This window comes from Ambystoma mexicanum, chromosome 9 (genome assembly GCF_040938575.1).
Source record: "Ambystoma mexicanum isolate Mex_15411 chromosome 9, UKY_AmexF1_1, whole genome shotgun sequence".
NCBI classification, from domain to species: domain Eukaryota; kingdom Metazoa; phylum Chordata; class Amphibia; order Caudata; family Ambystomatidae; genus Ambystoma; species Ambystoma mexicanum.
In genome coordinates, this window is record NC_090931.1 from 1,475,715,922 (window position 1) to 1,476,254,579 (window position 538,658).

The 538,658-nt window shown below is 53.8% G+C and overlaps 1 protein-coding gene across 2 annotated transcripts; it reads right to left on the minus strand.

Annotated features, from left to right (window-relative positions):
• Positions 1–363: 363 nt before the first annotated feature.
• TASL (TLR adaptor interacting with endolysosomal SLC15A4) lies at positions 364–338,364 on the minus strand. 2 transcript variants are annotated; one of them, XM_069616937.1, is made up of 2 exons: positions 338,200–338,364; positions 364–1,291 (listed from the first exon to the last, which is right to left on the minus strand). In XM_069616937.1, exon 2 carries the CDS (start codon positions 1,287–1,289, stop codon positions 438–440), a length of 852 nt encoding a protein of 283 aa, XP_069473038.1. In that variant the 5' UTR covers positions 1,290–1,291; positions 338,200–338,364; the 3' UTR covers positions 364–437. The 2 variants fall into 2 exon arrangements, with proteins under 2 accessions (XP_069473038.1, XP_069473039.1); XM_069616938.1 differs by lacking the exon at positions 338,200–338,364 and adding an exon at positions 69,493–69,780.
• Positions 338,365–538,658: the final 200,294 nt, after the last annotated feature.

Here is a 538,658-nt window from a genome sequence, read left to right on the forward strand (position 1 = left end):
ATGACTGATTTGATGATACCCTTATGTATTTGTTGTGTTATTATGTAGCTGCCCTCTTGTAAATATCTCAGTTATGTTGCTTAATTTGAAATCAATATAAAAATGGTTAAAAAAGGAACCATAGTTGAAGCTTTATCATAGCAGTGGAGCCCACCCAAGCCCCTAGTTTGCACTAATGTAGCCATTCCTAACTCTATGTTATGGCAAATATGTGCATTGTATATTTTCTATGGCATTGTTTAAAAAATCTAAGGAACTTATACATCAGGCTTTTGTAACTTTAAAGCACACCATTTGCTTCCCACAGAGTTGCCGTCTGTCTAGATGTAGAGTTAAACAGATAATCAAACCAAACAAATGATATGTGGATTTGAACATAGGCAACTATGCAAACTTTATAGATGTATAATGTGGGTGCGTTGGTCATTTGTACAGATTTATTGTGTGTTGTCATCAGTAGAAATCTGCAGATTGGGTGTGCTGATTTCAGCTGACGTTCGCCCGCTGGCCAGTCTCAGCAAGCAACTAATGACCATGTCCTTGGCCTTGGCGGAGTCCATGTCCTGCTCTCGCGAGATCTGCATGCTGATGCGCTCCACGCTACTCATGATGAGCTCAGAGGCCATGAGTTGGTCTGGCGCTGCCCCGTTGTCCATCCTGTCCATGAGGCACTGCTGGTACAAGTCCACCACCTTCTGCTCCAAATACTCGTTCAAGACGGCATTGGATAGTGGCTGCGGGTGCTTCATGAGGCTTCTATCTCTGCCGCTGCCCCCTCGCCAGAAGGCTGAGTCGCCTCTTAAGTGCTTGAGTAGCGGTTCGGGGGCATGTGCTGCCACAGATTCTGCCGTTGGAGGAATCTGAGAAGATTCCAAAAAAGGGCCTTCACAAAATTGGAAACTGCTGTCACAGCTAAAATCTGTCATGACTGAGTCCATGGGCATCACCTGGTCGCCAGCAATGTGCAAATCGTTGTAGTTTATGTAAAGGCTCTTGCACGAGGGCGGAACAAGGTACATATCTCTGTTTAGGTTTGAGTCGCCTGAGAATTCGACAGCTGGTGATGTTTGACTTTCGAGCAATGAGCTTCGATTAGATTCCTGAGGGCCATCCCAATAGGGCAGTCTCTTCATTGGGTCTTTTGAAAGAGCCAGGGAAGGATATTCAAAGCCACATATTCTTGTCATCTCTTTTGCGTTGCCAACAGCTGGTACCTCTTGATAAACCATACGCGGCGAAGCCTCCTCTGACCAGTCAGGGATCCCACAGAGATATCCTTCAGACAGCATTCCTGAAAACAACGGAATGTGGATAATTAGACATTTTCCAAACATGGACTACAATTCACAAAAATAAACAACTGGGTAATGGCGGTCACAGTTTGTACGCAGTTGTCTGTTCCTCACTGTTCTCTGGCTGAGGAGACACAAATGTAACATAAAGATTTTGGGATTGTTTTAAGAAGGGAAACCACATATTTATCAACTTTCTACAGCAAGATCTTTTTTATGAAACTGTTCCCCTGTTTCAGTGAATAAAGGAAAAGTGGCAGAGGTCGTGCCCACCTGTGTGACTTTCACATGTGTGCTTCCCTCACACATCACTGCCCAGCCCAGATTTCATCATTTTTAATTGCACATGGGGCATCCACCTTTCTCAGGGTTTTACCCAAATTGGTAGTTTCAAATTGACCGTATGGTACAACTGGCCGAATTCGGCCAGTACCATGTGGTCGGTTTGAAACGCCCAATTTGGGTAATCACTACCGGAGGTCTGGAGGTGCGGGACCAAAAAAATAAAAGCGCACTCTGTGGTGTCGGCTCTGACCCGTGTAGGAGGGACGGATCCGAAGTTGCAGGGTAAAAACATGCATGGATGTCGAAAAGGTAAGTAGGCGGTGAGTGGAGTTGGGTGTGGGGGTTGGTGGCGATTTTAATAAGGGCCATTTTGGCCAACGGCGAAATTGGCTTTGCGGCCGATTTGACTGCGGTCAATTGGGCAGCGAGCAATGGTGCCACGGCCAAAACATATACACCCCTTTATGAGCGGACAGATTTTTGTTCATCTGGATCCCATTATCTGCACATCTTGATCCTACTCCAGCACCAGATGGAGGGGGGCACCGATAGGATAGGTTTTGATTACCCATGGACGATGACCCAGCCACCAAGAACACACACATATCCACTCAAAGACATATGTGGGAAGACATCTTCAGGCTGGCTTGGGAATGGACAGGCCTAGGGAATGGAGAGCTCTGTGGAGGTCTGTGGCAGGCAGTGTGCTTACCCTTATTTACTAGGTGAGGGCTCTGATAGGGCTTTTCTTTAGTAGCTTTGGTATTTATGATCGATTGGAAAGGACAGAGAATGCCTGAGCAAGGGTGTTGCCCCAGACTAAGGTTAAAGCCTCCTATTTTCTGTCTCTAACAGTCTTAATCCTATGACGGCACCTGGAGCCTGACTCCTCCAGAGACTCTGCTAGCACTCGTTTTCAACAGTCACTCTCTTGTGAGGATTCACAGATCCCGCTTTCATTTTTGAGAGCAGCATGGAGTGAACTCCCCTACGTGCTTTAGAAATGAGGGGGGCCAAGGGATCATCTTGAGCAGGTGGGCCTCTGTTGCTAGGGGCTGTGCAGGTCGCCCTTACCTCTCCCAAAGCAAGTCTAGTATCAGCAGCAGGATACAAATAAGTGACTGCCTCACCTGAGAAAGAGAATTTATAAGCTGTAATGTAATGAGCAAAAACATGCATAGGGGCATAAACCCACCGAGCTAACCATATTGCATATTAAGCCTATAGCCTGCTGCATTAGAAACTAGGACTGATAGCTTATTCGAGAGTGTACTAAATGCTGACAATCATAACTTTATAAAATGGCTTAGTAATGCTTTAATAGCGCCTAAACACCTAACACTGGGAGCTATATTAAACATGAGAGAAAAGGGAGGCATCTGGATACCTTGCCTTGTTAATTATCTGAAAAATGTATTTTGCACAGTTTTTTGCGTTTGAGTGCTTCTTTGAATCAGGGTTTGTTTATTTTCTTAGATTATAAATGCCCTTCGTGGGTACAGTCGGGATTCTTATGTCCCCAAGTGGTCAGCCGACACGTGTTTCGACCCGTAGGCCCTTCTCAAGGCTATGATTGGCGGTCCGGTGCCCCCTGTGGGGTACTGGTTAGGTTTAGATTATTCTGGAATCTATGTTGCGGATGTCTGCATTCAGCTGGGGGACAGCTGAACGCAGACATCCGCAACATAGATTCCAGGGCCCAGCAAGAGCCACTGTATACACAGAATAATCTAAACCTAACCAGAACCCCACAGGGGGCGCCACACCGGCAATCATAGCCTGGAGAAGGACCTACGTGTTGAAACACGTGTCGGCTGACCACTTGGGGACATAAGAACCCCGACTGTACCCACAAAGGACGTTTATAATCTAAGAAAATAAACAAACCCTGATTCAAAGAGGCACTCAAACGGAAAAAACTGTATGGAAAATACATGTTTCAGATAATTAACAAGGCAAGGTATCCAGGTTCCTCCCTTTTCTCTACCCAACAAACAAGGTGTGGGCTGCACTTCAACTCTAACCTGTGACCTTGCAAACAACAAGAGAACCCAAAAAGACAGCCAAACACTAGAGCTCAGCAAGGCTGGTTCTATCCTAGAGCCCATGTTCCCCCTGCTTTTTGTATTAAACATGAGCCCTCATGTAGTTGCTTACAAAGGGTTAATTGCAATACTTGTATTCAGCTTCCACTTTCACAAGAGGCTCCCCTTTCACTGTAAACAGACACCGGGTTGTATGGGAAAGCAGAGCTGAGGCGCGACCCTGGCAGGTGCGCATAAGGCTGCATTCCTAAGGAATGCTTCCCGGCCATATATGTGGGAGGGGTAAGAGCAAGTTGGATCAGCGGAGAAGTGGATTTTTCCATCAAAAACATATTTTGCACCACATAAAGATTTTAGAAAGTTACGTCACTCTGATTGATAGGCTTGCCCAATAAGAATGCATACCCACATTAATCGTGATGGACTCGTCCATGGGCTTCACTGTGGTGCACGTGCATGCGATGCGCCTTGAACTAACAGCTACCCTAGTGGCAGAGGTTCCTAGCCAGTTACATTCTGCCTCCCGGCTGGTTCATGTGCGGGGCAAGGCTAGTCCCAGGGAATGGGTGCCAAGCGCGAGGGTGGTGTGGGTTCCAGATGTGACAACAGTGTTTCCAGAACAAGTACACCTAGGAACATAAACCCTTGAGCCCTTAGTTACTTGTACTTTATAACAACTTGCATTCTTTCCATTTTATTAAAAGTGTTCATTTATATTACAGGTTCATTATCAAAAGTATATCATATGGTGGTTGAGCTTCTTCCAGAATGAGTTCATGATGTGTCGCATAAGTTCGAACCTGTGATGTGCGAGGGGGGTGATTTTGGGCTGGTCCCAGAAGTGAGATCACACCCTTCTTAACACATTTGCGTCGTCGTAGCGGATTTGTGAGCACTATTCCATTCTGGAAGAAACAGGGAAAAGTTGAGCAGAATGATGAAGGTGGGATCCACTGTCACATTCCTGGGTTGCCAGAGACAATTGCATGGTCATGTGTGACAGATTTTCTCCATCGGCTCTCTGCCCCGATGGCGTGGGACTTGCTGGAGAATGATGTTTCCCCTGTGGTAATTAGTGAATGATTGGCTGATTTGCTGCATGGGAAAGGAAGCAGGGTGCAAAACGCTGCAGGCAATATAGGCTGGTTGTTTTTTGCAGGCGCTCCGAAAAATGCATGCGAACAAATTAATTAAGGATGCCAAGATTTGAAAATTAAGTGATGAGATCTCCCTGCTAAAAGAGCAACAAATGATTATGCGTGAAATGCTCAAATCATTTGTTAAAAGGGCTGACCTCATGGAAGATAAATGTGCTTCCCGAGCCGTGCGTGTTGCTACACACAAATTCAGGCAAAGGAAAAGTACTCCTTCAAAGATACGAATTTGAGCACTGATTAGGAAAGATGATTGGGACCCAAATGTATGGTCAGGCGATGTAAGCGACAGTGAGTCAGAACAGACTTTTGACTGGGATGAGTTGCTGAAGGGGAGGATCAGGAGAGTTCTCAGAAATAATGTGTGAACCCAGCATGGCCATTGACTACAAATAAATCAAAAGGCCAAGCTGGCGGAGCTAACATTCAGAATACTTGAATCATCGAGATTACACTCAGACAGAGCTTCTAGACATTGCTAAACTATTCAGACAGAGAGCAGGAGAACCAATTTTTAAATGGTTACTCAGAACATGGGATGCAGGGGCCGATGGAATTTTCCCGTCCCCAGAAGAAGTGTTAAAAATCGGATCAGTCGCTACCAATGTAATGTTGGGGCAGATCATTTGGGGAGAGTTAGGACCGAAAGGATCACATTCATTGTTTAAGTGGCTTCACACTGCTTTAATAACTTTATATGTGAGCCCAATGGACATGGAGGAGACTTAGGGTGCATGGCATTCATTACCAAAAGCTGCAGAGTAGCTAAGAGAGATGGGATTACAATGTGCATTGTACAGTGCCCAGTTTGCAGGACCTTATATGGAACTGTTTACAGCAGGCATGAGAGTGTGATTATTGTGAAACACTCCTGGCCATATGCAAGGGGCATTAGTCTCATTGCTAGGCCCAATGCAGGGAAAAGCTATAAGTGAGGTTGCACTGTTGCCTGGGCAATTAGAAGGTTTGGATGAGCAAAAAGCAATGCACATAGTTGTATTGAGAGCAGATATAGAGAAAAAATCTAGCAAAAAGGCAAAATCCAAAGACAAAGCTGACATCATTAGAGTTACGCACAGTCGCAGACACATGTGGATTGACTTGCTTAAAGCAGGGATATCAAATTAGGACATAGATGGCAAACTGACATCTGCGTTGCTTAATAAATGGAAAAAGGTGAAAAAGGGGGGCAGGAAAAGACTAGTCCTAGTGCGCCCCCTGCGGAAGAAGTGTTGAAACCGAAAATGCAGCCAAAAGGTTACCCTGCTTTGTCAAAGTGGAAATGGGAAGTCCCTAACGCCATCTTTGATTGAAGTGGTGTCTCTGCCTCTGAGGCGCAGTAAAGAGAACTAGTGCCAGAAACAGGTGCCCTTTTGTGCCACTCACATTGTATTTAAATGATAAAGTGAAACAGGTTTTAGCTCTATTAGACACAGGAGCAGAGGTGACCATCCTGAATGGTAATCCAAACAAGTTATCTGGCCCCAGACCTCTGTTTAACAGTTATGGGGAGCAGAAACGATTGCAAAAACCTTTCGCATGAAGATGTCAATTGACAAGGGTTAACCTTTCAGTGCCGATGTTTTGATTGCTGACATCCCTGAAAACATTTTGGGGATGATGTGCTGCTGGGGAAAAGTGTAACTACTGACTTGGGTGAATTTGTTTTTGGCAACCGCAAACTCCATATGAGAGTGTTGAACGCTGTTTTGGCTGGGCCTGCAAAATGTTGTATTTACCTACTCATACAGAGCCAGTGTGCATGAAACAGTACAGGTTACCGGGAGGGCACAAAGAGATTGGTAAAACTATAGAATCACTAGTGAAAGCTGGCATAATGAGACCAGCAGTCAGTACATTTAACTCACCTATGTGGCCTTTGCTCAAACCGGATGGATCTTGAAGAACAGTTGTTGATTTTTGAGCATTGCGCAAAAAGGTGTCACCCTTTGCTGTGTCTGTGCCAGACATTGTTACATAGGTTGAGAAACTCACTAAGAAGTGGGTGAATGGCATGTGGTGATGGATTTGGCCTACAAGTGTTTTGCGCCTATAACCACTTGTGTACAGGCACGTTATAAATGTTATAAATGTTGCATTTTTCTCCATTGATATCGATGCTGAATGCCAGGACCAATTTGCAGTAACTTGGGGGGACAGACAATTTACATTCACTAAATTGCCACAGGGGTACTTGCATAGTCCCCCTCTGTGTCATGGATTGATTGCTAGAGACTTGGAAATATTGCAGCTGAATGATGTGCATATAGCACACTATATTGATGACATCATGCTAACAGGCAGTGAGAGAATTCATGTTGAGAATGCTGCTGAACAACTGATCACACACATGCAGAACCGAGGATGGGCTATTAATCCCAAGAGAGTGCAGGGTCCTGCTCAAGAAGTAAAGATTTAGGGTGCAATATGGTCTGGCTCAGGAAAGAAAATTCCTGAACCTGTGATTGAAATGGTACAACAGATGACAAAGCCTGTGAAAAAAGAAGCAGAGAGATTCTTTAGGTTAATGGGATTTTGGAGAAATGACATACCTCATCTGAGTTTAATTTTGAAACCAATCTACAAAGTTGCCAGGGAATGTATGACTTTCAATGGGGCATTAACCATTAACCAGGCAGATTGATTTTCAACAGGCCAAAGACGCTTCACAGAATTACATTAAGCTGGCTCTAATAACACATAGTGATTAGTCTGAATTTGAAGTTCTTGTCTACCGTCACGTTGCAGTGTGGAGTTTGTGGCAAAAACAGGGGCAGAAAAGAGTGCTGCAAGTATTCTGGTTGAGGAAACCCACAGACACCATGGTAGGTATACTCTGCTTGAGAAGCAAATTGCTGCAATGTCTTGGGCTCTAGCTGAAACTGAACACATTGCAGGAGAGCAGCCCGTGACAATTTGCACACAAATTCCTATCATGGGCTGGATGCATGAAGCTGCTGATGGAGTAAAGAGTAGCAGAGCGCTAGATGCAAATCACATCAAGTAGAAATGGTATTTGCAACAATGCACCAAGGCTGGCTATACATTGGTCTCCAAGTTGCAAGAACAAATGCTGGAAGCTGTGAATCTGGAAGAAATGCCTGAATTGAGCGTTCCTGCAGTCCTGACAGATTCTCCCTTCAGAATCGCAACGGCTTATGATACATTGTCAGAAGGAGCCCAGTAGACTGCCTGGTTCACGGATGGCAATGCTAAGTATTAAAAAGGACAGAGATGCTGGCAAGCAGTTGCATTGCAAACCCATCGAGACACTGAGTTAATGAGAGAAAGATTAGGTGGTTCAAGCGAGTATGCTGAGCTGCAAGTGGGGCCACCAGGGCTTTAAGTGGGGTAAGAAATCGAGGGGAGGGCCTTATTTGGGGGCGTGGCTTGTGGGAGGGGCGTGGCCTAAAAAGTACGCAAATCGTAGGGTATACACACAAATATATATAAATGTTATATATTTCTGTGCGTACCTTACTATGTGTGTGTACTATGCAAGCCATCTTTTCTAAACATAGAAATATGTAACATTTCTACGTTTATAAAAGATGGCTTGCAAAGTACACACACATAGTAAGGTACGCACACAAATATATAACATTTATATATATTTGTGTGTATACCCTATGGTTTGCCTAGTTTTCAGGCCATCTTTTTTAAACATTTCAGGTTTATAAAAGATGGCTTGAAATGTGTACTTTTCAAGCCATCTTTTATAAACCTCGAAAAATGTCGAGGATTCCCCAGGTTCGCCGAGGGTTAAAGACGCCTCGGCGACCTGTGGAAACAAAGGGACAGTAACTGCCTCTGGTGACCTCTCGCGCGAGGGGTCACCAGATGCAGTTACTATGACTGACGGAAGTGGCAGCCAGTCACAGTGTCGCTGTGGCTGGCTGCCACTTCTGTCAGCTTTCCTGACTTCATTGCAGGCGCATCTCCCGTCGCGGCTGCGGCCGCGGCCGCGACGGGATAATGCATCCCGCCAATGTTGCGGTAGGACGGGGGCCCCGGCAGGGCCCCGGCTCAGTCCCACTTTTTGGAGACTGCCGGGACCCGGCCCCGGCAGGCCCCGGCCCACTTTAAGCACTGGGGGCCACGTGATTGAGCAGGTGAAAGACATAGAGACTGCATAGATATACAGACAGTAGGGCTACATATCAAGGCCTCACTCATTGGGTGCTGACATAGCGGCAAGACGAGTGGAAGATCTAGAAGATTCCGATATGGGGAGAAATGTGGTGCAAGGGGGAAAAGATCAAGATATTGGTCTTGTGGATGCACATATGCCCCCTGAAACCTCCCTGGATGTGATGCGCTGTTTAATAATGAAGCAGGTCAAATGGCAAAGATTGGAGAAAATGAAGTGCTATAAGCAATGGCAGACTGGGCAAATCAAAAATCAGGCCATTTGGGCAATTAGCGACTTATGAATGGGCAAAAAAGAGACAGCTGCCCATCAGAATGAACAATGCAAATCAGGCTGCAGCCCAGTGCCTCGTGTGCTGTGAAGTAAAGCACTATCCTCTGGAAAGAAAACCTCAAGGAGCTCTGATGAGAGGTGAAAAAGCAGCCAGCATATGGCAGGTCGATTATATCAGCCCTCTACCAGCTAAGAATGGAAAAACATGTGTTGACAATGGTAGACACATATTCAGGATTGCTTTTGGCCCATCCGGCCGCTCATGTAGATGAGAGGACCACCGGAGAAGGGATGGCGTATCTCATAAGACATTATGGGGTTCCAGATGAAATTAAATCTGACCAAGGTAGCCATTTCGTAGGACACAATGTGCAAAACTGGGCTTTGGAGCAAGGCACAAAATGGACACTGCAAATTAGCCACGATCCAGAAGCCACAGGACTTATTGAAAGAATGAATGGTTTACTAAAACAGCAAATAAGGAAACTGACTCAAACTCTCAAGAGGTGGTCCAAGCATCTAACACAAGCCAGAATAATCAGCCTTTGGGAAATAAAAAAAAACACATCCTTTGTGAGACTGACAAGTGACAAGCAAGAGACATTAAAAACACTTGTATGTAACGCTGAGAAAAAAAGCAAAACTGCCTGCACAAGCCAAAGAAGGCAGTATTGGACTAGATCTTGTTCTCTTTGAAGATGATGTATTATCAGCAGGACAAGCCACATCTATAAAGATAGGCATTTGAACTAAGCTGCCAGCTGGCACTTATGGATGCATTGCTGCATGATCCATTCTGGCAAAGAAAGGCTTTGATGTACTGGGTGGTGTGATTGACCCGGATGACCAGGGAACTATTTGCATGCTCTTGTGCAACACTGGTCCATCTGGGATACCATTAACCAAATATGGCCACATTGCACAATTACCATCCCAATAAGAAATCTTTAGCTGGGAAGGTGTTACGCAAAGGGGTGGGAAGTACTTATGCACTGTTGCAGAATTCTGACATTCCTGTTTATATTCCTGCTACTACGCGGACACCAAGAACATAACGTTCCATGATGGGGATATATGTAATCCTGTAGTGGGTGCTCCTGACCAGCCAAGCAGGCGCATTTTCAGTCGAAAATGGACCCTGAGAATCGCATGCACCACACCCAATGCCACAGTCCTGCGTGATGATGAGAATTGCACCACAACTTGTGACAGAAGTGCAAAAGAACAATATACATATGCGACTGCCAGGGTGCTGGCTTGGCATATCGTTGGACACCTATTATCGTTGACAATCTGTTTGATGTTTCATGTTTCTTTTGTCCAATGGACTGTGGAGACTGTGACCGCCAAGCCTTTGTAGACTATAACCTGACTAAATGTGAAAAGTATAATTGTGCCGAGAGAAAACCACTACCGGATGGTAGGCTGGTATTCGTAGCTAAAACTAATATTGCATATGGCAGACACACCACTTGGCGAATGGTGTTCTTCAAAACAACGAAAGCGAGAACAGTGCGCATGGTAGACTTTACCGTAGTGAGTCAACATTTGAAATGTAGAACTGTAATGCATGCTTCCATTATTAGTGAAGTGCAATTTTTGTGGCCAATAACTAGGTTGCGAGTAGCCAGGGGACTTGGTTAATTAATAACCGGGGCAGCGGGTGGGGGGGAGGGAGCAATACATTCTTTTGATATAGAGACAGTGCGCAATACATTATCTGCTATGGGTTCTGATGCTAGTGCAGCAATAAAACGGTCGGCACAACGGGGCACTATATTGAATCCCACTTTGAAAATGCTGCCAAGAGTATAGGCAATAATGGGAGGTGGTTATGAAGACATCTTGTGAATGGAGCATAGCAGAGGGGCAACGTGCTGGTCTTGGAAGCAAGACCACGCAGAGCAACAGAGGTTTGAATCTCGGATCTGCAATTAGATACCGAACAGGTATTACGCATGTCATAAAAAACAAATTAAATCTATTCAGCCCTAGGGTAGGTAAACAAAACCGCCACAGACACTAGATGCATTTTGTGTCAGACTCTGTTAAATCAACAAGTGCTGGCTTTCCGTTCTGAATAGGTAAGACTGTCCTCGGCACACTGGCACAAAGTGCTGCATTTATCTGCAGACATATGGATTACGCCACTTGCTTTTGATTGTCTGAACAACAGCTGCAAAGCCTTAATTCTTTTTTTCTTTTTTTTTATACGTGTTTTAATTGTTTAAAAAAGAAACCATTTTTACAAGATTATGCCTTAGGGATTAGCCTTTCAATCCATAAAATAAAAAGTCCTAATCATACCAGCCTCTGTGAGTTGAAGAGGGATTAGCCTTTCAATCCATAAAAGAAAAAGTCCTAATCATACCAGCCTCTGTGAGTTGAAGAGGGATTAGCCTTTCAATCCATAAAAGAAAAAGTCCTAATCATACCAGCCTCTGTGAGTTGAAGAGGGATTAGCCTTTCAATCCATAAAAGAAAAAGTCCTAATCATACCAGCCTCTGTGAGTTGAAGAGGGAAGGAGGAGGAGACAAAGGGGAAAAAATTAGGGCGGGGGTTTTAATCTCCTCAATTTGTGCAGACTGTTTTGGCAGGCTCTGGGCGTTTCAGTAGCCAGAGACTTTCATAAAAGCCTGCCACTGCGATGGTCCAATTGACGTTCTCTCCACTCAGCAGATTGTTCCATTTCCCCTCTTCTTCCAAAAAGTCAAATCTGCCAAATAGATGTCCCAGATGGAGAGTGCGAGCCTCATCCACCCCTCTGCACGTGAGGAGCAGATGTTTTAAAGTTTCAATTGTGTCTGGTTGACGACAGAATCGGCAGAGGCTGGTGTTAACTTGTTTTCGCCGGGCTAGTATCTCATTTGTGTATAAGATATTCAGGCGAATGCGCATGAAAGTTTCACGGAGCTTCTTAGAGGGACACTTCAATAGGTAGGCTCTCGTTTCGTTGATTTTTGCTGGATTATCCGGACCGTTCTTCATGGATTTAACAAGTTGTATTACGTCTATTGTTTGTATCCAGTCTTTCTCCATCACTCGCCTCTTTACTTTTCCTGGGTTACGAATCAGGCCATCTTGGGAGCACCCAGCCCAGTCCAGACGTTCATTGATATTTTCCTCCCATCGTTGGAGCATCTTACACGTGCCTGCTCTAGTTTCTTATTTTATTGCCTTGAGTATCAATGGTGATTTTTGCAAGAGCATCTTTCGGTAGAGCATCAGTTTGTTCCGTGTTACGATGGAGGTTATTGACTGGAGTGTGAGTTCTTTCCTGATGAGCGCCACTGAGTAGATTGCGGTAGACTTAATACTTTGCGCCAATACTGCCCTTCTACTTTCTGCCAGAAGAGTGATGAAATATAAGGCATAGATTCCGCACCGTACATTAGAGTTGGAATAACTTTCATCCTGTAGAATGTCAAAAGGGGCGCTATCGAGAATCGGCCGTAAATTTTCGATAGTATTTTTGTCTGTGTTGTTAGAAGGCGTAATTTTTTCAGGATGGCTTCACACATCGGGTTTTCTATCATGCTTTTGCTCAGTATATCTCCAAGGTACTTAAACTCCTCCACGATTTCCAGGGTTTCCTCTCGTACCTTCCATACGAAGTTCGCCTTTTTGCTCATGTCTTTTTCCAGGATCATAACTTTAGTTTTTTCTTGGTTCATTTGTAGATGGTTTGCTTGGAGGTAAGCGTCGAGGTTTGTGAGTTGTCTTTGTAAACCTATCGGCGTTTGGTCAATCAGGATAATGTCATCTGCATATAACACTCTTGATATTCTCTCTTCGCCCAGTCTTGGAGGGAATGTGCGTATTTTGCCTCAAAATCTTGGTAATCTGAAATGCATGCATTGTAGAGTGCCGGTGCAAGAGGACATCCCTGCTTCACTCCTCGTTCAATTTTGATCCAGGATGACAGTAGCCCCTGCTGGTTCAGGCGTACGCACATCGACGTGTCACTGTACAGGTCCTTGATGGGATTGAGGATTTTTGGTGTGCAGTTGTGATTTTCTAGTTTTTCCCACAGAAGAGTTCTGTCAACACAGTCGAATGCCTTTGTTAGGTCAATGAAAGCCATGTAGATTTTAGGATGGCCCTCAATGACTTTGGCTTTCAAAGTGCTTATGACTAGGATATTGGTTAGTGTTCCTGCGTTTTTTACGAAACCTGTTTGTAACTGGTCAATCATTTTGCTGGAAGTTACCCAAACTTGGAAACTTTCCAGAATGAAAGCGGCAAAAAGTTTCCCAATCGAGTCCAATAATGATATAGGCCGATAGTTATTTGGGTTGTCCCTCGCACCTTTCTTGAAAATTGGGACAACTATCGCCTTCTTCTAGGACGGGGGGATTGTTGCCGCTGAGTTACAGTTCTTGAACACTTCTCCCACGAACTTGGACCAGCTTACAGCCTTTTGTTTAAGGTCAAAGTTGGTGATGCCGTCTGGTCCCGCCGCGCGTGAGCCATTATGTTTTTTTATTTTGTTGATGATTATTTCTTGGTCCGTTGGCACCTTCTATTTTACTTTTGTAGCGGTGGAAGAGGGTGATGGAGATTTCATGGGGGCTTTATAAAGTTGTTCAAAATGTTTAATAAAGCTCAGTTCTCCCACTGCATTGGTCAATGGCTGGTTCTCGCCCTTTATTTTTCCATTGATAAGAGACCTGAAGTACTTTGTTTTCTTGTTACAGATGGTGCGTAGCATCAGTTCCGCATCACCTTGGTTTCTCTGATGCTTGTTCCCTCTAAGCCATTGTTGATATTTTTTTGTGAATTTGTTTGCTTCCTCTATGTCCGTTTCCAAGCCTGATTTGTTTGCTTTTCTTTTAAATTTTCTGACGAGCTTCCCTTTCTCCACCAGTTGTTTATTGAAGGCATGGGTTATCATTATTGGCCGTTGGGCATCTATTTTTACAGGGTTTTTGTAGACTAACAAGACTGATGAATAGTCTTTTATGTTCTCAGGGTTGTGTCAACCCCGACTGGTGCGCTCTGCGTACTCTTTCGTCAGAGCGTTGATTGCTGGGGCCGAGAGTCGAATACGAATACCCTGTGTATCAGTTTCTAAAGATGAATGTGATCTTCGTTCTTCTTTTAGGCTTGTATGCCACTCATGTAGAAGTAGGTTGTGGTCACTGCTTTTTGTTCTTTGCACCTTGAAAGACGCAAAATATTTTAGAAGGCTTCTAGACACGTGGATGTAATCGATAACAGCACCTTCGCTTTTTCTTTCCCATGTAGGAATATGGCTTGGCGTTGCGTCATTTATTAGATGCAAGTTATGTAGATCTCTGGATTTCGTGAGTCTGGACCAAAGAGCGGCCCTTCGTCGCGAATTTCTCTTGCCGGCAAGTAAATCGATGTTCAAATCTCCTGCAATCATTTTGTGTTTGACATCTTCTTCAATTAAGGCTGTGTCAATTGTTGATTCCAACTCCATCAAGAATTGTTCGTTCCATATTCGGAGCGGGTTCCAGTAGATATTTAGGACAAGGATCTTTTCTTGCGTCTCTTTTTTGGAACTTAGTGCGGGGGCTGACCAAGTGATTATCGATGCCAAGATGAATTCGGATCTTTTAATGACCTTTGTCAATGTCAGGGTGCTTCCTGACTTGACAGCTGTTATCATACCCAACCGTGGTCTTCCTTTAAGTCCTTTATGGGCCGGAGAGTGTGCCAGCTCAAATCCATCCAAACATGGTTTTCGGATTAACCATGTCTCCTGCAGGCATAGTATGTCAAAATCAGACAGAGACAAGTCTGATTTTGCGGTCAGGTGGGCGAATCCCCTCGTATTCCAAGATGCCAAACTCAGTATTGATGTCGTATTTAATCCCTGGGAATCCAAATCAGGGACCCGGGTATCCTTAGATGGTGGCTATTTTGCTCTCAGCCGGTTGACTTGCATCTTAAACCAATCGCTATTTTCATTTGAGGTTGTTAAGACTTGGTCTCCGAAACTCCAGCCTTTCTTGCCTTTGAAGGATGATCCAGATTCAGTCATTTGATGAGATCTTTTTTGAGTCGGTTGATCCAAATGGTCCTCTTTCCGTTGTAGCCTTTCTACGGGATAGGATAACTTTCCCTTTGTCTCCTCTCAAGACTGTATTCGCTCATTGGTCGTCTGAGAGTGACTTGCTGCTTTTTCCCCAGCTAGGCCCTGAGGATTAGTTACTCTCTCTGAGGGGCCTTGAGGTGGTTTGGCAAGGGGGTATCTCAATCTAGACGAGTTGTAGTTCTGTGGTGCCCTTGTATTTTTTCCCTTGAGCAGCCCTCTAGGGCTTCTTAAAGAAGTGTCCTGCAATGCGAGGCTGAGCTCTAGGCCCAATTGTTTTAATTCATCTTTAGAGCTCCATAATAATTTTTGGGCTTTACTCGAGTTGATGTGAAGGTATGAACTGTCTTTTCTTCCATTTGGATTAGGTTCTAGGATGTCAATGATATCTGCTGAGGAGGATTAGAGGGACTTTGTTTGCTCAAAGATGTTAGATATCGCCTTGTAGTTTAGGGTCCAGTTATCACGTTTTTCTCGGATTCTTTGCAGCTTGAATGTATGCGTCGGAATAGGTTTTGCACTGGCATTATAGTCACTATCCCGAATGTTATCTTTCCACTTGGTCAACACATGGTTCTCCCTTACATTGTGAGCCCTTGACCTATAGTGTGTTTTCGCTTGAGTTGGACGGCGACTTGAGAATCTCTCTCCCATTGAAGGAAATCTAAAGGGTTCGTCTTTTTCTGCGTTGTCCTTATGGGCCTCGAGCCTCTTATTCTTCCCTTTATTGTGGAGCTGAGGTGAACAGCTTTCGAGGCCTGTCACTGAGTGTCTTTGCTTCGTGCCTTTTGGCAGAGACAAATCTAGGCCTCTTTAAACGTTCTTTTTATTCGTATCCTAATCTGTGTCTGACGCGCTCGTGATAGCGAGCTGGAGTCGGCGAAGAGCACTTTCTTTTTTGGATTTTGCCTCGGACGAGGATCTGGCGAATCTCGCTTGGTCTTTTTTTGTTGAGGAGCTTCTGGTATTTCGGATTCAGAGTCTTCAACAGTGTACAAACTCAAGTTCATTAAGTCGATTGAGTCATATGATTGTTCACCGACTCGTTGGTCCTCTTCTCCTGACTCGCTCTGAGATGGCGTTATGGGAGAATTATTCCACGCTGAGCTGGGGAGACTTTGGGTCATTAACTTGTCACCTTTTGGATTAGCCCTCTGCAATCCTTTCCTGGGATCTGGTTTAGCTTTCACCTACTTTGTAGTGCTGCTTCCTATTCGAATAAGTTTTTCTTTGAATCTCTTTTGTGTATTGCCTTTCTGTGAAAAGATGGAGTTGATTTCGACTTTGAACTTCTGTTTGTATTTTGTGTAATGTCTGATTTTTCTCTTTTTTTCCCGGGGTTTGCGTTGTTTTCATCCGGGCCGCCGGTCTGTGACGGCAATGGTGCAGGAGTTATAAGAGAGTGTGGGTCTCCATTCTCAGATCTAGTTGGTGGTACTGAAGTAAGCGGTAGGGCATCGTCTGCTGCTTTGGGCGCATTGCTGGAAGTAGCTCTCCCAATGGGGTCGGTTTGGGTATGTAGAGATCTGGTGTCTTTAACCTCTGGTTCTCTCCCATTATCTTCCTTACTTGTGTTCCCCTAACTTGACCTTTTGTCTGAATTGGTTTGTTGGTCCCAGATGGGATTTCTCACCTTGGCAGTCACAAAACCCACTAAGAAGATTATTTTTGTGTGCATCATGGCAATGAGCGCGTTTTGATCTTTCATTCAATCATTTAGGGCGTCATATAATTTTGCGAAGGTGCCAACACAACTGTGACTGTTGAGAGACTAGTCATTGGGTCTAATTTCTTTTGGGGGGAATCCTGCGGTTGCTTGTTGGATATCTTGCTTAGCCGTCTATTTGGTATTGGCGACATTCCCCTTAAATCTCTTGGGCTTGTTGTTTTATTGGCATAATACCTCTTTTCTGTGGCCATTGGTGGAGAAAGGCTTATAGTTGGTTGTTTCGCCAAGGCTTGCTTTTTCGGGGTTATGGTGACAGTTTTTTCTTTATCACCCTGGGGCATCTCTTTTCCATTAGTCAGATCCCTCAGTTAGTTTAGGGTTCTAGATTCAGCTTCCGCTTCTTCATATACTCTCTCTTTTCCATTATGGGGGTCCCTTCGATCATTAAATGATGTTCTGAATTCTGTCGCCACTTCCCCCTGCCCAGTGCCCGCACCTTCTTCTATGCTCTGTTGGGGCAGATGTGGTATCCTGAGGGGGAAATTTCCTGAGACAAGCCTGAAAGGGCAGCTAGATCGCCCACCGACAAGGGTAAAGCTGGAATGTCCGTCAGTGCGGCAGGCCCTCCCACCTCCCCGCCCATTGTCAGCCGCCCCTACCTGGCGCGGCTCGGGGAAGGGCTGCCTTGCCACGGGCGCTCCTCTCCCTGTCCCACAGGCTCAAGCCGCGGGGAGAAGCCGCCCTCAAGCTGAGTCCCCTCTCCTCCCTCTGCTTTCCGCCGGTTCGGCTTTGAAAACCACGGGGACCGTGACGCCCCCAGTGGTGGCGAGGCGAGGTCAGCGACCTCCAGGTGCTCATGCACCGCCGCCAAGACCCCACCGATGGCCGCTCCACCTCAGGGACCAGAGCCAGTGTCAGAGGCCCCGCTGTCTCCATACCATCGCCACAGGTAAGGTTGGACGGGCGCGTGTTTTCTCCTCTGTTATTGTTGGGGGAGGAGTAAATCCATTCTTTCACACTAGGCTCCGTCGCTGCTTTTGCCATAGTCATATTGATGGGTGTTACAATACTCTCCGCGATCGGAGGCTGGGAATAAGAGTCTCGATTTTCACTTTGCATGGGAAGCAGAATTTGTGCAGGTTTTACTCTCAGTGATTCCACGTGTCTTGACTGACTAACCGCCATAGTGTCTGGGAGATTCTCCCTCATCGCCCCTAATATTCCTTCTTCAGTGGGTAGGGGAGCTTTTTTTGTTGGCTCATCTCTTTACTCCCTCCCGCCCTTGATAGACAACTGGGACTTCTGATGTTCTTGAGGTGGGCTCTGTGGCTCATTACTCAGATTGTGGGGGGGATTATTTTAGGATCCATTGTTGAATGTGATGTTGAGTGTCTCTCCTCTGGGAGGCTTTCTCCTGCAAAGCCTAGGAGACGACCTCTCTTACTTCTAGTATTTACTCCCTCACCTTCCCCATCCAGGGGACGCCGCCTCGCCGTCGCTGCCATAGACTGCAGAGACTGCACTCGACTCTGCCATGACTCCGCGGCCACTCCGCGGTGTTGGTGGGTTTTTAAATCCTCCCACAAAAGTAGAAAGCAAGGGTAGACTCTGTCACTGGAGCACACTGGAGACTGGACTGCAGAGACTGCACTCGACTCTGCAAAGCCTTAATGTATATTAGAAGGACTGCTAATGCTTAGAGATATGGTGCCCATTTGTAATCTTGCCCATGAGAATAAACTGTTCTGCTGTGTGGTGGAAGGTACAGCAAGCTGAGAGAGGCTGGAAGGAGAGCTGGTAAGCCCTGGAGGAGGAAGACTTGCCTGAAAGGCACCAGATCCCCTCTCACCTCCTTTGGGGAACTGGAAAGCCAAAGCCTGGGATTTCCACCAGTGACCTCTAGGAAAAGGCTCCCCTTTGATAAAGGCTGTGAATGGTGACCCAAAGTCCCAAGACAGAGGCATGCTGTGAGTCATATAACCCAAGACTTGGGGGAGAGGCCAGTTATGAATGCTGCACCTAGGCCTATGAGAGAGGCCCACTCTGAGTTCTGTGACCCAAGGCCTAAGAGAGAAATCTACTGTAAATGTTCTGCTCTTGATTCAAAGAAAAGATAGGAAGAAAAGAACTCGGACACAAAGGGGACAAAGGACAGGCTGTCCAGAAGGGGCCTGTTGTGATGTAGAGGCCCAGAAGAGACCTATCGTGAATTCCTAAAACCAAAGTCCTGGAGGGGCCTGTTGTAAACTGTGAGAGAACCAAGGAACAAGGGTGTTTATTTTGCATTAAAATAGGGATGGACTTTGAAGAGTAGGTTTTGAATATTTGTGTTACTGTCACAGAGCAGCCAGGGGGCTAAAGAACCTTTACGCTTAGGATTGAGACTTCTCTGTTGGCCACATCATCTGGACATTTCTTTGTAGACTAAGGTACCGCTGGAGTGGAGAGGACTTGTTAGAATATCGATTTGGGTCTTATGTTCGATCATGAGGGGAATACTATTGAGTTCAACCCATCCTGACACTGTTCCATTTAGAAGTCCACCTTTAGTTGTAGAGTTTCCCCTAGCAGCTGTGACATGTTTATCTAACCCTAACCAAGACAATTATGTTAATTAAAATGAAGATTTGTTGAGCCATAAGTGAAGAGTGAGGTGTATCATTGCCTCGAGTTCCCACAAACTGGCCTGTTGAGCAATCGGCCAAAGCCTAAGCTTGAAAGGCCAATGTGAGTTGATGTATTGGGACATCATTGTGAGCCTTTTTAGTTTTGGCTATCAGAAGCCGAAATTAGAAGCCAGCACTATTGACATGGGAAGTGATGCTAGGTTGGAGATGGCATGCAAGGGAGGCCACCGAGCCCGCGGGTGATGTTTTGGCGGTGTACCCGCCCATTACACACCCACTCTGAGACCAATGTGAATTTCCTCCTCCTCCCTGCCCAAAGCACAACCACTGGGGCCTCCCTGGAATCACTTCAGCCTCCTGCTAGTGCTGCATGTGTATTTGAAGGTATACCTACTGATATTCGGGAAGCTGTGGGGTAGGCTGTGGCTGGAATGTGCCAAGCGCGCCTGTGGACAGAGGTGCCACAAAGAGGAAAGAAGCCCTGCCCCTGCTCCCCGCTGACAGGTTCTCCCATGCAGTTCCTCCTCCCTAGATGCATGGCTCTACCACTGAAGCAGCAGATGTTTCAGGGCAGAGACTTTTCAAACCAGTCTAAAAAGAAATTACATTTTTTAATTGATGGAAGAGAATGCAAAGATATGATAATGAATATGTTTGATACCTTTTTGAAACATCTTTATAATATGGTTATATTAATTATTTTGTCATTCATTGTACATTTTTGAGTGACTGATTTATATGAAAATTTGTATATGTTTTTCAAGTATTTCCCTACGGTTCTGCTTGCTCCCTGTCTGGTTCAATGGCCCAGGTGGTGCTAGCTGGAAAGGTCTGAAAGATGTCGGCAAGCATTGCTCTGCTGGCTCCCTGTCTGGTTCTATGTACCAAGCGGCGCTAGATGGAAAGGTCTGAAAGATGTCGGCAAGCATTGCCCTGCTTGCTCCCTGTCTGGTTCTAGGTCCCAGGCGGTGCTAGCTGCAAACGTCTGAAAGATGTTGGCAAGCATTGCTCTGCTTGCTCCCTATCTGGCTCTATGGAGCAGGCGGTGCTAACTGGAAAGGTCTGAAAGATGTCGGCAAGCATTGCTCTGCTTGATCCTTGTTGGGTTCTATGGCCCAGGCGGTGTTAGCTGGAAAGGTCTGAAAGATGTCGGCAAGCATTGCTCTGCTGGCTCCCTGTCTGGTTCTATGTACCAAGCGGCGCTAGATGGAAAGGTCTGAAAGATGTCTGAAAGCATTGCCCTGCTTGCTCCCTGTCTGGTTCTAGGGCCCAGTCGGTGCTAGCTGCAAACGTCTGAAAGATGTCGGCAAGCATTGCTCTGCTTGCTCCCTATCTGGCTCTATGGAGCAGGCGGTGCTAACTGGAAAGGTCTGAAAGATGTCGGCAAGCATTGCTCTGCTTGATCCTTGTTGGGTTCTATGGCCCAGGCGGTGTTAGCTGGAAAGGTCTGAAAGATGTCGGAAAGCATTGCTCTGCTTGCTCCCTATCTGGCTCTATGGAGCAGGCAGTGCTAACTGGAAAGGTCTGAAAGATGTCGGCAAGCATTGCTCTGCTTGATCCTTGTTGGGTTCTATGGCCCAGGCGGTGTTAGCTGGAAAGGTCTGGAAGATGTAGGCAAGCATTGCTTTGCTTGCTCCCTGTCTGTTTCTATGTCCCAGGCGGTGTTAGCTGGAAAGGTCTGAAAGATGTCGGCAAGCATTGCTCTGCTTGCTCCCTGTCTGGTTCTATGGCCCAGGCGGTTTTAGCTGGAAAGGTCTGAAAGATGTCGGAAAGCATTGCTCTGCTTGATCCCAGTTGGGTTCTATGACCCAAGCCGTGCTAGCTGGAAAGGTCTGAAAGATGTCGGCAAGCATTGCTCTGGTTGCTCCCTGTCTGGTTCTATGGCCCAGGCGGTGCTACCTGGAAAGGTCTGAAAGATGTCCGAAAGCATTGCTCTACTTGCTCCCTGTCTGGTTCCAGGGCTCAGGCGGTGCTAGGTGGAAAGGTCTGAAAGATGTCAGCAACCATTGCTTTGCTTGCTCCCTGCCTGGTTCTATGGCCCAGGCAGTGCTAGCTGGAAAGGCCTGAAAGATGTCAGCAAGCATTGCTCTGCTTACTCCATGTCTGGTTCTATGGCTCAGGCGGTGCTAGCTGCAAAGGTCTGAAAGATGTTGGCAAGCATTCCGCTGCATGCTCGTTGTCTGGTTCTATGGCCCCGGCAAGCATTGCTCTGCTTGCTCCCTGTCTGGTTCTATGGCTCAGGCGGTGCTAGCTGGAAAGGTCTGAAAGATGTTGGCAAGCATTGCTCTGCTTGTTCCCTGTCTGGTTCTATGGCTCAGGCGGTGCTAGCTGGAAAGGTCTGAAAGATGTCGGCAAGCATTGCTCTGCTTGCTCCCTGTCTGGTTCTATGGCCCGGGCGGTGCTAGCTGGAAAGGTCTGGAAGATGTCGGCAAGCATTGCTCTGCTTGCTCCCTGTCTGTTTCTATGTCCCAGGCGGTGCTAGCTGGAAAGGTCTGGAAGATGTCGGCAAGCATTTCTTTGCTTGCTCCCTGTCTGTTTCTATGGCCCAGGCGGTTTTAGCTGGAAATGTCTGAAAGATGTCGGAAAGCATTGCTCTGCTTGATCCCAGTTGGGTTCTATGACCCAAGCCGTGCTAGCTGGAAAGGTCTGAAAGATGTCGGCAAGCATTGCTCTGGTTGCTCCCTGTCTGGTTCTATGGCCCAGGCGGTGCTAGCTGGAAAGGTCTGAAAGATGTCCGAAAGCATTGCTCTACTTGCTCCCTGTCTGGTTCCAGGGCTCAGGCGGTGCTAGGTGGAAAGGTCTGAAAGATGTCAGCAACCATTGCTTTGCTTGCTCCCTACCTGGTTCTATGGCCCAGGCAGTGCTAGCTGGAAAGGCCTGAAAGATGTCAGCAAGCATTGCTCTGCTTACTCCATGTCTGGTTCTATGGCTCAGGCGGTGCTAGCTGCAAAGGTCTGAGAGATGTTGGAAAGCATTCCGCTGCATGCTCGTTGTCTGGTTCTATGGCCCCGGCAAGCATTGCTCTGCTTGCTCCCTGTCTGGTTCTATGGCTCAGGCGGTGCTAGCTGGAAAGGTCTGAAAGATGTTGGCAAGCATTGCTCTGCTTGTTCCCTGTCTGGTTCTATGGCTCAGGCGGTGCTAGCTGGAAAGGTCTGAAAGATGTCGGCAAGCATTGCTCTGCTTGCTCCCTGTCTGGTTCTATGGCCCGGGCAGTGCTAGCTGGAAAGGTCTGGAAGATGTCGGCAAGCATAGATTTGCTTGCTCCCTGTCTGTTTCTATGTCCCAGGTGGTGCTAGCTGGAAAGGTCTGGAAGATGTCGGCAAGCATTGCTTTGCTTGCTCCCTGTCTGTTTCTATGTCCCTGGTGGTGCTAGCTGGAAAGGTCTGGAAGATGTCGGCAAGCATTTCTTTGCTTGCTCCCTGTCTGTTTCTATGTCCCGGGCGGTGCTAGCTGGAAAGGTCTGAAAGATGTCGGCAAGCATTGCTCTGCTTGCTCCCTGTCTGGTTCTATGGCCCGGGTGGTGCTAGCTGGAAAGGTCTGGAAGATGTCGGCAAGCATTGCTTTGCTTGCTCCCTGTCTGTTTCTATGTCCCAGGCGGTGCTAGCTGGAAAGGTCTGAAAGATGTCGGCAAGCATTGCTCTGCTTGCTCCCTGTCTGGTTCTATGGCCCGGGCGGTGCTAGATGTCGGCAAGCATTGTCTGCTTCTGGTTGTATGGCCCAGGTGGTGCTAGCTGGCAAGGCGTCTGCTGCCTGGTGGGTCTGTAACTTTCACTGCATGCCTGGCCCTTCTTCTCTGTCTTGTTTTGCAGTGTCATTAGTGTTGTCACTAATCTGTAGTGGTGGTTTCTGTTGGGCATTGTGACAATAGGTCATAGGTATTTCCGGGAATCTGTTTTGGTGTGAGGTGAGTGGCCTAAAAATCAAGGGATGCATAGTAAGGTACATCGCTGACGGCAGGGCTTAATATACATTAGTGACAGCAGTGTGGCACTAGAATCTTACAATCACTGCAGGGGTCTATGACAGCATCAGGGGCCAGCAAAGAGGGCTGAGTGCCTCACCTCCACTGTGACGAGGAAGATCAGGACTAGGAGTAATGAAGATTACCCGTCAGTAATCAGAGCATTATTGAATGCTGCTGAACATTTTACCACATTAGTGCATCATGGAACCAGCGAATGAAATTCTTAACAGCTTTACTGCGAGGAGCCTTGCCTTCATCATAGAATGAGACACTGAAAGCCGAGCTGCCTGAAGCTTTGACCACGTCAGTATATAGGGCCCTGAAGGTAAAATGCAAAGACACTCAGAAAGCATGCCTGCACGAGGCGCGGAGCCTCACTGCAGGCGGCCGATCTGTAACTTTGGGTGAGGGTCTGAGTGCATCAGTGCCTAAGGTTTATCACTGCAATGCATACGCCTCTGAATACATCACTGCATCTTACATGAGGTGTGTAGCATTACTGCAGGAGGCTGAGCAGCAACTTTGGAGCTGCTGATTACTACAAGGACATGGGTGCAGGAGTGTCCTCGCACTGCCCCCGCTATCCTACAATACCAAAGCCGATATTCTTGATCAACTAAAATATTACTTCAGGAAAGATCAATTCTGTCTCTGACCAGGAGATGTCACCACCGCTCCACCAACATAAAGGACCGGTTGGCAAGGATGAAGATGTCCCGCCTTCCTCACTGTGCACTTCCCACAATGTTATGAATTTCCACCGCAAGTTCAGTTTTCCACCCTCACACACCCACCCACAACAACATAAGATCGTGGGCAGACGAAGAGCGCTGCCCCCGAGCATAAGCTATGTATTTATGTACTTATAGGGCGCCGAAAAAGGCCGCAGGCATTGGGACACATCACATAAAACTGGATTACTACAAAAAGACACAAAACAACCTCTACTGATATCTGTGCTCTCTACTCACAGTTATGAAATGGCAGCTGGAGTTCTGCGGTGTCAATGAGTCTCCCGTTGTACACATGTGCCTCTCCCAGAGGCCTTTTAATATTATGGTATAAATGTCACTGAGATGGCAAGGCCCCAGGCTCACACATGGATCGTCAGATCCCGACCTGCCTCCCGAGCCCCGACACAGGCCCCCATAAGGGAGGGTGAAGGCACAACCCACCAGGCCCGGACCACTCACTGACGCTGTCCCAGCAGGACAGATAGCTGGTCCACGGTACACTGAGTCGAGAACTCTATGGCAAGACAGGAGGCTCATATTATGCATTACAATCTTTACTCTGAAACCACAGCAGCAAAGAAAAAACTTTTACAAACAAAAAAGTTTGAAAAACAGAACTAAATAGACTTCAATGACAATGTAAGGGGGGACTCCCCAATCCATCATGGAGGACAGGTCATGCCCTGCAGGAGACCAATGAGCAGGGACCCGCCTCTATATTAGACCTTTACTCCAATCCCAACTCCTCTTTCTTTGCTGCTGACACCACAGCTAAGTCACTCCTTTTAGTTGTGCCTTGCATGTTAGTCAGTAGTAGGCCTTAATAGTACATTAGGGCCTTAAATTGTGTAAATTAAATATAAATGTATTTGTTAATATATATGTTTATTACTGCTTTGACATTGTATCTGGAAGGCAGCGTGCAACTGTTGCTTTTGTTAATGTGTTTGGTAAACAATGACAGCGTGTGTTTGTATACCTCTGGCTATTAAGCACGTTTTAAATACCCGTCCATTTCCTGACTAGGAAGTATTTGATCCCGCGCGCGCCGGTCTAATGGAAGCTTCTGCTTCAGACCCGGCTCATGCAGGCCTCTTTGATGAAGCTCTTTATGGTCGGCGCGCGCCGGTCTCATAAGAAACTGGTGTTTCTGACACGGGGCGCACAGGCCTCATTGATGAAGCTCTTTATGGTGGCGTGCGTGCCGATCTCATAAGAAGCTAGTTCTTTGGACATGGCGTGCACGGGCCTCGTTTTGAAGACACACCGCCTGGGAGTTCCAGGTGCTGTAAACTAGTGGGCTTGTCTGCCCTGTGTGGTCCCGCGCTTGGGCGTCTGTGCTTGTTTCAGCAAGCGCTCTGTAGCTCAAGGATTCACTCGTTTACCAATTACATCAAGCCATCTCTGGGGCATGAAAAAGTGAAGGGGCAGAGCAAAGTAAATATAATTTAAGAATGCCTGCCCTTTGTGGTCACGCGCACGGGCCTCCTTGATTTAGGAGACACTTGAGAATACCAGGTTGCTATGGGCTGTTGAGCGCGCATGGGCCCATATGTTTCTTGTCAGTGATTGTGTGTATTGAAATATAGTAAAAGCTTCTCTGTGAGTACAGACTCAGGATTGCTCAATGACAGAGATGTATGTTACCATGCAGAGGGACCTGGGTTTGATTCCTGCCTTGTCCAGTACATACAAATGTATTCATACATATATTTTAAAAATTGATATTTTTTATTGTTGTTATTTAAATAATGATATTTTGCAAAATATATTATGGCGATGTCCCGCCCGCTCAAGAGCCTGATGCGCTGCCAATCTGTAGCTTTGTTTAAGCGTTGCATATGGCTTAGGTGATTGCCTTCTCTGTAGGTGTGCCATAACCTGCTGGGTGGCAGCCTTTGTCTGCGTTCTAGTGCGAGGTTGCCCCCTCGTGTACTGCTGGTTTTGCACCCTGCGAGGGTGAGCAGTTGAGATGCACTTGCTCAGTGTATTCCTCTCTTAAACAATATTTTAAGCTATGTGTGCAGCGCTTTAGCGTTTCCTGTTGGCAGTAGCCCGGATGGCTCAGTAAGCATCAACCTTTATATAAGGGACCAGGGTTTGGGTCCCTGTTCGGGCGTAACCCTACTTCCTAGGCAAGGATTACTTTGTATTTATTATTTATTTATTAATTATTTATTCAATACTTCAAAGAAAAGAGTGTTTGGTGAGGTAGTTAACAGACCTTAGGGGGGCCTACCTTCCTTTCTAGCCATCACTCAAGCACTAACCTTAGTCGTTACAGAACAACTCAGTCCTTTCGCTTGCTTAGGCAGTTCAGTCCTTTTTTCTTATACAAATAATTGGAGATCTATAATCTACTCGCTGATTTCCCTCACTATTGTCCCGATATTGTATTGATCAATATTTTTTTATCTATTGGCGGGGACAAGGTTTGCTCAAAGGTAACTGTTTCGTCTTGTTAGCAAGACAACGGTGAGCTCCCAGGTTCTGACCCTGTTGCAGTGTTTAGGAAACACTTGCTGGTATCTGTTACGCTCACCTGGTATCCATAGGGACGCCACCCAGCCAGGTTACTCGCTGGTATGCTTCTCAGCTTTGCCCTGATGTGGTCTGCAGGGAAGGTTCTGCCTTGTGGTAGAATGAGGCGTGCTCTACGTCCTGCCTTCTTTGCAGGGGCGCGTTGTCTTTCATGGCCGGTCCAGTTACTTCATTGACACCGGCCCGTTTGATATTGTTCAGGTAGGTCTTATTGCTGTTCTTTAGTTTTGTTGCTATCCTGCATGCCTTTCTTTGTTTAAAATGTCTCTTTTTTCTCCCTTAGGTATGCAGAGCTTTAGCACGGCGAACTGGCTTGGTTGAGCCCCGCTGGTAAATTATGGCGCATTAAGAGTGCTATGATGCATTTAGTAAGCGATATGCGCAGCGCTGCGCAGTCTTGCCTTTGCTAACCTGTGTTTTCCTTCCTTGTAGGTCGCAGTGTTCTTCACCGCGAGTGGAATGTCCGGAGTGGTGCCAGCCAAGAGGCAACCAGCCAAGTAAGCCTTTTGAGCAGTTCGTAATTTGTAAATGTCTCTACAGCTTTCTTTAATTTTGCCTCTATCTTCCTCTTTCAGGTCGTTCTGTCCGGGAGGCGTGCAGATTCGAGGAAGCTGTTCTCAATAGCTGCGAGTGTTTAAAGATGAAGACTGCAGGTAAGATGCTGCTGCTAATGATGTTCCTTTTGCCTCCTTGCAGGTTCTGCTTCTCAGAGGTTCAAGGGAATAGCTGGACACGGTGAGCGTCACGTTGCAAGCTGCAAAGTAACACGAAGCATGTTCTGCAGTCAGGGTGTGGTTTATATAGCCCAGGTAAAGTAGTACCAGGGAAAGTAGTTCCAGGCCTTCCACATCCAAAACACTAGACCGCATAGCTTGGTTCTTAGGGAACCAAGCTATGTGGATGCCTCCATGTTGGCTGACAATACAATAAAGTAGTTCCCAAGCACATTGTTGTTCATGGTGTATGAGCCTGGCACCATAGGCGTCAGGACTGGCTCCATGAGGGCTTTTGAACAGGATGCCAGGCTCTAGAGGCCCAAGTCCTGACTCCACCTGGCCAATGGGTTTGCCAGAGGGGGTTTTGGGCGAGGGTCGTGACAGTATCAGAGGGAACGGTTACCAGATAATAACATTTTGGAGCACGCCCCCATACCTTTCCTCCCAAGGCTTTGTCTGTTCCCACTAATACATCTAGCGGTGTATACAATTTCTCCTCTGCTCGAGGAGTACAAGCCCAGTTTGCCCTCAAGGGAGTTGTTTCTCGTTGCAGTTTATACTAGGCTGTTTATTTTCATTCTTTTTTTACCCATCAGCACAGCGAATAGAGTGCTTGCCTTGGCATCGGTGCAGAGCCTGCTGACGCAGGTGTCGAATCCTAGAAGGGTCAAAATAAACGTTTCATCCATCGAGTCAATAAATGAACACCACACACCGTGGATAGTAATAATAAGCAGTGCTCAGATGCCTGGGGGTTGTAGCACTGTATAAGTGCTATTTTATTTTATTTTATTATGTGCAATGTGCTTCTTTTTTCCTTTCCCCTGATCTCCGGAGAGGCCAGTCAGCCTTGCAGGCATACAGAGGACCAAGCCTCAATGTTGAAGGGACGGTGGTCCCAGTATTCCTTCACAGCCTTTCCATTAATGGACACGATAATTATCCCAAGGTCACTGCCTCACCCTCCCCCCCCTGCACCCCTCCCCGTTTTCCCCGACACCCTTTTGGTGGGGGTTGCCCCATAAAGTTACAACTCTGGGAGGAATGCCTGAGGTTTATTGTGTTTTCCTTTAACAGGAGTTCTTGCTCTTGACCAGTGCAGAGCTCGCACTGGCCATTTGCCTCCCGTCTGTTTGTTTTCCTCTTCACCATTTTCCTGGTATTTCATTAAGTTAAGCCGAGCTGCTGCGGGTTCACTTCAGTCATAAGGGGTTCGGATGATATATTCTTGTTTCTGGTTTTGGTTAAGTTTTCAGGTTCCAGCCAGTGGAGTTAGCGGGCCCCCTTCTACGGTCATGGGGGTTGGTTATAAGTGCGTATATATATTGAAGAGATGTAAGCGGATCAGCATCTGGGCTTCAGTGTGGACCTCAGGGTTTGCATCCTTCGCCTTCTGGGTTGCAGTTTTTTTCCTTAGATAACTGGAGAAGGTTTATCTGCTCCTACAGGAATGGACAATATCCCTCAGTGGGATAGAGGGGTCTGGGAGTGGTGCTCATCTTCCATCAATGTTTTTACGCCCTCTCTATCACAGGGCGTTTCAACGACTCAGCATTAGCCATCTCCGCAAGTGTCTGTCAGTGCGATGGCTCGAGGGCAGGGAGACACTTCGTTAGTGACTGGGTTCACTTAGCCGCCTGCATGGCAGGTAGACCTTTTCGTTCCCTCTGGAGATTGTTCTGCAATAAGTGCCAGCACAGGTTGCTGGGGGCTTCAAGATAGTTCAGATTTACTAAGATGGAAGTTAGTCCTCCTCCGGTAAGCAACTTCATATTAACTGTTTAGTGATCAGTTTCTTTGCAGTCTAGAGTCTTTCTCAAGACTATGGAATTTAGTGTGTCCTCCTTCGGTTAGTTTATGTTCCCCTAGGGGATTTATCAACCAACAGGGGAGGGGATAGGTCCAAGCATCTTGCGCATCTGGCAGGGGAGTTCAGGCATCGTTATGATGGGAGTGATTGGATGTAAGATATGTTTTTCTCTTGCCAAGTTCTGTCTCTTAAGGGTCAGGTTTGTGTAAATATCTCCCGATTGTCATTATAGCAGAGTCCTTCTTCAAGGGCTCAGGAGGTCTGAGGGTCTCCGTCATTACGGCTTGGTGGATTTAACTCTTCCGGGTGTTTTCAAGGATTTTCGGGAATATCTCTTTGTCATCAGTGTCCCCTAGTTGGGCTCTTCTTAGTCAGGATGGTATTTAGCAGCTAACTGCTGGGTTTTAGGTGTGGCTCCACTCTTCCATCCCGCTTCTGCCTCCAGAAGACGTAATACTTTTCTTGGTTTAGAAAGGTTTACTGGTATACAGGTGTTACACATGACTGAAGCCAATTGTGTAGTTAAGGACAGGACTTGGGGTAGACACTTCTGGGTGCACAAGGCCCTCAAGTCTATTGCATTTAAGCTCCACGTAAGCTAGGTTGTCCTATAACATGTTAATAAGGTGTCCCTTTGACTCCCGCTTGGGCCTTCTAATGAAGATTTGCCTTTCCAACTCTGTTCCCCAGGGTAGTCATGTGATATGTCTTGTTTCTAATACAATTTCTTTCATCAACACATGGGATGGAGCCAACAAAGCTTTCACCCCTCGGGGTAATTTTCTTTATCTCCAGGAGAACTAAGTGTTTAACTTCTTATGTTTACTATCTAGGTTACCGTAAGATGGTATGACTTTAGGCGTTTTAAATGTTTGGTGTTGCAGACAGAGGAGCTTATTACTCCTATGCCTTTTTCCTGCCTATTACTATAGGAAGACTTTTGTCTGCCCCCCCCTCTTTTTAACCAGTTGGTTTTGGTGGCTTGTGAGGAACGCTGGAATTGGCACATCTTCCTAGTTCTTTGCAGTTAAGACTGCTATGCCTTATAGGACAGTTCTTGGGGCAGCTTAGCCTGGGGGAATACATTTAAAACACTTCTTCTCCTATCATTATTGTTTTGTCACTATTGTATTGATCATGTTGTAATTAATGTGATGCAAGGGCTTCAAACTTGCATAATATGAGCCTCCTGTCTTGCCATAGAATACCTAATCCCCCTCACTAGCGTGAGAAGGGGGTTTAGATTCTATTAAAGACAAGGAGGCGAGTATTATCCCATCCACCGGCCCTTGATATGATATGATATGATATGGCATTTATAGCGCACCTATACACAGGTGTTTCAAGAGAGAACATTCTTTGTTGTTCTTGCAGCTTCGGGCTGGGATGTTCGGTTCAGGAATGTTGGTCACAGTTACAAGATGTAGACAGTGCGTGATCCGGGAGCTTCGCTGGATTTTGTTTTCATAATTTATCATCTGGTCTGTGCAGTGGACGTCTGGTTCAAGACAGCTACACAAAGAGGAGTTGGGATTGGAGTAAAGGACTTATATAGAGGAGGGTCCCTGCCCATTGGTCTCCTGCAGGGCATGGCCTGTCCTCCATGATGGATTTGGGAGTCCCCCCCTTACATTGTCATTGAACTCTGTTTAGTTATTTTTTTCAAATGTTTTTGTTTGTAAAAGATTTTTCTTTGCTGCTGTGGTTTCAGAGTAAAGATTGTAATGCATAATAGTCGCCTCCTTGTCTTTAATAGAATCTAAACCCCCTTCTCCCGCTAGTGTGGGGGATTAGTCATTGGCAGCCTTGACTCTCACCACATTACACCTCTTCCCTCCACTCTGCCTTCAAACGGCTCCTTGGCTCACCGGCAAATCTCATGGAAGTACTAACAAGGCACTTCCCTCCGAGAGTGTTGGGGTCTTCCTTATCCTCTCTCGCCGCCACTAAAGATGTAGTAATTAGATGTCCACACAGATCGAAGGGAAACAACCTAAGTTTAATAGGCCAAAAGACCCCAACACAGGTGTGCTAGCTGAGGAACCAGTAACGTCTCTAACTGTCAAAAGCACTGCGCAATGGCATTCCAAAATGGAACGTTTGGATATCATCGCGCGCACAATACATTTACAGGATATGACACAACGCCTATGAAGTTGCACGTTTTTAAGAGGACTTAAGCCAATGAAGGCTGCTTTTTGGCAGGCTTGGTCCTGCAGCCTAGATCCCAGACCCTGCCCCTGCTCTGTACAGGGAAACGTGCCTCCATTGGCCGCTTGCCCTAGACAGATGGTGGCAGGCAGTGGTTATTCCATGCTTTGTGACGGCATTACCAGATGGAATCCAGCGCTATGTCTCCATGGCAACCACCAGTAAGCGGAACGCCTACTTTCTATTGCCTCCATTGTGTGACTCAGAACAGGCTGCATTGTACAGACCACCCAGTTTATGCTGAATCTCCGCTCGCAACAAAACAAGCGCATCATTTGTCATAAACAGATCAAAAAATACAACATTTAAACTGCTAAAAAGGCACCAAATGTGGTCTATCTGCTCCTACTGGAAGTAGTCTGATGGACACATTAGTGGTAATGTTCTGATAACCAGTGGCCCAGGACCGCTTGGGTTGCTTACTGGGGCCTAGACAGCCCTCCTAAGTCCTAATCCTGGCCACATGCACACAGGCATCTTAAAGTCTACTCTTAGAACGTTTTCCCATGCCGGACTTTGGTCCCAGAGGACGATACAACCACAAAGCGCATTGAGCCATACAAATAGGCAAAAGGCGCTATATAAATGACAACTACAATACAATACAAAGCTCCTCACATCATTTATATGAAGGGGTTCCCTTTGGGCGACATTAAGATCCCCAGAAATGGAATTCCCCAAGTTTGGGAGCCATCCCTATAACTACTTCAGCAGAGCACGAATGTCGTCAAATGTAGGCATTTGTGACGCAGTCTTTCAACTCTCCTGCCTCCGAATTCTGAAGCTGACTGCCGCAACATGCAGTCCCTGCTGCACGGAGCGGTGCTGGCGTTGCACACCTGGCCCTGGTCCCTGTGATGACGCCCTCATTACAGCTTTGCCTTTTGGCCTGGTTTACTGCTGACAGTAATTGCTGTTACCGCCAGCGGTAATCTGAGGGGCCTTGCCTGATTAAATAAGTACACCTGGAATAAGACTGGCTGAATTACCACCTGTGGCATTTCAGTGCATCGATCTGCATTAGTTCTCTAATTTCTTTGCACATTTCCATTCTCGTCTTGACGGTGAAATTGATTGCACGCAGTAGCAGATGACACCGCTACTATACAATTCTTTATAATGCCGAGAAGGCTACTGAGTGACCCTCCTCTACATTGCATAAGAGATTCCCACTTTTCCATTCCTGTGTGGAGGGGTTGTTCGCCCTGCAGGAAAGCTTCTGTTGCACTGCAGGTAAACGCGTGTGCTTCCATTTACTACAGAAAATAACCTGCAAAAACTTAAATGTTTATCTCACTTCAGGGGTGGAGGTAAAAATGAGTGCTATTCCATCTTTCAAAAGATGGTATTTACCACTGGCGGTATTCCTTTCGCATACCGCTATCATATTCCTATAATCCTACCTGTTTTACTCTTACCACCAAGGCGATAATGAGGGTGAAATGTGCAATTCAGAATAACCATGCTAGAAACACAAGGATCTTGACAGGCGACAGCTGGTGTGTCTTGATCACCACAGGGGAGAATGTTGCCTTGTCCCCCTTCTTTCCTGAGTTATAGTTTTTGTCACAATAATCACCTCTCTACATGGCCCCCAAATCCCTTCCCAGGCCGGCAAAGACATGTCACTTACCATATCTGTCCAGCTCCTCTCTGTAGCCCCCTGCCTCCAGTTCAGAGCAGCCCTATAACTTGCCGGACTTTGGTCTCTTCCCCAGCTCAGAGTGGCTCTGCCATTTACATAAAGCCCACTCAAGGTTAATAGCAGCTCGGTCACGTGCCTGCACCTTGTCTCTTCCCTAATACAGAGTGGTTCTGTGACTTATCAAAAGCCCATTATTGGTTAAAAGCAGCTCTGTCACTTTCCTGCACCATGTCTCTTCCCTAGCTCAGAGTGCCTATGGCACGTATTAAAATCCCATTCCTGGTTAAAGGCAGCCCTGTCACTTGCCTGTACCTTTCTCTCCCCCCCACCCGCAGCTCAGAGTGACTATGCCACTTATCAAAAGCCCACTCCTGGTTAAAAGCAGCTGTCTCTTGGCTACACCTTGTCTCTTCCCCAGCTCAGAGTGGCTATGGCAGGCCTCAAAAGCACACTCCTGGTTAAAAGCAGCTCTGTCGATTGCCTGACACTTGTCTCTTCTCTAGATCAGAGTAGTTTGTGATTTACCAAAAGCCCACACCTGGTTAAAAGCAGCCCTGGTACTTGCCTGACACTTGCCTGTTCCCTAGTTCAGAGTGGCCCTGTGATTAACATAAAGCCGATTCCTGGTTAAAAACGGCCCTGTCACTTGCCTGTCACTTGCCTGACACTTGTCTCTTTCATTGCTCAGAGTGGCTCTGTAACTTACCAAAGTCCCACTCCTGGTTAAAAGTAGTTCTGTCCTTTGCCTGGTACTTTGTGTCTCTCATTTTTCTCAGAGGAGCTCCGTCCCCTACCAAGATCAATCTTTTGGGTCAAAGTGGTTCTGTCACTTTCTAGGTCCATTGGCCTGGATCAGAGAGACTCAGCCACTTTCTAGGTCCATTTGCCTGGATCAGAGAGGCTCAGCCACTTTCAAGGTCCATTGGCCTGGATCAGAGAGGCTCAGGCACTTTCTAGGTCCATTGGCCTAGATCAGAGAGGCTCAGCCACTTTGAAGGTCCATTGGCCTGGATCAGAGAGGTTCTGTCACTTTCAAGGCCCATTGGCCTGATCAGAGAGATTATGTCACTATCTAGGTCCTTTGGCCTGGATCAGGGAGGCTCTGTCACGTTCTAGGTCCATTGCCCTGCACCAGAGAGGATCTGTCACTTTCTAGGTCCATTGCCCTGCACCAGAGAGGTTCTGTCAGTTTCTAGGTCCATTGCCCTGCACCAGAGAGGTTCTGTCACTTCCTAGGTCCATTGGCCTGGATCCGAGAGGTTCTGGCACTTTCAAGGTCCATTGGTCTGGATCAGAGAGGTTCTGTCACTTTCGAGGCCCATTGGCCTGGATCAGAGAGATTATGTCACTATCTAGGTCCTTTGGCCTGGATTAGGGAGGCTTTGTCACTTTCTAGGTCCATTGCCCGGCACCAGAGATGTTCTGTCACTTTCAAGGCCCATTGGGCTGGATCAGAGAGATTATGTCACTATCTGGGTCCTTTGGCCTGGATCAGGGAGGCTCTGTCACTTTCTAGGTCCATTGCCCTGCACCAGAGAGGATCTGTCACTTTCTAGGTCCATTGCCCTGCACCAGAGAGGTTCTGTCACATTCTAGGTCCATTGGCCTGGATCCGAGAGGTTCTGGCACTTTCAAGGTCCATTGGCCTGGATCAGAGAGGTTCTGTCATTTTCGAGGCCCATTGGCCTGGATCAGAGAGATTATGTCACTATCTAGGTCCTTTGGCCTGGATTAGGGAGGCTCTGTCACTTTCTAGGTCCACTGGCCTGGATCAGAGAGAGTATGTCACTATCTAGGTCCTTTGGCCTGGATCAGAGAGATTATGTCACTATCTAGGTCCTTTGACCTGGAACAGGGAGGCTCTGTCACTTTCTAGGTCCATTGCCCTGCATCAGAGAGGATCTGTCACTTTCTAGGTCCATTGCCCTGCACCAGAGAGGTTCTGTCACATTCTAGGTCCATTGGCCTGGATCCGAGAGGCTCTGTCACTTTCTAGGTCCGATGCCCTGCACCAGAGAGGCTCTGTCACTTTCTAGGCCCATTGGCCTGGATCAGAGAGATTATGTCACTATCTAGGTCCTTTGGCCTGGACCAGGAAGGCGCTGTCACTTTTTAGGTCCATTGGCCTGGATCAGAGAGGTTCTGTCACTTTCAAGGCCCATTGGCCTGGATCAGAGAGATTATGTCACTATCTAGGTCCTTTGGCCTGGAACAGGGAGGCTCTGTCACTTTCTAGGTCCATTGCCCTGCACCAGAGAGGATCTGTCACTTTCTAGGTCCATTGCCCTGCACCAGAGAGGTTCTGTCACTTTCTAGGTCCATTGGCCTGGATCCGAGAGGTTCTGGGACATTTTAAAGGTCCATTGGCCTGGATCAGAGAGGTTCTGTCACTTTTGAGGCCCATTGGCCTGGATCAGAGAGATTATGTCACTATCTAGGTCCTTTGGCCTGGATCAGGGAGGCTCTGTCACTTTCTAGGTCCATTGCCCTGGATCAGAGAGATTATGTCACTATCTAGGTGCTTTGGTCTGGACCAGGGAGGCTTTGTCACTTTCTAGGTCCATTGCCCTGCACCAGAGAGGTTCTGTCACTTTCAAGGCCCATTGGCCTGGATCCGAGAGATTATGTCACTATCTGGGTCCTTTGGCCCGGATCAGGGAGGCTCTGTCACTTTCTAGGTCCATTGCCCTGCACCAGAGAGGAACTGTCACTTTCTAGGTCCATTGCCCTGCACCAGAGAGGTTCTGTCACATTCTAGGTCCATTGGCCTGGATCCGAGAGGTTCTGGCACTTTCAAGGTCCATTGGCCCGGATCAGAGAGGTTCTGTCACTTTCGAGGCCCATTGGCCTGGATCAGAGAGCTTATGTCACTATCTAGGTCCTTTGGCCTGGATCAGGGAGGCTCTGTCACTTTCTAGGTCCATTGGCCTGGATCAGAGAGATTATGTCACTATCTAGGTCCTTTGGCCTGGACCAGAGAGGCTCTGTCACTTTCTAGGTCTATTGCCCTGCACCAGAGAGGCTCTGTCACTTTCTAGGCCCATTGGCCTGGATCAGAGAGATTATGTCACTATCTAGGTCCTTTGGCCTGGACCAGGAAGGCGCTGTCACTTTCTAGGTCCAGTGGCCTGGATCAGAGAGGCTCTGTTACTTTCTATGGGCACTGCCCTGCATCAGAGACGCTCTGTCACTTTCTATGCCCATTGCCCTGTATCACAGAGGTTATGTCTTGTTTTGATCCCATTGCCCTGGATCAGGGAGAATCTGTCACTTTCTAGGTCCATTGCCTTGCATCATAGAGGTTCTGTCACTTTCTAGGCCCATTGGCCTGGATCAGAGAGGCGGTGTCACTTTCTAGGCCAATTGACCTGGATCAGGGAGGCTCTGTCACTTTCTAGGCCCATTGGCCTGGATCAGAGAGATTATGTCACTATCTAGGTGCTTTGGCCTGGACCAGGGAGGCTTTGTCACTTTCTAGGTCCATTGCCCTGCACCAGAGAGGTTCTGTCACTTTCAAGGCCCATTGGCCTGGATCAGAGAGATTATGTCACTATCTGGGTCCTTTGGCCTGGATCAGGGAGGCTCTGTCACTTTCTAGGTCCTTTGCCCTTCACCAGAGAGGATATGTCACTTTCTAGGTCCATTGCCCTGCACCAGAGAGGTTCTGTCACATTCTAGGTCCATTGTCCTGGATCCGAGAGGTTCTGGCACTTTCAAGGTCCATTGGCCTGGATCAGAGAGATTATGTCACTATCTAGGTCCTTTGGCCTGGATTAGGGAGGCTCTGTCACTTTCTAGGTCCATTGGCCTGGATCAGAGAGATTATGTCACGATCTAGGTCCTTTGGCCTGGACCAGAGAGGCTCTGTCACTTTCTAGGTCCATTGCCCTGCACCAGAGAGGCTCTGTCACTTTCTAGGCCCATTGTCCTGGATCAGAGAGATTATGTCACTATCTAGGTCCTTTGTTGGACCAGGAAGGTGCTGTCACTTTCTAGGTCCATTGGCCTGGATCAGAGAGGTTCTGTCACTTTCAAGGCCCATTGGCTTGGATCAGAGGGATTATGTAACTATCTAGGTCCTTTGGCCTGGAACAGGGAGGCTCTGTCACTTTCTAGGTCCATTGCCCTGCACCAGAGAGGATCTGCCACTTTCTACGTACATTGCCCTGCACCAGAGAGGCTCTGTTACTTTCTATGGGCATTGCTCTGCATCAGAGAGGCTCTGTCACTTTCTATGCCCATTGCCCTGTATCACAGAGGTTATCTTGTTCTGATCCCATTGCCCTGGATCAGGGAGGATCTGACACTTTCTAGGTCCATTGCCTTGCATCATAGAGGTTCTGTCACTTTCTAGGTCCATTAGCCTGGATCAGAGAGGCCGTGTCACTTTCTAGGCCCATTGCCCTGCATCAGAGAGGCTCTGTCACATTCTAGGTCCGTTACCCTGGATCAGAGAGATTATGTCACTATCTAGGCCCTTTGGCCTGGATCAGAGAGGCTCTGTCGCTTTCTAGTTCCATTGCCCTGCACCAGAGAGGCTCTGTCACTTTCTATGTCCATTGCCCTGGATCAGAGAGGCTCTGTCACTTTCTAGGTCCGTTACCCTGGATCAAAGAGATTATGTCACTATCTAGGTCCATTGGCCTGGATCAGAGAGGTTCTGTCACTTTCTAGGTCCATTACCCTGTATCACAGAGGTTATGTTACTTTCTATGGCCATTGCCCTGCATCAGAGAGGCTCTGTTACTTTCTATGGCCATTGCCCTGCATCAGAGAGGCTCTGTCACTTTCTAGGCCCATTGCCCTTTATCACAGAGGTTATGTCTTGTTCTGATCCCATTGCCCTGGATCAGGGAGGATCTGTCACTTTCTAGGCCCATTGCCCTTCATCAGAGAGGCTATGTTACTTTCTAGGCCATTGCCCTGGATCAGAGAGACTCTTTCACTTTCTAGGCCCAGTGCACTGCATCAGAGAGGCTCTGTCACTTTCGAGGCCCATTGTCCTGCAACAGAGAGGCTCTGTCACTTTCTAGGTCCGTTACTCTGCATCAGAGAGGCTCTGTTACTTTCTAGGCCCATTGCCCTGCATCAGAGAGGTTCTGTAACTTTCTAGGTCCTTTGGCCTGCAACAGAGAGGCTCTGTCACTTCCTAGGCCCATTGCCCTGCATCAGAGAGGCTCTGTCACTTCCTAGGCCCATTGCCCTGCATCAGAGAGGCTCTGTTTCTTTCTAGGCCCATTGCCCTGCATCAGGGAGGCTCTGTCACTTTCTAGGCCCATTGCCCTGCATCAGGGAGGCTCTGTCACTTTCTAGGCCCATTGCCCTGCAACAGAGAGGCTCTGTCACTTTCTAGGTCCGTTACCCTGCATCAGAGAGGCTCTGTTACTTTCTAGGCCCATTGCCCTGCATCAGAGAGGCTCTGTCACTTTCTAGGTCCGTTACCCTGCATCAGAGAGGCTCTGTTACTTTCTAGGCCCATTGCCCTGCATCAGAGAGGTTCTGTCACTTTCTAGGTCCTTTGGCCTGGATCAGATAGGCTCTGTTACTTTCTAGGCCCATTGCCCTGCATCAGAGAGGCTCTGTTACTTTCTAGGCCGCCCATTGACCTGCAACAGAGAGGCTCTGTCACTTTCTAGGCCCATTGCCCTGCATCAGAGAGGCTCTGTTACTTTCTAGGCCCATTGCCCTGCATCAGAGAGGTTCTGTCACTTTCTAGGTCCTTTGGCCTGGATCAGAGAGGCTCTGTTACTTTCTAGGCCCATTGCCCTTCATCAGAGAGGCTCTGCTACTTTCTAGGCCCATTGACCTGCAACAGAGAGGCTCTGTCACTTTCTAGGCCCATTGCCCTGCATCAGAGAGGCTCTGTTACTTTCTAGGCCCATTGCCCTGCATCAGAGAGGTTCTGTCACTTTCTAGGTCCTTTGGCCTGGATCAGAGAGGTTCTGTCACTTTCTAGGTCCATTACCCTGTATCACAGAGGTTATGTTACTTTCTATGGCCATTGCCCTGCATCAGAGAGGCTCTGTTACTTTCTATGGCCATTGCCCTGCATCAGAGAGGCTCTGTCACTTTCTAGGCCCATTGCCCTTTATCACAGAGGTTATGTCTTGTTCTGATCCCATTGCCCTGGATCAGGGAGGATCTGTCACTTTCTAGGCCCATTGCCCTTCATCAGAGAGGCTATGTTACTTTCTAGGCCATTGCCCTGGATCAGAGAGACTCTTTCACTTTCTAGGCCCAGTGCACTGCATCAGAGAGGCTCTGTCACTTTCGAGGCCCATTGTCCTGCAACAGAGAGGCTCTGTCACTTTCTAGGTCCGTTACTCTGCATCAGAGAGGCTCTGTCACTTTCTAGGTCCGTTACTCTGCATCAGAGAGGCTCTGTTACTTTCTAGGCCCATTGCCCTGCATCAGAGAGGTTCTGTAACTTTCTAGGTCCTTTGGCCTGGATCAGATAGGCTCTGTTACTTTCTAGGGCCATTGCCCTGCATCAGAGAGGCTCTGTTACTTTCTACGCCCATTGACCTGCAACAGAGAGGCTCTGTCACTTCCTAGGCCCATTGCCCTGCATCAGAGAGGCTTTGGTACTTTCTAGGCCCATTGCCCTGCATCAGAGAGGTTCTGTCACTTTCTAGGTCCTTTGGCCTGGATCAGAGAGGCTCTGTTACTTTCTAGGCCCATTGCGCTGCATCAGAGAGGCTCTGTCACTTTCTAGGTCCGTTACCCTGCATCAGAGAGGCTCTGTTACTTTCTAGGCCCATTGCCCTACATCAGAGAGGTTCTGTCACTTTCTAGGTCCTTTGGCCTGGATCAGAGAGGCTCTGTTTCTTTCTAGGCCCATTGCCCTGCATCAGGGAGGCTCTGTCACTTTCTAGGCCCATTGCCCTGCAACAGAGAGGCTCTGTCACTCTCTAGGTCCGTTACCCTGCATCAGAGAGGCTCTGTTACTTTCTAGGCCCATTGCCCTGCATCAGAGAGGCTCTGTCACTTTCTAGGTCCGTTACCCTGCATCAGAGAGGCTCTGTTACTTTCTAGGCCCATTGCCCTGCATCAGAGAGGTTCTGTCACTTTCTAGGTCCTTTGGCCTGGATCAGATAGGCTCTGTTACTTTCTAGGCCCATTGCCCTGCATCAGAGAGGCTCTGTTACTTTCTAGGCCCATTGACCTGCAACAGAGAGGCTCTGTCACTTTCTAGGCCCATTGCCCTGCATCAGAGAGGCTCTGTTACTTTCTAGGCCCATTGCCCTGCATCAGAGAGGTTCTGTCACTTTCTAGGTCCTTTGGCCTGGATCAGAGAGGCTCTGTTACTTTCTAGGCCCATTTCTCTGCATCAGAGAGGCTCTGTCACTTTCTAGGCCCATTGCCCTGCATCAGAGAGGTTCTGTCACTTTCTAGGTCCTTTGGCCTGGATCAGAGAGGCTCTGTTACTTTCTAGGCCCATTGCCCTGCATCAGAGAGGCTCTGTTACTTTCTAGGCCCATTGACCTGCAACAGAGAGGCTCTGTCACTTTCTAGGCCCATTGCCCTGCATCAGAGAGGCTCTGTTACTTTCTAGGCCCATTGCCCTGCATCAGAGAGGTTCTGTCACTTTCTAGGTCCTTTGGCCTGGATCAGATAGGCTCTGTTACTTTCTAGGCCAATTGCCCTGCATCAGAGAGGTTCTGTCACTTTCTAGGTCCTTTGGCCTGGATCAGAGAGGCTCTGTTACTTTCTAGGCCCATTGCCCTGCATCAGAGAGGCTCTGTCACTTTCTAGGCCCATTGCCCTGCATCAGAGAGGTTCTGTCACTTTCTAGGTCCTTTGGCCTGGATCAGAGAGGCTCTGTTACTTTCTAGGCCCATTGCCCTGCATCAGAGAGGCTCTGTTACTTTCTAGGCCCATTGACCTGCAACAGAGAGGCAGGCTCTGTCACTTTCTAGGCCCATTGCCCTGCATCAGAGAGGCTCTGTTACTTTCTAGGCCCATTGCCCTGCATCAGAGAGGTTCTATCACTTTCTAGGTCCTTCGCCTGGATCAGATAGGCTCTGTTACTTTCTAGGCCCATTGCCCTGCATCAGAGAGGCTCTGTTACTTTCTAGGCCCATTGCCCTGCATCAGAGAGGTTCTGTCACTTTCTAGGTCCTTTGGCCTGGATCAGAGAGGCTCTGTTACTTTCTAGGCCCATTGCCCTGCATCAGAGAGGTTCTGTCACTTTCTAGGTCCTTTGGCCTGGATCAGATAGGCGCTTTCACAATCCTGCCTCTTTATTATTGCCATGTTTGTATCTCGTGTTACCTGGATGGCTTATGGTGTTCGGTTTCCTGCTCCCAAGAAGTCCTCCGGTGAGAGCGGCTCTGTTACTCTGACCCTATGCAAGTACAGAAGCCAAGGGGCCCTGTGTCCGTTTGATGGAAACAGAGTTATTGCAAAATGCAATCTCGCCTAAAGAAGCAAATAGCATTGCACTGCCCCTTTCCTGTCTTTTTGTCTCTGTAACTTGCATGCTGCGAGTGTCCTTTACTTTTCTAACTTTCCTGTCTCCTGCCTTTACTGCGAGTATCTCTGTCACTTGCACCCCAATGTCCTTTCTCTTTCAGAGGGTTTCTTTTTTTGGTTTTGGGGCACAGCGCTAGCACCGCCTCTGTACCCAAAGTATTGCTACCAGAGAAGAGTGGACAAGTGGTTATGAGCACCAGAATATCTGGTTGGCATGGTAACTAGCAACGTCCAAATATGATTTGGCAGCATCACTAAAGGGTAACTTCTGTGTCCTGCAGCCATTTAAACCAATGAGTGGATGTTTGATATTGGGAGGCCCACTCAGGAGTTCTGCTGTACAGCGTGTGCTGTCATCTCCTGTCAGGTGTTCTTCCGGTCCCAGCTGCTCAGCCCCTGATCAGAGCTCCTTTCATTTCCGGTCCCCTCCCTGTTCCCACCATGGCATTCACAGCCGAGGTGCCTTGCCCTGTGAGAGCACTGCCTCTCTCTACAGGTCTTCCTCTCGCCTCCATGCCCATGCCCCCAAGCTGCCAGTGCTCGTCCAAACCCTCCTTGCCCCCCGGCACGACCGCTGTGGCCAGCGAAGGCGACAGCAATGAGACATACCGTAAAAGTTGTAATTTCACTGTAAATATGCGTGCGAAACGCCATTACCGTGCGTGCACTCCACGATGCTGCTTCCGCGTGCCCCAACTGTGTGCACGCACCTCTAAATCCAACATGGGCCCTGATTCATGGAATTATTTGCGTGTAAAACGGGGATTTGCGTGCCATTCTGCACGCAACTTCCCATTTGTGAAACAGGGGCTGTTAGGCAGAATTATATGCAGTACCCTTTGGGAACACCACACACAATTAAGACTACAAGTGACAGTACAAATTCACCTTTGGTACAAGCCTGTACTACACAGTAAGGTGGTAGCGATGGCTGAGCAGCCAGACTTATCTCAAGAGCAAGTGAGCTGTATCAATAGTTACACAAAGGACGGCAATTACTATTATTCAAACAAACACTGACTCGAGGTTTCCGAGTAAAAGAATATACATTTATTTCACTCTTCCGTTGTATAACATTACACTATTATAAGTAGTCTAAAAATCACACTCTTAATGCATCACAGCACTTCCCTTAAATTCCAGACACGTTAAGCTCACAAAATGAAGTGGGAGCAAAATGGCACTCCAGCAATTACAAGGGAGGGAAAGACAAAGTTAATGGAAATCAAATCAAACCAACAGGTAAGTACTCAGGGCAATTGAACAAGAGGAACTACAGAGATAGAATCAGGTAGAAAAGGCTTAGGGCCAAAGTCAATGGGTCAAAAGCCTTTTGCTCAAGATCACACAGTTCAGGGTAGTTCGCGGTAAAGTTTGTGGCACGGTTTGCGGACGAGGTTGGTTGATACAAAAGTTAGTTCAAAGAGAAGAGAAGGACAAGCCCTCGGTTTGGAGAAAGATTTCAAACACTTTCACTGCGGTTGAACGGAACGAACAACGGAGAGGAAGCTGTAGCTGAGGCGGACATTCCTGGTAGTTCCTGCAGGCTCACGGTTCCTGAAGCGACTGTCGGACTGACATGAAGTAGGAAGCCTGGAGGTTCCTGCACTACCCAGGGAAGAAACCAGCAGCAGAGCAAAGCAACGAATAAAAGGTGCGCTCCTTAAACCCAAGAGGGCCCGACCTTCCTGGCTATCCAGCCCACTGTAGCTCTGTAGAGCGAATTCGACCAGAGGAGGGGTCCTGGCTTGCAGTTTGGACAAACTGGTTGGTCCCACCAGCTCAAGGGAAGAAGTTTCCTGGAGGATCTTCTCTGTCGACGGATTCTGGATATTCGGACCTGCAGCAGGGCTTCACCGGGCGGTTCAGTCGTTGTAGGGGTCCTCTTCTGCCAGCTCCTCGTTGGTACTTTCGTTCCAGTGGCGACTCTGCCTTTCCAGTCCCAGAGACCTGCTTTTTATGCAGTTTTCCCCCATTCATACAGCCTGGCTGTCAATCACAAAGCAGGGTGCCTGTCCTGGCAAGGACAGTTCCCTTAGCCAATCAAACAGGAGTGTGACTTGGGTTACCAAGGGAACCCATGGCAGGGGTCTGAAGATCCCACCCTCACATCCTGCCTACCTAGACTTTCAGGCGCCTTAAGGAGGGCTTCTGTGCAGAAGCCCGCGAAAAGACAGCAAACAAAGTAGTCATCCCCGGTTAGGCGCGCAGAGAAAAACACGAGAAAGACTTTAACAAAAAGAAATGGCAAATAAACCCAGCCGGAACCAAAATAAAGCGTATTTGGTCAAGCGGGTTTATGTTTGAGGTTAATATAATAGCCTAAAACAATACCATGGTTATATAAGATAACCGTGGTAGAAAAGTTAGGGAAGTTACCACTGCCACCAGCCAAGTCTTGATGTAAAGGGAGCGAAACAGTGCTCCAAGAGACACAGACAAAAAAGGATAGGAATTAACCCGTTCCAATACTCCATGTAAGATGGGGTGTACTGGGTCTGTAGTTTAAAGTGACTGAAGTAAAGTTAATGGCAACTTTACCTTTTCTGGGGGACAGTAGTCAGCCCCAGAAAATGGAGTTGGTGGGAAGTCTCAAAGACAACCATGTGTCGCTGCACTGAAGGTGCTGTGTAACACACATGAAAATATAAGGCCATGGAGTAGGTGAGGCTGCAGTGCTCAAGATCACACACAAAGTGAAAACCCACACAGCAAAACACATGTAAGAGTGGGGAAAAAGCTCACACTCGTACCAGGCGAAAAAAATAACCCTAGAAATCCAGCAAAGCCGCTGAGGGACTCATTAGGTAAGGGAAATTAGCCATTTATGAGAATTATCCCTAACAGGAGCCATGCAATATTACCTCTGCACTGTGATTCCCATGCGCAAGTGTCTGTACGCCTGCTTTTGGGTGGCAGTTACATTGAAAGCCTTTTGTTGTCATTACCCCAACGTGAGGTTGCGCGGCCAGATCCATGAATGCGATTTTCTCTGCGCAGTTGTGGGCGTGCGATTGCCTTGTGCAGGCCATCCCTCGGAAAGCCCAACAGTTTCCCTCATTCTTCCTCATTTTGCATGTCACACTCCCTAGGCTGGTATCTGCGCAGGCCACGTCCACGCTCTCTGAGGAGTCTCACGCAATGTGTTCGACTGCACGCAGGGACGCGCAGGACCAAAGCGAAGGCTACGCAGAGTACGGATTTTTCCTGCAAAGTCGATTCCATGAATCGACAAAGGGGGTTTTGCGTGCTGAATGGCGCACAGAGCCACTATTCAGCGCGCAAATAATTCCATGAATCTGACCCTTAATGTTGTTCATCAAAACAGAAAAAAAGTATCTTCTAGGCCTTATGATAAGCAGATAAAATAAGACAAAATACTACACTCATTTAAGGTCATTGTGTTGAATGATGTAAAATACTGCGCAAATTGTAGGTTAGTATGGTTTGCCCATTGTAGGTTAGTATGGTTTGCACATTGTAGGTTAGTGGGTTAGTATGGTTTTCACATTGTAGGTTAGTACGGTTTTCACATTGTAGGTTAGTAGGTTAGTATGGTTTGCACATTGTAGGTGAGTATGGTTTGCACATTGTAGGTTAGTAGGTTAGTATGGTTTGCACATTGTAGGTTAGTATGGTTTGCACATTGTAGGTGAGTATGGTTTGCACATTGTAGGTTAGTGGGTTAGTATGGTTTTCACATTGTAGGTTAGTACGGTTTTCACATTGTAGGTTAGTAGGTTAGTATGGTTTGCACATTGTAGGTGAGTATGGTTTGCACATTGTAGGTTAGTAGGTTAATATGGTTTGCACATTGTAGGTTAGTATGGTTTGCACATTGTAGGTGAGTATGGTTTGCACATTGTAGGTTAGTAGGTTAGTATGGTTTGCACATTGTAGGTTAGTATGGTTTGCACATTGTAGGTTAGTAGATTAGTATAGTTTGCACATTGTAGGTGAGTATAGTTTGCACATTGTAGGTTAGTAGGTTAGTATGGTTTGCACATTGTAGGTTAGTATGGTTTGCACATTGTAGGTGAGTATGGTTTTCACATTGTAGGTTAGTAGGTTAGTATGGTTTGCACATTGTAGGTTAGTATGGTTTGCACATTGTAGGTGAGTTTGGTTTGCACATTGTAGGTTAGTAGGTTAGTATGGTTTGCACATTGTAGGTTAGTATGGTTTGCACATTGTAGGTTAGTATGGTTTGCACATTATAGGTTAGCAGGTTAATATGGTTTGCACATTGTAGGTGAGTATGGTTTGCACATTGTAGGTTAGTAGGTTAATATGGTTTGCACACTGTGGGTTAGTATGGTTTGCACATTGTAGGTGAGTATGGTTTGCACATTGTAGGTGAGTACTGTTTGCACATTGTGGGTTAGTATGGTTTGCACATTGTAGGTGAGTATGGTTTGCACATTGTAGGTGAGTATGGTTTGCACATTGTAGGTGAGTATTGTTTGCACATTGTAGGTGAGTATGGTTTGCACATTGTAGGTTAGCATGGTTTGCCCATTGTAGGTTAGTATGGTTTGCACATTGTAGGTTAGTGGGTTAGTATGGTTTTCATATTGTAGGTTAGTACGGTTTTCACATTGTAGGTTAGTAGGTTAGTATGGTTTGCACATTGTAGGTGAGTATGGTTTGCACATTGTAGGTTAGTAGGTTAGTATGGTTTGCACATTGTAGGTTAGTATGGTTTGCACATTGTAGGTGAGTATGGTTTGCACATTGTAGGTTAGTAGGTTAGTATGGTTTGCACATTGTAGGTTAGTATGGTTTGCACATTGTAGGTTAGTAGATTAGTATAGTTTGCACATTGTAGGTGAGTATGGTTTGCACATTGTAGGTTAGTAGGTTAGTATGGTTTGCACATTGTAGGTTAGTATGGTTTGCACATTGTAGGTTAGTAGATTAGTATAGTTTGCACATTGTAGGTGAGTATGGTTTGCACATTGTAGGTTAGTAGGTTAGTATGGGTTGCACATTGTAGGTTAGTATGGTTTGCACATTGTAGGTGAGTATGGTTTTCACATTGTAGGTTAGTAGGTTAGTATGGTTTGCACATTGTAGGTTAGTATGGTTTGCACATTGTAGGTGAGTTTGGTTTGCACATTGTAGGTTAGTAGGTTAGTATGATTTGCACATTGTAGGTTAGTATGGTTTGCACATTGTAGGTGAGTATGGTTTGCACATTGTAGGTGAGTATGGTTTGCACATTGTAGGTGAGCATGGTTTGCACATTGTAGGTGAGTATGGTTTGCACATTGTAGGTGAGTATGGTTTGCACATTGTAGGTGAGCATGGTTTGCACATTGTAGGTGAGCATGGTTTGCACATTGTAGGTGAGTATGGTTTGCACATTGTAGGTGAGTAAGGTTTGCACATGTATCAGTGGAGAACAGCTCCCCTTTGAGGAATGGCGTGCTTTACAGAGATAAAAGGGATGCGTCTGCAAAGCCTCCTTTGTTTATTGAACTGAAGTGCTGATTGGATTGTGCGGTGCTTCCCTCCCCTTTCCCGTCTATGGAATCTTCCAGCCTACAGTCCACATAAGGGGCCAGGCCTTCTAAAGCCGTCTGAATGGGTGGCTTCAATAGGCCTACATCATGGCCCCACCACACGCTACTCCACTCCACACCAAGCACTCCACCTCCAACCACTCCACTCCACACCTCCCGCCTCACACTCCTCTGCACTCCAACCTCACAACAGCAGCCCAACCACTCCATCCCTCGTACCATACTCTACTGCATGCTCCAAAAACATCACCCCTCCATCCACTCACTCCATTCAACCCACCACCCCTTTTCACCCACCAACCACTCTACCCCACCCACTCTACTGGATGCCACTACACCACCCACCCTACTATGCTAGTCACACCCACTCTAACCCCACCCCACTACTCTACCCAACCCACTCAACTGACACCCACCCCACACACCTTACCTCACCTGACTACCCTTTCTCCACTTTATCCTACTCTGCCCCGCCCCCTCTACCGCCCCCTCACCCACTCTCCCTATACCTCACTCATCTATTCCAACTACTCCATGCCCACCTCACCCAACTGTACACCTCAACCACATCACCCCAAACGCTCTTACCCTCTCTCCAACCACTCTTCACCCCACCCAGCACTCTCCCCAGTACCCCAACCACTCTAAACCCATCGACTCTACCCACCTTTCCAATCCTACCCACCTTAATCAATCAACGCCACCCTACTTTACCACCAACCCACCCCACTACCCTTACCCTACCACACTAACGTACCCCACAACACTACTCTACCTCGCCCCACTATTCCACACCGAACTCATGCCACCCACTCTACCTGTACACAACCTACATCACATGACTCTACCCTAGCCCCATTATTTCACACCCTCAACCACAAGCTACTTTACCCTCAGCCTTCTACTCTACCTCATCCCACTCTTTCCTCACCCAATTGACACCTGCTCCTCCCAACTCTATCCCCACTCTACCCTCGCTCCCACCTCAACATACCCCCCACGTCACATCACCTCATCCCACACTATCCTACCCCCACCTACCCAACCAACTCTACCGCACCGTCTCTTCCCAAACACTACCTCAATAACTCATCCTGCTACCATATACTGCCACCCACTTTACCCCACCCTGCTCCTCTACCCACCTCAGCCTTTCGGCTGCCACCCACTCTACCCCACACATCATCAGACTCTACCCTTGTCCTTGTACTTCACCCCACTCTACCACCACCACCCACCCCATTCTACCATCACCCGCTACTAAATCCTACCCACCCTACTTCACCCCACCCTACATTACCCCACCCTACTTCACTTCACCCTACTTTACCCCACTCTGCTTTACCCCACCCTGCTTTACACCAACTACTCTACCCTCTACTACACCACACCCGCCAAGCTCCCACCTAATCTACCCCATCCACACTAACCCACCCAACCACCCCCTTTCTTCCCTAACACCCTACTTCAAAATATCTCACCCACTACTCTACACCACCTCACCACTGTAGGCCACCCAGCTCTTCTACCTCTCCTCACTCACTCTACCTGACTCTACCCCTGTGCCTGCTACTGCATCCTACTCTACCCACACCATTCCATCATCACCCACTCCACTACTCGACCCACCCACTCTGTCCCATCCACTCAAGTCCCACCTCACCCCATTCTTCCCCCACTTTAACCTTATCCTCAGTACCCCACCCCACCACTCTATTCCACCCCACTACTTTAACACACACACCTCACCCAATTAACCCCACTCTACCATACTCTACCCACACCACTCTCCCACTACCACTTTAACCTATCCAATCCCACCACCACTCTACTCTCGACACGGCTCCACCTCAGCCACTCTACTGCCACCCACTCTTCCCCACTCAACTCACACAAACACCAAACTTCCCTTGACTCTATCCTTGACACCCACTCCACAACTACCACCACACTCTACCACACCCACTCTAATCCCGCCTAACGCCACTCTGTCCCACCTCATGCTACACTGCACTCACATCTGCCCCACCCAACCGTATTACTCTACCCCACTAATTTGCCACATCCATCTACCCATACTTCCCCACTCAATCCTTCATTACCCCTTCCAGTCTACCCCAGCCCATCACCACTTTACTACCACCCACTCTATCCCACACCCCGCATCACCTGACTATACCCTCAACCCTCACTTCATACCATTATACCCTAAACCCACCTCTACCATCACTCTATATCACCCCACTCTACCCCCACCCTTTCCCCCCTCCTACTCTTCCCCATCTCCCGCAACCACTCTACCCCACGTAACCCCTCGTCACACCCACTGCCCCAACCACCCTATCCCAGCCACTCTGCCTCACCCTATCTACTACCACGAAATGTTCCACAATCTCCCTCCTACATCTACTCATCCCTTTATACCATGCCCCACTTTACCCACACCAACCCCTCTACCAACTCTCACCCTGCCTCCACCCTTCCCCATCTTCCCTACCTCACCCATGCACCTTACCTCACTCATGCCTTTCTCCACCAACCCACCCACCAATTCCTTCTGCCTCCCACCTTAGCTCTCCTATACGTGTCCCACATACCCTAGCTCACCCATGCCTGCCATGCTCGCCCATTCCTTCTGCCTCCCACATTAGCTCCACTATACCTATCAAACTTACCCTAGCTCACCCATGCCTACCATGCCCACCTATTCCTTCTGCCTGCCACCCTAGTCCGCCTATACCTATCCCACATACCCTAGTTCACCCATGCCTGCCATGCTCGCCCATTCCGTCTGCCACCCACCTTAGCTCAACTATACCTGCCCAACATACCCTACCTCAACCATGGCTACTAAGCCCATCCATTCCTTCTGCCTCCCACCTTAGCTCACCAATACCATACCATAGCTCACCCATGCCTGCCATGATCGCCAATCCCTTCTGCCACCCACCTTAACTCACCTCTACCTATCCCACATACCCTAACTCACCCAGCCTTACCATGTCCACTCATTCCTTTTGCCACCCACCTTAGCTCACCTCTACCTATCCCACATACCCTAGTTCACCCATCCCTACCATGCTCACCCATTCCTTTTGCCTCCCACCTTAGATCACCAATACCATACTATAGCTCACCCATGGCTACTAAGCCCATCCATTCCTTCTGCCACCCACCTTAGCTCACCTCTACCTATCCCACATACCCTAGTTCACCCATCCCTATCATGCTCACCCATTCCTTTTGCCTCTCACCTTAGCTCACCAATACCATACCATAGCTCACCCATGGCTACTAAGCCCATCCATTCCTTTTGCCTCCCACCTTAGCCCACCAATACACATACCATAGCTCACCCATGCCTGCCATGATCGCCCACTCCTTCTGCCTCCCACTTGAGTTTACCCCTTCTTCCTTCCACCTTAACTCACCCCTAGCCCTACCATCCCAGCTCCCCCTTAAAAAATCATCCTCCTCGTCTTAAAAGTTCTAAACACGTCTGCAAGAGTTTGCCGACAAGGAGTATTAGTAATAAACATAGAAACAAGGCTTTCATACACTGCTGTGAAAGTCTTTTTTTCCGTGTCTATAAATAATGTTATTTGTCTGCAAATACTTAGTGCGGCCCGAGTATTTACTGTATACTTATCAAGAGATGTGATGAACAAGCATCGGAAAAGACAATAGTTTTCGCATTTACATTTTTTTCATCACAAAATCAAGATATTTGTGCCTTATCCTGGCTGAGAGCTGCTCTGTCACATTCTGTGGCATCCTTAGTATGTGGGGAGTTGCTCTGTCACTGTCCTATTGCTGTCGATTCTCGATCCCCACCGATTCGCTGGTTGGGAGCAGCTCTGTCACTTTCTGTGGCATTCTTAGCTTGTAGGGGAGTTGCTCTGTCACTGTCCTATTGCTGCCTATTCTTGATCCCCACTGCTTCGATGGTTGGTAGCAGTTCTGTCACTTTCTGTGGCATCCTTAGTATGTGGGCAGTTGCTCTGTCACTGTCCTATTGCTGTCTGTACTCGAACCCCACCGCTTGGCTGGTTGGAAGAAGCTCTGTCACATTCTGTGGCATCCTTAGTATGTGGGCAGTTGCTCTGTCACTGTCCTATTGCTGTCGATTCTCGATCCCCACCGATTCGCTGGTTGGGAGCAGCTCTGTCACTTTCTGTGGCATTCTTAGCTTGTAGGGGAGTTGCTCTGTCACTGTCCTATTGCTGCCTATTCTTGATCCCCACTGCTTCGATGGTTGGTAGCAGTTCTGTCACTTTCTGTGGCATCCTTAGTATGTGGGCAGTTGCTCTGTCACTGTCCTATTGCTGTCTGTACTCGAACCCCACCGCTTGGCTGGTTGGAAGAAGCTCTGTCACATTCTGTGGCATCCTTAGTATGTGGGCAGTTGCTCTGTCACTGTCCTATTGCTGTCGATTCTTGATCCCCACCGATTCGCTGGTTGGGAGCAGCTCTGTCACTTTCTGTGGCATTCTTAGCTTGTAGGGGAGTTGCTCTGTCACTGTCCTATTGCTGCCTATTCTTGATCCCCACTGCTTCGCTGGTTGGGAGCAGTTCTGTCACTTTCTGTGGCATCCTTAGTATGTGGGCAGTTGCTCTGTCACTGTTCTATTGCTGTCTGTACTCGAACCCCACCGCTTGGTTGGTTGGAAGAAGCTCTGTCACATTCTGTGGCATCCTTAGTATGTGGGCAGTTGCTCTGTCACTGTCCTATTGCTGTCGATTCTCGATCCCCACCGATTTGCTGGTTGGGAGCAGCTCTGTCACTTTCTGTGGCATTCTTAGCTTGTAGGGGAGTTGCTCTGTCACTGTCCTATTGCTGCCTATTCTTGATCCCCACTGCTTCGCTGGTTGGGAGCAGTTCTGTCACTTTCTGTGGCATCCTTAGCATGTGGGTAGTTACTCTGTCACTGTCCTATTGCTGTCTATTCTCGAACCCCACCGCTTAGCTGGTTGGGAGCAGCTCTGTCACTTGCCATTGCATTCTTACCATGTGGAGAGTTACTGTCATCGTCCTATTGCTGCCTATTCTTTGACCCCCACTGCTTCGATGGTTGGGATCAGCTCTGTCACTTTCTGTGGCACCCTTAGCATTTGGGGAGTTGGTGTGTCACTGTCCTATTGCAGTCTATTTACCACCACCACAGCTTCACAGGTTGGGAGCAGCTCTGTCACTTTCTGTGACATCCTTAGCATGTGGTGAGTTGCTCTGTCACTGCCCTATTACTGTCTATTCTCGAACCCCACTTCCACGCCGGTTGGGAGCAGCTCTGTCACTTTCTGTGGCATCCTTAGCATATGGGGAGTTGCTCCGTCGCTGTCCTATTGCTGTTTATTCTTGAACCCCACCATTTTGCTGGTTTGGAGCAGCTCTGTCACTTTCTGTGGCATTCTTAGTTTGTGAGGAGTTGCTCTGTCACTGTCTTATTGCTGTCTATTCTCGAACCCCACTGCTCCACTGGTTGGGTGCAGCTCTGTCTCTTTCCACGGCATCCTTATCATCTGGGCGTTGCTTTGTCACTGTCCTATTGCTGTCTATTCTCGAACCCCACTGCCTCGCTGGTTGGCAGCAGCTTTGCCACTTTGTGTGGCATCCTTATCATGTGCAGAGTTGCTGTGTCACTGTCCTGTTGCTGTCTATTCTCGATCCCGATCGCTTTGCTGGGCAGGATTAGCTCTGTCACTTTCTGTGGCATTCTTAGCATGTGGGGAGTTGCTCTGTCACTATCCTATTCTGTCTCTTCTCAAACCCCACCACTTTGCGGGTTGAGAGCAGCTTTGTCACTTTCTGTGACATCCTTAGCATTTGTGGAGTTCCTCTGCAATTGTCCTATTGCTGTCTATTCTCGAACCCCACCTCCTTGCTGGTTGGGAGCACCTCTGTCTTTTTCCGTGGTATCCTTAGCATGTGGGGAGTTGCTCTGTCACTGTCCTATTGCTGTCTATTTTCGAACCCCACCACTTTGCTGTTTGGGGTAGCTCTGTCACTTTCTGTGGCATCCTTAGCATGTGGTGGGTTGCTCTATCACTGTCCTATTGCTGTCTATTCTCGATCCCCACTGCCAGGCTGGTTGGGAGCACCTCTGTCTCTTTATGTGGCATCCTTAGCAGGTGGGGAGTTGCTCTGGCACTGTCCTATTGCTGTCTATTCTCAGTCCCAACTGCTTCGCTGGTTGGGAACAGCTCTGTCACTTTCTGTGGCATCCTTAGCATGTGGTGGGTTGCTCTATCACTGTCCTATTGCTGTCTATTCTCGATCCCCACTGCCAGGCTGGTTGGGAGCACCTCTGTCACTTTCTGTGGCATCCTTAGCATGTGGTGGGTTGCTCTATCACTGTCCTATTGCTGTCTATTCTCGATCCCCACTGCCAGGCTGGTTGGGAGCACCTCTGTCTCTTTATGTGGCATCCTTAGCAGGTGGGGAGTTGCTCTGGCACTGTCCTATTGCTGTCTATTCTCAGTCCCAACTGCTTCGCTGGTTGGGAACAGCTCTGTCACTTTCTGTGGCATCCTTTTCATGTGTGGATTTACTCTGTCACCGTCCTATTGCTGTCGATTCTCGACCCCCACCGATTTGCTGGTTGGGAGCAGCTCTGTCTCTTTCAGTGGCATCCTTAGCAGGTGGGGAGTTGCTCTGTCACTTTCCAATTGCTGTCTATTTTCGAACCCCACTGCTTTGCTGTTTGGGGGTAGCTATGTCACTTTATGTGACATCCTTAGCATGTGGTGAGTTGCTCTGTCACTGCCCTATTGCTGTCTATTCTCAAACCACACCAGTTAGCTGGTTGGGAGCAGCTCTGTCACTTTCTGTGGCATCTTTAGCATGTGGGGAGATGCTCTGTCACTGTTCTATTGCTGTCTATTCTCGAACCCCACTGATTCGCTGGTTGGGAGCAGCTCTGTCACTTTCTGTGGCATCCTTAGCTTGTGGGGAGTTGCTCTGTCACTTTCCTATTGCTGTCTATTCTCGACCCCCACCTCTTTGCTGGTTGGGAGCAGCTCTGTCACTTACTGTGGCATTCTTAGCATATGGGGGAGTTGCTCTGTCACTGTCCTATTGCTGTCTAGTCTCGACCCCCATCGCTTCGCTGGTTGGGAGCAGCTCTGTCACTTTCTGTGGCATCCTTAGCTTGTGGGGAGTTGCGCTGTCACTGTCCTATTGCTGTCTATTCAGGACCCCCCACTGCTTTCCTGTTGGGAGATGCTCTGTCGCTTTCTGCGGCATCCTTAGCATGTGGGGAGATGCTCTGTCACTATCCTATTGCTGTCTATTCTCGAACCCCACTGATTCGCTGGTTGGGAGCAGCTCTGTCACTTTCTGTGGCATCCTTAGCTTGTGGGGAGCTGCTCTGTCACTGTTCTATTGCTGTCTATTCTCGACCCCCACCTGTTTGCTGGTTGGGAGCAGCTCTGTCACTTACTGTGGCATTCTTAGCATGTGGGGGAGTTGCTCTGTCACTGTCTATTGCTGTCTATTCTCGACCCCCACCTCTTCGCTGGTTGGGAGCAGCTCTGTCACTTTCTGTGGCATTCTTAACTTGTAGGGGAGTTGCTCTGTCACTGTCCTATTGCTGCCTATTCTTGATCCCCACTGCTTCACTGGTTGGGAGCAGTTCTGTCACTTTCTGTGGCATCCTTAGCATGTGGGGAGTTGCTCTGTCACTGTCCTATTGCTGTCTATTCTCGAGCCCCACCTCTTCGCTGGTTGGGAGCAGTTCTGTCACTTTCTGTGGCATCCTTAGCATGTGGGGAGTTGCTCTGTCACTGTCCTATTGCTGTCTATTCTCGAGCCCCACCTGTTCGCTGGTTGGGAGCAGTTCTGTCACTTTCTGTGGCATCCTTATCATGTGGGGAGTTGCTCTGTCACTGTCCTATTGCTGTCTATCTCGACCCCCACGCCTTCTCTGGTTGGGAGCAGCACTGTCACTTTCTGTGGCATGCTTGGCTTCTGTGGAGTTGCTCTGTCACTGTCCTATTGCTGTCTATTCTTGATCCCTACCTCTTCGCCGGTTGTAGCAGCTCTGTCACTTTCTGTGGCATCCTTAGCATGTGGGGAGTTGCTCTGTCACTGTCCTATTGCTGTCTATTCTTGATCTCCACCTCTTCACTGGTTGGGAGCAGCTCTGTCACTTTCTGTGGCATCCTTAGCTTGTGGGGAGTTGTTCTGTCACTGTCCTATTGCTGTCTATTCATGACCCCCCACTGCTTTGTTGGTTGGGAGATGCTCTGTCACTTTCTGTGGCATCCTTAGCTTGTGGAGGAGTTGCTCTGTCACTGTCCTATTGCTGTCTATTCTCGAACCCCACTGATTCGCTGGTTGGGGGCAGCTCTGTCACTTTCTGTGGCATCCTTAGCATGCGGGGAGTTGCTCTGTCACTGTCCTATTGCTGTCTATTCTCGACCCCCATCGCTTCGCTGGTTGGGGGCAGCTCTGTCACTTTCTGTGGCATCCTTAGCTTGTGGGGAGTTGCTCTGTCACAGTCCTATTGCTGTCTATTCAGGAACCCTCACTGCTTTGCTGTTGGGAGATGCTCTGTCACTTTCTGTGCCATCCTTAGCATGTGGGGAGATACTCTGTCACTGTCTTATTGCTGCCTATTCTCGAACCCCACTGATTCGCTGGTTGGGAGCAGCTCTGTCACTTTCTGTGGCATCCTTAGCTTGTGGGGAGTTGCTCTGTCACTGTTCTTTTGCTGTCTATTCTCGACCCCCACCTCTTTGCTGGTTGGGAGCAGCTCTGTCACTTACTGTGGCATTCTTAGCATGTGGGGGAGTTGCTCTGTCACTGTCTATTGCTGTCTATTCTCGAGCCCCACCTGTTCGCTGGTTGGGAGCAGCTCTCTCACTTTCTGTGGCATCGTTAGCATGTGGGGAGTTGCTCTGTCACTGTCCTATTGCTGTCTATTCTTGAACCCCACCACTTTGCTGGTTGGGAGCAGTTCTGTCACTTTCTGTGGCATCCTTATCATGTGGGGAGTTGCTCTGTCACTGTCCTATTGCTGTCTATTCTCGACCCCCACGCCTTCTCTGGTTGGGAGCAGCACTGTCACTTTCTGTGGCATCCTTGGCTTCTGGGGAGTTGCTCTGTCACTGTCCTATTGCTGTCTATTCTTGATCCCCACCTCTTCGCTGGTTGGAGCAGCTCTGTCACTTTCTGTGGCATCCTTGGCTTCTTTGGAGTTGCTCTGTCACTGTCCTATTGCTGTCTATTCTTGATCCCCACCTCTTCGCCAGTTGGTGCAGCTCTGTCACTTTCTGTGGCATCCTTGGCTTCTGTGGAGTTGCTCTGTCACTGTCCTATTGCTGTCTATTCTTGATCCCCACCTCTTCTCTGGTTGGAGCAGCTCTGTCACTTTCTGTGGCATCCTTAGCATGTGGGGAGTTGCTCTGTCACTGTCCTATTGCTGTCTATTCTTGATCCCCACCTCTTCACTGGTTGGAGCAGCTCTGTCACTTTCTGTGGCATCCTTGGCTTCTGTGGAGTTGCTCTGTCACTGTCCTATTGCTGTCTATTTCTTGATCCCCACCTCTTCGCCGGTTGGAGCAGCTCTGTCACTTTCTGTGGCATCCTTAGCATGTGGGGAGTTGCTCTGTCACTGTCCTATTGCTGTCTATTCTTGATCTCCACCTCTTCACTGGTTGGGAGCAGCTCTGTCACTTTCTGTGGCATCCTTAACTTGTGGGGAGTTGCTCTGTCACTGTCCTATTGCTGTCTATTCATGACCCCCCACTGCTTTGTTGGTTGGGAGATGCTCTGTCACTTTCTGTGGCATCCTTAGCTTGTGGAGTTGCTCTGTCACTGTCCTATTGCTGTCTATTCTCGAACCCCACTGATTCGCTGGTTGGGAGCAGCTCTGTCACTTTCTGTGGCATCCTTAGCATGTGGGGAGTGGCTCTGTCACTGTTCTATTGCTGTCTATTCTCGACCCCCACCTCTTTGCTGGTTGGGAGCAGCTCTGTCACTTAATGTGGCATCCTTAGCTTGTGGGGAGTTGCTCTGTCACTGTCCTATTGCTGTCTATTCAGGACCCCCCACTGCTTTGCTGTTGGGAGATGCTCTGTCACTTTCTGTGGCATCCTTAGCATGTGGGGAGATGCTCTGTCACTGTCCTATTGCTGTCTATTCTCGAACCCCACTGATTCGCTGGTTGGGAGCAGCTCTGTCACTTTCAGTGGCATCCTTAGCTTGTGGGGAGTTGCTCTGTCACTGTTCTATTGCTGTCTATTCTCGACCCCCACCTCTTTGCTGGTTGGGAGCAGCTCTGTCACTTAATGTGGCATTCTTAGCATGTGGGGGAGTTGCTCTGTCACTGTCTATTGCTGTCTATTCTCGAACCCCACCTCTTCGCTGGTTGGGAGCAGCTCTGTCACTTTCTGTGGCATTCTTAGCTTGTAGGGGAGTTGCTCTGTCACTGTCCTATTGCTGCCTATTCTTGATCCCCACCTCTTCGCTGGTTGAGAGCAGTTCTGTCACTTTCTGTGGCATCCTTAGCATGTGGGGAGTTGCTCTGTCACTGTCCTATTGCTGTCTATTCTCGAGCCCCACCTCTTTGCTGGTTGGAGCAGCTCTGTCACTTTCTGTGGCATCCTTAGCTTGTGGAGGAGTTGCTCTGTCACTGTCCTATTGCTGTCTATTCTCGAACCCCACTGATTCGCTGGTTGGGAGCAGCTCTGTCACTTTCTGTGGCATCCTTAGCATGGGGGGAATTGCTCTGTCACTGTCCTATTGCTGTCTATTCTCGACCCCCATCGCTTCGCTGGTTAGGAGCAGCTCTGTCACTTTCTGTGGCATCCTTAGCTTGTGGGGAGTTGCTCTGTCACAGTCCTATTGCTGTCTATTCAGGAACCCTCACTGCTTTGCTGTTGGGAGATGCTCTGTCACTTTCTGTGCCATCCTTAGCATGTGGGGAGATGCTCTGTCACTGTCCTATTGCTGCCTATTCTCGAACCCCACTGATTCGCTGGTTGGGAGCAGCTCTGTCACTTTCTGTGGCATCCTTAGCTTGTGGGGAGTTGCTCTGTCACTGTTCTATTGCTGTCTATTCTCGACCCCCACCTCTTTGCTGGTTGGGAGCAGCTCTGTCACTTACTGTGGCATTCTTAGCATGTGGGGGAGTTGCTCTGTCACTGTCTATTGCTGTCTATTCTCGACCCCCACCTCTTCGCTGGTTGGGAGCAGCTCTGTCACTTTCTGTGGCATTCTTAGCTTGTAGGGGAGTTGCTCTGTCACTGTCCTATTGCTGTCTATTCTTGATCCCACTGCTTCGCTGGTTGGGAGCAGTTCTGTCACTTTCTGTGGCATCCTTAGCATGTGGGGAGTTGCTCTGTCACTGTCCTATTGCTGTCTATTCTCGAGCCCCACCTCTTCGCTGGTTGGGAGCAGTTCTGTCACTTTCTGTGGCATCCTTAGCATGTGGGGAGTTGCTCTGTCACTGCCCTATTGCTGTCTATTCTCGAGCCCCACCTGTTCGCTGGTTGGGAGCAGCTCTCTCACTTACTGTGGCATCGTTAGCATGTGGGGAGTTGCTCTGTCACTGTCCTATTGCTGTCTATTCTTGAACCCCACCGCTTTGCTGGTTGGGAGCAGTTCTGTCACTTTCTGTGGCATCCTTATCATGTGGGGAGTTGCTCTGTCACTGTCCTATTGCTGTCTATTCTCAACCCCCACGCCTTCTCTGGTTGGGAGCAGCACTGTCAATTTCTGTGGCATCCTTGGCTTCTGGGGAGTTGCTCTGTCACTGTCCTATTGCTGTCTATTGTTGAACCCCACCTCTTCGCTGGTTGGAGCAGCTCTGTCACTTTCTGTGGCATCCTTGGCTTCTTTGGAGTTGCTCTGTCACTGTCCTATTGCTGTCTATTCTTGATCCCCACCTCTTCGCTGGTTGGAGCAGCTCTGTCACTTTCTGTGGCATCCTTAGCATGTGGGGAGTTGCTCTGTCACTGTCCTATTGCTGTCTATTCTTGATCCCCACCTCTTCGCTGGTTGGAGCAGCTCTGTCACTTTCTGTGGCATCCTTGGCTTCTGTGGAGTTGCTCTGTCACTGTCCTATTGCTGTCTATTCTTGATCCCCACCTCTTCGCCGGTTGGAGCAGCTCTGTCACTTTCTGTGGCATCCTTAGCATGTGGGGAGTTGCTCTGTTACTGTCCTATTCCTGTCTATTCTTGATCTCCACCTCTTCACTGGTTGGGAGCAGCTCTTTCACTTTCTGTGGCATCCTTAACTTGTGGGGAGTTGCTCTGTAACTGTCCTATTGCTGTCTATTCTCGAACCCCACTGATTCGCTGTTTGGGAGCAGCTCTGTCACTTTCAGTGGCATCCTTAGCTTGTGGGGAGTTGCTCTGTCACTGTTCTATTGCTGTCTATTCTCGACCCCCACCTCTTTGCTGGTTGGGAGCAGCTCTGTCACTTAATGTGGCATTCTTAGCATGTGGGGGAGTTGCTCTGTCACTGTCTATTGCTGTCTATTCTCGAACCCCACCTCTTCGCTGGTTGGGAGCAGCTCTGTCACTTTCTGTGGCATTCTTAGCTTGTAGGGGAGTTGCTCTGTCACTGTCCTATTGCTGCCTATTCTTGATCCCCACCTCTTCGCTGGTTGAGAGCAGTTCTGTCACTTTCTGTGGCATCCTTAGCATGTGGGGAGTTGCTCTGTCATTGTCCTATTGCTGTCTATTCTCGAGCCCCACCTGTTCGCTGGTTGGAAGCAGCTCTGTCACTTTCTGTGGCATCCTTAGCATGTGGGGAGTTGCTCTGTCACTGTCCTATTGCTGTCTATTCTCGACCCCCACGCCTTCTCTGGTTGGGAGCAGCACTGTCACTTTCTGTGGCATCCTTGGCTTCTGGGGAGTTGCTCTGTCACTATCCTATTGCTGTCTATTCTTGATCCCCACCTCTTTGATGGTTGGAGCAGCTCTGTCACTTTCTGTGGCATCCTTTGCTTCTGGGGAGTTGCTCTGTTACTGTCCTATTGCTGTCTATTCTTGATCCCCACCTCTTCGCTGGTTGGAGCAGCTCTGTCACTTTCTGTGGCATCCTTAGCATGTGGGGAGTTGCTCTGTCACTGTCCTATTGCTGACTATTCTTGATCTCCACCTCTTTGCTGGTTGGGAGCAGCTCTGTCACTTTCTGTGGCATCCTTAGCTTGTGGGGAGTTGCTCTGTCACTGTCCTATTGCTGTCTATTCATGACCCCCCACTGCTTTGTTGGTTGGGAGATGCTCTGTCACTTTCTGTGGCATCCTTAGCTTGTGGAGGAGTTGCTCTGTCACTGTCCTATTGCTGTCTATTCTCGAACCCCACTGATTCGCTGGTTGGGGCAGCTCTGTCACTTTCTGTGGCATCATTAGCATGCGGGGAGGTGCTCTGTCACTGTCCTATTGCTGTCTATTCTCGATCTCCACCTCTTCGCTGGTTGGGAACAGCTCTGTCACTTTCTGTGGCATCCTTAGCATGTGGGGAGTTGCTCTGTCACTGTCCTATTGCTGTCTATTCTCGATCTCGACCTCTTCGCTGGTTGGGAGCAGCTCTGTCACTTTCTGTGGCATCCTTAGCTTGTGGGGAGTTGCTCTGTCACTGTCCTATTGCTGTCTATTCTCGACCCCCACGCCTTCTCTGGTTGGGAGCAGCACTGTCACTTTCTGTGGCATCCTTGGCTTCTGGGGAGTTGCTCTGTCACTGTCCTATTGCTGTCTATTCTTGATCCCCACCTCTTCGCTGGTTGGAGCAGCTCTGTCACTTTCTGTGGCATCCTTGGCTTCTGGGGAGTTGCTCTGTCACTGTCCTATTGCTGTCTATTCTTGATCCCCACCTCTTCGCTGGTTGGAGCAGCTCTGTCACTTTCTGTGGCATCCTTAGCATGTGGGGAGTTGCTCTGTCACTGTCCTATTGCTGTCTATTCTTGATCTCCACCTCTTCGCTGGTTGGGAGCAGCTCTGTCACTTTCTGTGGCATCCTTAGCTTGTGGGGAGTTGCTCTGTCACTGTCCTATTGCTGTCTATTCATGACCCCCCACTGCTTTGTTGGTTGGGAGATGCTCTGTCACTTTCTGTGGCATCCTTAGCTTGTGGAGGAGTTGCTCTGTCACTGTCCTATTGCTGTCTATTCTCGAACCCCACTGATTCGCTGGTTGGGGCAGCTGTGTCACTTTCTGTGGCATCCTTAGCATGCGGGGAGGTGCTCTGTCACTGTCCTATTGCTGTCTATTCTCGATCTCCACCTCTTCGCTGGTTGGGAACAGCTCTGTCACTTTCTGTGGCATCCTTAGCATGTGGGGAGTTGCTCTGTCACTGTCCTATTGCTGTCTATTCTCGATCTCCACCTCTTCGCTGGTTGGGAGCAGCTCTGTCACTTTCTGTGGCATCCTTAGCTTGTGGGGAGTTGCTCTGTCACTGTCCTATTGCTGTCTATTCTCGACCCCCACGCCTTCTCTGGTTGGGAGCAGCACTGTCACTTTCTGTGGCATCCTTGGCTTCTGGGGAGTTGCTCTGTCACTATCCTATTGCTGTCTATTCTTGATCCCCACCTCTTTGTTGGTTGGAGCAGCTCTGTCACTTTCTGTGGCATCCTTGGCTTCTGGGGAGTTGCTCTGTTACTGTCCTATTGCTGTCTATTCTTGATCCCCACCTCTTCGCTGGTTGGAGCAGCTCTGTCACTTTCTGTGGCATCCTTAGCTTGTGGGGAGTTGCTCTGTCACTGTCCTATTGCTGTCTATTCATGACCCCCCACTGCTTTGTTGGTTGGGAGATGCTCTGTCACTTTCTGTGGCATCCTTAGCTTGTGGAGGAGTTGCTCTGTCACTGTCCTATTGCTGTCTATTCTCGAACCCCACTGATTCGCTGGTTGGGGCAGCTCTGTCACTTTCTGTGGCATCCTTAGCATGCGGGGAGGTGCTCTGTCACTGTCCTATTGCTGTCTATTCTCGATCTCCACCTCTTCGCTGGTTGGGAGCAGCTCTGTCACTTTCTGTGGCATCCTTAGCTTGTGGGGAGTTGCTCTGTCACTGTCCTATTGCTGTCTATTCTCGACCCCCACGTCTTCTCTGGTTGGGAGCAGCACTGTCACTTTCTGTGGCATCCTTGGCTTCTGGGGAGTTGCTCTGTCACTGTCCTATTGCTGTCTATTCTTGATCCCCACCTCTTCGCTGGTTGGAGCAGCTCTGTCACTTTCTGTGGCATCCTTGGCTTCTGGAGAGTTGCTCTGTCACTGTCCTATTGCTGTCTATTCTTGATCCCCACCTCTTCGCTGGTTGGAGCAGCTCTGTCACTTTCTGTGGCATCCTTAGCATGTGGGGAGTTGCTCTGTCACTGTCCTATTGCTGTCTATTCTTGATCTCCACCTCTTCGCTGGTTGGGAGCAGCTCTGTCACTTTCTGTGGCATCCTTAGCTTGTGGGGAGTTGCTCTGTCACTGTCCTATTGCTGTCTATTCATGACCCCCCACTGCTTTGTTGGTTGGGAGATGCTCTGTCACTTTCTGTGGCATCCTTAGCTTGTGGGGAGTTGCTCTGTCACTGTCCTATTGCTGTCTATTCATGACCCCCCACTGCTTTGTTGGTTGGGAGATGCTCTGTCACTTTCTGTGGCATCCTTAGCTTGTGGAGGAGTTGCTCTGTCACTGTCCTATTGCTGTCTATTCTCGAACCCCACTGATTCGCTGGTTGGGGCAGCTCTGTCACTTTCTGTGGCATCCTTAGCTTGTGGGGAGTTGCTCTGTCACTGTCCTATTGCTGTCTATTCATGACCCCCCACTGCTTTGTTGGTTGGGAGATGCTCTGTCACTTTCTGTGGCATCCTTAGCTTGTGGAGGAGTTGCTCTGTCACTGTCCTATTGCTGTCTATTCTCGAACCCCACTGATTCGCTGGTTGGGGCAGCTCTGTCACTTTCTGTGGCATCCTCAGCATGCGGGGAGGTGCTCTGTCACTGTCCTATTGCTGTCTATTCTCGATCTCCACCTCTTCGCTGGTTGGGAGCAGCTCTGTCACTTTCTGTGGCATCCTTAGCTTGTGGGGAGTTGCTCTGTCACTGTCCTATTGCTGTCTATTCTCGACCCCCACGCCTTCTCTGGTTGGGAGCAGCACTGTCACTTTCTGTGGCATCCTTGGCTTCTGGGGAGTTGCTCTGTCACTGTCCTATTGCTGTCTATTCTTGATCCCCACCTCTTCGCTGGTTGGAGCAGCTCTGTCACTTTCTGTGGCATCCTTGGCTTCTGGGGAGTTGCTCTGTCACTGTCCTATTGCTGTCTATTCTTGATCCCCACCTCTTCGCTGGTTGGAGCAGCTCTGTCACTTTCTGTGGCATCCTTAGCATGTGGGGAGTTGCTCTGTCACTGTCCTATTGCTGTCTATTCTTGATCTCCACCTCTTCGCTGGTTGGGAGCAGCTCTGTCACTTTCTGTGGCATCCTTAGCTTGTGGGGAGTTGCTCTGTCACTGTCCTATTGCTGTCTATTCATGACCCCCCACTGCTTTGTTGGTTGGGAGATGCTCTGTCACTTTCTGTGGCATCCTTAGCTTGTGGAGGAGTTGCTCTGTCACTGTCCTATTGCTGTCTATTCTCGAACCCCACTGATTCGCTGGTTGGGGCAGCTCTGTCACTTTCTGTGGCATCCTTAGCATGCGGGGAGGTGCTCTGTCACTGTCCTATTGCTGTCTATTCTCGATCTCCACCTCTTCGCTGGTTGGGAACAGCTCTGTCACTTTCTGTGGCATCCTTAGCATGTGGGGAGTTGCTCTGTCACTGTCCTATTGCTGTCTATTCTCGATCTCCACCTCTTCGCTGGTTGGGAGCAGCTCTGTCACTTTCTGTGGCATCCTTAGCTTGTGGGGAGTTGCTCTGTCACTGTCCTATTGCTGTCTATTCTCGACCCCCACGCCTTCTCTGGTTGGGAGCAGCACTGTCACTTTCTGTGGCATCCTTGGCTTCTGGGGAGTTGCTCTGTCACTATCCTATTGCTGTCTATTCTTGATCCCCACCTCTTTGTTGGTTGGAGCAGCTCTGTCACTTTCTGTGGCATCCTTGGCTTCTGGGGAGTTGCTCTGTTACTGTCCTATTGCTGTCTATTCTTGATCCCCACCTCTTCGCTGGTTGGAGCAGCTCTGTCACTTTCTGTGGCATCCTTAGCTTGTGGGGAGTTGCTCTGTCACTGTCCTATTGCTGTCTATTCATGACCCCCCACTGCTTTGTTGGTTGGGAGATGCTCTGTCACTTTCTGTGGCATCCTTAGCTTGTGGAGGAGTTGCTCTGTCACTGTCCTATTGCTGTCTATTCTCGAACCCCACTGATTCGCTGGTTGGGGCAGCTCTGTCACTTTCTGTGGCATCCTTAGCATGCGGGGAGGTGCTCTGTCACTGTCCTATTGCTGTCTATTCTCGATCTCCACCTCTTCGCTGTTTGGGAGCAGCTCTGTCACTTTCTGTGGCATCCTTAGCTTGTGGGGAGTTGCTCTGTCACTGTCCTATTGCTGTCTATTCTCGACCCCCACGCCTTCTCTGGTTGGGAGCAGCACTGTCACTTTCTGTGGCATCCTTGGCTTCTGGGGAGCTGCTCTGTCACTGTCCTATTGCTGTCTATTCTTGATCCCCACCTCTTCGCTGGTTGGAGCAGCTCTGTCACTTTCTGTGGCATCCTTGGCTTCTGGAGAGTTGCTCTGTCACTGTCCTATTGCTGTCTATTCTTGATCCCCACCTCTTCGCTGGTTGGAGCAGCTCTGTCACTTTCTGTGGCATCCTTAGCATGTGGGGAGTTGCTCTGTCACTGTCCTATTGCTGTCTATTCTTGATCCCCACCTCTTCGCTGGTTGGGAGCAGCTCTGTCACTTTCTGTGGCATCCTTAGCTTGTGGGGAGTTGCTCTGTCACTGTCCTATTGCTGTCTATTCATGACCCCCCACTGCTTTGTTGGTTGGGAGATGCTCTGTCACTTTCTGTGGCATCCTTAGCTTGTGGAGGAGTTGCTCTGTCACTGTCCTATTGCTGTCTATTCTCGAACCCCACTGATTCGCTGGTTGGGGCAGCTCTGTCACTTTCTGTGGCATCCTTAGCATGCGGGGAGTTGCTCCGTCACTGTCCTATTGCTGTCTATTCTCGACCCCCACGCCTTCTCTGGTTGGGAGCAGCACTGTCACTTTCTGTGGCATCCTTGGCTTCTGGGGAGTTGCTCTGTCACTATCCTATTGCTGTCTATTCTTGATCCCCACCTCTTTGTTGGTTGGAGCAGCTCTGTCACTTTCTGTGGCATCCTTGGCTTCTGGGGAGTTGCTCTGTTACTGTCCTATTGCTGTCTATTCTTGATCCCCACCTCTTCGCTGGTTGGAGCAGCTCTGTCACTTTCTGTGGCATCCTTAGCTTGTGGGGAGTTGCTCTGTCACTGTCCTATTGCTGTCTATTCATGACCCCCCACTGCTTTGTTGGTTGGGAGATGCTCTGTCACTTTCTGTGGCATCCTTAGCTTGTGGAGGAGTTGCTCTGTCACTGTCCTATTGCTGTCTATTCTCGAACCCCACTGATTCGCTGGTTGGGGCAGCTCTGTCACTTTCTGTGGCATCCTTAGCATGCGGGGAGGTGCTCTGTCACTGTCCTATTGCTGTCTATTCTCGATCTCCACCTCTTCGCTGTTTGGGAGCAGCTCTGTCACTTTCTGTGGCATCCTTAGCTTGTGGGGAGTTGCTCTGTCACTGTCCTATTGCTGTCTATTCTCGACCCCCACGCCTTCTCTGGTTGGGAGCAGCACTGTCACTTTCTGTGGCATCCTTGGCTTCTGGGGAGCTGCTCTGTCACTGTCCTATTGCTGTCTATTCTTGATCCCCACCTCTTCGCTGGTTGGAGCAGCTCTGTCACTTTCTGTGGCATCCTTGGCTTCTGGAGAGTTGCTCTGTCACTGTCCTATTGCTGTCTATTCTTGATCCCCACCTCTTCGCTGGTTGGAGCAGCTCTGTCACTTTCTGTGGCATCCTTAGCATGTGGGGAGTTGCTCTGTCACTGTCCTATTGCTGTCTATTCTTGATCTCCACCTCTTTGCTGGTTGGGAGCAGCTCTGTCACTTTCTGTGGCATCCTTAGCTTGTGGGGAGTTGCTCTGTCACTGTCCTATTGCTGTCTATTCATGACCCCCCACTGCTTTGTTGGTTGGGAGATGCTCTGTCACTTTCTGTGGCATCCTTAGCTTGTGGAGGAGTTGCTCTGTCACTGTCCTATTGCTGTCTATTCTCGAACCCCACTGATTCGCTGGTTGGGGCAGCTCTGTCACTTTCTGTGGCATCCTTAGCATGCGGGGAGGTGCTCTGTCACTGTCCTATTGCTGTCTATTCTCGATCTCCACCTCTTCGCTGGTTGGGAACAGCTCTGTCACTTTCTGTGGCATCCTTAGCATGTGGGGAGTTGCTCTGTCACTGTCCTATTGCTGTCTATTCTCGATCTCCACCTCTTCGCTGGTTGGGAGCAGCTCTGTCACTTTCTGTGGCATCCTTAGCTTGTGGGGAGTTGCTCTGTCACTGTCCTATTGCTGTCTATTCTCGACCCCCACGCCTTCTCTGGTTGGGAGCAGCACTGTCACTTTCTGTGGCATCCTTGGCTTCTGGGGAGTTGCTCTGTCACTATCCTATTGCTGTCTATTCTTGATCCCCACCTCTTTGTTGGTTGGAGCAGCTCTGTCACTTTCTGTGGCATCCTTGGCTTCTGGGGAGTTGCTCTGTTACTGTCCTATTGCTGTTTATTCTTGATCCCCACCTCTTCGCTGGTTGGAGCAGCTCTGTCACTTTCTGTGGCATCCTTAGCTTGTGGGGAGTTGCTCTGTCACTGTCCTATTGCTGTCTATTCATGACCCCCACTGCTTTGTTGGTTGGGAGATGCTCTGTCACTTTCTGTGGCATCCTTAGCTTGTGGAGGAGTTGCTCTGTCACTGTCCTATTGCTGTCTATTCTCGAACCCCACTGATTCGCTGGTTGGGGCAGCTCTGTCACTTTCTGTGGCATCCTTAGCATGCGGGGAGGTGCTCTGTCACTGTCCTATTGCTGTCTATTCTCGATCTCCACCTCTTCGCTGTTTGGGAGCAGCTCTGTCACTTTCTGTGGCATCCTTAGCTTGTGGGGAGTTGCTCTGTCACTGTCCTATTGCTGTCTATTCTCGTCCCCCACGCCTTCTCTGGTTGGGAGCAGCACTGTCACTTTCTGTGGCATCCTTGGCTTCTGGGGAGCTGCTCTGTCACTGTCCTATTGCTGTCTATTCTTGATCCCCACCTCTTCGCTGGTTGGAGCAGCTCTGTCACTTTCTGTGGCATCCTTGGCTTCTGGAGAGTTGCTCTGTCACTGTCCTATTGCTGTCTATTCTTGATCCCCACCTCTTCGCTGGTTGGAGCAGCTCTGTCACTTTCTGTGGCATCCTTAGCATGTGGGGAGTTGCTCTGTCACTGTCCTATTGCTGTCTATTCTTGATCTCCACCTCTTCGCTGGTTGGGAGCAGCTCTGTCACTTTCTGTGGCATCCTTAGCTTGTGGGGAGTTGCTCTGTCACTGTCCTATTGCTGTCTATTCATGACCCCCCACTGCTTTGTTGGTTGGGAGATGCTCTGTCACTTTCTGTGGCATCCTTAGCTTGTGGAGGAGTTGCTCTGTCACTGTCCTATTGCTGTCTATTCTCGAACCACACTGATTCGCTGGTTGGGGCAGCTCTGTCACTTTCTGTGGCATCCTTAGCATGCGGGGAGGTGCTCTGTCACTGTCCTATTGCTGTCTATTCTCGATCTCCACCTCTTTGCTGGTTGGGAACAGCTCTGTCACTTTCTGTGGCATCCTTAGCATGCGGGGAGTTGCTCTGTCACTGTCCTATTGCTGTCTATTCTCGATCTCCACCTCTTCGCTGGTTGGGAGCAGCTCTGTCACTTTCTGTGGCATCCTTAGCTTGTGGGGAGTTGCTCTGTCACTGTCCTATTGCTGTCTATTCTCGACCCCCACGCCTTCTCTGGTTGGGAGCAGCACTGTCACTTTCTGTGGCATCCTTGGCTTCTGGGGAGTTGCTCTGTCACTGTCCTATTGCTGTCTATTCTTGATCCCCACCTCTTCGCTGGTTGGAGCAGCTCTGTCACTTTCTGTGGCATCCTTGGCTTCTGGGGAGTTGCTCTGTCACTGTCCGATTGCTGTCTATTCATGACCCCCCACTGCTTTGTTGGTTGGGAGATGCTCTGTCACTTTCTGTGGCATCCTTAGCTTGTGGAGGAGTTGCTCTGTCGCTGTCCTATTGCTCTGTATTCTCAAACCCCACTGATTCGCTGGTTGGGAGCAGCTCTGTCACTTTCTGTGGCATCCTTAGCATGCGGGGAGTTGCTCTGTCACTGTCCTATTGCTGTCTATTCTCGATCTCCACCTCTTTGCTGGTTGGGAACAGCTCTGTCACTTTCTGTGGCATCCTTAGCATGTGGGGAGTTGCTCTGTCACTGTCCTATTGCTGTCTATTCTCGATCTCCACCTCTTCGCTGGTTGGAGCAGCTCTGTCACTTTCTGTGGCATCCTTGGCTTCTGGGGAGTTGCTCTGTCACTGTCCGATTGCTGTCTATTCATGACCCCCCACTGCTTTGTTGGTTGGGAGATGCTCTGTCACTTTCTGTGGCATCCTTAGCTTGTGGAGGAGTTGCTCTGTCGCTGTCCTATTGCTCTGTATTCTCAAACCCCACTGATTCGCTGGTTGGGAGCAGTTCTGTCACTTTCTGTGGCATCCTTATCATGTGGGGAGTTGCTCTGTCACTGTCCTATTGCTGTCTATCTCGACCCCCACGCCTTCTCTGGTTGGGAGCAGCACTGTCACTTTCTGTGGCATGCTTGGCTTCTGTGGAGTTGCTCTGTCACTGTCCTATTGCTGTCTATTCTTGATCCCTACCTCTTCGCCGGTTGTAGCAGCTCTGTCACTTTCTGTGGCATCCTTAGCATGTGGGGAGTTGCTCTGTCACTGTCCTATTGCTGTCTATTCTCGATCTCCACCTCTTCGCTGGTTGGAAGCAGCTCTGTCACTTTCTGTGGCATCCTTAGCTTGTGGAGGAGTTGCTCCGTCACTGCCCTACTGCTGTCTATTCTTTCTCGAGCCCCATTGCTTCGGTGGTGGGGAGCAGCTCTGTCCTTCTGAGCCCTGTCTATTGTGATGGTTGGCTGATCTGTCCATTCCCTGACCCCAGGCTCTCATCATATTGACATTGGCTCTGTCACAGCGCTCATTGCTGCTGTGCTGCTTTCCTGCCCTTTCTCTTCTCTTAGGAGAAGCTCTGTCATTTACCTGACAGTAACTAATCGGGTTAAGTGTGCCCATGTGGTGTTGTCACTTACCTGTCCTAGCCTGTTCTCCTGCTTGTCGCTTCTCTCGGTGGCCTGCTCTGTCACACAGGGTTTCGGGACACTGGGAGGGCACCCAGTCTTCAGGCTGCCAGTTGGGCCTGCCTCCAGCCTTAGCGGACCGTCCTTTCCCCCTGGATTCCCGTACCTGCAGGGTCTGGCCTGGGAGAGGGGGTCACAGGTCAGAGACAGATAGACCCCCAGCGGCACACTCGGTGTGCTCCCTAGCATGCACAGTCGCAGTGACAGCCGGCGCAGCTGCTATGAAAGCAGACTGCCTGATTCTCCCGACAGACGGTGGAGTGCAGACGAGGAGGGCCACCAACCACACTCAAGAAAAAGTGCTACCTCTGGCGAAAGAGCGCTTGTGTGGCGCAACCGCTCTCCAGACCTCTTCCCCTTCATGGCTTGCTTGGCATTCATTCCAGAGGGCTTCTAATGCATCCAGCGGCCCTCGCCCTTGCCAGGTCCTCACACAGCCTCGCTCTCTGTCCCTTCCATCCTTTGATGCCCACCAGGGCCTACTCAAGTCGCATTGCCTCTGACCCGCTGGGGCCCAGTGTCAGAATATCCGCCAGGTTGATGGCTTGACTATCAGCGTATAGCACTAGAATGAGCGGCCGTCTTCTAAGCACTATGCCTCCACCCTCCCATGGGCATTTGGTGAGGGGATGGTTCTTACTTTGGGGGCGGGGGTCCAGTACATGGTGATTTATGCAGCAGTAGTGACAGGTACACAGTGCGCATGCTTACAACCAACTAAGGATGTTGAACCGGAATATAGCTGCATACATGCCTGGTCCCGTGTCAGGGCGCTTTCCTCCCCATAAGCCCTCATGTTTTTATAGTACAGAGAAAAGAAACGTTTCATAACTCCAGTTAAAACTGTTCTACATATGATAAGAATGCACTAAACGGAGGACACTCATGTTATGGCATGTGCCACCGTGCAAAGTTCAGACACTTCCAGGTTAGGAAGCAGCTGCCTTGGAGCCTTTGGCTCTTCACAGGTTTTGGACTACCATTCCCATCAGCAGTAGCCAGCATAGTCAATGGTAATGGATTATGGGTGTCGTAGTCCAATACATCAAGAGAGTCGAAGGTCGCAGGCCCCTGACTTCGATTGGGTATCCTCGAAGCAAGATGTGAAAAACACCTCTCCTATATGATTATCTAAATCATTGGAAACATATTAAAATGTAAACCACTTGCAGTGGAGCACATGAAGGTCTCCCTGCCTACGGGTACTCCCCCTCATATTAAGCAATTACCTAGTGGGAGTACACGGTGGCAGTATTTGCCACTGCACTTCAACAGGTTGAATTCTGGTCTTAGATACTGGGCGGACCCTCAGGGATATTGCGGAGTGAAATGGTACATTTTGTGGCATTAAAATAGTAAAGTTTGTGGCCCAAACTTGTATTTATTGCTGCATTTTTGTGGCACAATTTGTATTGACTGGAGGGTGTAAGATTGGCACATTGGAGGAAAGAGGAAGTGCCAGGTTGTCAGTATTATGAAGAGCTCCAAATGTCTGTGGCTTGACGGAACAGTTTTTGTTTTGCAATACATTTATGATTTAATATGCATGCCTATTTAATATTATTACCTGTATTGATCATTATCAGTTGTAATGGTGAACATATTCCTCTTCTATTTATTTATTTATTTAAAGTTCTCATACCATCGCGCCACATGTCCATGGGCCTCAACAGCTCTCAGGCTTGGAGGCAGCAGGTTCCACAACTGAGGACCTTGCACACTGAAACTTCACCCAGCGGCCTTCACCAACCTGAATCTGGGTTTGACCAGTCTCATGCGATATTGATGCCTCAGAGGGCGGGAGGAGACCTGAAGTTGAAGGCGCACTGTGAGATACTGGGGTGCCCGCGCGTGGGGTTGCCTTGGCTTGCCGAACATTTAGAAGTGCATCCGGTTTGTAAATTCCGGGTGCACTTTTAAATTAGCAGAAATGCCCTGTGATATGCGTAAATGCGCAAAAAGGCGAACAAGGCGATGTGAATGGGGGCATATAAGATGCGCCCCCTCAGATGTCCTTTGTGGATGGGGCAGCTCTTTTTTTTAAGCAAGTGATGGGATGTGCTTGTGCATTTCATTACTTGCGTCAAAATAAGTTTTGAGAACCAGGAACCTTGTGTCTTTTTTGTACAAAAACAGCCGTTTTTGCAAAAACGCCCGTCTTGGTGGGGGCTTTTGCACAAAAAACTTTACAGGGGCAGCGCCAACAGATAGGGGTCTCCATAGGAAATCTCTGATTTGGCTCGAGTCCTTCCTTGAAAAGCGCCTTGGGTCCCAGTGAGTGATACACAAGACGCTGAGCGTGTGCCCGTCTCTGCATTATGCACGCATGCTCGTTAGAAGATGTCCTGCGTGCTCACAGGATGTCTCATCACATCCATACAGGTTACCCAGCTGCAGCTGATCTTGGGGGGGTCAGGGGAGTTACATGATGGCAACAGCTCCAAGCCAAGATGACGATGAGTTCGGGCTTGGACTTCCAGTGACCGACCCTGACTGCACCCCTGCCACCTGTGTCAGTAACCTGGGAATGGGGCCGCGCTCTAAGCTGTCAGCGACCAACCCTGGCTGCACCCCTGCCACCTGTGTCAGTAACCTGGGAATGGGGCCGCGCTCTAAGCTGTCAGCGACCAACCCTGGCTGCACCCCTGCCACCTGTGTCAGTAACCTGGGAATGGGGCCGTACTCTAAGCTGTCAGCGACCAACCCTGGCTGCACCCCTGCCACCTGTGTCAGTAACCTGGGAATGGGGCCGCATTCTAAGCTGTCGGCGACCAACCCTGGCTGCACCCCTGCCACCTGTGTCAGTAACCTGGGAATGGGGCCGCGCTCTAAGCTGTCAGCGACCAACCCTGGCTGCACCCCTGCCACCTGTGTCAGTAACCTGGGAATGGGGCCGCACTCTAAGCTGTCAGCGACCAACCCTGGCTGCACCCCTGCCACCTGTGTCAGTAACCTGGGAATGGGGCCGCATTCTGAGCTGTCGGCGACCAACCCTGGCTGCACCCCTGCCACCTGTGTCAGTAACCTGGGAATGGGGCCGCATGCTGAGCTGTCAGCGACCAACCCTGGCTGCACCCCTGACACCTGTGTCAGTAACCTGGGAATGGGGCCGCACTCTGAGCTGTCGGCGACCAACCCTGGCTGCACCCCTGCCACCTGTGTCAGTAACCTGGGAATGGGGCCGCATTCTGAGCTGTCGGCGACCAACCCTGGCTACACCCCTGCCACCTGTGTCAGTAACCTGGGAATGGGGCTGCGCTCTAAGCTGTCGGCGACCAAGCCTGGCTGCACCCCTGCCACCTGTGTCAGTAACCTGGGAATGGGGCTGCGCTCTAAGCTGTCAGCGACGAACCCTGGCTGCACCCCTGCCACCTGTGTCAGTAACCTGGGAATGGGGCTGCGCTCTAAGCTGTCAGCGACGAACCCTGGCTGCACCCCTGCCACCTGTGTCAGTAACCTGGGAATGGGGCCGCGCTCTAAGCTGTCAGCGACCAACCCTGGCTGCACCCCTGCCACCTGTGTCAGTAACCTGGGAATGGGGCCGCACTCTAAGCTGTCAGCGACCAACCCTGGCTGCACCCCTGCCACCTGTGTCAGTAACCTGGGAATGGGGCCGCACTCTAAGCTGTCAGCGACCAACCCTGGATGCACCCCTGCCACCTGTCAGTAACCTGGGAATGGGGCCGCACTCTGAGCTGTCGGCGACCAACCCTGGCTTCACCCCTGCCACCTGTGTCAGTAACCTGGGAATGGGGCCGCACTCTAAGCTGTCAGTGACCAACCCTGGCTGCACCCCTGCCACCTGTGTCAGTAACCTGGGAATGGGGCCGCACTCTAAGCTGTCAGTGACCAACCCTGGCTGCACCCCTGCCACCTGTGTCAGTAACCTGGGAATGGGGCTGCACTCTAAGCTGAGCTGTCGACGACCAACCCTGGCTGCACCCCTGCCACCTGTGTCAGTAACCTGGGAATGGGGCTGCACTCTAAGCTGTCGGCGACCAACCCTGGCTGCACCCCTGCCACCTGTGTCAGTAACCTGGGAATGGGGCCACACTCTAAGCTGTCAGCGACGAACCCTGGCTGCACCCCTGCCACCTGTGTCAGTAACCTGGGAATGAGGCCGCGCTCTAAGCTGTCAGCGACCAACCCTGGCTGCACCCCTGCCACCTGTGTCAGTAACCTGGGAATGGGGCCGCACTCTAAGCTGTCAGCGACCAACCCTGGCTGCACCCCTGCCACCTGTGTCAGTAACCTGGGAATGGGGCCGCACTCTAAGCTGTCGGCGACCAGCCCTGGCTGCACCCCTGCCACCTATCAGTAACCTGGGAATGGGGCCGCACTCTGAGCTGTCGGCGACCAACCCTGGCTGCACCCCTGCCACCTGTGTCAGTAACCTGGGAATGGGGCCGCACTCTAAGCTGTCAGCGACCAACCCTGGCTGCACCCCTGCCACCTGTGTCAGTAACTTGGGAATGGGGCCGCACTCTAAGCTGTCAGCGACCAACCCTGGCTGCACCCCTGCCACCTGTGTCAGTAACCTGGGAATGGGGCCGCACTCTAAGCTGTCAGCGACCAACCCTGGCTGCACCCCTGCCACCTGTGTCAGTAACCTGGGAATGGGGCCGCACTCTAAGCTGTCAGCGACCAACCCTGGCTGCACCCCTGCCACCTGTGTCAGTAACCTGGGAATGGGGCCGCACTCTAAGCTGTCAGCGACCAACCCTGGCTGCACCCCTGCCACCTGTGTCAGTAACCTGGGAATGGGGCCGCACTCTAAGCTGTCAGCGACCAACCCTGGCTGCACCCCTGCCACCTGTGTCAGTAACCTGGGAATGGGGCCGCACTCTAAGCTGTCAGCGACCAACCCTGGCTGCACCCCTGCCACCTGTGTCAGTAACCTGGGAATGGGGCCGCACTCTAAGCTGTCAGCGACCAACCCTGGCTGCACCCCTGCCACCTGTGTCAGTAACCTGGGAATGGGGCCGCACTCTAAGCTGTCAGCGACCAACCCTGGCTGCACCCCTGCCACCTGTGTCAGTAACCTGGGAATGGGGCCGCACTCTAAGCTGTCGGCGACCAACCCTGGCTGCACCCCTGCCACCTGTGTCAGTAACCTGGGAATGGGGCCGCACTCTAAGCTGTCGGCGACCAAACCTGGCTGCACCCCTGCCACCTGTGTCAGTAACCTGGGAATGGGGCCGCACTCTAAGCTGTCGGCGACCAAACCTGGCTGCACCCCTGCCACCTGTGTCAGTAACCTGGGAATGGGGATGCACTCTAAGCTGTCGACGACCAACCCTGGCTGCACCCCTGCCACCTGTGTCAGTAACCTGGGAATGGGGCTGCGCTCTAAGCTGTCGGCGACCAACCCTGGCTGCACCCCTGCCACCTGTGTCAGTAACCTGGGAATGGGGCCGCGCTCTAAGCTGTCAGCGACGAACCCTGGCTGCACCCCTGCCACCTGTGTCAGTAACCTGGGAATGAGGCCGCGCTCTAAGCTGTCAGCGACCAACCCTGGCTGCACCCCTGCCACCTGTGTCAGTAACCTGGGAATGGGGCCGCACTCTAAGCTGTCAGCGACCAACCCTGGCTGCACCCCTGCCACCTGTGTCAGTAACCTGGGAATGGGGCCGCATTCTAAGCTGTCAGCGACCAGCCCTGGCTGCACCCCTGCCACCTGTCAGTAACCTGGGAATGGGGCCGCACTCTGAGCTGTCGGCGACCAACCCTGGCTGCAACCCTGCCACCTGTGTCAGTAACCTGGGAATGGGGCCGCACTCTAAGCTGTCAGCGACCAACCCTGGCTGCACCCCTGTCACCTGTGTCAGTAACTTGGGAATGGGGCCGCACTCTAAGCTGTCAGCGACCAACCCTGGCTGCACCCCTGCCACCTGTGTCAGTAACCTGGGAATGGGGCCGCACTCTAAGCTGTCAGGGACCAACCCTGGCTGCACCCCTGCCACCTGTGTCAGTAACCTGGGAATGGGGCCGCACTCTAAGCTGTCAGCGACCAACCCAGGCTGCACCCCTGCCACCTGTGTCAGTAACCTGGGAATGGGGCCGCACTCTAAGCTGTCAGCGACCAACCCTGGCTGCACCCCTGCCACCTGTGTCAGTAACCTGTGAATGGGGCCGCACTCTAAGCTGTCAGCGACCAACCCTGGCTGCACCCCTGCCACCTGTGTCAGTAACCTGGGAATGGGGCCGTACTCTAAGCTGTCAGCGACCAACCCTGGCTGCACCCCTGCCACCTGTGTCAGTAACCTGGGAATGGGGCCGCACTCTAAGCTGTCAGCGACCAACCCTGGCTGCACCCCTGCCACCTGTGTCAGTAACCTGGGAATGGGGCCGCAATCTAAGCTGTCAGCGACCAAACCTGGCTGCACCCCGGCCACCTGTGTCAGTAACCTGGGAATGGGGCCGCACTCTAAGCTGTCGGCGACCAAACCTGGCTGCACCCCTGCCACCTGTGTCAGTAACCTGGGAATGGGGATGCACTCTAAGCTGTCGGCGACCAACCCTGGCTGCACCCCTGCCACCTGTGTCAGTAACCAGGGAATGGGGCTGCACTCTAAGCTGTCGGCGACCAACCCTGGCTGCACCCCTGCCACCTGTGTCAGTAACCGGGGAATGGGGCTGCACTCTGAGCTGTCGGCGACCAACCCTGGCTGCACCCCCGCCACCTGTGTCAGTAACCTGGGAATGGGGCTGCACTCTGAGCTGTGGGCGACCAACCCTGGCTGCACCCCCGCCACCTGTGTCAGTAACCTGGGAATGGGGCTGCACTCTAAGCTGTCAGCGACCAACCCTGGCTGCACCCCCGCTACCTGTGTCAGTAACCTGGGAATGGGGCTGCACTCTAAGCTGTCAGCGACCAACCCTGGCTGCACCCCCGCCACCTGTGTCGGTAACCTGGGAATGGGGCTGCACTCTAAGCTGTCGGCGACCAACCCTGGCTGCACCCCCGCCACCTGTGTCAGTAACCTGGGAATGGGGCTGCACTCTAAGCTGTCGGCGACCAACCCTGGCTGCACCCCCGCCACCTGTGTTAGTAACCTGGGAATGGGGCTGCACTCTGAGCTCTCGGCGACCAAACCTGGCTGCACCCCTGCCACCTTTCTCAGTAACCTGGCAATGGGGCCGCATTCTGAGCTGTCGGCGACCAACCCTGGCTGCACCCCTGCCACCTGTGTCAGTAACCTGGGAATGGGGCCGCATTCTGAGCTGTCGGTGACCAACCCTGGCTGCACCCCTGCCACCTGTGTCAGTAACCTGGGAATGGGGCCGCATTCTGAGCTGTCAGCGACCAACCCTGGCTGCACCCCTGCCACCTGTGTCAGTAACCTTGGAATGGGGCCGCATTCTGAGCTGTCGGCGACCAACCCTGGCTGCACCCCTGCCACCTGTGTCAGTAACCTGGGAATGGGGCCGCACTCTGAGCTGTCGAAGACCAACCCTGGCTGCACCCCTGCCACCTGTGTCAGTAACCTGGGAATGGGGCCGCACTTTGAGCTGTCAGCGACCAACCCTGGCTGCACCCCTGCCACCTGTGTCAGTAACCTGGGAATGGGGCCGCGCTCTAAGCTGTCAGCGACCAACCCTGGCTGCACCCCTGCCACCTGTGTCAGTAACCTGGGAATGGGGCCGTGCTCTAAACTGTCAGCGACCAACCCTAGCTGCACCCCTGCCACCTGTGTCAGTAACCTGGGAATGGGGCCGCACTCTAAGCTGTCGGCGACCAACCCTGGCTGCACCCCTGCCACCTGTGTCAGTAACCTGGGAATGGGGCCGCACTCTAAGCTGTCAGCGACCAACCCTGGCTGCACCCCTGCCACCTGTGTCAGTAACCTGGGAATGGGGCCGCACGCTGAGCTGTCGGCGACCAACCCTGGCTGCACCCCTGCCACCTGTGTCAGTAACCTGGGAATGGGGCCGCACTCTGAGCTGTCGGCGACCAACCCTGGCTGCACCCCTGCCACCTGTGTCAGTAACCTGGGAATGGGGCCGCACTCTAAGCTGTCGGCGACCAACCCTGGCTGCACCCCTGCCACCTGTGTCAGTAACCTGGGAATGGGGCCGCATTCTGAGCTGTCGGCGACCAACCCTGGCTGCACCCCTGCCACCTGTGTCAGTAACCTGGGAATGGGGCCGCACTCTGAGCTGTCGGCGACCAACCCTGGCTGCACCCCTGCCACCTGTGTCAGTAACCTGGGAATGGGGCCGCATTCTGAGCTGTCGGCGACCAACCCTGGCTGCACCCCTGCCACCTGTGTCAGTAACCTGGGAATGGGGCCGCACTCTGAGCTGTCGACGACCAACCCTGGCTGCACCCCTGCCACCTGTGTCAGTAACCTGGGAATGGGGCCGCGCTCTGAGCTGTCAGCGACCAACCCTGGCTGCACCCCTGCCACCTGTGTCAGTAACCTGGGAATGGGGCCGCGCTCTAAGCTGTCAGCGACCAACCCTGGCTGCACCCCTGCCACCTGTGTCAGTAACCTGGGAATGGGGCCGCGCTCTAAGCTGTCAGCGACCAACCCTGGCTGCACCCCTGCCACCTGTGTCAGTAACCTGGGAATGGGGCCGCACTCTAAGCTGTCGGCGACCAACCCTGGCTGCACCCCTGCCACCTGTGTCAGTAACCTGGGAATGGGGCCGCACTCTAAGCTGTCGGCGACCAACCCTGGCTGCACCCCTGCCACCTGTCAGTAACCTGGGAATGGGGCCGCACTCTGAGCTGTCGGCGACCAACCCTGGCTGCACCCCTGCCACCTGTGAATGGGGCCGCACTCTAAGCTGTCAGCGACCAACCCTGGCTGCACCCCTGCCACCTGTGTCAGTAACCTGGGAATGGGGCGACCAACCCTGGCTGCACCCCTGCCACCTGTGTCAGTAACCTGGGAATGGGGCCACGCTCGAAGCTGTCAGCGACCGACCCTGGCTGCACCCCTGCCACCTGTGTCAGTAACCTGGGAATGGGGCCGCACTCTAAGCTGTCGGCGACCAACCCTGGCTGCACCCCTGCCACCTGTGTCAGTAACCTGGGAATGGGGCCGCACTCTAAGCTGTCGGCGACCAACCCTGGCTGCACCCCTGCCACCTGTGTCAGTAACCTGGGAATGGGGCCGCACTCTAAGCTGTCGGCGACCAACCCTGGCTGCACCCCTGCCACCTGTGTCAGTAACCAGGGAATGGGGATGCACCCTAAGCTGTCGGCGACCAACCCTGGCTGCACCCCTGCCACCTGTGTCAGTAACCTGGGAATGGGGCCGCACTCTAAGCTGTCGGCGACCAACCCTGGCTGCACCCCTGCCACCTGTGTCAGTAACCTGGGAATGGGGCCGCACTCTAAGCTGTCGGCGACCAACCCTGGCTGCACCCCTGCCACCTGTGTCAGTAACCAGGGAATGGGGATGCACTCTAAGCTGTCGGCGACCAACCCTGGCTGCACCCCTGCCACCTGTGTCAGTAACCTGGGAATGGGGCTGCACTCTGAGCTGTCGGCGACCAACCCTGGCTGCACCCCCGCCACCTGTGTCAGTAACCTGGGAATGGGGCTGCACTCTGAGCTGTCGGCGACCAACCCTGGCTGCACCCCCGCCACCTGTGTCAGTAACCTGGGAATGGGGCTGCACTCTAAGCTGTCGGCGACCAACCCTGGCTGCACCCCCGCCACCTGTGTCAGTAACCTGGGAATGGGGCTGCACTCTAAGCTGTCGGCGACCAACCCTGGCTGCACCCCCGCCACCTGTGTCAGTAACCTGGGAATGGGGCTGCACTCTAAGCTGTCGGCGACCAACCCTGGCTGCACCCCCGCCACCTGTGTCAGTAACCTGGGAATGGGGCTGCACTCTGAGCTGTCGACGACCAACCCTGGCTGCACCCCCGCCACCTGTGTCAGTAACCTGGGAATGGGGCCGCACTCTGAGCTGTCGACGACCAACCCTGGCTGCACCCCCGCCACCTGTGTCAGTAACCTGGGAATGGGGCCGCACTTTGAGCTGTCAGCGACCAACCCTGGCTGCACCCCCGCCACCTGTGTCAGTAACCTGGGAATGGGGCCGCGCTCTAAGCTGTCAGCGACCAACCCTGGCTGCACCCCCGCCACCTGTGTCAGTAACCTGGGAATGGGGCCGCGCTCTAAGCTGTCGGCGACCAACCCTGGCTGCACCCCTGCCACCTGTGTCAGTAACCTGGGAATGGGGCCGCACTCTAAGCTGTCAGCGACCAACCCTGGCTGCACCCCTGCCACCTGTGTCAGTAACCTGGGAATGGGGCCGCATTCTAAGCTGTCAGCGACCAGCCCTGGCTGCACCCCTGCCACCTGTGTCAGTAACCTGGGAATGGGGCCGCATTCTAAGCTGTCAGCGACCAGCCCTGGCTGCACCCCTGCCACCTGTCAGTAACCTGGGAATGGGGCCGCACTCTGAGCTGTCGGCGACCAACCCTGGCTGCAACCCTGCCACCTGTGTCAGTAACCTGGGAATGGGGCCGCACTCTAAGCTGTCAGCGACCAACCCTGGCTGCACCCCTGTCACCTGTGTCAGTAACTTGGGAATGGGGCCGCACTCTAAGCTGTCAGCGACCAACCCTGGCTGCACCCCTGCCACCTGTGTCAGTAACCTGGGAATGGGGCCGCACTCTAAGCTGTCAGCGACCAACCCTGGCTGCACCCCTGCCACCTGTGTCAGTAACCTGGGAATGGGGCCGCACTCTAAGCTGTCAGCGACCAACCCAGGCTGCACCCCTGCCACCTGTGTCAGTAACCTGGGAATGGGGCCGCACTCTAAGCTGTCAGCGACCAACCCTGGCTGCACCCCTGCCACCTGTGTCAGTAACCTGTGAATGGGGCCGCACTCTAAGCTGTCAGCGACCAACCCTGGCTGCACCCCTGCCACCTGTGTCAGTAACCTGGGAATGGGGCCGCACTCTAAGCTGTCAGCGACCAACCCTGGCTGCACCCCTGCCACCTGTGTCAGTAACCTGGGAATGGGGCCACACTCTAAGCTGTCAGCGACCAACCCTGGCTGCACCCCTGCCACCTGTGTCAGTAACCTGGGAATGGGGCCGCAATCTAAGCTGTCAGCGACCAAACCTGGCTGCACCCCGGCCACCTGTGTCAGTAACCTGGGAATGGGGCCGCACTCTAAGCTGTCGGCGACCAAACCTGGCTGCACCCCTGCCACCTGTGTCAGTAACCTGGGAATGGGGATGCACTCTAAGCTGTCGGTGACCAACCCTGGCTGCACCCCTGCCACCTGTGTCAGTAACCAGGGAATGGGGCTGCACTCTAAGCTGTCGGCGACCAACCCTGGCTGCACCCCTGCCACCTGTGTCAGTAACCGGGGAATGGGGCTGCACTCTGAGCTGTCGGCGACCAACCCTGGCTGCACCCCCGCCACCTGTGTCAGTAACCTGGGAATGGGGCTGCACTCTGAGCTGTGGGCGACCAACCCTGGCTGCACCCCCGCCACCTGTGTCAGTAACCTGGGAATGGGGCTGCACTCTAAGCTGTCAGCGACCAACCCTGGCTGCACCCCCGCTACCTGTGTCAGTAACCTGGGAATGGGGCTGCACTCTAAGCTGTCAGCGACCAACCCTGGCTGCACCCCCGCCACCTGTGTCGGTAACCTGGGAATGGGGCTGCACTCTAAGCTGTCGGCGACCAACCCTGGCTGCACCCCCGCCACCTGTGTCAGTAACCTGGGAATGGGGCTGCACTCTAAGCTGTCGGCGACCAACCCTGGCTGCACCCCCGCCACCTGTGTTAGTAACCTGGGAATGGGGCTGCACTCTGAGCTCTCGGCGACCAAACCTGGCTGCACCCCTGCCACCTTTCTCAGTAACCTGGCAATGGGGCCGCATTCTGAGCTGTCGGCGACCAACCCTGGCTGCACCCCTGCCACCTGTGTCAGTAACCTGGGAATGGGGCCGCATTCTGAGCTGTCGGCGACCAACCCTGGCTGCACCCCTGCCACCTGTGTCAGTAACCTGGGAATGGGGCCGCATTCTGAGCTGTCAGCGACCAACCCTGGCTGCACCCCTGCCACCTGTGTCAGTAACCTGGGAATGGGGCCGCATTCTGAGCTGTCGGCGACCAACCCTGGCTGCACCCCTGCCACCTGTGTCAGTAACCTGGGAATGGGGCCGCACTCTGAGCTGTCGAAGACCAACCCTGGCTGCACCCCTGCCACCTGTGTCAGTAACCTGGGAATGGGGCCGCACTTTGAGCTGTCAGCGACCAACCCTGGCTGCACCCCTGCCACCTGTGTCAGTAACCTGGGAATGGGGCCGCGCTCTAAGCTGTCAGCGACCAACCCTGGCTGCACCCCTGCCACCTGTGTCAGTAACCTGGGAATGGGGCCGTGCTCTAAACTGTCAGCGACCAACCCTAGCTGCACCCCTGCCACCTGTGTCAGTAACCTGGGAATGGGGCCGCACTCTAAGCTGTCGGCGACCAACCCTGGCTGCACCCCTGCCACCTGTGTCAGTAACCTGGGAATGGGGCCGCACTCTAAGCTGTCAGCGACCAACCCTGGCTGCACCCCTGCCACCTGTGTCAGTAACCTGGGAATGGGGCCGCACTCTGAGCTGTCGGCGACCAACCCTGGCTGCACCCCTGCCACCTGTGTCAGTAACCTGGGAATGGGGCCGCACTCTGAGCTGTCGGCGACCAACCCTGGCTGCACCCCTGCCACCTGTGTCAGTAACCTGGGAATGGGGCCGCACTCTAAGCTGTCGGCGACCAACCCTGGCTGCACCCCTGCCACCTGTGTCAGTAACCTGGGAATGGGGCCGCATTCTGAGCTGTCGGCGACCAACCCTGGCTGCACCCCTGCCACCTGTGTCAGTAACCTGGGAATGGGGCCGCACTCTGAGCTGTCGGCGACCAACCCTGGCTGCACCCCTGCCACCTGTGTCAGTAACCTGGGAATGGGGCCGCATTCTGAGCTGTCGGCGACCAACCCTGGCTGCACCCCTGCCACCTGTGTCAGTAACCTGGGAATGGGGCCGCACTCTGAGCTGTCGACGACCAACCCTGGCTGCACCCCTGCCACCTGTGTCAGTAACCTGGGAATGGGGCTGCGCTCTGAGCTGTCAGCGACCAACCCTGGCTGCACCCCTGCCACCTGTGTCAGTAACCTGGGAATGGGGCCGCGCTCTAAGCTGTCAGCGACCAACCCTGGCTGCACCCCTGCCACCTGTGTCAGTAACCTGGGAATGGGGCCGCGCTCTAAGCTGTCAGCGACCAACCCTGGCTGCACCCCTGCCACCTGTGTCAGTAACCTGGGAATGGGGCCGCACTCTAAGCTGTCGGCGACCAACCCTGGCTGCACCCCTGCCACCTGTGTCAGTAACCTGGGAATGGGGCCGCACTCTAAGCTGTCGGCGACCAACCCTGGCTGCACCCCTGCCACCTGTCAGTAACCTGGGAATGGGGCCGCACTCTGAGCTGTCGGCGACCAACCCTGGCTGCACCCCTGCCACCTGTGTCAGTAACCTGGGAATGGGGCCGCACTCTAAGCTGTCGGCGACCAACCCTGGCTGCACCCCTGCCACCTGTGTCAGTAACCTGGGAATGGGGCCGCATTCTGAGCTGTCAGCGACCAACCCTGGCTGCACCCCTGCCACCTGTGTCAGTAACCTGGGAATGGGGCCGCATTCTGAGCTGTCGGCGACCAACCCTGGCTGCACCCCTGCCACCTGTGTCAGTAACCTGGGAATGGGGCCGCACTCTGAGCTGTCGAAGACCAACCCTGGCTGCACCCCTGCCACCTGTGTCAGTAACCTGGGAATGGGGCCGCACTTTGAGCTGTCAGCGACCAACCCTGGCTGCACCCCTGCCACCTGTGTCAGTAACCTGGGAATGGGGCCGCGCTCTAAGCTGTCAGCGACCAACCCTGGCTGCACCCCTGCCACCTGTGTCAGTAACCTGGGAATGGGGCCGTGCTCTAAACTGTCAGCGACCAACCCTAGCTGCACCCCTGCCACCTGTGTCAGTAACCTGGGAATGGGGCCGCACTCTAAGCTGTCGGCGACCAACCCTGGCTGCACCCCTGCCACCTGTGTCAGTAACCTGGGAATGGGGCCGCACTCTAAGCTGTCAGCGACCAACCCTGGCTGCACCCCTGCCACCTGTGTCAGTAACCTGGGAATGGGGCCGCACTCTGAGCTGTCGGCGACCAACCCTGGCTGCACCCCTGCCACCTGTGTCAGTAACCTGGGAATGGGGCCGCACTCTGAGCTGTCGGCGACCAACCCTGGCTGCACCCCTGCCACCTGTGTCAGTAACCTGGGAATGGGGCCGCACTCTAAGCTGTCGGCGACCAACCCTGGCTGCACCCCTGCCACCTGTGTCAGTAACCTGGGAATGGGGCCGCATTCTGAGCTGTCGGCGACCAACCCTGGCTGCACCCCTGCCACCTGTGTCAGTAACCTGGGAATGGGGCCGCACTCTGAGCTGTCGGCGACCAACCCTGGCTGCACCCCTGCCACCTGTGTCAGTAACCTGGGAATGGGGCCGCATTCTGAGCTGTCGGCGACCAACCCTGGCTGCACCCCTGCCACCTGTGTCAGTAACCTGGGAATGGGGCCGCACTCTGAGCTGTCGACGACCAACCCTGGCTGCACCCCTGCCACCTGTGTCAGTAACCTGGGAATGGGGCTGCGCTCTGAGCTGTCAGCGACCAACCCTGGCTGCACCCCTGCCACCTGTGTCAGTAACCTGGGAATGGGGCCGCGCTCTAAGCTGTCAGCGACCAACCCTGGCTGCACCCCTGCCACCTGTGTCAGTAACCTGGGAATGGGGCCGCGCTCTAAGCTGTCAGCGATCAACCCTGGCTGCACCCCTGCCACCTGTGTCAGTAACCTGGGAATGGGGCCGCACTCTAAGCTGTCGGCGACCAACCCTGGCTGCACCCCTGCCACCTGTGTCAGTAACCTGGGAATGGGGCCGCACTCTAAGCTGTCGGCGACCAACCCTGGCTGCACCCCTGCCACCTGTCAGTAACCTGGGAATGGGGCCGCACTCTGAGCTGTCGGCGACCAACCCTGGCTGCACCCCTGCCACCTGTGAATGGGGCCGCACTCTAAGCTGTCAGCGACCAACCCTGGCTGCACCCCTGCCACCTGTGTCAGTAACCTGGGAATGGGGCGACCAACCCTGGCTGCACCCCTGCCACCTGTGTCAGTAACCTGGGAATGGGGCCACGCTCGAAGCTGTCAGCGACCGACCCTGGCTGCACCCCTGCCACCTGTGTCAGTAACCTGGGAATGGGGCCGCACTCTGAGCTGTCGGCGACCAACCCTGACTGCACCCCTGCCACCTGTGTCAGTAACATGGGAATGGGGCCGCACTCTGAGCTGTCGGCGACCAACCCTGACTGCACCCCTGCCACCTGTGTCAGTAACATGGGAATGGGGCCGCACTCTGAGCTGTCGGCGACCAACCCTGGCTGCACCCCTGCCACCTGTGTCAGTAACATGGGAATGGGGCCGCACTCTGAGCTGTCGGCGACCAACCCTGGCTGCACCCCTGCCACCTGTGTCAGTAACCTGGAAATGGGGCCGCACTCTAAGCTGTCGGCGACCAACCCTGGCTGCACCCCTGCCACCTGTCTCAGTAACCTGGGAATGGGGCCGCACTCTGAGCTGTCGGCGACCAACCCTGGCTCCACCCCTGCCACCTGTGTCAGTAACCTGGGAATGGGGCCGCACTCTGAGCTGTCGGCGACCAACCCTGGCTGCACCCCTGCCACCTGTCTCAGTAACCTGGGAATGGGGCCGCACTCTGAGCTGTCGGCGACCAACCCTGGCTGCACCCCTGCCACCTGTGTCAGTAACCTGGGAATGGGGCCGCATTCTGAGCTGTCGGCGACCAACCCTGGCTGCACCCCTGCCACCTGTGTCAGTAACCTGGGAATGGGGCCGCATTCTGAGCTGTCGGCGACCAACCCTGGCTGCACCCCTGCCACCTGTGTCAGTAACCTGGGAATGGGGCCGCACTCTAAGCTGTCGGCGACCACCCTGGCTGCACCCCTGCCACCTGTGTCAGTAACCTGGGAATGGGGCCGCACTCTGAGCTGTCGGCGACCAACCCTGGCTGCACCCCTGCCACCTGTGTCAGTAACCTGGGAATGGGGCCGCACGCTGAGCTGTCAGCGACCAACCCTGGCTGCACCCCTGCCACCTGTGTCAGTAACCTGGGAATGGGGCCGCACTCTGAGCTGTCAGCGACCAACCCTGGCTGCACCCCTGCCACCTGTGTCAGTAACCCGGGAATGGGGCCGCGCTCTAAGCTGTCAGCGACCGACCCTGGCTGCACCCCTGCCACCTGTGTCAGTAACCCGGGAATGGGGCCGCGCTCTGAGCTGTCAGCGACCGACCCTGGCTGCACCCCTGCCACCTGTGTCAGTAACCCGGGAATGGGGCCGCGCTCTAAGCTGTCAGCGACCGACCCTGGCTGCACCCCTGCCACCTGTGTCAGTAACCCGGGAATGGGGCCGCACTCTGAGCTGTCGGCGACCAACCCTGACTGCACCCCTGCCACTTGTGTCAGTAACCCGGGAATGGGGCCGCACTCTGAGCTGTCGGCGACCAACCCTGACTGCACCCCTGCCACCTGTGTCAGTAACCCGGGAATAGGGCCGCATTCTGAGCTGTCGGCGACCAACCCTGGCTGCACCCCTGCCACCTGTGTCAGTAACCCGGGAATGGGGCCGCACTCTGAGCTGTCGGCGACCAACCCTGGCTGCACACCTGCCACCTGTGTCAGTAACCCGGGAATGGGGCCGCACTCTGAGCTGTCGGCGACCAACCCTGGCTGCACCCCTGCCACCTGTCTCAGTAACCCGGGAATGGGGCCGCACTCTGAGCTGTCGGCGACCAACCCTGGCTGCACCCCTGCCACCTGTGTCAGTAACCTGGGAATGGGGCCGCACTCTGAGCTGTCGGCGACCAACCCTGGCTGCACCCCTGCCACCTGTGTCAGTAACCTGGGAATGGGGCCGCACTCTGAGCGGTCGGCGACCAACCCTGGCTGCACCCCTGCCACCTGTGTCAGTAACCTGGGAATGGGGCCGCACTCTGAGCTGTCGGCGACCAACCCTGGCTGCACCCCTGCCACCTGTCTCAGTAACCTGGGAATGGGGCCGCACTCTGAGCTGTCGGCGACCAACCCTGGCTGCACCCCTGCCACCTGTCTCAGTAACCTGGGAATGGGGCCGCACTCTGAGCTGTCGGCGACCAACCCTGGCTGCACCCCTGCCACCTGTCTCAGTAACCTGGGAATGGGGCCGCACTCTAAGCTGTCGGCGACCAACCCTGGCTGCACCCCTGCCACCTGTGTCAGTAACCTGGGAATGGGGCCGCACTCTAAGCTGTCGGCGACCAACCCTGGCTGCACCCCTGCCACCTGTGTCAGTAACCTGGGAATGGGGCCGCACTCTAAGCTGTCGGCGACCAACCCTGGCTGCACCCCTGCCACCTGTGTCAGTAACCAGGGAATGGGGATGCACTCTAAGCTGTCGGCGACCAACCCTGGCTGCACCCCTGCCACCTGTGTCAGTAACCTGGGAATGGGGCTGCACTCTGAGCTGTCGGCGACCAACCCTGGCTGCACCCCCGCCACCTGTGTCAGTAACCTGGGAATGGGGCTGCACTCTGAGCTGTCGGCGACCAACCCTGGCTGCACCCCCGCCACCTGTGTCAGTAACCTGGGAATGGGGCTGCACTCTAAGCTGTCGGCGACCAACCCTGGCTGCACCCCCGCCACCTGTGTCAGTAACCTGGGAATGGGGCTGCACTCTAAGCTGTCGGCGACCAACCCTGGCTGCACCCCCGCCACCTGTGTCAGTAACCTGGGAATGGGGCTGCACTCTAAGCTGTCGGCGACCAACCCTGGCTGCACCCCCGCCACCTGTGTCAGTAACCTGGGAATGGGGCTGCACTCTGAGCTGTCGACGACCAACCCTGGCTGCACCCCCGCCACCTGTGTCAGTAACCTGGGAATGGGGCCGCACTCTGAGCTGTCGACGACCAACCCTGGCTGCACCCCCGCCACCTGTGTCAGTAACCTGGGAATGGGGCCGCACTTTGAGCTGTCAGCGACCAACCCTGGCTGCACCCCCGCCACCTGTGTCAGTAACCTGGGAATGGGGCCGCGCTCTAAGCTGTCAGCGACCAACCCTGGCTGCACCCCCGCCACCTGTGTCAGTAACCTGGGAATGGGGCCGCGCTCTAAGCTGTCGGCGACCAACCCTGGCTGCACCCCTGCCACCTGTGTCAGTAACCTGGGAATGGGGCCGCACTCTAAGCTGTCGGCGACCAACCCTGGCTGCACCCCTGCCACCTGTGTCAGTAACCTGGGAATGGGGCCGCACTCTGAGCTGTCGGCGACCAACCCTGGCTGCACCCCTGCCACCTGTGTCTGTAACCTGGGAATGGGGCCGCGCTCTGAGCTGTCGACGACCAACCCTGGCTGCACCCCTGCCACCTGTGTCAGTAACCTGGGAATGGGGCCGCGCTCTGAGCTGTCAGCGAGCAACCCTGGCTGCACCCCTGCCACCTGTGTCAGTAACCTGGGAATGGGGCCGCGCTCTAAGCTGTCAGCGACCAACCCTGGCTGCACCCCTGCCACCTGTGTCAGTAACCTGGGAATGGGGGCGCGCTCTAAGCTGTCGGCGACCAACCCTGGCTGCACCCCTGCCACCTGTGTCAGTAACCTGGGAATGGGGCCGCACTCTAAGCTGTCGGCGACCAACCCTGGCTGCACCCCTGCCACCTGTGTCAGTAACCTGGGAATGGGGCCGCACTCTGAGCTGTCAGCGACCAACCCTGGCTGCACCCCTGCCACCTGTGTCAGTAACCTGGGAATGGGGCGACCAACCCTGGCTGCACCCCTGCCACCTGTGTCAGTAACCTGGGAATGGGGCCGCGCTCGAAGCTGTCAGCGACCGACCCTGGCTGCACCCCTGCCACCTGTGTCAGTAACCTGGGAATGGGGCCGCACTCTGAGCTGTCGGCGACCAACCCTGACTGCACCCCTGCCACCTGTGTCAGTAACCTGGGAATGGGGCCGCACTCTGAGCTGTCAGCGACCAACCCTGGCTGCACCCCTGCCACCTGTGTCAGTAACATGGGAATGGGGCCGCACTCTGAGCTGTCGGCGACCAACCCTGGCTGCACCCCTGCCACCTGTGTCAGTAACCTGGAAATGGGGCCGCACTCTAAGCTGTCAGCGACCAACCCTGGCTGCACCCCTGCCACCTGTGTCAGTAACCTGGGAATGGGGCCGCACTCTGAGCTGTCGGCGACCAACCCTGGCTGCACCCCTGCCACCTGTCTCAGTAACCTGGGAATGGGGCCGCACTCTGAGCTGTCGGCGACCAACCCTGGCTGCACCCCTGCCACCTGTGTCAGTAACCTGGGAATGGGGCCGCATTCTGAGCTGTCGGCGACCAACCCTGGCTGCACCCCTGCCACCTGTGTCAGTAACCTGGGAATGGGGCCGCACTCTAAGCTGTCAGCAACCAACCCTGGCTGCACCCCTGCCACCTGTGTCAGTAACCTGGGAATGGGGCCGCACTCTGAGCTGTCAGCGACCAACCCTGGCTGCACCCCTGTCACCTGTGTCAGTAACTTTGGAATGGGGCCGCATTCTGAGCTGTCGGCGACCAACCCTGGCTGCACCCCTGCCACCTGTGTCAGTAACCTGGGAATGGGGCCGCACTCTGAGCTGTCGGCGACCAACCCTGGCTGCACCCCTGCCACCTGTCTCAGTAACCTGGGAATGGGGCCGCACTCTAAGCTGTCAGCGACCAACCCTGGCTGCACCCCTGCCACCTGTGTCAGTAACCTGGGAATGGGGCCGCACTCTAAGCTGTCAGCGACCAACCCTGGCTGCACCCCTGCCACCTGTGTCAGTAACCTGGGAATGGGGCCGCACTCGAAGCTGTCGGCGACCAACCCTGGCTGCACCCCTGCCACCTGTGTCAGTAACCAGGGAATGGGGATGCACTCTAAGCTGTCGGCGACCAACCCTGGCTGCACCCCTGCCACCTGTGTCAGTAACCTGGGAATGGGGCTGCACTCTAAGCTGTCGGCGACCAACCCTGGCTGCACCCCTGCCACCTGTGTCAGTAACCTGGGAATGGGGCTGCACTCTGAGCTGTCGGCGACCAACCCTGGCTGCACCCCTGCCACCTGTGTCAGTAACCTGGGAATGGGGCTGCACTCTGAGCTGTCGGCGACCAACCCTGGCTGCACCCCCGCCACCTGTGTCAGAAACCTGGGAATGGGGCTGCACTCTGAGCTGTCGGCGACCAACCCTGGCTGCACCCCCTCCACCTGTGTCAGTAACCTGGGAATGGGGCTGCACTCTAAGCTGTCAGCGACCAACCCTGGCTGCACCCCAGCCACCTGTGTCAGTAACCTGGGAATGGGGCTGCACTCTAAGCTGTCAGCGACCAACCCTGGCTGCACCCCGCCACCTGTGTCAGTAACCTGGGAATGGGGCTGCACTCTAAGCTGTCAGCGACCAACCCTGGTTGCACCCCCGCCACCTGGCTGCACCCCCGCCACCTTTCTCAGTAACCTGGCAATGGGGCCGCATTCTGAGCTGTCGGCGACCAACCCTGGCTGCACCCCTGCCACCTGTGTCAGTAACCTGGGAATGGGGCCGCATTCTGAGCTGTCAGCGACCAACCCTGGCTGCACCCCTGCCACCTGTGTCAGTAACCTGGGAATGGGGCCGCACTCTGAGCTGTCGACGACCAACCCTGGCTGCACCCCTGCCACCTGTGTCAGTAACCTGGGAATGGGGCCGTACTCTAAGCTGTCAGCGACCAACCCTGGCTGCACCCCCGCCACCTGTGTCAGTAACCTGGGAATGGGGCTGCACTCTAAGCTGTCAGCGACCAACCCTGGCTGCACCCCCGCCACCTGTGTCAGTAACCTGGGAATGGGGCTGCACTCTAAGCTGTCAGCGACCAACCCTGGCTGCACCCCCGCCACCTGTGTCAGTAACCTGGGAATGGGGCTGCACTCTAAGCTGTCAGCGACCAACCCTGGTTGCACCCCCGCCACCTGTGTCAGTAACCTGGGAATGGGGCTGCACTCTAAGCTGTCGGCGACCAACCCTGTCTGCACCCCCGCCACCTTTCTCAGTAACCTGGCAATGGGGCCGCATTCTGAGCTGTCGGCGACCAACCCTGGCTGCACCCCTGCCACCTGTGTCAGTAACCTGGGAATGGGGCCGCATTCTGAGCTGTCAGCGACCAACCCTGGCTGCACCCCTGCCACCTGTGTCAGTAACCTGGGAATGGGGCCGCACTCTGAGCTGTCAGCGACCAACCCTGGCTGCACCCCTGCCACCTGTGTCAGTAACCTGGGAATGGGGCCGCACTCTGAGCTGTCGACGATCAACCCTGGCTGCACCCCTGCCACCTGTGTCAGTAACCTGGGAATGGGGCCGCACTTTGAGCTGTCAGCGACCAACCCTGGCTGCACCCCTGCCACCTGTGTCAGTAACCTGGGAATGGGGCCGCGCTCTAAGCTGTCAGCGACCAACCCTGGCTGCACCCCTGCCACCTGTGTCAGTAACCTGGGAATGGGGCCGCGCTCTAAGCTGTCAGCGACCAACCCTGGCTGCACCCCTGCCACCTGTGTCAGTAACCTGGGAATGGGGCCACACTGTAAGCTGTCGGCGACCAACCCTGGCTGCACCCCTGCCACCTGTGTCAGTAACCTGGGAATGGGGCCGCATTCTGAGCTGTCGGCGACCAACCCTGGCTGCACCCCTGCCACCTGTCTCAGTAACCTGGGAATGGGGCCGCACTCTGAGCTGTCGGCGACCAACCCTGGCTGCACCCCTGCCACCTGTGTCAGTAACGTGGGAATGGGGCCGCATTCTGAGCTGTCGGCGACCAACCCTGGCTGCACCCCTGCCACCTGTGTCAGTAACCTGGGAATGGGGCCGCACTCTGAGCTGTCGACGACCAACCCTGGCTGCACCCCTGCCACCTGTGTCAGTAACCTGGGAATGGGGCCGCGCTCTGAGCTGTCAGCGACCAACCCTGGCTGCACCCCTGCCACCTGTGTCAGTAACCTGGGATTGGGGCCACGCTCTGAGCTGTCAGCGACCAACCCTGGCTGCACCCCTGCCACCTGTGTCAGTAACCTGGGAATGGGGCCGCACTCTGAGCTGTCGGCGACCAACCCTGACTGCACCCCTGCCACCTGTGTCAGTAACATGGGAATGGGGCCGCACTCTGAGCTGTCGGCGACCAACCCTGGCTGCACCCCTGCCACCTGTGTCAGTAACATGGGAATGGGGCCGCACTCTGAGCTGTCGGCGACCAACCCTGGCTGCACCCCTGCCACCTGTGTCAGTAACCTGGAAATGGGGCCGCACTCTAAGCTGTCAGCGACCAACCCTGGCTGCACCCCTGCCACCTGTGTCAGTAACCTGGGAATGGGGCCGCACTCTGAGCTGTCAGCGACCAACCCTGGCTGCACCCCTGCCACCTGTGTCAGTAACCTGGGAATGGGGCCGCACTCTGAGCTGTCGGCGACCAACCCTGGCTGCACCCCTGCCACCTGTCTCAGTAACCTGGGAATGGGGCCGCACTCTGAGCTGTCGGCGACCAACCCTGGCTGCACCCCTGCCACCTGTGTCAGTAACCTGGGAATGGGGCCGCATTCTGAGCTGTCGGCGACCAACCCTGGCTGCACCCCTGCCACCTGTGTCAGTAACCTGGGAATGGGGCCGCACTCTAAGCTGTCAGCGACCAACCCTGGCTGCACCCCTGCCACCTGTGTCAGTAACCTGGGAATGGGGCCACGCTCTGAGCTGTCAGCGACCAACCCTGGCTGCACCCCTGCCACCTGTGTCAGTAACCTGGGAATGGGGTCGCGCTCTAAGCTGTCAGCGACCAACCCTGGCTGCACCCCTGCCACCTGTGTCAGTAACCTGGGAATGGGGCCGCGCTCTAAGCTGTCAGCGACCAACCCTGGCTGCACCCCTGCCACCTGTGTCAGTAACCTGGGAATGGGGCCGCACTCTAAGCTGTCGGCGACCAACCCTGGCTGCACCCCTGCCACCTGTGTCAGTAACCTGGGAATGGGGCCGCACTCTAAGCTGTCGGCGACCAACCCTGGCTGCACCCCTGCCACCTGTCAGTAACCTGGGAATGGGTCCGCACTCTGAGCTGTCGGCGACCAACCCTGGCTGCACCCCTGCCACCTGTGTCAGTAACCTGGGAATGGGGCCGCACTCTAAGCTGTCAGCGACCAACCCTGGCTGCACCCCTGCCACCTGTGTCAGTAACCTGGGAATGGAGCCGCACTCTAAGCTGTCAGCGACCAACCCTGGCTGCACCCCTGCCAACTGTGTCAGTAACCTGGGAATGGGGCGACCAACCCTGGCTGCACCCCTGCCACCTGTGTCAGTAACCTGGGAATGGGGCCGCGCTCGAAGCTATCAGCGACCGACGCTGGCTGCACCCCTGCCACCTGTGTCAGTAACCTGGGAATGGGGCCGCACTCTGAGCTGTCGGCGACCAACCCTGACTGCACCCCTGCCACCTGTGTCAGTAACCTGGGAATGGGGCCGCACTCTGAGCTGTCGGCGACCAACCCTGACTGCACCCCTGCCACCTGTGTCAGTAACATGGGAATGGGGCCGCACTCTGAGCTGTCGGCGACCAACCCTGGCTGCACCCCTGCCACCTGTGTCAGTAACATGGGAATGGGGCCGCACTCTGAGCTGTCGGCGACCAACCCTGGCTGCACCCCTGCCACCTGTGTCAGTAACCTGGAAATGGGGCCGCACTCTGAGCTGTCGGCGACCAACCCTGGCTGCACCCCTGCCACCTGTGTCAGTAACCTGGGAATGGGGCCGCACTCTGAGCTGTCGGCGACCAACCCTGGCTGCACCCCTGCCACCTGTCTCAGTAACCTGGGAATGGGGCCGCACTCTGAGCTGTCAGCGACCAACCCTGGCTGCACCCCTGCCACCTGTCTCAGTAACCTGGGAATGGGGCCGCACTCTGAGCTGTCGGCGACCAACCCTGGCTGCACCCCTGCCACCTGTGTCAGTAACCTGGAAATGGGGCCGCACTCTAAGCTGTCGGCGACCAACCCTGGCTGCACCCCTGCCACCTGTGTCAGTAACCTGGGAATGGGGCCGCACTCTGAGCTGTCGGCGACCAACCCTGGCTGCACCCCTGCCACCTGTGTCAGTAACCTGGGAATGGGGCCGCACTCTGAGCTGTCGGCGACCAACCCTGGCTGCACCCCTGCCGCCTGTCTCAGTAACCTGGGAATGGGGCCGCACTCTGAGCTGTCGGCGACCAACCCTGGCTGCACCCCTGCCGCCTGTGTCAGTAACCTGGGAATGGGGCCGCATTCTGAGCTGTCGGCGACCAACCCTGGCTGCACCCCTGCCACCTGTGTCAGTAACCTGGGAATGGGGCCGCACTCTAAGCTGTCGGCGACCAACCCTGGCTGCACCCCTGCCACCTGTGTCAGTAACCTGGGAATGGGGCCGCACTCTGAGCTGTCGGCGACCAACCCTGGCTGCACCCCTGCCACCTGTGTCAGTAACCTGGGAATGGGGCCGCACTCTGAGCTGTCGGCGACCAACCCTGGCTGCACCCCTGCCACCTGTGTCAGTAACTTGGGAATGGGGCCGCATTCTGAGCTGTCGGCGACCAACCCTGGCTGCACCCCTGCCACCTGTGTCAGTAACATGGGAATGGGGCTGCATTCTGAGCTGTCGGCGACCAACCCTGGCTGCACCCCTGCCACCTGTGTCAGTAACATGGGAATGGGGCTGCACACTGAGCTGTCGGCGACCAACCCTGGCTGCACCCCTGCCACCTGTGTCAGTAACCTGGGAATGGGGCTGCACTCTGAGCTGTCGGCGACCAACCCTGGCTGCACCCCTGCCACCTGTGTCAGTAACCTGGGAATGGGGCCGAACTCTGAGCTGCCGGCGACCAACCCAGGCTGCACCCCTGCCACCTGTGTCAGTAACCTGGGAATGGGGCCGCACTCTGAGCTGTCGGCGACCAACCGTGGCTGCACCCCTGCCACCTGTCTCAGTAACCTGGGAATGGGGCCGCACTCTGAGCTGTCGGCGACCAACCCTGGCTGCACCCCTGCCACCTGTGTCAGTAGCCTGGGAATGGGGCCGCACTCTGAGCTGTCGGCGACCAACCCTGGCTGCACCCCTGCCACCTGTGTCAGTAACATGGGAATGGGGCCGCATTCTGAGCTGTCGGCGACCAACCCTGGCTGCACCCCTGCCACCTGTGTCAGTAACCTGGGAATGGGGCTGCACACTGAGCTGTCGGCGACCAACCCTGGCTGCACCCCTGCCACCTGTGTCAGTAACCTGGGAATGGGGCCGCACTCTGAGCTGCCGGCGACCAACCCTGGCTGCACCCCTGCCACCTGTGTCAGTAACCTGGGAATGGGGCCGCATTCTGAGCTGTCGGCGACCAACCCTGGCTGCACCCCTGCCACCTGTCTCAGTAACCTGGGGTCGGCGACCAACCCTGGCTGCACCCCTGCCACCTGTGTCAGTAACCTGGGAATGGGGCCGCACTCTGAGCTGTCGACGACCAACCCTGGCTGCACCCCTGCCACCTGTGTCAGTAACCTGGGAATGGGGCCGCACACTGAGCTGTCGGCGACCAACCCTGGCTGCACCCCTGCCACCTGTGTCAGTAACCTGGGAATGGGGCCGCGCTCTAAGCTGTCAGCGACCAACCCTGGCTGCACCCCTGCCACCTGTGTCAGTAACCTGGGAATGGGGCCGCACTCTGAGCTGTCGGCGACCAACCCTGGCTGCACCCCTGCAACCTGTCTCAGTAACCTGGGAATGGGGCCGCACTCTGAGCTGTCGGCGACCAACCCTGGCTGCACCCCTGCCACCTGTGTCAGTAACCTGGGAATGGGGCTGCACTCTGAGCTCTCGGCGACCAACCCTGGCTGCACCCCTGCCACCTGTGTCAGTAACCTGGGAATGGGGCTGCACTCTGAGCTGTCGGCGACCAACCCTGGCTGCACCCCTGCCACCTGTGTCAGTAACCTGGGAATGGGGCCGCACTCTGAGCTGTCAGCGACCAACCCTGGCTGCACCCCTGCCACCTGTGTCAGTAACCTGGGAATGGGGCCGCATTCTGAGCTGTCGGCGACCAACCCTGGCTGCACCCCTGCCACCTGTGTCAGTAACCTGGGAATGGGGCCGCACACTGAGCTGTCGGCGACCAACCCTGGCTGCACCCCTGCCACCTGTGTCAGTAACCTGGGAATGGGGCCGCGCTCTAAGATGTCAGCGACCAACCCTGGCTGCACCCCTGCCACCTGTGTCAGTAACCTGGGAATGGGGCCGCGCTCTAAGCTGTCAGCGACCAACCCTGGCTGCACCCCTGCCACCTGTGTCAGTAACCTGGGAATGGGGCCGCACTCTAAGCTGTCGGCGACCAACCCTGGCTGCACCCCTGCCACCTGTCAGTAACCTGGGAATGGGGCCGCACTCTGAGCTGTCGGCGACCAACCCTGGCTGCACCCCTGCCACATGTGTCAGTAACCTGGGAATGGGGCTGCACTCTAAGCTGTCAGCGACCAACCCTGGCTGCACCCCTGCCACCTGTGTCAGTAACCTGGGAATGGGGCCGCACTCTAAGCTGTCAGCGACCAACCCTGGCTGCACCCCTGCCACCTCTGTCAGTAACCTGGGAATGGGGCGACCAACCCTGGCTGCACCCCTGCCACCTGTGTCAGTAACCTGGGAATGGGGCCGCGCTCGAAGCTGTCAGCGACCGACCCTGGCTGCACCCCTGCCACCTGTGTCAGTAACCTGGGAATGGGGCCGCACTCTGAGCTGTCGGCGACCAACGCTGACTGCACCCCTGCCACCTGTGTCAGTAACCTGGGAATGGGGACGCACTCTGAGCTGTCAGCGACCAACCCTGACTGCACCCCTGCCACCTGTGTCAGTAACCTGGAAATGGGGCCGCACTCTGAGCTGTCGGCGACCAACCCTGGCTGCACCCCTGCCACCTGTGTCAGTAACCTGGGAATGGGGCCGCACTCTGAGCTGTCGGCGACCAACCCTGGCTGCACCCCTGCCACCTGTGTCAGTAACCTGGGAATGGGGCTGCACTCTGAGCTGTCGGCGACCAACCCTGGCTGCACCCCTGCCACCTGTGTCAGTAACCTGGGAATGGGGCCGCACTCTGAGCTGTCGGCGACCAACCCTGGCTGCACCCCTGCCACCTGTGTCAGTAACCTGGGAATGGGGCCGCATGCTGAGCTGTCAGCGACCAACCCTGGCTGCACCCCTGCCACCTGTGTCAGTAACCTAGGAATGGGGCCGCACTCTGAGCTGTCAGCGACCAACCCTGGCTGCACCCCTGCCACCTGTGTCAGTAACCCGGGAATGGGGCCGCGCTCTAAGCTGTCAGCGACCGACCCTGGCTGCACCCCTGCCACCTGTGTCAGTAACCCGGGAATGGGGCCGCACTCTGAGCTGTCGGCGACCAACCCTGACTGCACCCCTGCCACCTGTGTCAGTAACCTGGGAATGGGGCCGCACTCTGAGCTGTCGGCGACCAACCCTGACTGCACCCCTGCCACCTGTGTCAGTAACCTGGGAATGGGGCCGCATTCTGAGCTGTCGGCGACCAACCCTGGCTGCACCCCTGCCACCTGTGTCAGTAACCTGGGAATGGGGCCGCACTCTGAGCTGTCGGCGACCAACCCTGGCTGCACCCCTGCCACCTGTGTCAGTAACCTGGGAATGGGGCCGCACTCTGAGCTGTCGGCGACCAACCCTGGCTGCACCCCTGCCACCTGTGTCAGTAACCTGGGAATGGGGCCGCATTCTAAGCTGTCGGCGACCAACCCTGGCTGCACCCCTGCCACCTGTGTCAGTAACCTGGGAATGAGGTCGTGCTCTGAGCTGTCGGTGACCAACCCTGGCTGCACCCCTGCCACCTGTGCCAGTAACCTGGGAATGGGGCCGCGCTCTGAGCTGTCGGCAACCAACCCTGGCTGCACCCCTGCCACCTGTGTCAGTAACCTGGGAATGGGGCCGCGCTGTAAGCTGTCGGCGACCAACCCAGGCTGCACCCCTGCCACCTGTCAGTAACCTGGGAATGGGGCCGCACTCTGAGCTGTCGGCGACCAACCCTGGCTGCACCCCTGCCACATGTGTCAGTAACCTGGGAATGGGGCCGCACTCTAAGCTGTCAGCGACCAACCCTGGCTGCACCCCTGCCACCTGTGTCAGTAACCTGGGAATGGGGCCGCACTCTAAGCTGTCAGCGACCAACCCTGGCTGCACCCCTGCCACCTGTGTCAGTAACCTGGGAATGGGGCGACCAACCCTGGCTGCACCCCTGCCACCTGTGTCAGTAACCTGGGAATGGGGCCGCACTATGAGCTGTCGGCAACCAACGCTGACTGCACCCCTGCCACCTGTGTCAGTAACCTGGGAATGGGGACGCACTCTGAGCTGTCGGCGACCAACCCTGACTGCACCCCTGCCACCTGTGTCAGTAACCTGGAAATGGGGCCGCACTCTGAGCTGTCGGTGACCAACCCTGGCTGCACCCCTGCCACCTGTCTCAGTAACCTGGGAATGGGGCCGCACTCTAAGCTGTCAGCGACCAACCCTGGCTGCACCCCTGCCACCTGTGTCAGTAACCTGGGAATGGGGCCGCACTCTAAGCTGTCAGCGACCAACCCTGGCTGCACCCCTGCCACCTGTGTCAGTAACCTGGGAATGGGGCCGCACTCTAAGCTGTCGGCGACCAACCCTGGCTGCACCCCTGCCACCTGTGTCAGTAACCTGGGAATGGGGCCGCACTCTAAGCTGTCGGCGACCAACCCTGGCTGCACCCCTGCCACCTGTGTCAGTAACCAGGAAATGGGGATGCACTCTAAGCTGTCGGCGACCAACCCTGGCTGCACCCCTGCCACCTGTGTCAGTAACCTGGGAATGGGGCTGCACTCTAAGCTGTCGGCGACCAACCCTGGCTGCACCCCTGCCACCTGTGTCAGTAACCTGGGAATGGGGCTGCACTCTGAGCTGTCGGCGACCAACCCTGGCTGCACCCCTGCCACCTGTGTCAGTAACCTGGGAATGGGGCTGCACTCTGAGCTGTCGGCGACCAACCCTGGCTGCACCCCCGCCACCTGTGTCAGTAACCTGGGAATGGGGCTGCACTCTGAGCTGTCGGCGACCAACCCTGGCTGCACCCCCACCACCTGTGTCAGTAACCTGGGAATGGGGCTGCACTCTAAGCTGTCAGCGACCAACCCTGGCTGCACCCCCGCCACCTGTGTCAGTAACCTGGGAATGGGGCTGCACTCTAAGCTGTCAGCGACCAACCCTGGCTGCACCCCCGCCACCTGTGTCAGTAACCTGGGAATGGGGCTGCACTCTAAGCTGTCAGCGACCAACCCTGATTGCACCCCCGCCACCTGTGTCAGTAACCTGGAAATGGGGCCGCACTCTAAGCTGTCAGCGACCAACCCTGGCTGCACCCCTGCCACCTGTGTCAGTAACCTGGGAATGGGGCCGCACTCTGAGCTGTCAGCGACCAACCCTGGCTGCACCCCTGCCACCTGTGTCAGTAACCTGGGAATGGGGCCGCACTCTGAGCTGTCGGCGACCAACCCTGGCTGCACCCCTGCCACCTGTCTCAGTAACCTGGGAATGGGGCCGCACTCTGAGCTGTCGGCGGCCAACCCTGGCTGCACCCCTGCCACCTGTGTCAGTAACCTGGGAATGGGGCCGCATTCTGAGCTGTCGGCGACCAACCCTGGCTGCACCCCTGCCACCTGTGTCAGTAACCTGGGAATGGGGCCGCACTCTAAGCTGTCAGCGACCAACCCTGGCTGCACCCCTGCCACCTGTGTCAGTAACCTGGGAATGGGGCCGCACTCTGAGCTGTCAGCGACCAACCCTGGCTGCACCCCTGCCACCTGTGTCAGTAACCTGGGAATGGGGCCGCGCTCTAAGCTGTCAGCGACCAACCCTGGCTGCACCCCTGCCACCTGTGTCAGTAACCTGGGAATGGGGCCGCGCTCTAAGCTGTCAGCGAACAACCCTGGCTGCACCCCTGCCACCTGTGTCAGTAACCTGGGAATGGGGCCGCACTCTAAGCTGTCGGCGACCAACCCTGGCTGCACCCCTGCCACCTGTGTCAGTAACCTGGAAATGGGGCCGCACTCTAAGCTGTCGGCGACCAACCCTGGCTGCACCCCTGCCACCTGTCAGTAACCTGGGAATGGGGCCGCACTCTGAGCTGTCGGCGACCAACCCTGGCTGCACCCCTGCCACCTGTGTCAGTAACCTGGGAATGGGGCCGCACTCTAAGCTGTCAGCGACCAACCCTGGCTGCACCCCTGCCACCTGTGTCAGTAACCTGGGAATGGAGCCGCACTCTAAGCTGTCAGCGACCAACCCTGGCTGCACCCCTGCCACCTGTGTCAGTAACCTGGGAATGGGGCGACCAACCCTGGCTGCACCCCTGCCACCTGTGTCAGTAACCTGGGAATGGGGCCGCGCTCGAAGCTATCAGCGACCGACGCTGGCTGCACCCCTGCCACCTGTGTCAGTAACCTGGGAATGGGGCCGCACTCTGAGCTGTCGGCGACCAACCCTGACTGCACCCCTGCCACCTGTGTCAGTAACCTGGGAATGGGGCCGCACTCTGAGCTGTCGGCGACCAACCCTGACTGCACCCCTGCCACCTGTGTCAGTAACATGGGAATGGGGCCGCACTCTGAGCTGTCGGCAACCAACCCTGGCTGCACCCCTGCCACCTGTGTCAGTAACATGGGAATGGGGCCGCACTCTGAGCTGTCGGTGACCAACCCTGGCTGCACCCCTGCCACCTGTGTCAGTAACCTGGAAATGGGGCCGCACTCTAAGCTGTCAGCGACCAACCCTGGCTGCACCCCTGCCACCTGTGTCAGTAACCTGGGAATGGGGCCGCACTCTGAGCTGTCGGCGACCAACCCTGGCTGCACCCCTGCCACCTGTCTCAGTAACCTGGGAATGGGGCCGCACTCTGAGCTGTCGGCGACCAACCCTGGCTGCACCCCTGCCACCTGTCTCAGTAACCTGGGAATGGGGCCGCACTCTGAGCTGTCGGCGACCAACCCTGGCTGCACCCCTGCCACCTGTGTCAGTAACCTGGGAATGGGGCCGCACTCTGAGCTGTCGGCGACCAACCCTGGCTGCACCCCTGCCACCTGTCTCAGTAACCTGGGAATGGGGCCGCACTCTGAGCTGTCGGCGACCAACCCTGGCTGCACCCCTGCCATCTGTGTCAGTAACCTGGGAATGGGGCCGCATTCTGAGCTGTCGGCGACCAACCCTGGCTGCACCCCTGCCACCTGTGTCAGTAACCTGGGAATGGGGCCGCACTCTAAGCTGTCGGCGACCAACCCTGGCTGCACCCCTGCCACCTGTGTCAGTAACCTGGGAATGGGGCCGCACTCTGAGCTGTCGGCGACCAACCCTGGCTGCACCCCTGCCACCTGTGTCAGTAACCTGGGAATGGGGCCGCACTCTGAGCTGTCGGCGACCAACCGAGGCTGCACCCCTGCCACCTGTGTCAGTAACCTGGGAATGGGGCCGCACTCTGAGCTGTCGGCGACCAACCCTGGCTAGACCCCTGCCACCTGTGTCAGTAACTTGGGAATGGGGCCGCATTCTGAGCTGTCGGCGACCCACCGTGGCTGCACCCCTGCCACCTGTGTCAGTAACATGGGAATGGGGCCGCATTCTGAGCTGTCGGCGACCAACCCTGGCTGCACCCCTGCCACCTGTGTCAGTAACATGGGAATGGGGCTGCACACTGAGCTGTCGGCGACCAACCCTGGCTGCACCCCTGCCACCTGTGTCAGTAACCTGGGAATGGGGCTGCACTCTGAGCGTCGGCGACCAACCCTGGCTGCACCCCTGCCACCTGTGTCAGTAACCTGGGAATGGGGCCGAACTCTGAGCTGCCGGCGACCAACCCTGGCTGCACCCCTGCCACCTGTGTCAGTAACCTGGGAATGGGGCCGCACTCTGAGCTGTCGGCGACCAACCGTGGCTGCACCCCTGCCACCTGTCTCAGTAACCTGGGAATGGGGCCGCACTCTGAGCTGTCGGCGACCAACCCTGGCTGCACCCCTGCCACCTGTGTCAGTAGCCTGGGAATGGGGCCGCACTCTGAGCTGTCGGCGACCAACCCTGGCTGCACCCCTGCCACCTGTGTCAGTAACATGGGAATGGGGCCGCATTCTGAGCTGTCGGCGACCAACCCTGGCTGCACCCCTGCCACCTGTGTCAGTAACCTGGGAATGGGGCTGCACACTGAGCTGTCGGCGACCAACCCTGGCTGCACCCCTGCCACCTGTGTCAGTAACCTGGGAATGGGGCCGCACTCTGAGCTGCCGGCGACCAACCCTGGCTGCACCCCTGCCACCTGTGTCAGGAACCTGGGAATGGGGCCGCACTCTGAGCTGTCGGCGACCAACCCTGGCTGCACCCCTGCCACCTGTCTCAGTAACCTGGGGTCGGCGACCAACCCTGGCTGCACCCCTGCCACCTGTGTCAGTAACCTGGGAATGGGGCAGCACTCTGAGCTGTCGACGACCAACCCTGGCTGCACCCCTGCCACCTGTGTCAGTAACCTGGGAATGGGGCCGCACACTGAGCTGTCGGCGACCAACCCTGGCTGCACCCCTGCCACCTGTGTCAGTAACCTGGGAATGGGGCCGCGCTCTAAGCTGTCAGCGACCAACCCTGGCTGCACCCCTGCCACCTGTGTCAGTAACCTGGGAATGGGGCCGCACTCTGAGCTGTCGGCGACCAACCCTGGCTGCACCCCTGCAACCTGTCTCAGTAACCTGGGAATGGGGCTGCACTCTGAGCTCTCGGCGACCAACCCTGGCTGCACCCCTGCCACCTGTGTCAGTAACCTGGGAATGGGGCTGCACTCTGAGCTCTCGGCGACCAACCCTGGCTGCACCCCTGCCACCTGTGTCAGTAACCTGTGAATGGGGCTGCACTCTGAGCTGTCGGCGACCAACCCTGGCTGCACCCCTGCCACCTGTGTCAGTAACCTGGGAATGGGGCCGCACTCTGAGCTGTCAGCGACCAACCCTGGCTGCACCCCTGCCACCTGTGTCAGTAACCTGGGAATGGGGCCGCACACTGAGCTGTCGGCGACCAACCCTGGCTGCACCCCTGCCACCTGTGTCAGTAACCTGGGAATGGGGCCGCGCTCTAAGATGTCAGCGACCAACCCTGGCTGCACCCCTGCCACCTGTGTCAGTAACCTGGGAATGGGGCCGCGCTCTAAGCTGTCAGCGACCAACCCTGGCTGCACCCCTGCCACCTTTGTCAGTAACCTGGGAATGGGGCTGCACTCTAAGCTGTCAGCGACCAACCCTGGCTGCACCCCTGCCACCTGTGTCAGTAACCTGGGAATGGGGCCGCACTCTAAGCTGTCGGCGACCAACCCTGGCTGCACCCCTGCCACCTGTCAGTAACCTGGGAATGGGGCCGCACTCTGAGCTGTCGGCGACCAACCCTGGCTGCACCCCTGCCACATGTGTCAGTAACCTGGGAATGGGGCCGCACTCTAAGCTGTCAGCGACCAACCCTGGCTGCACCCCTGCCACCTGTGTCAGTAACCTGGGAATGGGGCCGCACTCTAAACTGTCAGCGACCAACCCTGGCTGCACCCCTGCCACCTCTGTCAGTAACCTGGGAATGGGGCGACCAACCCTGGCTGCACCCCTGCCACCTGTGTCAGTAACCTGGGAATGGGGCCGCGCTCGAAGCTGTCAGCGACCGACCCTGGCTGCACCCCTGCCACCTGTGTCAGTAACCTGGGAATGGGGCTGCACTCTGAGCTGTCGGCGACCAACGCTGACTGCACCCCTGCCACCTGTGTCAGTAACCTGGGAATGGGGACGCACTCTGAGCTGTCAGCGACCAACCCTGGCTGCACCCCTGCCACCTGTGTCAGTAACCTGGAAATGGGGCCGCACTCTGAGCTGTTGGCGACCAACCCTGGCTGCACCCCTGCCACCTGTGTCAGTAACCTGGGAATGGGGCCGCACACTGAGCTGTCGGCGACCAACCCTGGCTGCACCCCTGCCACCTGTGTCAGTAGCCTGGGAATGGGGCCGCACTCTGAGCTGTCGGCGACCAACCCTGGCTGCACCCCTGCCACCTGTGTCAGTAACATGGGAATGGGGCCGCATTCTGAGCTGTCGGCGACCAACCCTGGCTGCACCCCTGCCACCTGTGTCAGTAACCTGGGAATGGGGCTGCACACTGAGCTGTCGGCGACCAACCCTGGCTGCACCCCTGCCACCTGTGTCAGTAACCTGGGAATGGGGCCGCACTCTGAGCTGCCGGCGACCAACCCTGGCTGCACCCCTGCCACCTGTGTCAGGAACCTGGGAATGGGGCCGCACACTGAGCTGTCGGCGACCAACCCTGGCTGCACCCCTGCCACCTGTCTCAGTAACCTGGGGTCGGCGACCAACCCTGGCTGCACCCCTGCCACATGTGTCAGTAACCTGGGAATGGGGCAGCACTCTGAGCTGTCGACGACCAACCCTGGCTGCACCCCTGCCACCTGTGTCAGTAACCTGGGAATGGGGCCGCACACTGAGCTGTCGGCGACCAACCCTGGCTGCACCCCTGCCACCTGTGTCAGTAACCTGGGAATGGGGCCGCGCTCTAAGCTGTCAGCGACCAACCCTGGCTGCACCCCTGCCACCTGTGTCAGTAACCTGGGAATGGGGCCGCACTCTGAGCTGTCGGCGACCAACCCTGGCTGCACCCCTGCAACCTGTCTCAGTAACCTGGGAATGGGGCTGCACTCTGAGCTCTCGGCGACCAACCCTGGCTGCACCCCTGCCACCTGTGTCAGTAACCTGGGAATGGGGCTGCACTCTGAGCTCTCGGCGACCAACCCTGGCTGCACCCCTGCCACCTGTGTCAGTAACCTGTGAATGGGGCTGCACTCTGAGCTGTCGGCGACCAACCCTGGCTGCACCCCTGCCACCTGTGTCAGTAACCTGGGAATGGGGCCGCACTCTGAGCTGTCAGCGACCAACCCTGGCTGCACCCCTGCCACCTGTGTCAGTAACCTGGGAATGGGGCCGCATTCTGAGCTGTCGGCGACCAACCCTGGCTGCACCCCTGCCACCTGTGTCAGTAACCTGGGAATGGGGCCGCACACTGAGCTGTCGGCGACCAACCCTGGCTGCACCCCTGCCACCTGTGTCAGTAACCTGGGAATGGGGCCGCGCTCTAAGATGTCAGCGACCAACCCTGGCTGCACCCCTGCCACCTGTGTCAGTAACCTGGGAATGGGGCCGCGCTCTAAGCTGTCAGCGACCAACCCTGGCTGCACCCCTGCCACCTTTGTCAGTAACCTGGGAATGGGGCCGCACTCTAAGCTGTCGGCGACCAACCCTGGCTGCACCCCTGCCACCTGTGTCAGTAACCTGGGAATGGGGCCGCACTCTAAGCTGTCGGCGACCAACCCTGGCTGCACACCTGCCACCTGTCAGTAACCTGGGAATGGGGCCGCACTCTGAGCTGTCGGCGACCAACCCTGGCTGCACCCCTGCCACATGTGTCAGTAACCTGGGAATGGGGCCGCACTCTAAGCTGTCAGCGACCAACCCTGGCTGCACCCCTGCCACCTGTGTCAGTAACCTGGGAATGGGGCCGCACTCTAAGCTGTCAGCGACCAACCCTGGCTGCACCCCTGCCACCTCTGTCAGTAACCTGGGAATGGGGCGACCAACCCTGGCTGCACCCCTGCCACCTGTGTCAGTAACCTGGGAATGGGGCCGCGCTCGAAGCTGTCAGCGACCGACCCTGGCTGCACCCCTGCCACCTGTGTCAGTAACCTGGGAATGGGGCCGCACTCTGAGCTGTCGGCGACCAACGCTGACTGCACCCCTGCCACCTGTGTCAGTAACCTGGGAATGGGGACGCACTCTGAGCTGTCAGCGACCAACCCTGACTGCACCCCTGCCACCTGTGTCAGTAACCTGGAAATGGGGCTGCACTCTGAGCTGTTGGCGACCAACCCTGGCTGCACCCCTGCCACCTGTGTCAGTAACCTGGGAATGGGGCCGCACTCTGAGCTGTCGGCGACCAACCCTGGCTGCACCCCTGCCACCTGTGTCAGTACCCTGGGAATGGGGCCGCACTCTGAGCTGTCGGCGACCAACCCTGGCTGCACCCCTGCCACCTGTGTCAGTAACCTGGGAATGGGGCCGCACTCTGAGCTGTCGGCGACCAACCCTGGCTGCACCCCTGCCACCTGTGTCAGTAACCTGGGAATGGGGCCGCATGCTGAGCTGTCAGCGACCAACCCTGGCTGCACCCCTGCCACCTGTGTCAGTAACCTAGGAATGGGGCCGCACTCTGAGCTGTCAGCGACCAACCCTGGCTGCACCCCTGCCACCTGTGTCAGTAACCCGGGAATGGGGCTGCGCTCTAAGCTGTCAGCGACCGACCCTGGCTGCACCCCTGCCACCTGTGTCAGTAACCCGGGAATGGGGCCGCACTCTGAGCTGTCGGCGACCAACCCTGACTGCACCCCTGCCACCTGTGTCAGTAACCCGGGAATGGGGCCACACTCTGAGCTGTCGGCGACCAACCCTGACTGCACCCCTGCCACCTGTGTCAGTAACCTGGGAATGGGGCCGCATTCTGAGCTGTCGGCGACCAACCCTGGCTGCACCCCTGCCACCTGTGTCAGTAACCTGGGAATGGGGCCGCACTCTGAGCTGTCGGCGACCAACCCTGGCTGCACCCCTGCCACCTGTGTCAGTAACCTGGGAATGGGGCCGCACTCTGAGCTGTCGGCGACCAACCCTGGCTGCACCCCTGCCACCTGTGTCAGTAACCTGGGAATGGGGCCGCATTCTAAGCTGTCGGCGACCAACCCTGGCTGCACCCCTGCCACCTGTGTCAGTAACCTGGGAATGAGGTCGCGCTCTGAGCTGTCGGCGACCAACCCTGGCTGCACCCCTGCCACCTGTGCCAGTAACCTGGGAATGGGGCCGCGCTCTGAGCTGTCGGCGACCAACCCTGGCTGCACCCCTGCCACCTGTGTCAGTAACCTGGGAATGGGGCCGCGCTGTAAGCTGTCGGCGACCAACCCAGGCTGCACCCCTGCCACCTGTCAGTAACCTGGGAATGGGGCCGCACTCTGAGCTGTCGGCGACCAACCCTGGCTGCACCCCTGCCACATGTGTCAGTAACCTGGGAATGGGGCCGCACTCTAAGCTGTCAGCGATCAACCCTGGCTGCACCCCTGCCACCTGTGTCAGTAACCTGGGAATGGGGCCGCACTCTAAGCTGTCAGCGACCAACCCTGGCTGCACCCCTGCCACCTGTGTCAGTAACCTGGGAATGGGGCGACCAACCCTGGCTGCACCCCTGCCACCTGTGTCAGTAACCTGGGAATGGGGCCGCGCTCGAAGCTGTCAGCGACCGACCCTGGCTGCACCCCTGCCACCTGTGTCAGTAACCTGGGAATGGGGCCGCACTCTGAGCTGTCGGCGACCAACGCTGACTGCACCCCTGCCACCTGTGTCAGTAACCTGGGAATGGGGACGCACTCTGAGCTGTCAGCGACCAACCCTGACTGCACCCCTGCCACCTGTGTCAGTAACCTGGAAATGGGCCCGCACTCTGAGCTGTCGGCGACCAACCCTGGCTGCACCCCTGCCACCTGTGTCAGTAACCTGGGAATGGGGCCGCACTCTGAGCTGTCGGCGACCAACCCTGGCTGCATCCCGGCCACCTGTGTCAGTAACCTGGGAATGGGGCCGCACTCTGAGCTGTCGGCGACCAACCCTGGCTGCACCCCTGCCACCTGTGTCAGTAACCTGGGAATGGGGCCGCACTCTGAGCTGTCGGCGACCAACCCTGGCTGCACCCCTGCCACCTGTGTCAGTAACCTGGGAATGGGGCCGCATGCTGAGCTGTCAGTGACCAACCCTGGCTGCACCCCTGCCACCTGTGTCAGTAACCTGGGAATGGGGCCGCGCTCTGAGCTGTCAGCGACCGACCCTGGCTGCACCCCTGCCACCTGTGTCAGTAACCCGGGAATGGGGCCGCGCTCTAAGCTGTCAGCGACCGACCCTGGCTGCACCCCTGCCACCTGTGTCAGTAACCCGGGAATGGGGCCGCACTCTGAGCTGTCGGCGACCAACCCTGACTGCACCCCTGCCACCTGTGTCAGTAACCCGGGAATGGGGCCGCACTCTGAGCTGTCGGCGACCAACCCTGACTGCACCCCTGTCACCTGTGTCAGTAACCCGGGAATGGGGCCGCATTCTGAGCTGTCGGCGACCAACCCTGGCTGCACCCCTGCCACCTGTGTCAGAAACCTGGGAATGGGGCCACACTCTGAGCTGTCGGCGACCAACCCTGGCTGCACCCCTGCCACCTGTGTCAGTAACCTGGGAATGGGGCCGCACTCTGAGCTGTCGGCGACCAACCCTGGCTGCACCCCTGCCACCTGTGTCAGTAACCTGGGAATGGGGCCGCACTCTAAGCTGTCGGCGACCAACCCTGGCTGCACCCCTGCCACCTGTGTCAGTAACCTGGGAATGGGGTCGCGCTCAGAGCTGTCGGCGACCAACCCTGGCTGCACCCCTGCCACCTGTGCCAGTAACCTGGGAATGGGGCCGCGCTCTGAGCTGTCGGCGACCAACCCTGGCTGCACCCCTGCCACCTGTGTCAGTAACCTGGGAATGGGGCCGCGCTGTAAGCTGTCGGCGACCAACCCAGGCTGCACCCCTGCCACCTGTGTCAGTAACCTGGGAATGGGGCGGCACTCTGAGCTGTCGGCGACCAACCCTGGCTGCACCCCTGCCACCTGTGTCAGTAACCTGGAAATGGAGCCGCACTCTGAGCTGTCGGCGACCAACCCTGGCTGCACCCCTGCCACCTGTGTCAGTAACCTGGGAATGGGGCCGCACTCTGAGCTGTCGGCGACCAACCCTGGCTGCACCCCTGCCACCTGTGTCAGTAACCTGGGAATGGGGCCGCACTCTGAGCTGTCGGCGACCAACCCTGGCTGCACCCCTGCCACCTGTGTCAGTAACATGGGAATGGGGCCACACTCTGAGCTGTCGGCGACCAACCCTGGCTGCACCCCTGCCACCTGTGTCAGTAACCTGGGAATGGGGCCGCACTCTGAGCTGTCGGCGACCAACCCTGGCTGCACCCCTGCCACCTGTGTCAGTAACCTGGGAATGGGGCCGCACTCTAAGCTGTCGGCGACCAACCCTGGCTGCACCCCTGCCACCTGTGTCAGTAACCTGGGAATGGAGCCGCACTCTGAGCTGTCGGCGACCAACCCTGGCTGCACCCCTGCCACCTGTGTCAGTAACCTGGGAATGGGGCCGCATTCTGAGCTGTCGGCGACCAACCCTGGCTGCACCCCTGCCACATGTGTCAGTAACCTGGGAATGGGGCCGCACACTGAGCTGTCAGCGACCAACCCTGGCTGCACCCCTGCCACCTGTGTCAGTAACCTGAGAATGGGGCCGCACTCTGAGCTGTCGGCGACCAACCCTGGCTGCACCCCTGCCACCTGTGTCAGTAACCTGGGAATGGGGCCGCACTCTGAGCTGTCGGCGACCAACCCTGGCTGCACCCCTGCCACCTGTGTCAGTAACCTGGGAATGGGGCCGCACTCTGAGCTGTCGGCGACCAACCCTGGCTGCACCTCTGCCACCTGTGTCAGTAACCTGGGAATGGGGCCGCATTCTGAGCTGTCGGCGACCAACCCTGGCTGCACCCCTGCCACCTGTGTCAGTAACCTGGGAATGGGGCCGCATTCTAAGCTGTCGGTGACCAACCCTGGCTGCACCCCTGCCACCTGTGTCAGTAACCTGGGAATGGGGCCGCACTCTGAGCTGTCGGCGACCAACCCTGGCTGCACCCCTGCCACCTGTGTCAGTAACCTGGGAATGGGGCCGCATTCTAAGCTGTCGGCAACCAACCCTGGCTGCACCCCTGCCACCTGTGTCAGTAACCTGGGAATGGGGCCGCATTCTGAGCTGTCGGCGACCAACCCTGGCTGCACCCCTGCCACCTGTGTCAGTAAGCTGGGAATGGGGCCGCATTCTGAGCTGTCGGCGACCAACCCTGGCTGCACCCCTGCCACCTGTGTCAGTAACCTGGGAATGGGGCCGCATTCTGAGCTGTCGGCGACCAACCCTGGCTGCACCCCTGCCACCTGTGTCAGTAACCTGGGAATGGGACCGCATTCTGAGCTGTCGGCGACCAACCCTGGCTGCACCCCAGCCACCTGTGTCAGTAACCTGGGAATGGGGCCGCATTCTGAGCTGTCAGCGACCAACCCTGGCTGCACCCCTGCCAACTGTGTCAGTAACCTGGGAATGGGGCCGCATTCTGAGCTGTCGGCGACCAACCCTGGCTGCACCCCTGCCACCTGTGTCAGTAACCTGGGAATGGGACCGCATTCTGAGCTGTCGGCGACCAACCCTGGCTGCACCCCTGCCACCTGTGTCAGTAACCTGGGAATGGGGCCGCATTCTGAGCTGTCAGCGACCCTAAGCTGTCAGCGACCAACCCTGGGTGCACCCCTGCCACCTGTGTCAGTAACCTGGGAATGGGGCAGCGCTCTAAGCTGTCAGCGACCAACCCTGGCTGCACCCCTGCCACCTGTCTCAGTAACTTGGGAATGGGGCAGCGCTCTAAGCTGTCAGCGACCAACCCTGGCTGCACCCCTGCCACCTGTCTCAGTAACCTGGGAATGGGGCCGCACTCTAAGCTGTCAGCGACCAACCCTGGCTGCACCCCTGCCACCTGTGTCAGTAACCTGGGAATGGGGCCGCACTATAAGCTGTCGGCGACCAACCCTGGCTGCACCCCTGCCACCTGTGTCAGTAACCTGGGAATGGGGCCGCGCTCTGAGCTGTCGGCGACCAACCCTGGCTGCACCCCTGCCACCTGTGTCAGTAACCTGGGAATGGGGCCGCACTCTGAGCTGTCGGCGACCAACCCTGGCTGCACCCCTGCCACCTGTGTCAGTAACCTGGGAATGGGGCCGCACTCTGAGCTGTCGGCGACCAACCCTGGCTGCACCCCTGCCACCTGTGTCAGTAACCTGGGAATGGGGCCACACTCTGAGCTGTCGGCGACCAACCCTGGCTGCACCCCTGCCACCTGTGTCACCCTGGCTGCACCCCTGCCACCTGTGTCAGTAACCTGGGAATGGGGCCGCACTCTGAGCTGTCGGCGACCAACCCTGGCTGCACCCCTGCCACCTGTGTCAGTAACCTGGGAATGGGGCCGCACTCTAATCTGTCGGCGACCAACCCTGGCTGCACCCCTGCCACATGTGTCAGTAACCTGGGAATGGGGCCGCATTCTAAGCTGTCGGCGACCAACCCTGGCTGCACCCCTGCCACCTGTGTCAGTAACCTGGGAATGGGGCCGCATTCTGAGCTGTCGGCGACCAACCCTGGCTGCACCCCTGCCACCTGTGTCAGTAACCTGGGAATGGGGCCGCATTCTGAGCTGTCGGCGACCAACCCTGGCTGCACCCCTGCCACCTGTGTCAGTAACCTGGGAATGGGGCCGCATGCTGAGCTGTCAGCGACCAACCCTGGCTGCACCCCTGCCACCTGTGTCAGTAACCTGGGAATGGGGCCGCATGCTGAGCTGTCAGCGACCAACCCTGGCTGCACCACTGCCACCTGTGTCAGTAACCTGGGAATGGGGCCGCGCTCTGAGCTGTCAGCGACCGACCCTGGCTGCACCCCTGCCACCTGTGTCAGTAACCCGGGAATGGGGCCGCGCTCTGAGCTGTCGGCGACCGACCCTGGCTGCACCCCTGCCACCTGTGTCAGTAACCCGGGAATGGGGCCGCACTCTGAGCTGTCGGCGACCAACCCTGACTGCACCCCTGCCACCTGTGTCAGTAACCTGGGAATGGGGCCGCACTCTGAGCTGTCGGCGACCAACCCTGACTGCACCCCTGCCACCTGTGTCAGTAACCTGGGAATGGGGCCGCATTCTGAGCTGTCGGCGACTAACCCTGGCTGCACCCCTGCCACCTGTGTCAGTAACCTGGGAATGGGGCCGCACTCTGAGCTGTCGGCGACCAACCCTGGCTGCACCCCTGCCACCTGTGTCAGTAACCTGGGAATGGGGCCGCACTCTGAGCTGTCGGCGACCAACCCTGGCTGCACCCCTGCCACCTGTGTCATTAACCTGGGAATGGGGCCGCATTCTAAGCTGTCGGCGACCAACCCTGGCTGCACCCCGGCCACATGTGTCAGTAACCTGGGAATGAGGTCGCGCTCTGAGCTGTCGGCGACCAACCCTGGCTGCTTCCCTGCCACCTGTGCCAGTAACCTGGGAATGGGGCCGCGCTCTGAGCTGTCGGCGACCAACCCTGGCTGCACCCCTGCCACCTGTGTCAGTAACCTGGGAATGGGGCCGCGCTGTAAGCTGTCGGCGACCAACCCAGGCTGCACCCCTGCCACCTGTCAGTAACCTGGGAATGGGGCCGCACTCTGAGCTGTCGGCGACCAACCCTGGCTGCACCCCTGCCACATGTGTCAGTAACCTGGGAATGGGGCCGCACTCTAAGCTGTCAGCGACCAACCCTGGCTGCACCCCTGCCACCTGTGTCAGTAACCTGGGAATGGGGCGACCAACCCTGGCTGCACCCCTGCCACCTGTGTCAGTAACCTGGGAATGGGGCCTCGCTCAAAGCTGTCAGCGACCGACCCTGGCTGCACCCCTGCCACCTGTGTCAGTAACCTGGGAATGGGGCCGCACTCTGAGCTGTCGGCGACCAACGCTGACTGCACCCCTGCCCCCTGTGTCAGTAACCTGGGAATGGGGACGCACTCTGAGCTGTCAGCGACCAACCCTGACTGCACCCCTGCCACCTGTGTCAGTAACCTGGAAATGGGGCCGCACTCTGAGCTGTCGGCGACCAACCCTGGCTGCACCCCTGCCACCTGTGTCAGTAACCTGGGAATGGGGCCGCACTCTGAGCTTTCGGCGACCAACCCTGGCTGCACCCCTGCCACCTGTGTCAGTAACCTGGGAATGGGGCCGCACTCTGAGCTGTCGGCGACCAACCCTGGCTGCACCCCTGCCACCTGTGTCAGTAACCTGGGAATGGGGCCGCACTCTGAGCTGTCGGCGACCAACCCTGGCTGCACCCCTGCCACCTGTGTCAGTAACCTGGGAATGGGGCCGCACGCTGAGCTGTCAGCGACCAACCCTGGCTGCACCCCTGCCACCTGTGTCAGTAACCTGGGAATGGGGCCGCGCTCTGAGCTGTCAGCGACCAACCCTGGCTGCACCCCTGCCACCTGTGTCAGTAACCCGGGAATGGGGCCGCGCTCTAAGCTGTCAGCGACCGACCCTGGCTGCACCCCTGCCACCTGTGTCAGTAACCCGGGAATGGGTCCGCACTCTGAGCTGTCGGCGACCAACCCTGACTGCACCCCTGCCACCTGTGTCAGTAACCCGGGAATGGGGCCGCACTCTGAGCTGTCGGCGACCAACCCTGACTGCACCCCTGCCACCTGTGTCAGTAACCCGGGAATGGGGCCGCATTCTGAGCTGTCGGCGACCAACCCTGGCTGCACCCCTGCCACCTGTGTCAGTAACCTGGGAATGGGGCCACACTCTGAGCTGTCGGCGACCAACCCTGGATGCACCCCTGCCACCTGTGTCAGTAACCTGGGAATGGGGCCGCACTCTGAGCTGTCGGCGACCAACCCTGGCTGCACCCCTGCCACCTGTGTCAGTAACCTGGGAATGGGGCCGCATTCTAAGCTGTCGGCGACCAACCCTGGCTGCACCCCTGCCACCTGTGTCAGTAACCTGGGAATGGGGTCGCGCTCTGAGCTGTCGGCGACCAACCCTGGCTGCACCCCTGCCACCTGTGTCAGTAACCTGGGAATGGGGCCGCATTCTGAGCTGTCGGCGACCAACCCTGGCTGCACCCCTGCCACCTGTGTCAGTAAGCTGGGAATGGGGCCGCATTCTGAGCTGTCGGCGACCAACCCTGGCTGCACCCCTGCCACCTGTGTCAGTAACCTGGGAATGGGGCCGCATTCTGAGCTGTCGGCGACCAACCCTGGCTGCACCCCTGCCACCTGTGTCAGTAACCTGGGAATGGGACCGCATTCTGAGCTGTCGGCGACCAACCCTGGCTGCACCCCAGCCACCTGTGTCAGTAACCTGGGAATGGGGCCGCATTCTGAGCTGTCAGCGACCAACCCTGGCTGCACCCCTGCCAACTGTGTCAGTAACCTGGGAATGGGGCCGCATTCTGAGCTGTCGGCGACCAACCCTGGCTGCACCCCTGCCACCTGTGTCAGTAACCTGGGAATGGGACCGCATTCTGAGCTGTCGGCGACCAACCCTGGCTGCACCCCTGCCACCTGTGTCAGTAACCTGGGAATGGGGCCGCATTCTGAGCTGTCAGCGACCCTAAGCTGTCAGCGACCAACCCTGGGTGCACCCCTGCCACCTGTGTCAGTAACCTGGGAATGGGGCAGCGCTCTAAGCTGTCAGCGACCAACCCTGGCTGCACCCCTGCCACCTGTCTCAGTAAATTGGGAATGGGGCAGCGCTCTAAGCTGTCAGCGACCAACCCTGGCTGCACCCCTGCCACCTGTCTCAGTAACCTGGGAATGGGGCCGCACTCTAAGCTGTCAGCGACCAACCCTGGCTGCACCCCTGCCACCTGTGTCAGTAACCTGGGAATGGGGCCGCACTATAAGCTGTCGGCGACCAACCCTGGCTGCACCCCTGCCACCTGTGTCAGTAACCTGGGAATGGGGCCGCGCTCTGAGCTGTCGGCGACCAACCCTGGCTGCACCCCTGCCACCTGTGTCAGTAACCTGGGAATGGGGCCGCACTCTGAGCTGTCGGCGACCAACCCTGGCTGCACCCCTGCCACCTGTGTCAGTAACCTGGGAATGGGGCCGCACTCTGAGCTGTCGGCGACCAACCCTGGCTGCACCCCTGCCACCTGTGTCAGTAACCTGGGAATGGGGCCACACTCTGAGCTGTCGGCGACCAACACTGGGTGCACCCCTGCCACCTGTGTCAGTAACCTGGGAATGGGGCCGCATTCTAAGCTGTCGGCGACCAACCCTGGCTGCACCCCTGCCACCTGTGTCAGTAACCTGGGAATGGGGCCGCACTCTGAGCTGTCGGCGACCAACCCTGGCTGCACCCCTGCCACCTGTGTCAGTAACCTGGGAATGGGGCCGCATTCTAAGCTGTCGGCGACCAACCCTGGCTGCACCCCTGCCACCTGTGTCAGTAAGCTGGGAATGGGGCCGCATTCTGAGCTGTCGGCGACCAACCCTGGCTGCACCCCTGCCACCTGTGTCAGTAACCTGGGAATGGGGCCGCATTCTGAGCTGTCGGCGACCAACCCTGGCTGCACCCCTGCCACCTGTGTCAGTAACCTGGGAATGGGACCGCATTCTGAGCTGTCGGCGACCAACCCTGGCTGCACCCCTGCCACCTGTGTCAGTAACCTGGGAATGGGGCCGCATTCTGAGCTGTCAGCGACCAACCCTGGCTGCACCCCTGCCAACTGTGTCAGTAACCTGGGAATGGGGCCGCATTCTGAGCTGTCGGCGACCAACCCTGGCTGCACCCCTGCCACCTGTGTCAGTAACCTGGGAATGGGACCGCATTCTGAGCTGTCGGCGACCAACCCTGGCTGCACCCCTGCCACCTGTGTCAGTAACCTGGGAATGGGGCCGCATTCTGAGCTGTCAGCGACCAACCCTGGCTGCACCCCTGCCAACTGTGTCAGTAACCTGGGAATGGGCTGCGCTCTAAGCTGTCAGCGACCAACCCTTGCTGCACCCCTGCCACCTGTGTCAGCAACCTGGGAATGGGGCTGCACTCTAAGCTGTCAGCGACCAACCCGGGCTGCACCCCTGCCAACTGTGTCAGCAACCTGGGAATGGGGCTGCGATCTAAGCTGTCAGCGACCAACCCGGGCTGCACCCCTGCCACCTGTGTCAGTAACCTGGGAATGGGGCCGCGCTCTAAGCTGTCAGCGACCAACCCTGGCTGCACCCCTGCCACCTGTGTCAGTAACCTGGGAATGGGGCCGCGCTCTAAGCTGTCAGCGACCAACCCTGGGTGCACCCCTGCCACCTGTGTCAGTAACCTGGGAATGGGGCAGCGCTCTAAGCTGTCAGCGACCAACCCTGGCTGCACCCCTGCCACCTGTCTCAGTAACTTGGGAATGGGGCAGCGCTCTAAGCTGTCAGCGACCAACCCTGGCTGCACCCCTGCCACCTGTCTCAGTAACCTGGGAATGGGGCCGCACTCTAAGCTGTCAGCGACCAACCCTGGCTGCACCCCTGCCACCTGTGTCAGTAACCTGGGAATGGGGCCGCACTATAAGCTGTCGGCGACCAACCCTGGCTGCACCCCTGCCACCTGTGTCAGTAACCTGGGAATGGGGCCGCGCTCTAAGCTGTCAGCGACCAACCCTGGCTGCACCCCTGCCACCTGTGTCAGTAACCTGGGAATGGGGCCGCACTCTGAGCTGTCGGCGACCAACCCTGGCTGCACCCCTGCCACCTGTGTCAGTAACCTGGGAATGGGGCCGCACTCTGAGCTGTCGGCGACCAACCCTGGCTGCACCCCTGCCACCTGTGTCAGTAACCTGGGAATGGGGCCACACTCTGAGCTGTCGGCGACCAACCCTGGGTGCACCCCTGCCACCTGTGTCAGTAACCTGGGAATGGGGCCGCATTCTAAGCTGTCGGCGACCAACCCTGGCTGCACCCCTGCCACCTGTGTCAGTAACCTGGGAATGGGGCCGCACTCTGAGCTGTCGGCGACCAACCCTGGCTGCACCCCTGCCACCTGTGTCAGTAACCTGGGAATGGGGCCGCACTCTAATCTGTCGGCGACCAACCCTGGCTGCACCCCTGCCACATGTGTCAGTAACCTGGGAATGGGGCCGCATTCTAAGCTGTCGGCGACCAACCCTGGCTGCACCCCTGCCACCTGTGTCAGTAACCTGGGAATGGGGCCGCATTCTGAGCTGTCGGCGACCAACCCTGGCTGCACCCCTGCCACCTGTGTCAGTAACCTGGGAATGGGGCCGCATTCTGAGCTGTCGGCGACCAACCCTGGCTGCACCCCTGCCACCTGTGTCAGTAACCTGGGAATGGGGCCGCATGCTGAGCTGTCAGCGACCAACCCTGGCTGCACCCCTGCCACCTGTGTCAGTAACCTGGGAATGGGGCCGCATGCTGAGCTGTCAGCGACCAACCCTGGCTGCACCACTGCCACCTGTGTCAGTAACCTGGGAATGGGGCCGCGCTCTGAGCTGTCAGCGACCGACCCTGGCTGCACCCCTGCCACCTGTGTCAGTAACCCGGGAATGGGGCCGCGCTCTGAGCTGTCGGCGACCGACCCTGGCTGCACCCCTGCCACCTGTGTCAGTAACCCGGGAATGGGGCCGCACTCTGAGCTGTCGGCGACCAACCCTGACTGCACCCCTGCCACCTGTGTCAGTAACCTGGGAATGGGGCCGCACTCTGAGCTGTCGGCGACCAACCCTGACTGCACCCCTGCCACCTGTGTCAGTAACCTGGGAATGGGGCCGCATTCTGAGCTGTCGGCGACTAACCCTGGCTGCACCCCTGCCACCTGTGTCAGTAACCTGGGAATGGGGCCGCACTCTGAGCTGTCGGCGACCAACCCTGGCTGCACCCCTGCCACCTGTGTCAGTAACCTGGGAATGGGGCCGCACTCTGAGCTGTCGGCGACCAACCCTGGCTGCACCCCTGCCACCTGTGTCATTAACCTGGGAATGGGGCCGCATTCTAAGCTGTCGGCGACCAACCCTGGCTGCACCCCTGCCACATGTGTCAGTAACCTGGGAATGAGGTCGCGCTCTGAGCTGTCGGCGACCAACCCTGGCTGCTTCCCTGCCACCTGTGCCAGTAACCTGGGAATGGGGCCGCGCTCTGAGCTGTCGGCGACCAACCCTGGCTGCACCCCTGCCACCTGTGTCAGTAACCTGGGAATGGGGCCGCGCTGTAAGCTGTCGGCGACCAACCCAGGCTGCACCCCTGCCACCTGTCAGTAACCTGGGAATGGGGCCGCACTCTGAGCTGTCGGCGACCAACCCTGGCTGCACCCCTGCCACATGTGTCAGTAACCTGGGAATGGGGCCGCACTCTAAGCTGTCAGCGACCAACCCTGGCTGCACCCCTGCCACCTGTGTCAGTAACCTGGGAATGGGGCGACCAACCCTGGCTGCACCCCTGCCACCTGTGTCAGTAACCTGGGAATGGGGCCTCGCTCAAAGCTGTCGGCGACCGACCCTGGCTGCACCCCTGCCACCTGTGTCAGTAACCTGGGAATGGGGCCGCACTCTGAGCTGTCGGCGACCAACGCTGACTGCACCCCTGCCCCCTGTGTCAGTAACCTGGGAATGGGGACGCACTCTGAGCTGTCGGCGACCAACCCTGACTGCACCCCTGCCACCTGTGTCAGTAACCTGGAAATGGGGCCGCACTCTGAGCTGTCGGCGACCAACCCTGGCTGCACCCCTGCCACCTGTGTCAGTAACCTGGGAATGGGGCCGCACTCTGAGCTTTCGGCGACCAACCCTGGCTGCACCCCTGCCACCTGTGTCAGTAACCTGGGAATGGGGCCGCACTCTGAGCTGTCGGCGACCAACCCTGGCTGCACCCCTGCCACCTGTGTCAGTAACCTGGGAATGGGGCCGCACTCTGAGCTGTCGGCGACCAACCCTGGCTGCACCCCTGCCACCTGTGTCAGTAACCTGGGAATGGGGCCGCACGCTGAGCTGTCAGCGACCAACCCTGGCTGCACCCCTGCCACCTGTGTCAGTAACCTGGGAATGGGGCCGCGCTCTGAGCTGTCAGCGACCAACCCTGGCTGCACCCCTGCCACCTGTGTCAGTAACCCGGGAATGGGGCCGCGCTCTAAGCTGTCAGCGACCGACCCTGGCTGCACCCCTGCCACCTGTGTCAGTAACCCGGGAATGGGTCCGCACTCTGAGCTGTCGGCGACCAACCCTGACTGCACCCCTGCCACCTGTGTCAGTAACCCGGGAATGGGGCCGCACTCTGAGCTGTCGGCGACCAACCCTGACTGCACCCCTGCCACCTGTGTCAGTAACCCGGGAATGGGGCCGCATTCTGAGCTGTCGGCGACCAACCCTGGATGCACCCCTGCCACCTGTGTCAGTAACCTGGGAATGGGGCCGCACTCTGAGCTGTCGGCGACCAACCCTGGCTGCACCCCTGCCACCTGTGTCAGTAACCTGGGAATGGGGCCGCGCTCTAAGATGTCAGCGACCAACCCTGGCTGCACCCCTGCCACCTGTGTCAGTAACCTGGGAATGGGGCCGCGCTCTAAGCTGTCAGCGACCAACCCTGGCTGCACCCCTGCCACCTGTGTCAGTAACCTGGGAATGGGGCCGCACTCTAAGCTGTCGGCGACCAACCCTGGCTGCACCCCTGCCACCTGTGTCAGTAACCTGGGAATGGGGCCGCACTCTAAGCTGTCGGCGACCAACCCTGGCTGCACCCCTGCCACCTGTGTCAGTAACCTGGGAATGGGGCCGCACTCTAAGCTGTCAGCGACCAACCCTGGCTGCACTCCTGCCACCTGTGTCAGTAACCTGGGAATGGAGCCGCACTCTGAGCTGTCGGCGACCAACCCTGGCTGCACCCCTGCCACCTGTGTCAGTAACCTGGGAATGGGGCCGCATTCTGAGCTGTCGGCGACCAACCCTGGCTGCACCCCTGCCACATGTGTCAGTAACCTGGGAATGGGGCCGCACTCTGAGCTGTCGGCGACCAACCCTGGCTGCACCCCTGCCACCTGTGTCAGTAACCTGGGAATGGGGCCGCACTCTGAGCTGTCGGCGACCAACCCTGGCTGCACCCCTACCACCTGTGTCAGTAACCTGGGAATGGGGCCGCGCTCTGAGCTGTCGGCGACCAACCCTGGCTGCACCCCTGCCACCTGTGTCAGTAACCTGGGAATGGGGCCGCACTCTGAGCTGTCAGCGACCAACCCTGGCTGCACCCCTGCCACCTGTATCAGTAAGCTGGGAATGGGGCCACATTCTGAGCTGTCGGCGACCAACCCTGGCTGCACCCCTGCCACCTGTGTCAGTAACCTGGGAATGGGGCCGCATTCTGAGCTGTCGGCGACCAACCCTGGCTGCACCCCTGCCACCTGTGTCAGTAACCTGGGAATGGGACCGCATTCTGAGCTGTCGGCGACCAACCCTGGCTGCACCCCTGCCACCTGTGTCAGTAACCTGGGAATGGGGCCGCATTCTGAGCTGTCAGCGACCAACCCTGGCTGCACCCCTGCCAACTGTGTCAGTAACCTGGGAATGGGCTGCGCTCTAAGCTGTCAGCGACCAACCCTTGCTGCACCCCTGCCACCTGTGTCAGCAACCTGGGAATGGGGCTGCACTCTAAGCTGTCAGCGACCAACCCGGGCTGCACCCCTGCCAACTGTGTCAGCAACCTGGGAATGGGGCTGCGATCTAAGCTGTCAGCGACCAACCCGGGCTGCACCCCTGCCACCTGTGTCAGTAACCTGGGAATGGGGCCGCGCTCTAAGATGTCAGCGACCAACCCTGGATGCACCCCTGCCACCTGTGTCAGTAACCTGGGAATGGGGCCGCGCTCTAAGCTGTCGGCGACCAACCCTGGCTGCACCCCTGCCACCTGTGTCAGTAACCTGGGAATGGGGCCGCACTCTAAGCTGTCGGCGACCAACCCTGGCTGCACCCCTGCCACCTGTGTCAGTAACCTGGGAATGGGGCCGCACTCTAAGCTGTCAGCGACCAACCCTGGCTGCACTCCTGCCACCTGTGTCAGTAACCTGGGAATGGAGCCGCACTCTGAGCTGTCGGCGACCAACCCTGGCTGCACCCCTGCCATCTGTGTCAGTAACCTGGGAATGGGGCCGCATTCTGAGCTGTCGGCGACCAACCCTGGCTGCACCCCTGCCACATGTGTCAGTAACCTGGGAATGGGGCCGCACTCTGAGCTGTCGGCGACCAACCCTGGCTGCACCCCTGCCACCTGTGTCAGTAACCTGGGAATGGGGCCGCACTCTGAGCTGTCGGCGACCAACCCTGGCTGCACCCCTGCCACCTGTGTCAGTAACCTGGGAATGGGGCCGCACTCTGAGCTGTCGGCGACCAACCCTGGCTGCACCCCTGCCACCTGTGTCAGTAACCTGGGAATGGGGCCGCACTCTGAGCTGTCAGCGACCAACCCTGGCTGCACTCCTGCCACCTGTGTCAGTAACCTGGGAATGGAGCCGCATTCTGAGCTGTCAGCGACCAACCCTGGCTGCACCCCTGCCACCTGTGTCAGTAACCTGGGAATGGGGCCGCATTCCTGCCACCTGTGTCAGTAACCTGGGAATGGGGCCGCATTCTAAGCTGTCGGCGACCAACCCTGGCTGCACCCCTGCCACCTGTGTCAGTAACCTGGGAATGGGGCCGCATTCTAAGCTGTCAGCGACCAACCCTGGCTGCACCCCTGCCACCTGTATCAGTAAGCTGGGAATGGGGCCGCATTCTGAGCTGTCGGCGACCAACCCTGGCTGCACCCCTGCCACCTGTGTCAGTAACCTGGGAATGGGGCCGCATTCTGAGCTGTCGGCGACCAACCCTGGCTGCACCCCTGCCACCTGTGTCAGTAACCTGGGAATGGGACCGCATTCTGAGCTGTCGGCGACCAACCCTGGCTGCACCCCTGCCACCTGTGTCAGTAACCTGGGAATGGGGCCGCATTCTGAGCTGTCAGCGACCAACCCTGGCTGCACCCCTGCCAACTGTGTCAGTAACCTGGGAATGGGCTGCGCTCTAAGCTGTCAGCGACCAACCCTTGCTGCACCCCTGCCACCTGTGTCAGCAACCTGGGAATGGGGCTGCACTCTAAGCTGTCAGCGACCAACCCGGGCTGCACCCCTGCCAACTGTGTCAGCAACCTGGGAATGGGGCTGCGATCTAAGCTGTCAGCGACCAACCCGGGCTGCACCCCTGCCACCTGTGTCAGTAACCTGGGAATGGGGCCGCGCTCTAAGCTGTCAGCGACCAACCCTGGCTGCACCCCTGCCACCTGTGTCAGTAACCTGGGAATGGGGCCGCGCTCTAAGCTGTCAGCGACCAACCCTGGGTGCACCCCTGCCACCTGTGTCAGTAACCTGGGAATGGGGCCGCGCTCTAAGCTGTCAGCGACCAACCCTGGCTGCACCCCTGCCACCTGTCTCGGTAACCTGGGAATGGGGCAGACCAACCCTGGCTGCACCCCTGCCACCTGTCTCAGTAACCTGGGAATGGGGCCGCACTCTAAGCTGTCAGCGACCAACCCTGGCAGCACCCCTGCCACCTGTGTCAGTAACCTGGGAATGGGGCCGCACTATAAGCTGTCGGCGACCAACCCTGGCTGCACCCCTGCCACCTGTGTCAGTAACCTGGGAATGGGGCCGCACTCTAAGCTGTCAGCGACCAACCCTGGCTGCACCCCTGCCACCTGTGTCAGTAACCTGGGAATGGGGCCGCACTCTGAGCTATCGGCGACCAACCCTGGCTGCACCCCTGCCACCTGTGTCAGTAACCTGGGAATGGGGCCGCACTCTGAGCTGTCGGCGACCAACCCTGGCTGCACCCCTGCCACCTGTGTCAGTAACCTGGGAATGGGGCCACACTCTGAGCTGTCGGCGACCAACCCTGGGTGCACCCCTGCCACCTGTGTCAGTAACCTGGGAATGGGGCCGCATTCTAAGCTGTCGGCGACCATCCCTGGGTGCACCCCTGCCACCTGTGTCAGTAACCTGGGAATGGGGCCGCACTCTGAGCTGTCGGCGACCAACCCTGGCTGCACCCCTGCCACCTGTGTCAGTAACCTGGGAATGGGGCCGCATTCTAATCTGTCGGCGACCAACCCTGGCTGCACCCCTGCCACATGTGTCAGTAACCTGGGAATGGGGCCGCATTCTAAGCTGTCGGCGACCAACCCTGGCTGCACCCCTGCCACCTGTGTCAGTAACCTGGGAATGTGGCCGCATTCTGAGCTGTCGGCGACCAACCCTGGCTGCACCCCTGCCACCTGTGTCAGTAACCTGGGAATGGGGCCGCATTCTGAGCTGTCGGCGACCAACCCTGGCTGCACCCCTGCCACCTGTGTCAGTAACCTGGGAATGGGGCCGCATTCTGAGCTGTCGGCGACCAACCCTGGCTGCACCCCTGCCACCTGTGTCAGTAACCTGGGAATGGGGCCGCATTCTGAGCTGTCAGCGACCAACCCTGGCTGCACCCCTGCCACCTGTGTCAGTAACCTGGGAATGGGGCCACACTCTGAGCTGTCGGCGACCAACCCTGGCTGCACCCCTGCCACCTGTGCCAGTAACCTGGGAATGGGGCCGCATTCTGAGCTGTCGGCGACCAACCCTGGCTGCAGCCCTGCCACCTGTGTCAGTAACCTGGGAATGGGGCCGCATTCTGAGCTGTCGGCGACCAACCCTGGCTGCACCCCAGCCACCTGTGTCAGTAACCTGGGAATGGGGCCGCATTCTGAGCTGTCGGCGACCAACCCTGGCTGCACCCCTGCCACCTGTGTCAGTAACCTGGGAATGGGGCCGCACTCTGAGCTGTCGGCGACCAACCCTGGCTGCACCCCTGCCACCTGTGTCAGTAACCTGGGAATGGGGCCGCATTCTAAGCTGTCGGCGACCAACCCTGGCTGCACCCCTGCCACCTGTGTCAGTAACCTGGGAATGGGGCCGCATTCTGAGCTGTCGGCGACCAACCCTGGCTGCACCCATGCCACCTGTGTCAGTAACCTGGGAATGGGGCCGCATTCTGAGCTGTCGGCGACCAACCCTGGCTGCACCCATGCCACCTGTGTCAGTAACCTGGGAATGGGGCCGCATTCTGAGCTGTCGGCGACCAACCCTGGCTGCACCCCTGCCACCTGTGTCAGTAACCTGGGAATGGGGCCGCATTCTGAGCTGTCAGTGACCAACCCTGGCTGCACCCCTGCCACCTGTGTCAGTAACCTGGGAATGGGGCCGCACTCTGAGCTGTCAGCGCCCAACCCTGGCTGCACCCCTGCCACCTGTGTCAGTAACCTTGGAATGGGGCCACACTCTGAGCTGTCGGCGACCAACCCTGGCTGCACCCCTGCCACCTGTGTCAGTAACCTGGGAATGGGGCCGCATTGTGAGCTGTCGGCGACCAACCCTGGCTGCACCCCTGCCACCTGTGTCAGTAACCTGGAAATGGGGCCGCGCTCTGAGCTGTCAGCGACCAACCCTGGCTGCACCCCTGCCACCTGTGTCAGTAACCTGGGAATGGGGCCGCGCTCTAAGCTGTCAGCGACCAACCCTGGCTGCACCCCTGCCACCTGTGTCAGTAACCTGGGAATGGGGCCGCGCTCTAAGCTGTCGGCGACCAACCCTGGCTGCACCCCTGCCACCTGTGTCAGTAACCTGGGAATGGGGCCGCACTCTAAGCTGTCGGCGACCAACCCTGGCTGCACCCCTGCCATCTGTGTCAGTAACCTGGGAATGGGGCCGCACTCTGAGCTGTCGGCGACCAACCCTGGCTGCACCCCTGCCACCTGTCAGTAACCTGGGAATGGGGCCGCACTCTGAGCTGTCGGCGACCAACCCTGGCTGCACCCCTGCCACCTGTGTCAGTAACCTGGGAATGGGGCCGCACTCTAAGCTGTCAGCGACCAACCCTGGCTGCACCCCTGCCACCTGTGTCAGTAACCTGGGAATGGAGCCGCACTCTAAGCTGTCAGCGACCAACCCTGGCTGCACCCCTGCCACCTGTGTCAGTAACCTGGGAATGGGGCGACCAACCCTGGCTGCACCCCTGCCACCTGTGTCAGTAACTTGGGAATGGGGCCGCGCTCGAAGCTATCAGCGACCGACCCTGGCTGCACCCCTGCACCTGTGTCAGTAACCTGGGAATGGGGCCGCACTCTGAGCTGTCGGCGACCAACCCTGACTGCACCCCTGCCACCTGTGTCAGTAACCTGGGAATGGGGCCGCACTCTGAGCTGTCGGCGACCAACCCTGACTGCACCCCTGCCACCTGTGTCAGTAACATGGGAATGGGGCCGCACTCTGAGCTGTCGGCGACCAACCCTGGCTTCACCCCTGCCACCTGTGTCAGTAACATGGGAATGGGGCCGCACTCTGAGCTGTCGGCGACCAACCCTGGCTGCACCCCTGCCACCTGTGTCAGTAACCTGGAAATGGGGCCGCACTCTGAGCTGTCAGCGACCAACCCTGGCTGCACCCCTGCCACCTGTGTCAGTAACCTGGGAATGGGGCCGCACTCTGAGCTGTCAGCGACCAACCCTGGCTGCACCCCTGCCACCTGTGTCAGTAACCTGGGAATGGGGCCGCACTCTGAGCTGTCAGCCACCAACCCTGGCTGCACCCCTGCCACCTGTCTCAGTAACCTGGGAATGGGGCCGCACTCTGAGCTGTCGGCGACCAACCCTGGCTGCACCCCTGCCACCTGTGTCAGTAACCTGGGAATGGGGCCGCACTCTGAGCTGTCAGCGACCAACCCTGGCTGCACCCCTGCCACCTGTCTCAGTAACCTGGGAATGGGGCCGCACTCTGAGCTGTCGGCGACCAACCCTGGCTGCACCCCTGCCATCTGTGTCAGTAACCTGGGAATGGGGCCGCATTCTGAGCTGTCGGCGACCAACCCTGGCTGCACCCCTGCCACCTGTGTCAGTAACCTGGGAATGGGGCCGCACTCTAAGCTGTCGGCGACCAACCCTGGCTGCACCCCTGCCACCTGTGTCAGTAACCTGGGAATGGGGCCGCACTCTGAGCTGTCGGCGACCAACCCTGGCTGCACCCCTGCCACCTGTGTCAGTAACCTGGGAATGGGGCCGCACTCTGAGCTTTCGGCGACCAACCCTGGCTGCACCCCTGCCACCTGTGTCAGTAACTTGGGAATGGGGCCGCATTCTGAGCTGTCGGCGACCAACCCTGGCTGCACCCCTGCCACCTGTGTCAGTAACATGGGAATCGGGCCGCATTCTGAGCTGTCGGCGACCAACCCTGGCTGCACCCCTGCCACCTATGTCAGTAACATGGGAATGGGGCTGCACACTGAGCTGTCGGCGACCAACCCTGGCTGCACCCCTGCCACCTGTGTCAGTAACCTGGGAATGGGGCTGCACTCTGAGCTGTCGGCGACCAACCCTGGCTGCACCCCTGCCACCCGTGTCAGTAACCTGGGAATGGGGCCGAACTCTGAGCTGCCGGCGACCAACCCTGGCTGCACCCCTGCCACCCGTCTCAGTAACCTGGGAATGGGGCCGCACTCTGAGCTGTCGGCGACCAACCCTGGCTGCACCCCTGCCACCCGTCTCAGTAACCTGGGAATGGGGCCGCACTCTGAGCTGTCGGCGACCAACCCTGGCTGCACCCCTGCCACCTGTGTCAGTAGCCTGGGAATGGGGCTGCACTCTGAGCTGTCGGCGACCAACCCTGGCTGCACCCCTGCCACCTGTGTCAGTAACATGGGAATGGGGCTGCACACTGAGCTGTCGGCGACCAACCCTGGCTGCACCCCTGCCACCTGTGTCAGAAACCTGGGAATGGGGCTGCACACTGAGCTGTCGGCGTCCAACCCTGGCTGCACCCCTGCCACCTGTGTCAGTAACCTGGGAATGGGGCCGCACTCTGAGCTGCCGGCGACCAACCCTGGCTGCACCCCTGCCACCTGTGTCAGTAACCTGGGAATGGGGCCGCACTCTGAGCTGTCGGCGACCAACCCTGGCTGCACCCCTGCCACCTGTCTCAGTAACCTGGGGTCGGCGACCAACCCTGGCTGCACCCCTGCCACCTGTGTCAGTAACCTGGGAATGGGGCCGCACTCTGAGCTGTCGACGACCAACCCTGGCTGCACCCCTGCCACCTGTGTCAGTAACCTGGGAATGGGGCCGCACACTGAGCTGTCGGCGACCAACCCTGGCTGCACCCCTGCCACCTGTGTCAGTAACCTGGGAATGGGGCCACGCTCTAAGCTGTCAGCGACCAACCCTGGCTGCACCCCTGCCACCTGTGTCAGTAACCTGGGAATGGGGCCGCACTCTGAGCTGTCGGCGACCAACCCTGGCTGCACCCCTGCCACCTGTCTCAGTAACCTGGGAATGGGGCTGCACTCTGAGCTCTCGGCGACCAACCCTGGCTGCACCCCTGCCACCTGTGTCAGTAACCTGGGAATGGGGCTGCACTCTGAGCTCTCGGCGACCAACCCTGGCTGCACCCCTGCCACCTGTGTCAGTAACCTGGGAATGGGGCTGCACTCTGAGCTGTCAGCGACCAACCCTGGCTGCACCCCTGCCACCTGAGTCAGTAACCTGGGAATGGGGCCGCACTCTGAGCTGTCAGCGACCAACCCTGGCTGCACCCCTGCCACCTGTGTCAGTAACCTGGGAATGGGGCCGCATTCTGAGCTGTCGGCGACCAACCCTGGCTGCACCCCTGCCACCTGTGTCAGTAACCTGGGAATGGGGCCGCACTCTGAGCTGTCGACGACCAACCCTGGCTGCACCCCTGCCACCTGTGTCAGTAACCTGGGAATGGGGCCGCACACTGAGCTGTCGGCGACCAACCCTGGCTGCACCCCTGCCACCTGTGTCAGTAACCTGGGAATGGGGCCGCGCTCTAAACTGTCAGCGACCAACCCTGGCTGCACCCCTGCCACCTGTGTCAGTAACCTGGGAATGGGGCCGCGCTCTAAGCTGTCAGCGACCAACCCTGGCTGCACCCCTGCCACCTGTGTCAGTAACCTGGGAATGGGGCCGCACTCTAAGCTGTCGGCGACCAACCCTGGCTGCACCCCTGCCACCTGTGTCAGTAACCTGGGAATGGGGCCGCACTCTAAGCTGTCGGCGACCAACCCTGGCTGCACCCCTGCCACCTGTCAGTAACCTGGGAATGGGGCCGCACTCTGAGCTGTCGGCGACCAACCCTGGCTGCACCCCTGCCACATGTGTCAGTAACCTGGGAATGGGGCCGCACTCTAAGCTGTCAGCGACCAACCCTGGCTGCACCCCTGCCACCTGTGTCAGTAACCTGGGAATGGGGCCGCACTCTAAGCTGTCAGCGACCAACCCTGGCTGCACCCCTGCCACCTGTGTCAGTAACCTGGGAATGGGGCGACCAACCCTGGCTGCACCCCTGCCACCTGTGTCAGTAACCTGGGAATGGGGCCGCGCTCGAAGCTGTCAGCGACCGACCCTGGTTGCACCCCTGCCACCTGTGTCAGTAACCTGGGAATGGGGCCGCACTCTGAGCTGTCGGCGACCAACCCTGACTGCACCCCTGCCACCTGTGTCAGTAACCTGGGAATGGGGACGCACTCTGAGCTGTCAGCGACCAACCCTGGCTGCACTCCTGCCACCTGTGTCAGTAACCTGGGAATGGAGCCGCACTCTGAGCTGTCAGCGACCAACCCTGGCTGCACCCCTGCCACCTGTGTCAGTAACCTGGGAATGGGGCCGCATTCTGAGCTGTCGGCGACCAACCCTGGCTGCACCCCTGCCACATGTGTCAGTAACCTGGGAATGGGGCCGCACTCTGAGCTGTCGGCGACCAACCCTGGCTGCACCCCTGCCACCTGTGTCAGTAACCTGGGAATGGGGCCGCACTCTGAGCTGTCGGCGACCAACCCTGGCTGCACCCCTGCCACCTGTGTCAGTAACCTGGGAATGGGGCCGCACTCTGAGCTGTCGGCGACCAACCCTGGCTGCACCCCTGCCACCTGTGTCAGTAACCTGGGAATGGGGCCGCACTCTGAGCTGTCAGCGACCAACCCTGGCTGCACTCCTGCCACCTGTGTCAGTAACCTGGGAATGGAGCCGCATTCTGAGCTGTCGGCGACCAACCCTGGCTGCACCCCTGCCACCTGTGTCAGTAACCTGGGAATGGGGCCGCATTCTGAGCTGTCAGCGACCAACCCTGGCTGCACCCCTGCCACATGTGTCAGTAACCTGGGAATGGGGCCGCACTCTGAGCTGTCGGCGACCAACCCTGGCTGCACCCCTGCCACCTGTGTCAGTAACCTGGGAATGGGGCCGCACTCTGAGCTGTCGGCGACCAACCCTGGCTGCACCCCTGCCACCTGTGTCAGTAACCTGGGAATGGGGCCGCACTCTAAGCTGTCAGCGACCAACCCTGGCTGCACCCCTGCCACCTGTGTCAGTAACCTGGGAATGGGGCCGCACTCTGAGCTGTCGGCGACCAACCCTGGCTGCACCCCTGCCACCTGTGTCAGTAACCTGGGAATGGGGCCGCACTCTAAGCTGTCGGCGACCAACCCTGGCTGCACCCCTGCCACCTGTGTCAGTAACCTGGGAATGGGGCCGCACTCTAAGCTGTCAGCGACCAACCCTGGCTGCACTCCTGCCACCTGTGTCAGTAACCTGGGAATGGAGCCGCATTCTGAGCTGTCAGCGACCAACCCTGGCTGCACCCCTGCCACCTGTGTCAGTAACCTGGGAATGGGGCCGCATTCCTGCCACCTGTGTCAGTAACCTGGGAATGGGGCCGCATTCTAAGCTGTCGGCGACCAACCCTGGCTGCACCCCTGCCACCTGTGTCAGTAACCTGGGAATGGGGCCGCATTCTAAGCTGTCAGCGACCAACCCTGGCTGCACCCCTGCCACCTGTATCAGTAAGCTGGGAATGGGGCCGCATTCTGAGCTGTCGGCGACCAACCCTGGCTGCACCCCTGCCACCTGTGTCAGTAACCTGGGAATGGGGCCGCATTCTGAGCTGTCGGCGACCAACCCTGGCTGCACCCCTGCCACCTGTGTCAGTAACCTGGGAATGGGACCGCATTCTGAGCTGTCGGCGACCAACCCTGGCTGCACCCCTGCCACCTGTGTCAGTAACCTGGGAATGGGGCCGCATTCTGAGCTGTCAGCGACCAACCCTGGCTGCACCCCTGCCAACTATGTCAGTAACCTGGGAATGGGCTGCGCTCTAAGCTGTCAGCGACCAACCCTTGCTGCACCCCTGCCACCTGTGTCAGCAACCTGGGAATGGGGCTGCACTCTAAGCTGTCAGCGACCAACCCGGGCTGCACCCCTGCCAACTGTGTCAGCAACCTGGGAATGGGGCTGCGATCTAAGCTGTCAGCGACCAACCCTGGCTGCACCCCTGCCACCTGTGTCAGTAACCTGGGAATGGGGCCGCGCTCTAAGCTGTCAGCGACCAACCCTGGCTGCACCCCTGCCACCTGTGTCAGTAACCTGGGAATGGGGCCGCGCTCTAAGCTGTCAGCGACCAACCCTGGGTGCACCCCTGCCACCTGTGTCAGTAACCTGGGAATGGGGCCGCGCTCTAAGCTGTCAGCGACCAACCCTGGCTGCACCCCTGCCACCTGTCTCAGTAACCTGGGAATGGGGCAGACCAACCCTGGCTGCACCCCTGCCACCTGTCTCAGTAACCTGGGAATGGGGCCGCACTCTAAGCTGTCAGCGACCAACCCTGGCTGCACCCCTGCCACCTGTGTCAGTAACCTGGGAATGGGGCCGCACTATAAGCTGTCGGCGACCAACCCTGGCTGCACCCCTGCCACCTGTGTCAGTGACCTGGGAATGGGGCAGCACTCTAAGCTGTCAGCGACCAACCCTGGCTGCACCCCTGCCACCTGTGTCAGTAACCTGGGAATGGGGCCGCACTCTGAGCTATCGGCGACCAACCCTGGCTGCACCCCTGCCACCTGTGTCAGTAACCTGGGAATGGGGCCGCACTCTGAGCTGTCGGCGACCAACCCTGGCTGCACCCCTGCCACCTGTGTCAGTAACCTGGGAATGGGGCCACACTCTGAGCTGTCGGCGACCAACCCTGGGTGCACCCCTGCCACCTGTGTCAGTAACCTGGGAATGGGGCCGCATTCTAAGCTGTCGGCGACCAACCCTGGGTGCACCCCTGCCACCTGTGTCAGTAACCTGGGAATGGGGCCGCACTCTGAGCTGTCGGCGACCAACCCTGGCTGCACCCCTGCCACCTGTGTCAGTAACCTGGGATTGGGCCGCATTCTAATCTGTCGGCGACCAACCCTGGCTGCACCCCTGCCACATGTGTCAGTAACCTGGGAATGGGGCCGCATTCTAAGCTGTCGGCGACCAACCCTGGCTGCACCCCTGCCACCTGTGTCAGTAACCTGGGAATGGGGCCGCATTCTGAGCTGTCGGCGACCAACCCTGGCTGCACCCCTGCCACCTGTGTCAGTAACCTGGGAATGGGGCCGCATTCTGAGCTGTCGGCGACCAACCCTGGCTGCACCCCTGCCACCTGTGTCAGTAACCTGGGAATGGGGCCGCATTCTGAGCTGTCGGCGACCAACCCTGGCTGCACCCCTGCCACCTGTGTCAGTAACCTGGGAATGGGGCCGCATTCTGAGCTGTCAGCGACCAACCCTGGCTGCACCCCTGCCACCTGTGTCAGTAACCTGGGAATGGGGCCACACTCTGAGCTGTCGGCGACCAACTCTGGCTGCACCCCTGCCACCTGTGCCAGTAACCTGGGAATGGGGCCGCATTCTGAGCTGTCGGCGACCAACCCTGGCTGCAGCCCTGCCACCTGTGTCAGTAACCTGGGAATGGGGCCGCATTCTGAGCTGTCGGCGACCAACCCTGGCTGCACCCCAGCCACCTGTGTCAGTAACCTGGGAATGGGGCCGCATTCTGAGCTGTCGGCGACCAACCCTGGCTGCACCCCTGCCACCTGTGTCAGTAACCTGGGAATGGGGCCGCACTCTGAGCTGTCGGCGACCAACCCTGGCTGCACCCCTGCCACCTGTGTCAGTAACCTGGGAATGGGGCCGCATTCTAAGCTGTCGGCGACCAACCCTGGCTGCACCCCTGCCACCTGTGTCAGTAACCTGGGAATGGGGCCGCATTCTGAGCTGTCGGCGACCAACCCTGGCTGCACCCCTGCCACCTGTGTCAGTAACCTGGGAATGGGGCCGCATTCTGAGCTGTCGGCGACCAACCCTGGCTGCACCCCTGCCACCTGTGTCAGTAACCTGGGAATGGGGCCGCATTCTGAGCTGTCAGCGACCAACCCTGGCTGCACCCCTGCCACCTGTGTCAGTAACCTGGGAATGGGGCCGCACTCTGAGCTGTCACTGCCCAACCCTGGCTGCACCCCTGCCACCTGTGTCAGTAACCTTGGAATGGGGCCACACTCTGAGCTGTCGGCGACCAACCCTGGCTGCACCCCTGCCACCTGTGTCAGTAACCTGGGAATGGGGCCGCATTGTGAGCTGTCGGCGACCAACCCTGGCTGCACCCCTGCCACCTGTGTCAGTAACCTGGGAATGGGGCCGCGCTCTGAGCTGTCAGCGACCAACCCTGGCTGCACCCCTGCCACCTGTGTCAGTAACCTGGGAATGGGGCCGCGCTCTAAGCTGTCAGCGACCAACCCTGGCTGCACCCCTGCCACCTGTGTCATTAACCTGGGAATGGGGCCGCGCTCTAAGCTGTCAGCGACCAACCCTGGCTGCACCCCTGCCACCTGTGTCAGTAACCTGGGAATGGGGCCGCACTCTAAGCTGTCGGCGACCAACCCTGGCTGCACCCCTGCCACCTGTGTCAGTAACCTGGGAATGGGGCCGCACTCTAAGCTGTCGGCGACCAACCCTGGCTGCACCCCTGCCACCTGTCAGTAACCTGGGAATGGGGCCGCACTCTGAGCTGTCGGCGACCAACCCTGGCTGCACCCCTGCCACCTGTGTCAGTAACCTGGGAATGGGGCCGCACTCTAAGCTGTCAGCGACCAACCCTGGCTGCACCCCTGCCACCTGTGTCAGTAACCTGGGAATGGAGCCGCACTCTAAGCTGTCAGCGACCAACCCTGGCTGCACCCCTGCCACCTGTGTCAGTAACCTGGGAATGGGGCGACCAACCCTGGCTGCACCCCTGCCACCTGTGTCAGTAACCTGGGAATGGGGCCACACTCTGAGCTGTCGGCGACCAACCCTGGGTGCACCCCTGCCACCTGTGTCAGTAACCTGGGAATGGGGCCGCATTCTAAGCTGTCGGCGACCAACCCTGGGTGCACCCCTGCCACCTGTGTCAGTAACCTGGGAATGGGGCCGCACTCTGAGCTGTCGGCGACCAACCCTGGCTGCACCCCTGCCACCTGTGTCAGTAACCTGGGAATGGGGCCGCATTCTAATCTGTCGGCGACCAACCCTGGCTGCACCCCTGCCACATGTGTCAGTAACCTGGGAATGGGGCCGCATTCTAAGCTGTCGGCGACCAACCCTGGCTGCACCCCTGCCACCTGTGTCAGTAACCTGGGAATGTGGCCGCATTCTGAGCTGTCGGCGACCAACCCTGGCTGCACCCCTGCCACCTGTGTCAGTAACCTGGGAATGGGGCCGCATTCTGAGCTGTCGGCGACCAACCCTGGCTGCACCCCTGCCACCTGTGTCAGTAACCTGGGAATGGGGCCGCATTCTGAGCTGTCGGCGACCAACCCTGGCTGCACCCCTGCCACCTGTGTCAGTAACCTGGGAATGGGGCCGCATTCTGAGCTGTCGGCGACCAACCCTGGCTGCACCCCTGCCACCTGTGTCAGTAACCTGGGAATGGGGCCACACTCTGAGCTGTCGGCGACCAACCCTGGCTGCACCCCTGCCACCTGTGCCAGTAACCTGGGAATGGGGCCGAATTCTGAGCTGTCGGCGACCAACCCTGGCTGCAGCCCTGCCACCTGTGTCAGTAACCTGGGAATGGGGCCGCATTCTGAGCTGTCGGTGACCAACCCTGGCTGCACCCCAGCCACCTGTGTCAGTAACCTGGGAATGGGGCCGCATTCTGAGCTGTCGGCGACCAACCCTGGCTGCACCCCTGCCACCTGTGTCAGTAACCTGGGAATGGGGCCGCACTCTGAGCTGTCGGCGACCAACCCTGGCTGCACCCCTGCCACCTGTGTCAGTAACCTGGGAATGGGGCCGCATTCTAAGCTGTCGGCGACCAACCCTGGCTGCACCCCTGCCACCTGTGTCAGTAACCTGGGAATGGGGCCGCATTCTGAGCTGTCGGCGACCAACCCTGGCTGCACCCATGCCACCTGTGTCAGTAACCTGGGAATGGGGCCGCATTCTGAGCTGTCGGCGACCAACCCTGGCTGCACCCCTGCCACCTGTGTCAGTAACCTGGGAATGGGGCCGCATTCTCAGCTGTCAGTGACCAACCCTGGCTGCACCCCTGCCACCTGTGTCAGTAACCTGGGAATGGGGCCGCACTCTGAGCTGTCAGCGCCCAACCCTGGCTGCACCCCTGCCACCTGTGTCAGTAACCTTGGAATGGGGCCACACTCTGAGCTGTCGGCGACCAACCCTGGCTGCACCCCTGCCACCTGTGTCAGTAACCTGGGAATGGGGCCGCATTGTGAGCTGTCGGCGACCAACCCTGGCTGCACCCCTGCCACCTGTGTCAGTAACCTGGGAATGGGGCCGCGCTCTGAGCTGTCAGCGACCAACACTGGCTGCACCCCTGCCACCTGTGTCAGTAACCTGGGAATGGGGCCGCGCTCTAAGCTGTCAGCGACCAACCCTGGCTGCACCCCTGCCACCTGTGTCAGTAACCTGGGAATGGGGCCGCGCTCTAAGCTGTCAGCGACCAACCCTGGCTGCACCCCTGCCACCTGTGTCAGTAACCTGGGAATGGGGCCGCACTCTAAGCTGTCGGCGACCAACCCTGGCTGCACCCCTGCCACCTGTGTCAGTAACCTGGGAATGGGGCCGCACTCTAAGCTGTCGGCGACCAACCCTGGCTGCACCCCTGCCACCTGTCAGTAACCTGGGAATGGGGCCGCACTCTGAGCTGTCGGCGACCAACCCTGGCTGCACCCCTGCCACCTGTGTCAGTAACCTGGGAATGGGGCCGCACTCTAAGCTGTCAGCGACCAACCCTGGCTGCACCCCTGCCACCTGTGTCAGTAACCTGGGAATGGAGCCGCACTCTAAGCTGTCAGCGACCAACCCTGGCTGCACCCCTGCCACCTGTGTCAGTAACCTGGGAATGGGGCGACCAACCCTGGCTGCACCCCTGCCACCTGTGTCAGTAACCTGGGAATGGGGCCGCGCTCGAAGCTATCAGCGACCGACCCTGGCTGCACCCCTGCACCTGTGTCAGTAACCTGGGAATGGGGCCGCACTCTGAGCTGTCGGCGACCAACCCTGACTGCACCCCTGCCACCTGTGTCAGTAACCTGGGAATGGGGCCGCACTCTGAGCTGTCGGCGACCAACCCTGACTGCACCCCTGCCACCTGTGTCAGTAACATGGGAATGGGGCCGCACTCTGAGCTGTCGGCGACCAACCCTGGCTTCACCCCTGCCACCTGTGTCAGTAACATGGGAATGGGGCCGCACTCTGAGCTGTCGGCGACCAACACTGGCTGCACCCCTGCCACCTATGTCAGTAACCTGGAAATGGGGCCGCACTCTAAGCTGTCAGCGACCAACCCTGGCTGCACCCCTGCCACCTGTGTCAGTAACCTGGGAATGGGGCCGCACTCTGAGCTGTCAGCGACCAACCCTGGCTGCACCCCTGCCACCTGTGTCAGTAACCTGGGAATGGGGCCGCACTCTGAGCTGTCAGCCACCAACCCTGGCTGCACCCCTGCCACCTGTCTCAGTAACCTGGGAATGGGGCCGCACTCTGAGCTGTCGGCGACCAACCCTGGCTGCACCCCTGCCACCTGTGTCAGTAACCTGGGAATGGGGCCGCACTCTGAGCTGTCAGCGACCAACCCTGGCTGCACCCCTGCCACCTGTCTCAGTAACCTGGGAATGGGGCCGCACTCTGAGCTGTCGGCGACCAACCCTGGCTGCACCCCTGCCACCTGTGTCAGTAACCTGGGAATGGGGCCGCATTCTGAGCTGTCGGCGACCAACCCTGGCTGCACCCCTGCCACCTGTGTCAGTAACCTGGGAATGGGGCCGCACTCTAAGCTGTCGGCGACCAACCCTGGCTGCACCCCTGCCACCTGTGTCAGTAACCTGGGAATGGGGCCGCACTCTGAGCTGTCGGCGACCAACCCTGGCTGCACCCCTGCCACCTGTGTCAGTAACCTGGGAATGGGGCCGCACTCTGAGCTTTCGGCGACCAACCCTGGCTGCACCCCTGCCACCTGTGTCAGTAACTTGGGAATGGGGCCGCATTCTGAGCTGTCGGCGACCAACCCTGGCTGCACCCCTGCCACCTGTGTCAGTAACATGGGAATCGGGCTGCATTCTGAGCTGTCGGCGACCAACCCTGGCTGCACCCCTGCCACCTATGTTAGTAACATGGGAATGGGGCTGCACACTGAGCTGTCGGCGACCAACCCTGGCTGCACCCCTGCCACCTGTGTCAGTAACCTGGGAATGGGGCTGCACTCTGAGCTGTCGGCGACCAACCCTGGCTGCACCCCTGCCACCCGTGTCAGTAACCTGGGAATGGGGCCGAACTCTGAGCTGCCGGCGACCAACCCTGGCTGCACCCCTGCCACCTGTGTCAGTAACCTGGGAATGGGGCCGCACTCTGAGCTGTCGGCGACCAACCCTGGCTGCACCCCTGCCACCTGTCTCAGTAACCTGGGAATGGGGCCGCACTCTGAGCTGTCGGCGACCAACCCTGGCTGCACCCCTGCCACCTGTGTCAGTAGCCTGGGAATGGGGCTGCACTCTGAGCTGTCTGCGACCAACCCTGGCTGCACCCCTGCCACCTGTGTCAGTAACATGGGAATGGGGCTGCATTCTGAGCTGTCGGCGACCAACCCTGGCTGCACCCCTGCCACCTGTGTCAGAAACCTGGGAATGGGGCTGCACACTGAGCTGTCGGCGACCAACCCTGGCTGCACCCCTGCCACCTATGTTAGTAACATGGGAATGGGGCTGCACACTGAGCTGTCGGCGACCAACCCTGGCTGCACCCCTGCCACCTGTGTCAGTAACCTGGGAATGGGGCTGCACTCTGAGCTGTCGGCGACCAACCCTGGCTGCACCCCTGCCACCCGTGTCAGTAACCTGGGAATGGGGCCGAACTCTGAGCTGCCGGCGACCAACCCTGGCTGCACCCCTGCCACCTGTGTCAGTAACCTGGGAATGGGGCCGCACTCTGAGCTGTCGGCGACCAACCCTGGCTGCACCCCTGCCACCTGTCTCAGTAACCTGGGAATGGGGCCGCACTCTGAGCTGTCGGCGACCAACCCTGGCTGCACCCCTGCCACCTGTGTCAGTAGCCTGGGAATGGGGCTGCACTCTGAGCTGTCTGCGACCAACCCTGGCTGCACCCCTGCCACCTGTGTCAGTAACATGGGAATGGGGCTGCATTCTGAGCTGTCGGCGACCAACCCTGGCTGCACCCCTGCCACCTGTGTCAGAAACCTGGGAATGGGGCTGCACACTGAGCTGTCGGCGACCAACCCTGGCTGCACCCCTGCCACCTGTGTCAGTAACCTGGGAATGGGGCCGCACTCTGAGCTGCCGGCGACCAACCCTGGCTGCACCCCTGCCACCTGTGTCAGTAACCTGGGAATGGGGCCGCACTCTGAGCTGTCGGCGACCAACCCTGGCTGCACCCCTGCCACCTGTCTCAGTAACCTGGGGTCGGCGACCAACCCTGGCTGCACCCCTGCCACCTGTGTCAGTAACCTGGGAATGGGGCCGCACTCTGAGCTGTCGACGACCAACCCTGGCTGCACCCCTGCCACCTGTGTCAGTAACCTGGGAATGGGGCCGCACACTGAGCTGTCGGCGACCAACCCTGGCTGCACCCCTGCCACCTGTGTCAGTAACCTGGGAATGGGGCCACGCTCTAAGCTGTCAGCGACCAACCCTGGCTGCACCCCTGCCACCTGTGTCAGTAACCTGGGAATGGGGCCGCACTCTGAGCTGTCGGCGACCAACCCTGGCTGCACCCCTGCCACCTGTCTCAGTAACCTGGGAATGGGGCTGCATTCTAAGCTGTCGGCGACCAACCCTGGCTGCACCCCTGCCACCTGTGTCAGTAACCTGGGAATGGGGCCGCATTCTGAGCTGTCGGCGACCAACCCTGGCTGCACCCATGCCACCTGTGTCAGTAACCTGGGAATGGGGCCGCATTCTGAGCTGTCGGCGACCAACCCTGGCTGCACCCCTGCCACCTGTGTCAGTAACCTGGGAATGGGGCCGCATTCTCAGCTGTCAGTGACCAACCCTGGCTGCACCCCTGCCACCTGTGTCAGTAACCTGGGAATGGGGCCGCACTCTGAGCTGTCAGCGCCCAACCCTGGCTGCACCCCTGCCACCTGTGTCAGTAACCTTGGAATGGGGCCACACTCTGAGCTGTCGGCGACCAACCCTGGCTGCACCCCTGCCACCTGTGTCAGTAACCTGGGAATGGGGCCGCATTGTGAGCTGTCGGCGACCAACCCTGGCTGCACCCCTGCCACCTGTGTCAGTAACCTGGGAATGGGGCCGCGCTCTGAGCTGTCAGCGACCAACACTGGCTGCACCCCTGCCACCTGTGTCAGTAACCTGGGAATGGGGCCGCGCTCTAAGCTGTCAGCGACCAACCCTGGCTGCACCCCTGCCACCTGTGTCAGTAACCTGGGAATGGGGCCGCGCTCTAAGCTGTCAGCGACCAACCCTGGCTGCACCCCTGCCACCTGTGTCAGTAACCTGGGAATGGGGCCGCACTCTAAGCTGTCGGCGACCAACCCTGGCTGCACCCCTGCCACCTGTGTCAGTAACCTGGGAATGGGGCCGCACTCTAAGCTGTCGGCGACCAACCCTGGCTGCACCCCTGCCACCTGTCAGTAACCTGGGAATGGGGCCGCACTCTGAGCTGTCGGCGACCAACCCTGGCTGCACCCCTGCCACCTGTGTCAGTAACCTGGGAATGGGGCCGCACTCTAAGCTGTCAGCGACCAACCCTGGCTGCACCCCTGCCACCTGTGTCAGTAACCTGGGAATGGAGCCGCACTCTAAGCTGTCAGCGACCAACCCTGGCTGCACCCCTGCCACCTGTGTCAGTAACCTGGGAATGGGGCGACCAACCCTGGCTGCACCCCTGCCACCTGTGTCAGTAACCTGGGAATGGGGCCGCGCTCGAAGCTATCAGCGACCGACCCTGGCTGCACCCCTGCACCTGTGTCAGTAACCTGGGAATGGGGCCGCACTCTGAGCTGTCGGCGACCAACCCTGACTGCACCCCTGCCACCTGTGTCAGTAACCTGGGAATGGGGCCGCACTCTGAGCTGTCGGCGACCAACCCTGACTGCACCCCTGCCACCTGTGTCAGTAACATGGGAATGGGGCCGCACTCTGAGCTGTCGGCGACCAACCCTGGCTTCACCCCTGCCACCTGTGTCAGTAACATGGGAATGGGGCCGCACTCTGAGCTGTCGGCGACCAACCCTGGCTGCACCCCTGCCACCTATGTCAGTAACCTGGAAATGGGGCCGCACTCTAAGCTGTCAGCGACCAACCCTGGCTGCACCCCTGCCACCTGTGTCAGTAACCTGGGAATGGGGCCGCACTCTGAGCTGTCAGCGACCAACCCTGGCTGCACCCCTGCCACCTGTGTCAGTAACCTGGGAATGGGGCCGCACTCTGAGCTGTCAGCCACCAACCCTGGCTGCACCCCTGCCACCTGTCTCAGTAACCTGGGAATGGGGCCGCACTCTGAGCTGTCGGCGACCAACCCTGGCTGCACCCCTGCCACCTGTGTCAGTAACCTGGGAATGGGGCCGCACTCTGAGCTGTCAGCGACCAACCCTGGCTGCACCCCTGCCACCTGTCTCAGTAACCTGGGAATGGGGCCGCACTCTGAGCTGTCGGCGACCAACCCTGGCTGCACCCCTGCCACCTGTGTCAGTAACCTGGGAATGGGGCCGCATTCTGAGCTGTCGGCGACCAACCCTGGCTGCACCCCTGCCACCTGTGTCAGTAACCTGGGAATGGGGCCGCACTCTAAGCTGTCGGCGACCAACCCTGGCTGCACCCCTGCCACCTGTGTCAGTAACCTGGGAATGGGGCCGCACTCTGAGCTGTCGGCGACCAACCCTGGCTGCACCCCTGCCACCTGTGTCAGTAACCTGGGAATGGGGCCGCACTCTGAGCTTTCGGCGACCAACCCTGGCTGCACCCCTGCCACCTGTGTCAGTAACTTGGGAATGGGGCCGCATTCTGAGCTGTCGGCGACCAACCCTGGCTGCACCCCTGCCACCTGTGTCAGTAACATGGGAATCGGGCTGCATTCTGAGCTGTCGGCGACCAACCCTGGCTGCACCCCTGCCACCTATGTTAGTAACATGGGAATGGGGCTGCACACTGAGCTGTCGGCGACCAACCCTGGCTGCACCCCTGCCACCTGTGTCAGTAACCTGGGAATGGGGCTGCACTCTGAGCTGTCGGCGACCAACCCTGGCTGCACCCCTGCCACCCGTGTCAGTAACCTGGGAATGGGGCTGAACTCTGAGCTGCCGGCGACCAACCCTGGCTGCACCCCTGCCACCTGTGTCAGTAACCTGGGAATGGGGCCGCACTCTGAGCTGTCGGCGACCAACCCTGGCTGCACCCCTGCCACCTGTCTCAGTAACCTGGGAATGGGGCCGCACTCTGAGCTGTCGGCGACCAACCCTGGCTGCACCCCTGCCACCTGTGTCAGTAGCCTGGGAATGGGGCTGCACTCTGAGCTGTCTGCGACCAACCCTGGCTGCACCCCTGCCACCTGTGTCAGTAACATGGGAATGGGGCTGCATTCTGAGCTGTCGGCGACCAACCCTGGCTGCACCCCTGCCACCTGTGTCAGAAACCTGGGAATGGGGCTGCACACTGAGCTGTCGGCGACCAACCCTGGCTGCACCCCTGCCACCTGTGTCAGTAACCTGGGAATGGGGCCGCACTCTGAGCTGCCGGCGACCAACCCTGGCTGCACCCCTGCCACCTGTGTCAGTAACCTGGGAATGGGGCCGCACTCTGAGCTGTCGGCGACCAACCCTGGCTGCACCCCTGCCACCTGTCTCAGTAACCTGGGGTCGGCGACCAACCCTGGCTGCACCCCTGCCACCTGTGTCAGTAACCTGGGAATGGGGCCGCACTCTGAGCTGTCGACGACCAACCCTGGCTGCACCCCTGCCACCTGTGTCAGTAACCTGGGAATGGGGCCGCACACTGAGCTGTCGGCGACCAACCCTGGCTGCACCCCTGCCACCTGTGTCAGTAACCTGGGAATGGGGCCACGCTCTAAGCTGTCAGCGACCAACCCTGGCTGCACCCCTGCCACCTGTGTCAGTAACCTGGGAATGGGGCCGCACTCTGAGCTGTCGGCGACCAACCCTGGCTGGACCCCTGCCACCTGTCTCAGTAACCTGGGAATGGGGCTGCACTCTGAGCTCTCGGCGACCAACCCTGGCTGCACCCCTGCCACCTGTGTCAGTAACCTGGGAATGGGGCTGCACTCTGAGCTCTCGGCGACCAACCCTGGCTGCACCCCTGCCACCTGTGTCAGTAACCTGGGAATGGGGCTGCACTCTGAGCTGTCAGCGACCAACCCTGGCTGCACCCCTGCCACCTGAGTCAGTAACCTGGGAATGGGGCTGCACTCTGAGCTGTCAGCGACCAACCCTGGCTGCACCCCTGCCACCTGTGTCAGTAACCTGGGAATGGGGCCGCATTCTGAGCTGTCGGCGACCAACCCTGGCTGCACCCCTGCCACCTGTGTCAGTAACCTGGGAATGGGGCCGCACTCTGAGCTGTCGACGACCAACCCTGGCTGCACCCCTGCCACCTGTGTCAGTAACCTGGGAATGGAGCCGCACACTGAGCTGTCGGCGACCAACCCTGGCTGCACCCCTGCCACCTGTGTCAGTAACCTGGGAATGGGGCCGCGCTCTAAGCTGTCAGCGACCAACCCTGGCTGCACCCCTGCCACCTGTGTCAGTAACCTGGGAATGGGGCCGCGCTCTAAGCTGTCAGCGACCAACCCTGGCTGCACCCCTGCCACCTGTGTCAGTAACCTGGGAATGGGGCCGCACTCTAAGCTGTCGGCGACCAACCCTGGCTGCACCCCTGCCACCTGTGTCAGTAACCTGGGAATGGGGCCGCACTCTAAGCTGTCGGCGACCAACCCTGGCTGCACCCCTGCCACCTGTCAGTAACCTGGGAATGGGGCCGCACTCTAAGCTGTCAGCGACCAACCCTGGCTGCACCCCTGCCACCTGTGTCAGTAACCTGGGAATGGGGCCGCACTCTAAGCTGTCAGCGACCAACCCTGGCTGCACCCCTGCCACCTGTGTCAGTAACCTGGGAATGGGGCGACCAACCCTGGCTGCACCCCTGCCACCTGTGTCAGTAACCTGGGAATGGGGCCGCGCTCGAAGCTGTCAGCGACCGACCCTGGCTGCACCCCTGCCACCTGTGTCAGTAACCTGGGAATGGGGCCGCACTCTGAGCTGTCGGCGACCAACCCTGACTGCACCCCTGCCACCTGTGTCAGTAACCTGGGAATGGGGACGCACTCTGAGCTGTCAGCGACCAACCCTGGCTGCACTCCTGCCACCTGTGTCAGTAACCTGGGAATGGAGCCGCACTCTGAGCTGTCAGCGACCAACCCTGGCTGCACCCCTGCCACCTGTGTCAGTAACCTGGGAATGGGGCCGCATTCTGAGCTGTCGGCGACCAACCCTGGCTGCACCCCTGCCACATGTGTCAGTAACCTGGGAATGGGGCCGCACTCTGAGCTGTCGGCGACCAACCCTGGCTGCACCCCTGCCACCTGTGTCAGTAACCTGGGAATGGGGCCGCACTCTGAGCTGTCGGCGACCAACCCTGGCTGCACCCCTGCCACCTGTGTCAGTAACCTGGGAATGGGGCCGCACTCTGAGCTGTCGGCGACCAACCCTGGCTGCACCCCTGCCACCTGTGTCAGTAACCTGGGAATGGGGCCGCACTCTGAGCTGTCAGCGACCAACCCTGGCTGCACTCCTGCCACCTGTGTCAGTAACCTGGGAATGGAGCCGCATTCTGAGCTGTCGGCGACCAACCCTGGCTGCACCCCTGCCACCTGTGTCAGTAACCTGGGAATGGGGCCGCATTCTGAGCTGTCGGCGACCAACCCTGGATGCACCCCTGCCACATGTGTCAGTAACCTGGGAATGGGGCCGCACTCTGAGCTGTCGGCGACCAACCCTGGCTGCACCCCTGCCACCTGTGTCAGTAACCTGGGAATGGGGCCGCACTCTGAGCTGTCGGCGACCAACCCTGGCTGCACCCCTGCCACCTGTGTCAGTAACCTGGGAATGGGGCCGCACTCTAAGCTGTCAGCGACCAACCCTGGCTGCACCCCTGCCACCTGTGTCAGTAACCTGGGAATGGGGCCGCACTCTGAGCTGTCGGCGACCAACCCTGGCTGCACCCCTGCCACCTGTGTCAGTAACCTGGGAATGGGGCCGCACTCTAAGCTGTCAGCGACCAACCCTGGCTGCACTCCTGCCACCTGTGTCAGTAACCTGGGAATGGAGCCGCATTCTGAGCTGTCAGCGACCAACCCTGGCTGCACCCCTGCCACCTGTGTCAGTAACCTGGGAATGGGGCCGCATTCCTGCCACCTGTGTCAGTAACCTGGGAATGGGGCCGCATTCTAAGCTGTCGGCGACCAACCCTGGCTGCACCCCTGCCACCTGTGTCAGTAACCTGGGAATGGGGCCGCATTCTAAGCTGTCAGCGACCAACCCTGGCTGCACCCCTGCCACCTGTATCAGTAAGCTGGGAATGGGGCCGCATTCTGAGCTGTCGGCGACCAACCCTGGCTGCACCCCTGCCACCTGTGTCAGTAACCTGGGAATGGGGCCGCATTCTGAGCTGTCGGCGACCAACCCTGGCTGCACCCCTGCCACCTGTGTCAGTAACCTGGGAATGGGACCGCATTCTGAGCTGTCGGCGACCAACCCTGGCTGCACCCCTGCCACCTGTGTCAGTAACCTGGGAATGGGGCCGCATTCTGAGCTGTCAGCGACCAACCCTGGCTGCACCCCTGCCAACTGTGTCAGTAACCTGGGAATGGGCTGCGCTCTAAGCTGTCAGCGACCAACCCTTGCTGCACCCCTGCCACCTGTGTCAGCAACCTGGGAATGGGGCTGCACTCTAAGCTGTCAGCGACCAACCCGGGCTGCACCCCTGCCAACTGTGTCAGCAACCTGGGAATGGGGCTGCGATCTAAGCTGTCAGCGACCAACCCGGGCTGCACCCCTGCCACCTGTGTCAGTAACCTGGGAATGGGGCCGCGCTCTAAGCTGTCAGCGACCAACCCTGGCTGCACCCCTGCCACCTGTGTCAGTAACCTGGGAATGGGGCCGCGCTCTAAGCTGTCAGCGACCAACCCTGGGTGCACCCCTGCCACCTGTGTCAGTAACCTGGGAATGGGGCCGCGCTCTAAGCTGTCAGCGACCAACCCTGGCTGCACCCCTGCCACCTGTCTCAGTAACCTGGGAATGGGGCAGACCAACCCTGGCTGCACCCCTGCCACCTGTCTCAGTAACCTGGGAATGGGGCCGCACTCTAAGCTGTCAGCGACCAACCCTGGCTGCACCCCTGCCACCTGTGTCAGTAACCTGGGAATGGGGCCGCACTATAAGCTGTCGGCGACCAACCCTGGCTGCACCCCTGCCACCTGTGTCAGTAACCTGGGAATGGGGCAGCACTCTAAGCTGTCAGCGACCAACCCTGGCTGCACCCCTGCCACCTGTGTCAGTAACCTGGGAATGGGGCCGCACTCTGAGCTATCGGCGACCAACCCTGGCTGCACCCCTGCCACCTGTGTCAGTAACCTGGGAATGGGGCCGCACTCTGAGCTGTCGGCGACCAACCCTGGCTGCACCCCTGCCACCTGTGTCAGTAACCTGGGAATGGGGCCACACTCTGAGCTGTCGGCGACCAACCCTGGGTGCACCCCTGCCACCTGTGTCAGTAACCTGGGAATGGGGCCGCATTCTAAGCTGTCGGCGACCAACCCTGGGTGCACCCCTGCCACCTGTGTCAGTAACCTGGGAATGGGGCCGCACTCTGAGCTGTCGGCGACCAACCCTGGCTGCACCCCTGCCACCTGTGTCAGTAACCTGGGATTGGGCCGCATTCTAATCTGTCGGCGACCAACCCTGGCTGCACCCCTGCCACATGTGTCAGTAACCTGGGAATGGGGCCGCATTCTAAGCTGTCGGCGACTAACCCTGGCTGCACCCCTGCCACCTGTGTCAGTAACCTGGGAATGGGGCCGCATTCTGAGCTGTCGGCGACCAACCCTGGCTGCACCCCTGCCACCTGTGTCAGTAACCTGGGAATGGGGCCGCATTCTGAGCTGTCGGCGACCAACCCTGGCTGCACCCCTGCCACCTGTGTCAGTAACCTGGGAATGGGGCCGCATTCTGAGCTGTCGGCGACCAACCCTGGCTGCACCCCTGCCACCTGTGTCAGTAACCTGGGAATGGGGCCGCATTCTGAGCTGTCGGCGACCAACCCTGGCTGCACCCCTGCCACCTGTGTCAGTAACCTGGGAATGGGGCCACACTCTGAGCTGTCGGCGACCAACTCTGGCTGCACCCCTGCCACCTGTGCCAGTAACCTGGGAATGGGGCCGCATTCTGAGCTGTCGGCGACCAACCCTGGCTGCAGCCCTGCCACCTGTGTCAGTAACCTGGGAATGGGGCCGCATTCTGAGCTGTCGGCGACCAACCATGGCTGCACCCCAGCCACCTGTGTCAGTAACCTGGGAATGGGGCCGCATTCTGAGCTGTCGGCGACCAACCCTGGCTGCACCCCTGCCACCTGTGTCAGTAACCTGGGAATGGGGCCGCACTCTGAGCTGTCGGCGACCAACCCTGGCTGCACCCCTGCCACCTGTGTCAGTAACCTGGGAATGGGGCCGCATTCTGAGCTGTCGGCGACCAACCCTGGCTGCACCCCTGCCACCTGTGTCAGTAACCTGGGAATGGGGCTGCATTCTGAGCTGTCGGCGACCAACCCTGGCTGCACCCCTGCCACCTGTGTCAGTAACCTGGGAATGGGGCCGCATTCTGAGCTGTCGGCGACCAACCCTGGCTGCACCCCTGCCACCTGTGTCAGTAACCTGGGAATGGGGCCGCATTCTGAGCTGTCAGCGACCAACCCTGGCTGCACCCCTGCCACCTGTGTCAGTAACCTGGGAATGGGGCCGCACTCTGAGCTGTCAGCGCCCAACCCTGGCTGCACCCCTGCCACCTGTGTCAGTAACCTTGGAATGGGGCCACACTCTGAGCTGTCGGCGACCAACCCTGGCTGCACCCCTGCCACCTGTGTCAGTAACCTGGGAATGGGGCCGCATTGTGAGCTGTCGGCGACCAACCCTGGCTGCACCCCTGCCACCTGTGTCAGTAACCTGGGAATGGGGCCGCGCTCTGAGCTGTCAGCGACCAACCCTGGCTGCACCCCTGCCACCTGTGTCAGTAACCTGGGAATGGGGCCGCGCTCTAAGCTGTCAGCGACCAACCCTGGCTGCACCCCTGCCACCTGTGTCAGTAACCTGGGAATGGGGCCGCGCTCTAAGCTGTCAGCGACCAACCCTGGCTGCACCCCTGCCACCTGTGTCAGTAACCTGGGAATGGGGCCGCACTCTAAGCTGTCGGCGACCAACCCTGGCTGCACCCCTGCCACCTGTGTCAGTAACCTGGGAATGGGGCCGCACTCTAAGCTGTCGGCGACCAACCCTGGCTGCACCCCTGCCACCTGTCAGTAACCTGGGAATGGGGCCGCACTCTGAGCTGTCGGCGACCAACCCTGGCTGCACCCCTGCCACCTGTGTCAGTAACCTGGGAATGGGGCCGCACTCTAAGCTGTCAGCGACCAACCCTGGCTGCACCCCTGCCACCTGTGTCAGTAACCTGGGAATGGAGCCGCACTCTAAGCTGTCAGCGACCAACCCTGGCTGCACCCCTGCCACCTGTGTCAGTAACCTGGGAATGGGGCGACCAACCCTGGCTGCACCCCTGCCACCTGTGTCAGTAACCTGGGAATGGGGCCGCGCTCGAAGCTATCAGCGACCGACCCTGGCTGCACCCCTGCACCTGTGTCAGTAACCTGGGAATGGGGCTGCACTCTGAGCTGTCGGCGACCAACCCTGACTGCACCCCTGCCACCTGTGTCAGTAACCTGGGAATGGGGCCGCACTCTGAGCTGTCGGCGACCAACCCTGACTGCACCCCTGCCACCTGTGTCAGTAACATGGGAATGGGGCCGCACTCTGAGCTGTCGGCGACCAACCCTGGCTTCACCCCTGCCACCTGTGTCAGTAACATGGGAATGGGGCCGCACTCTGAGCTGTCGGCGACCAACCCTGGCTGCACCCCTGCCACCTGTGTCAGTAACCTGGAAATGGGGCCGCACTCTAAGCTGTCAGCGACCAACCCTGGCTGCACCCCTGCCACCTGTGTCAGTAACCTGGGAATGGGGCCGCACTCTGAGCTGTCAGCGACCAACCCTGGCTGCACCCCTGCCACCTGTGTCAGTAACCTGGGAATGGGGCCGCACTCTGAGCTGTCAGCCACCAACCCTGGCTGCACCCCTGCCACCTGTCTCAGTAACCTGGGAATGGGGCCGCACTCTGAGCTGTCGGCGACCAACCCTGGCTGCACCCCTGCCACCTGTGTCAGTAACCTGGGAATGGGGCCGCACTCTGAGCTGTCAGCGACCAACCCTGGCTGCACCCCTGCCACCTGTCTCAGTAACCTGGGAATGGGGCCGCACTCTGAGCTGTCGGCGACCAACCCTGGCTGCACCCCTGCCACCTGTGTCAGTAACCTGGGAATGGGGCCGCATTCTGAGCTGTCGGCGACCAACCCTGGCTGCACCCCTGCCACCTGTGTCAGTAACCTGGGAATGGGGCCGCACTCTAAGCTGTCGGCGACCAACCCTGGCTGCACCCCTGCCACCTGTGTCAGTAACCTGGGAATGGGGCCGCACTCTGAGCTGTCGGCGACCAACCCTGGCTGCACCCCTGCCACCTGTGTCAGTAACCTGGGAATGGGGCCGCACTCTGAGCTTTCGGCGACCAACCCTGGCTGCACCCCTGCCACCTGTGTCAGTAACTTGGGAATGGGGCCGCATTCTGAGCTGTCGGCGACCAACCCTGGCTGCACCCCTGCCACCTGTGTCAGTAACATGGGAATCGGGCTGCATTCTGAGCTGTCGGCGACCAACCCTGGCTGCACCCCTGCCACCTATGTCAGTAACATGGGAATGGGGCTGCACACTGAGCTGTCGGCGACCAACCCTGGCTGCACCCCTGCCACCTGTGTCAGTAACCTGGGAATGGGGCTGCACTCTGAGCTGTCGGCGACCAACCCTGGCTGCACCCCTGCCACCCGTGTCAGTAACCTGGGAATGGGGCCGAACTCTGAGCTGTCGGCGACCAACCCTGGCTGCACCCCTGCCACCCGTGTCAGTAACCTGGGAATGGGGCCGCACTCTGAGCTGTCGGCGACCAACCCTGGCTGCACCCCTGCCACCTGTGTCAGTAGCCTGGGAATGGGGCTGCACTCTGAGCTGTCAGCGACCAACCCTGGCTGCACCCCTGCCACCTGTGTCAGTAACATGGGAATGGGGCTGCATTCTGAGCTGTCGACGACCAACCCTGGCTGCACCCCTGCCACCTGTGTCAGAAACCTGGGAATGGGGCTGCACACTGAGCTGTCGGCGACCAACCCTGGCTGCACCCCTGCCACCTGTGTCAGTAATCTGGGAATGGGGCCGCACTCTGAGCTGCCGGCGACCAACCCTGGCTGCACCCCTGCCACCTGTGTCAGTAACCTGGGAATGGGGCCGCACTCTGAGCTGTCGGCGACCAACCCTGGCTGCACCCCTGCCACCTGTCTCAGTAACCTGGGGTCGGCGACCAACCCTGGCTGCACCCCTGCCACCTGTGTCAGTAACCTGGGAATGGGGCCGCACTCTGAGCTGTCGACGACCAACCCTGGCTGCACCCCTGCCACCTGTGTCAGTAACCTGGGAATGGGGCCGCACACTGAGCTGTCGGCGACCAACCCTGGCTGCACCCCTGCCACCTGTGTCAGTAACCTGGGAATGGGGCCACGCTCTAAGCTGTCAGCGACCAACCCTGGCTGCACCCCTGCCACCTGTGTCAGTAACCTGGGAATGGGGCCGCACTCTGAGCTGTCGGCGACCAACCCTGGCTGCACCCCTGCCACCTGTCTCAGTAACCTGGGAATGGGGCTGCACTCTGAGCTCTCGGCGACCAACCCTGGCTGCACCCCTGCCACCTGTGTCAGTAACCTGGGAATGGGGCTGCACTCTGAGCTCTCGGCGACCAACCCTGGCTGCACCCCTGCCACCTGTGTCAGTAACCTGGGAATGGGGCTGCACTCTGAGCTGTCAGCGACCAACCCTGGCTGCACCCCTGCCACCTGAGTCAGTAACCTGGGAATGGGGCTGCACTCTGAGCTGTCAGCGACCAACCCTGGCTGCACCCCTGCCACCTGTGTCAGTAACCTGGGAATGGGGCCGCACTCTGAGCTGTCGGCGACCAACCCTGGCTGCACCCCTGCCACCTGTGTCAGTAACCTGGGAATGGGGCCGCACTCTGAGCTGTCGACGACCAACCCTGGCTGCACCCCTGCCACCTGTGTCAGTAACCTGGGAATGGGGCCGCACACTGAGCTGTCGGCGACCAACCCTGGCTGCACCCCTGCCACCTGTGTCAGTAACCTGGGAATGGGGCCGCGCTCTAAGCTGTCAGCGACCAACCCTGGCTGCACCCCTGCCACCTGTGTCAGTAACCTGGGAATGGGGCCGCGCTCTAAGCTGTCAGCGACCAACCCTGGCTGCACCCCTGCCACCTGTGTCAGTAACCTGGGAATGGGGCCGCACTCTAAGCTGTCGGCGACCAACCCTGGCTGCACCCCTGCCACCTGTGTCAGTAACCTGGGAATGGGGCCGCACTCTAAGCTGTCGGCGACCAACCCTGGCTGCACCCCTGCCACCTGTCAGTAACCTGGGAATGGGGCCGCACTCTGAGCTGTCGGCGACCAACCCTGGCTGCACCCCTGCCACATGTGTCAGTAACCTGGGAATGGGGCCGCACTCTAAGCTGTCAGCGACCAACCCTGGCTGCACCCCTGCCACCTGTGTCAGTAACCTGGGAATGGGGCCGCACTCTAAGCTGTCAGCGACCAACCCTGGCTGCACCCCTGCCACCTGTGTCAGTAACCTGGGAATGGGGCGACCAACCCTGGCTGCACCCCTGCCACCTGTGTCAGTAACCTGGGAATGGGGCCGCGCTCGAAGCTGTCAGCGACCGACCCTGGCTGCACCCCTGCCACCTGTGTCAGTAACCTGGGAATGGGGCCGCACTCTGAGCTGTCGGCGACCAACCCTGACTGCACCCCTGCCACCTGTGTCAGTAACCTGGGAATGGGGACGCACTCTGAGCTGTCAGCGACCAACCCTGACTGCACCCCTGCCACCTGTGTCAGTAACCTGGAAATGGGGCCGCACTCTGAGCTGTCGGCGACCAACCCTGGCTGCACCCCTGCCACCTGTGTCAGTAACCTGGGAATGGGGCCGCACTCTGAGCTGTCGGCGACCAACCCTGGCTGCACCCCTGCCACCTGAGTCAGTAACCTGGGAATGGGGCCGCACTCTGAGCTGTCGGCGACCAACCCTGGCTGCACCCCTGCCACCTGTGTCAGTAACCTGGGAATGGGGCCGCACGCTGAGCTGTCAGCGCCCAACCCTGGCTGCACCCCTGCCACCTGTGTCAGTAACCTGGGAATGGGGCCGCGCTCTGAGCTGTCAGCGACCAACCCTGGCTGCACCCCTGCCACCTGTGTCAGTAACCCGGGAATGGGGCCGCGCTCTAAGCTGTCAGCGACCGACCCTGGCTGCACCCCTGCCACCTGTGTCAGTAACCTGGGAATCGGGCCGCACTCTGAGCTGTCGGCGACCAACCCTGGCTGCACCCCTGCCACCTGTGTCAGTAACCTGGGAATGGGGCCGCACTCTGAGCTGTCGGCGGCCAACCCTGGCTGCACCCCTGCCACCTGTGTCTGTAACCTGGGAATGGGGCCGCACTCTGAGCTGTCGACGACCAACCCTGGCTGCACCCCTGCCACCTGTGTCAGTAACCTGGGAATGGGGCAGCGCTCTGAGCTGTCAGCGACCAACCCTGGCTGCACCCCTGCCACCTGTGTCAGTAACCTGGGAATGGGGCCGCGCTCTAAGCTGTCAGCGACCAACCCTGGCTGCACCCCTGCCACCTGTGTCAGTAACCTGGGAATGGGGGCGCGCTCTAAGCTGTCAGAGACCAACCCTGGCTGCACCCCTGCCACCTGTGTCAGTAACCTGGGAATGGGGCCGCACTCTAAGCTGTCGGCGACCAACCCTGGCTGCACCCCTGCCACCTGTGTCAGTAACCTGGGAATGGGGCCGCACTCTAAGCTGTCGGCGACCAACCCTGGCTGCACCCCTGCCACCTGTGTCAGTAACCTGGGAATGGGGCCGCACTCTGAGCTGTCAGCGACCAACCCTGGCTGCACCCCTGCCACCTGTGTCAGTAACCTGGGAATGGGGCGACCAACCCTGGCTGCACCCCTGCCACCTGTGTCAGTAACCTGGGAATGGGGCCGCACTCTGAGCTGTCGGCGACCAACCCTGACTGCACCCCTGCCACCTGTGTCAGTAACCTGGGAATGGGGCCGCACTCTGAGCTGTCAGCGACCAACCCTGACTGCACCCCTGCCACCTGTGTCAGTAACATGGGAATGGGGCCGCACTCTGAGCTGTCGGCGACCAACCCTGGCTGCACCCCTGCCACCTGTGTCAGTAACATGGGAATGGGGTCGCACTCTGAGCTGTCGGCGACCAACCCTGGCTGCACCCCTGCCACCTGTGTCAGTAACCTGGAAATGGGGCCGCACTCTAAGCTGTCAGCGACCAACCCTGGCTGCACCCCTGCCACCTGTGTCAGTAACCTGGGAATGGGGCCGCACTCTAAGCTGTCGGCGACCAACCCTGGCTGCACCCCTGCCACCTGTCTCAGTAACCTGGGAATGGGGCCGCACTCTGAGCTGTCGGCGACCAACCCTGGCTGCACCCCTGCCACCTGTGTCAGTAACCTGGGAATGGGGCCGCATTCTGAGCTGTCGGCGACCAACCCTGGCTGCACCCCTGCCACCTGTGTCAGTAACCTGGGAATGGGGCCGCACTCTGAGCTGTCAACAACCAACCCTGGCTGCACCCCTGCCACCTGTGTCAGTAACCTGGGAATGGGGCCGCACTCTGAGCTGTCAGCGACCAACCCTGGCTGCACCCCTTTCACCTGTGTCAGTAACCTGGGAATGGGGCCGCACTCTGAGCTGTCGGCGACCAACCCTGGCTGCACCCCTGCCACCTGTGTCAGTAACCTGGGAATGGGGCCGCACTCTGAGCTGTCGGCGACCAACCCTGGCTGCACCCCTGCCACCTGTCTCAGTAACCTGGGAATGGGGCCGCACTCTAAGCTGTCAGCGACCAACCCTGGCTGCACCCCTGCCACCTGTGTCAGTAACCTGGGAATGGGGCCGCACTCTAAGCTGTCAGCAACCAACCCTGGCTGCACCCCTGCCACCTGTGTCAGTAACCTGGGAATGGGGCCGCACTCTAAGCTGTCAGCGACCAACCCTGGCTGCACCCCTGCCACCTGTGTCAGTAACCTGGGAATGGGGCCGCACTCTAAGCTGTCGGCGACCAACCCTGGCTGCACCCCTGCCACCTGTGTCAGTAACCTGGGAATGGGGCCGCACTCTAAGCTGTCGGCGACCAACCCTGGCTGCACCCCTGCCACCTGTGTCAGTAACCAGGGAATGGGGATGCACTCTAAGCTGTCGGCGACCAACCCTGGCTGCACCCCTGCCACCTGTGTCAGTAACCTGGGAATGGGGCTGCACTCTGAGCTGTCGGCGACCAACCCTGGCTGCACCCCTGACACCTGTGTCAGTAACCTGGGAATGGGGCTGCACTCTGAGCTGTCGGCGACCAACCCTGGCTGCACCCCCGCCACCTGTGTCAGTAACCTGGGAATGGGGCTGCACTCTGAGCTGTCGGCGACCAACCCTGGCTGCACCCCCGCCACCTGTGTCAGTAACCTGGGAATGGGGCTGCACTCTAAGCTGTTAGCGACCAACCCTGGCTGCACCCCCGCCACCTGTGTCAGTAACCTGGGAATGGGGCTGCACTCTAAGCTGTCAGCGACCAACCCTGGCTGCACCCCCGCCACCTGTGTCAGTAACCTGGGAATGGGGCTGCACTCTAAGCTGTCAGCGACCAACCCTGGTTGCACCCCCGCCACCTGTGTCAGTAACCTGGGAATGGGGCTGCACTCTAAGCTGTCGGCGACCAACCCTGGCTGCACCCCTGCCACCTTTCTCAGTAACCTGGCAATGGGGCCACATTCTGAGCTGTCGGCGACCAACCCTGGCTGCACCCTGTGTCAGTAACCTGGGAATGGGGCCGCACTCTAAGCTGTCAGCGACCAACCCTGGCTGCACCCCTGCCACCTGTGTCAGTAACCTGGGAATGGGGCCGCACTCTGAGCTGTCAGTGACCAACCCTGGCTGCACCCCTGCCACCTGTGTCAGTAACCTGGGAATGGGGCCGCGCTCTAAGCTGTCAGCGACCAACCCTGGCTGCACCCCTGCCACCTGTGTCAGTAACCTGGGAATGGGGCCGCGCTCTAAGCTGTCAGCGACCAACCCTGGCTGCACCCCTGCCACCTGTGTCAGTAACCTGGGAATGGGGCCGCACTCTAAGCTGTCGGCGACCAACCCTGGCTGCACCCCTGCCACCTGTGTCAGTAACCTGGGAATGGGGCCGCACTCTAAGCTGTCGGCGACCAACCCTGGCTGCACCCCTGCCACCTGTCAGTAACCTGGGAATGGGGCCGCACTCTGAGCTGTCGGCAACCAACCCTGGCTGCACCCCTGCCACCTGTGTCAGTAACCTGGGAATGGGGCCGCACTCTAAGCTGTCAGCGACCAACCCTGGCTGCACCCCTGCCACCTGTGTCAGTAACCTGGGAATGGAGCCGCACTCTAAGCTGTCAGCGACCAACCCTGGCTGCACCCCTGCCACCTGTGTCAGTAACCTGGGAATGGGGCGACCAACCCTGGCTGCACCCCTGCCACCTGTGTCAGTAACCTGGGAATGGGGCCGCGCTCGAAGCTATCAGCGACCGACCCTGGCTGCACCCCTGCCACCTGTGTCAGTAACCTGGGAATGGGGCCGCACTCTGAGCTGTCGGCGACCAACCCTGACTGCACCCCTGCCACCTGTGTCAGTAACCTGGGAATGGGGCCGCACTCTGAGCTGTCGACGACCAACCCTGACTGCACCCCTGCCACCTGTGTCAGTAACATAGGAATGGGGCCGCACTCTGAGCTGTCGGCGACCAACCCTGGCTGCACCCCTGCCACCTGTGTCAGTAACCTGGAAATGGGGCCGCACTCTAAGCTGTCAGCGACCAACCCTGGCTGCACCCCTGCCACCTGTGTCAGTAACCTGGGAATGGGGCCGCACTCTGAGCTGTCGGCGACCAACCCTGGCTGCACCCCTGCCACCTGTGTCAGTAACCTGGGAATGGGGCCGCACTCTGAGCTGTCAGCGACCAACCCTGGCTGCACCCCTGCCACCTGTCTCAGTAACCTGGGAATGGGGCCGCACTCTGAGCTGTCGGCGACCAACCCTGGCTGCACCCCTGCCACCTGTGTCAGTAACCTGGGAATGGGGCCGCACTCTGAGCTGTCAGCGACCAACCCTGGCTGCACCCCTGCCACCTGTCTCAGTAACCTGGGAATGGGGCCGCACTCTGAGCTGTCGGCGACCAACCCTGGCTGCACCCCTGCCACCTGTGTCAGTAACCTGGGAATGGGGCCGCATTCTGAGCTGTCGGCGACCAACCCTGGCTGCACCCCTGCCACCTGTGTCAGTAACCTGGGAATGGGGCCGCACTCTAAGCTGTCAGCGACCAACCCTGGCTGCGCCCCTGCCACCTGTGTCAGTAACCTGGGAATGGGGCCGCACTCTAAGCTGTCGGCGACCAACCCTGGCTGCACCCCTGCCACCTGTGTCAGTAACCTGGGAATGGGGCCGCACTCTAAGCTGTCGGCGACCAACCCTGGCTGCACCCCTGCCACCTGTGTCAGTAACCTGGGAATGGGGCCGCATTCTGAGCTGTCGGCGACCAACCCTGGCTGCACCCCTGCCACCTGTGTCAGTAACCTGGGAATGGGGCCGCATTCTGAGCTGTCGGCGACCAACCCTGGCTGCACCCCTGCCACCTGTGTCAGTAACCTGGGAATGGGGCCGCACTCTGAGCTGTCGACGACCAACCCTGGCTGCACCCCTGCCACCTGTGTCAGTAACCTGGGAATGGGGCCGCGCTCTGAGCTGTCAGCGACCAACCCTGGCTGCACCCCTGCCACCTGTGTCAGTAACCTGGGAATGGGGCCGCGCTCTAAGCTGTCAGCGACCAACCCTGGCTGCACCCCTGCCACCTGTGTCAGTAACCTGGGATTGGGGCCGCGCTCTGAGCTGTCAGCGACCAACCCTGGCTGCACCCCTGCCACCTGTGTCAGTAACCTGGGAATGGGGCCGCACTCTGAGCTGTCGGCGACCAACCCTGACTGCACCCCTGCCACCTGTGTCAGTAACATGGGAATGGGGCCGCACTCTGAGCTGTCGGCGACCAACCCTGGCTGCACCCCTGCCACCTGTGTCAGTAACATGGGAATGGGGCCGCACTCTGAGCTGTCGGCGACCAACCCTGGCTGCACCCCTGCCACCTGTGTCAGTAACCTGGAAATGGGGCCGCACTCTAAGCTGTCAGCGACCAACCCTGGCTGCACCCCTGCCACCTGTGTCAGTAACCTGGGAATGGGGCCGCACTCTGAGCTGTCAGCGACCAACCCTGGCTGCACCCCTGCCACCTGTGTCAGTAACCTGGGAATGGGGCCGCACTCTGAGCTGTCGGTGACCAACCCTGGCTGCACCCCTGCCACCTGTCTCAGTAACCTGGGAATGGGGCCGCACTCTGAGCTGTCGGCGACCAACCCTGGCTGCACCCCTGCCACCTGTGTCAGTAACCTGGGAATGGGGCCGCATTCTGAGCTGTCGGCGACCAACCCTGGCTGCACCCCTGCCACCTGTGTCAGTAACCTGGGAATGGGGCCGCACTCTAAGCTGTCAGCGACCAACCCTGGCTGCACCCCTGCCACCTGTGTCAGTAACCTGGGAATGGGGCCGCACTCTGAGCTGTCAGCGACCAACCCTGGCTGCACCCCTGCCACCTGTGTCAGTAACTTGGGAATGGGGCCGCGCTCTAAGCTGTCAGCGACCAACCCTGGCTGCACCCCTGCCACCTGTGTCAGTAACCTGGGAATGGGGCCGCGCTCTAAGCTGTCAGCGACCAACCCTGGCTGCACCCCTGCCACCTGTGTCAGTAACCTGGGAATGGGGCCGCACTCTAAGCTGTCGGCGACCAACCCTGGCTGCACCCCTGCCACCTGTGTCAGTAACCTGGGAATGGGGCCGCACTCTAAGCTGTCGGCGACCAACCCTGGCTGCACCCCTGCCACCTGTCAGTAACCTGGGAATGGGGCCGCACTCTGAGCTGTCGGCAACCAACCCTGGCTGCACCCCTGCCACCTGTGTCAGTAACCTGGGAATGGGGCCGCACTCTAAGCTGTCAGCGACCAACCCTGGCTGCACCCCTGCCACCTGTGTCAGTAACCTGGGAATGGAGCCGCACTCTAAGCTGTCAGCGACCAACCCTGGCTGCACCCCTGCCACCTGTGTCAGTAACCTGGGAATGGGGCGACCAACCCTGGCTGCACCCCTGCCACCTGTGTCAGTAACCTGGGAATGGGGCCGCGCTCGAAGCTATCAGCGACCGACCCTGGCTGCACCCCTGCCACCTGTGTCAGTAACCTGGGAATGGGGCCGCACTCTGAGCTGTCGACGACCAACCCTGACTGCACCCCTGCCACCTGTGTCAGTAACATGGGAATGGGGCCGCACTCTGAGCTGTCGGCAACCAACCCTGGCTGCACCCCTGCCACCTGTGTCAGTAACATGGGAATGGGGCCGCACTCTGAGTTGTCAGCGACCAACCCTGGCTGCACCCCTGCCACCTGTGTCAGTAACCTGGAAATGGGGCCGCACTCTAAGCTGTCAGCGACCAACCCTGGCTGCACCCCTGCCACCTGTGTCAGTAACCTGGGAATGTGGCCGCACTCTGAGCTGTCGGCGACCAACCCTGGCTGCACCCCTGCCACCTGTGTCAGTAACCTGGGAATGGGGCCGCACTCTGAGCTGTCAGCGACCAACCCTGGCTGCACCCCTGCCACCTGTCTCAGTAACCTGGGAATGGGGCCGCACTCTGAGCTGTCGGCGACCAACCCTGGCTGCACCCCTGCCACCTGTGTCAGTAACCTGGGAATGGGGCCGCACTCTGAGCTGTCAGCGACCAACCCTGGCTGCACCCCTGCCACCTGTCTCAGTAACCTGGGAATGGGGCCGCACTCTGAGCTGTCGGCGACCAACCCTGGCTGCACCCCTGCCACCTGTGTCAGTAACCTGGGAATGGGGCCGCACTCTGAGCTGTCGGCGACCAACCCTGGCTGCACCCCTGCCACCTGTGTCAGTAACCTGGGAATGGGGCCGCACTCTAAGCTGTCAGCGACCAACCCTGGCTGCACCCCTGCCACCTGTGTCAGTAACCTGGGAATGGGGCCGCACTCTGAGCTGTCGGCGACCAACCCTGGCTGCACCCCTGACACCTGTGTCAGTAACCTGGGAATGGGGCCGCACTCTGAGCTGTCGGCGACCAACCCTGGCTGCACCCCTGCCACCTGTGTCAGTAACTTGGGAATGGGGCCGCATTCTGAGCTGTCGGCGACCAACCCTGGCTGCACCCCTGCCACCTGTGTCAGTAACATGGGAATGGGGCCGCATTCTGAGCTGTCGGCGACCAACCCTGGCTGCACCCCTGCCACCTGTGTCAGTAACATGGGAATGGGGCCGCACACTGAGCTGTCGGCGACCAACCCTGGCTGCACCCCTGCCACCTGTGTCAGTAACCTGGGAATGGGGCCGCACTCTGAGCTGTCGACGACCAACCCTGGCTGCACCCCTGCCACCTGTCTCAGTAACCTGGGAATGGGGCCGCACTCTGAGCTGTCGGCGACCAACCCTGGCTGCACCCCTGCCACCTGTGTCAGTAGCCTGGGAATGGGGCCGCACTCTGAGCTGTCGGCGACCAACCCTGGCTGCACCCCTGCCACCTGTGTCAGTAACATGGGAATGGGGCCGCATTCTGAGCTGTCGGCGACCAACCCTGGCTGCACCCCTGCCACCTGTGTCAGTAACCTGGGAATGGGGCTGCACACTGAGCTGTCGGCGACCAACCCTGGCTGCACCCCTGCCACCTGTGTCAGTAACCTGGGAATGGGGCCGCACTCTGAGCTGCCGGCGACCAACCCTGGCTGCACCCCTGCCACCTGTGTCAGTAACCTGGGAATGGGGCCGCACTCTGAGCTGTCGGCGACCAACCCTGGGTGCACCCCTGCCACCTGTCTCAGTAACCTGGGGTCGGTGACCAACCCTGGCTGCACCCCTGCCACCTGTGTCAGTAACCTGGGAATGGGGCCGCACTCTGAGCTGTCGACGACCAACCCTGGCTGCACCCCTGCCACCTGTGTCAGTAACCTGGGAATGGGGCCACACACTGAGCTGTCGGCGACCAACCCTGGCTGCACCCCTGCCACATGTGTCAGTAACCTGGGAATGGGGCCGCGCTCTAAGCTGTCAGCGACCAACCCTGGCTGCACCCCTGCCACCTGTGTCAGTAACCTGGGAATGGGGCCGCACTCTGAGCTGTCGGCGACCAACCCTGGCTGCACCCCTGCCACCTGTCTCAGTAACCTGGGAATGGGGCTGCACTCTGAGCTCTCGGCGACCAACCCTGGCTGCACCCCTGCCACCTGTGTCAGTAACCTGGGAATGGGGCTGCACTCTGAGCTCTCGGCGACCAACCCTGGCTGCACCCCTGCCACCTGTGTCAGTAACCTGGGAATGGGGCTGCACTCTGAGCTGTCGGCGACCAACCCTGGCTGCACCCCTGCCACCTGTGTCAGTAACCTGGGAATGGGGCCGCACTCTGAGCTGTCGGCGACCAACCCTGGCTGCACCCCTGCCACCTGTGTCAGTAACCTGGGAATGGGGCCGCATTCTGAGCTGTCGGCGACCAACCCTGGCTGCACCCCTGCCACCTGTGTCAGTAACCTGGGAATGGGGCCGCACTCTGAGCTGTCGGCGACCAACCCTGGCTGCACCCCTGCCACCTGTGTCAGTAACCTGGGAATGGGGCCGCACACTGAGCTGTCGGCGACCAACCCTGGCTGCACCCCTGCCACCTGTGTCAGTAACCTGGGAATGGGGCCGCGCTCTAAGCTGTCAGCGACCAACCCTGGCTGCACCCCTGCCACCTGTGTCAGTAACCTGGGAATGGGGCCGCGCTCTAAGCTGTCAGCGACCAACCCTGGCTGCACCCCTGCCACCTGTGTCAGTAACCTGGGAATGGGGCCGCACTCTAAGCTGTCGGCGACCAACCCTGGCTGCACCCCTGCCACCTGTGTCAGTAACCTGGGAATGGGGCCGCACTCTAAGCTGTCGGCGACCAACCCTGGCTGCACCCCTGCCACCTGTCAGTAACCTGGGAATGGGGCCGCACTCTGAGCTGTCGGCGACTAACCCTGGCTGCACCCCTGCCACATGTGTCAGTAACCTGGGAATGGGGCCGCACTCTAAGCTGTCAGCGACCAACCCTGGCTGCACCCCTGCCACCTGTGTCAGTAACCTGGGAATGGGGCCGCACTCTAAGCTGTCAGCGACCAACCCTGGCTGCACCCCTGCCACCTGTGTCAGTAACCTGGGAATGGGGCGACCAACCCTGGCTGCACCCCTGCCACCTGTGTCAGTAACCTGGGAATGGGGCCGCGCTCGAAGCTGTCAGCGACCGACCCTGGCTGCACCCCTGCCACCTGTGTCAGTAACCTGGGAATGGGGCCGCACTCTGAGCTGTCGGCGACCAACCCTGACTGCACCCCTGCCACCTGTGTCAGTAACCTGGGAATGGGGACGCACTCTGAGCTGTCGGCGACCAACCCTGACTGCACCCCTGCCACCTGTGTCAGTAACCTGGAAATGGGGCCGCACTCTGAGCTGTCGGCGACCAACCCTGGCTGCACCCCTGCCACCTGTGTCAGTAACCTGGGAATGGGGCCGCACTCTGAGCTGTCGGCGACCAACCCTGGCTGCACCCCTGCCACCTGTGTCAGTAACCTGGGAATGGGGCCGCACTCTGAGCTGTCGGCGACCAACCCTGGCTGCACCCCTGCCACCTGTGTCAGTAACCTGGGAATGGGGCCGCATGCTGAGCTGTCAGCGACCAACCCTGGCTGCACCCCTGCCACCTGTGTCAGTAACCTGGGAATGGGGCCGCGCTCTGAGCTGTCGGCGACCAACCCTGGCTGCACCCCTGCCACCTGTGTCAGTAACCCGGGAATGGGGCCGCGCTCTAAGCTGTCGGCGACCGACCCTGGCTGCACCCCTGCCACCTGTGTCAGTAACCCGGGAATGGGGCCGCACTCTGAGCTGTCGGCGACCAACTCTGACTGCACCCCTGCCACCTGTGTCAGTAACCCGGGAATGGGGCCGCACTCTGAGCTGTCGGCGACCAACCCTGGCTGCACCCCTGCCACCTGTGTCAGTAACCTGGGAATGGGGCCGCACTCTAAGCTGTCGGCGACCAACCCTGGCTGCACCCCTGCCACCTGTGTCAGTAACCTGGGAATGGGGCCGCACTCTAAGCTGTCGGCGACCAACCCTGGCTGCACCCCTGCCACCTGTGTCAGTAACCTGGGAATGGGGCCGCACTCTGAGCTGTCGGCGACCAACCCTGGCTTCACCCCTGCCACCTGTGTCAGTAACCTGGGAATGGGGCCGCATTCTGAGCTGTCGGCGACCAACCCTGGCTGCACCCCTGCCACCTGTGTCAGTAACCTGGGAATGGGGCCGCATTCTGAGCTGTCGGCGACCAACCCTGGCTGCACCCCTGCCACCTGTGTCAGTAACCTGGGAATGGGGCCGCACTCTGAGCTGTCGACGACCAACCCTGGCTGCACCCCTGCCACCTGTGTCAGTAACCTGGGAATGGGGCCGCGCTCTGAGCTGTCAGCGACCAACCCTGGCTGCACCCCTGCCACCTGTGTCAGTAACCTGGGAATGGGGCCGCGCTCTAAGCTGTCAGCGACCAACCCTGGCTGCACCCCTGCCACCTGTGTCAGTAACCTGGGATTGGGGCCGCGCTCTGAGCTGTCAGCGACCAACCCTGGCTGCACCCCTGCCACCTGTGTCAGTAACCTGGGAATGGGGCCGCACTCTGAGCTGTCGGCGACCAACCCTGACTGCACCCCTGCCACCTGTGTCAGTAACATGGGAATGGGGCCGCACTCTGAGCTGTCGGCGACCAACCCTGGCTGCACCCCTGCCACCTGTGTCAGTAACATGGGAATGGGGCCGCACTCTGAGCTGTCGGCGACCAACCCTGGCTGCACCCCTGCCACCTGTGTCAGTAACCTGGAAATGGGGCCGCACTCTAAGCTGTCAGCGACCAACCCTGGCTGCACCCCTGCCACCTGTGTCAGTAACCTGGAAATGGGGCCGCACTCTGAGCTGTCAGCGACCAACCCTGGCTGCACCCCTGCCACCTGTGTCAGTAACCTGGGAATGGGGCCGCACTCTGAGCTGTCGGCGACCAACCCTGGCTGCACCCCTGCCACCTGTCTCAGTAACCTGGGAATGGGGCCGCACTCTGAGCTGTCGGCGACCAACCCTGGCTGCACCCCTGCCACCTGTGTCAGTAACCTGGGAATGGGGCCGCATTCTGAGCTGTCGGCGACCAACCCTGGCTGCACCCCTGCCACCTGTGTCAGTAACCTGGGAATGGGGCCGCACTCTAAGCTGTCAGCGACCAACCCTGGCTGCACCCCTGCCACCTGTGTCAGTAACCTGGGAATGGGGCCGCACTCTGAGCTGTCAGCGACCAACCCTGGCTGCACCCCTGCCACCTGTGTCAGTAACTTGGGAATGGGGCCGCGCTCTAAGCTGTCAGCGACCAACCCTGGCTGCACCCCTGCCACCTGTGTCAGTAACCTGGGAATGGGGCCGCGCTCTAAGCTGTCAGCGACCAACCCTGGCTGCACCCCTGCCACCTGTGTCAGTAACCTGGGAATGGGGCCGCACTCTAAGCTGTCGGCGACCAACCCTGGCTGCACCCCTGCCACCTGTGTCAGTAACCTGGGAATGGGGCCGCACTCTAAGCTGTCGGCGACCAACCCTGGCTGCACCCCTGCCACCTGTCAGTAACCTGGGAATGGGGCCGCACTCTGAGCTGTCGGCAACCAACCCTGGCTGCACCCCTGCCACCTGTGTCAGTAACCTGGGAATGGGGCCGCACTCTAAGCTGTCAGCGACCAACCCTGGCTGCACCCCTGCCACCTGTGTCAGTAACCTGGGAATGGAGCCGCACTCTAAGCTGTCAGCGACCAACCCTGGCTGCACCCCTGCCACCTGTGTCAGTAACCTGGGAATGGGGCGACCAACCCTGGCTGCACCCCTGCCACCTGTGTCAGTAACCTGGGAATGGGGCCGCGCTCGAAGCTATCAGCGACCGACCCTGGCTGCACCCCTGCCACCTGTGTCAGTAACCTGGGAATGGGGCCGCACTCTGAGCTGTCGGCGACCAACCCTGACTGCACCCCTGCCACCTGTGTCAGTAACCTGGGAATGGGGCCGCACTCTGAGCTGTCGACGACCAACCCTGACTGCACCCCTGCCACCTGTGTCAGTAACATGGGAATGGGGCCGCACTCTGAGCTGTCGGCAACCAACCCTGGCTGCACCCCTGCCACCTGTGTCAGTAACATGGGAATGGGGCCGCACTCTGAGTTGTCAGCGACCAACCCTGGCTGCACCCCTGCCACCTGTGTCAGTAACCTGGAAATGGGGCCGCACTCTAAGCTGTCAGCGACCAACCCTGGCTGCACCCCTGCCACCTGTGTCAGTAACCTGGGAATGGGGCCGCACTCTAAGCTGTCAGCGACCAACCCTGGCTGCACCCCTGCCACCTGTGTCAGTAACCTGGGAATGGGGCGACCAACCCTGGCTGCACCCCTGCCACCTGTGTCAGTAACCTGGGAATGGGGCCGTGCTCGAAGCTGTCAGCGACCGACCCTGGCTGCACCCCTGCCACCTGTGTCAGTAACCTGGGAATGGGGCCGCACTCTGAGCTGTCGGCGACCAACCCTGACTGCACCCCTGCCACCTGTGTCAGTAACCTGGGAATGGGGACGCACTCTGAGCTGTCGGCGACCAACCCTGACTGCACCCCTGCCACCTGTGTCAGTAACCTGGAAATGGGGCCGCACTCTGAGCTGTCGGCGACCAACCCTGGCTGCACCCCTGCCACCTGTGTCAGTAACCTGGGAATGGGGCCGCACTCTGAGCTGTCGGCGACCAACCCTGGCTGCACCCCTGCCACCTGTGTCAGTAACCTGGGAATGGGGCCGCACTCTGAGCTGTCGGCGACCAACCCTGGCTGCACCCCTGCCACCTGTGTCAGTAACCTGGGAATGGGGCCGCATGCTGAGCTGTCAGCGACCAACCCTGGCTGCACCCCTGCCACCTGTGTCAGTAACCTGGGAATGGGGCCGCACTCTGAGCTGTCAGCGACCAACCCTGGCTGCACCCCTGCCACCTGTGTCAGTAACCCGGGAATGGGGCCGCGCTCTAAGCTGTCAGCGACCGACCCTGGCTGCACCCCTGCCACCTGTGTCAGTAACCCGGGAATGGGGCCGCACTCTGAGCTGTCGGCGACCAACTCTGACTGCACCCCTGCCACCTGTGTCAGTAACCCGGGAATGGGGCCGCACTCTGAGCTGTCGGCGACCAACCCTGGCTGCACCCCTGCCACCTGTGTCAGTAACCTGGGAATGGGGCCGCACTCTAAGCTGTCAGCGACCAACCCTGGCTGCACCCCTGCCACCTGTGTCAGTAACCTGGGAATGGGGCCGCACTCTAAGCTGTCGGCGACCAACCCTGGCTGCACCCCTGCCACCTGTGTCAGTAACCTGGGAATGGGGCCGCACTCTAAGCTGTCGGCGACCAACCCTGGCTGCACCCCTGCCACCTGTGTCAGTAACCTGGGAATGGGGCCGCATTCTGAGCTGTCGGCGACCAACCCTGGCTGCACCCCTGCCACCTGTGTCAGTAACCTGGGAATGGGGCCGCATTCTGAACTGTCGGCGACCAACCCTGGCTGCACCCCTGCCACCTGTGTCAGTAACCTGGGAATGGGGCCGCACTCTGAGCTGTCGACGACCAACCCTGGCTGCACCCCTGCCACCTGTGTCAGTAACCTGGGAATGGGGCCGCGCTCTGAGCTGTCAGCGACCAACCCTGGCTGCACCCCTGCCACCTGTGTCAGTAACCTGGGAATGGGGCCGCGCTCTAAGCTGTCAGCGACCAACCCTGGCTGCACCCCTTCCACCTGTGTCAGTAACCTGGGATTGGGGCCGCGCTCTGAGCTGTCAGCGACCAACCCTGGCTGCACCCCTGCCACCTGTGTCAGTAACCTGGGAATGGGGCCGCACTCTGAGCTGTCGGCGACCAACCCTGACTGCACCCCTGCCACCTGTGTCAGTAACATGGGAATGGGGCCGCACTCTGAGCTGTCGGCGACCAACCCTGGCTGCACCCCTGCCACCTGTGTCAGTAACATGGGAATGGGGCCGCACTCTGAGCTGTCGGCGACCAACCCTGGCTGCACCCCTGCCACCTGTGTCAGTAACCTGGAAATGGGGCCGCACTCTAAGCTGTCAGCGACCAACCCTGGCTGCACCCCTGCCACCTGTGTCAGTAACCTGGGAATGGGGCCGCACTCTGAGCTGTCAGCGACCAACCCTGGCTGCACCCCTGCCACCTGTGTCAGTAACCTGGGAATGGGGCCGCACTCTGAGCTGTCGGCGACCAACCCTGGCTGCACCCCTGCCACCTGTCTCAGTAACCTGGGAATGGGGCCGCACTCTGAGCTGTCGGCGACCAACCCTGGCTGCACCCCTGCCACCTGTGTCAGTAACCTGGGAATGGGGCCGCATTCTGAGCTGTCGGCGACCAACCCTGGCTGCACCCCTGCCACCTGTGTCAGTAACCTGGGAATGGGGCCGCACTCTAAGCTGTCAGCGACCAACCCTGGCTGCACCCCTGCCACCTGTGTCAGTAACCTGGGAATGGGGCCGCACTCTGAGCTGTCAGCGACCAACCCTGGCTGCACCCCTGCCACCTGTGTCAGTAACTTGGGAATGGGGCCGCGCTCTAAGCTGTCAGTGACCAACCCTGGCTGCACCCCTGCCACCTGTGTCAGTAACCTGGGAATGGGGCCGCGCTCTAAGCTGTCAGCGACCAACCCTGGCTGCACCCCTGCCACCTGTGTCAGTAACCTGGGAATGGGGCCGCACTCTAAGCTGTCGGCGACCAACCCTGGCTGCACCCCTGCCACCTGTGTCAGTAACCTGGGAATGGGGCCGCACTCTAAGCTGTCGGCGACCAACCCTGGCTGCACCCCTGCCACCTGTCAGTAACCTGGGAATGGGGCCGCACTCTGAGCTGTCGGCAACCAACCCTGGCTGCACCCCTGCCACCTGTGTCAGTAACCTGGGAATGGGGCCGCACTCTAAGCTGTCAGCGACCAACCCTGGCTGCACCCCTGCCACCTGTGTCAGTAACCTGGGAATGGAGCCGCACTCTAAGCTGTCAGCGACCAACCCTGGCTGCACCCCTGCCACCTGTGTCAGTAACCTGGGAATGGGGCGACCAACCCTGGCTGCACCCCTGCCACCTGTGTCAGTAACCTGGGAATGGGGCCGCGCTCGAAGCTATCAGCGACCGACCCTGGCTGCACCCCTGCCACCTGTGTCAGTAACCTGGGAATGGGGCCGCACTCTGAGCTGTCGGCGACCAACCCTGACTGCACCCCTGCCACCTGTGTCAGTAACCTGGGAATGGGGCCGCACTCTGAGCTGTCGACGACCAACCCTGACTGCACCCCTGCCACCTGTGTCAGTAACATGGGAATGGGGCCGCACTCTGAGCTGTCGGCAACCAACCCTGGCTGCACCCCTGCCACCTGTGTCAGTAACATGGGAATGGGGCCGCACTCTGAGTTGTCAGCGACCAACCCTGGCTGCACCCCTGCCACCTGTGTCAGTAACCTGGAAATGGGGCCGCACTCTAAGCTGTCGGCGACCAACCCTGGCTGCACCCCTGACACCTGTGTCAGTAACCTGGGAATGTGGCCGCACTCTGAGCTGTCGGCGACCAACCCTGGCTGCACCCCTGCCACCTGTGTCAGTAACCTGGGAATGGGGCCGCACTCTGAGCTGTCAGCGACCAACCCTGGCTGCACCCCTGCCACCTGTCTCAGTAACCTGGGAATGGGGCCGCACTCTGAGCTGTCGGCGACCAACCCTGGCTGCACCCCTGCCACCTGTGTCAGTAACCTGGGAATGGGGCCGCACTCTGAGCTGTGTCAGTAACCTGGGAATGGGGCCGCACTCTGAGCTGTCGGCGACCAACCCTGGCTGCACCCCTGCCACCTGTGTCAGTAACCTGGGAATGGGGCCGCACTCTGAGCTGTCGGCGACCAACCCTGGCTGCACCCCTGCCACCTGTGTCAGTAACCTGGGAATGGGGCCGCACTCTAAGCTGTCAGCGACCAACCCTGGCTGCACCCCTGCCACCTGTGTCAGTAACCTGGGAATGGGGCCGCACTCTGAGCTGTCGGCGACCAACCCTGGCTGCACCCCTGCCACCTGTGTCAGTAACCTGGGAATGGGGCCGCACTATGAGCTGTCGGCGACCAACCCTGGCTGCACCCCTGCCACCTGTGTCAGTAACCTGGGAATGGGGCCGCACTCTGAGCTGTCGGCGACCAACCCTGGCTGCACCCCTGCCACCTGTGTCAGTAACCTGGGAATGGGGCCGCATTCTGAGCTGTCGGCGACCAACCCTGGCTGCACCCCTGCCACCTGTGTCAGTAACCTGGGAATGGGGCCGCACTCTGAGCTGTCGACGACCAACCCTGGCTGCACCCCTGCCACCTGTGTCAGTAACCTGGGAATGGGGCCGCACACTGAGCTGTTGGCGACCAACCCTGGCTGCACCCCTGCCACCTGTGTCAGTAACCTGGGAATGGGGCCGCGCTCTAAGCTGTCAGCGACCAACCCTGGCTGCACCCCTGCCACCTGTGTCAGTAACCTGGGAATGGGGCCGCGCTCTAAGCTGTCAGCGACCAACCCTGGCTGCACCCCTGCCACCTGTGTCAGTAACCTGGGAATGGGGCCGCACTCTAAGCTGTCGGCGACCAACCCTGGCTGCACCCCTGCCACCTGTGTCAGTAACCTGGGAATGGGGCCGCACTCTAAGCTGTCGGCGACCAACCCTGGCTGCACCCCTGCCACCTGTGTCAGTAACCTGGGAATGGGGCCGCACTCTAAGCTGTCGGCGACCAACCCTGGCTGCACCCCTGCCACCTGTGTCAGTAACCTGGGAATGGGGCCGCGCTCTAAGCTGTCAGCGACCAACCCTGGCTGCACCCCTGCCACCTGTGTCAGTAACCTGGGAATGGGGCCGCACTCTAAGCTGTCGGCGACCAACCCTGGCTGCACCCCTGCCACCTGTGTCAGTAACCTGGGAATGGGGCCGCACTCTAAGCTGTCGGCGACCAACCCTGGCTGCACCCCTGCCACCTGTCAGTAACCTGGGAATGGGGCCGCACTCTGAGCTGTCGGCAACCAACCCTGGCTGCACCCCTGCCACCTGTGTCAGTAACCTGGGAATGGGGCCGCACTCTAAGCTGTCAGCGACCAACCCTGGCTGCACCCCTGCCACCTCTGTCAGTAACCTGGGAATGGAGCCGCACTCTAAGCTGTCAGCGACCAACCCTGGCTGCACCCCTGCCACCTGTGTCAGTAACCTGGGAATGGGGCGACCAACCCTGGCTGCACCCCTGCCACCTGTGTCAGTAACCTGGGAATGGGGCCGCGCTCGAAGCTATCAGCGACCGACCCTGGCTGCACCCCTGCCACCTGTGTCAGTAACCTGGGAATGGGGCCGCACTCTGAGCTGTCGGCGACCAACCCTGACTGCACCCCTGCCACCTGTGTCAGTAACCTGGGAATGGGGCCGCACTCTGAGCTGTCGACGACCAACCCTGACTGCACCCCTGCCACCTGTGTCAGTAACATGGGAATGGGGCCGCACTCTGAGCTGTCGGCAACCAACCCTGGCTGCACCCCTGCCACCTGTGTCAGTAACATGGGAATGGGGCCGCACTCTGAGTTGTCAGCGACCAACCCTGGCTGCACCCCTGCCACCTGTGTCAGTAACCTGGAAATGGGGCCGCACTCTAAGCTGTCAGCGACCAACCCTGGCTGCACCCCTGACACCTGTGTCAGTAACCTGGGAATGTGGCCGCACTCTGAGCTGTCGGCGACCAACCCTGGCTGCACCCCTGCCACCTGTGTCAGTAACCTGGGAATGGGGCCGCACTCTGAGCTGTCAGCGACCAACCCTGGCTGCACCCCTGCCACCTGTCTCAGTAACCTGGGAATGGGGCCGCACTCTGAGCTGTCGGCGACCAACCCTGGCTGCACCCCTGCCACCTGTGTCAGTAACCTGGGAATGGGGCCGCACTCTGAGCTGTCAGCGACCAACCCTGGCTGCACCCCTGCCACCTGTCTCAGTAACCTGGGAATGGGGCCGCACTCTGAGCTGTCGGCGACCAACCCTGGCTGCACCCCTGCCACCTGTGTCAGTAACCTGGGAATGGGGCCGCACTCTGAGCTGTCGGCGACCAACCCTGGCTGCACCCCTGCCACCTGTGTCAGTAACCTGGGAATGGGGCCGCACTCTAAGCTGTCAGCGACCAACCCTGGCTGCACCCCTGCCACCTGTGTCAGTAACCTGGGAATGGGGCCGCACTCTGAGCTGTCGGCGACCAACCCTGGCTGCACCCCTGCCACCTGTGTCAGTAACCTGGGAATGGGGCCGCACTATGAGCTGTCGGCGACCAACCCTGGCTGCACCCCTGCCACCTGTGTCAGTAACCTGGGAATGGGGCCGCACTCTGAGCTGTCGGCGACCAACCCTGGCTGCACCCCTGCCACCTGTGTCAGTAACCTGGGAATGGGGCCGCATTCTGAGCTGTCGGCGACCAACCCTGGCTGCACCCCTGCCACCTGTGTCAGTAACCTGGGAATGGGGCCGCACTCTGAGCTGTCGACGACCAACCCTGGCTGCACCCCTGCCACCTGTGTCAGTAACCTGGGAATGGGGCCGCACACTGAGCTGTCGGCGACCAACCCTGGCTGCACCCCTGCCACCTGTGTCAGTAACCTGGGAATGGGGCCGCGCTCTAAGCTGTCAGCGACCAACCCTGGCTGCACCCCTGCCACCTGTGTCAGTAACCTGGGAATGGGGCCGCACTCTAAGCTGTCAGCGACCAACCCTGGCTGCACCCCTGCCACCTGTGTCAGTAACCTGGGAATGGGGCCGCACTCTAAGCTGTCGGCGACCAACCCTGGCTGCACCCCTGCCACCTGTGTCAGTAACCTGGGAATGGGGCCGCACTCTAAGCTGTCGGCGACCAACCCTGGCTGCACCCCTGCCACCTGTCAGTAACCTGGGAATGGGGCCGCACTCTGAGCTGTCGGCGACTAACCCTGGCTGCACCCCTGCCACATGTGTCAGTAACCTGGGAATGGGGCCGCACTCTAAGCTGTCAGCGACCAACCCTGGCTGCACCCCTGCCACCTGTGTCAGTAACCTGGGAATGGGGCCGCACTCTAAGCTGTCAGCGACCAACCCTGGCTGCACCCCTGCCACCTGTGTCAGTAACCTGGGAATGGGGCGACCAACCCTGGCTGCACCCCTGCCACCTGTGTCAGTAACCTGGGAATGGGGCCGCGCTCGAAGCTGTCAGCGACCGACCCTGGCTGCACCCCTGCCACCTGTGTCAGTAACCTGGGAATGAGGCCGCACTCTGAGCTGTCGGCGACCAACCCTGACTGCACCCCTGCCACCTGTGTCAGTAACCTGGGAATGGGGACGCACTCTGAGCTGTCGGCGACCAACCCTGACTGCACCCCTGCCACCTGTGTCAGTAACCTGGAAATGGGGCCGCACTCTGAGCTGTCGGCGACCAACCCTGGCTGCACCCCTGCCACCTGTGTCAGTAACCTGGGAATGGGGCCGCACTCTGAGCTGTCGGCGACCAACCCTGGCTGCACCCCTGCCACCTGTGTCAGTAACCTGGGAATGGGGCCGCACTCTGAGCTGTCGGCGACCAACCCTGGCTGCACCCCTGCCACCTGTGTCAGTAACCTGGGAATGGGGCCGCATGCTGAGCTGTCAGCGACCAACCCTGGCTGCACCCCTGCCACCTGTGTCAGTAACCTGGGAATGGGGCCGCACTCTGAGCTGTCAGCGACCAACCCTGGCTGCACCCCTGCCACCTGTGTCAGTAACCCGGGAATGGGGCCGCGCTCTAAGCTGTCAGCGACCGACCCTGGCTGCACCCCTGCCACCTGTGTCAGTAACCCGGGAATGGGGCCGCACTCTGAGCTGTCGGCGACCAACTCTGACTGCACCCCTGCCACCTGTGTCAGTAACCCGGGAATGGGGCCGCACTCTGAGCTGTCGACGACCAACCCTGGCTGCACCCCTGCCACCTGTGTCAGTAACCCGGGAATGGGGCCACACTCTAAGCTGTCAGCGACCAACCCTGGCTGCACCCCTGCCACCTGTGTCAGTAACCTGGGAATGGGGCCGCACTCTAAGCTGTCGGCGACCAACCCTGGCTGCACCCCTGCCACCTGTGTCAGTAACCTGGGAATGGGGCCGCACTCTAAGCTGTCGGCGACCAACCCTGGCTGCACCCCTGCCACCTGTGTCAGTAACCTGGGAATGGGGCCGCATTCTGAGCTGTCGGCGACCAACCCTGGCTGCACCCCTGCCACCTGTGTCAGTAACCTGGGAATGGGGCCGCATTCTGAGCTGTCGGCGACCAACCCTGGCTGCACCCCTGCCACCTGTGTCAGTAACCTGGGAATGGGGCCGCACTCTGAGCTGTCGACGACCAACCCTGGCTGCACCCCTGCCACCTGTGTCAGTAACCTGGGAATGGGGCCGCGCTCTGAGCTGTCAGCGACCAACCCTGGCTGCACCCCTGCCACCTGTGTCAGTAACCTGGGAATGGGGCCGCGCTCTAAGCTGTCAGCGACCAACCCTGGCTGCACCCCTGCCACCTGTGTCAGTAACCTGGGATTGGGGCCGCGCTCTGAGCTGTCAGCGACCAACCCTGGCTGCACCCCTGCCACCTGTGTCAGTAACCTGGGAATGGGGCCGCACTCTGAGCTGTCGGCGACCAACCCTGACTGCACCCCTGCCACCTGTGTCAGTAACATGGGAATGGGGCCGCACTCTGAGCTGTCGGCGACCAACCCTGGCTGCACCCCTGCCACCTGTGTCAGTAACATGGGAATGGGGCCGCACTCTGAGCTGTCGGCGACCAACCCTGGCTGCACCCCTGCCACCTGTGTCAGTAACCTGGAAATGGGGCCGCACTCTAAGCTGTCAGCGACCAACCCTGGCTGCACCCCTGCCACCTGTGTCAGTAACCTGGAAATGGGGCCGCACTCTGAGCTGTCAGCGACCAACCCTGGCTGCACCCCTGCCACCTGTGTCAGTAACCTGGGAATGGGGCCGCACTCTGAGCTGTCGGCGACCAACCCTGGCTGCACCCCTGCCACCTGTCTCAGTAACCTGGGAATGGGGCCGCACTCTGAGCTGTCGGCGACCAACCCTGGCTGCAGCCCTGCCACCTGTGTCAGTAACCTGGGAATGGGGCCGCATTCTGAGCTGTCGGCGACCAACCCTGGCTGCACCCCTGCCACCTGTGTCAGTAACCTGGGAATGGGGCCGCACTCTAAGCTGTCAGCGACCAACCCTGGCTGCACCCCTGCCACCTGTGTCAGTAACCTGGGAATGGGGCCGCACTCTGAGCTGTCAGCGACCAACCCTGGCTGCACCCCTGCCACCTGTGTCAGTAACTTGGGAATGGGGCCGTGCTCTAAGCTGTCAGCGACCAACCCTGGCTGCACCCCTGCCACCTGTGTCAGTAACCTGGGAATGGGGCCGCGCTCTAAGCTGTCAGCGACCAACCCTGGCTGCACCCCTGCCACCTGTGTCAGTAACCTGGGAATGGGGCCGCACTCTAAGCTGTCGGCGACCAACCCTGGCTGCACCCCTGCCACCTGTGTCAGTAACCTGGGAATGGGGCCGCACTCTAAGCTGTCGGCGACCAACCCTGGCTGCACCCCTGCCACCTGTCAGTAACCTGGGAATGGGGCCGCACTCTGAGCTGTCGGCAACCAACCCTGGCTGCACCCCTGCCACCTGTGTCAGTAACCTGGGAATGGGGCCGCACTCTAAGCTGTCAGCGACCAACCCTGGCTGCACCCCTGCCACCTGTGTCAGTAACCTGGGAATGGAGCCGCACTCTAAGCTGTCAGCGACCAACCCTGGCTGCACCCCTGCCACCTGTGTCAGTAACCTGGGAATGGGGCGACCAACCCTGGCTGCACCCCTGCCACCTGTGTCAGTAACCTGGGAATGGGGCCGCGCTCGAAGCTATCAGCGACCGACCCTGGCTGCACCCCTGCCACCTGTGTCAGTAACCTGGGAATGGGGCCGCACTCTGAGCTGTCGGCGACCAACCCTGACTGCACCCCTGCCACCTGTGTCAGTAACCTGGGAATGGGGCCGCACTCTGAGCTGTCGACGACCAACCCTGACTGCACCCCTGCCACCTGTGTCAGTAACATGGGAATGGGGCCGCACTCTGAGCTGTCGGCAACCAACCCTGGCTGCACCCCTGCCACCTGTGTCAGTAACATGGGAATGGGGCCGCACTCTGAGTTGTCAGCGACCAACCCTGGCTGCACCCCTGCCACCTGTGTCAGTAACCTGGAAATGGGGCCGCACTCTAAGCTGTCAGCGACCAACCCTGGCTGCACCCCTGCCACCTGTGTCAGTAACCTGGGAATGGGGCCGCACTCTAAGCTGTCAGCGACCAACCCTGGCTGCACCCCTGCCACCTGTGTCAGTAACCTGGGAATGGGGCGACCAACCCTGGCTGCACCCCTGCCACCTGTGTCAGTAACCTGGGAATGGGGCCGCGCTCGAAGCTGTCAGCGACCGACCCTGGCTGCACCCCTGCCACCTGTGTCAGTAACCTGGGAATGGGGCCGCACTCTGAGCTGTCGGCGACCAACCCTGACTGCACCCCTGCCACCTGTGTCAGTAACCTGGGAATGGGGACGCACTCTGAGCTGTCGGCGACCAACCCTGACTGCACCCCTGCCACCTGTGTCAGTAACCTGGAAATGGGGCCGCACTCTGAGCTGTCGGCGACCAACCCTGGCTGCACCCCTGCCACCTGTGTCAGTAACCTGGGAATGGGGCCGCACTCTGAGCTGTCGGCGACCAACCCTGGCTGCACCCCTGCCACCTGTGTCAGTAACCTGGGAATGGGGCCGCACTCTGAGCTGTCGGCGACCAACCCTGGCTGCACCCCTGCCACCTGTGTCAGTAACCTGGGAATGGGGCCGCATGCTGAGCTGTCAGCGACCAACCCTGGCTGCACCCCTGCCACCTGTGTCAGTAACCTGGGAATGGGGCCGCACTCTGAGCTGTCAGCGACCAACCCTGGCTGCACCCCTGCCACCTGTGTCAGTAACCCGGGAATGGGGCCGCGCTCTAAGCTGTCAGCGACCGACCCTGGCTGCACCCCTGCCACCTGTGTCAGTAACCCGGGAATGGGGCCGCACTCTGAGCTGTCGGCGACCAACTCTGACTGCACCCCTGCCACCTGTGTCAGTAACCCGGGAATGGGGCCGCACTCTGAGCTGTCGGCGACCAACCCTGGCTGCACCCCTGCCACCTGTGTCAGTAACCTGGGAATGGGGCCGCACTCTAAGCTGTCAGCGACCAACCCTGGCTGCACCCCTGCCACCTGTGTCAGTAACCTGGGAATGGGGCCGCACTCTAAGCTGTCGGCGACCAACCCTGGCTGCACCCCTGCCACCTGTGTCAGTAACCTGGGAATGGGGCCGCACTCTAAGCTGTCGGCGACCAACCCTGGCTGCACCCCTGCCACCTGTGTCAGTAACCTGGGAATGGGGCCGCATTCTGAGCTGTCGGCGACCAACCCTGGCTGCACCCCTGCCACCTGTGTCAGTAACCTGGGAATGGGGCCGCATTCTGAGCTGTCGGCGACCAACCCTGGCTGCACCCCTGCCACCTGTGTCAGTAACCTGGGAATGGGGCCGCACTCTGAGCTGTCGACGACCAACCCTGGCTGCACCCCTGCCACCTGTGTCAGTAACCTGGGAATGGGGCCGCGCTCTGAGCTGTCAGCGACCAACCCTGGCTGCACCCCTGCCACCTGTGTCAGTAACCTGGGAATGGGGCCGCGCTCTAAGCTGTCAGCGACCAACCCTGGCTGCAACCCTGCCACCTGTGTCAGTAACCTGGGATTGGGGCCGCGCTCTGAGCTGTCAGCGACCAACCCTGGCTGCACCCCTGCCACCTGTGTCAGTAACCTGGGAATGGGGCCGCACTCTGAGCTGTCGGCGACCAACCCTGACTGCACCCCTGCCACCTGTGTCAGTAACATGGGAATGGGGCCGCACTCTGAGCTGTCGGCGACCAACCCTGGCTGCACCCCTGCCACCTGTGTCAGTAACATGGGAATGGGGCCGCACTCTGAGCTGTCGGCGACCAACCCTGGCTGCACCCCTGCCACCTGTGTCAGTAACCTGGAAATGGGGCCGCACTCTAAGCTGTCAGCGACCAACCCTGGCTGCACCCCTGCCACCTGTGTCAGTAACCTGGGAATGGGGCCGCACTCTGAGCTGTCAGCGACAATCCCTGGCTGCACCCCTGCCACCTGTGTCAGTAACCTGGGAATGGGGCCGCACTCTGAGCTGTCGGCGACCAACCCTGGCTGCACCCCTGCCACCTGTCTCAGTAACCTGGGAATGGGGCCGCACTCTGAGCTGTCGGCGACCAACCCTGGCTGCACCCCTGCCACCTGTGTCAGTAACCTGGGAATGGGGCCGCATTCTGAGCTGTCGGCGACCAACCCTGGCTGCACCCCTGCCACCTGTGTCAGTAACCTGGGAATGGGGCCGCACTCTAAGCTGTCAGCGACCAACCCTGGCTGCACCCCTGCCACCTGTGTCAGTAACCTGGGAATGGGGCCGCACTCTGAGCTGTCAGCGACCAACCCTGGCTGCACCCCTGCCACCTGTGTCAGTAACTTGGGAATGGGGCCGCGCTCTAAGCTGTCAGCGACCAACCCTGGCTGCACCCCTGCCACCTGTGTCAGTAACCTGGGAATGGGGCCGCGCTCTAAGCTGTCAGCGACCAACCCTGGCTGCACCCCTGCCACCTGTGTCAGTAACCTGGGAATGGGGCCGCACTCTAAGCTGTCGGCGACCAACCCTGGCTGCACCCCTGCCACCTGTGTCAGTAACCTGGGAATGGGGCCGCACTCTAAGCTGTCGGCGACCAACCCTGGCTGCACCCCTGCCACCTGTCAGTAACCTGGGAATGGGGCCGCACTCTGAGCTGTCGGCAACCAACCCTGGCTGCACCCCTGCCACCTGTGTCAGTAACCTGGGAATGGGGCCGCACTCTAAGCTGTCAGCGACCAACCCTGGCTGCACCCCTGCCACCTGTGTCAGTAACCTGGGAATGGAGCCGCACTCTAAGCTGTCAGCGACCAACCCTGGCTGCACCCCTGCCACCTGTGTCAGTAACCTGGGAATGGGGCGACCAACCCTGGCTGCACCCCTGCCACCTGTGTCAGTAACCTGGGAATGGGGCCGCGCTCGAAGCTATCAGCGACCGACCCTGGCTGCACCCCTGCCACCTGTGTCAGTAACCTGGGAATGGGGCCGCACTCTGAGCTGTCGGCGACCAACCCTGACTGCACCCCTGCCACCTGTGTCAGTAACCTGGGAATGGGGCCGCACTCTGAGCTGTCGACGACCAACCCTGACTGCACCCCTGCCACCTGTGTCAGTAACATGGGAATGGGGCCGCACTCTGAGCTGTCGGCAACCAACCCTGGCTGCACCCCTGCCACCTGTGTCAGTAACATGGGAATGGGGCCGCACTCTGAGTTGTCAGCGACCAACCCTGGCTGCACCCCTGCCAACTGTGTCAGTAACCTGGAAATGGGGCCGCACTCTAAGCTGTCAGCGACCAACCCTGGCTGCACCCCTGCCACCTGTGTCAGTAACCTGGGAATGTGGCCGCACTCTGAGCTGTCGGCGACCAACCCTGGCTGCACCCCTGCCACCTGTGTCAGTAACCTGGGAATGGGGCCGCACTCTGAGCTGTCAGCGACCAACCCTGGCTGCACCCCTGCCACCTGTCTCAGTAACCTGGGAATGGGGCCGCACTCTGAGCTGTCGGCGACCAACCCTGGCTGCACCCCTGCCACCTGTGTCAGTAACCTGGGAATGGGGCCGCACTCTGAGCTGTCAGCGACCAACCCTGGCTGCACCCCTGCCACCTGTCTCAGTAACCTGGGAATGGGGCCGCACTCTGAGCTGTCGGCGACCAACCCTGGCTGCACCCCTGCCACCTGTGTCAGTAACCTGGGAATGGGGCCGCACTCTGAGCTGTCGGCGACCAACCCTGGCTGCACCCCTGCCACCTGTGTCAGTAACCTGGGAATGGGGCCGCACTCTAAGCTGTCAGCGACCAACCCTGGCTGCACCCCTGCCACCTGTGTCAGTAACCTGGGAATGGGGCCGCACTCTGAGCTGTCGGCGACCAACCCTGGCTGCACCCCTGCCACCTGTGTCAGTAACCTGGGAATGGGGCCGCACTATGAGCTGTCGGCGACCAACCCTGGCTGCACCCCTGCCACCTGTGTCAGTAACTTGGGAATGGGGCCGCATTCTGAGCTGTCGGCGACCAACCCTGGCTGCACCCCTGCCACCTGTGTCAGTAACATGGGAATGGGGCCGCATTCTGAGCTGTCGGCGACCAACCCTGGCTGCACCCCTGCCACCTGTGTCAGTAACATGGGAATGGGGCCGCACACTGAGCTGTCGGCGACCAACCCTGGCTGCACCCCTGCCACCTGTGTCAGTAACCTGGGAATGGGGCCGCACTCTGAGCTGTCGACGACCAACCCTGGCTGCACCCCTGCCACCTGTGTCAGTAACCTGGGAATGGGGCCGCACTCTGAGCTGTCGGCGACCAACCCTGGCTGCACCCCTGCCACCTGTGTCAGTAGCCTGGGAATGGGGCCGCACTCTGAGCTGTCGGCGACCAACCCTGGCTGCACCCCTGCCACCTGTGTCAGTAACCTGGGAATGGGGCTGCATTCTGAGCTGTCGGCGACCAACCCTGGCTGCACCCCTGCCACCTGTGTCAGTAACCTGGGAATGGGGCTGCACACTGAGCTGTCGGCGACCAACCCTGGCTGCACCCCTGCCACCTGTGTCAGTAACCTGGGAATGGGGCCGCACTCTGAGCTGCCGGCGACCAACCCTGGCTGCACCCCTGCCACCTGTGTCAGTAACCTGGGAATGGGGCTGCACTCTGAGCTGTCGGCGACCAACCCTGGGTGCACCCCTGCCACCTGTCTCAGTAACCTGGGGTCGGTGACCAACCCTGGCTGCACCCCTGCCACCTGTGTCAGTAACCTGGGAATGGGGCCGCACTCTGAGCTGTCGACGACCAACCCTGGCTGCACCCCTGCCACCTGTGTCAGTAACCTGGGAATGGGGCCGCACACTGAGCTGTCGGCGACCAACCCTGGCTGCACCCCTGCCACCTGTGTCAGTAACCTGGGAATGGGGCCGCGCTCTAAGCTGTCAGCGACCAACCCTGGCTGCACCCCTGCCACCTGTGTCAGTAACCTGGGAATGGGGCCGCACTCTGAGCTGTCGGTGACCAACCCTGGCTGCACCCCTGCCACCTGTCTCAGTAACCTGGGAATGGGGCTGCACTCTGAGCTCTCGGCGACCAACCCTGGCTGCACCCCTGCCACCTGTGTCAGTAACCTGGGAATGGGGCTGCACTCTGAGCTCTCGGCGACCAACCCTGGCTGCACCCCTGCCACCTGTGTCAGTAACCTGGGAATGGGGCTGCACTCTGAGCTGTCGGCGACCAACCCTGGCTGCACCCCTGCCACCTGTGTCAGTAACCTGGGAATGGGGCCGCACTCTGAGCTGTCGGCGACCAACCCTGGCTGCACCCCTGCCACCTGTGTCAGTAACCTGGGAATGGGGCCGCATTCTGAGCTGTCGGCGACCAACCCTGGCTGCACCCCTGCCACCTGTGTCAGTAACCTGGGAATGGGGCCGCACTCTGAGCTGTCGACGACCAACCCTGGCTGCACCCCTGCCACCTGTGTCAGTAACCTGGGAATGGGGCCGCACACTGAGCTGTCGGCGACCAACCCTGGCTGCACCCCTGCCACCTGTGTCAGTAACCTGGGAATGGGGCCGCGCTCTAAGCTGTCAGCGACCAACCCTGGCTGCACCCCTGCCACCTGTGTCAGTAACCTGGGAATGGGGCCGCGCTCTAAGCTGTCAGCGACCAACCCTGGCTGCACCCCTGCCACCTGTGTCAGTAACCTGGGAATGGGGCCGCACTCTAAGCTGTCGGCGACCAACCCTGGCTGCACCCCTGCAACCTGTGTCAGTAACCTGGGAATGGGGCCGCACTCTAAGCTGTCGGCGACCAACCCTGGCTGCACCCCTGCCACCTGTCAGTAACCTGGGAATGGGGCCGCACTCTGAGCTGTCGGCGACTAACCCTGGCTGCACCCCTGCCACATGTGTCAGTAACCTGGGAATGGGGCCGCACTCTAAGCTGTCAGCGACCAACCCTGGCTGCACCCCTGCCACCTGTGTCAGTAACCTGGGAATGGGGCCGCACTCTAAGCTGTCAGCGACCAACCCTGGCTGCACCCCTGCCACCTGTGTCAGTAACCTGGGAATGGGGCGACCAACCCTGGCTGCACCCCTGCCACCTGTGTCAGTAACCTGGGAATGGGGCCGCGCTCGAAGCTGTCAGCGACCGACCCTGGCTGCACCCCTGCCACCTGTGTCAGTAACCTGGGAATGGGGCCGCACTCTGAGCTGTCGGCGACCAACCCTGACTGCACCCCTGCCACCTGTGTCAGTAACCTGGGAATGGGGACGCACTCTGAGCTGTCGGCGACCAACCCTGACTGCACCCCTGCCACCTGTGTCAGTAACCTGGAAATGGGGCCGCACTCTGAGCTGTCGGCGACCAACCCTGGCTGCACCCCTGCCACCTGTGTCAGTAACCTGGGAATGGGGCCGCACTCTGAGCTGTCGGCGACCAACCCTGGCTGCACCCCTGCCACCTGTGTCAGTAACCTGGGAATGGGGCCGCACTCTGAGCTGTCGGCGACCAACCCTGGCTGCACCCCTGCCACCTGTGTCAGTAACCTGGGAATGGGGCCGCATGCTGAGCTGTCAGCGACCAACCCTGGCTGCACCCCTGCCACCTGTGTCAGTAACCTGGGAATGGGGCCGCACTCTGAGCTGTCGGCGACCAACCCTGGCTGCACCCCTGCCACCTGTGTCAGTAACCTGGGAATGGGGCCGCACTCTGAGCTGTCGGCGACCAACCCTGGCTGCACCCCTGCCACCTGTGTCAGTAACATGGGAATGGGGCCGCACTCTGAGCTGTCGGCGACCAACCCTGGCTGCACCCCTGCCACCTGTGTCAGTAACCTGGGAATGGGGCCGCACTCTGAGCTGTCGGCGACCAACCCTGGCTGCACCCCTGCCACCTGTGTCAGTAACCTGGGAATGGGGCCGCACTCTAAGCTGTCAGCGACCAACCCTGGCTGCACTCCTGCCACCTGTGTCAGTAACCTGGGAATGGAGCCGCATTCTGAGCTGTCAGCGACCAACCCTGGCTGCACCCCTGCCACCTGTGTCAGTAACCTGGGAATGGGGCTGCATTCTGAGCTGACGGCGACCAACCCTGGCTGTACCCCTGCCACATGTGTCAGTAACCTGGGAATGGGGCCGCACACTGAGCTGTCAGCGACCAACCCTGGCTGCACCCCTGCCACCTGTGTCAGTAACCTGAGAATGGGGCCGCACTCTGAGCTGTCGGCGACCAACCCTGGCTGCACCCCTGCCACCTGTGTCAGTAACCTGGGAATGGGGCCGCACTCTGAGCTGTCGGCGACCAACCCTGGCTGCACCTCTGCCACCTGTGTCAGTAACCTGGGAATGGGGCCGCACTCTGAGCTGTCGGCGACCAACCCTGGCTGCACCCCTGCCACCTGTGTCAGTAACCTGGGAATGGGGCCGCATTCTAAGCTGTCGGCGACCAACCCTGGCTGCACCCCTGCCACCTGTGTCAGTAACCTGGGAATGGGGCCGCACTCTGAGCTGTCGGCGACCAACCCTGGCTGCACCCCTGCCACCGGTGTCAGTAACCTGGGAATGGGGCCGCATTCTAAGCTGTCGGCGACCAACCCTGGCTGCACCCCTGCCACCTGTGTCAGTAACCTGGGAATGGGGCCGCATTCTAAGCTGTCAGCGACCAACCCTGGCTGCACCCCTGCCATCTGTGTCAGTAAGCTGGGAATGGGGCCGCATTCTGAGCTGTCGGCGACCAACCCTGGCTGCACCCATGCCACCTGTGTCAGTAACCTGGGAATGGGGCCGCATTCTGAGCTGTCGGCGACCAACCCTGGCTGCACCCCTGCCACCTGTGTCAGTAACCTGGGAATGGGACCGCATTCTGAGCTGTCGGCGACCAACCCTGGCTGCACCCCTGCCACCTGTGTCAGTAACCTGGGAATGGGGCCGCATTCTGAGCTGTCAGCGACCAACCCTGTCTGCACCCCTGCCAACTGTGTCAGTAACCTGGGAATGGGCTGCGCTCTAAGCTGTCAGCAACCAACCCTTGCTGCACCCCTGCCACCTGTGTCAGCAACCTGGGAATGGGGCTGCGCTCTAAGCTGTCAGCGACCAACCCGGGCTGCACCCCTGCCAACTGTGTCAGCAACCTGGGAATGGGGCTGCGATCTAAGCTGTCAGCGACCAACCCGGGCTGCACCCCTGCCACCTGTGTCAGTAACCTGGGAATGGGGCCGCACTCTGAGCTGTCGGCGACCAACCCTGGCTGCACCCCTGCCACCTGTGTCAGTAACCTGGGAATGGGGCCGCACTCTGAGCTGTCGGCGACCAACCCTGGCTGCACCCCTGCCACCTGTGTCAGTAACCTGGGAATGGGGCCGCATGCTGAGCTGTCAGCGACCAACCCTGGCTGCACCCCTGCCACCTGTGTCAGTAACCTGGGAATGGGGCCGCACTCTGAGCTGTCAGCGACCAACCCTGGCTGCACCCCTGCCACCTTTGTCAGTAACCCGGGAATGGGGCCGCGCTCTAAGCTGTCAGCGACCGACCCTGGCTGCACCCCTGCCACCTGTGTCAGTAACCCGGGAATGGGGCCGCACTCTGAGCTGTCGGCGACCAACCCTGACTGCACCCCTGCCACCTGTGTCAGTAACCTGGGAATGGGGCCGCACTCTGAGCTGTCGGCGACCAACCCTGACTGCACCCCTGCCACCTGTGTCAGTAACCTGGGAATGGGGCCGCATTCTGAGCTGTCGGCGACCAACCCTGGCTGCACCCCTGCCACCTGTGTCAGTAACCTGGGAATGGGGCCGCACTCTGAGCTGTCGGCGACCAACCCTGGCTGCACCCCTGCCACCTGTGTCAGTAACCTGGGAATGGGGCCGCGATCTAAGCTGTCAGCGACCAACCCTGACTGCACCCCTGCCACCTGTGTCAGTAACATGGGAATGGGGCTGCACTCTGAGCTGTCAGCGACCAACCCTGGCTGCACCCCTGCCACCTGTGTCAGTAACCTGGGAATGGGGCCGCACTCTGAGCTGTCGGCGACCAACCCTGGCTGCACCCCTGCCACCTGTGTCAGTATTATGGGAATGGGGCCGCATTCTGAGCTGTCGGCGACCAACCCTGGCTGCACCCCTGCCACCTGTGTCAGTAACATGGGAATGGGGCCGCATTCTGAGCTGTCAGTAACATGGGAATGGGGCCGCACTCTGAGCTGTCGGCGACCAACCCTGGCTGCACCCCTGCCACCTGTGTCAGTAACCTGGGAATGGGGCCGCACTCTGAGCTGTCGGCGACCAACCCTGGCTGCACCCCTGCCACCTGTGTCAGTAACCTGGGAATGGGGCCGCACTCTAAGCTGTCAGCGACCAACCCTGGCTGCACTCCTGCCACCTGTGTCAGTAACCTGGGAATGGAGCCGCATTCTGAGCTGTCGGCGACCAACCCTGGCTGCACCCCTGCCACCTGTGTCAGTAACCTGGGAATGGGGCTGCATTCTGAGCTGACGGCGACCAACCCTGGCTGCACCCCTGCCACATGTGTCAGTAACCTGGGAATGGGGCAGCGCTCTAAGCTGTCAGCGACCAACCCTGGCTGCACCCCTGCCACCTGTCTCAGTAACCTGGGAATGGGGCAGCGCTCTAAGCTGTCAGCGACCAACCCTGGCTGCACCCCTGCCACCTGTGTCAGTAACCTGGGAATGGGGCCGCACTCTGAGCTGTCAGCGACCAACCCTGGCTGCACCCCTGCCACCTGTCTCAGTAACCTGGGAATGGGGCCGCACTCTGAGCTGTCGGCGACCAACCCTGGCTGCACCCCTGCCACCTGTGTCAGTAACCTGGGAATGGGGCCGCACTCTGAGCTGTCGGCGACCAACCCTGGCTGCACCCCTGCCACCTGTGTCAGTAACCTGGGAATGGGGCCGCACTCTAAGCTGTCAGCGACCAACCCTGGCTGCACCCCTGCCACCTGTGTCAGTAACCTGGGAATGGGGCCGCACTCTGAGCTGTCGGCGACCAACCCTGGCTGCACCCCTGCCACCTGTGTCAGTAACCTGGGAATGGGGCCGCACTATGAGCTGTCGGCGACCAACCCTGGCTGCACCCCTGCCACCTGTGTCAGTAACTTGGGAATGGGGCCGCATTCTGAGCTGTCGGCGACCAACCCTGGCTGCACCCCTGCCACCTGTGTCAGTAACATGGGAATGGGGCCGCATTCTGAGCTGTCGGCGACCAACCCTGGCTGCACCCCTGCCACCTATGTCAGTAACATGGGAATGGGGCCGCACACTGAGCTGTCGGCGACCAACCCTGGCTGCACCCCTGCCACCTGTGTCAGTAACCTGGGAATGGGGCCGCACTCTGAGCCTTCGACGACCAACCCTGGCTGCACCCCTGCCACCTGTCTCAGTAACCTGGGAATGGGGCCGCACTCTGAGCTGTCGGCGACCAACCCTGGCTGCACCCCTGCCACCTGTGTCAGTAGCCTGGGAATGGGGCCGCACTCTGAGCTGTCGGCGACCAACCCTGGCTGCACCCCTGCCACCTGTGTCAGTAACATGGGAATGGGGCTGCATTCTGAGCTGTCGGCGACCAACCCTGGCTGCACCCCTGCCACCTGTGTCAGTAACCTGGGAATGGGGCTGCACACTGAGCTGTCGGCGACCAACCCTGGCTGCACCCCTGCCACCTGTGTCAGTAACCTGGGAATGGGGCCGCACTCTGAGCTGCCGGCGACCAACCCTGGCTGCACCCCTGCCACCTGTGTCAGTAACCTGGGAATGGGGCCGCACTCTGAGCTGTCGGCGACCAACCCTGGGTGCACCCCTGCCACCTGTCTCAGTAACCTGGGGTCGGTGACCAACCCTGGCTGCACCCCTGCCACCTGTGTCAGTAACCTGGGAATGGGGCCGCACTCTGAGCTGTCGACGACCAACCCTGGCTGCACCCCTGCCACCTGTGTCAGTAACCTGGGAATGGGGCCGCACACTGAGCTGTCGGCGACCAACCCTGGCTGCACCCCTGCCACCTGTGTCAGTAACCTGGGAATGGGGCCGCGCTCTAAGCTGTCAGCGACCAACCCTGGCTGCACCCCTGCCACCTGTGTCAGTAACCTGGGAATGGGGCTGCATTCTGAGCTGACGGCGACCAACCCTGGCTGCACCCCTGCCACATGTGTCAGTAACCTGGGAATGGGGCCGCACACTGAGCTGTCAGCGACCAACCCTGGCTGCACCCCTGCCACCTGTGTCAGTAACCTGAGAATGGGGCCGCACTCTGAGCTGTCGGCGACCAACCCTGGCTGCACCCCTGCCACCTGTGTCAGTAACCTGGGAATGGGGCCGCACTCTGAGCTGTCGGCGACCAACCCTGGCTGCACCTCTGCCACCTGTGTCAGTAACCTGGGAATGGGGCCGCACTCTGAGCTGTCGGCGACCAACCCTGGCTGCACCCCTGCCACCTGTGTCAGTAACCTGGGAATGGGGCCGCATTCTAAGCTGGCGGCGACCAACCCTGGCTGCACCCCTGCCACCTGTGTCAGTAACCTGGGAATGGGGCCGCACTCTGAGCTGTCGGCGACCAACCCTGGCTGCACCCCTGCCACCGGTGTCAGTAACCTGGGAATGGGGCCGCATTCTAAGCTGTCGGCGACCAACCCTGGCTGCACCCCTGCCACCTGTGTCAGTAACCTGGGAATGGGGCCGCATTCTAAGCTGTCAGCGACCAACCCTGGCTGCACCCTTGCCATCTGTGTCAGTAAGCTGGGAATGGGGCCGCATTCTGAGCTGTCGGCGACCAACCCTGGCTGCACCCCTGCCACCTGTGTCAGTAACCTGGGAATGGGGCCGCATTCTGAGCTGTCGGCGACCAACCCTGGCTGCACCCCTGCCACCTGTGTCAGTAACCTGGGAATGGGACCGCATTCTGAGCTGTCGGCGACCAACCCTGGCTGCACCCCTGCCACCTGTGTCAGTAACCTGGGAATGGGGCCGCATTCTGAGCTGTCAGCGACCAACCCTGTCTGCACCCCTGCCAACTGTGTCAGTAACCTGGGAATGGGCTGCGCTCTAAGCTGTCAGCGACCAACCCTTGCTGCACCCCTGCCACCTGTGTCAGCAACCTGGGAATGGGGCTGCACTCTAAGCTGTCAGCGACCAACCCGGGCTGCACCCCTGCCAACTGTGTCAGCAACCTGGGAATGGGGCTGCGATCTAAGCTGTCAGCGACCAACCCGGGCTGCACCCCTGCCACCTGTGTCAGTAACCTGGGAATGGGGCCGCGCTCTAAGCTGTCAGCGACCAACCCTGGCTGCACCCCTGCCACCTGTGTCAGTAACCTGGGAATGGGGCCGCGCTCTAAGCTGTCAGCGACCAACCCTGGGTGCACCCCTGCCACCTGTGTCAGTAACCTGGGAATGGGGCAGCGCTCTAAGCTGTCAGCGACCAACCCTGGCTGCACCCCTGCCACCTGTCTCAGTAACCTGGGAATGGGGCAGCGCTCTAAGCTGTCAGCGACCAACCCTGGCTGCACCCCTGCCACCTGTGTCAGTAACCTGGGAATGGGGCCGCACTCTGAGCTGTCAGCGACCAACCCTGGCTGCACCCCTGCCACCTGTCTCAGTAACCTGGGAATGGGGCCGCACTCTGAGCTGTCGGCGACCAACCCTGGCTGCACCCCTGCCACCTGTGTCAGTAACCTGGGAATGGGGCCGCACTCTGAGCTGTCGGCGACCAACCCTGGCTGCACCCCTGCCACCTGTGTCAGTAACCTGGGAATGGGGCCGCACTCTAAGCTGTCAGCGACCAACCCTGGCTGTACCCCTGCCACCTGTGTCAGTAACCTGGGAATGGGGCCGCACTCTGAGCTGTCGGCGACCAACCCTGGCTGCACCCCTGCCACCTGTGTCAGTAACCTGGGAATGGGGCCGCACTATGAGCTGTCGGCGACCAACCCTGGCTGCACCCCTGCCACCTGTGTCAGTAACTTGGGAATGGGGCCGCATTCTGAGCTGTCGGCGACCAACCCTGGCTGCACCCCTGCCACCTGTGTCAGTAACATGGGAATGGGGCCGCATTCTGAGCTGTCGGCGACCAACCCTGGCTGCACCCCTGCCACCTGTGTCAGTAACATGGGAATGGGGCCGCACACTGAGCTGTCGGCGACCAACCCTGGCTGCACCCCTGCCACCTGTGTCAGTAACCTGGGAATGGGGCCGCACTCTGAGCCTTCGACGACCAACCCTGGCTGCACCCCTGCCACCTGTCTCAGTAACCTGGGAATGGGGCCGCACTCTGAGCTGTCGGCGACCAACCCTGGCTGCACCCCTGCCACCTGTGTCAGTAGCCTGGGAATGGGGCCGCACTCTGAGCTGTCGGCGACCAACCCTGGCTGCACCCCTGCCACCTGTGTCAGTAACATGGGAATGGGGCTGCATTCTGAGCTGTCGGCGACCAACCCTGGCTGCACCCCTGCCACCTGTGTCAGTAACCTGGGAATGGGGCTGCACACTGAGCTGTCGGCGACCAACCCTGGCTGCACCCCTGCCACCTGTGTCAGTAACCTGGGAATGGGGCCGCACTCTGAGCTGCCGGCGACCAACCCTGGCTGCACCCCTGCCACCTGTGTCAGTAACCTGGGAATGGGGCCGCACTCTGAGCTGTCGGCGACCAACCCTGGGTGCACCCCTGCCACCTGTCTCAGTAACCTGGGGTCGGTGACCAACCCTGGCTGCACCCCTGCCACCTGTGTCAGTAACCTGGGAATGGGGCCGCACTCTGAGCTGTCGACGACCAACCCTGGCTGCACCCCTGCCACCTGTGTCAGTAACCTGGGAATGGGGCCGCACACTGAGCTGTCGGCGACCAACCCTGGCTGCACCCCTGCCACCTGTGTCAGTAACCTGGGAATGGGGCCGCGCTCTAAGCTGTCAGCGACCAACCCTGGCTGCACCCCTGCCACCTGTGTCAGTAACCTGGGAATGGGGCCGCACTCTGAGCTGTCGGCGACCAACCCTGGCTGCACCCCTGCCACCTGTCTCAGTAACCTGGGAATGGGGCTGCACTCTGAGCTCTCGGCGACCAACCCTGGCTGCACCCCTGCCACCTGTGTCAGTAACCTGGGAATGGGGCTGCACTCTGAGCTCTCGGCGACCAACCCTGGCTGCACCCCTGCCACCTGTGTCAGTAACCTGGGAATGGGGCTGCACTCTGAGCTGTCGGCGACCAACCCTGGCTGCACCCCTGCCACCTGTGTCAGTAACCTGGTAATGGGGCCGCACTCTGAGCTGTCGGCGACCAACCCTGGCTGCACCCCTGCCACCTGTGTCAGTAACCTGGGAATGGGGCCGCATTCTGAGCTGTCGGCGACCAACCCTGGCTGCACCCCTGCCACCTGTGTCAGTAACCTGGGAATGGGGCCGCACTCTGAGCTGTCGACGACCAACCCTGGCTGCACCCCTGCCACCTGTGTCAGTAACCTGGGAATGGGGCCGCACACTGAGCTGTCGGCGACCAACCCTGGCTGCACCCCTGCCACCTGTGTCAGTAACCTGGGAATGGGGCCGCGCTCTAAGCTGTCAGCGACCAACCCTGGCTGCACCCCTGCCACCTGTGTCAGTAACCTGGGAATGGGGCCGCGCTCTAAGCTGTCAGCGACCAACCCTGGCTGCACCCCTGCCACCTGTGTCAGTAACCTGGGAATGGGGCCGCACTCTAAGCTGTCGGCGACCAACCCTGGCTGCACCCCTGCAACCTGTGTCAGTAACCTGGGAATGGGGCCGCACTCTAAGCTGTCGGCGACCAACCCTGGCTGCACCCCTGCCACCTGTCAGTAACCTGGGAATGGGGCCGCACTCTGAGCTGTCGGCGACTAACCCTGGCTGCACCCCTGCCACATGTGTCAGTAACCTGGGAATGGGGCCGCACTCTAAGCTGTCAGCGACCAACCCTGGCTGCACCCCTGCCACCTGTGTCAGTAACCTGGGAATGGGGCCGCACTCTAAGCTGTCAGCGACCAACCCTGGCTGCACCCCTGCCACCTGTGTCAGTAACCTGGGAATGGGGCGACCAACCCTGGCTGCACCCCTGCCACCTGTGTCAGTAACCTGGGAATGGGGCCGCGCTCGAAGCTGTCAGCGACCGACCCTGGCTGCACCCCTGCCACCTGTGTCAGTAACCTGGGAATGGGGCCGCACTCTGAGCTGTCGGCGACCAACCCTGACTGCACCCCTGCCACCTGTGTCAGTAACCTGGGAATGGGGACGCACTCTGAGCTGTCGGCGACCAACCCTGACTGCACCCCTGCCACCTGTGTCAGTAACCTGGAAATGGGGCCGCACTCTGAGCTGTCGGCGACCAACCCTGGCTGCACCCCTGCCACCTGTGTCAGTAACCTGGGAATGGGGCCGCACTCTGAGCTGTCGGCGACCAACCCTGGCTGCACCCCTGCCACCTGTGTCAGTAACCTGGGAATGGGGCCGCACTCTGAGCTGTCGGCGACCAACCCTGGCTGCACCCCTGCCACCTGTGTCAGTAACCTGGGAATGGGGCCGCATGCTGAGCTGTCAGCGACCAACCCTGGCTGCACCCCTGCCACCTGTGTCAGTAACCTGGGAATGGGGCCGCACTCTGAGCTGTCAGCGACCAACCCTGGCTGCACCCCTGCCACCTGTGTCAGTAACCTGGGAATGGGGCCGCACTCTGAGCTGTCGGCGACCAACCCTGGCTGCACCCCTGCCACCTGTGTCAGTAACATGGGAATGGGGCCGCACTCTGAGCTGTCGGCGACCAACCCTGGCTGCACCCCTGCCACCTGTGTCAGTAACCTGGGAATGGGGCCGCACTCTGAGCTGTCGGCGACCAACCCTGGCTGCACCCCTGCCACCTGTGTCAGTAACCTGGGAATGGGGCCGCACTCTAAGCTGTCAGCGACCAACCCTGGCTGCACTCCTGCCACCTGTGTCAGTAACCTGGGAATGGAGCCGCATTCTGAGCTGTCAGCGACCAACCCTGGCTGCACCCCTGCCACCTGTGTCAGTAACCTGGGAATGGGGCTGCATTCTGAGCTGACGGCGACCAACCCTGGCTGTACCCCTGCCACATGTGTCAGTAACCTGGGAATGGGGCCGCACACTGAGCTGTCAGCGACCAACCCTGGCTGCACCCCTGCCACCTGTGTCAGTAACCTGAGAATGGGGCCGCACTCTGAGCTGTCGGCGACCAACCCTGGCTGCACCCCTGCCACCTGTGTCAGTAACCTGGGAATGGGGCCGCACTCTGAGCTGTCGGTGACCAACCCTGGCTGCACCTCTGCCACCTGTGTCAGTAACCTGGGAATGGGGCCGCACTCTGAGCTGTCGGCGACCAACCCTGGCTGCACCCCTGCCACCTGTGTCAGTAACCTGGGAATGGGGCCGCATTCTAAGCTGTCGGCGACCAACCCTGGCTGCACCCCTGCCACCTGTGTCAGTAACCTGGGAATGGGGCCGCACTCTGAGCTGTCGGCGACCAACCCTGGCTGCACCCCTGCCACCGGTGTCAGTAACCTGGGAATGGGGCCGCATTCTAAGCTGTCGGCGACCAACCCTGGCTGCACCCCTGCCACCTGTGTCAGTAACCTGGGAATGGGGCCGCATTCTAAGCTGTCAGCGACCAACCCTGGCTGCACCCCTGCCATCTGTGTCAGTAAGCTGGGAATGGGGCCGCATTCTGAGCTGTCGGCGACCAACCCTGGCTGCACCCATGCCACCTGTGTCAGTAACCTGGGAATGGGGCCGCATTCTGAGCTGTCGGCGACCAACCCTGGCTGCACCCCTGCCACCTGTGTCAGTAACCTGGGAATGGGACCGCATTCTGAGCTGTCGGCGACCAACCCTGGCTGCACCCCTGCCACCTGTGTCAGTAACCTGGGAATGGGGCCGCATTCTGAGCTGTCAGCGACCAACCCTGTCTGCACCCCTGCCAACTGTGTCAGTAACCTGGGAATGGGCTGCGCTCTAAGCTGTCAGCAACCAACCCTTGCTGCACCCCTGCCACCTGTGTCAGCAACCTGGGAATGGGGCTGCGCTCTAAGCTGTCAGCGACCAACCCGGGCTGCACCCCTGCCAACTGTGTCAGCAACCTGGGAATGGGGCTGCGATCTAAGCTGTCAGCGACCAACCCGGGCTGCACCCCTGCCACCTGTGTCAGTAACCTGGGAATGGGGCCGCACTCTGAGCTGTCGGCGACCAACCCTGGCTGCACCCCTGCCACCTGTGTCAGTAACCTGGGAATGGGGCCGCACTCTGAGCTGTCGGCGACCAACCCTGGCTGCACCCCTGCCACCTGTGTCAGTAACCTGGGAATGGGGCCGCATGCTGAGCTGTCAGCGACCAACCCTGGCTGCACCCCTGCCACCTGTGTCAGTAACCTGGGAATGGGGCCGCACTCTGAGCTGTCAGCGACCAACCCTGGCTGCACCCCTGCCACCTTTGTCAGTAACCCGGGAATGGGGCCGCGCTCTAAGCTGTCAGCGACCGACCCTGGCTGCACCCCTGCCACCTGTGTCAGTAACCCGGGAATGGGGCCGCACTCTGAGCTGTCGGCGACCAACCCTGACTGCACCCCTGCCACCTGTGTCAGTAACCTGGGAATGGGGCCGCACTCTGAGCTGTCGGCGACCAACCCTGACTGCACCCCTGCCACCTGTGTCAGTAACCTGGGAATGGGGCCGCATTCTGAGCTGTCGGCGACCAACCCTGGCTGCACCCCTGCCACCTGTGTCAGTAACCTGGGAATGGGGCCGCACTCTGAGCTGTCGGCGACCAACCCTGGCTGCACCCCTGCCACCTGTGTCAGTAACCTGGGAATGGGGCCGCGATCTAAGCTGTCAGCGACCAACCCTGACTGCACCCCTGCCACCTGTGTCAGTAACATGGGAATGGGGCTGCACTCTGAGCTGTCGGCGACCAACCCTGGCTGCACCCCTGCCACCTGTGTCAGTAACCTGGGAATGGGGCCGCACTCTGAGCTGTCAGCGACCAACCCTGGCTGCACCCCTGCCACCTGTGTCAGTAACCTGGGAATGGGGCCGCACTCTGAGCTGTCGGCGACCAACCCTGGCTGCACCCCTGCCACCTGTGTCAGTATTATGGGAATGGGGCCGCATTCTGAGCTGTCGGCGACCAACCCTGGCTGCACCCCTGCCACCTGTGTCAGTAACATGGGAATGGGGCCGCATTCTGAGCTGTCAGTAACATGGGAATGGGGCCGCACTCTGAGCTGTCGGCGACCAACCCTGGCTGCACCCCTGCCACCTGTGTCAGTAACCTGGGAATGGGGCCGCACTCTGAGCTGTCGGCGACCAACCCTGGCTGCACCCCTGCCACCTGTGTCAGTAACCTGGGAATGGGGCCGCACTCTAAGCTGTCAGCGACCAACCCTGGCTGCACTCCTGCCACCTGTGTCAGTAACCTGGGAATGGAGCCGCATTCTGAGCTGTCGGCGACCAACCCTGGCTGCACCCCTGCCACCTGTGTCAGTAACCTGGGAATGGGACTGCATTCTGAGCTGACGGCGACCAACCCTGGCTGCACCCCTGCCACATGTGTCAGTAACCTGGGAATGGGGCCGCACACTGAGCTGTCAGCGACCAACCCTGGCTGCACCCCTGCCACCTGTGTCAGTAACCTGAGAATGGGGCCGCACTCTGAGCTGTCGGCGACCAACCCTGGCTGCACCCCTGCCACCTGTGTCAGTAACCTGGGAATGGGGCTGCACTCTGAGCTGTCAGCGACCAACCCTGGCTGCACCTCTGCCACCTGTGTCAGTAACCTGGGAATGGGGCCGCACTCTGAGCTGTCGGCGACCAACCCTGGCTGCACCCCTGCCACCTGTGTCAGTAACCTGGGAATGGGGCCGCATTATAAGCTGTCGGCGACCAACCCTGGCTGCACCCCTGCCACCTGTGTCAGTAACCTGGGAATGGGGCCGCACTCTGAGCTGTCGGCGACCAACCCTGGCTGCACCCCTGCCACCGGTGTCAGTAACCTGGGAATGGGGCCGCATTCTAAGCTGTCGGCGACCAACCCTGGCTGCACCCCTGCCACCTGTGTCAGTAACCTGGGAATGGGGCCGCATTCTAAGCTGTCAGCGACCAACCCTGGCTGCACCCTTGCCATCTGTGTCAGTAAGCTGGGAATGGGGCCGCATTCTGAGCTGTCGGCGACCAACCCTGGCTGCACCCCTGCCACCTGTGTCAGTAACCTGGGAATGGGGCCGCATTCTGAGCTGTCGGCGACCAACCCTGGCTGCACCCCTGCCACCTGTGTCAGTAACCTGGGAATGGGACCGCATTCTGAGCTGTCGGCGACCAACCCTGGCTGCACCCCTGCCACCTGTGTCAGTAACCTGGGAATGGGGCCGCATTCTGAGCTGTCAGCGACCAACCCTGTCTGCACCCCTGCCAACTGTGTCAGTAACCTGGGAATGGGCTGCGCTCTAAGCTGTCAGCGACCAACCCTTGCTGCACCCCTGCCAACTGTGTCAGTAACCTGGGAATGGGCTGCGCTCTAAGCTGTCAGCGACCAACCCTTGCTGCACCCCTGCCACCTGTGTCAGCAACCTGGGAATGGGGCTGCACTCTAAGCTGTCAGCGACCAACCCGGGCTGCACCCCTGCCAACTGTGTCAGCAACCTGGGAATGGGGCCGCATTCCAAGCTGTCGGCGACCAACCCTGGCTGCACCCCTGCCACCTGTGTCAGTAACCTGGGAATGGGGCCGCATTCTAAGCTGTCGGCGACCAACCCTGGCTGCACCCCTGCCACCTGTGTCAGTAACCTGGGAATGGGGCCGCATTCTGAGCTGTCGGCGACCAACCCTGGCTGCACCCCTGCCACCTGTGTCAGTAACCTGGGAATGGGGCCGCATTCTGAGCTGTCAGCGACCAACCCTGGCTGCACCCCTGCCACCTGTGTCAGTAACCTGGGAATGGGGCCGCACTCTGAGCTGTTAGCGACCAACCCTGGCTGCACCCCTGCCACCTGTGTCAGTAACCTGGGAATGGGGCCACACTCTGAGCTGTCGGCGACCAACCCTGGCTGCACCCCTGCCACCTGTGTCAGTAACCTGGGAATGGGGCCGCATTGTGAGCTGTCGGCGACCAACCCTGGCTGCACCCCTGCCACCTGTGTCAGTAACCTGGGAATGGGGCCGCGCTCTGAGCTGTCAGCGACCAACCCTGGCTGCACCCCTGCCACCTGTGTCAGTAACCTGGGAATGGGGCCGCGCTCTAAGCTGTCAGCGACCAACCCTGGCTGCACCCCTGCCACCTGTGTCAGTAACCTGGGAATGGGGCCGCGCTCTAAGCTGTCAGCGACCAACCCTGGCTGCACCCCTGCCACCCGTGTCAGTAACCTGGGAATGGGGCCGCACTCTAACCTGTCGGCGACCAACCCTGGCTGCACCCCTGCCACCCGTGTCAGTAACCTGGGAATGGGGCCGCACTCTAAGCTGTCGGCGACCAACCCTGGCTGCACCCCTGCCACCTGTCAGTAACCTGGGAATGGGGCCGCACTCTGAGCTGTCGGCGACCAACCCTGGCTGCACCCCTGCCACCTGTGTCAGTAACCTGGGAATGGGGCCGCGCTCTAAGCTGTCAGCGACCAACCCTGGCTGCACCCCTGCCACCTGTGTCAGTAACCTGGGAATGGGGCCGCGCTCTAAGCTGTCAGCGACCAACCCTGGCTGCACCCCTGCCACCCGTGTCAGTAACCTGGGAATGGGGCCGCACTCTAACCTGTCGGCGACCAACCCTGGCTGCACCCCTGCCACCTGTGTCAGTAACCTGGGAATGGGGCCGCACTCTAAGCTGTCGGCGACCAACCCTGGCTGCACCCCTGCCACCTGTCAGTAACCTGGGAATGGGGCCACACTCTGAGCTGTCGGCGACCAACCCTGGCTGCACCCCTGCCACCTGTGTCAGTAACCTGGGAATGGGGCCGCACTCTAAGCTGTCAGCGACCAACCCTGGCTGCACCCCTGCCACCTGTGTCAGTAACCTGGGAATGGAGCCGCACTCTAAGCTGTCAGCGACCAACCCTGGCTGCACCCCTGCCACCTGTGTCAGTAACCTGGGAATGGGGCGACCTACCCTGGCTGCACCCCTGCCACCTGTGTCAGTAACCTGGGAATGGGGCCGCGCTCGAAGCTATCAGCGACCGACCCTGGCTGCACCCCTGCCACCTGTGTCAGTAACCTGGGAATGGGGCCGCACTCTGAGCTGTCGGCGACCAACCCTGACTGCACCCCTGCCACCTGTGTCAGTAACCTGGGAATGGGGCTGCACTCTGAGCTGTCGGCGACCAACCCTGGCTGCACCCCTGCCACCTGTGTCAGAAACATGGGAATGGGGCCGCACTCTGAGCTGTCGGCGACCAACCCTGGCTGCACCCCTGCCACCTGTGTCAGTAACCTGGAAATGGGGCCGCACTCTAAGCTGTCGGCGACCAACCCTGGCTGCACCCCTGCCACCTGTGTCAGTAACCTGGGAATGGGGCCGCACTCTGAGCTGTCGGCGACCAACCCTGGCTGCACCCCTGCCACCTGTGTCAGTAACCTGGGAATGGGGCCGCACTCTGAGCTGTCGGCGACCAACCCTGGCTGCACCCCTGCCACCTGTCTCAGTAACCTGGGAATGGGGCCGCACTCTGAGCTGTCGGCGACCAACCCTGGCTGCACCCCTGCCACCTGTGTCAGTAACCTGGGAATGGGGCCGCACTCTGAGCTGTCGGCGACCAACCCTGGCTGCACCCCTGCCACCTGTCTCAGTAACCTGGGAATGGGGCCGCACTCTGAGCTGTCGGCGACCAACCCTGGCTGCACCCCTGCCACCTGTGTCAGTAACCTGGGAATGGGGCCGCATTCTGAGCTGTCGGCGACCAACCCTGGCTGCACCCCTGCCACCTGTGTCAGTAACCTGGGAATGGGGCCGCACTCTAAGCTGTCGGCGACCAACCCTGGCTGCACCCCTGCCACCTGTGTCAGTAACCTGGGAATGGGGCCGCACTCTGAGCTGTCGGCGACCAACCCTGGCTGCACCCCTGCCACCTGTGTCAGTAACCTGGGAATGGGGCCGCACTCTGAGATGTCGGCGACCAACCCTGGCTGCACCCCTGCCACCTGTGTCAGTAACCTGGGAATGGGGCCGCATTCCAAGCTGTCGGCGACCAACCCTGGCTGCACCCCTGCCACCTGTGTCAGTAACCTGGGAATGGGGCCGCATTCTAAGCTGTCGGCGACCAACCCTGGCTGCACCCCTGCCACCTGTGTCAGTAACCTGGGAATGGGGCCGCATTCTGAGCTGTCGGCGACCAACCCTGGCTGCACCCCTGCCACCTGTGTCAGTAACCTGGGAATGGGGCCGCATTCTGAGCTGTCAGCGACCAACCCTGGCTGCACCCCTGCCACCTGTGTCAGTAACCTGGGAATGGGGCCGCACTCTGAGCTGTCAGCGACCAACCCTGGCTGCACCCCTGCCACCTGTGTCAGTAACCTGGGAATGGGGCCGCATTGTGAGCTGTCGGCGACCAACCCTGGCTGCACCCCTGCCACCTGTGTCAGTAACCTGGGAATGGGGCCGCACTCTGAGCTGTCAGCGACCAACCCTGGCTGCACCCCTGCCACCTGTGTCAGTAACCTGGGAATGGGGCCGCGCTCTAAGCTGTCAGCGACCAACCCTGGCTGCACCCCTGCCACCTGTGTCAGTAACCTGGGAATGGGGCCGCGCTCTAAGCTGTCGGCGACCAACCCTGGCTGCACTCCTGCCACCTGTGTCAGTAACCTGGGAATGGGGCCGCACTCTAAGCTGTCGGCGACCAACCCTGGCTGCACCCCTGCCACCTGTGTCAGTAACCTGGGAATGGGGCCGCACTCTAAGCTGTCGGCGACCAACCCTGGCTGCACCCCTGCCACCTGTCAGTAACCTGGGAATGGGGCCGCACTCTGAGCTGTCGGCGACCAACCCTGGCTGCACCCCTGCCACCTGTGTCAGTAACCTGGGAATGGGGGCGCACTCTAAGCTGTCAGCGACCAACCCTGGCTGCACCCCTGCCACCTGTGTCAGTAACCTGGGAATGGAGCCGCACTCTAAGCTGTCAGCGACCAACCCTGGCTGCACCCCTGCCACCTGTGTCAGTAACCTGGGAATGGGGCGACCTACCCTGGCTGCACCCCTGCCACCTGTGTCAGTAACCTGGGAATGGGGCCGCGCTCGAAGCTATCAGCGACCGACCCTGGCTGCACCCCTGCCACCTGTGTCAGTAACCTGGGAATGGGGCCGCACTCTGAGCTGTCGGCGACCAACCCTGACTGCACCCCTGCCACCTGTGTCAGTAACCTGGGAATGGGGCCGCACTCTGAGCTGTCGGCGACCAACCCTGACTGCACCCCTGCCACCTGTGTCAGTAACCTGGGAATGGGGCCGCACTCTGAGCTGTCGGCGACCAACCCTGACTGCACCCCTGCCACCTGTGTCAGTAACATGGGAATGGGGCCGCACTCTGAGCTGTCGGCGACCAACCCTGGCTGCACCCCTGCCACCTGTGTCAGTAACATGGGAATGGGGCCGCACTCTGAGCTGTCGGCGACCAACCCTGGCTGCACCCCTGCCACCTGTGTCAGTAACATGGGAATGGGGCCGCACTCTGAGCTGTCGGCGACCAACCCTGGCTGCACCCCTGCCACCTGTGTCAGTAACCTGGAAATGGGGCCGCACTCTAAGCTGTCGGCGACCAACCCTGGCTGCACCCCTGCCACCTGTGTCAGTAACCTGGGAATGGGGCCGCACTCTGAGCTGTCGGCAACCAACCCTGGCTGCACCCCTGCCACCTGTGTCAGTAACCTGGGAATGGGGCCGCACTCTGAGCTGTCGGCGACCAACCCTGGCTGCACCCCTGCCACCTGTCTCAGTAACCTGGGAATGGGGCCGCACTCTGAGCTGTCGGCGACCAACCCTGGCTGCACCCCTGCCACCTGTGTCAGTAACCTGGGAATGGGGCCGCACTCTGAGCTGTCGGCGACCAACCCTGGCTGCACCCCTGCCACCTGTCTCAGTAACCTGGGAATGGGGCCGCACTCTGAGCTGTCGGCGACCAACCCTGGCTGCACCCCTGCCACCTGTGTCAGTAACCTGGGAATGGGGCCGCATTCTGAGCTGTCGGCGACCAACCCTGGCTGCACCCCTGCCACCTGTGTCAGTAACCTGGGAATGGGGCCGCACTCTAAGCTGTCGGCGACCAACCCTGGCTGCACCCCTGCCACCTGTGTCAGTAACCTGGGAATGGGGCCGCACTCTGAGCTGTCGGCGACCAACCCTGGCTGCACCCCTGCCACCTGTGTCAGTAACCTGGGAATGGGGCCGCACTCTGAGCTGTCGGCGACCAACCCTGGCTGCACCCCTGCCACCTGTGTCAGTAACCTGGGAATGGGGCCGCACTCTGAGCTGTCGGCGACCAACCCTGGCTGCACCCCTGCCACCTGTGTCAGTAACCTGGGAATGGGGCCGCATTCTGAGCTGTCGGCGACCAACCCTGGCTGCACCCCTGCCACCTGTGTCAGTAACATGGGAATGGGGCCGCATTCTGAGCTGTCGGCGACCAACCCTGGCTGCACCCCTGCCACCTGTGTCAGTAACCTGGGAATGGGGCCGCACACTGAGCTGTCGGCGACCAACCCTGGCTGCACCCCTGCCACCTGTGTCAGTAACCTGGGAATGTGGCCGCACTCTGAGCTGTCGGCGACCAACCCTGGCTGCACCCCTGCCACCTGTGTCAGTAACCTGGGAATGGGGCCGAACTCTGAGCTGCCGGCGACCAACCCTGGCTGCACCCCTGCCACCTGTGTCAGTAACCTGGGAATGGGGCCGCACTCTGAGCTGCCGGCGACCAACCCTGGCTGCACCCCTGCCACCTGTCTCAGTAACCTGGGAATGGGGCCGCACTCTGAGCTGTCGGCGACCAACCCTGGCTGCACCCCTGCCACCTGTGTCAGTAACCTGGGAATGGGGCCGCACTCTGAGATGTCGGCGACCAACCCTGGCTGCACCCCTGCCACCTGTGTCAGTAACCTGGGAATGCGGCCGCATTCTAAGCTGTCGGCGACCAACCCTGGCTGCACCCCTGCCACCTGTGTCAGTAACCTGGGAATGGGGCCGCATTCTGAGCTGTCGGCGACCAACCCTGGCTGCACCCCTGCCACCTGTGTCAGTAACCTGGGAATGGGGCCGCATTCTGAGCTGTCAGCGACCAACCCTGGCTGCACCCCTGCCACCTGTGTCAGTAACCTGGGAATGGGGCCGCACTCTGAGCTGTCAGCGACCAACCCTGGCTGCACCCCTGCCACCTGTGTCAGTAACCTGGGAATGGGGCCACACTCTGAGCTGTCAGCGACCAACCCTGGCTGCACCCCTGCCACCTGTGTCAGTAACCTGGGAATGGGGCCGCATTGTGAGCTGTCGGCGACCAACCCTGGCTGCACCCCTGCCACCTGTGTCAGTAACCTGGGAATGGGGCCGCACTCTGAGCTGTCAGCGACCAACCCTGGCTGCACCCCTGCCACCTGTGTCAGTAACCTGGGAATGGGGCCGCGCTCTAAGCTGTCAGCGACCAACCCTGGCTGCACCCCTGCCACCTGTGTCAGTAACCTGGGAATGGGGCCGCACTCTAAGCTGTCGGCGACCAACCCTGGCTGCACCCCTGCCACCTGTGTCAGTAACATGGGAATGGGGCCGCACTCTGAGCTGTCGGCGACCAACCCTGGCTGCACCCCTGCCACCTGTGTCAGTAACATGGGAATGGGGCCGCACTCTGAGCTGTCGGCGACCAACCCTGGCTGCACCCCTGCCACCTGTGTCAGTAACATGGGAATGGGGCCGCACTCTGAGCTGTCGGCGACCAACCCTGGCTGCACCCCTGCCACCTGTGTCAGTAACCTGGAAATGGGGCCGCACTCTAAGCTGTCGGCGACCAGCCCTGGCTGCACCCCTGCCACCTGTGTCAGTAACCTGGGAATGGGGCCGCACTCTGAGCTGTCGGCGACCAACCCTGGCTGCACCCCTGCCACCTGTGTCAGTAACCTGGGAATGGGGCCGCACTCTGAGCTGTCGGCGACCAACCCTGGCTGCACCCCTGCCACCTGTGTCAGTAACCTGGGAATGGGGCCGCACTCTGAGCTGTCGGCGACCAACCCTGGCTGCACCCCTGCCACCTGTCTCAGTAACCTGGGAATGGGGCCGCACTCTGAGCTGTCGGCGACCAACCCTGGCTGCACCCCTGCCACCTGTGTCAGTAACCTGGGAATGGGGCCGCACTCTGAGCTGTCGGCGACCAACCCTGGCTGCACCCCTGCCACCTGTCTCAGTAACCTGGGAATGGGGCCGCACTCTGAGCTGTCGGCGACCAACCCTGGCTGCACCCCTGCCACCTGTGTCAGTAACCTGGGAATGGGGCCGCACTCTGAGCTGTCGGCGACCAACCCTGGCTGCACCCCTGCCACCTGTGTCAGTAACCTGGGAATGGGGCCGCACTCTAAGCTGTCGGCGACCAACCCTGGCTGCACCCCTGCCACCTGTGTCAGTAACCTGGGAATGGGGCCGCACTCTGAGCTGTCGGCGACCAACCCTGGCTGCACCCCTGCCACCTGTGTCAGTAACCTGGGAATGGGGCCGCACTCTGAGCTGTCGGCGACCAACCCTGGCTGCACCCCTGCCACCTGTGTCAGTAACCTGGGAATGGGGCCGCACTCTGAGCTGTCGGCGACCAACCCTGGCTGCACCCCTGCCACCTGTGTCAGTAACCTGGGAATGGGGCCGCATTCTGAGCTGTCGGCGACCAACCCTGGCTGCACCCCTGCCACCTGTGTCAGTAACATGGGAATGGGGCCGCATTCTGAGCTGTCGGCGACCAACCCTGGCTGCACCCCTGCCACCTGTGTCAGTAACCTGGGAATGGGGCCGCACACTGAGCTGTCGGCGACCAACCCTGGCTGCACCCCTGCCACCTGTGTCAGTAACCTGGGAATGTGGCCGCACTCTGAGCTGTCGGCGACCAACCCTGGCTGCACCCCTGCCACCTGTGTCAGTAACCTGGGAATGGGGCCGAACTCTGAGCTGCCGGCGACCAACCCTGGCTGCACCCCTGCCACCTGTGTCAGTAACCTGGGAATGGGGCCGCACTCTGAGCTGCCGGCGACCAACCCTGGCTGCACCCCTGCCACCTGTCTCAGTAACCTGGGAATGGGGCCGCACTCTGAGCTGTCGGCGACCAACCCTGGCTGCACCCCTGCCACCTGTGTCAGTAACCTGGGAATGGGGCCGCACTCTGAGATGTCGGCGACCAACCCTGGCTGCACCCCTGCCACCTGTGTCAGTAACCTGGGAATGGGGCCGCACTCTGAGATGTCGGCGACCAACCCTGGCTGCACCCCTGCCACCTGTGTCAGTAACCTGGGAATGGGGCCGCATTCCAAGCTGTCGGCGACCAACCCTGGCTGCACCCCTGCCACCTGTGTCAGTAACCTGGGAATGGGGCCGCATTCTAAGCTGTCGGCGACCAACCCTGGCTGCACCCCTGCCACCTGTGTCAGTAACCTGGGAATGGGGCCGCATTTTGAGCTGTCGGCGACCAACCCTGGCTGCACCCCTGCCACCTGTGTCAGTAACCTGGGAATGGGGCCGCATTCTGAGCTGTCAGCGACCAACCCTGGCTGCACCCCTGCCACCTGTGTCAGTAACCTGGGAATGGGGCCGCACTCTGAGCTGTCAGCGACCAACCCTGGCTGCACCCCTGCCACCTGTGTCAGTAACCTGGGAATGGGGCCACACTCTGAGCTGTCAGCGACCAACCCTGGCTGCACCCCTGCCACCTGTGTCAGTAACCTGGGAATGGGGCCGCATTGTGAGCTGTCGGCGACCAACCCTGGCTGCACCCCTGCCACCTGTGTCAGTAACCTGGGAATGGGGCCGCGCTCTGAGCTGTCAGCGACCAACCCTGGCTGCACCCCTGCCACCTGTGTCAGTAACCTGGGAATGGGGCCACACTCTGAGCTGTCAGCGACGAACCCTGGCTGCACCCCTGCCACCTGTGTCAGTAACCTGGGAATGGGGCCGCGCTCTAAGCTGTCAGCGACCAACCCTGGCTGCACCCCTGCCACCTGTGTCAGTAACCTGGGAATGGGGCCGCGCTCTAAGCTGTCAGCGACCAACCCTGGCTGCACCCCTGCCACCTGTGTCAGTAACCTGGGAATGGGGCCGCACTCTAAGCTGTCGGCGACCAACCCTGGCTGCACCCCTGCCACCTGTGTCTGTAACCTGGGAATGGGGCCGCACTCTAAGCTGTCGGCGACCAACCCTGGCTGCACCCCTGCCACCTGTCAGTAACCTGGGAATGGGGCCGCACTCTGAGCTGTCGGCGACCAACCCTGGCTGCACCCCTGCCACCTGTGTCAGTAACCTGGGAATGGGGCCGCACTCTAAGCTGTCAGCGACCAACCCTGGCTGCACCCCTGCCACCTGTGTCAGTAACCTGGGAATGGAGCCGCACTCTAAGCTGTCAGCGACCAACCCTGGCTGCACCCCTGCCACCTGTGTCAGTAACCTGGGAATGGGGCGACCTACCCTGGCTGCACCTCTGCCACCTGTGTCAGTAACCTGGGAATGGGGCCGCGCTCGAAGCTATCAGCGACCGACCCTGGCTGCACCCCTGCCACCTGTGTCAGTAACCCGGGAATGGGGCCGCACTCTGAGCTGTCGGCGACCAACCCTGACTGCACCCCTGCCACCTGTGTCAGTAACCCGGGAATGGGGCCGCACTCTGAGCTGTCGGCGACCAACCCTGACTGCACCCCTGCCACCTGTGTCAGTAACCCGGGAATGGGGCCGCACTCTGAGCTGTCGGCGACCAACCCTGACTGCACCCCTGCCACCTGTGTCAGTAACATGGGAATGGGGCCGCACTCTGAGCTGTCGGCGACCAACCCTGGCTGCACCCCTGCCACCTGTGTCAGTAACATGGGAATGGGGCCGCACTCTGAGCTGTCGGCGACCAACCCTGGCTGCACCCCTGCCACCTGTGTCAGTAACATGGGAATGGGGCCGCACTCTGAGCTGTCGGCGACCAACCCTGGCTGCACCCTGCCACCTGTGTCAGTAACCTGGAAATGGGGCCGCACTCTAAGCTGTCGGCGACCAACCCTGGCTGCACCCCTGCCACCTGTGTCAGTAACCTGGGAATGGGGCCGCACACTGAGCTGTCGGCGACCAACCCTGGCTGCACCCCTGCCACCTGTGTCAGTAACCTGGGAATGGGGCCGCACTCTGAGCTGTCGGCGACCAACCCTGGCTGCACCCCTGCCACCTGTCTCAGTAACCTGGGAATGGGGCCGCACTCTGAGCTGTCGGCGACCAACCCTGGCTGCACCCCTGCCACCTGTGTCAGTAACCTGGGAATGGGGCCGCACTCTGAGCTGTCGGCGACCAACCCTGGCTGCACCCCTGCCACCTGTCTCAGTAACCTGGGAATGGGGCCGCACTCTGAGCTGTCGGCGACCAACCCTGGCTGCACCCCTGCCACCTGTGTCAGTAACCTGGGAATGGGGCCGCATTCTGAGCTGTCGGCGACCAACCCTGGCTGCACCCCTGCCACCTGTGTCAGTAACCTGGGAATGGGGCCGCACTCTAAGCTGTCGGCGACCAACCCTGGCTGCACCCCTGCCACCTGTGTCAGTAACCTGGGAATGGGGCCGCACTCTGAGCTGTCGGCGACCAACCCTGGCTGCACCCCTGCCACCTGTGTCAGTAACCTGGGAATGGGGCCGCACTCTGAGCTGTCGGCGACCAACCCTGGCTGCACCCCTGCCACCTGTGTCAGTAACCTGGGAATGGGGCCGCACTCTGAGATGTCGGCGACCAACCCTGGCTGCACCCCTGCCACCTGTGTCAGTAACCTGGGAATGGGGCCGCATTCTGAGCTGTCGGCGACCAACCCTGGCTGCACCCCTGCCACCTGTGTCAGTAACATGGGAATGGGGCCGCATTCTGAGCTGTCGGCGACCAACCCTATCTGCACCCCTGCCACCTGTGTCAGTAACCTGGGAATGGGGCCGCACACTGAGCTGTCGGCGACCAACCCTGGCTGCACCCCTGCCACCTGTGTCAGTAACCTGGGAATGTGGCCGCACTCTGAGCTGTCGGCGACCAACCCTGGCTGCACCCCTGCCACCTGTGTCAGTAACCTGGGAATGGGGCCGAACTCTGAGCTGCCGGCGACCAACCCTGGCTGCACCCCTGCCACCTGTGTCAGTAACCTGGGAATGGGGCCGCACTCTGAGCTGCCGGCGACCAACCCTGGCTGCACCCCTGCCACCTGTCTCAGTAACCTGGGAATGGGGCCGCACTCTGAGCTGTCGGCGACCAACCCTAGCTGCACCCCTGCCACCTGTGTCAGTAGCCTGGGAATGGGGCCGCACTCTGAGCTGTCGGCGACCAACCCTGGCTGCACCCCTGCCACCTGTGTCAGTAACATGGGAATGGGGCCGCATTCTGAGCTGTCGGCGACCAACCCTGGCTGCACCCCTGCCACCTGTGTCAGTAACCTGGGAATGGGGCCGCACACTGAGCTGTCGGCGACCAACCCTGGCTGCACCCCTGCCACCTGTGTCAGTAACCTGGGAATGGGGCCGCACTCTGAGCTGCCGGCGACCAACCCTGGCTGCACCCCTGCCACCTGTGTCAGTACCCTGGGAATGGGGCCGCACTCTGAGCTGTCGGCGACCAACCCTGGCTGCACCCCTGCCACCTGTCTCAGTAACCTGGGGTCGGCGACCAACCCTGGCTGCACCCCTGCCACCTATGTCAGTAACCTGGGAATGGGGCCGCACTCTGAGCTGTCGACGACCAACCCTGGCTGCACCCCTGCCACCTGTGTCAGTAACCTGGGAATGGGGCCGCACATTGAGCTGTCGGCGACCAACCCTGGCTGCACCCCTGCCACCTGTGTCAGTAACCTGGGAATGGGGCCGCGCTCTAAGCTGTCAGCGACCAACCCTGGCTGCACCCCTGCCACCTGTGTCAGTAACCTGGGAATGGGGCCGCACTCTGAGCTGTCGGCGACCAACCCTGGCTGCACCCCTGCCACCTGTCTCAGTAACCTGTGTAAAGAAGACCGGTGGGGGGGTCTGTACTTCTGCTCTCTATATGGTAGAGGGGAGGCACAGAGGACCCCAGCCAAGATTCTCTAATACGGTAGCGATGGACGAGCAATCAAGGCCTAGCTTCTCAGGAGGTGATGCAGGCTGGTTCTTAAGTACAGTGTATCCCCAAGCCCCCACAAAGGAATGTCCACACACTGTATTACTGAAAACACAGTCTTTATATAATTAATATTCAAGGGTTATGTACACTTATCACAATAACGCACTTTGTGCTCAGGAAAATCAGCAATGGTAAATATCTACAATTCTAAAGTGGTACCACTAATATTAGACCTCATTAAAGTGCATTCACAATACTGTAGAAATGGCACACAGATCAATAAGAAGGAAACCAGCAATAGAGAGAGGAGAGATAACAGAGGGTTGAAACAATAGGCTGAATACTGGCCCTTGCTACTGGACACAGTTCTGTGCGGAGATCCCCCCACCTGGGCAACCTGCAAAATAAAGAGATATAACCCCAGCCCAGTCCAGATATTGTTCAATAGTCTATTTTTCTCCTATAATGTTTTTACCCCCCCAATGTACCTGGTGGAGTCGAGTTCCTCGAAAAGGCGTCGACAAGCGTCGAGGGACTCGCTGTTCGGCGACGGGGAATCGACGGCCCTTCTTGAATGCCTTCCTTTTCAGGCGGGAGGCACGGGGCGTCGAACGTCCGTCGACGAACGAGGCCGAACGTTGTCGAAGAGGCGGCAGCTCCGTCCGAGCGGTGCTCGTCGGCGTCGGGGCGTCGGCGTCCTGCAAGGCGGAGGTGTGCGGGGCACCTCGATGACAATAGTTCTGGACCGCAAAGATTGTAGAGACGGGAGCCCAGCAAGGGCGTCGAGTCGTCCGAGTCTTTGGGGTCGTCGGGTGGCGGGAAACCCACCGGCAGGTTTCTCCTCGGCGCGTTGGTCGTCCTCGACTTTCTCCGGCAGGATAAGCGGTCGACGATGCGGTCGAGAGAGTCCTTCGATTGAATGTTCTTAGGCAATGGAGCGGACGGCTCCGATCGTCGGCGGCACGGCGTCAAGTGGTTCCCACGGCTGGGCAACACAACTTCGACGGGCCTCCAGCGGTTACACAGACCTGCGAACCCTGGTCGACGGCAATGGACTTCGACAGCGTCGATGTCCGGGTGCTTCACTTCGATCTCCTCGGCGGTCCCGTCTCGGGTCGGCAGCCTTTCGAGGGTCTGACTTCCAGGGCGCTTCGGCGAAGATTCAGCGGTGCTCGATGGTCCCTCGGAGCACGGGAAGAGGGCGCCTTACCAGGTCCTCTCTCGGGTCAGTCCTCGACGATTTCGACAACCTTCAGTTCCGTCGAAGCAAATGCCACAGCAAGTCTTCTTCTTCCAGCTGGACGTCGAGGATCAGCAAATCCAGTTACTCTTGAGTGGAGACTCAGCTTCTGAATGCTTCTGAACAATTTCCAGTGGTGAGAGGTCCCCAGATATACTATTCTGTCTCTCATCCACACTGCTGGCACACACACAGCAGCCAATCACACAGAAGGGCATTCATGCAGTCAGTCAGCCAATCAGGCACACAGTGCATTCAGGCCACACTCCTCCCTTTCAGACACTCACAACAAGGAATGTGGATTGGGACAAGTACCCAGCCATTCAACACTACACACTGCATTCAGGCCAGTTTCGGGCAGGGCTGTCTCAGTCTTTGTCTCTCATGCCAGAAACCAGACAACCACAACAAGGAGTGTATATTGGTCACACACTCCATTCACCCAGGTCCCACCCACAGGAGGTACCCACAACATACAGTCACTGGGAAGGCTCCAGTCAGTCTAGCTGGGCCTTCACAACAACACCATATATGGAACTTCCACCCAACAGCCAGTCAGGGGGAAGGGACAGAGTCAGGGCATCCCAGGACTTTGGGAAAACAAGACAACAGGCAATAGAAAGCAAGAGGCCACAGGGGCCATCTTGTTTCCATCAGGAATCAACTGATCCCAATGGCAGGGCCTGGGTATCCCAAAATGGAGGACACCCAGAGCACCTGTCCAATTCAGCATGGAGCTGCCACCAGCCCATACCCTGCTCTGTGGGCCACCCACAGGTGCCCAAAAACATACACTAGGGGCACAGGGTTGTACCCCCCCACCCATGGGTGCCATAAGGGTATCCCAGGGGTCTGTTCACCAAACCAAAAGAGAGAGCTGCACTGCCAGGAGTCCCAAATGGATTCCTGGGCAGAAAACATAACAGAACACACGATAAAAGGCAGAAGAGGACAAGGATTCAGAGGCCCTGTCCCTCTGATACATTTCCAGCATCACAGTCGCCCCCCCCAGACTGAGGTGGAGGGTGCCTAATCTCCCACGGGATAGACACCCTCATCCAGACGGTCAACATACCTTCTGGAAAGGCCATCTGCATTATCGTGACTCTTCCCTGGTCTGTGCTCTATGGTGAAGTCTAGCCCTTGTAGGCTAATCGACCACCTGAGCAATTTCGGATTCTCACCCTTCATCTGCATAAGCCACTTCAGGGGCTTATGATCTGTTTGGACCTTGAAGGTGGACCCCGTAAGGTAGGGCCTAAAACGCCTAAGGCTCCAAACTATACTAAAACATTCCTTTTCAACAGTAGCCCACCTAAGTTCTCTACCCTTGAGTTGTCTACTGATGAATATGATAGGATGTTCTCTCCCTTTGTCATCTAACTGGGACAAGACAGCTCCAATTCCGGTGTCGCAGGCATCCGTCTGGACGATAAAGGGTCGGCTGTAGTCAGGCGCACTCAACACAGGTGCCCTACACAGACTTTCTTTCAAGCCATCAAAGGCCCTCTGACAGTCTTCAGTCCAATTAACCTTCCTAGGCTGTTTGGGTGAAGTTAGAGCTGTCAGGGGTGCAGCTATGGTTCCATAGTCTGCCATGAAATTGCGATAGTACCCAGTGAGGCCCAAAAAGGCTCTCACCTGGGTTTGAGTAGTGGGAGTCTCCCAGTTCTGTACGTCCTGTACTTTACTGGAGAGAGGTTGGATTTGACCCCCTCCTACCTCATGACCAAGATAGGTAACTTTCCCCTGAGCTATCTGGCACTTGGTGGCCTTGATAGTGAGGTTAGCCCTTTTCAAGGCCTGCAACACCTTATCCAGATGTGTCAAATGCTCTTCCCAGGTGGAACTGTAGACGGCAATGTCGTCTAAGTAAGCCACACAAAAGGCTTCCAGCCCACTGAGCGCATGGTTGACCAATCTCTGGAAGGTGGCAGGGGCATTCTTCAACCCAAAGGGCATGACCCTAAACTGGTAGAGTCCCTCAGGTGTGGAGAATGCCGTCTTTTCCTTGGCATGGTCCGTCAGAGCTATTTGCCAATAGCCTGAGGTAAGGTCAAAGGTGCTCACAAATTTGGCAGCACCTATAGTGTCCACGAGCTCATCAGCCCTGGGCAATGGGTGCGCGTCAGTTTTGGTGACGGCATTGACTCCTCGGTAGTCCACACAGAACCTCCAATCCTTGGTACCCGCCGGGGAACTTGCCTTGGGGACAAGGACCACTGGACTGGACCAGGGACTGGTGGAGGGTTCAATAACACCCAGATCCAACATCTTGGCGACCTCAGCCTGGATGTGGTTTTTGACGGTATCTGACATACGATAGCTCCTGCTTTTGACAGGCACACTGTCACCAGTGTCAATTTCGTGCTTACACCACGGTGTAAGGCCCGGTGTCAGTGAAAACAGAGGGGCATACTGCTGGAGCAAAGCCCGGCAGGCCCTCTGCTGCTCTGTTGTCAAATCGGGAGAGAGTTGTACTCCCTCCACTGAGCCATCCTGAGGGTTGCTATGCAGCAAATCAGGAAGGGGCTCACTCTCATCCTCTTCTTGCCCTGAAGCTAGCAAGAGACATGAGACTTCTGCTCGCCTGTGGAAAGGCTTGAGCCTGTTGACATGGAATACCTGGGGGGCTACCCCAGAGGCTCCCATGTCCACCAGATAATTGACTTCGCCCATCTTGGAGATGATCCTGAAGGGTCCAGTCCACTTGTCTGCCAAAGCTCTAGGCTTGGTAGGCTCCATCACAAGGATTTCCTGTCCCGGAGTCCAATCCACTTGCGAAGCTTTCAGGTCATGCCAGTACTTATTCAATTCCTGGCTGGCCTTGAGATTTGCTGTTGCCTGACCCATCATTTGTGTCATCCTCCGCCTGAGGCCTAACACATAGTCCCCCACTTGCTTGGCGGGACCTGGAGGGGTGGCTTCCAAGCCTTCTCGGATCAAGGCGAGGGGCCCCCTCACGGGATGTCCAAAGAGTAACTCAAAGGGGCTGAAACCAACACCCTCTTGAGGTACCTCTCTGTAAGCAAACAGCAGGCATGGCAGGAGGAGATCCCATTTCCTCCTTAGGGGCTCTTCCAAAGCACCTAGCATGCCCTTGAGAGTTTTGTTAAATCTCTCAACCAGACCATTGGTCTGGGGGTGGTAAGAGGTGGAGAACTTGTAGGTTACCCCGCACTCTTTCCACATGGTTTTCATGTAACTAGACATGAAGTTGGATCCTCGGTCAGAGACAACCTCCTTGGGGAATCCAACACGGGTGAAAATGCCCAGGAGAGCCCTGGCAACCACCTTGGCAGTAACAGTCCGAAGGGGTATTGCCTCAGGGTACCTGGTGGCATGATCTACCAAGACCAGGATGAACCGATGTCCACCTGAAGTGGGAGGGTCAAGGGGACCGACGATGTCGATGCCCACCCTCTCAAATGGGGTGCCAACCACTGGTAATGGCTGCAGTGGGGCAATGACCCTGCCTCCAGTCTTGCCAGACAACTGACAAGTTGGGCAGGTCCTGCAGTGGGACTCCACCTCTACTCCCATCCGTGGCCAGTAGAAATGGGCAGAGAGCCTCTGCTTAGTCTTCTTGGTCCCAAGATGACCAGCCAAGGGCACCTCATGCGCCAACTGCAGTAGGAAGGGCCTGTAAACCTGGGGTACCACCAACCTCTTGCGGGCACCAGGTTCGGGCTTAGTGGGCTCACTAACAAGGAGCTCACCCTCCCAATAAATCTTGAATGTCCTAGGCACTTCACCTTGTGCCTGGGACAGGGCCTGTTTCCTCAGGCCCTCGAGAGAGTGGCACTCTCTCTGTCCCTTACAGAAGTCTGCCCGGGAGGGTCCCCCTTCAGCTAACAAGCATTGAAGGTCGGGATGATCCTCCGGGTTGAGAACCTCTCCCACAGGAGAGTCTTCTGTCTCTTCTCCCACAGGAGTTGAGTTTGGGTTTTCCGCTGGACCCAGCCCGTCCGGAGCATGGATCCCATTGGGTGCTGTCGGAACAGCAGGAAGAGAAGGTGTTCCCTCCACAGAGGTGGCCTTCTTGGTCTTCCTTCTTCTTGCCTTAGGCCTCGCCTTTGGCTCGGATACCTGACTCACAGCCAGACCCGGTGTCACCTGTGACCTAGTGACTGCAGCAGCAGTCATGGGAAGACCATCCGAGATCAACCCCAACTCTACTAGATCGTTTCCTAACAGAATGTTAGCAGGGACATTGTCCTGAACCAGGACAGGAAGCTTTGCTGTCTTGTCTCCAATCATGAGTGTGACTAGGGTTACAGGCGATAATTTGGGAGGCCCACCAGCTAACCTGGTGGTTCTCAGAGGAGCACCTACATAGTCCTCTGGCTTGAGCAGGGTCCTGTCCACCACTGTCATGCTTGCCCCAGTGTCTCTCAAACCAGTAGAAGGCTGGCCATTCAAGAGGACACTTCTCAAAAACCTACGGGTGTTCTGCGGGATAGTCGCCAGTACTTCTGCGTACTGGTCCCAGGCCCCAAGGGACACTAAGGAAATCTCTACTGGAGCACCAAATGTGATTCCTGTAGAGGAGGGGAGGACAGTGGCCTCCACCTCAGACACGGGGTAAGGGTAGGTCAGGCTGACAGCCTGTACTCCAAGTGCCTTACCTTTACACTTGGGGTCACCCCTTTTGTGATCCAGAGCCCCACAATCCCAACAAGTGCCAGGAGTGCGGGGTACGGTACTGGAACCACTGGGAGCCTGCTTTGCAGCAGGTGGACCACTACTCTTATTCCCACCCACAGAGGACTTATCCCCACTAGATTTTTGGGTCTTAGGAGAGGAAGGTTTTGGTTTACCCGACTGTGACTGCTTTTGGGACTCCTCAGCTTTCTGAGAGGCCCCCTTTTCTTTGTCCTTGTCCTTCCCACTGGAGTCCTTAGGGGACACCCGGTGGGAGACCCACTTGTCAGCCAACCTAGCCAGCTTAAAGGGGTCCAAAATGTTCTGGTCAGCCACATACTGACGCAGCTCTGGTGAACAGGCTTCAGAAAAATGCTCAAAAAACAAGAGGTGGGACAACTCAACAAAAGTTTTCACCTTGTATCCATCAATCCACCCCATCATGTTCATGTGCGCAGTACTCACCCAGTCAACCCAAGACACATTCTCTCTTTTCTTAAATTCCCTGAACCTTTTAAGGTATTGGGCAGGTGTCTTGCCAAACTTGGCAATCAAAGCAGACTTCATACACTCATACTGACCCCTTTCTTCCACACTCAGCTTCAGAATACAGTCATATCCAGTTTGAGGCACTCTGCTTAACAAACACTTAGCCCAATCTCTTTTATCTACATCATGAATTGCACAAGCCATTTCAAACGCTTCAATCCATTGGAGGATATCTGAACCCTCCACAAACACACCAACCAAATCTTTCATAAACTTGGTGGCTGGGGACCTGACACTCTCACTGGATCTAGCTGAAGTCTCCACTCTGGCTTTCTCTAGCTGGATTCTCTGACATTCAGTGTCCTGGCTTTTGAGTTCAAGGTCCTTATTTCTGAGTTCAAGATCCCTATTCTTGAGTTCCACTTGCTGTGCCAGCTCCTCTTTCTTAAGCTCAGCTTCTATTTCCAACTTGCGATATTCAAAGGCTAACTTCATCCTCAATAACTCAAGTTCCATGGAATTGCTGGGGTTTGGAACAGAGGCAGCAGGAATGGTGGCATTCCCAGAAACAGATTCAGCGACAACCCCAGGGGCAGAGTCCTCACTGGTTGCATCCCCCCCTTCCTCAAGAGTTTCACCATCAGTCTGGTAATCCACCAGGGCAGCTATCAGCTCAGCCCTAGACTTATCCACAAAGTCTAACTCCCTGGCTTCACAAGCACTCTGGAGAGCCTCTAAGCTCATCCGAGTCAATTTACCATTTGCAATGGCCTCCATTGCTTGTAATGCAGTTATTTGGTACACACCCAAACCTTAATCTAATAAAAGTGCGGATATTTTGTAAGTGGCACGGTTATACACTGAGTCTTAAAACCATAAGCATCCCACCGCTGCCACCAGCTTTGTAAAGAAGACCGGTGGGGGGGTCTGTACTTCTGCTCTCTATATGGTAGAGGGGAGGCACAGAGGACCCCAGCCAAGATTCTCTAATACGGTAGCGATGGACGAGCAATCAAGGCCTAGCTTCTCAGGAGGTGATGCAGGCTGGTTCTTAAGTACAGTGTATCCCCAAGCCCCCACAAAGGAATGTCCACACACTGTATTACTGAAAACACAGTCTTTATATAATTAATATTCAAGGGTTATGTACACTTATCACAATAACGCACTTTGTGCTCAGGAAAATCAGCAATGGTAAATATCTACAATTCTAAAGTGGTACCACTAATATTAGACCTCATTAAAGTGCATTCACAATACTGTAGAAATGGCACACAGATCAATAAGAAGGAAACCAGCAATAGAGAGAGGAGAGATAACAGAGGGTTGAAACAATAGGCTGAATACTGGCCCTTGCTACTGGACACAGTTCTGTGCGGAGATCCCCCCACCTGGGCAACCTGCAAAATAAAGAGATATAACCCCAGCCCAGTCCAGATATTGTTCAATAGTCTATTTTTCTCCTATAATGTTTTTACCCCCCCAATGTACCTGGTGGAGTCGAGTTCCTCGAAAAGGCGTCGACAAGCGTCGAGGGACTCGCTGTTCGGCGACGGGGAATCGACGGCCCTTCTTGAATGCCTTCCTTTTCAGGCGGGAGGCACGGGGCGTCGAACGTCCGTCGACGAACGAGGCCGAACGTTGTCGAAGAGGCGGCAGCTCCGTCCGAGCGGTGCTCGTCGGCGTCGGGGCGTCGGCGTCCTGCAAGGCGGAGGTGTGCGGGGCACCTCGATGACAATAGTTCTGGACCGCAAAGATTGTAGAGACGGGAGCCCAGCAAGGGCGTCGAGTCGTCCGAGTCTTTGGGGTCGTCGGGTGGCGGGAAACCCACCGGCAGGTTTCTCCTCGGCGCGTTGGTCGTCCTCGACTTTCTCCGGCAGGATAAGCGGTCGACGATGCGGTCGAGAGAGTCCTTCGATTGAATGTTCTTAGGCAATGGAGCGGACGGCTCCGATCGTCGGCGGCACGGCGTCAAGTGGTTCCCACGGCTGGGCAACACAACTTCGACGGGCCTCCAGCGGTTACACAGACCTGCGAACCCTGGTCGACGGCAATGGACTTCGACAGCGTCGATGTCCGGGTGCTTCACTTCGATCTCCTCGGCGGTCCCGTCTCGGGTCGGCAGCCTTTCGAGGGTCTGACTTCCAGGGCGCTTCGGCGAAGATTCAGCGGTGCTCGATGGTCCCTCGGAGCACGGGAAGAGGGCGCCTTACCAGGTCCTCTCTCGGGTCAGTCCTCGACGATTTCGACAACCTTCAGTTCCGTCGAAGCAAATGCCACAGCAAGTCTTCTTCTTCCAGCTGGACGTCGAGGATCAGCAAATCCAGTTACTCTTGAGTGGAGACTCAGCTTCTGAATGCTTCTGAACAATTTCCAGTGGTGAGAGGTCCCCAGATATACTATTCTGTCTCTCATCCACACTGCTGGCACACACACAGCAGCCAATCACACAGAAGGGCATTCATGCAGTCAGTCAGCCAATCAGGCACACAGTGCATTCAGGCCACACTCCTCCCTTTCAGACACTCACAACAAGGAATGTGGATTGGGACAAGTACCCAGCCATTCAACACTACACACTGCATTCAGGCCAGTTTCGGGCAGGGCTGTCTCAGTCTTTGTCTCTCATGCCAGAAACCAGACAACCACAACAAGGAGTGTATATTGGTCACACACTCCATTCACCCAGGTCCCACCCACAGGAGGTACCCACAACATACAGTCACTGGGAAGGCTCCAGTCAGTCTAGCTGGGCCTTCACAACAACACCATATATGGAACTTCCACCCAACAGCCAGTCAGGGGGAAGGGACAGAGTCAGGGCATCCCAGGACTTTGGGAAAACAAGACAACAGGCAATAGAAAGCAAGAGGCCACAGGGGCCATCTTGTTTCCATCAGGAATCAACTGATCCCAATGGCAGGGCCTGGGTATCCCAAAATGGAGGACACCCAGAGCACCTGTCCAATTCAGCATGGAGCTGCCACCAGCCCATACCCTGCTCTGTGGGCCACCCACAGGTGCCCAAAAACATACACTAGGGGCACAGGGTTGTACCCCCCCACCCATGGGTGCCATAAGGGTATCCCAGGGGTCTGTTCACCAAACCAAAAGAGAGAGCTGCACTGCCAGGAGTCCCAAATGGATTCCTGGGCAGAAAACATAACAGAACACACGATAAAAGGCAGAAGAGGACAAGGATTCAGAGGCCCTGTCCCTCTGATACATTTCCAGCATCACAACCTGGGAATGGGGCTGCACTCTGAGCTCTCGGCGACCAACCCTGGCTGCACCCCTGCCACCTGTGTCAGTAACCTGGGAATGGAGCCGCACTCTAAGCTGTCAGCGACCAACCCTGGCTGCACCCCTGCCACCTGTGTCAGTAACCTGGGAATGGGGCGACCAACCCTGGCTGCACCCCTGCCACCTGTGTCAGTAACCTGGGAATGGGGCCGCGCTCGAAGCTATCAGCGACCGACCCTGGCTGCACCCCTGCCACCTGTGTCAGTAACCTGGGAATGGGGCCGCACTCTGAGCTGTCGGCGACCAACCCTGACTGCACCCCTGCCACCTGTGTCAGTAACCTGGGAATGGGGCCGCACTCTGAGCTGTCGACGACCAACCCTGACTGCACCCCTGCCACCTGTGTCAGTAACATGGGAATGGGGCCGCACTCTGAGCTGTCGGCAACCAACCCTGGCTGCACCCCTGCCACCTGTGTCAGTAACATGGGAATGGGGCCGCACTCTGAGCTGTCGGCGACCAACCCTGGCTGCACCCCTGCCACCTGTGTCAGTAACCTGGAAATGGGGCCGCACTCTAAGCTGTCGGCGACCAACCCTGGCTGCACCCCTGCCACCTGTGTCAGTAACCTGGGAATGGGGCCGCACTCTGAGCTGTCGGCGACCAACCCTGGCTGCACCCCTGCCACCTGTGTCAGTAACCTGGGAATGGGGCCGCACTCTGAGCTGTCGGCGACCAACCCTGGCTGCACCCCTGCCACCTGTCTCAGTAACCTGGGAATGGGGCCGCACTCTGAGCTGTCGGCGACCAACCCTGGCTGCACCCCTGCCACCTGTGTCAGTAACCTGGGAATGGGGCCGCACTCTGAGCTGTCAGCGACCAACCCTGGCTGCACCCCTGCCACCTGTCTCAGTAACCTGGGAATGGGGCCGCACTCTGAGCTGTCGGCGACCAACCCTGGCTGCACCCCTGCCACCTGTCTCAGTAACCTGGGAATGGGGCCGCACTCTGAGCTGTCGGCGACCAACCCTGGCTGCACCCCTGCCACCTGTGTCAGTAACCTGGGAATGGGGCCGCATTCTGAGCTGTCGGCGACCAACCCTGGCTGCACCCCTGCCACCTGTGTCAGTAACCTGGGAATGGGGCCGCACTCTAAGCTGTCGGCGACCAACCCTGGCTGCACCCCTGCCACCTGTGTCAGTAACCTGGGAATGGGGCCGCACTCTGAGCTGTCGGCGACCAACCCTGGCTGCACCCCTACCACCTGTGTCAGTAACCTGGGAATGGGGCCGCACTCTGAGCTGTCGGCGACCAACCCTGGCTGCACCCCTGCCACCTGTGTCAGTAACTTGGGAATGGGGCCGCATTCTGAGCTGTCGGCGACCAACCCTGGCTGCACCCCTGCCACCTGTGTCAGTAACATGGGAATGGGGCCGCATTCTGAGCTGTCGGCGACCAACCCTGGCTGCACCCCTGCCACCTGTGTCAGTAACATGGGAATGGGGCTGCACACTGAGCTGTCGGCGACCAACCCTGGCTGCACCCCTGCCACCTGTGTCAGTAACCTGGGAATGGGGCTGCACTCTGAGCTGTCGACGACCAACCCTGGCTGCACCCCTGCCACCTGTGTCAGTAACCTGGGAATGGGGCCGAACTCTGAGCTGCCGGCGACCAACCCTGGCTGCACCCCTGCCACCTGTGTCAGTAACCTGGGAATGGGGCCGCACTCTGAGCTGTCGGCGACCAACCCTGGCTGCACCCCTGCCACCTGTCTCAGTAACCTGGGAATGGGGCCGCACTCTGAGCTGTCGGCGACCAACCCTGGCTGCACCCCTGCCACCTGTGTCAGTAGCCTGGGAATGGGGCCGCACTCTGAGCTGTCGGCGACCAACCCTGGCTGCACCCCTGCCACCTGTGTCAGTAACATGGGAATGGGGCCGCATTCTGAGCTGTCGGCGACCAACCCTGGCTGCACCCCTGCCACCTGTGTCAGTAACATGGGAATGGGGCCGCATTCTGAGCTGTCGGCGACCAACCCTGGCTGCACCCCTGCCACCTGTGTCAGTAACCTGGGAATGGGGCTGCACACTGAGCTGTCGGCGACCAACCCTGGCTGCACCCCTGCCACCTGTGTCAGTAACCTGGGAATGGGGCCGCACTCTGAGCTGCCGGCGACCAACCCTGGCTGCACCCCTGCCACCTGTGTCAGTAACCTGGGAATGGGGCCGCACTCTGAGCTGTCGGCGACCAACCCTGGCTGCACCCCTGCCACCTGTCTCAGTAACCTGGGGTCGGTGACCAACCCTGGCTGCACCCCTGCCACCTCTGTCAGTAACCTGGGAATGGGGCCGCACTCTGAGCTGTCGACGACCAACCCTGGCTGCACCCCTGCCACCTGTGTCAGTAACCTGGGAATGGGGCCGCACACTGAGCTGTCGGCGACCAACCCTGGCTGCACCCCTGCCACCTGTGTCAGTAACCTGGGAATGGGGCCGCGCTCTAATCTGTCGGCGACCAACCCTGGCTGCACCCCTGCCACCTGTGTCAGTAACCTGGGAATGGGGCCGCACTCTGAGCTGTCGGCGACCAACCCTGGCTGCACCCCTGCCACCTGTCTCAGTAACCTGGGAATGGGGCTGCACTCTGAGCTCTCGGCGACCAACCCTGGCTGCACCCCTGCCACCTGTGTCAGTAACCTGGGAATGGGGCTGCACTCTGAGCTCTCGGCGACCAACCCTGGCTGCACCCCTGCCACCTGTGTGAGTAACCTGGGAATGGGGCTGCACTCTGAGCTGTCGGCGACCAACCCTGGCTGCACCCCTGCCACCTGTGTCAGTAACCTGGGAATGGGGCCGCACTCTGAGCTGTCGGCGACCAACCCTGGCTGCACCCCTGCCACCTGTGTCAGTAACCTGGGAATGGGGCCGCATTCTGAGCTGTCGGCGACCAACCCTGGCTGCACCCCTGCCACCTGTGTCAGTAACCTGGGAATGGGGCCGCACTCTGAGCTGTCGACGACCAACCCTGGTTGCACCCCTGCCACCTGTGTCAGTAACCTGGGAATGGGGCCGCACACTGAGCTGTCGGCGACCAACCCTGGCTGCACCCCTGCCACCTGTGTCAGTAACCTGGGAATGGGGCCGCGCTCTAAGCTGTCAGCGACCAACCCTGGCTGCACCCCTGCCACCTGTGTCAGTAACCTGGGAATGGGGCCGCGCTCTAAGCTGTCAGCGACCAACCCTGGCTGCACCCCTGCCACCTGTGTCAGTAACCTGGGAATGGGGCCGCACTCTAAGCTGTCGGCGACCAACCCTGGCTGCACCCCTGCCACCTGTGTCAGTAACCTGGGAATGGGGCCGCACTCTAAGCTGTCGGCGACCAACCCTGGCTGCACCCCTGCCACCTGTCAGTAACCTGGGAATGGGGCCGCACTCTGAGCTGTCGGCGACCAACCCTGGCTGCACCCCTGCCACATGTGTCAGTAACCTGGGAATGGGGCCGCACTCTAAGCTGTCAGCGACCAACCCTGGCTGCACCCCTGCCACCTGTGTCAGTAACCTGGGAATGGGGCCGCACTCTAAGCTGTCAGCGACCAACCCTGGCTGCACCCCTGCCACCTGTGTCAGTAACCTGGGAATGGGGCGACCAACCCTGGCTGCACCCCTGCCACCTGTGTCAGTAACCTGGGAATGGGGCCGCGCTCGAAGCTGTCAGCGACCGACCCTGGCTGCACCCCTGCCACCTGTGTCAGTAACCTGGGAATGGGGCCGCACTCTGAGCTGTCGGCGACCAACCCTGACTGCACCCCTGCCACCTGTGTCAGTAACCTGGGAATGGGGACGCACTCTGAGCTGTCGGCGACCAACCCTGACTGCACCCCTGCCACCTGTGTCAGTAACCTGGAAATGGGGCCGCACTCTGAGCTGTCGGCGACCAACCCTGGCTGCACCCCTGCCACCTGTGTCAGTAACCTGGGAATGGGGCCGCACTCTGAGCTGTCGGCGACCAACCCTGGCTGCACCCCTGCCACCTGTGTCAGTAACCTGGGAATGGGGCCGCACTCTGAGCTGTCGGCGACCAACCCTGGCTGCACCCCTGCCACCTGTGTCAGTAACCTGGGAATGGGGCCGCATGCTGAGCTGTCAGCGACCAACCCTGGCTGCACCCCTGCCACCTGTGTCAGTAACCTGGGAATGGGGCCGCACTCTGAGCTGTCAGCGACCAACCCTGGCTGCACCCCTGCCACCTGTGTCAGTAACCCGGGAATGGGGCCATGCTCTAAGCTGTCAGCGACCGACCCTGGCTGCACCCCTGCCACCTGTGTCAGTAACCCGGGAATGGGGCCGCACTCTGAGCTGTCGGCGACCAACCCTGACTGCACCCCTGCCACCTGTGTCAGTAACCCGGGAATGGGGCCGCACTCTGAGCTGTCGGCGACCAACCCTGACTGCACCCCTGCCACCTGTGTCAGTAACCTGGGAATGGGGCCGCATTCTGAGCTGTCGGCGACCAACCCTGGCTGCACCCCTGCCACCTGTGTCAGTAACCTGGGAATGGGGCCGCACTCTGAGCTGTCGGCGACCAACCCTGGCTGCACCCCTGCCACCTGTGTCAGTAACCTGGGAATGGGGCCGCGATCTAAGCTGTCAGCGACCAACCCTGACTGCACCCCTGCCACCTGTGTCAGTAACATGGGAATGGGGCTGCACTCTGAGCTGTCGGCGACCAACCCTGGCTGCACCCCTGCCACCTGTGTCAGTAACCTGGGAATGGGGCCGCACTCTGAGCTGTCAGCGACCAACCCTGGCTGCACCCCTGCCACCTGTGTCAGTAACCTGGGAATGGGGCCGCACTCTGAGCTGTCGGCGACCAACCCTGGCTGCACCCCTGCCACCTGTGTCAGTAACATGGGAATGGGGCCGCATTCTGAGCTGTCGGCGACCAACCCTGGCTGCACCCCTGCCACCTGTGTCAGTAACATGGGAATGGGGCCGCATTCTGAGCTGTCAGTAACATGGGAATGGGGCCGCACTCTGAGCTGTCGGCGACCAACCCTGGCTGCACCCCTGCCACCTGTGTCAGTAACCTGGGAATGGGGCCGCACTCTAAGCTGTCAGCGACCAACCCTGGCTGCACTCCTGCCACCTGTGTCAGTAACCTGAGAATGGGGCTGCACTCTGAGCTGTCGGCGACCAACCCTGGCTGCACCCCTGCCACCTGTGTCAGTAACCTGGGAATGGGGCCGCACTCTGAGCTGTCGGCGACCAACCCTGGCTGCACCTCTGCCACCTGTGTCAGTAACCTGGGAATGGGGCCGCACTCTGAGCTGTCGGCGACCAACCCTGGCTGCACCCCTGCCACCTGTGTCAGTAACCTGGGAATGGGGCCGCATTCTAAGCTGTCGGCGACCAACCCTGGCTGCACCCCTGCCACCTGTGTCAGTAACCTGGGAATGGGGCCGCACTCTGAGCTGTCGGCGACCAACCCTGGCTGCACCCCTGCCACCTGTGTCAGTAACCTGGGAATGGGGCCGCATGCTGAGCTGTCAGCGACCAACCCTGGCTGCACCCCTGCCACCTGTGTCAGTAACCTGGGAATGGGGCCGCACTCTGAGCTGTCAGCGACCAACCCTGGCTGCACCCCTGCCACCTGTGTCAGTAACCCGGGAATGGGGCCGTGCTCTGAGCTGTCAGCGACCGACCCTGGCTGCACCCCTGCCACCTGTGTCAGTAACCCGGGAATGGGGCCGCACTCTGAGCTGTCGGCGACCAACCCTGACTGCACCCCTGCCACCTGTGTCAGTAACCCGGGAATGGGGCCGCACTCTGAGCTGTCGGCGACCAACCCTGACTGCACCCCTGCCACCTGTGTCAGTAACCTGGGAATGGGGCCGCATTCTGAGCTGTCGGCGACCAACCCTGGCTGCACCCCTGCCACCTGTGTCAGTAACCTGGGAATGGGGCCGCACTCTGAGCTGTCGGCGACCAACCCTGGCTGCACCCCTGCCACCTGTGTCAGTAACCTGGGAATGGGGCCGCGATCTAAGCTGTCAGCGACCAACCCTGACTGCACCCCTGCCACCTGTGTCAGTAACATGGGAATGGGGCTGCACTCTGAGCTGTCGGCGACCAACCCTGGCTGCACCCCTGCCACCTGTGTCAGTAACCTGGGAATGGGGCCGCACTCTGAGCTGTCAGCGACGAACCCTGGCTGCACCCCTGCCACCTGTGTCAGTAACCTGGGAATGGGGCCGCACTCTGAGCTGTCGGCGACCAACCCTGGCTGCACCCCTGCCACCTGTGTCAGTAACATGGGAATGGGGCCGCATTCTGAGCTGTCGGCGACCAACCCTGGCTGCACCCCTGCCACCTGTGTCAGTAACATGGGAATGGGGCCGCATTCTGAGCTGTCAGTAACATGGGAATGGGGCCGCACTCTGAGCTGTCGGCGACCAACCCTGGCTGCACCCCTGCCACCTGTGTCAGTAACCTGGGAATGGGGCCGCACTCTAAGCTGTCAGCGACCAACCCTGGCTGCACTCCTGCCACCTGTGTCAGTAACCTGAGAATGGGGCCGCACTCTGAGCTGTCGGCGACCAACCCTGGCTGCACCCCTGCCACCTGTGTCAGTAACCTGGGAATGGGGCCGCACTCTGAGCTGTCGGCGACCAACCCTGGCTGCACCTCTGCCACCTGTGTCAGTAACCTGGGAATGGGGCCGCACTCTGAGCTGTCGGCGACCAACCCTGGCTGCACCCCTGCCACCTGTGTCAGTAACCTGGGAATGGGGCCGCATTCTAAGCTGTCGGCGACCAACCCTGGCTGCACCCCTGCCACCTGTGTCAGTAACCTGGGAATGGGGCCGCACTCTGAGCTGTCGGCGACCAACCCTGGCTGCACCCCTGCCACCGGTGTCAGTAACCTGGGAATGGGGCCGCATTCTAAGCTGTCGGCGACCAACCCTGGCGGCACCCCTGCCACCGGTGTCAGTAACCTGGGAATGGGGCCGCATTCTAAGCTGTCGGCGACCAACCCTGGCTGCACCCCTGCCACCTGTGTCAGTAACCTGGGAATGGGGCCGCATTCTAAGCTGTCGGCGACCAACCCTGGCTGCACCCCTGCCATCTGTGTCAGTAAGCTGGGAATGGGGCCGCATTCTGAGCTGTCGGCGACCAACCCTGGCTGCACCCCTGCCACCTGTGTCAGTAACCTGGGAATGGGGCCGCATTCTGAGCTGTCGGCGACCAACCCTGGCTGCACCCCTGCCACCTGTGTCAGTAACCTGGGAATGGGACCGCATTCTGAGCTGTCGGCGACCAACCCTGGCTGCACCCCTGCCACCTGTGTCAGTAACCTGGGAATGGGGCCGCACTCTGAGCTGTCGGCGACCAACCCTGGCTGCACCCCTGCCACCTGTGTCAGTAACCTGGGAATGGGGCCGAACTCTGAGCTGCCGGCGACCAACCCTGGCTGCACCCCTGCCACCTGTGTCAGTAACCTGGGAATGTGGCCGCACTCTGAGCTGTCGGCGACCAACCCTGGCTGCACCCCTGCCACCTGTCTCAGTAACCTGGGAATGGGGCCGCACTCTGAGCTGTCGGCGACCAACCCTGGCTGCACCCCTGCCACCTGTGTCAGTAGCCTGGGAATGGGGCCGCACTCTGAGCTGTCGGCGACCAACCCTGGCTGCACCCCTGCCACCTGTGTCAGTAACATGGGAATGGGGCCGCATTCTGAGCTGTCGGCGACCAACCCTGGCTGCACCCCTGCCACCTGTGTCAGTAACCTGGGAATGGGGCCGCACTGCACCCCTGACACCTGTGTCAGTAACCTGGGAATGGGGCCGCGCTCTAAGCTGTCAGTGACCAACCCTGGCTGCACCCCTGCCACCTGTGTCAGTAACCTGGGAATGGGGCCGCGCTCTAAGCTGTCAGCGACCAACCCTGGCTGCACCCCTGCCACCTGTGTCAGTAACCTGGGAATGGGGCCGCACTCTGAGCTGTCGGCAACCAACCCTGGCTGCACCCCTGCCACCTGTGTCAGTAGCCTGGGAATGGGGCCGCACTCTGAGCTGTCGGCGACCAACCCTGGCTGCACCCCTGCCACCTGTGTCAGTAACATGGGAATGGGGCTGCATTCTGAGCTGTCGGCGACCAACCCTGGCTGCACCCCTGCCACCTGTGTCAGTAACCTGGGAATGGGGCTGCACACTGAGCTGTCGGCGACCAACCCTGGCTGCAACCCTGCCACCTGTCTCAGTAACCTGGGAATGGGGCCGCACTCTGAGCTGCCGGCGACCAACCCTGGCTGCACCCCTGCCACCTGTGTCAGTAACCTGGGAATGGGGCCGCACTCTGAGCTGTCGGCGACCAACCCTGGCTGCACCCCTGCCACCTGTCTCAGTAACCTGGGGTCGGCGACCAACCCTGGCTGCACCCCTGCCACCTGTGTCAGTAATCTGGGAATGGGGCCGCACTCTGAGCTGTCGACGACCAACCCTGGCTGCAGCCCTGCCACCTGTGTCAGTAACCTGGGAATGGGGCCGCACACTGAGCTGTCGGCGACCAACCCTGGCTGCACCCCTGCCACCTGTGTCAGTAACCTGGGAATGGGGCCGCGCTCTAAGCTGTCAGCGACCAACCCTGGCTGCACCCCTGCCACCTGTGTCAGTAACCTGGGAATGGGGCCGCACTCTGAGCTGTCGGCGACCAACCCTGGCTGCACCCCTGCCACCTGTCTCAGTAACCTGGGAATGGGGCTGCACTCTGAGCTCTCGGTGACCAACCCTGGCTGCACCCCTGCCACCTGTGTCAGTAACCTGGGAATGGGGCTGCACCCTGAGCTCTCGGCGACCAACCCTGGCTGCACCCCTGCCACCTGTGTCAGTAACCTGGGAATGGGGCTGCACTCTGAGATGTCGGCGACCAACCCTGGCTGCACCCCTGCCACCTGTGTCAGTAACCTGGGAATGGGGCCGCACTCTGAGCTGTCAGCGACCAACCCTGGCTGCACCCCTGCCACCTGTGTCAGTAACCTGGGAATGGGGCCGCATTCTGAGCTGTCGGCGACCAACCCTGGCTGCACCCCTGCCACCTGTGTCAGTAACCTGGGAATGGGGCCGCACTCTGAGCTGTCGACGACCAACCCTGGCTGCACCCCTGCCACCTGTGTCAGTAACCTGGGAATGGGGCCGCACACTGAGCTGTCGGCGACCAACCCTGGCTGCACCCCTGCCACCTGTGTCAGTAACCTGGGAATGGGGCCGCGCTCTAAGCTGTCAGCGACCAACCCTGGCTGCACCCCTGCCACCTGTGTCAGTAACCTGGGAATGGGGCCGCGCTCTAAGCTGTCAGCGACCAACCCTGGCTGCACCCCTGCCACCTGTGTCAGTAACCTGGGAATGGGGCCGCACTCTAAGCTGTCGGCGACCAACCCTGGCTGCACCCCTGCCACCTGTGTCAGTAACCTGGGAATGGGGCCGCACTCTAAGCTGTCGGCGACCAACCCTGGCTGCACCCCTGCCACCTGTCAGTAACCTGGGAATGGGGCCGCACTCTGAGCTGTCGGCGACCAACCCTGGCTGCACCCCTGCCACATGTGTCAGTAACCTGGGAATGGGGCCGCACTCTAAGCTGTCAGCGACCAACCCTGGCTGCACCCCTGCCACCTGTGTCAGTAACCTGGGAATGGGGCCGCACTCTAAGCTGTCAGCGACCAACCCTGGCTGCACCCCTGCCACCTGTGTCAGTAACCTGGGAATGGGGCGACCAACCCTGGCTGCACCCCTGCCACCTGTGTCAGTAACCTGGGAATGGGGCCGCGCTCGAAGCTGTCAGCGACCGACCCTGGCTGCACCCCTGCCACCTGTGTCAGTAACCTGGGAATGGGGCCGCACTCTGAGCTGTCGGCGACCAACCCTGACTGCACCCCTGCCACCTGTGTCAGTAACCTGGGAATGGGGACGCACTCTGAGCTGTCAGCGACCAACCCTGACTGCACCCCTGCCACCTGTGTCAGTAACCTGGAAATGGGGCCGCACTCTGAGCTGTCGGCGACCAACCCCGGCTGCACCCCTGCCACCTGTGTCAGTAACCTGGGAATGGGGCAGCACTCTGAGCTGTCGGCGACCAACCCTGGCTGCACCCCTGCCACCTGTGTCAGTAACCTGGGAATGGGGCCGCACTCTGAGCTGTCGGCGACCAACCCTGGCTGCACCCCTGCCACCTGTGTCAGTAACCTCGGAATGGGGCCGCACGCTGAGCTGTCAGCGACCAACCCTGGCTGCACCCCTGCCACCTGTGTCAGTAACCTGGGAATGGGGCCGCACTCTGAGCTGTCAGCGACCAACCCTGGCTGCACCCCTGCCACCTGTGTCAGTAACCCGGGAATGGGGCCGCGCTCTAAGCTGTCGGCGACCGACCCTGGCTGCACCCCTGCCACCTGTGTCAGTAACCCGGGAATGGGGCCGCACTCTGAGCTGTCGGCGACCATCCCTGACTGCACCCCTGCCACCTGTGTCAGTAACCCGGGAATGGGGCCGCACTCTGAGCTGTCGGCGACCAACCCTGACTGCACCCCTGCCACCTGTGTCAGTAACCTGGGAATGGGGCCGCATTCTGAGCTGTCGGCGACCAACCCTGGCTGCACCCCTGCCACCTGTGTCAGTAACCTGGGAATGGGGCCGCACTCTGAGCTGTCGGCGACCAACCCTGGCTGCACCCCTCCCACCTGTGTCAGTAACCTGGGAATGGGGCTGCGATCTAAGCTGTCAGCGACCAACCCTGACTGCACCCCTGCCACCTGTGTCTGTAACATGGGAATGGGGCTGCACTCTGAGCTGTCGGCGACCAACCCTGGCTGCACCCCTGCCACCTGTCAGTAACATGGGAATGGGGCTGCACACTGAGCTGTCGGCGACCAACCCTGGCTTCACCCCTGCCACCTGTCAGTAACATGGGAATGGGGCTGCACACTGAGCTGTCGGCGACCAACCCTGGCTGCACCCCTGCCAACTGTGTCAGTAACCTGGGAATGGGGCCGCACTCTGAGCTGCCGGCGACCAACCCTGGCTGCACCCCTGCCACCTGTGTCAGTAACCTGGGAATGGGGCCGCACTCTGAGCTGTCGGTGACCAACCCTGGCTGCACCCCTACCACCTGTCTCAGTAACCTGGGAATGGGGCCGCATTCTGAGCTGTCGGCGACCAACCCTGGCTGCACCCCTGCCACCTGTGTCAGTAACCTGGGAATGGGGCCGCATTCTGAGCTGTCGGCGACCAACCCTGGCTGCACCCCTGCCACCTGTGTCAGTAACATGGGAATGGGGCTGCACACTGAGCTGTCGGCGACCAACCCTGGCTGCACCCCTGCCACCTGTGTCAGTAACCTGGGAATGGGGCTGCACTCTGAGCTGTCGGCGACCAACCCTGGCTGCACCCCTGCCACCTGTGTCAGTAACCTGGGACCGCATTCTGAGCTGTCAGCGACCAACCCTGGCTGCTCCCCTGCCAACTGTGTCAGTAACCTGGGAATGGGCTGCGCTCTAAGCTGTCAGCGACCAGCCCTTGCTGCACCCCTGCCACCTGTGTCAGCAACCTGGGAATGGGGCTGCACTCTAAGCTGTCAGGGACCAACACGGGCTGCACCCCTGCCACCTGTGTCAGTAACCTGGGAATGGGGCCGCGCTCTAAGCTGTCAGCGACCAACCCTGGCTGCACCCCTGCCACCTGTGTCAGTAACCTGGGAATGGGGCCGCGCTCTAAGCTGTCAGCGACCAACCCTGGGTGCACCCCTGCCACCTGTGTCAGTAACCTGGGAATGGGGCAGCGCTCTAAGCTGTCAGCGACCAACCCTGGCTGCACCCCTGCCACCTGTCTCAGTAACCTGGGAATGGGGCAGCGCTCTAAGCTGTCAGCGACCAACCCTGGCTGCACCCCTGCCACCTGTCTCAGTAACCTGGGAATGGGGCCGCACTCTAAGCTGTCGGCGACCAACCCTGGCTGCACCCCTGCCACCTGTGTCAGTAACCTGGGAATGGGGCCGCACTATAAGCTGTCGGCGACCAACCCTGGCTGCACCCCTGCCACCTGTGTCAGTAACCTGGGAATGGGGCTGCGCTCTGAGCTGTCGGCGACCAACCCTGGCTGCACCCCTGCCACCTGTGTCAGTAACCTGGGAATGGGGCCGCACTCTGAGCTGTCGGCGACCAACCCTGGCTGCACCCCTGCCACCTGTGGCAGTAACCTGGGAATGGGGCCGCACTCTGAGCTGTCGGCGACCAACCCTGGCTGCACCCCTGCCACCTGTGTCAGTAACCTGGGAATGGGGCCGCACTCTGAGCTGTCGGCGACCAACCCTGGGTGCACCCCTGCCACCTGTGTCAGTAACCTGGGAATGGGGCCGCATTCTAAGCTGTCGGCGACCAACCCTGGCTGCACCCCTGCCACCTGTGTCAGTAACCTGGGAATGGGGCCGCACTCTGAGCTGTCGGCGACCAACCCTGGCTGCACCCCTGCCACCTGTGTCAGTAACCTGGGAATGGGGCCGCATTCTAATCTGTCGGCGACCAACCCTGGCTGCACCCCTGCCACCTGTGTCAGTAACCTGGGAATGGGGCCGCATTGTAAGCTGTCGGCGACCAACCCTGGCTGCACCCCTGCCACCTGTGTCAGTAACCTGGGAATGGGGCCGCATTCTGAGCTGTCGGCGACCAACCCTGGCTGCACCCCTGCCACCTGTTACCCTGGCTGCACCCCTGCCACCTGTGTCAGTAACCTCGGAATGGGGCCGCATTCTAAGCTGTCGGCGACCAACCCTGGCTGCACCCCTGCCACCTGTGTCAGTAACCTGGGAATGGGGCCGCATTCTGAGCTGTCGGCGACCAACCCTGGCTGCACCCCTGCCACCTGTGTCAGTAACCTGGGAATGGGGCCGCATTCTGAGCTGTCGGCGACCAACCCTGGCTGCACCCCTGCCACCTGTGTCAGTAACCTGGGAATGGGGCCGCATTCTGAGCTGTCAGCGACCAACCCTGGCTGCACCCCAGCCACCTGTGTCAGTAACCTGGGAATGGGGCCGCACTCTGAGCTGTCGGTGACCAACCCTGGCTGCACCCCTGCCACCTGTGTCAGTAACCTGGGAATGGGGCCACACTCTGAGCTGTCGGCGACCAACCCTGGCTGCACCCCTGCCACCTGTGCCAGTAACCTGGGAATGGGGCCGCATTCTGAGCTGTCGGCGACCAACCCTGGCTGCAGCCCTGCCTGCCACCTGTGTCAGTAACCTGGGAATGGGGCCGCACTCTAAGCTGTCAGCGACCAACCCTGGCTGCACTCCTGCCACCTGTGTCAGTAACCTGGGAATGGAGCCGCATTCTGAGCTGTCGGCGACCAACCCTGGCTGCACCCCTGCCACCTGTGTCAGTAACCTGGGAATGGGGCCGCATTCTGAGCTGTCGGCGACCAACCCTGGCTGCACCCCTGCCACCTGTGTCAGTAACCTGGGAATGGGGCCGCATTCTGAGCTGTCGGCGACCAACCCTGGCTGCACCCCTGCCACATGTGTCAGTAACCTGGGAATGGGGCCGCACACTGAGCTGTCGGCGACCAACCCTGGCTGCACCCCTGCCACCTGTGTCAGTAACCTGAGAATGGGGCCGCACTCTGAGCTGTCGGCGACCAACCCTGGCTGCACCCCTGCCACCTGTGTCAGTAACCTGGGAATGGGGCCGCACTCTGAGCTGTCGGCGACCAACCCTGGCTGCACCTCTGCCACCTGTGTCAGTAACCTGGGAATGGGGCCGCACTCTGAGCTGTCGGCGACCAACCCTGGCTGCACCCCTGCCACCTGTGTCAGTAACCTGGGAATTGGGCCGCATTCTGAGCTGTCGGCGACCAACCCTGGCTGCACCCCTGCCACCTGTGTCAGTAACCTGGGAATGGGGCCGCACTCTGAGCTGTCGGCGACCAACCCTGGCTGCACCCCTGCCACCTGTGTCAGTAACCTGGGAATGGGGCCGCATTCTAAGCTGTCGGCGACCAACCCTGGCTGCACCCCTGCCACCTGTGTCAGTAACCTGGGAATGGGGCCGCATTCTAAGCTGTCAGCGACCAACCCTGGCTGCACCCCTGCCACCTGTGTCAGTAAGCTGGGAATGGGGCCGCATTCTGAGCTGTCGTCGACCAACCCTGGCTGCACCCCTGCCACCTGTGTCAGTAACCTGGGAATGGGGCCGCATTCTGAGCTGTCGGCGACCAACCCTGGCTGCACCCCTGCCACCTGTGTCAGTAACCTGGGAATGGGACCGCATTCTGAGCTGTCGGCGACCAACCCTGGCTGCACCCCTGCCACCTGTGTCAGTAACCTGGGACCGCATTCTGAGCTGTCAGCGACCAACCCTGGCTGCTCCCCTGCCAACTGTGTCAGTAACCTGGGAATGGGCTGCGCTCTAAGCTGTCAGCGACCAGCCCTTGCTGCACCCCTGCCACCTGTGTCAGCAACCTGGGAATGGGGCTGCACTCTAAGCTGTCAGGGACCAACACGGGCTGCACCCCTGCCAACTGTGTCAGCAACCTGGGAATGGGGCTGCGATCTAAGCTGTCAGCGACCAACCCGGGCTGCACCCCTGCCACCTGTGTCAGTAACCTGGGAATGGGGCCGCGCTCTAAGCTGTCAGCGACCAACCCTGGCTGCACCCCTGCCACCTGTGTCGGTAACCTGGGAATGGGGCTGCGCTCTAAGCTGTCAGCGACCAACCCTGGGTGCACCCCTGCCACCTGTGTCAGTAACCTGGGAATGGGGCAGCGCTCTAAGCTGTCAGCGACCAACCCTGGCTGCACCCCTGCCACCTGTCTCAGTAACCTGGGAATGGGGCAGCGCTCTAAGCTGTCAGCGACCAACCCTGGCTGCACCCCTGCCACCTGTCTCAGTAACCTGGGAATGGGGCCGCACTCTAAGCTGTCAGCGACCAACCCTGGCTGCACCCCTGCCACCTGTGTCAGTAACCTGGGAATGGGGCCGCACTATAAGCTGTCGGCGACCAACCCTGGCTGCACCCCTGCCACCTGTGTCAGTAACCTGGGAATGGGGCTGCGCTCTGAGCTGTCGGCGACCAACCCTGGCTGCACCCCTGCCACCTGTGTCAGTAACCTGGGAATGGGGCCGCACTCTGAGCTGTCGGCGACCAACCCTGGCTGCACCCCTGCCACCTGTGTCAGTAACCTGGGAATGGGGCCGCACTCTGAGCTGTCGGCGACCAACCCTGGCTGCACCCCTGCCACCTGTGTCAGTAACCTGGGAATGGGGCCGCACTCTGAGCTGTCGGCGACCAACCCTGGGTGCACCCCTGCCACCTGTGTCAGTAACCTGGGAATGGGGCCGCATTCTAAGCTGTCGGCGACCAACCCTGGCTGCACCCCTGCCACCTGTGTCAGTAACCTGGGAATGGGGCCGCACTCTGAGCTGTCGGCGACCAACCCTGGCTGCACCCCTGCCACCTGTGTCAGTAACCTGGGAATGGGGCCGCATTCTAATCTGTCGGCGACCAACCCTGGCTGCACCCCTGCCACCTGTGTCAGTAACCTGGGAATGGGGCCGCATTCTAAGCTGTCGGCGACCAACCCTGGCTGCACCCCTGCCACCTGTGTCAGTAACCTGGGAATGGGGCCGCATTCTGAGCTGTCGGCGACCAACCCTGGCTGCACCCCTGCCACCTGTTACCCTGGCTGCACCCCTGCCACCTGTGTCAGTAACCTGGGAATGGGGCCGCATTCTGAGCTGTCGGCGACCAACCCTGGCTGCACCCCTGCCACCTGTGTCAGTAACCTGGGAATGGGGCCGCATTCTGAGCTGTCGGCGACCAACCCTGGCTGCACCCCTGCCACCTCTGTCAGTAACCTGGGAATGGGGCCGCATTCTGAGCTGTCGGCGACCAACCCTGGCTGCACCCCTGCCACCTGTGTCAGTAACCTGGGAATGGGGCCGCATTCTGAGCTGTCGGCGACCAACCCTGGCTGCACCCCAGCCACCTGTGTCAGTAACCTGGGAATGGGGCCGCACTCTGAGCTGTCGGCGACCAACCCTGGCTGCACCCCTGCCACCTGTGTCAGTAACCTGGGAATGGGGCCACACTCTGAGCTGTCGGCGACCAACCCTGGCTGCACCCCTGCCACCTGTGCCAGTAACCTGGGAATGGGGCCGCATTCTGAGCTGTCGGCGACCAACCCTGGCTGCAGCCCTGCCACCTGTGTCAGTAACCTGGGAATGGGGCCGCATTCTGAGCTGTCGGCGACCAACCCTGGCTGCACCCCAGCCACCTGTGTCAGTAACCTGGGAATGGGGCCGCATTCTGAGCTGTCGGCGACCAACCCTGGCTGCACCCCTGCCACCTGTGTCAGTAACCTGGGAATGGGGCCGCACTCTGAGCTGTCGGCGACCAACCCTGGCTGCACCCCTGCCACCTGTGTCAGTAACCTGGGAATGGGGCCGCATTCTAAGCTGTCGGCGACCAACCCTGGCTGCACCCCTGCCACCTGTGTCAGTAACCTGGGAATGGGGCCGCATGCTGAGCTGTCGGCGACCAACCCTGGCTGCACCCCTGCCACCTGTGTCAGTAACCTGGGAATGGGGCCGCATTCTGAGCTTTCGGCGACCAACCCTGGCTGCACCCCTGCCACCTGTGTCAGTAACCTGGGAATGGGGCCGCATTCTGAGCTGTCGGCGACCAACCCTGGCTGCACCCCTGCCACCTGTGTCAGTAACCTGGGAATGGGGCCGCATTCTGAGCTGTCAGCGACCAACCCTGGCTGCACCCCTGCCACCTGTGTCAGTAACCTGGGAATGGGGCCGCACTCTGAGCTGTCAGCGGCCAACCCTGGCTGCACCCCTGCCACCTGTGTCAGTAACCTGGGAATGGGGCCGCACTCTGAGCTGTCGGCGACCAACCCTGGCTGCACCCCTGCCACCTGTGTCAGTAACCTGGGAATGGGGCCGCACTGTGAGCTGTCGGCGACCAACCCTGGCTGCACCCCTGCCACCTGTGTCAGTAACCTGGGAATGGGGCCGCATTCTGAGCTGTCGGCGACCAACCCTGGCTGCACCCCTGCCACCTGTGTCAGTAACCTGGGAATGGGGCTGCACTCTGAGCTGTCGGCGACGAACCCTGGCTGCACCCCTGCCACCTGTGTCAGTAACCTGGGAATGGGGCTGCACTCAGAGCTGTCGGCGACCAACCCTGGCTGCACCCCTTGCCACCTGTGTCAGTAACCTGGGAATGGGGCCGCGCTGTAAGCTGTCAGCGACCAACCCAGGCTGCACCCCTGCCACCTGTGTCAGTAACCTGGGAATGGGGCCGCACTCTGAGCTGTCGGCGACCAACCCTGGCTGCACCCCTGCCACCTGTCTCAGTAACCTGGGGTCGGCGACCAACCCTGGCTGCACCCCTGCCACCTGTGTCAGTAATCTGGGAATGGGGCCGCACTCTGAGCTGTCGACGACCAACCCTGGCTGCAGCCCTGCCACCTGTGTCAGTAACCTGGGAATGGGGCCGCACACTGAGCTGTCGGCGACCAACCCTGGCTGCACCCCTGCCACCTGTGTCAGTAACCTGGGAATGGGGCCGCGCTCTAAGCTGTCAGCGACCAACCCTGGCTGCACCCCTGCCACCTGTGTCAGTAACCTGGGAATGGGGCCGCACTCTGAGCTGTCGGCGACCAACCCTGGCTGCACCCCTGCCACCTGTCTCAGTAACCTGGGAATGGGGCTGCACTCTGAGCTCTCGGTGACCAACCCTGGCTGCACCCCTGCCACCTGTGTCAGTAACCTGGGAATGGGGCCGCACTCTGAGCTGTCGGCGACCAACCCTGGCTGCACCCCTGCCACCTGTGTCAGTAACCTGGGAATGGGGCCGCACTCTGAGCTGTCGGCGACCAACCCTGGCTGCACCCCTGCCACCTGTGTCAGTAACCTGGGAATGGGGCCGCACTCTGAGCTGTCGGCGACCAACCCTGGGTGCACCCCTGCCACCTGTGTCAGTAACCTGGGAATGGGGCCGCATTCTAAGCTGTCGGCGACCAACCCTGGCTGCACCCCTGCCACCTGTGTCAGTAACCTGGGAATGGGGCCGCACTCTGAGCTGTCGGCGACCAACCCTGGCTGCACCCCTGCCACCTGTGTCAGTAACCTGGGAATGGGGCCGCATTCTAATCTGTCGGCGACCAACCCTGGCTGCACCCCTGCCACCTGTGTCAGTAACCTGGGAATGGGGCCGCATTCTAAGCTGTCGGCGACCAACCCTGGCTGCACCCCTGCCACCTGTGTCAGTAACCTGGGAATGGGGCCGCATTCTGAGCTGTCGGCGACCAACCCTGGCTGCACCCCTGCCACCTGTTACCCTGGCTGCACCCCTGCCACCTGTGTCAGTAACCTGGGAATGGGGCCGCATTCTGAGCTGTCGGCGACCAACCCTGGCTGCACCCCTGCCACCTGTGTCAGTAACCTGGGAATGGGGCCGCATTCTGAGCTGTCGGCGACCAACCCTGGCTGCACCCCTGCCACCTCTGTCAGTAACCTGGGAATGGGGCCGCATTCTGAGCTGTCGGCGACCAACCCTGGCTGCACCCCTGCCACCTGTGTCAGTAACCTGGGAATGGGGCCGCATTCTGAGCTGTCGGCGACCAACCCTGGCTGCACCCCAGCCACCTGTGTCAGTAACCTGGGAATGGGGCCGCACTCTGAGCTGTCGGCGACCAACCCTGGCTGCACCCCTGCCACCTGTGTCAGTAACCTGGGAATGGGGCCACACTCTGAGCTGTCGGCGACCAACCCTGGCTGCACCCCTGCCACCTGTGCCAGTAACCTGGGAATGGGGCCGCATTCTGAGCTGTCGGCGACCAACCCTGGCTGCAGCCCTGCCACCTGTGTCAGTAACCTGGGAATGGGGCCGCATTCTGAGCTGTCGGCGACCAACCCTGGCTGCACCCCAGCCACCTGTGTCAGTAACCTGGGAATGGGGCCGCATTCTGAGCTGTCGGCGACCAACCCTGGCTGCACCCCTGCCACCTGTGTCAGTAACCTGGGAATGGGGCCGCACTCTGAGCTGTCGGCGACCAACCCTGGCTGCACCCCTGCCACCTGTGTCAGTAACCTGGGAATGGGGCCGCATTCTAAGCTGTCGGCGACCAACCCTGGCTGCACCCCTGCCACCTGTGTCAGTAACCTGGGAATGGGGCCGCATGCTGAGCTGTCGGCGACCAACCCTGGCTGCACCCCTGCCACCTGTGTCAGTAACCTGGGAATGGGGCCGCATTCTGAGCTTTCGGCGACCAACCCTGGCTGCACCCCTGCCACCTGTGTCAGTAACCTGGGAATGGGGCCGCATTCTGAGCTGTCGGCGACCAACCCTGGCTGCACCCCTGCCACCTGTGTCAGTAACCTGGGAATGGGGCCGCATTCTGAGCTGTCAGCGACCAACCCTGGCTGCACCCCTGCCACCTGTGTCAGTAACCTGGGAATGGGGCCGCACTCTGAGCTGTCAGCGGCCAACCCTGGCTGCACCCCTGCCACCTGTGTCAGTAACCTGGGAATGGGGCCGCACTCTGAGCTGTCGGCGACCAACCCTGGCTGCACCCCTGCCACCTGTGTCAGTAACCTGGGAATGGGGCCGCACTGTGAGCTGTCGGCGACCAACCCTGGCTGCACCCCTGCCACCTGTGTCAGTAACCTGGGAATGGGGCCGCATTCTGAGCTGTCGGCGACCAACCCTGGCTGCACCCCTGCCACCTGTGTCAGTAACCTGGGAATGGGGCCGCATTCTGAGCTGTCGGCGACGAACCCTGGCTGCACCCCTGCCACCTGTGTCAGTAACCTGGGAATGGGGCTGCACTCAGAGCTGTCGGCGACCAACCCTGGCTGCACCCCTTGCCACCTGTGTCAGTAACCTGGGAATGGGGCCGCGCTGTAAGCTGTCAGCGACCAACCCAGGCTGCACCCCTGCCACCTGTGTCAGTAACCTGGGAATGGGGCCGCACTCTGAGCTGTCGGCGACCAACCCTGGCTGCACCCCTGCCACCTGTGTCAGTAACCTGGGAATGGGGCCGCATTCTAAGCTGTCGGCGACCAACCCTGGCTGCACCCCTGCCACCTGTGTCAGTAACCTGGGAATGGGGCCGCACTCTGAGCTGTCGGCGACCAACCCTGGCTGCACCCCTGCCACCTGTGTCAGTAACCTGGGAATGGGGCCGCATTCTAATCTGTCGGCGACCAACCCTGGCTGCACCCCTGCCACCTGTGTCAGTAACCTGGGAATGGGGCCGCATTCTAAGCTGTCGGCGACCAACCCTGGCTGCACCCCTGCCACCTGTGTCAGTAACCTGGGAATGGGGCCGCATTCTGAGCTGTCGGCGACCAACCCTGGCTGCACCCCTGCCACCTGTTACCCTGGCTGCACCCCTGCCACCTGTGTCAGTAACCTGGGAATGGGGCCGCATTCTGAGCTGTCGGCGACCAACCCTGGCTGCACCCCTGCCACCTGTGTCAGTAACCTGGGAATGGGGCCGCATTCTGAGCTGTCGGCGACCAACCCTGGCTGCACCCCTGCCACCTCTGTCAGTAACCTGGGAATGGGGCCGCATTCTGAGCTGTCGGCGACCAACCCTGGCTGCACCCCTGCCACCTGTGTCAGTAACCTGGGAATGGGGCCGCATTCTGAGCTGTCGGCGACCAACCCTGGCTGCACCCCAGCCACCTGTGTCAGTAACCTGGGAATGGGGCCGCACTCTGAGCTGTCGGCGACCAACCCTGGCTGCACCCCTGCCACCTGTGTCAGTAACCTGGGAATGGGGCCACACTCTGAGCTGTCGGCGACCAACCCTGGCTGCACCCCTGCCACCTGTGCCAGTAACCTGGGAATGGGGCCGCATTCTGAGCTGTCGGCGACCAACCCTGGCTGCAGCCCTGCCACCTGTGTCAGTAACCTGGGAATGGGGCCGCATTCTGAGCTGTCGGCGACCAACCCTGGCTGCACCCCAGCCACCTGTGTCAGTAACCTGGGAATGGGGCCGCATTCTGAGCTGTCGGCGACCAACCCTGGCTGCACCCCTGCCACCTGTGTCAGTAACCTGGGAATGGGGCCGCATTCTGAGCTGTCGGCGACCAACCCTGGCTGCACCCCAGCCACCTGTGTCAGTAACCTGGGAATGGGGCCACATTCTGAGCTGTCGGCGACCAACCTTGGCTGCACCCCTGCCACCTGTGTCAGTAACCTGGGAATGGGGCCGCACTCTGAGCTGTCGGCGACCAACCCTGGCTGCACCCCTGCCACCTGTGTCAGTAACCTGGGAATGGGGCCGCACTCTGAGCTGTCGGCGACCAACCCTGGCTGCACCCCTGCCACCTGTGTCAGTAACCTGGGAATGGGGCCGCATTCTGAGCTGTCGGCGACCAACCCTGGCTGCACCCCTGCCACCTGTGTCAGTAACCTGGGAATGGGGCCGCATTCTGAGCTGTCAGCGACCAACCCTGGCTGCACCCCTGCCACCTGTGTCAGTAACCTGGGAATGGGGCCGCACTCTGAGCTGTCAGCGGCCAACCCTGGCTGCACCCCTGCCACCTGTGTCAGTAACCTGGGAATGGGGCCGCACTCTGAGCTGTCGGGGACCAACCCTGGCTGCACCCCTGCCACCTGTGTCAGTAACCTGGGAATGGGGCCGCACTGTGAGCTGTCGGCGACCAACCCTGGCTGCACCCCTGCCACCTGTGTCAGTAACCTGGGAATGGGGCCGCACTCTGAGCTGTCGGCGACCAACCCTGGCTGCACCCCTGCCACCTGTGTCAGTAACCTGGGAATGGGGCCGCATTCTGAGCTGTCGGCGACCAACCCTGGCTGCACCCCTGCCACCTGTGTCAGTAACCTGGGAATGGGGCCGCATTCTGAGCTGTCGGCGACCAACCCTGGCTGCACCCCTGCCACCTGTGTCAGTAACCTGGGAATGGGGCCGCATTCTGAGCTGTCGGCGACCAACCCTGGCTGCACCCCTGCCACCTGTGTCAGTAACCTGGGAATGGGGCTGCACTCTGAGCTGTCGGCGACGAACCCTGGCTGCACCCCTGCCACCTGTGTCAGTAACCTGGGAATGGGGCTGCACTCAGAGCTGTCGGCGACCAACCCTGGCTGCACCCCTTGCCACCTGTGTCAGTAACCTGGGAATGGGGCCGCGCTGTAAGCTGTCAGCGACCAACCCAGGCTGCACCCCTGCCACCTGTGTCAGTAACCTGGGAATGGGGCCGCACTCTGAGCTGTCGGCGACCAACCCTGGCTGCACCCCTGCCACCTGTGTCAGTAACCTGGGAATGGGGCCGCACTCTGAGCTGTCGGCGACCAACCCTGGCTGCACCCCTGCCACCTGTGTCAGTAACCTGGGAATGGGGCCGCATTCTGAGCTGTCGGCGACCAACCCTGGCTGCACCCCTGCCACCTGTGTCAGTAACCTGGGAATGGGGCCGCATTCTGAGCTGTCGGCGACCAACCCTGGCTGCACCCCTGCCACCTGTGTCAGTAACCTGGGAATGGGGCCGCATTCTGAGCTGTCGGCGACCAACCCTGGCTGCACCCCTGCCACCTGTGTCAGTAACCTGGGAATGCGGCCGCATTCTGAGCTGTCAGCGACCAACCCTGGCTGCACCCCAGCCACCTGTGTCAGTAACCTGGGAATGGGGCCGCACTCTGAGCTGTCGGCGACCAACCCTGGCTGCACCCCTGCCACCTGTGTCAGTAACCTGGGAATGGGGCCACACTCTGAGCTGTCGGCGACCAACCCTGGCTGCACCCCTGCCACCTGTGTCAGTAACCTGGGAATGGGGCCGCATTCTGAGCTGTCGGCGACCAACCCTGGCTGCACCCCAGCCACCTGTGTCAGTAACCTGGGAATGGGGCCACATTCTGAGCTGTCGGCGACCAACCTTGGCTGCACCCCTGCCACCTGTGTCAGTAACCTGGGAATGGGGCCGCACTCTGAGCTGTCGGCGACCAACCCTGGCTGCACCCCTGCCACCTGTGTCAGTAACCTGGGAATGGGGCCGCACTCTGAGCTGTCGGCGACCAACCCTGGCTGCACCCCTGCCACCTGTGTCAGTAACCTGGGAATGGGGCCGCATTCTGAGCTGTCGGCGACCAACCCTGGCTGCACCCCTGCCACCTGTGTCAGTAACCTGGGAATGGGGCCGCATTCTGAGCTGTCGGCGACCAACCCTGGCTGCACCCCTGCCACCTGTGTCAGTAACCTGGGAATGGGGCCGCATTCTGAGCTGTCGGCGACCAACCCTGGCTGCACCCCTGCCACCTGTGTCAGTAACCTGGGAATGGGGCCGCACTCTGAGCTGTCGGCGACCAACCCTGGCTGCACCCCTGCCACCTGTGTCAGTAATTTGGGAATGGGGCCGCATTCTGAGCTGTCGGCGACCAACCCTGGCTACACCCCTGCCAACTGTGTCAGTAACCTGGGAATGGGGCCGCGATCTAAGCTGTCGGCGACCAACCCTGGCTGCATCCCTGCCACCTGTGTCAGTAACCTGGGAATGGGGCCGCATTCTGAGCTGTCGGCGACCAACCCTGGCTGCACCCCTGCCACCTGTGTCAGTAACCTGGGAATGGGGCCGCATTCTGAGCTGTCGGCGACCAACCCTGGCTGCACCCCTGCCACCTGTGTCAGTAACCTGGGAATGGGGCCGCATTCTGAGCTGTCGGCGACCAACCCTGGCTGCACCCCTGCCACCTGTGTCAGTAACCTGGGAATGGGGCCGCATTCTGAGCTGTCGGCGACCAACCCTGGCTGCACCCCTGCCACCTGTGTCAGTAACGTGGGAATGGGGCCGCATGCTGAGCTGTCGGCGACCAACCCAGGCTGCACCCCTGCCAACTGTGTCAGTAACCTGGGAATGGGCTGCGCTCTAAGCTGTCAGCGACCAACCCTTGCTGCACCCCTGCCACCTGTGTCAGCAACCTGGGAATGGGGCTGCACTCTAAGCTGTCAGCGACCAACCCGGGCTGCACCCCTGCCAACTGTGTCAGCAACCTGGGAATGGGGCTGCGCTCTAAGCTGTCAGCGACCAACCCGGGCTGCACCCCTGCCACCTGTGTCAGTAACCTGGGAATGGGGCCGCGCTCTAAGCTGTCAGCGACCAACCCTGGCTGCACCCCTGCCACCTGTGTCAGTAACCTGGGAATGGGGCCGCGCTCTGAGCTGTCAGCGACCAACCCTGGGTGCACCCCTGCCACCTGTGTCAGTAACCTGGGAATGGGGCAGCGCTCTAAGCTGTCAGCGACCAACCCTGGCTGCACCCCTGCCACCTGTCTCAGTAACCTCGGAATGGGGCAGCACTCTAAGCTGTCAGCGACCAACCCTGGCTGCACCCCTGCCACCTGTGTCAGTAACCTGGGAATGGGGCCGCACTCTGAGCTGTCAGCGACCAATCCTGGCTGCACCCCTGCCACCTGTGTCAGTAACCTGGGAATGGGGCCACGCTCTAAGCTGTCGGCGACCAACCCTGGCTGCACCCCTGCCACCTGTGTCAGTAACCTGGGAATGGGGCCGCGCTCTAAGCTGTCGGCGACCAACCCTGGCTGCACCCCTGCCACCTGTGTCAGTAACCTGGGAATGGGGCCGCACTCTGAGCTGTCGGCGACCAACCCTGGCTGCACCCCTGCCACCTGTGTCAGTAACCTGGGAATGGGGCCGCACTCTGAGCTGTCGGCGACCAACCCTGGCTGCACCCCTGCCACCTGTGTCAGTAACCTGGGAATGGGGCCGCACTCTGAGCTGTCGGAGACCAACCCTGGCTGCACCCCTGCCACCTGTGTCAGTAACCTGGGAATTGGGCCGCACTCTAAGCTGTCGGCGACCAACCCTGGCTGCACCCCTGCACCCCTGCCACCTGTGTCAGTAACCTGGGAATTGGGCCGCACTCTAAGCTGTCGGCGACCAACCCTGGCTGCACCCCTGCACCCCTGCCACCTGTGTCAGTAACCTGGGAATGGGGCCGCATTCTGAGCTGTCGGCGACCAACCCTGGGTGCACCCCTGCCACCTGTGTCAGTAACCTGGGAATGGGGCCGCATTCTGAGCTGTCGGCGACCAACCCTGGTTGCACCCCTGCCACATGTGTCAGTAACCTGGGAATGGGGCCGCATTCTGAGCTGTCGGCGACCAACCCTGGCTGCACCCCTGCCACCTGTGTCAGTAACCTGGGAATGGGGCCGCATTCTGAGCTGTCGGCGACCAACCCTGGCTGCACCCCTGCCACCTGTGTCAGTAACCTGGGAATGGGGCCGCATTCTGAGCTGTCGGCGACCAACCCTGGCTGCACCCCTGCCACCTGTGTCAGTAACCTGGGAATGGGGCCGCATTCTGAGCTGTCAGCGACCAACCCTGGCTGCACCCCAGCCACCTGTGTCAGTAACCTGGGAATGTGGCCACACTCTGAGCTGTCAGCGACCAACCCTGGCTGCACCCCTGCCACCTGTGTCAGTAACCTGGGAATGGGGCCGCACTCTGAGCTGTCGGCGACCAACCCTGGCTGCACCCCTGCCACCTGTGCCAGTAACCTGGGAATGGGGCCGCATTCTGAGCTGTCGGCGACCAACCCTGGCTGCACCCCTGCCACCTGTGTCAGTAACCTGGGAATGGGGCCGCACTCTGAGCTGTCGGCGACCAACCCTGGCTGCACCCCTGCCACCTGTGTCAGTAACCTGGGAATGGGGCCGCATTCTGAGCTATCGGCGACCAACCCTGGCTGCACCCCTGCCACCTGTGTCAGTAACCTGGGAATGGGGCCGCACTCTGAGCTGTCGGCGACCAACCCTGGCTGCACCCCTGCCACCTGTGTCAGTTACCTGGAAATGGGGCCGCACTCTGAGCTGTCGGCGACCAACCCTGGCTGCACCCCTGCCACCTGTGTGAGTAACCTGGGAATGGGGCCGCACTCTGAGCTGTCAGCGACCAACCCTGGCTGCACCCCTGCCACCTGTGTCAGTAACCTGGGAATGGGGCCGCACTCTGAGCTGTCGGCGACCAACCCTGGCTGCACCCCTGCCACCTGTGTCAGTAACCTGGGAATGGGGCCGCGCTCTGAGCTTTCGGCGACCAACCCTGGCTGCATCCCTGCCACCTGTGTCAGTAACCTGGGAATGGGGCCGCGCTCTAAGCTGTCAGCGACCAACCCAGGCTGCACCCCTGCCACCTGTGTCAGTAACCTGGGAATGGGGCCGCATTCTGAGCTGTCGGCGACCAACCCTGGCTGCACCCCTGCCACCTGTGTCAGTAACCTGGGAATGGGTCCGCACTCTGAGCTGTCGGCGACCAACCCTGGCTGCACCCCTGCCACCTGTGTCAGTAACCTGGGAATGGGGCCGCACTCTGAGCTGTCGGCGACCAACCCTGGCTGCACCCCTGCCACCTGTGTCAGTAACCTGGGAATGGGGCCGCACTCTGAGCTGTCGGCGACCAATCCTGGCTGCACCCCTGCCACCTGTGTCAGTAACCTGGGAATGGGGCCGCACTCTGAGCTGTCGGCGACCAACCCTGGCTGCACCCCTGCCACCTGTGTCAGTAACCTGGGAAGGGGGCCGCACTCTGAGCTGTCGGCAACCAACCCTGGCTGCACCCCTGCCACCTGTGTCAGTAACCTGGGAATGGGGCCGCACTCTGAGCTGTCGGCGACCAACCCTGGCTGCACCCCTGCCACCTGTGTCAGTAACCTGGGAATGGGGCCGCATTCTGAGCTGTCGGCGACCAACCATGGCTGCACCCCTGCCACCTGTGTCAGTAACCTGGGAATGGGGCCGCATTCTGAGCTGTCGGCGACCAACCCTGGCTGCACCCCTGCCACCTGTGTCAGTAACCTGGGAATGGGGCCGCATTCTGAGCTGTCGGCGACCAACCCTGGCTGCACCCCTGCCACCTGTGTCAGTAACCTGGGAATGGGGCTGCATTCTGAGCTGTCGGCGACCAACCCTGGCTGCACCCCTGCCACCTGTGTCAGTAACCTGGGAATGGGGCCGCATGGTGAGCTGTCGGCGACCAACCCAGGCTGCACCCCTGCCAACTCTGTCAGTAACCTGGGAATGGGGCTGCGCTCTAAGCTGTCAGCGACCAACCCTTCTGCACCCCTGCCACCTGTGTCAGCAACCTGGGAATGGGGCTGCACTCTAAGCTGTCAGCGACCAACCCGGGCTGCACCCCTGCCAACTGTGTCAGTAACCTGGGAATGGGGCTGCGATCTAAGCTGTCAGCGACCAACCCGGGCTGCACCCCTGCCACCTGTGTCAGTAACCTGGGAATGGGGCCGCGATCTAAGCTGCCAGCGACCAACCCTGGCTGCACCTCTGCCACCTGTGTCAGTAACCTGGGAATGGGGCCGCGCTCTAAGCTGTCAGCGACCAACCCTGGGTGCACCCCTGCCACCTGTGTCAGTAACCTGGGAATGGGGCAGCGCTCTAAGCTGTCGGTGACCAACCCTGGCTCCACCCCTGCCACCTGTCTCAGTAACCTGGGAATGGGGCAGCGCTCTAAGCTGTCGGCGACCAACCCTGGCTGCACCCCTGCCACCTGTCTCAGTAACCTCGGAATGGGGCAGCACTCTAAGCTGTCGGCGACCAACCCTGGCTGCACCCCTGCCACCTGTGTCAGTAACCTGGGAATGGGGCCGCACTCTAAGCTGTCGGCGACCAACCCTGGCTGCACCCCTGCCACCTGTGTCAGTAACCTGGGAATGGGGCCGCACTATAAGCTGTCGGCGACCAACCCTGGCTGCACCCCTGCCACCTGTGTCAGTAACCTGGGAATGGGGCCGCACTCTGAGCTGTCGGCGACCAACAGTGGCTGCACCCCTGCCACCTGTGTCAGTAACCTGGGAATGGGGCCGCACTCTGAGCTGTCGGCGACCAACCCTGGCTGCACCCCTAACCTGGGAATGGGGCCGCATTCTGAGCTGTCGGCGACCAACCCTGGCTGCACCCCTGACAACTGTGTCAGTAACCTGGGAATGGGGCCGCGCTCTGAGCTGTCGGCGACCAACCCGGGCTGCACCCCTGCCACCTGTGTCAGTAACCTGGGAATGGGGCCGCGCTCTGAGCTGTCGGCGACCAACCCTGGCTGCACCCCTGCCACCTGTGTCAGTAACCTGGGAATGGGGCCGCGCTGTAAGCTGTCGGCGACCAACCCTGGCTGCACCCCTGCCACCTGTGTCAGTAACCTGGGAATGGGGCCGCGCTGTAAGCTGTCAGCGACCAACCCAGGCTGCACCCCTGCCACCTGTGTCAGTAACCTGGGAATGGGGCCGCACTCTGAGCTGTCGGCGACCAACCCTGGCTGCACCCCTGCCACCTGTGTCAGTAACCTGGGAATGGGGCCGCACTCTGAGCTGTCGGCGACCAACCCTGGCTGCACCCCTGCCACCTGTGTCAGTAACCTGGGAATGGGGCCGCATTCTGAGCTGTCGGCGACCAACCCTGGCTGCACCCCTGCCACCTGTGTCAGTAACCTGGGAATGGGGCCGCGCTCTAAGCTGTCAGCGACCAACCCTGGCTGCACCCCTGCCACCTGTGTCAGTAACCTGGGAATGGGGCCGCGCTCTAAGCTGTCAGCGACCAACCCTGGGTGCACCCCTGCCACCTATGTCAGTAACCTGGGAATGGGGCAGCGCTCTAAGCTGTCAGCGACCAACCCTGGCTGTACCCCTGCCACCTGTGTCAGTAACCTGGAAATGGGGCCGCACTCTGAGCTGTCGGCGACCAACCCTGGCTGCACCCCTGCCACCTGTGTCAGTAACCTGGGAATGGGGCTGCTTTCTGAGCTGTCGGCGACCAACCCTGGCTGCACCCCTGCCACCTGTGTCAGTAACCTGGGAATGGGGCTGCACTCTGAGCTGTCGGCGACCAACCCTGGCTGCACCCCTGCCACCTGTGTCAGTAACCTGGGAATGGGGCCGCACTCTGAGCTGTCAGCGACCAACCCTGGCTGCACCCCTGCCACCTGTGTCAGTAACCTGGGAATGGGGCCGCGCTCTAAGCTGTCAGCGACCAACCCTGGGTGCACCCCTGCCACCTATGTCAGTAACCTGGGAATGGGGCAGCGCTCTAAGCTGTCAGCGACCAACCCTGGCTGTACCCCTGCCACCTGTGTCAGTAACCTGGAAATGGGGCCGCACTCTGAGCTGTCGGCGACCAACCCTGGCTGCACCCCTGCCACCTGTGTCAGTAACCTGGGAATGGGGCTGCTTTCTGAGCTGTCGGCGACCAACCCTGGCTGCACCCCTGCCACCTGTGTCAGTAACCTGGGAATGGGGCCGCACTCTGAGCTGTCGGCGACCAATCCTGGCTGCACCCCTGCCACCTGTGTCAGTAACCTGGGAATGGGGCCGCACTCTGAGCTGTCGGCGACCAACCCTGGCTGCACCCCTGCCACCTGTGTCAGTAACCTGGGAAGGGGGCCGCACTCTGAGCTGTCGGCAACCAACCCTGGCTGCACCCCTGCCACCTGTGTCAGTAACCTGGGAATGGGGCCGCACTCTGAGCTGTCGGCGACCAACCCTGGCTGCACCCCTGCCACCTGTGTCAGTAACCTGGGAATGGGGCCGCATTCTGAGCTGTCGGCGACCAACCATGGCTGCACCCCTGCCACCTGTGTCAGTAACCTGGGAATGGGGCCGCATTCTGAGCTGTCGGCGACCAACCCTGGCTGCACCCCTGCCACCTGTGTCAGTAACCTGGGAATGGGGCCGCATTCTGAGCTGTCGGCGACCAACCCTGGCTGCACCCCTGCCACCTGTGTCAGTAACCTGGGAATGGGGCCGCATTCTGAGCTGTCGGCGACCAACCCTGGCTGCACCCCTGCCACCTGTGTCAGTAACCTGGGAATGGGGCCGCATGGTGAGCTGTCGGCGACCAACCCAGGCTGCACCCCTGCCAACTCTGTCAGTAACCTGGGAATGGGGCTGCGCTCTAAGCTGTCAGCGACCAACCCTTCTGCACCCCTGCCACCTGTGTCAGCAACCTGGGAATGGGGCTGCACTCTAAGCTGTCAGCGACCAACCCGGGCTGCACCCCTGCCAACTGTGTCAGTAACCTGGGAATGGGGCTGCGATCTAAGCTGTCAGCGACCAACCCGGGCTGCACCCCTGCCACCTGTGTCAGTAACCTGGGAATGGGGCCGCGATCTAAGCTGCCAGCGACCAACCCTGGCTGCACCTCTGCCACCTGTGTCAGTAACCTGGGAATGGGGCCGCGCTCTAAGCTGTCAGCGACCAACCCTGGGTGCACCCCTGCCACCTGTGTCAGTAACCTGGGAATGGGGCAGCGCTCTAAGCTGTCGGTGACCAACCCTGGCTCCACCCCTGCCACCTGTCTCAGTAACCTGGGAATGGGGCAGCGCTCTAAGCTGTCGGCGACCAACCCTGGCTGCACCCCTGCCACCTGTCTCAGTAACCTCGGAATGGGGCAGCACTCTAAGCTGTCGGCGACCAACCCTGGCTGCACCCCTGCCACCTGTGTCAGTAACCTGGGAATGGGGCCGCACTCTAAGCTGTCGGCGACCAACCCTGGCTGCACCCCTGCCACCTGTCTCAGTAACCTGGGAATGGGGCCGCACTATAAGCTGTCGGCGACCAACCCTGGCTGCACCCCTGCCACCTGTGTCAGTAACCTGGGAATGGGGCCGCACTCTGAGCTGTCGGCGACCAACAGTGGCTGCACCCCTGCCACCTGTGTCAGTAACCTGGGAATGGGGCCGCACTCTGAGCTGTCGGCGACCAACCCTGGCTGCACCCCTAACCTGGGAATGGGGCCGCATTCTGAGCTGTCGGCGACCAACCCTGGCTGCACCCCTGACAACTGTGTCAGTAACCTGGGAATGGGGCCGCGCTCTGAGCTGTCGGCGACCAACCCGGGCTGCACCCCTGCCACCTGTGTCAGTAACCTGGGAATGGGGCCGCGCTCTGAGCTGTCGGCGACCAACCCTGGCTGCACCCCTGCCACCTGTGTCAGTAACCTGGGAATGGGGCCGCGCTGTAAGCTGTCGGCGACCAACCCTGGCTGCACCCCTGCCACCTGTGTCAGTAACCTGGGAATGGGGCCGCGCTGTAAGCTGTCAGCGACCAACCCAGGCTGCACCCCTGCCACCTGTGTCAGTAACCTGGGAATGGGGCCGCACTCTGAGCTGTCGGCGACCAACCCTGGCTGCACCCCTGCCACCTGTGTCAGTAACCTGGGAATGGGGCCGCACTCTGAGCTGTCGGCGACCAACCCTGGCTGCACCCCTGCCACCTGTGTCAGTAACCTGGGAATGGGGCCGCATTCTGAGCTGTCGGCGACCAACCCTGGCTGCACCCCTGCCACCTGTGTCAGTAACCTGGGAATGGGGCCGCGCTCTAAGCTGTCAGCGACCAACCCTGGCTGCACCCCTGCCACCTGTGTCAGTAACCTGGGAATGGGGCCGCGCTCTAAGCTGTCAGCGACCAACCCTGGGTGCACCCCTGCCACCTATGTCAGTAACCTGGGAATGGGGCAGCGCTCTAAGCTGTCAGCGACCAACCCTGGCTGTACCCCTGCCACCTGTGTCAGTAACCTGGAAATGGGGCCGCACTCTGAGCTGTCGGCGACCAACCCTGGCTGCACCCCTGCCACCTGTGTCAGTAACCTGGGAATGGGGCTGCTTTCTGAGCTGTCGGCGACCAACCCTGGCTGCACCCCTGCCACCTGTGTCAGTAACCTGGGAATGGGGCTGCACTCTGAGCTGTCGGCGACCAACCCTGGCTGCACCCCTGCCACCTGTGTCAGTAACCTGGGAATGGGGCCGCACTCTGAGCTGTCAGCGACCAACCCTGGCTGCACCCCTGCCACCTGTGTCAGTAACCTGGGAATGGGGCCGCGCTCTAAGCTGTCAGCGACCAACCCTGGGTGCACCCCTGCCACCTATGTCAGTAACCTGGGAATGGGGCAGCGCTCTAAGCTGTCAGCGACCAACCCTGGCTGTACCCCTGCCACCTGTGTCAGTAACCTGGAAATGGGGCCGCACTCTGAGCTGTCGGCGACCAACCCTGGCTGCACCCCTGCCACCTGTGTCAGTAACCTGGGAATGGGGCTGCTTTCTGAGCTGTCGGCGACCAACCCTGGCTGCACCCCTGCCACCTGTGTCAGTAACCTGGGAATGGGGCTGCACTCTGAGCTGTCGGCGACCAACCCTGGCTGCACCCCTGCCACCTGTGTCAGTAACCTGGGAATGGGGCCGCACTCTGAGCTGTCAGCGACCAACCCTGGCTGCACCCCTGCCACCTGTGTCAGTAACCTGGGAATGGGGCCGCACTCTGAGCTGTCGGCGACCAACCCTGGCTGCACCCCTGCCACCTGTGTCAGTAACCTGGGAATGGGGCCGCATTCTGAGCTGTCGGCGACCAACCCTGGCTGCACCCCTGCCACCTGTGTCAGTAACCTGGGAATGGGGCCGCATTCTGAGCTGTCGGCGACCAACCCTGGCTGCACCCCTGCCACCTGTGTCAGTAACCTGGGAATGGGGCCGCATGCTGAGCTGTCGGCGACCAACCCAGGCTGCACCCCTGCCAACTCTGTCAGTAACCTGGGAATGGGGCTGCGCTCTAAGCTGTCAGCGACCAACCCTTCTGCACCCCTGCCACCTGTGTCAGCAACCTGGGAATGGGGCTGCACTCCAAGCTGTCAGCGACCAACCCGGGCTGCACCCCTGCCAACTGTGTCAGTAACCTGGGAATGGGGCTGCGATCTAAGCTGTCAGCGACCAACCCGGGCTGCACCCCTGCCACCTGTGTCAGTAACCTGGGAATGGGGCCGCGATCTAAGCTGCCAGCGACCAACCCTGGCTGCACCTCTGCCACCTGTGTCAGTAACCTGGGAATGGGGCCGCGCTCTAAGCTGTCAGCGACCAACCCTGGGTGCACCCCTGCCACCCGTGTCAGTAACCTGGGAATGGGGCAGCGCTCTAAGCTGTCAGTGACCAACCCTGGCTGCACCCCTGCCACCTGTCTCAGTAACCTGGGAATGGGGCAGCGCTCTAAGCTGTCGGCGACCAACCCTGGCTGCACCCCTGCCACCTGTCTCAGTAACCTCGGAATGGGGCAGCACTCTAAGCTGTTGGCGACCAACCCTGGCTGCACCCCTGCCACCTGTGTCAGTAACCTGGGAATGGGGCCGCACTCTAAGCTGTCGGCGACCAACCCTGGCTGCACCCCTGCCACCTGTGTCAGTAACCTGGGAATGGGGCCGCACTATAAGCTGTCGGCGACCAACCCTGGCTGCACCCCTGCCACCTGTGTCAGTAACCTGGGAATGGGGCCGCACTCTGAGCTGTCGGCGACCAACAGTGGCTGCACCCCTGCCACCTGTGTCAGTAACCTGGGAATGGGGCCGCACTCTGAGCTGTCGGCGACCAACCCTGGCTGCACCCCTAACCTGGGAATGGGGCCGCATTCTGAGCTGTCGGCGACCAACCCTGGCTGCACCCCTGACAACTGTGTCAGTAACCTGGGAATGGGGCCGCGCTTGAGCTGTCGGCGACCAACCCGGGCTGCACCCCTGCCACCTGTGTCAGTAACCTGGGAATGGGGCCGCGCTCTGAGCTGTCGGCGACCAACCCTGGCTGCACCCCTGCCACCTGTGTCAGTAACCTGGGAATGGGGCCGCGCTGTAAGCTGTCGGCAACCAACCCTGGCTGCACCCCTGCCACCTGTGTCAGTAACCTGGGAATGGGGCCGCGCTGTAAGCTGTCAGCGACCAACCCAGGCTGCACCCCTGCCACCTGTGTCAGTAACCTGGGAATGGGGCCGCACTCTGAGCTGTCGGCGACCAACCCTGGCTGCACCCCTGCCACCTGTGTCAGTAACCTGGGAATGGGGCCGCACTCTGAGCTGTCGGCGACCAACCCTGGCTGCACCCCTGCCACCTGTGTCAGTAACCTGGGAATGGGGCCGCATTCTGAGCTGTCGGCGACCAACCCTGGCTGCACCCCTGCCACCTGTGTCAGTAACCTGGGAATGGGGCCGCATTCTGAGCTGTCGGCGACCAACCCTGGCTGCACCCCTGCCACCTGTATCAGTAACCTAGGAATGGGGCCGCATTGTGAGCTGTCGGCGACCAACCCTGGCTGCACCCCTGCCACCTGTGTCAGTAACCTGGGAATGGGGCCGCGCTCTAAGCTGTCAGCGACCAACCCTGGCTGCACCCCTGCCACCTGTGTCAGTAACCTGGGAATGGGGCCGCGCTCTAAGCTGTCAGCGACCAACCCTGGGTGCACCCCTGCCACCTGTGTCAGTAACCTGGGAATGGGGCAGCGCTCTAAGCTGTCAGCGACCAACCCTGGCTGCACCCCTGCCACCTGTGTCAGTAACCTGGAAATGGGGCCGCACTCTGAGCTGTCGGCGACCAACCCTGGCTGCACCCCTGCCACCTGTGTCAGTAACCTGGGAATGGGGCTGCTTTCTGAGCTGTCGGCGACAAACCCTGGCTGCATCCCTGCCACCTGTGTCAGTAACCTCTGAATTGGGCTGCACTCTGAGCTGTCGGCGACCAACCCTGGCTGCACCCCTGCCACCTGTGTCAGTAACCTGGGAATGGGGCCGCGCTGTAAGCTGTCAGCGACCAACCCTGGCTGCACCCCTGCCACCTGTGTCAGTAACCTGGGAATGGGGCCGCGCTGTAAGCTGTCGGCGACCAACCCAGGCTGCACCCCTGCCACCTGTGTCAGTAACCTGGGAATGGGGCCGCGCTGTAAGCTGTCGGCGACCAACCCAGGCTGCACCCCTGCCACCTGTGTCAGTAACCTGGGAATGGGGCCGCATTCTGAGCTGTCGGCGACCAACCCTGGCTGCACCCCTGCCACCTGTGTCAGTAACCTGGGAATGGGGCAGCACTCTGAGCTGTCGGCGACCAACCCTGGCTGCACCCCTGCCACCTGTGTCAGTAACCTGGGAATGGGGCCGCACTCTGAGCTGTCGGCGACCAACCCTGGCTGCACCCCTGCCACCTGTGTCAGTAACCTGGGAATGGGGCCGCATTCTGAGCTGTCGGCGACCAACCCTGGCTGCACCCCTGCAACCTGTGTCAGTAACCTGGGAATGGGGCCGCATTCTGAGCTGTCGGCGACCAACCCTGGCTGCACCCCTGCTACCTGTGTCAGTAACCTGGGAATGGGGCCGCATTCTAAGCTGTCGGCGACCAACCCTGGCTGCACCCCTGCCACCTGTGTCAGTAACCTGGGAATGGGGCCGCATTCTGAGCTGTCGGCGACCAACCCTGGCTGCACCCCTGCCACCTGTGTCAGTAACCTGGGAATGGGGCCGCATGCTGAGCTGTCGGCGACCAACCCAGGCTGCACCCCTGCCAACTGTGTCAGTAACCTGGGAATGGGGCTGCGCTCTAAGCTGTCAGCGACCAACCCTTGCTGCACCCCTGCCACCTGTGTCAGCAACCTGGGAAAGGGGCTGCACTCTAAGCTGTCAGCGACCAACCCTGGCTGCACCCCTGCCACCTGTCTCAGTAACCAGGGAATGGGGCAGCGCTCTAAGCTGTCAGCGACCAACCCTGGCTGCACCTCTGCCACCTGTGTCAGTAACCTGGGAATGGGGCCGCGCTCTAAGCTGTCAGCAACCAACCCTGGCTGCACTCCTGCCACCTTTGTCACTAACCTGGGAATGGAGCCGCGTTCTAAGCTGTCGGCGACCAATCCTGGCTGCACCCCTGCCACCTGTGTCAGTAACCTGGGAATGGGGCAGCGCTCTAAGCTGTCGGCGACCAACCCTGGCTGCACCCCTGCCACCTGTGTCAGTAACCTGGGAATGGGGCCGCACTCTAAGCTGTCGGCGACCAACCCTGGCTGCACCCCTGCCACCTGTGTCAGTAACCTGGGAATGGGGCCGCACTCTAAGCTGTCGGCGACCAACCCTGGCTGCACCCCTGCCACCTGTGTCAGTAACCTGGGAATGGGGCCGCACTATAAGCTGTCGGCGACCAACCCTGGCTGCACCCCTGCCACCTGTGTCAGTAACCTGGGAATGGGGCCGCACTCTGAGCTGTCGGCGACCAACCCTGGCTGCACCCCTGCCACCTGTGTCAGTAACCTGGGAATGGGGCCGCACTCTGAGCTGTCGGCGACCAACCCTGGCTGCACCCCTGCCACCTGTGTCAGTAACCTGGGAATGGGGCCGCATTCTGAGCTGTCGGCGACCAACCCTGGCTGCACCCCTGACAACTATGTCAGTAACCTGGGAATGGGGCCGCACTCTGAGCTGTCGGCGACCAACCCGGGCTGCATCCCTGCTACCTGTGTCAGTAACCTGGGAATGGGGCTGCACTCTGAGCTGTCGGCGACCAACCCTGGCTGCACCCCTGCCACCTGTGTCAGTAATCTGGGAATGGGGCCGCGCTGTAAGCTGTCAGCGACCAACCCAGGCTGCACCCCTGCCACCTGTGTCAGTAACCTGGGAATGGGGCCGCACTCTGAGCTGTCAGCGACCAACCCTGGCTGCACCCCTGCCACCTGTGTCAGTAACCTGGGAATGGGGCCGCACTCTGAGCTGTCGGCGACCAACCCTGGCTGCACCCCTGCCACCTGTGTCAGTAACCTGGGAATGGGGCCGCACCCTGAGCTGTCGGCGACCAACCCTGGCTGCACCCCTGCCACCTGTGTCAGTAACCTGGGAATGGGGCCGCATTTTGAGCTGTCGGCGACCAACCCTGGCTGCACCCCTGCCACCTGTGTCAGTAACCTGGGAATGGGGCCGCATTCTGAGCTGTCTGCGACCAACCCTGGCTGCACCCCTGCCACCTGTGTCAGTAACCTGGGAATGGGGCCGCATTCTGAGCTGTCGGCGACCAACCCTGGCTGCACCCCTGCCACCTGTGTCAGTAACCTGGGAATGGGGCCGCATTCTGAGCTGTCGGCGACCAACCCTGGCTGCACCCCTGCCACCTGTGTCAGTAACCTGGGAATGGGGCCGCATTCTGAGCTGTCGGCGACCAACCCTGGCTGCACCCCTGCCACCTGTGTCAGTAACCTGGGAATGGGGCCGCATTCTGAGCTGTCAGCGACCAACCCTGGCTGCACCCCTGCCACCTGTGTCAGTAACCTGGGAATGGGGCCGCACTCTGAGCTGTCAGCGGCCAACCCTGGCTGCACCCCTGCCACCTGTGTCAGTAACCTGGGAATGGGGCCGCACTCTGAGCTGTCGGCGACCAACCCTGGCTGCACCCCTGCCACCTGTGTCAGTAACCTGGGAATGGGGCCGCACTGTGAGCTGTCGGCGACCAACCCTGGCTGCACCCCTGCCACCTGTGTCAGTAACCTGGGAATGGGGCCGCATTCTGAGCTGTCGGCGACCAACCCTGGCTGCACCCCTGCCACCTGTGTCAGTAACCTGGGAATGGGGCTGCACTCTGAGCTGTCGGCGACGAACCCTGGCTGCACCCCTGCCACCTGTGTCAGTAACCTGGGAATGGGGCTGCACTCAGAGCTGTCGGCGACCAACCCTGGCTGCACCCCTTGCCACCTGTGTCAGTAACCTGGGAATGGGGCCGCGCTGTAAGCTGTCAGCGACCAACCCAGGCTGCACCCCTGCCACCTGTGTCAGTAACCTGGGAATGGGGCCGCACTCTGAGCTGTCGGCGACCAACCCTGGCTGCACCCCTGCCACCTGTCTCAGTAACCTGGGGTCGGCGACCAACCCTGGCTGCACCCCTGCCACCTGTGTCAGTAATCTGGGAATGGGGCCGCACTCTGAGCTGTCGACGACCAACCCTGGCTGCAGCCCTGCCACCTGTGTCAGTAACCTGGGAATGGGGCCGCACACTGAGCTGTCGGCGACCAACCCTGGCTGCACCCCTGCCACCTGTGTCAGTAACCTGGGAATGGGGCCGCGCTCTAAGCTGTCAGCGACCAACCCTGGCTGCACCCCTGCCACCTGTGTCAGTAACCTGGGAATGGGGCCGCACTCTGAGCTGTCGGCGACCAACCCTGGCTGCACCCCTGCCACCTGTCTCAGTAACCTGGGAATGGGGCTGCACTCTGAGCTCTCGGTGACCAACCCTGGCTGCACCCCTGCCACCTGTGTCAGTAACCTGGGAATGGGGCCGCACTCTGAGCTGTCGGCGACCAACCCTGGCTGCACCCCTGCCACCTGTGTCAGTAACCTGGGAATGGGGCCGCACTCTGAGCTGTCGGCGACCAACCCTGGCTGCACCCCTGCCACCTGTGTCAGTAACCTGGGAATGGGGCCGCACTCTGAGCTGTCGGCGACCAACCCTGGGTGCACCCCTGCCACCTGTGTCAGTAACCTGGGAATGGGGCCGCATTCTAAGCTGTCGGCGACCAACCCTGGCTGCACCCCTGCCACCTGTGTCAGTAACCTGGGAATGGGGCCGCACTCTGAGCTGTCGGCGACCAACCCTGGCTGCACCCCTGCCACCTGTGTCAGTAACCTGGGAATGGGGCCGCATTCTAATCTGTCGGCGACCAACCCTGGCTGCACCCCTGCCACCTGTGTCAGTAACCTGGGAATGGGGCCGCATTCTAAGCTGTCGGCGACCAACCCTGGCTGCACCCCTGCCACCTGTGTCAGTAACCTGGGAATGGGGCCGCATTCTGAGCTGTCGGCGACCAACCCTGGCTGCACCCCTGCCACCTGTTACCCTGGCTGCACCCCTGCCACCTGTGTCAGTAACCTGGGAATGGGGCCGCATTCTGAGCTGTCGGCGACCAACCCTGGCTGCACCCCTGCCACCTGTGTCAGTAACCTGGGAATGGGGCCGCATTCTGAGCTGTCGGCGACCAACCCTGGCTGCACCCCTGCCACCTCTGTCAGTAACCTGGGAATGGGGCCGCATTCTGAGCTGTCAGCGACCAACCCTGGCTGCACCCCTGCCACCTGTGTCAGTAACCTGGGAATGGGGCCGCATTCTGAGCTGTCGGCGACCAACCCTGGCTGCACCCCAGCCACCTGTGTCAGTAACCTGGGAATGGGGCCGCACTCTGAGCTGTCGGCGACCAACCCTGGCTGCACCCCTGCCACCTGTGTCAGTAACCTGGGAATGGGGCCACACTCTGAGCTGTCGGCGACCAACCCTGGCTGCACCCCTGCCACCTGTGCCAGTAACCTGGGAATGGGGCCGCATTCTGAGCTGTCGGCGACCAACCCTGGCTGCAGCCCTGCCACCTGTGTCAGTAACCTGGGAATGGGGCCGCATTCTGAGCTGTCGGCGACCAACCCTGGCTGCACCCCAGCCACCTGTGTCAGTAACCTGGGAATGGGGCCGCATTCTGAGCTGTCGGCGACCAACCCTGGCTGCACCCCTGCCACCTGTGTCAGTAACCTGGGAATGGGGCCGCACTCTGAGCTGTCGGCGACCAACCCTGGCTGCACCCCTGCCACCTGTGTCAGTAACCTGGGAATGGGGCCGCATTCTAAGCTGTCGGCGACCAACCCTGGCTGCACCCCTGCCACCTGTGTCAGTAACCTGGGAATGGGGCCGCATGCTGAGCTGTCGGCGACCAACCCTGGCTGCACCCCTGCCACCTGTGTCAGTAACCTGGGAATGGGGCCGCATTCTGAGCTTTCGGCGACCAACCCTGGCTGCACCCCTGCCACCTGTGTCAGTAACCTGGGAATGGGGCCGCATTCTGAGCTGTCGGCGACCAACCCTGGCTGCACCCCTGCCACCTGTGTCAGTAACCTGGGAATGGGGCCGCATTCTGAGCTGTCAGCGACCAACCCTGGCTGCACCCCTGCCACCTGTGTCAGTAACCTGGGAATGGGGCCGCACTCTGAGCTGTCAGCGGCCAACCCTGGCTGCACCCCTGCCACCTGTGTCAGTAACCTGGGAATGGGGCCGCACTCTGAGCTGTCGGCGACCAACCCTGGCTGCACCCCTGCCACCTGTGTCAGTAACCTGGGAATGGGGCCGCACTGTGAGCTGTCGGCGACCAACCCTGGCTGCACCCCTGCCACCTGTGTCAGTAACCTGGGAATGGGGCCGCATTCTGAGCTGTCGGCGACCAACCCTGGCTGCACCCCTGCCACCTGTGTCAGTAACCTGGGAATGGGGCCGCATTCTGAGCTGTCGGCGACGAACCCTGGCTGCACCCCTGCCACCTGTGTCAGTAACCTGGGAATGGGGCTGCACTCAGAGCTGTCGGCGACCAACCCTGGCTGCACCCCTTGCCACCTGTGTCAGTAACCTGGGAATGGGGCCGCGCTGTAAGCTGTCAGCGACCAACCCAGGCTGCACCCCTGCCACCTGTGTCAGTAACCTGGGAATGGGGCCGCACTCTGAGCTGTCGGCGACCAACCCTGGCTGCACCCCTGCCACCTGTGTCAGTAACCTGGGAATGGGGCCGCATTCTAAGCTGTCGGCGACCAACCCTGGCTGCACCCCTGCCACCTGTGTCAGTAACCTGGGAATGGGGCCGCACTCTGAGCTGTCGGCGACCAACCCTGGCTGCACCCCTGCCACCTGTGTCAGTAACCTGGGAATGGGGCCGCATTCTAATCTGTCGGCGACCAACCCTGGCTGCACCCCTGCCACCTGTGTCAGTAACCTGGGAATGGGGCCGCATTCTAAGCTGTCGGCGACCAACCCTGGCTGCACCCCTGCCACCTGTGTCAGTAACCTGGGAATGGGGCCGCATTCTGAGCTGTCGGCGACCAACCCTGGCTGCACCCCTGCCACCTGTTACCCTGGCTGCACCCCTGCCACCTGTGTCAGTAACCTGGGAATGGGGCCGCATTCTGAGCTGTCGGCGACCAACCCTGGCTGCACCCCTGCCACCTGTGTCAGTAACCTGGGAATGGGGCCGCATTCTGAGCTGTCGGCGACCAACCCTGGCTGCACCCCTGCCACCTCTGTCAGTAACCTGGGAATGGGGCCGCATTCTGAGCTGTCGGCGACCAACCCTGGCTGCACCCCTGCCACCTGTGTCAGTAACCTGGGAATGGGGCCGCATTCTGAGCTGTCGGCGACCAACCCTGGCTGCACCCCAGCCACCTGTGTCAGTAACCTGGGAATGGGGCCGCACTCTGAGCTGTCGGCGACCAACCCTGGCTGCACCCCTGCCACCTGTGTCAGTAACCTGGGAATGGGGCCACACTCTGAGCTGTCGGCGACCAACCCTGGCTGCACCCCTGCCACCTGTGCCAGTAACCTGGGAATGGGGCCGCATTCTGAGCTGTCGGCGACCAACCCTGGCTGCAGCCCTGCCACCTGTGTCAGTAACCTGGGAATGGGGCCGCATTCTGAGCTGTCGGCGACCAACCCTGGCTGCACCCCAGCCACCTGTGTCAGTAACCTGGGAATGGGGCCGCATTCTGAGCTGTCGGCGACCAACCCTGGCTGCACCCCTGCCACCTGTGTCAGTAACCTGGGAATGGGGCCGCATTCTGAGCTGTCGGCGACCAACCCTGGCTGCACCCCAGCCACCTGTGTCAGTAACCTGGGAATGGGGCCACATTCTGAGCTGTCGGCGACCAACCTTGGCTGCACCCCTGCCACCTGTGTCAGTAACCTGGGAATGGGGCCGCACTCTGAGCTGTCGGCGACCAACCCTGGCTGCACCCCTGCCACCTGTGTCAGTAACCTGGGAATGGGGCCGCACTCTGAGCTGTCGGCGACCAACCCTGGCTGCACCCCTGCCACCTGTGTCAGTAACCTGGGAATGGGGCCGCATTCTGAGCTGTCGGCGACCAACCCTGGCTGCACCCCTGCCACCTGTGTCAGTAACCTGGGAATGGGGCCGCATTCTGAGCTGTCAGCGACCAACCCTGGCTGCACCCCTGCCACCTGTGTCAGTAACCTGGGAATGGGGCCGCACTCTGAGCTGTCAGCGGCCAACCCTGGCTGCACCCCTGCCACCTGTGTCAGTAACCTGGGAATGGGGCCGCACTCTGAGCTGTCGGGGACCAACCCTGGCTGCACCCCTGCCACCTGTGTCAGTAACCTGGGAATGGGGCCGCACTGTGAGCTGTCGGCGACCAACCCTGGCTGCACCCCTGCCACCTGTGTCAGTAACCTGGGAATGGGGCCGCACTCTGAGCTGTCGGCGACCAACCCTGGCTGCACCCCTGCCACCTGTGTCAGTAACCTGGGAATGGGGCCGCATTCTGAGCTGTCGGCGACCAACCCTGGCTGCACCCCTGCCACCTGTGTCAGTAACCTGGGAATGGGGCCGCATTCTGAGCTGTCGGCGACCAACCCTGGCTGCACCCCTGCCACCTGTGTCAGTAACCTGGGAATGGGGCCGCATTCTGAGCTGTCGGCGACCAACCCTGGCTGCACCCCTGCCACCTGTGTCAGTAACCTGGGAATGGGGCTGCACTCTGAGCTGTCGGCGACGAACCCTGGCTGCACCCCTGCCACCTGTGTCAGTAACCTGGGAATGGGGCTGCACTCAGAGCTGTCGGCGACCAACCCTGGCTGCACCCCTTGCCACCTGTGTCAGTAACCTGGGAATGGGGCCGCGCTGTAAGCTGTCAGCGACCAACCCAGGCTGCACCCCTGCCACCTGTGTCAGTAACCTGGGAATGGGGCCGCACTCTGAGCTGTCGGCGACCAACCCTGGCTGCACCCCTGCCACCTGTGTCAGTAACCTGGGAATGGGGCCGCACTCTGAGCTGTCGGCGACCAACCCTGGCTGCACCCCTGCCACCTGTGTCAGTAACCTGGGAATGGGGCCGCATTCTGAGCTGTCGGCGACCAACCCTGGCTGCACCCCTGCCACCTGTGTCAGTAACCTGGGAATGGGGCCGCATTCTGAGCTGTCGGCGACCAACCCTGGCTGCACCCCTGCCACCTGTGTCAGTAACCTGGGAATGGGGCCGCATTCTGAGCTGTCGGCGACCAACCCTGGCTGCACCCCTGCCACCTGTGTCAGTAACCTGGGAATGCGGCCGCATTCTGAGCTGTCAGCGACCAACCCTGGCTGCACCCCAGCCACCTGTGTCAGTAACCTGGGAATGGGGCCGCACTCTGAGCTGTCGGCGACCAACCCTGGCTGCACCCCTGCCACCTGTGTCAGTAACCTGGGAATGGGGCCACACTCTGAGCTGTCGGCGACCAACCCTGGCTGCACCCCTGCCACCTGTGTCAGTAACCTGGGAATGGGGCCGCATTCTGAGCTGTCGGCGACCAACCCTGGCTGCACCCCAGCCACCTGTGTCAGTAACCTGGGAATGGGGCCACATTCTGAGCTGTCGGCGACCAACCTTGGCTGCACCCCTGCCACCTGTGTCAGTAACCTGGGAATGGGGCCGCACTCTGAGCTGTCGGCGACCAACCCTGGCTGCACCCCTGCCACCTGTGTCAGTAACCTGGGAATGGGGCCGCACTCTGAGCTGTCGGCGACCAACCCTGGCTGCACCCCTGCCACCTGTGTCAGTAACCTGGGAATGGGGCCGCATTCTGAGCTGTCGGCGACCAACCCTGGCTGCACCCCTGCCACCTGTGTCAGTAACCTGGGAATGGGGCCGCATTCTGAGCTGTCGGCGACCAACCCTGGCTGCACCCCTGCCACCTGTGTCAGTAACCTGGGAATGGGGCCGCATTCTGAGCTGTCGGCGACCAACCCTGGCTGCACCCCTGCCACCTGTGTCAGTAACCTGGGAATGGGGCCGCATTCTGAGCTGTCGGCGACCAACCCTGGCTGCACCCCTGCCACCTGTGTCAGTAACGTGGGAATGGGGCCGCATGCTGAGCTGTCGGCGACCAACCCAGGCTGCACCCCTGCCAACTGTGTCAGTAACCTGGGAATGGGCTGCGCTCTAAGCTGTCAGCGACCAACCCTTGCTGCACCCCTGCCACCTGTGTCAGCAACCTGGGAATGGGGCTGCACTCTAAGCTGTCAGCGACCAACCCGGGCTGCACCCCTGCCAACTGTGTCAGCAACCTGGGAATGGGGCTGCGCTCTAAGCTGTCAGCGACCAACCCGGGCTGCACCCCTGCCACCTGTGTCAGTAACCTGGGAATGGGGCCGCGCTCTAAGCTGTCAGCGACCAACCCTGGCTGCACCCCTGCCACCTGTGTCAGTAACCTGGGAATGGGGCCGCGCTCTGAGCTGTCAGCGACCAACCCTGGGTGCACCCCTGCCACCTGTGTCAGTAACCTGGGAATGGGGCAGCGCTCTAAGCTGTCAGCGACCAACCCTGGCTGCACCCCTGCCACCTGTCTCAGTAACCTCGGAATGGGGCAGCACTCTAAGCTGTCAGCGACCAACCCTGGCTGCACCCCTGCCACCTGTGTCAGTAACCTGGGAATGGGGCCGCACTCTGAGCTGTCAGCGACCAATCCTGGCTGCACCCCTGCCACCTGTGTCAGTAACCTGGGAATGGGGCCACGCTCTAAGCTGTCGGCGACCAACCCTGGCTGCACCCCTGCCACCTGTGTCAGTAACCTGGGAATGGGGCCGCGCTCTAAGCTGTCGGCGACCAACCCTGGCTGCACCCCTGCCACCTGTGTCAGTAACCTGGGAATGGGGCCGCACTCTGAGCTGTCGGCGACCAACCCTGGCTGCACCCCTGCCACCTGTGTCAGTAACCTGGGAATGGGGCCGCACTCTGAGCTGTCGGCGACCAACCCTGGCTGCACCCCTGCCACCTGTGTCAGTAACCTGGGAATGGGGCCGCACTCTGAGCTGTCGGAGACCAACCCTGGCTGCACCCCTGCCACCTGTGTCAGTAACCTGGGAATTGGGCCGCACTCTAAGCTGTCGGCGACCAACCCTGGCTGCACCCCTGCACCCCTGCCACCTGTGTCAGTAACCTGGGAATTGGGCCGCACTCTAAGCTGTCGGCGACCAACCCTGGCTGCACCCCTGCACCCCTGCCACCTGTGTCAGTAACCTGGGAATGGGGCCGCATTCTGAGCTGTCGGCGACCAACCCTGGGTGCACCCCTGCCACCTGTGTCAGTAACCTGGGAATGGGGCCGCATTCTGAGCTGTCGGCGACCAACCCTGGTTGCACCCCTGCCACATGTGTCAGTAACCTGGGAATGGGGCCGCATTCTGAGCTGTCGGCGACCAACCCTGGCTGCACCCCTGCCACCTGTGTCAGTAACCTGGGAATGGGGCCGCATTCTGAGCTGTCGGCGACCAACCCTGGCTGCACCCCTGCCACCTGTGTCAGTAACCTGGGAATGGGGCCGCATTCTGAGCTGTCGGCGACCAACCCTGGCTGCACCCCTGCCACCTGTGTCAGTAACCTGGGAATGGGGCCGCATTCTGAGCTGTCAGCGACCAACCCTGGCTGCACCCCAGCCACCTGTGTCAGTAACCTGGGAATGTGGCCACACTCTGAGCTGTCAGCGACCAACCCTGGCTGCACCCCTGCCACCTGTGTCAGTAACCTGGGAATGGGGCCGCACTCTGAGCTGTCGGCGACCAACCCTGGCTGCACCCCTGCCACCTGTGCCAGTAACCTGGGAATGGGGCCGCATTCTGAGCTGTCGGCGACCAACCCTGGCTGCACCCCTGCCACCTGTGTCAGTAACCTGGGAATGGGGCCGCACTCTGAGCTGTCGGCGACCAACCCTGGCTGCACCCCTGCCACCTGTGTCAGTAACCTGGGAATGGGGCCGCATTCTGAGCTATCGGCGACCAACCCTGGCTGCACCCCTGCCACCTGTGTCAGTAACCTGGGAATGGGGCCGCACTCTGAGCTGTCGGCGACCAACCCTGGCTGCACCCCTGCCACCTGTGTCAGTTACCTGGAAATGGGGCCGCACTCTGAGCTGTCGGCGACCAACCCTGGCTGCACCCCTGCCACCTGTGTGAGTAACCTGGGAATGGGGCCGCACTCTGAGCTGTCAGCGACCAACCCTGGCTGCACCCCTGCCACCTGTGTCAGTAACCTGGGAATGGGGCCGCACTCTGAGCTGTCGGCGACCAACCCTGGCTGCACCCCTGCCACCTGTGTCAGTAACCTGGGAATGGGGCCGCGCTCTGAGCTTTCGGCGACCAACCCTGGCTGCATCCCTGCCACCTGTGTCAGTAACCTGGGAATGGGGCCGCGCTCTAAGCTGTCAGCGACCAACCCAGGCTGCACCCCTGCCACCTGTGTCAGTAACCTGGGAATGGGGCCGCATTCTGAGCTGTCGGCGACCAACCCTGGCTGCACCCCTGCCACCTGTGTCAGTAACCTGGGAATGGGTCCGCACTCTGAGCTGTCGGCGACCAACCCTGGCTGCACCCCTGCCACCTGTGTCAGTAACCTGGGAATGGGGCCGCACTCTGAGCTGTCGGCGACCAACCCTGGCTGCACCCCTGCCACCTGTGTCAGTAACCTGGGAATGGGGCCGCACTCTGAGCTGTCGGCGACCAATCCTGGCTGCACCCCTGCCACCTGTGTCAGTAACCTGGGAATGGGGCCGCACTCTGAGCTGTCGGCGACCAACCCTGGCTGCACCCCTGCCACCTGTGTCAGTAACCTGGGAAGGGGGCCGCACTCTGAGCTGTCGGCAACCAACCCTGGCTGCACCCCTGCCACCTGTGTCAGTAACCTGGGAATGGGGCCGCACTCTGAGCTGTCGGCGACCAACCCTGGCTGCACCCCTGCCACCTGTGTCAGTAACCTGGGAATGGGGCCGCATTCTGAGCTGTCGGCGACCAACCATGGCTGCACCCCTGCCACCTGTGTCAGTAACCTGGGAATGGGGCCGCATTCTGAGCTGTCGGCGACCAACCCTGGCTGCACCCCTGCCACCTGTGTCAGTAACCTGGGAATGGGGCCGCATTCTGAGCTGTCGGCGACCAACCCTGGCTGCACCCCTGCCACCTGTGTCAGTAACCTGGGAATGGGGCCGCATTCTGAGCTGTCGGCGACCAACCCTGGCTGCACCCCTGCCACCTGTGTCAGTAACCTGGGAATGGGGCCGCATGGTGAGCTGTCGGCGACCAACCCAGGCTGCACCCCTGCCAACTCTGTCAGTAACCTGGGAATGGGGCTGCGCTCTAAGCTGTCAGCGACCAACCCTTCTGCACCCCTGCCACCTGTGTCAGCAACCTGGGAATGGGGCTGCACTCTAAGCTGTCAGCGACCAACCCGGGCTGCACCCCTGCCAACTGTGTCAGTAACCTGGGAATGGGGCTGCGATCTAAGCTGTCAGCGACCAACCCGGGCTGCACCCCTGCCACCTGTGTCAGTAACCTGGGAATGGGGCCGCGATCTAAGCTGCCAGCGACCAACCCTGGCTGCACCTCTGCCACCTGTGTCAGTAACCTGGGAATGGGGCCGCGCTCTAAGCTGTCAGCGACCAACCCTGGGTGCACCCCTGCCACCTGTGTCAGTAACCTGGGAATGGGGCAGCGCTCTAAGCTGTCGGTGACCAACCCTGGCTCCACCCCTGCCACCTGTCTCAGTAACCTGGGAATGGGGCAGCGCTCTAAGCTGTCGGCGACCAACCCTGGCTGCACCCCTGCCACCTGTCTCAGTAACCTCGGAATGGGGCAGCACTCTAAGCTGTCGGCGACCAACCCTGGCTGCACCCCTGCCACCTGTGTCAGTAACCTGGGAATGGGGCCGCACTCTAAGCTGTCGGCGACCAACCCTGGCTGCACCCCTGCCACCTGTGTCAGTAACCTGGGAATGGGGCCGCACTATAAGCTGTCGGCGACCAACCCTGGCTGCACCCCTGCCACCTGTGTCAGTAACCTGGGAATGGGGCCGCACTCTGAGCTGTCGGCGACCAACAGTGGCTGCACCCCTGCCACCTGTGTCAGTAACCTGGGAATGGGGCCGCACTCTGAGCTGTCGGCGACCAACCCTGGCTGCACCCCTAACCTGGGAATGGGGCCGCATTCTGAGCTGTCGGCGACCAACCCTGGCTGCACCCCTGACAACTGTGTCAGTAACCTGGGAATGGGGCCGCGCTCTGAGCTGTCGGCGACCAACCCGGGCTGCACCCCTGCCACCTGTGTCAGTAACCTGGGAATGGGGCCGCGCTCTGAGCTGTCGGCGACCAACCCTGGCTGCACCCCTGCCACCTGTGTCAGTAACCTGGGAATGGGGCCGCGCTGTAAGCTGTCGGCGACCAACCCTGGCTGCACCCCTGCCACCTGTGTCAGTAACCTGGGAATGGGGCCGCGCTGTAAGCTGTCAGCGACCAACCCAGGCTGCACCCCTGCCACCTGTGTCAGTAACCTGGGAATGGGGCCGCACTCTGAGCTGTCGGCGACCAACCCTGGCTGCACCCCTGCCACCTGTGTCAGTAACCTGGGAATGGGGCCGCACTCTGAGCTGTCGGCGACCAACCCTGGCTGCACCCCTGCCACCTGTGTCAGTAACCTGGGAATGGGGCCGCATTCTGAGCTGTCGGCGACCAACCCTGGCTGCACCCCTGCCACCTGTGTCAGTAACCTGGGAATGGGGCCGCGCTCTAAGCTGTCAGCGACCAACCCTGGCTGCACCCCTGCCACCTGTGTCAGTAACCTGGGAATGGGGCCGCGCTCTAAGCTGTCAGCGACCAACCCTGGGTGCACCCCTGCCACCTATGTCAGTAACCTGGGAATGGGGCAGCGCTCTAAGCTGTCAGCGACCAACCCTGGCTGTACCCCTGCCACCTGTGTCAGTAACCTGGAAATGGGGCCGCACTCTGAGCTGTCGGCGACCAACCCTGGCTGCACCCCTGCCACCTGTGTCAGTAACCTGGGAATGGGGCTGCTTTCTGAGCTGTCGGCGACCAACCCTGGCTGCACCCCTGCCACCTGTGTCAGTAACCTGGGAATGGGGCTGCACTCTGAGCTGTCGGCGACCAACCCTGGCTGCACCCCTGCCACCTGTGTCAGTAACCTGGGAATGGGGCCGCACTCTGAGCTGTCAGCGACCAACCCTGGCTGCACCCCTGCCACCTGTGTCAGTAACCTGGGAATGGGGCCGCGCTCTAAGCTGTCAGCGACCAACCCTGGGTGCACCCCTGCCACCTATGTCAGTAACCTGGGAATGGGGCAGCGCTCTAAGCTGTCAGCGACCAACCCTGGCTGTACCCCTGCCACCTGTGTCAGTAACCTGGAAATGGGGCCGCACTCTGAGCTGTCGGCGACCAACCCTGGCTGCACCCCTGCCACCTGTGTCAGTAACCTGGGAATGGGGCTGCTTTCTGAGCTGTCGGCGACCAACCCTGGCTGCACCCCTGCCACCTGTGTCAGTAACCTGGGAATGGGGCCGCACTCTGAGCTGTCGGCGACCAATCCTGGCTGCACCCCTGCCACCTGTGTCAGTAACCTGGGAATGGGGCCGCACTCTGAGCTGTCGGCGACCAACCCTGGCTGCACCCCTGCCACCTGTGTCAGTAACCTGGGAAGGGGGCCGCACTCTGAGCTGTCGGCAACCAACCCTGGCTGCACCCCTGCCACCTGTGTCAGTAACCTGGGAATGGGGCCGCACTCTGAGCTGTCGGCGACCAACCCTGGCTGCACCCCTGCCACCTGTGTCAGTAACCTGGGAATGGGGCCGCATTCTGAGCTGTCGGCGACCAACCATGGCTGCACCCCTGCCACCTGTGTCAGTAACCTGGGAATGGGGCCGCATTCTGAGCTGTCGGCGACCAACCCTGGCTGCACCCCTGCCACCTGTGTCAGTAACCTGGGAATGGGGCCGCATTCTGAGCTGTCGGCGACCAACCCTGGCTGCACCCCTGCCACCTGTGTCAGTAACCTGGGAATGGGGCCGCATTCTGAGCTGTCGGCGACCAACCCTGGCTGCACCCCTGCCACCTGTGTCAGTAACCTGGGAATGGGGCCGCATGGTGAGCTGTCGGCGACCAACCCAGGCTGCACCCCTGCCAACTCTGTCAGTAACCTGGGAATGGGGCTGCGCTCTAAGCTGTCAGCGACAAACCCTTCTGCACCCCTGCCACCTGTGTCAGCAACCTGGGAATGGGGCTGCACTCTAAGCTGTCAGCGACCAACCCGGGCTGCACCCCTGCCAACTGTGTCAGTAACCTGGGAATGGGGCTGCGATCTAAGCTGTCAGCGACCAACCCGGGCTGCACCCCTGCCACCTGTGTCAGTAACCTGGGAATGGGGCCGCGATCTAAGCTGCCAGCGACCAACCCTGGCTGCACCTCTGCCACCTGTGTCAGTAACCTGGGAATGGGGCCGCGCTCTAAGCTGTCAGCGACCAACCCTGGGTGCACCCCTGCCACCTGTGTCAGTAACCTGGGAATGGGGCAGCGCTCTAAGCTGTCGGTGACCAACCCTGGCTCCACCCCTGCCACCTGTCTCAGTAACCTGGGAATGGGGCAGCGCTCTAAGCTGTCGGCGACCAACCCTGGCTGCACCCCTGCCACCTGTCTCAGTAACCTCGGAATGGGGCAGCACTCTAAGCTGTCGGCGACCAACCCTGGCTGCACCCCTGCCACCTGTGTCAGTAACCTGGGAATGGGGCCGCACTCTAAGCTGTCGGCGACCAACCCTGGCTGCACCCCTGCCACCTGTGTCAGTAACCTGGGAATGGGGCCGCACTATAAGCTGTCGGCGACCAACCCTGGCTGCACCCCTGCCACCTGTGTCAGTAACCTGGGAATGGGGCCGCACTCTGAGCTGTCGGCGACCAACAGTGGCTGCACCCCTGCCACCTGTGTCAGTAACCTGGGAATGGGGCCGCACTCTGAGCTGTCGGCGACCAACCCTGGCTGCACCCCTAACCTGGGAATGGGGCCGCATTCTGAGCTGTCGGCGACCAACCCTGGCTGCACCCCTGACAACTGTGTCAGTAACCTGGGAATGGGGCCGCGCTCTGAGCTGTCGGCGACCAACCCGGGCTGCACCCCTGCCACCTGTGTCAGTAACCTGGGAATGGGGCCGCGCTCTGAGCTGTCGGCGACCAACCCTGGCTGCACCCCTGCCACCTGTGTCAGTAACCTGGGAATGGGGCCGCGCTGTAAGCTGTCGGCGACCAACCCTGGCTGCACCCCTGCCACCTGTGTCAGTAACCTGGGAATGGGGCCGCGCTGTAAGCTGTCAGCGACCAACCCAGGCTGCACCCCTGCCACCTGTGTCAGTAACCTGGGAATGGGGCCGCACTCTGAGCTGTCGGCGACCAACCCTGGCTGCACCCCTGCCACCTGTGTCAGTAACCTGGGAATGGGGCCGCACTCTGAGCTGTCGGCGACCAACCCTGGCTGCACCCCTGCCACCTGTGTCAGTAACCTGGGAATGGGGCCGCATTCTGAGCTGTCGGCGACCAACCCTGGCTGCACCCCTGCCACCTGTGTCAGTAACCTGGGAATGGGGCCGCGCTCTAAGCTGTCAGCGACCAACCCTGGCTGCACCCCTGCCACCTGTGTCAGTAACCTGGGAATGGGGCCGCGCTCTAAGCTGTCAGCGACCAACCCTGGGTGCACCCCTGCCACCTATGTCAGTAACCTGGGAATGGGGCAGCGCTCTAAGCTGTCAGCGACCAACCCTGGCTGTACCCCTGCCACCTGTGTCAGTAACCTGGAAATGGGGCCGCACTCTGAGCTGTCGGCGACCAACCCTGGCTGCACCCCTGCCACCTGTGTCAGTAACCTGGGAATGGGGCTGCTTTCTGAGCTGTCGGCGACCAACCCTGGCTGCACCCCTGCCACCTGTGTCAGTAACCTGGGAATGGGGCTGCACTCTGAGCTGTCGGCGACCAACCCTGGCTGCACCCCTGCCACCTGTGTCAGTAACCTGGGAATGGGGCCGCACTCTGAGCTGTCAGCGACCAACCCTGGCTGCACCCCTGCCACCTGTGTCAGTAACCTGGGAATGGAGCCGCGCTCTAAGCTGTCAGCGACCAACCCTGGGTGCACCCCTGCCACCTATGTCAGTAACCTGGGAATGGGGCAGCGCTCTAAGCTGTCAGCGACCAACCCTGGCTGTACCCCTGCCACCTGTGTCAGTAACCTGGAAATGGGGCCGCACTCTGAGCTGTCGGCGACCAACCCTGGCTGCACCCCTGCCACCTGTGTCAGTAACCTGGGAATGGGGCTGCTTTCTGAGCTGTCGGCGACCAACCCTGGCTGCACCCCTGCCACCTGTGTCAGTAACCTGGGAATGGGGCTGCACTCTGAGCTGTCGGCGACCAACCCTGGCTGCACCCCTGCCACCTGTGTCAGTAACCTGGGAATGGGGCCGCACTCTGAGCTGTCAGCGACCAACCCTGGCTGCACCCCTGCCACCTGTGTCAGTAACCTGGGAATGGGGCCGCACTCTGAGCTGTCGGCGACCAACCCTGGCTGCACCCCTGCCACCTGTGTCAGTAACCTGGGAATGGGGCCGCATTCTGAGCTGTCGGCGACCAACCCTGGCTGCACCCCTGCCACCTGTGTCAGTAACCTGGGAATGGGGCCGCATTCTGAGCTGTCGGCGACCAACCCTGGCTGCACCCCTGCCACCTGTGTCAGTAACCTGGGAATGGGGCCGCATGCTGAGCTGTCGGCGACCAACCCAGGCTGCACCCCTGCCAACTCTGTCAGTAACCTGGGAATGGGGCTGCGCTCTAAGCTGTCAGCGACCAACCCTTCTGCACCCCTGCCACCTGTGTCAGCAACCTGGGAATGGGGCTGCACTCCAAGCTGTCAGCGACCAACCCGGGCTGCACCCCTGCCAACTGTGTCAGTAACCTGGGAATGGGGCTGCGATCTAAGCTGTCAGCGACCAACCCGGGCTGCACCCCTGCCACCTGTGTCAGTAACCTGGGAATGGGGCCGCGATCTAAGCTGCCAGCGACCAACCCTGGCTGCACCTCTGCCACCTGTGTCAGTAACCTGGGAATGGGGCCGCGCTCTAAGCTGTCAGCGACCAACCCTGGGTGCACCCCCGCCACCCGTGTCAGTAACCTGGGAATGGGGCAGCGCTCTAAGCTGTCAGTGACCAACCCTGGCTGCACCCCTGCCACCTGTCTCAGTAACCTGGGAATGGGGCAGCGCTCTAAGCTGTCGGCGACCAACCCTGGCTGCACCCCTGCCACCTGTCTCAGTAACCTCGGAATGGGGCAGCACTCTAAGCTGTTGGCGACCAACCCTGGCTGCACCCCTGCCACCTGTGTCAGTAACCTGGGAATGGGCCGCACTCTAAGCTGTCGGCGACCAACCCTGGCTGCACCCCTGCCACCTGTGTCAGTAACCTGGGAATGGGGCCGCACTATAAGCTGTCGGCGACCAACCCTGGCTGCACCCCTGCCACCTGTGTCAGTAACCTGGGAATGGGGCCGCACTCTGAGCTGTCGGCGACCAACAGTGGCTGCACCCCTGCCACCTGTGTCAGTAACCTGGGAATGGGGCCGCACTCTGAGCTGTCGGCGACCAACCCTGGCTGCACCCCTAACCTGGGAATGGGGCCGCATTCTGAGCTGTCGGCGACCAACCCTGGCTGCACCCCTGACAACTGTGTCAGTAACCTGGGAATGGGGCCGCGCTTGAGCTGTCGGCGACCAACCCGGGCTGCACCCCTGCCACCTGTGTCAGTAACCTGGGAATGGGGCCGCGCTCTGAGCTGTCGGCGACCAACCCTGGCTGCACCCCTGCCACCTGTGTCAGTAACCTGGGAATGGGGCCGCGCTGTAAGCTGTCGGCAACCAACCCTGGCTGCACCCCTGCCACCTGTGTCAGTAACCTGGGAATGGGGCCGCGCTGTAAGCTGTCAGCGACCAACCCAGGCTGCACCCCTGCCACCTGTGTCAGTAACCTGGGAATGGGGCCGCACTCTGAGCTGTCGGCGACCAACCCTGGCTGCACCCCTGCCACCTGTGTCAGTAACCTGGGAATGGGGCCGCACTCTGAGCTGTCGGCGACCAACCCTGGCTGCACCCCTGCCACCTGTGTCAGTAACCTGGGAATGGGGCCGCATTCTGAGCTGTCGGCGACCAACCCTGGCTGCACCCCTGCCACCTGTGTCAGTAACCTGGGAATGGGGCCGCATTCTGAGCTGTCGGCGACCAACCCTGGCTGCACCCCTGCCACCTGTATCAGTAACCTAGGAATGGGGCCGCATTGTGAGCTGTCGGCGACCAACCCTGGCTGCACCCCTGCCACCTGTGTCAGTAACCTGGGAATGGGGCCGCGCTCTAAGCTGTCAGCGACCAACCCTGGCTGCACCCCTGCCACCTGTGTCAGTAACCTGGGAATGGGGCCGCGCTCTAAGCTGTCAGCGACCAACCCTGGGTGCACCCCTGCCACCTGTGTCAGTAACCTGGGAATGGGGCAGCGCTCTAAGCTGTCAGCGACCAACCCTGGCTGCACCCCTGCCACCTGTGTCAGTAACCTGGAAATGGGGCCGCACTCTGAGCTGTCGGCGACCAACCCTGGCTGCACCCCTGCCACCTGTGTCAGTAACCTGGGAATGGGGCTGCTTTCTGAGCTGTCGGCGACAAACCCTGGCTGCATCCCTGCCACCTGTGTCAGTAACCTCTGAATTGGGCTGCACTCTGAGCTGTCGGCGACCAACCCTGGCTGCACCCCTGCCACCTGTGTCAGTAACCTGGGAATGGGGCCGCGCTGTAAGCTGTCAGCGACCAACCCTGGCTGCACCCCTGCCACCTGTGTCAGTAACCTGGGAATGGGGCCGCGCTGTAAGCTGTCGGCGACCAACCCAGGCTGCACCCCTGCCACCTGTGTCAGTAACCTGGGAATGGGGCCGCGCTGTAAGCTGTCGGCGACCAACCCAGGCTGCACCCCTGCCACCTGTGTCAGTAACCTGGGAATGGGGCCGCATTCTGAGCTGTCGGCGACCAACCCTGGCTGCACCCCTGCCACCTGTGTCAGTAACCTGGGAATGGGGCAGCACTCTGAGCTGTCGGCGACCAACCCTGGCTGCACCCCTGCCACCTGTGTCAGTAACCTGGGAATGGGGCCGCACTCTGAGCTGTCGGCGACCAACCCTGGCTGCACCCCTGCCACCTGTGTCAGTAACCTGGGAATGGGGCCGCATTCTGAGCTGTCGGCGACCAACCCTGGCTGCACCCCTGCAACCTGTGTCAGTAACCTGGGAATGGGGCCGCATTCTGAGCTGTCGGCGACCAACCCTGGCTGCACCCCTGCTACCTGTGTCAGTAACCTGGGAATGGGGCCGCATTCTAAGCTGTCGGCGACCAACCCTGGCTGCACCCCTGCCACCTGTGTCAGTAACCTGGGAATGGGGCCGCATTCTGAGCTGTCGGCGACCAACCCTGGCTGCACCCCTGCCACCTGTGTCAGTAACCTGGGAATGGGGCCGCATGCTGAGCTGTCGGCGACCAACCCAGGCTGCACCCCTGCCAACTGTGTCAGTAACCTGGGAATGGGGCTGCGCTCTAAGCTGTCAGCGACCAACCCTTGCTGCACCCCTGCCACCTGTGTCAGCAACCTGGGAAAGGGGCTGCACTCTAAGCTGTCAGCGACCAACCCTGGCTGCACCCCTGCCACCTGTCTCAGTAACCAGGGAATGGGGCAGCGCTCTAAGCTGTCAGCGACCAACCCTGGCTGCACCTCTGCCACCTGTGTCAGTAACCTGGGAATGGGGCCGCGCTCTAAGCTGTCAGCAACCAACCCTGGCTGCACTCCTGCCACCTTTGTCACTAACCTGGGAATGGAGCCGCGTTCTAAGCTGTCGGCGACCAATCCTGGCTGCACCCCTGCCACCTGTGTCAGTAACCTGGGAATGGGGCAGCGCTCTAAGCTGTCGGCGACCAACCCTGGCTGCACCCCTGCCACCTGTGTCAGTAACCTGGGAATGGGGCCGCACTCTAAGCTGTCGGCGACCAACCCTGGCTGCACCCCTGCCACCTGTGTCAGTAACCTGGGAATGGGGCCGCACTCTAAGCTGTCGGCGACCAACCCTGGCTGCACCCCTGCCACCTGTGTCAGTAACCTGGGAATGGGGCCGCACTATAAGCTGTCGGCGACCAACCCTGGCTGCACCCCTGCCACCTGTGTCAGTAACCTGGGAATGGGGCCGCACTCTGAGCTGTCGGCGACCAACCCTGGCTGCACCCCTGCCACCTGTGTCAGTAACCTGGGAATGGGGCCGCACTCTGAGCTGTCGGCGACCAACCCTGGCTGCACCCCTGCCACCTGTGTCAGTAACCTGGGAATGGGGCCGCATTCTGAGCTGTCGGCGACCAACCCTGGCTGCACCCCTGACAACTATGTCAGTAACCTGGGAATGGGGCCGCACTCTGAGCTGTCGGCGACCAACCCGGGCTGCATCCCTGCTACCTGTGTCAGTAACCTGGGAATGGGGCTGCACTCTGAGCTGTCGGCGACCAACCCTGGCTGCACCCCTGCCACCTGTGTCAGTAATCTGGGAATGGGGCCGCGCTGTAAGCTGTCAGCGACCAACCCAGGCTGCACCCCTGCCACCTGTGTCAGTAACCTGGGAATGGGGCCGCACTCTGAGCTGTCAGCGACCAACCCTGGCTGCACCCCTGCCACCTGTGTCAGTAACCTGGGAATGGGGCCGCACTCTGAGCTGTCGGCGACCAACCCTGGCTGCACCCCTGCCACCTGTGTCAGTAACCTGGGAATGGGGCCGCACCCTGAGCTGTCGGCGACCAACCCTGGCTGCACCCCTGCCACCTGTGTCAGTAACCTGGGAATGGGGCCGCATTTTGAGCTGTCGGCGACCAACCCTGGCTGCACCCCTGCCACCTGTGTCAGTAACCTGGGAATGGGGCCGCATTCTGAGCTGTCTGCGACCAACCCTGGCTGCACCCCTGCCACCTGTGTCAGTAACCTGGGAATGGGGCCGCATTCTGAGCTGTCGGCGACCAACCCTGGCTGCACCCCTGCCACCTGTGTCAGTAACCTGGGAATGGGGCCGCATTCTGAGCTGTCGGCGACCAACCCTGGCTGCACCCCTGCCACCTGTGTCAGTAACCTGGGAATGGGGCCGCATTCTGAGCTGTCGGCGACCAACCCTGGCTGCACCCCTGCCACCTGTGTCAGTAACCTGGGAATGGGGCCGCATTCTGAGCTGTCGGCGACCAACCCTGGCTGCACCCCTGCCACCTGTGTCAGTAACCTGGGAATGGGGCCGCATTCTGAGCTGTCGGCGACCAACCCTGGCTGCACCCCTGCCACCTGTGTCAGTAACCTGGGAATGGGGCCGCGCTCTAAGCTGTCAGCGACCAACCCTTGCTGCACCCCTGCCACCTGTGTCAGCAACCTGGGAATGGGGCCGCACTCTAAGCTGTCAGCAACCAACCCGGGCTGCACCCCTGCCAACTGTGTCAGTAACCTGGGAATGGGGCTGCGATCTAAGCTGTCAGCGACCAACCCGGGCTGCACCCTTGCCACCTGTGTCAGTAACCTGGGAATGGGGCCGCGATCTAAGCTGTCAGCGACCAACCCTGGCTGCACCCCTGCCACCTGTGTCAGTAACCTGGGAATGGGGCAGCGCTCTAAGCTATCGGCGACCAACCCTGGCTGCACCCCTGCCACCTGTCTCAGTAACCTGGGAATGGGGCAGCGCTCTAAGCTGTCGGCGACCAACCCTGGCTGCACCCCTGCCACCTGTCTCAGTAACCTCGGAATGGGGCAGCGCTCTAAGCTGTCGGCGACCAACCCTGGCTGCACCCCTACCACCTGTGTCAGTAACCTGGGAGTGGGGCCGCGCTCTAAGCTGTCGGCGACCAACCCTGGCTGCACCCCTGCCACCTGTGTCAGTAACCTGGGAATGGGGCCGCGCTCTGAGCTGTCGGCGACCAACCCTGGCTGCACCCCTGACAACTGTGTCAGTAACCTGGGAATGGGGCAGCGCGCTAAGCTGTCAGCGAACAACCCTGGCTGCACCCCTGCCACCTGTGTCAGTAACCTGGGAATGGGGCCGCACTCTAAGCTGTCAGCGACCAACAATGGCTGCACCCCTGCCACCTGTGTCAGTAACCTGGGAATGGGGCAGCGCTCTAAGCTGTCGGCGACCAACCCTGGCTGCACCGCTGCCACCTGTCTCAGTAACCTCGGAATGGGGCAGCACTCTAAGCTGTCGGCGACCAACCCTGGCTGCACCCCTGCCACCTGTGTCAGTAACCTGGGAATGGGGCCGCACTCTAAGCTGTCGGCGACCAACCCTGGCTGCACCCCTGCCACCTGCGTCAGTAACCTGGGAATGGGGCCGCACTATAAGCTGTCGGCGACCAACCCTGGCTGCACCCCTGCCACCTGTGTCAGTAACCTGGGAATGGGGCCGCACTCTGAGCTGTCGGCGACCAACAGTGGCTGCACCCCTGCCACCTGTGTCAGTAGCCTGGGAATGGGGCCGCACTCTGAGCTGTCGGCGACCAACCCTGGCTGCACCCCTAACCTGGGAATGGGGCCGCATTCTGAGCTGTCGGCGACCAACCCTGGCTGTACCCCTGACAACTGTGTCAGTAACCTGGGAATGGGGCCGCGCTTGAGCTGTCGGCGACCAACCCGGGCTGCACCCCTGCCACCTGTGTCAGTAACCTGGGAATGGGGCCGCGCTCTGAGCTGTCGGCGACCAACCCTGGCTGCACCCCTGCCACCTGTGTCAGTAACCTGGGAATGGGGCCGCGCTGTAAGCTGTCGGCAACCAACCCTGGCTGCACCCCTGCCACCTGTGTCAGTAACCTGGGAATGGGGCCGCGCTGTAAGCTGTCAGCGACCAACCCAGGCTGCACCCCTGCCACCTGTGTCAGTAACCTGGGAATGGGGCCGCACTCTGAGCTGTCGGCGACCAACCCTGGCTGCACCCCTGCCACCTGTGTCAGTAACCTGGGAATGGGGCCGCACTCTGAGCTGTCGGCGACCAACCCTGGCTGCACCCCTGCCACCTGTGTCAGTAACCTGGGAATGGGGCCGCATTCTGAGCTGTCGGCGACCAACCCTGGCTGCACCCCTGCCACCTGTGTCAGTAACCTGGGAATGGGGCCGCATTCTGAGCTGTCGGTGACCAACCCTGGCTGCACCCCTGCCACCTGTATCAGTAACCTAGGAATGGGGCCGCATTGTGAGCTGTCGGCGACCAACCCTGGCTGCACCCCTGCCACCTGTGTCAGTAACCTGGGAATGGGGCCGCGCTCTAAGCTGTCAGCGACCAACCCTGGCTGCACCCCTGCCACCTGTGTCAGTAACCTGGGAATGGGGCCGCGCTCTAAGCTGTCAGCGACCAACCCTGGGTGCACCCCTGCCACCTGTGTCAGTAACCTGGGAATGGGGCAGCGCTCTAAGCTGTCAGCGACCAACCCTGGCTGCACCCCTGCCACCTGTGTCAGTAACCTGGAAATGGGGCTGCACTCTGAGCTGTCGGCGACCAACCCTGGCTGCACCCCTGCCACCTGTGTCAGTAACCTGGGAATGGGGCTGCTTTCTGAGCTGTCGGCGACAAACCCTGGCTGCATCCCTGCCACCTGTGTCAGTAACCTCTGAATTGGGCTGCACTCTGAGCTGTCGGCGACCAACCCTGGCTGCACCCCTGCCACCTGTGTCAGTAACCTGGGAATGGGGCCGCGCTGTAAGCTGTCAGCGACCAACCCTGGCTGCACCCCTGCCACCTGTGTCACTAACCAGGGAATGGGGCCGCGCTGTAAGCTTTCGGCGACCAACCCAGGCTGCACCCCTGCCACCTGTGTCAGTAACCTGGGAATGGGGCCGCGCTGTAAGCTGTCGGCGACCAACCCAGGCTGCACCCCTGCCAACTGTGTCAGTAACCTGGGAATGGGGCCGCACTCTGAGCTGTCGGCGACCAACCCTGGCTGCACCCCTGCCACCTGTGTCAGTAACCTGGGAATGGGGCCGCACTCTGAGCTGTCGGCGACCAACCCTGGCTGCACCCCTGCCACCTGTGTCAGTAACCTGGGAATGGGGCCGCACTCTGAGCTGTCGGCGACCAACCCTGGCTGCACCCCTGCCACCTGTGTCAGTAACCTGGGAATGGGGCCGCATTCTGAGCTGTCGGCGACCAACCCTGGCTGCACCCCTGCCACCTGTGTCAGTAACCTGGGAATGGGGCCGCATTCTGAGCTGTCGGCGACCAACCCTGGCTGCACCCCTGCTACCTGTGTCAGTAACCTGGGAATGGGGCCGCATTCTGAGCTGTCGGCGACCAACCCTGGCTGCACCCCTGCCACCTGTGTCAGTAACCTGGGAATGGGGCCGCATTCTGAGCTGTCGGCGACCAACCCTGGCTGCACCCCTGCCACCTGTGTCAGTAACCTGGGAATGGGGCCGCATGCTGAGCTGTCGGCGACCAACCCAGGCTGCACCCCTGCCAACTGTGTCAGTAACCTGGGAATGGGGCTGCGCTCTAAGCTGTCAGCGACCAACCCTTGCTGCACCCCTGCCACCTGTGTCAGCAACCTGGGAAAGGGGCTGCACTCTAAGCTGTCAGCGACCAACCCTGGCTGCACCCCTGCCACCTGTCTCAGTAACCAGGGAATGGGGCAGCGCTCTAAGCTGTCAGCGACCAACCCTGGCTGCACCTCTGCCACCTGTGTCAGTAACCTGGGAATGGGGCCGCGCTCTAAGCTGTCAGCAACCAACCCTGGCTGCACTCCTGCCACCTTTGTCACTAACCTGGGAATGGAGCCGCGTTCTAAGCTGTCGGCGACCAACCCTGGCTGCACCCCTGCCACCTGTGTCAGTAACCTGGGAATGGGGCAGCGCTCTAAGCTGTCGGCGACCAACCCTGGCTGCACCCCTGCCACCTGTGTCAGTAACCTGGGAATGGGGCCGCACTCTAAGCTGTCGGCGACCAACCCTGGCTGCACCCCTGCCACCTGTGTCAGTAACCTGGGAATGGGGCCGCACTATAAGCTGTCGGCGACCAACCCTGGCTGCACCCCTGCCACCTGTGTCAGTAACCTGGGAATGGGGCCGCACTCTGAGCTGTCGGCGACCAACCCTGGCTGCACCCCTGCCACCTGTGTCAGTAACCTGGGAATGGGGCCGCACTCTGAGCTGTCGGCGACCAACCCTGGCTGCACCCCTGCCACCTGTGTCAGTAACCTGGGAATGGGGCCGCATTCTGAGCTGTCGGCGACCAACCCTGGCTGCACCCCTGACAACTATGTCAGTAACCTGGGAATGGGGCCGCACTCTGAGCTGTCGGCGACCAACCCGGGCTGCATCCCTGCTACCTGTGTCAGTAACCTGGGAATGGGGCTGCACTCTGAGCTGTCGGCGACCAACCCTGGCTGCACCCCTGCCACCTGTGTCAGTAACCTGGGAATGGGGCCGCGCTGTAAGCTGTCAGCGACCAACCCAGGCTGCACCCCTGCCACCTGTGTCAGTAACCTGGGAATGGGGCCGCACTCTGAGCTGTCGGCGACCAACCCTGGCTGCACCCCTGCCACCTGTGTCAGTAACCTGGGAATGGGGCCGCGCTCTGAGCTGTCGGCGACCAACCCTGGCTGCACCCATGCCACCTGTGTCAGTAACCTGGGAATGGGGCCGCGCTGTAAGCTGTCGGCAACCAACCCTGGCTGCACCCCTGCCACCTGTGTCAGTAACCTGGGAATGGGGCCGCGCTGTAAGCTGTCAGCGACCAACCCAGGCTGCACCCCTGCCACCTGTGTCAGTAACCTGGGAATGGGGCCGCACTCTGAGCTGTCGGCGACCAACCCTGGCTGCACCTCTGCCACCTGTGTCAGTAACCTGGGAATGGGGCCGCACTCTGAGCTGTCGGCGACCAACCCTGGCTGCACCCCTGCCACCTGTGTCAGTAACCTGGGAATGGGGCCGCATTCTGAGCTGTCGGCGACCAACCCTGGCTGCACCCCTGCCACCTGTGTCAGTAACCTGGGAATGGGGCCGCATTCTGAGCTGTCGGTGACCAACCCTGGCTGCACCCCTGCCACCTGTATCAGTAACCTAGGAATGGGGCCGCATTGTGAGCTGTCGGCGACCAACCCTGGCTGCACCCCTGCCACCTGTGTCAGTAACCTGGGAATGGGGCCGCGCTCTAAGCTGTCAGCGACCAACCCTGGCTGCACCCCTGCCACCTGTGTCAGTAACCTGGGAATGGGGCCGCGCTCTAAGCTGTCAGCGACCAACCCTGGGTGCACCCCTGCCACCTGTGTCAGTAACCTGGGAATGGGGCAGCGCTCTAAGCTGTCAGCGACCAAACCTGGCTGCACCCCTGCCACCTGTGTCAGTAACCTGGAAATGGGGCTGCACTCTGAGCTGTCGGCGACCAACCCTGGCTGCACCCCTGCCACCTGTGTCAGTAACCTGGGAATGGGGCTGCTTTCTGAGCTGTCGGCGACAAACCCTGGCTGCATCCCTGCCATCTGTGTCAGTAACCTCTGAATTGGGCTGCACTCTGAGCTGTCGGCGACCAACCCTGGCTGCACCCCTGCCACCTGTGTCAGTAACCTGGGAATGGGGCCGCGCTGTAAGCTGTCAGCGACCAACCCTGGCTGCACCCCTGCCACCTGTGTCAGTAACCTGGGAATGGGGCCGCGCTGTAAGCTTTCGGCGACCAACCCAGGCTGCACCCCTGCCACCTGTGTCAGTAACCTGGGAATGGGGCCGCGCTGTAAGCTGTCGGCGACCAACCCAGCCTGCACCCCTGCCACCTGTGTCAGTAACCTGGGAATGGGGCCGCACTCTGAGCTGTCGGCGACCAACCCTGGCTGCACCCCTGCCACCTGTGTCAGTAACCTGGGAATGGGGCCGCACTCTGAGCTGTCGGCGACCAACCCTGGCTGCACCCCTGCCACCTGTGTCAGTAACCTGGGAATGGGGCCGCACTCTGAGCTGTCGGCGACCAACCCTGGCTGCACCCCTGCCACCTGTGTCAGTAACCTGGGAATGGGGCCGCATTCTGAGCTGTCGGCGACCAACCCTGGCTGCACCCCTGCCACCTGTGTCAGTAACCTGGGAATGGGGCCGCATTCTGAGCTGTCGGCGACCAACCCTGGCTGCACCCCTGCTACCTGTGTCAGTAACCTGGGAATGGGGCCGCATTCTGAGCTGTCGGCGACCAACCCTGGCTGCACCCCTGCCACCTGTGTCAGTAACCTGGGAATGGGGCCGCATTCTGAGCTGTCGGCGACCAACCCTGGCTGCACCCCTGCCACCTGTGTCAGTAACCTGGGAATGGGGCCGCATGCTGAGCTGTCGGCGACCAACCCAGGCTGCACCCCTGCCAACTGTGTCAGTAACCTGGGAATGGGGCTGCGCTCTAAGCTGTCAGCGACCAACCCTTGCTGCACCCCTGCCACCTGTGTCAGCAACCTGGGAAAGGGGCTGCACTCTAAGCTGTCAGCGACCAACCCTGGCTGCACCCCTGCCACCTGTCTCAGTAACCAGGGAATGGGGCAGCGCTCTAAGCTGTCAGCGACCAACCCTGGCTGCACCTCTGCCACCTGTGTCAGTAACCTGGGAATGGGGCCGCGCTCTAAGCTGTCAGCAACCAACCCTGGCTGCACTCCTGCCACCTTTGTCACTAACCTGGGAATGGAGCCGCGTTCTAAGCTGTCGGCGACCAACCCTGGCTGCACCCCTGCCACCTGTGTCAGTAACCTGGGAATGGGGCAGCGCTCTAAGCTGTCGGCGACCAACCCTGGCTGCACCCCTGCCACCTGTGTCAGTAACCTGGGAATGGGGCCGCACTCTAAGCTGTCGGCGACCAACCCTGGCTGCACCCCTGCCACCTGTGTCAGTAACCTGGGAATGGGGCCGCACTATAAGCTGTCGGCGACCAACCCTGGCTGCACCCCTGCCACCTGTGTCAGTAACCTGGGAATGGGGCCGCACTCTGAGCTGTCGGCGACCAACCCTGGCTGCACCCCTGCCACCTGTGTCAGTAACCTGGGAATGGGGCCGCACTCTGAGCTGTCGGCGACCAACCCTGGCTGCACCCCTGCCACCTGTGTCAGTAACCTGGGAATGGGGCCGCATTCTGAGCTGTCGGCGACCAACCCTGGCTGCACCCCTGACAACTATGTCAGTAACCTGGGAATGGGGCCGCACTCTGAGCTGTCGGCGACCAACCCGGGCTGCATCCCTGCTACCTGTGTCAGTAACCTGGGAATGGGGCTGCACTCTGAGCTGTCGGCGACCAACCCTGGCTGCACCCCTGCCACCTGTGTCAGTAACCTGGGAATGGGGCCGCGCTGTAAGCTGTCAGCGACCAACCCAGGCTGCACCCCTGCCACCTGTGTCAGTAACCTGGGAATGGGGCCGCACTCTGAGCTGTCGGCGACCAACCCTGGCTGCACCCCTGCCACCTGTGTCAGTAACCTGGGAATGGGGCCGCACTCTGAGCTGTCGGCGACCAACCCTAGCTGCACCCCTGCCACCTGTGTCAGTAACCTGGGAATGGGGCCGCACCCTGAGCTGTCGGCGACCAACCCTGGCTGCACCCCTGCCACCTGTGTCAGTAACCTGGGAATGGGGCCGCATTCTGAGCTGTCGGCGACCAACCCTGGCTGCACCCCTGCCACCTGTGTCAGTAACCTGGGAATGGGGCCGCATTCTGAGCTGTCTGCGACCAACCCTGGCTGCACCCCTGCCACCTGTGTCAGTAACCTGGGAATGGGGCCGCATTCTGAGCTGTCGGCGACCAACCCTGGCTGCACCCCTGCCACCTGTGTCAGTAACCTGGGAATGGGGCCGCATTCTGAGCTGTCGGCGACCAACCCTGGCTGCACCCCTGCCACCTGTGTCAGTAACCTGGGAATGGGGCCGCATTCTGAGCTGTCGGCGACCAACCCTGGCTGCACCCCTGCCACCTGTGTCAGTAACCTGGGAATGGGGCCGCATTCTGAGCTGTCGGCGACCAACCCTGGCTGCACCCCTGCCACCTGTGTCAGTAACCTGGGAATGGGGCCGCGCTCTAAGCTGTCAGCGACCAACCCTTGCTGCACCCCTGCCACCTGTGTCAGCAACCTGGGAATGGGGCTGCACTCTAAGCTGTCAGCAACCAACCCGGGCTGCACCCCTGCCAACTGTGTCAGTAACCTGGGAATGGGGCTGCGATCTAAGCTGTCAGCGACCAACCCGGGCTGCACCCTTGCCACCTGTGTCAGTAACCTGGGAATGGGGCCGCGATCTAAGCTGTCAGCGACCAACCCTGGCTGCACCCCTGCCACCTGTGTCAGTAACCTGGGAATGGGGCAGCGCTCTAAGCTATCAGCGACCAACCCTGGCTGCACCCCTGCCACCTGTCTCAGTAACCTGGGAATGGGGCAGCGCTCTAAGCTGTCGGCGACCAACCCTGGCTGCACCCCTGCCACCTGTCTCAGTAACCTCGGAATGGGGCAGCGCTCTAAGCTGTCGGCGACCAACCCTGGCTGCACCCCTACCACCTGTGTCAGTAACCTGGGAGTGGGGCCGCATTCTGAGCTGTCTACGACCAACCCTGGCTGCACCCCTGCCACCTGTGTCAGTAACCTGGGAATGGGGCCGCATTCTGAGCTGTCGGCGACCAACCCTGGCTGCACCCCTGCCACCTGTGTCAGTAACCTGGGAATGGGGCCGCATTCTGAGCTGTCGGCGACCAACCCTGGCTGCACCCCTGCCACCTGTGTCAGTAACCTGGGAATGGGGCCGCATTCTGAGCTGTCGGCGACCAACCCTGGCTGCACCCCTGCCACCTGTGTCAGTAACCTGGGAATGGGGCCGCATTCTGAGCTGTCGGCGACCAACCCTGGCTGCACCCCTGCCACCTGTGTCAGTAACCTGGGAATGGGGCCGCGCTCTAAGCTGTCAGCGACCAACCCTTGCTGCACCCCTGCCACCTGTGTCAGCAACCTGGGAATGGGGCTGCACTCTAAGCTGTCAGCAACCAACCCGGGCTGCACCCCTGCCAACTGTGTCAGTAACCTGGGAATGGGGCTGCGATCTAAGCTGTCAGCGACCAACCCGGGCTGCACCCTTGCCACCTGTGTCAGTAACCTGGGAATGGGGCCGCGATCTAAGCTGTCAGCGACCAACCCTGGCTGCACCCCTGCCACCTGTGTCAGTAACCTGGGAATGGGGCAGCGCTCTAAGCTATCAGCGACCAACCCTGGCTGCACCCCTGCCACCTGTCTCAGTAACCTGGGAATGGGGCAGCGCTCTAAGCTGTCGGCGACCAACCCTGGCTGCACCCCTGCCACCTGTCTCAGTAACCTCGGAATGGGGCAGCGCTCTAAGCTGTCGGCGACCAACCCTGGCTGCACCCCTACCACCTGTGTCAGTAACCTGGGAGTGGGGCCGCGCTCTAAGCTGTCGGCGACCAACCCTGGCTGCACCCCTGCCACCTGTGTCAGTAACCTGGGAATGGGGCTGCGCTCTGAGCTGTCGGCGACCAACCCTGGCTGCACCCCTGACAACTGTGTCAGTAACCTGGGAATGGGGCAGCGCGCTAAGCTGTCAGCGACCAACCCTGGCTGCACCCCTGCCACCTGTGTCAGTAACCTGGGAATGGGGCCGCACTCTAAGCTGTCAGCGACCAACAATGGCTGCACCCCTGCCACCTGTTTCAGTAACCTGGGAATGGGACTGCACTCTAAGCTGTCAGCGACCAACTCTGGTTGCCCCCCTGCCACCTGTTTCAGTAACCTGGGAATGGGGCCGTGCTCTAAGCTGTCAGCGACCAACTCTGGCTGCACCCCTGCCACCTGTGTCAGCAACCTGGGAATGGGGCCGCGCTCTAAGCTGTCAGCGACCAACCCTGGCTGCACCCCTGCCACCTGTGTCAGTAACCTGGGAATGGGGCCGCCTTCTGAGCTGTCGGCGACCAACCCTGGCTGCACCCCTGCCACCTGTGTCAGTAACCTGGGAATGGGGCCGCGCTCTAAGCTGTCAGCGACCAACCCTGGCTGCACCCCTGCCACCTGTGTCAGTAACCTGGGAATGGGGCCGCATTCTGAGCTGTCGGCGACCAACCCTGGCTGCACCCCTGCCACCTGTGTCAGTAACCTGGGAATGGGGCCGCGCTCTAAGCTGTCAGAGACCGACCCTGGCTGCACCCCTGCCACCTGTGTCATTAACCTGGGAATGGGGCCGCGCTCTAAGCTGTCACCGACCGACCCTGGCTGCCCCCCTGCCACCTGTGTCAGTAACCTGAATATGGGGCCGCGCTCTAAGCTGTCAGCGACTGACCCTGGCTGCACCCCGCCACCTGTGTCAGTAACCTGGAAATGGGGCCGCGCTCCAAGCTGTCAGCGACCGACCCTGGCTGCACCCCGCCACCTGTGTCAGTAACCTGGGAATGGGGCCGCGCTCTAAGCTGTCAGCGACCGATCCTGGCTGCACCCCTGCCACCTGTGTCAGTAACCTGGGAATGGGGCCGCGCTCTAAGCTGTCAGCGACTGACCCTGGCTGCACCCCTGCCACCTATGTCAGTAACCTGGGAATGGGGCCGCGCTCGAAGCTGTCAGCGACCGACCCTGGCTGCACCCCTGCCACCTGTGTCAGTAACCTGGGAATGGGGCCGCGCTCGAAGCTGTCAGCGACCGACCCTGGTAGCACCCCTGCCACCTGTGTCAGTAACCTGAGAATGGGGCCGCGCTCGAAGCTGTCAGCGACCGACCCTGGCTGCACCCCTGCCACCTGTGTCAGTAACCTGGGAATGGGGCCGCGCTCAAAGCTGTCAGCGACCGACCCTGGCTGCACCCCTGCCACCTGTGTCAGTAACCTGGGAATGGGGCCGCGCTCGAAGCTGTCAGCGACCGACCCTGGCTGCACCCCTGCCACCTGTGTCAGTAACCTGGGAATGGGGCCGCGCTCTAAGCTGTCAGCGACCGACCCTGGCTGCACCCCTGCCACCTGTGTCAGTAACCTGGGAATGGGGCCGCGCTCTAAGCTGTCAGCAACCGACCCTGGCTGCACCCCTGCCACCTGTGTCAGTAACCTGGGAATGGGGCCGCACTCTAAGCTGTCAGCGACCAACCCTGGCTGCACCCCTGCCAACTGTGTCAGTAACCTGGGAATGGGGACGCACTCTAAGCTGTCAGCGACCAACCCTGGGTGCACCCCTGCCAACTGTGTCAGTAACCTGGGAATGGGGCCGCACTCTAAGCTGTCAGCGACCAAACCTGGCTGCACCCCTGCCAACTGTGTCAGTAAACTGGGAATGGGGCCGCACTCTAAGCTGCCAGCGACCAACCCTGGCTGCACCCCTGCCACCTGTGTCAGTAACATGGGAATGGGGCCGCACTCTAAGCTGCCAGCGACCAACCCTGGCTGCACCCCTGCAACCTGTGTCAGTAACATGGGAATGGGGCCGCACTCTAAGCTGCCAGCGACCAACCCTGGCTGCACCCCTGCCACCTGTGTCAGTAACCTGGGAATGGGGCCGCACTCTAAGCTGCCAGCGACCAACCCTGGCTGCACCCCTGCCACCTGTGTCAGTAACCTGGGAATGGGGCCGCACTCTAAGCTGCCAGCTACCGACCCTGGCTGCACCCCTGCCACCTGTGTCAGTAACCTGGGAATGGGGCCGCACTCTAAGCTGCCAGCGACCGACCCTGGCTGCACCCCTGCCACCTGTGTCAGTAACCTGGGAATGGGGCCGCACTCTAAGCTGCCAGCGACCGACCCTGGCTGCACCCCTGCCACCTGTGTCAGTAACCTGGGAATGGGGCCGCACTCTAAGCTGCCAGCGACCGACCCTGGCTGCACCCCTGCCACCTGTGTCAGTAACCTGGCAATGGGGCCGCACTCTAAGCTGCCAGCGACCAACCCTGGCTGCACCCCTGCCACCTGTGTCAGTAACCTGGGAATGGGGCCGCACTCTAAGCTGCCAGCGACCAACCCTGGCTGCACCCCTGCCACCTGTGTCAGTAACCTGGGAATGGGGCCGCACTCTAAGCTGCCAGCGACCAACCCTGCTGCACCCCTGCCACCTGTGTCAGTAACTTGGGAATGGGGCCGCACTCTAAGCTGCCAGCGACCAACCCTGGCTGCACCCCTGCCACCTGTGTCAGTAACTTGGGAATGGGGCCGCACTCTAAACTGCCAGCGACCAACCCTGGCTGCACCCCTGCCACCTGTGTCAGTAACCTGGGAATGGGGCCGCACTCTAAACTGCCAGGATCCAACCCTGGCTGCACCCCTGCCACCTGTGTCAGTAACCTGGGAATGGGGCCGCACTCTAAGCTGTCAGCGACCAACCCTGGCTGCACCCCTGCCACCTGTGTCAGTAACCTGGGAATGGGTCCGCACGCTAAGCTGTCAGCGACCAACCCTGGCTGCACCCCTGCCACCTGTGTCAGTAACCTGGGAATGGGGCCGCACTCTAAGCTGTCAGCGACCAACCCTGGCTGCACCCTTGCCACCTGTGTCAGTAACCTGGGAATGGGGCCGCACTCTAAGCTGTCAGCGACGAACCCTGGCTGCACCCCTGCCACCTTTGTCAGTAACCTGGGAATGGGGCCGCACTCTAAGCTGTCAACGGCCAACCCTGGCTGCACCCCCGCCACCTGTGTCAGTAACCTGGGAATGGGGTTGCACTCTAAGCTGTCAGTGACCATCCCTGGCTGCACCCCCGCTACCTGTGTCAATAACCTGTGTCAATAACCTGGGAATGGGGTTGCACTCTAAGCTGTCTTTCCTCTACTGTGGGGGTGAAGAACAGGCAGCACCAGCTCAAGCTTTTCAGCTGCGTGGTGTGAAGTCCTAAAGGACTCTTCAAAAGGCTGGCACTATGTCCATGGTGGATAACTGCCATGCGCTCGACTTTGGCTCGTCACACGAACTTCACCTGGTCCAGAATGTTGCAGGTCTCCTGAGATAGTTTACTTAGCAACGTGGTTCCATCTGCCCTGTGGCTGAAGGAGTTCCGTCAGTTTCATATAGAATGGATTGCACTAAAAGGTTCTGCATGCGATACAGCACCTACCTCGAGAGCACAGCATCTAGCAGTCTTTCAGGATGTGAGAGAAAGAGAGACAGAGAGAGAAAAACTCTGCCCCTTTGACTCAGACAGGTTAGGTATCACTGTGTGGAATTCGACCATCTGCACGGTGGATGTGCGCTCAACTGGGCTTTTTTGAAACCTTCAATGAAATTGAATGATAGTAGATCACTCTGCGGAAAATGTGTGGGGCTAATCCGCACACATTTTCCTATGCTCACTGCACGACATACACCTAGACCTATGTACTCTGGGTGGACACAGCCTACAGACGCCGTCCCCCTGTCATTTTTAGTTGGAATATGACAGCCAAGAGTACATCAAGGCATCTCAGAAAAGGGTGAGCAAAACCTTCCTCCTGCCATGGCCAGCGTAATTAACTAATATGGATCCACCCTTTCCCTTTGTCTAAGCTCTGCTGCTGGTGGCAGCTTCGCATACCAATCAAAGTTTAATTAAAACCGGCCCAGGTGGTGCCTGGCTTTAGGGGCTAAGCAAAGGAGACAGGAAACCCCAACACCCCTTTCATATGCACTGTGTCAAACTGAAGCCAGCTCCCGCCTCTTAGTATCAATGGCAGTGACCTGTCATGTCTGGCACAGGTGTTTACAGTAGGCAGCCCCTGCAAGGGTACCGCATTCAGAGGGTAGGAGTATGTGATTTGACAGAATGTCTGTTCTCGCAACAGCTTCAAGGGAGACCTGCCGCTTTAACCAGGAACCACAGAGAGCTCAATTAACCAGATACCCTTTGATCCACAACAGACAGGAAGACAGGCGGGATTTAGCATTACATGTTTTCACCCCTTTACCGTTTCTGTTGCAAAGCACTCTGGTTATGACCTCAGGCATACAGGAGATTGTTGGTGGGGACCCAGAACTGGTTCATTAAGGTAGGTGTAGCCTACACCCATCACTGTGGCTCATTTGGATTTAAAAAGAGGTCTGAGCCCCTCTTTTGGGCAGAACATCCGAAGACTTCTCAAGGAATAACAAGAAGAACTCATTTGGAACATGGCTGAAGGTACAGTCTGTCTTACAGCTAGTGCCAGTGAGAGAAGGCCAGAATTTCCAAAGAGGGAAGCAATATCCCTCCCTTAAACATCTTCCATGGAACAGAGGGAGATACTGAATCCAGAGGGCTCTTCCAGCAGCTCTAGAACCAGTACCCAGCCAGCACATAGCATGCCCTGCTAGGCTCTGCAGCAAGCTTCCTAGGTGGGAAGTGCCAGAGGGTTTCTGAACCAAATCCAGGACAAGGTCATAGCCTGAAACACTCTCCTCAGATTTGGACCGTCTTAAAGGACGACACAAACCCAGTGAAGAAGCTAGGAGGGGTGCATCGACAGGCATCAACCAGCGTCCGCCTTAAAGGACATTTTTGAGCCGTTGGACGCCTCATGCTGCAACGGACTGCACAGCTGACTGTTCTCCCACAGCAGACTCTCACGTCATCCGAGATGCCTCAACCAGTGCTTCAGACCCGTCGACCAGCACTGACACAATGATTCCTGACCCTGATCTGCCATGTAGGCCAGCCTGCAGCCGTCCATCAAGCCTTGCTCAGCGAACTGCCTGCCGCCTAATACCTGCAGCTGTCTCCCGTCTTGAACTCTGTCGCAGAATCTGCAAAGCGTCCTGGAACCGACTTGACGCTGCAGGGCACCAATAACTTCTACAAGCACAAAGTACATTGTGGTTCAGTCCCCTTGGTCCTTCTCCGCAGGCCCCTAGTGACATTTTACGACCCATTGCTCCATTTGTGTTGAAACCAAGTATCCTTGAACTATTGTGATTCATTACTTTACCAACCACCCTCCTGTCAGTATCCAGTGTGCATCCCTTTTCCTTCTTGAAACTGGCTGCCCTCGGCATTCCTATACAGGGTGGTTTGTATTTTGTAGTGTGCTAGAACTGTGTATTGTGATAATAATAAAGTAGATATGTTTATACAACCTTGACTGGACAGTCCCTTTTATCATTGGGTAATAATTATATTTTCGCTGTGTTGCAACTAACCAACAATCCACAACCTTGCGGAGATAAGCCTGCCGTTCCGTCCATGTTACCAATATTGGACAAGGAGGTCTTATAATTTGCTTGTATACCAATCTGTTCAGATCCCTTCTGGTGTACTAGAGGTGTGGGGCTGATTGATGGTTTCGAAAACGATATTCATCCCTGGAGCACTGGTGCTGCGGAAGTTGATTCATCACAATCACCCATGGAAGCTCACTCTCCTGCATAACGTAGGGAGGTGAACACAAAACCCATCCCATGTGTCCAGGGATGGGGTCCGGGCCTTCAACCTTTTCAAATGAAAGAGGCCTCGGGGGAGCTCCCAGCAACTGCCCCCATGTTGCCATTCAGAATTCTTGTAACAAGGCAATATATTCCTTTCTCAATTTTCATTCTCAGACTTAAAATGTGCACTTTGCAGTACTCCCATTACAAGCTGCCTTTCCTGGAGCCCTTCATACAGTCACTTCCCATGGGATATGCAGAAGTGTTATCACCTCATTGCTTTTTAACACTGGTTCCTCCACATCAGCCACTTGCTAACAAAGTAGGGGTTATTCCTCTTCAGTGGGCATTTAGTGTTTAAGAACCCTGCTGGCTGACAGTCTCGTCATAATTGGCAGCTGTTAACCTCATCTTTGCCGCCATTGTAATGAATGCACCCAGGGGTGCCTCAGACGGTTTTCACTCTAAGCATCATCAGCCATCAGTGGCCTGGCATCTGTTTTGGGCAAGGTTTCACTGTGGACCTTGGAGACAAGAATAAAGAAGTTGACCCAAAGGCCCCAGACCCGAAAAGCCTGCACATCCCGACATGCAACACCAACACACTCCATGCACAACAGTCTCCTACCCAAGCCATAAGGCGTTAGCTGCTTTCTTGTAGGGTTCAACAACAGGGTCCCCGGGCCACCATGTGCTCAGTTTTCCTGCAAAGCTGCGACCCCGGCAATGCAAGGGTCTGTTGGCACAGGAAAAACCTGCAGGAATAGCTTTCACACAGGGCCGGCAGAAGGTCAGCAGGGGCCCATTTCAAAGGTCTTCTTGGAGGCCCCCTAGGCCGGCCAACTGTACAAAATGGCTTTGCAGGACACTTAAGTACACTTAAGGCGCAGTAGCACATGAAAAGCTGCATGTGGCATACGGGGTACCATAGAGCGCCATTTGCGCCCCCCCCCTAATTCTCGTGGAAGGCACATACTAACATGAAATAATGTAATATGTAAACAAGTGAAATAGAAACAGGTTTTCAAAAACAAATATTGCGCCCTTAAAACAAAGTGGCAGAGTTGGCTACATAAGGAATCAAAAGAAGCACAGATTCCAACTGCAGTCTCTCGACCTACTGAGCTACCGTCTCTCGTTTCGTCCTTAAACACGGATCCTCTGTTGCAAACAATGTGGCTCAATAGCAGAGTGAAACTTGCAGAACACCTTCTTAGGCTTCTTTGGAGTAGTGAGAGCAGTCAGAGTGGCAGCTACGGGGCCATAGTCTGCCATGAAATTTCGGTAGTACCCAGTGAGTCCTAAGAAGGCTGAAAAAGTAATGAAAAACGATTGTAACCAGGAAAGCCAGTGGTTTGTGAGGCTCACAAAAAGAGGTGGGGAGCACTACTGTGCTCATCAGGCAGGAGCAGATGAGCTCAAAAGCAGCACATTGAGTGTGGCACACTTTCCTTGTATTCGCCTGCAAGGCAAACACTGCATGAGGCAGCCAGTCTGAGGAAGCGGGAGCCCACCCAGCCTAACCTTTGTAGACAGTAGAGAGGACAGGAAATCCTGCAAGAAGGCGGAGTCAAGGGAACGATCAAGCTGCACATCTGCAGTTAATTGCTGTCCCATCCAGGTGTTCTCTCTGCCTCTGAGAGCAGAGCGCAGGGGGGCGCTTCTTTCTTCTCGCTGACAGATGGTATCGATCCGGGGTGATTATTGGATACCGCAGCTTGAGCCTCATTACCCCATCCTCTCAGGGGCAGTGATTATTGGATACCGAGACTTCAGCCTCATTACCCCATGCTCTCAGGGGCAGTGATTTTGGGATACTGTGGCTTCAGCCTCATTACCCCATCCTCCAGGGGTGGTGATTTTGGGATACTGCGGCTTGAGCCTCATTACCCCATCCTCTTGGGGGCAGTGATTATTGGATACCGAGGCTTCAGCCTCATTACCCCATCCTCGCGGGGCAGTGATTTTGGGATACTGTGGCTTCAGCCTCATTACCCCATCCTCCAGGGGCGGTGATTATTGGATACCGAGGCTTGAGCCTCATTACCCCATCCTCTCAGGGGCAGTGATTTTGGGATACTGCGGCTTGAGCCTCATTACCCCATCCTCTTGGGGGCAGTGATTATTGGATACCGAGGCTTCAGCCTCATTACCCCATCCTCTCAGGGGCAGTGATTATTAGATACCGAGACTTCAGCCTCATTACCCCATCCTCGCGGGGCAGTGATTTTGGGATACTGCGGCTTCAGCCTCATTACCCCATCCTCCAGGGGCGGTGATTATTGGATACCGAGGCTTGAGCCTCATTACCCCATCCTTTCGGGGGCACTGATTATTGGATACCGAGGCTTCAGCCTCATTACCCCATCCTCTTGGGGGCAGTGATTTTGGGATACCGCGGCTTGAGCCTCATTACCCCATCCTCTTGGGGGCAGTGATTATTGGATACCGAGGCTTCAGCCTCATTACCCCATCCTCCAGGGGCGGTGATTATTGGATACCGAGGCTTGAGCCTCATTACCCCATCCTCTCAGGGGCAGTGATTTTGGGATACTGCGCCTTGAGCCTCATTACCCCATCCTCTCGGGCGGTGATTATTGGATACCGAGGCTTCAGCCTCATTACCCCATCCTCTCGGGCAGTGATTATTAGATACCGAGACTTCAGCCTCATTACCCCATCCTCGCGGGGCAGTGATTTTGGGATACTGCGGCTTCAGCCTCATTACCCCATCCTTCAGGGGCGGTGATTATTGGATACCGAGGCTTGAGCCTCATTACCCCATCCTTTCGGGGGCACTGATTATTGGATACCGAGGCTTCAGCCTCATTACCCCATCCTCTTGGGGGCAGTCATTTTGGGATACCGCGGCTTGAGCCTCATTACCCCATCCTCTTGGGGGCAGTGATTATTGGATACCGAGGCTTCAGCCTCATTACCCCATCCTCTTGGGGGCAGTGATTTTGGGATACTGCGGCTTGAGCCTCATTACCCCATCCTCTCAGGGGCAGTGATTTTGGGATACTGCGGCTTGAGCCTCATTACCCCATCCTCTTGGGGGCAGTGATTATTGGATACTGAGGCTTCAGCCTCATTACCCCATCCTCTCAGGGGCAGTGATTATTAGATACCGAGACTTCAGCCTCATTACCCCATCCTCGCGGGGCAGTGATTTTGGGATACTGCGGCTTCAGCCTCATTACCCCATCCTCCAGGGGCGGTGATTATTGGATACCGAGGCTTGAGCCTCATTACCCCATCCTTTCGGGGGCACTGATTATTGGATACCGAGGCTTCAGCCTCATTACCCCATCCTCTTGGGGGCAGTGATTTTGGGATACCACGGCTTAAGCCTCATTACGCCATCCTCGCGGGGCAGTGATTTTGGGATACCGCAGCTTGAGCCTCATTACCCCATCCTCTCGGGGCGGTGATTTTGGGATACTGCAGCTTCAGCCTCATTACCCCATCCTCTCGGGGCACTGATATTGAGATACCACAGTTTGAGCCTCATTTCCCCACCCTCTCAGGGCGGCAGTGGAGTAACTTTGCTGAAAATGTTGGGGGGGACATAGGTTGTGTGGAGGGAGGGTGGGTGGTGGCTCTTAGAGATCGTTTCGCCCAAATTGTTCAATAAAATTTGGTTGAATGATAGATTTGACTTAATTCGGTCAACACCATCAGTTCGAAGCTGAAGATACCGAACATAGAGAGCTGGTGTTCCCCGCTCCCCATGTTTGGTATTTTTTACTTCAGCGGTTGCGTCTCCCGCTTCCTCAGCATTGGTGGCAGGGGACCCAACAAAAAAAAAGAAGAAAAAGGGACCCTGCAGCGTCAGATCCGACCCGCGTTAGATGGATGGATCTGATGCTTCAGGGTACAGGAGAGGCGGTGGATGGCGAAAAGGTAAGTATGAGGGGTTTATGGGTGTACTGGCGGTTTGGGGGAGACAATGTTTTTTTTTGTACCAAGGTAAAAACTTATTCGCAGCGAAAATGACTACGATCAATGTCTGTGATTTTGTACCTCGGTCAAACAACCTAAATCCCTGAGGGATAACACTAGACTACTACACAACAAGAGTCCAAGAGTCCATTTCTGACGCCCTGTTATAACTTTCATAAGACTGTGGCCTATCTTTAAAATTCAATTGGGCCCCCACACATCTCCAGCCACAACATAACATTCACAAACTTAATTCCAATAGAACATACAAAAAATGCATTATTTCTCATTCATTCAGACACAAAAGTCAACACACATATGCTTGCATACACTCTCACTCACACACAAATGCACCCAGCAACTCCATTGACATACACTGTGTGCACACAACATTTATATGTACATATACAATAACACATGGAAACAGTGGCACAATGTCCAATGAGCAGAGCAGACTTTATCACCCCCTGATCCCTGAAATTTTGGGCTAAGTTGACTTGACCTAGCTGAACTATAAAGTCATGGCCGAAAGGAACAGATTCACTGGAATGTCAGACATTCCCTTGCTTTTTCCTTTCATTCAAAGGCAGAAGCTGTCGGTCAATGCAGTGCAGTGGGTGTCCTAGTATACTTGGTATCAATTTTTAAATGCCATATATCTCCAAACTTGGGTTCTGCACAGCACCTTATATGTCTATGCGGTGATAGAATTTTTCTACAAGGTTTGGACAGATTAAAATGAAGGTATGTTTCCTGTGTTCAAATGGCTCCAAGCAGTGGAGTACCAAGCGGAAGAGATAGAGGGGGCAAGCTGCCCCCCATGGCTCCTTTAAGAGCCAGACCGGGATATTTGTCATTGGGACACCTCTCCTGTTCACCACATCAAAGAGGGCACCCAACAGCAAAGATGTCCCACTGGCAGGGCAATGTGTGCTGAGCAATTCCTGCTCAACACGCTCATTGTCCTGGCAGCAGGACACCTTACCCGTTCTGAATGGTAGAGGTGTCCCGCTGCCAGGACAAAGTCCCAAGAAGCTCCAGGCAGCAGAGGGTCCTCATGTTGCTCTGTATCAACAGAGCATTACAATGTGAGTGATTAGGCACTGAAGGGAGGGAGGGGGGTACTATTAGCAGAGACGTTTGTCCCTCTATAAATGTGAATGGGAGGGAGTGATCAGAAGTGAGAAGGGTTCATAATGGTGCATGCTTTATGAAATAATGACTATGGCTTTAAAACCCAAGGGGGATTTGTTAAGCTCACATTAATCTACATGATGCTATTGTGACTTTGCATGCAGAATGGGGAGAGTAAAACTAAAGTCATACTCCCATTGCTCAACATATTTCTATGACAATGTATATGGTGGATGGTTAGTTTGCTATGAAAGTTATGTAATGTGGTTTGCTTCCAAGGCATTGCTATAAATAATGAAAGCACATGAAATGTAAAGCAAAACCTTAATAAATATCTATATCAACTAAACCTGGAAAGATGCCGTGTCCCTTAAATTGTCCACATCCCGGTTTCACAATGTAACCAAGTGTGTGATCCTGAGCAAATCATTTAATCACATTGTGCCTTATCTGCAGCTCTGCAAGTGACTCTGGTTCACTTCAAAGCTTATGTGAATGTATCATGGTATTATAATGGAAAAGCCTAATGACTATAGAGTTGCTCCACATGTAACAATAGTGCAATTTAGGTATTTTGCGCCACAAAGTTATTTGTCACTTGGCTTATTTATGGCAACTTATTCTAAAGTCACTTCCATGGTGCCTCCAAGCAGCAAAGACTGATGATGCGCCTCGCAATGTCCTTTTCTGTGAAGTCACTTCTGTTGGTGCAATCCATGTAATAATTAGGAAGTTTGCATGTATTTTGCCCCAGAGGGCCTGGACAGAGCTCTAATAGAGGGGTTTCCTGCATCTGGAATGATCCTGCAGTGTTATTTTTGTTATTGTGCGTTAAAATGCCATCTTCCCCTAATGTTACCAAAAAAGTAGATTAGGGCACGGGTGGGTGATTTGGGGGCACCAATTAGACCGTGTGGAATTCCACACACTGCATTTCGTTGCCCCCCCCTCTCCCCCAACCTCCCCACTCTTACAATGCTGGATACTCCCCTGCTTAGTTTGGTAAGTGAAGTTTTTGGTGGCCTGTAAACTGAACCATGACACCAATTTACGTATTTGCACCGAACCGTCCTGAAAAAGTGTCTGCAAAACTCAAAATACTTTTTACCAGTTTGGTGAAAATTATTTTTGGCGGCAGGGGGAAAAGTTATACAGGGCTCCTAAAAGTGTGCTTTTAACACAAAATTCCTTTTGCGCACCTTGAGCAAAAACTGCTTAACAAACGTACGACAGTTTTGGGTCACAGGTTTTCTCAGCTTGACTCTCTCCACTCTACTTGTGGAGGGCGCACCTTCCGCCAACCTCTTTTTGAAATTCGGATGGTGGTGCTTTAGTAGCATCTGAAAAGTGGCAAGACTAATTTTAGAGGCATTGTAGACCTGTGGCTGGCCACAGAGAATGCACCATTTATTATTGTTTGTGTGTCTTCATACCCGGGCCCTTAATATTTACTGTGACCTCTATTTACATTGTACAAATGTGACACACGCCCTCACTAGGGTCTGCCCGCAGCCCAGCCCCCAACAAACATTCACAAAGACAATAAAAAATTATAAAAAAAAAAAAGTACCTCTTCTCTGCTTTCAAATGGCGCTTGGGAGACGTCTCATGTTACACTCACCTTACCTCTTAGCATGCATGCATCTCCAGACAGAAACCAGCAGGCTGAATGAGCTTCCTAATTCCTGTCTGTGTGTCGCACGAACACAAAGCCGGAAAGCGATTCTCTGCGCGGACCCTGGAAGTGCTGCTGCTAGTGTGGCAGCACTGGCCCCAGGCCCTGCAACACCCAGTTCAGCACCCTGGCTTCTGACTTTAGGTCAAGCCAGCCAGGGTGAGGGACTGAGCCATGCAGGGCATCCCGGCCCTGAATGTGTTGCAGCGCAGCTGCCAGGAATCTCAGCATTATGTAATGAGACAGCGCAAGCCTTGCTGGGCACCCCAGCCGGGCTTGTGGTGTCCAATTACATAATTGATGATTGCGGTCCACCTGCCCTCCCTCCAAAAGTTGGGGAGGACAAAACCCCCTGTTCCCCGCCTATAATTACATCCATGCAGGGCGGTGATTTTGGGATACCGCAGCTTGAGCCTCATTACCTCAACCTCTTGTGGGTGGTGATTATTGGATACCGAGGCTTCAGCCTCATTACCCCATCCTCTCGGGGGCAGTGATTATTGGATACCGAGGCTTCAGCCTCATTACCCCACCCTCTTGGGGGCAGTGATTATTGGATACCGAGGCTTCAGCCTCATTACCCCATCCTCTCAGCGGCAGTGATTATTGGATACCGAGACTTCAGCCTCATTACCCCATCCTCTCGGGCAGTGATTTTGGGATACTGTGGCTTCAGCCTCATTACCCCATCCTCCAGGGGCGGTGATTATTGGATACCGAGGCTTGAGCCTCATTACCCCATCCTTTCGGGGGCACTGATTATTGGATACCGAGGCTTCAGCCTCATTACCCCATCCTCTTGGGGGCAGTGATTTTGGGATACCACGGCTTAAGCCTCATTACGCCATCCTCGCGGGGCAGTGATTTTGGGATACCGCAGCTTGAGCCTCATTACCCCATCCTCTCGGGGCGGTGATTTTGGGATACTGCAGCTTCAGCCTCATTACCCCATCCTCTCGGGGCACTGATATTGAGATACCACAGTTTGAGCCTCATTTCGCCACCCTCGCAGGGCGGCAGTGGAGTAACTTTGCTGAAAATGTTGGGGGGGACATAGGTTGTGTTTGGTGGCTCTTAGAGATCGTTTCGCCCAAATTGTTCAATAAAATTTGGTTGAATGATAGATTTGACTTAATTCGGTCAACACCATCAGTTCGAAGCTGAAGATACCGAACATAGAGAGCTGGTGTTCCCCGCTCCCCATGTTTGGTATTTTTTACTTCAGCGGTTGCGTCTCCCGCTTCCTCAGCATTGGTGGCAGGGGACCCAACAAAAAAAAAGAAGAAAAAGGGACCCTGCAGCGTCAGATCCGACCCACGTTAGATGGATGGATCTGATGCTTCAGGGTACAGGAGAGGTGGTGGATGGCGAAAAGGTAAGTATGAGGGGTTTATGGGTGTACTGGCGGTTTGGGGGAGACAATGGTTTTTTTTGTACCAAGGTAAAAACGTATTCGCAGCGAAAATGACTACGATCAATGTCTGTGATTTTGTACCTCGGTCAAACAACCTAAATCCCTGAGGGATAACACTAGACTACTACACAACAAGAGTCCAAGAGTCCATTTCTGACGCCCTGTTATAACTTTCATAAGACTGTGGCCTATCTTTAAAATTCAATTGGGCCCCCACACATCTCCAGCCACAACATAACATTCACAAACTTAATTCCAATAGAACATACAAAAAATGCATTATTTCTCATTCATTCAGACACAAAAGTCAACACACATATGCTTGCATACACTCTCACTCACACACAAATGCACCCAGCAACTCCATTGACATACACTGTGTGCACACAACATTTATATGTACATATACAATAACACATGGAAACAGTGGCACAATGTCCAATGAGCAGAGCAGACTTTATCACCCCCTGATCCCTGAAATTTTGGGCTAAGTTGACTTGACCTAGCTGAACTATAAAGTCATGGCCGAAAGGAACAGATTCACTGGAATGTCAGACATTCCCTTGCTTTTTCCTTTCATTCAAAGGCAGAAGCTGTCGGTCAATGCAGTGCAGTGGGTGTCCTAGTATACTTGGTATCAATTTTTAAATGCCATATATCTCCAAATTTGGGTTCTGCACAGCACCTTATATGTCTATGCGGTGATAGAATTTTTCTACAAGGTTTGGACAGATTAAAATGAAGGTATGTTTCCTGTGTTCAAATGGCTCCAAGCAGTGGAGTACCAAGCGGAAGAGATAGAGGGGGCAAGCTGCCCCCCGTGGCTCTTTTAAGAGCCAGACCGGGATATTTGTCATTGGGACACCTCTCCTGTTCACCACATCAAAGAGGGCACCCAACAGCAAAGATGTCCCACTGGCAGGGCAATGTGTGCTGAGCAATTCCTGCTCAACACGCTCATTGTCCTGGCAGCAGGACACCTTACCCGTTCCGAATGGTAGAGGTGTCCCGCTGCCAGGACAAAGTCCCAAGAAGCTCCAGGCAGCAGAGGGTCCTCATGTTGCTCTGTATCAACAGAGCATTACAATGTGAGTGATTAGGCACTGAAGGGAGGGAGGGGGGTACTATTAGCAGAGACTTTTGTCCCTTTATAAATGTGAATGGGAGGGAGTGATCAGAAGTGAGAAGGGTTCATAATGGTGCATGCTTTATGAAATAATGACTATGGCTTTAAAACCCAAGGGGGATTTGTTAAGCTCACATTAATCTAAATGATGCTATTGTGACTTTGCATGCAGAATGGGGAGAGTAAAACTAAAGTCATACTCCCATTGCTCAACATATTTCTATGACAATGTATATGGTGGATGGTTAGTTTACTATGAAAGTTATGTAATGTGGTTTGCTTCCAAGGCATTGCTATAAATAATGAAAGCACATGAAATGTAAAGCAAAACCTTAATAAATATCTATATCAACTAAACCTGGAAAGATGGCGTGTCCCTTAAATTGTCCACATCCCGGTTTCACAATGTAACCAAGTGTGTGATCCTGAGCAAATCATTTAATCACATTGGGCCTCATTACGACCCAGGCGGTAAGGGGTTTACGGCAGCGTAAACAGCGCCGACCCTTACCGCCTGAGTACGAGGTCCCTTAGCGCCATGGCGGATTTAACACCTGCTTTTAGCAGGTGTTAAAATCCATGGCGCTAAGGGACCATGGAGTTAATTACGCCACCGTAATTTACGGTGGCGTAATTAACGCCTTCCCCACTCCCATTATGCCCTATGGGGCAAAAATGGGAATGGGGAAGGGTAAATGGGGATTGGGGACTTACCGCCCCGCCAAACTCGGAATGGGGCGGTAAGTCCGCCAACCACCATGGCGTAAACGGAGTTTACGCCATGGTGGTAAAGTCACGGCCCAGGCGGTAACTTACCGCCTGGGTCGTAATGAGGCCCATTGTGCCTTATCTGCAGCTCTGCAAGTGACTCTGGTTCACTTCAAAGCTTATGTGAATGTATCATGGTATTATAATGGAAAAGCCTAATGACTATAGAGTTGCTCCACATGTAACAATAGTGCAATTTAGGTATTTTGCGCCACAAAGTTATTTGTCACTTGGCTTATTTATGGCAACTTATTCTAAAGTCACTTCCATGGTGCCTCCAAGAAGCAAAGACTGATGATGCGCCTCGCAAGGTCCTTTTCTGTGAAGTCACTTCTGTTGGTGCAATCCATGTAATAATTAGGAAGTTTGCATGTATTTTGCCCCAGAGGGCCTGGACAGAGCTCTAATAGAGGGGTTTCCTGCATCTGGAATGATCCTGCAGTGTTATTTTTGTTATTGTGCGTTAAAATGCCATCTTCCCCTAATGTTACCTAAAAAGTAGATTGGGGCACGGGTGGGTGGTTTGGGGGCACCAATTAGACCGTGTGGAATTCCACACACTGCATTTCGTTGCCCCCCCCCTCTCCCCCAACCTCCCCACTCTTACAATGCTGGATACTCCCCTGCTTAGTTTGGTAAGTGAAGTTTTTGGTGGCCTGTAAACTGCACCATGACACCAATTTACGTATTTGCACCGAACCGTCCTGAAAAAGTGTCTGCAAAACTCAAAATACTTTTTACCAGTTTGGTGAAAATTATTTTTGGCGGCAGGGGGAAAAGTTATACAGGGCTCCTAAAAGTGTGCTTTTAACACAAAATTCCTTTTGCGCACCTAGAGCAAAAACTGCTTAACAAACGTAAGACAGTTTTGGGTCACAGGTTTTCTCAGCTTGACTCTCTCCACTCTACTTGTGGAGGGCGCACCTTCGGCCAACCTCTTTTTGAAATTCGGATGGTGGTGCTTTAGTAGCATCTGAAAAGTGGCAAGACTAATTTTAGAGGCGTTGTAGACCTGTGGCTGGCCACAGAGAATGCACCATTTATTATTGTTTGTGTGTCTTCATACCCGGGCCCTTAATATGTACTGTGACCTCTATTTACATTGTACAAATGTGATACACGCCCTCACTAGGGTCTGCCCGCAGCCCAGCCCCCAACAAACATTCACAAAGACAATAAAAAATGATTAAAAAAAAAAAGTACCTCTTCTCTGCTTTCAAATGGCGCTTGGGAGACCTCTCATGTTACACTCACCTTACCTCTTAGCATGCATGCATCTCCAGACAGAAACCAGCAGAATGAATGAGCTTCCTAATTCCTGTCTGTGTGTCGCACGAACACAAAGCCGGAAAGCGATTCTCTGCGCGGACCCTGGAAGTGCTGCTGCTAGTGTGGCAGCACTGGCCCCAGGCCCTGCAACACCCAGTTCAGCACCCTGGCTTCTGACTTTAGGTCAAGCCAGCCAGGGTGAGGGACTGAGCCATGCAGGGCATCCCGGCCATGAATGTGTTGCAGCGCAGCTGCCAGGAATCTCAGCATTATGTAATGAGACAGCGCAAGCCTTGCAAGGCACCCCAGCCGGGCTTGTGGTGTCCAATTACATAATTGATGATTGCGGTCCACCTGCCCTCCCTCCAAAAGTTGGGGAGGACAAAACCCCCTGTTCCCCGCCTATAATTACATCCATGCAGGGCGGTGATTTTGGGATACCGGAGCTTGAGCCTCATTACCCCAACCTCTCGTGGGTGGTGATTATTGTATATCGAGGCTTCAGCCTCATTACCCTATCCTCTCGGGGGCAGTGATTTTGGGATACCGCGGCTTGAGCCTCATTACCCCATCCTCTCGGGTGGTGATTATTGGATACCGAGGCTTCAGCCTCATTACCCCATCCCATCGGGGGCGGTGATTATTGGATACCGAGGCTTCAGCCTCATTACCCTATCCTCTCGGGGGCAGTGATTTTGGGATACTGCGGCTTGAGCCTCATTACCCCACCCTCTCGGGGGCAGTGATTATTGGATACCGAGGCTTCAGCCTCATTACCCCATCCTCTCGGGGGCGGTGATTATTGGATACCGAGGCTTCAGCCTCATTACCCCATCCTCTCGGGGGCAGTGATTTTGGGATACCGCGGCTTGAGCCTCATTACCCCATCCTCTCAGGGGCGGTGATTATTGGATACCGCGGCTTGAGCCTCATTACCCCATCCTCTCGGGAGGTGATTATTGGATACCGAGGCTTCAGCCTCATTACTCCACCCTCTCGGGGGCAGTGATTTTGGGATACCGCGGCTTGAGCCTCATTACGCCATCCTCTCGGGGTGAGTGTGTTGTAATTACTTTATCCTCTTGGGATGAGTGTGTGGTAATTATTCCATCTTCTCGGGGTCAGTGTGTAGGCCTGGGTTGGGTTTCTTCATGGTCTGTGTGTACATGTCACAGTAAGGCTGGTTTCACGGGGTCTTCGCTGTAAAGTGCACAGGGGTGAGAGGCGTCAGCCCTTTTATAACCCAAGCCCAGTAATCACCTTACCATGATGGCGCCAGTTTAGAGGAAAGAAGGAAGGGGGTACTAATGAGCAGAACTACGGGGCATACAACGATGCGCTAATGTGTTGAAAAGACAAAGAGGTAGTAGGAACTCAGCCACGGAGCAGGGGGACACCTTGTCATCAGCATAGAAGGTGATGCATTGACATGCTAATGTATCGAAATCCAGTGACAAAGGCAACAATGTGCTAAAATGTAGCCTGCTGTTGGAAGCTGCAAGACTGAGGTCAATGATGGTGCCAGCAAAGGCACGGAAAAGTGCAGATTCATGTATTATAAACAACATTTCCTTAATGTTCCACATGTTAGGGGAACGGCTCAGATGGTGTCACATATGCCGGGATATAACGGAGATTCCTCCAAATCAGATAAGTCTATGTCCTCCTCCCCTTTCTCCTCACCTGTTTCTTCCAGAAGATTTCCTCGTCTATAGGACTTGTCTTTTGGTCTTTTCTTCTTTGTGAAGAGATAAGGTCGTCCGCGGGAAGAAGCCACCCTGATTCCCTGATAAACAGGAAAACAGCCGGCCCCGTCCCGAAGATGCCAGGAAGAGAGGAAAAAAGCAGCCGCTTAAAAAAACCTCTCGCCGGATGTTGTTGATAACGAATGCGTGCTGGAGCAGTTGACTGGAGAGTCCGGAGTGCAGGTGAAAGGCAGGAAAGTCTTTCCGGAGCAGTCAAGCTGTAGTATTTGAAGTTGTAGCATGAGAAGCCCGGGAAACCCGGGATGGAGGAAAACACACCACTGCCAGATACCGGAACGAGATCCGGAAAAACAGGAAGGAATAGAGAAGCCCCGAAAGGCACGGGAATCAATAGAACGGAGTAAACAGGCAAAAAGGAAGGGAAGAAGCAGTAGAAAGAATCACTGCTTTAGTTACTGAGTAAACCAGGTAATAGGGGGAAGTACTGGAAACACAGTAGCACGGCAACAAAGCGAAAGAAACAAGTTGCAACGCACAGAGCCCAGAGAGGGGCGTGGTTAAATACGGAAACAAGAGAAAAGGCTAGACCGATAAACCAGGAAGCGGAAGGAAAAGTAACACAGAAGAAAAAGACTAGACCGCCAAACCAGGAAGTGAAAAGAAAAAACACACGGAACATCTAATGGCGCCGCCAACGCCAAGCCTTCCATAACCGCCAGCGGCCACCAAAGGACGGCGGCATGACAGTATGCCCCCTCCCAAGCGGCACCCCCCCCGGTTTACCCGGGAACAGACGGTGAAACCGCTGAATCAATGCCGGAGCGTGAACATGGGACACCGGTTCCCAGGAGTCCTCTGAGTGCGGATATCCTTTCCAGTGGATGAGATACTCCAAGCGACCCTGATGATAGCGGGAGTCCCGGATGGAGGCCACCTCATACTCATCAGAAGGAACCACTTTGGGAACCGGATCACGCGGCAAAGTGCGAAGGTAGGGATCACTCTTGTATTCCCTAAGGAGGGAGGAATGAAACACCGGATGGAGACGGTGCATGTGTTTCGGCAACTGGAGACGAAAGACCACAGGATTGATCTGGCGTAGAATAGGGAAAGGACCCAGATAGCGGGGTGAAAGTTTAGAGGGGTGTAGCCAACGAGGTAGAAACCTAGTAGACAACCAGACCTTGGTGCCCTTACGCCATGCCGGAACCGGCTGGCGCTTAAGGTTGCAGTAAGATCGGTACCGGAGACTGCTAGCTCGCAAGCAACTCGTGGCAGACTTGTGAGCATCCGAGATACTGGTAAGTAGGGCATCAACAGATGGAGTCGTAGAAGGAGAAAAAGAGAGAGAAGGAATAAAGCTGGGATGGAAACCATAGGAACAAAAGAAAGGACTGAGACCAGTGGCACTGTGCTCTGCATTGTTATAGGCAAATTCTGCAGTAACCAACAGACTAACCCAATCGTCCTGTTGGGCATTAGCGAAACACCGAAGATATTGCTCCAGAGTGGCGTTCGTTCTTTCTGTCTGTCCATTGGTCTGTGGGTGGAAACCGGATGACAAAGCTCGTTCCATACCCAGTCTTTCACAAAGTTCCTTCCAGAACTTCGAGGTGTACTGAGATCCCCTGTCAGAAATAATCTTGTCCGGGGTACCATGTAAGCGGAATATTTCCCTGGCAAACACTGCCGCCATCTCGGCTGCAGTAGGAAGACCCGCCAAAGGAGTGAAATGTGCCATCTTGGTGAAGCAATCGACCGTTACCATGATGCATGAACAACCTTCTGAAGGTGGCAGATCCACGATGAAATCTGTAGAAATAATGCACCAGGGTCTCTTCGGAAGGTCCTGTTGTTGGAGAAACCCTATTGCCTTTTGAGTGCTGTACTTTGATCGACAACATACCGGGCATGACTCGACGTAGGTTGTAACTTCTTTGGCCATCCCAGGCCACCAGAACCTACGAAGAAGCAACTCCAAGGTGTTCTTTACACCTCTGTGTCCCGCTGTTGGATCATCATGGCACCATTTTAAAGCCGACTGACGGGAGATACTGTCTGGTAGAAATAGTCGTTGTTGTTGAAAACATAAACCACCTTGCATGGATAGATCCTTCGGAAGAGGGTTAGTGGACCGTGTGACCTCACGGACTCTGTCCAGAAACGAATCCACAGAACAGATCACTTTAATGTCTGGTAGCATGAGGCTGGGAAATTCCTTCAGAACCCTGTCTGGTACTGGTCTTCTGGAAAGGGCATCAGCAAGTATGTTCTTGGAACCAGGTAAGTAAGTCAGTACGAAATCATATTGGGAGAAAAAATGTGCCCAGCGAGCTTGACGTGAGTTAACGCATTCCATCTTCTGCAGAATCTTAAGATTTTTATGATCCGTTCTGATCTCAAAAGGATGAGTAGCTCCCTGTAGGAGATGTCGCCATTCTTCGCATGCGGATTTCATGGCCAGAAGTTCTTTTTCAATCACCGAATAATGTGATTGACTGTCGTTCAGTGTCTTGGACATGTAGGCAACGGGATGTTCTAGCTCCCCGTGTTCCTGTAGGAGAGCTGCTCCAATTGCTGCAGAAGAGGCGTCAGTCTCCACGATGAATCTTAGATTCTGATCTGGTTGATGAAGTACCGGGGCAGAGCAGAATTCCTTCTTGAGAAGTTGGAAAGCCCGGTTTGCCTCAGAAGACCAGGAGAAGGGCATGGATGACTTCTTTAGCAACCTTGTAATGGGAAGAACTCGATCCGAGAATCCTTGGATGAATTTGCGATAAAAATTGGCTAGACCTAAAAACCTTTGGACGTCTTTGATGGTATGGGGTGTTGGCCATTGCAAGATGGCGTCGGTCTTAGCGGGATCCATGCGAATACCTTCTGAAGACAGGATAAAGCCAAGATAGTTGACCTCGGAGACTTGAAAAATGCACTTGTCATCATTGGCCTTGAGTAGATTGTCTTGCAATCTTTGAAGGACTTGGTGGAGATGTTTAGCATGAAGTTGAGCGTCTTTAGAATACACCAAAATGTCGTCGAGGTAGACGACAGCAGAATGAAAAAGTAGATCGGAGAAAATGCGATCCATGAATCTCTGGAATACAGATGGAGCATTGACAAGACCAAACGGCATAACACAATATTCATAGTGTCCGAAGGGAGTGCGAAAAGCCGTCTTCCATTCGTCACCGGATCGTATCCTCAAAAGGTGGTAGGCTCTTCTTAAATCAATCTTAGAGAAGATCTTCGCCCCTTGAACAGCTTCTAGGATGTCTCCGATAAGTGGCATGGGATACCTATCTCTGAGAGTAACTTGGTTAAGACCCCTATAATCAATGCAAGGGCGAAGTTCATCGGAACCTTTCTTTGGAACAAACAAAAGCGAAGCCCCAGCAGGAGAAAACGAAGGTCGGATCAGGCCATGATGTGTATTAGCATCCAAGTATTCTTTAAGTGCTTTCTTTTCCTTAAGCGAAAGAGAAAACATCCTTCCAAAAGGTACAACAGCATTGGGCTGGAGAACGATCTGACAGTCCTCTGGTCTATGAGGTGGTAACTTCTGAGGACCATCGTCCGTAAATACCTCCTGGTAGCGGAGATATTCTCTGGGAATACTGTTTACCTTAAGTACCTCCGAACTAGAGTCTAATTCCGGACAAACATGAACCGTAGTATGTTGGGTCAGTGAGGAACATGAACTACGACAAAAGGCTGATGTAAAGGACAGTTGATTCTTTGTCCAATCTATGGTCGGATTATGCTTCCGAAGCCACGAGACTCCCAGGATCAATGGAAAATGTGCTGCTCGGATGAGGTCAAATTGAATGGTCTCGTTGTGATGTAGGATCTTCATCTGCATAGGAGGTGTAGTATGAGTGATAAGGCCCGAGCTGAGTGGTCTACCATCTACACCCTCCACCTTTTGATCCTCGTCCTTTTGCAAACGGTGAATGCCAACCTTTTCCGCCCAAACCAAATCCATAAAGCAACCGGCAGCACCACAGTCCAGCAGTGCCAAAACCTCATAGGACTGCTGAGAGAGGCTTAACTCCACTCCAACTACCATCAGACGGTTGTCTTCTACTGTGGACGGCGTGGGTGTGACCGATAAAGAGACGAAGGGACCAGGTAATCCTCCTCGGTAACTTGTCCCAACTAGTTCCGAGGACTGGCGTTTCCCGAACGTCTGGGAGGCACGTTAGGACAGTCTCTAAGTATATGTTGATTGGATCCACAATACATACACAGGTTGTTATCTCTGCGTCTTCTTCTTTCTTCCGGGGTGAGTGGCCCTCGGGTAGTTCCAATCTGCATTGGTTCCTCTTTTGACATACAGGTGGGAGAGGGGGGGGTAATCCAGGATCAAGTGTAGCAGGAAATCCACGTTGTTTTCGACGTTCAGACCGTCGTTCTGAGATGCGGAAGTCCAGCTGAATAACAGTAGACCACAGATCGGTTAAAGTAGCTGGTCGGTTAACCCTTGCTAATTCATCTTTGAGTTCCTCCCTTAATCCTCTCCGAAAGATGGTGTACTGAGTGTTCTCTTGCCAACCTGCGTCAGCAGCCACCCGTTTAAAACGGGAGATGTAAGTCAGCAGGTCCGTACTTCCTTGTCGGATATCCAGTAGCTGTTCGCTGGCGACTGCCGCAGACTCTTGCCTTTCAAAAGTCGTTTTGAATTGGGCGGTGAAACCGGCATAATCTTGGAGTAAAGGGCTGGCACCGGTCACCAGAGGGGTAGCCCAAGAAAGGGCGTTACCCGTAAGGTTAGAAATTAGAAAACCTATACGGACTGAGTCTGAGGCATATGCTTGTGGTCTGAAAGTGAAATAGATTATGCATGCCTCCATGAACTCTTTGAATCTAGCCGGAGAGCCATCGTATTTACCGCAGGCTAAGGGCATGGGAGGCAAATCACTCCGGGACTGTTCGAAGTGATCGACACGCTGCCTCAAAGCAGTGTTTTCGGCTTTCACAGCCTGTAATTCTAACGTCACATTCTGCATTGCAGCGAGCAAATCTTGGACCTGTTCCGGGATAGACATTGTGTTCTCTTCTGGGCGTTGCAAACTGTCACATATGCCGGGATATAACGGAGATTCCTCCAAATCAGATAAGTCTATGTCCTCCTCCCCTTTCTCCTCACCTGTTTCTTCCAGAAGATTTCCTCGTCTATAGGACTTGTCTTTTGGTCTTTTCTTCTTTGTGAAGAGATAAGGTCGTCCGCGGGAAGAAGCCACCCTGATTCCCTGATAAACAGGAAAACAGCCGGCCCCGTCCCGAAGATGCCAGGAAGAGAGGAAAAAAGCAGCCGCTTAAAAAAACCTCTCGCCGGATGTTGTTGATAACGAATGCGTGCTGGAGGAGTTGACTGGAGAGTCCGGAGTGCAGGTGAAAGGCAGGAAAGTCTTTCCGGAGCAGTCAAGCTGTAGTATTTGAAGTTGTAGCATGAGAAGCCCGGGAAACCCGGGATGGAGGAAAACACACCACTGCCAGATACCGGAACGAGATCCGGAAAAACAGGAAGGAATAGAGAAGCCCCGAAAGGCACGGGAATCAATAGAACGGAGTAAACAGGCAAAAAGGAAGGGAAGAAGCAGTAGAAAGAATCACTGCTTTAGTTACTGAGTAAACCAGGTAATAGGGGGAAGTACTGGAAACACAGTAGCACGGCAACAAAGCGAAAGAAACAAGTTGCAACGCACAGAGCCCAGAGAGGGGCGTGGTTAAATACGGAAACAAGAGAAAAGGCTAGACCGATAAACCAGGAAGCGGAAGGAAAAGTAACACAGAAGAAAAAGACTAGACCGCCAAACCAGGAAGTGAAAAGAAAAAACACACGGAACATCTAATGGCGCCGCCAACGCCAAGCCTTCCATAACCGCCAGCGGCCACCAAAGGACGGCGGCATGACAGATGGCCCACTGATGCCCGGGGCCAATTTAAACTGAAAGGGTTGAAAGGCCCTGATGCCACCCCTGCTTGCGCAGGTTTGATGTGTCACATTCCACTACCATCTTACCACTACCATTTGCATTGTCCTCAAATAGTTCTTGGTTGTCACGAAAGTTAGAAATGCAGAAGCTGGAGTTATAGGTTTCACTTCTCAAGCGGTACTGCTCCGGAACGTTCTGCCACTCCAATCAAGGGCACTTTATACCAACCGATCTGGTGTGTGAGGGAGCTGACGACTGAGAGGGCATGGTTCCAGATATGTCTCACTAGCACTCGACCAAGCAAGCAGAGAAACCAAGCAAATGAAAATATGACAGCAGCAGCGGAAAGCAGGTTTCCATAGAAACAGGCCCAAGCATAGCAGCACTTTACATGAGCAAGTATGCGTTCCCTGATCCGAAATTCAGCACCTCAATGCCTCCGGGTTGTATGTGCGCTTTACAAATCAGATAAATAAATTAATAAATAAATAAAGCTCACTGGTCAAGCTTGGCTGAGGGCGGTTATCAAGATGGCAACGGGGGGCCACAATGTGCGAGAGTAAACCATTATCAGTGAGGCCTAGAAACAGGGTAAATGGCAATGAGTTAAAGGAGGTGAAGCTGAGCCGGGGTAGACAGATGGTGGGGCGAATGAGACAGGCCGGCTGATCCCCCAAGGCACCCGGAGCGAGCGAGAGAATGCCTGTTTTAAGGAGACCAGTATCCCTACGCCAAGTATCCCGTTGAACAGGTTTAATCCCACACACTTGTTACACGGAACTGAAACATTACCCTTCTTAATGCAGAGTTATGGGTGACACTACCGGGGGTCCTTCTCCCTTGGCTTCACCCGTTCCCTTTTCCTTTCGTCAGCAGAGCGCATTTTGCGTGCCCTGGGCAGGACACAATATGCCTACTTCCGGACGAGCCTAACGCTTATTGTGCATTTGTAAGGCGCTTATAAATCAAGTCAAATATTTCAAAAACCACAAAGCCTCCTCCTCAACCACAGGACTATGAAGGTTTGCTGCATTTCTTTCCCCGAATGGCAACTTCACCAAATTTGTTTTTGCCGATTTTGGGGATTTATTTTTCCACAAACACTGGGGGGAGAGGAAAACTCTGAAACCCCATTTCCACCCCCATGTCCTCAATTATATACCTTACCCCAACTTACCATACACTTAATTGTGCCAACAAAAAAATAATTGGCAAAAGAAATCCTGCAGAACCGAATTTGTCAATGTTGCCATTTAGGAAAAGTGAGCTATACCTCAAAACCATTCCTATGCTGCCAAGGGGTTTGTTTGTTTGAACCTTCTCTTGCTTGACCCCTCCTCTTCACTTTTCCTTTTTCTATTGCCCCTCAGACCATGGTGTGGTTACCTCGGGTGGGGGCACACTACTCCACTCTTTGACATGCCTTGGAGATTTACAGCTACTCCAATGAGGTGAAGGTTGTTCCTCCTTGCTCGCTTTTCCAGGTCTTCGAGTTTAGTGAACAGCCTCTGATTTGATCTGGCAGCGATGTCCATCCAATTTGATTGTCAAAGGGTCATCGTTGTGTTTGATTGCACTGATGCGGCAATCACTAGGCTTGATGCAATCTCCCAGCTCTGCTATCCGGCAAGGCTTTGCTTTGATTCCTCCGACCATTGCCAGCTCAGTCTTACATGTTCATTGTTCTGAAGGCTCTGCTGAGATGTCAGCTATCTCCCCGTTCTTTCCAGCAGCCCTCTTTGGCCCTTGAGGAACTGATCTGCTGAAGATTGACTGCAGGTCCCACAAGAGTTCCTTGGCATTGCAAGAAGCATTGGTGTGGATGCCCCCCCCCCAAGGTAGCTGATTTTCCAAAGCATGTCTTTGCATTTTTACATGGGACCATAATCCTAGGCTCAGGTGTTGCACCCCATACTTCATGGTACTGTGGGTGTGTCTTCCTGCAGGTGTCCGTAGTGTTTGTGAGAAAATGGCAGTGATTGATGCCAGGCTGCCTTTCACTGATGGAATGGGCATGCTGTCTGCCAGGGGTGTTGCTAGGTCTGGAAAGATCCATGGCTATGCTAATGTCAGGATTGTCGGGATTCGGGCTTGCTAGCCTTTTGGTTGTAGCCCCTAAGCTTCTATCCGGGGCTACAAAGAAAATAACCAGGGCTTTAGCCCCACTAGCCATAGCAAATCCCCTGGCTGTCTGCCTTTTTCTGAATATGAGAGCTTAATTCTCTGACATTGCTGGCTCTCAGGTGTCCCGTCCACTCGATGCCAGCTTCTTACGTTGCTGGGGGCTAGCATGGCACAGAAAGACCTGTGGAATCATCCTGGCATTGGTTGCGGGGAGGGAATGGGCAAACTGAAGCTCAACACCCCTTGTGCAATCGAGAAATATCTGTCTGTTTCTCAATTCAGATTATTCATTCTTCCATGCATCGCTTACAGGTGTTTTGTTGACGTGCAGCTGTTTTCTAGGAACTGCGTCACCACCATGCAGCCTGAATGAGAAACAATGGCTAGGTGCACTATTGTGGCACCACCCAGATGGTTTTTGATTCTCTTTCCTGTTCTGACCCAGTTCCACCTCTCAATGTTCTTCCATGTAGTGGGAAGGGATCCAGAACCTGAATCCCCACACCTGTGACCAGCGCCACTTCACCAATCTCCTTGTTCCTTACCAGTCTGCTGTTCCACCGATGTGGCAGGTTGTCTCATGAGTGTGCAAGTGACAGTTTCGCTGCCAGTAGAAGGTCTACAATGTGAAGGTCAATTTCCACTGAGACCTGAGGCCTCAGTGTCACTGGTCTCTCTAAATTGTCTGCGTCCTTCGTCATTTGCTTATCTCTATTTTCTCTAATCTCCAAATTGGCATTCTAAAGTCATTATAGGACTCTGGGGTGTCTCCCAGATCTCACCTATTTATTTCAGGGGTGATTTTCCCTGTCTGAGCAAGACAGTCAATCTTTCACATCTGGCTCCATATCATTCCACTCATGATATCCCCAATTTCTTTTTTATTGAGATTATTGTTTTGCAATAATAGCAATTGATAGTTTGATAACATGAAAGTGACTAAAGAAGGTCAGGAACGTAATTGCACCAAAATGCCAGGGGTAGCGGAAGTGACATCACATGACCCTTGACTTCTGAGGACACCACAGGAAGTGATGTCATTTGACTCCGCTCTCAAGTGACCTCACAGGAAGTGATGCCACACAACCTTCAGATGCATCTAACAGCTGTGTTTCGAGGCGCTCTCATTTCAGCCAGCTATTAGAACCGAGGCACAGAAGGAGGCGAGATTTGGCCATGATCATACAATTGGGGAATGTCATTTTCCAGATTCGACGATATGTAAACCATTTATAATGCAGTATTTGTAACAGGGTTTTCTTTATAACAAACATCTTTTTGTTCACCCTTAGCGACCCCCAAATGACGTCCCCGACTGCAGGCAAAGGCTGTGCATTTCGGCTTTAATGAAACCTATATTTGAAACCATCTCTCAACTTTTGGTAATCACCCCATCAGCAAAAGGTTAAACATGCGAGTGGTTGCAAAAGAAAACAGATCATTGTCCATCAATGCACTGCAGCGCTCAACTGGACACCTGCAGACACATGATGCTGATTCAGAGAGACTAATGCAAGGGCTGCACACGAGCAGGGCTGCACAGGACCAGGGAGGCACAGGAGCAGTGCAGGGCTGCACAGGAGCAGGGAGACACAGGAGCAGGGCTGCACATGTGCAGGGAGGCACAGGAGCAGGGCTGCACAGGAGCAGGGAGGCACAGGAGCAGGGCTGCACAGGACCAGGGAGGCACAGGAGCAGCGCTGTACAGGAGCAGGGAGGCACATGAGCAGGGCTGCACAGGAACAGGGCTGCACAGGAGCAGGGGGGCACAGGAGCAGGGAGGCACAGGAGCAGGGGGCACAGGAGCAGGGAGGCACAGGAGCAGGGAGGCACAGGAGCAGGCCTGCACATTAGCAGGGCTTCACAGGAGCAGGGCTGCACAGTAGCAGGGAGGCACAGGAGCAGGGAGGCACAGGAACTGGGCTGCACAGGAGCAGGGAGGCACAGGAGCAGGGCTGCACAGGAGCAGGGAGGCACAGGAGCAGGGCTGCACAGGAGCAGGGAGGCACAGGAGCAGGGATGCACAGGAGCAGGAAGGCACAGGAGCAGGGAGGCACAGGAGCAGGGCTTCACAGGAGCAGGGAGGCACAGGAGCAGGGCTGCACAGGAGCAGGGCTGCACAGGAGCAGGGAGGCACAGGAGCAGGGATGCACAGGAGCAGGAAGGCACAGGAGCAGGGCGGCCAGCATTATATCAGAAACATTGGAAAACTGATGACACAGGGAACAGAGCTGAGGCAAGACCCATCTTCATAATTTTGCCACTGGAGTCTGTGGTGGGCGCAGCAAGCTTCTAAATCTGGAACTGAATGCAAGCACATAAGCACAGAGCAGGAGGTGCAGCCACCCTCTAAAGCTTTGAGCCATGAGGGGCAGCTGGCATGACCCAGTCAAGGAGTTCACATCAGTCTTCCCAAGCAGCAATACTTTATATTTAACATGCACCGGGTGCAAGTCACTGGTGGAGCTAGCCTCAAAACTTTGTTGGGCCGAACACAGTCTTAAAGGGTGTGGGGTATAGAGTGGGGCCACTACTGATCTACTACTGACTACTGTAAATAGGTGATGCCTGGAAAGTTCAGAATTAATCATAACCACTAGCATTGCTCTGGGCAACCCTCCAGATCATCATTCCTCAGCCTGCCATGCCATTACAGAAGGTGATAAAATGGAAGCACCATGTGCAAATCAGGCTTGGACCCACCCCAGAGGAGCAGTCCAGCAGGTACTGCTTGATCACATCCCTTCTGCACGAGACCACAAGCATCCCCAGACATGTTTCAGCCTCATTGGGCGTCATCAGCGAGGTGTAGCTTGTGTCTCTGGGTCCAGCAGGCTCGCGACCCACGTCTGGGCATACCCGTCCCACTCGGGGTGCCAAATGTAACACTGAAGGTTGATGGTTGGAGGTTTGTGAATTAGTCATAAACACTGGCAATTACTGTGAGAAAACCTCCAGGCCATCGATTTTCAGCAGGAGTGGAAAGAGTGCATGCAAGTCAGACCTGGTCTCCCACAGAGGTTTGCCCTCCTCTTCAACTGTCCCCTGTCCCACTCCGACACCTGTGTAAAAGCTGTAAGAGTCCTCCTACAGAGGTCAAATGCTTTAAAATAAAAGTATCCAAACAGATTGCTTAATGATATGTAAACTGTGAAACAAATATATATATATATATATATATATATATATATATATATATATATATATATACATATATTGAACACGCCATTAAAGATTTTAAGAGAATTACTGTGCTCAAAAAGTAGCATAATATGTGTGATGATAGAGCATACATTTACCCCAGTGGTGTATCTAGTCAGTAATAACAGGCAAGTATTGTTACTCATTACATTGATCTCAGAAGAATAAAGGGCTAACTGGACCGGCAAGGATTTGAACGTGCGAGCATGAGATCACACACATTGCCCATAGTAAAAATGGCTTTAAGTGGGCTGGGGCTAGATGAGGCAGAGCCCTGGCAGTCTCCGCAAGCTCCCCTTGAGTTGGGGCACCTCTCAACTCCTACAGATAAACACTTAGCATGATTGTAACGCCAAGGGTCTGTGAGTGTGCACAGGTGATGTACAGTAGGGAGGGATAGGTTAAAACGCTGTAAATGAATCATATGCAGAAAAGTCTTCTCGCTGTTCAAGCAGGGAAGCCAGCACCTGACTCCCAGAGGTGCATATGCTCCAAATGAGTATATAATGCTGTCATTTTACTGTAAGGGTGTTATCATAAATGAAATAAGCAGGAAGGCCAGTGTGCATTATGCGCTCAGAGGGGTTCTAGACTTGAATCACTGTCACAGATATGTCATATAGAAAAAATGTGTGTTTCTTCTCATGTTCCCAAAATGCTCTTTGATTTTATGCAAAGTACCAAGTAGCTAACATTGGTGCTATTTGTCCTCCTCCCTTTTCTCATGGGTGCCCTCATGAGTTTAATTCAGTGCTGGCTGAAGATGCATAGGGCCTCCTGGTGGCCATCTCCCCACCTCCACCAGAGGCCCCACCCAGTGTGGTGCGCAGATTATAATGGAGAGTTTTCTAATGCAAACTCCAGCAAGTGATTTGTCTGGTTTCATGGTAGGGAGAGCATAAGATGGCCCCCACTTCGAGCTGCATTATTCCCCAAGCCTGCTCCCTGTGCCCCAGCAAAGAGCTGAAAGCAAGTACAACATACCAGGGGTAGGTCGACCCTTGAGGTGGTTCTTTGGTCACCATAAGCACATTTAAAGGGACACGGCTTTTGGTTAGAGAAGGCTGGTGCAGGGAATGTGAGCACACTGCTTGCCCTTGCCTGTTGGCGGTTAGTAGTTACAGATTGTCATGGTACAGGCAGACACGAGTGGAGCTGAAGGTTTCCAGGAGAACTGAATCCATCTTCAAGCACATTGGGTCTTGGCCATTTCTGTACTGAATGAAGGCGATGTACTCGCTGATTGACATGCGTCTGTCCTGAGTCTGGAAGGAAGGGATGGATGCATTCCCAGAAAGAGGGAGCTTCACTGACAGTCAGTCGGCAGGCAGGATGCTCACAGGACGGCCTGCTGGGGGGCCCGGAGCATCCTGATGTATTGTTCGTTTGGGACAGGTAGCCCTTGCCTAAGCCACACGCCCCTCCTTTAGGTCTCACCTAGCATCATTTGGCCACGCCCCCTTTCCAGCGTGTTCCCCCATGTCGAATCTCACTTAAAGCCATGGCTGCAGTGAATGCATGTACCCACTGAGCCACTGACACACATGTATGCGTCCAGTGTAGTGCCTAGACATGCTGCCTCCAGTGCTTGTCTGTATGGTCAAAGGAAGGTTATATGAAGGGGTTCGTCCGCTGCTGATTGTGTGGCCTTCCAGCCCAGAAATATCAACCATCTTTCAATAATCCTTCCAGCTCGCTGCATCCGCCATCGAGGAGAATAAACTCCAAGTCCACAAAATGGCATTAGATATCGACTAGCATGCGTTCTGGGGTATCACCCCTGAATGCTCACTGTATGCGTGATTTGCCCATTCATTGCTGGCTTCTGGATCTTGAAATCACTCACTATGGATTAATAGTTCTCCTGCTTTTAATCCTTTAAAGCGCATGGGCTGGCGCTTCCCGCAAGACATAACTCGGGCCATGGTAGGACGAGCAGGTCTACACTGCTGGAGTTGCACCCTCTGCACCCCACTCCCAGAGGGGAGATCAGGTACAAAGGAAATGGACACCAGGGGGGTCGGTGGCCTCTGCATGTGCAATGTTTTCACTCAAAGCTGATGTCTTCTTTCCCCCACCCCCTGCTGTGTCTGAACCCCTACCCGCTCACGCCTGTGCAATTTCATGTTTGAGCACAACTTGAGCTTGGGCCTAAATAATGCATGCGAGGCGCCAGGGTGGAGAACTACACCGAGAAGCCCCATACATAGGTGGCTCTGGCGGAGACCGATGGGCGCTCGCCAGCTGTGCCCCCTGCTACATCAGAGATCCTGGCATACAAACACAGCGTGTTCTCCTCTGCGCCGGCACTGGGGTCTCTACACCATGTATTATTCTGAACCTGCTTTACTGCAGATTGCAAGGAACAGCACCTACTGTGTCCAGGCAGCTGAGCTCTCTCCCAAGCTCCCCTTATACTGCATTTGGTGACACTCCACATTTGCTGCTCACAAACCTCTTTCTAGCTTCGGAGGGTGGAATGCTTTGCCAACTGACCTTAACAACAGATTAACTCCCACCGGTCTAAGCCCATCCTCAAATCTGACCTAACCCCTTTACAGATCTCTAGACTCCGCCATATTAACACTGTCCAATTGCTAGAGTGCTAAGGATGGTTCAGTGCAGTGAATGCTCAGTTTACTCTCTGCTCCTCATCAACCCCCCTCCCAGAGAAGGGGCTCTGCATCCATTCCAGGTTGATCACCTGAAGTTCACACCGAACTACAGAAGTAGCCAAGTATCCTGAAACAAAAGAGCAGACCCGTGTAACCGCCATAGACGTGCTGGAAGGTTTGGCACCCTGAGCCCGCTGTCCCGGCGGACGCCTGTTTTTGCATCGATCACTGAAGGCCTTCAAGGGTGCTTCGACCCATTGGAGTAGTGGGAACAACTACTCTCGGCACCTCCTGATTCCCCTACCAAAGAGCCTCATCAGAATTGCTCCTGGGCCATACAGCAAAGTGACCAGCTCGAACCTGGGGTATTGCAGAGGAGCACCGTCATCCCGAGTTGGCACACGAGACTTAAGAAGCCACGAGCTTGTGATCCTGGGCCCTATCCTGCCAAATTTCATAGTCCTAGCTCCTCTGGGTCACGATTTTCTCCTCTGGGGCACGCGGCATGTGCCATGCCATAAGCATTTGCAGTCCCTGTGTCAGCCTTCTGTGGTGACGGTTGTTTTAGTAGCCTTGTCTGCCCCTTGTGCCCTGAGATGTGCTGCACTGGAACTGTCCTCTTTTCTTCATCGAGAGCTGAGAAAAGGCTACTGTCCCGCCACGGACGAATGCCCCATTCCGCAGCAGCTGAGAGCCAGAGCAACGTGTAACTGCAGGGGGTGGAACTTACAAGGGACCTGTTCAAGACTGGTAAAGTTTGGCCCGGACTGTGTCGAGGGTCGGTGAGTACTTGCATCGCTTACCGGTGGCCCCCTGGCACAGCCATTGTTCTTTACGCACGAGAATCCATAAGAAGATACTCACCTTAGCTGGGCTAGCCTGCGCTCCCTAGCTATTCCCGAAACTCAAAAGTCGCTCTACCTGCAAGGGTAGACCCTCCTCGAATAGTAGGATACGGTTGTTCATCGCCTCAAGCCCCTGCCTGAACTGCTACAGCTCCCTGAAGAGGACCCGATTTCTCTCATGACGCAAGACTACGCACTACAGTACCTTTGAGCATAAGGCTCCCCACTTGGTAGGGCTGGACCGCTTAAGTTAGGGATCGATTCTGAAGAACTGTCTAATGCTATGTTTGTGTTAACGTACCCGTCTCTTGCAGGTAATGGCTGTGGTTTCCCCTTAAGCGCATTAGGCAAAATGTAACTGTATATATGTTAAATAGTGAAATGCGTGTGTGGTAACTGTTTTATACTACTGTGGTTTATCTGTGTTTAATTATTAAGGCCTATATTAAATGTATATGTATTTTTTATATACACTTGTTTATTTATTTTATATTTTTCAAGCACTCACACAGCCCGCGGGCATCGAGGCGCTGTTACAGTAGTTGTTTGTTTTTTCGTTGCTTAATTGTTTGTTTTTTGTTGTGTTAGTTGCATATTTATAATGCCCTTAAACACCCAGAGGTTTCTAAGGGCAGATCCGGGGATCGAACCTGTGTTGCTTCGTGTCGTCTTGATTCCAAGCCGCGCATGTTACCGCTGAGCCATCCTCCCGGGACTTGTCTACGCGTATTCTGTGGAGTTTTACTGTGTGAGCTCATTGTGGGCTTCTGATCACTCGCACCCCTACCGAGACTTAGTCTTGACCGACTGCCTCCGAAAGTTCTGCCCACCAGGTCAGAGTTTAGAAATCCATCTTAACAGGACAATGCCCTCACCAGGCCCTGCTTGTCTTCGTCTGGTCTCTGGCTCATGCCAGGGTCTGACATAAGGCCTGCTGCAGGCTATTAGCAGCTTGCGATCCTTCCACTCTGATATTTGTCAAGGATTGGGATGGAGTCCTCACCAGGCTCTGCATGTCTCTCCTGGTCTCTGGCTCATGCCAGGCTCTGCATGCTTCTGCTGGTCTCTAGCTCATGCCAGGCTCTGCGTGTCTCTCCTGGTCTCTGGCTCATGCCAGGGCCTGCATGCTTCTGCTGGTCTCTAGCTCATGCCAGGCTCTGCGTGTCTCTACTGGTCTCTGGCTCATGCCAGGGCCTGCATGCTTCTGCTGGTCTCTAGCTCATGCCAGGCTCTGCGTGTCTCTTCTGGTCTGTGGCTCATGCCAGGGCCTGCGTGCTTCTGCTGGTCTCTAGCTCATGCCAGGCTCTGCGTGTCTCTTCTGGTCTGTGGCTCATGCTAGGGCCTGCATGCTTCTGCTGGTCTCTAGCTCATGCCAGGCTCTGCATGTCTCTCCTGCTCTCTGGCTCATGACAGGGCCTGCATGCTTTTGCTGGTCTGTAGCTCATGCCAGGCTCTGCATGTCTCTTCTGGTCTGTGGCTCATGCCGGAGCCTGCATGCTTCTGCTGGTCTCTAGCTCATGCCAGGCTCTGCATGTCTCTCCTGCTCTCTGGCTCATGCAAGGGCCTGCATGCTTCTGCTGGTCTCTAGCTCATGCCAGGCTCTGCATGTCTCTTCTGGTCTGTGGCTCATGCCAGGGCCTGCATGCTTCTGCTGGTCTCTAGCTCATGCCAGGCTCTGTGTGTCTCTTCTGGTCTGGGGCTCATGCCAGGGCCTGCATGCTTCTGCTGGTCTCTAGCTCATGCCAGGCTCTGCGTGTCTCTCCTGCTCTCTGGCTCATGCCAGGGCCTGCATGCTTCTGCTGGTCTCTAGCTCATGCCAGGCTCTGCGTGTCTCTTCTGGTCTGTGGCTCATGCCAGGGCCTGCATGCTTCTGCTGGTCTCTAGCTCATGCCAGGCTCTGCATGTCTCTCCTGGTCTCTGGCTCATGACAGGGCCTGCATACTTCTGCTGGTCTCTAGCTCATGCCAGGCTCTGCGTGTCCCTCCTGGTCTCTGGCTCATGCCAGGGCCTGCATGCTTCTGCTGGTCTGTAGCTCATGCCAGGCTCTGCATGTATCTTCTGGTCTGTGGCTCATGCCAGGCTCTACATGTCTCTCCTGGTCTCTGGCTCATGCCAGGGCCTGCATGCTTCTGCTGGTCTCTAGTTCATGCCAGGCTCTGCATGTCTCTTCTGGTCTGTGTCTCATGCCAGGGCCAGCATGCTTCTGCATGTCTCTAGCTCATGCCAAGCTCTGCATGTCTCTTGTGGTCTCTGGCTCATGTTAGGGTCTGCATGTCTCTTCTGGTCTGTGGCTCATGTCAGGGCCTGCTTGCTTCTGCTGGTCCCTAGCTCATGCCAGGCTCTGCATGTCTCTTCTGGTCTGTGGCTCATGTCAGGGCCTGCATGCTTCTGCTGGTCTCTAGCTCATGCCAGGCTCTGCATGTCTCTTCTGGTCTGTGGCTCATGCCAGGACCTGCATGCTTCTGTTGGTCTCTAGCTCATGCCAGGCTCTGCATGTCTCTTCTGGTCTGTGGCTCATGCCAGGGCCTGCTTGCTTCTGCCAGGCTCTGCATGTCTCTTCTGGTCTCTGGCTCATGCCAGGGCCTGCATATTTCTGCTGGTCACTAGCTCATGCCAGGCTCTGCATGTCTCTTCTGGTCTCTGGCTCATGTTAGGGTCTGCATGTCTCTTCTGGTCTCTGGCTCATGCCAGGGCCTGCTTCCTTCTGCTGGTCTCTAGCTCATGCCACACTTTGCATGTCTCTTCTGGTCTGTGGCTCATGCCAGGACCTGCATGCTTCTGTTGGTCTCTAGCTCATGCCAGGCTCTGCATGTCTCTTCTGGTCTGTGGCTCATGCCAGGGCCTGCTTGCTTCTGCTGGTCTCTAGCTCACGAAAAGGTCTGAGATAACAGCCTCAGCAGCCTATTAGTAGCTTGCACTCCCTGCACTCTGACATTGATCAGTGGCTGGGGTGAAACCCCCAGCAAGCAGTACGTTTTTCTTTTTCTCCCATAATGCACCAGGGAACTTTCTCTCTTGAATGTGTCCTGAATGTGCCCACTCCTGTTCTTTCCTGGCTCTTTTCATGGACTGAGCCCTATTAACTCATCTATAAATGTAGAGGACTGGCTGAGTTATTTGCCTTTTTCCTGCCAGTTGTGCGATACTACTCTATCCCCACCTTCCTCCCTTCCCCCACTCTTTCCACTGCTTCGTTGATTGCCTTCCTGACTGCCAGCCTAATGCTTAAAGTGCCGTTGCTCCATTTTGAGGTCAGGCAGAAGTGTGCTGGGCAGTGTGTGACACCACTGGTTGCTCCTAACCCCTGTGATGAGTGTTCCCTGTCCAGGAGAGCCGGGATAAGAGGTTTGCAGGTCCCCAGGATGGCCAGCTGCAGGACAATGGGGGTAATCATCTTGTCACTCATACATATAGCGAGGAGAGGTTTGCAAGCCACCCCTTCATCCTCCTATGTGGCCTTCACAGGAGCTCATTTTCTAAAAATGAGTAATTTGGTAGCACAGAGCAGTTACATTTTCACTGCATCGTAAACAGCTCCCAGCTGCCATATTTCGTACATGCGTGTACACCACCTTTTGCCCTTCACATTTGCACGCCGTACTGCAAATGAAGTAAACACTGACTGGCATGATGGCATGCCAGGCAGTGTTTACATTTGATTGTGAGCGCTGCCTGCCATGCTCTCATGGCAAGCAGTGTTCACAATTACAATTAAACTTTTACCGACACGCTCGCACGTTGACCAGCATTTAATTTTCATTTGTGAACATTGCTTACGATGTGTGCCTGTACAATGGATCTCTATGGGGTCCGCTGCCTTTATTCTTCTGCAAAAAGAAGGCGGACCCCATACGATTCTCCAGCATTTGCACCAGCTTGAAAATCTATGCCGGCGCAAATGCTGCAGCATTTATACGCCGTAGAGGAAAAGAAGCGGCGGAAACGCAAGTTGCGTTCCGCCTCTCCTCTCCGCCATGCAAAAGAATTAAAATGATCTGTGGTGCCAAAGGAAGCGTTAAAGCCTTACGCAAGGCTTTTACGTCTTCATGCGTACCATTCCCCATAACTGCCGTCAGCCCCCCGTAAAAATGCATGCAAATCCCCGTAAACCATGACTGCACCCCGCTACTTTGCATACATGCACCCCTAACTCCAACCAGCACTCCAACTCCGTGCCCGCAACCTTAAATTCCTGATCGGACCTTACCTTTGCGCTGTGATTTCTGTACGATTGGGGCCTTGCGCCTGCTTTCACGTGGTGGTGTGATCGAGAGCTTTGCGTGCCGATTTCCCCAACCTGATGTTGTGCGGCCAGATCCATTCTGCGTGAAGACTGGCGAATATGCATGTTCCGCCCACTATTTAAAACTCTTTGCAGGCATGATCCACACTGTGAGTGGAGTCTCGCGCAGAGATATGCCGGACCAGCACAAAGTCCCCACAAAGTCCTGCAATGTCGATTCCATGAATTTACGGAGGGGGTTGGGCGCACAGAATGGCCAGCAAAGCCCCTATTTTCTGCGCAAAGTAATCCATGAATCTTGCTTTAAATTTGTTTCCACCACTTTTTTACTGCACTGCCAAACTCTAAATGAATCCCTGCGTAGCAGATCGTCAATTTACTCATGTTTTCTAGCACCCATTCTAACCAGTAATTCTAACTGCAAGGGGATCCCACCAGGTTAAGGAATAGCGCATTCTAATAGGGAAGCGCTACTTGAACTAAAACAGTGTGCCTCATTACGAGCTTGCCAGTCCGGATACAATGGTACCGGTAAGATTGCTGGTAGCGTTGTATCCGGACCAGCAATCTCTGAGTTGTGCTCGCGGGTGCCTTTGAATCTGCCAGGTCTGACCTGGCGGGATGAAAGGCACCCGCGAGCACAGCATGCCTGTAGCACAGGCACCGTAATGCTTGGTGTCGGTGCTACAGGCATCCCCATTCCCATTGAGCCCTCTGGATCTCAAATGGGAATGAGGAGCACCCGATTCCGGCAAACGCGAAAGGGCAATATTGAGCCCGGCGGGGCCAGAATACCCCGGTAATTGCCCATTCGCGGGTGCCGGATTTCGTGCAAGTTTGTAGGTACCTTGCCGGTTTTACCGGCAAGGTACCTCCAACCTTGTAATGAGGCCCAATGATCTGAACCAAGAGAAGAGCGGCTCGTTGCCGCCTCCTTTTCCAAAGACAGTTTAAATATGAGGAAGTGACTATTGCATAAGTGGATTGCAACATCTGGGACCACAGCTGGCCCAGGGTCGAGAAACGAATCTAAAAGACTGACTCAAGGGGCGGGGGGTTTCACAAGCCCAACCAACTCTCCATGACATCTCGCTCTGCAGATGATCTCTGCGTCTCCAAGTGCCTTCCACAAGTGGAGGATGTGGTTTCTGCCCCCACACATGCAATGCACATCTTTTCATTACCACAGCAGTGAGAAGTGGAAACACAGGCACCGAACATTTGGCATGTGTAATCTGGTACCTATGCACGAAAGAATGAATACCAAAAAGTGTTGTAACAGTATTACCAGGGGAAAATAAATCTTCTATCCGTTTGCGTACAGTGCTCTCCCACCACCCCCTGCTGTAGCGTGTCTGTGCTCTCCCACCATCCCTTCTGTAGCGCGTCTGTGCTCGCCCACCACCCCCTGCTGTAACGCGTCTTTGCTCTCCCACCACCCCCTGCAGTGGTGCGTTTGTGCTCTCCCACCACCCCCTGCTATGGTGTGTTTGTGCTCTCCCACCACCCCCTGCTGTAGCGCATCTGTGCTCTCCCACCACCCCCTGCTGTAGCGCATCTGTGCTCTCCCACCACCCCCTGCTGTGGTGCGTTTGTGCTCTCCCACCACCCCCTGCTGTAGCGCATCTGTGCTCTCCCACCACCCCCTGCTGTGGTGCGTTTGTGCTCTCCCACCACCCCCTGCTATGGTGTGTTTGGGCTCTCCCACCACCCCCTGCTGTAGCGCATCTGTGCTCTCCCACCACCCCCTGCTGTAGCGCATCTGTGCTCTCCCACCACCCCCTGCTGTGGTGCGTTTGTGCTCTCCCACCACCCCCTGCTGTAGCGCATCTGTGCTCTCCCACCACCCCCTGCTGTGGTGCGTTTGTGCTCTCCCACCACCCCCTGCTATGGTGTGTTTGTGCTCTCCCACCACCCCCTGCTGTGGTGCGTTTGTGCTCTCCCACCACCCCCTGCTATGGTGTGTTTGTGCTCTCCCACCACCCCCTGCTGTAGCGCATCTGAGCTCTCCCACCATTACATAATCAGCACTTTAGGAACTAGGGACACCTATGTTTTCGCTCAGCAAAGGCTTTTTTCAATATTACAGCTTGCAGGGGACCCGGGCTCCACCCGGTCCATACGGACAAACTTCGTCACATCCGGTAACATACAAAATCCAGCACTTGTCAAAAGCATTCTGTTTCTCTTTGATGGGCGCAGCCTTTCCCTTGACTCCCAGACGCACTTCCCGAGCGGCGAACAGGGGGAACCTGTTATGTCATGTTCTCCTAGAGCGCCCCCTTTCTCCAGTGCTTCCTTCCTTCACTAGCCCAGGTTTTTCCTGCTCTTACATATATATCTATGAAAGTCGTGTCGAAGACCTCTGAGAAGCGCAACTTCTTTGCTGAAGTGCGAGTAGGTTCTTAGGTAAGTTACAAGGAAGACATGGGAGACATCCACCGGCACCCACTCTCACCGGCACTCAGCCCTCTACCTGACAACCAGGGAACACTCAGGGGCGCTCACACACACAGCGCCGGCACAGGGGAGAGTCACGGCACATTCGCCAAACACATATACTAACCTATGCATATGTGTATGTGGTGGGAGTAGGGATGTGGGGGTCGCAGGTGTGGGCATGAGATTGGGAGGACAATCGGGGTGACCCCCCCCCCCCCATAATAATACGAAAAAAAGGTAATATTCAGGTAGACCAAAATTAGAGGACTGTAAAAAAAAGTCTTTGTAAGAAGGTAGAGCTGTGCCAGGCAGCCCAGATGACTCAGAAGGAAGGATGCACCAATGCACTACCCAGGCAAACGGCAGGTGGCAAACACTCCTCCACGAAAAGGCCACCGTGCCGAGTTCACCCAGTCTGCTGATCTCCCAGAGGAAGGGGAGCGTGTCCACTCCTGAACTCAGTAAAGTCACTTTGGGTTCCTTGTGGAGGAGCATTCACCCGCATAGCATTTGGAGGGGTAGTGCAGGGCGCATCAGGGCGATCTTGCACGGCTGTGGGCCGAACCACCCCAATCCTTTGATTTCTTGAACATATCACAGCACGAACAACACGCAGCTCACCAGACCCTGCAGACAACACGCTTCGCTTCTGAAGGTATCTAGAAACGCCAAGAATCAAGGGGCCTAGCAAACTTAAGAATAGGGTGGGACTACTACAATGAACTGCAGACAGAGCTGAGACCGAACAAGACAAGGCAAGCAGACTGGTGCCTTTTCCTAGCCCTGAAGAAAGTGGCACATTGACACTAGTCCACTGAAACCGGTCGGCTTCAATACGACCCTGTCTAGTGAGATACAAACAATTTCACAGAAAAGGTCGCAACAATTCCTCTCTTACAAACTAGGAAGGAGAGAGATAACAAACTTTTGTAAGATACAATACAGAGAGACTCAAGACTTGAAGGCATCTCTGTTAGAAACATGGGGTTTGATCTACTTTCTAAAGAAAAATCATAAACCTGCAAGCAAGTCACGCTGCAGGGAGTCTTCTCAAACGACGTGCCCAGAATACACACATAGCACTCGATAAGAGGACGACCTTGTAATAGGTCTTCCATTTTCCTCCCAATTTTTGTTTTTTTTAAAACTGCTTTGCTAGACAAAGAATCTAAATGAAATTAAAAGTAATTCATTTGAATAACAGACGACACATGCCTGATCCCTGGTTTGGCATGTGCCTTTTAGCACAAATGACTCTCAAAAGACATGACAGTATGTTTGTAGATTAGTGATAGGGCAAGTTTCTCTCCGTCTATCCCCTCACCCCAGACAGGCGGTGCAACCAGCTCTCCCTAGGAATAGGAAGACACAAGGGCCTAGTGGAGCTTGGTTGAAGGGAAAGTAAGACCAGGGCAACACATGTTGGTGCATCTAAAATTATAGAAATGATTAACCTGTGTGGTTTCTTGTGTGATAACGGATCAGGGTAACCCACAGGAGATAATCCAGAACAGTCATGTAGTGTTTTACAACACATTACCTGCTGCGGCTGTGTGCTGAATTCCCCCACTTCTTTCATTCTTTAGCATGCCTCTGCATATTACCTGCTGCGGCTGTGTGCTGAATTCCCCCACTTCTTTCATTCTTTAGGGTGCCCCTGCATATTACCTGCTGCGGCTGTGTGCTGAATTCCCCCACTTCTTTCATTCTTTAGCATGCTGCAGCATATTACCTGCTGCGGCTGTGTGCTGAATTCCCCCACTTATTTCATTCTTTGGCATGCTGCAGCATATTACCTGCTGCGGCTGTGTGCTGAATTCCCCCACTTCTTTTATTCTTTAGCATGCCCCTGCATATGACCTGCTGCGGCTGTGTGCTGAATTTCCCCACTTCTTTCATTCTTTAGCATGCTGCAGCATATTACCTGCTGCGGCTGTGTGCAGAATTCCCCCACTTCTTTCATTCTTTAGCATGCCCCCGCATATTACCTGCTGCGACTGTGTGCTGAATTTACCCACTTCTTTCATTCTTTAGCATGCCCCTGCATATTACCTGCTGCGGCTGTGTGCTGAATTCCCCCACTTCTTTCATTCTTTAGCATGCCCCTGCATATTACCTGCTGCGACTGTGTGCTGAATTTCCCCACTTCTTTCATTCTTTAGAATGCTGCAGCATATTATCTGCTGCGGCTGTGTGCTGAATTCCCCCACTTCTTTCATTCTTTAGCATGCCCCTCCATATTACTTGCTGCGGCTGTGTGGCGAATTTCCCCACTTCTTTCATTCTTTGGGTGCCCCTGCATATTACCCGCTGTGGCTGTGTGGCGAATTTCCCCACTTCTTTCATTCTTTAGCATGCTGCAGCATATTACCCGCTGTGGCTGTGTGCTGAATTTCTCCACTTCTTTCATTCTTTAGCATGCTGCAGCATATTACCTGCTGCGGCTGTGTGCTGAATTTCCCCACTTCTTTCATTCTTTAGAATGGCCCTGCATATTACCTGCTGCGGCTGTGTGCTGAATTTCCCCACTTCTTTTATTCTTTAACATGCTGCAGCATATTACCTGCTGCGGCTTTGTGCTGAATTTCCCCACTTCCTTCATTCTTTAGCATGCCTCTGCATATGACCTGCTGCGGCTGTGTGCTGAATTCCCCCACTTCTTTCATTCTTTAGCATGCCTCTGCATATGACCTGCTGCGGCTGTGTGCTGAATTCCCCCACTTCTTTCATTCTTTAGCATGCTGCAGCATATTACCTGCTGCGGCTGTGTGCTGAATTCCCCCACTTACTTCATTCTTTGGCATGCTGCAGCATATTACCTGCTGCAGCTGTGTGCTGAATTCCCCCACTTCTTTCATTCTTTAGCATGCCCCTGCATATGACCTGCTGCGGCTGTGTGCTAAATTTCCCCACTTCTTTCATTCTTTAGCATGCTGCAGCATATTACCTGCTGCGGCTGTGTGCTGAATTTCCCCACTTATTTCATTCTTTAGCATGCCCCTGCATATTACCTGCTGCGGCTGTGTGGCGAATTTCCCCACTTCTTTCATTCTTTAGGGCGCCCCTGCATATGACCTGCTGCGGCTGTGTGCTGAATTTCCCCACTTCTTTAATTCTTTAGCATGCTGCAGCATATTACCTGCTGCGACTGTGTGCTGAATTTCCCCACTTCTTTCATTCTTTAGCATGCTGCAGCATATTACCCGCTGTGGCTGTGTGGGGAATTTCCCCACTTCTTTCATTCTTTAGGGTGCCCCTGCATATTACCTGCTGTGGCCGTGTGCTGAATTTCTCCACTTCTTTCATTCTTTAGCATGCTGCAGCATATTACCTGCTGCGGCTGTGTGCTGAATTTCCCCACTTCTTTCATTCTTTAGCATGGCCCTGCATATTACCTGCTGCGGCTGTGTGCTGAATTCCCCCACTTCTTTCATTCTTTAGCATGCCCCTGCATATTACTTGCTGCGGCTGTGTGGCGAATTTCCCCACTTCTTTCATTCTTTGGGTGCCCCTGCATATTACCCGCTGTGGCTGTGTGGCGAATTTCCCCACTTCTTTCATTCTTTAGGGTGCCCCTGCATATGACCTGCTGCGGCTGTGTGCTGAATTTCCCCACTTCTTTCATTCTTTGGCATGCTGCAGCATATTACCCGCTGTGGCTGTGTGGCGAATTTCCCCACTTCTTTCATTCTTTAGGGTGCCCCTGCATATTACCTGCTGTGGCTGTGTGCTGAATTTCTCCACTTCTTTCATTCTTTAGCATGCTGCAGCATATTACCTGCTGCGGCTGTGTGCTGAATTTCCCCACTTCTTTCATTCTTTAGAATGGCCCTGCATATTACCTGCTGCGGCTGTGTGCTGAATTTCCCCACTTCTTTTATTCTTTAACATGCTGCAGCATATTACCTGCTGCGGCTGTGTGCTGAATTTCCCCACTTCCTTCATTCTTTAGCATGCCTCTGCATATGACCTGCTGCGGCTGTGTGCTGAATTCCCCCACTTCTTTCATTCTTTAGCATGCCTCTGCATATTACCTGCTGCGGCTGTGTGCTGAATTCCCCCACTTCTTTCATTCTTTAGCATGCTGCAGCATATTACCTGCTGCGGCTGTGTGCTGAATTCCCCCACTTATTTCATTCTTTGGCATGCTGCAGCATATTACCTGCTGCGGCTGTGTGCTGAATTCCCCCACTTCTTTCATTCTTTAGCATGCCCCTGCATATGACCTGCTGCGGCTGTGTGCTAAATTTCCCCACTTCTTTCATTCTTTAGCATGCTGCAGCATATTACCTGCTGCGGCTGTGTGCTGAATTTCCCCACTTATTTCATTCTTTAGCATGCCCCTGCATATTACCTGCTGCGGCTGTGTGGCGAATTTCCCCACTTCTTTCATTCTTTAGGGCGCCCCTGCATATGACCTGCTGCGGCTGTGTGCTGAATTTCCCCACTTCTTTCATTCTTTAGCATGCCCCTGCATATTACCTGCTGCGGCTGTGTGCTGAATTTCCCCACTTCTTTCATTCTTTAGCATGCTGCAGCATATTACCCGCTGTGGCTGTGTGGCGAATTTCCCCACTTCTTTCATTCTTTACGGTGCCCCTGCATATGACCTGCTGCGGCTGTGTGCTGAATTTCCTCACTTCTTTCATTCTTTAGCATGCCCCTGCATATTACCTGCTGCGGCTGTGTGCTGAATTTCCCCACTTCTTTCATTCTTTAGCATGCTGCAGCATATTACCCGCTGTGGCTGTGTGGCGAATTTCCCCACTTCTTTCATTCTTTAGGGCGCCCCTGCATATGACCTGCTGCGGCTGTGTGCTGAATTTCCCCACTTCTTTCATTCTTTAGCATGCTGCAGCATATTACCCGCTGTGGCTGTGTGGCGAATTTCCCCACTTCTTTCATTCTTTAGGGTGCCCCTGCATATTACCTGCTGTGGCTGTGTGCTGAATTTCTCCACTTCTTTCATTCTTTAGCATGCTGCAGCATATTACCTGCTGCGGCTGTGTGCTGAATTTCCCCACTTCTTTCATTCTTTAGCATGGCCCTGCATATTACCTGCTGCGGCTGTGGGCTGAATTTCCCCACATCTTTCATTCTTTAGAATGCTGCAGCATATTAACTGCTGCGGCTGTGTGCTGAATTTCCCCACTTCTTTTATTCTTTAACATGCTGCAGCATATTACCTGCTGCGGCTGTGTGCTGAATTTCCCCACTTCCTTCATTCTTTAGCATGCCCCTGCATATTACCTGCTGCGGCTGTGTGCTGAATTTCCCCACTTCTTTCATTCTTTAGCATGCTGCAGCATATTACCTGCTGCGGCTGTGTGCTGAATTTCCCCACTTATTTCATTCTTTGGCATGCTGCAGCATATTACCTGCTGCGGCTGTGTGCTGAATTCCCCCACTTCTTTCATTCTTTAGCATGCCCCTGCATATGACCTGCTGCGGCTGTGTGCTGAATTTCCCCACTTCTTTCATTCTTTGGCATGCTCCTGCATATTACCTGCTGTGGCTGTGTGCTGAATTCCTCCACTTCTTTCATTCTTTAGCATGCTGCAGCATATTACCTGCTGCGGCTGTGTGCTGAGTTTCCCCACTTCTTTAATTCTTTGGCATGCTCCTGCATATGACCTGCTGCGGCTGTGTGCTGAATTTCCCCACTTATTTCATTCTTTGGCATGCTGCAGCATATTACCTGCTGTGGCTGTGTGCTGAATTCCCCCACTTCTTTCATTCTTTAGCATGCCCCTGCATATGACCTGCTGCGGCTGTGTGCTGAATTTTCCCACTTCTTTCATTCTTTGGCATGCTCCTGCATATTACCTGCTGCGGCTGTGTGCTGAATTTCCCCACTTCCTTCATTCTTTAGCATGCTGCAGCATATTACCTGCTGCGGCTGTGTGCTGAATTTCCCCTCTTCTTTCATTCTTTAGCATGCCCGTGCATATTACCTGCTGCGGCTGTGTGCTGAATTTCCCCTCATCTTTTATTCTTTAGAATGCTGCAGCATATTAACTGCTGCGGCTGTGTGCTGAATTTCCCCACTTCTTTTATTCTTTAACATGCTGCAGCATATTACCTGCTGCGGCTGTGTGCTGAATTTCCCCACTTCCTTCATTCTTTAGCATGCCCCTGCATATTACCTGCTGCGGCTGTGTGCTGAATTTCCCCACTTCTTTCATTCTTTAGCATGCTGCATCATATTACCTGCTGCGACTGTGTGCTGAATTTCCCCTTTTCTTTCATTCTTTAGCATGCTGCAGCATATTACCCGCTGTGGCTGTGTGGCGAATTTCCCCACTTCTTTCATTCTTTAGGGTGCCCCTGCATATTACCTGCTGTGGCTGTGTGCTGAATTTCTCCACTTCTTTCATTCTTTAGCATGCTGCAGCATATTACCTGCTGCGGCTGTGTGCTGAATTGCCCCACTTCTTTCATTCTTTAGCATGCCCCTGCATATTACCTGCTGCGGCTGTGTGCTGAATTTCCCCACATCTTTCATTCTTTAGAATGCTGCAGCATATTACCTGCTGCGGCTGTGTGCTGAATTTCCCCACTTCTTTTATTCTTTAACATGCTGCAGCATATTACCTGCTGCGGCTGTGTGCTGAATTTCCCCACATCTTTCATTCTTTAGAATGCTGGAGCATATTAACTGCTGCGGCTGTGTGCTGAATTTCCCCACTTCTTTTATTCTTTAACATGCTGCAGCATGTTACCTGCTGCGACTGTGTGCTGGATTTCCCCACTTCCTTCATTCTTTAGCATGCCCCTGCATATTACCTGCTGCGGCTGTGTGCTGAATTTCCCCACTTCTTTTATTCTTTAACATGCTGCAGCATATTACCTGCTGCGGCTGTGTGCTGAATTTCCCCACTTCCTTCATTCTTTAGCATGCCCCTGCATATTACCTGCTGCGGCTGTGTGCTGAATTTCCCCACTTCTTTCATTCTTTAGCATGCTGCAGCATATTACCTGCTGCGACTGTGTGCTGAATTTCCCCACTTCTTTCATTCTTTAGCATGCTGCAGCATATTACCCGCTGTGGCTGTGTGGCGAATTTCCCCACTTCTTTCATTCTTTAGGGTGCCCCTGCATATTACCTGCTGTGGCTGTGTGCTGAATTTCTCCACTTCTTTCATTCTTTAGCATGCTGCAGCATATTACCTGCTGCAGCTGTGTGCTGAATTTCCCCACTTCTTTCATTCTTTAGCATGCCCCTGCATATTACCTGCTGCGGCTGTGTGCTGAATTTCCCCACATCTTTCATTCTTTAGAATGCTGCAGCATATTACCTGCTGCGGCTGTGTGCTGAATTTCCCCACTTCTTTTATTCTTTAACATGCTGCAGCATATTACCTGCTGCGGCTGTGTGCTGAATTTCCCCACATCTTTCATTCTTTAGAATGCTGCAGCATATTAACTGCTGCGGCTGTGTGCTGAATTTCCCCACTTCTTTTATTCTTTAACATGCTGCAGCATATTACCTGCTGCGACTGTGTGCTGAATTTCCCCACTTCCTTCATTCTTTAGGATGCCTCTGCATATTACCTGCTGCGGCTGTGTGCTGAATTTCCCCACTTCTTTTATTCTTTAACATGCTGCAGCATATTACCTGCTGCGGCTGTGTGCTGAATTTCCCCACTTCCTTCACTCTTTAGCATGCCCCTGCATATTACCTGCTGCGGCTGTGTGCTGAATTTCCCCACTTCTTTCATTCTTTAGCATGCTGCAGCATATTACCTGCTGCGACTGTGTGCTGAATTTCCCCACTTCTTTCATTCTTTAGCATGCTGCAGCATATTACCCGCTATGGCTGTGTGGCGAATTTCCCCACTTCTTTCATTCTTTAGGGTGCCCCTGCATATGACCTGCTGCGGCTGTGTGCTGAATTTCCCCACTTCTTTCATTCTTTAGCATGCTGCAGCATATTACCCGCTGTGGCTGTGTGGCGAATTTCCCCACTTCTTTCATTCTTTAGGGTGCCCCTGCATATTACCTGCTGCGGCTGTGTGCTGAATTTCCCCACTTCTTTCATTCTTTAGCATGCTGCAGCATATTACCTGCTGCGGCTGTGTGCTGAATTTCCCCACTTCTTTCATTCTTTAGCATGCCCCTGCATATGACCTGCTGCGGCTGTGTGCTGAATTTCCCCACTTCTTTCATTCTTTGGCATGCTGCAGCATATTACCCGCTGTGGCTGTGTGCTGAATTTCTCCACTTCTTTCATTCTTTAGCATGCTGCAGCATATTACCTGCTGCGGCTGTGTGCTGAATTTCCCCACTTGTTTAATTCTTTAGCATGGCCCTGCATATTACCTTCTGCGGCTGTGTGCTGAATTTGCCCACATCTTTCATTCTTTAGAATGCTGCAGCATATTAACTGCTGCGGCTGTGTGCTGAATTTCCCCAGTTCTTTTATTCTTTAACATGCTGCAGCATATTACCTGCTACGGCTGTGTGCTGAATTTCCCCACTTCCTTCATTCTTTAGCATGCCCCTGCATATTACCTGCTGCGGCTGTGTGCTGAATTTCCCCACTTCTTTCATTCTTTAGCATGCTGCAGCATATTACCTGCTGCGACTGTGTGCTGAATTTCCCCACTTCTTTCATTCTTTAGCATGCTGCAGCATATTACCTGCTGTGGCTGTGTGCTGAGTTTCCCCACTTCTTTCATTCTTTGGCATGCTCCTGCATATGACCTGCTGCGGCTGTGTGCTGAATTTCCCCACTTCTTTCATTCTTTGGCATGCTGCAGCATATTACCTGCTGCGGCTGTGTGCTGAATTCCCCCACTTCTTTCATTCTTTAGCATGCCCCTGCATATGACCTGCTGCGGCTGTGTGCTGAATTTCCCCACTTCTTTAATTCTTTGGCATGCTCCTGCATATTACCTGCTGCGGCTGTGTGCTGAATTTCTCCACTTCTTTCATTCTTTAGCATGCTGCAGCATATTACCTGCTGCGGCTGTGTGCTGAGTTTGCCCACTTCTTTCATTCTTTGGCATGCTCCTGCATATGACCTGCTGCGGCTGTGTGCTGAATTTCCCCACTTATTTCATTCTTTGGCATGCTGCAGCATATTACCTGCTGCGGCTGTGTGCTGAATTCCCCTACTTCTTTCATTCTTTAGCATGCCCATGCATATGACCTGCTGCGGCTGTGTGCTGAATTTCCCCACTTCTTTCATTATTTGGCATGCTCCTGCATATTACCTGCTGCGGCTGTGTGCTGAATTTCCCCACTTCCTTCATTCTTTAGCATGCTGCAGCATATTACCTGCTGCGGCTGTGTGCTGAATTTCCCCACTTCTTTCATTCTTTAGCATGCCCCTGCATTTTACCTGCTGCGGCTGTGTGCTGAATTTCCCCACATCTTTCATTCTTTAGAATGCTGCAGCATATTAACTGCTGCGGCTGTGTGCTGAATTTCCCCACTTCTTTTATTCTTTAACATGCTGCAGCATATTACCTGCTGCGGCTGTGTGCTGAATTTCCCCACTTCCTTCATTCTTTAGCATGCCCCTGCATATTAACTGCTGCGGCTGTGTGCTGAATTTCCCCACTTCTTTCATTCTTTAGCATGCTGCAGCATATTACCTGCTGCGACTGTGTGCTGAATTTCCCCCTTCTTTCATTCTTTAGCATGCTGCAGCATATTACCCGCTGTGGCTGTGTGGCAAATTTCCCCACTTCTTTCATTCTTTAGGGTGCCACTGCATATTACCTGCTGTGGCTGTGTGCTGAATTTCTCCACTTCTTTCATTCTTTAGCATGCTGCAGCATATTACCTGCTGCGGCTGTGTGCTGAATTTCCACACTTCTTTCATTCTTTAGCATGCCCCTGCATATTACCTGCTGCGGCTGTGTGCTGAATTTCCCCACATCTTTCATTCTTTAGAATGCTGCAGCATATTAACTGCTGCGGCTGTGTGCTGAATTTCCCCACTTCTTTTATTCTTTAACATGCTGCAGCATATTACCTGCTGTGGCTGTGTGCTGAATTTCCCCACTTCCTTCATTCTTTAGCATGCCCCTGCATATTACCTGCTGCGGCTGTGTGCTGAATTTCCCCACTTATTTCATTCTTTGGCATGCTGCAGCATATTACCTGCTGCGGCTGTGTGCTGAATTCCCCCACTTCTTTCATTCTTTAGCATGCCCCTGCATATGACCTACTGCGGCTGTGTGCTGAATTTCCCCACTTATTTCATTCTTTGGCATGCTCCTGCATATTACCTGCTGCGGCTGTGTGCTGAATTTCTCCACTTCTTTCATTCTTTAGCATGCTGCAGCATATTACCTGCTGCGGCTGTGTGCTGAATTTCCCCACTTCTTTCATTCTTTAGCATGCCCCTGCATATTACCTGCTGCGGCTGTGTGCTGAATTTCCCCACATCTTTCATTCTTTAGAATGCTGCAGCATATTAACTGCTGCGGCTGTGTGCTGAATTTCCCCACTTCTTTTACTCTTTAACATGCTGCAGCATATTACCTGCTGCGGCTGTGTGCTGAATTTCCCCACTTCCTTCATTCTTTAGCATGCCCCTGCATATTACCTGCTGCGGCTGTGTGCTGAATTTCCCCACTTCTTTCATTCTTTAGCATGCTGCAGCATATTACCTGCTGCGACTGTGTGCTGAATTTCCCCACTTCTTTCATTCTTTAGCATGCTGCAGCATATTACCTGCTGCGGCTGTGTGCTGCGTTTCCCCACTTCTTTCATTCTTTGGCATGCTCCTGCATATGACCTGCTGCGGCTGTGTGCTGAATTTCCCCACTTATTTCATTCTTTGGCATGCTGCAGCATATTACCTACTGCGGCTGTGTGCTGAATTCCCCCACTTCTTTCATTCTTTAGCATGCCCCTGCATATGACCTGCTGCGGCTGTGTGCTGAATTTCCCCACTTCTTTCATTCTTTGGCATGCTGCAGCATATTACCCGCTGTGGCTGTGTGCTGAATTTCTGCACTTCTTTCATTCTTTAGCATGTGGCAGCATATTACCTGCTGCGACTGTGTGCTGAATTTCCCCACTTCTTTCATTCTTTAGCATGCTGCAGCATATTACCTGCTGCGACTGTGTGCTGAATTTCCCCACTTCTTTCATTCTTTGGCATGCTCCTGCATATTACCTGCTGCGGCTGTGTGCTGAATTTCCCCACTTCCTTCATTCTTTAGCATGCTGCAGCATATTACCTGCTGCGGCTGTGTGCTGAATTTCCCCACTTCTTTCATTCTTTAGCATGCCCCTGCATTTTACCTGCTGCGGCTGTGTGCTGAATTTCCCCACATCTTTCATTCTTTAGAATGCTGCAGCATATTAACTGCTGCGGCTGTGTGCTGAATTTCCCCACTTCTTTTATTCTTTAACATGCTGCAGCATATTACCTGCTGCGGCTGTGTGCTGAATTTCTCCACTTCTTTCATTCTTTAGCATGCTGCAGCATATTACCTGCTGCGGCTGTGTGCTGAGTTTCCCCACTTCTTTCATTCTTTGGCATGCTCCTGCATATGACCTGCTGCGGCTGTGTGCTGAATTTCCCCACTTATTTCATTCTTTGGCATGCTGCAGCATATTACCTGCTGCGGCTGTGTGCTGAATTCCCCTACTTCTTTCATTCTTTAGCATGCCCCTGCATATGACCTGCTGCGGCTGTGTGCTGAATTTCCCCACTTATTTCATTCTTTAGCATGCCCCTGCATATTACCTGCTGCGGCTGTGTGGCGAATTTCCCCACTTCTTTCATTCTTTAGGGCGCCCCTGCATATGACCTGCTGCGGCTGTGTGCTGAATTTCCCCACTTCTTTCATTCTTTAGCATGCTGCAGCATATTACCCGCTGTGGCTGTGTGGCGAATTTCCCCACTTCTTTCATTCTTTAGGGTGCCCCTGCATATTACCTGCTGTGGCTGTGTGCTGAATTTCTCCACTTCTTTCATTCTTTAGCATGCTGCAGCATATTACCTGCTGCGGCTGTGTGCTGAATTTCCCCACTTCTTTCATTCTTTAGCATGGCCCTGCATATTACCTGCTGCGGCTGTGTGCTGAATTCCCCCACTTCTTTCATTCTTTAGCATGCCCCTGCATATTACTTGCTGCGGCTGTGTGGCGAATTTCCCCACTTCTTTCATTCTTTGGGTGCCCCTGCATATTACCCGCTGTGGCTGTGTGGCGAATTTCCCCACTTCTTTCATTCTTTAGGGTGCCCCTGCATAGACCTGCTGCGGCTGTGTGCTGAATTTCCCCACTTCTTTCATTCTTTAGCATGCTGCAGCATATTACCTGCTGCGACTGTGTGCTGAATTTCCCCACTTCTTTCATTCTTTAGCATGCTGCAGCATATTACCTGCTGCGCCTGTGTGCTGAATTTCCCCACTTCCTTCATTCTTTAGCATGCCCCTGCATATGACCTGCTGCGGCTGTGTGCTGAATTTCCCCACTTCTTTCATTCTTTGGCATGCTGCAGCATATTACCCGCTGTGGCTGTGTGCTGAATTTCCCCACTTCTTTCATTCTTTAGCATGCCCCTGCATATTACCTGCTGCGGCTGTGTGCTGAATTTCCCCACATCTTTCATTCTTTAGAATGCTGCAGCATATTAACTGCTGCGGCTGTGTGCTGAATTTCCCCACTTCCTTCATTCTTTAGCATGCCCCTGCATATTACCTGCTGCGGCCGTGTGCTGAATTTCTCCACTTCTTTCATTCTTTAGCATGCTGCAGCATATTACCTGCTGCGACTGTGTGCTGAATTTCCCCACTTCTTTCATTCTTTAGCATGCTGCAGCATATTACCTGCCGCGGCTGTGTGCTGAAATTCCCCACTTCTTTCATTCTTTAGCATGCTGCAGCATATTACCTGCTGCGGCTGTGTGCTGAATTTCCCCACTTCTTTCATTCTTTAGCATGGCCCTGCATATTACCTGCTGCGGCTGTGTGCTGAAATTCCCCACTTCTTTCATTCTTTAGCATGCCCCTGCATATTACCTGCTGCGACTGTGTGCTGAATTTCCCCACTTCTTTCCTTCTTTAGCATGCTCCTGCATATGACCTGGTGCGCCTGTGTGCTGAATTTCCCCACTTCTTTCATTCTTTAGCATGCTGCAGCATATTATCTGCTGCGGCTGTGTGCTGAATTTCCCCACTTCTTTCATTCTTTAGCATGCTGCAGCATATTACCCGCTGTGGCTGTGTGTGCAAATTTCCCCACTTCTTTCATTCTTTAGGGTGCCCCTGCATATTACCTGCTGTGGCTGTGTGCTGAATTTCTCCACTTCTTTCATTCTTTAGCATGCTGCAGCATATTACCTGCTGCGGCTGTGTGCTGAATTTCCCCACTTCTTTCATTCTTTAGCATGGCCCTGCATATTACCTGCTGCGGCTGTGTGCTGAATTCCCCCACTTCTTTCATTCTTTAGCATGCCCCTGCATATTACTTGCTGCGGCTGTGTGGCGAATTTCCCCACTTCTTTCATTCTTTGGGTGCCCCTGCATATTACCCGCTGTGGCTGTGTGGCGAATTTCCCCACTTCTTTCATTCTTTAGGGTGCCCCTGCATAGACCTGCTGCGGCTGTGTGCTGAATTTCCCCACTTCTTTCATTCTTTAGCATGCTGCAGCATATTACCTGCTGCGACTGTGTGCTGAATTTCCCCACTTCTTTCATTCTTTAGCATGCTGCAGCATATTACCTGCTGCGCCTGTGTGCTGAATTTCCCCACTTCCTTCATTCTTTAGCATGCCCCTGCATATGACCTGCTGCGGCTGTGTGCTGAATTTCCCCACTTCTTTCATTCTTTGGCATGCTGCAGCATATTACCCGCTGTGGCTGTGTGCTGAATTTCCCCACTTCTTTCATTCTTTAGCATGCCCCTGCATATTACCTGCTGCGGCTGTGTGCTGAATTTCCCCACATCTTTCATTCTTTAGAATGCTGCAGCATATTAACTGCTGCGGCTGTGTGCTGAATTTCCCCACTTCCTTCATTCTTTAGCATGCCCCTGCATATTACCTGCTGCGGCCGTGTGCTGAATTTCTCCACTTCTTTCATTCTTTAGCATGCTGCAGCATATTACCTGCTGCGACTGTGTGCTGAATTTCCCCACTTCTTTCATTCTTTAGCATGCTGCAGCATATTACCTGCCGCGGCTGTGTGCTGAAATTCCCCACTTCTTTCATTCTTTAGCATGCTGCAGCATATTACCTGCTGCGGCTGTGTGCTGAATTTCCCCACTTCTTTCATTCTTTAGCATGGCCCTGCATATTACCTGCTGCGGCTGTGTGCTGAAATTCCCCACTTCTTTCATTCTTTAGCATGCCCCTGCATATTACCTGCTGCGACTGTGTGCTGAATTTCCCCACTTCTTTCCTTCTTTAGCATGCTCCTGCATATGACCTGGTGCGCCTGTGTGCTGAATTTCCCCACTTCTTTCATTCTTTAGCATGCTGCAGCATATTATCTGCTGCGGCTGTGTGCTGAATTTCCCCACTTCTTTCATTCTTAAGCATGCCCCTGCATATGACCTGCTGCGGCTGTGTGCTGAATTTCCCCACTTCTTCCATTCTTTAGCATGCCCCTGCATATTACCTGCTGCGACTGTGTGCTGAATTTCCCCACTTCTTTCATTCTTTAGCATGCTCCTGCATATGACCTGCTGCGCCCGTGTGCTGAATTTCCCCACTTCTTTCATTCTTTAGCATGCTGCAGCATATTATCTGCTGCGGCTGTGTGCTGAATTTCCCCACTTCTTTCATTCTTTAGCATGCCCCTGCATATTACCTGCTGCGGCTGTGTGCTGAATTTCCCCACTTCTTTTATTCTTTAACATGCTGCAGCATATTACCTGCTGCGGCTGTGTGCTGAATTTCCCCACTTCCTTCATTCTTTAGCATGCCCCTGCATATTACCTGCTGCGGCCGTGTGCTGAATTTCTCCACTTCTTTCATTCTTTAGCATGCTGCAGCATATTACCTGCTGCGACTGTGTGCTGAATTTCCCCACTGCTTTCATTCTTTAGCATGCTGCAGCATATTACCTGCCGCGGCTGTGTGCTGAAATTCCCCACTTCTTTCATTCTTTAGCATGCTGCAGCATATTACCTGCTGCGGGTGTGTGCTGAATTTCCCCACTTCTTTCATTCTTTAGCATTCTGCAGCATATTACCTGCCGCGGCTGTGTGCTGAGTTTCCCCACTTCTTTCATTCTTTAGCATGCCCCTGCATATTACCTGCTGCGACTGTGTGCTGAATTTCCCCACTTCCTTCATTCCTTAGCATGCCCCTGCATATTACCTGCTGCGACTGTGTGCTGAATTTCCCCACTTCTTTCATTCTTTAGCATGCTGCAGCATATTACCTGCTGCGGCTGTGTGCTGAATTTCCCCACTTCTTTCATTCTTTAGCATGCCCCTGCATATTACCTGCTGCGACTGTGTGCTGAATTTCCCCACTTCCTTCATTCTTTAGCATGCCCCTGCATATTACCTGCTGCGACTGTGTGCTGAATTTCCCCACTTCTTTCATTCTTTAGCATGCCCCTGCATATTACCTGCTGCGACTGTTTGCTGAATTTCCCCCCTTCTTTCATTCTTTAGCATGCTGCAGCATATTATCTGCTGCGGCTGTGTGCTGAATTTCCCCACTTCTTTCATTCTTTAGCATGCCCCTGCATATTACCTGCTGCGGCTGTGTGCTGAATTTCCCCACTTCTTTTATTCTTTAACATGCTGCAGCATATTACCTGCTGCGGCTGTGTGCTGAATTTCCCCACTTCCTTCATTCTTTAGCATGCCCCTGCATATTACCTGCTGCGGCCGTGTGCTGAATTTCTCCACTTCTTTCATTCTTTACCATGCTGCAGCATATTACCTGCTGCGACTGTGTGCTGAATTTCCCCACTGCTTTCATTCTTTAGCATGCTGCAGCATATTACCTGCCGCGGCTGTGTGCTGAAATTCCCCACTTCTTTCATTCTTTAGCATGCTGCAGCATATTACCTGCTGCGGGTGTGTGCTGAATTTCCCCACTTCTTTCATTCTTTAGCATGCTGCAGCATATTACCTGCCGCGGCTGTGTGCTGAGTTTCCCCACTTCTTTCATTCTTTAGCATGCCCCTGCATATTACCTGCTGCGACTGTGTGCTGAATTTCCCCACTTCCTTCATTCCTTAGCATGCCCCTGCATATTACCTGCTGCGACTGTGTGCTGAATTTCCCCACTTCTTTCATTCTTTAGCATGCTGCAGCATATTACCTGCTGCGGCTGTGTGCTGAATTTCCCCACTTCTTTCATTCTTTAGCATGCCCCTGCATATTACCTGCTGCGACTGTGTGCTGAATTTCCCCACTTCCTTCATTCTTTAGCATGCCCCTGCATATTACCTGCTGCGACTGTGTGCTGAATTTCCCCACTTCTTTCATTCTTTAGCATGCCCCTGCATATTACCTGCTGCGACTGTGTGCTGAATTTCCCCCCTTCTTTCATTCTTTAGCATGCTGCAGCATATTACCTGCTGCGGCTGTGTGCTGAATTTCCCCACTTCTTTCATTCTTTAGCATGCTCCTGCATATGACCTGCTGCGCCTGTGTGCTGAATTCCCCCACTTCTTTCATTCTTTAGCATGCCCCTGCATATTACCTGCTGCGGCTGTGTGCTGAATTTCCCCACTTCTTTCATTCTTTAGCATGCTGCAGCATATTAACTGCTTTGGCTGTGTGTTGAATTATCGCACCTTTTCGTTTCTTTAGCCGACTACACATATTATTGCTGCATGTGTGGGCTGAACTTCCCCAAATCCCCCTGCTCCCTATGCCGCTCAATGAGACTAATGTGGGACAGCTGGTGGGCGGAGCATCACCAAACCCTCTCTTTTGTCACTAATTTTTCAAGTTACTGTTCCTCTATGGGTGTAAAAGTCTCTGGGCTTGATTCATAGAAAAAGCACACAGACCCCGCAAAGTACTCTGTGGTAACACCACTTTGTGCGCACCTGCACACGTACCTGCATGCAAAAGCATGTTATGTGCGTTCCAAGTATTCATGGAATTCCAACAGCAAAATAACTCTATGTACAAGTAGCGGCCGGTGCGCCCACGACACCTCCCCACGCAAAGCAGATCCAGCCACATACAGCAACCTTTGCGCAGTCCGCATCCCCGCCATCATGCACCCCTTCAATACTGCAGGCTGTCCCCCCGCAATCAAGGCAGCACACCGGTGATACTACGTATGGTCCCCCGTAACTCGTAACTGCACACCAAAAAAATGCATTGCATGTCACGTGACACAAGTTAACCCCCGGTGAATCTGCGTACAGACCCCCGTTAATCACTCGTGCACCCCGCTAATCTGCATACGTGCATCCCCAACTTAAACCGGCATCTTTACTATGTGTCGTCACCCCTACTTTGCTTTGTGAACCCTATGTCTACGCGTTGGATCCTATCCGCACAGTGCTCTGCACCTCCTATCATGTGGCTGTGAGTCCACAAGGTTTGCGTGTAACTTTTCACGTGGGGTTGCGCGCTGGGTCCATGAATCTGGTTTGGTTTGCGCTGGACCGGGCGTGCGAAAAACACTGCATGGCCGTCCCTCAACACGCCCACGGGGAATATGTATGTCCACCCCCTATTTATTACTCTGCATAGGCCCGTCCCATACTTCGTGTGGAGTCTCTCGCAGTGCACCCGACTGCACGCAAAGAGGTGACGGCCCTACGCAAGGCCCAGAAATGCACACAAAGTCCATTCAATTAATGGACAGAAGGAGTTCTGCGCTCTGATTAAGGTGCATGTTCTGTAAATCAGGCTCTCTTTGTCCTGCCAGAGGTGTTGGGGAGACCTCGTCCCCGCTCCTGGAATGCTCTCGATCTGATGCTGCATGGCGTGGCTCCCCCAGGTCTAAGGGGTTTTAGCACACCCTCTTACCTGGTATCCTTGCAGGTGAGCACTCTGCCGCAGCTCCACGGGTGCCAGTCTCCACTGTACTTTCTGCTTCTGCTCACTGTGATGTCTGCAGGGCCTGCCGCCTTCTGGAACAGTCTGTGAGAGGCCTGACTCTAGCTCTGGCAGTCGCTCACTGCGGTCTCTTGGGCGACCATATGCAAATCAGAACCCTCCAGAATGTTCAGGCCTGTCTTGCTAAAAAAAGCACAAGAAGTGCCACGTGCTGGGGAAGTGAAACTTGTGCGTAGCATGTACTGATTAGTGCCCCCAGCCCTCGCTGCAGGCTTCAGTTTCCCACACACTGCCCAGTGCGCATGCGCGAGTGAACCTGGATATTGCAGTGAGACCATATGGAGTCAGAGGCCAATAAAGGGTAACCAGGGCAATAGCTGGTGACCCTGGAAATGTCCATGCGACCCCTGTCGGTGGCCACTGGCCAATTCGCTCAAAGTGTCAACACGTATATTTGTTGGCTTCCTGAAAGACTTGTTGGCATTAAATCAAACACTATGGTTTTGGCACTGTAAGTGTCTGGGGTCCTTATTTAGAAAATGGATCTCACGCAGTACAAGCGTGCACCTAAGGGCATAAGGAACCCGAAGCGGTCACCTTCACTGCGCACTGACCTGTGAAAGTCTTGTCTCTGTGTGTGTGTGTCCTTTCTACGTTTACAGTTGCGTGTCACAATGTCATATCTTACGTGTAACACTGACGGCCTCATTCACAAACGTGTTTTATAATGGCGCAATCCCATTGGAAAACGCTCTGCGAATTGCATACAGCGCGAAACACTGATCACTGATTGCTTCTGTCAATTTCAGAATGAGCCCCCTTTCTGTTCAGTGTGTTGCTAGAGAGAGGTCTCAGTGGGTTAAGTGCTTGCTGCTAGTAATTGCTCATCCTGCACCCTGTCACATGGCTGAATTCTTACAGGACCACCTCACCCTTCTAATGTTTATACATTGCACCCTTTAAAGCAGTGGTGTAACACAAAATGTGGGTGCCCACCTGCGAGCCATGCTGATGCCCTCCCCCCAACTCAGCAACAAAACACGGGTCGCGCAACTCTCTTGGCCGGCCTAGATTATCATCACGCTTGCGCAATGCGCACGAATGTGCTGGTGAAGGGGTATGCCACACACTGCACTGGAGAAACATATAAATATGTGTTTTAATGCAATATACAGCACACTTTCTGAGGAAAATTGGCTAAAAAGCCAGAGTGTTTGCAATGGTTTTGTAGGGAAACACCAATTCAATACATGCAAGTCACCAACAGTGCACAGGAACATTAATGCTTTGCTATTAAAAATGCCATGCCACAATGAAAACATGTCCAACTGGCTGCACAATGTAGACCAGTGTAGACACATAATAACATTACAGTAAAGCATGCCAGGCCGCATTTAGACATACCTAGACTGGTTGCACCAAAATTCCAGTCGAAGCAATAACACACGTTCAAGCCTGCGTCTCTGTGGCCTCTAACAACATGGCCAAACGCTTTAAAATCTGTAAGTAACTGGTCAATCCTGTTGCGGTCTTTACCTCTCCTGTTCCCTCCCAGGACCTCTGTGTGGCTCTGTTTTCTCACTTCTCTGCTAAAACTCAGGACATCCAGTTCCCCATATCCTCTTTGTCTCCCTCCTCCTCTCTTGGCCCCCCATCGGCCAGCTCTACTTCTCTTCCTCCTTTCTCCTCTTTCTCTCTCACAATACCTGATGAGGTTTCCAGACAAGTCCGATCTTTGAAAGTGTTGTTCAAACAGGTTCTCCCCTGCTCCTCTAAAAACCATCAAGGACCATATTGACACCTTCGCTCCAGTCTTGGCTGATTTCTGTAATCACTCTTTCACCACTGGAATGTTCCCCTCTCCCCTTAAGCACTCTCTTGTGCACCCACTCATCAAGAAACCATCTGCCTTTCCTGCCTGCCTGGAAAACTATCGCCCATTATCCATCACAACTTTCCTGGGAAAACTGTTGGAAAAAAACTGGCCATCTTCCAGCTTACTCTCCACACTGAATCTGTTGGTTGCCTCCATGACCATCAGTCTGGCTTCAGAGCTGCCAGAGGCATGGAAACAATTCTCCTAAACACCTGGGAAGATCTGCTCTCTAATCTTGATTACAGAATTCCTTCTGTCCTCATCCTCCTTGATATTTCATCTGCTTTTGACACGGTCAACCACACCATCCTGATTAATCGACTCCATGAGAACCTGGGTATCACGGATCAGGCCCGCCCTTGAATGGCTGATCTCCTTCCTCTTGGACTGCCCCTCCCAGGTGCACCTTGGTCCCTTTCTCTCCACCACATCTCTCTATACCCGTGGCATTCCCCAGGACTCCATCCTCTCACTCTGGTTTTTCAACCTCTTCTTGGCCCCCTTTGGCCCACCTGATCTCTACCTTCTCCTCTTATGCAGATGACACTCAGCTTTCCTTCAGGCTCCCCTCGGGCTCCTCTCCTCTCTCTCTCATTCCTGACTGTCTATCCGCGATACAGGATTGGTGCGCATCCACTGATCTCTCCCTTAATGCGAGTAAGATGGAGAGCCTTCTCATTAGGACTCCTGCCCCTGCTTTCTCTCTCACACTCTGGCCGCCCGCCTTGGGCCCTCTTCCTTCTCCTTCCTGCGAGGCAAAAAACGTGGTTGTCATCTTTGACTCCACTCTCTCTTTCTCTCCTCACATCTCAGACATCGGTAAGAAGTCCCACTACCAGCTGCTCCTCCTCAAAGGGACTCTTCCCTTTCTCATTTTCCCCAGAAGCTCACTGTCTCCAGAGCCCTGGTTCTCTCTAGGCTAGACTACTGCAACAGCCTCTTTCTCAATCTGCCTTCCTCTACTGTCTGCCCTCTGCAACTCATCCAGAACAGGACTGCAAGACTTATCCTTGGCCTCAAGCCCAGGGATCATATCTCTCCAGCCCTGAAATCTCTCCACTGGCTCCGGTTGCTGCAAGGATCAAGTTCAAGACCATTTGCATTTTCCACAAACTTTCTGGGCCGGGGCCCACATTACCTCTAACGCTCTCTTCCGAAATACCTTCCTTCTCGTGCCCTTCGCACAGCTACCTCCAACTCTCTATGGGTCAGACACTTCCCCAAGCAGAGAGCGTGGGGGTCGGGGGAGTAGATCTCTCTCCTATGCAGGAGCCTCCCTCTGGAAAGGCCTCCCTGCCCCTCTCAAACTTGAGCTGGACCACCTTAAGATCCGGAAGTAGCTCAAAACTTTACTCTTCTCCTCTGCTTTCTCTCTCTCCCTCCTGTAAGAGGATTCAATTCAACACTACAGCTAAGTCAATGCCTAGTCTGGCATACTGAATGGAAACCCTTATTGATATATCTTTATGTCCAGTTCATGCGTTCTGGATGACTACCCCTATATAACACCCCTCTATTGGAATCCCCCTGACCCCACTGAGCCAAGAAGTAGTTCTGTTTTGCAAGTTAAAAGGTTTATTTGAGAATTTAAACAATATAGATATATATCACACTTTATAATAAATTAATAATTGGATATCACACTTAATCTGATATGTAATCAATAATGGATAGTCTGGCACTAGCACACTTCTTTATAATCAATGATGAGTGGTTATAGGATGGATAAGATAGCAACAATACTTTATGGTTTCAAATGGATGCAATGTGGAATGAAATGCAGTACAGAAAATAACTTGATAGGATTTCAGCAAAAGACAATGTAATCACTTTCTTGGACAATTCACCCACCCCCTTTTATGCAATGCAAGGAAATGGAAGGAAGGCACACAGTTCTCAGAAATGCAATCAAATGTAATTCAGTTCACCCCAGCAAGCTTAGACTACAGAAGTTTGCAACACAGGCCCAAAATGCTTTTATATGTGCTGGCAATGAAGTGAAAAATATGCTAAAATGCTTTTAATTCCCTCTAGAGGTTCAGGGTGAGTGGTATCCAGTTAATATTAGTCCAGGCTCACTTTAGCAAGGATCTAGGGTGTAACTAGCAGGTTAAACGAATTTTTGGCAACTGAAAGCAAGAAAACTGCTGTTTTCACACGTTGAGAAATTTGCAAATCGCAGTAAATTCGCGAGTGCGTTTTCCGCGATTGCGGCAAAACTATAGGGAATGCAGTTCTAGGTTCGTTGAAAAGCTGAGATTCTAAGCTTTCAAAGGAAAGTTACTGCAAGTCTCTGGGACAAACGGTCACGGAGATATGAGCGATTAAATAAAGGTCGTTTTTCAGATTTAAAATTTTAAAGTTCAAAAAGAAAAGTGCAGCTTGCAACTAGAAAATGACAGGTGACAGCTTTGCAAATGACAGGTGACAGTTAGGAGGCAGTTCTACTTAGATTAAATTAGATTGAATTATATTATTTTAACTAAGAGATTGGTTCTGCACAGTTTGCTAGGTACTCACACTATATTTTTGAATTAGATGGGCCTCGCCACGGATCTGGTCAGGTTTTAGACTGGACTCTGGTCTCTGCACTTCACAGTGATCTGGGTCAGCTCTCTCTCTAGCCTCTCTGGATTCTGGAGATTGATGGATTTGAAGTCTGGATCTTTCTGCACAGCTTTCTCTAGAGATTGATGGAGGTAAAGTATGGATTTTCCCGGCAGAGCTTCCAGCTGCAAATGGATTTGAAGGTCCCTATCTGTCCTGTCTGTCTGCTTTTATCTGTTTTTAAAATGGGTGTGTGTGCAGCATCACTAGACCCTACCCCTCTCCACTTGTCATTGGCCACTTCATCCGCTTCCACTTGATTGGGGGAATGAAATGAAGTGTCATCATGATGAGGTCTGTTTATGATACAGAGAACCCACCCCTGTCAACTTTACACACAATCTATATTTGCTCAAAAAACATATTTGCACAGGTACACATTTGTTTAAAATTACATGCACCCTTCACATATCACAGGGGGTATACCCTGTCCAAATCTGCTCTTCCTGGGAGCTTGCATTCAGAAATGGCAATATTTTGCACTTTTTAACTGGTTTGCAATACCGGACATTACCCCAAATTTACACACGTGTGCGCAAGGAGTATGGACATTAATTGATGAAGTGTCAGATTTTTAACATGCATACATTTTGAGTAATATCCTCTTTTCCGCTAAAACCCCCCTGAACATACCACCGGGTCCTAACACGTCTTAAAATGTGGGCAGAAAAATCACAAGAATTATGGTATCATTTACATAATTTTCACAAGTCCGTACTATGAGTTATTTATCTTTTTAGAGTTATGTTCTGGCCCCAAAGGGGTGTGGTTTCCCCCCAGCACAAGGTTGAATTTCTGGTTTTTCCAGTTCTGCCAAGCCAGCTTGCTCTCACAGGCAGTGCTCCTCCCCTGTCCTTCCAGGAGGAAGCTCCATTTACGACTCCCGCCAATAAAACATTTGCCTGAGTCAGGACAGGGCTTTGTTCAGAGCTCCTGTATTCTGTGGGGGCTCCCCTTAATTCAATTATCAGAGAGATGGCATATCCTTAGTGTGGCCAGCAAAAGGCAGATAGGCCTGGGAACACAGCTGTGACTCAAGTTTCACTCCTGATGGGGGGTAGTTGCCAGGCAGAATTCAGTTCCTTAAGCCAGGTTTCAGATAAAATGTCACTTTTTGTTACTCAGTTTAAGTCAAGACAATGTTTACATATGCAGCTAGAATGCTGATTCTAAGTTTAAAACTATGACATTTAAACAATTTCAACCTATGTGACACTCAAAGTAGGTCACTTATTTCTTTTAAACATTTAGATTTTTAGTGTCTTTCAGTCCAAATTTACTTAAACTGCTGAAATCCACAGCTCAGCCAGTCTTGTTATAAACCTTCAAGTCACTTCAGAATATAACTTTACATTGGATCCACCTCTCACTAAGTCTTTCTTTGGCCTGCTTTGGGTTCATTTATTCAGTTTTCTACAAAAAAGTAAAACCTGGTGTTGTTTTAAAACGCCGGCTTTTTGATAGTGGTGAGTACTGGTACTGCACCCCTTTTTGGGATTTAAGAAAATGAATTCCCAACAGTTATGGGTTTGCTTTTGGCAATCAGCATTGCCATTCCCAATGGTTTCAGACTACTGTGTGGGTAGTCCAATGGTGGTTTTAGGCAGTGTCCTTCTGTGCCCATAACATCGGCAAAATGAGTGGCAGCCTATTCTTCATGCATTTCCCTGTGCATTTTCTGGGAAGCTCTTGCCATCATGATGTTTTCCATGTCAGTACTGCACAGTTTTGAGGTAGGGCTCGGATGCATGGGTAAATACATCCCACAAGCCCCCCTCTTGCGATGGCCATTCGGTTTCACTGATGGGACTCGCAAGACCTGGGATGTGTCCTCATCTTCTTCCAATAGATGGCACAGTTCAGCATCTTTTCCTCCATCCGGTACTGGTCGATCGGTTCTCCTCGCCGGTCCTGATGGGAATATTAGGCGGTACCCCGGGCCCATTGGATCTTCATTCCCGTCTCCGGATCATCCTCCTTGGCCCGTCTCCAGGTTTTCTTTCTCCTAGGACGACAAAGGAAGAGCGGCAATACCTATTCATGGACATTTCCACCACTGTTGAGATAGTGGGGCAGCATATGCATTTCATCATAACGAAACATTACATTCTTATTTTGAAAAAAAAAACAGTATAACTAAGAGACAGTTTCATGCAAATCACAATATTTTAGAGACTAGATGTGGTATGTTTTATGGTTGGAACTGAATTAGTCTGAGACAGTACCCGTTAGGATTCCAGAGGATTGCTCCAGTTGTTGCAGAGTGTGCCTGGGATGGCAACATTTCAACTGGTTTATGTGGACCCACTTGTCTTCCCCCGCTGCCAAAGGACCTTTGGGGATGTGGATTTTGTAGGCCACAGGGGAGATTTTGTTGATGATCTCAAAGGGTCCCTTCCATGTAGGCAAGAATTTCCGCTGTTTTGCCTGGTTTCTTTGGAAGTTGTATAGATAGACCCGGTCCCCCACCTGATATTCCTTCCTGGAAGTTTTCAGGTCATAGTGGGTCTTCATGCTATCAGCTGATCTTTCTAGATTCCGCTGACCATAAGCAAAAGCATGTTGGAGGTGTTTCCTTAAATTCTCCACATACTCATGAGTAGTGGAGGCATTTATCAGTGTCTGCTCTTGGGTCCTGTAGAGCAAATGCTGAGGAAGCACCATCTTGCGTCCAGTCATCAACTCAAATGGTGACATTTTGGTTGCAGATGAAGGGGTAGATCTGATGGCCATTAGGACCAGAGGTAATCGGATATCCCAACTTGGCCCAGAATCTGCCACAAACTTTTTTAAGATGCTCACAATGGTTCGGTTATATCTCTCTACTGCCCCAGAAGAAGCTGGCCGGTAAGCAATATGCAACTTCCTTTTGACCCCCAGTATCTCCCACATCTTTGTCATCACTTCACTGGTGAAGTGGCTACCTCTGTCTGACTCAATCCTTTGAGGTAGACCAAAACGGGAAAAGATGTGGTTAATCATCAGGGCAGCTGCAGTTTCTGCCTTGCAATTTGGGGCTGGGAGACATTCCACCCACTTGGTAAACAAGCATGTCACAGTCAACATGTACTTATTCCCCCTAGCCGAGCGAATCACGGGGCCTACGAAGTCGATTTGTAAATCTGACCATGGCAGGGTCATCCCCCTCTTTTGGAGAGGCGCACGGTGCGTGAGGGATGATGGCTGAAATTGTGCACACACAAGACACCCCTTCAAATATTGGTCGAGGTCCTGCCCCATGTGTGGCCAGTATGCAACCTCTCTTAAGATTTCCAATGTTGTGTGAAACCCCCTATGACCGGCGGTGGCCGCATCATGGGCGTGACTTAACATCAGGCTTCGGAAGGAGGTAGGAACCACCCACTGATCGTGGCCAGCTTTGGATTTCCTTACCAACAAACCGTCTTGGATCCGGAACATTTTTGGACATTTCATCAACACTCTAAGGTCCTCTTTCCCAGTGTAATCGGTATCTGTCAGGGGAAAGTTCTCAGGGTCCTCAAGGTGCTGGTAAAAGTTACCAATAATTGGATCCCCCTTCTGAGCGGTAATCAAATCAGCATCAGGGGTCTCCTTACTCCATTGTGCAATTGAAAGGTCATTGTGAACATTCGTCTGGGACCTAGTGATAGCAGTGACCTGGATTTCCCCCAACAGGGACTCTATTTCGATTAGATCCCCTTGGATGGCCCCGGTTTTGGCCGCTGATCAGCTAAGTCGTTTCCAGTTTTGTGTGGTCCCTCTACTTTGGAATGACCCTTCATCTTCTTCCAATAGATGGTCATCTCATTCGAGGTGACCAGATCATCAATGTTTTGGATCAACTTCCCATGTTTCAAGGGTTTGTTGTTAGCACATAACATGCCTCTGGTTTTCCAATTAACCAGGTGCTCCACGAACCCGTTCCGTACATAATCTGAATCTGTGATTATGACCAGTTCGCGGAGTTCATGCTGGACAGCAGTGAGGATGGCCTGATGCACAGCCATCAATTCTGCCACCTGACTACTTCGGGGACCAATTTTGTATCCAGCGGAGGGTTCTGGGGACTCATTCACCCATGCATTCCCTACGCCGGCCACCAGTTCTTTCTCCCCGTTGTTGTCAACATGGTAAGAGCATACATCCACATAGACAGTGGGCATTCCCTCACACTTGTCCTCTTCAAAGACTTTGTGTGGGGAATTAAGGTATGCCTCCATGTTGTCCTTGATTTTTAGACTTTCGTCCTCGAGACAGTTTTCTCTGGCACAATCATGCAAGTCAGCCAGACCTTGCGCGAGGGGACTCTTCTTGTTTTGGCCATATCTGACCTCCACAGGAAAGCCTTGCATCGACAGAATCCAGGAAGTAATTCGGGAATTACTCACATTTCCGGCCCGGATTCTGTCACTTTGGAGATATTGCAGAGGCTGGTGTGGAGTCTCCACTATGATGTGTTCCCCCTGGATAAACGGGCGGTAATTCTTCAATGCCCACACCGTTGCCAGGAGTGCCTTCTCACAATCATTGAATTTTTTCCTCCACATAGGATAAAGTTTTGCTCGCATAGGAGATTACTTTATTGACCTTGTCATGCTTTTGGTATAATACTGCCGTCAAGCACGTATTAGAGAACCCCGTCTCCAGGAAGAACTCCTTGTTTCTGACAGGGTAAGCTAGGCAAGGCGCTTGTGAGAGGTTTCTCTTGAGTTGTTTTACCGCCTCGGCTTGTTCTGGACCCCAGTCCCACTTGACCCCCCCCCTTCAGGAGATGAATCAGGGGTCTAGTGATCTCTGCGTAGCCCTCAATGAACTTTCTGCTGTAATTAGTCAGTCCAAGGAGGCTCCTTAGTTCCCGCAGAGTTGTGGGGTCTTTCAATTTTTGGAGGGCTTCCACTTTCTTTTCCTGGGGACAGAGACCCTGAGGAGTAATCTCATGCCCCAAGAAATTAACACGGGTTCTACACCACTGTGCTTTCTGAAAGGAAAGTTTTGCTCCGGCGGCCCTCAACTGGGTCAGAACATAACAGATCTCCACTATGTGTTCCTCCACAGATGAACTTTTGATGAGGACATCATCTACATAAGCCAGGTTACCCCTCGCACCCAGGTCGGGCATGGCCTTATGTAGGAAAATGTTAAATTCATTGCCGGAGTTGAGGTATCCGAAGGGAGTCCGGGTCCATGTATACTGCTGGCCCCCAAAGGTAAAAGCAGCTTGTATTGGTCCTCCCTACTGACCGGCACGGTCCAGTATCCATTGGTCAGGTCTATTGCAGTGAATACCTGTGACCCCTGAATCTGGGCCAGCCCTTGGTCAATGTAGGGCAGAGGCCATCGGGAAGTATGGACCCGTTTGTTGAGCTCCCTGAGGTCAGCGCAGAGTCTCCACTGGCCGTTTGGCTTCAATATTCCCAGCACCGGATTATTGAAGGTGCTGTGGACTGGACGGATTATTCCCCGGGACTCAAGGTTCTTAATTATTTCAGTAAGGGACTCCATTGATGCGAGAGGCAAGCGATATTGCTTCACAAACACAGGAGTCATGCCAGGGTCCGTGGGGATTGTTGTTGTGTGGATGTCAGTGCGACAGTCATATGAGTCTACCGCAAAGAGATCTTGGAAATCCAAGAAAACTTGTTTCAACTTTTGCTTTTGTTCCAGAGTCACACAGGCATCAGCTAGGTTGACTCTCTCTTCCACCATCTGCCTGAAGCCTGGAAAGACTTCTGGTTTGGCTATTTCAGCGGCCTCCTCCAGCTGGGTGGAGAAGTCCCTGGTCAGAGTGCTGATTTGGACTGGAGGCTTCAGGTGGGAAAGGCAGCCCTCATGGACCTGGAAAATCACCTCATCCCTCCTGAAGTCACAAGTCACATCTTCCTTACCATAGGGGCAGGAAGTGTACACCAGGAAGTTCCCCCCATGCCGGGTAAAAATCCTGTCTGGTGTTGTATTGTCATCACTGTCACTGTCAAAGCAGTCCTTGGGGATTGGCCCTAACAGTTCATTACCTAAATCTATGGAAAAATGTCGGTCATCAACCGCCATTCCAATAATGGTGCCTGCGGCTAGAGTAATACTCTTTAAGTCGCTGTTATCCACCTCTATTGGAATGGTGTCATGTTCTATGTTGACTAATGGTGTTGGGTTTACCCCCAACCCTTGCTGTTGGAGAGAAGCGTTTAGATGTATGTAAGCATCAGGGTTTTTCAAATGTTGTCCTCTTTTAACTTTCACTTCCAGGGAGAATTGTCGGGTCCTTTCTGGGATGGTGACTTCCTCTTTGATCTGAATTTCAACTGCATAAGGTAGCAATTGAGCTGACCTAAATGCTTTTTCTGGATCATCAAAGCCCATGGGATTATCCGCTAATCGGGACCAAGCTTTGAAGTTTATTAGGTCCAAACTAATGGCAAAGCGATTGAGAATGTCACCGCCTAAGTAAAAGGCGGCAGTAACGTCTCGCACGACCCAACAATTATGGACTATGCTCATGTTGCCAATGGAGATTTTGAGCATACACCTGCTTGGCAGGAGATGTTTGGAATTAGGCGCTTCCAGGTCCATTTCCCATTTGTCTATCAGTTTGAATGTGGGAATGGCTGGATCTTTTGGGAGTTGGCGGAACATGGCTTCGCTGATGAAGCTCTTACCGTTGTTCACACACACTCGAGCGAGAACAGAGTCCTTCCCATCATTTAACTGAACAGGGATGAACAACTGCTCTCCAATTTGCTGAATATCAGCCAGGATCTGAGCTGATTTCACATCTTCCTGGACTATAGGAGTGGTAATATCTGATTGTGGATTTGTAAAGAATTTCAGAGTGTTTCCTTCCAGCGTGGAGTACCACTTTAGACTGGAAGGAAGGTTGATTTTCAGAAATAGAGAGGACCCGCCATCACCAGTCTGTTGTCCTACTGCTATTACTGTCACGTCTGGAATTTGGCTATTCTGGAAGTGAAATTCTACTTGGTCAGGTTTTTGTTCAACCATGTGGCAGGTGCCGTTTAAACTAACATGGTTGACACTCTGTTTTAATTTTATTGGTCGGCTAGTCTGGGTCCAGAGGACCTTGTTTACACAATCTATTAGGGGTGACAACCTTCTCAGGAGGTCATTCCCCAGTAAACAAGGGGTGCCCTCTGGAGTCACAACTATGACTGGGTGTTTCAACTTGTGTCGCCCAATTTTAATGTCCAAGTCTGCCGTCCCCTCGACGGGAATTTCCTTCCCGTCAAAGTTCTGGAGTTGTCCAGGAAGTGAGGTGAGAGGAATTTGGTAATTCTCTCCCCTTCCTGCATTCAGTTCCTCAAAGGCCCTTCTGGACAGAAGGGTAGCTTGAGATCCAGTGTCCACCAGTGCCAAAATTGTACCCTGCCCCTGTACTTGTACCGGGACATAGTATCTTCCCTCCTTCTCCTCAAGGGGGCACAGATAATGCACATTTTTGGACAACTGGTGGGCTAACTTTCTGGTTTTGGACATCGCTAGCGAAGAGATTTGGGCAGAATTCTGTGGAGAGCCTTGGGAATCTGAAAGAAAAAGTTGGCAACTGGAGATCAGAGCCATTGTGGGTTCCCCTGGCTCCGGTTCCGGGCCGCCCCCCCTTTTTGGAGGCAGTCACCAGGATGGGTTTGAACCAGGGGATTTTCTTGCGGTTGGTTCTGGGATGAGATGGTGGGCGGCGGTAGCTCAGTCTCCACATCTCCCCAGTCTGGATTTGCATCCCTAGGGACCCATTTTTCTTTGGGAGGAGTTCCCCCCTCTCTGAAGGAGAAGATCCTTTTCCCAGGATCCTCCGAGGATCCCTCTCCCTCAAATTGGAAGATCTGTACCTCCTCCTCAAACTGAGTCTGTTTGGGTCCTTTGTTTCTCCTACCCCCCCTCTGCTCCTTAGGAGGCAGACTTTCAGGGGCAAGAGATTTTGTTTCCGGTTCCTGGGTTTCCAGGGGCTGTTTACAAGTGAGGAAGGAAGCTTCCTCCCAGGCTCTACACCCCCCTTCCCTTTGTGCCTCCTCCCTGGGAACCGGTGAGTTATCGGGGTGCTGCCCCCGTCATTGTTCTGGAGCACCAGGTCCAGAGTTGGGTGCGTTCTGCGCCGGCATGCCGGTCTGAGGGTTCTGCTGAGCCCTCAGTATTTGACCCAGATCCCGTGCCATATTTTGGACCTGGCGCTCTAACTGGGAAACCCGCTCAGGCTGATACGGGGCCCTGTTTTCTCCCCTGGGCTGGTCCCGGGAAGGGTAGCTATCCCTTCTTTGGTAGTACCCCTGGTTGGGAAGATTTGGGTACCCCTCCACCCTTGGCCTCCCCTCTCCCGGATTAGGTTGTCTGGGCTCAGGGAATTGGGGAAAGAAGGATGGATGATTTTGGGGTTGGAAGTTGGGTGGATACCTGGGGAAAAAGTTCTGTCCAGGATTTGGAGAATTTCTGCCCTCCGGTGGGAAGTTGGGAGGGAAGTTCCCTGGGTTAGGTGCTTGGCTGGATCCCCCCCCTTGGGCTGGAGGAGTCCACACATAACCCAGGATGGGTCGATTTCCCTTGTAACGGGGACTTACATAATCAGGAGAGTGAGGGACCCCATTTGTGGGGCTGCCTCCCTGGCTCCCTGTCTGTGCCTGGCCCGAGGACCTTCTGGGCCTAGCATTATTAGGTGCAGGTAGGTTTTTAGGCCCCCCCATCTCCAACTCTAAAACGGGGGTGACCTTTACCTCTGCCACCTTGGCAGCAGCAGGGGTGTTGTTGACTTTGGGGTTTTTGGGCGCATTACTTTTGCTATCTACCGGTTTCTGCACCTCATAGATCCGGGTAGCCTGTTCAATGACCCAGTCAAAAGATCTTTTCTCGTGAAAATCCCTCACGAGCTGGGTCATTATGTATTTGGGCAAGGCATGAAAAAATGTATTAATGAATTCTCTACTGTCTGTGCGCACCCTTCTGGTGGTCTGCGCAAAAGCACGTTTCAGTTCTTGCACAAATTCTTGTGGGGCCTGATCCTCCCCACATTGCAAATTGTAGGCTGCCTTGCGAGCCTCTTAAGGATTTCTGTGAACAGAAAAATGTTTCAAGATGGCCGCCTTATAGGTGGACCACCTGGAATGATTTTGGTCCTCCAGCCCTGCAAAGAAACTGGAGTACTCTGGGGAGAATGTCCACTTTACATATTGGATACAGCTTTGGCTGTCCTTCAAATGAAAAGTCTCCATCATTTGCTCATAGAGCTCCAAGTGTTCCCAAACAGAGTACTTGGCGTTCTTATGATAAGGCGTGATGACACTCCTGATTGCCTTAATCTGCTTTAAGGGGTCCTTCAGCAAGGCCATTTTTGTCTTATTGGCCCTTTTGGTCCGGGTAACCCTGGTCCATTCATCTTCTGACTCAGAGGCACTGCTCCCAGAGGTGCCTGTCTGTTCTTCCAGGTTTTCCCGGATTCTGCGAGCCTGGGAATGGCTGGCAGAATGTGGGGACCTGGTCTCCTGTATCCTGTACCGCTCAGAGGAGTCTTCAGATCCCTCCTTGCTGCCAGGATTTGATGGGTACCCCTCCCACTGACCTAACTGGGCAGAAGTTTTCAGGATGCCCTTAATGGGCCTACTCTCCTGGGGTTCCCCACTAAATTGCACTGTGCTTAGGTGCCCATACCCGGATGGCCGCCCCTCCATTCCTGGGTGGTACTGGCCTATGAGCCCCATACTTTTGGCTGGATAGTAATCTGCCATCCCTCTGGCCCTCTGCTCATGTGCGCCGGGTGGCAGAGTCCAGGGACTGAGAGAGATAAAGGCCTCTGGTACTAGGGCTTCTGAGGTTATGCTTCTGAGGAGTTTCTCTTTCCCAGCGAACCTCATCTCTATCCGCCCCTGCTCCCTGTTGCAATGCAAGAGCCTGCGCCTTCAGTTCCTCAGTTAAGGCCTTACTAGACTCTATCAGTCTCTCCTGCATCGCTACCTGTTGTTGGAGCCTATCATTGTGCTGGCAGAGAGCCTCATTCTCTCTCTGCGTTTCCTGATTGGTCCTGGAGCACTGGGCCAGTCTTTGCTGCAGGGGGGTTACCTCCTGAGCTGTGTCCCTATTGGCCTGCTCCTTTCTTGCCAGAGCATCCTCCACCTTCCTGGTGTGCTCTAACAAGTTATGGTGTTCTTTTTGGCGGTCACCCAGTCCCTGGAGGGCCAGGTGATTTTCTTCCATTTTCCTTTTTAAGTGGCAGACTTCCTGGCCTAAGGTATCCCTTTCCTGACTAAGAGCCTGCATCTGTGCCGCCAGGTCGTCCCTTTGCCTTTGGAAGGCACCAGCTTTCTGGCGCTCCTGGTCAAATTCTGCCTGGGTATCCAGGTCTTTCAAAATCAGTTTATTGCTCTCTGCCTTCTCCCTATCTAGGTGGCTTTGCAGGGTGACTACCTGCTCAGCACATGCCCTATTGAAGTCTAACTGTTGCTCCAGCTTTTTCTGGCTCTGCAGTAGGGAGTCCAAACCTTCTTGGTACTCCTTCTGCAAGGCCAGAAATCTGGTATCCTGGTCAGCCTTTTCCTCTTGCAGGATGTCCATATCCCTCTTTATTTTAATGATGTGTTGTCTACTCTCATTTTCTGACTCCTGGCTCCCCTGCAGCCTCTGCTCAGAAGAGACCAGGTCAGATTGGACCTTCTCTAACGCCATCTGTCGCTTATTCGCCAGATCTTGGCTTTCAGTACATTTATCCTGCATGTCTCCCATATATAGGTACAGGTATGCGGCTATCCTAACCATCTTGTCTTGTTCATCCTTAGCGTTAGGAGCCATGTATAGTTCACTTAGGGCCACATGTAGGGGACCCTGATCTCCCCATATATCTGACCCTGTTTCAGTGACCTGTTTCGCGATTGCCTGCAACCAAACCGTTTGGTCCTGATGAGTCCACTCACCTCTCACAAATAACTTATGTAAGAAGTGCTCTCTGGCTATTTTCATGTCTACTAAGGTCGTCATTCTAGAGATTGGTCTCTGTCCTGACTTACAGAAATTAGTATTTTATTCTTGCAAAACAGACCTTTTTCTTAGAGCGTTCCTTTGAGGAGTGCTTTACAGCGTAACACAGCGTGTGCTCCGACCGGATATGTGTATCTGGTCAGCTGGCACGCTGTATTAATCTGCACAAGTGATAAATCTAATACAAACGTCCGGCACGAGCCCCCAATTTGTAAGAGGATTCAATTCAACACTACAGCTAAGTCAATGCCTAGTCTGGGATACTGAATCGAAACCCTTATTGATATATCTTTATGTCCAGTTCATGCGTTCTGGATGACTACCCCTATATAACACCCCTCTATTGGAATCCCCCTGACCCCACTGAGCCAAGAAGTAGTTCTGTTTTGCAAATTAAAAGGTTTATTTGAGAATTTAAACAATATAGATATATATCACACTTTATAATAAATTAATAATTGGATATCACACTTAATCTGATATGTAATCAATAATGGATAGTCTGGCACTAGCACACTTCTTTATAATCAATGATGAGTGGTTATAGGATGGATAAGATAGCAACAATACTTTTATGGTTTCAAATGGATGCAATGTGGAATGAAATGCAGTACAGAAAATAACTTGATAAGATTTCAGCAAAAGACAAAGTAATCACTTTCTTGGACAATTCACCCCCCCCCCTTTTATGCAATGCAAGGAAATGGAAGGAAGGCACACAGTTCTCAGAAATGCAATCAAATGTAATTCAGTTCACCCCAGCAAGTTTACACTACAGAAGTTGGAAACACAGGCCCAAAATGCTTTTATATGTGCTGGCAATGAAGTGAAAAATATGCTAAAATGCTTTTAATTCCCTCTAGAGGTTCAGGGTGAGTGGTATCCAGTTAATATTAGTCCAGGCTCACTTTAGCAAGGATCTAGGGTGTAACTAGCAGGTTAAACGAATTTTTGGCAACTGAAAGCAAGAAAACTGCTGTTTTCACACGTTGAGAAATTTGCAAATCGCGGTAAATTCACAAGTGCGTTTTCCGCGATTGCGGCAAAACTATAGGGAATCGGAATGCGTTTCTAGGTTCGTTGAAAAGCTGAGATTCTAAGCTTTCAAAGGAAAGTTACTGCAAGTCACGGAGATATGAGCGATTAAGTAAAGGTCGTTTTTCAGATTTGAAATTTTAAAGTTCAAAAAGACAAGTGCAGCTTGCAACTAGAAAATGACAGGTGACAGCTTTGCAAATGACAGGTGACAGTTAGGAGGCAGTTCTACTTAGATTAAAATAGATTGAATTATATTATTTTAACTAAGAGATTGGTTCTGCACAGTTTTACTATGTACTCACACTATATTCTTGAATTAAATGGGCCTCGCCACGGATCTGGTCAGGTTTTAGACTGGACTCTGGTCTCTGCACTTCACAGTGATCTGGGTCAGCTCTCTCTCTAGCCTCTCTGGATTCTGGAGATTGATGGATTTGAAGTCTGGATCTTTCTGCACAGCTTTCTCTAGAGATTGATGGAGGTAAAGTATGGATTTCCCGGCAGAGCTTCCAGCTGCAAATGGATTTGAAGGTCCCTATCTGTCCTGTCTGTCTGCTTTTATCTGTTTTTAAAATGGGTGTGTGTGCAGCATCACTAGACCCTACCCCTCTCCACTTGTCATTGGCCACTTCATCCGCTTCCACTTGATTGGGGGAATGAAATGAAGTGTCATCATGATGAGGTCTGTTTATGATACAGAGAACCCACCCCTGTCAACTTTACACACAATCTATATTTGCTCAAAAAACATATTTGCACAGGTACACATTTGTTTAAAATTACATGCACCCTTCACATATCACAGGAGGTATACCCTGTCCAAATCTGCTCTTCCTGGGAGCTTGCATTCAGAAATGGCAATATTTTGCACTTTTTAACTGGTTTGCAATACCGGACATTACCCCAAATTTACACACATGTGCGCAAGGAGTATGGACATTAATTGATGAAGTGTCAGATTTTTAACATGCATACATTTTGAGTAATATCCTCTTTTCCGCTAAAACTCCCCTGAACATACCACCGGGTCCTAACACGTCTTAAAATGTGGGCAGAAAAATCACAAGAATTATGGTATCATTTACATAATTTTCACAAGTCCGTACTATGAGTTATTCATCTTTTTAGAGTTATGTTCTGGCCCCAAAGGGGTGTGGTTTCCCCCCAGCACAAGGTTGAATTTCTGGTTTTTCCAGTTCTGCCAAGCCAGCTTGCTCTCACAGGCAGTGCTCCTCCCCTGTCCTTCCAGGAGGAAGCTCCATTTACGACTACCGCCAATAAAACATTTGCCTGAGTCAGGACAGGGCTTTGTTCAGAGCTCCTGTATTCTGTGGGGGCTCCCCTTAATTCAATTATCAGAGAGATGGCATATCCTTAGTGTGGCCAGCAAAAGGCAGATAGGCCTGGGAACACAGCTGTGACTCAAGTTTCACTCCTGATGGGGGGTAGTTGCCAGGCAGAATTCAGTTCCTTAAGCCAGGTTTCAGATAAAATGTCACTTTTTGTTACTCAGTTTAAGTCAAGACAATGTTTACATATGCAGCTAGAATGCTGATTCTAAGTTTAAAACTATGACATTTAAACAATTTCAACCTATGTGACACTCAAAGTAGGTCACTTATTTCTTTTAAACATTTAGATTTTTAGTGTCTTTCAGTCCAAATTTACTTAAACTGCTGAAATCCACAGCTCAGCCAGTCTTGTTATAAACCTTCAAGTCACTTCAGAATATAACTTTACATTGGATCCACCTCTCACTAAGTCTTTCTTTGGCCTGCTTTGGGTTCATTTATTCAGTTTTCTACAAAAAAGTAAAATCTGGTGTTGTTTTAAAACGCCGGCTTTTTGATAGTGGTGAGTACTGGTACTGCACCCCTTTTTGGGATTTAAGAAAATGAATTCCCAACAGTTATGGGTTTGCTTTTGGCAATCAGCATTGCCATTCCCAATGGTTTCAGACTACTGTGTGGGTAGTCCAATGGTGGTTTTAGGCAGTGTCCTTCTGTGCCCATAACATCGGCAAAATGAGTGGCAGCCTATTCTTCATGCATTTCCCTGTGCATTTTCTGGGAAGCTCTGGCCATCATGATGTTTTCCATGTCAGTACTGCACAGTTTTGAGGTAGGGCTCGGATGCATGGGTAAATACATCCCACACTCCCCTGCTGGCCTACCTGTCTGCTGTACCGACTGGCTGCTGGGCTACCCTCAGAGTCTCACTATGTCCAGACACTTTCTTAATCAGTCACCCCTGCACTGCCTTTGGGCCTACCACGTACTTAGGGGCTGTAACTGTAACCCTACAGTCCCTTGTTCTCCTTGCACTACCCAGAGCTGCACTGCCCTGGCTGCACTTACTCAGAGAATTGCTGCCCTGTTTTTCCCGCCCCTCTCCCTTGCACGTCCTCCCTCCCCTCCCCCCTGCACTTCTCTTCGCACACCTGCACGATCTCAATGACACAAGGCCTGGTAAGATGGTTTGTTTTGTACTCCCTCTATCCTCCCTCCCGTGTCTTGTCGCGCCTAGAAACACTTGTGTACAGGCGCGTTATAAATGACTTTTATCATATAATTTTATCACAGATTCCAAGAAAAATATACAATGCCCCAGTAAGAAATGACTAGTCTGGCAGCAACGAAATGCCAGTCTAGCCAGGTAATTACACTTAGCAGGACTGCTTTATCAGAAATTGCCAGTTATAAAAAAAAAGTCATACCAAACTGAGGAATGACTAGACTGGCTGCGCCAAAATACCTCTCTAGCCACTAATACCACATATCATGCCTGCTTAGACTGGACATGGACAACCATTATGATTTGTCACACAATCCCGCCCCCCCACAAACATCCCATCTCCCTCCCACCCCTACCCCAACCTCTAAAATCAGCTCCTTGGCCCAGAAGTACCTCCACATCCCTCTTCCTTGTACCAGAGCTTACATATGAGGCTCCTTCACTCATAGGTAAGTATTGGGATGAGGAAGAGTGGGACTAGGGGTAATGAAGATTAAAGGCGCTAAACAGGCATTACCTCCATGTGCCTCTACCTCATCCCAGTACTTGTGTATGAGGCACACTGCCACATACACAAGTATTGGGACGAGGAAGAATAGGGCTAGGAGTAATGAAGATTACCAATAAGTAATCAAGGCATTAAACACAAGTAGTGGTGCAACACCATTGAGTTGACTGGGATTCAGCACTCCTCCCCCCGAAATGTTGGGCTATGTTGACTCGACCTGGCTGACCTTCAGAGCAGTTGCCGGACAGAACAGGACAAAGATGTTAAACGGCACCTGGGTTTTGCTGTTAACAAGAGCCCAGCAATTGCGAACATAAAGCATTTCACTGTTAGTACCTGCATTCAAATTTCAAATTTTTTAGCCAATTGAAATCTTGATGTGGGTTTAGTACTTGCATGCCAGGGGAGTGATTGGAAGGATAGAGAGGGAACAGGAGACCACTCAATTCTCGCAGCAGTCCATAAGTGGGAGCTTTAAACCTTAAAGAAGAGAGTTAACTGCTTGTAACATTGAAGCTGCACTAGAATAGTATCATTAAAATGCGTAAAGAAATTTGGTGCCCCCACACAAATAAGTTTGCCCCTCTCCCACCACCCGTGAAGTTAGCGCCTCTCCCAATATTTGAAGCGTTAGCCCCCCGAAATATAGGTTTTGTTGCACCCCTGAACACAAGCACATACACCATTCACCATATACACACATGCACACCCAGCCATTCATACATTTAAGTGTGCACTCTTTCACCATACAGGCACCCACCCATACATTTAAGTGGGCACCCTTTCACCATACAGTCACACACACCCAGGCACCCACCCATACATTTAAGTGTGCACCCTTTCACTATATACTCACACAGGCAGCCACCTATACATTTAAGTGTGTACCCTTTCACCATACACTCACACACGAACCCGTCATGGGCTTAAGGGGAGCCCTATTACTTCATAAAGAAATTGTTTCTTTTTGAAGCCACGTTGACTTCATAAAGCAATTATTTCCTTTAAGGACTGAACCATAACAGAAATAATTTCTTTATGAAGGCAGAGTGACTTCAAAAAGATACTGGGGGTCATTATGACCCTGGCGGTATCCGTGCCGGCTGCCGTCGGAGTCATGAATTTTCCAGTGCCCGGGAATGGGCAATTACCGATGCATTACAGCCCCGGCGGACCTGGTAATTGCCCATTCCCGGCCGCCGGAAAATATGACTCTGCATTCCCATTTAAGTCCCTTGGACTCAACGGGAATGGGGAGGCCGGATACACCGGCACCATTAATGAATGGTGCCAGTGCATCTGTCGAGTTCTGCGCGCCTATGCCGTTCTGCCCGCCAGGTCAGACCCGGTGGCAGTGAAAGGCACCCGCGAGCAGAACTCGTACTTTGCCGGTCCGAAAACAACAGTATCGGCAAGCTTACGGTACTGTTGTTTCCTGACCGGCAAACTCATAATGAGGCCCACCATTTCTTTTTGAAGTCATAGGGCTTCCCCATGACATGGAGGCGTCCAGCCTAGTGTCTTCTATTGCATGGGGTGGAGAGATCCCTCGGACTTCAAAAAGAGAGTTTCTTTTTGTAGTCACTCTGCCTTCATAAAGTAAAGACATTATTTCTTGACATGTGCTGGTGGGGTACCCCTCACCGCGGGGGCCCCTGTTACGCCAGTGCCTTAAAGGTAGATAACAGTAAGACCTATTACTTACAGCGCTACGAAATGGAAAAACGATTTCAGCAAGTCAAGAGGATGACTCATACCCCGGCACATTTGAACAAAGATGTGTTTTATGCTGTCAGGTTGACTTAATATGTGGTTTGGTGCTTTTCAAACCAGCTTCCTGAAAGTCTGACATCTGCTTTTGTTCTTGACAGGTGTAAAACCAAAGATGGGGGGTGCAGCAGATAGGGCTTAAGCCACTGAGCAATGAGCACCCTTCAAACCCATCCTTGCACTACTTGGGCCCCACTGCAGGACACCACACACATTTAGACTACCAATTAGCCGGCTCGATGTGAACACAGACCCTGGCAGGGATGGGTCAGACCTGCAGGTACGTATGTATGCTTCACGTACATTTTCTCCCCATGTGTGATGTCGTTAGAGGCACATGGCACGGGACACGTGAAGTGTGAGAGAGCCAGAAGGCACAGGCTGAGGGGCGGGCGGAAAGGAATGAGTTCAGTTATGGCAGAGCCAGAGTAAAGATGGTGTTTGTACAATCTTGCCTGGTCGTATATGCAATACCCACACGACCTTGTACATGTGGCACTACAAAATGAGGCGGAGACGGGAGGAAGATTTAGACATCTTTATTCTTCTACTCCCTACTTCAAACTGGCTTCCCCTTCCCGCCTCCTGCCCCTCCTTTCCCATGGCTCCTTGTCATCCACCATGTGATGTGGGTTTCTGGCGAGAATGATAACACCACAGTGTTCTATAGCCTCCGCTGTGTCCATGTCTGATTTGGTGTGCGACGCTGTGTGGGTATTGCAGTGGATATACAATCCCTGTGTCTGTGGGCTATCAGACATGATACTGGCGATGAAGAGCCGACGACCCACCTGTGGCGCCGTCCGATGACCGGACGCGCATGCGGCGGCGTGACGTTGCACGCCGCCGCGTGCAGTATAAATAAACGGGGCGTTCCCGGCTGCCGTAGTGCGACCAGGAAGCCCGAGCCAGAAGGACGTGTGTGTGTGTCCACCCCTCATCCACCAGTGGTCCCTGGGTGATGCACCGCTGGATTTTCACATCTGTGCGTGAATGCCGGATAGCTCGTGCACGCAGCTGAAAGCGGCCTGGTGCTGCTGAGAGAAGTAGCAAAAAGGTACAACACAGCATGGGCAGCTCACAGGCACCAGATGGGCTCACGGGGGAGGCGAAAAAGTGGCTGAGCATGATGCGGCCTCTATGCCACCAACAAGCTATTAAGAGTGAAGGGGTAGTCTAAAACCTTTTAGTGGGCAGTATAAGCCTACCTCCTGCAAATTGTGCATCTCAACACATAGGCCAGCAGGACTTCCAAACAGGCAAGCTCTGCCAACCGCGGGAGATTGCAATCCAAAGTTGAGGAATGTATTTTTGCGCCGATGACGGAAAGCACGTAAAGCAGCATATCGGAAACCGACAACCTCACAGTACCTGCCATACCGCAAAGAGGCCTGCCATCGCACTTACAGGATAATTTGGCTAATTTTATGTCAAGGAGACCAGTAATCTAGGGCCCAGATGGACCAGGGTGGGCAGAGATTTTGATGTGTGTTACAGGGCCATAGGCCAATTGGATGATGACAAGAAGCACAGTTTGCTGCCACAGGCCATAGGGCCCAATGTGAGAGACATTGTGGATGAGCTCCCGGCAGTTACTACAGACTCTTATATTGGTCTCAGGGCTGCACTTAAGGAATATTTTACCCCGCACACAAATGTTGACTATGAGCGCCATGTATTCCATATGACAAAACAGAATAAGGGTGAGTCCGTGGATGCGTTTGTGATGCATTTGCGTGCCCGCATGAAGCATTGGGGCTTCAACAACTACTGCAACGAAGAAGCTTTACGATCCCAGATTTTTGAGGGATGTGATCCCTCAGTGTTTTGCAAATGCCTTCCTCAAAAACAGAGGCCACTGAATGAGATCTTGCGGCTGGCCATTTCTGATACTGCGCTGGAACTACAAGTGGAAGCGATGAGCAACATCTAAGTGTCTGCCCCACCCTCAGAAATCATTCACAAAGTAGTGACGTCAAAGCAACAGCAAACCTTTCTGCTACAGATGTGGATATAAATTCCAGAATGAAGGCTCGTGCCCTGCCTTAGGCCAACAATGTGCAGGATGTGGGGGAGAGAACTATTTCAAGGCCGTAAGCTGCATGTCCTGCAGCCAGGCAAGAGGGGAAGGAGCAAGCTCAGGGACACCGCAACCAAAGGAAAGGACAAGCGCACCCCAAAAGGGGGCTTGACACTTTACGAGCCCCTGCATTGACGACAAAAAAACCTAGGTAGGTGGGACGGTATCATGACAAACCGGTACCAGAAGGGCGTTCTCATCGCTTATCTAGTTCTCGACCTTAAACGAGGCCCAAACGCCATTTTCAATACCTGGTGGAGTAATCTGCCTCAGACAGTGGCTCCATCTACTCATCATCAGAAGAACCAAAGAGGAGAGGCAGCTCCAAGCATTCAGCGGCAGACGAACCGTTGAGAAAGGAGTACTTGTATGTTCCAGCAAACCGCACAGCCAAAGAACACAGCCCCATCTTGTTGCTCCAAGTGCACAGGCTGTCGGAATTTCAAGTGGACACAGGGGCGACTCTCAATGTCATTAGTGATGAGATATACAGCAAAAAGATTGGTGTCCCTTTCTTCCCTCTGTTCTCCCTCCCTTGCCTCGTCGCACCTTGAAACACTTGCGTAGAAGCGCTTTATAAATGCCATATCATATATCAAGTCATATCACCCCTGGCACCTGGGTCTGAGCTCACAAGCTGCTAAGTGAACCAAATGTTCCAGACATGGCATGAGCGTGCCAACCAATTGTAGAGGGCTGTATAACGAAGGGCCTTATAGTTTGAGAGCCAATGAGATATTATGTACTTACTAGTGTTAACGATGACACATTTTAGAGGTAGGCATACGTTGTGCACCTGACGGTAGATAGCCAATCACAACTCCACCCCTTAAAGAAAGTATACTTAAATGTTTCCCTTAATCCTATCACAACCCCTCATAGGTTTTTCTCAGTTGCCACATAGTATGACATCACTTATGATGAATTTTTAGTTTATAAATGTGTTTTTATGCTAAATGTTTTGAGAGCTTGAGCGAACGTCCGTTGATGTCGGTTGTAACTCCCTGTTTTAGCCAATTGATATTAAAACAGAAAACTTTGCTATCTTTCTGCGTTGTTCGATTATTTGGTGTCAGAGTTATTCTGCATCCCCTCCGCTGCATGCGTGTTTCCCAAAGGGCTCTAAGCCCACAAGGGAATCATCTGGAATTCAGAAAACTACTCAAAATTTAGCTCTTTGCCCCAGAAACAGGAGGAAACGACTAAGAAGCATAGACCCAACTGGAAACAAGAATCCCAGGGAGGGAACCATGACCCCTAACTTAATCTTCCCTAACCAAAAGGCGGGGGGATGCCCGACCACCCATGTCCACATACCACTAATCCACAGAGGAAACCTAGATAGGTAAGGTCCCCACACGGGATAGGCAGGGAGGGGCCAGAATACTCTAACCTAAACATCACCAACCCCAGGGTGAGGGAACACATCAGCATAAGTCAGGTACACATCCTGCTAGACTAACACCGAGGAAAACTGCCACTCCTCAACAGACCTGCCAACTAGGCGGACAAACTACAATACCAAACACACAGGATAATCATAGATGTTGAGCACAGAAACACAAGACAAGGAGGTAAGGAAAACCTGCTAACCCAATTCTCAACTTTCTGCATACACGACTCATACAGAAACTCACACACGACCTCTCGGCACAGCAATCCACATGCACTTCACCTCAACAGATTAACAGCACATAACCCGGCACAACAGCACACGTGAATTCCCACCAATGCAAAAAACACACTTAAGCTCAGCGAACGGTGCAAACTGAACTGAAGCTGCCAACAGGACATCACAACTCTCACTTTCCTATTCCCACTACACCCTACTAACCCCCCACTTCTCCTTTTGTTCACACTCTCCTTTTGTGATCCACCAGAGCACCTGGGGACCACTCCAATGATGACGGTGCGCAGTAAAAATACCTTTAACATTAACAACTTTAGTCTCCACATGAGGACCCACCCAAAACATTCTCTCTCTCTCTCTCTCTCTCTCTCTCTCTCTCTCTCTCTTTTCTCTCTCTCTCTCCCCCTAGCCCTCACTCTCTCTTTCACACACACACAGATTCTCCCACCAGTAACTCCCCCATACACCTTCTCTCACACCAATCACACTGCATTCTCCCCACGAGCATCGACCCAGAACATTCAAACAATAACATTCATACACATTCACCCACCAGTCACTCATCCATAGACTTTCTCTCATATTAACCCACACTTCAGTTGCCACACGAGCACCCACCAAAAACTTTCTCATTCTCTCTCTTTCTCTCCCTCACACACACACAAACATACACACATTCTCCCACAAATCACTCACTCAAACACCTTCTACCACATTCACTCACACTTCATTCTGCACACGAGCACGAGAATATTCACACACACTGCATTTCCAATCACACAACAGGCACACTCACCACCCATATGTACATGCACCCTTTACATGCACGCACACATAAATATACATACATGCATAACATTATGTACTTAGATACAGAACCACATAGGACATGCACGCACGCACACACTCACACATATGCATTTTTTCCTTTTAAAACAATTTCTTTACCTCTTCCGTGTAAATCTCTGTCTTCTCTCCAGGATTCTGTCTCTGAACTGCACGCAGACAGGAAGCAGGTTTCCTGATTCCTGCTTTATATCTGATGTGCACGGCAGAGCCGGAGGCGGAACACCTCCTTTCCGCGCCGCCAGCTGCAGTCATCCAGCCCATCTCTGTATTGGTGCAGCCAGTTTGGACATGTTTTCTTATTGTGGCATGGCATTTTTAATGGCAAAGCCAACAGGAGTATGTTCTTAAGTGGGGTACTGACATATATTGGCAGAGCCAGCTTTGGCATGCTTTCTTAGAGTATTATTACTGTAAGTATATGCAAAGCAAACATGGATATGTTCTTATATGGGAATACTGGCATATGTTGGTGCAGCCATCGTGGAAATATATGGACATAGCCAGCATGAAAACATTTTTATACTGGTGTGTATGATATCCAGTTTCTCTGTAAACCAGGTAATATTTTAGGTGACTGGTTTGCTAATGGTGACTCTGAGGGTGTACTAATTGGCGGGGATCTGAACTGTTACTGTCTCAATCACCGATTAGATTTTTAAAAAAGTCCCTGCTTTCTCCGTAACATGACTGGTTCAAAGAGCTTGGCTAGAGGGGCTAAATGGTCGAATCTAATGAATGTTTGGGGCTTCCAAAAATGTAATGGGAATACCCCGGGGGACATTCCAGTGAATCCACCTCGGAGGAGGGGCAACACATATTCTACGAATGATTATGTTTACTCTGCTTCCTTCTACTGTCAGTGGCCCCACGGTTGGCTAACTGACAGACTCAATAGCACATTTGGAAATCTATCTGAATGAATATCCAAGCAACACATTTCTAAGCTTTTTTCTCCTGTAGCATTTGTATACACAGAAACACATTTTTGGGGGAGGATTTAAATACCAGCTCCAGGTGAACTGGACAGAGACATGGGGGTGGGGTGCATATACATGCACTTGAGGTTGTGATTCAGACAGGAAGCAGACTCTAGGTGACATTCTTCATAAATTAGGCAAGCCACTTGCCCAGGGGCAGCGACTTGAACAAAGGAGACTCAAACAGAAATATAGAAACTGGATAAAACAACATGATATGATAGGTTATTTATAACGGGCTTAATACCCAGAGGTTTCTAAGCGCGGACCCGGGGATCGAACCAGTGTTGCTCCGTGTCGTCTTTCTTCCAAGGAGAGCACATTGCCCCTGAGCTATCCTCCCGAGACTACATCAACAACAAAATAATTTTATTCGGTAAAATACCTTCAAGTTTACTATAAAATACAAATTTCATAAACAGAAAAAATGCAGTCCTCATTGATATTCTAAACCTTCCTCAATGACAGAAAATACAAGGAGAGCAGAGCTTGCAGCCTTCATGAACAGGACACCAGAGGGCGCCATTTCCCCAGTGATTAGGTCAAGGACTTCTGTCTCACCAGCCTCGTCCTGCAGCAGCATCGGGCAGTTGCGAATGTCACAGGAGGAGACAGAGAATGTGTTAAAAGCAGCATGGCAGAACTTAGAGTAGCATCCCAGCATCTCTTAAGATCAGTTTTAAATACAAACATCTCAGCCTCGGTGACTTTTCACATAGCAAAAAGAAGTGTAACACTGTTCCTCTTGCGTTCCGACACGCAGGGCAGAAACAAGATGCTGCGCTGCGCCAAACACGAGTCAAGACCGCTACTGGAAGAAAAATGGCCACCCCCAGTCTGAAATGCATATACAAGGACCTCTCGAACGGGGGTAGGATTTCACCTAAATATTGCCTAAAGCCGGGCTCGCGGTTATAGACAATGTATTTGCGGCCCACTTTGCACTTGGCGGCATCTGCTAAAAGTTGTCCCCTGGCTCTCCGCTTAGAACAGTTTTTAGCTTTATTCAAAACTGAACGACAGCTACTTCTTGGGATACTCCACAGCTCACCAAATGCACGATCGGTTACATGTCTTTATATCGAGACATTATATAAAGAATTAGTCTATATCGAAACTTTTATAACTAAAAGTTTTATAGTGAAAGCACTTTTTTGGGGGGGTCCCCCCCGAACTGCCATTTGCGACCCCTACAAAACTAACCCCAACTGTGTCAGGTTGCTCACATCGTTGTGTGGGCGGGCCTCCGTTGGGGCCCAAAGGACATGACGTCCAGGACGTGACGTCAGGGGAAGGGGAGGGACGGGGACGTAGGCTCGGCTGTTCCGCCGATGTGTTAATAAAGAAGGTTGATACATACCCCGGCTCCCGCGTATCATTACAGGATGAAGCAGGGCCTTCCGTGGGGACGCTTCGCAGAGAAGCGGAACCCCAACACTGGTGACGAGTGGGCACGGACTCCTGCTGACGCCGTGCCGAGGTCTGCTGTCGAGCAGTATAGCGCGTCGGCGCGCCTCGGACACGGCGGGTGACTCTACACGGCCCCGCCTGCCGCGTGATAAAGGCCCAGGATCAGCACACGGGCACCCGCCTCCCGCGTGACAGAGGCACGGGATCAGCACACGGGCAGCCCGGGATCAGCACATGGGCAACCGCCTCCCGCGTGACAGAGGCACGGGATCAGCACACGGGCACCCCACGAGTACGGGAGCACTGATTCTGTGTGGCCCCGCCTCCCGCGTGACAAGGGCCCAAGGACAACACATGGGCATCCCACGCGTGGGAGTGCTGGCATGCCCTGTGAGACCGGCCAACGAGAGGTTGGCACGTGGGGGAAGCCGTCCTCTTGTGCCACCTCAGAAACCACGACCTCCCTCCCACGAGCGGTGTGAGGCCGCGCAGACCAGTAAAACAAGGCCGCACTGCAACAAAAGGGTGAGTGGAGGACGAAGGTCCCCCACACGCAGCAGCAGCACTGCCAGAGCTGCTCGAGTACAGTCACAGGTGCCATAGTCATCCACGGGCACACAGGCTCATCACAGCAACACAACCATGTCGGACACGGCGACCACGCCGGCATCCTCCTCGGGAGGGGCAGGATTGGCGGTGGCAGCGTTTGGAAACGCGGATACCGTGCAAGACAACAGCCAACATGCACACCAGGAGTGAGGAGCATCCCAAGTCATGCACATGCCCAACCCTTTCGAGATTAGAGATACCTCTAATCTAGGGCCCAGATGGAATATATGGCTATGGGACTTCAAATTCTACACAGGTGCCATAGGATTGACGGACGACACAAGATTGAAAAACACACTGTTCATAGCAGTGGGACCGGCGGTAAGAGACATTGCGGGGGAGCTGCTGAACGCAGAAACAGTCACATACGGGGAGCTACACGCCAAACTATCTGAATACTTTACGCCACATACGAACTTAGACTATGAACGCCACATGTTCCACACAACAAGACAGGAAAAAGGGGAGTCAATAGACAATTTCGTGATGCGCCTCCGCATCAAACTCAAACATTGTGAATTCCACAGATACTCCAATGAAGAGGCACTCAGGTCCCAAGTAATCGCCGGGTGCCTCTCGCAGCCTTTTTGCAAGCAGCTCCTACAGAAACAACGATCCCTAGAAGAAATCCAAGCGCTGGCCCGCATGGAAGCAGCGGTGGACTCTCAATTAGATAGCCTAGGAAAAGTGTCCATACATCAACACAGTGAAAACACTGAGTCGATCAACAAACTGTATACCCCCCCAATCAAGGCAACAAACACCTCGAAGCCACATGTTATAAATGCGGCTACGAATACCCACACACAGGGACATGCCCGGCTGTAGGTCAAAAGTGCGCCGCATGTGGGGGAATGGACCACTACAGGGCCATGTGCAAAAACGCCCCAAAACACACACCACCTAAACATCGCTACCAAGACAGGCGCCGGCCCACCCACCAGAGTCCACCCAGACCCGCAGGGGACAAAGAAAGAAGGCGCACCCGAAAAGAAGACAGCGACCGCAGAAGCCGGTACACGCGCGAGGATAAACGCTCGTCAGAGGACATGAGACGATCACACAGACGGCGTTTCGTAAGGTATGTTGAGACCAGGTCCCCCACCAGCAGTGACACCGCATCGTCAGAGGAGGATCAAAGGAGGAAAGGATACGTGTGGGGCCTACAGGACAACACAGCAGCCACCCAACACAGCCCCATATTGACACTTCAAGTGAATGACACCCCATTGAACTTCCTCGTAGATACCGGGGCGACGGTCAACATTATCAGTGAAAGAGCATATCAGTCCCTGACCACACGGCCGAGAATTAGGAAGGCCACAGTAGACATATATCCCTATGGCTCCACGACACCCCTGCCATGCAAAGGCATGATCACAGCCTGGTGTACACATAAAGGGCACTCCGCAAAGATCCCGCTATACATTCTGGACACAGAAGCTAACAGCTGATGCATATTAAGCTTCCGGACAGCAGTAGACATGGGACTAGTACACATCTTATACCACCTGATGGCCCACAAGTACTTTGCAAAACCGGACGCAATCGAAAACTCATTCCCAAAGCTCTTCACTGGCCTAGGCAAACTGCAAAACAGGAAAGTACACCTCCACATTAATCCCCAGGTCAAACCAGTGGCCCAACATTATCGGGGCATTCCATTCAATATCCAGAGGCAGGTGGAAGAAGAGTTGGACAAGCTCATCAAAATGAACGTCATAGAACCTGTGTCGGGCCCGACGCCATGGGTGTCACCCATCGTCCCCGTCCCCAAGAAGTCACCAGAAGGATCCATACATTTATGCGTAGACATGCGCAGAGCCAACACAGCCATTGAAAGGGAAAGGCATCAGGCGCCCAGGATCACGGACATGATTCACCTTCTCCACGGGGCGAGAGTTTTCTCCAAGTTGGACCTTATGAAAGGATACCACCAAATTGAAATCGCACCAGAGTCCCGCTACATCACCACATTCGTCACTCATCTCAGCCTGTTTCAATATATAAGACTCAGCTTCGGCATATCCTCTGCCGCTGAGATCTTTCAGGAGGAGATTCACAAGGTTATCAGACACGTCCCCAACTGTCTGAACTATTCGGACGACGTCCTGGTCTATGGCAAATCACAGGAAGAACACGACCTGGCACTGCACAGGGTATGCCAAGCACTGGACGACGCAGGGCTAACCTTGAACAAATCTAAGTGTGAGTTCTCGAAAGGATCTTTGAGGTTTTTCGGGCACATTTTCTCTGATAAAGGCATGAGACCCGACCCGGAAAAAGTAGAAGCCCTCAACTCAGCCATGCCCCCCGTGAACACCACAGACCCAAGGTCGCTCCTAGGATTGGCCAGCTACTGCTCCAGATACCTGAAAGACTACGCCACAGTCAGTAACCCCCTGCGCTTACTCACCTGGAAGGACACGCCATTCACATGGTCGAAAGAGTGTCAAGCAGCGTTTGAGGCGATAAGGAAGGCCATTGCACAGGCGGAAGACATGGCATATTTTGATGCCATCCGCGACACCGAACTAATAGTGGATGCCAGCCCGGTGGGACTCGGCGCCATATTGACCCAGAAAGATCCCAGGGAGCCACACATCACACATGTGGTAGCATATGCCAGCCGGAGCCTGACAACCACGGAACAGGCATACTCACAGGCGGAAAAAGAGAGCCTCGCGGTCGTCTGGGCCTACAAATATTTTCATCTCTTCCTGTTTGGCAAGGAATTCACCATCATCACGGACCACCAGGCACTGCTCACCATATACGGCAGCCCGAAGGCCAGGATGCCGCCGAGAATAGCCAGATGGGGCCTACGCCTACAGGATTACAGGTTCCAAATACTGCACCGGCCAGGGAAGGAAGAAAACCCAGCGGATTACCTCTCCCGGCATCCCATGTCCACGACAGCATCTCAACCGTCCATAGCGGACGCGTACATAAATTACATCATACATCACCTGCAACCACTCCCAGTAGTGTGGCAGGAACTATTGATACAATCAGAGGCGGACCCAGGGCTGCGAATCGCTCAACACTGCCTACAGATGGACAAGACGACCCTCATGAAACATCAGTCCAGAGGAAAATCGGACACTACGAAGGAAGACGTCAAGTGGCTGGACCAGGTCCGGGAAGAGCTGACTGTGGTAGAGGGCAACATCATATTAAAGGGATGCAAGGTCGTCATCCCGAGAACGCTCCGGGAGAGGATAGTGCACCTAGCGCATGAAGGACACCGAGGCGTAGTCGCCACAAAGCACCTCCATCGCCAGAAAGTCTGGTTCCCTCAACTCGATCGCTTGGTAGAAACCATCGAGGGAAGTTGCCAAGTGTGCGCGCAAGTGCCACCCCGCCACACCCAAACCCATTACAATCATCACCGCTGCCAAACAAAGTGTGGGAGGAGCTAGCAGTAGACCTATTCGGACCACTGAACAATGGGACACACGTGGTCGTACTTATGGACGAACACTCAAGATACCCGGACGCCCAGATAGTAGAAAGCAGCGCCACATCGAGCGTCAGACAGGATGCTCTCTGCCTATGGCATCCCCAAGACCATAAAGTCCGACAACGGTCCTACGTTCATAAGTCAAGACTTCCAGCAATTCGCAAAATACATGGGGTTTCAACATCGACGTATAACCCCCCGATGGGCTCAGGCCACCGGCATGGTCGAAAGGTTTATGGCCAACATAAAGAGGACCCTCCAAATCGCCCATGTACAAAACAAGCCATTTGAGCAGGCCCTTAATCAATTACTACGAGAATACAGGCACACGCCCCACAGCACGACGGGAGTGTGCCCAGCCGACCTGCTGTTCTGAAGACCGATCACCACGATACTACCGGAAGACCCGAGGCCACAAGAACTGACGCTGCTAGAACAAGAAGCGATAGCAAATGACACCGCGAGGAAAGCAAAGACGAAAGAGATCACGGACAGGAAAAGGAGAGCTTGTGAGAACATAATGCAACCAGGAGACGAAGTATGGCTCAGGCAACCCAAGAATCAGAAAGAAGAAGCCACCTTTTCACCCACACCCCTGGTCGTGACGCACAAGAAGGGCTCCATGGTCACAGCACAAAGGGACGACTGCTCAATGGTGACCAGGAACAGCTCGCATTTCAAACGAGTCAGACTGACTCAAGAAGGTCAATGGACATGGGGCAGAGACAGCGATGAGGACAGACCACGCGAAGAAGCGTACCAAGGAGACGGGGAAGAGTCAGAAGGCGAGGCGCACCTCCCCACACCCGCCAGGGAAGTACCAACCCCGACTAAGGCAAAACGACCGCAGAGGAGCCGCATGAAGCCAACACGACTCATCGAGGAGATGGGGTAAGAAGGGAGCCCCTGAACTTGCATGTTAAAAAGGGGGGAGATGTCAGGTTGCTCACATTGTTGTGTGGGCGGGCCACCGTTGGGGTCCAAAGGACATGACGTCCAGGACGTGACGTCAGGGGAAGGGGAGGGACGGGGAGGTAGGCTCAGCAGTTCCGCCAATGTGTTAATAAAGAAGGTTGATACATACCCCGGCTCCCGCGTATCATTACAGGACGAAGCAGGGCCTTCCGTGGGGACGCTTCGCAGAGAAGCGGAACCCCAAAAAAACTGTTTCCCAAAAATATTTAAACCCTTACCCAACCCCTAAATACGTCCACTATAAACATTTTCAATATAAAATATTAGATGTATGTTCTTTCTTGCAATATGCCATTTTCGATATAAACTCTGCATACCGCACAGGTCTTGCAGCTGAGTCTCGACATGAGCGAACCATTTCAAGAATACAGGTTGCGGCTTCGGCAAAGGGGCAGCAAACTATGCTGACTAGTGTCCTTAAAAAGCAGGCCTGATGATTCTGGCACATCATAAACGCGAAATCTGCCGTGCAATCATTTGTACAGGGGAATCCTTTTGGAGAATCTGTTTGGAGGGATTTCTGCGAAGAAACGGACCACTGGATCTCTTGAAATAACTCGGGGCAATCCTACTTGGAGTCTTTATGTCTCTGATGGGGACTTTCCGCCGTTTATTAAGAGCTTAAAATCTCTAAAGTGACAGGGCCAGGCGGACTCTCAAATGTAACTTTAAAAAGAGACCCAGAATGGTGGGCGAAAGTCCTATTCTTACTGTTTACGGGAGTCCTGCTGCCCAAAAAAGTTCCTAAAAGCCTGGAAAACTGCTTTTATGATCCCACTCTTCAAAAAGGGAGATTGCCTTCTCCCATCCAATTACCACCCTATAACATTAGTGGATGTTTGCAGTAAGATCTTTGCTTCTTTGCGGCTGGAACCGGGGAACTACTGGGAGGGCCTTTTGGCCATAAAACACATACAAAGTCAATGGAACACCTCAAATCATGTCTAAGAGTGGGAGGAAAAGAGTCTCACTCTTAGCAGGGGAAAAATAAACCCCAAAAAATTCAGCAAAGTTGCTGGGGGACTCACTAGGTTTGGGAAATTAGCCTTTTCAGAGAATTCTCCCTAACAATGGATTGGCTACCTCTCCCCCCTCCCATCAATACTGCCCACTGCCTGCTGATAGGACATGGGATTGGGAGGTGATTATGGATACTGAAAGGAGGAGGAAAAATGCATCAACCCAAAATGACATGTTGGTTTATAATTTTGGTTTTCTTAAAATCTCACTACATGGCAAGTCTCTTTATTTTTCAGAGAACTTCATGAACATATATATTTTTGAATTCTACATTTCATGGCGAATCGGGAAATACTCATTTCACTTTGGCATGCCTAAAATAGTGAAAAATATGCCACTTCACAATTCAATCATTAGTTTCACAGTCTATCACCCCACCAACTTTTCACTTCCTCAGAATTATCAGAAGGCCAGAATCATAGTTTTCTTTCTAACTCAAATTATATACATCACACATGGTTAATATTCACATGGAACTGACAGGCCTTTTATGCCCTTTAATATGAGTCCTGGATGAGCTCACTGGGACACACAATTCTCTTTTTTATAAAGGAAAAAGAAGTACAATGTTCATCATAGGCAATGTATGACATGAGTTTCACATCCAGATCCCATCTCCTCATAAGTTTCATTTCTCCCCAGTCACATGACATGGACATCTGTCTGGCTCCTGTTATTCCACCCTGCTATTAAGTGTTTTCAAAGGTCTCTGTGTGAAGCTAATGCACAGTTAATGGGGAGTCCTGGCCTTAAAGGTCATTTCTGCTGGCCATCTTATCTGTACCCTCCACAATTCTGATCTATCTTTATATTTCTTTGCATTTTATGCTGAAAACCAGACCTGCTTCTCCTGGTGGGTTCAGCCCAAAGGTCTTGAGGTCAAGGTTTCAGAGGCACAGACCTTTCAGTTCAGTGAGGAAAACAAGTTACATACATAATTCTAACATAATAGCATTTTACATTGAAAGGATGTATTTTGCACATGACATTTGTATCACATCTGGGCCTGTTGTCCAGGAATTAAATCTTTCTTTAATACGATATTTGAACAGATATAAGTTCACTTTTGGTATTATTCACCCATAGGCCACAGTTAACATGGGAAACTAGGGTTCACTTTTACAAGTAGGCCTCTCCTTTTAAATTATGTCATTTTGAATGTTGAAAAATGTTTTCTTTATGACAAATGTAAAGTACTTGGCTTCACTTTAGATGGACCACTGTCTTGTGCTGCATTGAAGTCAATGTAACATGCTGCTATCTGTCTCTTTAAGTGAAATTGCAGCTTTTCATATTTTATGAAAACAGCATTTTCAGCCACAACTGTCTTTTGCAACTGCATTGGGCACATTCTGTTGTGTTCATGTTTTAAGACACACTTTCCTCCACCTCCCGTTTTGGTAATGTTGAGTGGGGACCACTTTTCGCATTCACTAGGCCTCATGTTGGAAATCAATGTTTAAACTGGCCTGGTTATTCCAATGAGTTTCAACATCAGCCAGATTTATTATCACAATAGGGCCTTGCATGGCATGTCAATCCCTGTCACTCTGAGGCTGTATTTTCACCTCACATGATTCTGCCCACAATAAATCCTCTAATCCTCAATCATGCTGCTCTCAAATCTTGACACTAACACTCACACTGTCCTCATTATCCTTGACCTCTCCTCTGCCTTTGACATTGTTAACCACAAAATCCTAATTGCACTTCTTCGTGACACCCTGGGACTCACAGGTCAGGCTCTGGCATGGCTAATCTCCTTTCTCTCCGACCGTCCATCCTAGGTGGAACTCAGAGCCTTTCTCTTGACTATTGCTATCTCAACCTGTGGCATTCCCTGGGGATCTAACCTCTCCCCTTGGTTCTTCAACATCTATATGGCTGCCTTGGCACGTGTGATTGCCACTTTCACGTCTAACATCCAGTGTTATGCGGATGACATGCAGCTATCTTTCAGGCTACCCTCAGCCGCCTCCTCCTTCTTGCTCATATCTGTCTGTCCACTATTCAGTCATGGTGTGCTGCAAACGACCGCTGCCTGAACACCAGTAAGACTGAGATTGTTCTCATTGGGACCCCTGCTCCTGCTTTCCCACTTTTGCTCTGGTCGGCCTCCTTTGATCCTGTGCCCGCACGCACCTGCGAGGCAAAAAAAACCTGTGGTCATCTTCAACTCCACTCTCTCCTTCTCCTCTCACATTTCTGACATCTCTAAAATGTCTAACTATCAGCTACACCTCCTCAAGGGACTCTTTCTTTTCTCACTTTCCCCCAGCGGCTCACTGTCTCCAGAACCTTGGTTCTTTCTATGGTGTACTCTTGTAACAACCTCTTCCTCAACCTCCCTTCTTCTGCCCTGTCCCCTCTGAAACTCATCCAGAACAGAACCGCAAGACTTATCCTTGGCCTCAATCCCAGGGGCCGCTTCTCTCTGGTGCTGAAATCCGTTCACTGGCTGCCTGTGGCTGCAAGGATCAAGTTCAAGACCCTCTGCATTGTCCACAAGGCTTTCTGTGGCCTGGGACCTATCTACCTGCAACGCTGCCTACCTAAATACTGTCCCTCACGAGCCATCCACTTATCTACCTCGAACCTTCTGCGAGTGGGCCGGTTCTCCAAGCATAGATTTGGAGGGAGATCCTTATCCTCAGCAGGTGCCTCCTTCTGGAACAGCCTCCTTGCTGCCCTTCATCTTGCGCCTGACCTTCTTGAATTCTGGAACTCCTCAAGACCTTCCTCTTCTCCTCTTCCTATGCTCTCCCTCTACCCTGCTAACCTAGCCCGCTGCTCTCGCCATCTTTCCCTCCTCTTCCTTACAGCTTGCTCACTGGCTGCTTGGTGTAACTCAGAGTTTCTCTGGTCCCGGGCACCCCCGCCAGTCCTCTCTCGCACTTGCCTCAGGGCCCTATCCCCACCCAATTTCACTGCACTTGGAATAACCCAAGAGAGTGGCTCTCTCTGCACTTACCCCAGTCCCCGCCGACTGGTGCACTTAGACCTCCCCATCCTTGTGATCTTTTTTACACTTGCGCGACACAAATGCAATGTGCCTGATGATCGTCTGTCTGTTCTCCCTTGTCTTCACCCCTAATTGCACTGGTAAAACTGCAGAAACGCTGTCAGGCCTATTTGCTGTATCTCACTGTTAAATGTATTTTACACACTTACTCTGCCTGTGCAGACTATTATCGTCTCCGAATTTCGAGGGCTCTGAGCGACTGTTGTTTTTTTCCCCTTGTTCCCACCCTCCTTGAGCGCTTTGAAACACTTTCATGTGTATAGGCACAATATAAATAAACAATACAATACAATACATTTTGTGTAGGGACAGTGGAGGGAAAGCATCCAGCGAGTGCTGGAGATATCTACTCCACTTTAGCCCCAAACTCTGAATTTGGCAGTGCAGGTAATTGATCGTAAAGTGGCAGCAATGCTCACTGTGATTTTGGACTCCAAGTTTGTCAGTGCAGGAAGAAAAGGCGTTATTCATATATTGTATGTTGTATACAGTCCCTCATGCCCCTACTCCAAAACCTACCAAGCCTGCCCATATGTGCCATTTTGGAAGCTCGAAATGGGAGGCATGAGGACCGTATACAGCATGGCATTATGGGTGGGCAGCTTTCAACTACGGGGAGCATTTCAGGGCTCCAAGTGACATCATCTATCAGATGGCACTCAGAACCCATCTGTGGAATATGTGCCCTTAGCTGATGGCTACCATCTACAATTCTATATGTCGATGGCGTGAAGTCTTTTTCCATAGCTTGCTATCTTAGTGTTCCCAAGAATATACTGTCAGGGGCCATGTGACCAAATGCAGGACACTTTCTTCAGGGTGACATATTTAGTTATTATCAAGTCAAGAAGATACCCTTATTCCAATGTATTGATTCCTGCTCTCAATCCAGCCTGGGCGTGAACTCAATCATTAATCCTGCCCAAAAAAGGTTTATCATAGATTTCACTCATGACATCAGTTTTAAGTGAAAATGCCCACAGGGAAATGTAGTCATGTAAAAAATGTAGTCATTCAATACAAGCAATGCAAAGTGTGAACATGTTGCCAGAAATAAAGTCGTCAAAACAGCTATTTTTAAATACACAAAAGTACAAGTCTGCAACCCTAAATATGGCCCAAACCTCTAACGAAACCTCCACAATCACTCGAACTCCATTCCGAAACCTTCCCCTAACTCTAATTACAACCTTTATTCTACCCTGAACTCTTGCAGAACACTAACCCTTTAGCGTGTTGAAGCATTTATTTTGCAAATTACTCATACAAAATTGGAAATGAACAGTGCACCTATCTCCAGCCCCACCACCAGCTTGCCACAAATTACATAGCCTCTGTACATCCCAACCCCCTAGCTCTAATGCTGACCCTAGCCTTATCCTAACTGCAACTCTACGACTTACCCTAATGTTTTCTTTACCCTACTTGGGCTGCTTAGTGGAGCCTAGCCAGCCATCTAACCCTTATGCCGGTGAAAATGCACACAAACATCTCCTAAACTAAACTCTTAGAGCCTCCACCACATTGGCTGTATTCACAGAGGGCTTTCCAACCACAAAGCGCATTGAGGTCATACAAATGGGGAAAGAGCGCTATGTAAATAACCAAATACAATAAAATACAATACAATCCTAACTGCAAACCTATGCCAACATCTCCAACCTTCTCCAACCTTCTTTTCCCTTTCTTTAACACACACCCAAACCCTTACTCCATTAGCCACAGCCTTACATTAACCCCTGCCCTAACACTAACCCTGACACTTAATCTACCCTAGCAATTAGCCAACCCCCAATGTCTCTATTCTAACCCCTATCCATACCTCTGACCCCTATCCTAACCCTAAACCAGGCAATCACAAGCTCACTAAACCCTCCTGAAGCCTAACAATGACATTAGCAGCACCATATTTTTGGCTACTTTTCAGCAGCATATATTGACTACTTTTGGCTTGGCAACGTTTTCACTTCAGAGGTATTTCACCACAACATTTTCACTGACTACATTTTAGTTGGCTACATTTTCACTAGATACCATGACATCTGGTAGGAAGCTCGGCCTCTAGGTCCCAGAGTCCAATTCACTTCCATTTCTCTATATGGCCATGATTGAAGGAAAATCTCTAAACTAACAATAGCATTCCCACCACCCCTGGACTAGCTACAGCATTTCCACAACCCCTGGACTAACTACATCATTTCCACAACCACTGGACTAACTACAGCATTCCCACAGCCCCTGGACTAACTACGGCATTCCCACAACCCCTAGACTAACTACATCATTTTCACAACCCCTGGACTAACTACATCATTTCCACAACCCCTGGACTAACTACGGCATTCCCACAACCCCTGAACTAACTACGACATTCCCACAACCCCTGGACTAACGACAGCATTTCCACAAACCATGGACTGACTACGCATTTCCACAATCCTTGGACTAACTACAGCATTTCCACAGCCCCTGGACTTACTACGTCATTTCCACAACCCCTAGATTAACTACGTCATTTCCACAGCTCCTGAACTAACTGCGGCATTTCCACAACCTCTGAACTAACTACATAATTTCCACAACCCCTGGACTAACTACGGCATTCCCACAACCTCTGGACTAACTACATCATTTTCACAACCCCTGGACTAACTACATAATTTCCACACCCCCTGGATTTACTACGGCATTCCCACAAACCCTGGACTAACTACGACATTCCCCCAACCCCTGGACTAACGACAGCATTTCCACAAACCCTGGACTGACTATGCATTTCCACAATCCTTGGACTAACTACAGCATTTCCACAGCCCCTGTACTTACTACATCATTTCCACAACCCCTAGATTAACTACGTCATTTCCACAGCCCCTGGACTAACTACGGCATTTCCACAACTCCTGGACTAACTACATAATTTCCACAACCCCTGGACTGACTATGCATTTCCACAACACCTGGACTAACTATGGCATTTCCACAACCCCAGGGCTGACTACGGTATTTCCACAACCCCTGGACTGACTACGGCATTTCCACAACCCTGGGGCTAACTACGGCATTTCCACAACCCCTGGACTGACTACAGCATTTCCACAACCCCTGGACTAACTATGGAATTTCCACAAACCCTGGACTGACTACAGCATTTCCACAACCCCAGGCTGACTACAGCATTTCCACAACCCCTGGACTAACAACGGCATTCTACAACCCCTGGACTAACTATGGCATTCCACAACCCCTGGACTAACTACATAATTTCCACAACCCCTGGACTGACAATGCATTTCCACAACACCTGGCCTAACTATGGCATTTCCACAACCCCAGGGCTGACTAAGTCATTTCCACAACCCCAGGGTTAACTACGGCATTTCCACAACCACGGGGCTAACTACGGCATTTCCACAACCCCTGCACTGACTACGGCATTTCCACAACCCCTGGACTAACTATGGAATTTCCACAACCCCTGGACTGACTATGGCATTTCCACAAACCCAGGGCTGACTATGGCATTTCCACAACGCCTGGACTAACTACGGCATTCCACAACCCCTGGACTAACTATGGCATTCCACAACCCCTGCACTAACTACAGAATTTCCACAACCCCTGGACTAACTACTGCATTCCACAACCTCTGGACTAACTACAGCATTTCCACAACCTTTGAAATTCCAACGTCATTTGCACACCCCCTGGACTAACTATGTCATTTACACAGCCCCTGCACTAACTACGGCATTTCCACAACCCCTGGACTAACTACATCCTTTCCACAACCCCAGGGATAACTACAGCATTTCCGCAATCCCTGCACTAACTACATAATTTCCACAACCCCTGGACTGACTACGCATTTCCACAACCCCAGTGCTGACTACGGCATTTCCACAACCCCTGGACTAACTACTGCATTCCACAACACCTGGACTAACTATGGCATTCCACAACCCCTGGACTAACTACGGCATTCTACAACCCCTGGACTAACTATGGCATTCCACAACCCCTGGACTAACTTCATAATTTCCACAACCCCTGGACTGACAATGCATTTCCACAACACCTGGACTAACTATGGCATTTCCACAACCCCAGGGCTGACTAAGTCATTTCCACAACCCCAGGGCTAACTACAGCATTTCCACAACCCCTGGACTAACTACTGCATTCCACAACACCTGGACTAACTACGGCATTATCAAAGCCACTGGACTAACTACATCCTTTCCACAACCCCAGGGCTAACTACAGCATTTCCGCAATCCCTGCACTAACTACATAATTTCCACAACCCCTGGACTAACTACATCCTTTCCACAACCACTGGACTGACTACGGCATTCCACAACCCCTGGACTAACTACGATATTCTACAACGCCTCGGTTGACAATGGCATTGCACAACCCCTGGACTAACTACATCATGTCAACAGCCCCTGGACTAACTACGACATTCCCACAAGCCCGGGGCTACTGGCATTTCCGCAATCCTCAGACTACTTATGCCATTGGTGTTTTTTGGTGTGACTGGCGGCCAGAGGTCAGTCGGAATGTGATCTGGGCCACTGCTGTGTCTCACTTCCTATTCTGATAGCTTCATTGACCTCTTTCGTGGAATGTGCCCCAGGGAGGCCGCTCGCGCTCTGCCCCGGGGTCAGGCACCAGATCGGCTATGCTACCCTAGCTTTCATGTACCGTCTCACCAAATATTACAGCAGATCCGGAGCTGCTGGGCCATATTCGAGATGCCTATAGTGCTGTGCACCTAGAGCTTCAGTCGTAAAGAAAAGGCCGTAGGGCAGATCCTCGGGCAGCTCCTTTGTGAAGCAGGCATAAGGCCGCAGGATGCTCAGGACATCTGCAGATGTTTGCTGAAGCGGCCCTGAGTGCACAGCGTCGCTGGATATGTTCAGAAGCTCCCCTTTACTTGGTAGCTCCGCTGCACCGGAGATAATCGATCAGTTCGCATCTCTGCGCATATGAGGAAGTTATAGCGCCTCGTGCTCTGGCGTTGCGCGGACGCATTTCCCGCGCTAGGGCCAGCTACTTTGCTGCTTATCATTTCTTTGAGAACGGCGGGTTGTGGGTGGAAAGCCTGCTGGGGTCTTCGAGGGCAGCCATCTTGTAGTTGTCCCTCTTGTCACAGGATGGTGGAGTTCAGACAGGGGCGTTATAAATCTGGATTAATGACGGTAGGTGAAGTGGCTGGATTAGTGCGACAAATACGAACATGGGAGAGTTGGCTTGAATGCTTAGACATTGGGAGACCCGAGAGCGCCCCAAAGCGCTCAAGCTGAAAGGTTGGGTTGGTGTCAGCGTTACTCGGGCGATGTTGCCACTCACTTCAACCCTTTCTGCCACCTCCCCACTCCCAATTCTACAGTTTCAGCTACCCATGACCACCGACTCTGATTTCTGCCCTAAAGGTCCAGAAGCTAAACAGGACCAAGCTACATTTCTAATAAGCCTTCCAAAACACTGTTGTCCTTTCTGAAATGTTCGGCCAATTCATAGGAACCACTATGTGAGTGGGGTGACATTTAAAAACAAGCATTGGTAATGCCAATAGTTTGGGTGTTTACTGTTGCTCTTTGCATGTTGCATTTGTAGGCACCCGGGTGCAAGGAGGAGGGTGCAATGTTATAAATGAGGATGCGATAAGGGGTGCAGGTGTGCAATGGCACAAAAAGGAGAATAAAGCTTGAAGAAGCCGTTGATAGAGGCCGGTGATGAGCAAGAGGGAAATGAGCGAGAAAGGGTGAGGGAGTAAGAGAAAAAGTGAGTGTGAGACGAGGGGTGAGAGAAAATGTAAAGGCTGAGAGCAAAGGTGAGAGTTTGAGTAGACAGAATATGTGGATATCTTCAAGAGGGCCAGGGAGAGAGAGCGCGACAGCGCATACAGGGAGACAGAGAGAGAAAGCGACAGTGCGCACCGATAGAGAGTGACAGCATGCGCGGGGAGAGAGCGACAGCACACACAGGGAGAAAGAGCGACAGTGAGCACGGGGATAGAGAGAGAGAAAGGGCACAGGGAGAGAGAGCGTCAGCGCGCACAGGGAGAGAGGGAGCAACAGCATGCGCGGGGAGAGAGAGAGTGACAGCATGCACGGGGAGAGAGAGAGTGACAGCGCGCATGGGGAGAGAGAGAGAGAAAGCGACAGTGCGCACCGATAGAGAGTGACAGCATGCGCGGGGAGAGAGCGACAGCACGCACAGGGAGATAGAGCGACAGTGCGCACGGGGATAGAGAGAGCGAAAGCGCACAGGGAGAGAGAGCGTCAGCGCGCACAGGGAGAGAGGGTGCGACAGCATGCGCGGGGAGAGAGAGAGTGACAGCATGCACGGGGCTAGAGAGAGCGACAGCGGGCACAGGGAGAGAGAGCTTCAGCGCACACAGGTAGAGAAAGAGCAACAGTGCACACATGGAGAGAGAGAGCGACAGCATGCACGGGGAGAGAGCGAGTGACAGTGCGCATGGGGAGAGAGAGAGCATCAGTGCGCACGGGGAGAGATAGGGAGCGACAACATGCAGAGAGAGCACAGTTGTTGGAAACATAGATGATACAGCAGCAACATGCAGGCCAGTACCCTCCTGTAAGAACACTCATCAACTTGGCTTTGTGCATAATTCCAGTTAAAATATTCAGGTTTTAGTTGTGGTGCCTGAGCTTAGTGAACTCCCCCCTCCCAGGGCTCTCTGCACTAAGCAGCTCTCCTGCTCCACTGGCCCGAACACACATTAATAGACATTCACATGACACACCCACACACCCACACACATGAGGTTCCGGCACATTCCACTCAACGCTCGAGCATTTCGCTAACATTTGGTTGCAGGCTGCTTCCACGCCACTGAAGTGAACACTATGGTTTTTCATTTGTAAGCAGCATTTTCCGGCTCGATGCCAGAGCTGCGCGCCCTCTGCTGGACATACCCTGTCATTTCATGTTTACTGTTCGGGAATAAGCTCGCGGGCCTTACATGTAGTTAATGTTAATGGGCTTGTGGGTTTGCATCGCCCGGAAAGATAAACGTAGCCGGGTGATTTATGCGGGCGAACATCCGGACTGTACGGAAACGCAGTCCTAGGTTTTAGGGGGCAGATGCCACCCAGCTGCTGTGCAATGCATGCACACATCTGGCTGCTTGTCCAGCTGTTTGCCTATATCACGCCGGCAGGGACACATGTTGTGAGCTCATTGCGGACAGAGATAGAGAAACAGGAAGGGGACTCTGGGTGGGACACAATCACAGTTTTTTTAATGGCTAACAGCTCGGCTTCCCTATTGCACATGCACTCATAGAAGTAGTTGTGGTGACTTTCTGTAGAAAGCTTAGTTGTGTGTTTCATCTTTGTAATGTGAACCCGAAGGTCCTTTAAGACGAGGTAACACTCTACAGGGTGGATGGAGATGCAGAAATTACTCGAATATCAATAATTAAACAGCCCAGAGGTTGGCAAAAGACTGTGGGCCTCATTACACGCATGGCGGTAAGGGTTTACCGGTACTGGTAAATCCTTACCGCCTTACTACGAGGTCCCTTTGCGGGTTGGGGAATTTAACGCCTACTTTTTGCAGGCGGTAAAAACCAACCCGAACAGGGACCATGGTGCTAATTACGATACCGGAATTTGCGGTACCCCAATTAGCGCATTCCCATACAGCCCTATGGGGCAAAAATGGGAATGGGGAAGGGCAATGGTGGAAGGGGGAATTACCGCCCCGCCAACCTTGAAATAGGGCGGTAATTCCCCTTTCCACCAGGGCGGTGCCGGTATTTTACCGACATGAACCATGGCGCTAATAGCGCCATGGTTCACCGCCATCCGTGTAATGAGGCCCTGTCTGTTTTATTAACAATTATCTGAAACAGGGAGTACAACGGACATCAACGATGTCTGGCAGTAAGATCTCAGTGATTTTCATAACAAACAAGATCATATAGTGAAAAATCATTATCAGTGATGTCATACTAGGTGGCAAACTAAGAAACGTATGTGGGACAATGATTGGGTAACAGGGAACATCTAGGCATACGTTCTATGGGGGTGGGGGTTGGGATTGGATCTCTACTGTCAGGTGGACAACTCTGCCCACCCCTAGTGCAAGTCATTGTGAGCATCATCAAACACACAACGTCTTCTTGGATCGCTAAAGTATTGGGCTCTTTTGTGCGAGTCCCTCTATAATTGGTTGCCACGCTTGTACCTTTCTGGAATATTCCACTCGTTGGCAGCATGCAAGCTGGTACCGCAGGCTCTGGTGGGTCGGACTTGACCATGCCTCCCACCCAAATATCCCATTATCCATCATCACTCTTACTGTCTACCATTCAGTTAGGCTTTTGAGCTTGGTCTTGCTTTGGATCTCTACGCCTGAGAATTAAAGGGAGTGTGTGCAGGACTTTATCACCTGGCCTCGGCGCAGCTTGCCCAAAGTCTATTTTCATCTGACCATGTGACTGAAGACCACATTTTGAGCTCCTTCATTATATTTACTGGTATTAAATTAATAAAACTCGGCACTCATTGGGCCTCATTACGAGGTAGGTGGTAAGGGATTACCGGCACCGGTAAGGACACTGGTGCCGGTAATCCCTTACCACCCTATTCCGAGGTCCCTTAGCGGGTCCCTTCCTTAACGCCTGGTCTGACCAGGTGTTAAGGACGGCACCCGTTGAGGGACTTCAGAGCTAATAACAGTACCGCAAATTGCGGTAACGTTATTAGCTCCATCCCCATTCCCATTGAGCCCTATGGCGGCTCGAATGGGAATGGGGAATGGTTCTCGGAATGGGGATTTACCCGGAATACGGTAAGGGGGTAGCCATGGTGCTAATAGGACCATGGCTACCTCCTACCTCGTAATGAGGCCCATTGTCTTTCCACTGCACCTTAACAGAAGCACATCTCTCTCCTTCTCGTTCATTGTATCTTTCCATGATAGATAACCAGTTTCTTGGCTGCCCCAATCCTTGACACTGGGCCAGGCAGACCTTCTCGATTCTCCTTCCATCTCCCGCCGGGCTTATTCTGCTGCGCCACACTTAAAGTGCTTTCATTCACAGGATTTTCAGTTTGCTGAAATACGATGTGGAACTTCCAAATTCCTATGCATATATATACCTTGGCGGCACCGTCTGCACTACTCACTACGTCTAGCCAGCCTTCACGAATACCTAAACTACTTGCGTTACTGCATCTGTACACTTATAAAACGGTTTACATGTTCTTCTGTGCTCGTCACACGTGTGATCCTCATTCCGCATGCGAAGGGTCACTTGATTCTTGTTCCATCATCAGATTCTATGTAGTTTATTCACTTTCCTTCTATCATCTCTCTTCTTAGGCGTGCCACTTTGCCTCAGGTGCCATCACCAGTCTCTTCTTTCGTCCGTCTTCACGTGCTCTTCGGGGACCTTTCCCAAGAGGCTGTCAGTTCTTCGTGGATACATAATGAACGGTCTTCTTAATGGATGCTTTGCTTCGAAGGCTGCTCGTGTTACAGGCATCATTACAGGTGTCGCTTTTGTTGCTATTTCTGGTTCCCAACAGATTAGGGGCGGGACTTCCGGTGGAGGCTTTCGGCTTCTCCTCTATAAATGCAATACAGAAAAAAGCAATACAACTACGTGCCATGTTTGGAATGCCCACTGATGCGCATTATTTATTTCACCAGCTTCCGGTGCCATGGTAACACTGTTATATACTTAAGCGTATTTTGTTTGCCTGCAACTGTGTGAATACTATAACACAGAATACAGCAAGTCAGCTCACATGCTACATACATGACCGTCATTTCTTAAGTCAAACCGAGCATTACAACAACGTGTAATACAAGGCCAGGGGTTTCAGTTTTGTCATGAATGGCATAATTAGAGCACACCCATGCCAGCCTTTTATTCACTGCCTATTTAATCTGCCATGGACAGCATTTAATCTATGTGGGCATCCAGTTCTGCCAACATGCCATCCTACGAGCAGCAATACTCATTCTGAACATTTTACTTAGAACCTACTTCCCTTCGCTCGGGCCTGTAACTATGGGCACCGGAGCATTACCTGAAGTGACAATGCCCCCCCCCCCGCTCGGGGCTTATTACTTAAATAGTCACTTGATGTACTCGTGCACAATATTCAATGGGCACTTTTCTGATAACAGAGAGAAGATGAAGATACAATAACGATTGTTTTCATAAGTCTCGAAAAAATAAAACAAACGTGTTGCCCTGGAGTGCTTTGTGGATTACAACCTGGGCCTATGCATTTAGACTTCTGCTTAACTAAAATGAAAGGCATATTTTGGCAGCCTTGCCTTGATCTGCCGAAGAGTACCCTTATGGATATTCTTAAAATAGAATTTCCATTGTATACCTAAACACGCAGACGAAAATAGGGGGTGTTGTTTACTTAGAGTTCATGCAGGCCGAGGCAGGAGATATCAATGAAGCCTTGAGGGAAGGTCTCATCTCAAGGTCCCCATTTAAGTTCCGCAGTTTTAGACGCGCTAATGAAACTTTTATGAAGATATTGGTTTGATGTACAAAGAACAGTCATCCCTAAGGGCAAATCTCACAGACTTCAAAACCAGTACCAGATTATGGGACTGGTTTAAGAATTGGGAGACAGTGAAGACCAAATCAAAATCGTGGGACCTTATTAAACATTTTCCTTTGTATGGATATACTCAAAAATATCTAAAGCTATTCCCCAATGGAGACTCGAGACAAATACTAATTAGACTTCATTTACTAGAATCATTAAGCTTGTAGGTTTTTGGGGGAGGATTCCCAAACCTGAACGGTTCTACAGATTATGTAAAGATCCAGTGACGTTGGAAGACAGCAAATATATTTTCCTATATTGCCCAGCGACTGTGCAATGCCGAACCAAATGTATTCTAAATTGGTGCACCCGATTGATTCTTTGAATAAGGAATCTTTTTTGGCCCAATGCAAGAATGGAGTTCTGGATTTATATCTATACTAAATTCCTCAAATGATTGCGATGGCTATATATCGCAGGTCTCTTATTTCTTTAGTGAATGGACTGTTCAGAGTACTGGGATGTTTTGTAAGATTTATTTAAAATGACATAAATGTGTTACATTTTTTATAGGTTGAGTGCATTTTTAGATTTGAATGTGATAGAAAATGGTATTTCAATGTTGTATAAGCTGGTGTAGGACATCCATTTGCTGAATTTATAGAATGGGTTATTGTATGAGATTTGATACAAACGCACTGAATTACCCCGGACACTCCCGCGCCCTGATGCCTGCGGGCTATCGGCGCGTTATAAACAAACACATAACATAACAAACCAAAACAAAAAGGTAAATAAAACAATATTTACAAAATGTCATTACCCTATGGGTGGAAGCCCAAAGTAGAATGTGTCATAAAAATAATATCAGGGTGAAATGCACCTCCCAAAATGCTCATCACATTAGAAGTTTGGTTTGTGTTCTTCATTCAAACCATCCACACAAACATGCATTTTCTTTCAAAAGATCGAACAAGATGGGTTTACACCTCTGAAAGGAGTGGGGGGCCCTGTGTGCAACCTGGAGTCACATGAAGGAATAGCACCAGGCCTGAGCCAAGCCTTTTGCTTTTCCCAGGTTTCTTGAGTACCGTGGAGGTAGATGATTGTTACAGCGCTTAGAGGCAAGAAGTACTGGATCAAAACTCGATCTTAATTTTACTGAAGACATGGATCCACATATCACAAAACAAATTAATTTAAAAGATCCAGTAAATATAACCTAAAACAAACCAACCATTTTAGGCTTTTCTGTAGGCATATGATAAGCATTTGCCAGCCACTGCCATAATGGTACAACCTGGCCATAAGACGGTAAGAGCTGCAGACCTATGCGAGTGCCAGGGCATATGAAGGTAGTGCCTAGGACATGCCTATCTAATAACTATGCACACATATAACCAAAAGTGATACAACAGTACACTATATCCACTCAAATGGAAAGGAGACCCCAAAGAGAGCAAACACAAGTGCCACACTTAGAATTGTGAACATTAGCCTGAATGTTAGTGTGTGCCACACTTAGAATTGTGAACATTGGCCTGCATCACATCTAGACAGGCCTGTGAATGTTAGTGTGTGCCACACTTATGTGGAAGTGTGAAGATTACCACGTGCAACATTTAAGTGGAACTGGGAATGTTAGCATGTCCCACACTTATAATTGTACATATTAGCCTGAGTCGCTTCTAGAGGGGATAGTGAATGTTAGCATCTCTCACACTTACAATTCTAAACACTGGCCTGCATCACATCTAGACAGGTCTGTGAATGTTAGTGTGTGCCACACTTAGATTGAATCATGAAGGCTAGCAAATGCCACTCATGGATGGAACTGTGAACGTTAGCATGTGCCACACTTATGTGGAATTGTGAAGATTAGCAAGTGCCACATTAAATGCAATTGTGAATGTTAGCATGTGCCACACTTAGATGGAACTACGAAGATTAGCAAGTGGCACGCTTAAACAGAAGGGTGGACATTATCCCGCGCCGCACCTGGATGGGATTGTGAATCTTGGCAAGTGCCACAAGTAGATACAATTATGAAGTTTACCAGATGCCACACTCAGACAGAACTGTGAAAGTTGACTTGGTCAATGTCATATAACCCACTAACCAAAAAAAGCTCAACCGTTCAGCATACCTAACTCACTCAAAAACGCACACAACCACTTCTCGCACAACAAACTGAACACACTTCACCACACCGCAACAACACATAAACTGCACCAACAGCACACAAAGCCTGACACTGATCCCATACTCGCACCTAAGCTCAGCACCCGGTCTACACCGAGTTGAAGCTGCCAACAGTATACCACTCCTCTCACTATCCAGCTCCCTCTTCACCTTACTAACCCATCCCACCTTCTCATTTACAGATCCGCCAGAGCGCCTGGGGACCAATTTCGTTGGTGATGGTGCGCTATACAAGTACCTTTAACATAACATAACAACATCACGCTCCACCTGAGCAATAACCCAGTGACGAATTCTGCAGCTGAATCAGCCACAACACGAATGACATAGCTGACATATAACTCTGCGTGTGCCTTAGAACTTCCCTCCCAGATGTAGGCGCTACAGATGGGCCCTTTGAGCACATGCAGACCTCGCTGGTGCCTATAAACTGCTCAGGCTCCGTGTTACATTCCTGTTGAGAGCCCAGTCAGTGTCCTTACCAGCCGTGATACTTCGCATATTAAATAGCTCACGAAATAAAGAAGCCAGAATGGGTCTTCATCGTTATACATTTTATACTAGGAGTATTTAAACTATGCAAATGCTTGGCATATTTAATTGCACAATGCGCGCTGCTCTCTTGCTGATCCAGTGTCCTTGAATCCGCAGTGTCCAGGGTCTATTCGTGTTGAACCTGTGATAAATAAGTGAAAACCACACAATGTCTATTTCTCATACATCTGATCTAACCAGTGTCACACAGTTGCCCTGTTGAATTGGAAAGGGTTGGCACTGCTGAGTATTCAAAGTAACTTCTTGGATTGAGATAATGTCAATTCGATATTTAGGGCACACCTTAAAACCCTGGCACAGGGGATGAGTAAACAATGAGCAAAAGGATGCAGGACTTAATCTGAACCTAGGTGTGCTACCCCTCGCTCTCCAAACGGAGTTGCTTCAACTTTGTGTAAATATAATAAATAATTCCATCAATTTCAAAATCATCACTCTGTGATCAGTTGTTAAAATCATGAAGATTGTTATCTTCTGTTTATTGCTGAGGCTTGGGCATCATGCACTCAATTAGCACCAAATAAGTTTGTTATGCCAATGCATTTCGGACACAGTCCGTCATCAGGGCTCTAGGCGCTCTCATTTATACTCTTAAGTGGCTATACTAGCCTCCCTCCTTTCGTGATGCTCCGTGATGCCTCAATTTCATATGTTCACGGTTGACCTGTATCGACCGCCAGCAATTCGCTTATCCCGTTTTTTGTTTTTTTTTTGCGACACGGGATAAGCGAGTTGCCCTGTACCGTTAAATGAAAACTATGTTAGCAAAAACCCTCTACACAGTCAGGTGCGATATAAATATTAGCCACACGATGGCGGAAGACACTCATGAATGAAACGCAAATAAAAGATGGACCCAAAAAGACAATAAACGTGACTGCTGGATATGGAGGGGATTTTACCCTCAGATCAACACAGAAACCGAAAGTGGGCACCAGAGAAGAACACAAGACCAAGAAGCCAGGTACGAAAAAATCAAACCAGGCAATTCTGCATGGTGTGTGTTAGGGAGAATTCTCTGTTAAGGCTAATTTCCCAAACCTAGTGAGTCCCCCAGCAGCTTTGCTGGATTTGTGGGGTTTATTTTTTTCTCCTGCTAAGAGTGAGACTCTTTTTCTCCCACTCTTAGGCATGATTTGAGAATGTCCTTTGACTATGTAATGTGTTTTATTGGCTATGGGGTCTTTTACTCCATAGGGCTTCATGTGTTTTTGGTATGTGTCTTACACAGCACCCTCAGTGCAGTAACACAGGGGTGTCATAGTGACCACCAAACATAGACTCCATACCCTGGGACTGACTACTGTCTCCCAGGGCTTGTAAAGTCACCATTGGCTTTACTAGTCTTAAATTGTGAACAGAACCAGTACAAACCATCATATTGTGGAAGTACTAGTAGGGGTAATTCGATTGCCCCTGGGTCTGTTTTCCAAGGGAGCACTGTCCAGTCCCCCCTTGTCGAGTTTCTGGCTGGTGGCAGTGGATACCACACAAAATATTCCACCGGAATATTTCCTATGGGATTTTCCCATTCATTTTCAACGCACCACTTTTTGGTGCAATGTTAAAGATGCCGCCAGGTTATTCATTTAATATTTATTCCCCGGTTGGGTCTTCTTGCCAGGACTCGGTTTTAAAATGGCGTTTGTGTTTGCCTCTGAAACTCTAACCCAAGTCGAGCCCTTTGTTCCACTTTTGGCGGGCTTCTCCACAGAAGCCCTCCAAATGGTGCCACTCTGTCTGGGGTCTACAGGATGTGTGGGAGGGGGATTAGGCACCCTGGACTGAGTTGCCTTGGCAACTCAAGTCGCACTCTTGCACTTAGCATGTTTGAGTGACAGCTAGGCTGATGAATGGGAGTTTTGCTGCATAAAAGCAGGGCTTTGGGGACTGGAACTTCAGAAGTCGCCACAGGACCTAAAGAATCCGAAGAGGGGAGAAGCTGAGCCATCTACAACGACGACACCACCGGTGGAGCCCTGCTGTACAAAACTCACCACTTTCCCGACGAAAGAGGAGATCTTCTTCCAGGAGAGTCTTCTTCTCCTTGAGCTGGTGGGACCAACCAGTTCGCCTTTTTCGCCTCCCTGGATTGTCTTGTGGTCGAATCGCCCGTGCCAAGCACCCCGGCGGCCGGATAGCCACGCTTCACCACTACCGCGAATAAAAGGGTAGTACCTTTTAACCGGGAAACTCAGTGGCTGGTTTCTTCCCTGGCAGTGCAACGACCTCCAGCTTTCCTCCACGTCGAGATCTTCTCTTCCCTTGGACGAAGCTCTGACTTGCACCCGCTGCCAGGAACAACTGCCCCCGCTGGAGCTTTCTCACCATTTCAGGTACTGTGTCCTGCCTGGTCTCCCTTGCAACAGACTGTCCAAAGTGTCCCGTAAATCCTTGACTCTCTATCCTGGGGTGATCTCAGACCTGCTAACTTTGCCTTTCTAACTTGATCCAACCTCTTTTTGACTTTTCTGCAAAGACTTTGACTGCATTTCCACTGTGTGATCTTGGGCACATTCCGCCTTGCTCTCTCCAAGAGTGGGCCTGGCCTATGAACTTTTTGCTCTACAGTAGACCCTGCCTTTCTTGACTTGCTGTGGTTTCTTAAAAGTGTTGGTACCGTGTGTTTTTCCTATTCTGCCTTTTATCTCCCTTTTTAAACAAATTATTGGAGTGCCATCTACGGTTACGGGCTCACCTCTGTTTTGCTAAATAAGTGGTGTCTTATCCTAGACTTGTCAAATAATTAACTAGGGAGGTGTATACATTTCTAGTGACTGTGTTTGAACTTTCTTGACATATTAGTGCCAGTGTATTTTTTACAAGTGTGCTTTTAAATAAATAATTATATACTTTTATACCAAAGCTCTGGTCAGTGTTTGCTTGTGCTACTGTATTTATGGCCCTATTGTATATACTCTATATGCTGCCTAACTCTTCTTGAGAGAAGTCTGACTGCTCAGCCACAGCTACCAGGTAAATCTGGGTGGTGCAGACTGCTACCAATTGGGTTTACTGCTTACTCCTGTAGACTTAAACTTTTTGCAGTGGTCCCTAAGGGAACTGCAAAGGTTTCTGCCTAACAGTGTGTTTCAGAAATTCATCAAGTTTGTATTTTTTTTAAACTTATTGCAGTTTTCATACATAGTGAACAAGGCCAAAGTACCCATCACTTTGAAGTTAATAGGGGTGTACGCCAGGCTGTGTATTTAACACTTTACACTAATGGTCTGGAGAAGGCCTTGTTGGACACTAAAGTTGACTATGCAAGTACTGGGAATTGTGGAATTCCAGTCCTGGCATACACGGACAATACTCCACGGGCACTCCAACAGTTCATTTTAACCTAAACAAAAGGTATGTCCGACTTAGAATTAAAAGTAAACATAGTCAAATCTGTTGCATAGAATGTAATCCCAGGAACAAGGGAGTGAAGATGGGAAATATGCTATGCTTCCCGGGCTGATAGCTCAGCGGCAATGTGCTCGCCTTGGAAGCAAGACGACACGGAGCAACACAGGTTCGATGATCCCCAGGTCCCTGCTTAGAAACATCTGGGAATTAAGCGTGTTATAAATAACCTATGATATCCTATCATATGCCAGGAGGCTATAATACCAAGGGTGACGGACTTTGATTATTTGGACGATCCGATTTTCAAAGTCTCTGTCAGGCACCGCCCATGTCATGAGACAGAAAACCCGATTAAGTCAATGGCTGGGTGACTTCTCCTGGTTCATGGCCATGTGTATGGACAAAATGTTAGATCTGATCATTAGGGCCTGATTCATGGAATTTATTGCGCAGTAAATAGGGACTTTGCGAGCCAAACCGCATGCGAAACCCCCTCCGTCGATTCATGTAATCAACTTTCAGGGCTTTTTGTACTACTTTGCACCGGTCCGGCACACCTCTGCGAGCAGTGGAGTGCCTTGCGCGAGACACCTTGCAGAATGTGGGAGAGGCCTGCGCACAGTATTAAATAGGAGGCGCAACATGCATAATACATGCATAATAGCCATAATCCATGCAGGATGAGGAAGAACACAGGGTAACGTGGGCGTGTCGAGCAAACTACCTGCACAAGGAAATCGCATGCCCAGCACTGCGAGGTACCAAGCGTATTCATGGATCTGACCATGCAACGTCTCATCGGGGGGATCCGCATGCAAACCTCTCGTGTACACTGCCACCTGATAGCAGGCGGAAGACCCCATGTACAAAGAAATTTCCTCACAGCAGAGGTAATGTCCGATCAGGAAGTTAGGGGTGCCAATTGCAGGTAGGGGTACGCGTACGCAGATTGGATGGGTGCAGGTGCGGTTTACGGGGGTTTGCACGCAGATTGACCGGGAAATGACTTCCACTACGGATGATGGTGCGCATGTTGTCTGTGTGCTGTGAACAGTTATAGGGGACCATACGCAGTATACCCGGGGTGCTGGATTAGTTGCGGGGGACTATGCATGTGTTCGCCCCCGAGGACGACGCATAGGTATGTGTTAGTAGCTACATTTCCTTTGCGGGGCGAGTATCAGAGGAGTTCCAGACGCGAATTGCACATAGGGTTACTTAGCAGAAAGAATTCCATGAATACGCGGATCGCGCTCCGGTGCCGCATGCACGAGGGGACACGCAAAGTCCTTCTCGCCACGTGAAATTTGCAGGGTCTATGCACACTTTTCCATGAATCATGCCCCTAGCGTTTATAACACCCAGTCTCTGGCAGCGATAAATTATGGAGCAGCATTGTGGGGGTTTGAAAATGTTTGAGTTCTGCAGGTGGCTGAAAAGACGTTCTTCAAGTGCCTATTAGGTCTACCAAATGTTGCAGCAAATTTTGCGGTTCATGAGGAGTTGGGGGTTGGTTATATTGAGGATGAATGGCGTTTGGCACCCCTTCTACACTGGCTTCGAATTTGGTTTAACCCCAAAGTGCTTTTAGCCCAACTTTCTATTACAGAGGTTTATAAATTGGTGAGAGCCAATGGATTCTGTGGCTTTTATGTGTAAAATCTTTATTATTTAAAGTTAATTCACAGGCACTTTTGCCTCCAGCAGCTTTGTTCTCAAAAGAGCATGTCTGGATATTAAAGGCCCGCATTTCTGGGAGGGTTAAGGAAATCAGAGAATGTAGGGAACTATTCTGCCGGTCGATGGCTGATAACCAGGGCCAGGTGCGGTGCTCTAAACCTAAAGGCTAATACTGCTGAATGGCATCTTGCCACAGAAGATTCTAGATGTTCCAGGGAGGACCTGCTGCATTCTACCTTTTTTTGCCCGGGTTACAGCAAGGCAGACGCTTATACCTGTTCTAACTTAGTGTGGCTCTGCACTGTACTTTCTATTGAAGGCAGACTCACAGTGTATTGCTTGCAAGCTACTAAGGTCAGGAAAATGCATTTTGTTTTATACCGACTACTCAAACCTCTTTTTTTTATTGGATGGAAATATTTTATTATTGTATGTGTTTTATTACTGCATTTTGTTTGCTGATTATATGGATCTGTAAAGTGTGTGATGATGAAATGAAAACCGACAGCAACCGCAACAGCATGGCCTTCAGATATGAGTGGAACAATGTTAGTAAAATATTTCCATAGGAGATCACGTGATAAACCAGGTTACGCCCCTCTCAAGAGCCACACGCCCAGCAGCGCACGCGCTCTACACACAGCTAGGGGCGCAGTGGTCACATGACTACTGGCTGCATAAAGGCAGTGGAGTAACTTTGCTGAAAATGTCGTGGGGGACATGACATCTGAAGAAAAGGTGCCGCAGCCAAATGAATGGGGACAAAATGGTGTGCCATGAAAGTTAGGGGGGGACAAACACCCCTGCCCCCCCTAAAATTACGCCCATGTGTAAAGGTCATGCCAAGCTCCCTTCAGGTGGCCTTGGTCCACAATGCGGGTGTGAGGTCGCCCTTTCCGCTGCGGCTCTACTGCTGAGCCAGGGTCTGGGGGCCTGGGGGCAGAAACCAGCAGAGAAGAAGCCTTCTGCTAGTGACAGCAATGGCTAGACCTGCCCACCCAGTCTGCCCTGCGTGGAGGCCCAACTAACGATGGGCATTTGACTCAAATTCAAGAATGCTGGATAAAACGCCGCAACCCTACGCCCCCCGCCCCCCACCATCCCCTCACACACATTTAACACACCCTGATGCCAATTCAGGCTTGCATAAAACCTAGCAGGATTTTAAATGTTGTGAGTCTCATACACTGACACCCTTGTTCTTTGTTCCCGTGCCTTGCCCAACCTTCCCCCATAATTGGGGCACCCATACCTCCCTACAATGTGTTTTATCGTTGATGCATTGTTTGGCTAGATTGGACCGTTTGGGCGCCTGATGTTCTGGTGTGGCTGTTTTAATACAGGTCCCCTTTTGGTGCGCCTTGTTGGCCCTGTGCAACAGGTCATAGGAACCTTAGGAACCTTTAGGCGCCAGTATGCTTCGGCGCAAACTACTGCATTAAAATGTGAGTATGCTGCCATCTAGCGGTACAAATTGACATCAATTTGAGGAGTCCTGTTTAGAAACTCCACTGCATTAAAATGTGAGTAGGCTGCCATCTAGCGGTACAAATTGACATCAATTTGAGGAGTCCTGTTTAGAAACTCCACTGCATTAAAATGTGAGTATGCTGCCATCTAGCGGTACAAATTGACATCAATTTGAGGAGTCCTGTTTAGAAACTCCAATGCATTAAAATGTGAGTATGCTGCCATCTAGAGGTATACATTGACAGCAATTTGAGGAGTCTTGTTTAGAAACTCCACTGCATTCAAATGTGAGTATGCTGCCATCTAGCGGTAGAAATTGATAACATTTTCAGGAGTCCTGTTTGGAAACGATCTAGTAGCGCACCTTTGTAAAACCTTGCTTTACCCAGGAACCTGATAGTGGGTGTGCGACAGGTAATTACGAAAATATGTATATTTTTTAAAAGTCAGAAGGGAGATCATATGTCAAACACATGAAAGTAGACAGCAGCTCTGTGAGAAATAACAGTGCGCATCAGGAGCGCAACAAAACCTACATTTCGGGGTGCTAACTGGTGATGGGTGGGGCCACTTGAAAAACTGGGGGCGACTAACTTGGAGGCTGCCTCCCATCTGTTCTACCCCCCAAGAATTGTCTGGTGTGGGGACTAAGTATTACATAGATCATTTTAAGCGTAAGGTGCCAGTAAGAATGAACATGTTATTGGATTTAAAGACAACATTCGCACTCAGAAACACTTGTTTATGAGCGCGATACAAATAAAATATCATATCATAACATACACTTTCAGTTGGGCTTTGATAATTTTTATATGCCATGGACAGCAACGTTTGAAAAATATTATTGAAAAAAAAGTAGATTGTACACCATAACACTTGTACCTATAAGGTCATGCCAAAGTAATACATGGCTAGACTGGCTGCACCAAAATATCAGTGTAGGCATGTAATAATAGATGCCATGCGCACTTTGTCAAATAAAAAAAATATAAGGTCATGCCACAGTAATAAGTGACTAGACTGGCTGCACCAAAATGTCAGTGTAGCCATGTAATAACAGATGCCATGCCTACTTCATCAAATAAAAAAATATATAAGGTCATGGCACAGTAATAAGTGCCTAGACTGGCTGCACCAAAATGCTATTCTAGCCCAATAACACATATGCCCAAGAAAAAGCAAGTGCGCACATAAGCCCCTACCCTCGGATGTGAAAGTACACATAATGTGGTTATATGTTGGCCCACATCTGTAGGGAGGGGGCTGATGTGAGCATTTAATTTTGCTGAGGCAGAGGGGCGATGGAAGTTTTGAAAGTAGCAGCTTTAAAGTTTTACTGCGTTTGTGTAAAAGTTTCTGCATCTGCACAAACACAGTCAAACTGTCATGCTGCCAGAGAAGGGCTTTCCTCCTCACCTCTCTGTGAATAGCAAGTGCATACATCAGCCCCTTCCAGGGGTGCACCTAGGCAAACATTTTGGGGTGAGTTGGGGAGATAACACTTCAAATGTTGGGAGAGGCGCTACCTTCCGAGACTGTGGGGGAAGGGGTAAACTTACTGCTGTGGGGGCATCTAACTTCTTTACACATCCCAATGAGATGGTGAAGCTTCAATGTTAAAAGCAGTTAACTCTGCCCTTTTCCTCTGAAAGGACTGCTGTGAGAACGAGCGGTGTCCTGTCCCCTCTCTACCCTTCCAATCCCTCTCCTGGCATCCAAGTGCTGACCCCACATCACGTTTTGAATTGCCTAAAAATGCATGCAGGTGCTAACAGTGAACTGTTGTATGTTAGTAGTTGCAGGGCATTTGTTAACAGTGAAGCCCAGGCGCTATTTAACGTCTGTGTCTTGTTCTGTCCAGCCACGCATGGCTCAGCAGGTCAGGCAGGTCGAGTCAACATAGACCTACATTTCGGGGTTGGGGGAGGTGCGGGTGGGTCGAGACTAGAGCACGATCAGCTCAACACACACCATATATTCTATATCCATTCCAAAAGTGGATTCCTAGTAGCAAAAATTCTATTTATGAAATGTATGGGCTATTGCGCAGGCCCCTGAAATGAAAGAAATCATTCCAGCATAAGAATTCCATATTGTACACTTTATAGCTGACGTACCTACGCACCGCTGTGCAGGGGAGAGAGAGGACCAGTCTGCGTGTGTAGCCTGCCACAAACAGACGGAAGGTTATGCATAAATGTGAATGTAGAGCCTAAATATGTCACCAGCAGATTACACACGGATCTGTGCGATGGGTGCTGGACCCACTGAGCTATATCACTGAAATGTGTTGCGTGTTAGATGAACAAAGCCAAATGTTCAATCAGCAGGCAGTCAAAATTACACACAGGCAGGCAGCTAGATGCAAATACAGTGAGACAGACAGACAGAGAGACACACACAGACAGACAGACTTATAGGGCCTCATTACACGGTAGGGATTTAACGTTACCGGTAATGAAATACCGGTAACGTTAAATCCCCATGCGAATCACGACCCGACACACCGCTATTAGCGGCACCGCTAAGTACGGTGCCACTAATAGCGGACAGCCCACGTGGCGCGACCCACCATCCCGTAAATTATGCCATGGCGCTATTAGCACAGCATCACAAGTTGATGGACACACCAATAGCGGCATGGTAAAGCCCCCCAAACCCCTTACTGCCATGGCGCAAATACCGGCATCACGAACCACACGTTAAGAGAACTGAGCAGTGTTCCCACCTGCCACAGGTGGACACAATCAGCACAGGTGGAGGCAATGGAGACTGTGGCAGCTCAAAAGGAGCACACCACACCCCTTCACACACCCCTTCCAACACCAAGATGGTTCCAATACTAGCAGCATTACATGGGCTGGAGGACATGATTGCAGCACAGCTGCAACAACAACAGGCAGCACAAAGAAGACGCAGGGGGAGGAGGAGGAGGGCAAGACAGGCACAGCAAGAACCACCACAGCACCTAATCATACCACAGAGGCACCCACCAATCCCCAGGATCAGAGCCAGTCCATTTAACCTAACACCTGAACAGATACACACCCTGTACCGTCTGGACCGGGATACCATCACCAGCATCGTGGACATGATACACGACGACATTGTGAGCCTCATAGACATCAGAACTGCCATCCCCCTCTACTCAAGGTGGTGACTGTGCTCCACTTCCTGGCCACAGGAACCTACCAGCATACAGTGGCCCAGATGCATGGCATCTCCCAACCAGTATTCTCACGCACGCTAAATCAGGTACTTGATGCCCTCCTGAAGCATGCACCTGAACACATATCCATGCCACGGACTGCCCAGGAGATTGCAAACACCAAAGTTGGCTTCTATTCACTGGCAGGCATCCCAAGTTGCATCGGGGCCATCAACTGTACACATGTGGAATTGGTGGTGCCACATCACAATGAAGTAGTCTACCGAAACAGGAAGCATTCCACTCCATCAATGTCCAAATGGTATGTGACGCCAACAAGATAATCACACATTGCTGTGCCCGATTTCCCAGATCAACCCATGACTCCATGGTCCTGCGGAACTCAACTATCCCACGCTACATGGAGCGACAAACCGCACAACGTTTGTGGCTACTTGGTGAGTAGCAGGGCAAGCACATGGCAGTGTGATTGGGGGGGAGAGAAACATACTCCAACTGGGTGTGATTGGGGGGGGGAGATACATACTCCAACTGGGTGTGATTGGGGGGGAGAGATACATACTCCAACTGGGTGTGATTGGGGGGGGGGAGATACATACTCCACCTGGGTGTGATCGGGGGGGGGAGATACATACTCCAACTGGGTGTAGCTTGTCATCTTTCTGGGAAATGCAAATAAAGATCTACGCCAATGTTCATCTGGGAAGGCCGCAATGTACTGAGATGAACCGACATGCAAGTACGAGCTACACTACACACCAGAAATACCAGGTCTAGTAGCACCAAACATCCATTCACATACACATTTCACAACATTGTACGCCACTAAATGTCCAGATTCCATACGTGCCATGAGGATAGTCATCCGGAATCAGTCCAGCACAACTTCTGTAATGCAATGTGCCGTATGATGCATGCAAAAGGATCAGCCCTAGCCATACACATTGCATTACACCACGCACCTTTACCACCACTGAAGTGATGCCTCACTGCATGGCAGCATCTATGTTGGAATGGCAGTACAACAACAGTGAGGAACGAAATCTGCCTGGGCCCAGGGACACCTACGACCTCGCCTCACCCAGGACATGTCAATTTCTGTTGTAGACAGTGATGGGGCATGTCTACTTGCAGGGTCGAGCTCAACCTTGCACATAGCTGTCACACGGACCATCTGCATGTATGCCATTGACTGTGTACTGGAATCACTATGCAATGTCAATTTGTGTGATATGAACAGGCTGCTCTTCAGGTGGACAGTAACAGGACCCCATTCGTTCCCCCATACAGGTGATGCAGGCTATCCCCTGAAGACCTGGCTCCTCACACCTGTACGGAACCCACAGAACAGGCACGAAGAGGAATACAATCGTGCACATACCCGTACCCGCATCGTGATTGAACAGACTTTTGGCCTTTTGAAATCACGGTTTAGGTGCATTAGCAGGTCTGGTGGCGCTCTCCTGTATGGCCATGAGAAAGTGGCCAAGATCACCATGGCATGTGTCATGCTGCACAATATGTGTATCAGACGGAATGTGCCACTGCCCCCTGACGTTGAAATAGAAGCACCTGATGAGGATGATGATGGTGATGAGGACGGAGGTGAAGGGGATGCAGGTCTTGCAAGAGGGGATGGGCAGGAGGGACGTGCTGTGAGACAGCATCTGATCAACCAAATATTCTGAGGGACATGTTTTGGTACTGTCACATGGACATGGGTAGTGATGCACTGGTGTGTGTTTAGAAGTACGCAATGAACACTGTCTCCAATAAAGTACACAAACACAATGATGACGTCCAAGCCTGTGTTTTGATTAGACACCAGTGTATTAAGTAACGGAAAGATAAAAAAGTGCATGTCCCCAAACATCCCACCACCCTTCCCCCCACCCCCACAACAGACCCATAACACCCTTCCCACCACCCCCCACAACAGACCCATAACACCCCCCCACAACAGACCCATAACACCCTCCCCCCCACCCCCCACAACAGACCCATAACACCCCCCCCACAACAGACCCATAACACCCTTCCCCCCAACCCCCACAACAGACCCATAACACCCTTCCCCCCAACCCCCACAACAGACCCATAACACCCTTCCCCCCAACCCCCACAACAGACCCATAACACCCTTCCCCCCACCCCCCACAACAGACCCATAACACCCCCCCACAACAGACCCATAACACCCTTCCCCCCACCCCCCACAACAGACCCATAACACCCTTCCCCCCACCCCCCACAACAGACCCATAACACCCTTCCCCCCACCCCCCACAACAGACCCATAACACCCTTCCCCCCACCCCCCACAACAGACCCATAACACCCCCCCACAACAGACCCATAACACCCTTCCCCCCAACCCCCACAACAGACCCATAACACCCTTCCCCCCACCCCCCACAACAGACCCATAACACCCCCCCCACAACAGACCCATAACACCCTTCCCCCCAACCCCCACAACAGACCCATAACACCCTTCCCCCCAACCCCCACAACAGACCCATGACACCCTTCCCCCCACAACAGTTCCTCATGTGTCTGCCATGTCTGCGTTGGCCCATGCACGCAGAGGAATCACCATTAACCCCCTATTGGCCATTGTCTGTAGCAGCATTTGGAGGATGGCCAGACGTGCGCCTGGCGGTGCGTGTTGAGCGGCGGAGGGGGCTTGTCTGTGTTGAGCCGGCAGATGACGATGGGGCAGACTGGCCTGGTTGTGAGAAGTGGCGGTCCATTGTGTCGGCTATGCGAGTAAGGACCTCCCTGAGCCTGGATATCTCGTCACACACCCTGTCAGTACAGGCGTCCATCCTCTCAGTGGAGTGCCTTGCCGTCTCCACAATATCCTCCCTGAGATGTGCAGCCTCCTCAACATGCTGGCCAACCAGCACAGTCAGTTCCTGTTGATGCTGCAGGATGGTGGGCAGATGGAGGGCAGTGCTGGGTGATGGTGTACTGGATGCTGTGCCCTCAGGTGCATCCATTGCAGCAGGTGAAGCCACCATGGGGGACATTATGGCTGGAATGTTGTCCCCAACAGTCACATCAGACCCAGGTGTCTGGAATGGTGCTGGCTCTGGGGTTCTGGGGGGGCTTGGGGTGTGCATCTCCATTGGGCCAACCATAGTGTCCTCAGGATCAGATAGGGGGGCAGTGGCAGTGGCGGCTGCCTCACCAGCGGAGCTTGCCGCAGCTGATGGTGGGCCCTCGGTGGCTGATATTGGTGGCTGTGGGTTCACCTCCGGTGGTGGGGCTGCAGTTTGTGGTGCAGCTACTTCTGCCCTGGCAGTGGCACTCCTACGATGTTTCACACTCATCAGGTGTGACCTTCCCCCCTTGCCCCTAGATGTCGTGGGGGTGTCCTCAGAGTCCTGTGCCCTTGGTCTCTTACTTGTAGGCGTTGCCTGGGATGCATTCGCGGCATCCTCACCATCTGTATATGAGCCTGTCACGGACAAGAAGGGGGATGGCATTGGTTGCGTTTCAATGTACTTAATGCAGAATACATAAATGATGCAGTTGTGGATGCAAGTGATGTGCCAGTTCAGTGCCTCATCCATGCATGGTTGTGTTTGGCACTTGTCTCTGGTGATGTGTGCATGTGTTTGTGTTTGGGTCTGACACTGACATGGTGAGGGATGGATGCATGTGTGGATGTGTGTCCATGCATGAGAGGATTCTGTGCTCACATATGGGGGGAACAGTACATTCACATAGCATCCTGTCATGTGTACACTCACCTCCATCCGAAGTGGTACCTACGCCTAGCTGCATGGTGCCTACTCCCTCAATGGATTCCACAGCGATTAGGTTTCCACAGGTCTCCTCCCATTCTTTTAGCCTGATGGGTGAACCAGCTCCACCTGCACTGGCTATTCGGTGGTTTTCGGCAAGGATGCCCCTCATCCGCAGTCTGAGGTCGTCCCACCTTTTCCTGCACTCAAGCACAGTGCGGGTGCTGGTGCCCACTGCACTGACAAACCGCAACTTCTTCCAAGATGGCTTTTTTTTAAGTAGTGTCGGCCGCCGCATGTCATTGGCAAAAACAACCTCAGCATTGTCAGCCAGGGTCTGGGTCAGCATGTTCAACTCCTCTGCTGTAAATTTTTCTTTGCACTGCCTCTCAGTGCTTTTTTTGAATGCCTTGGGCATATTGAAGGTGTCCCGGATGATTTTCAACTGCTAACGACTCCAAACAGGTCCAGGGGGCAGAGGATGGCAATGGATTGTGTTTTTGAAGATGGCCGCCATGCTCTTTCCCGTTCCTGTGCGATGACGCTATTTCCGGTTCCGCAATTTAACGGTCACCGCTAATTGCGGTGACCGCTATTTGCATGCAGCAGGAGGGTGGAGGTGCAATCTGCACTTTCGTCGAGGGCGGTAAGTGACTTTTTTGGGTCTTTACCGCCATGGAGGTAGGGGGTTTACCGGCATGGCGCTATGCTCATGTCCGCGTACTCGTAATGGTACACTATTAGCACCCTCTTGCGAGGGCGGACACGTTGATAGCGCCATGCCGGTATTTTGAGGTTTTTACCGCACGTGTAATGAGGCCCATAGTCAGGTAGGAGACACACAGGCAGTCAGCTAGATGCAAATATAGTGAGGCAAGCAGGCCGACACACACAGGCAGACAGAAAGACACACACACACACACAGGCAGCTAGGCATACAGACAGGTAGCCAGACGCACATACAGGCAGCTAGATACAAATTCAGAGAGGCAGGCAGGCAGGCAGACAGACACACACAGGCAGACAGAAAGACACACACAGGCAGACAGGCATACAGACAGGTAGGCAGACACAGGCAAGCAGCTAGATACACATAGAGAGGCAGACAGACAGGCAGGCAGGCAGACAAACAATGATGGGCAAACATAGAAGCAGGCAGAAACATTGGCAGAGAGGTAGGAAGGCAGGCAATCAGACGGCACGCGCAGACACTAGCACCTCCAACTACAAGGGTGTGATTAACTAAAGGGAAACCACTGACCTTGAAACAAAGACATTTCTCCCACTGATGTCCCCCCTGTTAGGGAGAATTCTCTCTTTAGGCTGAATTTCCTAACCTAGTGAGTCCCCCAGCAGCTTTGCTGGATTTCTGGAGTTTGTTTCTTTTCTCCTGTCAAGAGTGAGACTCTTTTTCTCCCACTCTTGGACATGATTTGTGGTGTTCCTTTGACTGTTAATGTGTTTTATGGGCTTTGGGGTCCTTTACTCCATAGGGTCTCATGTGTTTTTACTATGTGTGTTACACAGCACTCTCCATGCAGTGACACAGGGGTGTCATAGTGACACCCCACCATAGACTCCATACCCTGGGACTGACTACTGTCTCCCAGGGCATGTAAAGTCACCATTGGCTTTACTAGTCCCAAATTATTAACAGAAACCAGTACAAACCATCATATTGTGGACGTACTGGTCGGGGCAATTCGATTGCCCCGGGGTCTGTTAGTCGATAGGGCACGTCTCCGTCCCCCCTGATCGAGTTTTGGCTGGTGGCAGTGGATACTACTTTTTATATTCGACCGCGAATATATCCCTATGGGATTTTCCCATTTTTCGAGGCTACCAACTTTAATTATTTAATTCTCATAGCCTCGAACATACCGCCGGTTTATTTATTTAATATTAATTCGCCAGTTGGTATTTTTTGCCAGGACTCGATTCTAAAATGGCGTTTGTGTTCTCTTCTGTGACTCCAACCCAAGTCGAGCCCTTTGTTCCACTTTTGGCGGGCTTCTCCACAGAAGCCTCCAAAAGTGGTGCCACTGTGTCTGGGTACCACAGGGGGTGTGGGAGGGGGTTTAGGCACCCTGGACTGAGTTACCTTGGTAACTCAAGTCGCACTCTTGTGTGATTGGCCCAAGTGGTGAGCCGGCCGGCTCACCACTTAGCATGTTTGATTGACAGCTAGGCTGAGTGAATGGGGGTGTGCTGTATAAAAGCAGGGCTTTGGGGACTGGAACTTCAGAAGTCACCACAGGACCTGAGAATCCGACGAGGGAGAAGCTGAGCCGACCTGCCATGACGACACCACCGGTGGAGCCCTGTGGAACCGACTCACCACTTCCCGACGACAGAGAAGATCTCCCAGCTGGAGAGGATTCTTCGCCTGACTGGTGGGCACAACCAGTTTACCTTCTTTTCCCAGTATCCCAGGACGTCTTGTGGTCAAATTGCCCGTGCCAAGCACCCCGGCAACCGGATAGGCACTTACCACTGGACCGCGAATAAAAGGACCGCTCCTTTTACCTGAGAACTCTGCGGCTGGTTTCTTCCCTGGCAGTGCAACGGACTCTTGTCTTCCTCCCCGACGAGATCCTCTCTTCCCCCGGACGAAGCACCGACTTGCATCCACTGCCAGGAACAACTGCCCCCGCTGGAGTATTCTCACCACTTTAAGGTACTGTGTCCGCCAGGCCTCCCTTTCTAAAGATTGCTACAAGGTAATAATAATCCCTTAACCTTCTGGACTGGGCTGGCCGCCTTGACCATCTAACTGGTCCCTTTCTTTTGGTCAAACTCTTTCTGAACCTATTCGAGACTTTTGTGCACTTCAACCGTGTGACCTTGGACACATTTCGTTCTGATCCTCTTAAAGTGGATCCGGCCTTCTGAACTCTAACTTCACGGTTTTACTTTGCCTTCCTCTCTTGTTGAGTTCTTGTGAAAGTGTTGGGATCTGTTTCAAATGATATTCTGCTTTTCTCTCCTTTTTAAAACGAATTATTAGAGTGCCATCTGCGTTAAGCGCTCACCGCGGTCTGAAAATAAGTAGGGCTTTACTTAAGACTTGTCTAATATTCTTCTAAGGGAGTGTATATCTTTTAGTGACCGTGTTTTTGAACTGCTTAACATTAGTGCCTGTGTGTTTTACTAGATGTGGTTTTAAATAAATAATTATATCTCTTTTACACCAAGCTCGGGTCAGTGTTTACTTGTTCTATTGTGTTTTTTTGACCTATTGTGAATACTCTGTATACTGCCTAACTCTTCTTGAGGGAAGTCTGACTGCTCAGCCGCAGCTACCAAGTGAATCTGTGTGGTACAGACTGCTACCAAGTGGGTTTACTGCCAAACACCTGTAGTCTTAAATCTTTTGCAGTAGTCCCAGAGGGAACTGCACAGGTTTCTGCCTAACACCCCCGCCCCCTTCATTGTGGACCCTCAGCGTGTACTCTCTACCACTTCACTTTCAGAAAAATGCTGAAAACAGAACTGTTCACGTGGGGCATTTGCCTGACTGAGCACTGGTAGTTGTCAGAGAGGAAACCTGTCCTTGGGCCGGCGTTTACCAGGTGACAGGAGACGTATCGGCTGATACCATACCTAATTTCTCCTCATCCTTCATCCTTTCTTCCCCCTTCTACCTTGGTCCTCTGCACCCAGAACTGTTCAGCGACCCTCCCATGGTCCCCTGTCTCTACCCTGGCACAGTGCCAAATAACTTACAACACCTGACTTTTTGGGTTTACGTCCGTTTATGTGAAGCCCCAGTGATTGGATAGCAGCGCTCTGAAGTGGCTTCAAGGTGGAATTACATCACGAAATAAACATCGCAAATATTCTTCATTTGTGGTGGTTGTGAAAGCATTGACATACCTATAGCAAAGACATATGATTGTGCATTTGCCAACGTCCTCCATTAATGTAAAATCTGGGGGTATAGATGGTTTTGAATGACCCTGAATTGACTGTACCTCTAGAAATACAAACTCACAGGGCTCTTTTATAGGACATGTCATAACAGCGACTACTTAAAGGAATAGTGCGGTGTGAAATATTATTGTCCCTAGGGTTCGGGCATGTGTTTTTAAGTATACGTTGATCGATCGCACAAACATTTCCAATGCACCTTACCATAGTTTTCCTCTTTTTTACACATGCAAAATCAGGCAGCAGGGCACGGCCATCTTGTGATTATCTGATCAGTTGCCGCATCGGCCAAGGTGGACTGCCCTGGCGGCACTTAATCATATCTCCCCGCCCCTGAGGCTGACAATACCAAAGCTAGTGATATTCTCCGCCTATCTCCTTGACGTTACTGGGCAGAGTAGCCAAACGCGCCCAGTCATCACCTACGTGACGCAGAACCCGGAAATCAACACACATCAACCCACAACACAGCGCGTCACAATTCGGAATACAAAACTATACTTTAAAAGGAAATAGCAAAACAGTACAATTTTTAAAGTACTTTTATTTCACAATCAACGCTCCGAGAACAAAGAGGGATTGCCATATTCATTGAAATGGGCAATTTTTACTTTTTTTTCGGTCCACAAATGTTTATTGTGAGTCACGCAGTGTTCCTTTTGGGTAGGTATGAGAAGCGTATCAGATGCACCGTGAATCGCAAGGCTTGGGCATAAGCTTGGTGCTAGTTCACCGTAAACGATGTCAGGTTGCTCCTTATCGCTGGTACCTCGTAAGGGCATGGGCCCGTGTCGATCATCCCAAAAAAGGGTCACTGTGACCCAGCCATTCAAAAGTATCTGCAGTTGGTGGTTGAAAAACCCATCTGTTGGGATCTGGAATCGATGACAATCACACAAAGGCACGATGTAGCTGTTTGGAAAACATAACAGATATGTGTCCCAATAGCCGATCTTTATTACAATGTATCATTTTACCGATTAATTCTGCCAGTGTTAAAACTAATCATGAACACAGATGTGAAACAATGGCAACACAGCGAAAACAACGTGAAAGCGAGTCCACAATTATCTACAGAGGTTAGTGCTATGGAGTATGTTCAGCTCGAAATGGGATGCGAAAGCTGACATTACAATTCGAATAACACATAGACGGCATTTTAATTAAATATTAGCGTTGAACCTGGGGGAACCGAGTGGTAGTCTACATGCATCTCGATGCTGGACTCCCCATGTGCCTGGGAACAAATACAAGTACACACACAGGTTGTACTTGCGTGTCATTGCAATAGGCCACAAAAAACAACACAGTACAATGTAACCTAGCAATAACGGTGGGCTAATGATAAATTGAGTCGTTGGTCTATATAAATGGTCAAAAGTAAAACTTACATTATATTCGGCATTTCCATTCTCTTAGCGTAACGCAGAGTCACCGTTCTGATCAACGCCTTTTCATAAAATGAAATTGCATGATCCTTTGTCCAGTTTTGGAATGGTGAACCTTATCACATTTGACGTTATTACACCCCTCCCTTCATTCATTCCTTTTGGAATCATCCCTTTCTCTCAAGGTCGAAAAACAATTGAACCTTATACTGTGTGCAATGCGTGGGCTTACTGAGCACGCAAGCAAAAAAATCAAAGCTGCTGACCCTCGCTCAGAATGAAGATACATTCTTAGTTTACAACATCTTGTCTAGGCGCATCCATGAGAAAGGGACTTGTGAGACATAGGCACAGGAGGGAAAATGTGGGTGCTGTCAGTGCTGGCTGTTCTTGGCGCTGCTGAGGGGTAGGGGAAACTTTGCAATGACAGAATGCGGCCTAGTCCAAAGTTGTAGTCGAGGGTACACAAAAGGGAGTCGAAGTGTGTCTAGCAATAGCCCTACCTCTGCTTATGCCAGGGCCTTCTTCCCCATGGCAGCAAAAGGGCAAAGGATGCGCCCCCCACAAGTGCAAGAGCAGGGTGTCACTTTCGCGAATAATGTATGGGGGCGGGGGGCTCAACCGACCCACTCCTTCCTTACATTAGCAATGACCCCCAACACATGCGCCCATGAATATATTGGTCAGAATGTAGCTATTTCTCACCAACAACCCACTGTGATCAGTGAATGTCCCACAGTAGTTCGACGAAAGTGGGAAGTGTGAAAGCACAGCGTTACATTGTGTGGCATTCGTAGAAATTGAACTTGTTGAAAAAGAAATTGACAAAGAGGATAGATTATAAAAGATACATTGGATGCTTAATTTGGACACTTCATAAAAACATTGTTGATCAAAAAAACAGATGGTAATCATTTGAACCTGGAAGTGAACTGTTCCACAAGCTATGCTTTAGGTAGACAGGGCACATTGGCAATGTTTTGTGGCAATATATGTGTACTTGAAACAAAATCGGGCAGGATTCCGTGAGTATGTATCTCCAAGACAGTGATAATAAGATCTTTCACAAAATCGAATTCCATTTCCTCATATACTGGCTTGACCACCCATTTTTTGCTTCTTTTCGTAAAGGCCATTGTGTAGCGAAGCATCCCAAAGTTTCCCGCAGTCCTCGATTGTTCTCGCCCTACATTCTCGTTATGCGCTAATACCACTAGTTATGTCCTATATTTCATATCGTCTATGCCGAAATGCAATCTCTTTGGCCTGTACTTTAGGCACATATTGTGGAACACCTCCAAATCTCCCGTGTGACAGAATTCTTTGATTCCCTTCAGATCTCTTGATAGAGTTTTATCAAACACAATCTTCTCAAGGGCTTTGTGTGGAGGTGAAGAAGGAGTCAACCACTTCTTCTTCCATTCCTGCTCCGGCGACAAAGGGCCATGTGCACATTGGTGGAAATGTTGGTTTTCTGTCCAAGAGTGAACGTTGGAACAGTGGTGCATTAGTGACCGCCATTTCTTTAGTTGAATTTCCACAGACCCATCACAAGTTTTGGAGCTCCACCAAAGATGGTTGCTGAAAGACTGGGACCACTGTAAAATATTTTCGGAAACTTTCTTTTCCCTGCTGCTGAGATTTTTTAATTGATGGATTTGGTAACATGCCATATATCAAATTGATGGTGAATATTTGGGAACTGTTCTCTCATTGTCTTGGCTATTGAAAAGTGTCTGTCCATGGCTATGAGGTCGATTTGCATTCCCCTCGATTGGAGATCTTCCAGTTATTTTATAAAACCAAGTTTCTCCATGGCCACTGAGGATTTACATTCGGACACTTGCACGACCACCAAACTCACAATTATTTTACTGTCCATGTCCTGAAAGTGGTATGTGCAGTACTTTGCTGAAAATCCGGGGCTGTCACACTGTCCATCGCCAGCTAGCCTGAACCGTTTTTTGGAGAATGTACTTTGAATAGACATTTGTTCAATTTTCCAAGCTTCACTAATGGCAGGGAATAGATATTGACGTTGATATTTATAGTACTGCGTTTTAGAAAGTAAATGGAGTCCCACAAATTCACAGAAACTGGACGACTTACTGAAACTAGACCCACTGAAAAGTAAAGCAGCTGCACACAGTAGATTCCCAGCTGGCAGTTTCCCCAGCATCGGTTGAGCGGACCATGAACATTTTTCATGGAGCATTTCACAGGTGGCAGTATTTTGAGGTTACTGCCTTGTGATACACGAGTGGCATTCACCAATGGATTCCACATACTTCCCCTCTCACTGAATGCACACATTTCAGCATCATTTTAATCTTCATCAAGCAGCTGTCGAATATAATGTATTTGGGCTCCTTTATTAGACTACCATCCTGTTTTAATGTTGTTTCTGACTGAACTGTGGTTGACATATCAGCCAAACTGGACAAACTGTAGTCGATATCTTGGTCTACTTCCTTGGTCAATTGTACTGATGTTTCAGTCTCTGTCATTTCAGTGTCTGTTACTTGAACATGAATCGGAGAAAACATCAATGTCGATTGGTTTTTGAGTCGCCCTTGTTTGGCGGGTGTCGATTGTGTCATGTGGTCTGTGACTAATTCAAAAGCACCTTCATCACATTCAGTTTCATCTTCATCTGGCGGAGCATTCGCATTGTAGCAATGGTCCACCAACACTTTGCTGGCATCGCTGGTCACATTAAATTCATTTTCTGGCGATTGGGCGAAAGCATCTCGAGTCTGCTTATTGATTTGAATACGCTGCGCCTCAAATAACAGTTGCTCCATGGTGAAATCAATTTGGCAAGCAACATCTCTGACTTCTGTTGCTGTCTGTGTCTGCATAGTTCGTACAACATCAGGCAACTAGAAGACAGGTTTGAAAAACATGTTCAATGGAAATCCAACATACAGTATTGGACAACTTAGATTTTTAAAAAAGCATGTTATGAAGGCACCAGCACAAAACACTGTTTGAAAATGAAATTGTTTGTAACTTACCGTATCTTTCTTGCTTTTCTGTGAAACCTTCTTCTTTACTGTAACGATAGCACCAGCAAGCTGGTCCACCGACTTGGATCCATGTGCCTCCTCTTCTATATCCAGATCTTGTATACATCCCTAGAAAAGAGTATCCATTAAAAAGAAGGCATTCTTATTTGAAATCAAATTATTCCATCGCACACATGCCTTACCCAGATACCTCGTACACTGTGTACGTCATTTAGTCAAAATATACATTTTGAATTTCACCTGATTGATGGATGGTTTACTCGATCAAGATGACTGTGCGAAACACACTGATTGAAATGCTGCACTCAAGCAATTTGCAAAAGCTGCTTGTTTATAATAATGTCACTGTCTAATAGTATTAGATCTAAGACCTACTTTCTTTTATTTGAGGGAACGTTCAGTACGCATACCTCTTGCTCCTGATCAACTAGGAGGTATGATGTAATTGTAGTAGAAGTATCAGCATCTTCCTGTAACACAGTACTTTTTTTAGAATGGATGAAAATCTTTTAAATTGAACACACAATTTGACGCAGACAATGGTACATATGAATAGAAAACCATGAATGAAACATTGTATAAACGAACAACACGATATGTAAATATGATCATATTATCTCAAATTCCATGCATAAAACAATTCCGGAACTGAATAGCTAAATAAGACTACCTGATACACGCTTGAGGTTGTGGTTGACTCCAGGCATAACATGGATGCAGAATCTTGCTCCTTCATATTCAGTGCATAGTCATGGAGTTGTAAATGGAAAATTTGATTTGATTTAGAAATGCTAATCTTAAAAACTGGCATGTAAAGAGACAGATTACAAAAACAATATGCTTATTTCAAAGGGCACTATAGCATAGTTATCTGTGCCCATAAATCATTTTCTATGATGCTCCTAAAACCAAGGACAGATGTTTAGCAAAATGTGGTTTAGTTATAAAGCAATACAATCTTGTGAATAAGTATTATAAGGGACATTTACACCTAAATCACCAATCCGTCCATTTAGTTACCTGTTCACTACCCCAAGGGCAACAGCTAAATCTGTAACCGTGACTTACCTGAGGAGGCCTGTTCATGAATAGAGTCGGAATTGCATTTGGGAGCAATTTACGAGTCGTTCTGAGTCGATTCTTCTTTGTGTACTTGGATTGGTCGTACATATTCGTGGCAAAGTGCAGGCTGCAGACGCGGAAACGATCACCCCTCGTGTCCTTCAAAACTGAACGGGCTCTACTTTCAAGCTCTTCCAGCTTAAATCTGCAATATCTGACCCATTCTCTTATTCGATCTATATTCCTCAGGAATACATGCACTGTAGTGCCTTCTGATTTGTTATGGGTCTTAGAAGGGCAACCGAAAACAGTACATGCAGGCATTGTTGGAAATTCTCTAAAAAAAGGTCAACAATATTCAAAAATTACTTTGCATAAAAGCGTGAGAAAAAAGTAAGTATACCATACTTTTCTTCTATGCAAGCTATGTTTTGATCACTGAAGCAAAAACAGTTTAGCGCGGCTGGCTGTATTATAGGATAACTTTCATAAACAATTTGTTGATGTGACGAAAATCATAACCTGTTACTCGTCCCTTGAATGTACTATCGTGCATCAAAAGGAAACCTGCTTATAGACACAGTCCACGCAGGATGCAATTCAATGCCAATTGACACTGATGACAATTGATATATATTGATAACACAACATATTATATCAAGCCAATGGCAATGAGATGAATGAACATAACGCTACTGGGTACGTGCGTTCGAAATAGATAGAAATTTAGAGATCAAGGAGATATGATTAGGTGACCTGCCCTTACCTTGACCAACAAACAGTTAGATTCTGCAAGCAGGGTACTTAGTGGCAGGAGAACAGGGAGATGTCCACAGGTAGCACAACGACGAGCTGACTCGCAGTGGCCACAGAGTTTCTGCCAGCCCCCTTTGGCAGCACACATCCACTTGTGCCAAATGCCTTTGATAAAGGAGGGGGGATGGATGGGCCTGAGGCGTGCAGACAAGGCCCGGAACACTGCTGAATGGAGATCCACGTATGTGGATTGTAGGTGCATGGCCTGCTTCAGGGGATCTGGCCCGGAGACACGGGTCTGGCTAGGCCATGTGAACATTGACCCATGCACGTAAGATACCTTTGAAGTGTACATGGTATTTGGCCATTCCAACCCCTGCCAGCCCCCTTTAGCAGCGCACATCCACTGGTGCGAACTGCCTTTGATAATGGGGCAGGGGGTGGTGGGGATGGATGGGCATGAGGCATGCGGGAAAAGGCCAGAACACTGCTGAATGGAGACACACTTGAATCACTGAAAAACTGAAACAACCATTGATGATAGTTCTGTTGTGTTTTATTTTGTTGCTGCTTTTGATGGAACAAATGTACTACACATTATAAAGTTCTGGTTGCAGCACAGTGAGGGAAAATCCCCTGTACTGACCGATGTCACTCGGGAAAGTTTCTCTAATGGCACCAACGACACAGGCGGGTATTACTCATCAAACGCGCTGTCCAAGCCTCCCATGAAGCCACCATGTAAATGAACGATAGGCCACCAGCCTGTACCACCTGTGAAAGAGAAAGATACAAACTGTTTTTAAATGAACAAGATAAGTGTATAAACCTTAGTTGCCAATGACAATTCTTGTATCCAATGTCATTGTTGCCAGTACAAATGTTACCTAGACACTGTACACTATTGAACGTCTATGTATTCCATTACATTTGGGGCACAAAGAAATATTGCTTCACGGCTGTACATGACAAACAAGGAGACCACTATGATTTCCCCAAATTTAGAGTGATGTATAGAATTGCAAGACTATATTTGTTTGGCAATGATAGATCAAAGTTACGACAATATTGGAGAAAACCATGAAATGGTAGCGGCCTGAGTGACATCACAACTAGAGCACACTTACTTGTTGCTTGGATTGCGAGGGCGAACTGTTGTGTGAAGTACGTGCATAAGCATCATCATAATCCTCAACATGGTCCGTATGAGGCAGGCTGCCCTGAAGTCTGGCAGCTCGGTAACACATTGCGGCCGTGTCTCACCTTCCGATATGTAGGACAAGCATCCAGAGTTTTCTCGGCAGCAGCAGTTCTCCTCCTCGGTTGGCATTAGCGTGCACCGATTGCAGGTAGACCAGGTGGAAACGCCTTCCATGCGACTAGGCTCAGGCTCTTGATCTGTTGAATGTGGCAACTGATCAGATTATCACAAGATGGCCGCGCCCTGCAGCCTGATTTAGCATGTGTACAAAAGAGGAAAACTGCGGTAAGGTGCATTGGAAATGTTTGTGCGATCGATCAATGTATACTTAAAAACACATGCCCGTACCCTAGGGACAATAATATTTCAGAGTGCACTATTCCTTTAAGCAGGCAGTCTACTGTCTGTGGAAATGAGAGCACAAAAAGTACACGTGTGGTTTGAGATCACAATTGGAGGAGTTAGGAGAGTCTGGTGAAGCAGGTCGTGTAGGCAAACCATGTCACAATCAATGCAGTTCCTGGCTCCAGTGACCGCTCAGTCTGGTCCAAAGGTACACGTTTAGACACGACTGACATTTGGCGCGAGGGCCATTTACACATAGGATGCGTTGTCAGCCGCGTCTAAACGCCCCTCACGCCAAATGACCGGGACCGAATTGCCTTTGACACTACTCTGGCCACGCCAAAAGGGGCTCTGTGGCCAAAGTGGCACGCCAAAATGGATGGCGCCAAAAGGCTTATGCCAAAACAAGGCGTACCAGGATAGATCACCCATTATCCCATTATAGAGAGCAGGTGTCAGCCTCCAGCAGCAGGGAAGATCTATTGCATTCATTCTGTTGTGGGTGGTGACATTGAGGAATGTTGAAAGACCAAAGTTGAGCAGATCTGACTGCAGCTCTCCCCCTGTCCCCAGCTGCACAGGGAATTGATCCAGTTTAATAAAGCTGCCCTCTGGGAGTGTGTCCCCTAAAGTCTGGGTCAGCCCTGGCTTTTCCCCCTTTGGTGTCAACTGACCACCATTCTACGTTTAAGAGGGGAGCCCTTCAAAAGAACCCGGGGTGAGAAGGGGGTGGAGATAGAAACATCCTTAATGCAGAATGCCACCTCTTGATGGTGCAGTGCGCTGGGTGCCATTCCGCGTTTTGCCACATATCGGGGAGGCTGGATGTGTCTTTATCTCATAGGGGCCCGGTCATTTAACTTCAATTAATGCATGAGGGGGGAGGTTTCCACTTGATCTCCCCATGGAACCAAGAGTTATATCTGTGCTTGTCAGGAAATCTGCATGGAGGGGGGGTTAGTGCGACTTCCACTCCCCGTCTGGTCTGCGGTCTAGTGTCTGTGGCCATCCCAATATGGAGTTATTTGCTGACACAATCAATTTCACGGCCACAGCCTTACAATCCAAAAAACTATTTGCGTGGCAACACACATGGCACATTGGCGGACAAGGACAGCCTTTGTGGTCAAATACTCAATTGGCCACAGCTGCTTTCCCTGCCGGGGATATCGGTGGGGTCATGAATTTGTCAATTTCCTCTTAATACGTTGCATCAATGCTAAGTGCTTATAAGCTCTTTTCTCTTCTTGAGTGTGATATAGATCTTGACCCCTAAATGCAAGGGACATACTACCAACCTGCTCCAGTTTATACGAATTCATCGGGATATCACAAAACTGATCAATGATATTGAGTGTATCCTGCGACACATCGGATTAGTCTTTCAGGTAAAACAGGATATAATTCCCCCCAGGCTGGCAATTGCCCTACCCTCCCCTTTCTTAGCTCCCCGCTCCTTTTTTTCTCTACTTGCCTCGCTGTGTTCTTCCCCCTATGATTGTAAAGCCCTACGTTGCTTCCCAGAGCTAAGTCCACACTTAATAAATACCCTAATATTAATAATAATCAGCATATATTAAGACCACTCACTCCACGCCCCTGGTGGTAAACCTTCTCCCCACTAGTTCCGCCTGGAGCTCATCTCACAGAGGCTCCGAGGTGAGGGATCACGAAGCAGGGGGACGGGGTACCCTGGTGCATTCCTCTTTGTAATCAAATCTTTTTGGAAATCAGAGCATTTTCCATCACCCGTGCCTGGGGTTCATGATAATTCTATTATGGCAACGCTCGATGAGCCGAATCCGGTCTTAATGAGTGTCAGGGAATATGTAGCCAGGACACCAAGTTGAAGGCTTTCTACATGTCAAGCGCAACTGTGCCTTCGGCGCACATTATACTATACAGTCTTCTCAGGTTACTACTCCGTGCCGAACGCCCAGGAGTGGCTCCGGCTGGTGTCGGCCTCGTCGCTCGGATTGTTTGCTGGAAAGATTTAAAAGTGATAATGGCCTATGCGATCCACATTCGGCGGGATGCTCATTGGGTTTAGGAAGTGTCACTCTACCAGCTTCTCGCAATGTGGCTTGTAGGGTACCTTTTTCAAACACAAATTTGTAAAGAGACAGCAATTTAGGGGGCAGGATCAGGGAGTAGCGTGAATAGAGGACTAGGGGCCTAATTATGAGTTGGACGGCAATTGGTAAAATTGGCGGTAACCAAGTTTCCACCAAATTTACCACTCCGCCAAATCATGAGTTGTGCCTTTGAGTGGAGGATTTACTTCCAGAAAATTCCCAGAGGTAAATCTTCCCACTCAACTCCCCAAAAAATCATCAAAATTGGTGGAATTACTGCAGCGGTAATTCCGTAAAAACAGCCTCATTGTGGCGAATGGACCCAAAATAAATGGGGAATTGCAATGCCACCACTACTAATCGGGCAGAAATCCCACCTGACCAAGTGGCGGTAACTGTAATTAGTTTTCGGTGGATTTATCGCCTAACTAGTAATGAGGCTCTATGTATAATCTGTCCAGACCGGCGGCCTTCCTGGACTGACTGCATCCTATATGCTGCCACAGTCTCCACCGCCCTGAGTTCTTCTCAGTTGCTATAGACCAGGGCCACTAATGGAACGACTCAGAGGTATGTGTCACCCTCATCTATGCAGCCCGGCCTCTCCTGCTGGGACAGGGACTGGAAACATGCACATATCCCGGTATCTATTCATGCACCCCCACCCCCTGAGCATTTTTCTTTCTTTTCACCATAAATGATCCCTCTTTCATTACGGATGAGCCAGACCAGACCACTGCATGGCGCCCCCGCCACATACCGCCTTCTTGTTACATTTTGTGATATGAATGTAATCTCCTTATCAGCTCGTTAGGTTCGTTGAAGTCTGTTTTCATTCAGCTCACACCTATATCACTTTACTTTCCTCCTCCTTTTCCTCCACTTCGACTATTTTAACCTTTAACTTCTCTCAGTTCTGGATGTATAGTATGAGGTATGCCACCCAGTCCTGGTGCACATTTCAGAAATAAGATTTTGCATGTAATCCAGTACGAAATGTCCTTTCCACAATGCGATATGTTCGTATGTGGACGGGCCAGGCCCGCGCAACTGGGAAGAGGAGGTGCTATTAGCTCCCCGCTCCCTTGTATTGATCCCTTGAGAGCAACTTCCCGCGGTATGCACTGCCCCCTATGAAGGTAGGTTGTTGCTCAATGAATACCCTGATAATAATGAAAGTGTGGGTAATGGCGGCGGAGTAGACAGAGGAACACAGGGGAAAAATGGGATGTGGTGGGAATTGGGGGGTGTCCCCTGGATTAGGCATACAGCAGATTGGGGAGGAGAGAGGGTAAGGGGTTTGGGTACTGGTGTTGTCCCTCAGAGAGAAAAGGGACATGGGGTCGGGCTTGTTCAAGCGTCTCCGCGCAAAGGGAGTTGGAACATGGATTAATTTAGCAAGGAACACATAGGACCTCCCGCCCTTCAGATACATGCAGATACCCCTCACATTCACCTTGCACATTTCCCACCCTGTGCCCATAGCGGCTTCACCTGTTATATGCCTCCCAAAGAACTGCTTCATCCCCTATCCAAGGGCCAAAGAATATAAGACTTCCCTCAGTGAGCCAGGTTTGAACCTCCATCTTACGTTTTTGCATGACCATTCTTTTAAAAATGATAGTAATTGGTCTGTGGTTCAAGAGCGTTCTCTGGAGAATATTACAGTTATCCACCCGGCCCACCATGCCCTGTAACACCTGGAAGACTTTTGTAGTGTATTACCTACAGTCACTCCATGTTGTTATGTTGAAAGGGTTGTTATGTGAACGACCGGGCATGACATACGGAAAGAGGGACGTGAAAAAAAGGCAGATTGACTATAACACTCACCCCGTGTATATGTCTTGATTGTATGCGTGTTTGTAATAAACCGGACAATGAACTGGCGACAAACCTTCCTACGTGCACAGCTGACTAACTCTGTGCTGTAGACGCAGGTGGAAAGACTCAGGCGGTGCAACCCATTCTGTGCAGAAAGTGGCAGGTGAGCAGCCCAGGAGCAGCAGAAATCTTGGACTGCGTGTGGCACCACCCATATGTGCCCTCGAAGCAGCAGAGGTATGCCTCAGCCCGATGACCACACGGCGGCGCGCCGAGCGTTAGCCCCAGACCGTCGACCACACGGTGGGCAGGCCGGCATCCCTGCCTCATCAAGACCCACACTGGCGCACTGTCCTTGAATCCGCACTCTCACCAGTGTCTATACCCGATGAGACCTGTGATAAATAAGTGAAAACCATGGACTGTCTATTTCTCATACATCTGATCTAACCAGTGCCACATAGTTAAATACCCTATTTCGTTAATTGAAAACTACTTTAGCAAATACCCTCCACAAAGTTAATCAAAGTTTAGTTGTGTAACTTCACTTCTTTGCATGGACGTGTGGTGTGGGGATTAATCAAAGCCTGCAAAGAAACGAAACTGTAGGGCCACAGGAAGCATGGCCTGCCAGCTTTCATCAAAGAAAATAAGAAAAACCTTTACACAGAAAATGGGCCTTTAAGGCAGACTGTGGGGGTTTCTCCGCATAACACAAGGATGCGCTAGGCAAAAAGACTTAGCTGTCATTACAACAGGAAAAGCAGCCTCTTTAATTCACATTGGCAGAAGAAATACAAAGGTCCCTTTCACATGAAAAGCAGTATTTTCAAACACTGACACCAAAATGACTTTGCATGGGCGTTTGCAGTTTAAAGCAAGACAAGTGAAAAATGTTCCCCTGCCAACATAAAGAGGTCAAAGAAAAAGACTATGGTGCGTGTTGACAAAAAGTAATGTATATTATGCTTCAAGGTTTCTCGGTAAAAGAATATACATTTATTTACACAGTCAGTTTGAAAATATTACACTAGCAATAGCAGCTCAATATCACACACTAGAAAACCACAAATACACAACCGATAAGTAAATGAACAAGTTTAGCTCTCCTTTGGAGTGGGAGCAAAATGGCTCTTCATATACTTTAAAAAGGGGTAAAAAGACAAGGTTATTCGAATCAACAGCACAAATGCATTCATAGTCAGGGAAAAAGGTTTCAGTAAACTACAACCACGAATTAATCTCATAGGACTGGGCCAAAGTCAATGGTTCAGAGTCTTTGTATTGAATAGCACAGTTCTGGTAGCAACGGTTAAGTCTTTGCCACGGAGTTTAGAAGAATTTGGCAAGGCGAAAAGTTTGACAAATGTTTAGGGAAGGACAAGCCTTCGAAGTTGAGGAAAGTTCAACAAACTTTCGCGATGGCTGAAAAGATTTCCGGACCGCGTTTGCACAGTACCTTGTTAGTGAAGAAGTGCTGTAGCTGAGGCAGTTGTTCCTGGCAGTTCGAGCAGATATTGCTGTTCCTGAGCTTCAGTCGTGGGGACAAGAAGGAGGACGTTGGGAGGTTCCTGCACTGCCCAGGAATGAGGCCACAAGTTTAGCAAAACATCGGTTTAATGTGTGAGTGCCTTAAAGTCCACGAGCTGGTTTCCTTCCCTATGGCTAGCTGGTTTTCAACAGCACTCTGATGAAAATTCGACCAGATGGGGACGGTGTCCAGGTGGCTTGCAAGTTGGTTGTTCCCACCAAACTTAAAGGAAGAAGTTAACCTTGAAGGGCTTCTCTGTCGATTGGAGTTTCAGGCAATTTGGACCTGCAGCAGGGCTTCACCGGTCGTCCAGGAGTTGCAGCAGTCTTCTTCCTTCAGCTCGTCTTCGGTTCTTTCATTCCAGTGGTCGACTCTGCTTTCCATGTCCCAGATACCTGCTTTTAAACAGTTTTCCTCCATTCATTCCAGCCTGGCTGTCACTCATGCAGTAGGGTGGCTGTCCTTGCCGGACAGCCAGCCAGCCAATCACACCAGAGTGCATTCAGGTCTCCTAGGAGACTGAGCACAGGGAGTTTCGGGCACCTCCCTCACATCCTGTCCAGCCCAGACACTCAGGCACCAGAGGAGGGTTTCAGCACTGAAGCCCGCCAAAGGCCAACAAACAAAGGGACCAAACCTGGTTTGGCACACAGAGACAAACACAAGAAGGACCTTTCCTAAAATAAATGGCAAAAAAAGTTGACCGGAGTCTGTTTTTACAGATAGGTCTTGGGTGCCATATTGAAAAATATGTCTGACCCGATTTTTAGCTACCGTTGTTAGCGGTCGGGAAAAATCACAGTAGTTGATCTAAACCACTGCCACCAGGCATTTAAAGTAGGAAAGGGTAACATTTTACTGTTACATGACTGTTTTGACTCAGGGGAATCTAGGCAACCCCTCCAGCACTCTATAGGACGATAGTATGTGCTTGGTCAGTACATTTAAAAAGACTAGTAAAGCCAATTTAACTTTACATGCTCTGAGAGACAGTAGTCAGTCTCAGAGAAGGTATTTAAACCTTGGTAAGTCTGAAAGACATCCCTGTGCCACTGCACTGAAGGTGCTGTGTGACACACAGAAAAAGATGATGCCTATGGAGTTGTTTTAAAACCCCATAACCAAAGGACACAAAAGTAAAACACACACAAAATACATGGAAGAGTGGGGAAAAAAAAGGCTCAAACTCTTCCCAGGTAACAAAAAATCAAATCCTAGAAATCCAGCAAAGTTGCTGGGGGTCTCAAAAGGTAAGGGAAATTAGCACATATTGAGAAATCTACCTAACACCCTATTCGTAAGTCGCGCCCGGAATGCCCCTGACATGCCCACACGCAAAGCATAAACTGTCAGAGCAGCCATCTTTGTGTGCCCCCCGGGCTAGAATACATGCACCCTCCAAACAGTGCACTGGGTCCCCCGCAAGCAGGCCTGCATCTCAGGGACCTTGCGCAGCGTCTCCCGTAACTATTGCCGGCACCCTGACAACATGCATTTCAAAAATTATAACTTGGAAAACTGGCATGCGAATCCCGTAAACTGTTCCTGCTAAGCTGCTTATGCGCACCCCTAAATTAGATCAGGACCCGGGTAACGTACACGCACCCCTAAATCCGACATGCAAACCCATCTCTGTGCTGCGAATCCTATGTGCAAGTGTACTTACGCCTACCTTCGGGTGGCATAGTGATAGAGGGATTTGCATAGCCATTCCTGTGCCGAGAGGCTGTGCGGTGGTTTCCATGAATACGTGTTGTTTGATGCAAATGTGGGCATCGAGGGACTGCCTACGGGCCGTCCCTCATAACGCTCACTTTTTGCATGTTCTTCCCCATTTTCTGAGTTCCGCCCCATTCCCAGCCTTCAGCGCAAGCATCACCATGCTCTGCGTGGTGTCTCGCACAAGCTGCTCGCGGCTCGCACAGACCTTCCGGGGCTGCGCAAACTTCACGCAGTCCCTGAATTGTGCCCTCAATGTTTTTCATGTCCTTCATCTTGGCGTTCAAATCAAGAAAGACACTAGAGGGTAGTGGGTCTAGCATCTTAGCCTATATGGCGAGTTTCTTCCAAAGCACTAATGCTTGGAGCGAGACAAGCCCTAATTTGTGTGGAATGATGGGATTAGGAACGCATTGTGCTAGGCCCATAACCGTTTCCACATAGTCTGCTCCAAGGAGTTAAGTCCGATAAATATATATTATGGAAGGGGTGATTTTTTCACAGTATGACCCATAGACTCATTTCATTTGGGCAATCAACAGGGAGGTTCTAGATCACATCATCTTTTATTTTAAATATAGCGGAATTCCGGTAAACATAGAAGCCAAGATACAACAAGCATTGTTGGGGTTCAAGCTTTTGTTCGCCCGCTTTCCAGATCATTAGATGTGGGGCTCTCCTATAAGAGAAGATTAGAATCTTTGACTTGAACCCATCGACTAAGAGGTTGTTATCAACGGCATATGTATAAAATAGCGATAGCTTCCTCTGTAACCCCAACGGAGTAGGGTCAAAGAGGAGCAAACCTTCGACAGAAGCCAGCCAATGCAGTTTTAATGTACCTGCCAAGTACCTGATCTCGTCGCTGTTGGTTCGTGGTCGTGATGCTTTGCTCTGCGCCTTGCCACAGTTCTCCAGACTTTGTTGGGCAGTGAATATGGTGCAGGGACCAACCCTTGTGCCCTACGTCCGCGTAGGAAAAAGGGGCAGGGCCAGGAGGCCAACTCCCCACGCCACAGAACAGCTTTCCCAGATTAATGTGACGCGGAGACAGCGCAAGCCCTGGCCGGGAAATCTGACGGAAGAACAAAAGTGCAGAGTCCAGACACAACTGACCCCGACGATGGTGATGTCCAACCAGAGAAAAGGACAAGGAGCAGGGAAAAGGCAGCAGCAAATAGATGGAAACGGCTAGAGCAGGTAGGAACCAGGCAGGTAGCAAGAAGCAGGAGGAAACAGGAGCAAGAGAGAATGAAGCAGGAAACTAGGCAGAACAGGATGGTAGTGAACTGAGAAGGCACTGGGCAGAAACAGGTAAAGGATTGCCAAGCAAGGATCAAGGCTCCTAAGCACATGGAGCGCATTGAGACACGTCCTTGTGGTGTTTTGCTGACTTTAAATAGCCTGCAGCTGCAGCATTGCGTTCATCACAGCAGACGTCGTCCCCCTGGTAACAAGGGACCCAACGTTCAGTAAACCAATAAAGGGAACCTCTAATGAGGTTCTGCGCATGCGTGCCAAGGAGAGTCATGGCGGCGAGACTCTGCTCAAGGATCGTGGCTCAGGCCACGCAGCACCAACAATGCCAGCCTGCCTAGACTGTCTGCCGGTTCCCCTGAGCCTACATTTACTGGTGAAGCTCCAGTGGAGGCCCAGAGTTTCTTTATATTAGCCTACAAATTGAAAAGTATAGGTGCAAGAATACAATCTGGCCGCTGGCCCAAATAGGTATTAATGTTGCGCGATAGGTAGATTTGCGTTTCCGAGTATATTAAAATAATCAGCCGGACAAGTGATTCAGGAAGGTCCCAAGAATGCAATTTCCACCGGAGACGCTCACGATCAATCCTATGGAACGCACTGCTCATGTCCAAGCTGGCAATGTCCATAGGTAAGGCCTTGGGGCATTTGGCCTGGGCATTGAGGTGGATTAACAGTGTGCCACTTTAGGTCATGCCTGGGCCCCTCATGAAGCCATCTTGGAACTCCGAGAGTAGATCTCATTTCTTAACCACATAGCCACCTCTCTCAGAAGCAGAGACGCAAAGATCTTACAGGGAGCGTCCAAGATGTCAATTGGACGAGAATTCACTGGGTCTTTCATGTCTCCCTTATTATAAATGGTTATAATATAAGAGACGTTGCAGGAGGGCGGGAGCCATTGACCAAAAACATTTTCCAGAAAAAGATTATGTAAAATAGATGTCTATAGCGTAAGATTTTATTTTTGCGTTATAGCGGCCAATTTATCTGGGCCTCGAGCTTTGAGGGATTCATTTTGACTGTTTCCTCGTGCACCTTGGTTAAAGAAAAATGCTGATTCCCACTGAACTCTGCAATTAGAACCTTGGATTTGTCCACATGTGGCTATCCTATCCCCCAGGAATATCTTCGAATAATATTCTACCTAAGCTGTTCCAGGGATAGTATTTGCATGAGCCTCAACTGCAGCAAGTGAGGTTTTCCTCAGTTAAATCCCAAAATGTTGCTGTATTCTTACCTTTTATTGCTTTTAACATTCTCTGGCTGTCAGCTAGATACCGTTCCGCTCTTAGGGCCTCATTAGAAGTCTGCTAGTATCCCGCTGGTAAATCCGCTGGGATACCACCAGATAGTATTACAGTTACCGGCACTTGGTCTGCCGGATTTACCAGCAGATTCCGGGTGCCGGTAAGTACTGGAATTACCCATACATAATACTGGTGCCGGTAATACCAGCATGTTAAGGCTCTGAGCTGCAGGTACATCCAGCCACTCCACCACCAAACTTGTAGTTTGCCGGTGCAGCAACGTTCCCCGGCAAACATGTAATGAGACCCTTGGAGTATATTTGCAACAACCTCTGCGTCACTATCTATGTCAAACTTAGTATGGAGCCCTAAATCGACCCAGCCGTTCAGAAGACTATGGTGTTTATTAGTGAATTCTTTTATAAGTTTATAATTCCAGCTTATCTACTATTGTTAAATGAGAGAAAAGCCAAAGACGGTTCTTGCATATAATGTTGAAATTGTGATGCACACAATCTCACATAAAAAGACAAGCCCGCGTGGTCACTAAAATTCTAAAAGCTTATGGCCAGGTTCGACCCCATCATAGGGGCATTGGAACTATAGGTTTTGAATCCTTCCATGTTTATAGGTAAAAGACACATGGCTTCCTGAAGCATAATAATATGCTCATTGAAGATATGGGCATTTAAAAACAATTTCATTAAATTCCTGAAACGACAGCAATTCCAACACATAACGTTCAGAAAGTCAGCGCTAAAGGTGCGTTGGGGGAGACACGGAACCCCGCTATTCCGCCAAGGCCTTCGCTAACCAAGACCAATCTTCCTGGGCGCGCAAATTAGACGTCATCATGGCGTCATCTGTTTTTGGGGTTAGATTATGTTTTAATGTTTTTAGGGGTGGTATTTCAGGACTGTTCAAGTCGTCCCTGCCGGGGGGCGTGACAACAGTCTTAACTTGTTAAGGACAAGTGACATTAAAAAGATCCCACCCCAAGTCATCAACGTGGTCCCACACCAAATAAATAATTATCTGAATACAAATGAGCCACAATTCTGTCACTGCGCTGATCTGGAATATCGACCCAGTCTATATCTACTGAGTGAATTAATCTCAGGGCTGGAATGCAACGAAAGATGTTAAGTGAGACTGAGCGGTTACAAAATATCGGTTCGTTCGTTGTTCTTAAATTTGCAAAACCGATAGCTCTCTCATCAAACGTCACGGTGGACATATCCATAGGATTGGTACTGGCAGTTAAGGAAGGTTGGGTAAGGGTGGCTCCCACAATTGTTCCACGTTGACTAGGCATCAGGCCCCTTCCTTGTTGATGAGCTGCCTGAGGAGGCAACATAAGGGGTTGCACAGTATTACTCAACACAGAGACTTGTGCTCCCTGCCCATCCGGATTACAGGGAGAAATACTTGGCGGGTTAATCGATGGGGCCACCTAATTTTCTGAGGGAGTAGGGCTTAAAGCAGCTACAATGTCCTCATCCTTGATGTTACAGCTAGGATGTTTCACAAAGAATGTGTTTACTTTCCTTTGAATCAAGTTCAATTACTTTTTGAGCTTTGTTTTTTTTTTTTTTTAGACTTCGCAGACTTCTCGTGGGTTGTCTGTATTTCAATTTCTCCAAAGAACTGATTGGTTTTCTCAGCATTTAAATCTACCACCTCCGGTATTAGTTTTGGTATGTGTTGGGTATATTTATTTTTCCTTATTTTTGCTCACTTGCTTTTTTCTTTCCAGCTCCTACATCCATCCTGAGTGGGGGAGTGTTGGACAAATTGGGCAGATTTACCAAATCCACTGGATTAGCAGTGGGAGGAGTAGAGCAAAATAGGCCCAGAGAGGCGCATAGTCTACCGAGTTCCTTATCTTGTTTAGTCAGTCTGGATTTTATCCGAACCAGGGAACCATCAGCTTTAGGGGCAGCTGAATCTTCAATGTTAAACACTGTAACCGGCGCGTCACTAGACTATACTCTTTTCCGGTGTTTCACGGTTTGATCTAATTCATTCATGAGGGTTAGTTGCCTAGAGTTGCCATGGACCATTTCCTTTATGTTATACCGTCTGATATCGAGGAGGGGCCCGAAGTGTCCAGTGGTAGAGAAAAACGTGCATGTCTTGATGATGGCCCTAGAAAACAACCAGGTGAGCACGTGGGTGAAAGTGCATCATGAGCAAAGGGCCGAAAACACGTGTCGACCAAAACAAAACCCGTCATGTTGGGCTTTTGCTGTTCCCACAGATAAAACAAAGAATATTAGCAAGTGCATCTGTACCTGAAAATTGAACTGACCTAGTGTTTCAATCAGAGCCTGTGTATAGTGAGGCTGTGGTACAGACTACTACTAGTCCATTCATTTGTGTTGTATCTCGTCAGGTCACTACATACTAACCCCAGTCACAGCTTTTGATAATTTTATTTTTGAAAACCTTTAAAAAAAAAATATTTTATCATGTACAAAAATAAAAAGTGTTTGTAATACAATTTGTTCTCTCTCTCCAGTTGTGTGCTTACCATGTCGTAAGCTCCAGTACTAGAGAATAGTGTGGGCACAGTCTTGTGTTTAATAGTAAGGGAGGGGTAACCAGTTTCCTGTATATCGATATTCTCAAAGTCAGCGGGTCACACCGGGCAATGCTGGTGGATAATCTGTCGAAAACTTGGAAACATAACCAGATATATTTCCTGGGGCCTGATGAGGTGCTACTTGTGGTCCCTGTGTCAAATGATTAAGGGCCACCCCCCTCAATCGGGATCCTACGTCATCATAAAGATCCTGGCACAGCCTTAAGAATGATTCATCGAGTATCAGGAAATCCTGCGTCGTAGGTTCCGCTTGTGATGCTGTTTCCGAACGGGTAGGGAACTCTGTACTTACTTTCTGATTCGGCACAGGCGGCTCTGTTGGCTTATGAGAAGTAGTTGGAGAATACAGAACTTTTTCAGTAGTCGTGTTAGTGGGGAGATCAGTGGTAGTCATATCCTTTCGTGTATATGAAGGACTGAGTAATTGAACGTCTAGTTAACGTCTCCTGTACTAGTGAGTGAAAAGCGCCGGAAGGTATTAATAAGGATGGAGAGCGTGCGCACCCTCTGAGCCACAGAAACCATCCTCTACTGGAAGGGGGAGATTCAATATTGGCGTATGGCATCATTAGAAATGGAGGTCATGCCACTATTAGAAAACTGAAGGACGTGCCAAGATCCTGGAACAAGCAGACATGCGTGATCATGAACGTCCTCTGCATGTTATGAAACATATGGAGATGGCGTGAATCATGATTAGGAAAGGGTTTGACATGCCATGATAATTGCCCATTTTATTATTAGGAAATGTTCGAACATGTGACCATTCTGAAACTGGGGGAAATTACATGTTAGTTAACAGTGATTTTTATATGCAGGTAAAATATAATGTAAAGGAAGTCCGGAGCTCTCCATTTCTACTTGGCCGGAAACATTAAAGATATGTTTTTAGATATACCTTCAGCCCAAACACCCAGTTCAAGTCCTAGGCTCCCACTCTGCACTGACGGAACCATTGGCATACAGAGAACCTCCTATATTTGGCAGCCAAAGATAGGATACCCCAAATCTAGGAACACATTCAGGTTGGAGGAAAAAGGTCCCCTGGAAACCTACCTACAACAGGGAAGTCTCACCTCAGCAATGAAGTAGCCAGGATTTCATGTCAGGGTAGGTCTACACCGTTTACACCTACGCCTTGGGTAGGGGTACCTGTGCGCTGTGTTGGTACCAACCAGAATGGTGGGTTGGGCCCAGGGGAAAGGAGGACGGGCCTTGCCCCCTACATCCCACATTCCCTTGGAGCTGCAACAGAGTAAGCAGTGAAAGGGACCCATAAATCCACAACGGTGCGTCCCGACACCCCCGCAAGTGTGATGACTCCTTACCTGCACCTGCAAACCCTTCACGCAGACGCCACCATCCAACCGGAAGCTGCAAAAGCGATTGACTCCTGTTTTATGCAGCATATGTACTGCAGAGGAGTAGGGTTTGACCTTCTACTATGAAGGTAGACAGAAGGAGGGCAGTAGGAATTTGAAGTAGCGTTGTTATATATGTTGTGCCTTTAGGAACTATCTTGTATTGGGTGGTGGTTGACCTTAGGTTCTAAAGACTGTGACGAGGAGGATGGACGTTATTAATTCCCCAGAAAAAAAGTCCCCAGTGGTTTTAATTTATGCTGAACATTATTTTTCATGTGACGGTGGTTTGTGTTTTTTGTACTATCTGCTTGATGTTGGGAGTTGACAGACATTTCCCTATCGCGCAGACTCATTTGCATTTAGAAATGACGGTGGCGCGTCACCTGGGATGCATTATACTTTAATGACGTCAATGTTCCAATGCTTCTTTGTTTTACTATAACTTTTTATCACAGTAAGGACTTTTCCATCCTTGTGGTGATTGTGGATTTTTTAAATATTTATTTTCAAATTTTTATATCATAAATCGCAGGGTTTCATATTGACTTTTTAAAGCCAGTTTGATGCTAATAAAAAACAAAAAGACGCTGTTTAAAAAACATTTAATTTTCAATAAAATGAACGGCAATCTAAATCCTACCCCGACCCGCATCATGTACTTTCAAAAATGACCAAATATCTATGCAAATAACTTGTTGAACATGTCACAGACAGATCCATAATGCAATTACAGAGTCAGATTATGACAGAATGGAACATATCACAGACAGATCCATAATGCAATTACAGAGTCAGATTATGACAGAATTGAACATATCACAGACAGATCCATAATGCAATTACAGAGTCAGATTATGACAGAATTGAATTTGTTGAACATATCACAGACAGATCCATAATGCAATTACAGAGTCAGATTATGACAGAATGGAACATATCACAGACAGATCCATAATGCAATTACAGAGTCAGATTATGACAGAATTGAACATATCACAGACAGATCCATAATGCAATTACAGAGTCAGATTATGACAGAATTGAACATATCACAGACAGATCCATAATGCAATTACAGAGTCAGATTATGACAGAATTGAACATATCACAGACAGATCCATAATGCAATTACAGAGTCAGATTATGACAGAATTGAATTTGTTGAACATATCACAGACAGATCCATAATGCAATTACAGAGTCAGATTATGACAGAAATGCCCTCTTGCCTTTCACCCTTACAAAGTAGGAATATGAAGAAAAATAAGTCAATGTCAAAAGCTACTCGACAGAGTCAAAGACAACATATGGAACATATCGGAGTGTAGTGCAAAAAACTAACATTAGCATTGTTACATTTGTACATACAATTTAGTATTTGAACTCCAGACTTTTCAAAATGGAATTATCCTGCCTTTCCCAGCCAAAGAGACGGGAGAAAATGTGTCTTACACGAGATGTGCAAAAAACATAACATTGGCCTACATTATTTCTCTAGACATATTATACAATATGCACTTGTCACATTTTGAAATTATATATGTGTATTACAACTACCAGAAAAGAAGCCAAATAAATTAAATATAATATCTAGAGAACTAGAGCTCCTACTATAGATAGCCAACAAATAAATGAAGAGAGAGCACGGTCACCTGATTTTAATGCAATCCTAGATTTAATAAGAAAATAATCAAGACGTTTTCTAGACATGCTTACAAACAAGGAATAACATGGACTCAAACAGTTTAGCACTGAAATAATATAATGTTAATGATAATGGACGAATGGTGTGCGGTCTATATGTGCTTAATTGAGGTGGGAGTGACTTTTGATGGTTGGCGAATAGCTTGTAACTTGAAATGTTTATACCGGAGTTAATAATGTAGCAATCAATGCAGACACCATTCGCAACATACATGTAAAATAACTCTTCATACATTTGGCTTCTTTTCCTGATTTAGTACTTTTTTCGCAGCAAAACTATGTACTAAGGCCAGCTATGTAGGTATAGCCTTAACACATTTGATATTTCATATCAGTATACATACAATACAACATTAAAAGTAAACAAACACACAAACAGACATAATGGGACATGCTCTAATTTTCCTAAGAGCTTCTGCGAGCTTCCTTAGGTTGTCAGGAATGTCCCATCGGTTGGCTACTGGGACATTCCTAGCAGGCGTGCCAATGAAACGTGCTGGTGTTTTATTATTTAAAAAAAATGCCTGCAGCAGGAAACACAATGTAGTTTTAGCTGACTGTTTGAAACCATACCACGCATTGCCCGACTGTATAAGAGGGCATTATAGAGTACGATGCACCGAAGTAACACCTGTAGGGTGTGAAGTTCTGCCGGTAATGCCATGTAAGCTTTAACAGGGAATCGACATGTGAAAATGCCACCAGCCTTCTGCATGTGCACATTTGAAACACATGATATTTGCTGGAAGGTAGCCAATTAAAACTTCAGCCGCACCTGTGTCCGTGCACAGCAGAAGTATAACTGCGTCCAGTGTATAAATGGCAGGGATTATGTCACATATTCCAAGAGCTTGGAGCAGGCTACTGGGTAACTACTGGCATTGCCTGTTTAGCAACAGAGTGTATGTAGAAAGTGTGTCTTGTTCAGCGGCACTCACTTTCCTGCACAGAATCTAGCTTCATTTATTTTTTTATTTTTTTTCGGAGAGATCAGTTTTATTCGAAATGTAAATACTCTGTAGCCAGACAAAAGACATTGGAACTAGGCAGTCCCCCCAGAATCTAGCTTCAGTGTTCATAGCAAAAGCCATAAAAGCTCAGGAGAGTATACCCTCGCAGGTGGCATTCCGGCACACCCATGTACAGTGTTCTTGGCTTGATAGCTAGGTGTGTGCTATGTACAGAAAGGCATGCAGATGACCTTCCGGAAATGCCCAATGCGGAAGGAGTTAATAAAAGACATCCTACTGTCCTTGGGTAGGAGAGTGAGAGGCACTATTGTTCTTTTGTTGTGTTCCCTGGGAATTTGGCAGAGTGTTTGTCGTCCAGTGCCACTCATTCTGAGTGGTGGAAGGGAGAGTGGATTATGGTTTCTGAGTGCAAACCACTTCCGGTGTTTGCTTAGGTGCAGTCATGGCGTGCTTCTTCCAAGAGGAAAGAAACCAACGCCGAAAGAGGCATTCTCCTGCAATCTAGGGGCCAGGAGGTCGTGAAACCCTCTAGCAACCCATGATGGCATGGAGTCAGTCACCGAGGCTGTGGCTTTTATCGAGGAAGCTGCAAGAGCGACTGACTTTACCATACTTCGCGCCTTGAAACACTTGTGTATAGGCGCGTTACAAATGTCATATATCATATCATATCATAGAAGAGTGGCCTGGGGGGGGGGGGGTGGAGGCCCAGCGACAGGTGTGGGACTACCCGCCTGTGCACCAGTTGCAGCTACGGTGAGAATGGGGTTCTAAGAAAAGTAGTCCCACTGTTGCACTAAGAAAAAGAGGCAGAGATCCTGTTGCTCTCCGAGGGCTAAGGGGCAAGTTCCTGCACTATTCTCAAGAGAGTTTTAGCGTTCTCAACATAAGCTTGAATTTCGGAACAGAAGAATTATTTGTCCAATTACGAGTGAAATAGCACGGTAAATGATTGCTGACAAAATGGAGGGTGGCGCTCATTATTTTAGGCAAACTCACCACTGTTAGGTTGCTGTGGCCTACGCAGCGCACTCACAACATCCCATGCAACCTTTCATCGTGTGCTGCTTCTGCTTCTCCCCTCGCCCAGTTCAAGCCCCTCGTTCAGTCCCCTCGTTCAACCACCTACGCCATCTGCCATTAGGTGGGCCACCCGTTTTTCCTGCTAGCCCCCCCCCTGCATGTCTTCTGCTCTTTGGCAACCTTGTCTCTGTCGGCGCTGCTCGCTTCACACGCCGTCATAGTTGCATTGTCTGCAGTAAATTCCTAGTGGTCAACATAGCTATAATGTAATGTATTTATTTTTACATTTATGTCAGCGCACCGAACCCTGGGGCATCTGGGCGCTAGTTACAGTAAGTGCATAGTACATGGGTTACATGTTAGTCAATAGCGAGATAGGTTTCGGGTGCACAATTTGGAAAGCCGCACTTCATGGTAGGGGTGCTCCCTCAAACATGCAGTTACAGGTGGGTAAAGAGCGACATAGGTTTGGGTGCACACCGTTTGGAAAGCCTCGCCTGATGGTACAGGGGTGCTACTTCAAAACATGCAATTACAGTTAGATAAAGCGGCATAGGTTTGGGTGCACACCGTTTGGAAGCGCCTCGCCTCATGGTACGGGGTGCTACATCAAACATGCAGTTACAGGTGGGTGGGAGACAATATAATACAAAGGGCAAGCCAGGAGGTGCGGGGAAGGGAGTGTGGTTCATTTATGCAATGAATTTCCTGGATATTGGTGAGACTGTTGGAAAGGAAACACCAGTTCTTCAAAGGACCTCACCATCATGCTCTTCACCGGTTTGTCATTGCTTTCACTGACATTTTCAATGTAACTCCCACTGTGGTACAGTATTTTTTTCTCCCAGACATTCTACTTCCATGAACTGAAATCTCTTATTTAGTCTCTGTATTATCAAGTCTTAGGATTTTTAGCTTCACCCTCTAAACTGAATTATATTTGTGAGGCTGATTTGAAAACCTATAGACTGGTAGCAGTGTTTGGATGTGCGGTGGTCCCTAGATGTGCTCACGTGGATCCTTGAAGCGTACTGGTTTATTTTCCAAGGCTTTTGTGTTTAAGCACAGGGTGAACTCTAGTCAATCTGGGACTGCCGAGCCTGGCGGCCAAGAGTGGCCCAGTCAAGAACAGACTGTGTAAAACTGTGACAGCATCTAACTCACAGACCAAGGAAGGGTTTGCACCATGAAATGTTGTACGAAGGCTGGGATCCCTCCTTCTTGTATTGTGGCCCATGAGCGACTCCTGCCACCCCACTTTGGAGCTTAGCAGAATCTCAGGTTACCCACAGGACTGGTGGTGTTGTCATCTTCTGTCCCCTTGAGCACTGTTCCTCCACCTGCGGTTCCTTGAGCTTGTGGCCCTTCGTGGGACGGAGCACTATCTCCTGAGCCTCCCATTCCCTCGGGATGGCATCTCTTTCAGTTCCTACTCCATCATGTGTTTAAATCTATCCAGTGTCTTCTCCCCCCACCACACCCCCATCGCCTTAATGACTGCAATAACTTTTACTCTTCGGCTAGTACAAACAGGAAACACACTACCCAGAAAGTGTGATGGTTAATTGTTGAAAGAAAATTTGCCATGGGTTATGGTGGAATGAACTTTAGGGCTGTATGATTATTAAAGGAACCAAGGACAAGCCTTTCCAGTTTGCTTACGACCACAGTGTGCAAGTCTGTCCCTCTCTTCCCTCTGGCTCCACAAGTTGGCAGTTGAGGATAGTCATGCACAGAATTTGGGGTTCTTAGTTCCCCAGCACTTCCTTCTTGACTCCCCTGAATTGTTGGTCCTTTGTTGGTCAGGATTTTGTTTCTACTTGACAGTAAATTCCATCAGTGAGTGCTCGAGGGGACCTGGGGCCATCTGCCAAGGCTCTACACAAACCAGATGCAGTAACAGACCTCTCTAGGCTTGGGGGTGGCAAGGTGCTGCTGGCTGACTCTGCCACAGCCTTCATCAATCTTGGGGTGGTCGGCGCCCAGTCAGTTGAGTGACCTACAGTGATTCTTCACCATCCTGGCCTTATTTACTCTCCCTCCACCCTCTCCTGTTTCCTTCTTAACTCCCCATCACAACCATCCCACTTCACCTCCCCTCATGGCTTCCAGCTACTGCTTGTTCCTTCCTCCTACTGCTCTTACAGTCTCCTTCCTCCTTTGCAGATGTTAACTCTTTCCCGCTCTTGCTTCCCCTTAATCCCTCCCAGTTCTTCCTCTAACCTAACTTTTCCTCTCCTCCTCTCGTTCCAATGACTCTCCAACCTCATCTGCTGTTTATTGTCTCCCCACCTCCCGCCTTTTGTTCCACTTGCCTCAGATATTTCCAAACTTCCCCTTGCTCTCCCTCAACACCATCCCTCCCTCCTCTTGATACTGCTCCACTAATTCACTAAGCGAGTGTTACCATTGCACAGGCTCATAGCTAAGCTCCACAGTGAGCTCATGCTGGAGCTGCACCATGGAAACAACATGGCACAATGCCCATGGGCTCAATTCCTTGCAATCTATTCTTTATCTCTTAAATAGCTATGCAATGAAGGTGAAGGCTACAGGGAAGTCACCAGGAAAGGAGCTTTGATTCTAGTCCTCAGGATCAGAATTTTTCCTGTAAGGAGGAAGGCTGATATCTCCAGTAAACCACTCCCGCTAAGCACGTGGTGCGGAGCATCAAATGAACTTACATGCGCAATGTGAATCCCCGACATTGTAACTTGTGAGTTTCAAAATGAGGATATGATGCGCTGGGCATAGGAACACTATATAGATACATGATGGTGAGGGAATTGTCTAAACAATATGGAGATAGCCTGGGTCTCAGAGTGTAGGTAATTAGATGTTGAAGGATTGGGTTACCTCACAAGTAGACATATAAAGGTGTCACAAAATACGGTTGCAATAGAGGGGGCCTTTAGCCAATTCATTTCATATAAATTTGTTTTACTACTCAAGATATTTTGGTCGCCCAACGACAGTGGAATGCAGCAAATCACACACTGTAGCTGTGAGTCCACTATGGATCGAACATGTCCAGGCCTTCAGTGGCGAGCACCTCCCTTTCAAACTCTTCTGCAACAACCATTAACAACGCCATTGGGAGGGTGCACTTTTTCAAAGTAGAGGGCAAGCGATTTTCTGTGCAAATGAAACAGTCCCATTGAACGCGTCTTAACTGGGATTTCACCTCCCTTGCCAGGGACTCCAAGGCTGATGCAGCGATGCCCTTCTCAGGCCCCTGGTAATCCTGGAATTCCAGCAGCGTGGCTTCGATCTTTTCCAAGTAGTGCAGAATATTGTACAGGCAGCTCCTGCACAAATTTCCAATGGACTCTACGGTGGCCGGTATGGGCTGCTCATCGCTTAAGTCTTCCAGCGAATACCCAATCGCACCCTGGAAATTCACATAATCTTCCGGTAATTCTCGAGGTTGCATTGCAGTGGCCATGGTCTGCAGCTTCTCTAGGCACTTGCTCAAGGTGTCCGCCGCTTTCAGCACTTCTGCTACGTAGCCCTTGATATCCGTAGAGTTCCTCCTGTGAATAGAACAACCGGGAATAAAGCATTAGAATGATATAAATATGAATGATCACTTATGTATTACCCACAGGCAATGCTGTTCTAAGGAAGGGGGAAGCAGCAAGACGACTGCTTTTAGAATGTGAGGAGTGTTCAGGCACTGCATGCCATCTCAGTGACGGTGTGATTATGTGACAACTGGATTGAATTGTTTTGTGTGACACAGCCATAGTCTATGGGGCGCAGCGTTAAAGTGAAATGGGGGCTAGAATATATAGTCTATCAAACCCAAGGACAACTGTCTACAGTTGAGAGCTCTGCTATACTTGGCATATTATCCATGCTGCATGTCGGATATGCCAAAAATACATTTAATACATGTCCACTTGCCAGGCTGTATTTGAGAATTACTAGACCTACAAGGCCGGATAACTGACGTTAGGCATACGTGGATACAGTGCGATATTTATGCTATGTTATTGAATACTAGCGAACAGTACCCGTACTCCGCATGGGGTCTGTAGACAGGCCCTTAATAATCTCACTTTCTTTGATTTTGGATTAAATTGTCCAATAAATTCTTGCTTTTTGGGAGGCATCTGGAAAGAGAAAAGCAAAGAAATTACACAAAATTAAAATGTATTGGTGCGGTGCAGTGCATTGCGGTGCAAATATATCAGAAACAGTGTGTCCTAGGGCTTTGAAACATGGTTTTCAAGGTCCCCCTTTGAGTTTTGTTCCTCGCATTGAGACGCTGAAAATGAGTTTCATCCGGTCCTTTATGACCACATTGATGTTTCGCCGATTTCAGGCAACCGCCTCATGTGTGAAGGGGCTGAAATCCAGGGAAAGGGATGGGGTGTCCGGATGTCCAAATGTCATCTAGCCATTACTGTCCAAAAGGTCCTAACAGGTAACTATGCCAAATTTGGTGCAGATTGGCAGAACAGTGTGGAATTGTATAAGGAACAAACTAACAGATGATGGGCTTTATATATATACACACTGTGCTTATCACTAACATAGTGGTTTTATAGGGCCTGAACCTTGTCAAAGAGGCAGAATATCGTGACCGCACCAGGGTGCCGCCAGACCTTAGTCTCTGGATAGTAAAGATGAGGGTTGTGGTTTGGGATTAAGATAAGAAAGAGGGGGTTAGCTAACAGAAGAACGATGAGCAAACGTGAGGCAATTGTGATTCTTTATTGCTTGGACTTAACAAGACCCAAAAACAAGTATATAAAGTGCGCCCTATATCCTGATTATATCACTAATGGTTACGATCGAAAGGGAGGAAATACAATGATTAGTAATTGCATAAGAAAAAAACGTACGGCATGCGCTCGAAACACGCGTAATCAGGATATAGGGCGCAATGGAATTTCCTCACGTTTGTTCATCCTATAATTGACGGTTTAGGCTTATTACCGTCTAATTCCAGTGAACTGCGACATAGAAGGATCTATGGTCTTGCATTTTTTACGTCAACACAAGAAGTATACAAAGAACAACAGGATTTAGGAGTCGCCTATCGCATCAACCATCTAAGCCTCTCTTTTTTGTTTAACAGAAGAACAAATACAGGCAAGTGGGATGAGGAGTGAGATAATATGTTTGTGGTGGTAGTGAAAAGTGTTTCTTAACTGTGATTAGTTATCAGTAAGCATGAGAAAGAATGTAAGATGCAAAGCGCAGTTTAAAACAAAGGCTTTTCTGTGATGGCAATATCTAGACGAGATGATGCATGGTACTAGATGAAGCTGGTGTGTTTGGTTGTGTGATGGACTCGAGGTGTGCTCAAGTGAGCCCCTGTAGTGTGGAGGCTTTCATCAGAATAGTTTGTTAGAAATACTTCCTTTGTCTTGGGAGAGACTTGGTTTTGCCAATCCAGCTGACAGCTGTATCAGCACCACAAGATGGATGTGTATAGATGAATGGATGGGCAAAAAACATCAGGAAAGCAGAAATGTTGCACCAATAGGTTTCTTTAGGGCCCACTAGCCATGGCCTTTGGTCAGGACAAGTGGCCACGGCCTACGGCGGTAGCCACTGTACATGTTGCACCAATATTTTTCTTTGGGGCCACTAGCCATGGACTTCGGCTTTGCCACTGTACATGTTGCACTAATAGGTTTGTTTTATTTTACTTCTACAGCACCTACTCCTAAGCACTTTACAATCATTAATGAGATGGTACAATAGGTGAAATTATGACAAAATGCAACAGAGACCAGAAAACACAGAGAAAGATGAAGGAAAACCGAATAGAAAGAAAATGCAATGATGATCCAGAGCAACAGAACAGTGAAAGTCCAGCAAATCTGCACATTGCAGGACAAAATAAAGCCATCCCACCAAAAAAGTACAAAAACATACCCTGGGTGGGAGGCAAGGACTACAAAATAAAAAAGTCCAGATGCAAATAGTGGAACAGGAACATTTTGTGGCCCACTAGCCATGGACTTTACCCGTGACCAGTGGCCATGGCCTTGAATGTGCCCACTGCACATGTTGCATCAATAGGTTTCTTTGGGGCCCACTAACTATGTCCTATGGCCGTGGCCATTGGTAATGGCTTGGGCCATGGCCACTATACATGTACACTAATTACATCACACATAACATCACTGATGGTGTCACTAATTGCATCATACATGACATCACCGATATTACTGGTTGGATTAATTACATTTTGAAATATGACAACTGCATTTTATTCTGCCCTCTGCAAGTGCGTGCACACATTATTACATTGAAGAGTAGTATATAAGCATTACGTACTTTGGAAGGTAATCTGTTTTATTTGAATAGAAATGAATAATTTATCTTTGAAATTAATGACTACAAAAATTAGTAATACAATTGCCATGCATAATTAATTAGTACCCAGTGAGGAACAAACAGATTGTTACAATCAATCTGATTGGCCCATGCCGGGTCATTACCCAGCCGGGTAAGACTCATCTCTGCGAAGGATGCGTGCCGCATCCCTCGCTGTTCCTTTCCTTTCTCTGTCTGGCCGTCATGGACAGGGAATAGGGACTTTGTGTAGTCCCTTCGTCCCGATCCATGGCAGCCATTTTCTTAATTTACTTTTTTCCCCTATTTTATAATGGCCGCCATGGAAAGGGAGAAGGGACCCCGATGTCCATTTTTTTTCAATTTTCTTTCTCAAGTTGAGAAACGGTTGCAACGCTGTGTCTCAACGTGAGAAACATTGGCATTCGTACCCCAGTACACCGTGCCAGGGTACTAATAGCAATTGAACCGTGGGTGGGGGGGCATTACCAGTCAGGTAATGCCCCCCAGGGCTACGTTAAAGCCATTGCTTCGCTCGGGCTTCTAACTATCGTCCCTGGGGCATTACCATACCGGTAATGCCCACCTCCTCAGGTCCTATTGCTTCAATATTTAATTTCCAATCTTCATTTATTTACTATAAATCTAATTATATAGTATAAATAACTGATTTATTTTTTATATTACCCAAACTTTGAATTCATAGATTCTGTACTATCACAACGGACATGGCACATACTTTCTATTATATGTGAATATTTTTATTTATAAACCTTCTCATTTAGAAAAGAATGTGTTCATGCAATGTTATTATTACAGTGAGGAGAATAGTACATTTAAATGTGCACATTTACTATTTTCATAACACTATTTAACATGTTTCTACTTCTATCTATTCTATTTATTTTACTACTACACAATGTATTATATCATGTTTGAAATACCTGAAATAGATTTACCAGAATCGGGTAATTTCCCTGCAATCAAGTATTGTAATTGCTTAGTAATACATGAGAATCAAACCATTTCTATAACATTACACATTTTTAAATGTTATACAAATGAATGCTCCACATGATACTTCTGTATCAGTGTATTGTGCCGTGTTACGCTGTTATTATTGTTAAGTGTAATAAAATATGTATCAAAAGAAACAAAGGTATCCTAACTTATGCAATCAATAATGTCACTATGATGACATTATTGATCTTATCAGTGATGCCATTAGGGACGGCATTAGTGATGTCATGTGTGATGTAATTAGTGATGCATCAGTGATGTAATCATTGTGGTCATACGGTGCGCAACAGCGGGCACATAGTAAGGGGAACTTGCTTTAAATACGAGTGTTGAATTTCAGGGGTATTGTTGCGTTAAATCTGATCACCTTAACTCTCGCTTAACTAATGTTTTTCACTGAATTTCCTCAGTGCCCACTAGCCATAGCCACTGCACATGTTGCGCCAATAGCTTTCTTTTGGGCCCACTAGCCATGGCCTTCAGACATGGCCAGTGGCCACTGCTGATCATGTTATATAGTTTCTTGAGGTGTCACTAGCTATGACCTTTGGCCGTGGCATCTATATAGGTTACACCAATAGCTTTCTTTTGGGCGCACTGGCCCTGACCAGTGACTATGTCACACCATTAATTTGTTACGAAACACCCATTGCCCCCTGCCCACTAGATGTAGGCACTGCAGATGTTTACCCTTTTTTTTCAAACTCCTTTTTCCCGCAATAATTTCATGGCAATCATTTCCAATAACAGAAATTCCTAGAGTAGAGTGGGGATGCTCCAATTCCTGTGATAACGGGAAAAAATGCTCGGAGTCCTCCACGTCCTCACAGGCACTCAACATGTGTCCCCCTTCTTTTATCCAGGTCCCCTCACTCCACTCAATTGCTTTTCCCCCCCTTAACCCTCTCCTATTACCTATGATCACTCATCGCTTCGTGTGACACACATGTTTTTCTGAGCGCATCTTGCAGTGTTGTCGCAGTAATCTCGTGAGATTTCTGTGGTCTTTCCCAGATAGACCGAACATTTTCTACCTGTAACTGGCTCCCCAGCCCACCTCCAAATCCCCATCTTCACATGGTGTCTTCTTTCCCACTCCCAAGCTCTAGCCTAATGTGCTTGCTATTGCTATTGGCATTTGGTATTTATATAAAGTGTCCTTGTCTCTGTGCAAGATGACCTGTCCAGACTTGTCGATGCTGGCGGAGCTGGGGCTTTGATCCTATTAGATCTCTCCGCCGCATTCGACACGGTGGACCATTCCATCCTCCTCTCCCGTCTCTCACAGATTGGGATTTCTGGTGACGTCCTGGCCTGGTTTACCTCCTTTCTTTCTGATCGTACTCAGACCCTCACTATGCCTCCTTTCCTCTCTGCTCCATGCGCCCTCACCTGTGGGGTGCCCCAGGGATCCTCTCTGTCACCAATCCTGTTCAATATATATATCTGGGCTTTGATTTGTCTCATCCGTTCTTATGGGCTTAATTGCTACTCATATGCGGATGACACACAAATCCTGATCCACTTGGATCAGGATCAATCTGAGATTTCAGCCTGCCTCCATGACTGTCTAAGGGCAGTCGGGATATGGATGGATCAGAATTCGTTAAAATTGAATGGGGATAAGACAGAGGTATCATTGGTAGGATGTCCTCCGAACCCTCTATTGTGGACCCCTGCCTTTTGGCCTCTTTCCCTGGGCCCTCTACCTAGCCCAGTCAGCAAAATAAAGAACCTAGGGGTCGTCCTCTCTGCTTCTCTGTCTATGGCTAACCAGGTTACGGCCGTTTGTCAGTCCACTCATCACCAGATCCGGGTCCTCAAGAGGGTCATGCCTATGATCCCTGAAGCCCTCCGTCCCCCCGTGGTGGCTGCGTTGGTGATCTCACGGTTGGACTATTGTAACTCGCTGTACCTGGCACAACCAATTGGTCTTATCCATCGCCTCCAACGCATGCAGAACCTCGCAGCCAGGCTAGCCACTGGTTCCCCCTATGGGGCTCACATTACACCAGTGTTGCGTAAACTTCACTGGCTGCCGGTGAAGAAACAAATTCACTTCAAATCCCTGTGCATCGTCCATCGGGCTATTCATGCCCTGGGCGCCAAATTTCTACAGTCCAAATTTAGTAGATACATTCCGGGTTGGGACCTTTGCTCCATGACCTCCAATCGTCTGACCATTCCTAGAGCTAATCGGGAAAGGCTTGGCGGCAGAGCATTTTCTATTGCCGCCCCCAAATTGTGGAACAGCCTTCCTCCGTCACTGCAAGCCATTGTTGACCGCCTTGGCTTTAGAAGAGCTCTCAAAACCTATCTGTTTTAATTCTGGCCTTCTTCGGTTTTCTCGCCCGAGCAGCTTCTCTTTCCAGCGCCATGATGCCCCAGGGCGACCGTGCGCTTTATAAGTTACAATAACATAACATAACATATAGTGCCTACAGCAAGGCTATCTAAGTGCTGTCATTCAAATCAATCGGTGTTCCCCTAGGAGTGACTGCTACATAAACAGAAGAGTTTTGAGTCTCTTTATGAAGTCGAGAAGGTTATTAGACTCTCTAAAGTCATGCGGGAGTTCATTCCAAAGCTTGATGGCATCTTTTTTCCTCCTCCAAATAGTGTTTTGAGTTCTTTCATTCTCACCTTCTACCAGTAGTATCGTGGGAATCGCTTGCATCGAGCAAAACAAACCCAGCAGTTATTCTTTTCTGTAAAGCCTCTCCGCCTCTTTGCTGCAAAGCCCAGGGCTGATATGTATAAAGGTTTTAAGGAACAGGGTGCACCCCATATCTGTCGAATATTTTAAAAACTACTGGATGGATTTATGCCAAACCAGTATAGGAAATGAAGTCAATGCTTTGTGCCCAAGTTGTTTCTTATTTTGGTCCAAATCTGCCAATTGGTTTTTCTGCTACGGCTCTTCAAAAACTGCACTTTTTATCTATGGGAAAATTAATGGGAGTAGGTTTTTGGTTTTCAATACTCTTTCAATTTTTTATGTATTGTTCCCAAAATTTCCAGTGGGGGTGGGGCACCCCTCGGAACATTTCATCCAAATCCATCCAGCAAGAAAGTCAAAGGTTATTAGCAACAGAACTTTTGGGGAAAAGGGCAGATTTCATTTCTGAAAAGTCTATCAGCTTCTCTGGTGGAAAGTACTGTGTACCATGGGAGATAAGGCTATTGCTTTGGGAGCAGTGGGCACCCACTTCCGGTTGAATATTTGTAAAACTCCTGGAGGGATTTACCGCAAGCCTGTCTAGGAAATAGTCCAGGAAATAGAATCAAAGCTTCGTGCCAAAGTTGTTTCTTATTTGGTCCAAATCCACCAAGCAGTTTTTTCGCTTAGGCTGACCGAAAATCAGATTTTATTCTCGATGGGAAAATGAAAGGCTGAAAACAGTGTTTTTTTATTTCTTAATTACCTTTTAATTTTTTTTAACAAGCGTTCCCATAATGGTCAGACTGGGGGGGGGATGCTGAAAAACGTTTTGTTTGGAAAATATCATCCAAATCTGTCCTGCAACGCAAAGGTTATTAGCAATAGAATGTTTGCATTTCCTATGGATCATAGATGGCACCTTAACTATAGGGTGGTGCCCGCCGCACTATAATATATAATAAAAAAATTGACTGAAGCGAGCAGTAGCTTGGGAAATGTAAAAATACAAATATGTACATTACCTGGGTTCAGAAAAAGACAATTTTGAATTAGCGAGAATTAATGAAGATGTGATGAACGTTACTCACTTTTAAAAAAATTTTTTTTATTTTATTGTAAAACTTCAGTTCAATATAGAATATCGAACTTTTGTTACATTGAATTCAGTCCGCTTCCCCATTCAAATCAAGGCCAAAATCAATAATTTCAAAAATAGAGAAAAAAGAGAAAAGGAACAGGATCATCGATTTCCTTGAGACAGGGTTAACAACTCAGATAGAGACATGTTATAGAATTAGGACTAAAAAGTTGATTAGGCTACAGGAGAGCTTGATGTTTCGACCTGCTGCGACGTGTTCCCACCAATCATCTGTAACATAGATATGAAGTCTAAATTCATTGAGGTGTAGATCACGTTGATTGGACAGCATTGGACATGCAGTTACAAGATGTTTTAAAGACTCGACTTCAGAAGATTCACAAAACCGACAAGTGTTGTTTGTGGTTTCTTTGTTGTTACGTAGCCATAACATTTCATTGGTGTTTAAGGCGTTTAGTCTGAATCTTAAGAACTGCATCCTATGGTGACGTGATGGACAGTTCGTAAGATATTTGGGTTGGTGGTGCAGTTTCACCTGGCCTCTGGAAGTAGCCAGAGTACATTTCAGGGCTAGCCGATTGTTATATGTTGTTATCCAGTCCCATGTGGCTAGTTTCTTTTTAGCATGTTGAGGACGGGAGAGAAGCTCTTCTTCAGATATATTTGCAGGAGAGATGAAGTAGAACCATCTTTTCCATTCCTGAAGATGTTATACGCAGGAATTGTGCCGCCAAGCAGCATTTTGCGTAGGGTAGAAAACGATTTCCAAACGACCGTCATATACATTGAGTTTAAGGCTAATTCATATCACAAAGTTAAAATTGAGATATAATTGGGGAGGCCCAGAACACGCCTCCAGAACTTGCCTTCCAATCTATGCCATAGATTGGAATTAACATTCCAAGCTGATTCGCTGCCGAAGGTAAGAGTGGAATTACCTTCTGGAGGTAGAACATTACTGCAGGGGTAATTGAAAATTTCCCGTAGTCCTTGTTAATTTTCGCTCCTTGTAGGCTTAAGTTTGTTGTTTTATCGATAAGATCGCTAATCCAGGCAGCCTCACAGATGGAATCGTTTATCATTACACCCAGATAGCGAAAGGACTTGACGACATTTAGGGACTTTTTTTTCAATAAACCATCTGAAGTGCTTGTCCTTCCTTGAAGTGGTTCGCCCTAAGCACATGATCTTGATTTTTTCAGTGTTTAAGAGCAGATCATTTGCAGTTAGGTATTCATTCAGGCGGAGAATGAGATGTTGTAGGCCAATTTGTGCTTGATCAATTAACACGATGTCGTCTGCATAGACTAGATATTTTACTTGGGTTCCATTTAGCTTTGGTGGAAAGCAATGGACAGATTCCAACCAGTCTGGTAAGTCGGCAAGAAAAAGTTTAAAAAGGTCAGCAGCGAGGGGGCATCCCTGTTTGACCCCTTTATATGTTCTTATCGGCAGAGTAAGATCGCCTTGTTGATTCACTCTTATTTGAATGGAGGTGTTGGAATGTAGGGCAATGATGGGGTCTAACAGCTGTTCCGGGTATTTCCAAGATCGTAGTTTTGCCCATAATTTGCTGCGATTGATAGCGTCGAAAGCTTGCCGCAAATCAACGAAAGCAAAAACGATTTTTTTCTTTGCCTCCAGCGCTGACAATTTTAGAATGGACAAAATTGTAAGATTTACGTCTACTCCAACTTGACTTGTAAAGCCGGTTTGACGGCAGTCAGATTTGCCAGTCAGAAGAGCCCATTGCACCAATCCTTGGCGCAAAAAGGAGCCGAATATTTTGCCAATGGTATCAAGAAGGGCAATTGGGTGGTAATTTGCCGGATCGGCTCGACTGCCCTTCTGGTATATTGGCACCACGTTTGCTTTTGACCATGAAGTAGATAGTTTTATGCGGTGTGCGATCTGCAAGAATAACCCATTTATAAATTTTGCCCAAAGAACTTTGTGCTTTTTAAGCATGAGGTTGGAAATTTGGTCAGGGCCAGCAGCTCTCAAATTCTTTAACTTGGTAATCGAGGTTTCAAGCTCTTTGCATGAAGGTGTTATGTCCCAAGCAGTAATTATTGACTTAGTCGGCATGAGTTCTTCATTCGCCGGTTTTTCGTAAATTGATGTAAAGTACTCACGCCATTTGGTGCTTGAGATTTCATTAGAAATTGAAGTGATAGATTTGGAACATCCATGGTTCAGGATTTCCCAAATTTCACGTGTATTTTTAGTTACAAGGAGCTTTAGCATTGTTTCCGATCGACTTTGGTCAATCATGGTTGAATGAGATTTTAACCAATTTCGCTAGATCTGACGCCGTTCTTTGACTTTCCTAGCTTTGACACACAAGTTGCAGGACTCTTTCTTGATTGACCGTAGATCTTTCCTTAGAGATTTTTTTGCAGAAGCTATTATTGCACAGTATAGATGTTTAGGAGTAGACCCAAACGTTCTTGAATTAGAGGTTTTCAGAGTGAATTCAGCCAACAGTGGCGTATATTGAACGATTTGTAGCACATTTAGACTCTGGCTTAGATATGCAATTAAAGGGCCATTTGCTACTAGCCTATTTCCTGCGGCATTCGTAGATAAATGGAAGGAATAATTTTCAGGCACTCTGCAGCAGTCTTCTTTCCATACTAGCCGTAGCATATCGTGGTCACTGTGTGTCATTGGCTGCACATTGAAAGATATGGCTTTATGGGTGAAGTTCAGCGATGCCCAGATATAATCGAGGGTATTTGGTCTTAACATGCCATGCCAGGTTGGTTTAGCAGGGAGATCGCTATTGATGGATCCATTCAACATTTGACAATGGCGTAAAGAAAGAGCATGTGACCAAGTTTGACCTCTTCGAATGACTTAATTATCAGGAAGCCGAGTGTTTGTCATTGTGGCTGGGTCGTATTTAAACCAACTGCAGTTGAGGTCGCCACATACAATCACAGAAACGTTGGTATAAGCAAGAAAAGTGTCGTCAATTATAGTTAACACAGATTGGATGAAAGACGAGGTCGTGATCATCACTGGATTCCAATATCCATTCATTATAAGCAGGTTTGACTTGATGTTAGTCAATGATAGTTGAACCAAAGGGCTCTGGACGAATGGATTTGGATTTAAAGAGGCCACGAGTGTCCACCAGTTCTGTATTTTCAAGAGAGTTATCAGACCAGCAAAAGGACGGCCTTTGTTGTTTTTTCCAGCGGGATTGATCAAGATGGTGAATCCGTCGCGGGTCGGAGGATCCCGAAGCCATGTTTCTTGTAAACAGATGACAAACACGTTAACCAAAGATTCATGAAAAGTGTTAAAAAGAGGAGTGAATCCTCTGGTGTTCCATGAAAGTAGGATTAACTCGTGGAATATTGGCTCATTGTTACTTGCGGGGTCCCTTTGGTGCTCTTCTCTCGTTGGTGGCTCTTCTTTCAAGAGCCTGATGCGTCGCAGCGCAATGGTTTACTTGAGGAGGAGCTAAGGATTGTCGCAGAACGGTTCGCTGATCGGCCCTGCGAAGCTCGTCCTTTTCATAGTTTTCCTGAGAATTTGTGGGTGATCTCATGGTGGAAGGTTCAACAGTGAGATCAAAGCCATAGAGCAAGAGATCCTCGTTCACCTGTAATAACAAGTTTTTCACAGCAGCAGAGGATATGTGAAGTAGTACTTGATCGGAAGACAGTTCAGTTATGTATTCAACTATTTTGATATCATCTGATGAGAAGGATCGTAGTTGGGGAATACATGCAAATAATTCTAATATATTTGCTCGGTTTAGATTGACTTCATTCCCATCTGAATGAATGTTTTGGAGCCGAAGTTTCCACAGGCAGGGTGATTTTTCCAGATTTGCCGTCCCACTCGCTCTGGATGCTTGAATTGTCATGATCTCTGCTTCCAAAAGGTCAGGGTTTTCCCAACTCCCTTGGAAGCAGATCCATAACCCTGGTTCCGAGTGCCAACCAGTCCCAATTGGGACCTTTTGGACCCAGTCCTGGCGCCAGTGGCACCAGGCTCATAAATGTGCCCAGTCCCAGCGCTGGAAGCGCCGGGCTCATAATGCTTGGGTGGACTTACCTGCAGCAGACCATGCTGCTTACTTGCCTGCCAGTTGAGCCTCTGATCCTCTTCTGTTTGGAACTACTTTTCCTGTTGGGTGGGGCAGGAGCCACTCCCTAGATTCAGAACACTGGAACTCTTCTGGAAAGCAGGAACTCTTTTCTTACCTAGGCGTGGCTGTGGAAGGAGACACCTAAGCACTACAGGAGGCTATTTTAACCACACCCGATGGATGAATCTTGCTTTGCGTTATTCTGCATCCTCTGCAGCAGAACGCTCATCGTGTCTTCTGCATCTGATCCTGGGCCTAAGGGAAAAGGCTTACCATCCTGAATCCAGTCTTCAGAAACATCTATAAAGACAAGAAAGAACAGGTTAGCATTACGGTCTTCAGTGTCAGCTCTTCACTTACCTGGTCCATCGGCTGTCACCAACGCCTCGCGCTGCATTCCGGCATCTGAAAGACAAAGGCTTACCTACTCTTCGTGTGCTCCGGAGGTCTTCACACTGCATTCCGGCATCTGAAAGACAAAAGCTTACCAGCTCTTCGCACGCTCCGGAGGCCTTCGGCGCTGCATCCCGCATCTGAAAGACAAAACAAGGTGCGTTTAAAGACATTGGGAAACTTTAATACTCACGTGCCATTACTCCTTTCCTCATCTAACCCAGTGGGTATTCCGGCACCCTGCAGCCGCTCCGAACTTGTACCTGCAAAATAAAAAGACAGTTAGAGCGCATCGTGAAGCAGGCAACAAGCGCTTACTTACGTGCTTCCAGGCGCTTCTATTCTTCACTTCAGCCCGTCATCCGCCATCGCCGGAACCCTGCAAAAAAAGAGACATCATTACTAAAGACTTTAAAGACATTTGAATTACTCGAAACTTACCGTTCGTGCAGTAAACGACGGACAGCAGTCCTCTGAAGTCAAGAGGCCTGCTCCCCTTATCCAGTGAAGAAACTGGTTACAGCACCCTGCCCCGAGGCAGATGGAGAGCACGACGTTCACTTACCTAAGGTGAGAGCGTTAACCTTTGGGGTTCTACAGGAGAAGAGAAAGGGAAGAAGAGAGAGACATTCAATAACCCAGTTCCTTAATCCCATATTTTCTATCTGCAGACATCTTACCCTTCGAGTCAGACATACAGTGCACAGAGGTCCAGCCCAAAGAGCCAGCCGTGTGTTACACATCACCTTTGAAGATACGGTATACGCCCAGTCAAGACCGGCGCCTCTACGGGAATCAGGTGAGCGTTACAGAACGCAAAGCCTACCACAAAACTCCCGTCCAGGCACTATGGAAACCTCGGATACCGACCAGCTAGCCCAGTTACTTGGGGAACTAAGGGCAGAAGTGCATGCAGCCCGTCAGGAAACGAACGCTCTAAGAAGGGAACTGATTATTTCCAAGGAGCGAACAGATGATCTCGCTAGACAATTGCTACAGTCACAATCCGGACAGACCCCGTTACCCGCATCTGGGGGAAATCTTCCTTCTACATCCTCTATGAATCCAGTGCAGATCAACCTACCTGGGAATGTACCTCTGGCTCCGCCCGAACGATTTTCTGGTGACCCAAAGAGGTTTGCAGTATTTATCAATCAGTGCCGGTTGCATTTCTTATGCCGGCCAGCAGCCTTTCCAACTGATCAAGCTAAAGTAGCTTTCGTGCTTTCGTACCTTAGTGGCAATGCGGCAGACTGGTCGATCCTTCTAGTAAATCAAGATGATCCGGTCCTCCATGATTTTCAAGCTTTTCAGCTCAGTATGGAAAAACTGTTCGCAAGACATTCACAGGGGCAGGCCTTGGACAATGAGCTTCTTTCGTTGCGACAAGGTAATCAAGACCTTTTGGCTTATATTGCGTCTTTCAACAGACTGATAGTGGAAACTCAATGGCCTGAGGACAAAAGGATTACGCTGTTTTATAGAGGTCTACGTGGAGAGCTCAAAGATGTGTTAGCCCAAGTAGTGAATCCCCCACAAGATTGTTCGGACTATATAGACTTAGTCGTTCAAATAGATCACAGACTGCAGAACAGGAAGGCCGATCGTTCCAAGTTTGATGCTCGAGTATTTTCCAAACCGCCAATTCCTTCCAAAGGAGTAGACTCCGGAGAACCCATGCAAATAGGGGGTCTGAAAGGTCCTCTAACACAAAAAGAGCGGGAAAGGAGAAAACAGTTGCAATTATGCCTCTATTGCGGAAACTCAGGGCACTTTCTTCGAGACTGTCCGGTGAAACCTGCCAAGAAGGCAGTAGGAGCTGCAGTTACTAAAGTTACAAACTCTGAGCAGGGAAACGACCTCGCCCGACAAGAATGGAGGTCCTCTTGCCGAGCGTGAAAACCAGTTCCGTGACCTCGCATTTCGGGATACCTATGGTCCTCATTAGCCCTGATAATCCGGATCGATTACATGCAATTGAAGCTTACGTCGACAGCGGTGCCATCGGCAATTATGTGGATCATGAAATGGTTTTGAGGATGAATCTAACTCTTTGTCCCAAGGCTGTAAAGGACGTCATTACTACGGTGGATGGTAACGAGATAGCCTCCGGGCCAGTAACGCATACCACTCAAGAAGTGATGCTAGTAAGTCAAGATGGACACCATGAGAAGATCGTGTTCGATGTGATCAAGGCCCCTCAGTTTCAGATTATTCTAGGAATACCTTGGTTAGAGAAACACAAACCTCTGATCGATTGGCGAGCAAGAACGGTCCAGTTTCCAGAATGTGTCTCTACTTGTCACCCTCCACCTGGTGTGGCACTGGCAGCAATTTCTTCAGAGACTCCCCAGTTACCTCCCGAATACCTAGAATACCAAGATGTTTTCCGGAAGGATCAGGCTAACTCTCTACCTCCTCATAGGTCTTATGACTGCCAGATAGACCTGATACCTAGATCTACTCCTCCTTGTAGTAGAATTTATGCCCTCACCGAGCCTGAGAACCTTCACCTTCGACAATACCTGGATCAATACCTGGCAAATGGGTTTATTCGTCCTTCCAAGTCCCCTGCTTCTTCAGCTTTGTTCTTCGTTCCAAAAAAGGAAGGAGACCTTAGAACTTGTATAGATTATCGCTCCCTGAACCAGATCACTGTTAAGAATAGATATCCGTTACCTTTGATCCCTGAACTCCTGGACCAAGTCAGAAAAGCATGCATATATACAAAGCTGGATCTTAGAGGAGCTTACCACTTGGTACGAGTAAAAGAGGGCGATGAATGGAAGACGGCCTTCCGCACCAAGTATGGGCTATTTGAATATCAGGTCATGCCCTTCGGACTTTGCAATGCCCCGGCCGCCTTTCAATATTTTATGAAGGATGTCCTCAGAGAGCTCATAGATGTGTGTGTTGTTGTTTACATTGACGACATCCTCGTTTATTCTTCATCGGAATCTGAACATCGGAAACACGTGAAAATGGTCCTCGAAAGATTGCGTCAACACAAACTTTTCGCTAAGTTGGAAAAATGTGTTTTCAACGTGACTGAAGTTGAATTCTTGGGATTCATATTATCACCTGGCGGAGTGCGTATGGATTCAAAGAAGGTCGATGCAGTTCTCAAATGGCCATCACCATCCTCCGTAAAAGGTGTGCAAAGCATGTTAGGCTTCGCTAACTTTTACCGCAGGTTTATCCCCGAATTCTCTCGAATAGTCCAGCCCATCACTGCCTTGTTAAAGAAAAACAAACGTTTTGAATGGACTACCGAGGCGGAACAAGCTTTCCAGGATTTGAAGACTAATTTTATCTCTGCACCAATCTTAAAACACCCTCGCCCCGAACTCCCCTACATCGTGGAAACTGATGCTTCAAGCCTTGCCATGGGGGCAGTTCTATCACAAAAGGACCCGGTAACCAATCAGTTGCATCCCGTGGCATTTTGGTCCCGCAAATTCTCGCCTCCTGAAATCAATTACACGATTACTGACAAGGAACTTCTGGCTATCAAGTCTGCCTTTAAGGCTTGGCGGCATTATCTGCTGGGGGGCAGACACACCGTTACTGTGATTACGGATCACCGAAATCTGCAATATTTGAAAACCGCAAAAGCCCAATCCTCTAGACAACTCCGTTGGGCATTATTCTTTGCCGAGTTTGACTTCATAATTACCTATCGACCTGGTACAAAGAACGGTAAAGCTGATGCCCTTTCTCGGATGGGAGTGGAAGAACACTTGATCAACCCTAAACCTGTACCAATCATTCCCGAACAAAGAATTCTGGGTGTAATCGCCACAGAATCCATAGAGGAAGTTAAGGATAAAGCCAGGCAACTTGTAACTCCAGCAGACATACAGAATTGGCATCTGCAGGGAAAGGACTTTGCAGTAAAGGACAACTTATTGTATTTCCAAGAACGATTATACCTACCCAGCACAGATTTACAGAAAAAAGTAATCTCTTGTTATCACGATTCTTTAATGGAAGGACATCCCGGTATGGCCAAGACCTCAGAAAAGATCAAGCGCTACTTCTGGTGGCCGTCTTGGAAAAAAGATATCAGAGACTTTATAATGTCCTGTGGAGTATGCACCAAAAACAAGAGTCAAAAGGAAAGACCAGCAGGCCTCTTACGCCCTATTGACATCCCACCTCGCCCTTGGCATACGCTTTCTATGGACTTCATCACCGATCTACCTCCAAGCTCCGGATACAATACGATTCTAGTAATCGTGGACTTATTCTCCAAGATGGCGCATTTCATTCCGCTCAAAGGCTTGCCAACAGCAGCAACTCTGGCCCGAGAATTTCTCGAAAACATCGTCCGACTGCACGGTTTTACTTCGGTTCTAATTTCGGATCGAGGTAGTCAATTTATTTCTCATTTTTGGCGAAGTTGCTGTCGGTCGGCTCAAATTGATGTGAGACTATCGACCAGTCACCACCCTCAGACCGACGGACAAACCGAGAGGACCAATCAAACTCTGGAACAGTATTTACGCTGCATGCTGCAACAAACTGAAAAAACTTGGAAAGACATCCTTTGGATAGCCGAATATGCCTACAATAACTCTGTCCATTCAGGAACGGGGAAAACCCCGTTTTTTCTTTTGTACGGCAGTCACCCTCGAACCTCGGAGTTGGATCCCCTCCAAGATCTTGAAACACCAGCAGTAGACTACCTGCATTCTACAATCACCCAAGCCTTTAAGGAAGCTGTTTCTCACCTTCAAAGGGCTAAAGAACAATACAAGAAAGGAGCAGATTAACATCGGAAGGAAGCCCCTCAATATCAAGTAGGGGATCAAGTCTGGTTATCCACCAAGTATCTACCTCTGAAAGGGCCACGCACATTCAACCCAAGATACCTTGGTCCCTATTCCATCACTACCATAGTAAACCCAGTAGCGGTCAAGTTGGACTTGCCCCCGCACATGAAGATACATCCAGTCTTCCACGTCTCTCTATTAAAACCCGTGCAACCTCAAACCCGACTAACTAAATCTCCAAAACCTATCCTAGTTGATGGAGAACTCGAGTTTGAAGTCAAAAGCATTCTGGACTCCAAGATCTCCAAATCTAAACTATTTTACCTAATTGACTGGAAAGGCTACGGCCCCCAAGAGAGATCCTGGGAACCTGCTGAATATGTCCACGCTCCTCGCCTAATCAAAAGATTTGACCGAACATTTCCTGACAAGCCAAAACCCCCGGAGAAGCCCGGTTTGGGAGGGGCCTTGAGGGGGGGTACTGTCATGATCTCTGCTTCCAAAAGGTCAGGGTTTTCCCAACTCCCTTGGAAGCAGATCCATAACCCTGGTTCCGAGTGCCAACCAGTCCCAATTGGGACCTTTTGGACCCAGTCCTGGCGCCAGTGGCACCAGGCTCATAAATGTGCCCAGTCCCAGCGCTGGAAGCGCCAGGCTCATAATGCTTGGGTGGACTTACCTGCAGCAGACCATGCTGCTTACTTGCCTGCCAGTTGAGCCTCTGATCCTCTTCTGTTTGGAACTACTTTTCCTGTTGGGTGGGGCAGGAGCCACTCCCTAGATTCAGAACACTGGAACTCTTCTGGAAAGCAGGAACTCTTTTCTTACCTAGGCGTGGCTGTGGAAGGAGACACCTAAGCACTACAGGAGGCTATTTAAACCACACCCGATGGATGAATCTTGCTTTGCGTTATTCTGCATCCTCTGCAGCAGAACGCTCATCGTGTCTTCTGCATCTGATCCTGGGCCTAAGGGAAAAGGCTTACCATCCTGAATCCAGTCTTCAGCAACATCTATAAAGACAAGAAAGAACAGGTTAGCATTACGGTCTTCAGTGTCAGCTCTTCACTTACCTGGTCCATCGGCTGTCACCAACGCCTCGCGCTGCATTCCGGCATCTGAAAGACAAAGGCTTACCTACTCTTCGTGCGCTCCGGAGGTCTTCACACTGCATTCCGGCATCTGAAATACAAAAGCTTACCAGCTCTTCGCACGCTCCGGAGGCCTTCGGCGCTGCATCCCGCATCTGAAAGACAAAACAAAGTGCGTTTAAAGACATTGGGAAACTTTAATACTCACGTGCCATTACTCCTTTCCTCCTCTAACCCAGTGGGTATTCCGGCACCCTGCAGCCGCTCCGAACTTGTACCTGCAAAATAAAAAGACAGTTAGAGCGCATCGTGAAGCAGGCAACAAGCGCTTACTTACGTGCTTCCAGGCGCTTCTATTCATCACACGGGCTCCATTTTCAACTCACTTCAGCCCGTCATCCGCCATCGCCGGAACCCTGCAAAAAAAGAGACATCATTACTAAAGACTTTAAAGACATTTGAATTACTCGAAACTTACCGTTCGTGCAGTAAACGACGGACAGCAGTCCTCTGAAGTCAAGAGGCCTGCTCCCCTTATCCAGTGAAGAAACTGGTTACAGCACCCTGCCCCGAGGCAGATGGAGAGCACGGCGTTCACTTACCTAAGGTGAGAGCGTTAACCTTTGGGGTTCTACAGGAGAAGAGAAAGGGAAGAAGAGAGAGACATTCAATAACCCAGTTCCTTAATCCCATATTTTCTATCTGCAGACATCTTACCCTTCGAGTCAGACATACAGTGCACAGAGGTCCAGCCCAAAGAGCCAGCCGTGTGTTACACATCACCTTTGAAGATACGGTATACGCCCAGTCAAGACCGGCGCCTCTTCGGGAATCAGGTGAGCGTTACATGAATCAAACTAGATTTTCGCTGATTCATGGTTTGTTTGGGATTTAGCCTTGAATTCAAAATTGGCTGAGTTTCCTTCTGAATGATGACCTTCGGCCGGCTTACAGTGGCCCCAAATTGCAACTTCCGCAAGGATCCATTTTCAAATGATACTCTTACCTCGGACGGCTCAATCGAGGTGGCCTCATTGGCGTCGCTTGAACCATCAATAATACCATCTACAGCGACCGAATAAGTCGATAGATTGCATAAGTCAATGGATGAGTCGGAGGTGGCACTACTGAGGGAGATATCACTAGAGGCTACTCGCCAGCGTTTAGCCAAGATTTTTGAGGGCTGCGAGGAGATTCCTGTGTCCCGCACAATAAGGTTCAGAGCTGTAGAAACTGATTGAGTTGAATTTGGTTTCCGATCAAACAAGCTTGTTTTCTTTGGTTTCGTTATATTTCTTATGAATTGTTTCACGTATTGTTGAACATTTTTCTGTGGAATAGACTTTTTCCTGAGTTGTTGTGCTTGTTTTGCAGATGCTCTTTGCAGCGTGACTTCAAGGCTCGTTGTGATGGTTTTTGCAGGACCTTTAAATATATTAAAGGTGTTTGCTGACGAGGAATCAAAGTCAACTGTTTTAGCTGGTACAAGAGGAGCGTTCGACGGATGGCTAATGACTTGGGTCGACGCGGCTTCAGCATTCAAATTACTTGCCGTACTATCAGCACGGGCTGATGAGGTGCTCACCATGAGGGGAGGATGAGTCACCTCTTTGACAGATACTGCAGGAAGTGCCGGGCCATGTAAGGGAAGAGATCTGAGTGGAATAACTCGCAAGTCAGTTGAGCCTGTTGGAATTGAGTTGACATTTTTACACATCCATTTCACAGATTCAAGCAAACTTTCAATTAAAGAATCATTTTGGCAGTGATGGCGAGCAGCCAAATCGCTCAGTCTGTCTTGCCACCTCGAAGATTTTTCGGCATCCTTTTCTATCTGGGCTTGTGAGAAGCCTGAGAATTGCTTGAATTTGTCAATTTTGGTAGTCAAATTAGAAATTACTGCCCCTTGGTCGCTTATTATCCCTGTCAGGGATTCAAGTAATTTGGTGAATGGAGCAAGTGCAACGGCAGTGGCAGCTAGGACATTGTTGTGGATCTGCGAAAGGGCTTCGACAGAAATACCAGGAGGTGGCAGAACAAAATCATGGGACATTGAAGAAGATAATGAACTTTCCAAGTTAAATTGTGGATTTGAAGGTGAGAAGTTTCTGACAGGGTTTGAGACTTGGGTGTCTTCTCGAGGATGAGTCAGACGAGCGTGTGGAGTACTTGCATTTTGCAAAGAATTGACGCTCATGAGTGTTGTTGAGGGGATTCCTTTTGCTTTTAACTCAGCAACACGTTGCAGGTGTGTAACGCTCACCTGATTCCCGTAGAGGCGCCGGTCTTGACTGGGCGTATACCGTATCTTCAAAGGTGATGTGTAACACACGGCTGGCTCTTTGGGCTGGACCTCTGTGCACTGTATGTCTGACTCGAAGGGTAAGATGTCTTAGGTAAGTGAACGCCGTGCTCTCCATCTGCCCCGGGGCAGGGTGCTGTAACCAGTTTCTTCACTGGATAAGGGGAGCAGGCCTCTTGACTTCAGAGGACTGCTGTCCGTCGTTTACTGCACGAACGGTAAGTTTCGAGTAATTCTAATGTCTTTGAAGTCTTTAGTAATGATGTCTCTTGTTCTGCAGGGTTCCGGCGATGGCGGATGACGGGCTGAAGTGAGTTGAAAATGGAGCCCGTGTGATGAATAGAAGCGCCTGGAAGCACGTAAGTAAGCGCTTATTGCCTGCTTCACGATGCGCTCTAACTGTCTTTTTATTTTGCAGGTACAAGTTCGGAGCGGCTGCAGGGTGCCGGAATACCCACTGGGTTAGATGTGGAAAGGAGTAATGGCACGTGAGTATTAAAGTTCCCCAATGTCTTTAAACGCACCTTGTTTTGTCTTTCAGATGCGGATGCAGCGCCGAAGGCCTCCGGAGTGTGCGAAGAGTTGGTAAGCTTTTGTCTTTCAGATGCCGGAATGCAGTGTGAAGACCTCCGGAGCGCACGAAGAGTAGGTAAGCCTTTGTCTTTCAGATGCCGCAATGCAGTGCGAGGCGTTGGTGACAGCCGATGGACCAGGTAAGTGAAGAGCTGACACTGAAGACCGTAATGCTAACCTGTTCTTTCTTGTCTTTATAGGTGTTGCTGAAGACTGGATTCAGGATGGTAAGCCTTTTCCCTTAGGCCCAGGATCAGATGCAGAAGACACGATGAGCGTTCTGCTGCAGAGGATGCAGAATAACGCAAAGCAAGATTCATCCATCGGGTGTGGTTTAAATAGCCTCCTGTAGTGCTTAGGTGTCTCCTTCCACAGCCACGCCTAGGTAAGAAAAGAGTTCCTGCTTTCCAGAAGAGTTCCAGTGTTCTGAATCTAGGGAGTGGCTCCTGCCCCACCCAACAGGAAAAGTAGTTCCAAACAGAAGAGGATCAGAGGCTCAACTGGCAGGCAAGTAAGCAGCATGGTCTGCTGCAGGTAAGTCCACCCAAGCATTATGAGCCCGGCGCTTCCAGCGCTGGGACTGGGCATATTTATGAGCCTGGTGCCACTGGCGCCAGGACTGGGTCCAAAGGGTCCCAATTGGGACTGGTTGGCACTCGGAACCTGGGTTATGGATCTGCTTCCAAGGGAGTTGGGAAAACCCTGACCTTTTGGAAGCAGAGAACATGACAGTACCCCCCCTCAAGGCCCCTCCCAAACCGGGCTTCTCCGGGGGTTTTGGCTTGTCAGGAAATGTTCGGTGAAATCTTTTGATTAGGCGAGGAGCGTGGACATATTCAGCAGGTTCCCAGGATCTCTCTTGGGGGCCGTAGCCTTTCCAGTCAATTAGGTAAAATAGTTTAGATTTGGAGATCTTGGAGTCCAGAATGCTTTTGACTTCAAACTCGAGTTCTCCATCAACTAGGATAGGTTTTGGAGATTTAGTTAGTCGGGTTTGAGGTTGCACGGGTTTTAATAGAGAGAAGTGGAAGACCGGATGTATCTTCATGTGCGGGGGCAAGTCCAACTTGACCGCTACTGGGTTTACTATGGTAGTGATGGAATAGGGACCAAGGTATCTTGGGTTGAATGTGCGTGGCCCTTTTAGAGGTAGATACTTGGTGGATAACCAGACTTGATCCCCTACTTGATATTGAGGGGCTTCCTTCCGATGTTGATCTGCTCCTTTCTTGTATTGTTCTTTAGCCCTTTGAAGGTGCGAAACAGCTTCCTTAAAGGCTTGGGTGATTGTAGAATGCAGGTAGTCTACTGCTGGTGTTTCAAGATCTTGGAGGGGATCCAACTCCGAGGTTCGAGGGTGACTGCCGTACAAAAGAAAAAACGGGGTTTTCCCAGTTCCCGAATGGACAGAGTTATTGTAGGCATATTCGGCTATCCAAAGGATGTCTTTCCAGGTTTTTTCAGTTTGTTGCAGCATGCAGCGTAAATACTGTTCCAGAGTTTGATTGGTCCTCTCGGTTTGTCCGTCGGTCTGAGGGTGGTGACTGGTCGATAGTCTCACATCAATTTGAGCCGACCGACAGCAACTTCGCCAAAAATGAGAAATAAATTGACTACCTCGATCCGAAATTAGAACCGAAGGAAAACCGTGCAGTCGGACGATGTTTTCGAGAAATTCTCGGGCCAGAGTTGCTGCTGTTGGCAAGCCTTTGAGCGGAATGAAATGCGCCATCTTGGAGAATAAGTCCACGATTACTAGAATCGTATTGTATCCGGAGCATGGAGGTAGATCGGTGATGAAGTCCATAGAAAGCGTATGCCAAGGGCGAGGTGGGATGTCAATAGGGCGTAAGAGGCCTGCTGGTCTTTCCTTTTGACTCTTGTTTTGGGCGCATACTCCACAGGACATTATAAAGTCTCTGAAATTTTTTTTTCGAAGACGGCTACCAGAAGTAGCGCTTGATCTTTTCTGAGGTCTTGGCCATACCGGGATGTCCTTCCATTAAAGAATCGTGATAACAAGAGATTACTTTTTTCTGTAAATCTGTGCTGGGTAGGTATAATCGTTCTTGGAAATACAATAAGTTGTCCTTTACTGCAAAGTCCTTTCCCTGCAGATGCCAATTCTGTATGTCTGCTGGAGTTACAAGTTGCCTGGCTTTATCCTTAACTTCCTCTATGGATTCTGTGGCGATTACACCCAGAATTCTTTGTTCGGGAATGATTGGTACAGGTTTTGGGTTGATCAAGTGTTCTTCCACTCCCATCCGAGAAAGGGCATCAGCTTTACCGTTCTTTGTACCAGGTCGATAGGTAATTATGAAGTCAAACTCGGCAAAGAATAATGCCCAACGGAGTTGTCTAGAGGATTGGGCTTTTGCGGTTTTCAAATATTGCAGGTTTCGGTGATCCGTAATCACAGTAACGGTGTGTCGGGCCCCCAGCAGATAATGCCGCCAAGCCTTAAAGGCAGACTTGATAGCCAGAAGTTCCTTGTCAGTAATCGTGTAATTGATTTCAGGAGGCGAGAATTTGCGGGACCAAAATGCCACGGGATGCAACTGATTGGTTACCGGGTCCTTTTGTGATAGAACTGCCCCCATGGCAAGGCTTGAAGCATCAGTTTCCACGATGTAGGGGAATTCGGGGCGAGGGTGTTTTAAGATTGGTGCAGAGATAAATTTAGTCTTCAAATCCTGGAAAGCTTGTTCCGCCTCGGTAGACCATTCAAAACGTTTGTTTTTCTTTAACAAGGCAGTGATGGGCTGGACTATTCGAGAGAATTCGGGGATAAACCTGCGGTAAAAGTTAGCGAAGCCTAACATGCTTTGCACACCTTTTACAGAGGATGGTGATGGCCATTTGAGAACTGCATCGACCTTCTTTGAATCCATACGCACTCCGCCAGGTGATAATATGAATACCAAGAATTCAACTTCAGTCACGTTGAAAACACATTTTTCCAACTTAGCGAAAAGTTTGTGTTGACGCAATCTTTCGAGGACCATTTTCACGTGTTTCCGATGTTCAGATTCCGATGAAGAATAAACGAGGATGTCGTCAATGTAAACAACAACACACACATCTATGAGCTCTCTGAGGACATCGTTCATAAAATATTGAAAGGCGGCCGGGGCATTGCAAAGTCCGAAGGGCATGACCTGATATTCAAATAGCCCATACTTGGTGCGGAAGGCCGTCTTCCATTCATCGCCCTCTTTTACTCGTACCAAGTGGTAAGCTCCTCTAAGATCCAGCTTTGTATATATGCATGCTTTTCTGACTTGGTCCAGGAGTTCAGGGATCAAAGGTAACGGATATCTATTCTTAACAGTGATCTGGTTCAGGGAGCGATAATCTATACAAGTTCTAAGGTCTCCTTCCTTTTTTGGAACGAAGAACAAAGCTGAAGAAGCAGGGGACTTGGAAGGACGAATAAACCCATTTGCCAGGTATTGATCCAGGTATTGTCGAAGGTGAAGGTTCTCAGGCTCGGTGAGGGCATACATTCTACTACAAGGAGGAGTAGATCCAGGTATCAGGTCTATCTGGCAGTCATAAGACCTATGAGGAGGTAGAGAGTTAGCCTGATCCTTCCGGAAAACATCTTGGTATTCTAGGTATTCGGGAGGTAACTGGGGAGTCTCTGAAGAAATTGCTGCCAGTGCAACACCAGGTGGAGGGTGACAAGTAGAGACACATTCTGGAAACTGGACCGTTCTTGCTCGCCAATCGATCAGAGGATTGTGTTTCTCTAACCAAGGTATTCCTAGAATAACCTGAAACTGAGGGGCCTTGATCACATCGAACACGATCTTCTCATGGTGTCCATCTTGACTTACAAGCGTCACTTCTTGAGTGGTATGCGTTACTGGCCCGTAGGCTATCTCCGTACCATCCACCGTAGTAATGACGTCCTTTACAGCCTTGGGACAAAGAGTTAGATTCATCCTCAAAACCATTTCATGATCCACATAATTGCCGATGGCACCGCTGTCGACGTAAGCTTCAATTGCATGTAATCGATCCGGATTATCAGGGCTAATGAGGACCATAGGTATCACGAAATGCGAGGTCACGGAACTGGTTTTCACGCTCGGCAAGAGGACCTCTATTCTTGTCGGGCGAGGTCGTTTCCCTGCTCAGAGTTTGTAACTTTGGTAACTGCAGCTCCTACTGCCTTCTTGGCAGGTTTCACCGGACAGTCTCGAAGAAAGTGCCTTGAGTTTCCGCAATAGAGGCTTAATTGCAACTGTTTTCTCCTTTCCCGCTCCTTTTGTGTTAGAGGACCTTTCAGACCCCCTATTTGCATGGGTTCCCCAGAGTCTACTCCTTTGGAAGGAGTTGGCGGTTTGGAAAATACTCGAGCATCAAACTTGGAACGATCGGCCTTCCTGTTCTGCAGTCTGTGATCTATTTGAACGACTAAGTCTATATAGTCCGAACAATCTTGTGGGGGATTCACTACTTGGGCTAACACATCTTTGAGCTCTCCACGTAGACCTCTATAAAACAGCGTAATCCTTTTGTCCTCAGGCCATTGAGTTTCCACTATCAGTCTGTTGAAAGACGCAATATAAGCCAAAAGGTCTTGATTACCTTGTCGCAACGAAAGAGGCTCATTGTCCAAGGCCTGCCCCTGTGAATGTCTTGCGAACAGTTTTTCCATACTGAGCTGAAAAGCTTGAAAATCATGGAGGACCGGATCATCTTGATTTACTAGAGGGATCGACCAGTCTGCCGCATTGCCACTAAGGTACGAAAGCACGAAAGCTACTTTAGCTTGATCAGTTGGAAAGGCTGCTGGCCGGCATAAGAAATGCAACCGGCACTGATTGATAAATACTGCAAACCTCTTTGGGTCACCAGAAAATCGTTCAGGCGGAGCCAGAGGTACATTCCCAGGTAGGTTGATCTGCACTGGATTCATAGAGGATGTAGAAGGAAGATTTCCCCCAGATGCGGGTAACGGGGTCTGTCCGGCTTGTGACTGTTGCAATTGTCTAGCGAGATCATCTGTTCGATCCTTGGAAATAATCAGTTCCCTTCTTAGAGCGTTCGTTTCCTGACGGGCTGCATGCACTTCTGCCCTTAGTTCCCCAAGTAACTGGGCTAGCTGGTCGGTATCCGAGGTTTCCATAGCGCCTGGATGGGAGTTTTGTGGTAGGCTTTGCGTTCTGTAACGCTCACCTGATTCCCGTAGAGGCGCCGGTCTTGACTGGGCGTATACCGTATCTTCAAAGGTGATGTGTAACACACGGCTGGCTCTTTGGGCTGGACCTCTGTGCACTGTATGTCTGACTCGAAGGGTAAGATGTCTTAGGTAAGTGAACGCCGTGCTCTCCATCTGCCCCGGGGCAGGGTGCTGTAACCAGTTTCTTCACTGGATAAGGGGAGCAGGCCTCTTGACTTCAGAGGACTGCTGTCCGTCGTTTACTGCACGAACGGTAAGTTTCGAGTAATTCTAATGTCTTTAAAGTCTTTAGTAATGATGTCTCTTGTTTTGCAGGGTTCCGGCGATGGCGGATGACGGGCTGAAGTGAGTTGAAAATGGAGCCCGTGTGATGAATAGAAGCGCCTGGAAGCACGTAAGTAAGCGCTTGTTGCCTGCTTCACGATGCGCTCTAACTGTCTTTTTATTTTGCAGGTACAAGTTCGGAGCGGCTGCAGGGTGCCGGAATACCCACTGGGTTAGTTGTGGAAAGGAGTAATGGCACGTGAGTATTAAAGTTCCCCAATGTCTTTAAACGCACCTTGTTTTGTCTTTCAGATGCGGATGCAGTGCCGAAGGCCTCCGGAGTGTGCGAAGAGTTGGTAAGCTTTTGTCTTTCAGATGCCGGAATGCAGTGTGAAGACCTCCGGAGCGCACGAAGAGTAGGTAAGCCTTTGTCTTTCAGATGCCGGAATGCAGTGCGAGGCGTTGGTGACAGCCGATGGACCAGGTAAGTGAAGAGCTGACACTGAAGACCGTAATGCTAACCTGTTCTTTCTTGTCTTTATAGGTGTTGCTGAAGACTGGATTCAGGATGGTAAGCCTTTTCCCTTAGGCCCAGGATCAGATGCAGAAGACACGATGAGCGTTCTGCTGCAGAGGATGCAGAATAACGCAAAGCAAGATTCATCCATCGGGTGTGGTTTAAATAGCCTCCTGTAGTGCTTAGGTGTCTCCTTCCACAGCCACGCCTAGGTAAGAAAAGAGTTCCTGCTTTCCAGAAGAGTTCCAGTGTTCTGAATCTAGGGAGTGGCTCCTGCCCCACCCAACAGGAAAAGTAGTTCCAAACAGAAGAGGATCAGAGGCTCAACTGGCAGGCAAGTAAGCAGCATGGTCTGCTGCAGGTAAGTCCACCCAAGCATTATGAGCCCGGCGCTTCCAGCGCTGGGACTGGGCATATTTATGAGCCTGGTGCCACTGGCGCCAGGACTGGGTCCAAAAGGTCCCAATTGGGACTGGTTGGCACTCGGAACCTGGGTTATGGATCTGCTTCCAAGGGAGTTGGGAAAACCCTGACCTTTTGGAAGCAGAGAACATGACAAGGTGACACGCACGGGCGATCGCACTCCGATTTAGATGAGTTGAAGGGGTTGGAGCGCATTTGCATGGACTGGAGTGACAGAAGACAGAGGATCAGCAGAGGGCAAGTCGTTGGACACCTTCAGAGAGGGCCCAGGGGCCTCAGGAGCTAGGCATGCTAAAGTACTGTCATTTACAGATTTGGTGCCTTCTGTAGCCGACCCAAAGACATTTTCACCACATGTAATCTTCAGAATAGGTTCATTTGATAAAGAGGGGAGAGCAGTTGAAATCAATGGACATGGGGCAGAAACAAGTGTCCTTGATGGGTGTCTCTCTCCGGGTATTGTGTTGATGATTGAAGAAAAATTTGAGAGTGATGAAAAAGATTTCGTGGTGACAGAAGGATGGGTGGAAGCACCCAGCAATGGCAATGAGGATTGTAGAAAGGGACAAAATGTGGATTTCATTTGGTGAAGGGTGTCACTGTCAAAGAGTGAACAATTAATGGCTGCATTCAGAGGAAGAGGCCGTGTTTTCACGGAAGGTTGCCTGCATGGCACAGGAGGGGACAAGTGATTTGCCCCATCAGTGATCGAAATCCTTAAAAGTTCTTCATTGCTGACTAGAAAGGGCAAGTTCCTTTTTTCAGTAGAAGTAACAGAATTTTGTGTAAGGTCAGTTGCCGGAGCAGACCAGGGCTGTGAAGGAGCAATTAAAATGGAATCAAGAGGATTTGATTTGTGATTAGGTACAGGAGACTTTGAGAGCACCGGAACATTAGAGGAAAGGCATGACGTCAAATTGGAGAGAGCGATGTGTCCATCTGTAGAAGGTTGCAAGTGGGACACAAGTTCACCGGACAAAGGTGCCGGGAAGAGGAGAGGGGCACTGCCCACATGGGCCTCTCCACGAACTAGAACATTAGCAGTCATGACAAGCACGTGGACAGACTGTTCAGGGTTGGTAGGTGAATGTAAGTCTGGCATGCAGAGTGCTTGATCAACAGAGCATGAGGCAGAAAGTGAGGTAGCAGAGTCTAAAGCAAGACTCAGGAGGCCGGGCATCAACAAAGGTACTAGCGTCATTGAGGGAGTTTCCGGCACAGGGACATTCAAAGATTGTGAGGCAAGAAGTGCCCGACCGGTAGCTTTACTTACCTTTTCCCCATTGGCTGCCTTCATCGTAGACCAGGGGTTTAGCATGCGACGATGGTGAGCAGCTTTCTTGCGAGTCAGCGGGCCGTCCGCTGATAAAGTCATTGCTCACACGTAAAGAGAACAAAAAGGCAGGGCGGGGGCAGCGGACTGGAGCAGACTGGGACTCAGCTCCTAGAATCCGCGCCACGCTCCGCGCTCCGCGCAAAAATGGTGCTTTTAAACATGTTGATTGTAGGAAACAGAAAGAGGACTGAAGGGTCATGCAGCTCCTCTCGAGACAGCAGAACAGGGAGACTGGAGCAGACTGGGACTCAGCTCCTTGACTCTGCGCCTTTTACTTTGTAGAATTGAAAGAAGTCCTTGTTTACGGCCTTTATACAGACCGAGTGTTCAGCTCTTTCGTGACAGCAGTCATATTCATGGTAAAAAGATCTGGCAGTGATGACCCGGATATAGTCTCCCTTGTGATTCAGTGTAACTTCAAACTCATATTCGATATTATCTGCATTTGACATAACCTCCATCAAATCTTCCTTTGCTAATATTCCCTTCATTATGGTGCCCCCACTGCCAAACCTTATCCTCTTGGTTCCTTTCCCATAGGCCAGGTCTTTGGTGCCCAGGAAGTGGGAGGCCTCGTGGATCAGGGTCCCCAGCTGGGAGTTTTTCTCAAGGTGCTTCATTGCCGCTCAGAACTGCGGAGACAGATAAATAGTTATGTTCATGCTATGAGGGTAGACATATGCATATGTGTCTTTACTTTCCTCACTATCATTTTTCTTGAAATTGTTTTTTTCCAGCACGGTTTTCAGGTTATTAACCCTCTGTTCTGTAAGCCCTGTGTAGCGCTTCATCCAGTGTAACTTGGCCTTAGTAACCAGGTGCTCTGGGGGATTCATCAATAGTTGCTCTTTTTTGCTCAGTGTGTCCTTTAGAATGTGCACAGTATTGCGTCTGGCTTCTGCAGCTACACATTCGTCTTTACGTGTTAAACGTTTGCTGCAATCTGCAGTCGGGCCTCTTCTGCACCTTTTCCCATTCCTAGATTTGCTGCACACAATGGCTAATGCTGTGCCCATGCTTTCATCTGTATCCTCAGGCACCCAATCATTAATCAATCCAGTGATCCATCCAGGCATCCAATCAGACACCATACTATACACGTGCCTGAATAAGCTGAGGGCCATTTCAATGATTCACTGAGATGAAAGAAAATCAGAGAAAGGTTAATCATTTATTTTATTTTACAAAGTTTGTATAGCGCTTTTATCCAAATCGCTGAACATAGTAATAATCAGTACAAAAGAAAATGGATTCTATGTATTCCCACCACCCTATCATGGGCAACCGGATCTCTGTCAGCAAATCAGTGAAAACCTTATGCGTCATCCTGGACTCATTGTTGTCAATTAAACAACACGTCTCAAGCTTTTGCTCCTCCTGCGATTATGTAACTAAACTAATCCACCAAGTTAGGCCCTATCTCACTACAAAAAACAGATCCCTCCTGACCACTGCATTAGTCAACTCACGGTTACTGTAATAGCCTGCCCACCGGCACATCTCAATCCAATCTCTCCCGCTTACAGACCACGCAGAATGGTGCCGTCAGAGCAATGTCCGGATTGGTCAAGTGCAAACATGTTTCGGATTTCAGAAAATGTCTACATTGGCTTCCAATCAAACAGAGAATCAGGCATAAGATTCTATCCCTTACTTACAAATGCCAGAACTCTGCGTCCCTACAGTACTTAACAAAAAGGCTTTCCCGGCCATCACCCCACAAGAGGTTTGAGCTCCAATGACATCAATACTCTGCATCAACCTCCCTTTTGCTTAAAAAGGTTTGGAGGAACAAGCTAAGCCCGTGCGTGCAAAGGGCGTCCTCAGGAGTACCTGCTGTTGTGCTGTGGCTGCGTGGGAGATCATCAGCTGTTCCTCAGAAAGCGAGTGAAATTGACTGTGAAAGAAGAAGCGCTGTCGTGCTATTAAGCCCGCCCCCTTTAAGCCCCACCCCCTTTTTGCCCCGCGCTCCGCCTGGCAGGAAGTGGGCCTAGAAAAGATCTTCCCAGGCACCCTTGCGGCACTAAGCACGTGCGTGCAAAGGGCATCCTCAGGAGTACCTGCTGTTGTGCTGTGGCTGCTTGCTGTGGCTTTGCCAGCCACCTAACCAAACATCCTAAGACAGCTGGTCACTACCAGGAGGGAAGCTGATAGAGGAGCTGCACAACGAAATGAAGTCTGTGTCTGTGGAGGCTTCAATCGCGACTCTAAGAACTCGTCTTAAGGTAAGACAACGTTTCACTTCATTCCCGGAAGCTGAGGGCAACCCTGCTCTTTCTCCTAGAACGTAGAACGATGCAAAAGGATCTGCCTATGCTTAAACAGACACTTTTACCCTATAGTACAAAGAAGAGAAAGAGCCTCTCAGTGGGGGCCGATCTGTCAAATGAGAAGAGTTCATTGGTGCCTCTGGAAGTGGAGGGCAACTCAGCCTCTGCCGCTCAACTCGCTCATCTCCATAATGACTGCCTTACTCCAATGTCAGTGGAGAGTACTAGTCTGCCGGCCTCTGACCTTGACATCATCCAAGCGGCTGAAACATGCCTGCTCGTGGGCAGCATCGGAGAGCTTCAGGTAAGTCATGTGGGGGAAAAAGGCCAGACGGATTGTATTATTCTCCCTACTGAGCATGATACCTGCTTGGGTCTAATAAGAACGGAACTCTGTGAGACCTCCGAGAACCTGTCAAACAGGTCAAGGCTGGATAAAGAGAATCTGAACTCAGACCTTTTGGAAAAATCCAGAACAACCGAGGCTGGTCGCCCAAATGATTCCCCCCGGGGAGACCCCCAAACCCCCAACAAGAGTTTTGGGGCTCAAGAAACAAGTCAGAATGTGATATCTGTAACTGTTGTTGATTTGACTCCCCTGATCCGGGAAGGGTCGCCTTCGCCTGTTAAGGCACTGAATGAATGTCCTTTGAGCAATACGATTGGAAGTAAGCTAGGGGCGGAATTTGCGACACTCAGTCCAGATTCCGATAGAACAAAGATACCATCCAATCATATCCCATGTGCTTCTTCATCTGCAGAGGCCTTATGGGAAAATACCGACCCTTGGGACCCGACTGAGCTTGGCAACCTGGTCAAAGCCCTCCAGTGCCTTAAGACTACCAAGGGGAAAATGTCGCACCAAATAACCCCAAAAGGAACTGATCTAACAGAGTTCGACATTTTTCTGCCATTCAAGGAAGACCACCAAAATCAAGGAAACAGAGGTAGAAGCTATCAATTTAGCAAACAGCACGATATAATGCTTAAGACTAATGAAAATCTAGGCGGGGAGGGAAGTCATAGCTTCTGCCCCATCCAGGAATTGACAACGGAAATACCCGATTTTGGTTGGAGTCACGATCAAGTACAGATGCCCGTTGAGAGAACGAGATTGTCAGGAGGTTTACGAAATAACATATACCCAAACTCGCTAGGAACTAGCCAGAGCAACTCTAGTCTGGCGAATAAAATCATGGAAGACATAACGATTTTAACGGGGAAAATTGAAAGAGAGAAAACGAAAAGCTTCTCCTTCATAAATGAAAAAATGGCTGCCCTAGACAAAGACCATGTGAAAGGGACATCTTCCAATGAGGACCCAGTCATGACTCCCATTATACCCCAAGGGAAAAAATCCTCAACTAAAATGACCCAAAGATCAGCTTGCGATAATAATAGCCTGTCCCAAGCTGAGCTGATTAAAGAGCAATTGAACCAAATAGTCAATGAAGTCTGGAAAACTGAAAGAAAAATGGATACCGACCACATTCAAAAAGTAATTATGGCATCATTGAACATCACACTTGCTCCATTTCTAAAGCTCTACGAGGTGATAAAGGACTCTCTCCAAGAAGTTGCCAGCACTAATACACAAATCAAAGTGGCAAATCTGAAAATGGAAACCTCCTTACAGAGCTTGGACACCCGAATAAAAAAGGAAGCGGAGCAATCGCAACTCTGGAAAAATCGCCTCAGTGACTTAGCGAGAAGAGACGCAACTGATAAATCATTACTAATGGAGGCAGTCCTTGAGGACTGCAAATGGATGAGGTCTGTTTATAAACAGAAAAACGACCTGGACCCCAGAGGAGAGAATGTAAAGGGAGGAACTGGGCCAATGAAATTGAATCAAGGTGATAAAAGACACCCCAAACACAAAGATAACCCACTGGAAGAGGTAATTCTGGTCTCCCCTCGAAAGATAATTGAGGAAAGAAGTGCTCCCGCATCGAAACTGGAGCAATCAAACTTTGCCATTTTTGCTGGCGGCAATTCAAACAGCCAGGACTTGCTGAATGGAAAGGGGGCACCCAAGAAAAAGCAAGAAAAAGTAAAAAAATCAAAGAATGAAACCCTAACACGGAAAGTAAATGGCTCGAGAGCCTTTCCGGAGGAATCTAAGAACGCCACCCAAAAGAGAAAGTTCACAGTGTGCAAAGAAACCTAGAAGAGAACTGATTATGACAGTGTCGGAGACGTTGATGGACGACAGGGAAACGGAAGCCAAAAAACAGTGGGCAATAGAGGATGAAGAATGGGACGAGACGGAGCAAACCGCGGATCTAAGTGACCTAATTGAAATGATGGACAAAAACACTAAAGAGGAGCAATGGGAGAGCATCAGTTTATCTGACTGGCAAACCCTAGATAACTGCGAAACTGTTGACCCGGGAACGCAACCAAAAAGTGTTAAGACACCAAAGCCCAAGAAAGAGCAACCGACAAATATGACCAAGATTCTTGGGAATAAGGCAGATTCCGCACATAGAGGCCCCTGTGACGATCAAAGTGATGCCATTCATTTCAAAACACTGGAACAAAAAAGGAAGGAGGATGACATCAAAAATAAGCCCAAAAGGAAGCATCAAGAAGTGTTCCATTCAACTCCAAAAAGGAATGAAAAAGAAGGGGTGCATTCCGAAGATACGCCAAGGTGTGCCTCTCCTCGGAGAAGCCCAAAGAATACAAGACCCCTGAAAGGATACTACTTAAAATTAGAAACAACATCTAAAGGCCCTAAAAGGGTGGTGTTAAATAGAAGCTACGTAATGACTCTCTGCAATGAAATTTCAGCACTGTGCATGCTATCAACAGACGATATAAAAATTGTTGAATTTCCAAAAGAAAAGCGGATGGACCAAGTAATTCTCCACTTAACCTCAAATAGGATCAAACAGAAATTGCTGGAGGCCAGTGACACCCTCATAAGAAAGGGTTTCAGACTAGAAACTCTGGAAGAAAATCACAAGCCTGCCAGTATAAAAGAAATAAATAAGGAAGAAAAGGACTGTAGGGGGGTGACGAATGTCCACAATACAAAGAAAGATACCGAGAAGGAGACTAGTGCAAACACCAGATCACTCCCAGTGGATGAAATAAAGAAGACCTCAAGCCAAAACACGAACGAAGACATGAAAACGCAAAGGGGAATACTACCCATAATGAAGAACAGTATAGAAAAACTGAGGACCTTGAGGTTTACTGTGGACAATTCTGGGAACCTGAGGAAGGGGAAAATAAACCCTAATAAAGGGGATAAGAAGTCCAACGACTGGACGTGGATGGCCAACACTCTAAACACAAAGAAGAAACAATAGATTGATGAGGAGTCCCAAAGATCGGTCTACTGCGCCTCATGGAATACCAGAGGCTTTAAGCATCTGTTCTCTAAAAACAGTAGATTCTTGGGCAAATACGACCTCATCTCTATCGAGGAATGCGTGAACCACCAGTGTGTGAGGGATACGAAGTATACATAAATCCAGCCGGAAAGGGCCCGAAAGGGAGACCCTTTGTGGGCCTCATGATCCTAAACAAATTAGATAGACCCCTACAAGTGCTGGAGCACACCACCCCGAACCCCTACGTGCAAATAGTAAAGATAGCAGTCAAATGGAAGAAGACCGATGGCCTGTCAAGTCTGCTACTGATTAACACCTATTGGAGCGAAAATATGCCGAATCTGGCGGGGTATCTAAAAGCCATCATGAATGCCATCGATAAATCAATGACGGAGGAAAAAGACCAGTTGATCCTTCTCAGTGGGGACCTAAATATCAAGTTGCTTGACATTAAGGGTAAAATTAAAGAGACAGAACATCTAGTTGGGAAAGAACAAAAATGGATGGAGGAAATGCGTATCCGAGACATGAGGTTGCTAAATGGCCAGACGAGAGGTGACCTGAACGGAGCGAATACATGGCATAGCAGCAAATCGGGAGCCTGTCTGGACTACTGCTTCGTAGGAGGAAACACGCTTGCATGGGTAAATTCTTTCACAATAAAAAGGCAAACAAATAGCGACCATAGCCTGTTGGAAACGGAACTAGCCTGGAAAATAAGTTCAATTCCAAGGAAAAGAGGTCTGATGGAAACTGAGGTGTCGTGGGGTCGAAATCGTCTAAAGCTCAAAAAACAGGCAATACCAAAGCTGGCACAAGACTATAACAAGGCCATTGGGAAGGATAAAGAGGTGGTTGAATATAAATGGTTGCTTGAAGCATTTGAAGTTAAATCTGACCCGAACAGAGTGAAAACAATTGCAAAGAAACATGCTTACGATGAAGCTCTAGTAGCCAGAAGAAAACAGTACAGAGCGGAACTGACACAGATTCAAAAGGCAAACTGCGTCAAGAAGTATGATCTCCGGAGGAAGTGTCAGCAATCGTATAAAAACTGGCTGTGCTCTACCCGATTCCTAAGAACACAAAGGGATGTAGAAAAAATGCTAGCTGCAGTCTCAACAAATAATACACGAAGCTTGTGGGACTTATTGAATAACAGAGATCGCAATCAATCAGCATTAGGTGTCAATCAAGTTTTGGAGGAGAATTGGCTTAACCACTACACCCGGTTGTATGAGGGGAAAACCAAGAAAATGCCTACAGAGAAGATCCACGAACGAACTCCTTGGGCCCTTGAATTTGATAGAGACGACATCGTAATCTTAAAAAAAAAACTCAGCGCCTCTAGGGCAACTGGCCCCGATGGCATCTCGAATAAGATACTGAAAGACAGTTGTGAAGATTGGTCGGATCTAACATATGCGCTGTCCCAACAAATAAAACAAGCTAGGCAAATCCCCTCCTCTTGGACAGAGACATATATTGTCCCAATCTATAAAAAAAGAGATCGAAGCAGCCCAAGAAATGATAGGCCGATAGCGCTGTTGGACTCTATTGGCAAGCTATCTGCTTCTCTCCTTCTAAGAGATCTAAAAAACGGGCGATCCAGGCAAACATCGTGGATGAGCGACAAACAGCCTTCATCAGCGGAGTAGGAACTGGTCTAAACCTCTTCCTGATCAACCTGTTGAAAGCCAAAGCCTTGGAAGGAAAGAAAGCTACCTATTTAGCTTTTATTGACCTGGAACAGGCTTTCGATGGGGTAAATCGGGAGCACCTGTGGATCAAAATGACGAACTGGGGATGCTCGCCAGATCTTCTAGAAGCGATCCAAGCCTTATACACCGGCACTACTATACAGATTCAAATGACAGCTAATGGAGGGCTGACAAGAAAGATTGAAACTTCCCGTGGAATCAAACAGGGATGCGCCTTAGCCCCCTTTCTATTTGTCATATATATGGCAGCTAGGAAGACCTAGCAAGATTTAGTCCGTGCCTTCCCTCCAAAGATAAACGGGACTGAAGTGCCGTGGATGCTGTATGCGGATGATGCCGTACTGGTTGACCAAACGCCCATAGGATTCCAGCGTCGAATAGTGGCTTTCAACAAGTACCTTGTCGAAAACGACATGAAAATAAACATCAAGAAGTCAATGGTCCTAATAATGAAGTCCTGTCGTGGGAAAAAAACGTCAGGGAAACATTTTGCTTGGTCGCTGGAGAAGGAAAAACTGGAGGTGGAGGACACAACTTTATACCTTGGGGTAAGAATAAATAAAAACTGCAATGAAGAAGCACACTACGCATTGATCTGGGAAAAGCTAATGACTCTGACCAATCAAGGGCTAGTTATACTCCGAAGGTATGGAAAGTTTTCCATGACGCCCATAATAACCTTCTATAAACAAAAAGTTGTGGGCGTAATCACTTATGGGGCCGAGGCCCTGCTAGCCCTACGGTGGGAAGCCTGGAACTTGTGTGAGTCCTACTTTTGGAGGAAAATTCTACTCCTCCTAAATTCGCTGTCATTAGAGCTTATAAAAACTGAACTAAGGCTCCAATCCTTGGTATCAACTGTGCTGTGGAAAACTCTATCGCTCTACAGAAAATGCATCCTGGATAAGACACCTAAAACATATGATATCCTAGCACGGACAGGGCCCTTAACTGGAGATACGATACTCCAATGTAGGAAAAAGAAATGTAAGATCATTTTGGAACAGTTCGGAATCTCTGACGATACCCTGAAATCCAATCCAGACAAGGCAAAAAGAACCATCCAGGAAAAAGATTGGGAGGAAACTCAGTGCCATAACATTATATGGGAGCGAAAAGGCTAAAATCTGCTCCCCCCTTTCCTGGCAAAATTTCCATCAAGCCACTATAGAGACCTCCTGTTGAGATGTAGACTTAATATCTGGAACTCCAGAGAGGTGAAATGGAGTAGAAAGCTTATGGAAAAATCAAAAGCTTACTGTAGGTTTTGTAAAAACAAAGACCATTTGGAAACCATCAGACATGTGATGTTAGCCTGTCCGGCCCTGACATCTAACCGCCAGTCAGCTATGGGAAGTTACACTGTTTACATCTCAGAGGAGACGGAGGAGGAGTATTGGGAGAGATTACTGACAGTTGAAAAAGTTGGCAAAACATTAGATGCCCTAAAATTTGTTGAATCCCGGAAATTGGAAATAGACAAAGAAGAACTTGAGGAGGATGAAGACCCTGTGTGCTTATAGTACCTACGAGCTTTAAACCAGCACAGGAATAGACTTTCACTTACCTATTAACAATGGACATCTCCGAGATGTGACAGTAGTGAAGACTTTGAAATGTTAAAGGTTTAATCTGTTTAACCAATAAAACATACAAAAATAAATAAATAAATAAATAAATAAAAAGGTTTGGAGGAACAAGCTTTGAAATCCATGCACCTCGAGAATGGAATGCATTCCCATCTGCCCACAGATCGCTCTCTTCTCTGGCAGTTTTCAAAAAGACCATCAAAACTCTCCTCTTTAACTCAGCAGATTAATTATCTGGTTTCATGTCGATGCAGCAGTCAAAGGAACAATGAGGTGGTAAGGATTCAGCTGCCGCCTTACTAATGACATCACTAAATTCCTCATACTCTGGAAGCAATGGCATTACAGTGTTACTGGCGACTCGTAGTTGTTCTCGGTTTCCTTTGTTGTCTTGTATATTGGGCATGACTGGTAGGCGTATTGTTCCTTGTACCCAATCGATCGCTGGATTGTACAGGCGTAGTCAGGGCAAACCAAGTAACAACTGGAACTGTGGAGCTGCTATTACATCAAAGCCAATTTCTTCCATGTGTCCCTGGGCATCTAGAACTACCTCTTCGGTTCGCTGCGTCATGGGTCCCGATACAAGGGGCAGCCCATCTACTGATTGAACTGCTTCTTGCTGCTCTTTACGACGCATCAGCAAACCTAGTTCCAAAGTATACTGTTTGTCTATAAAATTACCCGTGGCACCTGTGTCCAGCATAGGTGTTACCGGGATTCTTCAGTTATGGTGGCATAACCACCGAGACAAGGTTAGGTGAGAAGATATGGGCTGCGTGGTACTTGCTGAATGATGCACCAGAGTGCCCTTGTTCTGTGGGCTCAGCCAGCAGCTGCACCCCCACTGATGAGAAGCATTGGAGTTTCCCCCCAATGGGGCACCTTTAGCCTTATTGGTACAGTCGCTCACAAAATGTCTGGCCTTGCCACTATACAAGGACAGCTTGTCACACCGCCGCTTTTCTTTTACCCCCTTGGTTAAGGCCCTCTGACTGTCCCAACATGCATTGGTCCACCATCCATTTTTTTCTCTGGTCCTTTTGCTGGTTATTGGTAGTCTAACTGTGCCGAGGCAGGCCTTCTTTCCCAATGCCTCCTGTCTAGCTTTTGCTCGCTCTGGCAATGGTCTAAACGCAAGACCAGATCTATTACGGAGGCCCTGATAAAACAGGGCAAGTATTTTTTTGTGAGGCCAGTCTCTCTCCACTACTAGCCGATTAAACATGGTAATATAAGTGTAACGCTCACATGATTCCCACGGAGGCGCAGATCTTGACTGGGTTGTTACCGTGTCTTCAATTGTAAAGCGCAGGACTCGGCTGGTTCCCTGGGCTGGACCTCTTCTCACGGTATGCCTGACTTGAAGAGTGAGGTGTCTGCAGGCAGAAGAACAAGGGGTTAATGAACGGTGGTTGGACGGACTTCTCCTCCTCACTCTCTCTTTCCTTGAGGCCCAAAGGATAGGTTGCTCACCTTAAGTAGGTGAATGCTGGGCTCTCCATCCTGCGACTGGTGCAGGGGCGCGGGTACCAGTTACTCCACTGGTGATATTGTAAACCTCTTACTTGCAGAGGACAACTTTGAGCGTGAGGCCGTCGTTAACTGCACGATCGGTTCCTTATATGTATCTGAACACCTTTAATGAAGTCCTTTTCTCTGACAGGCTTTGGATGCGGTAGGCGTTGTTTAATGGACGCCAAAGTACGTGCAAGCGCGTAAGTAGGTGGATGGCGCGCGTGAAGGCACGTAAGTTGAATGGCTGCTGACGGTTTTAAATGCACTCTTTAATGTCTCTTTTTCTCTTGCAGGTTTTGGATGCGGTAGGCGTTGGTTCATGGACGCCAAAGTTCGTGCAAGCGCATAAGTAGGAAGATGGCACGCGTGAAGGCACGTAAGTAGAATGGCGGCTGATGGTTTTAAAAGCGCTCCTTACTGTCTTTCTTTATTTGCAGGTGCGGGTATGCAGCGCTTGTTGGAATCCGGAGCGTGCGTCGCACAGGTAAGCAGATCAAAATATGCAAAATGACTGATCAATGTTCTTTGCCTTTACAGGGATCGATGGACTGCCAAGGAATGCGGCGTGAGGATTGGAAGATGCCGATGGATCGGGTTAGTAAAAATGCTGGCTTTTGGCTTTAAGTTGGCTTTTGCTAACCTGTTGTTTTTTGTGCTGGCAGGTGCGGCTGAAGACAGGATCCCAGGAAGGTAAGAGTTTGTTCCCACAGGTGCTGGAGCTGGAGTTTTCACTGGAAGACTGGAGCTGACTCGGTGAGCGTCCTGCTGCTGATGCAGAATAACGCGAAGCACGTTGCATCAATCGGGCGTGGTTTAAATAGTGTGCAGGAGTGCTTAGGCGTCTTCTTCCACTGCCTCGCCTAGGTAAGGAAAGAGTTCCAGTTTCCAGAAGAGTCCCAGTGTTCCTGATCCAAGGAGTGGAGCCTGCCCCACCCAGGTAAGAAAGTAGTCCCTATCAGAAGAGGATGTGGACGTCATCTTGTTGGTGAGTATGCAGCATGGTCTGCTGTAGGTAGGTCCACCCAAGCACTTTTACACATCTTATGAGCCCGACGCTTCCAGTGCCGGGACCGATGATCTTCATGAGCCTGGCGCCACCGGCGCCAGGACAAGGTCCAAAAGGTCCCAATAGGGGCCGGCTGGTGCCCGGAATGAAGGTTATGAGCCTGCTTCCAAGGATGTTGGGCAGGTCCTGCATTCTTGGAAGTAGTGATCATGACAGCACCCCCCCTCAAGGCCCCTCCCAAGCTTGTCTTCTCCGGAGGTTTTGGTTTGTTGGGGAAAGTTCGATGAAACCTTTTGATCAGCCGAGGTGCGTGGACATGTTCTGAAGGTTCCCAAGATCTTTCCTGGGGACGTAACCTTTCCAGTCTATCAGATAGTATAGCTTCGAGTTGGAAATCTTGGAGTCCAGGATATTTTTAACTTCGTATTCAAGTTCTCCATTAACTTGAATAGGTTCTGGAGATCTGGTCAGTCGGGTCTCAGGTTGCATAGGTTTTAGGAGGGATACATGGAAAAATGGATGTATCTTCATGTGGGAAGGTAGGCCCAATTTAACTGCCACTGGATTTATTATGGCTGTGATAGGATAGGGTCCCAGGTATTTCGGGTTGAAGGTGCGTGGTCCTTTTAATGGTAAATGTTTAGTGGACAACCAGACTTGGTCTCCCACTAGATATTGGGGGGCCTCTTTTCGATGTTGGTCTGCTCCTTTTTTGTATTGCTCCTTAGCCCGTTCAAGATGAGTAGTGGCTTCCTTAAAGGCTTGAGTGATAGCAGAATGTAGATGATCTACGGCGGGTGTTCCGAGATCCTGGGGTGGATCAAGGTTGGAGGTTCGAGGATGGATTCCATATAAGAGGAAAAAAGGGGTCTTTCCGGTTCCAGAATGGAGTGAATTATTATAAGCGTACTCGGCGATCCAAAGGATGTCCTTCCAAGTGCCTTCTGACTGCTGCAGCATGCAGCGTAAATACTGTTCCAGAGTTTGGTTAGTCCTCTCGGTCTGTCCGTCGGTCTGGGGGTGATGGCTGGTTGAAAGCCTTACGTCAATTTGAGCTAGTCGACAGCAATTTCGCCAAAAGTGGGAGATAAACTGACTTCCTCTATCAGAAACCAACACTGAGGGGAAGCCGTCCAACGGAACGATGTTTTCGAGGAATTCTCGGGCCAGAACTGAAGCTGATGGAAGACCTTTCAGTGGGATGAAGTGAGCCATCTTGGAGAATAGATCCACAACTACTAAAATTGTGTTATATCCGGAGCACGGAGGTAAGTCAGTGATAAAATCCATGGAGAGGGTATGCCAGGGACATGGTGGAATGTCTAATGGATGTGAGAGGCCTGCTGGTCTTTCCTTCAGACTCTTATTTTGGGCGCACACACCACAGGAAATTACGAAGTCTCTAATGTCCTTCCTCCAAGACGGCCACCAGAAGTGTCTTTTGATTTTCTCTGAGGTTTTGGCAATACCGGGATGCCCTTCCATTAAGAAATCATGATAACAAGAGATTACCTGTTTTTGTAACTCTGCACAAGGTAGATATAGTCGTCCTTGGAAGTACAGTAGGTTCTTATTCACCGTGAAGCTTTCTCCTTTAAGTGGCCAGTTCTGTAAATCTGCCGGAGTTACGAGTTGTTTGACTTTTGCTTCAATATCTTCAATGGATTGCGCGACGACCAGACCTAGAATTCTTTGTTCGGGAATTATAGGTACGGGTTCAGGATTGACCATGTGTTCATCAACTCCCATCCGGGAAAGGGCATCAACTTTGCCGTTCTTGTTACCTGGTCGATAAGTGATCACAAAGTCAAACTCAGCGAAAAATAGTGCCCAGCGGAGTTGTCTCGAGGATTGAGCTTTGGCGGTCTTTAGATACTGTAAATTGCGGTGATCTGTGATTACTGTGACTGTGTTTTTGGCTCCCAGAAGGTAATGCCGCCAGGCCTTGAAGGCGGACTTAATAGCCAGAAGTTCTTTATCTGTGATGGTGTAGTTGATTTCGGGAGCCGAGAACTTGCGGGACCAAAACGCCATGGGGTGTAACTGGTTAGTTTCTGGATCTCTCTGCGATAGCACTGCCCCCATTGCAAGACTGGAGGCGTCAGTCTCAACGATGTAAGGAAGCTCCGGGCGAGGATGTTTTAAAACCGGTGCGGAGGTAAACTTGGCTTTTAGTTCCTGAAAAGCTTGCTCCGCTTCTGCAGACCACTTGAAAAGTTTGTTCTTTCTTAAAAGGGCTGTAATGGGCTGGACTACTCGGGAAAAGTCTGGAATAAATCTGTGGTAGAAGTTGGCGAAACCCAACATGCTTTGGACTCCTTTTACAGAAGTTGGTGAAGGCCACTTGATGATTGCGTCAACTTTTCTTGAATCCATGTGGATTCCGTTGGGTGATAGAATAAATCCCAAAAATTCAACCTCGGTAACATGGAAAACGCACTTTTCCAGCTTGGCAAAACGTTTATGTTGGCGAAGCCTTTCAAGAACTGCCCTGACGTGTTTCCGATGGTCTGCCTCAGAGGATGAGTATACAAGGATGTCGTCAATGTAAACAACTACACACACGTCTATAAGTTCCCTAAAGACGTCATTCATGAAGTACTGAAAGGCGGCCAGTGCGTTGCATAAGCCAAAGGGCATTACTTGATATTCAAACAGCCCATACTTGGTGCGAAAGGCCGTCTTCCATTCATCGCCCTCTTTAATTCGTACCAAGTGGTAAGCTCCTCTGAGATCTAACTTCGTATAGATACAGGCGCCTTTAACTTGGTCAAGGAGTTCAGGGATCAACGGCAGAGGATATCTGTTCTTTACGGTGATCTGGTTCAGGCCACGGTAATCTATACAGGTTCTAAGGTCCCCTTCCTTTTTCGGGACGAAGAACAGAGCTGAAGAGGCTGGGGACTTTGAAGGACGGATGAACCCGTTAGCCAGATACTGGTCCAAATACTGTCTCAGGTGAAGATTTTCTGGCTCGGTAAGGGCATAAATTCTACTGCAAGGAGGAGTGGATCCGGGTATCAGATCTATTTGACAGTCGTAAGACCTGTGAGGAGGTAGAGAGTTAGCTTGATCTTTCTGGAAGACGCCTTGGAATTCCCTGTAGTCTGGAGGTAGTTGGGGATCCTCGGCAGTAGTTGCTGCCAGCTTAATGTCAAGCCGAGGATAACAAGTGGCGACACACTCTGGAAACCGAATTGTCTTTGCTCGCCAATCAATTTGGGGATTGTGTTTCTCTAACCAAGGAATTCCCAGGATAACTTGAAACTGAGGGGCCTTGATCACATCAAACACGATCACCTCACGATGTCCATCTTGGCTTAACAACGTCACTTCCGAGGTGGTATGAGTTACTGGTCCGGAAGCTATTTCCGTGCCATCCACTGTGGTAATAACGTTTTTAATTGCCTTGGGACAAAGAGGCAGATTCATCCTGGATGCCATTTCGCGGTCCACATAATTACCGATTGCTCCGCTGTCAATGTATGCTTTAATAGCATGCAAACGATCCGGTCGCTCTGGGCTTATGAGGACCATTGACACTATGAAATGCGAGGTCAAAGAACTGGTTTTTACGCTCGGCAAGCGGACCTCTACACTTGTCGGGCGAGGTTGTTTCCCGGCTCTGGCTTTTTGGTACCTTTATCGGAAGCACCCACTGTCTTCTTCGACGGTTTCACTGGGCATTCTCGAAGGAAATGTCCTGAGTTTCCGCAATAGAGGCACAATTGCAGTTGTCTTCTTCTGTATCGTTCCTTTTGGGTTAATGGTCCTTTTACGACCCATATTTGCATAGGTTCTACGGTATCAACTCCTTTGGTGGAACTCTGTGGTCTTGAAAAAACTCGAGCTTCGAACCTGGAACGATCTGCTTTTCTATTCTGTAATCTGTGGTCCAGTTGAACCGCCAAGTCAATATATTCAGAACAGTCTTGTGGAGGATTCACTACCTGGGCTAGAATATCTTTGAGTTCTCCACGCAAACGTCTGTAGAAAAGCGTAATCCTCTTATCCTCGGGCCATCTGGTTTCAACTACTAGTCTGTTGAATGACGCAATATAAGCCAGGAGATCCTGATTACCCTGTCGTAATGAAAGGAGTTCATTATCCAAGGCCTGCCTCTGTGAGTGTCTTGCAAACAGTCTCTCCATACTGGTCTGGAAGGCCTGGAAATTACGGAGAATTGGGTCATCCTGTGTTACCAGAGGAATTGATCAGTCTGCAGCACTGCCACTAAGATATGAAAGCACGAAAGCTACCTTAGTCTGGTCCGTTGGAAAAGCAGCTGGTCTACACAGAAAGTGCAAGCAGCACTGATTGATGAACACTGCAAACTTTTTTGGATCACCTGAGAAGCGTTTGGGCGGAGCCAAAGGCACATTTCCGGGTAGATTAATTTGTACCGGATTAGGTGAGGTTGCTGAAGTATAACTTCCCCCCGAAGCAGGCAGGGGTGTTTGACCCGCTTGCGTTTGTAACAGCTGTCTAGCAAGATCATATGTTCGCTCTTTGGATATAATTAACTCTCTCCTCAGAGCATTTGTTTCCTGACGGGCTGCCTGTACTTCTGTTCTTAATTCCCCTAATAACTGGGCTAGTTGGTAGGGACTGAGGTTTCCATTGCGCCCGAGTGGGAGATTTGCGGTGGGATTCGCGTTCTGTAACGCTCACCTGATTCCCACGGAGGCGCAGATCTTGACTGGGTTGTTACCGTGTCTTCAATTGTAAAGCGCAGGACTCGGCTGGTTCCCTGGGCTGGACCTCTTCTCACGGTATGCCTGACTTGAAGAGTGAGGTGTCTGCAGGCAGAAGAACAAGGGGTTAATGAACGGTGGTTGGACGGACTTCTCCTCCCCCTCACTCTCTCTTTCCTTGAGGCCCAAAGGATAGGTGTGCTCACCTTAAATAGGTGAATGCTGGGCTCTCCATCCTGCGACTGGTGCAGGGTCGCGGGTACCAGTTACTCCACTGGCGATATTGTAAACCTCTTACTTGCAGAGGACAACTTTGAGCACGAGGCCGTCGTTAACTGCACGATCGGTTCCTTATATGTATCTGAACACCTTTAATGAAGTCCTTTTCTCTGACAGGCTTTGGATGCGGTAGGCGTTGTTTAATGGACGCCAAAGTACGTGCAAGCGCGTAAGTAGGTGGATGGCGCGCGTGAAGGCACGTAAGTTGAATGGCTGCTGATGGTTTTAAATGCACTCTTTAATGTCTCTTTTTCTCTTGCAGGTTTTGGATGCGGTAGGCGTTGGTTCATGGACGCCAAAGTTCGTGCAAGCGCGTAAGTAGGAAGAGGGCACGTGTGAAGGCACGTAAGTAGAATGGCGGCTGATGGTTTTAAAAGCGCTCCTTACTGTCTTTCTTTATTTGCAGGTGCGGGTATGCAGCGCTTGTTGGAATCCGGAGCGTGCGTCACACAGGTAAGCAGATCAAAATATGCAAAATGACTGATCAATGTTCTTTGCCTTTACAGGGATCGATGGACTGCCAAGGAATGCGGCGTGAGGATTGGAAGATGCCGATGGATCGGGTTAGTAAAAATGCTGGCTTTTGGCTTTAAGTTGGCTTTTGCTAACCTGTTGTTTTTTGTGCTGGCAGGTGCGGCTGAAGACAGGATCCCAGGAAGGTAAGAGTTTGTTCCCACAGGTGCTGGAGCTGGAGTTTTCACTGGAAGACTGGAGCTGACTCGGTGAGCGTCCTGCTGCTGATGCAGAATAACGCGAAGCACGTTGCATCAATCGGGCGTGGTTTAAATAGTGTGCAGGAGTGCTTAGGCATCTTCTTCCACTGCCTCGCCTAGGTAAGGAAAGAGTTCCAGTTTCCAGAAGAGTCCCAGTGTTCCTGATCCAAGGAGTGGAGCCTGCCCCACCCAGGTAAGAAAGTAGTCCCTGTCAGAAGAGGATGTGGACGTCATCTTGTTGGTGAGTATGCAGCATGGTCTGCTGTAGGTAGGTCCACCCAAGCATTTTTACACATCTTATGAGCCCAACGCTTCCAGTGCCGGGACCGATGATCTTTATGAGCCTGGCGCCACCGGCGCCAGGACAAGGTCCAAAAGGTCCCAATAGGGGCCGGCTGGTGCCCGGAATGAAGGTTATGAGCCTGCTTCCAAGGATGTTGGGCAGGTCCTGCATTCTTGGAAGTAGTGATCATGACAATAAGTGACTAAGGGCCTCATTACACGGTAGGCGGTAGGGATTTACCGGTACCGGTAAGGGAATACCGGTATCGTTAAATGCCCTCCCCAATTATGACCCGGATATACCGCTATAAGCGGCACCGATAAGTACGGTGGCACTAATAGCGGCAAGTCCGTGGGCGCGCGACCCCTCAGTCCGGAAATAGCGGCATAGCGCTAATAGCACGCCATCACAAGCCATGCGGACATGGCAATACCGGCATGGTGAAGACCCAAAAACCCCTTACCGGCAAGGCGCTAATACCAGCATCGCGAACCACCCGTTAAAAGACCAGAGCAGTGTTCCCACCTGCCACAGGTTGACAAAATCAGCACAGGTGGAGGCAATGGAGACTAGCAGCACAAAAGAGCACAACACACCCCTTCCCACACCCATTCCCACACCAAGATGGATGCAATACTAGCAGCATTACATGGGCTGGAGGACATGATTGCAGTGCAGCAGCTACAACAACAGGCAGCACAGAGGAGACGCAGGAGGAGGAGGAGGAGGGCAAGACAGGCGCAGCAAGCACCACCAGTGCACCTAGTGATACCACAGAGGCAGCCACCAATTCCCAGGATTAGAGCAAGTCCATTCAACCTAACCCCTGAGCAGATATACACCCTGTACAGTCTGGACCGGGATACCATCACCACCATTGTAGACATGATATACAACGACATTGTGAGTCTCATTGACATCTGTACTGCTATCCCCCCTCTACTGAAGGTGGTAACTGTGCTCCACTTCCTGGCCACAGGCACCTACCTGCATACGGTAGGTCAGATGCATGGCATATCACAACCAGTATTCTCACGCACACTGAACCAGGTGCTCGATGCCCTCCTGAAGCACACAAGTCAACACATATCCATGTCACGGACTGCCCAGGAGATCGCCAACACCAAAGTTGGCTTCCATTCACTGGCAGGCATCCCAAGTTGCATCGGGGCCATCGACTGTACCCATGTTGAACTGGTGGTCCCACATGCCAATGAGGCAGTGTACCGTAACAGAAAGCAATACCACTCCATCAACGTCCAAAAGGTATGTGACTCCAACAAGATCATCACACATTGCTGTGCCCGATATCCCGGATCAACCCATGATTCAATGGTCCTGCGGAACTCGACAATACCACGATATATGGAGCGACATGCGGGACAACGTTTGTGGCTACTTGGTGAGTAGCAGGCCAACCACATGGCAGTGTGATGTGGATTGTGAGGGGGGGGTGCATACTCCAAGTGGGCGTGAGGGGGGGAGATGCATACTCCAAGTGGGCGTGAACTGGTGTCAGGAGAAGAATGGACATACATATTTGCATCACTGTCCAGTGAGGCAGCCCACAATGGACCAGACACAAAACCACATGCAAGTTGTGAGTTGCGCGACAAAGATATCAATCCATGACGCCAAACAGGCCATTTCCAACAACATGCACACCGCACAACACACCATTCCCCCATTACACAAATCAGCAGCATGCATGGAAAAACTACCGCAGAAATGTACGCTGAACAACATCAGAAATGATCCTCGCCCATGAGTGCATACAAATGGATCTCCTGTAGCCATTGTAGTGAGCCACACCCGTACCCCACTACTGAATTGCCATTGAACAGCATGGGGACATCAACTAAGGAATGGCAGCATACTAGCAGTGTGGCACAAACGTTGCCTGGGCCGGGAAACACGGATGACTTGAACTCAGCCAGGACATGGCAATCTCTGCCGTATGCATGCATGGTGCATGTCCACTTGCAAGGACCACCTCACCTTCCCACATTGCAGTTACCCTGATTGCCATGCGTGCTTGGATCAGTGGATGTCATTCAAAATGCTATGTTTGTCTGTGTGATATGTGCAGGTTCCACTTTATGTAGACACTTACACATGCCCATTGTTGCACCCATGCAGGTGATGCAGGTTATCCCCTGAAGAGGTGGCTCCTAACCCCTGTACGGAACCCACAGAACAGGCACGAAGAGGACTACAATCATGCACATACCCGTACCCGCATGGTAATTGAGCAGACATTTGGCCTTTTGAAGGCACGCTTCCGGTGCCTCAGCAGGTCGGGCGGGGCACTCCTGTACGGGCATGAGAAGGTGGCCAAGATCACTATGGCTTGTGTCATGCTGCACAATATGTGTATCAGACGGAATGTGCCAATGCCCCCTGACATTGAACTGCACCCACCTGCTGAGGATGATGACGGGGATGAGGATGGAGGAGAGGGGGCTGCAGGTCATGCAGGTGGCGAAGCCCAGGAGGGACGTGCTGTGCGGCAGCACCTGATAGACCATTGTTTCTGATGCACATGGATTAGGAGGGTGCAATTGATGTGGAGCTCAGGGCACGGGGTATTTGGAGGACATTAACACTGTGCACCGTTCAACAATAAAGCACACATACACAATAATGAATGTCCAGTCATGTCATTATCCATGCCATAACGTGTGTATTGAGCATTATGTGATTCAAACGTGCATCTACCCTCCACCCCAAACATCCTCTCCCTCCCCCCTCCCCCCGCAATTCCCCCAAACACCCTCCCCCCCTCCCCCTGCAATTCCCCCAAACACCCTCACCCCCCTCCCCCCGCAATTCCCCCAAGCACCCTCTCCCCCCTCCCCCCGCAATTCCCCCAAACATGGTGTGCACATCAGTGCTGCATTAGTCCCCAAGTGTCAACAGTGACAGGCTGCCCCTACTTCCCTCCTCCACTAACGCCATTGGGGGGTTGTGAGTCTGGCCGCCGCAAGGACCGGGTGGACCTGCGCAGGGTGATTGTTTGTTCGGAGCTGGTAGACGAGGGGGTGCCTGGTTGATCAGGTCCCTGTGTGTGACGCATGCTCTCCATCACCTCAGCAATGCGGGTTAGGACCTGCCTCACAGCGGCCATCTCGGCACATAAGCGCGTCGTGTTGCTGTCCATGGCGGCTTTCATGTCCCTTGAGAACCCACGAATCTCCTCCCTGGTCAAGGCAGCCTCGCTCACTTGCCGGCCAACCAGGGCATTGAGCTCCTCCTGGCGCTGTCATATTAAGCTTATGCCCTCGTCTGTGGCCCTGCCCCTGTTTCTCCTCGGCGCAGCTTGCTGCATGTGGCCGCCATCAGGTGAGCTCGCCATGGGACTGAATTGCCCTGCAAGTGATTCTCCAGCATGCACCTCATGGATGCTGCCATCCGATGTGTTGCATGGGCTGTGGTGTGAAGACAGCTGGGGGCTGGGTGTACTCTGCCCTTCCGGTGTCGGACATGGGTCATCCACATCACTCATGGGTGCCGTGGTAGCTACTTCCCCGATGGAGCTATTGGCTGCGGACAGCGTGCCTTCTGGCACTGGCTCCTGAGTGGTGGGGGTGGGTGGTGTGGGTGCTACCACGGTGTCGGATGGGATATCATCCCTTGGTGTAGGCGGTGCGTATGTGGCTTTGGACGGCTGGGCCACTCCAAATTTCCCAGTGCCCCTCGATGTACTGGGCCTGGTGCCTGCATCCTTGCCCTTGGCCTGCTTTTTGGGTGGTGGGGTTTGCGTTGCAGAGTCCAGCTCCTCACTGTCAGATTGTGAGCCTGTGGGGGAGCAAGACAGGGATAGCATCAGTGATGGGTCAACGTGCATCATGCATATGTTGTTGTTGCTGCAGTTCTATGGATTTGGACATCTAGTTTGGACATGCAGGTTGTTGCCCAGATGGGTGGGTCATCCAGACATGAGTCAGGGTGACACGTGTGTGTGGTGCTGCATGCATGTGGTTGTGTGGGGATGTGCACGGCATATGTGCAGGGTTGTATGCATGTGTGTGTGATGCCCCCATACATTGGCTAATTCCCATGTCACATTTAGGGGGGGACCTCATGCTTTGCATTGCAGTGTTTTGCGTGGACACTCACCTCCATCTGACGTTGCCACACCGCACTCCATTTGGCCCACTCCCTCGATAGATTCAATACCAATGGTGCTGGCACATGTCTCCTCCCACGGCTTCATCTTCATCTGGGATTCTCCTCCGCCTCCTGTGCCCATGGCCAGCTTCCTGTTGGCCGATAGTATACTGCGTACACGGAGGCGCAGATCGTCCCACCGCTTGCGCACGTCCTTTACGGTGCGGCGGGTGGAGGCCACCGCACTGACTTTCTGCGCCACTTCTTCCCAGATCTCCTTTTTTCTCAGGAGTGCGGGACGCCGCATGTCGCTTGCGAAAACTACTTCTGCGTTTGCAGCTAGTGTGTCTGCCAGCATTGTGAACACCTCATTGGAAAAACGTTCTTTGCGCTGGCGCGCGTCGGCTTTCTTTAGGGCCTTGGGCATTCTGAGTCGTTGTGGTAAGGAGTTTTTCCAGCTGTGGTGTTGCTGCAGGTCCTGGGTGCAGAGGATGGCAATGGATTGTGTTTTTAAAGATGGCCGTCGAGCTCTTTCCCGTTCCTGTGCGATGACGCTATTTCCGGTTCCGGGTTGCGGTTACCGCTAATAGCGTTGACCGCTAATGGCGGTATCCACTATTAGCGGTGACCGCTATTTGCATGTAGCTTGAGGGCGGGGGTGCTATCAGCACTTTGGTCGAAGCCGGTAAGGTGCTTTTGCGGCATGGCGGTAGGGACATTTACCGGCATGGTCCTATGCGCGTGTCCGCGTACTCGTAATGGACCGCTATTAGCGGTCTCCTGCGAGGGCGGGCACGCTAATAGCGCCATGCCGGTAAATCCAGTTTTTTACCGCCTACCGTGTAATGAGGCCCTAAATCATTACTCCCCTGACGCAGAGTAACTCACTGTCTCTTAATAGCAAAGCTGCTTTGCGTTTGAAGATTTTGCCAAATTCTTCTAAGAAGCCACTCCAGTCATACAATATAGCATTGTTCTTCTGGACTAGGGGTGTTGCCCAGGCTGTGGCATCCCCTCCAAGGCCGTCCTGGCCTGCATGGTTCGAAATGCAGCAGGTTTTGTCAGAAAGTGCAGCTGGCATTGCATTATGAATGTTGCATACTTCTGTGGATCTCCCTGATATCGTTCGGGTGGGGCCAGTAGAAGCGGGCTTTCAGACGTCACCTGCACATTCACTGGGGTGGCCCATCTGGTAACCGCATGCCTTGGGCTTCCAGACCCTATACACGTGCTGCCAGGGCTGCATAATCTTGTCTGGTGGTGCTTAGCTTGTCCTTGAGCTCCTATAGTACCTTCAAAACATCTTCCATGTTGGAGGCCGTGCTAACTGGGCATGGAAAATATACTTGGGTCTGTGCTTCTCTCAGGTCCCAGTCGCATGCAGAGGTAGCACGTACTCCGACCTCCCCCTGGGGGTCTATTGGCGTCTTGCGCTCTTAGTCACACAGAGTATCGACAACCCATGTGGGGAAGGAGGGTTAGAGTCCACAGATTGGATGGGTAGAGGGATTGTAGGGTAACAGGCTAGAGGGTTAGGGAGAGGTTGTGGATGGGTATGGAGATTATGGGAAGGTACTTCTTGTCTTGTTTGGCCCGTTGTGCTGCATTGACACCACTCTTACATCCGCTACCACTCACTCATGCACACCTCTAAACCACTTACCCCCACTGTAACCACTGCACCCTCTGAGCACAGTTGCACGTATGGTGCCTGCATTGCCGTAGCCCAGTTGGTGCACTGGACCATAATAGCCTGTACTTGATTAAGCACGTTATAAATAACCAATTACAATTCTCAAGCTACAAGATATCATTGTGCACCTGCTGCTGTTCATCTGACGTAAACTTGAAGACAGTCCTGTGTGCCTACTGTCCGGAGAAGGCGTCTTGGGGTCTTCGTGAGTCCAGAAGAGGAGTGCCTGGACATCTTGGTCCAAAGAAGTCCAATTTTGTCACCCAGGGTCCGGAAGAGTGTTTGTGACCGCTGGAAGTCAAATTGATGAGTATCGCCCAGAATAGGGGGGTACACTGGCATATTGCTGCTTGACACCCGGAGCTGCAAAAGTTCCAATTGATTGAAAAATCCTTCAAGGGCCATCCTTGCCGCCACAGCTGACGCTTTTCCACACTAGAGAAGGTTCAGGGTTGCGGGCCGCAGAGGAGTGTCCGCCAGGGTGTTTCCCAACACCAAAATCCGAATAAGCCGTCCAGAGGGTCCACGGTGCAGTCCAGTGGTCGAGTCCAGGTTGCCAGAAGCCATCCAGTGGTCGAGTCCAGGTTGCCAGAAGCCATCCAGAGGTCCATGCTGCGGCGACAGCACCGAAGGACCGAAAGTCGGTAAACCGCAAAATCCCAAAACCGACACCTACTTCTGGCACTGCACCCGTTGCCACTAAAAGTCATCCAAGGCCAACAAGGGTTTTATCTTGTTCAGCCAAGCCTTTTTGGAAGCCCACAGCAAGTTTCACCTTTGTGGGACATCCACAGCCAGAGTAACGACTCACCAACAGAGACCACCGCAAAGACCAAAAGTGCTGCTTTTCTGACTCTGCTTGGTTCCTTCATATGTCTTGACCGCGACATCCCATTCAATGGGGGGTCCGTCCTTGAGGGTCTCATTGTGTAAGACCAAGAAACTCTACTACTTTGCCTGCCATGGTATAGGTAATGTGACGAGGAAGAGCATCTTCCAGCCTCAGGAATCATTCAGGGGTCCCAGATTTGTCTGGGTCCTATTCCCCTGTGGGGGTGGTGGGACCTGTCGAAACAAGCAGAACATTATTGAACATTATTTGGACTGAACTGTACAAGATAAGTACAGATAAGTTACACCCTAACTTTTCCCTTACAGGTTGCCCAGGCAGGGGGATCCTCACACAGTATTGTCTATCTACTGTAACGAAAGCATTCTGCCTATGTTCTGAAACTAACCTGCCTTTCTTTCTTGCTCTATACAATTACACCTTGCTTAGAAATTCTTATGCTTTTTAAAAATTGTCAGCAGTTGATGCATTTTTAATGAATCTAAATATTGTATTGTACCACATAGAGTATATATATATTGTTGCCATTATTAGAATAGTTGTTTACGGAGTACAACGTGTGTTATTTATATGTGTATATTTATCTGAACCTTATATTATATAAAGAAGCTGTCTTATCACATAACGCAGTGTTTGGACATTCCTTTGTGGGGGCTTGGGGATTCACTGTACTTAAGAACCAACCTGCATCTCCTCCTGAGAGTCTCAGCCTTAGTTGCTTCTCCATTGCTACCCTTAGAGCGCCTTGGCTGGGGTGCTTTGTGCCTCTACTCCAACCATATAGTAGGCAGAAGTTCAAATACCCCCCTCCAGTCTTTACACTGGTGGCAAAGCAGTGGTATTACTGGTTTCAAGACTCAGTGTTTAACCTTGCTACTACAAAATATCCACACTTTTGTCAATGTAGGGTTTTGTGGTGTATACTGGTATAACTACACTACAAAGAAATTCACAGCGAAGGAGCAGAATTCCTACAAAAGAAAATAAACATCTACCTACCGACAACAACTCTCAGATCAAGCAATTATATCAGCCTGGAACTAAAATCATACATAAGAAAGAAACATAGAGGATCTTCATTCTCCCACCTGGCAGGCAAAACATGGAACACCCTTCCGGAACAAATACGTAATATGAAGGATCACTCAAAATTCAGAAGATCACTTCAAACCTGGCTCTTCAGCTCATTCTGGAGCTTGATTCCAGACTCCCAGGTGCCCTGCAGTCTTATCAATGCACTAACAGAGAAAGAAAACCAGCACCTCTGCAGTTACCTCGATCAATACCTAGCAAACGGATTCATACAACCCTCCAAGTCACCGGCAGCCTCGCCTCTCTTGTTCGTTCCAAAGAAGGAGGGGGACCTTCGGACCTGTATTGACTACCTAGCACTCAGTACAGGCTTTTTGAGTACTCTGTCATGCCCTTTGGCTTATGTAACGTCCCAGCAGTGTTCCAGTTCTTCATGAACGACTTCCTGAGGGAGCTCCTGGATGTCTGTGCCATGGTGTACATTGACATCATCCTGCTCTGTTCTGCCTCCATGGAATACCATGTACAACACGTGAAGGCAGTCCTCAAAATATTACGCTAGCATAAACTGTATGCTAAATTGGAGAAGCGTGCCTTCCACGTCACCAAAGTATAATTTTTGGACTTCATCCTGACTCCACAAGGAATCTGCATGGACATCCGTAAAGTAGAAGCGATTCTCCAATGGCCATCACCCACCTCTGTGAAAGCAGTCCAGAGTTTCCTGGGATTCACCAATTTTTATCTGTGTTCTGTTTCTGACTTCTCTGATATAGTACATCCTATCACTTCGTTGCTCCACAAGAACAAGACATTCTCTTGGACAACCGATGCCGAACAGGCCTTTAACCAGCTCAAACACCAGTTCACCACCTCCCCAGTAATTCGGCACCTGGACCCTGGGCTCCCTTACCTAGTGGAAACAGACGTTGCTAGTATCGCAATGGGTGCAGTGTTGTCCCAACATGACCCTGACAACAACCAACTACACCCAGTAGCATTCTGGTCTAAAACTTTTATGCCTGCCGAACTGAATTATGCTGACTGGCAAAGAACTCCTTGCTATTAAGGCAGCCTTCAAGGAATGGTGGCACTACCTCCTCGGGGAACTTCACCCCATCACAGTGCTTACCAATCACCATAACCTGCAATACCTGTGGACGGCAAAGGCTCATTCTCTTCGACAGTTAAGATGGGCACAGTTCTTTACTGAATATGATTTCACTGTGACATTTCTCTCGAATTAGCACCGACGTTCTGCCGCTTTGCATCTGCAGCTCGTCTCCCCTTCACACCTTTAACAGTTCATTGAAACTTCAATAGCTTTGATTCTAAACTTGCCACTTTGCGATTCTCACTCATCACAGCCCGGTTCTTATCAGTTCCCCCCTTTGGCTGTTGGTTTCTTTGGAGTCAAGGCCGGTACCACGGGTGCAGGAGTTTCCCTGACTCCGGTCTATCAGCATAGGTTTAGCCCCGTGTACCATTGACATCTGCTGCAGGACACTTGCGCTAATGTTTGCGGTCTTAGATTCTCCTTCACAAATGTTCTACGGGCCTGGGACGAAAAGGGCAAGGTCACTTCTCTGCTCGTCACCCTCTCGCTTCCCGCCGTCTTTCTCCTTATCTTGAACTGCTGCGTATTAGCCGTCTCAACGTGATGTCTGTCGTGTTCGCCTATCTCGTACTATGCTCTCTGTTTCCACCTTTTATCCCTGTGGGGAAGGGAAAGGGTTGTCAGGTGTTTGTGATTCTGAACAAGTGCCTGACTTTGCCTAACCCTGGTATTGGGACAAAGTCAGGTAAACGGCTCTAGTGTTAGTCCGTTGTCTGTTGTGTTGTGCGAAAGTGTTTGCAGTGGAAAGGCGGGGGCAGTGGTTTGGAATGTCCTATGTGAGAGGATGGGGAAAAGGTGATAAAGGAAGGGGGACACTGCGTCTCACCCGTCGGTGTCCAACTCCCACTCCCCGAGGACCCCCCATCCAGGTGATCCTCCCTCACTGGTCCACCCCCAGGAAATGGATCTAATAGCAATGGCCGTGTCCTGGCCACCTGGATGATGGATCCCCGGGGACTAGCTAGGGAGACACCTTCATGTTTCTCACATACCCTTCCTCCATGCGATGTAGCCACATTTGTTTCACTGGGAAACCGGGAAAGAAAATCCAAGTTTTCCTGGTCTTTTCCTTTCCGGTGCTCCACTGTGAAACAATAGGGTTGTAGGTCTAGAAACCATCGCATGACCCGAGGGTTAGACTCTTTGTGTTGGCTAATCCAGACTAAGGGTGAGTGGTTGGTAAGTAGAGTGAACTTTCTTCCTAATAGGTAGTACCAGCGATGGATAATGGACCACTTGATGGCTATGGCCTCTAGTTCTACTACAGAGTAATATTTCTCATTTGGGAATAACTTGCGACTGGTATACAGTATGGGATGTTCTAGTCCATCGCAGACTTGGGAGAGAACGGTTCCTAAGCCTGTAAGGGAAGCGTCCATTTGTAAAACAAACTCCTTAGACAAGTCGACTACCTTTAGGATTGGGTTCTGACATAGGGCCTCATTACGACCCTGGCGGTACGGGCTGAACGGCCCCGTAAAAGGTGCCGCGCCGTTCAGCCCGTACCGCTGCATTACGAGTTCCCCTCGCGGGACCCGGTAAGCATGCCTGGGAAAACCAGGCGTGCTTACTGGGTCCCGCGAGGGGAAGAGGGAGCAAACAACGGGCCGACTCGTAATCGGCCCGTTGTTTGCTCCCTCTCCCATTCCCATTCAGCCCTGTGGGGCTGAAATGGGAATGGGGAAGGACCGTGTCCGGGTCCTCGGAGGGAGGAATTAACGGGCTTTCCGAAACTCAGAATGGCCTGGTAAGTCCTCATTCCGAGGATCTGAACCCCGACGCGATTTCGGCGGCAGCCATGCCGCCAATAGCGGCATGGTTACCGCCAAACTCGTAATGAGGGCCATAGTGTTTGTTTCAAGATGTTATAGCATACCTCGTCGTCCTTGCTCCACTGGAGTTTCTGGGGTTCAGCATTTTTAAGTTTGTCAACCGTGCCATTTCATCCAAATAGTAAGGATAAACCTATGGTAATAACCTATTTATTTTTATTTATTTCCATTTGTAGAGCGCACCGAACCCTGGGTGCTAGTTACAGTAAATAGATGAATAAGTCACAGTGCATGGTATGGATGAGTAGGCATAGTCAGATATATCAATGACAGAGGTGGCGCAGCAAGATGGAATGAGGCTAGGGGTCTTGTGTCTTATTAACCCAAGGAAAGCTCTATGGTCTCTTTTGGTCTTGGGAGTTGGAGTGTCCAAGACGGCTTTCACTTGTTCATTTTGGGGCTGTACAGTTTCATTGCCCATGAAGAAGCCAAGATATTTTACAGCGAATTGGGCTAGTCTGCATTTAGCTGAATTTGCAGTTAGACCAGCATTCCTAAGGACTTTCATGACGGTATAAAGATGGAAAAGATGGTCTTCCCAGGTCTTACTATAAATGATGATATCGTCAATGTAAGCGTCGCAAAAGTCTGAGTAGGGCTGTAGTATGTTATCCATAAGACGTTGGAACGTAGGCCAAAAGGGAGGACTTTAAACTGGAATAACCCTAGGGGTGTTGAAAAAGCTGTTTTTTCCCTGTCTGGCCTATATACAGGGACTTGCCAGTACCCTTTTGTTAAATCTAGTGTTGATAGATAGGTGGCTGTTCCTAGTTTATCAATAAGGTCATTAATGCGTGGCATGGGATAGGCATCGAAGTCCGATATGGTATTGACTTGATGAAAGTCGATGTAAAATCTCCAGGACCGGTCAGGTTTAGTGACTTACACGATAGGAGAGGACCATGGATTTGAGGAAGGTTCAAGGATATTAGCCTTATACATTTTGTTGACTTCCTCGATCACTACCTGTTTTCTTGCCTCTGGAAGACGATAAGGTTTCAGGTGAACTACTTTGCATTTAGGTGTTTGAATATAATGATAGGTACCTTTTACTCTTCGAGGTTTTTCTGAAAATATGTCAGGGAATGAAACTATTACGTCCTTCAGATCTTCTTGTTGTTGGCTAGATAACTCAGGTGGAATTAAGTCAAAGTTATCCATGTCCTCTGGAACCAGGCAAGCAAGAACTTTGGCATGGGTGGCCGATGGGTTTTCTTTCCACCCTTTCGAAGGTTAACATGATATAAGTGGACTTTCTGTTTATGGTCTGGTTGGGCTACTTTATACGTGCACGTTCCCATTCTTTCTATTATGTCATAGGGTCCATGCCACTTGGAGACCAGTTTGTTTTCTGAGGTGGGTAAAAGGACTAGCACTTTCTGTCTGATAGATAAAGATCTTAAACAGATCTTAAATGAAACTTTCTGTCGCAACCAGCCTTTTGCTGGTTTTTGGCTTTGCCCAAGTGAGTACAAACTAAATCCTGGACTCATTTCATGTGTTCTTGCATTCTAGCGGCGGTTTGGGATATTGGTATGGGGGCCTTCTCACATTCTTCCCAGGTTTCCCGGAGCATGTCCGGGACTTCTTGCGGTTCTCTTCCATAGAGTAGCTCAAAGAGAGGGAAACCTGTGGACGCTTGGCAGGTTTTCCTTACTCCAAATAGTGCCCATGGGATCATTCGGTCCCAGACCTTCCCACCTTTGTCTACCAGTTTCTGTAGAATTTGTTTTAAGGTCTTATTGAATCTTTCTACTAGACCATCAGTTTGGGGATGGTACACGGAAGTTTGCAAGGTGGTAATGTGGAGTATCTCTTTGACTTCGGCCATAAGCTTACTCATAAAATTTGAACCCTGATCTGTTAGTATTTCTTTGGGAAAACCAACCCTGGAGAAATACGGTAGAAGATGCTTCAAGATTTGCTGACGGAGGGGTATTACTTCGCATTGGGAATGCCTCGGGGTATCAGGTCGCATAATCCACGATCACCAGGACATACTTGTTCCCCAACTGAGATGTTTCCAGAGGTCCTATTATGTGCATGCCAATTTGTGAGAAGGGGACTTCTATAATTGGCAACGGGTTCAAAGGGGCAGGTAATGGAATGTGCGGGTTGGTCTTTTGACATATCTCACATGTTTCTTTGAAAGTTTTGATGTCAGCATGAATGCCCGGCCAATAAAACATTCCACTAATATGCGCCTGGGTTTTAGTTCATCCCAAATGTCCACCCGTGAGATGGGAATGTGCAATCTCTAGCACGACGTTGCAGTGACTTTTAGGTATTACCAGCTGAGTTTTTATTAACCCTTCAGGGGAGGTTTCTTTCCTGTAAAGCAACCCTAGTTTTATGAAGCAAAAGGGACTTCCCTTCTCTAGACCTTCTTCTTCTGGGATTGCTTGTAAAAATTCTTCAGCGAGAGCTTGGTCATTTTGCTGTGTAAAGGCTAGATCGGGATAGATAGTGGGTTCCTCTACTTTCCTTTCTTCGAGGGTAGGGCATTTATCAGCTTCTCCAAAGCCTAAGTTACCTCTGCCTGTTTCATCTGGTTCACTTTCTCGGAATTGAGGGAAGCAAGCTTTTTCCAAAATTCCCTGGACTATTTGGTCTCCCTGGCGTACCTCACAAGGGACTTCGTAATGATTCTGTAAAAGAACATTTACGTCGCCTCGGAAGTCAGGATCAATAACGCCTGCTAAGACGTCTATCCCTAACTTCCATGCTAAGCCAGATTTAGGGGACAATTGTATGTAACATCCCGGAGGGGGAATCAAAACTAAATCAGTAACACAGACAAGTGATCACAAAAGGGTGTTTAACAATGAAAGTGGTATGCGGGTTGGAAAAACGCCTAATCTAAACCTAAACCTAAACCTAAAATGGGGACAGGTGTAGACCATCAAATGAAACATAAGGCAGTCCTAGTTGTGTCGTGTCAAATAAAAGGGGCCTATACTAAGAAAACCTATTGCCAATTGCTTATGCTAAATACAAAAGGGTGTGGGGTTAAGTTTCAAGAAAAAGAAAGGAGTGTTCTCAAATGATGTCTGGAGGCGGTAGCCTGGGTCTCCTTTCCCCACGTTTTGAGCACAGGGTAAGGTGGAGTTGGTGGAGCACAGTGCAGTCTCGGGCTCGTCTAGCACGATAAAACAGTTCCAATGACAGTTCTCAGGACCGTCGATGGCCAAATCTTGTTTCCTTAGAAAGTCTCTTGCCTTTGGGCCTGAGTGTGTTCGGATAATCAAAAACAAAAGTTCCTTCTGGGCTGACCCTTCTCAATTGTACTCCAAATTTCAAAATAGGGTATTGGATTCACCCCTTGGATCTCCCTAGGCCAGGCTTGGATCTCTCTTCACTTTAACGGGAGTCAATTCCCTTGGTTTCTCAATGTTCACTTCGCAATGGGCTTCACTTCTGTTTCTTTCACAGTGCTTGTAGATCAAAGTCTTTTGATTTTACTGGGATTTAGCTTGACCCTCTGTATGACCCCTTTGACCTATTTCACTGGCCCTCCTACAGCCTTCTGGTATCTGTAGTTTCTCTCATATGGGGCTCTACCACAGTCTCTCGAATTAGCACCCATGTGCTGCCGCTTTCCCTCTGCAGCTTGTCTCCCCTTCACACTTTTAACAGTTCATTCAAATTTCAATAGCGTTGGTTCTAAACTCGCCATTTTGCGATTCTGATTCATCACCGCCCGGTTCTTATCAGTTCTCCCCTAGACTCACCGGTTGCGATTAACCGCTTGGCTGTTGGTTTCTTTGTAGTCAAGGCCGGTACCATGGGTGCAGGAGTTTCCCTCGCTCCAGTCTATCAGCATAGGTTTGCCCAGTGTATCGTTGGCATCTGCTGCAGGACACATGCGCTACTGTTTGCAGTCTTAAATTCTCCTCCATGAAGTTTCTGCGGGCCTGGGACAAAACGGGCAAGGTCCCTTCTCTCCTCGCCACCCTCTCGCTTCCCGCCGTCTTTCTCCTTCTCTTGAACTGCCACGTATTAGCCATCTCAACGTGCTGTCTGCCGTGCTCGCCTCTCATACTGTGCTCTCTGCCTCTACCTTTTATCCCTGTGGGGAAGGGAAAGGGTCGTCAGGTGTGTGTGATTCTGATCAATTGCCTGATTTTGCCTGACCCTGGTATTGGGACATGTCAGGTAAACGGCTCTAGTGTTAGTCCATTGTTCGTTGTGTTGTGCAAAAGTGTTCGTGATGGAAAGAGGGGGCAGTAGTTTGGAATTTCCTACATGAGAGGATGGGGCAGAGGTATTAAAGGAAGGGGGATACCGCGTTTCACCAGTCAGTGTCCCACTGGCACTCCCCGAGGATCCCCCCCATCCAGGTGATCTTCCCTCACTGGTCCACCCCCAGGAACTGGATACAATAGCGATGGCCGTGTCCTAGCCACTTGGATGACATATCCATGTGGACTAGCTAGGGAGACACCTTCAGGTTTCTCACAGTGGCAGAATATGCGTATAACAATACTATTCACAGTTCCACTGGTTTCTCACCCTTCTTCATCGTACATGGTAGACACCCACGCACCTCTGCTTACAATCCAACCACACCTTTGGAGATGCCTGCTATTGCCTCCTTACACGCCAGCATCCGAGAAACCCTAAAACAGGCCACCATAACACTTCAGAACACAAAAGGAACATACAAAAAGTTTGCATATAAATGAAGAACAGATGGCCCAACATATCACATAAGGGACAAGGTTTGGTTGGCTACTAAACATATCAAGTTGAAGGGCCTGAAGAGGTTTCACCGAAATACATTGGCCCTGATCCCATCATTTACATAATCAATCCAGTAGCGGTGAAACTAGAGCTACTGTCTACTTTACGGGTACACCCGGTTTTTCATGTATCACTGCTAAAAACAAGTTCAGCCCGGTATCTGGAATCCCACAACCAAACCACTCCCAGTGACAACTCAGGGGGAAGATATCCAGGACCTGGGAACAGGCTTCTAATGTACACGCACCGCGCATAGAGGCCCGTTACCATCGCAACTATCCAGGACGACCAGGACCATGCATTGCTTTCTTTGGGGGGCTTGGGAGGGGAGTGCGCTCACGACCCCTCAGAACACACCACACACACCACAAGGTTGTAGTAATCACAAGCGCAGGAACATGAGGGAAGGCTGGACTACTTTGGTTGCTGGCTGTCGCAGGCACCTTATGGCCAATGAAAGTGTATCAGGCAAACAGCCCCCACTAAGATGGCGCCAGGTGTGGACACAACCTGGAATCCAATATGGCCCCTGGGTATCCCCATTGCTCCAGCAGGCAATGTGGTCTAGACATACAGAATGCAGCCCAGCCAACCCTGTGCTTTGCGTTGCTTCTGCTGCCATCTGCAGCAACTTAACGCTTACCACTCCTATTATCCCTCGCGCATCCTGCTTAAATACTTACCGGACTTCTGATTCCTGCCTCGCTCCAGTCCTGAAATCATCCGGTGCATCCCTGCAAGAAAGGAAGCAAAGGAAGGAAACCACTCGCTTCCTGCACCTCGCGCTGAGCCCTGCGTTATCCCTGGCTTACCTGACATTTCAGCTGTTCATTGGGCGCAGTTGCTCCGTTCTTCGCAGGGTCTTCACTGGCCCAACTCATCAGTATCAAACAGCCAGAACACGGCACCTGCAAGTGGAAGAAGGGTCAAAAGCATATTATTCACGCTGCCTCGCACCGCGCAGTGCAGCCATATGGACATACAAAAGACAGCATTGCAAGGACTGAGGGGGCGACTTGCCCCAGCACCTCGCGAGTCACAGTTTGACTGGCCAGCACGCCGCCAGTGACGGAAGTGGAACTGGTGTCTTCCTTGCACACTTGTGTGTGTATGAACAGTAAAGAGGTGAGCCAGCCTTCCTGCCAGTCAGTAAATCAGTGGGTATAGAGGAGAGACGAAGAGGTTTGAGCAGCTAGTAATCTCCCCATTGTCTAACTCCTAGATCCAACACCTCGGCTACACCACAGCCTCTCCAACAATCGGTGGGGACCTATCCATCCATCGCTGGGGAAAACCATTCCAACCACTCCCTACTGCACCGTACACAGGGTTTATTCTTACCAAACTGTTGCTGTGGGTAAGGAGTGGCTTGGAACACGCACCCGACACCAGAAGGCCAGGCGCTCTTGCAGGGCATCAGGTAAGCGTTACAATTGGGTTTGAAAAACGCCTATCTAAAACCTAAATCTAAAGACTCGTCACAGGACTACTTCAATTCACAATTACTCATTCTCTTCTTGATATAACCTTTTCTCACTTTCAATTTTGCCATTTCTCAGCTGGATACCTTACAGAGACCTTCGATTGAGCAACCACGCGGTGCCGGACTTCTCTGTCAAAGGCGTTGTATCTTGCTTTTAAAGTTCAATCACACATCAGCAGTTCAACTTTACTTGCATCTCTTATCACACACGCTTTAACAATGTTCATTCCAGCACTCGCCATACAATGTTGCTGCTTGCAACCTTGGCTTCAACACAGACTGGTCTTGTATCGGTCTCCCCAACTCACCGGCTGTGTTGATTTCACAGACGTTGCCTTGTTTTTGGAGCCAAGGACAGTAACACAGTGGCTGGTGCTTCTCCCCACCTTGATTATTGATGCAGGAGGGCCCCGGGTACCTCCGAATCACAATGCAGGATTCTTTCGCCTGGTTTCCTGGTCTTACGCTTTCTATTCTCGAGGTGTCTAGAAAGTAATGGTCCCTTATCGAAAAGGTCAAGGGAATTTCCCTCCTTGCGATCCCCTTCTGTTTTGCCGTCTTTCTTCTCTCATTCAGCTGCCGTCTCTGAACTACGGTTTACTCGTGTGCTTTGCCTGTCTCAGAGTGTGCTCTCGTGCTCCGCCTTTTACCTGTGTAGGGAAGCTTAATGGAAGTCAGGTATGTGTAATGGCCAGTAATTGCCTGACCTTGCCTGACCATTGTATTGGACACATCAGGTATACTGCTCAGGTGTTAGTCTGTTTTCTCCCAGAGCGGGCTGTCCGTGTCAAAGTGTTTGTGTTGTAAAAGGAGTGAGGGGGTAGAGTTCCTAAATATCCTCCCTGGTAGGATGGGTAAAGTTGTTATAGGGAAGGGTATACTGCGTCTCACCATCCGGTGTCCGACTCCCCAAAGACCCCTCACTCAGGTCATCCTCCTGCACTTGTCCACCACCAGAAACTGGATCCAAAAGCAATGGCCGTGTCCTGGTTACCTGGATGACAGATCCCCAGGGACTAGTGGGTGAGACACCTTCTGGTTTCTCACCGCAGGCAACCCCTTTGGCGACCTATGAGCAAACGTACTACCATACACTTCTCGACCCAAGGGGGGGAGCGCTCACCACCTTCCTGCCCATAGAACACCAAACAGTTACAGAGACATGATGCCACTATGCAAGGACACAACGAGGGACTTGGCGAGTGACGAATGTCCAAAGCAACAAGGTAATAAAAGCCCCACTAACCCAATCGCTAAACCTCAACTCTTCTCTCTGCATGCACCTCTCAAACACTAAACAAGCACAACCACATCCTGGCACAGCAATCTGCATGCACTTCACTACACTGCAACAACAAAACAAACCACACAGTCTCACACAACAGCACATGGGAGTCTACCAATCTATAAACAGCACCCATGCTCAGCGAACGGTACTAACCGAACTGAAGTTTCCAACAGTAAATCAAAAACTTCTCGCTCTACCTTTTGTCCGGCTATGGCCTACTAACCCACCCAAACATCTTACTTTTCAGAGACGTCAGAGCGCAAGGGGACCACCCCGGTGGCAATAGTGCACAGTATAAATATCCTTTAACATTAACATATCATTAACAAACAATGGAACCTACTGAAAATGGTAAAACAAGGATGAGCTTAGAAGCTCTACAGTGTTTGTGAGGTGAGAGGAATAGACTTTGAGGATAAGTCTAGGGCAGAGCTTATAGCTGTCCTTGTGGATTTCCAGGCAGGCTGTGATACACATAATGAAAGTGTGAAGGGCTTTGATGGGGACCTTATCCCTGGTGAAGTCCCAGATGCCACTAATGGGATTGTCACCTCTCCTGCCACTTCTATTCCAAAACCCAGCATTGTTTCAAAAGGGAATGCCCCGGAACTTGAGTTATTGAGGACGAAATTAGCCTTTGAAGACAAAAAGTTAGAGACTGAAGCTGAATTGAAGAAAAAGGAGTTTGCACAGTAAGTTATACTTAAGGAAAGAGTCCTTGAGCTAAAGGACAGAGACTCTGAATGTCAAAGACTCCAGCTGGAGGAAGCTAAGGCGGAAGCTTCAGCTAGACCACTGGAGTGTCAGGTCTTCTACCACTAAGAACTTGAAACATTTACTGCCTGATTCATGGAATTATGTGCGCCGAAAATGCAGATGTGCGCTCTTTTCTGGCCAAAAATCCCCATACTTCAAAAAGGGATTTTCGGCCAGAAAGGTGCGCAAATCTGCGTTTTCGGCACACATAATTCCATGAATCAGGCAGTTAGTTGGTGTGTATGTGGAGAGGTCAGATATTCTCCAGTGGTTGGAAGCATTTGAATTGGCTTGTGTGATCAGTAATGTTGACCAACAGGATTGGGCCAAGTGTCTGCTAAGCAGTGTACCTCAGACTGGTTATCAAAGCATTCTGAAGAGGAGTATGGGTGAGAGGGGCCAGTATGACTCTATAAAGGCTGCTTTGATTGACAGGTTTGGCAAGACACCTGCCTGGTACCTTAAGTGGTTCAGGGATTATAAGAAAAAGGAGAATATGTCATGGGTTGATTGGGTGAGTGCTGCACATATGAATATGATGGGTGGATTGATGGTTACAAAGTGAAGTCTTTTGTTGAATTGTCTCACCTCTTGTTTTATGAACATCTGGCTGAGACTTGTTCACCAGAGCTGCATCAGTACATTGCTGACCAGAATATCTTGGACCCCTTTAAGTTGCGAAGTTGGCTGACAAGAGGGCCTCCCACAGGGTGTCTCCTAAGGATCCCAATGGGAAGGACGGGGGCAAAAAAAAGGGACCTCTCAGAAGGCTGAGGAGTCCAAGAAGCAGCCACATTGTAATGCATCTAAACAATGTCCCTTTAAGGTCCAGAAATCTAGTGGGGATACGTCCCATGGGGGTGGGAGCAAGAGTAATGGTTCTCCTGCTACAAAGCAGGCTCCCAGTGGTTCCAATTCAGTTCCCTGCATTCCTGGCACCTGTTGGAAGTGTGGGGCCCAGGAAGTGTAAAGATAAGGCACTTGGTGTTCAGGCTGTCAGCCTGGCCTATCCTTACTCTATGCCAGAGATGGAGGCCCCTGCCCTTCCCTCCTCTCCAGGAATCAACTTGGGTGCTCCTGTAGAGATCTCCTTAGTGGCCCGTGGGGCCTGGGACCAGTACTGGCTTCTATCCCACAGAATACCCGCAGATTGTATAGAAGTGTCCTCATTAATGGACAGCCTTCCACTGGTTTGAGAGACACTGGGGCTAGCATGACAGTAGTGGACAGGACCCCGTGCAGGCCAGAGGACTACGTAGGTGCTCCTCTGAGACCCATCAGGTTTGCTGGTAGGCCCCCAAAATGTTCACCTGTAGCCCTACATCCAGATTGATGACAAGACAGCCAAGCTTCCTGTCCTGGTTCTGGATAATGGGCCCGCCCACATGCTGTTGGATAATGACCTAGTTGAGTTGAGGTTGATTTCTGATGTGTTACCCCTGACTGCTGCTGCATGCACAAGGTCTCGGGCCAAACAGGGTCTGACTGATAGTTACCCAAGCCAAAGGGGAAACCCAAGGCAGAGAGGAAGAGTAAGAAGTCCACCTCTGTTAGGGGGGCTCCTTCTCTACCTGCTGCTTCAGCAGCACCCACTGTGGTCCAAGCTCCTGGGAAACTAGGCCCAGTGGTGACCCTAGACTCAACTCCTGAGGGAGAAAAGCCAGAGGACACTCCTAAGGGAGATGTACTCAACCCAGATGATCACTCAGACCTCCAGTGCTTGTTGGCTGAAGGGGGGCCCTCTAGGGCGTATTCTTTCATGGGTTCGAGAGAGTGCCACTCTCTTGAGGCTCTGAGTAGACAAGCCCAGGTACAAGGTGAAGTACCTAGGTCATTTAAGAGTTATTGGGAGGGTGTGTTCCTTTATAGTGAGCCCAGTGAGGTTGCTTGTACCCCAGGTCTACAGACCCTTCCTTTTGCAGCTGGCACATGAGGTGCCCTTCGCTGGTCAATGTGGCACTAGGAAGACCAAGCAAAGGCTCTCAGCCCACTTTTATTGACCCAGAATGGGAGTAGAAGTGGAAGGTCACTGCAAGACCTGCCCCACTTGTCAGTTGTCTGGCAAGACTGGAGGCAGTGTCATTGCCCCACTGCAGCCTTTGCCAGTGGTTGGCACACCGTTTTAGAGGGTGGACATCGACACTGTTGGTTCCCTAGACCCTCCTACATCAGGTGGACGCAGGTTCATCCTGGTACTGGTAGATCATGCCATCAGATACCCTGTTGCTCTACCCCTTCGGACCATTTGATTTGTTTTATTTATTTGCATTTGTAAAGCACACAAGCCCAGGGGCATCAAGCTCGGTTTCATACATGTTACATTCATCTTAACAAAGAGGGCAAGTAGAGCCAGGAGAGAAAAGAGGCAAAGGAAGAGAGCACATTAAGGGATGGAGGGGGTGCAACCGGCTGAGGGACGAGGGCCTTGCTGCAGGACAAAGAGGGGGAAAGGATGAAGTCTGTGGGGGGAGGCTAGTAGGGTCTTGGTTAAAGGTGGTCTGGATGGCCGGAAGTTCTTACACAAAGAGCCATGTTTTCAGGGCCTTGCGGAAAGGATGATAGTTAGGCTCTGCTCATAGTTCAGGCGGCAATGCATTCCATTGGGTGGCAGCTACCGTGGGGAAGCTAGATCCTCTTGCTCTTATCTTCTTCACCTTCGGCAGGATTAGTCGGTGAGTCTGGGCGGTTCTCACTAGTCGGGATGACTGGGTTTGTTCAATTTTTCTGGCAAGGTACTGAGAAGCAGCGTTCGAGAGACACTTGTGAGTGACTGGGGGTGTTTCTCGTACCGGGTAACAGTGGGCTTTTTTTCTTGCAGAGGAGATGTGATCCCTTTTGGAGATGTTTACGGCTGCTCGTAGAGCATTGTTTTGAATGACCTGAAGTTTGGTGAGGTTCTGTTTTGAGGTGCCTATGAAAAGGGTATTGCAGTAGTCCAGTCTTGCTCCAAAAATGGCCCTGGCTATGGTTAAGCAGTTAGTTGGCGAGAGGAAGTGGCTCGCTGCATTGATGAGCATCGTTGTGTATGCAAACGAGGATGCAATTGCTTTCACTTGTTTGTTCACGGATAGAGTAGCATGTAGAAGGAGGAAATGTCTGTGCTGAGTTTCTTGAGCATTGTGGGCGAGGCAACTAATAGGATCTCTGTTTTTTCGTCGTTCAGGCATAGGTGGTTGGAGGTCATCCACAATTGAATGGTGGTTCAAATCTTGTTGATGGTGATAAGAGTCTACTTGTGCATAATTGGGCTACGTTGGGGCTATTTTTCGACAGATCTGTATTTTTCTAGTCTTTGTGAGGCTCCCTCTCTACAACAACCCACCTACCCCACACCCACTCTCTCTAGCCCCACTTTCTCTAACCCCACCCACCCCCTTTACATGTGCTGTTTGGGTTTTGTTGGGCCATTTTGGGATCACTGTGATTTAACTGAATGAAAAGTTAGAGAATTAATTTTTAACGAATCAGAAATAACAGTCTCCCCGAACTCCCTGTTTCGATCTGTTTAAAACCCCACCCCAACCCCTCCCCACCAGATTTAACCCCTTACCCCACCCCCACATATATTTTTTTAAACAAAAATTCTGTATTTTGTATTATTTATCATTGGCTAACATTTCATTCTCTATTTTATATTCGATATAATCACTGGATACGCCATTTTGGACTACTTTTGATGAATCTTCTGGAGGCTGCTTTGTTATTCATGTTTTCTGCACCCAATCAACTACCGACTCCCACCCACCCCACCCCCACTCCCTCTACCCCACCCACCCAAACTCCCACTATCTACATACACCCATCCACCTCCACTCTCTCTACACCCACCCCCACTCTGTCTAACCCCACCCTACCCCCACTCTCTCTACCCTATTCTCTCCACACCCACCCAACCCCCATTCTCTCTACACACACCCACCCGCCACACTCTCTGCATGCCCAACCTCTCTAACCCCACTACCCCCTCACCCATGCTTCCCCCTCTCTACGCAGCCCTCCAACATGCTGTACACCCACTCTCTCTACCCCATCCACCCCACCCCCACTATCTCTACCCCTGCCCACCCTACCCCTACTCGCTCTACTCCCATTCTCTCCACACCCACCCAACCTCCAGTCTCTCTACACACACCCACACACCACTCTCTCCACAAGCCCAACCTCTCTAACCCCACTACCCACTCACCCATGCTCTACCCAGCCCTTCAACATGCTGTACACCCACTCTCTCTATCCCATCCACCCCACCCCCACTAGCTCTATCCCCACCCACATCACCCATCTATCTACCCCAACCACCCACCCTACCCCACTCACTATACACCCACCAACCCCCACTCACTCTACAGCATCCACCTTAGCCCCACTATCTCTAACCACACCCACCATACCCCCACTCACTCTACCCCCACACACCCCACACCCACTCTTTCTACCCCCACCCACCCTAACCCCCCTCTGTCTACCCACCCACCTTACCCCCTCTTTCACTACCCCCACCATGCCCCCCCACCATGTCCCCTCACCCTACCCACCCTAACACCTTCTCTCTCTACCCCCACCCATCCCTCACTCTACCACCACCCACCATATCCCTCTCTCTATGCAACCCAGCCCGCTCTCTTTACCCACACCCACGAACCCTACCCCCTTTATATCTAGCCCCAAACATCAACCTACGCACTCCATTCCCACACCCACCCACCCTACCCCATCTCAACCTTCCTCTCTCTCTCTCTTTATTTCTTACCCTCTAACTCTCTCCCTTTCTCGCTCATATTTGCTCTTGCTCATCATCGATGGCACCCTCTCTTAATCATATCCTCCTATTCTCTATTCTTCTTCCTTCTCATTCTCTTCCACGCCCACGCCCCTTATCGCATCCTCCTTTGAAAAGTTGCACTCTCCTCCTTGCACCCTGGTGCCTATACATGCAAAATGCAAAGAACAGCAATAAATGGCAAAATTATTGGCTTTGCCAATGCGTGTTTCTTTTTGCTGACGTGAATCATTCTTTATTTTCCCACAGCTGTCTACACTACGATTTCTTATAAATGTTCAGCTTGATTTATCATATGAGTTACAGCAGAGCTTTAAATTGGAAAAAAGAAGTGCAGGTACTCCCCAATCTAGGCTTTAAGTGGGCCGGGGTTTGGGTTATAGCAATTTTTTTAAAAGTACACAAATTACATACAACACTAACCGGTCATTACATCAATCATTTTAGAAACATGTCGAGCAAAAAAAGGATTATACCTTTATTATACCCATACTGACTAGAAGACTATAGGACAAATCTACGAAAGTGTTTTTACAGTGAAAGAAAATGGGTTTTAAACAGACCCACCTGGATATTGCGGCATGAAATGGAAGATTTTGAGGCACGAAAGCACATTTTGCAGCACTAAAGTGTACTTATTGCAGCATTTTTGCGGCACATTTTTTTTATGACTCGAGGCTGTAAGATTGGCACATTACAGAAAAGAGGCAGTGTGTGAGGCTACAAGAAAGCCAGGTTGTCATCATTTGTACCTTTTGGATGAACTTAATAGGAAGAGTCTTAGATGTCCCTCGCTTGACAGTACAGTATTTGTTTTGCTATGTGTTTTTGGTGTAATGCGAATGCCTATTTAATATTATTAAGTTTATTGATAATTTTTCAGTGGTAATGGTGAAACTATTCCCCTTCACCATCACCAATTACTCATCACAATGTACACTCCCAAATCTCTCACTCATGTACTGTGACGAATCCCCAGATGTCATCACGTCTCCCCTAGGGGGAGCCTCTCCCTGTGAGGCCAGGGAGGAGAGGCAGCTACCCGATAGCCCCCCCTGGGATGGTACTCAGCGGGTGGGTCTCATAGGGAGCGAAGCCCACTATGGGATTATTGATGACCTGAGGAGAACGCGGTATCCCCATAGCCCACCTAACCCTGACAAACCTTCCTACCCCCCTCCCATCAGTACTTTCCCTAGTGTACCCATGCACCTTTGTCATACCAGCCAGCCAGGAATTCTGAGATGAGAAAGAGTGTGGACTCCACAAGGGACTTATATCTCTTATGTACTAAGAGGAAGAGACCAACTGACTCACTGGAAGTCCTCAACATCAGTACTGGGATGAGGATTAAGTGCAGAAGCATAAAGAGCACCTCTACTGAACATTCTAGTTGTTATGGGATTCTTATTGGCCAAGCTCCCATAAAAACAGAAGAGGGAATTCCAAATCAGGGAGGCCCTCCCCGAAGGAACCGGGATATTTGAACCCTGTACGAAGGAAGGAAAAGCAGAGGAATGGAAAGATACCTGCCTGCAGTTATGTCACCAGAAGGTCCTAAATGCTGGAGTGAGAGACAGGAGCCAGAACACCGAGCCGAACGAGAAGGCAGGACTGAAGGAACCACCTGGGCTGCAGAGCTTAGTAGCAGGGAACCGCTGTGGAGCCGATGTAGTCCCTGGAACTATCGGAGGAGGCCCGGAGTCTGCAGGGAGCCACTGCAGAGCCACCACAGTTATTGGAAGAATCAGGAGACTCCAGACAGGGGAATGGAAGCCTGTATGCCACCAAAAGACACTGTTAAGCACCCAGAAGAGGGTGGGGAGACCGGGACGGTTGTGGGCACCCAAGGGGGCAAATACAAAATGGGTCTGGGAACAGAGAGAGAGAGAGAAACCTACACCAAAGGGGTCTGTGACCCAAAGGAGAGAAGGAAACCAATATAAAAAAGGGGTCTGGGACCGGAGGCAAAGAATAAAACTAATAAGGAGGGTCTGGAACCCGACAAGGGGGTATGCCTGGCAGGATAGTGAACCGTATGTAACTCGTGTGGAACAAGAGGAACTGAGAAGGGTTTGGGACAAACAGCCAATGATAAATTTCCCCAGGGATCATCATCATAGTCACAGTACCTGGAAAGGTAGTGAACCAGGTAGACGGTGAACACTGGAGATCCTGAAGAGCACTGTGAGAAAGGCCAGGGGAAGGAAGACGTACCCTTTGGTCTTATGAACATTGGTGAACACGGGTGTCACGAGCATTGGGAATCTGGGAGGGACAAGGTGGGTGAGGGCCTGGCAGGCTTTGCATTCACTGCAAGCTAACACAACCTTCCATTTGTATTCGTGAGGCACACTGATTACTCCCCATTACACTATTCACTTAACACTCTTTATTGTGCCTGTATTCGATAAGAGCAGCATCACTTCCTGTTTACTTCCTGTCCCCTGTACATGGCCACTGGGGTCCATTCTTAAACAAGATGCACGCTCTAGTAAAGCCACGCCCAAGGACCATTCCACGCTTCGTGTTGCTTCCTGTAGCTCTACTAGCAACACGCTCACTGCGTTCCAGCCCGAGCCTTTTGAAGGAACTTCCAGCCCATGTGCGCGTTTGTTTTCAGTCTCCTTCAGCATTCCAGCATCTGCAAAAAAAAGGAAAACTAGAAGTCAGGTAGTGCTCCCACTCTTTAAATTCAACTACTCCCTCCCGCAGTCAGCGCTAACAGCCCACAGCGCATACTTACCAGAACTCTCAGCACCCGGAATTCTCCACGACTCCTCTCACGAACCTATCAGAACCTGTGGAATACAGATAACAGAAGATGAGAATCACTCCACAGAGCTCAGCACCCTCTCAATGCCGCACATAACCCAATGACACTTACCTGGGCAACTGCTACTGCCGCAATCTGAGTTGTTCAGCAGCTGCATACGCTGGCACTATGGACACTTTCCTGCATAGCCCGCCAGCTGAGGGGTTCCCGTGAAGTAACTGGATCCCGAAACACTCTGCAGCAATACCCGGGGCAAGTAGCTGTGATCTGGAACAGCAACCTGAACAGAATCGAGACGGCTCCAAAAGAATCCAAGAGAGGCACCAGTTCCATTGGATACCAAGACTTGCACCCCTGTGAACTGCAGGATGGAGAGCTCGCCCAACTAAACCTTAAGGTGAGCCCAGGGCTGGTAGCTTAATTGAACTCTCACTACACACAGGACTATAGGAGGGAGGGGGGACAAGGTGGTAGATTCCTTCCTGTATCTTAGCATTTTCCCTCTTCTTTGGCAGGCAAATTACCACCCGACTAGACAGGGCAGCTTGGACACTGGGGAAGAGGTCGAAGGCACCATCGCTCCCGCAGAGACACAGGTGAGTGTGACAGAACACAAAGCCTTCCCAAACCACTCTGACTGAGTGATGGAGACCTCAAACGTAGACCAATTGGCACAATTACTGGGGGAGTTGCGGGCAGAAGTGCATGCGGCCCGCACAGAGACTAACGCCTTAAGGCGAGAATTTGTAGTAAATAAGGACAAGACCGATGAGCTAGCCAGACAACTGCTGCAGACACAAGCAGGATTAGCTCCTCTGCCTGGTGAGGCTGGCCAGGGGCTGGCTCCAACATTTCCACATGTGGCTCCGATTCGGGTGGTCATTCCAGGCAATATCCCTTTGGCTTCCCCTGAGAGGATTATGGGAGACCCCAAGAAGTTCAGAACCTTTATGAATCAATGTATGTCGCTTGCACTTTTTATGTAAACCCGAGTTATTCCCAACTGATCAGGCTAGGGTGGCTTTTGTCCTCTCGTACTTTGCGGGGCATGCAGCGGATTGGTTAGTTCCATTGGTAAATAGAGACGACCCGCTGCTCCGCAATTACACCAGTTTCCAGCAGGAACAGGAGAAATTATTTGCTCATCGTACCCAGGGCCAACCTTTAGATGACGAGCTACTATCGCTCCGGCAGGGCAGTCAGGATCTCATCGCGTACGTTGCCACCTTCAATCATCTGGTTATCAAATCAGGGTAGCCAGAAGAAAAACGCATCACGTTGTTTTACCGGGGGTTGCGTGGCGAATTAAAGGACGTCCTGGCACAAGCTGGCAAACCCGCCGATGGCTGTGCTGAGTACATTGATCTAGCAATGCAACTGGACCATCGATTAAAGAACCACAAGTCCGATCGTGCTCGTTCAGAGAACAGGCCCATTTACGTTCTACCCAAGGAAAGTCTGATCCGCCAACCCACTGAGGCACATCCTGAACCCATGCAATTGGGCGTTCTCCGAGATCCGCTTACTAAGGCAGAACGGGAACGGAGGCATCAAGAACAACTATGCTTATATTGTGGCCAGTCCAGTCACTTTCTCTGAAATTGCCCAGCAAAACCCCCTCGAAAGGCGGTCAGAACTATGGATAACACCACAGAAATCAAGGAAGCGGAAAACTCAGATGCCCGGCAGACTTAGAGTTCGGTCTGTCGAGCATAGAAAAGGTTCATCAGACCTCACATTTTGCCATTCCAGTGGTCTTGGTTAACCAGCAACAACCGACCAAGATGCACGCGCTAAAGGCATTCGTGGACAGTGGGGTGGTCGGAAATTATTTGGGCATAGAGACTGCAGGAAAGATGGGCCTTTCAGTCCGACCAAAAGCCTCCATTGAAAATGTAATGGATGTGGACGGAACACAGCTACTTTCCGGCCACGTAACGCAATGCACTAGCAAGGTCACATTACTCTGTCAAGACAGTCCTAGAGAAAGCATCACATTTGACCTCATTACCGCACCCCAATTTCAGATGATTCTCGGTATACCTTGGCTAGAGTTACATAATCCACGAATAGACTGGCGAGCAAGAACATTCACTTTTACCAAAGAATGCAATTCCTGTTACAGCAAAGAACGTGTGTTGGAGGATCTGTTACCGGCCTCACTGCAGACAATATCCTGGTTAGGTCTAATGGGGTCCTACCCACGGAGTAACACGAATTCCAGGATGTTTTTGCCAAAGAGCAGGCCAACAGCCTGCTGCCACACCATGCTTATGATTGCCAGAGTGACCTAATACCGGGAGCGCAAGTACCTTGCAGCCGGATCTACACCTTGACTGAGGATGAAAATGCACATTTGAGGAGTTACCTGGATCAATATCTGGCCAACGGTTTCATCAGACCCTCGAAGTCACCCGCAGCCTCTCTACTCTTTTTTGTACCCAAAAAAGAGGGAGACTTAAGAACATGTATTGACTACCGGGCACTGAACCAGGTTACAGTAAATAACAAGTATCCGTTGCAGTTAATTCCCGTACTCCTCGAACAGGTGAGGCAGGCAAAAAGGGCGACGAATGGAAGACCGCATTCCGCACCCGGTATGGTCTGAACGAGTACCAGGTAATGCTGTTCGGGCTTTGTAATGCACCAGCGGCGTTCCAACACTTTATGAACTATGTGCTATGGGAGCTTCTAGACGTATGCGCAGTAGTCTACATCGATGACATTCTAATCTACTCATCTACTCTGCAAGAACATGTGTCGCCTGTACGGGCGGTACTCCGTAAGTTACGTGAAAAGTCTCTACGCAAAACTTGAAAAATTCTCCTTCCATGTCACCGAAGTGGAGTTCCTAGGGTATGTACTTTCACCACAAGGCATCAGAATGGACAACAGAAAGGTGGAAGCAATCCTCACCCGGCCCTCGCCTACGTCCCTGAAAGGGGTACAGAGGTTCATTGGCTTCGCACATTTTTATCGGCGGTTTATACCTGGATTCTCCCACCTGGTGCACCCCATTACTTCACTACTGCGCAAACACCGGAAGTTTGATTGGACAACCACAGCAGAAGAATTGTTTCGAGCTTTGAAGGACAAGTTCACCTCTGCTCCCGTATTACGACATCCACAACCTGACCTACCATACATAGTTGAAACCGACGCCTCAAGTGTCGCCATGGGCGCCGTTTTGTCTCAACAGGATCCGGAAACAGGTTGCCTCCACCCAGTAGCCTTCTGGTCCAAAGGTTCTCCAAAGCAGAATTAAATTATGCGGTCACAGACAAGGAATTACTCGCAATCAGGGACGCCCTCAGTGAATGGAGGCATTACTTGCTCGGGGCCAAACACACAATTACCATAATTACTGATCATCGGAATCTACAATACCTATGTTCCGCCAAGGCTCAGTCGTCTAAACAACTCCGCTGGGCCTTGTTCTTGATGGAGTACGATTTTGTGATTACATACCGCCCTGGAGTTAAGAATGGTAAGGCGGATGCCTTGTCCTGCATCGGCACGGGTGAAGACGCCTACATCACACCAATCCAGTAAACCTCGTTCCCGGTCACAAGATCCTGAGACTCTGTAAGGAGCCACCCTCCCCACTAGACCCACTCCAGGAAGCGGTCAGGAAAAGTTTATCCAGGGTGGAAATCCAAGCGTGGAATAAGAAAGGGAATCAGTTTACTATTCTAAACAGGCTACAGTACCACCAGAAACGCCTTTAGAAGACTGTCACGAGCATTGGGAATCTGGCAGGGACAAGGTGGGTGAGGGCCTGGCAGGCTTTGCATTCACTGCAAGTGAACACAACCTCCCATTTGTATTTGTGAGGCACACTGATTACTCCCCATTACACTATTCACTTAGCACTCTTTATTGTGCCTGTATTCGGTAAGAGCAACATCACTTTCTGTTTACTTCCTGTCCCATGTACATGGCCATGAGGGCCCATTCTTAAACAAGATGCATGCTCTAGTCATTGGGCGTGGTTGGCTTTATAAGCCATGCCCGAGGACCGTTCCACGCTTCGTGTTGCTTCCTGTGGCTCTACTAGCAACACGCTCACTGCATTGCAGCCCGAGCCTTTTGAAGGAACTTCCTGCACATATGCACGTTCGTTTTCAGTCTCCGGCGGTCACATGAACGCATCAGCAGTCCAGCACCTGCAAAAGAAAAGGAAAACAAGAAGTCAGGTAGCGCTCCCACTCTTTCAATTCAACTGCTCCCTCCCGCAGTCAGCGCTAACAGCCCGCAGCGCATACTTACCAGAACTCTCAGCACCCGGAATTCTCCACCGACTCCTCTCACGAACCTATCGGCACCTGTGGAATACAGATAACAGAAGATTAAAATCACTCCACAGAGCTCGGCAGCCTCTCAATGCCGCACATAACCCAATGACACTTACCTGTGCAGCTGCTACCGCCGCAATCTGAGTTGTTCAGCGGCCGCATACGCTGGCACTATAGACAACTACGTGCAAAGCTCGCCAGCTCAGGGGGTCCTGTGAAGTAACTGGATCCCGAGACACTCCGCAGCAATACCCGGGGCAAGTAGCTGTGATCTGGAACAGTAACCTGAACAGAACCGAGGCGGCTCCAAAAGAATCCAAGAGAGGCACCAGTTCCATTGGATACCAAGACTTGCGCTCCTGCGAACCGCAGGATGGAGAGCTCGCCCAACTAAACCTTAAGGTGAGCCCAGGGCTGGTAGCTTAATTGAAATCTCACTACACACAGGACTATAGGAGGGAGGGGGGACAAGGTGGTAGATTCCTTCCCTATCTTAGCATTTTCCCTCTTCTTTGGCAGGCAAATTACCACCCAACTAGACAAGGCAGCTTGGACACTGGGAAGAGGTCGAAGGCACCATCGCTCCCGCAGAGACACAGGTGAGTGTGACAACTGGAGATCCTGAAGAGCACTTTGAGAAAGGCAAGGGGAAGGGAGACATACCCTTTGGTCTTATGTACATTGGTTGAGGCAGCCAAGAGAAGGGAGCTATTCTCTTTGTCTCAGGAGGACAGCTCAGGGGCAACATGCTCACCTTGGAGGCAAGACGACACAGAGCAACACCAGCTCGATCCCTGGGGCTGTCCTTAGAAACCTCTGTGTATTAAGCGCATTATAAATAACCAATCATATCATATCTTTGCATCCTGAAGAGCTTGAGAAAAGCAATGGAAAGGGAGACATACCCCTTTGTCTTATGTACATTGGTGAGGCAGCCAAGAGAAGGGAGTCATTCTCTTTGCATCGTGAAGAGCTTGAGAAAGTCATGGGGAAGGGAGACAACCCCATTGGACTAATGAACACTGTTGAAACAGGCAAGAGAAGGAAGTCATTCTCCTAGAATCCTGTAGAGTTTGAGAAAGGCCAGGGTAAAGGAGACAACCCCCTTGGTCTTGATGAACATTGTGGAAGTGTCCTTTTGGCTTCATGAAACATCTGCGAAAGGTCAGGCAAAGAAAGACACTTGTCCTAGCATTTTGAGGACTTTTGAGAAACCAGAGAAAGGTCAGGGTGAGCGAATCACACCCCTAAAGTTGTGAAGATACAAGACTTTTCTTTTGTGAGTTTTGCTGGAATACACTTGAGGAACCTTTTTGAGACTTTGATTTCTATTCCTGGAGAGGAACAATTTTGTTTGCTTCACTCAGAATTGAACTTTAGATTGTAGTCCAGAGGAAATGGAGCCATTCTTTTGGACCAAGAAGAACACTCCTCTTTCTTAGTTGAGTTTATAGTGTAAGGGATGGAATTAGGCTTTTGACACAGGCCAGTGGACTCTTTGCTTTAGACTGACATCCTAACAATTTCCTTAGTATTAGTTGAGGCAGGGAAGCCCCTCTTAGAACTAAGGCCAGGCAGGTTTCTCTCTTCTATTTACTTCTCCTACTTCTACACCTTTACATTGCATACTGACATGCTCTGTCACATTGCTAAGTCACAACTCGCACTCCTCCAGTCTCTGCCACACTCCAAACATACTCCCAACTCACACCTATGCGCCACAATTCCTCCAACAGTCCTTCATTCTTTCTTGCTACTTCTGCTTCTTGCATCCTTTTTTCCAATCTGCAGCTCGCTGCCTCTTTCTGGCCAAACCCTCACTGCTTTCTGGCCCACGGCTTCAACTCTGGCCGACAGCTTCCCCCTGTGGCCCACTGCTCTTCCTCTGCTTTCTTGCCTATCACTCCCCTTCTCATTTCCCCCACATATTGTGACTATTTTATCATTTGTAAAACATTTACTTTTTGGCCCAGATCCTCAAAAAAAATGGAGCATCTAAAAATAGAGCAGAGGATAGGCTGTATTTTAGACAATCCATTTTTGGAAATGAGCAGGTGATCTTATTCTCAAAAGTGACCTGCAGATTTCCACGGGGCTTAGCTTTAGCGCAAGGGATGTGCTTGCCAGGCCCCTTGAATACATTAGTGTCGGAAGCGCTCTCCCGACAATGTTCTACAGGCTCTCAACGCATTTTACTGCGACTGGCCCTTGAGGGACCGGCCTATCACTGTAAAATGCAATCCCTCCCAAAAAATGAATTCTATCCCATTTGAGGAACAGAAATGTAAGTGAGGCATCAGGGGTTCATACCTCTGCTGTCACACTTAAAAACAAAAGTTGCATGACAGGGTGAGGAAAGACCCTGCCATGCATTGTGCACCCCCTGCGCCTCTTCAAAGCAGACACACATGGGGTTGCCTTAGTTTTCTGCGCATTTAAAAGTGCATCCTGTTTGTAAATTCGGGATGTTCTTTTAAATGCCCCCTGATTTTTGCAAATGCGCAAAGAGGTGAAAACGGCCAGCTGAATGGGGATATGTAAGATGTGCTCATTCAGATGCCCTTTTTGGATTGGGCTGCCCTTTTTTTGGCACAAGAGATGAGATGTGCTTGCACATTTCATTAATTGTGCTACATAAAAGTAGAGAACTTGGCCCCTTATGTCATTTTTCCTTTATTTAAATGGCTGTTTTTGCAACCGAAAAAAATTGTTTTTTGCAGGTGTTTTTGCAAAAACAGACGTCTTTGTGTCTTTAAGAAAAAACTGTCATTTTTGCTACATTTTGCGGGATCACAAAATCGCTATGGGCTGGAGGGTCTGTATTGAGCTCTACCATTATAGCGGTCAGATAGCACAGTGAGTAGAGTGTTCACTTTGACATCCATGCAGAGCCTGTCCTCCAGGTTCGAATCACTGCACAGTCAAACTCAGCCTTTCATCCTTCTGAGGTCGATAAATGAACACCACACAGCATGGGTAATAAGCAGCGCTCAGATACCTGAGTGTTTGTAGAGCTATATAAATGCAAATTCCTGAGTGTCTCATCCACTGTACTATTTGGTAGATGCTGGACTTTGGTTGCTTCATGCAATAGACTGCTTGAAAGTCCGTAATGGGCTTTAGGTGGCAAGCAGTGTATTGAAGAAAACAAAAGCAATCCAGCCCCTACCAAATAGCACAGTGCTGTGCCATTTCGTAGGCGCTGTATTTCTTATTGGTTCATTCAATAGAATGCTTGCCACATAGGGCTTTATGTGGCAAGCTGTCTATTCAACGAAACAAACTAAATCTGCACTAGCCAAATAGCACAGTGCAACGTGACACTGGCTAGTCCCCAATCCCCTCAAGGCACAGATTCTAATCCCGAGCATGGCAAAAGAAAATAAAATGTATTTTGTTTGATGTTGGGGTGCTGAGTGGTGGGTAATGAGTGTTGTTTGTCAAGCGGTCTAAAAAATATCAGGAAAATGTGTTTTTTAGGCAGCTAAGCAAATAGCTCAGATTGTAAAATGTGTACACATTGATATAAATAACAGGCAATCTTGAACCATCGATTTTGGGGATTATATTTTAAACTCAAGGGTATTTGCTAGGTCTCGCCCAGCACTATTTAGGCCACGCCCCCAATCCAAAGGCTGTGAAGTTTTAGTGCCCCCCCCCCTCCCCCGATTTCTCATCCCACTGAAGGCACTGCTTTTGTGACTTGTTAGGGTCCCCCCTCTGTGTCTCATCAAACTTAAAACAATGCACATGGCACCAAAGCTAGTGGCCAACCCGACTTCACAGTGCGGTGCTTATCAGATCTTGGGCACTCCCTGCTGGGTAAAACACATACCCATGTGCCAACGCCAAACCGCTGGCACTCAAGACGCAGGTAATAATGGATGGTATTCCTCGACACCTCACACTGCATGCCACACCTTCACGTGCATCCTATTAACAACCCCTACACAGAGGCGTAGCCAGGATTGTCTAACACGTGGGGCATGAAGCTAATGTAGTTGGGCCCACCCCAGTGACATTAACACTTGTAAATGCCCCCACAGCACTGCTGAGGGGGCATTTACAGATTTTGGGTGGGCCTTGCCCCTCAGGGCCTACCCTGTCAACGCCTCTGCAATAGGTGTAGAAAGTGACCGGTTCAAGCCTTGGTCTGTTTCTCTTGTGGCAAGAAGGCCTGTGCACATTGCCCAGCACGGTCCCACTAACAAAGCACCATCATGTGTGTCAAATGATGGAATTTGGGGTAGGCACCGCCCTGATTCACTACTATCGCACAAGCTCAGTGTCAGCCCTCTTTAGTCCTTACTGTATACTGAGACAGTTGACCTGCACTCCACAGACAGCCTCACGTGGAATCCAGTGGGATCTGCACTGTGGAAAACTGGAGCTGTGGCCATGAGCTCAGTTCCTCGAAATTCATGCTTGTCCCTCAAATGGCTGTGAAATTAATATTGGGGGCTACAAGCAGGACATCAGGACCAGACCTTTGATTCCTCATTGATGAGGCCCAATGAGGCTGAAACATCTTTGGGATTGCGTGGTGTCTCTTGCAGAAGGGATGTGACCAAGCAGTTTGGGCTGGACTTTCCCCTTTTGTTGTGGCTTGGCAGGCGAAGCACGATGGACTGAAGAGTTGGCCAGAGCAATGCCTGAGGTTAAGATTAATTCTAAATCTTCACCTCTTTTGTTTTGGATGTCTTCAGGGCACTATGTTAAGTATCTATCTGAGCTCTGCTCTCCAGCTCTGCTTTTCCTCGCAATGGCAGCTTTCCATCTAGTGCAATGCCCATTTTTTCACCCCAACTCATTGGTCCTTATCTCAGGACATCAGCACTTTCGTGTGTGTCTTGGCATGTCTGTGTTCTTTGTTGGTTTCCCTTTGTGCAGTTCTCCCTTCTGTGATGAGTGACCCACCCACGTGTATTGCCCTTTTAAGATGGGCCATGACTCTGTCATGGCCCAATCAAATTAAAGGATCCCCTGCAGGCATGTGGGGCAGACCGGCTGCAGACTCCAAGATGGAATGACTTGAGTCTGTGTCTCATTTCAGGCCTGCAGGCCCACACCGTGTGAGCATGGGCCTGCAGGCCATGGTGCCGTGGTGCCCTGTAGCCTGCATGATGGCCAGGGTCCGTACAGGCTAGGCAGGATTCGCCCTGCCTCTCTACAAGACCCGGTGAACTCCGGCAACTGTCTGAGGCACTGTGTCTCCACCGAGGTGCTGCTGTCTCCAGCACTAACGGCCCGGCTCGAGTGGCCTCGCCGCCCCCACAACATTGGGGATGAAGATGGACCCCGCAGGGCTCCCAGTCCCTGCGGTCTCTGAGTTTTTAAAGTTTTTTTTTCTCTTCCTTCCTTTTCTTTGATGGAGGAGGGTAGGAGGGAAGGAGCTGTCCCCGATAGGGGAAGAGATTGCGGCGGGTGGCAGCCATGACCACGAGGAAAGGAGGAAAAGAGCCTTCCCCTGCTGGGGGAGAGAAAATGTGGTATGCAGCATCCATCGCCGTGAAACAGGAGGTGGAGGATGGCCAGCACCTGGCCAGCAGACCCCTCCTCATTCGTGCCCCTCTGTTGCGAGGGTGCTCGTGCGGCCAGAGAGAGGGGAAGCCCGCGGCCCTGTGGCATTGCCGTAACCCAGCATCGGATTTCTCCCGCCACTGTGATCGGAGCTCCTCAAAAGGGGAAGGAGAAGGTGGTGCCCGCCCACCCCATAAGCGGTGACAAGATCCTCCATTTTGAAGCCCTGCCGAAGCCTTCACGAAGGATCCTGTGTCTGGAAGAGTGAGTATGGCGTATTATCTGGAAAGCACTGGGGAGTATAAAGTGGGACGATTGACGAATGACGTGCCGATTTGTACGGCTGAGTTGGTGGCGATAGCATTGGCGATTGATAGGGTGTGCGAGTTGGGGTTAGAGAAGGTGGTGTTGTTTGCAGATTCATTGAGTGGGTTGCAGGCGATTGTGGGAGGGGATGGTGATAGGAAGGATGTGATTTTGGATATCAGGAGGAAGATTGATCGGTGTGTGAGTGGGGGTATGGATCTGGAGTTGGCGTGGGTCCCTAGTCACAGTGGCATTTTGGGTAATGAGTTGGTGGATTTGGCGGCGGGTGCAGGCATGAGGAGAGAAGCGGTTGATGTGAGGATACCTTTGAGTGTGGATGAGGTGAAGGCTGTGGTGGTGATGCGGGTTATAGATGAGTGGCAGGAGAGGTGGGAGAGTGGGGTGAAGGGCAGGTGGATGTTTGATGTACGTGGGAAAGTATCTGTGAAGGTGGATGCAGGGAGTCTGGAATGGAGGAGGGGGGAGGAGGTGATGCTGAATCGGTTGAGGATAGGGCATGTGGGGCTGAATGACTGTCTGTTTCGAGTGGGGAAGCGTGAGTCGAAGAACTGTGCAGTGTGTGGGGTGCCTGTGACTGTGGGACACCTTTTGCTTGCGTGTGAGAGGTATGTTGAGGAGAGAGAGTTGATGAGGGTTCAGTTGGCTGCGCTGGGAGTGGCTGAACTTTAGGATGGGGAAGCGCCTGCGTGGGTCCGCCCACGCATCCGATAATTAAGAAGAAGAAGATCCAGGGCAGTGAGGTATAACATCACAGTCAAGTGAAAAGAGCAGGAGGTGAGTGCCCGGCCCGACCACTGCAGTGATCCTGGGCCCCACTGGCGGTGAAAACAGGTCTGGCTCTATGTCGGAGCGATGGGGAAAAAAGGAAGGAGGGTTTTGTGAAGTGGGTAGGACTGCCATTCAGTGGCATATTTATGATTTCTGCTGCCCTAGGACCAGCAAAGTGCTTGCGTGCCTGCTTTACTCCATCCCTTTTGCCAGACTGTGCCCCTTTTCCAGACCCCCACCCCATTTGGCCCTGATTACCATAAAGATATAGAAGCATAATTATTAAATTGGAGTGGAAAAGTAAATTGTATCCCCTTCGCTTTTTGGGCATTTCTCAGCAATGTGCAGTCACACAAATTGGTAAACCTTGCAAATGGTTGACTGCCCTGAGAACAGCAATGCCACTCCAAGGCTTCACATAGGTGCGTTTGTTAGACATTAGTTGGCTTAGGGAGCCAAAAGTATCTCCTGTTAGAGGTTGGTATAAATCTAACAAGGCTCTTCTAGGCGACAAGCAGGGGCTAAATAGCACCCAGCTCCCTCCAATTTCGAACCATGAACCTTGAGTGATACTTTTTAAAGTCAAGTTAAGGTTAAGTTAAATCTCTCTTAAGGACTGATATTCAATTTTGAAAAGCTTTATACAATTGAATTATTTGCTGAGGGTCACACACACTTTATTAAGTGGTATAGCTGGGATTTCACAGCCCAGTCAGTAGTTTCGTAACTTAGACTAAATCACATCACATTATTTCCCTGCTCTTGCAGCAAGGTGTAAATAGTTCTGAATGTTTCACTTGCAATACTTAAAAACAGGGTGCAATATTTGCACTCAGCACCAGCCATCGCTTAGTGATGTAATGTACTGTAGCGCAGACCACGGCCCAAGGGCATTTAGGCGCTATTGAAGAACAGTGGTGCACTCAACAGTCATGGATAAAACCTAGAAATTGAGAGTTTTTAAGGCTTTTCGAAACTGTATATCCTGTGTAGTTGCCGGGAGAATGAAAGGCAAAGAGTTCCAAAGAGTGGGGGCAAGGACTGAGAAGGACCGGCCCCCATCCCGCACTTTCTGAAAGCGTGGAATTTTTAGCAGCATTTGGGATTCTGAGCGTAAACATCTAGTGGGCTGGTAGCGCTCAAGTCTAGATTGTAGGTAGGCAGCACCCGTATTGTGAATAGCTCGATGAGTATTACATAAAATCTTAAACTCAATTTCAGCTTTCACAGGCAGCCAATGGAGCTTCTGCAACAGAGGGAGTAAGTCTAGGGGCATCCAGAGCTAGTTTTGCTGCAGAATTCTGGAGCACTTGCAAGCGTTGGGTCTAGAAAGCCGGTTGGCCTAAGTAAATCCTGTTACAGTAGACTATCAATCCCATGATTGACGAGGTGACCACCTTAATCTGACAATCCGTGGGTAGGAACGGAAGAACTTTCCTAAGTACTTTAAGTTTAGCAAAGCCAGTGCTACAAACTTTTTTATTTTTTTATTTGTTTTTAATTGTAAAAACAATTTTTACAAAATGAGTATAAGTCGCCAGTCTGCTGAAGGAGAAGTTGTGTGGGAGGCGAAAAGGAGACTGTCGCAGTTTCTAAGGAGCTGGGGAGCGAGGCTAGAAGTTCATGGTGCTTTCTTTGGCTGACCCAGTTTTTCCTCCAATTCCAACTGTCAAATAAAGCCCACCACGGCAATGACCCAGCGGGTTTGCTCCCCGCTCATTAGGCGAGCCCACCAATCATCTTCACTATAAACGTGAAGATCCCTGAAGAGGTGGCCTAGCCAAGTGTGTCTTTTCTTCTTCAAACCCACACATTCCAGAAGTGCCTTCTCGTCTCTACATGAGTAAGAGAAGGACAGAATCTACATTTGTTTGATGAAGCCTTCCCTCTGACTGCTAGGATTTCATTAGTGTTGACTAGATTCAGTGTAATTCGCATAAAAGTTTGCCGTGTTCGTTAATCTGGAAATTTAAGTAGATATGGAGTTCTGTGCTAATCAGTGTAGGATTTGATAGCAGATCTTCTTCCGTTCTTCCAATTTTTTCTAGCAACTGTTTACTTCGAGTCCTCCACTCAAGTAGCATCCCATTTTCTTCTTTTTCCATTTCTTTTTTGATCATTTTCAGAACAGGTTTTGCTAATGGATCTGTTACTTTCCTAAATAACATCAAGGAGTTTCTCTCCACCAGGACTTTCATTGAACTTAGGCTTAGTTCTCTCCTTATCGCGACCGTAGGAGTTGAATTTGGTAGGCTTAGGACTTTACGCCAAAAACGTCCTTTCAGTTTTGGCCATAGGTTTGATGGCAGGCCTGGCATTGCTTCTACGCCGTAAATCAATGTTGGCACGACTTTTGCTTTATAATAGTTCACGATGGGAAGGATTGAAAAATGCCCAAACTTTCGATTGATCATTTTAGACTGATCAGGGCTTTGCGTTTATTGAACAGGTGTTCATGCATCGGGAGTTCCACCCGGCTATTGTTCAATATTCCTATATGTTTAAAACTTGTTACTTTTTCAAGCTGTGTTCCTTCTGCAGACAGCTTGATATTCTTCTTTGTGCTTCTTGCTTTTTCAAATGACATGACTTTTTTGTTTTTGATTTGTTTAATTCTAATTTGTTCTTTTTCAAATATGCAATGAGGTTGGGGCGCTGTTGCGCACATCTAAGATGGCCGCCTAGTCCCAGAGCTCCGGCTCGTATTAATCCTACATTAACCTCATCCTCCCTCTGGGCCACCCACAAAGCCGAAAAAATGCAGCAGTGTGTGGCACAATACTGTGGGTGCTGCCTGTGAAGAATTGGGACCGCTGTGGCTGATCGTTCTGGAGCTACGCTGTCCGGAAGATTCTGCGGACCGCGGCTGCAGCGCGGGCCGTCCTGGGGTTCCAGGTGAATCTCCCTTGGAGCCCCGGGGGGAGGGGCCGAGCTGAGCTGGGAGGGCCTTGCTCCGGCTGGACCCCGCGAGGGAAGTGGAACTGCCGCCTTCCGAACACCGGCAGACTGGGATCCAGGAGGACCCAGGTGGACCCGATCGTGCAGCAGGACCTTTGGGTCGGCTGACCTGTGAGCGGAGGCGCCCCTCTTGGCAGCGGGTCGGGGTTTCGTGCACTGAAGCGCGGCTACCCCCGGAGGCCCCTGTCGGCATCCACGAGGAGGCGAGGCGGGCCGCTTGGCTGCGGATGCGCAACTCGGGGCACGATACAGTCTTTGATCCTGCTGTGCGGCCACCCCCGAGCCCGGCGACGAGAAAAAACAAGTAAGAGGAGTGGGGGCAGCATACGGGGAAGGCAAAACATTAATATGGAGTCGGCCCCGGGGCGCACTTTCTTCACATACGGCCTTAAGTGACACTTCTTGTGAACAAAGACGGCGGCTGGGAGCACTGGGCCGGAGCGGTCGCCCGGGGGTTGCTTTCCCGGGGGGACGCCTGTGTGGCTGGTGGGTCTCCCGCGCAGAGGGCGCAACAGCCTGACGACTGGGATTCCAGCCATATTGTCAGTCTTCCTATCGGTGGTCACACGCGGCTGCGTGTGCATCGACCATTGAATTGGAGCAACTCCCATCTGGCCTATCGACGATCCCTGATTGCGACCCTGGCCCGTGGTGCTTCCCCAGTGGCTAAGCTGGAATGTTAAACACTGCAATCTACGTGGGACGGCGTAGCACTGGCCTCCATCTGGTTCCTGGAGATTGATCTTCACTTGTGTACATTAAACCCACGATCCTTCCCGGGGGAGGCCACAGAGACAATTTATATTTGAATTCGAACATTAGCATAACTCCATTGCTCCTATAATAGTTTGAGTGCACCTAACACCGTTCTGCACCTTTGGCTTGAACCCTGTATACCGGAGCGGACTCGTTGGAACGCTCCATTATCGGGTGTGTGTGCATCTAAAAGCCCTGAACTGAGTCCTCACATACATATAGCTACGAGTGAACCGGTGGACGTGGGAGGACACAGGCCTCTCGACTCAACATATGGGCCGACACGAGCAGAAAGGAGTGTGCGCCAGGAAAACGGGCCCAATGGATTCCTTTGCCAGTACCCAGCCCAGTGGGTCCGTTGCACCTCCGCCAGAGCAAAATGATAGCCAATCAGACATCCCAATGGATGAAAGAGTGGACCGATTAATGGCAATGGTTCAGAACGGCTTCCTGGCGGTGAACACCAAACTAGATGACATTGGGGCAACAATTAGCTCCTTGAAGGCGAGGGTGGACAAGGAAAGCACACATATCACTGAAGCCGAGAACAGGATTGGCATTAATGAGGATTCGATACTGCAACATGGCCGTGACATAGCCCATCTGAAGGGCGATCTCTGGAAAACCTTCGATAAGTGCGAAGACCTTGAATCCCGTTCCAGGAGGAATAATATCCGTCTGGTCGGTGTGGCCGAAACCTTTGGTAAGGGATCCATGGAACGCCAAGTGGAAGCTCTGTTGAAAGATCTCCTAGGTTCAGACTCCTTCTCAAACCACTTCCTTGTGGAGCGAGCACATCGTATTTTGGCACCTCCGCCCAGACCTGGGGCACCTCCTCGCACCATTATTGCCCGCCTTCTCAATTACAGGGATAGAGACGCTATCCTGCGGATATCCAGGGAAAAGGGCACTCTGTTTCATGATAACAACAGGATACACATATACCCGGATTTTTCCACGTTTTACAAACATTGAGAAGATCCAATGAACCCGTTAAAAAACAGTTGAGGCTCCGCCAAGTACCCTACTCACTCGTCTACCCAGCGAAAATGAGGATCCAACATGGGGGCCGGGCTCACTTCTTTGAAAATCCAGATGAGGCCATGTCGTATGTTGAAGCCTCTATCCCCTTGCTGGCCCGTGATCGGGTCATGAACCAGAACTTGCCACCTCGGGGCCCGTGGGAGCCCGATGACCCAGCCGGCTGATGTGCTTTCATATGTTCCTTTTGCTGCACTGTGATAATGCTATATATCAAGGTGCCGGGGCGGCCCGGATTGTTGCTACTTGTTGAAGTTGAGCCGTGACGGTTCCTGGGATGGCGGCCATGTGGGTGCAGGCTATACCCCCAGGAGTGTTCCCAGGCTATGGCTCAAAGGATACATCATCTAGGTGGGGTCGATGATGCGGGTGGGGGTTGGGGGTGGAGCTGGGTTATGGTTATACCTGGCGATATGCCGGACTTGTTGGGGGAGTTAACGTTCCGAGTAGTCGTAATGTTAAAACCAGAGAGCGGGTTTGTAGCAGGACACCCATGTCTCTTGCGACAGGGGCAGGAACATGGGCAGATGACTTTTCCAAGGTACGATTATGACACAGGCTAATAGGGGCTTGAACATTAAGCTGCTTTCTTGGAATATCCGGGGGTTGAACAACCCGATTAAGGCAAGGAAGATCGCAGCTTATATCACACGCCATAAGCCTCACATCCTTTTTTTACAGGAGACACATGCAATTGGACAGGTTAATACTAAATTTTTGCCTAGATGGGGTCCCCAAAGGTATTATACAGAATATTCAGCACAATCTAGAGGAGTGTTGACTCTGGTGCACTCCAAGCTGTGCTTTAAATATCACTATAGTAAAATAGACCCGCATGGCAGATATGCACTGGTGTGGGTGGAACTGGCGGGGCACCAAATAATCCTGATCAATACATGCGGACCCAATTTGGACGATCCACAATTTTATTGTACAATACTGGACATGCTTTCCACATCTGGGGAGGCACAAATGATTTGGGGGGGTGACTTTAATCTGATATTGGATCAATCCCTAGACCGGTCCTCGACCACCCCAAGGACCCCCTCTAGAGCCTCACTTGTTGTACAACAATTAATGGAGCAAATGGGCATGATAGACACATGACGCACACTACATCCATGAGAGAAGAGATATACATTCTACTCGTCGGTACACGATTCCCATTCGCGCATAGACTATTGGATTATCAGTCAATCCCTAGCTGGAGCGGTCACTGATTCTGATATACATCCCCGTACCCTCTCAGACCACTCGCCGGTGATGCTCGACATCAATCTAAGTGAGGTCCCCCTCCGGCGAGAAGGTGGAGAATGCCCCCGGTGATCCTGAGAGACCCCAACATCTGTGAATCACTACATACAGAAATCGCGGAATTTTTGGAACTGAACGAGGGCTCGGTTACCACCTACGCTACCCTCTGTGATGCATTTAAGGCTTGGGTCCAGGGTAATATCCTGGGTAAATCAACCGGTATGTTGAAATCGGTGCAGAGGGATCTGGGCATTGTCGAGGCTAAGATTGACTTTCTACAAACTGAATATAGCGTCACACAGGATAAGGAAACCCTATTGCAAATCCACACTACACTAAAAGAATTCCACAAATTGGCCAATAGAGAAATACTTTATATGGCCGCACCGGCCAAGGCTCGACGCTACGGGGAGAGTAATAAGGCTGGGAAATTCCTAGCTAACATGCTTAGAACAGACAGGCACCATAACCCGATTCCGAGTATACAGACATCAGCTGGAGTAACGGTTAATAGAGACCAAGGCATTAACTCCGCATTCACTGAGTTCTACTCCTCTCTTTACTCCAATCATGATGTAAAGAACAAAGAAGACACGTTCCGATACCTAGACAATCTTCACCTTCCTACATTAACCACTGAGAGTTGTAACATACTAGACAGACCCATTGTTGTGGAGGAATTGATAGAAGCCACTAAATCCCTATCAAGTGGTCGCTCCCCTGGCTTTGACGGCCTACCTGCGGAATTATATAAAGAATTCTGTAGCAAACTCGGGCCACTACTGCTAAAAGTGTGGGATGAGGCAATGAGTATTGGGATCCTCCCGGAATCGATGCGTGAAGCAATCATTACTGTTCTTTTGTTCTTGGCGTCCTATAGACCCTTGACACTGATGCCAAAATTTTCGCTAAGATATTAGCCACCAGACTCCTTCCTTATATGCCGATCCTAGTCCACCCTGATCAGGCCGGCTTTATACCTGCCCGATCCACAGCGCTCAACCTGAGACGCCTATTCAACGTAATGGCACAAATAGATCCAGACGCTAAGGCGGCCGTGGTCGCACTAGATGCCGAAAAGGCTTTTGATTCTCTATCCTGGACATACCTCTTCTTAGTGCTAGAGCGGTTCGGTCTCGGCCAGTACTATATTAACTGCGTGCGGCTGTTGTATACCCAACCGAGTGCTAGGGTTTTGACCAACACCACTCTTTCCCCTTCATTCCTTCTACACAGGGGGACTAGACAGGGATGTCCCTTCTCACCCATTCTCTTCGCACTCACCATTGAACCAATGGCGGAATTTATACGACAGAACCACTCACATAGAGGGCTAAGAATGACCGGCCCCCCTCAGATCATATCGTTATATGCAGACGATATCCTGTTGTATGTCCGTGATCCAATAGAGAATGTACAGCACATTATGCTAGATATACATGTGTTTTCAGAATACTCAGGATATAGAATTAATGTACCAAAGTCCAAAATATTCCCCCTTACTGACAACACGGGAGACCTCACTGCGATAGAGGGGTTTAGGCCTGCACCCACCCAGGTACGTTACTTGGGGATTATGGTTGCCAAAGATAAACAACTGCTGTATATGCACAATCATGGGGAATTGCTGTCTACCCTGTCTACCAAGCTCCAGTTATGGGCGAATCTCCCGCTGTCTTTATATGGCAGAGTTGCGTTACTCAAGATGGTGGTCCTCCCCAAACTTCTATATTACTTCAATAACATACCAATTTGGCCTGGTAAACCTTTTTTTTCTAAACTTAAATCACTCGCCTCCTCCTTCATCTGGAATGGGAAGACCGCCAGGATGGGATGGGATAAGATGGTTGAACCTTTTATACAGGGGGGTATTGCTACACCAGATTTTGAGTTATATTATTTGTGTGCACAAGCACAATTTGCGAAACATTGGTTTGACCCCAGGGACACAGCCCCACATATATTGATTGAAAAACACTCTGTCCGCCCCAATGACATACGTTCAGTACTTCTTAATCCTAGTTACGGAGATGTCTGCCCATTTGATCCGGTTTACACAACTACCCATGCTTGGGCCAGAATCTATAAGAGGATTGGATTGGAGCCCCCCTACGACTCGGAAGTCCCCCTCTGGAACTTCTCTAGTATTTCCCCCACATTTGACCGGGCCCTTCAGCAATCCTGGGACCCTAATGGGCTTTTTACATTACGGGACATGTTCCCGGGTGGCGAGTTTTGCAACCTCACAGATTTCATTGGAGTAGTAGGGGGGGGGCCAGCTTAAACGTTTTCAATACCACCGAATGAGGTTGGCATTCGCGGCGAGATGGCCACCATTTCTGCTACAGCCCCAGGCGCATGATTGTATCAGGGCGATAGTGTCCTCAAGCAGCTATGGCAAGGGGGTTTCCATGTTGTATTCCCTGGTGCAATCCCATACCCCGTCGCGTAACATGATGAAAGAGATTTGGGAGCGAGATGTGGGTACCCAGATAGATGATGCCCGATACTGTCAGCTCACCCGATCTGTCTCTATGAACTCCGGGCTCCGATTAATTCAGTTTAAAGTATTGAACCAGCTTCATTATTCCCCGGCCAGACTGGCTAAATTTGTGGATGGGTGCACGGGTCTATGCCCTAAATGTGACGCCTCTGATGCGGGACCGTATCATATGTATTGGGCATGTCCGTTGATCGCGGCATTTTGGGGGGAGGTCGCAGAACTTCTTGAAGATATCACGTCGATCCCGGCGACTCTATCCCCTCCAAAATAACTATTGGGAGACATTGGCAAGGTGAAGGAAACCACAAGATGACTGTTTAATATCTCATGCATTGTTGCCAAGCGTTGTATTCTTAAATGTTGGAAGTCTCCGATCGCTCCATCCAGAACCACTTTCCTAAAAGATCTATGTAGGGTGAATGACGATGAGGAACTATTTGTGCTGTCGGTCCCGTCATCCTGTCGTCCCAAAGACATTTGGAGACTGTTGCGCCTTTACCTATGTGATCTGGGCTTTGACTCTGAGGTATCGCCCATATCCACACCTTGGGTGCACTGGCAACTTTCTTCATATTGGTTGTTTTGTTAACTGGTATATGTATAACTTTGAATGTTTCAACGACTCGAAATATGCTCTGATATACTCTGTGTTTAGTTATGCTGTGAACCTGCTCTCTCAATAAAAAGATGTTTTAAAAAAAAATATGCATTGAGGTTATTGAACTGCCTCTGTGTCAAGATTCACTAACAAAAAAGGGGAAGAGAGATCGACACTCTCCCCCGAACCACAGAAGCCGAATTAAGTTGACCCTCCCACAGTGGTTGGCACAGGTGCCTGATATAGTAAACAGGACACCATGTGGCAGCCAGTGGGGGGAAGAGGGTTAGGGAGAGGTTGTGGACAGGGTGGGGAAGTTAGGAACACCGGATAGAGGATTAGGGAAAACCTAGTTTGGATAGGACAGGGGACATAACAGGAACAAGCCCTACACTCCCTACAAACCTTGTAATACCAACAGGGATTAACCCTGACTCTGACATGTACCTTTGAACTTATTGAAACATTTAGTAATACACCTTGATACATGTACCACATTTAGTTTCTAATAGCAACAACATATATAGCAAGCAAGCATGATCGAACATACAAGTGGGATTGATCCCTTTGTGAAGAAACATAACACATGGCCCCAAGGGCAGGCGTAAGCAACACTTATAAACATGGATCATGACATGTACGAAAACATAGCACATTAGCGTTTTGCTTCTTCATTGCTCCAGCCCCAATGTCTTTTGTAAACCAGAGCACTCAAATGCCACTATTACCAGGTTATCAGCCCCAACCCTGATCAGGTACCAAGTCCCATCAGCAAAACGTGATTAACCTAAACTAGCGACTAATCAGACCAGCCGCTATGTACTTGTTTTCATTACACGACCGTAATCATGCCTTCTTTGAACCTGGGCCCTCCCAAGCACCCCCTTTCTGTTCGGGCGCTCACACCAAAATCCTTTACTTATCTTATGTCCGGGAGGCTTGGAAGCCCTCCCGGACGTTGTATCGTGCGCCTTGTAGCAGCAGCAGCCTTACACCATTCTTCTGCTGCAAATTTCTCCAGCGTTTTCTGCCGCTGTCGCCACCGCTCCTATTTTCGGTCCGTGGATCTCCTTTTTTCCACCTGCAGCACAACCGCACCCACACAAAATAAGCCACACTGCCGTGCACTGTGGGCCCCCTAATAAGCAGGTCCTAATCACCGTCAGCTGGCCACACGCGCGCACGGCGGTTGACTACACAATCCTCCCAGGTGCTGCTGGGAAGTGTAGTTTATTTCCCAAACTCATATTATTGCATTTGCGGCCGCCTCCTATGTCCTGGCCCTCCACTCCTACCCTTATTCCTGACACTCTGCAGACCGACTTGAGTTTGATCAATCAAAATAATATCGTCGGTGTAGATCAGTCTCGAGATTTTCTCATTTCCCAACATTGGAGGAAAGGATCTTATCAAAGTTTGAGTGTCCATGAAATCCAACGTGTATAGGATGTAAAGTGTGGGAGCCAAGGGGCAGCCCTGTTTGACACCCCGAGCAGTGGGAATTTCTCGTGATAGATCTCCTGCTCTATTGAGTCTCACCTTTACCTATGTTTCTGTATACAAAGCTCTTATTGGACCCATGATTGTATTTGGACAGTTTCGCTTTTCAATCTTGTCCCACAGGATTTCCCGATCAACCCTGTCGAAGGCTTGGACTAAATCAATAAATATTAGGTGCATTTGTGGCTTCCCCTCCATTACTTTCGCTTTCACAATACTTAATAGTAAGATGTTAATTGTTGTTCCCAGGCCTCTCACGAATCCTGTTTGTAGTGGGTCGAAATTGTCTGATTGGTTTATCCAGCTTTGCAGGTTTTCCGGGGCAATTGACCCAAAGATTTTCCCCATTGTATCAAGCAGAGCGATTGGTCGATATTGCCGTGGGTCTGCTTTGTCAGCTGTTTTGAAGATTGGTACAATGTGTGCCCTTCTCCATGAAGTTGGAATACTGCTGGTCCTTACTGGTTCCTTAAAGATCGTGCTGATAAGAGGGGGGCCCAGGACTCCGGATGCCTTTTCAGTTGGAGGTTCGTAATGCCGTCTGGAGCCGCGGCCCGGGAGTTGTTTAATTTTCTTATCCTTGATTCAATTTCCTCTAAAGCCCAAGTAATGTTCCATTTCCCTTCTTTTCTAGGATTGGTATTAATGGTCATGGCGTTGGATTTATACAGTTCTTTAAAGTGATTCGCCCACGATTCTTCTCCCACACCGTTTTGTAAGCTCCCAGTGGGATTACCTCCCGTTGCTCGAATCAGTGACCAGAAGTCTCTGGATTTTTTCCCAGACAATGCTCGAAGCATGTCTTCAGAGTCTTTATGGTATAGAGTATGCTTATTGTTGCGAACCCATGCTCTATAGCTTCGGACTTCCTGTTCCCATTTCTTCTTAATCAACGGGTCATCTGTCTTGTTAGCTTGTCTTTTAAGTGCTCTATGTATTTGTCTTCTTGCCACTAATGGGGCATTGTAAGCGTGTGATTTCGTTGATTTGGTCTCCATCCCTTTTTTCTTGCTAACTTTGTAAGTTTCTAACAGAGGATGGTAATCCAGGGTTGTTGTTTGAAGGTGTGAGGTCTTTTCCAGCTGGATTTGATAGATTTGGGTTAATATCAGAATTACCTTTTCGTTTAAACGGAGTCGACTATTCCCTTTGTACAGTTCCAAGTCTGCTGACATTTGTTCCGGACGATTCTGGGTTGTTTTCCACCTTGTCTGTAGCAAGTTTTGGTCACTATTTTGCGTTCTTATGACTTGGAAGTTGTCGATAATTAATAACTCTCGTGATACGAACGTATGATCGATCGTCATCCCTTGGCCATTTCTTTCCCAAGATGGAATTGTAGGGAGTTGATGTTTTCTTAGAGTGGAGGTTATGAAGATAGAATACCTCCATTAGTTGTTTCCATTTTATTCCTCTTTTGTAAGCGGGTGAGGCTTTTAAGCTTTCTTTTAATGGGTAGTCCTTTACATCCAATAGTGCATTGAGGTCACCAGTGAAGATGTGATCCATTTTTGGGGTTAAAATTGAATCTTCCAAGATGTTCCAGATTGATTGGATAAAGGCTTCATCATTGACTACAGCGGGATTCTAGTAAGAATTGATTAGCAAAATCAGAAGTGGTGTTTCCTGGTTTCCCTCTGTGTTGTGTTTTGATCATTCATTCAACACTGCTTGAGACAAGGTTGTTAGGGTCAGTATTGATTTGAGAAGTAGCCCGCTGCCAGAATGAATGGCAGTTAGTAAGCCAGCAGAGGGTCTTCCCTTGTGCCCTTTTTTAGCTGCTGAAAAAGCAATTTCATACCTATCCAAACTCGTTGTTATCAGCCAGGTCTCTTGGAGACATAAGATATCGTAGTCTCCGAGATTCACATCAGAAATCCCTAATCAGATGTCCAAAGTCCTGAGTGTTCCATGAGCCCATCACTATCTGGTCATTTGGGCTTTGATGGGGTCTATTAGAGCTAAGTGTCTGAGTGAAACTAGTCTGGTCCTGTTTTAGTGGCTAGGTCGCAGATTGCTTTTGGACTACCTTGGAGCCCCAAGTCCAATTTCTTGGGTCAGTTGTTCGATTTTTTTGTCACTGAAGCCCTTCTCTTACTTGGGTTGGCTGGATTGGGTCTTCTAGAAGCATCACTTTCTTTTCGAGTATTTCTACTTGAGTGCAGACCTTTTAGGTATCTATTCTGTTCATTGTGGAAGTGCTCAAAATCTTCCTCTTTGTTTACGTGGTATCTGTGTTTGTTTTCCTCCCGGTCTTCATAGTCTCTTTTTGACCAGCGCCTCTCAAGTATTTATTTTACATAATTTCTTTCCTTTTTTGTGTAGGCCCCTGGGCTTACTGCCCTAGCATACTCTTTTCTTGAGACTCTTGGGGTGTCCTTTTTTGGAGTTGGTATTGAAAGTTGAAACCGTGATTTCCAGGTCTGTGGTCGATTTCGAGGAGAATCCTTCTTTGATGCTGGTGTTGGAGGATACCGACATGGTTCCCTGGTCTGTGGATGATCGCTTGGGTCTGCCTTGTGATCGTGCGATGTAGCTGCAGATAGATCGATTAAGGTAAATCCTAATTTTAGGAAATTTTGACTGGAAGATCCCATTAAGGCTATTGTTCTTATTGAAGCTATGTGTAGGTATGAACATGGCTTTCTACCTTCATGCATAGGCTCTACAATGGTTAGGTCCTCTGAACGGAGCCACTTAAAGTTGGGATTTGGGCACATAGTTTCATTATTGTCCGTTGATTCAAGATCAGATTGTCATTTTTATCAATGTTTCTCATTAGTTTGCATGCTCGGTGGACTTGCATTTTGGTCATGCTTTCTCTTCTTTTATCTCGGTTGAATCTTAAGGGAGAGATCTCTCTTTTTTTGTTGTTTCACAGCTTTGTGGATCCGCCGTGCTTCGTGTTTCCCTTCTCTTTCTCTTTCAATTAGATCCTTGCATCTATAGTCCAGGTAGTCCCCCAAAGCCTTTTTTGATTTCTCCTGGTTTGTCCTTGAAGCGATTCCTCGCGGGTCCCCCTCATCTCTTCTCCTTCTCTCTTCTCTCGGGATTTGATTAGGAATAGGTGCTCTATCTCTGCTTTTTCTTCTTGGGGCACTCTGGGCTCCATTTATTGTGTCAGTAGGGAATGTAGATCTCTGCTGATCCTTTCGCGACCGAACAGCCATTCTGTCGCTTCTTATGATCTTTCTTTTTTGTTGCCGTACCTGATCCGTTTTTGGAGGAAATGAAGCTTTTCTTTTCAGTTGTGTTGGTGGTAGCTCCTCTATCAGAATCCTTAGAAAGATATTGACTCAGGTCCATAAGATCGACCGAGTCAGATTCCTCCTCCTCCAGATCGATGAAGTCTTTCTTTTCCGTTGAATTGGGAATTTGGGCAGTGCTTTTTGCCTCCCTCCTTTGTGATTTTCCTATTTTGAGTTGGACTACTTTTGTTTCTGTCTTTGCAAGGATTCTAGTACTTTGGCCACCCCTCACTCCGAAGTCAAAGATTGCCACCTTATCTGACTGAGCTTTCAGACTGCCACCGAGTTTTTGCGAAAAAATACGGTAAAACGGTTGACTGTCATTAGTCTGTGGAGCCTTAGAGCTTTGATCTTGGTCAGTTGGTGGCAAATCGGCAATCTTATTTAACGTAGTGGGATAGTGGATGATCGAGCCAATTCCTTTGAACATCGGCACAGTTGTGCCAACCCCCGTGATGATTTGCTTCTGTCTGGGATTGTTGATCGTCGCATTGTCGTCCACCTGGGGTGGTGCTTTTGAGCCCATTATTTGCTGAGGTGAGTCACACTTCAAATACGTTCTTGTTCCCAACGCCCACTTCTGTGGAGAAATTAAGACAATGGTGGTGTCTGTTTGTGTAGACGCAGGTAAGGCCCTGACCTTCGGGTAATGGCCTTGAAAGTCCTCCGTTTGAGATGCTGTGTTAACCAGTTCTAAGAATGTTGTCTGCTTGAGCTTTTCATCCGAGTTAGCCAGCATATGCCCCTCTAAAAGGGTTAATTTTGAGTTCATTGCTGCTGTTAGGGATGTTTGGTCTTTCAGGTTATCACCTAGCATCTCATAAAGTTTGCAAAATGGGTTCAAGACAATTGTTATAGTGGACATTATTGACATTAGGTCGATCTTCTTTGACAGTGTGTCTCTCTGTGGTAGTGATGGGATTTCACTGTGCTGTCTTCCAGTCGGAGTTGAGGGAGTTCTAGGGAAGAGCAAACTCGGGTCACCAACCTTTCCCTTTTCCCTGTCTCTTTCTTTCCACGGTCTTGGGATTTGCGGTTTGTACTGGGATCCTTAGATCTATATTTCCCAGCTTGGGGTCATTTTCTTTTTCCCCTGGCAATTCTCTTAATGAATCGTTTATACCTTGCGGAGGCTGTAGTCCTATCGTGAGCTCGTCACACGTGTTATAGTTTTTTTTATTTCCATTTTCTTCATAATGCGTTAACACTCCATCTCTTTGATCATGACAGTTCGCCAACTGATTTTGAGTGTTAGACATGTCTTCGCCGTCTGGCGGAGTTCCGCATTCTAACGGAGGCTTCCCATTTGGAAGGGGGTCGCGTGGTTTTCCATAGTGCCATCTATCTACGGGAGTCGCCATCTACGTTCTTAAGAGTAGTGACTATCTCGTTATCAGAGAACCGCATTTCCAGCTCTGGAGGGTTCTGATTTATTTCTTCATTTGTCAATTTTTCATTCTTTTTTGAAGGTAGAAGATGTATAGATGTTTCAATGGTTTCTGTACCCGCAATTAATTCTGCGTCTGTTAGGTCGTTCTCGTTCACAGTTCCAAGTGCCACTGTCTGAATTCTTTTTTGAAAAAATAATTTTAGTGAGGTGGTTAATAGTTTTTTCTGTTCAGAGGTGAAGGACGTAGATTTGGCCTTCTGTGGTTTGCTCTGTGTCAATTTTGAACCGTCCATTTGTTTTGATGGTTGCTTCGCCTTTCTTTGATGAGCATTTCCTTTTCATTCCTTTTGCTCAGTTACTCCGTGTTTGCCTGCTGGTGGCATGGGATTCTCATGCTTGCCCATCTTGGGGCCAGGAGTCTTTGGAAGCGGGGTCTTTATCGCATTTATGACAGTTGATTTGTCCATAGCCTCATACTCTGCAATTCCCCCTTTCTGAGGGATGCTTGCTCCGGGGAGTAAATCATCCACCTTCTCGGCCCCCTCTGTTTTAGATCAAACAGTGGGGGGGTCCCGTTCACTCCCTCTCGCAATGGATTATAACGTCCACTACTATTTTGGGGGGCGGCAAGCTGGAGGATGGTATTTACCCGGATGGCGGGGAGTGCTGGGCAAATGGAAGTGAAGACTCTCTGGAGGCGGCAGTCCCCTGCTGTGCACCTCATAGGCGGCTGTGTGGCGTGACTACAACTCCAGGGGTCTCCACCCCTTTCCTCCCCTCGCTCCCTCTTTCTCGCAAGGTTTGAAGTACCATATATCCGAGCGTCCTGGAAGCGCCACCCCTCTCCCCCCTCCCATTGCATTGGTGACTTGTTTGATGCACCTGGCTGTTATTTGGGGGAAGGGTCCGTTTGGGGATGTACTTCCAGGATCAATCGGTACTGGAGGAGGCTCACTGACAACATTGTGGGCAGAGCTTCAGAGGTGTTTCCCCCGCCCCGTTCTCCCTCCCGTTTGTTCAATAGAGCTCTTCCCCCTATCCTTGCTCATGTCCTCAAATGTGCCCAGGTCCTCCAACGGGGAGGTGCTTTCAGCTGTAATGTCGGGCGGGGTGCTGATTGACGGGTTTTCATTTTCCCTTTCAGAAAACAGTAACAAGAAGAGAAAAAAAAAACACACTCTCGTTAGTCACTGTAACCAGAGAAAAATAGGCAGCAAATAAGCAGCAAGTGAGTCAATGGAGTCAAGAGAAAAACTGCAACAGTCCTTACTTCGTTGCAAAATCCTGAAGCACTGACTTCCCCACTACCTTGCACCTCAACTTCTCCTTTACACAAATGTAGGATTTGTACTACGAGGGAGAATGGTGTAATGTGAATGTAGAACGGGTGCAAAGGTGCAGGTAGGGTAGGGTAAGTGCGGCTACGGTGGTGCTGCCAAGAGGAGGTCCAAAGGAGGAAACAAGAACCTCAGCACACTCAGCACACTCACACTAACTCACACTAACTTTTCGGGCGGCTGCACTTCTGGCGGGCGAACGCGCCAGCGAAGGTGGCATGGCGGGCGCCGCCCCTTAGTGGGGGTTGCCCAGCTGACCTCCTCCCCCACTCCTCAAACAGGTCAGGGGGGCGGGGATGGGGAGGAACACGATAGCCCGCCCCGTAAGCGGGCGGGAGCGTGCGAGCCATGAGGGGCGGGGCAGGGAACCGAGAGAGAGTCAGGCTCCATAAAGGCCCGGGTTTTCCAGGTACCAGCACATTCTCTCTCGGTTTCCTGCCTCACCGGATCGTGAATTTTGTTTCCCACCCACCCTCCCAAAAATAAAAATGTTTGTAATGAATTGTCTTTTGTTTTGCAGGTCGCCCAGCGGAGTTACATTGCGATCCCTTTAACAAAGCACTGGCAGACCCATAGGGGAATGATCAGCCAACAGATTAGATTTACGGCGCCCCAAGAGTACTAGGCTCGGGGGAGGCCCTGGGAAAAAGGGGAGGGATGTAGGGGACTTGGGAGCCAATTCCAAGCCCAAAATTGTGGGAGGGGGGAACGAATAACAAACTCACAAACAAGGCCATCAAGGGAAGTCGGTCGGGGGGGAGGGGAGCAAGAGGAGACTACGGGGGGCTTAGGTAACGGTGACAAAATAACAGCAAGGGGAAGTCTTCACGGAAGGAGGGAGGCATGAGGGGGAGGGAGGTGGGGGATCCAAGGTAGGGCGGCAAGGCGTATAGAGGGAACAGGGGGAGGAAGCCAGCCCCAAGGAATAAGGGGGGGCAAGGACCAAAAGCTGGGGGACAGGAGACGGGGTACAGAAGAACAGGGCTGGGAAGTCTGCCTCTGGGGGGAAATGGAGCTAGGATATGGAGGGGCAGAAACGGCAGGGAGTGGGGGTTTGGCGGGACCCTAAGAACTGGGGACCTGGTGAGTGGAGGAGTCAGCTAGGGAAAAGAAGGAAGAAGAAGGGATAGGTAGGGTACACGGAAGAGATATTACGCTGGCAGGGGGGCACTGGGCCAGACTCCACAGGGAGGCCTGGGGGGAGAGGGAACTGGGAGGTTTTTAGGGGCTCTGCAAGACGGAAGGGAGACATGGGGGGCAGCATAGATAGGATAGGGCTTCCGGAACAAGCGGCACTTGGGGGACGGAGGGGGGGACAGAGTAGAGTAGAAAGGACTCAAATAGACGGGCATTGCAAAGCGATGACCATATAGGCAGGCAGAAAGGTGTGGGCCGGCACCGGAGGGTGGTGTCGGCCCTAACGTACGGATGTGGGACATGTGTAGCGTTGGGGCACTTGTGGTGGTGCCGGTATAGGAACCTGAACACTAGCGGGGCACCGCGTGGCTGCCTGTTTTACCTAGACCCAGACACAGGACACGGTGCAAGTGTCGGGGGACGGGGGGGCGGGGGATTCCCAACAAAGACCTAGAGCAAAAGGGGGAGCGTATGTCAAAAGTCGGTCATGGGAAATCTACAAACGGCCAGGGGTAGAGAGAGGTTAATAGCAAGGGCCGGGCTCAACCTGAGGCGTCCACCGGACGAGGACGGTAAGGGAGAGGGGGGGAGGGCAAGGGATACCTAGGTAGCCACACACAGAGTAGAATACCTGTGTTGGTGAATTACGGATCGCCTGTAAGATAACTCCAAGACTTTATGCAAAAATAAAGCTGCTGAGGCATTTCACTCTTCCAACTTTACAAGGTGTCTGAGTTGTTTTTTCAAACATGTAATGTATGACATATGCCGGGTTGCGTTGGGGGGGGGGTGGAGTGGGGCCATGGGGCCAGGTCATGGAGGAGGGGGATGACGAGGCACTGGGGTGCCCATGCTAAGTCACCAGGCACTGGCACTGGAGCGAATCTCGTCCGTACCAAAATACAGCCACTGACCTCGTCCACAAGCCACCGCGCTTCAGGTTTCAGATTTCAGATTTCGTTTTCGTTACGGCGCCACGTCAGTCTCTCGTCCTCTCTGCCACTGCCTCTTTGCTGAGTTTCCCCAGTTCGCCAGTTCGAGTTCGAGGAAAGAACCTCGAGAAGAGCCCATACACACGCACTACACAGGAATCAAGCCGCACTGAGTGTACGTCGCACATACAGCCGTTTCCGACTCCTCCAAACATATAATTAAAAAAAAACACTGTATGTTTACCGACCTCGAGAGCAGAACTTTTGTGATCCGTGCTCCTCTCGACCCTGATGAGAGGAGCTTCACACCCAACCTCTTAACCGAGGTACTAAGGGCCAGGCAAGGGCCAAATGAATCTGGCCAATACTCAGCACAACAAAAGGGGTGATGGCTGGAAGGTTTAGAATTGATCTTAACTTCTGGCATTTCTCCTGTGCAACGCTCCAGGTCATGTATTTACGCTTCTAAGCCATTACAGAAGGGGGAACGACCATATGCAAATCAGGCTTGGTCCAACACCAAAAGGGGCAGTCAGTCCAAACTGCTTGGTCACATCCCTTCTGCACTAGTTGACAAGCATCCCCAAACATGTTTCAGCCTTGTTGGGTATCATCAGTGAGGAGTAGCTTGGGTCTCCAGGCCCAGCAGGCACGGGACCTACATCTGAGCATAGCCTTCCAACTCGGGGTGACAAAGCAAAACAAAGAGGTGATGGCTGGAAGGTTTAGAATAATTCTTAACTGCTGCCATTGCTCTGGGCAACCCTCCAGAGCATCGTTCTTCACTTGCCAAGCCATTAGAAAAGGTGAGCAACCATATGCAAATCAGGCTTGGCCCCGTGTCATACTCAAAGAGAACCCCTTTTCAGTACCCTTGACCTATGAAAAAACACACGAGCAGGCACACCAAGGCAAGCTTTCATGCATAGCCCTATGCACACATACACTTTGGTTCCTGTCCATGTGATGTACTTGTAAACAATAACTGAAAAGAGTAAATTGCATGCAGAATGGCGCAATTCCTAAAATAAAAAATTAAAATGGGAGGAATCAATACAAAACACAATGTTAAGAGATTTTCCGGGCGTTAACATATTTTAAAAGGGAAATATGCGAAGTTTATTCTGTTGACCTAATAAAAACGTTGCATGGAAAGTATAAAATCCCAGCAGCTTCTTAGCCCAAATCTCAATATTAACACAGTCCTTTCACAGTCCCAGCATAGCACTATGCCAACAAGACATGCCTTGTCACCAGTGTCAGTCATCATATTTCCCAGGGGGCCTAGTGTGCATGTTTCTGGCATCAAAGCACAACGACTAGGGTTTAAGTCCTAGCCTTGCCTTCAACCAATACATTACAAAACAGTAGTTTGCTCTTGCTCTGTTTAATTTCATTTCCGTTTAACTTAATTAATGGGTTTAGTGTACGGCTGAGCCAAGACTCGAACCCAGATCGCTGGGACATAGGCCTGAACTCTTCACCACATTAAAACGAAGATATCAAAGCACACAAAATGCTTCATTCTAGTCTTTCTCTTTGCAGGATGGGAATATTTAGGTTACCTGCCTTTATAACGAAACATTTTAAAAAGAAAGCACTTAGATAATAACAATGTGGCATTACTATAGCACTAGGAACCCTCAGGTATCTCGGTGTGTGGTGCTCGTTTGGCTCCGCGGGGATTTGAACCTGTGTCAGCAAATTCTGCACCAATGAGCGCTCTACTCATTGTGCCATGTTACAGACATATTCGTTATTTATAACGAAAAGTATAACCCCTGTTGGCACCTCCACACGAGTTAACCCTTTACCCCACCCCAAAGAGCATTCTTTATAAAAA

Excerpts from the sequence above, each read along its gene's own strand:
- TASL (XM_069616937.1), bottom strand. The coding sequence starts at position 1,289 with ATGCTGTCTGAAGGATATCTCTGTGGGATCCCTGACTGGTCAGAGGAG.